At 40.6% G+C, this 576,716-nt stretch overlaps 1 protein-coding gene and 1 pseudogene across 3 annotated transcripts; both read left to right on the forward strand.

Annotated features, from left to right (window-relative positions):
- The first annotated feature begins 37,595 nt into the window (after positions 1-37,595).
- LOC149211462 (xylulose kinase 2 pseudogene) lies at positions 37,596-40,249 on the forward strand (annotated as a pseudogene).
- Positions 40,250-71,694: 31,445 nt separating this feature from the next.
- LOC149211463 (uncharacterized) lies at positions 71,695-389,760 on the forward strand. 3 transcript variants are annotated; one of them, XM_089391503.1, is made up of 10 exons: positions 71,698-72,134; positions 252,034-252,056; positions 252,193-252,272; positions 252,640-252,806; positions 253,340-253,405; positions 316,355-316,450; positions 318,925-319,061; positions 319,180-319,286; positions 319,625-319,712; positions 389,164-389,756. In XM_089391503.1, the coding sequence occupies exons 1-10, from the start codon at positions 72,104-72,106 to the stop codon at positions 389,227-389,229; spliced, it is 861 nt and encodes a 286-aa protein (XP_089247629.1). In that variant the 5' UTR covers positions 71,698-72,103; the 3' UTR covers positions 389,230-389,756. The 3 variants fall into 3 exon arrangements, with proteins under 3 accessions (XP_089247631.1, XP_089247629.1, XP_089247630.1); XM_089391505.1 differs by lacking the exon at positions 319,625-319,712 and having other exon boundaries at positions 71,695-72,134; positions 389,164-389,760; XM_089391504.1 differs by lacking the exon at positions 253,340-253,405 and having other exon boundaries at positions 71,702-72,134; positions 389,164-389,753.
- Positions 389,761-576,716: the final 186,956 nt, after the last annotated feature.

Consider the following 576,716-nt stretch of genomic DNA (forward strand, 5'->3'; position numbering starts at 1 on the left):
GATGTTTTGAAAATTTTTGGGTGATAACAGTGGCTCCACTAGGGATAGTGTGCCCCAGTGGTACACTAAGAACCGATAGCTCCAATGCTGCTATCCATCCTTTAGAATAAAATTCTGAAATTCTGCCCAATCTGCTCCCCAAGCTTTAATGATTTCTACAAGAGGGACTCAAACTGCACCTACTAAAAAATGCTCAGTCAACCTACCCTGAGCTTATTTGCACATTCCTACCTACCCTATCAACTGCAACCTCCATTTGTAGCTCAAGGAACATGAAACTTCCAATGAAGTCAGTCATTGATCTGATCTGACACTTGAATCTCTTGACTATGCTTGAAGCAAAAATAAACATGATACTGAAATAATCGAGGCAGCATGAGATGTAACTAATCTTCAAGATGAAAATATAACTGGAAATCTAAACAGTAAATCTTTTGCATGTAATCAGCTATAGGGTCAAAAAAGACATGATTAGTTTGATGATCATCATAACATTCTATATATTCAGACAACTGATTCTCAGCCACACAAGATTCCTTTGATATGCTATCCAACTGCTTTTCTGAATGATTCCCACAATCAATGTAATTTTCCTGATTATTATGATCATTCTTTGATGTAAGCTGTTGTAAAGTATGACATAAAAAATCAACCTTTTCCTTTGCCTGAGGGTTATAAAAGCTATCTTCCAGTATTTCTTCTTGGTGTTTGCAATGATTTTCATACTCTTTATGATCAAAAGAAAAGCAAGTTTGTTGTATCTTTACATTAATCTCAGAGGATGTAACATGATTTTCATAAGTAAACCCCTGTTGATTTTCATGTTGCATTTCATGGGAAGTTATCCTTTCTTCTTGGTGTTGAAACATATTGTTATGAAGAGCCTCTAAAATTTCTTCATCCATGAATTCATCATCATCATAACAATCCTCCAAATATTGAATAAAACTCACAGAATGTTTACAACAATCTTTGACCAGCAATAAGGAGGGATGACACTCTTTATACATCTCATAGAATACATCATGGAAATTAGCAAGCGAATATAATGAACCATTTTCCAAGCCTTTATACCAAGACCATGCTTTTCCTTCTAAAGTGGTCATAAACATCTTCATGAGACAATATTTAGGGAACTAAACCTTAAGACTGTGTACATGCATATGGAACCTAACCAAATGAAGAGCAGCATTGTCTTTCTTTTCATCTTTGAATATTGGAAGATCATCTAACCATTCAACCTTTGGCATAGGATTTGGAAAACCAAGGATATGAGACCGATTCATAGGGGCATACCTGGCATTCATTCTTGCAATGGCACTCATCTTGAAACTTCATCAAGCTACTGATCTTCTAGTAGTGGAGTCACCTTCCAATTTGTTATTTGATGTGTGGAGTCACTAAGGTAGATGCAGCCTCGAACAGCTTCCTGAGCTCCTGCTACCTTCAGAAGTTCAGCTTCTTGATTTCGGGAATGAGTAATCTTTTCTTGATTTCGGGAATGAGTAATCTTCAGGCTCCCGGTAAACACACCAAAATGTTATCACAAAATCTGACCCTGATAGGTTGTTGATCAAGTAGACTCTGAGTAACTCTTTTAAACCAATCTTTTGGTTGAGGCTTAGCCTCCTCAACCTGAGAGGGCTCTCTCAATAGGTTTAAGATTTTTGATTAATGATTAAATGGCTAACTCTAGGAACAAAAATGGACAAATGTATAACTGATTGACTGGTTTAATCAAAGATTAGCAAACATCTATTGGGCTATGGAGTCGAGATAGTCTTCAACAAAACAACATGATCAGAAAAACATGGAAGTCAAGGCACTTGGAGTTTAAATTTATAAGTAAAACAGTAACATAGTGAATCAACACAGTTTACAAGCATGTGAAGGAAGTTAGAGCATTTTCCAATGAATTATAAGTATCACAAGCTCATACCACTGCAAATAAGTAATTGAAAAAGGCCATAAGAACATCAAACACATAAACCCCTTGTGAATCTTGAGTAGTCAATCTGATCGCTGTATTAAGTTTGAAAAACCACAATTTCTTACAATAACACAACTTTTTTTTGCTAATGAAATTACCAACCCTGAGGAATTCAATTCTCATGCTTTATATAGAGTTTTTACAACCTTGGATTCTATGATCCATCTTTAGGAGAATTTGAATTCCTATCATTGACACCTATCTATTCATAAAACAAACTACTTAATTACAACTTGACAGCTAGTTGTCTTTAAGAGTCCTAATACAAATAGGAATGAAACTCCTAAAACATGCTTTCAACAACCTTATCTATGACTTAAATACATTCTTTAATCAGCTGCTAATCCATGTCTTCGAGCTTTATGATGTCTCCAGTATTGTTGCAAGCCCTACTGAGTCATGACCTAACTGTCCTGAAAACAAGGAGAAAGAGTTCCTGCCTTTAAAGCCCTTGATCCTTTATGCTTATCTTCGAGCAGTTTTGTTGGTGTATATGTGGCATGTATTAGTAATCCATTAAAACTTCATTTTCCACCTGTGCAAAAAGGGAACCTCGAACATATGGAAAAGAGGATGAAAGATGATTGTGCTACGAAAATAGTCTGTTTTTGTAGCACAACTTTTATATCACTTATGGAATACTTCTTGGAACCTTTCTTTCTACATCACTACCATATGAAACTTCATCTATGATCCTCATATGTCTACCAGCAACATCAAAACTTGGAATTTATCAGACCTTACCTTCGAAATCCATCTATAAAGTGCTAAAAGGTCACTTTCAGCAGTTTCGTAGCGCGCTACGAAACTGTTGTGCATGCTCTTTTTTCAACACATTTTTCAAAAATATGCAGTTTGGGGATTTTTTAAATTTCATAAGGATTGATATGATCACCAAAAACCAAAACAACTTAACCTTATAATATGTTCTTGTTCACAAATGACCTTCTTTTTAATTGTCAAAATTGATTTAAGATATATCTTTTATTGCCCTTTTTCATCACCCTGTTTCATGGTTGTTGTAGCCTCTCTTCAGATTTTGTTAACTATATTTCTAGGTCTTCAACCTATCTCTTCAATCTCCTGTTAGTAGCTCTCAACTGAACATTCATCATCCTGTTGTGGCCAGCAACAACCCCCCTTCTTATTTAGTGTTATCCCTAATACTAAATAAGTGGGGACCCTTAGTTAAAAATTTAGAAATCAAAGTAGTGGTTAAATTTCCTTTTCAAATAAAATTACCATCATAAGCTTAGGAAACCTCCCTTGGAAAATCTAAAAAAGCTAAGTTTTATGATAAGGTAAAATGAAAATCTTTCCTTAGGAAATATCGCATCGCATAAGATAGCGGTATGCCACCTTACAAGCACAATTCCAACATTTGCGAGATCGCGATATGCGATAATAAATAGATATCGCATCGCATTCAGCACAACTCACATTGAAACACTTCAATTTGCCGATATGCGATGACGCCGATCGCCAGATCGCATTTCACAGAAAATAGGTTAACAAATATTGTCATGCATAACATTCCTATGATTTGCGATATTGCGATATTGCGATATTGCGATTTCGCGATATAGCGATGCAACGATAATACGATAATGCGATGTCATGAGTCGCCAACTTTGCGATTTTGCGATTCTGCGATTTTGCGATGTTGCGATCTGCGATGTTGCGAAGCAAATCGCAAAATCGCTCCATCGCAGATCTTTCGGGCACGCTATTCAAGAAAAGTATTTTCCATAAGCTGACACCTGGTTATGCGCTTTAATGCTAATAAATGAGTTAGTTGTCAGTTATTAATGGAATATGGGTGCGTGCTTTTCAAAGAATCATTTCACGTAAGGTGGTATACTTGGTATGTCTGCGGCATTTAAAACTTTCCCATCACCCTTCCTTGTCATTCATGTTCGCTTCATTTGTGAATTGCAGGAACGGAGAACAGAGGCCAATACAAAGCAATACGCAGGATAAAATGGGAAAGAAAAGCAAAGCCCCAAGCTCAGAAGAAAAGGAAATGGCGCCCCTATATACAGACACGGCCTGTAACAGAGACGCGGGAATTGCTACATGGGAAGGCATGTATAATCTGCTCGAAGAGGAGAATCCCAGAGTAATGGAAGTAGTAGCTACCGCAGGCTCAAATGGTTCTTCTGAAGCATCCCTCACAGAGCTAGCTTGCTCATTCTTGCACCGGATAGCAGCAAGGCCTAAAATTCTCCCATATACAGACATGGTGAAGTGGATACTGGACAACGTTGAGATCAGAAACAGGCAGTTTAAAATTCAGGGTCAAGAGCTTTCGGAAGTATTATTTTTACAAATTCTGAACTTTATATCTGCTAAAAAGAAAAAGCGCAAAAGGCAAAAAACGCATCAAGGAAACCTGGATCAAAGAACGGAGGCAGTTTCTGATGCGCGATTAGCGCTAGGCTGAGAAAAAGTTCTAGAAAAGGGAAGCTACTAGTTGCCCAGTCACCTGTAAGTCCCGAAAATCGCAAGAAAGCAACTAGAGGCATATTGGAAACAGAGAGCTCAAGAAAAGGCAAAAGCAATCCAAGGGTTAACCAAGTTGAACTGGGATTATTACTGGGCATACTTGGTAAAGCCACATAGCCAGTGGATGACTGTTAAGTGTATCATTAATTTGGCCGAAAAAATGGCGCCAGCTCTTGTCGATTCTATTTTCTCAGCTCAGCTAAAAGCAAAAGTTAGCCAGCCAACTCTTCTCAAATAGATGCTGCATGCGTGCGATTTCAAGGACAAAATACAAAAGTAGTTTAGTGTTAGATTTAATTTTAGCTTTAATTTTGTTTTATTTTCCTGAAAAGAGGACGGTCATTTAAACCACATCCTATATTTTTGTAATAATTTATTTTTAGAATTAGTTAGTAGTATTTCAACCCTTCTCATGCATTTAGAGAAGGGTCCTGAAATTTATCAAAAACTTATCCCCAGAACATGCACTTCTGTACCCTCTAAGGAGGTTTTGGAGAATGAATGGAACAGGATTTATTGATGTTTGCATTTGATATCTGCTACTGATGTTGCACTTTTGTACTCTTAGTGGATATTTGATCAAGGAGAAATAAATCGTTATCGCTTGAAGCTCATGAGTCGGACTAGTTATAAATGGTATTTCTATCTCTTAACTATTTCTGCCTTGTGTTAGAGTGATTTCCAGTTCAGTTATTTATATATTAATGTATGAATGCTTGAGTTATCATTTGGCACTTTTGTACGGTGATAGCTATTTATTTATGCTTAGTGTATGAATAGCTCATTATGCGATATGTTTTTCACAACTGTTTCGTCTAACTTTTTATACGAAGTGGTTCATCTTTATTGAATTCTTTTCTCATAATAGCTTAATGATCTTTATTACCAGTTGTTGTTTGAAATCATTTTAGATCGCATAGAAGAAAGATCACACCCCGGGTTAGCGTAGATTTACATATTTCTGTTTATTAAAATATATTTTCCTTATTATTAGATTAGAATTAGAGTAGAAGTATTCCATTTAGAAACTGTTAGAAATAGAAATATTCATCTTTCTCACACACACACTGAAATTCGGAAACTGGTCCCATATCCCCAGTCGGACCCGCTATACCAAACGGAAAAGGAGCTGCCAACCAAGGTCCGGACCGGGCGGGTATCCCCCTTGTTGTAGACCCAATTTTCGGGGCTTCAACACATCCTTACAAATCTGGCTTCTTTAATTGTAGGAACAATCCAAGCAAAGTACTGAGCTTCACTGTTGACTATTTCTGGTTTGGAAGCTTTTTCAACTTCCCAGAGAGACTTTATCCTCTTGAAATCTGTCTTCTTAGCAGCATGCCTTCTTGCTCTCATCCTTAGTCTAGCAATTTCATTATTAGTTCCTCTTAACCTTTCTTCCATTTCTTCATAGCTGGTTTTTTCTGCACTGTTTTTATCTGAAAAATGGGTGTTGAGACAAAGCTTATATCTTTTGATCCCAGATAGATGTTACAAAAAAGGAGGAGGTTTTTGTAGATAAGAATGTTTATAAGAAAAAATCTCTCAGTTTTTTGAAAACCAGCTTCAGTTGTCTGGAGTCTTCATTATAAAATCATATATAAAACAGGAAAATTATGAATTCTAAAAATAGGTCACAAAGGAAACTTTGAATCTCCAAATTGGTAGCACCTGGGAGAAATTTGAAAGAGGTTTTTGTTCCTTGTTATGTTCTTAGAAAAAAACCTCCTTCATATTTTTGAAACTCATCTTCATTTACTTGAAATTTCCTTTTGAAACCAATAGCTTAAAATAGTCCAAGAAACACACAAATCCCCTTGCAGCTCCCGGTAGAAATACATGTAACCTGTCTGGATGAAAGCTTGTGTGAAGCTGAGTTCATCCATGATCAGTTAAATCTCTATAGGCTCCTATCCAAACACATAGACTTCTTTTTATGCTTTCATCTTCATGGCAATTTCCCTTTATAACCCAAACTACCCTCTTAAAAATATGACAGCTATAAAGAACTTTTTGGACAGCAAGTTGTTTGTCACAAAGTTAATTTTTCAAAGGTGACAGCTGATTGATACATGGAAAGGTTGAAAAGTAAGTGACAGAGAGGAGCTTGGGTAACTTTTTTAAGGAATGATATTCGAATGTGGAGAGAAAGGTGACAAAATGAGGGAGTGGAAAGCAACAGCCACTTCATCAACCAATAAAAATAACTCTACTTTTCCTGAAAAAGAAGGCTGCACTCCTGAGCTCCCATATCTTGATCACTGATAGCTGTTACAAAAATGGAGGAGGTTTTTGTAGATAAGAATGTTTATAAGAAAAACCTCTTTCATTTTTCAAAAATGAGTTTTCAATTTCTCAAGAACCCCCTTGGAAGTTGACTACTAAAAATAGAAAAACAGGGTTTTTGCCTCATAGTGCGCTACGAAATTAGCTTGTTTTCGTAGCACAAATCACCTTTTTTGAACTAGTTGTGCTACGAAATTGCGGATTCCTATATGATTGCAAAAATTTAACCCTAAAATTAATGGAATGACTTCTAAATGGAAAATGTGACCTATTTGACCATGAAGTGAACCTAAAGGACTTTATTTGGAAATGAAAGATGACATTTTAAGACTTCAAACCCTATCACTTACCCTTTTATCAAGACTAAAATGACTTTTAGACCTCCTTGAAATCATGACCAAAAGCAGAGTTGACACAATGATGTTTTGAAAATTTTTGGGTGATAACGGGACCCATCCACACCATCCTACATCCTCCCAAGCTCCAAAACTGCCTTCTAACGCCACCTGTTCACTGCCACACTCACACACAATAAATTAGATGCATGTTAAATTCACATAAAAACACATAAAAATCTAAAAATATGTTTTTTACTTATTTACTTCCAGAAATAGCATGGTTAGATGTTGTTTACTTCCTTGAGTAGTTAATGGCATTCCTTTCATGGTTTTCATAGTGTTTTTGGAAAAAGTAGAATTAGCTTGTTAATTAGGGTTTACTAGGTTTTTCTTTACATTCCAATCTTTCTCCTTTCTGCAGTTAGAATAGCATTTGTAGAGTAATATTTCTTTCCTTTCATCACACATAGAGCTTCTTCCGAAATCTATAGAAGTTGGCTTGAGCTCCTAGTGATCTCACTCTGGCTGACTAGGTGACAACCTGCAGTGAGAACTAGTACTTGTGCATATAGCACCGACGCTTCCAAGTTTGTTACGAACTACCGGGTTGATAAAAGTAAAGTAGGTAGCCCAGGAGTTGCAGCATTCTTGCTGTAATACTAGCACTCACCATAAGTATTTTAAGGAAGAATGATCTATATACATCTTGAAATTCCCTCCTAACAAATAATGCCTGAATTTTTGCAACGCGTACACCAGGGCCAACCCTTCGTGCTCATTCGTTGAATAATTTTTATCGGCCTTTGATAACTTCCTACTTTCAAAGGTAATAGGATGGTCCATTTTTCCTTCACCAGCCTGATTTAGCACTGCACCCAATGCAATGCAAGAAGCATCCACGTGTACATGAAACTCCTTTTTCCAATCAGGGAATACCAAGATTGGCGTGGTTACCATATTTTCCTTCAACACATCCAAGATGTGTTGACGTTCTTCATCCCAACAGAATGTTGCATCCTTCTTTAGCCATTTCTCCATAGGCGCAGTAATTTGAGCATAAGCTTTGATAAAGTTTCTATAGTAACCCGTATGTCCCAACATCGCGCGCAGCTGCTGAACGTTCTTAGGGGCCTCCAAGTTCAAAATTACTACAATCTTTGCAGGGTCCCCCACCAATCCTTGCTTACACATAACGTGACCTAACAAAATCACGAAAGGAACATAAAATATGCATTTTTTCAAATTGAGCGCTATCTAGTATCTGCGACATGTATCCAAAATTAGGCGCAGGATCGCTACATGGTGCTTCACTAATCCAAACACTGTCCATTCATCAAAGTATACTTCCAGAAACTTATGAATGAACTCCTTGAACGTCGCTATGACAATGTGGGAAAATATCGTAGGCACATTCTTTAATCCAAAGGGCATAATAGTGTACTGAAAACAACCCCACTCCGTCGCGAAGGTCATTTTTCTCCTATCCTCTGGCGCAATCTTGATTTGATGATACCCTGAAAACCCTTCAATAAACTAATAGGCCTCTTGTCCTCACACATTGTCTAAAACTTCGTCTATAAATTGCGTCGGAAATGGGTCGTGAAAACGTGCATCATTAAGCTTCCACAGATCTAGGCAAATCCTTCTTTCTCCCTTTTGTTTCTTTTCTTGGACCACCATCGGGCTCACCCAATCAGATTCTTCAACAGGTTCTATGATGCCCACCTCTAGCATTTTATCGAGCTCTTGGCGAACCTTTTCCTTATACTTAGGATTAAGGTGATAAGACCTATGTTTAACAGGCTTCACATCCAGCTTCAATGTGATCTTCATAATGCCCAAATCGTCGATTTTTCCCTTTAAACCCAAAAATGTAGTGGGGAAAAGATCTTGGTATTCACGAAATAATTCAACAAATTTATCTATGGTAGCGTCATCCCAATAATATCCAATTTTCGCAAACTTTGGTTCTTCTTTAGTACCAATGTCTACTTGCTTCGTCTTCAAAGGTGCAGATATGTCTAGGTTTTCTATCTGTGGACCTTCGACTTTGCGATGCCCTTCTGCCTCTAGAAAATTGATGTTCCTTGGGTATTCTTTCTCTTCTTTAGTGGTCACATTATAACATTCTAGTGTGTGGCACAGTTGGGTGCTCCAGTCCAATTGGGTCCATTCCATAGGTTCCTTTGGTGTTTTGAGAATAACCTCTTTAATCTCTTGCAATGCTTCATCAATGCTTGCAAAGTTGTCTTCAAAGCTTAAAGTCAATAAGAAACCTTCCTTCAATACATCCCACTCTGCAGCGCCATGACGGTGCTCCGTTTCCAGATACCAGTTCATGGGAATTGTAGCCAAGGTATGAAAAAATATGTGTACCCATTCTAGCTACGGTTCTGTCCCCCATGCCTTAGTCCACTTTGCCAGGTGATCGCATGGATCATCCCTCCCATTATACTTCTCAGTCATTCTTGTTTAGCACGCCCAAACCGTAGCTTCATCATTCTTCTGTAATATCGCCATTTAGCAAAACTATCCTTATGCGTACCCCACCATCGTGCAGGCGTAGTGCGCAGCGCCAACTCCAATACTTGAAAACAATGTTCCTCAGGGACTTCGCGCTCAAAGTCATCTAAAAAAATATCCACATAGGTTAACCAATCATAATAAGGTAACTTTATTACCTCTGACGAAACACAACGTAGCGACTTTGTCATCATATTGTAATGCAATGTAGAAACTTCATGTAAGCGATTCTGCCAATGCTCTAGTTGCTCGTTTGAATCAAAGATGTAGGAACTCTCCCGGTCCCATGGAATCTGCCCATCTACCGTCGAACTGATCCATTCCTGATCCCGCATTGTTATCTTGTAAATTTGATCCTATTCATAATCACTTTCTTCATAATCTCTCACTTCTTCAGTATAGCGTGCCCCTTCTATAGGGTCCAGTGACACTATAACCCTAAGCGACTTTGTTTCAAACGACATCATTCTTTTTTTCAAATTGATGACCCCATTCATATCAATAGCCCAGTCAATTCCTAGGAGCATGGGGTATGGATTATTTTCGTTAACGATTTCTATAACTTCAAAGTCTGCCACCGCACTTGCACCTTCAATATCAACTGTTAGTCCATATAACCATCCCATGGGGATGATTTTCTACTGGTTCGCCATCCTAAGATGAATCAGAGAACACTACAGTGCAGGTCTCTCCATCATTTCCCATTTCTGTTTCGGTAAAACATTTGCATCAGACCCCAGATCCAGGATGACCTGGTCCATTTCATAATCACCTATCTACATTGTTAGCTGCATCTCTCGCCCTGTTCATGCCTTATTCTTGCCAATCTTTCTAACCACATGGTGTCCATCAAGAGCTTTCTCTTTGCTGGCACATTTATTTATTAGTTCCTGTAGGCCTTCCACAACCTTGCTATCGTGCAACAGCTTCATGCAAGTCTCCAAAAATGTACTGAGTACAGAAGGATCAACCTCTGTAGGCGCATTGATTTCTTGCATCTTGTCCTGGCTTCCTGAGGTGGAAACCTCAATGAAGCTTTTCTTGGCTTCCATAAATGTTTCCTTGGCGCGATCCAGGTCAAAGTCAGCTTCTTTCTCTAGAGCTTTGTGGACCCATCCATCTTCTTCAAGTTGTTTACCTTTATCAATGCCATTATTCATTCCACTTCTCAGCATAATATTAACACTTTGACCTTCCTTGTGGGGCTCAACACTCATCATTTGTAAATTTTTCGTAGGCTGTTGAGGCTGCATTTTCTTCTCTTGCATCTTAGTTATTAACGCCGATAATTCTTCTATGGTATGGTTGAAATACCTACAATATTTACATGATGGGTGTGTTGGATTCGGGCAATCCCACGTGAAGTGCCTTGGTTATCCACAGTTGTAGTAGATAATCTATCCGCGACCTTGAGGTCCTCCTCCTCGACCCTAAAAACCTCTGCGTGCCCCTCTTGCACCTTGATCCGTAGGCCAAGTTTCTTCTTTCATATGGTAAGTAGGTGCTCTTTCCATCATTAGTTCATAGCTTCGGTAGTGGTGCTCATCATGTCTTGCCGATTTACTGAAATTATAGAACAGCTGCTCGAGTATCTGAACAAAATTTTGAAGTAAATGGAAATTATTCATCACATGTTGCCCAGTAACTTGACAAATGGAACACCATAGTGTAGCCCCCATGCTCGGCCCTGCTGGGGCTTTTGGCTTTAGGGGAATTGGCCCCCCTCCTGTAATATAATTTGTGTATATGGGAAAATGATCTTTATCATTCCCATGGCCCTTGCACTTCAAACACTAGACTTCTGCATGCATTTCTGGCTTAATCTCCTTGTCTTTTTTCAAACCCCATATTTCTAGGGGCAGGCTTGCTAACTGTGAATGGATCTGTTGTACCCCTAGGTTCGTATCCTGAATAGGTGATGCATGCAGCCTCATCACGATTTCCAGGGCTTCTACCTATGTTTCTATCTTTTGTTGTGACAGAGTGATTCTCAAATGGGGTAAAAGCAACACAATAAACTAGTCGCGATGTTGTCTATCTGTAATCTGCATGTTATCCTGTCTGATCCAGCACTTCAACCTCTAATCAAAGTCCCAAGGCATCTCATCGACCTTCATTATGATCTCTTTAAACTCAATCACCAACTAAGAGTCAGATTTAGGCTTACTAAACTCTTTGTTCAGAGTCGTCTTAGTCTCTGCTAGCGTTAGAAGAGGATTATCAACACAATACTTAATATAGTAGGTTAGTGTGTGATCCTGCAAAGTGGTAACCAACTGTGCCTTGGTTATATTGTCATCTGTGATTTGTGGCATTTTCCATATAGCATTCACAACAAACTAGAATTTTGCTCCGGGTATTCACTTCCTATTCGTTTGAAAATTGGCATCTTCATTGCATTTGCCACATTGATGGTGGTGGTTGAGGTGGAGGTGTTGGCGAACGTCTATGTGGTGGAGTTCACACAGATCTACTTAATTCATTAGAAATCATAAAAGGAACCACCAGAATATTTGCGGAAGTGCTTAAGAATTCCTTGCGTACATTATTAACATAGATTCAATATAATCATGTAGCATTCAATTAGTATTTCATAAAACATGTCATTTATCAGCAACATATAACATTAATAGATATAAACAAAGATACTCAGTAATTCTTCCTAAAAAAGTCTTTATTTATCTTCACTTCACTGATTACAGACTCAAACTACCCCGCGCACACAGGTGGAGGAGTCCATGCACTTAGCTACAGACTCTACCTAGGCCTTCGCGTACTCAACTGCAGAGCCTTCTATTCTCTACCTAAGTGTAGGAAGCAGAGCCTTCCTACCTAAGCTCTTGCCCAAGACTCTTCAATGAACCCAATTCTCTATATTCTCTTACTTCCTTACCTCTTAGACTCGATAAGACTCATCTATTTATACTATTTCTTTATACAATACCATGGTCTACGGACCATGGGAGAATCCAAAAGCTGACCAAAAACAAGGGGATAAGGCCCCTTTGACTCTATCTAACTGCACGCTCCACATCCACAAATCGCGGAGACTTTAATCTTTTACAAAAATTGACTAGATAATTCCATTCTACCCCTAGGGTCCCCATCCCAACACACTCATGTCCCACAAGAGGTTTTGACATGTATTTTTTTTCCAATTTTATTATTATTATTATTTGGTGAATCAATTACCAACAAAAGTTGGTTTTTAGCTGCCACACTTATTGGAATTTAAGAATTTGATAGCACGGGATAATTTTCCCCTACCCTCATAACTCAAAGATTAGATCTTGAGACAATGTTGATAAATGACTCCTTTGAGGTTGATTTATGACATAGTTGAAGACAATGCCCATTGGAAAGCAATGGCACCTTGGCACTATTGATGGTAATTAATCTCACGGCCCCATTGTCAAAGACGGTATCTACCTCATAAGGACCTATCCATCTAGTGTAGAGCTTCCCTGTGAAGTCTTTGAATCGTGAATCATATAGTAGAGCTCAATCGCCTTTCTAGAACACCTTCTTTTTGATAAAATTGTCATGCCACTTATCCCTCTGCTGTTGGATGATGTATATTTTCTCAATGGCAACCAATTTCTTCTCATCTAGTTCATTTAACTTGTTCAATCAATGTTTTTGAGTTGTAGCCAAATCTAGGTTCACTTGTAATGTTGTTCTAAGTGGCTTTATTTTGAACTCAATGGGAAATAATGGGTTTTTACCATACACCAATTGGTATGGTGAAAATCTAGTAGTACTTCTCCATTTAGTTTTGTATGACCATAGTGCTTCTATAAGTTTATTAGCACAGTTCCTCAGGTGGCTAGCTACAATCTTAGTGAGAATCCCTTCAATAACCTTATTAGTACTCTCCATTTGACCATTTACCTGAAGATGATATGATGAGGTACTTCTATATAGATATTGAATTTCTCAACTAACCTCTGGATCAAATGAGGTGTGAACTAAGGTCCTCCATCTGTCACTATTTCTTGAGAAACTCCAAAATGAACAAAAATGTCTTCAAATGAGAAATCTGAAACAGCCTGTTCATTTCCCTGGTTAGTCCTTTGCTTCAACCTATTTTATGACATAATCTATATAGACTAGAATGTAGGACTTTTGTTGAGATGAAGGATTAATTGATCCTACAAATTCTAAGGCCCACTTCTCAAATGGTTCCAAGACTATTTGAGGTTGTAATAGAATTTCATCTGACCGAAGTAGTTGACCCATTCTCTAACAACTGTCACATCCATTCACAAATTTCTTTGCATCCTAGAATATGGTAGGCCAATAATATCCTGTTGAAATCACATTACACCCTATTCTCTTGTCAGCAAAGTGTCCTCCACAAGGTTCCTCATGAAAGGCTATGAGGATGTCAAAAATATCATCCTCTCCCACACAACGCCTGATCTGATGATTTGGCCCTGTGTAATAGAGGTGTCCTTCCACCCAAGAGTATCTTGCACTCTGCTGAAAAATATTCTTATTTTATTTTGAGGATAGATGTTGTCAAAATCTCACTGCAGCAAGGTAGTTAGCTATGTATTCATACCACAGTGAGTGAGTTGAAATAGCAAAATGATATTCATATGAAAAAGAATCCTCAATGGGCATGCAATCACTATTAACAGTTAGCCTAGAAATAAAATCAGCCACTACATTATCTTTTCCAGATTTATCTAATATTGTTATATCAAATTCTTGTAACAACAACAACCAACATGTAACCTTACCACTAGTAACATGTTTATTCATTATAAAATGAATGCCAAAGTGGTTAGTGTGCACAAATATTTGATAACATGTAATGTAGTGCCTAAATTTATTAATGGCATGCACTACTGCAAGAAACTCTTTTTCTATAACTGTATAATCTAAATCTGATGGAGTCATATTGTTGTTGATGTATTAGATGGTATATGGTTTCTTGTCTTCTAGTTGACCTAACACAACTCCTACAACAGTATCAGATGCATATGTTGTTATGTGAAATGACATATCCCAGTTTGGTCCTCACAAAACAAGGGTTGATGATACACACTGCGTTAACTCTGTAAAGGCACGTTCACATTTCCCTGTCCAAACAAATTCCACATCTTTAGTAAGAAGAGAAAATAATGGGGATGCAATTTTTGAAAAAAATTCTATAAACCTCATGTAATACCCTACATGTCCCAAAAAACTACATACCTCCTTCTGTGCTTTGGGAGCTGGAATTTTCAGAATTACTTCTATCTTAGAAAGGTCTACGTTTATTCCTTCAGTAGAAATATAATTCTCAAGTATAATTCCTTCATTCATCATAATGTGACATTTTTCAGTGCTTAAAAAAAGATTAGTTTTCTCACATCGCTCTAGCACTTTTTAGAGATTGGCTAATGCTGGTTCAAAATCATCACCATAAGGTGTAAATTCATCCATGAATACTTCTAAATAGTCATTTATAAAATCCACAAATATCCCCAATATTTCCCTCTGGAATGTTAATGACACATTACATAATCCAAAAGGGAGAACTTTGTATGCAAAATTCGCCCAAGGGGAAGTAATGGTGGTTTTATCCTGATGCTCTAGGGAAATATGTATATGATTATAACCACTAAATCCATCTAGAAATGAAATTACATTTTTCCTTATAAGGTGTCAAGGGCCTAATCTTTAAATGGAAAAGGAAAATTGTCCTTTTAAGTGGCTTTGTTAAGTTCTCTCTGTAATCTACACAAATCCTCCATTTTCCATTTTTTTAGGAACAATAAAATCTGGAGATACTCGTTGGCTGTCAGAGATGGGATAAATGAAGTTGGCATTTAAAATATTTTTTAATTCTTCTTTTACTACTTTAAGTGTTAGTTCCATGCATAGTTATGGCTACCTAACTGGATTGAAATCCCCTTTCAAGTAGACGTGTGGGTACACAATTTGGGGTGAATGGCTTTCATGTCTATGTAATCCAATGAAAATGCCTTTTTATGTCTCTGTAACGGCTGTAACAACATCATGTTCTGTTTAGGAGTTAGATTGGGATTAATATTTAGATTTTTTCCTGGCTCTATTTCAACTATGTTTCTCTTAAGATTAGGGGTGGTTTTCATATGTTATAGACTCAAGTATTCCATGGTATCTTCTACCCCTAAATCATCAATAGAAGTAACAACAAGGGAATTACTGATAAATCCATTGATAGTTTCACCCGTTGTTTAATTATTAAAATATTGGGCTTTTCCAAGAGTGAGGATTGGGTGGGAATGACCTGATTCGGGTTCAAATTCATGCCATAAAGGATTTTCCAAATCCTTACTTAGTTTTGCAGGAGGGTAGAGGTTGAGGTTCTTTGAGGCTTGTCCATATGAAATCATCATGAAGCCTGACCTACAACCTATGAATTCATCCGTAGTGGTTAACCAAGGCCTTCCTTATATTAGGGGATGTCCCCCTATATTTTATTTGGTTTGAAAAATAAGAAAGTCTGCTAGATACCGCCAGGAATCCTCTGCGATGACTATGTCCTCTACCACTCCTTCAGGTTTAACACGCCACCTATCTGCTAGTTCTAGCATTGTAGGTGTTTTCCTCAGCCCATGGAGTTATAAAGTGGTAAAGATTTCCTTAGTCATTACATTGATTTCTACCCCTAAATCAATTAATATGTTCATAATTAGCTTCTCATCAATATAAGAAGTGACTGTAGGATTTGTTGGGTCATTGTATTTAGTCAAAAGAGGTTGACCAATCATTAAATCCAATAATTTTCCCATCACATGGATGGTAATAGAATCTTTGGGCTTCCTTCTAGGTTTTTTAACACATAGGTCTCTTAGTGTTTTCACATAGATGGGGACAGCTTTAATGTCTTGCAGCAAGGGAATCCTTATGTGCAAATTCTTTAACTCCCTAAGGAAATCAGATTCAGGTTGTGGAATCATCCTAGTTTTAGCTAATATTTGTGAATATGGAGGATCTTTAGTCACTATAGTAGTTGGATTGGTTGTTACAAATGCATCAACATTATTTGAATCAATTGTTACAGGTGTAGCATTTCCATCAAAATCCACAAGATCATCCCTAGGTGATTCACATTCCTCTTCAGTGATCAAATAGGGGAGGTTTTTGAGTTTATTACTTTTCTTGGTCGAAGGTGGATCGCATTGCATTCAATAGGGATGATGTAGTAAGTCTAGAAAGAAGTGGGGGCTTGAATATTCTGAGTTGACCTATTATTTGGGTTAGGGTTAAACTATACAGGTAATTGGGAACATATGGGAGAGGTGGTAGCAGATGATGAGAGAGGTGGAAGTTGCAATTGTTGTTGCACTAGTAACGAAGGAGGGACTGGGCTTAAAGAGTTTCCCCTCCAATTATGCGGCCAAGAATATGACTGAGATGGAGGACACTGAAAAGGTGGAGAAGGATACCATTGGTTCCATGGTGAAGGAAATTGAGCTTGAGGAGGAGTGGGATACTACCATGGAAATTACTAAGCATTATATACATTATTCCATGGGTTCAAATAAAAACCTTGAGACATAACTGGTGGTCGTGGTTGTCAAAGCTTCCTAGACCCAATAAAGTAAGAAGAATGAACCTCCTCGCTTGATTATTTGAGTGCTTCCTATTGTCCTTTGAGATAACCTAAGGTCAATTAGTTATGCGAAAGAATTTGTTAGGTTCCTATACCAATAGGAGTCATAATTTTGAATGAATAATGTTAAGCCTTGTAATATTGTACATACCTTTTCTTTCTGCAAATGTTTTCCATATTAAAAATTTTAAAAAATGTAAAGAGGGTATGTCCTAAAAGAAAAATCAAAGGACAAAAGAATAAGAAAAGGTCCAAAAAATGAAAATATATGAACCCAAAAAAAACAAAAAGAGACCATGAAAGTGAGCAAGTCAAAATGCCACTACTATTTACTTTTATGCATAATAATGATTGTGTGCAGCTTGTTACTCATGCCACAATCCATGATAGTCAAATTGTTTAAACTTGGCTATTTCATGCTTTGAATTTTATGTTTATAGTTAGAGAATAAAATCTGACCAAACAGTTTAACCTTGGCAGATTATTAGATAGGTAGCGAAAATAAAAGGAGCTCATCAGTTCAATCTAAGCCCTTGGATGATATAAGGTTAGAATTAGATAGTTTACACCCAAATAAAGTGAATAAAATTGGTAGGTTAAGTGAATGGGTAAGTAGAAGAAAGGTTACAGAAATATCAAGTTCATTGCATAAAAAGTACTTATATCATGTTTAGATACATCTTTCAATGTGCATAAACAGTAAACAAAGCAGGTACAATGGTTTTCAAATGTGTTTTAATTAACATCCCCCCACTCACTTCACCCCTTTTACTTATTAATTTTCCCCCATCCAAATGTTCTAGTACTTAAAATCCTTTAAATCAAAAAGTCTCAGAGCATTTCTCTGACTTTTGGAGGGACCGGACCCTCGGCTTAATGACTTATGGATGCAAGTATTAGAATCCCCTTCATAAAAATCATCCCCCTTCATTTCCCTAATAAAACTCTTTTTCTTAAGGTTAAACTCCATTAACCTATGAAAAGTGAGAAATACCATGTTAAATCCCATTTCATCCAAAAAACCCGCAAAAATTTTTATCCCAAGTTAAGTGTATGTAAAGGAAATGTACATATATTACATTACACTTAATACTATTTTCATCTCCACTACTTTCATTCCATATTAATTTCTAATTTAATTCTATAGCTCCCATAAATCCCTTGTTTTTCCTATATAAATAAATCCCTATGTATTATCCCCACCCTTAGTTCAACTATAAACTATAGTTTTATTCTATTCCCCCCGATGAAACCCGCTTAACCCATCAATTCTTCGTGGAGTTAAGTTAAAACCTCCATTAAACCCGTTTGATCCCCTAACCCCATGATTAATCCCACAATAATCGCAATCCATTATAATTAAAGCCCCTGAGCCCCCCCAAACCTTTGTCCATTCCCTTCACACTAGTCTGCCACCCGACTACCATCTGATCATCTGTGCCCAAATCAAACAACGCACATCCATATCGGCCATGCCTGATGGCTGAGCATTAACCACCCAATAAAGTGGTTTTCCCTGACCCCCTGAATGCTACATGTCACGCTCTAAGGTACATCGGGCGACCCCTCCTAAAAACCGCCCGAGCCACAAAAGTGGTGCGATGGCCCTCCAAAACCACTTACCCACTTAACCGAAAAACCATCAACTGTTCATCCAAAAGTGAACCAGACAAAACTAATCATTTTCTCCATAAAAGGCCACGAAGCCCTCTTTCACCCTTTTTGTAAACTCTATGAATCATTGCAAATCCATGAAAATGTCGAATTTACCAAACAAACTTCCAAGTCCGCTCCAGAAGACATCGTAGACAACCCAGCTGACCTTTCAATCCATACCAGGACTACGCCAACCACAGCAGCTATCGTGAACCATCATTTTTAAATCCAATTCACCCAATTCCAGGTATTTCACCACGAATTACCTCTTACCCCTTCAAATTTTGAAACCTTTTAGCCTGTGCAGGGTTTTAATTTAAAATTTTGATTAAAAATACTGCCAATTTAAGAGTTGCTTGCCTAAACCCTCTGAAAAGTCTCAAAAACTTTGATAAAACCCCCCAAAACATAATTCAAATCCACAAGAACTAAATTATGGTTGCCCTTGTCGCCTTGGACATTAGACCCATTACCACTCCTCACTTAGACCTAGACCACCTTCCCTTGGCCAACAGGGAATTCCAATTCAAAGATACAAGTTCAACAGAGCTTCTGCTCAAAATTCATTGCTTAAGCAAAGACAGACACCTGAACCATACAGATGATATTGGATTCTGAGAGTCAAATTTACCCAAATACCAGTTCCCCCAAGTTCATATCTTTCTAGAAGTTGTTCATATGTGCTATGTATGCTACGTCCCCAACCATAGAGCCATAATGTCTCATGACCAGAAGGTTCTATTCACTATCACAGCTGAGTCCATTAATGAAATGTTGCAGTTCTAACTAGGGCCAAACCTAACCCCACTCTCAATTGGAGACCTGTTGGACCAATATCCCAAGCTAAGCCCATCAAGATTGGCCCAGTTGTTCCAAACCTTCATTATAGAGGAAAAATACATCCCTAAGGACCCCCCTCCATATATGTCAGCTATTTTCTCTAAATGGGGCCAGTACATTGTGACCATGATATCATGTGTTTTCGGTTACACTACAAGTGAATACATTGATGAACTTATTCTTTCCTTCATGTCCATTTATATCCTAGGGTAGCCTCCTAGAACCACATATGACTTTACCAAATTCATAGCTAATAGAATGCATGAGCAGTTCACAAGAATGGTCAATGAGAGAGTATTCAAATACTCCTCTATATTGTACCATCTATTTTTGTATTATCAGTTGGATAAGTTTCCTTTCACTCTCCAGAAGCTTGACACCAAGGGCCAGCCCAGATCTGTCATTTTTTGGACCCCATTCTTCCATAAGTTTGGATCACCATATACATACTCAAACTTCATATATTATTTTGTGTATCCAATCAAGACTATGCTCACTGGAAATCCTCCACCTAGGATAAGTCCAAAGATAAAAAGAGTCCTCCAACTTTCCAAGAAAACCAAAGTGGGAGATTGGTACCTTCACCAAAACCACACGGAAATAAGAATATATGGTTGCCTGCTTGCACTATATAAGTTGCCAAGATACCTCCCTATGAGGTTTTTTGCCTTAGAATATTATAGACAGATCATCAATGTAGATGAAGTCAACTTTGTCACTGCCAAGAAGAAGGCCTATTTCAAAATCAAAGACCAGTTAGGTCCCTTCATATGCAATTCTAGAGAGGCAAGGAAAGAGGCAGACCTGATCCTGCAAGGCATGAAATTCCAAAGGAGTTTTGTATGGAGATATGACCCTTTAGAATTCATTACCAAGAAAAGGCAAAAGGTCAAGCTAGGACCTTTTATCCACCACCCCATACCAGAGATAGAGGCATATGCCAATCAGACAGATTGGGTGGAAAATACCTTAGTAGACAGAGACAGCATAAGGGTAGATGTAGAAAATGCTCTAGTTGATTTGGAAAAGCAACTTGATGAGAGCTCTTTCCTGCAGGTACCAAAAGAGCAAGAAATATCCATAAGCACCCCTCCAGTCATGCAAACTCCTCAAAATGAGGAGACAAATCCTAAAAGAATCAGAGAAGAAGCCTCCACTTCACCTATGGATACATCTGAGGCAAAATGTGAAATTGGTCACAGCAAGAGGCAAAGACTTAATCCTGTCACTGAATAGGAAAATACAGAAGAATCAATACAAGTGACCACCACAGAAACATACAGAAGCAGGGCCACCACTCCTTCTACAGACATGCAAGAGCCTTCCACATCACAAATTTAGTTATTGGAAAGGAAGATAAGTTTAGAAGTGTCCTCATTCGACATGCCTGCTGATAAGGACGAGGACTTAAAGGACAGGTATAAAGACATCAAAATGAGGAATGAGAAGCTTAAAGCGCAAACATATGCTCAATACCTAAAGCTCACTCCCACAAATCAAACAAGACTGATGTCCGCCTTTGATATCAAGGAGGGAAAGTTGTAGATGTCCTTTATTAATGCTACAGGACAGCAGCCCAAAACATCATCGGATTTCAAGAGAGCTAACTTTGAAGTATTGGCAAGGGATATTCATCCCATAGACCAAATAGAACTGCATAAACAAGCTGGAGAAATGATATACTCCACCCTTACAGGTAAATCCATAGCTGCCCATAATTTACAAAGTTCATTGAATAATATCTCAGCACAGTTTCAGTTGGAAAAGGCCTCCTCACAGGCCAAGGATACCAGGATTAAGTCTTTGGAAGACTTAATTATTGAATTGGGACATGATCCCAAGGATATTAAAGCTACAAAGCAGCTCATAAAGAAGAAAAATGATGATATTGTTGCACTTAGGAAGCAATTGAAAATTCCCCAGCTGCAACATCCTCAAATGCTGGAAGTTTTGGAGACCCAACAAAAGCATGAGGAGTTAATGGACTTGGTCCTCCAACTCAATGATCAACTAAGGGAAATAGAGAAATAATTGGATAATTTAATCCAAATGAAACAAACTGACATTGCATCAACTTCTGCAAACATCATTGCTATAGTGTCTACAGCAGTCCCTTCCACATTGGCAGCTTCACTTGCACCAATAGCTCCACATGCCATAGCATTGCCAGTTATAGCAAAATCTACAACAATAGGTACACCAGGAGAGGATGCAAATAAATTAGTCAAGGCCATGAATGAAATTTCCATCCAAGCCACTGAAATGAACAGACTAAGAGAAAAGGTGGCAAGTTTAGAAACTGATTACAAACTTGCCCAGATTATGCAAAAAGAAGAAGATCAGAAGGCCAACAGGATGAGTGAAAGGGTCAAAGCCTTGGAAAAGGACCTAACATTAGAGAAACCCCTTGGACAGGCCAAGGAACTATTATGGGCCAATATCATTGACTCTTTCAATGATATTTGGCCATCAATTCAAGTTATTTTTGAACAAATAAAAATTAATAAAGATAGCTACAGAAGCTATCCAGAAAGTGAAGGAGGAGTTGGGAGACATGCCTGAGGATGCCAATAGACTCATCCACTTCCTCAACAGTAAGAATAGGTATGAACTCCATGAGCTGGACATAGAAGACAGAACTGAAACTATTTTGGAAATAAGAAAGGTTCTTTCCAAAAGGAACCTAATGCTAAACTTGGAGGAAAAGTGCCAAAACATGCAGGTGGCCATTGATAAATTCATGGCCAAATTCCAAATTTTGAGGGAGAAAGGATTTCCCAGTCCATTGGTCATCAATGACAAGCTTATGACACAATAGGACTATGAAAATAGACTCAGGCAGTTGGCTAAAGAACAAGCTAGCACTTCAGCAATTAAAGCCCTGCCAACAGGCAAAGTTTTATATAACACATTTGAGAACCTGTTTTTCCTGCAACATGAGGTTAAACACTTATTCATCACCAAGCCCAATTTTTCCAAGTATACTAAAGCTGATGAGATATACCGAAGGATAATGAACGTCAAGTTACTTGACGATGAATGGTGGGAAAAAATGATTGATTTACTGTAAGAAATTTACAGTAAAAAGGTTACCATACAGTGAAAGTGGAACAACCAAGTAAACAGGTGAAGACAAGTCAGCATGCCAAAGTGTATCAGTGTCAAAGAGTATCAGAGGAAGTTCAAAGGTTAAGAAATATCAAACAGCAAGGTAGCTAAAAGGGCTAAAACCAACCATAAAGGCCAGCAATACCACAATAAAGGGGACATCATCAAAGTAGTTCAATAGTTGTCTCTATCTTCCTACAAGAAGATATTTTGTTTTCCTAGATTAAATCTCAAGTTAGTTTGAGATATTTTGTAATACTTTTTTGTATAAATACTTCACAATTCGAAGTATGTAGGGTGGATTCTAAGACATTTCTATAGACTTCTTGATCTTAAGTCTGTAAATCTATTGTATCATTGACTAGACCAGCAAGATGGATTAATGAATAAAGACCAGATATTTTGCAGGATTCATGTGTAAAGCGAAGTGCAAATAAGTATTTTCTCACGTTGAATGTTATTTTCCTTAAAGTTTTCCACAAGCCTTATTATATCTCTAAAAATCTGAATGTTATAACCTGGAATGATATCTCAGAATTTGCTTAATTGCACTTTGTTTTAACTGTTATGCATACTGAATGTTTTCTTCTCGTATCTAAGTTAAGGAATTCTTAATTTCTCCTTAGTTTAGGTTGTTTTTTATAATCTATAGCAAATGATTCTGAATTGCCCTTTATTTCTGATTAGCCTTTGTTCCTCGTTTAAATCGCAGTCTGAGAATTCTTAATTGCTCTCTCGCCCTGATTCAAACCATTCCACCTCTCTGATCCAAAACTTTCACTTTAATTTGCTAGCTTCCCTGTGGACATTCTCTTTAATGAATTGATCCAGTTCTGCTGCTCTTCTATTGACTCCATAGCCCATTGGTCTAAAGACATCATTCTATCCATATTTTTTAAGGATCCCACCATCCAATCTTCAACGCAAATCAAAAACCCCCTGAACATTCAGAACTAGCCTAAAATCCCAGCAAACAAAGCTAAATCATATAGAGAGAGCCCTCTCTGAGCCATACGTTGGCTAGAGCCTATGCTTAAAAGATTGGTTTGTGGTTACCTCGATCTTTCCTTCTTCTGATAACTTCTAGGGAAAAGTTCTGAGCGATAACAGAATCTATAATGTTTTGTTGTTTTGAGTGATTGGATGACCAGTGAACTATTTATAAATAGGTGCTTTAAACTTAGACAGGTTTTTGATAAAATGAAAGCTTGTTCTTTAACAACACATGGTTAGTTTGATTTTAATGTGATGGAGAAGTAGAGTATGGAGAGGTATAATTGATTTTATATTCAAACTGAATATTTAACCATTTACAAGAAGAAATTAAGAAAAGAGTGCTTTCTTAATCAACAAAAGATAATTAAACTATTACAGAGATCTATTGTAATTTATGGTAAAAGAGGAATTTACAATAACAAATAGTTCTGTAAATTAATCTCTTATTTAAATTACAACTTCACAGAGGATTCAAAATGAAACTGATATTCAATTAAATTTTAAATCGGATGACTGCAAAAGAATTAATTTATATGAAGAAAACATAATGAATAGACAAGATGGAATACAACTCACTGAGAGACAGACCATATGAGGCAAATCCATAATATTTTATTATCTCAAAAATGCTCCAACTTAGTACAAATCTGCTTGATAACTTGTTCAAGGGTTCAACCCTCAATACTTCAACAGAATGAAGTATTTAAACAAAATTTACAAAAATATTACAATTAATGCCTCAGTGACATGACATTCTATTATTGACTTTGAACTAACAAAAAATAAATAATGTGATCAAAAGGAATGAATATGGATAAATGAACTCGACATTTGGCCCTGCTTTGGAGGAGAACAGTTGCTGAGTGGCCACTATTCATGTGTTGCGCTGGTGAAGCTGACCTGTCTTTTTAATCCTAGAATTCACACAACTTATCCCACTGCTCTTCATCTAGAATAGCAATCTTTGTTACCTTGCGGTAGATCTCATCTACCTCAGTATACTGAGAAAAAGTGGGTTTTACTGCAAAAATATGTTTTATCTCATGTTGGATAAAACTTATGTTGTTGATAGCTTCATAAAGCGCTCTCCCTACCATAATATCTTTAATGTGGGAAGACTTAGCTATATCCTTTGCAATGTCTTGAACCTTCTTCTTGTAATCTTCCCTGGTCATCAATTTTCCATTGATCACTAATAAGAAGGCAGACCTTTCTTGTTCAATGCATCTATTCTAGTGAAAAGCATGTTAACTGCTACCTCCAGAGTGTGACATTTCTCTGTCAGTTGTACAACTAAGTTCTTCTTTGTTAGAAATTTCTTTACTTCCAGGATGGTTTATGTTATGTCATCTACCCCTACATCATCCACATCATATCTGTTTTTGGAATTGAGGAACTTTATGATGCTATCAGTTGTAGCAGGAATTTCTCCCAATTCAACATTGATAGTCGAAATGGTTTGCTTGGCTTTCTCCATCAATTCCTTCTGCTTGAATATAATCTGGATACATGGCCAGATTTCATCTATTTCTTCAATGATATTGTTCCATATGAATTCTTTAACATGGACCAGTGTGTAGCTAATAGAGGACTCAACTGCTGACTTCTTCCATACCTCTATCTGATTTTGAGCTCTCTGTCACTCTGTTGCATGAAAAGTCTCAGTCTTTGTTTGATGATCTTGAAGAAGGTTGACTTGAGCCTACAATATTTTGATCTCTTTAGTCTAGAGAGACATGTTCTGTACTACATTTTCCAACTTATCTACAGCATCCCCTGTGCTTGTTGTAGAAGATGTGACTGTAGGAATGGCTATGATAGGGAGTGTTTCCAAAGGGACAATAGTCATTTTGGCAGCTTTCTCCTTTTCTTTAATCATCTTTTCCATCTCTGTCTCCATTTTCTTCAACTGTGCACTCTGCTCCATGATGAGCTTCATCATGTCTACCTTTTGTGTCTTTGTTTCTTCAATATCCTTGGCCAGAGGATCTTCTGTAGCTGGCAATTTCAACTGCTTCCTTAATGCTGCTATGTCTAAATTCTTTTTCTTTACAAACTCTTCTGCAGCATTGATGTTTGCAGGGTCATAACCCACTTTGATCACCAAGTCCTCTAGAGTTTTGATCCTGGTGTCTTTGGCAACTGCAGAGACCTTCTCCATCTTCAGTTGTGATTGAACATTAGCTAATGTAACCTGCATTTTAGACAAAACCATAGCAGTGTTAGTGATAGTGGAAAAGATCATTTCCCCAGTCTGCTTGTGCATCTCCATTTGGTCAATGGGATGTATGTCTTTTACATGAAACTCAAATGTTTTCTTCTTGTAGTCTGATGTTGCCTTGGGCTGGGGAACATGTTCCTAGAGAAATTCCATTTTCATTTTAACTTTCTCTGAATCAAAGGCTGAAAGAAGCCTACTTTGAGAACTAGAAGACTGCTTCCAGAACTAATTGTAGGTGTTAATATTCAAGGCCTCATTCCTTACTTTTATCTCCTTAAGAATGTCCATTATACTTTTCTCTATCTCCCCTACAGTAGATCTATTGGTCTTCATTTGGTGTTGATCTTGTGAAGCTGTGGAGGTAGTGGGAGACAGTGTGGTCTGATTACCCACTAATGAGGAAACAAGCAGCTCATTAGTGGTGATGATGTTCTCCTTCTCTAAATCCTTGTTGAGGCTTAGTTTGGAACTAAGATTAGCCTTCTTTGTATACATAATTTTGAATCCTTCACTCAAAATTTCAGTCCCTGAAGGGGACTCTTCTTCTCTACTTCTCTTAGTTGTTTTCTCCTACATGGTTGGAGTCTTTACTGTGGAGGATGATACCAGTTTCTCTTTTGCCTCTTGTAGGGCGTTCTCAGCCCATTCTAGCCTTTTTTTTATACTTCTCTATCTCTAGTCTGGCTGTGTGAAAATAGGCAATGGATTTGTTTCGACTCTTAATTTAGAAATGACCCCCAATGGATCATATGACTAGGTGAAACTATGGTTGAACCACATTTGTTTTAGTGGCTTATCTGGTTCTTCCCCTACTGCCCTGCTATTGCAAATGAAATGCCCTATCTATGTTTTAATTTTGAATTGGGATTTCTTCTTGGTAGCTACAAAGTGGATCTCATCCATATTAATCATCTGTCTTATGTACTCTAGAGCAAAAATCCTCATTGGGAGGAATTTAGGCAGCTTGTAAGGGGAAATCTCACACCCAAATATTCTCAATTCTATATAACTTTGATAGAGGTACCAATCCCATGTCTGAACTTGGTCTGATAGGTGTAACACCTTTCTAATTTCCTCATTGATCCTCGGTTTTGTTTTTTTTCTTAAGAGACTGATTGTTGGATGCACAAACATCTCTACGAACTATGTGTATGTGTATTCCTTTTGCTCCTTCATCACCAGAGTAGTCCAAAAGATGACTGACTATTGGTTCCCTTCTACATCCAACTTTTGTAAAGAAATCTTGATGTTGTCTTCCAGAAAATATAAGAACGTATAGACCAACACAGAAACATACTTGAAAACCTCCTCAATCTGGAATTTGATTAATTGCTCATGAATTGAATATGCAAGAAATTGGCTAAAGTTAAACATGATGGAGGTCTTAGAATCAGCAGAGAAAATGGACAAAAATCCTATGATGGCCGCATCTACCCACTAATCTAAGTAGTAGCCAAGGAGGTAAGAGATGACTGTGATAATTTCCTTGGCTCTCTTAGGGAAAATAGAGGAGGGATAGGGAGGATTTTTCTTTGGAAATGGGGCATCTTCTCTCAAGAAAAGTTCAAGGGTTTTGGCCCTCTTTTCAAAGTCCAATTTCTGGTACAATTCAAAAAGTGCTTCATAGAAAAAGGGGGTGGCATTCTCTACTGTAGGGGCTTGCATCATCTAGTATATGGCTTGAGGAGTGATAGTAAATAGAATTTCTCCAATGGGGGCAATGATGGCTCTTTGGCTTAGCAAATAACATGTATGACACTTCCTAACAAATTCTGGGGTGTTGTGGTTACGGGGAAAAATTTAATGGGGTAAATTGGATTCCCATAGCTGAATTTCATCAGATTTGTCTATGTATTTGTCCTAGAGCCAAAAATACATCACAAAAAGGTCAAATTCGCAGAGAGTTTCATGGATTTTATGGTCTCTTTCAGCCAAAGGGATGTGGTGAAAATTAATGGGAGGATAGATAAGAGGATTGACAGGTTATCCTAATCCCTTGTCCTTTGGAGGAATCTTCGGATAAGGCTAAGGATAGTAGTGAAAACTGGATTACAGACTTCAATAAACAGAGTGAACTTAAGATTTGAGGACAAGAACAGAGGTAACAAGCTGAAAATGAGTGAGCGGATAGTGTCGCTGGCGGGTGAAAATTTTGGAGTTTGGTCCAGTAAACATGTAATACAGCATTAACAGTGGCAGTGTATGAATTCAGTAACCGGTTAATGAGTGAAAGGGATAATTATATAACAATCTGGTTTTTCCGTTGAGGGTAGTCCACTGGATTAATGGATAAACCATTTAAATATTCAACAACTTAGTTTTTGAGGGAGCGGATGTGATTGGCGGAATCAACGAGCAAATGACGTGGCGGAAGGTGAGTGGTGGGAGCGCAACGAGTATAAGAGTGGTATCAGGAGGCAGAGAAACTGCTTTTCGGAGGGGGGGGAGGTGGTTAACGGTTTCACTCGAGGGGGGTCCAAAATGGTGTAGTGTTGACACATAAGGGCGGGCGCAGTTTCGAATACCGCCCATTTCAGAACCCCCCCCCCCCCTGACGATAAAGTTCAGAAGGTGAGGGGGGCCGAAAGGCTATGTGGGTCATCCAATCTTGGGAGATGGGCGCAGATGAGGTGAGAGGTGGTAGAGTGTTAATGTGAGGTGACGATTTGCTCAATGTGGTCGGGAGAAAATAATTTAATGCATATAAGGGAATATTTGGAGTATATGACAGGGTAATAAAACTTAGGAATAGGGAAGTGGACAAAAATATGAGCAGGGGGTGAGTTTGGGTATTAGAACTTAGGAATAGGGATTAATACACCAAAATTATTTGATATATTAATCTTTAGAGTACAACTTTAATCCTTTGTCTTTTTCACATGAAAATAATACTTTACATTTGACTTTAGGATAAAATCTTCATGTTTTTTCTCTAACCACCATAGTGCTCCTACCTACCCTTTTGCATTCCATTCATTTTCTAAGCTAATGTTTTCTCATCTTGCTTTGTAGGGTGCACTTAGGCTAGCAGACCCAAATCATTTTTATTTTATGTACATCTACCTTATCCTATCACTTATTTCACCATTGACTCGAATTAAACTATTGACTCAATGTTATTTCTACCTAGCTACTGACTTACCAAGTTTAAATTGTTTGGTAAACCTTCATTCTCTAATCTATTTAACAGAAATTTAAATGAGTTCAGTCATGATTAAATTGTATGACCTAAATATAATTTCGATCATTATGGAATTCAAGAACAATTTGCCCACAATCCTTATTTGAAACTGGAAGAAAATAGCTAACTTATCAAAACCAAATTATGTTACAACATCGGCTCTATTGGTGCACTAAGATGTCTTTTTACAAGCAATCTTAATTCCTAAATTAATAATCAACCCAAGGAAAGTATTTTTATTTCAAGAGTGTCAGCACTATATATGGAGTGAATTCAGAGGTTAACTAACAATGAAAGAAATTGGAATCATTGCAATAGTTAATGACTATCTCTTCTAAATCCAATCCAAACCACTCTGAAAGAAATAGCTCTAAGAGAAATTCATAACACACTTTGCAATTCTACTTAATCTATTCTAAAAGAAAATGAAACTGAATACAAATGGAAATAACCACACTTGGCAATCTTAACTGGAATTGAAACTAACTCGCTTAAGCATGAAAGAGAAATATAACAATTGAACAACAAATATTAATTGAACAGCAAATGATAAATGAACAACAAATAACCATGTAAGCATCCTACGGAAGGCAATCAATTATGTCTTTGAAATCTATGATAACATTACTTGGAATTAACAACGATCTAGTGCTAGAACTTACATAACCAATTCAATCAAGAGCATCATACATATCTAACGTATAGCTAAATCTGAATCTTCAATAAATAGAAAATGTGAATCAGAATCGTCAATCCTCTTGGAAATTGAAATGATATTAACTTAACAATAACAAACAGTAAAGAATAAACGAAAATAATTATAACTGATCCAGGAGGATATTGTCAGACCAATTGCACAGGTTTAGTTTCATCGTCATCATTCAGTGTCCGATGCCTTCAACTTCGACAGTGATGTTTATGGTTCAAGTTGTCCAGTGTTGGTTTCAGTTCCCCAGTGATGTCAATAGTTGATATGGTTTTGTACCTAGTTGTCGACAAGTGGTTGTCGTCAGTTCTGCCAAGATTTGGTCGTCGACATGGGTTTGTTGTCTGTCTCACAGGAGTTGGTTGTTGACGAGGGTTTGTCGTCATGTGATGTCACCAATGTCGCTTTGTGACAAAAAACATCTAAAAAAACCTAAATCTAAAAAACATCTAAAGCCTACATTCTAAACCTATGTTAAAACCTAGCCCTAAAAAGCTATGGTAAAAAACATATAATTCAAGACCTAACACCTAAAACCCCTAAACTAAACCTAAACCCATGTATTAAAAATGCATAAAAAAGCCATAATCCTAACGTTCCTAACCCTCGAACCTTGTAAACACATTGCATAACATAAAAAACATTGTAAAACATTACAAACACGTCCTAACCACCTAACTAGACTGCAGTAGAGTCAAAACATGGCGGACAATGTGATCAGATGCAGGTAAGTCGTCGGGGCTTCGGAACCACGAAGTTAAAACAGTTAACCTAACCGCGCAGAGGATCCACCATAACTACAACATGTGAACATATGTGGTTAACCGCCATGGCATGGGGTTGGAGTCTGGAAGCCACACCGTCAGCCGAGACCGCCGGGAGGCAGCTATCACATGCAGCGTTGGAAAGCGGTTCCGAAACTGTGGGATAAAACTGTATCCGTGTCCCTTTGTGGCTTGACCGCATGTTGTTCACATGGGCGGTCAACCAACTCCACATTGTCAACCTGACCGCCAATGGTGATTTTTTATTACAAAGTTATTTTTGGGTTTTTAATTGTATTTTTGGATATCAATTAATTCCTAAAAGGTGAATGTCACTATGTGACATTAAAAATCATAACCAAAACCCTAATTTAACCCCTAAAGTTAGGTAATTCATTCCTAAACTTGGCATGAAGGAGTTTTAATGCATTTGCGGGGTTATAAAGGCATTTTTCCTCATTGAAGATGGGGGAGAGTGGTTTTGAGTTTTGCGTGCAGATTCTAGAGAATATAGGTTGTTTTGTTTTCAATGTAATAGGAGCATCGGGAGTCGAAATTGGGCGCCGAGACAGGCATTGGAAAGCTAATTCAAAGAGATTTCTTGTGACAGTGACCAGAAGTGCCTATGTGCACAATCAATCTGGTCAATTTTCTGTATAATCGACCTCCTTGGATTCAATCCTAATAAAGCGGTCGCCCATCTTGAAAGTGAACCCAGAGACGTAGTCCATCAGGGACGAACTCCGTAATCAATCTTGTTGTCTGGTATCGTTGTGTTTTTGTTGCTTTTAACTTTTGTTTTACATCTTGCTTATGTTTCTCATATGTCGTAAATTCTTTCTTCTCAAGCAGTTCTCATGGTTTAAGCACTTTAAGTTAACATTCAGTTCACTGTTGGAATTAATAAATTCTACTTCAGTTTAACATATGTCATTTCAGATCATATAATTTGGTATCATAACAAGTTGCATGGGTAGAATTTTTCCACTAAATGTTAACCAGGTCAAAGTCACAACATGGAGAAGGAATCCTCTAGGAGATTGATCCAAATATTGGAAAGCGAAGAGTCATTCATAAATCGACCATGGCAGGATCTGAAAAATCCTGAAACTAAGATGAGCGAGGAATAGTTTCAGTGAGAATTCTTAACCATGCAGCAAATGTTGGGAGAACTCTACGAAGATAAGAAGGTGAAAGATGCAGCTTCTTCTTCAAAGACATCGAAGAAGGACAAAGGTAAAGGAAAGGTTGATAAACCTCCTTCACTGCCATCATCTCCATCATCATCTTCTTCTTCTTCTTCTTCCAGTGCAGAATCTAAAACATAAAAGAACCTAAGAAAACATCTCTTTTGAAACTTGATGTAAAATTTGAGTTACCTATTTATGATGGCGAAATGAATCCTGAAAAAGTTAGATAATTGGATTAAGCAGTTAGAAGTGTATTGTCGTATTGAGAACATTTCTGACGATAAAATGAAAATTCAATTAGCTACACTTAGAATGGGGGTGTTAGAGTCGGTCTAGTTATCCCTCCGTCAGAGATCAAAGCTCTTTTGCATTTCATGATTAGGTGTCCCATCAGTTCTGGTCAGTTGCATTTCGTTAGGCATGCCATAACTCTGATGGAGCGGTTTGTGTCATTCATTCCCCTCGTGCTTGGCACTTCTGGTTCAGGCCTGTTTATTAAAATAAGTCTTCAAAGGTCATTTACAATCATGTTTTAAATTTTGAGGTCTTAGGTCTAGGGTTGAGTCAATTTTGTCTTCAAAAGTCTTAGAAGACCAGCAGGCCAGAGGGATGTCTTTGATAGATCATCACTTCAATAATTTTCATCATTGTACAGCTGAATTAGGACTTCTCTTCAAAACTCTGTTTTGAAGATAAGTCGCCATCTCATTTTTGTAAAAATTGTCAAAATTTTCAGTTCTTCAATCGTTCAAGTGCAGCCTTGGTCTCCTTTGCCAGAGCATATCAGAGCTATCCCTGCAAAAAATTATCAGAGAAAATCATTATTTCAACCAATTTTAAAGGGGAAACCAAAAAGGTCAGAGCCTATTAATTTTGAAAAAGTGTCAACAACCAAACATAAGAAAAGGGGTTTTGGATTAAGCAAAAATCAACAAGGAGTCTATATGAAGATATTTCTCCTCATTTGCAACCCATTCCACATTCCAAGAGCAAAGAGCATTGTTCTCAGGCGATTTTGTGAGTTTGTGAGCAAATCGGGCCGTTTACAGGTGTGCGCTGCGCGTTGGGGTGGCACGCTGCGCGTTGGGTGATTTGAGCCAGTGCAAAATTACACAGGCGCTGCGCGTTGGAGCGTGCGCTACGCATTGGGGTGGCGCGCTGCGCGTTGGGTCACAGCGAAAGAAAAAACTTGTCTATGCGCCCAGATCGTGTCTAAACGCCTACAAAGCTGCAAGTAGGTGTTCTATAACTGATTTAATCAATTTGATAGTGTTGATAGTGTGTTTGAAGAGAGGAGATGATGTGTTGGGTGTAAGAAATCAAATGAAACCCTAAGCCCTTAGCAAAAAAAATTTTAAGGGTATGAAAGGACATATGAGTAATGGTGAAGATTTTTCTGCCCTTCCTTGGTGAAACATAGTTCCATGCCCATGTGAAAGCTTTGAGCCAAACAACACTTCATATTTTGGTCCATTTGTCAAACTGTCCTTATGACTGTTTTATGCCCAATACACTAAAACAGAATGTTCATTATGGCATAAGTCTCATGATATTTCGGTTGGTTTTTGAGCATGTATTGAAAAAGTAATTTCACCACACCTACAACCTACTATTGCAGACAGCATACATTTTGCAGACATTGTGTTTTCAGAGCTATGTCAGACACAGATTCATCTTATGAGCAGGGGTATGACAGTGATTCTACAGCAGAGGGTAATGTGCCACGAAGGTCTCGCAGAGGTGGCAAAGGTGGTAAGCCTCGTAGGGAAGAGCCTACTTCTTTGGATCAATTGCAGGCTTGCCCGCTTGCAATGGATTGTTTTCGTCGTCAGTCATGCTATCACTATTGTGAGCTAATTTCACAAATTCAGCATCATCGTGAATTAGCTCGTTTGTTCATTCTACATTTACATGATGGCCATGTAAACCTCGCCGGAGTTGATTTCATTTTGTCACCAGAAACTATTGCAGAGGCCACTGGGATACCAAATGTTGGAGAGCAATGGAATAAACGTCAGCAGTTAGAGAAATCTTACTATCAGCCATACATCAAACCTGGGTATATGAGGCACTTGAGCAGCATTTTTCCTTTTCAATACCTGAATGATCAGTTTGCACCTTTGATGAAACTCATCATTCGGTATTTCAGTTGTGAGGGCAGATTCTCCCGTCTTTATGCGTACCATGTCCGTTTGTTGATGCATTTTACAAGGGTACGTATAATGAACATTCCATACTTCATGTTTCGCAACATAGAGAAGATGGTGCCTCTTGTACAAAGGAAGACCCCAGCACAGCAGCATAATAGTATTTATCATTACGCGTTGATCAAGATCGTAGTGGTTCATCAGTTGGCACAGCAGGGCATCACTTGGGAGGATTTTATTTCTCGAGACCTTTTCACAGCACCACAGCCACCTCCTGAGATTGTTCATGATGAGGGAGGGCCTTCACATCAGCCAGACATTCCTGAGATAGAGCATGTCAGCGCTCCAGCATGTGTGACATATCAGTGAGGACACAGGGCCTTATTTGCATCTACACGATGAGTACTATCTGCACCTAGGGTGGAAGGGGTCTCGTTGACTTCGTCAGCACGGCGAGTATTATCTCCACATGGTATGGAAGGGGTCTCACCTTCTTCTTCGGTACAGGTACAGGTTCAGGACAGAGGAAAGGAGCCAATTTACGAGGAGGGCCATTCAGGTGGTCATGATATTGATGTTGCATTGAGTGATGTGGAAAAGACCGAAATTGATAGATTGAATGAGAAGTTGCTGAAGGCAGAATGTCAGATCAAATACTTGGAGCAGCGCAATAAACAGTTAGAGGACGAGCACACACTTATAGAGCTGCAACGAATCCGTGAAGACCGTAGGTTGGCCCGTAAAAGACCGGGTGATTTGACACCTGTTGCGCGGCAATTTGTGCTTGAGAAGGTCAACCGACACTTGGAGGGGTTGTTGGTGAAGGCCAATAGAGACAAGGACTTGCTTCGTCACATGAAGAATCATTACTGGGCCCGCATGCATGTTTGCAAAGCGAAAATGAAGATCCTTAAGAGGCGATTGAGCAAGGCACTTAAACGGCGGAAAAAACCCGATCCACTCCAAATTTTGGCCGAGGCTTCATTGGCGGGGAACAATACATGATAGAGGGTCATTACTCCAAATTTGGGCAAATTCAGAGAAATTTTTGTCATTTTTGAAAATTTTCTCCTAAAAACAGGTTTTTTGGTTCAACGCGCAGAGCGCAGCGCGCTACCCCTAAGATTGGGAGGTCCAAATCACAAATGGTTTGCATTTTTGGATTTGTCATAATGAAATGTACCTGATAAGCTATTGCCGAAGCATTTCATCGAGATCTGGATGGTCAAAAGGCTCAAAAACACCATGAAAACCACCTTGCTGCCACCTTTTGCCACAGCAGGAAGTACCTCTGGGAGAATGCAGTTTTGAGGGGGCAAATGAGCTCCAAATGGGAAAATTCCACTTGGGTTGGAAAGAAGACATCCAGGGCTTTCCAACAAGCCAACCTGAGCTCAATTTGGATGCCAGGAAGTGCCTCAAAATCAGCCTGAAAAGTGCGCTGTGCGTAGAGATCAGGGCGCTGCGCGTTGAGGATTTTGGCCAATTTTTCACCTTCCAGCTCAGGAATTCGGCCAGTTTTGACCAGTTTTGACTTGTGATGGGATTTTTCACCCTTCTTGATGTAATTAATGGAACTTTATGTTGACTTGACACTTATTTACCTATTCTAGATGATTCATTCATAAAATAGCAAAAAAATTAATGAATGAATTGGTTTCCTAGCTTATAGAGGCAAGTTGTTTTGACTGCCTAGATTGTAGTGCTTTGTTTAGAATTAGTTGAAATAGCTCCTAGGATGATGAGCTCGACCCCTAGAGGCAAGGGAATTTTTTAGCTTGCCTATATTATGTATTTTCTTAGTCATTTTCAGGGTTGGACTCTTTGGGAAGAGGCTTGGAGACTTTATTGTACATTTTACTTCAGCATTTTGGCAAAGGGAAGACCAGGGTTTTGCAGCACTATTTGGAACTCTTGTGGCTTTATGTCTTGATGGTGTGCTTCTTTCAGTACTTGTAAGTTTGTTATGTGTATCATTTTCCCTCTCTCATCTTCTGCAATTGAACAAATGAAGTGTTAAGGTAGAATTCATAAATTTGTTATGCTCTGCCTTTAAATTTGTTTAATTTTCCATGTTTTCTTCAGTTTAAGGAGAATCCTTGAGACTTCCTTGCTCTCCTTAGCTCCTCACCTGTCTGATCTATTCACCTCATTTCTTTAAAAGCATCAAAACAATTTCCTACCTTGCTCCAATCAAACCTCTGCAGAAACTGTGTCTCATTCCCGCACCCAAAATTGCTTTTCCCTTTGATTCAACAAAAAACCCCAAAAAAAATCACCTTAAAACCTCTGCACTTAATATCTAGCCTAAGATCAGTATTCCTTTTTGGTCATCTCATCCCCTTTGAAAACCTTTTGCCGAGATAGACCCGGAGAGAGCCCTCTCCTGTCCTCGTAGGGCTAGCTACGAGGCTAAGCGTGGTATGATGTTGCCTCGAGTTTTGCCTTCCTCAACCTGAGGCAGATTTGAGCGCTAACATAGTGGCAACCATACTGGGGAAGACTTCCCCGGTAAAGGATGACAAAGTGCAGATCTGATGCTGATGGTGGACAGCAGTCAGACACATATGCAGGCTGAAACATTCACCTGGTGACTCCAACTCGATCCAGACAGTCGAGTGCTCGCTGATCCATTTATGCAATGGTAGGGTATGTGGCAAACCCTGCACTGTGTGAAGCTGTAAAATATGTTAGAAATTGGTTAGCGGATTTTGAAATTAATGAAGATTTTTTCAGTGCCTTGCTTCAATGTTTGAAATCTCCAAAGTTCTCTTTTGAAGCTAAAACTGGTGTTTGTGAATTGGTTGTTGAAAGAGTTGAGAAGGAGATTCAGTGTTTAGATGAGCAGATCCAGTCATATGATTTCCAAGACCCTAAAAAGTTCTTGGAAATCCTTCCTCCTTCGAAACAAGAAATAATAGAATTGCCTACAGATGTTTGCATTGACAGTGTGCAGCTGGAGGTATGTATTGCAGAGTTGGGGCAGCAAACGGAGTCTGGCTTTCGCGATCCAATTGCGATGTACATGGAAATGTTTTTCAGTTTGACTGACAAATCAAGCTGTCTAATACATAGCCAGATTCATTACGTGCATGAAGGGCTGCCAGCAATTACATCTGTGTCCTGGTGGAAGCATTCTCAAGCGGCATCATTCTCAGGTTTACTTGAATGGTTGATCTGGCATTTCAGTATTACCTGATCTATTGTTTTTATAGCAAAGTAGGGTAGATTTTGTAAATAAATAAGCAGCCAAAAGGGCAGCATCTTGTTCCAGTTTCATTGCAGCTTTAGTTTGAAATTAGTTAAGCCAGTTTTTCAGTTATTTCAGTCTTGAGATCAAATCAGTTTGAGTTCAGCTTAAAATTGAGTCAAGAGTTGTGTCGATTTGTTGAAATAATGGACTCCATAGCCCAATGAATGGAGGCACTGTCTGCTCTCCCAAAGCTCTGCGGTTCTTGGCACCTCCAAGAAGCGGCAGCTGCCATCCCCATTGGAGCCAATGTTAGACTCCGTCTTGCCAGTCTGTTGTCTTGGAAAAGAGGAGTGCAACAAAATGTGCTTTAGAAGCTGTCTTGAAGATGATACAGAAAAAGACTCTGGTCAAGTAGGGAAGGTTAGAAAATATTTGAATAGTGAATTCAAGTTAAAGAATACTATCACTGCTGCCGTGCATGACCCAACTATACCTCAATGGGTACACATGGTTTGTGGGTTGTGGATGCCTGGAACGAGGTGCTTAAATGTTAGTACCATGGGTATATTTGATGTCTCTGGAGCTGTTCTTCCTAGAAGGAAACTGGTTTGCTCTATATGCAACCGGCCTGGTGGTTTGTGTATCCAGTGTAGAGTTGTGAAATGTTGTGTCTCTTTTCATCCCTGGTGTGCACATCAAAAGGGCTTGTTGCAAAGTGAGATTGAGGGTGAAATGGTGGTAGAGTATGTTGGTGAGATAGTGGGACTCCGTGTGGCAGACAAACGGGAAACTAATTATCACTCACGAGGTAAAATGCAATATGAGGGTGCATGCTACTACTTTAGAATAGACAAGGAGAGCATTATTGATGCTACTCGAAAAGGTGGCATTGCTCGCTTTGTAAATCATTCATGCACACCTATTTGTGTAGCGAAAGGTGATCTCTGTGAAAACTCAGAAAAAGGTAGTTTTCTTTGTGGTAAGAGATGTAAATGCTGGCGAGGAGATTACATATGATTATCATTTCAACCATGAGGACGATGGGAAGAAAATCCCTTGTTTCTGTAACTCATGAACTTGTAGACGATACTTGAATTAGCTGACAGCTTTCTGATGGAGTACACCTGCATTTTATCTTTGCAATTGAAAGTATAGCCAAGTCCTTTGTCTATATTTGCTATGAAATTTAGATGCCTGCCTGATGCATTCCTGTCTGCGGATGTATGGATGATGCATCTCATTTTTGTATTTGGCTTGACTACTATATGTACAGAGTAAAGTGGGCTACGAATCTATATATTGCTTCTGTTTGTTATGGCCGCACAGTATCGTGAAACACCAATATGTTGAAATTCTCTGATGTAAGCCTTTATGCTTCTACCTTGTGCATATAGTTGATCTCTTCTGACATATATCCTGTATGTTGCAAGTTTGTAAAATTCAAAAATCTCCTGAAAGGTGATTTTTGATCAAGATGTGCAGGTTAAGGAAATTTTGATTTGCAAGCTTGCTGCTTGTATTTGTAAGATCATGTCATCTCATCTTTATTGATGCTCAATATAAAAATGAAGTTATAATTGCATTAGAAGATGTGTTTTGCAGAGCCGTGGACAGGCTTTGAAGGTGCGCGCTACCCACTTGAGGTGTGCGCTACGCACACAGGGGTGCGCTACGCACTGGGTAGAGCCCACAAAATTTCTCTTATTCATCCAGACATTGGTATGCTGCTAGTGTTCGCTAGTGTTCATGAAGACTTCTGGAGATGTTTGAATTTTGAGAATTGTCAAATTATTAACGTCTTCAGGGTTGTGATCTGGAACAATGGGTATCTATGTGGCAGCATGGAAATGTGCCTTCAGCAAAGACACATGACATGGAATATTTTTATGCATTTTTTTTCAGTTGTTCAAGGCTTGGGAGTCATCCATCCCAACAAGATTCAGGATTTCTCCATTGTTGGTCTCTCAAAGCGACTTTTTGGACTATAATCTACGTATTGTCCTCTCTGAAACAGTTCATTTCGATTCAGAGTTGCCACATTTCAAGACAAAGGATGGAGTATACAGAGATCCATCAGGCAATAGGCGTGTTGTGTCATCACCTTTGATGTGGGTAGAAGCTCTTGACCTCATACTGAACAAATTGAAGAAGGCAAATTTAAAGTTTGATAAAATCAGGGCTATTTTTGGAAGTGGGCAGTAGCACGGGAGTGTTTATTGGAGAAAGGGTGCCTTGGAATCCATTCTAAAAGGAGTGAATCCAAAAGATCCTTTGGCTGTCCAGCTTCAGGATGCTTTCTCCACGAATGAATCACCTATTTGGATGGACAGTAGTACAACATCACAGTGCAGAGAAATTGAGAAGGTTGTCGGCGGAGCACTTGAATTGGCTTTGCTTACTAGTTCTTGTGCACATGAAAACACAGGACCTCAGATACGGAAATTATATCAGACACAAAAGGATGTCTATGATAACACTGAAAGAATTTCTCTTGTAAGTTCTTTCATGGCATCCCTTTTTATTGGTGGCTATGCAAATATTGATGAAACCGATGAAGCAGGGATGAATTTGATGGATCTAAGGGAAAGAACTTGGTCGAAGGAAGCCATAGAGGCCACTGCTCCAAACTTGGAAGAGAAACTTGGATCATTGGCTCCATCATATGCTCTTGCTGGTAGTTTGAGCTCATATTTTGTAGACAGGTTCATGTTTGACAAAAAACAAAATGTTTGGTTATCCAGTGGTCTGGAGACAATCCAAATAGCTTGGCAGGTTTGGCTTTGAATCATCCTGGAGACCTTGCAATCAGTTTGGGTACAAGTGATGTGGTTTTTGGAATTACAACTGAACCACACCCTGGCCTAGAAGGACATGTTTTACCCAATCCTGTTGATCCAAATTTCTATATGGTGATGCTGGTTTACAAAAATGGGTCACTAACACGAGAAGAGATTCGAAACCGCTGTGCAAATGGATCATGGGACACGTTCAGCAAATTAGTAGATCCGATTTGAAATTGTTTCAATCTGATCTTGAGAACGCCGTGTCAGAGGATTCAGCTGCTTTTGAAGAAGTTACATGTGAGCATTGTGAAAAAGAAGGAGATAAAAAGTAAAAGATCTAGTTTTATTAAAAATTGGTTTTTATTTAAAATAGCAAATGAAAAATGCCAAGTCAAAATACGCCTAAAACAAAACGAAGATATCCATCACAGCAGAAGAAATAGGATTCGATTCCTATTTAAGACTTCAGTTAATGATTCAAAGGGATCTGCGCTCCAGTTTATTGGCCATCAGAGGATTTTAAGGGGAACACTTTTCTGTTTTTAGAATAAAGAGATGATTCTATCTCTATTTATGTAACTTCAGGTGAAATAGCGCCCCTGTTTTGGGTCGATCTGTTTTCTCCTAGGATAGTCTTATTTAATGTATTAAAAAACATTTGTAAAGGGGGGAGGAGAATTCTGAGAGGTGCGTGGAGAAGAATAGAATTTCATTGTACAGTGTTTGACAAAGATTAATCGAAGAATACAGCTCTGATTTGTAAGATCCTTGTGGTGTGAAAGTTTAGCAAATGTATCTTTCTTTCTGTTTCAATGTCTTTTGTAATGTTTCATAGTTCATTCATGATCGTTTCTAAATGAATACTTTTAAGTGAGAAAGGCAGAATTCAATTTATTTGCTCTGTCTTGAGGAAGTGTTCATATTTAATGTTTTCTTCTGTTTGATAAGGATCCATCACACATGCCCTTGTCGACTTCTCAGTAGTCTTACCATTCCGTTTATCTCAATTTTATTGTTAAACTTCACTCCTACCTCGCCTTATGGATTAACCTGTGCCTTTGATTAAACCTCTGCTCTTGCTGTCTTTGCCCATGCAGTCCAGAAAACCCAAACATTTATTAAAACCTCATTTCCTATCTCTTTACTAGCCTAAAATCAGTATTAAATTTGAGTCATCTCAGCCCCTTTGAAGACCTTTTGCTGAGATAGACCCGGAGAGAGCCCTCTCCTGTCCTCGTAGGGCTAGCTACGAGGCTGAGCGTGGTATGATGTTGCCTTGAGTTTTGCCCTCCTCAGCCTGAGGAAAATTCGAGTGCTAACAGGAGGGAACAACATTAATCTGGTGGGAAAGTAAAACTCAAATACATGTAAAGCGGAAAGGTAAAGTCATCTCTTCATGGTCTAAGTTCTTAAAATCTCGCAGGAAACAATTCTATCCTTTAGGATACATGCAGCAAGCTATTATTGATTGGCAGCATTTGAGGCAAGATAAAGGGCAGAGTGTTCAGGAGTTTACTCAGGACTTCAAAAAGAAAGCATTGGTGCTTGGTATTTCATTGGATACACATGAAACTTTATTAAAATACATCGATAGTTTACATTCATATTTGCAACATACATTATTGATGTTTAATCCTGATGATTTTGGTGAAGTGTGTGTTCAAGCCATACACATTGAATTAGGTGGCAGACCATTCAAGTTTTTACCGCAATCATCCAAAGAGTTGGAAATCAAGGATTCCAATGAAAGTAAGGGGAAGAACAATTCGAAGAGAAAGAAATCAGTGATAGCTCAGAAGGAAAGACATACTTGTTCTCATTGCCAGAGAATCGGTCATGATGAATCTAGGTGTTGGAAACTTCATCCAGAACTTAAGCCCAAAAAGTTCCTTAAAGAGAAGGATGAAAAGAAAGTAATTGCAACAGTCCAGCAAGATCTAGGCTCCGATTCAGGTGATGAAAGGAGGATAATATCCATAGTTTCGACAGGTAAAACTTCTGACACTGGTTCAAGTTCAAATACTATTGCATCTTCATCAAACATAAATCCTTCAAATAAGGATAAAAGAGTTGAATTATTTAACATAAGGATAACTTCTAAGCACGCAAAGATAGATACAATGTTTGACAGTGGATCGCAGGCCAATTTAATATCTGAATATTTAGTTAAGAACTTGGGTTTGGAGACATGGAATCATCCAAGACCTTATCCATTAGGATGGCTAAATAAATCAACTCAGATAAAATTCACAAAACAGTGTCGATTAAGATTTTACATTACAGTTAATTACATTGATGAATTGGAATTAGATGTGGTTCTAGTAGACATATGTGGAGTTGTCTTAGGAAGTCCTTATCTTTATAATCATGATGCAGTATTTTACAGGAGAGAGAATAAATATCACCTTAAGAAATATGGGGTTGAATTTATTGTCAGGGCACATCAAAGTAAATGTGAGCTTGTATGGACCTGACCCAAGTTCAGAGGTGATTTAGCCAAGCAAATCCCGGTACTACTAGCCCTTTCAACAACAGTCCACGAAGCGCGGACTGAGGTCTCACCCGAAGTAGTATGGGAGGGTGCTAGAACTAGGTTTCCACACCTTGGGGATGTCTGATGAGCTTCTAGCAGTCCGCGGTGTGAACTTGTGCGCACATCGCTACGCATACCTATTAGTCCCTCGTGACCTATGATGCTGCGTTTGTGTAGCCCTACCGGGGGCGTGATCTGTATTATACCCAATTCCCTTACTATTTAATCTATTATTACCCGATTACTTAACTTATGTGTGTAAGACTAGTGAGAATTAACAGTATATCCAGCAATCATATAAGTGCGCGCGATAACCAAAATAGTATAAATATAAGGAAGGCAATACACAAGCAAATGCACAGAAATAGGAATCAACTTCTCTTTATTATTTTTCGTTCAAGATTACAGACTCAACACTGCCCTGCGGACTCAGCGGTAGGGGTCCGTGCACTCAGCTGCAGACTCTACTAGGCCTCTGTGCACTCAACTGCAGAGCCTCTTCCTACTACTATGACCCAACACTTAGACTCTTACTCTATGCTTGAACCATTCGTATTCATCTATCTAATTCCTTTGCTATCTTTACAACTTAGAGCCTCGCTCTATTTATACAATCCCATGGTCTGGTAGGCTGACATGACATTTCATTACATTACAATATTTATGGCGGATAGCCCTATGACTCAACCTATACTTTGCGCTCCGCGCCCACAATTCGCGAACTCTTACAATACATTTGACCAAAACTTGGGCTTTGAGCCCCAAAACATGTTGTGGGGGGATTCCATGCCCAACAGGCCCCCAACACAATCTTCGTGACTCGTCCTCGAGTCACTCAGATAGCGCGGCGATCTTGGCGCAGAGTCCCTCCAACTGGTCCTATACTGCTCGGAGGTCCGCGATGCACTGATCAGCAGTTTGTCGTACCTGCTGCATGCACTCTTTCGATGCTTCTTTGTGGGGATCAGATTCCCAGCCTTCATGTGTAAATCCCCTGCATCTATGTGAGCTTGCCCTCGATATCTACCGTAATGGTGAAGGCCTCATCAATCCATGGATGGATGTGCGCTTTGAGAAGTTCCTCTTTCTGTTTGGCGACATCCACCTGCTCTTTCAATGCCCTTGCTTGCTGCATCTTCGTGAGCCGATGAGTGAGGACGATTGTTTGCGTCGTTCCCCTTACATTATCATACTGCTCCTAAAGCTCGCTCGCCTTTGTTTCCAGGCATTGTATGTTGGGGTCCTCCTACAAGGATGTGAGGACTCCAAAGGCTTGGTCCAACATACCAATACATTCCTACATTGCCCGTCCAATTTCTTCTAGTCCTGTTTGAATAGCACTAACACATTGCTATCTAACTTCCGAAGGAGTGGAAGGCTGCACCTTTAGCCACAGCTCAGCAATCTGGAGATTCAACTCCAGCTGCACTCGAGTTTTTTCCTCGTGCTTTTTGGACTCCACTTTCCAAACAATGGATCCTCATTTCAGTTGGTAAGTCTACGGCGATGGACAACTCTGGGACTCGCCGGCACGCTTCATCAATTGTCTGCACTATCTACTAGTTTTGTGACACCAGTTCATCACGCTGCAGGTTGAGCTGTTCGATGTTGATCTTTTGCTCACTCATCACCTAAATCGTGTGGCCCTCCCTGGCGCGGAGCTCTGTTGTTATGCCATTCTACAGTTGGTACAGTGTGTCGCGTGGAAGAGCAGCCAAATTAAGGCCAAGTGCTTGGATCCTCCCAACCACGGCTCTATCGTTTTCATTCTCTACTACTAGCACCCCTTCCAGTAGCACTATGATGTTGGCCAATTTTGGGCGTAGCAACTGCTCCGCTACTGATGTGCCTGCTATGCCATAGGTGGCTATGATTCCTTCTTGTGGGGGTCGCACCTGTAGTTCCTGCAGTTGCACCCTTAGGACCCCCAACACATTCTGCTGCTCCGACATGGCTTCTTGGAGTGCTTCCTTGGTGACCTTGCGAACCATGTTGCCAATGTCATAGAGGTCACCTTCTATTAACGTGATCGGGTCGAAGGTCAATTTGGAGGCCTTGACCTTTTTTCGTGGACCTGATCTCTATGTGACGCACGGTCTTTTCAGTTGGGTAGAAGTTGTGCCTAGGTCCACACCTTCTTTTACAAGGTCTGTGTCCTTGGCCTCCTGTCCTATAGACAGTTCCTGGCCCTCTTCTTTTTGTGTTGTTGTGGCCCTTGTTGTCTGCGCTGCTGCTACTACTTCGGCAGCCTTTGCCTACTCTGTGGCTACCTTGGCTACCTCGCGGACTACCCTTACCTCTATTGTCGCTTTTTCATTGTGCCTCTTTTTGACCTCATCCTTTCTTTTTTTTTGTTGCTATCCTATCCAGCTCTACCAAATCTGGGGCGCGCCACTCGGGAGGCCATGATTCTAACACTAAAAAAATTGCATCATCAATGGCAATGAAGGGGAGCTTGGTCCACTGCTACATTGGATCCTTTCGCGCCTTGATGTAGATGTTGTGCATGTCCGCCTTGAAGTCTGCAAAGCTTCACAGACTGTTGTAAACTATGGGGGACAGTTACAGCCTCCTATTAATCCACATCCAGACACTCGCCTCCATGAGCACCCAGATGATCTTTGTTTCGCGAATCCGCTTCACGTCAACACCGCCCTACGCACTCAACTACAAGGGTCTGCTCACTCAATTGCGATTCTACTAGGCCTCTGCGCACTCAGCTGCATAGCCTCTTCCTACTACTATGACCCTCTTACTCTATGCTCAAATCATTTGTATTCATCTATCCAATTCCTTTGCTATCTTTACAACTTAGAGCCTCGCTCTATTTATACAATCCCATGGTCCGCGGACCATGGGTAGGCTGACATGACATTTCATTACATTATAATACTTAGGGTGGACAACCCTATGACTCAACCTATACTTCGCGCTCCGCGCCCGCAATTCATGGAGTCTTACAATAAATTTGACCAAAACTTGGGCTTTGAGCCCCAAAACATGCTATGGGGGGATTCCATGCCCAACAGTAAAATTCACTTGAATTTATTTTTTGCTAATCAGATGAAGCAATTAATAAGTTCAAATAAGATATTTGTAATTATGTGTGTAAAGGAACAACATAAGAATCGACATGATGTTTGTTCAAGTTATGAGTCTCTCCTTAAAGATATTTTGATCCAAGAGGTAGAAACTTTTCTAGTTCTATTTAAAGAAACCCAACATCTTATTCATAAGCAGGGAATACAACATGAATTACAGTTGATGCCTAAAGCTCCTCTTCCTAATGTCATAATGAATAAATTCAGTCCAAGTTTGGAAGTTATAAGTTACAAGGATGCAAGTTAGTATAGGGAAAGTCGGTGTTAAGTTTCTCTTGTATTATGTCACTAGTTCATGTTTCAAACAATTTGGAAGCCTCTTTTAAAGTGGAGAGGAAGCTTATTTGTTTTCCTATCAAAGCCTTTTCTAAAGCAGTGTCAAAGTATCTGTTGACACCTAATCTTCATGATTGGGGGGATTTTGTGTAAATAAATAAATTAGGAATGTGAACAATCATCGGGAGATGAACTAAACAATCACTCCTATTGTATATAACAATGACCTACCTATGGAATAATAGATGAATCAATTGTTTGTTTTGTGGAGTTACTGCCTGGCCTGACATGGTATCAGAGCCAGCTCCTTTTTTTAGCTATTATGCTCCTGTAACTCCTCTGTCCTGGCCTTTGCCTCTGCCTTATTCCCCTCAGACCTGAAATAACCTACCTCTGCCAGCACTGCACATCTGTCCATACTGTCATTTCCTGTTTTAGTGCTGAGGCCTGACGGTCCCACTGCAGAGATACGCCACCATCGATGAAGATCCAACTTCTGGTATGCGCATGGTTTGAAGTTGAATGGTAATACACCGCTCTTGTATATTGTATTGAACTGGCTTTGCGATTTTGGTATATGCCTGTGCATTTGAACTACAGTTTTATTGAATGGTAATACACCGTTTGGTATATGCCTGTGTGTTTGAACTGCGGTTTTATTGAATGTTAATACACCGCTTTTGTATATGGAATTGAACTGCGGTTTTATTGGATGGACACGAGTTTATACTAAGTAATGCCCAGTGCCTTCAGTTCTATGTGGACTAGTTTCCTAGTAATTAAGTGGGTTGAGTTGCATCTATTGAAGCTTGTATATCTGAATCTATATGGCTGGTTTTATCTCTACATGTGACTGATATTTTGGGGCTGCTCTCTGAACGAGGCTCCAGGTTCCTCTATTCTCATTAATCACTGTGTATTTATAAATTAAATTGAAAAGAGAACTGCGTTGAATGCGTTGAAGGGGCTTGTTATATCAGAGTTGGTATATGGTAATAACGTTGTCCCATAACATTTTATTGATTCGTATATATGGAATATGAACTGAGTTTATAGTATGGTCCAGTTATATGTTGGATATATTATATGAGGATGTTTTTATAAACATTGTAGGGATTTGAAGAAAACATAGTGCATAAAGTATTTGAAATCTTTTTGCCCTTTCGAGTACAATTTCACTGTATATCAGCAGAAGTATTTTTCTATCAGCAGAAGTATTTTTTTTACAGAATGCATTCAATCATCTCTATGGTAGGAATAGTTCTCACTGGCAAGGAGAACTATCCTGAATGGTCCCGAATGATAAAACACACCCTCATCTTCAATGAGTTGTGGAAAGGAGAGTGTGTCGGAGAAGGAGACAATGACCCTGTACAGCCTACCTCAGACAAAGAGATCCTCATTTGGGAAAACAAGAATAGCAAAGCCTATGCATTAATCACAGCATCTGTAAATGAAGAGGTGAGTCGTCATATTTCATCATATTCAACTGCCTTTGAAGCTTTACAAAAGCTGAAAGAACTCTATGACTCACATTCTGCACTTGAAGTTGTTCAGCTCATGATTAAACTCTTCACTCTTGAACTGAAAAATAATGATCCTCTTGCTCTTGCATCTGAAGTAAAGTCTATAATGCATGATATCAAATCCACTAAGGTTGAGCTGGATATCCCTCTTATTTCTTTTCTCAAGGCACTCTATCCTACTTACTCCAATTATCTTGAGTCTTTACAAGCAAATGGAAATCTTAAAGATATAACCTTTGACTCTCTTGTGAAAAAGTTTGTTGAAAGAGAGAAAGCCTTTGGAAAGAAGACAACCCCTGAATAGTCTAAAGAGATTGTGTGCCTTGCTCATAAAGAAAAGCATCTTGCTCAAGATTCTACAAGAGGGAGAGGTGGACGAAGAGGAAGAGGAAGATATTTCAGAGGCAGGGGGGGCAGACATTCTCAAGGAGAAAAGGCAGACTTACACTGCATTCGCTGCAAAAGAAATGGATCACATGATGCCTCTACATGCAAGCTACCATGGGACAAAATTGAGCAGAAAAGAAACCAACAGAAAGGTAAAACTGATGATACAGACAAAGGTAAAGCACCTAAATCCGCTCACTATATTGAGGCACAATGTAACATTGGAGTAAATGAAGATTTGTTTAATGCTTCACTTGCTTCTTCAAAAAATGATTGGTTACTTGATTCAGGAGCAACCTGTCACATGACTCATAGAAAAGATTTTTTTGAAGATTTCACTGATAATGTTGATGGAGCAGTATACTTTGCAGATCAGTCAAAAATCAAGCCATCAGGGCTTGGCACAATCAGGCTTAAACTGCCTGGTCTTCCAGACTTTCTTCTGGATCACGTTCTATATCTCCCACAGCTCAAGAGAAACTTGTTGTCCTTGGTCCACATCCGCCAGCAAGGTCACTCCATTCATATGTTTGATGGCAAGCTTGAGGTAAGAAAAGCTTCTGACCACTCACTTGTCATGAGGGGAATAGAAGAAGAAAGGCTTCTCAAACTGCAAGGAACCTCTGCTCATGCACAACATTTCTCATATATTTCTCATCATGAAGAAGGTACACTTCCATCAAGTTTATTATGGCATGCTAGATTTGGACATTTAAACTATGACAGTCTGCGCTTATTGAAGAAAAATGGTGTTGCTGGTTTGCCTACAATTCCTAGGAAACATAAGCAATGTGATGCTTGCATTCTAGGAAAGCATAGAAAACAGTCTTTTCATGATTCACATTCAAGAGCACATAGGAAGCTTGAACTCATTCATTCAGATTTATGTGGTCCAATGCCTGTTCCTTCTGCAAATGGAAATAAATATATCATGACATTTATTGATGATTACACCAGAATGTGTTGGGTTTATTTATTGAAGAACAAATCTGATGCCTTTCAAACATTCAAGAATTTTCATAAATGGATTGAAAATGATGCACAATCTCATATTGGGACTATTCGCACTGATAATGGAAAAGAATATACATCAAATGAATTTGAAAACTATCTTCGCCAACATGGGATCAAACATCAAACAACTGTGCCTTATAATCCCCAACAGAATGGTGTAGCTGAAAGAATGAATAGAACAATCTTGAATATGGTACGATCCATGCTTTTCTTCAAAAATGTAAAGATAATGTTTTGGGCTGATGTTGTTCTATGTGCTGCATATATAAAGAATAGATGTCCATCTAATGCTATAAGAAACAAGACTCCTTATGAATTATGGTATGGACATGTTCCTTCAGTAAAACATCTCAAGATCTTTGGTTCCACCTGTTATGCTTTGATACCAAAGGTACATAGAAACAAACTTGGTGCTAGAAGTCGTAAGTGTATCTTCCTGGGGTATTCAAACACCTCCAAAGCATACCGCCTCTATGATGAAGTAAATAAAAAGTTTGTTGTATCCAGAGATATAATTTTTCTTGAATCATCCAAATCTAACAATGTTGTTGAGAGGCAACTTGATCGCTTGGATAGATTCGCAAAAATGAAATCATTTCAAGAATTTGATAATCAGATTCCACATCTTGAAGGGACAATCAAGGATATCTGTTTACGCGGTGTTAATTTTAATTACCTAATAAGATAAGTAAGACACTTAGATTAATTAGGGAATCTGTACGGCACGCTACCATACACAACGTGAAAGTACATGAGTAGTAGGCTAGGGCTGCGTAAAGGTCAATCGTACGCTTTCGCGGAGGTATTGAAGGACGGAATAGAGGGCTCATCTAGTAAGCCCTAGAGCGAAGCGACCTGCACGAAGGCAGGGATAGAGGGAATCAAACGACAACACAACCATCTTAGCGTGCAGAAACTTGGTTCCAGCATCCCCCCATACTACTTTGGGTGATACTTCGGTCCGCGCTCCGTGGGCTGATGCCGAAATGGTCAGTAGTGCAGGCATTTGTTTGGCTAATTAACGCCGAACCTGGGTCAAGACCCCTTAAGCCAACAAATGGTTCCATTGCCAGGACCGGAATATGCATAAGAGATGTGTGATGCCATATCACTGGAATCCAACAAAGAAGGAGATCAGAGACTGGTTGGATAGTAAGATCCACGAATTCGCGGCGCAAGAGAACAAAAACCCACGATTGACAAAGGAATAATGGTTGGACAGATACCTGTATACAGAGATCCACGAGATATTTTTCTACTCCTTCCCAATTGAGCTATACGAGTGGATCACGAAGCTAGTAGATAGCCAAGGAAGGTGGAAGCTTGATGGTCCTATTGTTTGGACCCCAGAGCTAGTACAGAAATTGGAAGCATCTGAGGACAAGATTGCCCATGTTGTCAATCATTGGCTCGATCGTGTCATAGGAGGGTTTGTGACTGAATTCGTGGTCAACACCTCAGTTAGCTACAACGAGGCGAAGCAGCGTTTTTTCAAAGGACCGCGAGGTAAGTACGTGAAATCTTTGAATACTTGGATTAAAATGTTATTGTGCGAAAAACAGCTTATGCAGCTACCTTGATGTTCGGAACTACGTGAAGCGAAAAAACTTACAGGAACGAATGAAAAAATGGTCCGAAGTATATTCCATTGATTTCACCTCCACGAGGTGACGAGGAAGAGATAGCGAAGGTTTCTCCGCGAAGTGCTATTCAATAAATAAGACAAGGATTCCCGCGAATACCACCTCCGACTTCACCACCATCGCCTCCAACTTCACCCTTACCACCTCCGCCTCCACCGCAGTTCAGTATGGCAAATACAATGAAGCTTCCTTTGTTCAAAGGCTTGGGAAATGAGGACCCAGACCAATCCTAGTTCATTGTGAGCGTTGTATAGGAAGTTCAAGGTGTTAGAGATGATCATATAAAGAAGGCGACATTGGTTAGTGCTCTGCAAGATAACGCGCTAACCTAGTATATTAAGTACTCTAATGATAACCCGAATGCTGGAGTAGTAGACATCTAGACAATACTGAATAGAGAATTCAATAGGCCTAAATCTGAGGCGCAGTCAATTGCGGGATTCAAAGAAATTACAATGCAACCAGGTGAGACGCCTTGGGAACTAGATCAAAGGTTGAAATGTACAATCCACGAAGCCAACATGAACCTAACGGACAGACAACATCACGAGTGGTTTGTTGCTTCGCTCTTGCGACACTTAAGGGTTGCGTTGTCGCAACAAAAGATAACAACTCAGGCAGAGGCCTTGGAGATCGCAATGAGGCTGCATGAAACACTGATGCAAGATCCAAATATGGGGGTTCAACAGATCCGCACACAGTTGAAGAATTTGTGCCTTGAGATGCAAAGTATGAAGCAGGACAAGGCGGTTCGACCAGAGGTGCGCGAGGAGGTATGGTGCTTGAAATGCAAGAGTCAGGGGCATGATAAGGAACATTTCCCGGTCTTTGCGAACTATATGGCAAGAGGAGGACCGATGCCTTTAAGGTCAGAAGCTCAAGCAGGACTTAGCGTAGGGCCTTCATTATGGTGCACTATCTATCAGGTAGCAGGAAAACATGCCACAAATAACTGTCATTTGCTACAAAAGTTTGTATAGACACCACAACAGTTGCTATGTAACTTTTGTAGGTCGGTAGGGCATGATGAGCGTACTTGCAAGAGCTATGAATTGATTATGGATAGAACTCTCACCTATAGGGTTCAGGCCAAAATGCGGCCCCTGACCAGAGTGCAGGGATGGCGCGGACATGATTTTAGGGGCGCGGACGAGGCTAAGGCAGAGGAGGACCTGGCAGAGGTCAAGGAAAGTTGATTTGCTACAATTGCGGAGGACCAAGACACTATGCCCGCGATTTCACTAACCCAACACATCCGTCGTGCAAGTATTACATGTTGTTTGATCATGAAACGAAATGTTGTCCTACGCTGATAGCTAGGATACGTGACAAAGTCGCGCTGCCACCTCCGCCGACTCAGAACCTGCAGATGATGAGATATGAGCTGCACAAAGAGGATCCAAATGTAAATATAGTGCTCAGAAGTGGAATCGCGACAGCAGATGACAAGGGGAAACAACCATTAGACAGTACATGGGTTCGCAAAGCTCCGGCGAAGGAGGCTAAGTTTGATTTGGAGCATGCATGTGAAACCTTCATGGAAGCTAAGAAGAGCTTCGATGAGGCCTCCACCTCAAGAAGCAAGGATAAGCCTAAGCAGGAGATGGACCTCTCTATGCTCACAACTTTCTTGGAGACCTGTATGAAGTTACTACGCGATAGTAAGGTTGTGAAAGGGTTACTAGAGCTCATCAATAGATGCGTTGGAACCGCGCCGGGTGATCCGTGCATAGTATGAAAGATTGGCAAGAATAAAATAAGAACAGGACGGGAGATGAGACCGACTGTGCAGATAGGAGAGTATGAAATGGATCATGTTATTTTGGACCTGGGGTCAGATGCGAACATCCTACCGAAGCAGACTTGGGAACGAATGGGGAGACCCTGCGCTGCAATGGTCTCCGATTCAACTAAGGATGGCCAATCAGCAAAAGATCATCCTCATGGGGTGGCTGCAGGGAGTGACTGTGGATATTGATGGAGAGAGCGCGCTGGCTGATTTTGAAGTAATAGAGATAGTAGATGACAACAATCCCTATCCTGCGCTCCTAGGAATCGATTGGGCCACTAATATGAATGGGTTAATCAATCTAAAGAAGCGGAAGATGATCTTTGAAAAGAAATCGCTATGCATAATAGTACCTCTAGATCCTGCTGAGGGATTGCGCTATACAGAAGCAGTCCGCGATTATGAGAGTGATGACGATTTGGACTGTATCTATAAGATAACAGCATGAGACCAAGATTGGGTGAATCTTACCGCAGATGAATGAATTACATGGGATCGCGAGAGTTCCCACACTTCGGACTCTGATGAAAAGTTAGAGCGTTGGCAGAACTGGTTACATGAAGTGACTACGTTGAACTGCAACATGATGACTCGATCGCTAGACTGTGTGTCCTTAGAGGTAATAAATCTACCTACTTATGATGGTCTGAATGAGGTAGATAGATTTTTGGATGCATTTGAAAGGGAGGTACTGGAAAAGCAGCGCTTCCAGGTGTTGGACTGGGCACTGCGCGCTACGCCCGCAAGATGGTGGGGTACGCATAAGGGAAGCTTTGATGATTGGCGCGAATGTAGGAGGATGATGAGAACACGATTCAGGAAGCCTAAGATGCGAATGACAGACAAGTATGATGGGCAGGATGATCCACGCACGCATTTGGCCAAATGGACCTAGGGTTATGGAGAAAAGCCCCAACCTAAATGGGTGCACTTGTTCTGTCACACCCTAGATTGTCCCGATGAACTGGTATGTAGAAACTGAGCTCCACCATGGGAAAGGTGAATGGGATATCCTGCACGAAGGATTCATGATGACATTCATTTTTGAGGACGGGTTTGACAATATTGATGAAGCGCTACAAGAGGTAAAAGTAGCAATCTTTAGGATACCACAGGATCCTTTAGACCTGATCTAGCCTGAATGGGGTATTCAACTGAGTTACGCGCTAGAATGTTATAATGTAACTATTAAAGAAGAGGACAAGGATCCGTGGAAGATTAACATTCCGGGAACAAAAGGTCACTGCGAGGTTAAAGGACCGCAGATTGAGAACCCTGATATAACTGTGCCATTGAAAATGAAACAAGTAAACATTGGTATGGAGTCAAAACCAAAATTCGCGAAGATTGGAGACTATTGGGACGACGCAACGGTGGATAAGGTCGCTGAATTGCTCCGCAAATACCAGGATTTATTCCCTACCAAGTTTACGGACCTGAAAGTGATAATCGGGGACCTAGGAATGATGAATATTACATTGAAGCCTGATGCGAAGCCGATTAAGCAAAGGCCTTACCGCCTCAATTCGAAATATAAGGAGAAGGTCCGCTTAGAGCTAGACAAGATGCTTGCGACATGCATCATTGAGCCTATGGAAGAATCTGACTAGGTAAGTCCAATGGTGGTACAGGAAAAGAAGCAGAAGGATGGAATAAGGATATGCGTGGATCTAAGAAAGCTGAATGATGCTTGTGTACATGATCCTTTCCCGACCCCGTTGATTGATGAAGTGTTGGACAATGTAGGTGGCCAGGAAGCATATTCCTTCACTGATGGGTTCTCTGGGTACCACCAGATCAAAATCACGCCGAAGGACAGGAGCAAGACAACCTTCGCGACTGAGTGGGGTTGTTTTCAATACACTGTAATGCTGTTTGGATTGAAGAATGCACTTGTGATCTTCTCGAGCGTAGTTGTGGCTATGTTCAAGGAATTTATTCATAAGTTCTTGGAAGTATATTTTGATGACTGGACCGTGTTTGGGCTGGTTAAACGCCATGTAGCAAGCTTACGCCTGATGCCGGATACTTGTCCAAGATACCAGATCATGCTCAATCTCAAGAAGTGTCTGTTTTGTGTTCCTTTTGGGAACCTGTTGGGGCATGTGGTTTGCAGACAGGAACTGATGGTAGACCTCGCGAAAATCGCAGTGATATTGAACTTGGAAACGCTAAGGAGTGTGAAACAGTTATGCGCTACCCTGGGACATATGGGATATTACAAAAAATTTATCAACGGCTATGCCCAAATCACCGTGCCCATGGAGAAATTGTTGAAGAAGGATTTCACATTGTGCTGGAATGATGACTGTAAGAAGAGCTTGGATATATTGAAAGAAAATATGGTCACCGCGCCAATTCTAGTCTTCCCGGATTGGAAGAAAGCGTTTCATGTACATGTCGACGCGTCATGTGGAGCGCTAGGAACAATATTGACACATGATGGCAAAGAAGGCTTGGACCATCCTATTGCATTCACAAACTGAAGATTATCCAAATCGGAGAAGAACTATTCCACCACTGAGAGTGAAGGGTTAGCTATGGTGTATGTGCTCCAGAAGTTTAGGCACTACTTGCTAGGAGGCCATTTTAAAATGTATACAGATCACTACGCGCTGAAATACCTGGTCAATGAGCCTATTTGGGGGGGGGGGGTGGGGGAATCTGCAGGTGGCTCTTATTGTTCCAGGAATATGATTTTGAAGTTATTATGAAGCCTAAACGACTAAATGTGGGACCAGACCATTTGTCGCGCATCGAAACAGGGGAGGAGCCCACTAATGTGGAGGAGGGATTACTTACATCACGGATGGTCATTTTGAGGATATAATACATTTCCTAATGACAAGTACTTGACCAGAAGGATACACTGTCCAACGGAAGAAGGAATTAGTGGTGCGCGCGACAGATTTCTCTGTCATTGTTGGGCATCTCTACAAGATGGGGACTGATGAGATATTGCGACGGCATGTACCTAAGTTCGAAAGAAGTAGCATCCTCGCGAACGCTCATGGGGGCACCACAGGAGGACATTATGCAGGGAGAGAAACTGTGCAGAAGATTCTACGCACAGGGTTGTGGTGGCCAACCCTCCATTAGGACTCAAAAGCGTATTGCAAGGCATGTGATGCGTGTCAAAGGACTGGTAGGCCATCGCGAAGGGATGAGATGCCTTTGAATCCACAGAAGACGTTGCAATCCTTTGAGAAATGGGCGATCGATTTTGTGGGACCCATTTAGCCTCAAGGAAAGATAGGAGCAAGGTACATTATCATCGCGATAGAGTATTTGACTCGTTGGGCAAAGACACAACGTGTGAAGGATTTCATAGGCGCGACCACTGCAAAGTTCCTCTTTGAGCATGTATTGACGTGATTTGGATGTCCAAAGATCTTGATGAGTGATCACGGTACGCACTTCCTGAATGAGACGATTAACGCGCTAACAGAATAATTTCAGGTATACCACCAGAAAAGCACACCTTATCACCCACAGGTTAATGCGTCGGTGGAAGCGTTCAACAAAGTCCTCGAAAACGCATTGACCAAGGTTTGTAATGCTTAGCGAAGTGATTGGGACCTACGCATACCTGCAATATTGTGGGCTTATCGAACGACATGCAAAAAGTTGACTGGACAAACCCCCTTCTGGCTTGTCCATGGTGTTGAAGCGGTAATGCCTATGGAATATATTGTGCCTAGTCTGCGCATAGCAGCGCTTACAGGTATGATGGATCGCGGAGCCTTGGAGGAAAGGCTCACACAGCTGGATGAGCTTGAGGAAGAGAGATTCTTGGCTGGATTTCACCAGCAGGTCCAAAAGCAGCGTGAAAAGGCATGGCATGATCGACACATTAAGCTACGCTTATTTAAGGTAAATGACCTAGTTTTGTTATATGATAGTAAGTTTGATAAATTTCCAGGAAAATTCAGGATGCATTGGTTAGGGCCCTAGGTCATTAAGGAAATTATTGATGGAGGAGCGGTACAGTTGGTCAAATTGAATGGATAACCCTTCCTAGGAAAGGTGAATGGCAGTCGCTTGAAGCCATACACCGACGGTCCATCCATGTGACTAAATGAAGGTAGCACAGTCTTCGTGCTCCAGGCAATTGAAAGGAGGCACGATACTATAAACTACACTGCCCAAGTTGGGGAGTTGCGTGATTGGAGGATGGTGCGAAGCAAGGAAGTGTCACTGGGTCCACGACAGCGTGGAGGAAGTTGCACTACTCAGGGAGAAATCATGCAGGTCGGTCAAAAAGTGACCATAAAGTCACTGTTCATGATTTGACGGCAGAAGTAAGGCCAAATGGAGCGGGCGGCCGGCAATTAAGACGAAATTTATGGCTTAGATCCTTGAAAATATGCTGCCAATCCGGCATTAATGAACCAAATTTGGGGGGAATGGTCGGATTTGAATTCAAAATGCCCTATAAATTACAAGTGGTTGTCCAACGAAAAACACTTGGCATTTTGAGAATTGAGTTGTTGAGCTCTCAGGCATCCATGAACCGAGAATTCTTCGAGACTTTCAAAGAGACTCCCAAGTTTAAAAACTTTCCAAAGGCAACACGAGCATTGTTAGAGAGCGTTATGTCGGCACCCGAAGAAGTTATCAATACCGAACAAGTAGTAGAGGAGCCGACATAGGAAATGGAAAGAGAGGCAGAAATAGTTGCTCCGGAAGTAGCCTAAGTATTGGCAGAGGTCCCTAAATCACTGAGAACACTGATACTAAAGCTAACCCCAACTAAGGAGACTATGAAGGACAAGAAGGGCAAGCAGCCTACCATACTGGTGCACACATCACTAAGGAGGAACCCACCAAATCCCACTGCACAGGGGAAAAGCAAGGCTATAAACCTAGAACCAGAGGAGGAAGATATCAAAGACATCCCGATGGATGATGAGGATGTGGGAACGGAAGTGGAGGAGGTTGAAGCCCAAGGTGCGGACCGTATTACGTGGTTGCCGGAGTATGTCCCTCCACGCAAGCTTAAGTCCAAGGTCCCAAAGGACATTTATGAGAGTAAGACTCCCCTGCAAACCCCTCTACTGTAGGACAGAATTATTTTCGACGGTCCGCACTTAGCACGAGTGCCCATACTAAAGCTTGAAGACTGGGACTTGGGGGACCTCGAGAAGTTGCCACACCTGGCGACCAAGCAGCTGATGTGCCGCATCATTGACACGAATAAGGGAATGACTGCATTGGAGCCGCAAAGGTGACTCAAGGGGTAGAAAAGGCAGGGTTTCTCAACCTGCTCTGGGTGCCGCACTATAACCTCACCTCGGTGACAGTTATGGTCATCAAGCAGCTACTGTGCTTGGTGCATGATGGGTGTTTGTGGCTGGAGGAGCCGATACCCATCACAGAAAGGTTGATTCATCGAATAACACGCCAAGGGTGGAAAATAGGCTCGAAGATCTTTGGCGGCAAGGGTGGCGAACAGGATCTCGTAGAGTCAATGAAGGAAAAATTCAAGCTGGTGAAGAAGTCACGTGGGTATTCTATCTCCAACATCTGCGAGCCCACTGTGATGGTAGACATCTGCACCTACCGAGTGACTCAAGGACGAGTCACGATGTTTTTGTTGGGGGCCTGTTGGGAGTGGGATCCCCCAAGGGAAGTTTTGGGGCTAAAAGCCCATGTTTGAGTCAAATTTTGTAATAAAATTGTAAAGTCTCCGCATTTTGTGGTCATGGAGTGCGAAGGTGTCATGTGTCATAAAGGGTAGTCTTCCCTTAGTTTTGTAAAGTAAAGTCGGCTATAAGAGATCTACCCATGGTTCGCGGACCATGGGATTGTATAAAAAGAGCTAAGCTCTAAGTAGTTTGAGAGACATACAATGTAAGAGAGTCATAGCTCCGAAGTAAGAAGTCTAAGTCTTGGGTTGTAGCGTAGGTAGAGGCTCTGCAGTTGAGTGCGCAAAGGCCTAGGGTAGAAGTCTGCAGTTGAGTGCGCGGACCCTTACAGCTGTGTGCGCAGGGCGGGCAAAGTTTGTAAACACTTGGAAGATATTAATAAAGAAAGATATTTTGCAATTTCTGTGTCTTTGTTCTGTTGATGCATCTTGATATGTTATGTATGAATTTCCTTTAATTATGTTTGCATGATGCACAAATGAATACAAATACAATGGATAATTGAATGCGATCAAGGATATCTGTTTACGCGGTGTTAACTTTAATTATCTAATAAGATAAGTAAGACACTTATATTAATTGGGGAATCTGCACGGCATGCTACCATAGCAGTGCGAAAGTACCTGAGCAGCAGGTTAAGGTTGCATGAAGGTCGATCGTACGCTTTCGCGGAGGTATTGAAGGACAGAGTAGAGGGCTCGTCTAGTAAGCCCTAGAGTGAAGCGACTTATGTGAAGGCAGGGATAGAGGGAATCAAACGACATCATAACCATCTCAGGGTGTAGAAACTTGGTTCCAGCATCCCCCCATACTGCTTCAAGTGAGACTTCGGTCCACGCTCCGCATGCTGATGCCAAAAGGGCCAGTAGTGTAGGCATTTGTTTGGCTAATTAACGTTGAACCTGGGTCAGGCCCCCTCAAGCCAAAATCTTCCCTAGTGCACCCAATTTTCCACATTTCATGGTTAAAGAGGGTTATAGGTGACAAGCTACCACTTCAAAAAATATTGCTATAACTTGACGAGGAAGGAAAAATCATATGGAACCTAAAGAATTCACTGAAACAAGAATTTGACAACTACGAAATCGATCAACTTTAGAGTATCTCATCAAGTGGAAGAACTTACCCACTGAAGATTCCACATGGGAGGATGCGAATTTTATACAGAAGCATCTAGAACTACTCAAGTGTTGAGGACAACACTTTTTTGAAGGAGAGGGGCATGCTAGGTCCCTATAATACTAGTGTATTCCCTTATTATTATTGTCATTGTAGCCCCTTATTGTTATTGTTGTGCCCATGTTGTCCCCATATTGTTATTATTGTGCTCCATAGAAGCCCACTATTGTTATTGTTGTGCCCTTACATTATTATTGTTATGTCGGCTCTGATTATATTGTGACCCCTTAGATTGTTATATATAGAAAGGAGGTCTTGTCATTTGTATCATCCGAGAATCACTAATTTTTGTAATGTAAAGGAGGCTTCCCCCTCGAAGAGGCTACTGTTGAAGTCATTGATCTATCTCATTCGTATATTTTGTGAGCTGGTTGCATAACATAGTAACTCCACGAATTGATAATTTTCATTAAGAGAATAAGTAAATATATAAAGGAGAGGGAGACTATTAGGATTCATCTCCCAATGTCTCTTTATTTTACCATTTACACTATTTACAGTAATTTCCCAATCCCTTGGGATTATGTATCAACAAGTGTCAATGATGGCAAGAGGAAAGCTAGGGAGAAACTATCCATTAGAGAATTACGAAAGGAGGAGTTACAAACAAGAATCGTGGCAATAAGAGGAAACAACTGGGAGGAGATAGTTGGAACAAGAATGGGAAACATATCCATGAGCTTAGATATTACACCCTTAAGAAAGGCTTTAGAGGTGGGTGGGTGCTTCCACTCTCTGCTCCTATGCATGTGGCTGCTCCACATCATTTTGAGGTTCCTCCTTTGGAGCTAAAATCTCCTCATCTACATGTAACTGAAGCTCACTCTCAAGGGAACATCTCATGGCCTTCTCTTCATTGAAAATCACATTTCTATAAACCACTGTCATCCTATTGGATGGTAGGTACACCCGATAGTTGTGAGGTGTATCAATAAACCCCACAAATATGCCCAACTCACCTATTGGTTCTAGATTTTTCTGTGCATCCTTGGTATCATGACAGTAGATTGATGAACCAAATATCCTGAAGTGTGCCGCATCTAGTCTCTTACCTGAAAATCTTCCTCTGGTGTACTCATCCCGAGAATTCGATGAGGGCTTCTATTCTGCAAATAAACAGTTGTGTTGCATGCTTTAGCCCACAAGTGCAACGATAGGCCCTGATCATGTAACATCACCCATGCCACTCCCACAATACTTTTGTTCTTCCTTTTAGCCACCCCATTCTATTATGTGTTATGAGGTGTCATTAACTCCCATTGAATGCCTTCTAATGCACAAAAGCTCTTGAATTCGTTCGACACATATTCTCGACCGTTGTCGCTTCTAAGAGATTTAACTTTCCTGCCAATATCTTTCTTGAAAATTGCTTTAAATTCACAAAATTTAGCGAACGTCTGATCTTTCTTCTGCATGAAGAAAATCCAACAGTTATGAGAAAAATAATCAACAAATATTACATAATACCCTTTCTTGGCTATGGATGTTGTCGAGAACGATCCACACACATCTTAATGAAATTGATCAAGGATCTCTTATGCTTGACTGTCTTTATCATGAAAGGAAGCTTTGGTTTACTTCCCCAATGTACACCCTTTTCACGTGTCTCTCTATTCTAGTGTACCCTTGGGAAGTCCTGTAAAAATTTGTTTCATGATCTTCAAAGCTTTGTGGTGCAAGTGACCCAATCTTCTATGCCACAACTCACTGATGTATCAACTTTGCACCTTCTCTGCTTTTGTGCTCAAAGCAATGCAATCTTCTACATCTAATTTGTAGAGGTACTTCACTTTCACTTGAACCCTGATCCACTTCACCTATCCTGAGGCTATGTGACGAAGGGAAGCCTTTCCCTTGCTAAATATCACATCGTAGCCACAGTCCTCCAACATGGCAACTGAAACCAAATTCTTCTTCAAACTTGAAACATACATGACATATTTTAATGTGAGAGGACAACCAGACTCCCTCTGAAAGGTAACATTACCGATGTTGGTCGCGTTATACTTCCCATCATTTCCCATCTCGATATGCATATGGAGGTCTTTCTCCTCCAAGTCACTAAAGAACTATTTGTTGTCGGCCATATGGAATGAGGCTCCACTATCCAGGTATGACACACTACCCATCACCGATGTCACCATGCAAGCGATGAGGGTGAAATCTAGTTTGAATTGTGAAGCAAGAGCTTCACCTGCCACTCCTCCTAAGAGCTTATTACTGCTTTCTTTTGCGAACACTTTGTGGCATAATGTCCCAGCTCGTGACAGTGAAAACATTTAATCTTTGACATGTCCTTCTTCTTGTCACCCTGACTGGAATCTGATTTGGAATGGGATGACTTCCCCTTCCTTTTCTTCGCCTTTCCAACTAAGGCACAATTCTCCTCCTCATCATGCTTGGATGAGGATCCATCTCTAGTGTTTCACCGAATCTCTTCTTGTACCAAGTCAGACCAAAATCGCTCCCACTTTGGTAGCTTCTTCATCCCATTAACTGAGTCTTGGTAGCTGTGCCAGCTCTCAGAAAGGCCTATATGTGCTAGGCTCACCAAATCGTCTTCAACAACTATAACACCAACACTTCCAAGCTCATCCCAACATTGGGTGAACTTGGTCAAGTACTTCGGTATTGAGTTGCCCTTCTCCATATTGATCTCTCTGAGCTTTTCCTCTAGTGCTAGCTTCCTATGGTCACTACTGTTTTGAATCATGTTTCTCAATGCCTTCCACATTGTAAATGGAGTTTCCTTACCATGGAGATTCGAGACAATATGATCTCGAACTCCTTTTAAGATAATCCTTTTCGCCTTTTCCACACACTTTCTCCACTCTGCAAGATCTTGAGCATCAGTTGGCTTATGAATATCTTTGTCTATGAATTCCTTAAGCTCGTTGTCTTCCAACACTGCCTCCATCTTGTCCTTCTAAGGAATACAGTTCGAACTACCCTCAAAGACATATTCGAGTCTCAGTCCATAGAACAACATCGTGTTGGATCTTAAGTATGATATTGCAAATTCGATTTCTCTAGCAAAAGACAAACTCATATTCTCCTCTTCTATAGTGATTTAAGCTCCCATACCATGTAAAAATTCCTTTTAGGTTCAAATTGTAGATTGTAATATGCTAAAAATATTGACTTGAATCTACTCTACTCATTAGCGAAAACAATAAACGATTGCTGAAATCACGAAGCATAAAAGAGAAAGAATTCAATCACACATAACACAATAATTTTTTGGGGAAAACCACAAGTAAAAACCCCTATTATCTGTATATTGCATTAATTAGAAAAATATGAGAAGATTACAATGCTTTGCTAAAGCCCGAGCAACCTCTGCACTATCTCTATCTACTTCACTGCTTCCCATACTTAACTAATCCTACTGCTTGCCAAGCTCTTATTTCCTTGCGCAATTTCCTTGGTAATTAGTCTATATTTAATTGGGAGATTCCACAAATATGAATTGCGCAATCCTCATTGGCCTTCCTCTAATTGCATGCACCACATGTACAGTTCAAATGACTATACAATTGATAGTACACTCTCCCTGAACTCCAATCTCAACGGGTCTTTCTCTGATTTGATGTGCATGAGTTAATTATGAGTGAATCTTCAGTTTACTGGTTGATAAATGTTGATTACTCCCCTCTACTGCAGGTTATACCCCACTACTAGATCTCCCACTAATTCCTCCATCAGTTGAAACTAGTTTAATTGAATTTAACTCGGTTAGAATTAATTAGATAATTACAACTCAAAATAAACTCAACGAGGGCTCTTAAAAAGTAGGAGACACTCTACATGACTCTAGTTAGACTCCCAACTCAAATTAAATAAGCCAACCAAGTCAAACTAACTTAATTAACCATTACAAGTTGCCATGAGATGTGGAATTACAATTTAATTTCTAATTTAATTCAAGGACAAAATTAAATTAGGGTTTTCTTGTTTCATTTTCAACATCTCTACTAAGGGCGAGTTAAATGCTCTCTGTAGCTACTTATATGCTGGGAAGGGGAGAGGCTCAGAGCCCTAGCCTATGCGTTACCTCTAACAATTAACACACCCATTGAAGTTATAATTTTTATGCTAATTTGAAATTTATATATTCAATAAAGTATACATTATTTTCATTGAAATATTAAATTTAAAGTGATACAAAAAAATAATAATTAAAATTGATGTTTTTAAAATTTATATTTATAATTGCGTTGAGAGAGGCTCTCCAACCCAATACGGTAGAGATGTTGTAATGTAATGTCCTGTTTAACCCTAAAAATAAAAACCCTACTTGAAAACATTTTTACTCTATCAAAATAAAATAAAAATAATAAAAAAATAACATTAAAATAAAAATAACTTCATGGTATTCACTCATGGTTTGAGAACCCATGGTATTCATGTGGAATACAACCTATTTAATGGTGAAATTAAACCAACCAAGATCCATCTGACCCATGGTATGCATGTGGAATATAACATATTTAAGGGTGAAATCAAACCAACCAAAATCCATCTTAACTTGGGATCGTCATAGAGGGATCAAATCTTTTGAGATGCAAACCTCTTTTAGAGTGAAAAGAGATTTGATTCCTCTCCGCACTCAGTGAATCTAGGCTAGATCTAGGTTGGTTTTTAATTTTTGTTTAGATACTTTGTTTAATAACATTTTGAATTAATCTAATGTAATGTCCTCTAAACATTTTGACTAAATTAAAATAAAATACAAATAAAATAAAATAATTAATAATTATAATTATCAATAAAACATATTGATTGAATCAATTGACATAAAAATAAAAATAAAAAAGTCATAATTATCATTATAATTAATAATTAAACCAGCCTAGATCTATCTTAGCTATGGGTCTACGAGGGATCAAATCTCTTGAGATACAAACCTTTTTTAAAGTGTAAAGAAATTTGATCCAACACTTGGTAGATATGGAGTTAAGATGGATCTAGGCTAGTATAATCATGTTTTAGTTAGTGAATGAATTATATAATATTTTTTCAAATTGGAGATTGGGTAACTTTCAAACATACTTTTAGATAAAATAATAAATATTATTAGTTGAAAATCAAATTAAAAGTAATTTAGATAATTAATTTTAAATAGAAGAATAAAAGTATAGATATTATTATGTTGAGTCACTCTCTATTATGGTAGAGATGTTGTAATGTAATGTCTTGTTTAACCCTAAAAATAAAAATAACCTTACATGAAAACATTTTTACTAGGTAAAATAAAAAGGGTAGATTGAGTGGTTGAGGTGGGCTGTTAACTCCTTCACCACCTGTGTTAGATACCCGGAAATGACATGCTTAGCATATATTGATTAGGCTGAAGAAGTAGGCGCCCCAAGAAGTTTTCACTTTGTATGTGGTCAATACTGGACGTCTTGGCTCTTGCTTAGTCATTGGGTCATTACGGCAAACAAAAAAAACATTAAAATAAAAATTACTTCATGGTATTCACCCACGATATTGATCCATGGTATAAGAACTCATGGTATTCATTTAGAATATAGCATATTTAAAGGGTAAAATTAAACCAACCTAGATCCATCTTAACTCGAGATCTATCAAACTCAAAAAGGGATCAAGCCTTTTGAAATACAAAACTCTTTTATGATAAAAAGAGATTTGATCCCTTTCAACACTTAGTAAATCCAAAATTAAAATAAATTTAAGCTAATTATATATATAAATTATTACTAAATTAAAATAACTTTCAAACCCCACCCAAAAGCTTTTGAATACAAAATAAAATTTATAAACACTATTAATTGAAAACCATCTCTATTACTTTTCTTTAGACATGTTTTCAAATATCATGCAAAAAAAATTGTATTCAATTTAAATAAATAAATAAATATTTATTTATTTTTATTTAAAATAATTTTATTATTATTAATAATAATTATATATAGCTATTATATATAATTATTTATAAAAATATTATTAAATATTTATAATTTTTAGTTTATTGATTTTTTAAAATTTTATATTATTATTCTTTTATATTGATATAAAAAGGTAATTGTGTTTAGAGATATTTTTAGTATAGTATAATAGAGATGTTATTGTTATCTAATTTTAAGAGACTTTTTTGTTTGTGGGACAAGGGACCCACCTCCACACAAGACACCAAATTGGTGTATGAGACCCTCTTGTGTGTGGGACAAGGGACCCATTGGTGTATGAGACCACCTTGTTTGTGTATGAGACCCTCTTGTGTGTGGGACAAGGGACCCATTGGTGTATGAGACCACCTTGTTTGTGGGACAAGGGACCCACCTCCGCGTAATGATTTGAGTGCTAAGTCTACAAAGACATACATACTCTATCCCCCTTATGGTTTTGAACTTGTGACCTCTTAAGAGAAAACACACGCTTTTAACCATTGGGTCCACTCAAGTTGTAATGTGATGTTTAACCTTTTGATTAAGTCAAACTACATAAAAATAAAAACAAAATAAAAATTTTAAAATGAAATTAAATATAAAAAAATGAATGTAATGTAAAGTAAACATTTTAACTCTATCAAAATAAAATAAAATAAAATAAAAATAAAAATTATAAAAAAATCTATAAAAATAAAATAATAATAAACATAAAAATAACACATGGTATTTATGTAGACTGTAAGCTATTTAAAAGGGGAAATTAAACTTGTCTATTAGAGATAAATGAAAAATTAAATTTAAGGTATTAGATATAAATGTTTATGACTTTTCCTTAAAATCAAACTTAACATAACATAGATAAAGGTTTATGGCTTTTCATTAGTAAATATATTGTGCAATATAAGTTAATAAGAGAATAAATGTTATAATGTTTAGATTTTGAACATTATGCATTTCTATTCTTTAAACTCCTTGGTAGATCAGATTCTTCATCTTAGTCCAATGATGAACCACATTAATTGGTTCGGAACTTGAACAACAAAAATTATGATGTGTTTAATCTAAAAGAACGATCTCAAAACAATATGGATCACAAAAATTTCAAGTCGGAGAAATTAAAACCACATTAATTAGTTCAAAATGTGAACAACAAAAATGATGATGTGTTTAATCTAAAAGAACGATCTCAAAACAATATGGATCACAAAAATTTCAACTTAAAGATTTATATCTAATTTAAATGATAAAATACAATTTATAATAATTGAATTGAGAGATATATTATGACGAGATAAAATAAAATAAAATAAAAAATAATAATTTATTATTTTGGACTCTTAGAAAAACTATAATTTTGTTTTTTGCTCATCATATTTATTATACGTGAATACGTGAATTTGTTTTGGTTGTAAGGCTCTGATGCTGGTCCATCACAATCCATCGATTCACTAGGCAACAACACCAAGATCTTGTGTCGGGATGTCGAACTAATTTCCGTGCAGGGTTGGTTGATGCAGATCTATGTGATGTAGGTAGGCATGGCTTGAATTTGACGCTAAGTTTAGTATAACAAAATCATTTTTTTCGAGTTAACTTTTATTCTCCGCAGGCGAGAACGAAGTAGGCTGTGAAATGGGGCAGGAACGTGCATCAATAGAGGCAGGCGTGAACAGGTAACATGCAGCGTGAACAGGCGGGCAAGCAGAGGACAGAGCTTTGTGAGCACAGTGGATAGGCAATGAGAACAGGGTTTCGTGAGCACAGAGCAGTGAGGCAGTTAACTTCTAAATAAGTAAATGTTCAGAACATGGAAAACGCTCAGAAGAGCCAAGGCGTAAAGAGCAAGGAAATTTCAGATTTTGTGGAAACAAATCATTTGGGTCAAGTCAAAATTGCCTCAATAGACAAAACAGGAAAGTGGATTTGGGTAAACGCAAAGCAATAAGGCGTAGGATTTCTCATCTTAAATGGGGCCAAATGAGAAAAAAAACCGATCAAGATCAAAAAAAAGAAAAAGAAAATAAATAAGAGAAACAAAAATAAAGAAGAATCAATCATTTACAGTCCCACATCTACACCTCTTACTTGGTCATCAGATCTATATGTCCAAGAACTGATGAAGGTCAGAACAAGGCTGGAGATTTTGGAAGCCAGAGAACAGGAAAGAGACCACAAAATTTTAGAGATCACATTTGCAAACCAATGTCTAATGGAAGGTAATAGAATTTTAAAAGAACAGGTAATAATGTTACAAGAGGCTCTAGAGACAAGAAAACAAGAATGGCAAAACATGAAAGAATTGATAACAACAAACAAAGATGTGATAATTTCTAAACAAACTTAGGTAGATACAAAGGTATCTCAACAAACAAACATTTCCAAAGAGAAGGCAAAAATGAACAGTGGGAAAGATAGTCCAAAAGAAATCAAAGCTAGCGCTGAAGACGCTAATGGTTACATAAGGACAGAGGAAGAAGAAGATGCAAGTGATCGCAGAACACAGGAAATAGAACAAAAAGAAAGACATGACAGAAAAACAAACTTTATTATCAGGGGAATAAGATATTATGGGAAGAATGGAAGTACTCTCAATTTGACAAGAGACTTTCTGAAAGAGAAACTACATTGGAAAGGGCAAATTTGCCAAGCAAGAAGGGTTGGGAGTATATGTGAAGAGAGGCCTCGACCCATAAAAGTCACCATGGCAAGCATACAAGAAAAACAACAGCTTTTGGGCAAAAAGAAACTCTTGAAAGGCTCATACTTCTTCCTCGACGAAGATTTAACCAAAAAACAACAAGAGGAGAGAAGGGATGAAGTGGAGAAAATTAGAACAACAAGAAATGAAGGGCAAAGGGCATGGTTGTACAATGGGAAAGCCGTTATTGCAGTGTTTGGGCCTCTATGCAAATCAGGGCAGCAAGCTAACAGTAAAGAAAAAACAAAGAATTCAATAATAGAGACAAAAGCAACAAGAGCAACATAGACAAAAAGGGGTGAAGAATCAAATTTGAGTCTTATGTGCCAAATTGCGTAGCAGTCAAATCCTACCTAGGTCTACCTAAGTTTAGTTTGTTGGAATTGTAGAGGTTACCCTTGGAGGAGGGGACCTAGGTTAGAGTCTATTGCAGAAGGTAGAGACATAATTTGGCTCATGGAAACTTATGAGCATGATGGTTGCAAAACTCCTGGGTTTGACAGTTATTTGAAGTTCACAGTTTGGAACAAGGTAGCAGAAAATGGCAAAGGGTATGGGGGAATACTAGTTTTAGTGAAAGAAAAAGAAGGTTGTCATATTCAGTTAATTAAAGAAGATGCAAATAAACAATATTTATGGTTGAAAATGTCAGAGAATGAGAATCACATAAGAATTGTAGCATGCTATTTTGCCCCTCAAGTCTAAAAAACTTACAAAAATAAGGGGCTTGACAGCAAGGATCCATATGCAGCTTTAAAACAAGATATTGCCTCGTATTCTCAGCAGGGAGAAGTTCTTTTAGTGGGAGATTTCGATGCTAGAATAAAAAATAATCAAGCTAGCATCCTTTGTTGCAAAGAGGATAACAATCCTATTTGGCTCACTGAATAGGAGAATCCCCAATGGGTGAGGTGTTCAAAATATGACAAAGTTAGCAATCATTTTGGAGATGAGTTGTTTACACTATGTGGGGCTTTCAACTTAATTATTTGCAATGGTCTAGATAGATGGAAAAGGTCTCGAAACTTCACTTGCAACACATACAATGGGGCAAGTGTCGTTGACTATGTGATGTGTTCATAAAGCTTAATAGAAAAGATAGATGAAGTTAGTATTGGAGAGCATATTTGGGACTTAAAATTAGGCCATAACCCAATTTTTATAAGGCTATCATGGTTAGAAGAAAGGCAGCATAGGAGGAAAATCCAATGCTCTTGACAATCACTATCAAGGGGCAAAATTCTTCTAACACAAGAAAATGGTACTATCTTCAAGACAATGTTAGAGAGATTAATTTAGAAGGAGAAAATTGGTTTCAAATGCTTCAGCAGCCATGAGTTAACAAATATAATCCAAAGTGCACTTGAGAAGTGCATAAGAGTAAAAAATAGGAAGTCATAATCAAATTGCTTTCAAGTAAATGCTTGGTTTGATGAGGAATGCAAAATGGCAAGGAGAACCTTCAAAAAGGTAAAAGAGAAGATGAATGTAAAGTTATATAAGCAGATACTAAAAATGAAAAAATATGAGTTCATGCAAACAAGGAGAGAAGAGTTAATATATTTAAGCAAGAATAATCCAAAGCTTTTATGATAGGAACTGCAACCAAGGAAGAAGCAAATTGAAAATAATATTACAACCAATCAATGGTTTGAATATGCAAGGCAACTCTATGAGAAAGAATATGAGGCGGAGTCCCCCCCAGGATCAACACAAATTCAAAGCTCTTCACATTACAGGAGGTGGAGAATGGAATTAAGAAGCTGAAAACAGGAAAGGCAAAGGACTTGGTTGAACTTCAAGCAGAGTATCTAAAATGGGGAATGAATGCTCTTGCACCACACATCATGAAAATATTCAACAACATCATTCAGCAAGGCTTCCCAAGACACTGGACAACTAGCTTAGCAATACCCCTTTTTAAAAGTGGAGACGTTAATAATCCATCCAACTATAGAACAATTATGATCAATCCTTTGTTTGCGAAGCTTTTCGGCAGCATGGTAGAAGATAGAATTAGCTAGTGGGCATAAGTAAAAGAAAAGAGGGCAAGAGGACAAGCGGGTTTTAAGCTGAAACATTCTACAGTGGATCATGGCATCACGTTGAGACACATTGTTGAAAAGGTTTGGGAGGACAAAGAAGAAGTATTTTGCTGCTTTGTTGACTTCGAAAAAGCATTTGACGTAGTCCCTAGGGATAATTTGTGGCGTAGAATGGAAGAACTTGAAATTCCTGTGCATTATAGAGCCGCTGTCCATAGACTTTATGAAGAAGTGAAAGTCAAAATTAGAACCTCGGCAGGTTTCATAAAACTTTAGAAGTGACATTGGAGTCAAGCAAGGTTGCCCTCTATCCCCCACTCTTTTTGGTCTATATATTGATAAATTGGAAGAGTGGCTAAATCTGGAAGGTGGAGATGGTGTTCGGTTGGGGGAGTTTGTGATAAGACTTCTTTTATATGCTGATGATATTGTATTGATTTCTAAATCAGCCCATGGATTGCAAATGCACTTATATGCCCTTGAGAATTTTTGTAGAGCAGTGGGGATGCAAGTCAATACTAGCAAGACCAAAATAATGATTTTTTCTAATAAAAGGAAGCAGCGCCAACATACTTTCTTCTTTGAATACAACATTCTTGAAGAAGTAAATGAGTACAAGTACCTTAGGATTGATTTCAACAACAAACTCAATTGGGAGGACTGCAGAAAGAAGAGAATTTTAGGAGGTGTAAAGCATTATATGCTCTTCAAAACAGATGTAGAGAGGCATAGTTATGGGATTGGAAAACAATTAAAGTGCTTTTTGGACTCCTAGTTTGTCCAGTGATGCTATATGGGTGTGAATTGTGGGCTAGCAGCACTCCCGTTTCAAAACGGAAACAAATTGAGAAAATCCAAAAACGCTTGATCATGAGCAAATTCAAAATAAAAAGTTCGGTACTCTATGAGAGAATGTTGAGTGAAACATGAGCAACTTCCATTGAAGGAATTGCTATGGTGCGGCTCATAACATACCTAAAAAGAATTCAACAAATGAGAGTAGGTAGATGGCCTAATGTTATCTTCAATGAAGGCATCGGTGAAAGAAAGAAAACATGGATGAAACAAAACTACACATGGATGCAAAAATGGAATATCTACCTCAATGCCTATCCCACAAATAGCAAGGAGCTAAAGGATTTTGTTATGGAGAAGTTTCGTAAAAAGGTATGGGGAAAAGAGTTGGATAGAAAGAAGAAATCTTACATTGAGGAATTCAACCCTACGTGTGATTTAGAACAAAAAGAGTTCATTGGAGCTAGCATTTCGTGGAGGGAAAAGGTTCTTATTGCTCAACTAAGGACCAACTCACATCAACTTTGGTGTGAAACAGGATGGTGGAAAAGGCCTAAAGAAGCTTGGGAAGAACGGGTGTGTACATTTTGCACGTCTGGTGTTGTGGAATCGGGAAAACATTTCATTTTGGAATGTGATGCATTCAAAGACATGAGAGAAAGTTATGAGAATATGTTAGCATCAGTTTCTTGGCATTTTCTTTTTAGCGAGAGGATTGTTGGAAGGTCGAGTCAGCTCATCATGAATTTAAATTGGAAAAAGACTAAATTGCAAAGAGCAAAAAACAAGGAACTAATGGTCTCATAGACTATTTTTAGTCTTATGGACCTTAAAATATCATTTTATTTCATTATAATGAAGTATATTTAAAAATTTCAAAGTGAAATATAATAATACGAGCTTAAATCCATCTCTAACTTAAATATATACCTCTTTATATTATAAATCCATATTTAAAATAAATCTACCTAAATTATTAATGAATAATAAAATAATAATTATTAATTATTATATAAAATATATATAATTTCAGTATAACCGAACCCAAAATAAACTACGTCAAATATATTAATTTATGATTATTCTGGTGCCTATCCTCACGGAAATAACTTATTTCAGTTTTAGTTGACAACCCAAGCCACGATCGTGGCGCGTAAAATGTCGGTGAGGAATTCATTACGGAAGTCAAGTCAAGTCAAGTTATTCAATAAACGTCTTGTTCAAATGGATCCAAGCTACGGCCAACAGGCTATCAGATGGCCAGCGCTGAATTGTACTGCATTCCTCTCTGTTTGTTTAATAGGATTTCTCTTATGTAGGATGTATGATTACAGGTTTAACTGATCCAAGCTTCTGCAAAACCGATAAATACCCAAAAAAGAGTTCAGAGGATAAGGCGTTTTAAGTACAGAAATATCATAACTTGCTTCAAAGCCCTCAGACACACAGTAAACTTACAGTAATTCGGGATCTGTAGCTGTAAGAAAGGGACATTGCATAGAAACAAACAAAGGAAACGTGATCTCAGCAGGATTGATGGCTTCTGCAATTCAACTCATCACTATTGGTATGGATCTTATTCTGAACCATCACTCCCTTCAATAGACGGGTTAATTCTAATTTTAGTGAAGTATCGTAGAATGTAAATTTATTGCATGACAAATAGAGCCAAATGTTCAAATGGCTCTATCCTATGTTTGCAAAATGATAGAGTAGACCATTGTATGGACATAAGATTGTTTTTCGCAGAATGTTGAAAATAAATCTGTTTCTTATATGATATAAAATTATGGTTGATTATTTCATGAGATATAAATCCAATGTTCTCAAATAAGCCAAACCAGTTTAAGTAGATTAATCTTAACATACTAAGTGATCATAGAGACTTAATGCGATAGTAAAACAGCAATCACTGACTTTTGTTAAATCATATAAACCCAACATTTCAAAAAAATCAGTTCATCAGAATGACCAGATTAGACCATTTTTAAGTTTTTTAACAGTGGTGGTTATGTTGCGTTAAGATAAAAAGGCCGCGGCTTTACCGGTCAGGCAAGATTCAGAAGGGTTCAATACGTTGATAATATCCAAAACACTGATAGTCCCTGTGAAGACTAAGAACATGAAATACAACACTAACTTCTTACTTATTTCCAGGCACTCTCTTCCATAACTACAAGAGTACAGTGTTGCAAATTCATTACACAGAGCTATATAGAAAACATTATCAATAATTATTGTTAGGTTTCTTGGAAATGTTGCTGCAAAATCTAGCAGACCTAGTGCAAAGTCTCACTTTGCAAAGCTCGACCTTATGGCAACCAGAAACAGGGTTGCCACTGTCACCTCAGCAACGTTTATCCCGCTCTTTAGTGGATTTAAACCACAAGGGAGGCTTTCCTATATCACCTATAAAGATGCTCTAATTCTATGGCTCAAGGTGACGAGTTAAATGTCTATTGTTGGATGGAGAACCAGCAAGGCCTAAGATGGCCTATGTATTCTATACGAGGGTTCAAATACTCTATGCTTAGTGTTAAATTATGCAACTAGGGTTAATTCCACTTTGGACAACTCATTTGATGAAGATAATTGTTGCAGTAAATTCCTCTCTTCGAGAGGACCAAAATCGACCTAAAGATCACCCATTTTGGACAAGCAAATGTTGGAATTTTTAATTTATTCTCACTCATGTAAAATTATTAAGGTCGGCCTTGGGCCAAAAGACACATCTCAAGGATAAGATGGCACTCGTCAAGTTGCATATAAATATTGTTGAAGAATGAAGGGCAATTCTATGTAGTGTAATTCTTCTTGACTTGATAACAATTTGTGGAGTATTTTTACTTTTTCTTGTTAGCTTAATCTTCTTCTTCTTCTTATTAATGCATGTGTGTGTACTTCATCAAACTGCTGCCAAGAACATAAGAACAAGAACACAAGATGTTGGCTCTCTGCCAGGGCCAAAACCTCTCTTCTCTTGAGAGGAAAATCCTTTAGTAAGTTTCTCTTATTGAAGCTTCTTATTGATCAATGCCAAATGCTAGACCCTTGACTAGAATCTCCTCCAAGCACAAGTCAAGTCCTTTCTCCTTTCTGCACTTTGTTCCCCGGCACTTCCTTCTTCCGGCACTTTGTTCCTCAGCTCTTCGTCGTCCTCCTTCCTGGCACTTCTTTCTTCTTTCAACTGTTGGTAAACCTTGTTGCACTTGCTCTAGATGAGATGCTTCTCTTCTATACTTATAGATATCCTTCACTTATGTAGACACCTTCCTTCAAATGAGATCCTTCTTGAGATGTAGTTGTAAACTGAAGTGACTGTACAACAGCCCTAGATTCTCGCACGTGTGGGAGGTTTACTTGATGTTGTATACCCTTCTCTCCTTCGCTTGAGTACCCTTCTTCTACGCTTGAGTAGGAGGCCTTGTAGGCCTAGATTTAACCCCAAACAATGAGAGATAGTTGACTGTGTGTTGTTGCTGTCATAACTGCAGAGACAACCTTCCTTTCCTCGCACGTGTGGCTGTAACTAGCCCTAGAACAGTCCTCTTAGGCTCGGTTATGTATCCTTCTTCTTCGCTGCACTTGGAGACCTCTTCTTCGTCCTTCGTTACCCTTTACTTGCCTCTTTACTTCGCATATTTCAGAGATGTGAATGCGTTTTCTTTGGAGGAGTGGACAACCTCTATATATAGAGGATTGTCCCTCCTTTAGGCCGACTTGCTGTTTATAGGCCGACTTGCTATCTTTGCTTCGGATGGCTTCTTTGGTGGTGTTACATGCTTGGAGGAGACTTGACTTTGCTTGGAGGTGACTTCTTTGACTCTAATACATAAGTATACCTATAGTAACATGCCCTTAAGGTCTTCAACATAATCTTTTGACTATTTGAATCACCTATAGTACTTTAACATGTGCTAGACCTATTTCAATGAGCAAGAAACTCATTGACATATATTATAAAAATAATATTTCTTTTGTTGAATAAATACAAACCTAGTTACATTTCCTTCAACACTAGGGAGGTATTCATACAACATTACAAGGTGTTTGGCTATGTTTCAATCTTGAAGAATTCACATAAGAGAAACTGGATTGGCAATCCATCTGTTATAGCATCATAGTAACCAACATTGTTTCCACAACAAGGCCTTGACTGACAGCTCTATCTCTCAATAGATCAGAGCAAAATGTTGGTGAGACCAATGACTTATAGACACCTTAGTCATTGTTTCTCAAGGTACATACCCACCCAGGTGTTCATTGAGTATGACCTTCTAGGACTATTCTTATCTTGGGTTCCCAACCCTCAAAGAATATCAGTCCTCTTGCCTACTCTTGTCTTGGATGCCCTACACATCCTCAAAGAGTATCAGATGCCAGATGATTACCCAATCCTCCCATTCTTTCTTCCCAAGTGAAGACAAGAATGTTGTGTCTATCACTTCCTCTCAATTGAGGAAGACATGCCCAAGTATCCTCTGACAAGGTACTTGTCCAAGTTCCTTTGTAATTGGGAACTTGTTATAACTCCCTCTTAGCTAGGGACTTGTCCATTCATCAACAACTTCTTCTTCGTGGGTCCTCCAGCTGCTTGATCTCCTTCCTTTTATGTCATGAAGTCTTTGTTCGAACTTCTTCTTGGTAGGGCTGTTAAAATTGGCAACTAGGGCCAAACTCCATGTGGGTCTACTTATTCATGGTAGCTGATATTTTTCTTGGATTCCTCTCGTCGAGAGGTGTAGGATTGATCTAAAGATCATCCAATTCCGACAAGTATTCATGGAGATATGAATTTATTTATGTTATGTGACAATTCGTCAAGGTCGGCCAACAACCAAATTACCCCCATCTATCCTCAACGTTTTACTATAAATAGAGGTGGCCTTCAAGTCATTTAGTCACTCATCTCTTGTGATTTCTTCCTCTCCACTCGTTTGGGTTTTGGTGGAAGGAGAAGTCACTAAGAGTATAAGCTGCCCTAGAGGGAGTGCCCTAGGCTCTACGCTGCCCTAATGTAAAAGTCCTAACGCAGTCAATGAAGTAACCTTAACACGGTCATGGAGGAGTCTAAGAAAGGTTCCTACGCTGTCCTAAAGGAGACCTTTCTACACAGCAAGGAGAAGCCTATATACGCTGCCAATGGATGCTCCAAAAGGGGCCCTAGTTGTAGTCTTCTTCTCACGTAGTTAGTCGCAATCCTAATGAGAGGATATACCCTAGCCATAGATAATAATGAGGGATCTTCGCTGCCAAGGAAGGAGCTCTATAAATGTTGTCCTAATAGAGGATGATCATCACATTGATAAGAAGGCTTATCATAGTCATAGGAGAGGCCTTAACACAAGTAAGGAGATGCCCTAGGAGCAGTCACAAACTCGGATGTGTGGAACAGGTTTGGATACATTCTTGAATGGATCTGACTTCTTGTTGACTACCTCGGCATCAATGATAAGTTAACCTCACATGACAAGGAGCCTTATCCTATCTCAACATATGTATAGTCAACATACTTGTAGGTGCTGACTTGTCTCACAATCAAATGGATGGAGCAGAAGGCCTTAAGACCTGTAACAAGTAGTACAGTCTCAGCATAGCTACAACCTTGGGTGTAGGATCTCAGTGACTAATGCAGTCATGGATGGAGCAAAGATCCGTATTATAGAGGACAATTTAGGATGTCCTTCTTGGAGGTTTGATATCTCGGATGAGGTACAGTAAGGTAACTTTGCTATATCATATTTACAAGTTACAGCTAACTGCTTTGCTAGGCTGCAAGCCATAGCAAGCAGCTAAGGCTGTTCCATGACAATATTGATGAAGTGCAACATGAATGGTGCAACATAGTGATGATGAAGTGCAGCATGAAAGTGCAACATGCATTGTGTAGCATAGTGATGATGAAGTGCAACATGAATGGTGCAGCATAGTGATGATGAAGTGCAACATGCATGGTGCAACATAGTGATGATGAAGTGCAACATGAATGGTGCAACATAGTGCAACATGAATGGTGCAACATAGTGTAATGAAGTGCAACACAGTGATGGGTACAACATGCTGATGGAATCACCTGTGTTCAGATCCGCTACCTCATGTGTCATCTTCCTAGAGAAGATTTTTGCTCTTATTTTGACAAGTCAAAATGCTGACTTCTGATGTATATGTACTATCTCTCTCTCTGCTCAATTATTGAAGAACATAAGAAGACTTGATCAAGGGTTTCCCCACATTGGGGTTTGTCCTTGGTTGGCGCCACATCTTGTGTCCTCTTGTCTTGGCTTGTCTTCTGCGATTTATGTTTATGTTCTATCTGCATTTTACTATCATGCTAAATGTGATTGCTAATCTGGAATTGATATTGAGCTAATATGAAAAATTGAAGTAAATTTGCTCTCAGAATAGAACATACCTAAAATTAACATGGTATCAAAGCTGAGGTGAAGACAAAGCCCAAGCAAGAGTGAAAGAGCAATCACCGAAGACAGTTGGACAAGGTCAAAAGACTCAATGGGTTCCTCATCCCACTTCAAATTCACCAAGGGTGAAGTCGAATCAAAGAAGATTATCAGAGTGGCGCAGCGGAAGCATCTAGTGGCCTACCTAAAGGTCACTTCAATGGGAAGTCTAGATCTAAGGGTGGAAGGAAAGGCAGATGCCTTGCTTGCAATGAGTTTGGCCATTATGCGAAGGAGTGTTTGAATAGAAGGGACACATCACTTGATGATGATAACAATCATTCCAGGGCATCTTCAATGATTGAAGGAATGACAGGTACAATGGCAAAGGAAAAAGGAATGCAGGTCATCAAGGAAATGGCCGACTCTTCAAAGAAAGCAAGGAACTCCAGGTATGAAGAATCAAATGTTGTTTCTGATAAGCTAAAGGAGTATTATCTTATATTGGCCCTCTCCACTACTTCTCCTCCAGACTCTTTGGGAATCTGGCTTATTGATAGTAGTGCTTCAAGGCACTTCATTGGATAGAAGGAAGCTCTCTCTAATTTGATAGAGAAGGAAACAATCGTGGAGATTATACTTGGAGTCAATGCCACCTATCCCGGAAAGGGTGTAGGGAATGTTACCCCTCAATTGAATGAGGGTAACACGATTCATTTACAAGAAGTTCTTTATGTACCTGATCTCAAGAAGAACTTGGTGTCCATTTCGGCAATGGAAGTCAAAGGTTTCAAGGTGGCATTCATCAATGGAAAGGTACGTGTGTGGATAAGGAATTTTTAAAAGATGCTTTTGAGTTCAGGGTTGGCAATTTGTATCAAGTTGCAAGAAGTCCATTGGGGACCATGTCGATTGACACATCTCTTCTATAGCACCGGAGGTTTGCTCATTATGGGGCCCTACCCGATGTGAGTCAGATGGTGACAGGGATGCCTGAATTCAAGAAGAGCATGGAGGTACATGTCTGAGATGTACTGAAGGAAAACTTACAAGGGGACCATTCCCCTCATGTAGCAAGACCTCAGATGTGGAACAACCCGAGGGGTTTGAGATTCATGATCGGGAATCTCATGTATGTAGGTGAAGGAAAGCTCTCTATGATTTAAAGCAAGCACCCCGAGCTTGGTATGAGAGGATTGACAACTATCTGATGAAGCTGAGATTCACTAGGAGTGAAGTCGATCCAAACCATTGCTTTAAGGTTGTGGATGATAGACCTCTCATACTGGTACCTTATGTGGACGATCTCTTTCTGGTAGGTATAGACCCTCTCATTTACAAAAGTAAGAGGGAGTTGGATTCTAGATTTGGAATGGTGAACTGCAAGCCCGTGACTACCTCGATGAAGCCTAACTTTAAGAAGTTATGCGGTAGTGATGCCGGACCTGATTTGGGAAATGCCTTTGAGTTTCATAAACTCATACTAGCATTGATGTTCTTGGTGAACTCCCGTCCAGATATATGTTTTGCAGTTAGCATGTTGAGCTCATATATGGTTGAGCCTCACTGGATTGGTGCCAAGAATCATTTGAGATATCTTCAGGGCACAATCTCTCATGGATTGAGATACATTGCCGGAAATGTGAAGCTGCATGATTATTCTGATGCTGATTAGGCAGACAATGTGGAGGATCGCAAGAGCACTTATGGGTGCTGGTTCTCTTTGGATTCTGCTTCGATATCCTAGATGAGCAGGAAGCAGAAGTCGATTGCTTTGAGCACCGCTGAGGCCGAATACATAGCTGCGAGTATGGCCTCGTGTGAAGCTGTCTGGTTGTGGAAGCTCTTCAGTGAGCTGTTTGGACACGTGCTGGATACCATCGTGATCTTCTATGACAACCAAAGGGGGATTCGATTGTTGAGGAATCCTGTGTTCTATGATCGCTCCAAGCATATAGACATCAGGTACCACATTATCTGGGATATGGTACAACGGGGAGCAAGAAGGCTCCATCACTCTGGGACTAATGTGCAGGTCGCCGTTATTCTAATGAAGCCCCTGGGAAAGGTCAAATTCGTGACTTTCCGAGAACGATTAGGAGTTGTGGAGAGACTCTCTCTTGAAGGTCCTGTATGATATGGACATTGAGCTCTGGGAGCTCCGAGGGGCTTGGGGGTACTTCGTGGAGCGATCAGCAACCATAGGGTGAATGGTTCAGGCTTCCCCTAGTTGTCTGCTATGTAGGAAGGATGAGTGGTTCATCCTTCTCCTGTTGAGACACAGTCATAGGGTGAGTGGTTCAGCCTTCCCCTAGTGATTTGTTGTGTACAAGGTGAGTGGTTCAGCCTTCCCCTGGGATACCCCATGGTGACATGTAGGCAGGATGAGTGGTTCATCCTTCTCCTGTTGAGACATCCTACCCATGCAGTCTGGGACTCATGGGAAGTACCTCTCATCTGGCCAATGAGTAGGGAAATGAGGATAGGGACCATAGTAGTACCGATGGACACATCGTGTAACTACTGTACTCCCTATGCTAGGATGATATTGATCTGGGATCAATTGGAACTGACTTCAGGTCAGTAAGAGTGATATAACTCACTCTCTTTTGGAACTGATTTCGGATCAGTAAGAGTGGTATGATACACTCTCTTTATTTGGAACTGATTTCGGATCAGTAAGAGTGGTATGACACACTCTCTTTATTGGAACTGACTTTAGGTCAGTAAGAGTGGTATGAGACACTCTCTGTTATATGGGACTGACTTCGGGTCAATAGAGGATGGTATGATACATTGTCGATCACTTCCTCTTCATAGTTCAACAGAGCAGAGTAGAGTAGTGTAGGGCACTGATGGCAGAGATAGTACTGACTGGCAGATGGATTAGCAGATGGAGTTCTCCCTAGTTGAGAGGGAGTGTTAAACTTGGCAACGAGGGCCAAACTCCATGTGGGTCTACTTATTCATTGCAACTGATATTTTTCTTGGATTCCTCTCGTCGAAAGGTGTAGGATTGATCTAAAGATCATCCAATTCCGACAAGTATTCATGGAGATATGAATTTATTATGTTATGTGACAATTCGCCAAGGTCGGCCAGCAACCAAATTACCCCCATCTATCCTCAACGTTTTACGATAAATAGAGGTGGCCTTCAAGTCATTTAGTCACTCATCTCTTGTGATTTCTTCCTCTCCACTCGTTTGGGTTTTGGTGGAAGGAGAAGTCACCAAGAGTATATGCTGCCCTAGAGGGAGTGCCCTAGGCTCTACATTGCCCTAATGTAAAAGTCCTAACGCAATCAATGAAGTAACCTTAAGACGGTTGTGGAGGAGTCTAAGAAGGGTTCCTATGCTGTCCTAAAGGAGACCTTTCTATGCAGCAAGGAGAAGCCTATATATGCTGCCAATGGATGCTCCAAAAGGGGCCCTAGATGTAGTCTTCTTTTGACACAGTTAGTCGCAATCGTAATGAGAGGATATACCCTAGCTGCAGATAATAATGAGGGCTTTTCGCTGTCAAGGAAGGAGCTCTATAAATGTTGTCCTTATAGAGGATGATCATCACATTGATAAGAAGGCTTATCGCAGTCATAGGAGAGGCCTTAACACAAGTAAGGAGATGCCCTAGGAGCAATCACAAACTCGGATGTGTGGAACAGGTCTGGATACATTCTTGAATGGATCTGACTTCTTGTTGACAACCTCGACATCAATAATAAGTTAACCTCACATGACAATGGGCAGTATCCTATCTCAGCATATGTATAGGCAACATACCTGTAGGTGCTGACTTGTCTCACAAGCAAATGGATGGAGTAGAAGGTCTTAAGGCCTATAACAAGAAGTAGTACAGTCTTGGCATCGATACAGTCTTGGGTTTAGGATCTCGGTGACTAATGTAGTCATGGATGGAGCAGAGATCCCTAATATAGAGGACAGTTTAGGATGTCCTTCTTGGACATTTGATATCTCGGATTAGGTACAGTAAGGTACCTCTGCTATATCATATTTACAAGTTACAGCTAGCTGCTTTGCTAGGCTGCAAGCCATAACAAGTAGCTAAGGCTGCTCCATGACAGTATTGATGAAGTGCAACATGAATGGTGTAGCATAGTGCAGCATGAATGGTGCAACATAGTGATGATGAAGTGCAACATGCATGGTGCAGCATAGTGATGATGAAGTCCAACATGAATGGTGCAGCATAGTGCAACATGAATGGTGTAGCATAGTGATGATGAAGTGCAACATGCATGGTGCAGCATAGTGATGATGAAATGCAACATGAAAGTGCAACATGAATGGTGCAACATAGTGTAATGAAGTGTAGCACAGTGATGGGTGCAACACAGTAATGGGTACAACATGGTGATGGAATCACCTGTGTTCAGATTTGCTACCTCATGTGTCATCTTCCTAGAGAAGATCTCTGCTCTTATTTTGACAAGTCAAAATGTTGACTTCTGATGTATATGTACTATCTCTCTCTGCCGAACTATTGAAGAACATAAGAAGAATTGATCAGGGGTTTCCCCACAGTGGGGTTTGTCCCTAGCCCACATCTTGTGTCCTCTTGTCTTGGCTTGTCTTCTGCGATTTATGTTTATGTTCTATCTGCATTTTACTGTCATGCTAAATGTGATTGCTAATCTGGAATTGATATTGAGCTATGGAAAATTGAAGTAAATCTGCTCTCAGCGTAGAACATACCTAAAATTAACAAGGGTACCATCCATCGATCACTTTCCTTCCTTCTTTTTCATGTCATTGCTTCTTTCATGGAAAGTGGCCTTCTTGTCACATATCAGGTTCTCTTGTCATCTGGTTATTCCTTGTCATCTTGTCTATGCTTTGGACTACTCTTCACATGGATGCTTCTTTGTACTTGCTTGTTCCCATGCTTTGATCTAGTAGCCCTTCATGACTTCATCCTGATATTGCTTCAACATTAAATGGTACATTTGTTGGATGGCTTCTTCATCATGACATCTTCGTAGAGTAGAATCAGTTATCTGCACCTTTCATATCTCCAAGGCCTTCACAGGTGTCAAGGGTCCTTTGATCTTTTTCTTCCTTAGTCAGAGTTGTCCTGCCTTCTTTCAGGAGATGTCTTCAATGGATCTTTGTCAGATAGTGATTCTTTGTGATCATGGTGTTCTTCACATGCTTGATCTCTTTCTTCATTTGCTTCTTCTTGGATAGATAGGTCAACCACCTCCTGCTCCTTGTGAGAGCACTTCCTCATTGCTTGCTTCTAGTGCTAGTCAACATTTCTTCTTCACTAGCTTCTTGGTTAGCAATCTTATACTCCTTATGTGAGTATTTCCTTTTGTTGACCTTCATTGCATTGTAGTACATGCCTTCGAGCATGTCATTGGTGAAAGAGATTCTTTCCTGCTTGATCATGTTATAGAACTACTCCCATGACTCAATAATATACAAATGATAATATGACTAAACTTTGATGTATACATACCTCATCTTGATTCTCATTTGATCATCTTAGCTTCATTTGGTTGTCCCTGGTGTGGCCTTTCTTGCTTCATCTTATCTTGCTTGCATATCATCCTTTTCTTGAATCCATCAATGGGATTCCCAATGAGACATCTGCTTTTATTTATGAATCTTCTTTTGAAGATTCCATCATAGGATCTTAAAGACCCTTACCCTGCAAATGTTTCTTTCCTTTTGATGATGGAGGTCTTCTAAGATTCTTAATCATGATCAATTTTATTTTATTGTGGATGAGGTCCTATACTAGGTATGCTCCTTCTACATGAATATATTGAGCTATATCTATCATGCTCCTATATGTTGGAGAAGATGTAACTAGGTTCGGTCTTCATATATGTAATTTTGATATTTGTACTTATTCAAGAAAAGAGAAATTTATTTTGATATTGTTTGTCAATGAGTGTCTTGCTCATTGAAAATAGGTCAAGCACATTTTGAAGTGCTTATAGGGAGTCAAAGTCAAAATGTAATAATGATGAGACCCTTTGAGGGCATGTTACATCATGTATGATGTCATACAAGGTCATGGGAACACCTCCAAGGCAAGTCAAATCCTCTCCTAGCAGCAACGAAGACTACAAACAACAAATAATGAAGAAAAATGAATTTAAAAGTTGAATTGTCAAGTCGGCTTTAGGGACAGTCATGTCGGCTTGAAGGAGGAGGGATAGGCCTCTATAACTAGAGGTTGTCCACTCGTCATTTGGACACACCATCTCAGCTTTGAAATCTGCATACATGAAAGGGTTATGAGGACGAAGAAAAGAGGAGATAAAGGGTCTAAAGAGGCAGCGTAGCAAGGAGACCAAACAATGAAGAAGAAGAGGGCTAATTCAGGCCTAGTTCAGGAAGTTGAGAGCTGGAAGGAGGGCCGAGTTCCCTTGCTAGAGGGCCGAAGCTTCAGGAGTTGTTTGCGGACTGTTTGAGGGCAGAAAAGAGGTGAGGTATGACTATTTTGGAGGGCTGTTAGGGTGCCGCAGGCCTAGCCACACCAAAACAGGGTTGCATGGAGGCTTGAGCGACTGTTATATGCCCAAAACATCAGCACATAGAAGCAACACCTTACCTTGACTAAGCCGCAGTTATTTGAAGGGTGTGTTTGTGGGTTTATGAAGGGCTGTTGCAGCATGCACTTTCCCTAGCCAGGGACAACAGTACAACAGTTTAGGGTAGTAGCATAAGGGACCTAATTCGGATGAGCAGTTGGGTCTACAAGGTCTCCTAAGGACAGCTAAGAAGGATCTATTTATAGCGAAGAAGAGAAGCCCTAATATTCTAGGGTTTACTAACCTAGAAGACAAAAATACTGGAAGACAAATTGTCGGAAGAAGAGCCGGAAGATGTGCCGGAAGTGACAATGCAGAAAGAGGAAGGATTTGACTCATGCTTGTAGGACATTCTAGTCAAGGGTCTAGGGTTTGACAATTGTTCAAATAAGAAGCTTCAATAAGAGAAAACTTACAAAGGGTTTCCCTCTCAAGAGTGGAGAGGGATTGTCCCTGGTAGAGAGCCAAATTTGTGTTCTTGTTATTTTGTTTTGTTAGCAGTTTGATGAAGCACACACATATGCACTAATAATAAGAAGAAGAATTATAAGCTAACTAAGAAAAAATAAAAAGACTTCACAAATTGTTATCAAGTCTTAGAGAATCATCACAACACTACTTTGCCCTAGATTCTCTAACATGGTTTCAGAGCAAAGGTGACACATCAAGGAAAGGGCAACTCAAGAACACTCAAGCATCAAGCCTAGAAGTCTCAACCACTTCAAGGACAAGAAGGGTCTACAATCCATCATTCATCAAGGAGGGCTACAAAGCTAGAAGGAGAGCCTTATATAAAAGAAGAAGCAGATCTACATCAAGCTACAAGTCCTCAAGCACACCTCATCACCAAGCAAGTCCACTTGGAGAAGACAACTTGAAGGACATCAAGATCTAGGGAAGACAAGCCATCAAGCTTTCAAGGAGGAAGAAAATCCATCAAATCTCAAAATCTATCAAGTACATGTCCCCTTCTGAATATACATCAATGTCTTTTTGCAAGGAAAGCAATAAATTGGTAGGCACCAATAACTTTCTTGCATGGAAGAAGAGGACTGATCTACTTCTCAAGGAGAATGAGCTCCTAGAATATGTCAAGGGGAACATCATTGTCCCTGCTAAGGAACAGACTCAAGCCTTAGCCAAGTACAATAAGGATGAGACAAGAGCTCAAAGGATTTTTATAGAATTAATCAAGGACTCTCTCGTTCCCTATGTCTCCAAGTTTGAGACATCAAAAGAAATTTATGATAAGCTAGTAGAGCTATTCGCGGTATCCACCACCAAAGAAGTATTATCTCTGAGGAATGAATTATACAAGATGAAGATAATAAAGGAAGGAATAAGCTCCCTACTTCATGAAAATCTTTGAGATGAGAGATCAACTTCAAGAGCTTGGGGAAGTCATGTCTGACAGAGAGATGAAAATTGTTGTACTCAATGCTCTACCTGAGGAGTGGGGAAACTTCACATCAAGCATTTATGCCAAGAAGGAAGCAACCACTCTCAGTGATATTTGGTCTCTATGCAGAACAAAAGAGACTAGACTTAAGGCAAAAGAAGATGTGGGATCAAAGGAGCAAGCATTTGCTACCATGGCAAAAGAAAGGGTAAATTTGGCAAGTTTGGTCCACAAAGAACAACCAACAAAGACATGTCCAAGATCCAATGTTTTGGATGCCAAGAATATGGACACTACAAAAGAAATTGTCTCAAGCTTAAGAAGGACAACAACAACAAGAGAAAGAGAGAAGAAGCTCATATAACTCAAGAGGTGGAAGAGGAAGGAAAGAAGCAAAAGAAGGAAGATCCTCTGGGTCTCTACTATGACTAGGTCAAACTATTTCCTTCTAGACTTCTTTCAAAGTTTTGAGGCATGTAGGAATAAATTAAATTGCATGGATGGAATTACTCTCTAGAATCTAGTAGCATGATGCACATGGAGTTCTAGACACTCATGTTGATGTAGCATTTATGAGAAGAACAAAAATGCATAAGTAGAAATATCTTTTAGAATATAGGAGCATGGAAAATATATCTCAAAGATATTCATGTAGAAGGAGCATACCTAGAATAGGACCTCATATATGATGGAAGAAAACTTGATCATGACAAGAATCTTAGAAGACCTAAATCATCAAAGGTAGGAAACATTTGCAAGGCGAGGATCATTAAGATCCTATGATGGAATCTTCAAGAGAAGGTTCGTGAACTAAGGCAAATGTCTCATTGGGAATCCCACTCATGGGATTCAAGAAAAGGGATGATATGTAGGTAGGCTAAGATGAAGCAAGAAGGGCTACACCAAAGAATGATCAAGGAGGATCAAGATGAGGTATGTATGCATCAAAGTTTAAGTCATGTCATCATTTGTATATTATTGAGTCATGGGTATAGTTCTATAACATGATCAAGCATGAAAGGATCTCTTTCACCAAGAACATGCTCGAAGGCATGTACCACGATGGAATGAAGGTCAACAAAAGAACATGCTCACATAAGGAGCATAAGATTGCTGACTAAGAAGCAAGAAGAAATGCTGACAAGTCCAGAAAGCAAGGGATGAAGGAATGCTTCCACAAGAAGCATTAGGTGGTTGACCGATCTATCTGAGAAGAAGCAAATGAAGAAAGAGATCAAGCATGTGAAGAACACCATGATCACCGAGAATCACTATCTGACAAAATGCCTTGAAAGATATCTCCTGAAAGAAGGCAGGATAACTCTGATGAAGGAAGAAAGGACCCTTGACACCTATGAAGACCTTGGAGATATAAAAGGTGCAGATAACTGATTCTACTCTATGAAGATGTCGTGATGAAGAAGCCATCCAACAAAAGGAAAAACAATGTTGAAGCAATATCAGGATGAAGTCATGATGGGCTACCAGGTCAAAGCATATAACCTAGCAAGTATGATGGAGCATCCATGAGGAGAGCATTCCGAAACATGGACAAGATGACAAAGGAGTAGCCAAGATGACTAGAAGAACCTGATAGTCACTTTCCACGAAGCAATGACATGACAAACCAAGAAGGAAAGTGATGGATGGATGGTGCCCTACTGAGAAGAAGTTCGATCGAAGACTTCATGACATCAAGAAAGGAAGGAGATCATGCAACTAAAGGACCCACGAAAAAGAAGCTGTTGATGAAGGAAAGAGTCCCCAGTTAAGAGGGAGCTCTGACAAGTCCCTGATCAAGAGGAAGTTTTGAATTCCCCCTGATTACAAAGGAGTGACTATTGTGTTTTCCATGTCACGGGTCATGCAGAACTAACAAGCATAAGTCTAGATGAAGGCCATGAATGGAAATGTAAACACAAGATAGACACGACATTCTTGTCTTCATTTGGGAAGAAAGAATGGGAGGATTAGGTAATCATCTGGCATCCGATACTCTTTGAGGATGTGTAGGGCATCCAAGGCAAGAGTAGGCAAGAGGACCGATATTCTTTGAGGGCTGGGAACCCAAGATAAGAATAGTCCTAGAAGGTCATACTTGAGAACACCCGGGTGGGTATGTACCTTGAGAGACAATGATGGTGTTTATAAATCATTGGTCTCGCCATCATTGTAGCTCATGGTCTCGTAAAGAGATGGAGCTGTTAGTCAAGGCCTTGCACTATGACAATGTTGATGAACATGATGCTATAACAGATGGATTGCTAATCTGGTTTTTCTTATGTGAATTCTTCAAGATTGAAAATTGCCAAACACCTTGTAATGTTGTATGAATACCTCCCTAGTTAAGAGGGAGTGTTGGAGAAGATGTAACTAGGTTCGGTCTTCATATATGTAATTTTGATATTTGTACTTATTCAAGAAAAGAGAATTTATTTTGATATTATTTGTCAATGAGTTTCTTGCTCATTGAAAATAGGTCAATCATATTTTGAAGTGCTTCTAGGGAGTCAAAGTCAAAATGTAATTATGATGAGACCCTTTGAGGGCATGTTACATCATGTATGATGTCATACAAGGTCATGGGAACACCTCCAAGGCAAGTCAAATCCTCTCCTAGCAGCAACGAAGGCTACAAGTAGCAAATAATGAAGAAAAATGAATTTAAAAGCTGAATTGTCAAGGCGGCTTTAGGGACAGTCATGTCGGCTCGAAGGAGGAGGGATAGGCCTGTATAAATAGAGGCTGTCCACTCCTCATTTGGACACACCATCTTAGTGCTGAAATCCACATACATGAAAGGGTTATGAGGACGAAGAAAAGAGGAGATAAAGGTTCTGAAAGGGCAGCGTAGCAAGGAGACCAAACAACGAAGGAGGAGAGGGCTAATTCAGGCCTAGTTTAGGAATCTAAGAGCTGGAAGGAGGGCCGAGTTCCATTGCTAGAGGGCCGAAGATTCAGGGGCTGTTTGCGGACTGTTTGAGGGCAGAAAAGAGGTGAGGTATGACTATTTTGGAGGGCTGTTAGGGTGCCGCAGGCCTAGCCACACCAAAAGAGGGTTGCGTGGAGGCTTGAGAGGCTGTTATATGCCCAAAACAACAACACATAGAAGCAACACCTTACCTTGACTAAGCCACAGTTATTTGAAGGGTGTGTTTGTGGGTTTATGAAGGGTTGTTGCAGCATGCATTTGCCCTAACCAAGGACAACAGTACAACAATTTAGGGCAATAGCATAAGAGACCTAATTCAGATGAGTAGTTGCGTCTACAATGTTTCCTAAGGATAGCTAAGAAGGATCTCTTTATAGCGAAGAAGAGAAGCCCTAATATTCTAGGGTTTACTAACCTAGAAGAAAAAAGTATTGGAAGACAAAGTCTTGGAAGAAGAGCCGGAAGATGTGCCGGAAGTGACAGTGCAGAAAGAGGAAGGATTTGACTCATGCTTGGAGGACATTCTAGTCAAGGGTCTAGGGTTTGACAATTGTTCAAATAGAAGCTTCAATAAGAGAAAACTTACAAATGGTTTCCCTCTCAAGAGTGGAGAGGGTTTGTCCCTGGCAAAGAGCCAAATTTGTGTTCTTGTTATTTTGTTTTGGTAGCAGTTTGATGAAGCACACACATATGCACCAATAATAAGAAGAAGAAGTATAAGCTAACTGAGAAAAAGTAAAAGACTTCACAAATTGTTATCAAGTCTCAGAGAATCATCACAACACTACTTTGCCCTAGATTCTCTAACACTATATTCTAGAAGATATTTTAACCATGCATTTTGTTCTATTGTAAATGCTTCTTCTACATGAGTATTTTGAACTCTATGTAAATCATGCTTCTAGATTCTAGAAGATGTTTCTAGCCATGCAATTTTATTCTATTCCTACATGTTCCTATACTACTCAAAATTTTGAAAGAAGATTTTGAGTAAAGAGTTTGACTTAGTCATAGTAGAGATCCGGAGGATCTTCCTTCTTTTGCTTCTTTTCTTCTTCTTTCACCTCTTGAGTCATGTGAGCTTCTTCCCTTTTTCTTTTGTTGTTGTTGTCCTTCTTTAGTTTAGGACAATTCCTTTTGTAGTGTCCATATTCTTGGCATCCATAGCATTGGATTTTGGACATATCTTTGTTGTTTGTTCTTCATGGACCAAATTTGCCAAATTTTCCCTTTCTCTTGGCCATGGTAGCAAAAGCTTGTTCCTTTGATCCTACATCCTCTTTTTCTTTGAGTCTTGTTTCCTCTATCTTGCATAGATACCACATTTCACTTAGTGGGGTGGCTTCCTTCTTGGCATATATGCTTGATGTGAAGTTGCTCCAATCCTTAGGTAGAGCATTGAGTACTACAATTGTCATTTCCCTGTCAGACATGAATTACCCTAGCTCTTGAAGTTGATCCCTCATTTCAGAGATCTTCATGAAGTAGGGAGCTATTCCTTCCTTTGATATCTTTATCTTGTACAATTCATTTAGAAGAGATATCACTTCTCCAACTATGCTTTCCGAGATTAGCTCTACTAGTTTATCATAGATTTCTTTTGATGTTTCATGTTTGGAGACATAAGGAATGAGAGAGTTTGATGGATTCTATTAGAATCCTTTGAGCTCTTGTCTCATCCTTATTGTACTTGGCTAAGGCTTGAGTTTGTTCCTTAGCAGGGATAGTGATATTCCCTTTGATGTGTTCTAGAAGTTCATTCTCCTTGAGAAGTAAATCAATCCTCTTCTTCCATGCAAGAAAGTTATTGGTACCTACCAATTTGTTGCTTTCCTTGCAAAAAGACATTGATGTATATTCAGAAGGGGACATATACTTACTTGATAGATTTTGAGATGTAGTAGACTTGCTTTCTCCTTGAAGACTTGATGGCTTGCCTTCCTTAGATATTGATGTTCTTCAAGTTGCTTTCTCCAAGTGGACTTGCTTGATGATGAGATTTTCTTGATGACTTGTAGCTTGATGTAGGTCCTTCTTTGATTTGCTCTTCTTGTAGGTGCCTTTATGTAAGGCTCTTCTTCTTGCTTTGTAGTCTTCCTTGATGAAAGATAGATGGTAGACCTTCTTGTCCTTGAAGTGATTGAGACTTCTTGGCTAGATGCTTCAACTTTTGTAGATGTCCTTCCTTGATGAGTGTTCTTGAGATGCCCTTTCCTTGATGTGTCACCTTAGCTCTGATACCATGTTGAAGAATGAAGGGAAATTCTATGTTGTGTGATTCTTCTTGACTTGATAACAATTTGTGGAGTCTTTTTACTTTTTCTTGTTAGCTTAATCTTCTTCTTCTTCTTATTAATGCATGTGTGTGTACTTCATCAAACTGCTACCAAAAACATAAGAACAAGAACACAAGATGTTGGCTCTCTACTAGGGCCAAAACCTCTCTTCTCTTGAGAGGAAAACCCTTTAGTAAGTTTCTCTTATTGAAGCTTCTTATTGATCAATGCCAAACCCTAGACCCTTGACTAGAATGTCCTCCAAGCACAAGTCAAGTCCTTTCTCCTTTCTGCACTTTGTTCCCCGACACTTCCTTCTTTCGGCATTTCATTCCTCGGCACTTCGTCCTCCTCCTTCTCGACACTTCTTTCTTCTTTCAACTGTTGGTAAACCTTGTTGCATTTGCTCTAGATGAGATGCTTCTCTTCTATACTTAGAGATATCCTTCACTTATGTAGACACCTTCCTTTAAATGAGATCCTTCTTGATATGTAGGTGTAAACTGAAGTGACTATACAACAACCCTAGATTCTTGCACATGTGGGAGGTTTACTTGATGTTGTATACCCTTCTCTCCTTCGCTTGAGTACCCTTCTTCTATGCTTGAGTAGGAGGCCTTGTAGGCCTAGATTTAACCCCAAACAATGAGAGATAGTTGACTGTGTGTTGCTGCTGTCATAACCGCAAAGACAACCTTCCTTTCCTTGCACGTGTGGCTATAACTAGCCCTAGAACAGTCCTCTTAGGCTCGGTTATGTATCCTTCTTCTTTGCTGCACTTGGAGACCTCTTCTTCGTCCTTCGTTACCCTTTAATTGCCTCTTTACTTCACAGATTTCAGAGATGTGAATGCGTTGTCTTTGGAGGAGTGGACAACCTCTATATATAGAGGACTGTCCCTCCTTTAGGCCAACTTGAAGGCCAACTTGCTGTTTGTAGGCTGACTTGCTATCTTTGCTTTAGATGGCTTCTTTGGTGGTGTTACATGCTTGGAGGAGACTTGACTTTGCTTGGAGGTGACTTCTTTCACTTTGATACATAAGTATTACCTATAGTAACATGCCCTTAAGGTATTCAACGTAATCTTTTGGTTATTTGACTCACCTGTATCACTTTAACATGTGCTAAACCTATTTCAATGAGCAAGAAACTCATGATGTGATTAATTCCAAAGAATTTATCAAAATCAGTATGGATCACAAAAGTCTAAAATCAAGATATATTTCTTTTCTTGAATAAATACAAATATCAAAAGTACATTTATGAAGACCGAACCTAGTTACATTTCCTTCAACAAATATAAGTGCCTTCATGCCTCATTTGGACATCACACAACACACTTTCTTCTCTCTCTCCATTTGTTTGGTTCGTACTGTTGAAAAATGTGCAACAAGAAATGTTAAAAATAGAACTTGCTAAAAATAGCAGTTTGGCCAGTGAGGTCATTGGCCACATTGGGTGAGAGGTGAAATTGCTAAAAATAGCACTTTCTAAAAATAGCATTTTTGGGTCCCTTCCTATTGTTAGTAGTCCCTGGTCTAACTATATGAAGTAAAATTCGAATTTGGTCTTACCAGTGGATTGGAAATTAATTAATTAATTCTCTATGAGTTAACTAGTTGAGGAGAATCAGACCAAAGGTCTTTGTGAGATCATGCAATTATTTTCTCCTTTGATTTAGGAATTTATCCCTTGATTAAAGGAGATAAGGATTAGTTCTATATTGAGAGGATCAGTTGACTTAGTTTAACTTAGTCAAGTTCAGTTAGATTAATTTAACAAGTTGTTAAATTAATGAGATACAGTTTGTTAATGCTTACATGCATGTGACAACTGTTATTTTCAGATCACTGAATATTTTCTCATGGATAACTGATGCATGGTAGTTCAGACAGAGACCCAGTTGAGATCAGATGAGGGACAGTGTACTATCAAATGCTAGGATATTTCTAGTAAGTATTCCTTGCATGAGGAAGGAATCTATTTTCTTCTATGACTACGTAGTTGGACCTGAGGTGACAACAGGTATGATCAGGCCAACTTACGACCTATATAATGAGTCCTAGGTAGTCCATGATTTTCATCTTCTGATTGAAGATCATCAGAGTACAGAGATAGTAGGATAGCTTTTGAGCTGATTCTTTTTGTATGTTGTTGAGGATTTCCACTTGATTGATAATACAAAGATGGGGTTTTAGGCTGGTGCTTTCCCCAGGTTATATCTTCTGTGTTATGGTTGATTACTTCTCATTCTCAGTTATATCTGTTCATGCTTGATGTTGCTCATGTTTGATTAAGCTTCCGCAAAGTTTATGGTAGATGTAGATCTAGTATTATGCTTTAGTACATTGCATATATTAGTTTGATCTGCAGGTGAAATTTCTACATGATATCAGTGAGCTAGCTGATTTGTAAAGAAAATTCTACATGGTATCAGAGCACAGGTGATCAAGGAAGAACTGTATACAAGAAGGGAGAAGTTGAAGTTTGTTGTTTCTGAATATTGAATTGAGTTCTTATCACATCTATTTCACGGTTCACCGATGGCGTTCTATGGTTTGAGGCTTGAGTATGCATTGGATGGCAGCTCTAACTATATAGCCTAGAAGGATCGCATGGAGGCAGTGTTAGAAGATAATGGTCTAAAGGACTTCATTGATCAAGAAGTCCAGAAGCCAACTGATGCTACTCAACTGGCGGAATGGAAAAAGAAAGTGGCTAGGGCAAGGAGAATCATCTTGGAGGGAGTTCGAGATCACATTGTCTCAAACCTCCATGGGAAGGAGACTCCGTTTTCGATGTGGAAAACATTGAAAGATCTTTATCAGAATAGCAGTGATCAGAGGAAGCTGGCACTGAAGGACAAACTTTGAAAGATCAAGTGTGAAAAGGATGACACGATCTCTATGTATTTGAACAAGCTCACCTCATGCAGGGATGAGCTTGGAAGTGTAGGGATCGTGACAACTGATAATGACATGGTGAGTCTTGCACTCCTCGGTCTTCCTAAGAGCTAGCATAGCTACTAGGACTCGGTTAATGGAAGAGAGAAACTGCCAGATTGGGAATGACTATGGTCGGATTTGATGCAGGAGGAGATCAGACGGAGCACTAGAGACGGTTCTTCATCTATGGAGGATGAAGAAAACTGTGCCTTAGTGAGTAAGGTGAAGAAGGGGAAGGAGAAGGTTTCTCTTCCCATATCTAGTTCTTCCCATGGTGGAAAGAAGTTTGAAAAGTCGAAGGTGAGATGCTTTCGTTGTCATGAGGTGGGCCATTTTGCTACAAATTGTCCACAGAGGAAATCCAAGAAGGGATCCGGGGAAGGATCTGAAGGTGAGGCACTTGCTTCACAGTTCGAGTTGGATTTCACACTCTTCGCATGCATGGTTTCATCCATGGTGGGAAGTGGTTGGTTTCTTGATAGTGGAGCTTCTTTTCACGTGACCGACGACAAGAATTTGTTCAGTACTTTGGAGGAGAAAGATCTCCAGATACTCATAGCGATGGGTAATGATGAAAAGTACAGTGTCTCAGGTGTAGGCACAATTATTTTTTAGAGGGAGCATGGAGCTCACCTTACCTTGACCGATGTCAAGTATGTACCAGGACTGAAGAGAAACTTGGTGTTGATCGCAATGCTGGAAGACAGAGGCTATGATGTGGTTTTCAGTAAGGGAAAGGTTTTCCTTAGATACATCATCACTAGACAGATGAAGCAGATTGGTTCATGGGTCAAGAACCTGTATGCTTTTAAGGTTCAAGATGCATGCAAAGCCTTAAGCAGCAAGGCAACTGATGGAGACTTGGTGGTTGAGAGGATTACCTCTCAACATGCAGCGCCAAAAGAAGTCTCAGACGATTGTGGAGGAGCCACAATTGGTGCAGCAGCTTCAGGAGGTTGTGGAGCAGCCACAACAGGGGAAGTTGAGTGGAGATCGAGTAGAGACTTCTACTCATGCAGAGACCTCCAGCAGGGGGAAACTTCGAGCCAGGTGGACAGAGGGATCACATGCAGCCATACCTCCAGGTAGGAGGTGGGGCGATGTGGAGTGATCGTCCCAAGGAGGAGGCGCAGGATCCTTGAGGTACCCAACCTCTTTGATTCGACTTTGCTATAGGAGCCCCAATGAGGAGTAGAAGAACTGACTGATTGCGTAGAGACAGATGCGGATGGAGCGGCAGAGAGAGCTACAATGCAGGGAATCCCATGACAGCGCAGAGTTAGCAAGCTGCAGCAATGCAAGAGGCACAAGTGTGTTGCATAGTGCAGGGTAGCACAAAGAGGTGTGCAACGGTGCGAGATGCATGGAGATGTTGCAGTAGCGCAGAGGTCAGAGAGGGAGCACTTATCAGCAGCAGGTAGAGCTTCAGCATCAAAGTATGTTTCTGGCCCAACAGAGAAGTCAGTTGGGAGTTTTTGGTCCAAGTGTTGCATGCAGAACATTCCGAAGGTACAGGATCGGATTCGAGAGGAAGCCTTTCTTGTTGAGAGGGAGTGTTGAAAAATGTGCAACAAGAAATGTTAAAAATAGAACTTGCTAAAAATAGCAGTTTGGCCAGTGAGGTCATTGGCCACATTGGGTGAGAGGTGAAACTGCTAAAAATAACACTTTCTAAAATAGCATTTTTGGGTCCCTTCCTATTGTTAGCAGTCCCTGGTCTAACTATATGAAGTAAAATTCGAATTTGGTCTTACCAGTGGTTTGGAAATTAATTAATTAATTCTCTATGAGTTAATTAGTTGAGGAGAATCAGACCAGAGGTCTTTGTGAGATCATGCAATTATTTTCTCCTTTGATTTAGGAATTTATCCCTTGATTAAAGGAGATAAGGATCAGTTCTATATTGAGAGGATCAGTTGACTTAGTTTAACTTAGTCAAGTTCAGTTAGATTAATTTAACAAGTTGTTAAATTAATGAGATACAGTTTGTTAATGCTTGCATGCATGTGACAACTGTTATTTTCAGATAACTGAGTATTTTCTCATGGATAACTGATGCATGGCAGTTTAGACAGAGACCCAGTTGAGATCAGATGAGGGACAGTGTACTATCAGATGCTAGGATATTTCTAGTAAGTATTCCTTGCATGAGGAAGGAATCTATTTTCTTCTATGACTACGTAGTTGGACCTGAGGTGACAGCAGGTATGATCAGGCCAACTTACAGCCTATATAATGAGGCCTAGGTAGTCCATGATTTTCATCTTCTGATTGAAGATCATCAGAGTACAGAGAGAGCAGGATAGCTTTTGAGCTGATTCTTTTTGTATGTTGTTGAGGATTTCCACTTGATTGATAATACAGAGATGGGGTTTTAGGCTGGTGCTTTCCCCAGGTTATATCTTCTGTGTTATGGTTGATTACTTCTCATTCTCAGTTATATCTGTTCATGCTTGATGTTGCTCATGTTTGATTAAGATTCCGCAAAGTTTATGGTAGATGTAGATCTAGTATTATGCTTTAGTACATTGCATATATCAGTTTGATCTGCAGGGGAAATTTCTACATGATATCAGTGAGCTAGCTGATTTGCAGAGAAAATTCTACACGTACAGGTTAAGGGCAACTCTCTTCTCTTCACATATGCGAGGATCTTGGAGGCAATCTTGACTTTTCTGCGTTGACTTTTCAGCTGGACAGTGTGACTGCAGTTTGACCGAGTTTGACCTCACATCTTGATCTCCTTTGACTTGCAAAAGTTCGATTTCTTGAGGTTGAGTTGATTGGCACTAAAACTGAGGCAATCTAGGCAGTTTGACTGGAGTTGACTTTTTGGTTTGACCGCAGAAAATTGCAGACAGGGACAACAAACTATCTCTCTCCTTTGACCGAGTTTGATTGCACTTTTGAAGACTGTTTTGGGTTGATTGTGATCAACATTTGAGGCCGAGTTTGACTAAAGTTGACCGAGCTCCTAAAACGTTGTGTTGACTGTTGACTACTGACTGGTTAGGGCTGACTGCACTGCTGTTGACTTGGGCAGATTACAGGAAGTTCAAATTTGACCATTGTTGACCACATCTCTCTACTTTGTCTCTGGTTTGAATAATTGTTTGATATTGAATATTGACATTGGATGTTGGCTAAGTCAAAGTTTGACTTTGACACTTGGATGATGTACTCTTTCTGCTGAACATTTGAAGACAATCTAATAAGAAGAAGATTTGCAAGGGTTTTCCCCACAATGGGTTTTGCCTTGGTCTTTGACCAAATTTGTGTCTCTTGTCTCTTGGTTGTCTTTCTATGTGCATTTGTTTATTTGTTCTATCTACTATTGCTCTACTGTCATTGGAAAATTGAAGAAGTGAAATTGAGAAATTGAATGCTATTAAATATTGCTGAAGTAATAGTTGCAACATAGAACAAGTGATGAAAAATTAACATGTTATCGGAGCAGAGGTGAAGACAAGTCTAGAAGACATAGAGCAAGAGCATCCATCTCTCAAGAAGCTAATTGAAAAAGGGAAAATCTCTTGGTAAAAATGTCTTCCTCTTTCTTCAAGGAGCATGAAAAGTCGGGTGATTCATGTAACTTCGCTGCATGGAAAGTTAGGTTGGAGATCATAGCTGACAACAATGATGTGTTAGAATTCATTCAAGGAAGAGTACCTGAGCCTCTAGAAAATGCTTCCATTGCTATCAAGAACAAGCATAAGAAAGGTGAGTTAAAGGCAAAGCAAATTATAATTGATGGTTTACAAGATAATCTACTTGCTTATGTTGGAAATTTGAGAAGGTCCAAGGACATGTATGACAATATCGCTGGCATATATGAAGTCAACAAGTTGAATGAAATCATCTCTTTGAAAGATCAACTCAAAGACACAAAGATGAACAAAGGAGAATCCATGCAATCATACATTATGAGGATATCTCGTATTAGAGATCAATTGCTAAGAGTTGGGGAAATCACACCTGACAGAGAATTGGTGATTGTAACTCTTAGAGGCCTCCCTTCCATTTGGGAAACTTTCATTACTACTATAAGCAACAACAACAACATCCTGACATTCGATGAGCTTGTTGGAAAACTCACACAAGAAGAATCAAGGATGATATCTAGAGGAAGAATTCAAGGATCAAACGAAGGAGAGCCCTCTGCCTACGTTGCTCAAGGAAAGAAGAAGAATGCAAAGAAAGGGAAGGGAAAGCCATCCAAATCAAGAAATCCTCCTCAATCCAATCAAGATTCCAAGGAATCAAGAAGACGAAATAGAGATGTTGAGTGCTACAATTGTCATCGAAAGGGTCACTATGCTTGAGATTGTCCCGAAAAGAGAGATGCTCCAAGAAGGAACTCTTCAAGGTCCTATAACAATAACCGTGGCTTCAACAACAATAGGTCATATGAAAGAAGAGATGATAGAAGGATGAATGAAAGAAGAGGAGGCTCCCTGTTGATTTCTGGTAGCATCGGATGTGCTCTAAGTCTCAAAATTTGCAGGGAGGCTTAGACACACACATTCTCCAATACTTAGAAATCGTTTTAGGAAATTCCACCCGGAGACAATTTTATTAAAATAATTAATTATTTTTAATGGGTCCCTAAGTCTAAACTTAGGAAATTAAAATAATTAATGGGTATTAATCTAAACTATGGGTGAAACTTCTAGAAGAAGGCAAAGATCAAGTCAATATGATCCTAGCCATTGATTAGGATCTAATTTGGGCCATTGATTGATTAGCGAGAGGATTATAACAAGAGGCTTGATGGGCACTTGGAGAAAACATTGAGTAGAGATCAGAAGATCGAATTTCTGAAGTAGAGCAACTGCTAGAGAGAAATTCGAAGTGATCTTTTGCAGCAAGGGGCAGGGATAGTTCTGGTTGGGGATTTCTCTTAATTTGGGAATACGCAACAGGGGAGGCAGAGAGAGATCTAGGAGAGGCAGCACAGAGGCCACGCAGAGCCAGCGTGGTCTGTAATTTTGCTGGAGGAATCGATTTCAGAAGCCAAAAGGCGGGGTGTGAGGCCGGGAGGTGAAAATCGAAGTTCCTGGGCAGCAAATCGATCAGCAGAAGGAGTGACGCTGGGCTGATGCAACCTCTGCGTAGAGGCAGCAAGGGGCAAACCATTCTGTGGCTGGATCAGTCAGGATCTTCTGTGATAGTGTGAGGTACTTCTCACTATTCTTCTGTCAGTGATATTCTCTGTACTAGATAGCCAACAAGGCATCTAGAGATTGTATTTAGAAGCTACTGCTTAATAATAAAACCCTCAGCTGCTCCATCGATTTTCCAACACTAGGTTTTTCTGGGGACATTTGTCCAAAAATCACTGTGTAGATGTGTTGTATTTCTTTCTTGCTTAGGTTCTTATTTCTGCATTTAAATAAGTAGTGAAGGCTGTAGTGTATTTACTTCGATATTTACAGTAGAACACCGTAAATAACTGGCATGGATTAACAAGTAGAAGAAGTAATATCAGTTGCTGCAGTAGAAATTTGGGCATTCAAATTTTCACACTCCCCCAATGATCGTGATGATAGCTATCATCCTCCAAAAAGGCCAAGAAACTCCAGGTATGAAAGCAATATTACTAAACAATTTGAATATATTCTTATTTCTGCATTAGCTAGTTCATCTCCTCCAGACTCTTGGGATAGTTGGTTGGTTGATAGTGGGGCTTCTCATCACTTTTCTGGATACAAGGAGGTTCTCTCTAATCTGGTAGAGAGGGAGACAAATTTGAACATTATTCTTGGTGACAATACCACTCATCCCGTAAAGGGCTTTGGTTCTGTCAAATTTCACTTGAACTTTGGGGAATCTGTTTTGCTTCATGATGTATTATATGTGCTGGGATTGAAGAAGAATTTGGTTTCGATATCTGCCTTGGAGGATAAAGGAATGAGGGTTGCATTTATTAAAGGAAAAGTACTTACTTGGCCTGCTGAATCCTACATGAGAAATGCCTTCACATTGGGAACTAGGTTTGAAGGAGTCTATAGAGTTTCTGGAAGACCTCTTCAGCTATGGTCAATAGTATTTTTGTCGCACAGATTGTCACGACAACGCTCAAACCGGGGGCTGTCACCCTGATCCCCGATCTCTCCGTTTAAGCCTGTCTCCCGCGGCTAAGGGGGGTAGACCCTATGGGATAATGAATGACCAACTGGGGACCAGTTGGGTTTGGGAGACACGAAAGGAAACCAGCACTAGATAGATTTTATTGAATTAATAGACCAGTGCCTTGTGGAGTTAATGTTTAAACGATTAATTATCAGATGCTGCAGAAATATAAACCATGTAGAGCAATCATTTATCATCAAATAATTCAAACAAAGACTAATTTTATTAAATGTGAGAAAATGCTTAAATGATACTCCAGCAATTCAAAACTTCGAAAGATAAAGTTCGATACACAACCACGAAATTTTAAACGCTAACTAGATATCACACTCATGATCATTCAAGCATACTAAATCACATAAAATGATAAACATTAATTCCACATCAAAATTTTAATCTCAGCAGGAAAAAATAAAACGTGATAAGTCCCCGAGCCAAGACTGAATCTGGCAAAATATTTCCAAAATATTTTTATGTTTTTCAGGTAAAGCAAAATTTTAAAACTAAATGAAACTTTTAAATAAAAAAAAATCTAAATGATATCAAATCAAAATCTAAACTTAAGAAAACTAAATTCTTTTTTATTTTTTATGATTGATAAAAAATAAAACTTAAACTAAACTATAAAATTAAAATTTAAAATGATTTTTTTAAAGCTTTACAATTTTTATAAATTTTAGTTTTAAAATCAAAATGAAACAAAACCTAAAAAAAAGGGGAAAAAATAAAATCTATTTTAAATCTAATCTAAAACTAAAACTATAAAAAAAAATAAAATTAAATTTAAATCTAAAGTTTAAAGCTTTAGATTTAGGAACAAAATTTAAACAAAAGATAAACCTAAAGCCTGACTAAACCTAAAATAAAATGAAAATCGAATTTTTGATTTTAAATTTTATAAACCTAAATCAGACAAAAGAAACCTGCGTTAGCACCTATTCATGAAAATCGAAAACTAATCCAAGAAAACCTTACCGCTCAACGCAAAGACTTATGCCTAACTGTAATAACACCAAAGTCAAAAATCGTATTTACGCTGGAGCCAAAAACGATTTCTTCAGGAAAAAGAAACTTACGCATAATAGTTCACACGTTAGCTAGCCCGTAAAAATAAAATGCGATTTTCTTACTGTGTGTTTGTGGATAGATCGTGGAGAACTTGATGGCAATAGATTCGTTTTGCAGATGGGAAATCGAGCAGCAGGCATCGTATGATCATTTGTCTTTTGCAGGTGCACAGGTCGACGGCAGAGGGAACAAGCTCGACGGTATGGAATGAATGAAGTATGGCAGAGAGCTTTGCAGATTGGACCACGCGTATGGTGTATTGTTGCAGTTTTGATGTGCAGGTAGACAGGCGAGATCTACTCAGTGTGGAAGCTTGGGTTTGCAGAGATGGGAAAATACAACGAAGAATAAGGTCGCGTGGACAGAGCGAATGGCACTGCGCGTGGGGGATATGGAGAAAGAAAAATGCGTGGATTGAAATGCTGCTTTGATCTGGCGTATGGTGTTAGGGAATGCAGTGTTTTATTTGCAGCAGTGAACAGGCAGTTGGCCAAGCGGCAAGGGCTTTGCCCAGGTCACAAAATTTTTTCGAGAAATTTCTTCCTGCAATACAATCGAAACCCTCCAGATCTAAAAACAACTGATATTTGAAACCCTTGGACAACAAAATAGTGTGGATAAACCTCGGAAATCTTCAGAAATCCTGCAACCTGGAATGGAAAATCACCCAAAAATATGTGCATAAAACAAAATTAAAACCCTAGATCATCTAAACAACATTTACAACTTTTGACTCTTAAACAGCCAGATTTATCAATAATCCACATTAATATTTTCAGAGTATAAGTTTAATATAAGACGCTTCAGAAAACCCTGCATGCATTCATAATTTTTTTTTTTCGAATGATTAGCCCGGGATCAAGAACTGGCTGGGCTCTTTCAGAAAACACAATCCGGGAGTTGGCTGGTTCAGCCGAGAACTTCCCCTAACGCCCGGTAATCTGAAAAAATGATTTCCTGCACAGCTTAAAATCAACCATTAACATAGAGGGAGAAAACAATAGTGAAACCCCGATCAAATGGAGATACCTGCCACTATATTTCAGAATCTAAACTATCATTCAAACCCCAAAGATCAGACAAGATACCTGTGCCTAGATCAATCTTCATTAAGCTATCATCAATGGCTGAAAATAAAATTATGCAGAAAAATAAAACAATCTTACAGCATTTTCAGAAGAGTAACACCAGAAAGATTTTTAACCCCAAAGTCTTCTTTATTGCACAAAAAAAAAAATGACTACAAGAGAGCTTTCTTTAGCACCAGACTTCTCAGATCAAATCCGATCTCAAATGACCCCTAGCACCCTATTTAAAGGGAAAAATCCCAACAGCTAGTTCGAGTGATCCACGTCAAAATGATCTTGACCGTCGATGAGGATTAAGAGATCTCTTAATCTCATCCGTCGAATTTTTAATGCATTAAAAAATTGAAATTCTGCATTTATTTACTCAAAAATATTATTTTATTATTTTTAAGTTTTTATTTTATTTATTTATTATTATTTTATTATTATTTATTTATTTTATAAATTTTATTATTTTTTTTTAAATTTTTATTTTTCAGTTATTTTTTTTAATTTTTAATTTATTTTTAAATGGATCCTCGAACTTAGCCTTTGGAAAAATCACCTAGGACCTAGGACTTAGGGCTTATGAGGGGATTAAAACATTTCCTAACCCTCAAGACACTTTACATCATGACTTTTACAACTTTACATCCCAAGGGGGAAAACCCATTTGACATAGACCCTCATAAACCACTCAGTTCTGCGACACAACTATAATCTAGCAGATCAACATACTAGGATTCTCCTAAGATTCTAATGACTAAATCCATTCCAGCTTTGGGGTTAGGCTGAAGGAAAACTCTGCCGATCATAGATCGGTGAGACAAAAAACCTTTCGGAACGTAGATTATCACTAGGAAATTAGGTCCACCTAGGCAATTTACATACATGACTCATATCTGCTAAGATTATTTACAATTCACACATGCAGACTGGGTTTATAACATAATATGATTAAGTCGACGATGACTGTCGAATGGCACGGACATGTCGATCAAGCGCTATCCCTTTTTGCGAAGAAAAGGGGGTGTACTGCTATGGGTAGTTGACACGTAGTGGTCAACATCTGGCTCTACTTGGGGACACGTTGCTGCACTGTAGGAATGTGAGAATCCAGAATCTGCATCCACGCAACACACAATAAAACATAAGTAGCGTCCATCCAAAAATCATCATATAATGTTAAGCACAAGAAAAATATAAGCTCTTCATTTATTAACTATCTAGTAACATGAAAAGTAAATCTAATCCTAAAACAGAAATGAAAATGCTGAAAAAACAAGGAGTAAGGTTAGAAATACAGGGGATGCCCCATGGCATCAGATGTGTTCAATATAGTGTATACTGAGCATTTGCCTGCTTTTAGGCAAATCTGTCGGCTGCTTGTCGGATGTGCCATGTCCAATTCTACATATGGTAGGACTTTTTCCTATCCGAAAATCAAGCTGCTCGCGGCCGTCTGATGCATCAAATCTTTTTCTCATTTTCTTCCTCTTGCGCTTTTTCTTCCTGGTAGGCTGTATTATTGATGACGTGGAACTTTTTGCTTCAAAGCTATCAGATGAAGTATGTAAGATATGCGTGACATGTCTTTCTTCATCCTGCATCTGATCTTTATCGTTTTTAATTTTATCTGGATCACCTTCAATTAACCACCTTTCAATCGAACCAATGACCTCCTCATAATAAGATGGAGCTTGTTGCAGCAAATGAGAAGGCTGCTGATGTATTGATGTTTCCTGGTTTCTTTCATCCTTAATCCACTGTTGAAACTTATGTACCTGTATTGTAATGGCATTTATCTGGCTAGAGTGTTCATCTTTCATAGCACTGATTTCCCTGGCATGATCTTCTTCCATGGTCAATAACTTTTTCTGAAGACATGTCTGATTAGCTTCCATATCTTTTATTACTTTATCGTCTTTTTCTTTTATGGTCATTAAGCAATGCTGCATAGAGTTTATCTCTTCCTTATGATTTGCTTGCATGGTCGTCATATTTTCCTCTAAGCCTGATAACTTGCTTTGCATAAAACTAATTTCTGTGTCATGATTAGTCTTCATGGCCTCAATTTCCTTAGTATGCTGATTTTGCATGATCTCTATCTCCCTATTACGCTTTTCCAGGTGGGTGCATAAAATTCTCACATCATTGGCGTAATTAGTTTGATTGATCTCCATATTTTTTACCAGCAGCATTAGTTCTTGTATAATTTGCTTATGATCTTCCTTTTCATTGTCAACACTGTTTTTACAATTTGTTCCTACTTTTCCACTATGATCTGCAATGGTACAAGTGGATGGCAAATTCTGATATGAAGCATTGTCTTGAAATCTTTCATCGACAGCTGGACCTTTTATAAGATTACTTTCATTCTGTTGCACAATTTTAGGGGCACAAGGCGAGCTATCTGGATCACCATATCTATCTTTAAAAGCATCGATAATGTCTTGCAAAGAAGTGAAGGAATCTTCAAGACAACTATTAAACCAATTCAAAGCATCATCTTCTAAAAAAAGGACAAATAGACGCATTTTGACATCTTCTTGATTATATTGAGGAGATCTACAATACATGATCATTATACGAGTAAACCAGCCTAGATGCTTTTTAACAGCGACTGAATCACCACCCGAGAACACAGGTAATTTAGAAATGGCCACCTCCGGAATATCATGGCGAACACCAGTAAAATGACATGGTTTAAACGAATAATCCATGATGAATAATAAGGGATCAAATGGATGATAGAAAGAGATCTCTGCTCAAGAAAATTAATAAATGAAAGAAGTGGAGTCGCCACTTGAACAATGAGTCAAATTCTAGGATCCAAAAAGTAACCAACAAGCTGATATGAGAGAGGCTTCTTGTCTGGGAAAATAAATGAAAAGAAATGGAGTCGCCACCCAAACAAGAAACGAACTAAAGAGAAGTTGTTGATATGACGAAAGAAAGAGATCCAAATGATGCCCAAAAATGTTGAATCTGCCAGCTCAAACGCGAGATGAGAAAGATGAAAGAATGATGAGAAATGAGAAGATGAATGATGAATGTCATATGAAACGCCAGGGACAGAAAAACTCTATCCCCGACAACGGTGCCAAAAAATGTTGTCGCACAGATTGTCACGACAACGCTCAGACCGGGGGCTGTCACCCTGATCCTCGATCTCTCCATTTAAGCTTGTCTCCTGCGCCTAAGGGGGGTAGACCCTATGGGATAATGAATGACCAACAGGGGACCAGTTGGGTTTGGGAGACACGAAAGGAAACCAGCACTAGATAGATTTTATTGAATTAATAGACCAGTGCCTTGTGGAATTAATGTTTAAACGATTAATTATCAGATGCTGCAGAAATATAAACCATGTAGAGCAATCATTTATCATCAAATAACTCAAACAAAGACTAATTTTTATTAAATGCGAGAAAATGCTTAAATGATACTCCAGCAATTCAAAACTTCGAAAGATAAAGTTCGATACACAACCACAAAATTTTAAACGCTAACCAGATATCACATTCATGATCATTCAAGCATACTAAATCACATAAAAATGATAAACATTAATTCCACATCAAAATTTTAATCTCAGCAGGAAAAAATAAAACGTGATAAGTCCCCGAGCCAAGACTGAATCTGGCAAAATATTTCCAAAATATTTTTATGTTTTTCAGATAAAGCAAAATTTTAAAACTAAATGAAACTTTTAAATAAAAAAAAATCTAAATGATATCAAATCAAAATCTAAACTATAAGAAAACTAAATTCTTTTTTATTTTTTATGATTAATAAAAAAGAAAACTTAAACTAAACTATAAAATTAAAATTTAAAATGATTTTTTTAAAGCTTTACAATTTTTATAAATTTTAGTTTTAAAATCAAAATGAAACAAAACCTAAAAAAAAGGAAAAAATAAAATCTATTTTAAATATAATCTAAAACTAAAAAAAATAAAAATAAAAAAATTAAATTTAAATCTAATGTTTAAAGCTTTAGATTTAGGAACAAAATTTAAACAAAAGATAAACCTAAAGCCTGACTAAACCTAAAATAAAATGAAAATCGAATTTTTGATTTTAAATTTTATAAACCTAAATCAGACAAAAGAAACCTGCGTTAGCACCTATTCATGAAAATCGAAAACTAATCCAAGAAAACCTTACCGCTCAACGCAAAGACTTATGCCTAACTGTAATAACACCAAAGTCAAAAATCGTATTTACGCTGGAGCCAAAAACGATTTCTTCAGGCAAAAAGAAACTTACGCATAACAGTTCACGCGTTAGCTGGCCCGTAAAAATAAAATGCGATTTTCTTACTGTGTGTTTGTAGATAGATCGTGGAGAACTTGATGGCAGTAGATTCGTTTTGCAGATGGGAAATCGAGCAGCAGGCAGCGTATGATCATTTGTCTTTTGCAGGTGCACAGGTCGACGGCAGAGGGAACAAGCTCGACGGGATGGAATGAATGAAGTATGGCAGAGAGCTTTGCAGATTGGACCACGCGTATGGTGTATTGTTGCAGTTTTGATGTGCAGGTAGACAGGCGGGATCTGCTCAGCGTGGAAGCTTGGGTTTGCAGAGATGGGAAAATACAACGAAGAATAAGGTCGCGTGGACAGAGCGAATGGCACTGCGCGTGGGGGATATGGAGAATGAAAAATGCGTGGATGAAATGCTGCTTTGATCTGGCGTATGGTGTTAGGGAATGCAGTGTTTTATTTGCAGCAGCGAACAGGCAGTTGGCCAAGCGGCAAGGGCTTTGCCTAGGTCACAAAAGTTTTTCGAGAAATTTCTTCCTGCAATACAATCGAAACCCTCCAGATCTGAAAACAACTGATATTTGAAACCCTTGGACAGCAAAATAGTGTAGATAAACCTCGGAAATCTTCAGAAATCCTGCAACCTGGAATGGAAAATCACCCAAAAATATGTGCATAAAACAAAATTAAAACCCTAGATCATCTAAACAGCATTTACAACTTTTGACTCTTAAACAGCCAGATTTATCAATAATCCACAGTAATATTTTCAGAGTATAAGTTTAATGTAAGACGCTTCAGAAAACCCTGCATGCATTCATAATTTTTTTTCTCGAATGATTAGCCCAGGATCAAGAACTGGCTGGGCTCTTTCAGAAAACACAATCCGGGAGTTGGCTGGTTCAGCGAAGAACTTCCCCTAACGCCCGGTAATATGAAAAACGGATTTCTTGCACAGCTTAAAATCAACCATTAACATAGAGGGAGAAAACAATAGTGAAACCTCGATCAAATGGAGATACCTGCCACTATATTTCAGAATCTAAACTATCATTCAAACCCCAAAGATCAGACAAGATACCTGTGCCTAGATCAATCTTCATTAAGCTATCATCAATGGCTGAAAATAAAATTATGCAGAAAAATAAAACAATCTTACAGCATTTTCAGAAGAGTAACACCAGCAAGATTTTTAACCCCAGTCTTCTTTATTACACAAAAAAAAATGACTACAAAAGAGCTTTCTTTAGCACCAGACTTCTCAGATCAAATCCGATCTCAAATGACCCCTAGCACCCTATTTAAAGGAAAAAATCCCAACAGCTAGTTCGAGTGATCCACGTCAAAATGATCTCGACCGTTGATGAGGATTAAGAGATCTCTTAATCTCATCCGTCAAATTTTTAATGCATTAAAAAATTGAAATTCTGCATTTATTTACTCAAAAATATTATTTTATTATTTTTAAGTTTTTATTTTATTTATTTATTTTATTATTTTTTTTAAAATTTTTATTTTTCAGTTATTTTTTTTAATTTTTTAATTTATTTTTAAATGGATCCTCGAACTTAGCCTTTGGAAAAATCACCTAGGACCTAGGACTTAGGACTTATGAGGGGATTAAAACATTTCCTAACCCTCAAGACACTTTACATCATGACTTTTACAACTTTACATCCCAAGGGAGAAAACCCATTTGACATAGACCCTCATAAATCACCAAGTTCTGCGACACAACTATAATCCAGCAGATCAACATACTAGGATTCTCCTAAGATTCTAATGACAAAATCCATTCCGGCTTTGGGGTTAGGCTGAAGGAAAACTCTGCCGATCATAGATCGGTGAGACAAAAAACCTTCCGGAACGTAGATTATCACTAGGAAATTAGGTCCACTTAGGCAATTTACATACATGACTCATATCTGCTAAGATTATTTACAATTCACACATGCAGATTGGGTTTACAACATAATATGATCAAGTCGACTATGACTGTCGAATGGCACGGACATGTCGATCAAGCGCTATCCCTTTTTGCGAAGAAAAGGGGGTGTACTGCTATGGGTAGTTGACACGTAGTGGTCAACAAGTACAAATCTTCAAAGTGAGCTATGGCACCGAAGGTTGACCCATCGTCACTATGATACACTTCCTAAGTTGAAGAAGCTGGTCTCTAGGATCCTCGATGTTCAAGCTCAACATGATGGAGTATGCCTGGTGTGCGCAAGTGGAAAGAAGACAAGGGGACCATTCCCCTCTAGTGAAAACAAGACGGAAGAAATCCTTCATCTCATTCATTCTGATATATGTGGTCCAATGCTCGTGCATTCACTTGGGGGTCATCTTTATTACATCACCTTCATTGATGATTTCTCAAGAAAGACATGGATCTACTATTTGAAGCACAAGGATGAGGCATTCAAAATATTCAAGGAATTCAAGGCTTTGGTGGAAAATCATACAGGGAAGAAAATAAAGATCTTTAGGTCTGACAACGGCAAGGAATACATCTCAAATGAATTCATAGACTTTTGCAAGAAGGAAGGAATCAAGAAGGAGACCATTGTGCCTTACACTCCCGAACAAAATGGAGTGGTTGAGAGAAAGAATAGGTCCATTGTGGACGCTGCTAGAGCTATGCTCCATGATCAAAAGTTGCTAAAGTTCCTCTGGACTGAAGCAATAAACATAGCGATATATGTTCAAAACAAGTTGCCTCATCAAGCTTTGGACAACAAGACTTCAGAGGAAGTATTCACAAGTGTCAATCCCAATATTGGTCATCTCTGAATTTTTGGCTGCCCCTGTACTTCCATGTGCCGAAGGACAAAAGAAACAAGCTATAAGCTACAGGTTGGAAAGGTACGTTTGTTGGATATAGTGAAGATTCTAAAGGATTTAGAATATATATTTTTGGTCAAAGGAAGGTTGAAGTTAGTAGGGATGTGACATTCGATGAAGATGTTGCCCTTAGAAAAGAAAGGGACCTCCCTCCACCTACTCCTTCTGAGGACAATAGTGATGAGATGGATATCCTAGAATGTCCTTCTGTGCCTGAATCTGAGAAGGAGATCGTTGATGATCCCATGGATCCTATGGACCCTTTGGATCCTCCTCCATGCGATTTCCCTATAAGGAAAGGACCACTATGGCTCAAGGACACATTACAAGATGCTGAGAAACTAACTACTGCTCAGGGAACTTTAAGGGAAAGCAAGAAGCCATACCATGCCTATGTTGCAGCCATGAGCAATATGATTGAAGCCGAACCTAGTACCTTTGAAGAAGCTGTGAAGGAACAAGTCTGGAAGGATGCAATGGCCGAAGAATATGAGTCCATTATGAAAAATGATGTATGGGATATTGTGCAAAGACCAATTGGAAAATTTGTGGTAACCTCCAAATTTATGTTACATGGTTCGGGTTTGAATTCGAGTTCAAAAATGATTAAGTTTGATTCGAATTCGAATTTTTTGATGAGGTTCGACATTAAGTTTGACTATATATATTTTTCAAAATATATATAGTTCAGAGTCTGATACATCAAGAGTCAAAGTTTTATAGAGTCGAGAATCAAGTCTAATATATCATATATCAAGATTCAAAATAAACTGAAGTCTACAACTGAAATCTGAAACAGAAAAGTAAATAAGTTAATAACATAAGAACATATCAAATGATAAATGAGCATAATCGCTGAAGGTAATGCCCCGCTAGTCTCTGCATCCAGCTACTGCATGAATAAATTAGGATCAACCATGTCACCATTTGAATCAGAATCACCTGCATTCTCAAACATGCTAAGTGGCACACCAACCAACCCCATCTGTGTCTCACCAAGTCTCTCCCCCATATCTACCTATGCATCATCATCTAGATCAACATCCCATCGTGTTGCTGATCCCTTCAAATGCTCAGGTGTCTCCCCCATATCTACCTATGCACTGTGCACAACAACTAACTTCTCAGCGCTTTTAGAGGTAAGCTTGTTCCTCTTGATAGAGTGGATGAAGCTATATGTGGACCGATTCCTCTCTGCTGCAGAGGAACTAGCAATCTGAGACAACAAACACATAGCTAGATGTTTGAGCTCTGGAGCACCATCCCCATGCATCCTCCACCAACTCATCAGGTCATCTTGGGCTAGATCAATGCAATCTGCTCGAGCACCACGTGTGTTGAAGGGGCCACTAAGAGATGCAAATTGAACAAACTGTCTTCGAAATTTTTCCCCCTCCTCTTCATTGTATATCTTTGCAATTACATCTAGGAAGCCATTCTTTACCTCAGGATCATCAATAGGAGGCACTCTCCTAGGCCTTTCAACATACCATTTTGGGTTTAATGCATATGTTGCCATGTGCAAAGGTGTGTTCATGCAATCCCACCTACGCTGAATGATGGGTCGAATCTGGGATGTATAGAACTCTAATGAGGGCTCCCTTTGCTGAATGGTTGCCTTCACATGACCCAACATGCTATCAAAGGTCTCATATATTTCTCCAAGACTAGGAGCATCTAAATCAGTGTAACGAATGATGTCCACAATAGGGCCCAAGAATGACACCAAATAAGAACAATTTGCCCACCAATCATTGTCCAACACTTGAGGCCTGACCTTCTTCCCTGAGTCTGTCTTTGATTTTGACCACCTTCCCCACTCCGAACTCACAACCAAGGATTGTAGAGGTGGTTGTACCTTTAGCATCCTCTCCAATAAGACAAAATAGCTAGCATATCTAGTATTGGTGGGCTTGAGGAATTCCTTCCTCGTGTGAGCCCTATACATGGCCAAGGAGGTGTGGTGGTTGCAGATAAACATCTACACATCTCTAGCACATGTCACCAAGTCTGATATCCACTAAATTTTGCCAATGTCCTTCACTGCATTATTGAGTGCATGCACATAACAAGGAGTACAAAAAATATGTTGATACCTGCTTTGAATCAATAACCTAGCTGATCTACAAACTGCTGTTGCATTTGTCACAACCTGCACCACACTATCAACCCCAACATCCTCTATTGCTTCTTGAAGAAGCTCAAATTGGAAAGATGCATCCTTGCGCTTTCCAAAACAATCAACAACTTTAAGAAAGAATGGACCTTCTGCAAATGTCACTATGATGTTGATTAGTGGCCGTTTTCGAATGTCAGTCCATCCATCCATAATAATAGAATAACCAAACCTCAACCATGTTTGTCTCATTCTCTCTTTTTGCACATTAATTTTGAACACTTGTCTATCTAAAATTGTTGTTCTTAGCTTATGTCACCCGGCGGTGGTACATATGTGGGCCCTATTCTTGCAATTGCTTGGACCATTTCCTTGTAATAAGGAGAACGAAGTCGAACAACATGGAAGGAAATTCCATGCAAAAAGAAATTTGCCAATTGCATCATCTATGTCATCTCGATCTAGAACATTGTACATACTAGACATTGTAGCACCCATTGCACAAGAACGGGATGCACCTGTAGAACCCTTTGCCTTTTTTGATGAAGCACTGGATGGAGGCATATTTGTGCATGGATCAACATTTTTGCTAGAAAACAATGCTTTTCCACTGGTTGTCCTTTCTAGCCTCCAAAGTTGCTCTCTTTGAGCTGGATTCAGGTTCTTTGAAGGACACATATTGACTCCTTTACTTTTAATAGCCAAAATATGTTGCTTCACCCTGCTATAGCTGCCAACAAAGTGATGCCCATAAATATTGCAGACCCAATCACGTGAGCCACCACCAACTTTTGGATTTTTTTTTTTGGAAGTTTGGTTACATAGATTAGAAGCGGTTTTAGAGGATTACATGTCCCCTTTGCAAATTTTTCCAGATCTCTTGGTGGGCCTTCATAATCTACACTGTGCAAAGACCTATTCTGATTGCCTGCCCTCTTGTGATTGCTTTCAATTTCTTCTTGTGCATCATGTGACTCATTACCATTGTAGTTGCCGTCACTTTTCCCACTGTTCCCAGAATAACTCTGACTCATAGTTGTAACTTGTAGGCTGCAACTTGCAACAAGGGTCTACCGTTTTAACTATTCACTTTTGAAATTTGAATTCAATGAATCGATTTAAAATTTTTTAAAACAATAAAATTAAAAACTTATAAATATTAAATTTAAATTTATTTTTAATAAAACGTTTATGGCTGTGTTGCATGGGTACCCGCACCCGGGGGTAGGGTTCTCGAACCCGTCCCGGGTTCCCGCACCCAAGTACCGGATTCGGGTACGGGTTCTTCCCAGACGAACCCAGAAGAACCGGGTTCTTCCATGAAGAACCGAGTTCTTCAAAAAAAAAATTTGGGTTCTTTTCCTTTAACGGGTTCTTGGGTTCTTCGGGTGCTTGGGTTCTCGGGTTCTTCTGATTCTTTGGGTTCTTCGGGTTGGGTTCTTTGGGTTCTTCATAAAAAAACTATATTAAAAATATAATTAATAATATATAGTTGGATTGAGGTTAAGAACAAAGTGCATACATTTGTTGTAGGAGATAGATCACACCCACAGACAGAGGAGATCTATGCAGAATTGCAGTGACTGACAGGGTTGATGAAGGAAGCAAGGGATGTACCTGATGTGCACTTTATGCTGCATGATAAGAAACAGGAGCAGGTGGTAGTGATCATCACATGATGTGCAATAGGAGTGGTGGGAATCTGCATTGTTTTACAAGAGGAAGAAGCTTATATTTTGTTTGTGCTTTTCAGCAAGTTGTAAAGACCACTGAAGTCTCATCAAAAGCGCAAGAAGTGCATATGTCGTAATTGCCACTATTCTGCCAAGTTCATAAATGAGGTCACCATGCAGAAAACCGTCCTGAGTGATTTAATCCACTTCATTATTTCCTCAACTCTGTTTTTTTGGGATTTATATTGAGGCTTAAGTAAAATAAGTTAGCTGGAAGTGCTATATTATTCTGTTGGTGTCTCTACAAAGGGAGTGGAGGTTTGAGGACTGTTTACTGTTTTCATGTATCATGCCAAAGGCTATATATCCCTAGGGCATTTCTCAAGGACAAGAGCCCATACAACAAGTTTGAAGTAGCATGGGTATTTTCAAAATTTTTAGGTTGAAGTTACATCAAGATATTCAAGTGAACAAAAGATGTGAGTGGACTGTCGACCTCCTTGGATATATGATTGCAGAGAGCTTGTCTGGGCAGAATAGGGATCGGGCTTCAGTTAGAGACCTTTTTGTTTCCTTGGAGCTTCAGGTAATGACTTATAAATAGCAGTAAAGGCATTTTCAGAGACACTCTTGTTCTATTTTTGCTCATGATGAGAAGTGTTGAAATTCAAATCTCACATAAATACATATAAGATGTAGACGTATGCACACAAATCGATGCATACACATAGAGAGATGCACACAAGAATTATAGTTTATAGCTGTAATGTATTATTCCATATGTTGGCTTGACAAAAGACGCTTGCTAGCAAGCTGTATAATTGACTTTGTAATGATTTCATGTGTTTCATTTTTGGATGAAAATATGGTGCAGCTCTAAATTGAATAAGTTAATTGCATCAAGCAACAGATGTTATGCTTGTCTGTATAAAACAATAGTTAATATCTTCACTCTTTTTTATGGTAGCTAATACTGGGGACTTGTGTTTGAGGGTCAAACAGGTAACATAACAATTGAGAAAGGTCTGAAATTCTGTTGGATTTGGAAAATAAAATGAAAGATAAGCATAGGAAGAGAAATTGGAAGCATGGAAAAGGATGGACATTATAGCAGTGTGATCAGACAAACAATGATGCCTGCAATGTTAATATGGCAATATAGAGTTAGGGAACAAGTTTGACCTGCAAAACTGTATTTGATAGGATGCTTGCGTGGTATGCGGTTTCGTGGAACTCAATGACAGCAGGATATGCTAACCACAACTGTTGCATGGATGCTTTCCAATTTGTGGCAGAATGCTTTGGTTTGGCATAAATCCAAACCAGGTGATCTTCACTATTATTCTGAAGGCATGTGCCAGACTGCCATCAGATGAAAATGGTAAGCAGGTCCATTTATGCATTATCAGAATGGGTTTGGAAAAAATATACAAATTCAAATTTCATATATATTATTAATTATATTTTTTCAACTTTAATATATTTCATATATATTATTAATTATATATATATGAAATATTAATTAATAATATGCATGTTTAAATGATTATCATTAAAGTTTTCTTGTTTAAAATTTAAAGTTGAAAAAATATACAAATTCAAATTTCATATATATTATTAATTATAAATTATAAATTTATAATTTATAAAATATAATTATTAAAATTTAATATTATTATATTACCCGACGAACCCACGCACCCTGTTTCCAAAAATGTCGTCCCCGTCCCTGCCCCCGTCCCCGTCCCCGTCCCCGCACCCACGTTTCCTGGCAACATAGGTTTATGGCATATGCATACTGATACACAGTGAAAATAAACAAATTTAAAAATAAGAATTAAAAAAAATTACACAACCTTACTTACACTGTACACAGTGAAAAAAATAAATTACATAGGTGACAACGTTACTTACTGTGGTTTGTGGATGGGCTGAAGCCTAAGAGTAGTAGTGGCTGCGACAACATTGAGCAAAGGTCGAGTTGTCAACAATGGGCAGTGACAAAGGTTCACGACAACAGAGGTGCGATGGCGATGGCGCAACAGTTCATGATGGCGGAGGTGCGGGCGAGGCACATTCGATGGGCGTGGGGCGAGGCACAGTCGATGGGTGTCGGGAGGCATAGTCGATGGGTGTTAAAATTGGCAACTAGGGCCAAACTCTATGTGGGTCATCTTATTCATGGCTGATAATATGTTTATTAGATTCCTCTCGTCGAGAGGTGTAGGATTGATCTAAAGATCATCCGATTCCGATAAGCATTTATGGAGATATGAATTTATTTTGATTATGTAATTATTATCAAGCCGACCTAGCCAACCTACAACTCATGTAGGCTCAGAAGCTCAACAGTCACATCTATTCAAACATCATTAGTTGTGTATAAATACAGGAGGACCTTTCCTCATTTGGACCATCTCATCTCCTCACATCTCTCTCTCTCTCCTGCGCAGAAAAGAGGCTCTTCTCTACTGCGTAGAAAAGATACCTTTCTCACACATGTGGAGGAGTAGTTGCAGATTTTAGGGCAGCAACTGCAGAAGTGAAGTTTGACCTGCGTGGACCAGAAGATCTCTTCATCAGAATTGCGCTGTAGGTTCATCTGAACCTCCTCTGAAGGCCGCAACTTTTGGTGGTGGAATCATGCCGATTCAACGGTCGGTTTGCAAGATATCGACTGACTTAGTTTGAAGCCGAAAGCTGTCGAAACTGAAACTGCAACTGCAAAAGTAAAGTTTGACTTGCGTGGACTAGAAGATCTCCTCATCTGAATTGCGCTGTAGGTTCATCTGAACCTCCGTTGGAAGCCACAACTTTTGGTGGTGGAATCAAGCTGATCCGACGGTCGGTTTGTGAGATATCTTCTGCCCTAGTTTGGGACTGATCTAGGGTTTGCTGCTGCAAATGTAAATTTGATTTATGTACTATTTCTCTCTGCTGGATTATTGAAGATAAAGAAAGATTTGATCAAAGGGTTTACTCAATATTTATATTGGGGTTTATCCCTGGCTAGCTGCCAAATATTGTGTCTCTTGTCTTGGCTTGTTTTCTGTCGATCGTTTAATGTTCTATCTGCACTTTACTTTATGCATATGTGATTGCTAATTTGTGGATAATAATAATAAAAAGAAGTAAACTGCTATAAGCATAGAACATACCATAACTTAACATGGTATCGGAGCTGAGGTGAAGACAAAGCCCGAGCAAGAGCAAGAGCAATCACTGAAGAGAAGATTGGCAAGGCTATCCTAAAAGAACTATGGGGTCCTCAACACTCTTTCCTGCTGAGGACAAGCTCCGTGAGAAAGCTGACTATCACGGATGGAAGATGTCTATCGATCTAACCCAAGAAGATCAAGGAGTGTTGGACCATGTGAGAGGCAATATTGTTGAGCCTCCATCAAATGCATCTGCTACTGCCAAGATCAAATGGAAGACCGGAGAAGTTAAAGCAAAGAAGATCATCCGGGACTCTATTGACAAGCGCTTGGTGGCCTACATCTCAGAACTGAACACCTCCAAGGAAATCTACGATAGACTGGTGAGTTTATTTAAAGTTAATGATGCAAATCAAGTTTTGTTTCTTAGAAATAAGCTGAAGGAAATTCACAAGGGTAAAGATGAGAGCATGCAAGCATATTTCTTAAGAATCACCGAGATCAGGAACGATCTCCTATCTATTGGGGAGACTATTACTGATAGGGAAATGGCACTCATGACTCTTGGAGGATTACCATCTGAATGGTATGTGTTCAGGACTACTCTTCTGAACAATAATGTAATTTTTGGTTTTGAGGAATTAATGGCTAGATGCATCCAAGAAGAAACAAGGGTAGAAGAGTAAGAAATGCCCATGCCTAAAGGTCCTCCTGCTGCTTTTTCTTCTCATGCTGAGAAAAGAAAGAATTCCGGGTCTAAATAAAAAAGAAAGGCTGGACCTAAGGGTGGAAGAAAAGGACGATGTTATATTTGCGATAAAGCAGGTCACTATGCAAGGGAGTGCCCTGATAGAAAGGACTCACACTGGGATGATGATCAAAATCCCTCTCATGGAAATCAAAGGAATGGCGAATTGAATAGCAAAGGAAAAAGGAGTGCTGGAAATCAAGGAAGAGGACAACCATTCAAGAAGGCTAGAAATTCCAGGCATGAATCCAACATTGTTGAAAATAAGCAGGATAACTATTATCTACCAGCTGCTCTATCTACCTCTGCTCCTTCAGACTCAATGGGAATTTGGCTCATTGATAGTGGTGCCTCAAGGCACTTCACTGGTTACAAAGAAGTTCTCCATAATCTAATAGAGAAAGAAACTAACCTGGAAATTGTACTTTGAGATAATATGAAATATCCCGTGAAAAGTGTAGGCAATGTCTCTCTTAAATTGAATCAAGGTAATACAATCCACCTATAGGATGTATTATATGTACCTGATCTCAAAAAGAACTTGGTGTCCATTTCGGCAATGGAAGACAAAGGCTACAAGGTAACCTTCAACGATATCAAGGTACGTATATGGAAAAATAATTTTAAAGATGCCTTCACTCTTGGGTTTCGAGTTGATTCATTATATCAGGTCAGAGGAAGTTCGCTAGGTGTCATGTCGTGTGACACATCTCAAGCCTTGATCGAGAATCAAACCAAAAAGAAGATCAAGACCGTAAGGACTGATAATGGGACTGAATATGAATCTAACAAGTTTCATGACCTTTGTAAAGAGGCTGGCATCAAGAGGGAGACTACTACACCATATACTCTTGAACAAAATGGTGTGGCGGAAAGGAAGAACCGTATGATTGTGGAAGCTTTTCATGCTATGCTTCATGATCAAAGACTTCCAAAGTTTCTATGCGCCGAAGCTGCGTACACCGCCACAGATAAGATAATCCCCGATGTGGAAGAACCCATGGATCCTATTCCACCTAAGCCTTCCTCTTCCAGGAAGAGGCCTTCATGGCTTAGGGGGCTACTTGATGATGCTGAAGGACATGCTGCACCCCGAGGAACCTTCCGTGAAAGTAAGAAGCCGAACAGGTGTCAGGGATACCTGACCATCATGAGTACGATCATACAAAATGAGCCTTCATCATTCACAGAGGTTGTCAAGCATAAAGTATGGAAGGATGCTATGAACCTACATCAGATGGATGTCAAGACCGCATTCTTACATGGTTCGTTAAAAGAAGAGGTCTACGTGGAGCAACCTGTAGGATTTGAGATTTATGATAAAAAATCTCATGTATGCAGATTAAAGAAGGCCCTCTATGGGCTAAAGCAAGCACCCCGAGCATGGTATGAGAGGATCGATAGCTACTTGATGAAGCTGGGATTCACTAGGAGTGAAGCCGATCCTAACCTTTACTTGAAGGTTGAAGATGACAAATCTCTCATATTGGTGCTGTATGTTGACGACCTCTTCCTAACAGGTGCAGACCCTGTCATTCACAAATGTAAGAGGGAGTTGGCTTTTGAAGTCAAAATAAAGGACCAAGGACTTGAAATGTGGCAGAAGCCAAGGGAAATTTTCCTATCTCAAGGAAAATATGTGGTGACAATATTGGAAAGATTCGGTATGATGGACTGCAAGCCTATGACTACCTCGAGGATCTTAACTTTCAGAAGTTATATGGTAGTGATGTCGGACCAGATTTGGGAAATGTCTCTGAGTTTTACAAACTCAATCGCGTTGATGTCTTGGTGAACCTTCGTCCGAACATATGTTTTGCAGTTAGCATTGTGAGTTCATATTTGGTTAAGCCTCACTGGATTGATGCCAAGAATATTCTGAGATGTCTTCAGGGCACAATCTCTCATGGATTGAGATACACTGCCGGAGATGTGAGACTACTTGAATACACTGATGCTGATTGGGCAGGCAATGTGGTGGACCGTAAGAGCACTTCCAGGTGCTGTTTCACCTTGGGATCTGCTTCGATATCCTGGATGAGCAGGAAACAGAAGTCGGTGGCTTTGAGAACATCCGAGGCAGAATACATTGCTGCTAGCATGGCCTCCTGTGAGGCAGCATGGTTGCAAAAGCTCTTCAGTGAGTTGTTTGGATTTACTTTGGATACCACCGTGATCCTTTGTGACAACCAGAGTGGGATTCGTTTGACGGAGAATCCCGTATTTCATGATCGCTCCAAGCATATCGATATCAGGTACCACTATATTCGAGATATGGTACAGCGGGGAGCTATAAGGCTCCAACATATCAGTACAGATGAACAGGTCGCCAACATTCTGACAAAGCCCCTAGGAAAGGTCAAATTTTTGACTTTCCAAGAACGACTTGGTGTCGTTCAAAGACCCTCTGATGAGGGACCTGTATGATGCATTGAGCTCTGGGAGCTCCCGGGGGGGTGCGGGGTACTTCTTGGAGCGACATACGATCACAGGGTGATTCACCATCCCCTGGTCGTATACATGTACACCCTGCGATGACTATGTAGCAGGATGATTGGTTCTCCTGTGAGGCCTGGATGATGTGCTCTCCATGGCGCTTGTGTAGCAGGATGATTGGTTCTCCTGGGAGGTCTGGATGATGTGTTCTCCATGACGACTATGTAGCAGGATGATTGGTTCTCCTGTGAGGTTTGGATGATGTGTTCTCCATGACGATTGTGTAGCAGGATGATCAGTTCTCCTGTGAGGCTTGGATGATGTGTTCTCCATGACGATTGTGTAGCAAGATGATCAGTTCTCCTGTGAGGCCTGGATGATGTGTTCTCCATGGCAACAAGATGATTCGCTCTCTTGTGGGACAAGATGATTCGCTCTCTTGTGCGACAGGATGATTCGCTCTCCTGTGGACAGGATTAATTAGTTCTCCTCTCGAGGCATCCTACCCATGCAGTCTGGGACTCATGGGAAGTACTTCTCATCTGATCAATGAGCAGGGAAATGAAGTTAAGGACCATAATAGTACCGATGGACGCATTGTTGTATTTACTGTACTCCCTACGCTAGGATGACCTTCATTGATCTGGGATCAATGATACTGGTCTGGGACCAGTGGTAGGAGTTGTACATACTATGACGCTGACTTCAGGTCGGCTGAGACTGGTCTGGGACCAGTGGTACATACTCTGAGACTGACTTCGTGTCAGTGCAGGATTGGTCCGGGACTACTGAGAGTGGTACATACAATGTCGCTGACTTCGGGTTGGTTGAGACTGGTCTGGGACCAGTGGTACACTCTCTGAGCCTGCAATATTGGTTTGGGACCAATGGTAGGAGTGGTACATACGATGACACTGACTTTGGGTCGGTTGAGACTAGTCTGGGACCAGTGGTACGCACTCTGAGACTGACTTTGAGTCGGTGGAGGATGATATTGGTCTGGGACCAATGGTAAGAGTTGTGCCCGCTCTGACACTAACTTCGGGTTGGTTGAGATTGGTCTTGGACCAGTGGTACATACTCTGAAACTGACTTGCAGTGAGTATGATACATCCTCGATCATTTCTTCCTCTTCATAATTCGGACAATGCAGAGCAGAACAAAGCAGAGCAGAGCAGATCAGAATAGGGCAGAACAGAATAGAGCAAAAGCAGGCAGAATAGAGCAGGGGTCAAGCTGTACAGGGCAGTGCATTTGATGGATGAATAATAGCGACTGACAGACAAATTGCAGATGGAGTTCTCCCTAGTTGAGAGGGAGTGTTAAAATTGGCAACTAGGGCCAAACTCTATGTGGGTCATCTTATTCATGGCTGATAATATGTTTATTAGATTCCTCTCGTCGAGAGGTGTAGGATTGATCTAAAGATCATCCGATTCCGATAAGTATTTATGGAGATATGAATTTATTTTGATTATGTAATTATTATCAAGCCGACCTAGCCGACTTACAAGTCATGTAGGCTCAGAAGCCCAACAGTCACATCTATTCAAACATCATTAGTTGTGTATAAATACAGGAGGACCTTTCCTCATTTGGACCATCTCATCTCCTCACATCTCTCTCTCTCTCCTGCGCAGAAAAGAGGCTCTTCTCTACTGCGCAGAAAAGAGACCTTTCTCACACATGTGGAGGAGCAGTTGCAGATTTTAGGGCAACAACTGCAGAAGTGAAGTTTGACCTGCGTGGACCAGAAGATCTCTTCATCAGAACTGCGCTGTAGGTTCATCTGAACCTCCTCTAAAGGACGCAACTTTTGGTGGTGGAATCATGCCGATCCGATGGTCGGTTTGCAAGATATCGACTGCCCTAGTTTGAAGGAAGCTGCTGAAACTGAAGCAACAACTGCAGAAGTGAAGTTTGACTTGCGTGGACCAGAAGATCTCCTCATCAGAACTGCGCCGTAGGTCCATCTGGATCTCCTCTGAAGGCCATACATTTTGGTGGTGGAATCGAGCCGATTCAACGGTCGGTTTGTGAGACATTGTCTGCCCTAGTTTGGGACTGATCTAGGGTTTTCTGCTGCAAATGTAAACTTGATTTATGTACTATTTCTCTCTGTTGGATTATTGAAGATAAAGGAAGATTTGATCAAAGGGTTTACCCAATATTTATATTGGGGTTTATCCCTGGCTAGCCGCCAAATCTTGTGTCTCTTGTCTTGGCTTGTTTTCTATCGATCGTTTAATGTTCTATCTGCACTTTACTTTATGCATATGTGATTGCTAATCTGTGGATAATAATAATAAAAAGAAGTAAACTGCTATAAGCATAGAACATACCATAACTTAACAATGGGCGTCAGGCATGTTACCCACCATTTTGTGGGTAATATCCTTAGGCTATTTTTTTCTCCAAGATGCTCCTCAGCCGGCACCCAACAACCCCTGCAGCTATCAGCTAGCTCATTGTGCCATTTCTCCGCCACCTGGGCCAGCCATGTGGCCCTGTGCCCATCTACCATGATCGTATGTTTGAAGGTGGGTGTGATGCAGGAAAGTGTTCCCTCTGCTGTGATGCAGGAAAGTGTTCCCTCTGCGGACAGAGGCAACCCCTCTCGCCCTAGAGTGGGTCTAGTCACAAACAAGGACAGATCAACAATAGCTTTCCTTAAACAGTCATAGTTGGAGGCCTACCTCAATCGGTGGTCGATGGAGTTCTGTTGCGCTGCTCCAGCTTCTGCTTCCTTCTCCTAACGAGTGATCAACCTGAAACAATGCAAAGGAAATACAACAAAGCACGTAACCGGAACAACAATGATCTATTTACTCACAAAGTCAAGAAGTCATGAGCTATCAAGTACATCACATACAAGACATAGGAAAACATCATTGATTGCATTAATTATGAAATAAGAGTAAGCTTACAACCAAAGTCTTGACGTCACAAGCCTTCTCAGAGGGATCCAGCCAGCATGTTCCTCAAGCATTTACTCTTTGAAGATGGATCTCCCAACACACAAGTCTCTCTCACTCACAAGTTTTACACAATATCAAAAGCACTTCACATCCTTCCTCAAGCTATCAACAATCCCACACTTTTCACACTCACACCAGCTATCTAGCAAACTCACAAGCACTAACAGTACTATCAGCAACCACTCCAAAGACTAAGAACTCCCAAAACTAGCAGCACATAGCAATGGTGAGAGTTTAAATAGGAGAAGGAGTCTCCATGAAAGGTGGGAAGATGAGCTTATCTCCAAGGAAGGTAGCACAAATGACGGAACAGCCACGCTAGAGAAAGAAGGGCGACATAAACTAGGCCAACAACCAGGTTTGGAGTCATCTGGAAGGTCGACTGTTGGAACAAATTCGCCCAATCTGGATCATCGTGGGAACATAACTGGACTTCCGCGCTGACATCGCTATTGAATAACGTAGCTAGTCAGATCATCGCTCAGGATTACAAGCGACAGTCGTGTTGGCACATAAAATCCGACCATCGCGGGAATCACGTGTACTTCCGCGATGGCAGCGCTTCTGGACTGTTTTGGAGCGCCCATCAGCGCGTTTATTTAGCCAACAGACGCGATGAGGCAGAAACCTTTGGAAAAGTGGGTCATTTGGCAACATCAGAGAGCATTTGTCTAACATGAGCATGAATGACTTTGGACACATGACACAGTAGGAAGACTGGAGTGAAGACAGTGACAAATTACTGTGTAACAGATGCCCCCTAAAGTATGAAGCCCGAGAGAGAGGGAGGGGTGAAATGCTTTACGAAACTGATCGAGCTGGAACACCATTTGGAAGAACCTGCACGCAAGTACAACTGATATCTTTGATAATGAAATACATGTAGTCTAGGCATGGATGCAGCCATCCAAAAACATACGAAATAGGTCTGTGGTATGGACGCAGCCATCTAGCTAATGAGACCATGATGAAGACTCAGGTATGGTCGCAGCCATCCATGAAGACTCAGGTATGCTCGCAGCCATCCATCAATGAGTCATGTAATCATAAAACCAATCCACGCAGCCCGAACATGTGTAATCTGAGTTTGGGGTCTTGAACCCATCCGATCATAGTACAAATCCTAACATGCGAATAGATGTGTTGAGGTCGAGCATGATAGAAAATCGCTTGATTACCGGTCAATGATGGAAACCGTTAACAAGCGCGAGAGAAACCACCAATAATGCCAATGGCTCTCAAGGTACTGTCTAGCACAATCCACGAAGTGTGAAGAAGGAGCTGAAGTCGAATACTCGTGGAATCACCCAATCGATGACCAATGATGAAAGTCGACCGTCAGGTGCGAAGAACTTGCCATTGAGGCATGCAAGCTCTAAGGTACCAAAGGGGATCTCTAGATCAATCTCCTGGATAATGAGCTGATGTCGACAGGAGACGATCCGTCGCAGGAGGGCCATAATGTTTCCCCCATCAACGACACGAGATAAGGAACAAGAGGCAGATGGCGAAACAGAGTATCAGAGGAGAAGGCAAGGGTGTAAACTGCAGAAGGATTATACTCTTGAACATGTCGGCGACACGACTCCGGAGGGTGGCAACATTCAGGCACCAAGCGATCAGAGGCCCGACGGAGACGACATGAATCGGATGGAATGAGGCTAAATGATAACCCAAAAGGCCAAATGACGATGTATGGATGTCCAAACCCGACAAGAAGCAAAAGTGTCGATGTTCAAGAGTGACTAGCTGCCATAGACAATCAATGATAAACCTGTTGTTGAGTCCAACCTAGTAATAGTTTAACGAGCCCTAGGAAGGAGAAGCTTGAGTCCCGTCATGGTGACGAGTCCAATGTCGTCAGGGTTTAACGAGTCCGACATAGGTAAAACTCGGAGTCTTTTTCATGTTTAGAGAGTTTGAAAAAGACACGGAAAAGAAAACTCCAGGGGGGTCCTTTTTCGTAGAGTTGTGTCTCTCGAGCTCGAAAAAGTATAAAACGATACTCGAAAGAACCGCCCGACCATTACGATCGAGGATTACTTTTCGTAACTAGTGACTTTGACCCGAAAAAGTAGAAAAGCGGTCGGAAGCACGTCGTTTCGCAACCAATAACGAGCCTGAAACGACAAAAGCCCAACAATCTTTTTGTGTTTAAACAGTCGAAAAAGAGCTTAAAGGCGACCGCCTCTCGTTTCTTGTAACGAGTCAAGAGGAAAACTTGGCCATCTTTTCATTTTTCAAGTCGGAAAAGAGCTTAAAGACGACTTTTCGGGATCAAGTGTATATGAAACTGTCATAATTCCACTATCTGAAGCTCTGCACAAAAGCACGTCACACGTAAATCCATTCGAGATAAAATGAACAATATTCATAAAAATCATAGTTAAAAAAGTCAAATTTTGATTAACCATGTGGCAAAACAATGAGAAAAACCCACATTTATAAAATATAATTTTTAAATTTGCAAAAATTATTATAAAAAGGGATTAACTCATTCATTTTTACCATAGTATTGTTCAATTCACCGTGGAGCAACTTGGAGCGTTGAAGTTGGCGAGCGAAATTCGGCCCTGTTCATGCATCATTCGTCCCGAAACTGATTTCAGGTAGACACACGTTGCCTTGTGCTTCAATTTAATGCTTTTTTTCATGCGTTTCGATCGTTCCATGTGCTAGTTTAGGCGGATTTTCAAACCGCGTTCCGCTGCTCGGTCATCGCGGGTTTACCCTATCGGGTCCGCGATGGCCGAAAAAATTTACACATGGTGCGCTCCGATCATCGCGGGAAAGTGGTGTACTTCCACGATGATCGCGAAAAATTTGAACTAGCGACCTCGCGCCATCGCGTCTATTTAAAAAACAGACGCGATGGCGACGCAAACATATGTTTTTATGCAAATTCCGCGTTGAAATTTCCAAATGAAGTGCTAATCCAACTTTTCTCATCCTGCAGGCTATAATGGCATTCGTCTGGCAAGAACGCACACATGATAACAACGATATAGAAGCTTTTGCCGATGTGGGGTGCTGAAACGCATTACGGGCATGCGGATTGCTCAAATTCTTCCTAACTCCACACCTGCGGTCACAACCTGACTTGCTGGAGCTACTGATTAGGGCCTGGAATCCCACAGATGGGAAATTTATCATCCGAGGCCGGGATATCGAGTTTGACTCTACAGACATATATTTTTTGACCGGGCTGTCCCATCGAGGTGAGAGGCCCATTCTGGAGGGGCAGCGACCCGGGGGTGATTCCTTAGAGATGTTGATAGCTCAAGTGTGCCCACGGGCATGCAAGACAAGGAGTGGGAAGGTGGCAATCCCAACAGTGGACGATGTAGTCCTTCGTGCTATGCTTTTCATGGTGACACGGGCAGCGGGCTCCCAAGCCCAACATGAGGCTTCGAAGACCCAACTCCGGCTGGCTCTCGAGTGTCTCAATCCCACCATGTTTAACTGGGCAGAGACGGTGACGACGAACATAAAGAGGCAACTCACCAACTGCCGTCGAGGAGAGACGAAGCAGTTTGGTTATGGATCCATCTTAGTCCCGCTCATGTTGGAGCAGGTGTCGGCACTGCAGCTACAGGACATGGATTTGGATTTACCCAGACCACGTGAGACACGGGCCACACGATGGGCTCACGTCATGCCATGAGGAGGTGGCGGACGACCAGTGGCGTGGGGGACATTTTTCCGAGAGTGGCTGGAGCGACAGACGATCTTCGTGGAGGATTGGCCATATGCCGGCATGGACTTCCGCGGAGATCCTGACATGCAGCTGCCCGCTGGAGAGCAGTGGGATGACGGTGGTAAGACACTTGATCACATTTTTTGATTTTTGATTTTTATGATGTTTTATTTTTTATTTTTTCATGTACATGTCCTAATGACGAATGCTATGGTATGCAGATGTAGGACCAGTGAGACCCATCGGGCTGGCTCCAGAGGCGCGGAGGGATGCGCAGGGCATTGCAGCACTAGCCCTGGCTCCTCCAGAAGATGATACGATGGAGACAGTGATCCAGAACCTTGAGGGCCTGCTAGCAGGGATTCCAGATTACATGGGGATCGAGGAGGTCCCCAGAGCGTCCCAGATCCACACAGTAGGAGTGGAACCCAGGATGCACCGCCTGTTGAGGCGGGTGACACGAGCGGCGGTGTACTATAGGGAGCACAACCCACCGCAGTAGACACCTAGGTTTTTATTTCCTGCTGGTGATTTTTTGAGAGACATGTGTCTCAGATGTATGAAGAACACAGACTCTATTTGGACATGTACACTTATTTTTGAGCGCCTCGGTGCGCCACACGATATATATATACATATTCCTATGGTCTATTATTGTGTTTTACATGCTTCTTATATGCTGTTTTGATTACATGTTCCGCAAATGTCTGTCTAATACATGATTAGTCAATGCATCAGTTAACGTGTTTAGTCGTCATGGAATATGCTGATATGTAATGAAATCAAAATTCCTCTCTAACAATTTAACACGTAAATACAACCTTAAAATCCGTTGGTCTCTGACGGAATATCGCCCATTGAGCTGGTGGACGACAAGCTGAGAGTCCAGGTTCACAACCAATGCACAAATACCGAGATTAATCGCCTCGGCCAGTAACTCAATCACAGCACTATATTCAGCGACATTGTTTGTGGTACAACCTAAACACACACCTTGAAGGTCTATCAACTCACCATGAGGATCGTAGATCACCCACGCCGCAGAGGACAAGTTGCGGGTACTGCGGCAGGCACCATCGGTGAAACCAACGTAAGGTGCACCAGACATCTGCACAAGAAGCAAAAGACACAATAAGCGGCAATCACGCCTTCACACCAAGCCAAAAACATGAAAACACACACACTCAACACACCTGCTAAAAACACACGTATGTACAAACCAAAGTGCATGGAATTCACGCATAGTACTTTTTCAAGTAAAGCCCATTTCAGGGCTTATCGAGAGGATTCCCTTCATAATCAATTAGCTCGTAGGCCCCTTTCTGCAAAACTCTCTTTACAATATAAGGCCCAAGCCACATGGGCTCGAGTTTGCCTGCCCCCAGCTTATCATTCGCTTGATCGTAGAGCAGGACTAAATCTCCCTCAACAAAAGAACGAGGATGGACAGTATGATCGAAGTGAGTTTTCACTCTCTTCTTCTGTGCTTCGATAGCTAGAGAGGCTAGGTGATGGGTCTCGTCCAGCCGTTCTAGGTAAAGAAGGCGTTCTTCTACCGGAGTAGTGTTGGGAAGTAATTCGACGGCCAATTTCAAAGAAGGGATCTCGCACTCGATGGGAAGGGTAGCCTCCAGTCCGTAAACTAATTGAAATGGAGTGAAACCGGTGGCATCCTTCACAGAAGTTCGGTAGGCCCACAAGGCGGAGAACAACATCAAGTGCCAGTTAGACTTGTGCATGCCAACGGTACGTTGAAGCATCATAACTAGAACCTTGTTGACGGCTTCTACTTGGCCATTGGCCTGAGGATAGTATGGAGTCGAACTATCATGCCGTAAGCCTAGCTGGGTTGTTAGCTCGGTCATCATGTGATTACGGAAATGCTTCTCGTGATCAGTGACGATAGCCTGGGGGACTCCGAATCGTGAAATAACATGATTAAACAAAAATTGCGCCGCTGTGTGACCGTCTTCAGATAATGTGGGCATCGCCTCGGCCCATTTTGTGAAGTAATCAATGGCAACGATAATATACCCATGCCCCCCGGCCGAGTGAGGGTTACAGGTCGTATAATCAATGCCCCATTTTGCAAAAGGGCCGATGGTAACAACAGGGTGCAATGGAGCGGGAGGCGCACGCATCTTCCGTTGGTAGATCTGGCACTCGTGACAAGAGCGGACGACAAGAATGCAATCCTTAAAGATGGAGGGCCAGAAATAACTGGTGCGGAGGATCTTTTGAGCAGTAGCATATCCGGACATGTGACCACCACAGGCGCCAGAATGGCAGTCATTCAAAACTCGCTCAGCTTCCTTGAATGTTAGGCATCGGCGGAGAACAGAGTCGGCGCCGAGACAGTACAGGGTGTCCCCGATGATACGATAGGGTTGAGACTGATGACGAATCCGTCGCCGAGCATCCTTAGACACATCGGGACGAAAAGAGGACGTTTGCAGATATACAATGATATCCCCGTACCAGGGATCGAGGGTGCTAATTAGGAACAGAGTTTCGTCTGGGATATGGTCCTCTGATCGAGAGGGCGCGGTAGGAGATGGCAAAGAGCAAAGTAACTCAGCAAAGACAAGGGATTTCTTAGACTTGGCAGTGGTGAATTCCAAGTCGAACTCTTGGAGGATAACGATCCACTTCGAGTACTTGCCCCCCAGCAACTGACGTGACAGGATGTACGTCATCGGGTTGCAATCAGAAACCACGGTCGTAGTGCGCAACAAGATATAATGGCGGAAACGTTGGACGGCACAAACGGCGGCCAATGCCAACTTCTTGACGTAAGCGTATCGAGTTTCCGTATCTAGAAGATTGCAGCTGAGATAATATATGACATGCTCAATGTCATCATCGTCATCTTGAACGAGAACCATGCCAATAGTGGTATCGGCAGCGGCCAAATACAGAGTGTAGTCGTGATGATAATTCGGAGGACGCAACAATGGAGCAGAAACAAGGAGACCCTTGAGACGCTCGAAGGACTCTTGAGCAGCGGCATCCCAATGAAAAGGGGTATCTCGCTTCAGTAACCGCGTGAAACCTTTAGCCACTTCGGCATAGTTGGGAATGAATCGTCTTAAAAAATTCGCTTTGCCCTGCAAGCTCTGCAATTGCTGCAAAGAGGCAGGGGGAGGAAGATTCAGAATAGCCTCGACTTTAAGGGGATCCAAACGGATGCCCTCTCGGGAGACGATAAACCCGAGCAGTCTGCCTGACTCAACGCAGAAGACACACTTATGAGGATTAAGCCTGATGCGGTAGTGTCGACAGCGGAGAAAGATTTCGCGAAGATGAGCGGGATGGTCCTGACATTTTGCTGAATGAGCTGGTAGATCATCCAGGTATGGTTGTACAATGTGTCGAATGTCATGGAAAGCATAAGACATTGCACGTTGGAAGGTAGCACCGACGTTCTTCAAACCGAAAGGGAGCTTTTTGTAGGCGAAAGTGCCCCATGGACAGATAAAGGCAGTCTTGTGCTGATCTACGGGCGCAATATTGATCTGGTTATACCCAGAAAAACCGTCCATAAATGAATACATTTCGCTCCCAGCACACTCATCAATGAGCTGATCAATGAAGGGTGTGGGGAAGTTATCTTTGGGACAGGCCCGGTTAATATCACGATAATCAACACAGACTCGAATGGTACCCTGTTTTTTAGTCATAGGGACGATATTGGAGACCCAATCTGTGAGTGGGATGGGGTAAATAAAACCAGCCTTAAGAAGCTTTTCAACTTCCGCTTTAATGGCCACAGCGTTTCGGGGGTGCACGGGGCGTAGACGCTGGCAAACAGGCGTAGCACCCGGATACGTAGGTATCTCATGCACCACTATGCTAGATCAATGCCGGGCGTTTCTTCGTAGGACCAAGCAAAGACATCATGAAATTCGCGAAAAAGATCAGTATAGAGCTGAATTTCTTCCGGAGTACAAGTTACTCCAACATGGATATGTTCGACAATCCCTAATTTCACAGAGATGTCGATGGGCTGGGTCTGCGTGATGTTTCCCATATTTCCTTCAGAAGACACTTGATAAACTTGAATGGGTGTTTGAAGGGGTTGGGATGGGAGACAAGGAGCAAACCGCTTGAGACAGGTAAGCATTTCCCGATGGGTAGGGAGAAACGAGGAACGATGGTGATGATCAGACCAAGGGGGTTCCTCGAGAGACATGGTCTTGATAATGGCTTCATCAGAAGGAAATGTTTCCTTTAACGGATCCGAAGAAGCGTCATCTCCAAGCCAAGGGGAATGAGCGTACGAGTCGGGAGCCTTGCTCGAAGGAGCAGGTTCAGAAGGTGGAGCCGATGCAGAAACAATTTCGACGTAGTTGAGCTCGGCAGGACTCAACGGCATCTCATCGCCCCAAGATTCTATCTGATCAGCGGGGGGAAGAACCCACAGATCAAAGCGAACGGAAATCATATTGATAGGAGCGACGTTAGGAGGTGGGAGTGAAAACACACCCATCAGGGCAGGATCTTTAAAAAGTCCAGCTCCCACACTCTCATATGGGATGGAGGTATGCTCCACAAAAGGCACGTTGCCTTCGGAAGAGGAGGCGAAGAAGGACAGTTGGTCTACGGTGACGATCTTCCCTTGATGAGGGAAACGAATGACACGAAATAGAGATGAAGCCACGGCTCGCATGGCGTATGTCCAGCTACGTCCCAGAAGGAGGTTGTAGGTAAGATTAGCATCAACAACTTCAACTTCCACTTCGACCGTCTTCCCTTCCAAAGTAATGGGCAAACGTTGGAGTATACCATAAGGGCGAGACTCTCTCCCATCAAAGGCTTCCAAGGTCGTAGGAGACTGGCTCAGAGTCAGAGAACCAATAGCCTTCCAACAGGCAACAGACATGATGCAAGTTGAAGCGCCTTCATCAATGACTGTACGATGAATTGTTTTGGAATTGATGATGACCTGTATGAGGAAGGCAATTTGGTGAGGCAGTCTCGGTATATGGCTTTCAAGGTCAAAAGTAATCAGATCCAAGTCAGCCGGGTCTATGCCACCGATGGCCGATAGCAAGGACTTCCTCTGAGAGGGGCAGCTCTGGAGTACTTCTAAAGTAGACATAGCCGACGGAGCCTGGGCTAAGTCCTCAACGATGCTGTAGTGCTGGGCAGCACGAGCATTAGGGTTGTAAGAAGATTTCCGGAGTACACCTTTCGGAGGGGGTTGGACGGGCGTCTCAGTGCTAGGTCTCTCGATATGGAGCGGACCAGAACTGGACGGAGGAGCGCTAGAGGGGACCTCAGGCTCTTTCCCGACAGGTGGCAGATACTCTTTTGCCCGAGTACTGATGTGGACAGGAATCGTCCCAGCCATAAATACTTGAAAACCAAAGGGAGACAAACAAGGACAGATCAACAATAGCTTTCCTTAAACAGTGATAGTTGGAGGCCTACCTCAACTGGTGGTCGATGGAGTTCCGTTGCGCTGCTCCAGCTTCCGCTTCCTTCTCCTAACGAGTGATCAACCTGAAACAATGCAAAGGAAATACAACAAAGCACGTAACTTGAACAACAATGATCTATTTACTCACAAAGTCAAGAAGTCATGAGCTATCAAATACATCACATACAAGACATAGGAAAACATCATTGATTGCATTAATTATGAAATAAGAGTAAGCTTACAACCAAAGTCTTGACGTCACAAGCCTTCTCAGAGGGATCCAACCAGCATGTTCCTCAAGCATTCACTCTTTGAAGATGGATCTCCCAACACACAAGTCTCTCTCACTCACAAGTTTTACACAAGATCAAAGGCACTTCACATCCTTCCTCAAGCTATCAACAATCCCACACTTGTCACACTCACACCAGCTATCTAGCAAACTCACAAGCACTAACAGTACTATCAGCAACCACTCCAAAGACTAAGAACTCCCAAAACTAGCAGCACATAGCAATGGTGAGAGTTTAAATAGGAGAAGGAGTCTCCATGAAAGGTGGGAAGATGAGCTTATCTCTAAGGAAGGTAGCACAAATGACGGAACAGCCACGCCAGAGAAAGGAGGGCGACATAAACTAGGCCAACAACCAGGTCTGGAGTCATCTGGAAGGCCGACTGTTGGAACAAATTCGCCCAATCTGGATCATCGCGGGAACATAACTAGACTTCCGCGCTGACATCGCTATTGAATAACGTAGCTAGTCAGATTATCGCTCAAGATTATAAGCGACAGTCGCGCTGGCACATAAAATCCAACCATCGTGGGAATCACGTGTACTTCCGCGATGGCAACGCTTCTGGACTGTTTTGGAGTGCCCATCAGCGCGTTTATTTAGCCAACAGATGCGATGAGGCAAAAACCTTTGAAAAAGTGGGTCATTTGGCAACATCAGAGAGCATTTGTCTAACATGAGCATAAATGACTTTGGACACATGACACAGTAGGAAGATTGGAGTGAAGATAGTGACAAATTACTGTGTAACAGTGGGCCTCCCAAATCTAAAGGTATGCCTTGTCATTTGGAAATTGAGTATTGTAGTTTGCTTATCATGGACACTTCTGGGTACAGACTAATGGGGGGATTAGGCAGAAAGAATGGGCTGGGTCTGTGCTTTTGTCCCCTAGATCCCTTTTAGGAATTAACCTTGGATTCTAGTCCCATGGGATCTCTTTTACTGATCATTTGGTTTCAGGGATGGTATTTCACGAGAAACCCCGATTTTGGTTGTGTGGTCCTGCTCCCTTATCCGCCTATATTACCTTCTTTCCATTCACTATCACCCCATCCATCATTTCTCCCACTTGGGTCCACATTCCTCCATCGGGTCCACATAGGGTTAGCTCGCCCCTTCCCCTTGCCCACACCTTGGGTCATGGCTTGGGATGAAGCCCAGAGGTTGATGTAGCTGAAAAGAAAGTTAAAAGCATATATGGCCACATTCAATAGGAAACGTACCACAAAATGTAAAAGATGGCCGGGAAAAAAACATTTAGCACATGGACAAAAGCCAATACATGAACTCTACCCCATCATCATGGCCATCACCCTGGTTCCTGCAGATTCTATGAGTCTTCTTCATCATATAGGAACACATGGTTGTCCCAACCCCTGGTGGGCGATGAACCACCCCACGTAAAGGAGGGAATTCACTGCTATACCTTATACATCATGTTCTAACCCCTTGAGTCTCGAGCAATTAATCAAAGAAAATCATAAAAAGGCAAAAGACATATAAAGAAGGGTGGAAAAATCAAGGCCGGGACATCTCATGTACCACGATTGCTCCCTCCTACACATTATAAACCCAAGTGTGGGCTTCCCTCTTATTAACTACCCTTGTACCCAAAATGTGACCCGGGGCTGCCCCTTCTCATCCCCTGCTTCATTCACCTATCTGCGACATGCCACCACCTTTTGACGGATGTACCTTAACTATATTATCCCCTTTAGAGGTAGAAACCACCTAATAGGGTACTTGGTTAACCCCATTTGGAGTTTAGGAGACATTGGCACATCCCGAAGCCCATTATGGAAGGGCAGGCCATTATGAAGTCCCCACTTGTGGTCCATGATTAGGTAAGCTCATTTACTCGATTTCTCTAATGACTTGTTGTACTGGAAGGCTAGGGGACGCATTAGATCTTATGCAGGATTGCAGATGGTTTCCATTTGGGGTTTGATGTCCCTATACAAAGTCCTAATCCTCCAAAGGGCTACATTGGCACATATAGTATGAGTGTTGAGATCCATGTGTAGAATTATCTTGTAGATTCACAAGCTCATTTAATCTACTAAAACAAGAGACATGAATCTATTTCTACTTTTTACAACGGAAGCCCATAAAGATCGATGAAAACAATAATCGACAAGATGAAGATAAATCAATGGCACATAACACACTAAGTATCTAGGGAAAGCCACAACTCAAAACCCCTACTATCTGTATTGCATTAATCAGAAATCCAAGATGGTAATAGAATGCTTGTTCTCACAAGAACAATCCCAACACTCAGTAAAATCAATCTCCAGCTCACAAGCAAGCTCAAGCCAAATCTAGGTCTCTTCTCTGCTCTCCACGCCTCCTATTTCCTTGCATAAATCCTATGGCTGATTAACCCGTCTTAAAGAGAAACTAGTGCATCCAAAACTACACAATCCCTTCAAGGTTCAGTTCTTGATTGCATGAACCATTTGTACAACTCAGAAAATTATACAACAAATAGTACACTGTCCCTACACTCAAGTCTCAACTGGGTCTTTCTCAGAATCGACATGCACGAGTTTCTGATGAGGGAATTTTCAGTTAATTGGAGTAGCACTAGTTAATGCATTAGTGCACCAACTGACTGTTAACTCACTATTAGTTCCTCAAACAGTTTGGAACTAATTTAACTGGACTTAACTCAGTAAGCTGAGTTAACTAATTACAACTCATACTTAACTCATCCTGGACCCCTATAATATAGGGAGAACATATACATGACTAAAAAAAGATTCCCAACTCGAAATTCCTAAGTTAACTAAGTCAACTCACTCTAGTTAACTATTACAAGTTGCTATGAGAATAGAATTCGATGTTAATTCTCAGTTTAATTCAAAGACAAATTAAATTGTAATTTTTGGATTCTATTTTTATCATTTCTTGTTGCTATTTTCAACACTCCCTCTCAACAAGAAAGGAATTCAACTCGATCTCGATCGTGAACCTTTGGAATGTTTTGCATGCAACACTTCTCTCTAGTGTTGTTGCTCCAGCAACTCCAGAAACAAAAAATATCCAACTTGAATTAGAATTGCTCCAGTGACTCCAGAAACAAAAATCATCCAACCTAAATCAGAATGATGCCTTTGTCATCAAAGTCTCTGACTGCTATTGCCTCTGTCGACTGAAAACTCTATGCTTCTGTTGACTCTGTCTTTCTGCACTGTTGTCAACCCTTCTTCAATATCTGACTGTTCTAGCCTCTGTCACTTTGATCTCTGACTGCATCAATCCCACTGATTCCTCCCTTTACTATGTTACTTTGGGCTCTCGTAGCAAGGTATGATCCATGAGATAAAACCACTCAATGGACCCTGCCCAATTTCAGCCCTCTTGGGACTATCACGTCACATTTCTCCACCTCACACCTGGAGGTGTGGCTGCATGTGATCCCTCAGCCCACTTGGCTCGAAATTTCCCCCTATTGGAGGTCTCTGCATGACTGGATGCCTCCACTCGGTCTCCTCTCGGCTTCTCCAATTGTGGCTGCTCCACAATTGTCTGAGACTGCTTCTGAGACTGCTTCTTCTCTGCTTGAGTGGATCTCTCCACTTGGTCTCCTCTCAGCTTCTCTAGTTGTGGTTGCTCCACAACTTCCTGAAGCTGCTTCAGAGGCTTCTTCTGGGGCTGCATGTTGAGAGGTAATTTACTCTCCCTCTCAACCACCAAGTCTCTAACCTTTGCCTTGCTCCTCAAGGCTTTGCATGCATCTTGAACCTCAAGAGCATACAGGTTCTTAACCCGTGCACCGATTTGTTTCACCTGTCCCATGGTGATGTGCCTAAGGAAAACCTTTCTCTTACTAAAAACCACTTTATAGCCACAATCTTCTAATACTGCGACTGAAACAAGATTCTTCTTTAGTCCTGGAACATACATCACATCTGTGATCCTGAGAGGGGAGCTAGACTCCCTCTGAAAGTTAACCATACCAATCCCGGTAGTTCTATACCTATTGTCATCTCCAAACTCTATTCTCTGCTTGAGGTCTTTCTCCTCAAAATCATTAAAGAGATCTCTATTCCTCGTCGTATGGAATGAGGCACCGCTATCAAGATACCACACGCCTCCCATGGCAGTGTCGGCCATGCATGCAATGAGAGTGAAATCAAGTTCGAATTGTGAAGCTAGAGCTTCACCTGCTGCCGCTATTGTCGACTCCTTCTTGCTTGCTTTCTTCTGTGGGCAGTTCTTGGCATAGTGCCCGTGCTTGTGACAGTGAAAACACTTGACTTTCGTCAAGTCCATCTTCTTTCCGCCCTCCTCGCCTTGGGACTTCTTTCCCTTGGCCTTCTTTGCCTTACTTGCTAAGGCAAAATCCTCTTCCACTTCCTTGGAAGAGGTCCCATCTTTGGTGTTCCTCCTGATCTCCTCCTTCCTCAAATTTGACCACAGTCGTATCCAATTTGGTAGCTTCTCCCGACCATTGGCAGAGTCCTGATAACTATGCCAACTCTTTGGGAGTCCTAGAAGAGCAAGACTCACCATATCATCCTCGACAATCGTGATTCCAACACTTCCAAGTTCATCATGACATTGAGTGAACTTGGTCAAGTAATTTGGAATTGAGTCGCTCGCCTCCATCTTGATTTTTCGAAGTTTATCTTTCAATGCCAACTTCCTTTGGTCACTGCTATTCTGGAAAAGGTCCTTCAATGCTTTCCACATAGCATGCGGAGTTTCCTTCCCATGGAGACTCGAGACAATGTGGTCTCAAACTCCCTCAAGGATTATCCGCCTCGCCCTTGCCACACACTTCTTCCATTTGGCTAGATTCTGAGCATTTGATGTTGGTGGCTTAGGAATGTCTTGATCAATGAATTCCTTCAAGCCATTATCCTCCAACACGACCTCCATCCTGTCCTTCCAGGGTATATAATTCAAGTTGCCATCCAAGGCATACTCGAGTCGCAAACCGTAGAATGCCATTTGTTGATCCTAAAGTATGTATTGCAAATTCGAATTTCACTTATAACCCAAAAACTCAAAACTTAGAAATCGCCTGTAGTATATTATTCTCAGCTCTGATACCACGTAGAATTATCCTGTAGATTCACAAGCTCATGTAATCTACTAAAACAAGAGAAAAAAAATCTACTTCTACTCTTTATAGCGGAAGCCCATAAAGATTGATGAAAACAATAATCGACAAGAGGAAGATAAATCAATGGCACATAACACAATAAGTATCGGGGGAAATCCACAACTCAAAACCCTGCTATCTGTATTGCATTAATCAGAAATCCAAGATGATAATACAATGCCTGTTCTCATAGGAACAATCCTAGCACTTAGTAAAATCAATCTCTAGCTCACAAGCAAGCTCAAGCCAAATCCAGGCCTCTTCTATGCTCTCCAAGCCTCCTATTTCCTTGCACAATTCCTATGGCTGATTAGCCCATCTTAAAGGGAAACCAGTGCATCCAAAACTGCGCAATCCCTTCAAGGTTCAGTTCTTGATTGCATGCACCATCTGTACAACTCAGAAAATTATACAACAAATAGTACACTGTCCCTGCACTCTAGTCTCAACTAGGTCTTTCTCAGAATTGACATGCATGAGTTTCTGATGAGGGAATCTTCAATTAACTGGAGTAGCACTAGTTAATGCATTAGTGCACCAACTGACTGTTAACTCACTATTAGTTCCTCAAACAGTTTGGAACTAATTTAACTGGACTTAATTCAATAACTAAGTTAATTAATTACAACTCATACTTAACTCATCCTGACCCTATAATATAGGGAGAACATATACATGACTACAGAAAGACTTCCAACTCGAAATTCCCAAGTTAACTAAGTCAACTCACTCTAGTTAACTATTACAAGTTGTTATGAGAATAGAATTCGATTTTAATTCTCAGTTTAATTCAAGGACAAATTAAACTGGAATTTCTGGATTCTATTTTTATCATTTCTTGTTGTTATTTTCAACACCATGGGCCTCCACAGCGACAGATTGCACTTCATGGATCCCCACAACGATTCAGAGATTGCTCGTGGTTCACTTATTGAACGAGGAGGATGCACCTGACCATCATGCCGAACCGGCCCCAGATCTACACCATACACTTGGCAGATGATCCAAGACTTGTACGGTGATGTGGCATCACCTATACTATTATCTTAGTCCTTGCAGGCACCCTACAGGCATCTTTGATTTGTTTGGAGACCCATGAGGACACTTGTGTGCCCCCACATGTCATTTGGACCACTACAAGTTATTACAAGGGGCCAACCCCTTGTCCACTGCTTTTGAGGGTCCTATTCTTCATTGTGGCACCCATGGACATCATTAGGCATCTTAGAGGGCCCTACGACATGCATAGATTATTATTTGACCTCTTGAGAGACTTACTTTTTCATTTATGAGCTAGTTTGGTGGGCTTGTCACCAAAGATTGTATTATTAGCACATTATTTTATTTTTGGGGCTTATGTAGGCTAAGGAGGCTAATTCAAACTCCTAAGTTGTATACAAATAAGAGTAATATGAGTTCATTTCTCATCATCACTTTGGTTTTGGATCTCTTATCTCTCTCTTGAGATTTTCACACTTTTTCTAAGGATGAATTGGAGATTTATGAATGAGTTTTGATGTATGGATATTGGTCAATCTTCTCTTGGAGCTTCTTTATTGTTAATTGTGAATTGCTGGATATACTCTATTACATGTAAGTATGTGCTTTTGATGTTATTCTTGTTTACTTTTGTCATATATGTTGGACTGAGATTTTCGCTGTTCTAGGGCATAATTGCTGCATGCATTTACTGCTTAATATTGTAGAATTTGTCTCTATTATAGCATTTCCTTCAATGTATGGGCCATGTAATAGGAGCGAAATCTCCTAGGGGTAAAATTTGACCTTGACAAGCCATTTCTCTTGCACATCGAAGTATAAAAGTTGCAAGGTTGCTTCTTCTTGACCTAGAAGGCAAACGAAGTGATCTTGAGGCCTCCTTGACTGGAAACCAAGAAATCCTACTCTTACTCAACATAGACTCCATTCTCCCAAAGATTAAGGCACTGATCTACCAAGGGTGGTCACTAAAATCCACATTTTCTCACATCCTTCCAGGACTAGCCACATTGGGGTGACTAGGGCATCAATTTCCCGGCAAGCTAGCCATAAAAAAAATTCGATCTCCTAGGGTCTCTTGCGCTGGCCTTTCCTCTAGCCCTCCTCCAATTTTGAAGCCATTCTGATGGAGTTGGAAGAAAAGTCAAGCCCTAGCTTCGGGATCAAAACTTGCCCCTCCATTCCCAAGGCTAGTGCCTCATATGGTCAAGACCACATCTTGAAGTGAAATTCTTTTCTTGATCCTTTCTTCCACCTTGTCTAGGGTAAGAATATCATTGGTTGCTTCATACCTACCTCATATCCTAGAGCGGGTCCACTTGGCCCCGTGTGGTCCCGCTTCTTCAAAAGACCATTCTTCAAGGACCATCTGGGATACCAATTCCAACAAGGATTTTAGGGATTTGGGAACTCCTTCACAAGCCTATTCCCATAAACCTAACCCACAAAAATCCTCTCTTCCTTCCAACAAAATACATAGTACCTTGCTTAGAAAGCAAGCAAGCTCCATTCTCTAAATTTTTATGGGAAAGGGTTTGGATCACTCATATCCATTGACTTATCATTCATTAGTGACTCCATACATATTGGGTCTCCTCCCATCAGTGAAAATCTGTAAAAAGCAGGGAGCCTTAGCTGAGGTGATAGTGGGCTAAGTCTCCATTTGTTGCTGCTGGCCTAGCATTTTCCCTTTAGGTCCCCTGCTAGTTTGAGTGGTAACATTTTGGCGCCGTTGCTGGGGAGGAAGCAGGTCTGCCTCCCTAGTGAATCATTGAGGAATTGATTCATTAACGACATTTATAAATATTCCTCCGGCGACTCCACTCATTGTCTAATCCCCTAGTTTACTTGAAGGCGACAACATTCCTCTTACTGCAAAAAGGGGAAAGCGAACTTCATCACCTGTTGGAACCTCCCTTTTCCACGAATTTGAGAAAGTCATGTTGGACATTGGATAAACCAACGCTCCCTATGTGTTTCGCGACATGGACTAATCGCTTCTCGTGAATCCTTATCTCCGGCGATGCGATTGTTGACTAACACCTGCGGGGTTTGGTCTAACCACAATCGTGATTCCGAACAAGTGGTATCAGAGCGTAGGTCACAAGTTCGATACACACTTGGCTCGTGTTGGAGGGGAGATTGTTGGACATTGGATAAAACAACGATCCCCGTGTATTTCGCGACATGGACTAACCGCCTCTCGTGGATCCTTATCTCTGGCGATGCGATCGTTGACTAACACTTGCGGGCTTTGGTCTAATGACAATCGTGATTCCCAACAAGTCAGTGATACATCTCCAGAAATGTCATCTACTTCAAGCACTGACTCCGAAAGGGATCAACCCAAGATGACCAAGAGTGAAAGGCACTTGATTAGTGTCTTTGCCCCCTTGAAATTGAGTAACGATCCCAAGCCATTATATGAAAAATTTAACCGATGGTTGCCCAAATTCAAAGGGGATGCTACTTGGACTGCCCATGGTTTTATTGAAGAATTCTATTGACAGCTGTCCCCTAGAATGATTTTTGACAAATATAGGATAATGATGCTTTTTTCCTTATCACTTGACAAGCAAGAGATTGGTATCTTCGCCTTCCCCCTGGATGCATAAAAGGATCTGATGAGTTTGAGAAACTATTCATGAAAAGGTGGTCATGCAATGCCAAGGGACCTTCAACAATGAAACGTTTTACCAAATATCCAAGGGAAGGGAAGATGTGCAAGAGTTCATTCAAAAGTTTGATAGGGTGGTCAAGGATATACCTGATCGTTTGAAGTCGTCTGAAGCCAACTTGTTGATTTTGGGTAGCATCGAATGTGCTCTAGATTCGAAATTTTGTGGAGGGGTTAGAACACATGAGATCTCCAGAACCCAGAAATCGTTTGGAGAAATTCCACCTGGATGAGGAGTTATTAAGATAATTAATATTTTTAATGAGTTCCTAAGTCTAAACTTAGGAAAATAAAAATATTGATGTGTATTAATAAAAATATGGGTAAGAAGGTTCTAAGTGACGAGGATCAAGCCTATTTTAATCTTAGCCATTGATTGGAGATTAGATCACGACTGTCGATTCATCAACAGGAAAAGTATAAGAGGAGGCTTGAGGGTTAGTTGGAGATACACCAAGAGATGAAAAAGTTCGATCTTTCTGGGGCGTGGTTTGCTGAGAAAGTCGAGCTAAGTGATCTGAGTTGCAGTGAGAGGGGTAGTTCGGCAGAGGGACTTCAGTCCAAAGCTGAGGATACATAGCAGAGACGCAGAGCAGCAACAGGAGAGACATTGTAGCTCCAAAGAGGGTGACGCAGAAGCTAGAGGGGCTGATGTAGAAGCCAGAGGGGCTGACGTAGAAGCCAGAGGGGCTGACGCAGTTCCTTAGAGGCAGCGCTGAGGTTGTTTGTGGGGCACAGAGAGCAACAGTTCAGTATATCGACCTCTAAGCAAGGGAGGCTCAATGGGAGGGTGACACAGCTCCTAGAGGAGGTGACGCAGTTCTAGCGCAGAGCTTGGAGCAGCCATTGTTGCCCAGCACTGGGAACAATAGTTGTCATCTGTGGGGTTTGATCATCCCGTTGCCTGATTTACTAAAATATCTGTCTCCGGATAGAGGTACTTTTGCTAGGTTTATTCTTTGTTGGGTGAGCCGGATTTGGCACCCTAGTTGTATTCAGAAATCTGCTTAATAATACAAACCCTCTATATGTTGCACTGGTTTTCTCGAATTGGGTTTTTCTAGGGACGATTGTCCAAAAATAACGGTGTCCCTTGTGTGATTGTCTCAGTTTATTTCAGTTCATGATTTGTATGTATGTGTAGGCTGCAGTGGTGTTTTTCATCGCTGTTTAAATAATTAAATAACTTGTTGAATGTAAAGAACAAGTAGGAGATGATAAACCAGTGATTGCAGTAGGATTTCGGATGTGTAGATTCAGAATTTTTCACATTGTATCAGAGGGATTGCAGATCATAGGAGACTGAATACACCAATCGAGAAATCCAGAGAATTTGCTGCAGAGAAGCAACTGTCCCGAGTGACAGCGCTGTTTCAGAGGCAGAGGAGCAGCTACAGGAGTGACACAGAGGCTCACGCAATGCTTGCGTCAGCATTTCGAGCTTGCAAAGGGTGACGTAGAGCTAGAGAGGAGCCCATGCAGTGACTGTGTTAGCTCTTTGGGCCAGCACAGAGCCTGAAAGGTTTGAATCAGCCAGTTGTCGGGGCTGGAGGAGTAGAGCAAATTCGATTTGAGGAGCTGGTGGGACGCTGTTTCTGTTGGTGCAAAACAGTGTCTGTGGAGACAGAGTCGAGGTAGAGGGAGTCACTGCCTTGACAAATTTCTAGCCAAAGAAATCTAGATCCGGGTTGCAGCAGCAAAGGAGGATTGGAGAGGAAGTGATTCGACAGTTGGCGGGAGGATTTCTGTGAAGGAAATCAGGACTCAGAGGGAGTCTAGAGGAGCTTGTTCCTTAGAGGGTTTCTTGCGCCAAAGAAATCCAGATCCAAGTCTTGCTAGATTGACAGCAGAAGAGGGAGAAGAGGACCAATCTTATTTTTGATCAAAGATGGCAATGAATGGGTTGAGGGATCAGGACAGATTGGATGGAGCATCCAATTTTGTCATCTGGAAGGCCAGGATCCTGGGAATCCTAGACAAACATTGCATCAAGGACTATACCTTGAAGGTAGTTGCTGAGCCGGTTGACGCTGATTCGTTGAAGAAGTATGAGGAACCCCAGGTTAAGTCCAAGTGCATGATCCTAGACGGGGTCAAAGATCATGTAGTACCACACATTGCTGAGAAGAACACAACAAGGGAGATGTGGGAGGCGCTGACCGCCTTGTATCAGGGATCTTCCGTACAACGAAAGATGCTATTAGAAAATCAGCTGAGACAGTAATAGATGCAGAAAGGAGAGGGGATCGATCCCTTCCTTCTCAGGTTGAAAGGGATTAACGACCAGTTGACTTCCATGGGGTCTACTCCAGATCCCGAGTTCATGGTTAGGACTGCCCTAAATGCAGTCACCGAGGACTGGGAGACTTTTGTCCAAGGTATCTTGGGCAGAGCGAATCTCCCCAGTTAGGAGGAGATGTGGGCATCTCTTCGACAATAAGAGCTCAGGAGGATGACCAAGATCGGAGGTAGCGGCAAGGGATCCTAAGTCAAGAAGGAGGATGAGGAGGATGCAGCTCTCGCATCATCGGGACAACAAGCGCAGCAGAAGAGAAAGAAGAAGGACATCACCAAGGTCAAATGCTTCAACTGTGGGGAACTGGGGCATTATGCCACTTAGTGCCCCTAGAAGAAGGGCAAGAGGGAAGCTTCTGAATCGAAGGTTTCTCCAACGAAAGTGGACAAGGAAGGCGAGGATGACTATTGTGCCATGAGTGCTCATGCACCTTTGGAGAAGAGGTGGGGCGACATCGAGTTGTAGTTGGGTGGACTACACAGAGGGCATGATTCTTGAGGTGCCCAAACTGTTGGATCACATACGGCTACGGGAGCCCTTAACGATAGTAGCATAATGAAGAGTGTCGGTTGGAGCAAGGTGTGATGGAGCAATAGTGGCATTGCTAGAGTGCCAAAGTTTGAGGCAATGCAGTGGATGTTGTAGCAGTGCAAGATTCACATAGCAGTTTGCAGCAACGCAGTAGCAGCAGAGGGTCAACACAGATTAGCAGCAGAGGTAGCTTTAGCATCACGAGGCATCTAGACTGACCAACATGTCAGTGCTTGGGTGAAGTTTCAGTTACTTACTTCTTAGTAATTGAGTTGCAGTGTAGAAGTTAGCAGTGGCAATGCCATGGGCAGTGTGATGCAACATTTTGAGGGGGAACTGCAGTATAGATGTAGCAGTGGCAGTGGCAGTGGCAGTGTCATGGGCAGTAGTATAGGAAGCAGCAGTGCAGGGGATGAAGGGCAGCAGGCCAAGCATCAACAACACAGAGGACCGATGCAGTGGATCAGTGTAGTACTTCTGTTGAGAAGTGTTATTAGAGCACATTCCTCGCTAAGAGGGAGTGTTGATTTTATGTAACATCGTATGTGCTTTAGCTCCGAAATTTTGTGGAGGGGCTAAAACACATGAGATCTCCAGAACCCAGAAATCGTTTGGAGAAATTCCACTCGGATGAGGAGTTATTAAAATAATTAATATTTTTAATGAGTTCCTAAGTCTAAACTTAGGAAACCAAAAATATTAATGTATTAAGAAAAGTATGGATGAGAAGGTTCTAAGTGACGAGGAGCAAGCCTGTTTTAATCTTAGCCGTTGATTAGAGATTAGATCACAGTCGTTGATTCATCAACAAGAAAAGTATAAGAGGAGGCTTGAGGGTCAGTGGGAGATACACCAAGAGATGAAAGAGTTTGATTTTTTTGGGGCGTGGTTTGCTGAGAAAGTCAAGCTAAGTGATCTGAGTTGCAGTGAGAGGGGCAGTTCGGCAGAGGGAATTCAGTTCAAGGCCGGGGATACATAGCAGAGAGGAAGAGCAGCAGCAAGAGAGACAGCACAGCTCTGGAGAGGGTGACACAGAAGCTAGAGGGGCTGACGTAAAAGCCAGAGGGGCTGACGTAAAAGCCAGAGGGGCTGACGCAGTTTCTTAGAGGCAGCGCTGAGCTTTTCTGTGGGGCAGAGAGAGCAACAATTCAGTATATCGACTTTTGAGCAAGGGAGGCTCACTGGGAGGGTGACGCAGCTCCTAGAGGAGGTGATGCAGTTCTAGCGCAAAGCTTGGAGCAACCATCGCTACCCAACACTGGGAACAACAATTGTCATCTGTGGGGTTTGATCGTCCAGTTGCTGGATTGCCAAAATCTCTGTCTCCGGATAGAGGTACTTTTGCCAGGTTTATTCTCTATTGGGTGAGCCGGATTTGGCACCCTAGTTGTATTCAGAAATTTGCTTAATAATACAAACCCTCTATATGCTACATCGATTTTCCCGAGTTGGGTTTTTCTGGGATGATTGTCCAAAAATAACAGTGTCCCTTGTGTGATTGTCTCAGTTTATTTCAGTTCATGATCTGTATGTATGTGTAGGTTGCAATAGTGTTTTTCGTTGCTGTTTAAATAATTAAATAACTTGTTGAATGTAAAGAACAAATAGGAGATGATAAGCCAGTGATTGCAGTAGGATTTCAGATGTGTAGATTCCGAATTTTTCACACAAAATTCTCGACAAATTCATAAAAGTTGTGGGTGGCCACCTCACCTATGTGTTGAGGGATAAGAAACCATCTACTTTGGTTGAGGCTAAGGAAATGGCAATGTTAGGTCCCTATAATACTAGTGTATCCCCCTTATTGTTATTGTTGTGCCCAGGTAGCCCCCATATTGTTATTGTTGTGCCCCATAGAAGCCCACTATTATTATTGTTGTGCCCTTACATTATTATTGTTATGTAGGCTCTGATTATATTGTGACCCCTTAGACCTCTATATATAGTATATACAAAGGAGGTCTTTTCATTTGTATCATCCAAAAATTGTTCATTTATGTAATGTAAAGGAGGTTTCCCCCTCGAAGAGGATAATATTTAAGTCGTTGATCTATATATTTGTGAGCTAGTTGCATAACATTTGGTATCAAAGCTTAGGATTCTAGGGTTTCGCTTCTTCAAACAGGTCATCTTGGCATTTTCATTATAACTTTTTTTCTACAAGGCTTCAGATGCTGAAATTTTTATCACGTGGAGATGAAATCTCATAGAAGCTCGTGTAAAAAGTTCAGATCTTGGCTCACTATATTTTCGGAGATATGGTCTAAGGAAGTTAAGAATTTTTCGGGCTCCATAATTCTATCTCAAACAGGTGACCTAGGGAAAATCGTCATAACTTTCATTTCAGGCATTGGATTTGAATTCTGTAAAATGTGATTGAAATTGCACAAACTATAGTTTTTTATGTACCAATTTTAGGGCCGAAAGTTGAAACAATGACACGTGGAAGCCCGTGCAACTTCGCTCTACTAAACCAATCCATAATCAGGTCATCGTGGGAGATTTGGCATAACTCTTTCTTTAAGAATCCAATCTCGATCAGACTTGTGGGGTTGGAAAGAGCACTTAGAGAGCTACCATAGGAAGAGATTTCAGAACTTGGAGATCCTAAATTACATAGTTACAATCGTTTCAAGATCGAGCTCCTAAAAGCAAGAAAAAATAGTGTATTTTTTAAAACATTTTGCATAACTTTTGTTTGAAAAACTATTTTGAAGTGATTCAAAGGGAATAGTGAAGCATAATTATCATTAATTGATGACCTGAAGAAAGAAAATGGAAACACCTAGTAAGCAACCCGAAATCTCTACTATGACACATGAAGAAGAGGAAGAAATGCAACATGATATATCAAAATTACGAGACCAAGTGCAACAAATTTTGCTCTCACAAAAAGTAACAGAAGCTAAGATGGATGGTTTGAAGAATGACATGGAAGCTAAGATAGATGGTATAAAAATGGATGTGGGAGTTTTGAATGATGGTTTAAAAGCAGACATGGAAACAATGATGAATGTCAAGATAGAGGGGTTGAAGGAAGGTTTGGCAAAGTTACTAGAAGAAAGGTGCCCTAGTGGTGACAAGGCAATCCATGAAAATCATGATGAAGACATAAGGAATATCAATTACGATTTTAGAGACTCCAATGTGGGGTTTAAGAACCACCACATTCCAAAGATAGATATGAGGAAGTTTGATAGCAAGGATTCGGTAATGTGGATACTATAGGTGGAGCAATATTTTGATCTACATGATGTGCAACCATCACAAAAGGTTCATATTGCATCTTATATTTGGAACCCAATCAGTTTGTATGGCATAGATGACTTTGTTCTCGTAGACCAATTGTCACTTGGTCAATTTTTACGGAGGAAATGATAGCACATTATGAAGATACAAAGAACAACACCTTCTTTAGCCAATTGATAAATCTCAAACAAAAGGGTTCAATGGCGGAGCACATTGAAGACTTCAAAAAATTGAATATTAGGGTAATCGATAATCTAGAGGAGCATAGGATTGATGTCTTCATAGGGACTTTAAAAGATAACATCCAACATGAGGTTTGCCTTTGGGACCTTGATTTATTGGAGAAGGCATTCAGGGTGGCATGAAAAGTTGAAAGCAAAATTATGGCAACAAGGAATTCTACCACTCACCACTATAAAGATGGAAGCGTTGTTGCTCCTAATCTTCCACAACCTACAAGGTTGACACCACAACAATTGGTGGAAAGAAGAGCAAAAGGACTTTGTTACAGTTGTGATAGCAAATATACTAAAGGTCATAAGTGTGCTGAGAAGAAATTTTTCTACATAGATTGTGAAGAGGAGGAAGAAAATGAACAAGAAACATCAAAAGAGGAGGATATACACCAAGAACCAATCCCAAAGAAAGAAAAAATGAATTCGACCATATCTTGTAATGCATTGGCAGGAATTACCACTCAAACTCTCAATATAGAAGGATATATCGAGAAGAAAAAGGTAATAACGCTGATTGATTCAGGTAGTACCCATAATTTTATTCATTGTAAGATAACCAAGGAATTGAATTGCTTCCTATATCCAACACCTGAGTATCAAGTGATGGTTGCAAATGGAGGAACTATAAATTGCTCTGGAAAGTGCCATAATATCAAGCTAACCATGGGGGAATATGTATTGAATAGTCCAATGCTTTCCATTCCAATGGGTGGTGCTGATGTTGTACTAGGAGTCCAATGGTTACAATCTTTGGGGACGATAGCTTTCAATTTTCAAGAACTTTTCTTGAAATTTTTTTGGGAAGGAAAGGAAGTTGAATTAAGGGGTATCGCAGGGAAATCAGGAAAGATAATCAACTTTAATGGCATGACAAAGCTTTTGAAGAAATAACAATGAGGCGTAATTGCACAATTATGCTCACTAGGGGTTCAAACATTGAAATCATCTATTTCTCCAGATCTCCAAAAAGTCTTGGACAATCATTCCAAGGTGTTTGAGACTCCCAAAGGCCTCCCACCTATTCGTGATCATGATCATGTGATTCAATTGATTCCAAGAAGTGTTTCTCCAAACATCAGACCTTACAGATATCATTATGCCCAAAAGAATGAAATTGAACGTATGGTTGCAGAAATGCTAGAGGCTGGTATAATTCAACCTAGTCAAAGTTCTTTCTCTGCTCTAGTAGTATTGGTGCATAAGAAGGTCATGGCATATGTGTCCAGATTATAGGGAGCTCAATAAGCTCACTATTAAAGATAAATTTCCCATTCCTGTCATTAATGAATTGTTGGATGAATTACATGGAGCAATTTACTTCACCAAGCTGGATCTTCGTTCAGGATATCATCAAATTACAATGAACACTGAAGACATTCCGAAAACAACATTCGAAACTTGTGAGGGTCATTATTAATTTTTGGTCATGCCTTTTGGCCTTACTAATGCACCTTCCACATTTTAAGGTTTGATGAATTCCATTTTTGAACCCACCCTTAGAAAATTTGTGTTAGTATTTTTTGATGATATACTAATCTACAACAAGTCTTGGAAGGATCATGTTCAACATGTTGACAGGGTGCTCAAACTATTGGAGGACAAACAATTATATGCAAAAACCTCCAAATGTTTCTTTGGAGGACAAGAGGTGGAATATTTGGGTCATATTGTATCTCATGAGGGTGTTAAGGTAGACCCTAACAAAATTACAACCATTAAGGAATGGAAAATCCCAACAACCATAAAGCATCTTCGAGGATTTCTTGGGTTGACAAGTTATTATCGCAATGTGCCAAGCACCCATCTTAGCTACGCCAGACTTCACAATTTTTTTTGTTGTGGAATGTGATGCTTCAGGAAATGGAATTGGTGTTGTTTTAATGCAAGATGGAAGACCCTTTGCTTTTGAAAGTCGTCCAATCAAAGGAAAGTATTTACACAAACCTATTTATGAGAATGAAATGTTGGCAATACTGTTGAGAAATCTAGGGCATTCAAAGTTAAGAGATTTTTCTTCTTGATAATTGCTTCTGATGTACTTTTACTTCTTAACTTATAGTCTTCTCTTTATTAGCTTATTAATGTGTTCTTCTCATCAAGATAATTACCAATATGCACAATAATAGACAAGTGACACAATATGTAAGCTTGTCAGCCAGGGCCAAAATCTCTCACCTCTTGAGAGGAAAACCCAATTAAAATTCTTCTTCTAGATCTTCAATTGATAAGTACCAAGACCATGACACAGACCCTTGACTCTAGTAGCCTCCCAAAAACCTTGTCACTAACCTTGATGCTCTTCCTCTTTCCTTTCTTGTCTTTCTCGAACTGCGCTCCTCGGCTCATAGAGAAACTCAGTCTCTATCCTTCACACTACTCCTTCTCGGCTTCGCTTAGAGAATCTCGGTCTCTAGGTCTTTTCCTTCAACCTTCCCAGAAGAATCCTTTCTTGCTGCCCCACAAGAAACCCTTCTTTGTACTACCCAGAAGATATCCTTGTTTGCACTGCCCCAAAAGATACCTTTCTTCGCTCTTCCAGAAGAAACCCTACTTCGCAGATCCTAGAAGAATCCTTCTTCGTATGCCTAGAAGAATCCTTTTTGTATGCCCAGAAGAAACTTCTTTTGTTTCCCTCTCTTCACACCTTTCTTCTGCCTCTTCTTCACACTTCTTTCTAACCCTTTCTTCGCACTTCTTTTTGCACTTATGTCTTGTCTAAGGCAAGTCGAGTTGCTTGGTTCGAATGGAGGCCGATTACATCTATTTATACACCTTTCTGCATGATCTTTAGGCCGAATTGATTGCTGGAGTTAGGCCGATTTTTTCTAGCATGTTCTTCCATCGTTTGTAGGCCGACTTTATCTAGCAGAAGAAACCCTACTTTGCAGATCCCAAAAGAATCCTTCTTTGTATGTCCAGAAGAATCCTTTCCGTATGCCCATAAGAAACTTCTTTTGTTTCCCTCTCTTCGCACTTCTTTTCGCACTTTTGTCTTGTCTAAGGCAAGTTGAGTTGCTTGGTTTGAATGGAGGTCGAGTACATCTATTTATACACCTTTCCACATGATCTTTAGGCCGACTTTATCTAGCATGTTCTTCCATCATTTGTAGGCCGACTTGAAGAGGATAGATGGCAATTTCTTGGGGGATACTTTACATAGACAAGATAAACCTTTTACAAAGTGTAACATGACTTCACTTCATGACAATGACTCTAATATTTGATGACTAGATGACAAATAAATCCTAAAGACTCTCAATGGGTGTCTTGACTCAAAAACAAAATCCATTGCTCATGAAACCCATGACGCAAGTCAATATAAGAATTTTATTTTTCTTATTTACATCTCTTCACATAAAATCATAATTACATGTCATTATGAAGACCGAACCTAGTTACACTTTTCAACACTCCCTCTTAAATAGGGAGGTATTCCTAACAGTACTTGGAATTTCTCAATCTGAAGAATCTCTTTTAAGAAGAATTCGGATTTGTAACGCATTTGTATAACATCATATTAACCAACATTTTTATATAGCAAGGCCTTGACTAACAGGTCTATCTCTCCACACGATCAGAGCACGATGCTGGCGAGACCTATGATTTATAGACACACTCATCATTGTCTCTCTCGGAACATACCCCACTCGGGTTCTCTCAGGATATGCTCCATGAGGACTATTCTTTTCTTGGACTCCCCAGTCCCACAAATAATATTGGTCCTCCATGACTACTCTTACTGTTGGGTGCCCTATCTCATCCTCGAGCATCGGATGCCAAATGATTACATAATCCTCCATTCTGTCTTCCCACGTGAAGACCAGAATGACATGTCTATCTCTCCTCCTCAAATCGGGAGGACATATTTCAATAAAGGAATTCACCCATTCCTATCACAAATGAGTGTACCTAATTTCCCTGCTTAGGAATTTCCAAGTTTCTTCCAAGTAAGAAACTTCTTTTTAGGCTCCCTCTTAACTAGGAACCTACCGCAATTCCTTATGTGGAGATCCTGAAACAACCAGCTGCTCGAAGAGCTCCTTCCTTTGATGTCATGAATTTCTTCTTTGTCAAGGAGTCTTCTTCTTTAGGGGACTTCTTCATAGGGCATAGATCATCCATCACTTTTAACCATGAGTTAGTCATGTCCTCAACTCATCAGAAAGTGATCCATGAGATATTCCATCTGGCTTTGCTTCTTGTCATTTTGCTTTCATGCCATAATTTTTGGAGGGACATTACATCCTTCTATATGGTCCACTTGGAAGTCATCCACAAATTTCCCTTTGGTAGTCCTACATAAGCCCATCTAGATATTAGTTCAAAAATAATCAATGAACACTTCAAATCAAAATTACCTTTGTGATGATCTTTCACCATGACATCTTCCTGTAAGTATCAACATCCTGCATGCAGATTAACACATCTCCCACAAATATCTATTGTCAAGGGTCTCTATCTTTTTCCAACTTCTATCAGAGTCTTCACATCTTTCCAGGAGATATTCTAGTCAAATCTTCTTGGACTTCGGATGTTGAATGCCTTCTACCTTCGTTGCATATTATCACGATCTCTTCCTATCTTTTCACACTTCATTCCCAGGAGCTTCCAATCATAGTTCCTTGATTGTAGTCAGCTTCCTCATGATTCATATGAGAACATATTATGTTGATTTCATCTAGTGTGACTTATGCTTTGCTGCAATCTTTCGGAGGAGGAGATCCTTTCTTCTCTTGATCATATTTCCCAAGATGGAAATAGTGATCCATATTATTTGCAACCATATGACATGACTTTCATAATAATCTATGTAAGCATACATACCTCATCTTCCTTTTGGTCATCCAGACTTCCTGTAGCAGCTTCATTCGAAAGGACTTTATCCTTCAGACCTGCTTTCTTGTTATGTCATCATACCATCATCCCTTGAATCCCACGAGTTGGAATTCCTGATGAAAACCTTTGCTTCCTTTCTAGATCGGTGAATCCTTTGATGAGAATTCCATCAAAGAAACTTGAGGATGTTTCATATCCTCACCTGATAGATGTTTTCTTTATTGACTATGATGATCCCAGTTGATGATGACCTCTTGCTTCTTTCTATAAGTATCAATTGTGAAAATTTGGAGACCCAAATTTCTATCACAACAATTGATTAAGTTCCTTCTATTTTTTAAATCACTGAACAAATTATTTACGGCATCCTACAACAAATACCGAAACTAATACACTACGGCCTTCACTAATTAAATTAAATGCGGAAATCAAATGATGAAGGTTACAAGGGCATTTAGCGCGCTCAACAGTCCTTCTCTGACCTAGCCGACCGTCGCTCCTGCAAATCTCTCTCGGTAGCCTCCTGCTGCTGAGGCCAACCAAAAAGAGAGTGGAGAAAGCTCTGCGTGGTGAGCCTCTTCATCTGGAAAAAATTTGAGTTCTACCAGAATGGACGCCGGAGGGGGCCCTCGCCCTCCCCTCCCTCTTGAGATTGATGCCTTCAAATGATTGGTAGCCTCCTGCGGCAAGAGGAAAGCAAACCCAAACCAGCAGAAGTTTGTTAAGAAAGCCAAATCCATCCCCTCTGTAGAACTGCCTGTGGAACTCCCGTGTCGGACTGAGCTGAACCTTGCAAAATGCGGGCTTATTGGCCAATTTACGGGCCTTTGGCCCTCTCCCAAAGCTATTGATGGATGGGTCCAGCGAAACTGGAGGCCCCTTGTCTCTGAAGGAATCCGAAATCACCTAGTAGGCAGAGGTTATTATGTTTTTGTCTTCGAATCAGCAGAATATCGAGATCTTATTTTTCGAAACGGTCCAAATTTCACGGGCCCTCAAGGGCTCTATCTGAATAAATGGACGCCGGACTTTGATCCCTCCCAGGATACTCCTTCAGTCGTCCCTGTTTGGGTAAGGTTACCCCACCTACCTCTCCATTGCTGGAACTCGGAATCTATGGAAACAATCGGGAACAAACTAGGTAAATACATTGATAGGGCTGAAAGGAGAGAACAATATTCGTGTGCTAGAATATGTGTTGAAGTCGATCTGGAGATAGGGTTTCCTGAGGCGATCAAGCTTACTGTAGCTAGCTGGTCTCACACATAGGAACTTGATTATGAACAACTCCCCTTCAAGTGCAGACATTGTCACGGCTATAGCCATTTCGCTCGAAACTGCAAGAAGAAAACTGAGGAAGAATCTGAAAAAGAGAAGGGCGAACAGTGGACACAAGCTCGGAAGGCAGGCACATCCAAACAGACCAACAGAGTGAAAAGGAAAGGAGGGAATCCAGAGACTAGAGGACCCTCTGCTGGGAAGAGTTTACCTGAAGATCAAGCCACAACAAATGCCACCATCTCAACAAATCCTTTTGCTGCACTAAACCCTCCAGAAGACCAACCAGAACTTGAAGAGGGAGAGGTGCAACAGTATATGGAACAGATAGCAGACGCAGAAATAAACTCAGGATCTCAGGAACAAACTGTAGAAGCCACTTCAGAAATCCCTTGTGTAGATGCAATCCAGCAGGAAAAGCAGGGCCCTCCAGCAGGCGCCATATCCCCACCCTCTTATGCAGAAATGACTAAAAAGAAAAAGCTGATAGACAGCCCTGGTTCTTTTGAAGATGACCCTTTTGAGCAATCCAACAAAAAGGCAGGAAGGAAGTCTCGTAAGGAGATCAAAGAAGAAGAGGCGGAGCGATTAAAGATGCAGGGCAGTCAGTCCACAATCGAAATGTCACTAGGCAGAAACACAAGGACCCGACCCTCAAAGGGAGGGCCTACTCCTCCCCTCTCTAGTAAATAATGCAGATTGTCTCTTGGAATTGCAGGGGTTTGGGGAACCCTCTGAAAGCTGAAGCAGTAAAAGATCTATCAAGAATGGAACCCTCAGATATCCTCCTGCTCTAAGAGACAAAGATAGAAGAAGATGCTCTTCTATCTTTAAGTCGAACCAAGTGGAAAAAGAACTCAGGAAAAGCGGTCAGCGCCCGAGGTACTTCAGGGGGCCTTGCAACCTTATGGTCGGAGGATATGTTTCAGCTGAAAAGCTCCTTTGCAACCCAACACTGGATATATACAGATCTTCTACACCTCCCAAGTAAGATTTCTTTAGCTCTCTTCAATCTTTATGTTCCTGTTAACTTCCTGGAAAAGAAGGATTGCTGGAATTCTCTCTCAGACTTCCTAGAAATCTACTCCCCTCCAAACATCATACTGGCGGGGGATTTTAACATCACACTAGACCCAAACGAGAAAAAAGGTGGAGTATGGGGTAAAGATCCCTTCCATGCCTCGGTGGAGTCTCTGATTCTCGCATGGGACCTTCTTGACCTCAAACCTAAGAAAGGTCGTTATACCTGGACCAACAATAGAGTTGGTAATGCCAACATTGCTGCCCGTCTAGACCAGTTTCTAGTTCAAAGTACTTTGATGGAGGGGAAGCATTTAATCTCTTCAAAAATACTGCCCAAAATAACATCTGATCATAACCCCATCTCGCTGCTGATAGAAAAAGAGGAGGACTTGGGCCCTATTCCCTTTAGATTCAACCCTCTTTGGGTATCGAGAGAGGGCTTTATGGACACAGTGGCTCACATTTGGTCGCAACCAGTTGAAGGATCCCCCAGCTTTGTGTGGGAACAAAAACTCAAATACACTAAGTTTGCATTAAAATCTTGGGCAAAAAAAAAAACCCCTTTCCACTCCAACGAACAATAGACAAAAGACTGTTTAGGCTCTAGCTGAGATTCAGTTAGGCATGGAAGGATCTGAAATCACTAAAGCTCAGCTGCTCATCGAACAGAACGCCCAGTTCAACTCTTTTCTTTCCTTTCGACAGGAAGAGGAATACTGGCGCCTTAAGTCTCGCAGCCTCTGGCTGCACGCCGGAGACAGAAACACAACATTCTTTCACAGACAATGCAGAGCTCGTCTCTCTCGGAATCACATTTCTGAAATATCCACCAGTGAGGGGGAAGTCATCAAAGGACAACCTCTCATAAAACAGGCCGCCTCATCCCATTTTCAGCATCTGTTCCAGGAGGATGGTTCTTCCGATGAAGACCTGGCTGCTGACTTTTTGTCAAACATCCCCTCACTTGTCTCTGCAGAGGTAAACGCTAGGTTATTGAAGCCTTTTTCTAAAAAAGAGATAGTGGAAGTCATATGGTCAATGCAACCGGATAAAGCTCCTGGGCCGGATGGCTTCACCATCCATTTTTACAGAGCTTGCTGGGAGGTGATAAAACTCGATCTCCTTAGAATGGTAAAAGCCTTCCAAAAGAAAGCCAAAGTGGGAGGGTGCACCAACTCCACCTTCCTCGCCCTAATCCCGAAAGAAGTTAACCCTGAGACTTTCGACAGGTCCGACCTATCTCTCTCTGCAATGCCTCCTACAAGATCCTTGCCAAACTCTTAGCCAATAGACTCAAGCCTCTGCTAGGGAACCTGATCTCCCCTCTGCAGGGCAGTTTTGTCAAAGGAAGGCACCTCATAGACAATGTGATCCAAGTGCAAGAAGCCCTCCACTCTAGCCACACTCGGAAGGAAAAAGGCATGCTCATCAAGTTGGATATGTCAAATGCCTTTGACCAGGTTAAACTTTCATTTCTCTATAAAATCCTCCTCTCCTTCGGTTTTAGTGCTGAATTTGTCAACTTGATAAAAGCCTGCACACACAGACCTTGGATAGCGCCCCTGGTCAATGGCAGACCTTCTGACTTCTTCCAAGCTTCAAGAGGGCTCCGCCAAGGGTGCCCATTGTCACCCTTTCTTTATATCTTGTTGGCAGAATCCCTAAGCAGAAAACTTACAACGGAAATGGAAGTAGGCTCTATCCCAGGTATCAAGGCAGCAAGAGGAGTGGATCCTATAAATCACGCCCTCTTTGTGGATGACTCTCTCCTCTTGGGAGGGGCCTTGATTAAGATAGCAAAGGCTTTCAAAGAAATTCTTCAACACTTCTGCTTAATCACAGGAGCCTTGATCAATAAAAGAAAAAGCGTTGTCTATGGCTGGAATGTAGATCATCCAACTATCCTTCGAATTGCCTGCACATTGGGATTCCCTGGGTATGACAAATGGGAAAAGATCAAATACCTAGGCCTTCCCTTAACCTTGGGACCAAGCCCTCCCTCCCTTTGGACAGAAGTAATTAGCAAGATAAAAGCAAAAATAACATATTGGGGAGGCCAATGGCTAACAAAGGCTGGGAAGATGGTTTTGATAAAGGCAGTCCTCTCCGCCCTTCCCATCTTCCAGTCTTCCCTCCTGCTAGCTCCCAAGTCTACCACGGAACAGATTTCCAAACTCCTTCGGGATTTTCTTTGGAACGGGGGCAAGGGCAATCAGAGCAAGTTACATCTGGTAAGATGGGATATCCTTAAAAGACCACTCCAGCAAGGTGGGTTACAGATTCGGGATCCAGGCCTGGAAAATCTGGCTCTCGGTGGAAAAATCATATGGCAACTGTACGCAGATAAAAATCATCCTGTCAGCAAGATCCTCTGGAAGAAATACCTAAAGGGAGGCTCCCTGAGAAACCTCACAACAACTTCTACTCCAACAGGAACAACAATATGGAATTTAGTCAGAAGAAGCATCGACCATTTACAGCAGCATTTATACAGAATTCCAGGCAATGGACAGAGAACATTACTGTGGGAGGATACTATTCAAGGGAATGCCCCACTGGCCACCCTAAATTCCTGTAATGATATAAAGATCTGGCTAGTGAACAAAGGTCTCCTTCGGCTTGCAGACATATGTTCTTGGGACAACAAAGGGAATTGGGTAGGATGGACTTTTTTAGGGGTTCCCGACCCTCTGGAATCACAAAAAAACTTCTTGTATGCAACCCTGTCTGGCCTCGCCCCTGTCCATCGCTCATCCAAAGATAAATGGGGGTGGGGAAGAACCAGAATTTATACAACAGCTCAAGGATTCTCCTCTTTACAAGTTACACACTCCCCTTTGCTGACACCGAAGCTCTGGAAATCCGTTTGGTCCCCCCTCAACCTTCCAAAGGTGAATTTCTTCACTTGGTTACTCATGCATAAAAAGGCACTAACAGGAGAAAATCTGAACAAAAGAGGGTTCCACGGCCCCTTTAGATGCTGCCTATGCACTTCTGCTATCGAAACCTCTGACCACTTACTGGTTGACTGCGATTTCACACAAGCAGTCTGGAAGATGGTCCTCCACGGACTCAGCGTTCCCACCCCCTCTCAGATATCAGTTGTTTCTCTCTACACCTCCTGGGCAGACCAAAACCCTGAGAAAAAAACTAAAAACGCAGGTTGGAATAACATTTGGCAAGCAATTCCAAAATGCCTTTGGTGGAAAGTGTGGTTGGCGAGAAACGATTGCATTTTCAACAACAAGCTCCCGAATTCAGTGGAAGTGGCTGCCAAAGTGAAAGCCCTCTTGTTGGAAATCGTAGATAAATCAGTTTTTGCCTCTTCTTTACCTGCAGAAGCCTTTGCGTGGCTAGGACCCTGCGTGACAGGAGAAAGGAAAGATTCAACCAGCAAACCGATGAAAGCTCCTACTTGGTGCTTGTGTCTCATTGAAGGTGACTTTCTCACATGGTGGCAGGGGACCTCAAAAGCCACTATCTTCTTTGATGGAGCGTCCAAGGGGAACCCAGGAATTGCAGGTGCAGGAGGATTGATTCTTTCCCCAGATAGATCGAATAAAACCAGCTTCAGTTGGGGTCTAGGCATAAGTTCGAACAATCAAGCAGAGAGTTACAGTCTCTTAAAAGCTTGCCAGATTGCGAAGGAGCTAGGTTATAAAATAATTCAAATATTCGGAGATTCGGAGCTTCTGATTAATCTCTTAAACTCCGAAGATTATTTTCGTAACCCTGCTTTAAACAAAACCTTGCAGCGAATTTGAAACACTTTGAAAGACTTTGACACAGTTGACTCATACCATATTCTGCGGGAATTAAACAAGCAAGTAGACTCGCTGTCAAATAAAGGGTTTCTGCTGTCTCATGGAAAACTTAGCCTTAATGGAGGACCCTGCTCGATTCATCCTTTGCCTTAATCAGTCAAAGGAACAGCGTCCGAAGGAACAACAAGTAGAAGGAACAGCAGCAGAAGGAACAGCAACCAAAAGGAACAACAACAGAAGGAACAACAAGCAGAAGGAACAGCAGCAGAAGGAACAACATCCGAAGGAACAACAGGCCGAAAGAATAGCAGCAGAAGGAACAACAAACAGATGAAGGAACAACAGCATGAGGAACAACAAGCAGAAGGAATGACAAGCATAAGGAACAACAAGCAGAAGGAACAAGAAGCAGAAGGAACGGCAAGCAGAAGGAACAACAAGCAAAATGAACAGCAAGAGGAAGGAACAACACACTTAAGGAACAGCAAGAGGAAAAACACAAGGGACGGACCACAAAATTTGCTTTTCTAGTGAGACAATACGTAAGACAATAATCAAGAATAGCCAAAGAACTTAATGAATTTTTGAATTTAAGCATAGGAGAAGGGACTACGCTCCCAGCTCATTCTCATTGCCTAGTTTTTATAAGCTACTGTCAATTGTAATAGGAGCTTGCTCCACTTTTGGCGATATATACACTACCCGTTCTTGTTAAAAAAAAAAAATTAAATGCGGAAATAAGAAACTGAGCAAGAAAGAAATACACAACACATGACACTGTTATTTTTGGACAAATGTCCACGGAAAAATCCAATGTGGGAAAACAGGTGCAGCAACTGAGGGTTTGTATTATTAAGCAGTAGTTTTCTGAATACAATCTTTGGATGCCTTACTAGCTATCCAATACAGAGAATCTGTCTGGCAGAAAATTAGTGAGAAATACCTCACACTATCAGTGGTGATCCAACACTGATCTAGGCCCTGGATGGCTCGCCCCATGCTGGCTCTGCACAGCCTCTGCGTCAGCTTATGCAGTTCTGCATCAACCTCTCTGGGGTTCTGCGTCACCTCTTCCTGGATCTCCTGTTGTCTAGGGCTTCGTTCCTCTGGCTCTCTGGTCTCACACCCTGGCCACTGGCTCTGGAACTCGACTTCCCAGCTGAATTTCAGACTCCCTTTGAAGCTCTGCACTGTCTTTGCGTGGCCGTATGCTGCCCAGCATGGCCTCATGCTGCCTCTTCTGAATCTCTCTCTGCCTTCTCTGCGATGTATTCCCAGATCAAGAAACTCTCCAACCGGAACTATTCCTGCCCCTCACTGCAAGAAATCTCCTCGATCGATTCTCTAGCAACTACTGCGCTGCTCTCTTTGAGAAATTCGATTTCTTGATGTCTTTCTGATGTGTTTTTCCTAAAAATGCCCCAACTAATAAAATAGTGTGCAAAAATAACATAACTTGGTGATAAGCCCACCAAGATAGTTCCATAATACAACAATAAGCCTCTTAAGAGGGCAAATGATAGACAAAGTAGGTCGAAGGGCCATTGAAGCGGCCTATTGGAGTCAAATATGTGCAAAAATGAAAGAATAGGCTCCAAACATAGTGATCAAGGGGGTGGCCCCTTGATATCCAAGCTATTGACCTATGGTGCCCCCAAGTAGCTGTGGGGACATAACAACATCCTCATGGGTCTCCAAATGAATTGAACAAGCCTGTATTCCATCTGTAGGGGATGGAGGAATGATGCAAGACCTCCCATTGTCTCCTGTGGTGAGACACATCCTCATCTAGGTCCTGGATCAACTGCTAAGTGTGTGGTGCAAGAGTGTAGCTGGCTGGGCAAGGTGGTCCAGGTGCATCATTATCGTTGAATAAATTGAACACAAGCAAGTGCGGACTGATCCCATGAGTGGTAATCTGCTCTCTGCTATGGTGGAGGCCCATGGTTCTCAACGCTCACCCTAAAAGTGCCAACATGACCCTCTGGAGAGCTTGGACCACGTATAGGGAGACCAAACCCTTGATGAAGACCCACCTGCGATTTTGTATAAGATCCAAAGCGTCCTCTTACCTTCTAGCACAACAGATCATTAGTGTAATTGAGTAAAAGAGCTTACAAATCATGGAACCAAGTGGACACTTCAAAGTGGCATGCCCTTCCATAATGAGCTTCATAATGTACAAGTGTCACCAAGTTCAAGAGGAAGGTTAATCGAGGACCCTATTAGGTGGTTTCAACCTCTATGTAATATTCCTAATTAGCCATGGCTAATTGGAATATTCGATTTTGCTCAATTTTGCCTTCTATAGCTATTTATAAATAAAAAGGTGAGGAAAGGGGAACATACTCACTTTATGAATAAAGACACTCCCTAGTAGCACAACGTTGTAACTTAAGAGGTGAGCCAAGGGGGGCCAAAGAACCACGTAGAAGAGGGGCCCACGTAGACACTTGGAGTGACTGCGCAGATGGTGAGGAACACGTGGCAAGAGGAAGGCTACGTTGGAGGAGGTGAGCCTTGGGATTGAGAGAGGCCAACGCTATAAAGGAGAGAGGAGCCTCCTCATTTTGGCATTCGATTATGTGCATTTGAGCTAGTCACTTCGACTTAGAGCACGCTGGTTGTTTACCCTGTCTGCAGCACTGTTTAGTGCATCGAGTGTCTCTGTTCAGAGATCTCACCCTTAGGCCCGAGGGACTTCGAGTGCCTGCTCGGGCAAGGAAGTTTCTAGTAGTCTTTTGTAGGAGGATTGTTATTTGGAATTGAGGTGGAGCTGAGTAGTTTATGACTGCGCAGTCTTGAGAGAGGGACACAATTACTTTGGCAGGAGTTCCGGATTGGGGTTTTGAGGAGGATTTGAGCTCAGAGATTGAGCAGGGGATCAGTTCTTGCATATTGGAGGATTTTGGCAGAGTTTCGGGCTGAGTTTTGGAGGATTCTATTCAGGGGCAGTGCAGAGCCTTGAGGGACAGCGTAGATCCCCAAGGGGGCGATTTTCGGGGGTCGGCGATTCCAGAAAAGCTTTCTGGGTTTTTTTGGGTTTCTTGAGTAGAGCCTGATTCCAGAGTTTCAACATTTTCTGAGGAGGGGAATAGCCTCAAATCCTCATTGGATTTCCAACAGTAGCAGCAGCATAGCAGTTTTCTAGCAGCTTGGACGCAGTTCAGAGAGAGGCCATTCCTTTACTGTTCTGAGTGTATTTCTTCACTTGCCTTGTGCAAGTCGAGGTGGCATCTTTCTGATCACCTCCTGTACTCATTCTATTATTCACTATAATAAAATGGCTTAGCATTTCTTGAGTATCTGCTTATATTTCCTGTTTACATTATTATATGCTGCACCACTGTTATTTTTATCACGTTGAGCTTCCCGGTTGTTATATCATTTGTACGTATTTGGTTAGAGTTTGCTTGGGTTTGAGGAATATCCCGGAATTGGGATATTACACTCTAAGGGGGTGACATGTCCATAGTACATCCATCAAATGGTAGGGAGTATATGAACTAATGATGGAATGGAGTGGGGCATCAGTGGAAGGCTCCAAGCCACATGCCACAATAGAAAGGGTAGCTAAGGTAAGGGAAGCCCACTTGGGTATATGAGTGTGGTAGGGAGTAATCACGGTACATGTGTTACCCCGACCATTGTTTTTTCACCCTTCTTCATATGCCTTTTATAGATTTTTCTTTTGCAACTGCTCGGGGCTCCAGGGGATGAGAGCATGATGTGTAGGATATAACAGTGAATACCCCCTTAAGGTGGAGCAGTTCATCACCCACTATGGGTTGGGACAATCATGGGTTCCTAAATGATGAAAGGGGCCAATGTGATGGGCCCTAGGAACCAGGGTGATGGCCATGATGAAAGGGGTAGAACTCATGTTTGGCTTTTGCCCACGTGCTAAATTTGTATGTCCTGAGCATCTTTTTCATTTTATGGTACATTTCTTGTTGAGAGTGGCCTGTTGTCGCACAGATTGTCACGACAACGCTCAGACCGGGGGCTGTCACCTTGATCCCCGATCTCTCCGTTTAAGCCTGTCTCCCGCGGCTGAGGGGGGTAGACCCTATGAAGTGATGAAGACCAATTGTGACACATAAATTAGTTTCATGCAAAGCAAAATGTCAGGCTTAGAGGAAAATATGATGACCATGAAAGCTGATCATGATAGGGAAATTAATTCTATGCAAAACAAGTTATTAACTATGGATGAAGAAATGACTATCATGACGTTCGATCATAATAATCAGTTGGCTACCATGCAAGCAAATCATAAAGAAGAAATAAACTCTATGCAGTATTGCTTGATGAACATAAAGGAAAAGAACGATAAAGTAATAAAAGATATGGAAGAAGACCATGCCAGGCAATTCAGTACTATAAAGGTTGAACACTCTAGTCAGATAGATGCCATTAAAATACATGTTCAAAAGTTTCAACAATGGTCAGAGGATGAGAGAAACCAGAGGACATCAACAGATCAGGAGCCTTTTCATTTGTTGCAACAAGCTCCATCTTATTATGAGGAGGTCATTGGTTCGATTGAAAGGTGGTTAATTGAAGGTGATCCAGATAGAATTAAAAATGATAAAGATCAGATGCAGGATAAAGAAAGACATGTCACGCATATCTTACATACTTCATCTGATAACTTTGAAGCAGAAAGTTCCATGTCATCAGTGATGCAGCCTGCCAGGAAGAAAAAGTGCAAAAGAAAGAGAATGAGAAGAAGATTTGATGCATCAGACGGCCGCGAGCAGCTTGATTTTCGGATAGGAAAAAGTCTTACCATATGTAGAATTGGACATGGCACATCCGAAAAGCAGCCGACAGATTTGCCTGAAAGTAGGCAAATGCTCAGTATACACTATATTGAACACATCTGATGCCATGGGGCATCCCCTGTATTTCTAACCTTACTCCTTGTCATTTCAGCACTTTCATTTCTGTTTTAGGATTAGATTTGCTTTTCTAGATTAGTTAATAAATGAAGAGCTTATATCTTTCCTGTGCTTGATGTTATATGATGATTTTTGGATGGACGCTACTTATGTTTTGTTGTGTGTTGCATGGGTGCAGATTCTGGATTCTCACGTTCCTACAATGCAGCAACGTGTCCCCAAGTAGAGCCAGATGTTGACCACTACCGGTCAACTGCCCATAGCAGTACCCCCCCTTCTCTTTGCAAAAAGGGGTAGCACTTGATCGACATGTCCGTACCATTCTGTAGTCATCGACAGCTTGATCAATTTATGTTGTAAACCCAGTCTGCATGTATAAATTGTAAATAATCTTAGTAGATATGAGTCATGTCTGTAAATTGCCTAGGTGGACCTAATTTTCTAAGTGATAATCTACGTTCCGGAAGGTTTTTCGTCTCACCGATCCATGATCGGCAGAGTTTTCCTTCAGCCTAACCCCAAAGCCGGAATGGATGTTGTCATTAGAATCTTAGGAGAATCCTAGTGTGTTAATCTGCTAGATTATAGTTGTGTCGCAGAACTGGGTGGTTTATGAGGGTCTATGTCAAATGGGTTCTCCCCCTTGAGATGTAAAGTTGTAAAAGTCATGATGTAAAGTGACTTGAGGGTTAGAAAATGTTTTAATCCCCTCATAAGTCCTAAGTCCTAGGTCCTAGGTGATTTTTCCAAAGGCTAAGTTCGAGGATCCATTTAAAAATAAATTAAAAATAAAAAAATAAAAAAATTGAAAAGATAAAAAGCAAAATAAAAAAATATAAGATATAAATAATTAAAAAAAAAAAAAACTGAAAAAAAAAAATTAAAAAATGAAAAAAAAATAATAAAATTTATAAAATAAATTAAAAAAAAATAAATAAAAATTTAAATAAAAACAATAAAATAAAGCAAAACCCTAAAAATAATAAAATAATAATATTTTTGAGTAAATAAATGCAGAATTTCAATTTTTTAATGCATTAAAAATTCGACGGATGAGATTAAGAGATATCTTGATCCTCATCGACGGTCGAGATCATTTTGACATGGATCACTCGAACTAGCCGTTGGGATCTTTTCCTTTAAATAGGGTGCTAGGGGTCATTTGAGATGATTGGATCTGAGAGTCTGGTGCTAAAGAAAGCTCTCTTGTAGTTCATTTTTTGTGCAATAATGAAGACTTTGGGGTTAAAAATCTTGCTGGTGTTACTCTTCTGAAAATGCTATAAGATTGTTTTATTTTTTCTGCATAATTTTATTTTCAGCCATTAATGATAGCTTAATGAAGATTGATCTAGGCACAGGTATCTTGTCTGATCTTTGGGGTTTGAATGATAGTTTAGATTCTGAAATATAGTGGCAGGTATCTCCATTTGATCGGGGTTTCACTATTGTTTTCTCCTTCTATGTTGATGGTTGATTTCAAGCTGTGCAGGAAATCCTTTTTTTTAGATTACTGGGTGTTAGGGGAAGTTCTCGGCTGAACCAGCCAACTCCCGGGTTGTGTTTTCTGAAAGAGCCCAGTCAGTTCTTGATCCCGGGCTTATCATTCGAAATATTTTTTTTATGAATGCATGCAGGGTTTTCTGAAGCATTTTACATTAAAATTAAATTCTGATAATATTTCTGTGATTACTGATAAATCTGGCTTCTGAAGAGCTTTCAGTTTGTAAATACTGTAATTTTTTTGCTGGGTTTAGGGTTTTCAGTTTTTATTTTATGCACATATCATTTTCGGGTGATTTTTCATTCCAGGTTGCAGGGTTTCTGAAGATTTCCAAGGTTTATCTGCGCCGTTTTGCTGTCCAAGGGTTTCAGACATCAGGTGTTTTCAGATCTGGGGTTCCAAATTTTGCAGGTTTTTGCTTACGGGTTGCAGTTTCGCTGTTGTCATTTTCTCTCCACGTCGTTCTCCATTTCACAACCAAGTTTACCTCAGGCTGCCTGCAGACAAATCATTGTCAACCAACGTGTATCCCTTGCCGAACCAGCGCTCAGCATTATTCTATCTCCACACTGCCGTCCAGATTTCTGTCAATCTGATCTCCATTCTTTACAGTCGCATAAACCTACGCTTCTGCACCGTGGCCACCAAGCCTTCTGAGCACTGTTTGAAATTTTTTGAACCCACGCCTTTGCACCGTGGCCACCATCTGTTCGAATCTTCACTCAGCAAAGTCGTACCTCTATTCAGTTGCCATACGCACACCCTCTCACGTCCACAAGTTAGCTGATCCCCGTCAAAATACGCAGCAGCATTCAAAGTCACTTCAGGGTTAGCGCAATCTATTTAAATCAGCGGGCCACCTGCAAATCTGTGTTTCCCATTTCTTTGTTGAACCCGCATCAAAGCCCCGATTCAGTATTTTGCTGACCATCTGCGTGCTGGATTGAGCTCATTTTTCGTTTGCGTCCCTGGTGCCGTCGACCTGCGCAGCATCAAGAAGGTTAATCGTTTTTTCAAAACGCAGGCATTACGATTTGGATGACACTTGCATTTGGTCAGCACGTCGGCCATCAACCTGAACATACCCACGCGTTTTTCTTTCAATCACCGCCGTCTGGTGCCTGAAGCCGCAAACCTGCGGACTTAGTAAGTTAGCATTTCTTTTTTTTTATTTACGTGGTTCACGTTCAGGAGTAGCGTTCATATCTTCCATAGTTTAGTTCTTTGTAATTTTGACTTAGGTTTTACTTGTTAGATCTTTCATTTTGTTTGACTTCAATAAGCGTGTGTATGTATAGAGTATCAAAAGCGTAAAGCAAATAAAAAAAAAGGGGTAGCGTTTAGTTCTTTTTGTTGTCCTTAGTTTTAGTTTAGTGCTTTTTGTTTTATTAGATAAATCTTGATTTGGTTATAAATTTATTCTCTTTAGGTTAGAGCTTTAGCTTTAAATTAGATTTTAATTTAGGAGTTACTTTTTTCTATTAGATAGTTTAAATTTTATTTTTTGTTGATTTTTAGTTTTATTTTAAATAGTTTCATTTTTTTGATTTTTATTAATTTAAAAAACATAAAAAAATATATAATTTTAAAATCATAAAAAATATAAAATAGAAAATTTGAAAAAAGAGATTTCTTTTTTTTTGTTTAATTCATTTTTAGATTTAAAGTTTTATTTTAAAATTAAAAAATATAAAAAAAAAAAATTGTGGAAAATTTTTGCCAGATTCAGTTTTTGTCTCGGGAACTTATCACGTCCTATTTTCTCCTGCTGAGATTAAAATTTTCGATATTTATCATTTTATGCGAGTCTGCACATGAATGATCATCTTGAAGATTAGCTGCATGAATATGATATCTGGTTAATGATTCATAATTGCGTGATTGTTTAAAGCATTTATCTTTCGAAATTTTTTTCGCTGGGATATCATTATTGAGCTTTAATCGCTGAATCATTATAAGAGCATTGTGGTTTTACTGGATATCTTGCATTGTTCGATTTATTTGATGATAAATGATTGTTGTTCATGGTTTATATTTCTACAACATCTAGCAAGTAATCGTTTAAACATCAATCTCATAAGGCACTGGTCAGTTAACTCAACAAAATCCATTTAGTGCTTGTTATATCGTGTCTCCCAACCCAACTGGTTGACAGTTGGTCTTCATCACCTCATAGGGTCTACCCCCCTTAGCCGCGGGAGACAGGCTTAAACGGAGAGATCGGAGATCAAGGTGACAGCCCCCGGTCTGAGCGTTGTCGTGACAATCTGTGCGACAACATGGCCATATTATGCTTTTTATTTTCTTTTAGTTGCATCAACCTCCGGGGCATCGTTTTAGGGTTGACCCAAAGTGTGGACAAGGGGAAGGGGAGGTTAACTCCTTGTGGATGCAATGGATAAATGTGGACCTGGATGGGGAAATAATGTGAATGGGGTTATAATGAGCGGAGGGGAGTGATGTGGATGGTGTCGGGAAGCGGGACCACGCAACCAAAGTTAGGATTTCCCATGTAGTGCCACCCCTAAAGCTAGTAGCCAAAGAGACCCCACGAGACTAGGATACAAGGTTAACCATCAAATTGGACAGAGGAGACGAGTACAAACCAAGCTCACTCTTTTCGCTGAACCCCCCAACTAATCCATTTCGAAAAGTGTCCATGATAAGTAAACAAAAATACCCAAATACACAATGGAAAGCCATACCTTCGGGGTTGGAAGGTTCACCATCAAACATTTGGCCATAACAGATGGAAGAGGGAGCATATGGCTAGCTCAGGTGGCAGAGATGGCGGTAGAACAAGCTATCTGGTCGCTACAAGGAGCTGCTGACTATTAGTTGAGGACCATCTAGGAGAATTTTTTTCTCCTATGGATACTACCCATGGGTGGTGGGTAACAAGGCCTGGTGCGAAATGCATTAGGAAGGTTATTTTGAAGGGCGAGTTGGCCTGCTACTACACTAGGGTTTCCTCTAGGCATCCTCAGATTGTGAAGCAAATCCCGTTGCTAGATTAAGAGAAACCTCAAGCCCTAGCTCCAACATCAATTCTACCCCTAGACTTCTTTGGTTAGTGACATTCTAAGGTCATTTCCTTTTGAAAACTCGTTGGAAGTTAATCACTCTTTGACCTCTCTCATCCTTGCTTGACCTAGTTGCCTCATTGAAGGCTTTTTCTCTTGTAATTTTGCAAACCCTAAGCCTTGCTTGGATCCCCTTAGGTCTCTCTTGTGGTCCCAAATCCTTATATGATTGTCATCTACATAACCTTAAGAGAGGTCTTTCCCATTCCCTAGGAAGCCTCGATTTAGGTGTATCTCTTTTATTGCGTATGGCTTTCACCTAGGTCTAGGCCTCCTCATAGGCCTTTCTTGGAGAACCATTATCTTGCTCTTGAAGCAACTGAGCCATTATCTGAGTCTCTCTTTTGAATGGGCTTTGGAAATCACTTTGTACCTTGTTATTGACCCTATTATTCTAGTGATTTCCTTCATATCGAAAATCCTCCCATCGGTGAAAGTCCGTAAAGAGCAGGGGACATTAGTTGAGGTGACAGTGGGTCTTGTTGTCTCTCAAATTGTACGCGTGAATGCAACAACGCTCAGGGCAGGGGCTATCACTCTGATCTCGACCCTCTTCGTTTAACCTGTCTCCCTATAGCAGGCTAAGTGGGGTAGTCCCTATGGATGAGATGATGAATTTATGAGACACAACTGAATGGCCTAGCAACTTGGTTAAGGATGATTTGCAAGTTTAATTATTTAGCACAACTTGATTAGATTTATTGAGATTATCAATTAGAGGCCAATGACTTAGGAGTCAAATTACTTGCTCAATAGAGATTAGAATCCAAGTTATCGCATGAACAATTGCTGCTAGGATGAAGAACTATCCTAAATGAGATGCAACACCTAAGACTAAGTGAGATGTAGACTCTTGGTTAATTTTAGTTAAATGCCCTATCTAGGTGAATTCTTTCTCTCAACTGTTTTGAAATTAGTCTTGAATGTAGGTTGTAGAGAGAAGTCCACAGGAAGAAGGCCAAGGCCTCATTAACAATTCCTCCTATGGAGTTCTAACCACCTGAGTGCCTCTGTTCCCACAAAGGATTACCCACAAGAGAACTGCAAGGTCATCGTGTTAACCACAAATGAGGGTTTGATTTTCACAAGCTGGGTGAGAAAGGTGTGTCCTAGTTTCTTACAACCAAGCTTATGCTTGGAGGTATGTTTTAAAGATGCACTCCTAATCCTAGAATGATATGCAAGATACGAGTGATAGCTTTAAGTGAGATTGTTAGATGACTTTTAAGTACTTCAAGTTAAATTACTTGAGATTCAATGATGTTCAATACAAGAGCATAAAAGAAGTACTTGAAAGAGCAATTGCAAGAACAAATCTAACTAAAGCAAATGTGCCAATGAACCACTTGATTTGCTAATTAAAGTGCTTCAAAACCAATTTATTCAATGAATCAATGAGACAAGCAACTTCCAATAGATTATTCAATCACAAGATTTATTCAATGACTTAACAATCCAAATGAGACAATGAGGAATGCTCAAAAAATATATAAGGTGATCTTATCATTTAGCAATCTCAATGTTCTTTAAGTGAACAATAAAGAGCAAGAACAATATTATATCACTCTAGCAATTAGACACAATGTTCTTCAATAAGCAAGATGCTCAATTAGATGACAATAAGATTACTTTCCTTAGGGCACGATTTCTTATTGCTTTAGATGTTTATATTCAATGCAAATGGAGACAAAAGCAAAAATATGCCAATGATGCAAAATGCAAGGAGTGATCAGCAAGAAAATAATTATATTCTCACAATGATTAGTCCAACCACTTAGAGCAAAACTACTTAAATCACTTTGTCAATGAGAGAAATGATCCTTAGAAGCCTCAAAATGATTTTTTTTGTGAATTTGTGTGTTCCTTTTATCACTGTTATGGTTTATATGACAGCTGTAAATGCATATGTCAGACCCTAGAAATCATATGACAGTCCTATAAATTCATATATGCAATAACCCAAATATCACTTGAGATCAAATGTATGATGGTTATTGACTTTTTTTTTTTCCAAGGAAAAAGTGTAATTTTCATTAAAAATGTCAAGAAAATTACATGTTGTATGCTAGCATTGTATTATGCTTTCTGTACTGTCTGATAATGGAGTTCTGTGTTACTTAAATATTACAAAAGCCTTCGATAAAATGAAGGTTCAAAAACTATGTACAGACTGTTAATGGACTGTTCTGCATATAATAAATTTGAGACTAAATGAAACAGAGAGACCCAAAAAATGGATTGATCCAGGCAAGCAATCCCTGAACCCTGCTTCCTCCTCTATGTACGGCCTGTGATAGACCTGGAAGAAATCACCATTCCTGTATTATCCATTGTCCTCTATTCAGCTGTGCGGCCTCTTTGGAAAGAAAGTCAGCGACTTCATTCCTTTCCCTGTAAATGTGACAGCAGACAAAAGATTCAAACTGTGTTTTAAGACCAATAGTGTCTTCCAGCAGATCTCTGAGTGTGTGCACGTGACAGTGCTAAGATCCATTAATCCAGTTTATGATGAGCCGAGAGTCCCCAAAGATTTGGATCGTGGGGCAATGTTTTTCCAGGGCAAAAAGTAGTAGGTGTCTGAGACTGTTGAGTTCGGCATAGTTGTTTGTGCCCCTCCCTAGCCCCACTTTCAATTTGAAATTTGCTGCCTCTGACAGGTGAAGAATGGCTCCGCCCCCACAGCCTTCGGCGTTGGCTGAACCATCAAAGTAAGCCCAAGGCTGGTTCTTATCAATAGTTTCGGGGATAATAATTCGGGGAGGGCGAGGGTCTCTTTCTTCGGGAAGAGAGTTGTAGATTGCTAGGATATTATTGCACAGAGCTGCCCCCAAAATATTTTTGTCCTGGAAAATCCTGGAATTCCTGGATATCCAGATACCCTAGCAGATGATTAGCGGCAAATTCTTGTGTCTCAAGTTTGCTGTTTTAGACCACCAAGTCTCCCAGGCTTCTTTAATATTGTTGCCAGTCCACTGACAGGGAAGATTTTGCCCCTGAGTAGTAGCATTCCAGATCTCAATTGAAACTGGACAGAATAGGAAAAGGTGCTCTGTGTCCTCAATGGCGGAGTTGCTTAGGTTGCATCTAGACGGCCCATGGATGTTGCGCTTAGCCAGATTGTGATCAGTAGGAATCTTGTTTGAGAGGATAGCCCAAAAGAGGAGTCTCAATTTGTGAGGGGCTTTCAACTTCCAAAGAGAACTCCACCACCAACTTTGAGGACCAGTGGCTCGAGATTCCATTAAGGAGTCAAAACCTGCTTTGGGGGAGTAGTTTGTTGTGGATGCCTTAGCCCAGATGAGCCTGTCTTCTCGTTCTGAGATCTTAACATTTGCTTCCTCCAGGTCACCAATGAAACTAGCCCAGTCCTCCCACCATCTGTCATTGATTCCCAAGGTGTCAAAGTCCTTCCAACGTCTGTGAGGGGCTTCCTCCCTACCGACCTCCTGAATGTGTGTTAGAAGGGTATGACTTGTTTCCCTGAGCTCCGATCTCATTTCTTGTGGGAGGATGTGGACATTCCCACTGCCAGCCTAGGGGTTTGGCCCAATTTTGATTTGAGTACCATTGCCCACCTGCCAAGCCAGTCCAGATTTTATGATGTTCATTGAGCGAATGACTGTCTTCTAGATGATTGAGGCCCCCGAATGGTGGTGCTGAGTGCTACGGATCCAGTCAATGGGGGACAGTGGAAAGATATACTTGTTGTAGATTACTTCGGTCCAGAGGCTGTTTGATGAGATAATTTGCCAGACCAATTTTGCTCCCAGAGCTTTTGCGAAATCTTGAGGCTCCTTTAGGCCCCAGCCGCCCCACTTCTTTGGCTTAGCTATCCGATCCCAGTTTACCCAGGCGAAGATTTTGCCATCGGCTTGTCCCCGCCAAAGAAACCTACAACAAATCTGTTTGATTCTGTGGAGGATGCCTTTGGGAATCTAGGCTAGAGACATCCAATAGACCGGGATAGCCTCTAGAACTTATTTAATGAGGGTGAGTCTCCCAGCCCTGGAGAGCCATCTCTGTTGCCAGATATTTATGCGACCTTCAATCTTTGCAATCAACCAAGCCCAGTCGGCAATTCGGTAACCATTGGGTTTGAGACGGAACCCTAGATATCTGAGACCAACATCCAAGTCAATCCGCACAAAGGCAAATTGTTGGGAGGCAAAGTGTTGCTCATTTGGATGACAGGAGTTGAAAGTAATTGTTGATTTTGTCGAATTCGGCTCCATTCCTGTAGCTTTGCAAAATAATGTTAAAATTGCCTTGAAAGTAGGGGAGTCACTGAGGGACCCATTAAAATAAGAATATCATCAACAAAGAGAAGGTGAGAAATGGTTGTCCTGTCACTAATCCTGACACCCCCTAGCGAACCGTTGTTTCTGGCAGCCGAAGTGAGTTTGCTAAGGCCTTCCATTACCAGAAGAAACAGGAGAGGGGAGAGCGGGCAGCCTTGACAGAGCCCCCTTTCAGCATGAAAAAAATTTGAGGCTGCACCATTTATCAGGACGCTGAAGGAGACTCCAGAGAAACAACAACCCACCCACTTGATGAACTGATGAGGGAAGCCAATATGGGTTAGGATGAGCTGAAGGTAGGTCTAGCTAACTTTGTCGAAAGCTTTAGATAGGTCAATTTTCAGAATGGTGGCTTTTAATGAGGCGGTTTTGATTGAATGGAGCATTTCCTGTGCAGAGCCAATGGCTTCCTGGATATGGCGATGGCTAAGGAAGGCAAATTGTTCTTTGGAGATCATTCTTGAGAGGATGGGTTTAATATGGAGGGCAATGATTTTGGAAAAAATCTTATAGACGCTATTGCAGAGAGAGATGGGCCTGAATTCATCAAAGGATTGGGGATTATCCATTTTGGGGATAAGGGCAAGGAAGGTGGAGTTAAAAGCCTCAGGCATAATCCCTGTGATTTTGCAGTCTTCTACTGCAAGCAGAAGGTCTTGTCCAATGAGCTCAAAAAAAGCAGTGAAAAATTCAATTGGTCAACCATCCGCCCCAGGGCTTTTATCTTTGCCCATGCTTTTGAGGGTCGCATCCAGTTCTGCAAGAGTGATAGGGGCATTGAGAATTTCCTTGTCCTCTTCCTCGACGTAAAGAGGGAAAGCCTCTGAGACTTTGAGAATCTCCGCTATGTTAGCTTCCCCGGGTCTCTTGTAAATGTCTGAGAAATGTCGGATTCCCAGGTCCGCCAGCTGAGCGAAGGTGTTGGCTTCTCTTCCATTTTTGTCTCTTAGGCTTCATATGGTATTGATATTCTTCCTACCTCTAGCGAACTGTTGAAAGAACTTGGTGTTTTCGTCTCCCGCTTTAAGCCAGGTTGCCCTGCTCTTAAGCCTCCAAGTCTCTTCAGCTCTTTGAAGAATTTTAATTTTTTCCTTTTCTAGCTTGACCAGGTGTTCTTTGGAGTCAAAGGTAGAGTAACTCAATAAGCCCCGGGAATCGAGGAAGCCCAGTTCTGCCTCAATCTTGGCTAGCTCCTTTTCCTCCTCCAATTTTTTGTTCTTAGTCCAGGCTATTGTTGCTTGCTCAAGCTGGTTCAAATTTTGGGTAATAGCAGAACCTGGAGAGAGCCCCTCTTCCCTATTGAAGTGTGTCCAGTTCTTGGAGACCAAGTCTTGGAAGTTGGCGTCCCCAATCCAAACAACGTAACTTAAAAGGGGAACTCGGTTTCTTGGCCTCATCTTCCAGATCTAGAAAAATGGGGGAGTGGTCGGAGCAACCTCCTGATCCAACCCAGTGTCTAATGCGCCCCAATCTATTAAGAAGAATGGGCCTGATGAGGAAGCGGTCTAGACGACGGGCGAGTGCATGGACCCTGATTTGATGATTTCTCCAAGTGGGCATTTTGTGGGCCGAATCAAGACTGAGGAGCTCATGGTCATCCAGTAGCTTCTCGAAGTAGCCAGTTAGGGAGTCCAATTGGGCTCTGTGTCCACAAGATTCAGCCAACCCCAAAGAAAAGTTTAGATCTCCCCCGATAATGATATCATTCAACCACATAAAATCTTGTTGGAGTAGGCTGTCCCAGAAAGCCTCCCTATGATGGCAAGGCCCATAGATGTTTAAGAATCGCAGAGAAATGAGGGGCGAATTTGAGATAATATCTGCACCTAGAAACCCATGCCCGACCCAAGCATTGTAGACTTTGACAGTGCGATTGTTGAACCCCAGAGCAAGTCCGCCCGAACGATCTTTGGCATCCAGGAAGAAGAAACTCCAGTCGGGCAGAAGAATTTTAAGGGTATTGTGGATCGACAGGCCATCCCCAAGAGTTTCTTGGAGCATTAAGAAATCCAGGTTATGAGAGTTACAGAGTCTTTTGAAGGCCAGTTTTTTGTCAGGGCTGGCCAACCCCCTACAATTAAAGGAGAAGCCTTTCATGGGGCCACTGAGGCAGGGTTCCCCTTTGCTCTAAGGACTTGATCGATGGGGGCTTGAATGCCTGAGGCCACCTCAAGGCTGGCTCTTTTAATGGCTTTAGATATGCGGGATTGTCTGCCCCGAGGGGCTTTCGGGGGAGGGAGGGGGAGTGGGTCATCCTCCAATTCGTAGGCATGGAGGGAAGGGGGAATGGAACGCAGATTGTAACGGTGGGAAGAACCAGAGGTCGAGGTCTCGGAGTTTCATTAGAAGGGAGGTGGTTGAGAGTGCAGGGGGAGGGAAGGGAAGGGGAAGGGGCAGAAATCACCGGGCAAGTAATTTGACTCAGCTTAGGGTGGGGAGTAATTAAATGCGAGGTAAGCAGACTAGAATTAGAAACATCAATAAAATTAACAGACGGAGAAACATAGATTGTAGGAGAGGAGGTACTCGTGAATCCCACACCTTCTTTGGAGCTAGCCCTAGTGCTCGGCGCCACAGGGGGCAAGGAGTCGGGTCTCGGGAGGTTGGATGAAGTAGGAGGCCGTCTGCTGGTGGCCTTGGACAGCCTGGACTGCATGTGTTAAAATTGGCAACTAGGGCAAAACTTCATGTGGGTCATCTTATTCATGGCTGATAATATTTTTATTAGATTCCTCTCGTCAAGAGGTGTAGGATTGATATAAAGATCATCCGATTCCGATAAGTATTCATGGAGATATGAATTTATTTTGATTATGGAATTATTATCAAGCCGACTTACAACTCATGTAGGCTCAGAAGCCCAACAATCGCATCTATTCAAACACCAATGTTGTGTATAAATACAGGAGGACTTTTCCTCATTTGGACTCACTCATCTCATCACATCTCTCTCTCTCTACTGCGCAGAAAAGGGTCTCTCCCTCACACATGTGAAGTCGGAAGCTGCTGAAACTGAAACTGCAACTGCAGAAGTAAAGTTTGACCTGCGTGGACTAGAAGATCTCCTCATCTAAACTGCGTTGTAGGTTCATCTGAACCTTCTCTGAAAGCCGGAACTTTTGGTGGTGGAATCAAGTCAATTCGATGGACGGTTTGCAAGATATCGACTGACCTAGTTTGAAGTCGGAAGCTGCCGAAACTAAAACTGCAACTGCAGAAGTAAAGTTTGACCTGCGTGGACTAGAAGATCTCCTCATCTGAACTACGCTGTAGGTTCATCTGAACCTCCTCTGGAAGCCGCAACTTTTGGTGGTGGAATCAAGCCGATCCGACGGTCGGTTTGTGAGATATCTTCTGCCCTAGTTTGATGATGAAGCTGTTAATGTTGATGCTGCTGATCTAGGGTTTGCTACTGCTGATATGAATCAGATTTATTGTACTATTTCTCTCTGCTGAATTATTGAAGATAAAAGAAGATTTGATCAAAGGGTTTCCCCACACATTGTGGGGTTTGTCCCTGGCTAGCCGCCACATCTTGTGTCTCTTGTCTTGGCTTGTTTTCTGTCGATCGTATAATGTTCTATCTGCACTTTACTTTATGTACATGTGATTGCTAATTTGTGGAATATAATAAGAAAAAGAAGTAAATTGTTATAAGCATAGAACATACCATAACTTAACATGGTATCAGAGATGAGGTGAAGACAAAGCCTGAGCAAGAGCAAGAGCAATCACCGAAGAGAAGATTGGCAAGGCTATCCTAAAAGAACTATGGGGTCCTCAACACTCTTTCCTGCCGAAGACAAGCTCCGCGAGAAAGCTGACTATCACGGATGGAAGATATCTATCGATCTAACCCTAGAAGATCAAGGAGTGCTGGACCATGTAAGAGGCAATATTGTTGAGCCTCCATCAAATGCATCCACTGCTGCCTGGAACAAATGGAAAAACGGAGAAGTCAAAACAAAGAAGATCATTTGGGACTCTATCGACAAGCACTTGGTGGCCTACATCTCTGAACTGGACACCTCCAAGGAAATCTACGATAGACTGGTGAGTTTATTTAAAGTTAATGATGCAAATCAAGTTTTGTTTCTTAGAAATAAGCTGAGGGAAATCGAAGGATAAAGATGAGAGTATGCAAGCATACTTCTTAAGAATCACCGAGATCAAGAACGATCTCCTATCTATTGGGGAGACTATTATCGACAGAGAAATAGCACTCATGACTCTTGGAGGATTACCATCCGAATGGTACGTGTTCAGGACTACTCTTCTGAACAATAAATTAATTCCTGGTTTCGAAGAATTAATGGCTAGATGCATTCAAGAAGAAACAAGGGTAGAAGAGCAAGAAATGCCCATGCCTAAAGGTCCTCCTGCTGCCTTTTCTTCTCATGCTAAGAAAATAAATAATTCCAGGATTAAATCAAAAGGAAAGGCTGGACCTAAGGATGGAAGAAAAGGACGATGTTACATTTGCGATAAAGCATGTCACTATGCAAGGGAGTGCCCTGATAGAAAGGACTCACATCGGGACGATGATCAAAATCCCTCTGATGGCAATCAAAGGAATGACAAATTCAATAGCAAAGGTAAGAGGAGAGCTGGGAATCAAGGAAGAGGACAGCCATTCAAGAAGGCTATAAATTCTAGGATGTATTAAATGCCCTTGACCTTCGAAAGAACCTGGTGTCCATCTCGGCAATGGAAGACAAAGGCTACAAGGTAACCTTCAGCAATGGCAAGGTACGTGTATCGAAAAATAATGTTAAAGATGCCTTTACTCTTGGGTCTCGTGTCGATTCATTATATCAGGTCGATGAAAGTCAGGTAGGTGTCATGTCTTATGACACAACTCTTTAGTCCGAACTTTGGCATCGGAGGTTTGCCCACCTTCATTACAAAGCTCTACCCGATGTAAGACAGATGGTAACAGGGATGCCTGAATTCCAAGTAGAGAAAGAAGGTGTATGTCCGGGATGTGCCAAAGGAAAGCTCAAAAGGGGACCATTCCCCTCAAGCCAAAGCAAGACCTCCGATATATTACAGTTGGTTCACTCAGACATATCTGGTATGATGCCTGTGAACTCCTTGGGAGGATATTCATATTATCTTACTTTTACAGATGACTATTCTCGAAAGACCTGGATATACTTCTTGAAAAAGAAGGATGAAGTGTTCTCTTGGTTTCGACACTTCAAAGCCCTGATCGAGAATCAAACCGAAAAGAAGATCAAGATCTTAAGAACTGATAATGGGACTGAATATGAATCTAATGAGTTCCATGATTTTTGTAAAGAGGCTGGCATTAAGAGGGAGACTACTACACCACATACTCCTGAGCAGAATGGTGTGGCGGAAAGGAAGAAGCGTACAATTGTGGAAGCTGTCTCTATGGGTAGATGATGTAACAATGCCTAATGTGGAGGAACCCATGGATCCTATTTATCCACCTAAGCCTCCCTCTTCTAGGAAGAGGCCTTCATGGCTTAGGGGGCTACTTGATGATGCTAAAGGACATGTTGCACCCCGAGGAACCTTTCGTGAAAGTAAGAAACCTAATAGGTATCAGGGATCCCTGACCATCATGAGCACGATCATACAAAATGAGCCTTCATCATTCTCAGATGCCGTCAAGCATAAAGTATGGAAGGATGCTATGACCGAAGAATATGAGTCTATTATGAAGAATGATGTCTGGGAAGTAGTTCCCAGACACCAGGACAAGATAGTTGTCACGTCAAAATGGCTTTACAAGATAAATCATGCAACAAATGGAAGTACGGAAAAGTATAAGGCTCGTTTTGTTGCTTGTGGCTTCTCCCATAAGGAAGGTATAGACTATGATGAGATATTTGCACCTGTTGCCAGATATACAACCATCCGCTCGATCATAGCCCTTGCGGCTTGACAAGGATGGAACCTACATCAGATGGATGTCAAGACCGCGTTCTTGCATGGTTCGATCGAAGAAGAGGTCTACGTGGAGCAACTTGAAGGAGTTGAGATTTATGATAAAAAATCTCACGTATGCAGGTTGAAGAAGGCTCTCTATGGGCTAAAGAAAGCACCCCGAGCATGGTATGAGAGGATCGATAGCTACTTGATGAAGCTGAGATTCACTAGGAGTGAAGCCGATCCTAACCTTTAGTTTAAGGTTGAAGATGACAAGCCTCTCATACTGTTGCTGTGTGTAGATGACCTCTTTCTAATAGGTGCACACCCTCTCATTCAAAAATGTAAGAGGGAGTTGGCTTCTGAATTTGAAATGAAGGACCAAGGACTTGAAGTGTGGCAGAAGCCAAGGGAAATTTTCCTATCTCAAGGAAAATATGTGGTGAAGATTCTGGAAAGATTTGGTATGGTGGACTGCAAGCCTGTGACTACCTCGAGGATCTTAACTTTCAGAAGTTATATGGTAGTGATGTTGGACCAGATTTGGGAAATGCCTCTGAGTCTCAAAAACTCATTCGCGTTGATGTTCTTGGTGAACCTCCGTCCGAACATATGTTTTGTAGTTAGCATTGTGAGCTCATATTTGGTTGAGCCTCACTAGATTGGTGTCAAGAATCTTCTGAGATGTCTTTAGGACACAATCTCTCATGGATTGAGATACACTGCTGGAAATATGAAACTGCATGATTATTCGAATGCTGATTAGGCAGGTAGTGTGGAGGATCACTGGAGCACTTTTTAGTGTTGTTTCTCTTTGGATTCTGCTTCGATATAATGAATGAGCAGGAAGCAAAAGTCGGTTGCCATAAGCACCGCCGAGACCGGATACATATCTACGAGTATGATCTCATTTGAAGCTGCCTGGTTGGGGAAGCTCTTCGGTGAGTTGTTTGAACATATACCACTGTGATTCTCTGTAACAACCAGAGGTGGGATTCGATTATTGACGAATCCTGTATTCGTCGATTGCTCCAACAGATAGACATCATTTGGGATATGGTAAGTCGATGAGCAAGGAGGCTCCATCGCATTAAGATGATGTACAGGTCGATACACCTTGTCAAAGCCCAGAGGAAAGATATAATCTGTGATTTTCTCAAACGACTTGGAGTTGTCAAGAAACCCTTGTACAAGGGTCTTGCATGTTGAATACATTGAGCTCTGGGAGCTCTGAGGGCTTGCGGTTCTTATTGGAGCAACATACGACCACAGGGTGACTCACCCTCCCCTGGTGGTGCACACTGGAACAAGATGATTCACTCTCTTGTGGGACAAGATGATTCGCTCTCTTGTGGAACAGGATGATTCGCTCTCCTGTGTAGCAGGATGATGTGTTCTCCTGTGAGGCATGGATTGATGTGTTCTCCATGGCGATTGTAGCAGGATTGATGTGTTCTCCTGTGAGGCCTGGATTGATGTGTTCTCCATGGCGATTGTAACAGGATTGATGTGTTCTCATGTGAGGCCTGGATTGATGTGTTCTCCATGGCGATTGTAGCATGCTTGATGTGTTCTCCTGTGAGGACAAGATTGATTAGTTCCCCTGTCGAGGCATCCTACCCATGCAGTGTGGGACTCATGGGAAGTACCTCTCATCTGATCAATGAGCAGGGAAATGAAGTTAGGAACCATAGTAGTACCGATGGACGCATCGCTGTATCTACCGTACTCCCTACGCTAGGATGACCTCCATTGATCTGGGATCAATGATACTGGTTTGGGACCAGTGGTAGGAGTTGTACCATACTATGACGCTGACTTCGGGTCTGTTGAGACTGGTCTGGGACCAGTGGTACATACTCTGAGACTGACTTTGTATCAGGGCAGTACTAGTCTGGGACCAGTGAGAGTGGTACATACTATGACGTTGACTTTGGGTCGGTTGAGACTGGTCTGGGACTAGTGGTACACTCTCTGAGACTGCGATACTGGTCTGGGACCAGTGATAGGAGTGGTACTTACTATGAAGCTGACTTCGGGTTGGTTGAGACTAGTCTGGGACCAGTGGTACGCACTCTGACACTGACTTTGAGTCAGTGGAGGATGATACTGGTCTGGGACCAGTGGAGTTGTACTCACTATGACGCCGACCTCGGGTTGGTTGAGACTGGTCTGGGACCAGTGTTACATACTCTAAGACTGACTTTGAGTCAGTGTTAAACACACATGGACAGCAAAGACAATATGAAAGATAAAACATGCAATTCCTTTTTTATTAACATGAGATATACATTTATAGTACAACATATGACTCTTGGGTTTCAGATCCCAAGGTCTCTTGGACTGCTTTGGTCTATTCGGCTTCCACACTAACCCATTTAGGATTAGGTGTCCAACATTCCCCCCCTTAATCCGAAGGGTTATGTATGAGTCCAAGAAGAGAGCTGTAATACAAAATGTGCAAAAAATACATGGCAGCACTAGGCTGAATGTGCTCTATGAAATGTTGGTATAAAGGGCAGTGGTTTAAGGATGACCACCAACACTGGAACGCTTAGTGCAGTTCCCGGAACTCTCCCAAAACTGGCAAGAAACTGAAGTTTTCTGCTAGAGGAAGTGATCCCATTGTTTTAAAGAGGGAAACCTTCAACCATAAAAGGGAGGTCTCACCCCGCATAAAAGGTAAAACTTCAACCTGAAAAGGGAAGTCTCAACCTGTGATGGTTTAAGGATGACCAACAACTCTGGAATGCTTAATGCAATTCCTGGAACTCTTCCAAAATTGGCAAGAAGCTGGCGTCTTCTGCTAGAGGAAGTGTTCTCAATTGTGTTCCTGGAATGCTTCCAAAACTGGCAAGAAGCTGAAGTCTTCTGCTAGAGGAAGTGTCCCAGATTGCCAATTGAAGGCATGTTCACGGGCATCTTTGTCTCTGGCTACAACTCTGAAACTGGTGTGGCAGGTTGTGGCTCAGGCTCGCTTGATGTGACTTTGAAGCTTGTAGATGACCATCATTTCCCCCCCTGTCAGATACAAGGTGAGATGATGGAGGAAACTCGACTGCAAGACTGTTCAATATTCTGGAACAAGTTCTGACATGTGTTTGGAATATCTTCTTGGCTGTTGATGCCCATTGCCAAGAAGCGATCCATCCAAGATGAATCTTTGTTCTTGCAGGACGTTTGTTTCTGAAGCATCTGTGTGAAGAATGGCTGGTTTTATGACAGTGCTTACATGGATGAAGATCAAAACAGTGATCTTTCAGATGGCCAACTCGATCACAGTGTTGGCATTTCTCAATCTGTTGTTGTTGTTGTTGCTGTGGAAGAGGGGCAGAATCCGGAACAACTGGAAGTGAACTGTCATGAGGAACAGCTGAACTGTCATGAATGAATCCAGCACTCTGAAACTGAATGGGCTTGGCATAGTCTGGAATATGAAAGGACAAGTCCTTATCATATCCAAGACCAGTTCTGTGTTTGTTGTGGACAAGCTGTTCCCAAGGTCTGATGATGGGCTTAGGAAGTGCAGACTGAGTTTCTGCATCTGCATATACAATTGCTGCTTTATTTGAATGAACAGTAACATTATTGACTTGCTGTTTATGGGAGTCTATTTCAATCTTCTGAACAGAAACAGGTTCAGAATGATGACTCCACTTGTGTAATTCTTCCTGCTGTAGCTTTGTCTCAAGCTGCAAAAACTCTATCTTTTCTTGTGCATTTTGTATACATTTTTGAATGTCAGTAATAATGTCTTTATTGATTATGATTGCGCTGTCAGCAGTGGATACGATTAGAGTTCTCAATAACTCTAATATTCTTTCAAGCTTAGCCATTTTTCTACACCTTAAATTTCCTCCAAAATCCCACAAAAAAATGTCAGCTGCTAAATATCTTCAAGTTACACAAGAAAGCCCTGTAGCTTAAAGGGAAAAAAAAACAACCAACAAATTACTTCAAGAAATTTAGTAGCTGATAGTTCAAGGTATCTTCAATAAGTTGCTTAAGTTCTGCACCAATCAATTCTTCAAGTGCTTCACAATGTGCTCTAGGATGATACTCCAAGGTCTGCTCAAAATGGCTTTGAGAGACTTTCTCAAGACTGTTGTAAATTCTTCTTCAAGGCTTCATCAAGTGCCTTAAAGGATGTATCTATATTACCTCAAAATAGCTTCAACAAATGCTTCAATGATGCTCACCTACAGGACACAATTCAAGTTTCAAGGTACCTGATCCGAGCCTTAATACTTCATTGTTCTTGCAGGTCTTGTCCAAGATCCGAGCTCCTCAAATACCTCTCCACACACTGATCCAAGTGACTGTAATATAGTCCAAGCTCCTCACAACACAGGTCCAAGGTATATAGGACTGTTCTAAGGTTCTGAGCTTCACAACTGATCTCCCACAGGCAGACTACCTGAGCCACCACAGATTTATATCTTCAGTTCTCCACAGGTTAGGTCTGAGACACAACTGCAATAAGTCCGAGATGTAATCTTCTTCACTGGCTAACAGTCTGAGGTCTTCAATTGGTGGCTGATCTCAAAGTTCAAGGTGAGGTCTATGTAAGTTGTTATTCCTCCAAAACTATCACTGATCTGAGGTAGAATACAAGACTATAATTCCAGAAGCCTTCTTTTTTTTTTTACTGATTCGATTTTAGCTTCAAACATAGGGAGTCTGCAATTCTCATACAATACTGAGGCAGTTGTCCACACTTCCTTGTGCTATATGACTGTCCACTGCATGAACTGTAATGCGAGTTCCACACCAACACAGATCTGGGCCTTAAATGAGCTCCCACAGGTGGCTGCCACAGATCCGTCCTCCTTCAGGTGACTTTTCACAAGGTCTGTTCTTCTGTCCTTAAGTCTGAGCTGTTTGTGATCCTTGACAATCTTCCTTCCTCAACCTCCTTTGAAAGAAAAAATGAATGTCTTCCACAATCTGCAGTTGAAGTACAAACAGTTCGAGCACTCCTGAAGGTAGAACCAGCACGCTAGTGAAGAATGAGTTCAACTCACTTACATAATGCACAATTCATGTTGTTAACTTCACCATCTGATGCAGCCCAGGCCGCTCCTACCAGGATCCTCCGACCACCATGCATTACTCCCCTGATCAAACCTAATGCTTCTGGGGCTTGTTGAAGTTTATCCCTGATCATCAATCTTGATGAAAAACCCTGAACTTACTGATGCGCAAATCAAGCTACAGCGCAAGCTGGATGTCTTTGACACTTGGTTTCTCTCCCAGCAATTATGAATCCTGGATGATATTGTACAAACAACGAATCCCCAAATTGATATACTGCCCAAAGATGACAATTTTGATACAAAAACAGCTACAGATGACAAGGCCGGCAGAAAATAACATAAACTTGAAAAAATCGCAGAACACTACAACACTTTTTCAATCAGAAACAAAGGCGAAATTGAGTGCAAGGCATTGCAGAGAGCCAGATGGAAATGAAAATGAAACTATTCATTGAAACCTAGGTGTTTTATGTAGGCAACATTCAGTACACTGTAGGTGCTACTGAGAATGAGGGTGAACCTCTTTCAATTGCAGGAGGATTGATCAACGACCGGGTTGAATAGTTCGTGCGTGAAATGTTATGTCAGCACAAATGCACAAGCGTGTGCGACCTGGTCTTCCAGATGACCTTGCTATTGCTTGCTTAATTCGGGTTCCACGTGTCTTCCATCGGAAACTCAGGCTCGTATGTAAAAGGTGGTACCGTCTTTTGGCTGGAAATTTCTTCTATTCTCTAAGAAACAACCTTGGCATAGCAGAAGAGTGGATCTATGTATTCAAACAGGACCGTGATGGTCGCATTTCATGGCATGCATTTGATCCTAGGTACCGATTATGGCAGCCCGCATTCTTGAGCGATTGGACGGGAGTGAGGCCGACTTAGTGATGTGAACCTCCGAGCAACGGAATAGAGATATGAAAGCTACTTTCAACTGAATTAGAATACAAGTTATTTTAGGGCATGGTTACTTTCAACACCAAGTTTGTTTATTCATAATACATATAACAAAAGCACTCTGTCAGTGCATGATTATTTATTCTGCGGCAAGTTTGTTTGTTTTAACAAACGCTTCACCATAATAGACGTAAACAATGGGTATATACATTTCAAATCTATATAGCAATGAGTGGCTATTTCAAATCATACGCATGCTGCCTCGTCTCTAATTCGCGATTTGAATCCAGGGTGCGAAGTCGGGGATGCCTCGTGTCAGCAAAAACAACATGTAATACGCTGGTGGTGCAATATGCGCTGTATATCAAACCAGAGAGGCCACCACGCTTTCCTTCTGCTTGAGCGATGGAGATGGACCTGGAACAGCCTCAAGGATCGAGGGATCCAACCTCCCCTCCTCCTCCTCTCACTCAGCTCAAGGATGAAATGTCATCTGGAATGTTGAAGGACCTCTCAAAAACAGACCTCATTTTTTGATACCATTGAGTCTCGGAATATCTTCTTCGATGGTCGCTGGACTTGGATGCAGTGGATTCTATGCAAAGATGAAGGGGGTCACTGGTCTTGCACGAGCAAGGTCCGCGTGCTGGACATGAAACTCTGGCACCCCAAATTCCTAACCAATTGGAATGGGTTCACGCGGTTGGGGCGTATGCTCGTTTGCTCCAAGGTCATATCAACAGCAGCGTTAAACAACGTTCAAAATTCCAAAACGTTCAACACAAAGCCACAATTTTCAATTGAATCCGCACTGAGATAGTATGCAACAGGCGCAGTTACCAGGTTAGAGACGTTTATGTCAGAGACGTTTATGAATGAGTGAGAGAGCTGAACAGTCAGAGACGTTTTATGAATGAGTGAGAGAGCTGAACAGTCAGAGACGTTTTATGGACAGAGAGCGCAGGTAAAAATATGGCAGACAGACATGTCAGAAGAACCACTTGGACAGTGCTGGCAGTCTCAGGAGCAGCTAAAATTTAGCTAAAGAAATATTCATGAGAAAATATTCATGAAGTTTATGGCAGAAATAAACTGCACATAAAGGTCATAAGACAAATGGCTCACATTAATTATGCAGGGCAGGAATACGCCTGCTCTGATACCATGTTAAACACACATGGACAGCAAAGACAATATGAAAGATAAAACATGCAATTCCTTTTTTATTAACATGAGATATACATTTATAGTACAACATATGACTCTTGGGTTTCAGATCCCAAGGTCTCTTGGACTGCTTTGGTCTATTCGGCTTCCACACTAACCCATTTAGGATTAGGTGTCCAACAGTCAGTATGATACATCCTCAATCATTTCTTCTTTTTCATAATTCGGACAAAAGCAGAGCAGAATAGAACAAAGCAGAGCAGCGCATAACAGAGCAGAGCCGTACAGATCAGTACAGGGCAGAACAAGACAAAGCAGAACAGGCAGAATAGAGCAGAGCAGGGCAAGGGTCAGGCTGTACAGGGCAGTGCATTTGATGGATGAATAGTAACGATTGATAGACAAATTGCAGATGAAGTTCTCCCTAGTTGAGAGGGAGTGTTAAAATTGGCAACTAGGGAAAAACTTCATGTGGGTCATCTTATTCATGGCTGATAATATTTTTATTAGATTCCTCTCGTCGAGAGGTGTAGGATTGATATAAAGATCATCCGATTCCGATAAGTATTCATGGAGATATGAATTTTTTTTTATTATGGAATTATTATCAAGCCGACCTACAACTCATGTAGGCTTAGAAGCCCAACAGTCGCATCTATTCAAACACCAATGTTGTGTATAAATTGTAATATCCCGTTTCAGGGATATTCCCCAAAACCCCAATAACTCCTACCAAATACGTACAAGTGATATAGTAACCGGGAAGCTCAAAGTGATATAAACAATAGTAATGCAACATACAATATTATAAACATGGAATACAAGCAGATACTCAAGAAATGCAGAGAGATGCTAAGCCATTTTATTATACTGAGCAATGGAAAGCGTACAGGAGGTGATCAGAAAGATGTTACCTCGACTTGCACACAAGTGAAGAAATACACTTAGAATAGTAAAGGAATGGCCTCTCTCTGAATTGCGTCCAAACCAATGTTGCACGAAGCGGGAGCGAAGCGGAAGCGGAAGCGGGAGCGCGGAAGCGTCATTTTCCAAAAATCTAGGAAGCGAAGCGTCCGCGCAAGCGTCTGCTATATATATATATATTTTTATATTTTTTTGCATTTATACTCAAAACAAACATCCCAAATACCAAATTAATTGTAGAAGACATGAAAACATGCATATTTTTGCATAAATCAAGATAGATATGGCATCCATGATTCCATTGTAGTTACTAGTATGTACAACAATCATCTATATTCTAGCTATTACAAACATACATCAAATTTTTAAGCATATTATAAAACATAAAACATTTAAGCATATTATAAAACATAAAACATAGAGCATATTATGATTTATCTAGCAAGTGAGCAACTGTCAACATTTGTCATGTCCAAAATTCAAATAATAATGTTTACAAAATATGTCACTTGGTCACCGCCAAGCCAAAAAGGTTCAAAATTCAAATTCACAAGTCTACAAGTCTAATGAGTAATCTATGACAAAAAGTAGTAGATTGTGAATATATCTACTAATCTCTCCTCCTTCCACCATGAATAGAACGTGGTGGCGGGCCTCCACGTGCTGGCAATGAAGAAGATGGTGCCTGTGGAAGTCGTGGCACTGAAACTGATGAAGAAGAACCCCCTGCTGTTGGTGTTGAACCATGGAACCTAGGAACCAAGGGACCAGATGGGGGTGGGGGTGGTGGCATATCAACACGGTCATCATCATCCTAGAATCGCTCAAAAAATTCATGCAAAAAAAAAACACTAGTTAACAAAAAAATTAAAAACATGAATTAGAGAAATGCTTTATAAGGGAAAATTGGAAAATTAATACCACAATGGACATACCTGGAAAAGAGCATCCTCTAATTGCTCTAGTCGCAACACTCCATCCTCCAAATTGGGCTCCTCTGGATTCTTGTCCCAAATCAACAAGTCTTTATTAGACTTTGCATCTTCACAGTAATGGGACAATAATCGCAAGTTGTAATGAACATAAACCAAGCTCTCTGCCCGGTCTAAACTCAACCTGTTCCTTTTAACACTGTGGATGAAAGAATAAGAGCTCCAACACCTCTCTGCAGAAGAAGTGTTTACCACCTGTGATAGCACCCGCAATGCCAAACTCTGTAGAAGTGGAGTACCCCCTCCATGCATGTTCCACCACTCAAGAGCAGAAAAAGTCTCTCGATCTTTAATTGCATGCATGCTCCCAAATGGACCACTGTTGAGCGTATAGTTGCTCACCTATCTCCGTACCAATGCAGCCTCCTCCTCATCAGGGATTAATTCACTCAATGCAGCCATATATTTTTCGTGAACCTCTTTATCTTGGTGTGGTTTTCTCCTGCTTCCCCTCCCAAGGTGCTGGTGTTGAAAGCCATGATGGATGATAGTATTTAGGTGTCAAAACATATGCTAATGCATGCAATGGAATATTTAGCATTTCCCATCGGTTTTGCACCTCTACACGAATATAATTGTACAAGGTGGTATCTCTAGGCTCAACAATGTCTTTAATCTGCCCCAACATGCTATCCATTTGCTCATACACCTCCCCAATTACTGGTCGATCTGAATCTGCAAACTTGATCATGTAATAAATTGGTTTGGTGAATTGCAAAACATATTTAACCTGTGACCAAAAGTAACTGTCAAGAACAGTGTCCTTGACTGCATTAGCACCATCTGTGTCAGTGTTAATTTCATCCCATGTTTCAGCACACACCAGATTAGTTAAAGCTTGTCTCACCCTCACTAGCCGCCTAAAGGTGAGGTAATAACTAGCAAATCTTGTCTTTGCAATTTTAAGCAATTGCAACTTGGAGTAAGTGCCATAGAAGTAGTTTACCCTTGTATGCCCTGTGATGAATTTAATGAGCTGCTTCCCTTTCCTGTAAACCTCAGCAATCCACCCACAATCTTTGTGTTTCACAATATCATGCATCAAAAGGTTCAATGTGTGAACCAGGCACCCAGACCAAAAGATGTGTGGATGAGTACGCTCAATAATTTTTCCTGCTGCCTTACAATTTGCTGCATTATCTGTGATCACTTGAACCACATTATTCAGACCAACATCTTTGATTGATTTCAATAGGAGATCTGCAATGTTTTGTGCAGATGCAGTGATGGAGGAGGAGTCATGACATGCAATAAATACTGCACCACTAGAAGAAACACCAAGAACATTTATCAAACTGTCGGAGAACTGCTGCTACTGCTGGAACCAAATGAGGATTTGGGGCTGTTCCCCTCCTCAGAAAATGCTGAAACTCTGGAATCAACCTCTGCTCAATAAACCCAGAAAAGCCCAGAAAGCTTTTCTCAAATAGCTGACCCACGAAAATCACCCCCTTGGGGATTTGCGCTGTCCCTCCAGGCTCTACGCTGCCACTGAATAGAACCCTCCAAAACTCTGCCCGAAACTTTGCCAAAATCCTCCAATAAGCAAGCGCTGATCCCTTGCTCAATCTCTCAGCGCCAATCCTCTGCAAAACCCCAATCCGGAACTCCCACCAAAAGGAACTGCGTCCCTCTCTCTCAAGACTGCGCAGTCCTCAAATGCTCAGCTCTGCCTCAACTCCAATGATCAATCCTACTGCAAAACACTGCTGGAAACTACCTTGCCCGAGCAAGCACTCGAAGTCCCCCGGGGCTAAGGGTGAGATCTCTGAACGGAGACACTCGATGCACTAAACAGTGCTGCAGACAGGCTAAACAGCCAATGTGCTTTAAGTCGAAGTGACTAGCTCAAATGTACATAATCCAATGACCAAATGAGGAGGCTTCTCTCTCCTTTATAGCGTTGGCCTCTCTCAATCTCAAGGCCCACCTCCTCCAACGTATCCTTTCTCTTGCCACGTGTCACTCTCCATCTGCGCAGTGCCTCCAAGTTTCTACGTGGGCCCCTCCTCTACGTGGCCCTTTGGCCCCCTTGGCTCTCCCTTTAAGTTACAACGTTGTGCTACTAGGGAGTGACTTTATTCCAAAAGTGAGTTATGACACCCTTTTCTCACCTTTTTATTTATAAATAATTATAGAAGGCAAAATTGAGCAAAATCGAATATTCCAATTAGCCATGGCTAATTAAGAATATTACAGTCTCCCTCGGCTTGTCCTCAAGCAACTGAAGTGATGGATGTTGCAAAATTTTCTCTCTCCCAAGTGGCATCCTCATCTGGCAAATTCTTCCACCTCACCAAGAATTCCCGGACTGTCCTGTTCCATAGCTGCCTCTCCCTGGTATCAATAATAGCCTCTGGCTGTAACACCAAATTCCCCTCATCATCTGTGGGGGGTAGCTCATCTGTCATTGTCACATGCTGCCCCAATGCCTTCTTCAGGCATGATACATGAAACACGTTATGAATCTTGCTGCCTTGGGGCAGCTCCAACTCATACGCAACGTGTCCAATCCTGCGTATCACCCTGTATGGCCCATAAAAGCGGGGCTTGAGCTTCTCAGCCCCCTTCTGCTTCAGTGACGACTGTTGGTATGGCTGTAATCGTAGGTAGACCAAGTCCCCTACCTCAAACTGTCTCTCCACCCGACCCCTGTTGGCATACAGCGTCTGCTAGTTCTGCACTGTAGCCATATTATCCTTGAGAGCTCGGAGAATATCCTGATTCTCTTGGATCCAAATCTTGGCTCTTGGAGCCTTTCTAGCACCAAACAGCACGTCAGCAAAAGATAAGGGATGATATCCATACAAAGCATAAAATGGTGACATACCAATGGACATGTGATGTGTAGTGTTGTAGCAGTACTCCCCCAGATGCAGCCACTTCAGCCATGCTCGCTGCTGCCCACTAACATAGTTACGGAAGTAGCCCTCCAGCCACTTGTTAACTATCTCTGTCTGCCCGTCCGTCTGTGGGTGATCACTGGTATTCGGTGTCAACTCCGTCCCCACCAACCGGAAAAGCTCCTGCCAAAATCCGCCCATGAAACGGTTGTCCCTGTCACTAGTGATGGTCTTAGGAAGACCATGTAGCTTGAAGACCTCTCTGAAGAACAACTCGGCCACCTGCGCTGTTGTGTAGTGTGCGGATATGGCGAAAAAATGTGCGTACTTTGTCAGTCGATCAACGACGACAAAGATGCAATCCTTGCCCTGTACCATGGGCAACCCTATGATGAAGTCCATTGAAATACACTCCCATTTCCCCTCCGGAATGGGAAGAGGCTGCAATAATCCTGCGGGATGGCTCATCTCCCCCTTGTTCCTCTGGCAAACATCACACTCCCGGACATGCTGGAGTACGTCCTCCTTGAGGCCCTTCCATGAGAACCTCTCTCTAATGGCCCTGTAGGTTTTGGTAAACCCCTGATGGCCGGCCAATGGTGAATCATGTGATGCCTGAAGTATCTTCTTCTTGAGCTGAGATCCCTCAGTCAAGAAGATCCGGTCCCTGTAGTAGATGATCTCATCTATCACCCTGTACCTGTCATCCGCCACCTGCCCATCCAGAAACTCACATGCAAATCTGTCCTTGGAGTACTCTACTAAGAGTCGAGCCCTCCAGTCTGTGTCCAAGCTCATAATAGACAACGTGGCTGGTCTACATGAAAGGGCATCTGCTACCACGTTGTTCTTACCCTTGACATACTCAATGTCAAAGTCATATGCTTGGATCTTGTTGTCGCACAGATTGACACGACAACGCTCAGACCGGGGGCTGTCACTCTGATCCCCGATCTCTCCGTTTAAGCCTGTCTCCCGCGGCTAAGGGGGGTAGACCCTATGGGCAAATGATTGACCAACTGTGAATTAGTTGGTTTGGGAGACACGAAAGGAAACCAACACTAAATGGATTTAGAAGTTAAAAGACCAGTGCCTTATGGGTTTGAATTTTAAATGATCACTTAGTAAATATTTCAGAAATGTAAACCATGTGTAGCAATCATTTATCATCAAATGACTAGAACAGCGCAAGATATCAGTTAAAACCACAACGTTCTTATAATGACCAAAGCTCAATAACGATATCCAGTAACTGAAAATTTTGAAGAGATGAATGCTTTACACAACCACTCAAATCATGAATCATTAACCAGATATTACATTCGTATTCAGACTTGAAAATTTAAATCTCAGCATAAAAGATATAACATGATAATTTCCTGAGGAAAACAACTGAATCTGGCAAAAATTCCCACGATGCTTTTTATGCTTTTCAAAGTATGGCAAAAATTTAAAGCTTTAAAAAATAAAATAAAATCCAGTTCTACACTTTAAAAGAAAATTTTTATGATTTTAAAATTTTGAAATTTTTATGATTTTTTTTTTTTTTTTTTTCAAAGTAAATTTAAAACTAAAATCTAAATTTTAATAGAATTAAACTAACAAGAAATTAAAATTTTAATCCTATTTCTCTTTCCACCTTTTTTATGATTTTATATTTAAAAAATCCCAAGAAAAAGGAAACTATTTAAAATGAAGCTAAAATCTAAAAAAAAACGATAAAGTTTAAGCTATGACTAAACCCTAATTAGAATCCTTAACCTAAATTTTAAATAACAAAACTATATTATAAAAAAAACTAAACTACATCAACACTAAACCTGATTAATAATCACAAAACGAAACTAAAATACGAGCTCAAAAGGGAAAGACTGCTTAGATCAAAACGTAAAACCCAGGCGTATTTCAAAATTTGCACTGGCCCTGTTCGTAAAAAGGTGAATGCTCAGTGTATATGGAACGGCGGCGCTTGGAGAATAAATGCGTGAAGAAGAGGCTACGGTGGAGCAGGGCCGAAGTGAGAGCCGCGCTGATCCGGCGGTTTTGATGGCGAAGCTATGCAGGAGACAGTGGAAAGGAAATGCGATTTTGCTATGGGGTGACGGCGGCGTTTTTGGGTCGGCCCCCTTTTTTTTTATGCAGATGAATCCACAGAGAATGCGATGATGGACCACCGCATACGATCCAGGACCACGAGCTTAACAGACTTATGAATATCGATTTGTCAAAATTTAAAACATTAAATCTACCGAAACACTGCTGTCAAAACGATACGCAGTAACCTTCGACGGATACTCACGCTGAGAACAATACACACTGTTATCAAAATTTGAAAACAGTAACCCTAGACGGATCCTCAGGTTTCATTCACGCTGAGAGGAATAAATGATACGCAGACTTTGCAAAGGGATTACCTGATAGTGAATGTGGCGGATAACTTACAATTTTCAGATATTTCTTGGTTAACCCGAAGCTCCCACGCAATAATGCCCACCTCTGTTTCGCTGGATACAGTGATAGACAGATGGATTGAACGCGTTCTCCTTTATCCAGTCAATGCACTGATGCATGAAATGATGCCCAACACGACTTTAGCACATGTTTTACAGCCTCGGATCAGAAGTGCGTGAGACTGCAAAACCCTGGACAGCGAAATGATAACCCTGCAAAACTTAATTTTTCCTCCAAATCTTATCTCAGGCCTGTAACCTGCAAAACAGAAAACAAAAGCCCGGCAGATATATGCAAAGTTTTAAAGCAAAAACCCTTCAAAATTAACCTAAAATCACAAAAATTTAAAGCTCTAGAACAGCCAGATTTAGCAATAACAGCAGTAATATTTTCAGAATTTAATTTAAATATAAAATGCTTCAGAAAACCCTGCATGCATTCATAAAAAATATATTTCGAATGATAAGCCCGGGATCAAGAACTGGCTGGGCTCTTTCAGAAAACACAACCCGGGAGTTGGCTGGTTCAGCCGAGAACTTCCCCTAACGCCCGGTAATCTGAAAAAAGGATTTCCTGCACAGCTTAAAATCAACCATCAACGTAGAAGGAGAAAACAATAGTGAAACCCCGATCAAATGGAGATACCTGCCAATATATTTCAGAATCTAAACTATCATTCAAACCCCAAAGATCAGACAAGATACCTGTGCCTAGATCAATCTTCATTAAGCTATCATTAATGGCTGAAAATAAAATTATGCAGAACAAATAGAACAATCTTACAACATTTTCAGAAGAGTAACACCAGCAAGATTTTTAACCCCAAAGTCTTCTTTATTGCACAAGAAAAATGAAATACAAGAGAGCTTCTTCAGCACAAGACTCACAGATCCAATTATGATCTCAAATGACCCCTAGCACCCTACTTAAAGGAAATGATCCCAACGGCTAGTTCGAGTGATCCATGTCGAAATGATCTCGACCGTCGATGAGGATCAAGACATCTCTTAATCTCATCCGTCGAATTTGTTAATTTATTAAAAAATGATATTTTGCATGTATTTACTCAAAAATATTATTATTTTATTATTTTTAGGGTTTTTGCCTTATTTTATAATTTTTTATTTTTTATTTTATTATTATTATTATTATTTTTTTAAAATTTTTATTTTTCAGTTATTTATTTATTTTCAATTTTTTAATTCATTTTTAAATGGATCCTCGAACTTAGCCTTTGGAAAAATCACCTAGGACCTAGGATTTAAGACTTATGAGGGGATTAAAACATTTTCTAACCCTCAAGACACTTTACATCATGACTTTTACAATTTTACATCTTAAGGGGGAAAACCCATTTAACATGGACCCTCATAAACCACCCAGTTCTGCGACACAACTATAATCTAGCAGATTAACACACTAGGATTCTCCTAAAATTCTAATGACAAAATCCATCCCGGCTTTGGGGTCAGGCTGAAGGAAAACTCTGCTGATCATGGATCGGTGAGACGAAAAACCTTCCGGGACGTAGATTACCATTAGAAAGTTAGGTCCACCTAGGCAATTTACATACACGACTAATATCTGCTAAGATTATTTACAATTCATATATGCATATTGGGTTTATAATTAAATCGATCAAGCTGTTGATGACTGCAGGATGGCACGGACATGTCGATCAAGTGCTACCCCTTTTTGTTGAGAAAATGGGGTGTACTGCATGGGTAGTTGACCGGTAGTGATCAACAGATCTTACTGATCCACTTCTGCTGCCTCTCCTGTAGCTGTTTTTGCTCCAAAAAGAATTTGAGGCTGTTGTGATCAGTGCTCACCCTGAACCTGTTAACCACTAAATACTGCCGGAACTTGGCCAATGCATGCATAATGGCCAACATCTCCTTGTTGTATATAGGATACAACCTCTCGTGCGGAAGGAGCTTTCGGCTCTCAAAGGCTATAGGGTGACCTCCCTGCGTCAACACTGCGCCGATCCCCTCTCCCGACGCATCACACTCCAAAAATCTGGCAATGCAAGCACTGGGCAGCTGCTCATAACCTCCTTGAGCCTGTCAAAGGCTCGCTATGCTGTATCAGACCAACTGAATGCCCCCTTCCTTGTCAGATCTATCAGGGGTGCAGCAAGCTGTGAGAAACTCTTGACGAACTTCCGGTAGTAAGTACAAATGCCAATGAATCCCCGAAGTTCTGTCACGTTCCTCGGCTCCGGCCAATCTCTGATGGCCCTGATCTTCTCCTCGTGGACCCTCACTCCATCCACCCCTATGATATGTCCCAAGTATAACATCTCTGTCGACCTGAACTCACACTTGGAGAGCTTGGCATAGAACTGCTGCTCCTCCAAGATGCGCAATACTGTCTCAATGTGCTGGAGATGCTCCTCCCAAGTCCTGCTGTAAATGAGGATATCATCAAAGAACACCAACACAAACTTCCTTAAGTGACTGCGGAAGATGTGATTCATGCAAGACTGGAATGTAGCTGGGGCATTGGTTAGCCCGAAGGGCATCACCAAAAACTCAAAGTGCCCATAGTGACACCTGAAGGCGGTCTTGGGAATGTCCTGCTCCCTCACGCGAATCTAATGGTACCTAGATCTCAAATCAATCTTTGAGAAGAATCGTGCTCCTCTCAACTCATCCATCAACTCATCGATCCTGGGTATGGGGTACCTGTTCTTCAGTGTCTTCTTGTTCAGGGCCCTGTAGTTAATGCACATCCTCAATGTGCCGTCCTTCTTCTTCACCAACACCACGGAAGAAGCAAAAGGACTCGTGCTCGGTCGAATGTGCCCAAGAGCTAGCAACTCCTGAATGGCCCGCTCAATCTCATCCCGATAGGGCTTGGGATGCCTGTAGGGGGTAGTAATCACTGCCTGTATGCCCTGCTCAAGCTCAATGGTGTGCTCAAACCCCCGGTCTGGTGGCTGTCTCTGCGGAATCTCCCCAAACACTATGACATATTGGTCAAGGATGGCTTGTATCTCTGGGTGCACCGTCTGCCCTGTAGTCCCTGCCTCTGATGCACGCAGCTCCACTACCCACTCTGTCTCCCTTCCGGAAGACTGCCTCCATCCGATGAGCCGAAACAGTTTGAGGCGAATATGTGTGTTGTCCCCGTATCTTCTCATGCCTCCCTGTCTTCTCATCATCCCACTCCATCTTTAGGGTCTTCCAATCTGTCGTGACCTTCCCTAGAGTGATGAGCCACTGAACACCCAGTATCATGTTGGTGTTCAGAATATCGACCACGAAAAAGTGGTCAGTCAGTGTGTAGTGCCCATCGTCACAGATAACTCTGGTACATAACCAACACACACCATGGTTGGATCTCTTGGGACCAAAACTGAAAATCCATCGAAGCTCTCTGTCTGTATACCTCTCTGCTCAACCATCTGTGCATTGATGAAGTTGTGGGTTGCCCCACTGTCAACCAAAACTGATACTTGCTGGCCACGTACTGTCCCTCGTACGCGCAACGTCAAATACTTGGGAACTCCTCGCAATGCTGCAAGGGCCCCTCTGGTAGGTGCAAAAGCTGCACCACCTGCTGCTGGTGGTGGAGGTGGCAAAGGATCCTGCGCTGCATGACTATCTCCTGCCTCCACATCATCCTCCTCATCTTCTTCCTCACTGCTCTCGGAGAAGACCTCAATAAAATGTGCTTTGCCAGCAGCACATCTTTGTCCCGGTGCCCATGGCTCCTGACAGGTAAAGCACAACCGCTTCTTCTTCAGCTCCCTCTTGGCATCATCATCAATCTGTGCACGTCCTGGATTCCCTTTTGGAGGCGGAATCCTCACATCCTTCCCCTTAGGCTGGAAAGCCTGTCTCTGGGGGTAAGGTGTTCGGGTCCTGGGTAAGGCATCCTGTAAGTCTCGGGTCCTGCTGATAGCATCCTGGAGTGTGGCTGGTCTAGTGGATTTGACTAGACCCCGAAGTGGCTCTGCTAACCCCTCAACATACATGTAGATCCTCCGTGCCGCGGATAGATCTGGCACCATCACTGAAACCCTCAAGAAGTCTGCAATGTAGGTCTCTGGGCTCCCAATCTGTTTGAGCCTCGTCAACTCAACAAAGTGTTGTTTCGGATCCCTCCGGTCAAAACTCTCCATCAATCTCCTGGTAAACTCAGCATATGTCGTCACTGTGGAGTGTCCGAGTGTAACCAACCCATGGAACCACCAATCCCGGGCCTCACCATCCAAATGTAATGTCGCCACCTTGATGGCCTCTATCTCTGACATCTGGTTAAGCTGGAAATAGATGTCCAGCTTCTCCACCCAAGACCTTGCCAAACTGTTTGATGAGCCATCAAACGTAGGCAAGTGGAATCTACTAGCTGTGCGGTGGGTGTCTCCATCATGATAATGCCGGTATCCTCTGTGATGGTCGCGGGGTCTACTATCCCGCTGGAGCTGAACAAAGTCTCTGAATGAGAGGGCATCCCTGAACTCCTGCCCATAGGCCTGGTACTCTACAAAATAATCGCCCATATGACCGGGCTCTGCCTCCTGCTGGGCTCCGGCCCTCGTGTCTGCTCCTAGGAAAGTGGGCATGGTAGAGCGTGTAGGGGCATGTGAGGCCATCTGCGGAGTAATATCACGCTGAGTGGCACCCTGCTCTGGAAAATGGTGGGATGTACCCGATCCCTCACCAACCTGGAAAACCCGTGGGTTCTCACGCTGTCTAGCCTCCACTGCCGTGAATCTCTGCCCCATCACCTCGATCTGCCTCGACAGATCCTGCACTGATTTGAGGAGCATGTCCGCAAATCTCTTCCCGTCCTCATCTGCCATCAGATCCTCTTGCTCTGCGTCCACCACAGGCTCCTCCTGTTCTGCGTTCACCACAGGCTCCTCCTGTTCTGTGTCCACTACCCGAACACAGTCTCCCTCTCCGTAGGTGTTCTCCAACCTGCGTCCAATATCTTTGTATTTCCTACCTCTGTAACAGATGTAGGGCTTCTCCCTCGGTGTCATAGACTGCTAGCTCCACAGGCTGAGCTAGATCTATGCTCTGATACCACTGTAATATCCCGTTTTAGGGATATTCCCAAAACCCCAGTAACTCCAACCAAATACGTACAAGTGATATAGTAACTGGGAAACTCAAAGTGATATAAACAACAGTAATGCAACATACAATAATATAAACACGAAATACAAGTAGATACTCAAGAAATGCAGAGAGAAATGCTAAGCCATTTTATTATACTGAGTAATGGAAAGAGTACAGGAGGTGATCAGAAAGATGGCACCTCGACTTGCACACGGCAAGTGAAGAAATACACTCAGAATAGTAAAGGAATGGCCTCTCTCTGAACTGCGTCCAAACTGCCGGAGAACTGCTGTGCTGCTGCTACTGCTGGAACCAAATGAGGATTTGGGGCTGTTCCCCTCCTCAGAAAATGTTGAAACTCTGGAATCAACCTCTGCTCAATAAACCCAGAAAAGCCCAGAAAGCTTTTCTCAAATAGTTGACCCCCGAAAATCACCCCCTTGGGGATCTACGCTGTCCCTCCAGGCTCTACGCTGCCACTGAATAGAACCCTCCAAAACTCTGCCCGAAACTCTGCCAAAATCCTCCAATAAGCAAGGGCTGATCCCTTGCTCAATCTCTCAGCTCCAATCCTCCGCAAAACCCCAATCCGGAACTCCCACCAAAAGGAACTGCGTCCCTCTCTCTCAAGACTGCGCAGTCCTCAAATGCTCAGCTCCGCCTCAACTCCAATGATCAATCCTACTGCAAAAGACTGCTGGAAACTACTTTGCCCGAGCAGGCACTCGAAGTCCCCCGGGGCTAAGGGTGAGATCTCTGAACGGAGACACTTGATGCACTAAATAGTGTTGCAGACAGGCTAAACAGCTAGCGTGCTCTAAGTTGAAGTGACTAGTTCAAATGCACATAATCCAATGACCAAATGAGGAGGCTCCTCTCTCCTTTATAGCGCTGGCCTCTCTCAATCCCAAGGCCCACCTCCTCCAACGTAGCCTTTGTCTTGCCACGTGTCCCTCTCCATCTGTGCAGGCCCTCCAAGTGTCTACGTGGGCCTCTCCTCTACGTGGTCCTTTGGCCCTCTTGGCTCCCCCTTTAAGTTACAACGTTGTGCTACTAGGGAGTGACTTTATTCCAAAAGTGAGTTATGACACCCTTTTCTCACCTTTTTATTTATAAATAACTATAGAAGGCAAAATTGAGCAAAATCGAATATTCCAATTAGCCATGGCTAATTAGGGATATTACATAAATACAGGAGGACTTTTCCTCATTCGGACTCACTCATCTCATCATATCTCTCTCTCTTTCTACTGCGCAGAAAAGAGTCTCTTCTCTATTGCGTAGAAAAGGGTCTCTCCCTCACACATGTGAAGCCGGAAGCTGCTGAAACTGAAACTGCAACTGCAGAAGTAAAGTTTGACTTGCATGGACTAGAAGATCTCCTCATCTGAATTGTGCTATAGGTTCATCCAAACCTTCTTTGAAAGCCGCAACTTTTGGTGGTGGAATCAAGTCAATCCTACGGACGGTTTGCAAGATATCGACTAACCTAGTTTGAAGCCGGAAGCTGCCGAAACTGAAACTGCAACTGCAGAAGTAAAGTTTGACCTACGTGGACTAGAAGATCTCCTCATCTGAACTGCGCTGTAGGTTCATCTGAACCTCCTCTGGAAGCCGCAACTTTTGGTGGTGGAATCAAGCCGATCCGACGGTCGGTTTGTGAAATATCTTCTGACCTAGTTTGATGATGAAGCCGCTAATGCTGATGCTGTTGATCTAGGGTTTGCTACTGCTGATATGAATCAAATTTATTGTACTATTTCTCTCTGCTAAATTATTGAAGATAAAAGAAGATTTGATCAAAGTGTTTCCCCACACATTGTGGGATTTGTCCCTGGCTAGCCGCCACATCTTGTGTCTCTTGTCTTGGCTTGTTTTCTATCGATCGTATAATGTTCTATCTGCACTTTACTTTATGTACATGTGATTGATAATATGTGGAATATAATAAGAAAAAGAAGTAAACTGTTATAAGCATAGAACATACCATAACTTAACAGCATGTCTGAGATCTCTACCATACCCAGGTCCGTTTGAGTGAATGCTGCTGCAACCCTGATTGGAGGTGAAGATCTGAGCCCTGTGACTAAGGGGCACTCCTTGTAGAGATGGCCAACTTCGTGGCATTTCTGGCACCTAAAGGGGATACCCTTGTAGTCCAACTCCTGCTAGTGCATAGTTGAACCCAAATGGAACTGATAACTCTCCACCAGACCGTCCTTGGTATCCAAGTGAACTAAAATACGGGCCATCCCCAGGATACCTGTGTCCATGTAGGATCTGTCATGGTCGAGGTAGGTGCCCAGGTCGTCTCCGATAATCCTGAAGATTTCCTCCGACCAGAACTGAAGTGGGAGACTAGGCAAACGGACCCATATCGGCCCTCCTCCTATGCTTTCCTTTTCAGGGTCGAAAAGGTTGGACCAACGCTTGAGGAGTACTGGGGTCATTTCTATATGCCAGTACTGAGTGAGTATCTAGTTGACGTCCTTGGGCTCGTTGAACATGAGAGCAAACCATCCGCGGGAGAGCGCCAACACTGCAGGGAGCTGCGGCAGAACCTTTCCCCACACCTCCATGGTCCATTTCTTCAGCCGACCTGGAGAGTAGTTCCAGCGGCGGACACGCCCAACCAGGACCGTATTCTCATTAAGGGCTTCCATGCCGATGCCTTCTCCGAAAACCAGAGATCTCCCTCGTTCCCAGGTTTTGGAGCGCTTAGAGGATTTAACTTTGATTGCCCTTGGGTTCAGGTGGTCCAGCTGGGGTGTTTCTTCTCTGCCCGAGCTAAGTTCAAGGTCTGAATCCCTTATTCCTTCGCCGTTCGGCTCGTTATTAACAATGCCTTCAAAGAAACCGGAAGGTTGGGGATTTTCCTTGTATTCGCCTAACTGCAAGAAACCCTGTGAATATTCTGGAGGGGTGTGCCGGATATTAGGGCCGCTGTGTTCTCCGTGAAGCTCCACTGTCCCGAGGAGCGGTTTGTCTTGAAACCCTTGGCAGAGGCCTTCGCCGCCTTGAATAGCTTCAGTGACCTGGAGCTGGCTGTTCCAAGCTAGGAGATTGGATGGAGATGGGATAGAAAGAAAAGGGGTGGAAGAACCCTCAATAGGGTTTATAAAACCCTCGGTGACCGTTACTCTCGGTTGAGAGATCTCCAATCCTGACAAGGAAGTTTCCATGTCTGCCAGACTGTAAATAACTTGGTCAACCTGAGCTGCCGGTGCGCTGTCCGTTTCCAAAACAACCCCGCTTTGCAACAACGGACGAGAGGCCACGAATATTTCGGATTCTGGGTAGTTGTTTGATGAGTAATCCACTAGTTCCTCCTCGTAACCCTCTTCCATTACAGAAATCTAGAGTTAGTGGGGCTGGGACGCAGGTTCACGGAGTAACTGCTAGAGGGGAGACGGTAAAACTGGTAGTATTCGCGCAGTGAAAACCTTACCCTTACCCCACAGTGATGCTGATACAGTTCTTGACCCTTGACGGTTAGAGCTAGGGGCTTGTAGAGCGGCTGGACTCCCAAGACCATAAAAGACCAAAAAACCGAAAACTGTGGTTGTGGAGGGATGGAACCGGGGGTAGGAGCTTCGCGAGAAAGGACAAGCTGACAAAATGGCACTGAAGGAGCTGACACCTGCCAAGGGAAGCTTGCTTATTTGTTGAAACTGCTGGAAATAGGAAGGAAATGCCCTAGGATACCAGGCGAGAAGAGTTAATGGCTGGAGATGAGAGTCCTCCCCGGTTCGAAAATCGTCGCTTCCTCCCTGGTTTCATCATCGCTTCCCCCTCTTGGCAAACTAATTGTGATGGTTATTGACTTACTTTAAAGTATTTTAGAGTTCTTTTAAGGTGTATATTAAGAGATTTTACCACTGTTATTAAATGATTTCAGATCTGAACTTAAAATAGTGAGGAAATAGATGAGGGTAGAGAGCAAATCCTTGGCCCTAAGGTCTTGCTAGATGGTGAGTCTTCCCAAAGTGCACTAGAGCTCTTCCAAACACCTACAACACAAATGTTAGGCTTGACAAGCAATGGATCAGCCCTCTTATGACTGAAGCTAGGGCTTCTAAGGCTAAATGATGGACTAATGAGACCTCAAGCCCTTGAATCCTTGATGACAAGTCTGCAAAACCAATTGTTAGCTTGGAAAATCAATGGATTAATGGAAAAATAATCAGTGATCAATCATGAAACCCTTGTCAACTTACTATGAACCTGTAAAACAAGGATTGGTGTCAAACTCAGAAATGTGCCCAAAAATCATTGCGTCTAGGGTGAGAAGGCCAATTAAGTCTCGCGGCCTAGGGCTTCAAGCCCTCTAAAACCTGCGGATACCCGAAAAAGACCTCAAGGGCTTGCGACAAAGAGGAAAATCCCTCTTTCGTGCTGCAGCTCAAAGGGAAGAGACCTCTAAGTCCTGCGGCTAAGCCCTAAAGGGTTGCTGCTAGGGTTAAATGCCCACAAAGGGCTACGACTAGGCCTAAATGGCCTTAAAATTCCTATGGCTAGCCTCAAGAGGCTTCAAAACCCTACAACCACAAATTTTTAACTTTTTAACCTCAGAAATTGCTGCAAGATTGCCTCCAAAGGCTAGCGGCCTTCCTTTCCAAGCTGGACTTTGAGCGAATGATGCTTGGAGGGGATAGATCTTACCCTCTAGGGCCTAGATCAGCCCTCCTCTCTTGAACGTTTTGGCCAAAAGGGTGGATGACTTCTCTAGAGGGCTTGCAACCCTTGAAACCCTAGCTATCTTCATAAAATTTGAATTCTTCCTTCAGTGGCTTGAGCTACGACCTGCAGAAGTGAAATAGAGAAGACCCAAGAACCCAAAATATGCAAAAATTGAAATAAAATCCCAAAACCCCAACAATTATTTACAAAATTTCAAAAATAAACAAGGGTTAATGGAAAATTAATTTACAAAATGAAATTTGCTCTCATTAGCATATTAAACTTTAAGGCACATGTAAAATAATTTGGAAATAAGAAGAAAATAATTTTTTTGTATTTTTGCAAAGCCCTCCTGCATAAATATTTTCATTAGATCAAGACTTGGAGCCAAACAAGGGTGTGATCCCTTCACAATCTGTGAACTTGGAGGCCAAGGGTTGGAGCAACCTGTAACTCAATGCACTTCAAATGATAGATTATTAAACAAAAGGGGTTTGATTCACACAATAGATCTATAAGCCTGGAGATACCTGCCAGACTTCGCTAGATCTAGAGCATTTACTCTCACCCAACACCTAAGGCAAGATACCTGTACCAATAGATGTTCCTACTACTGACAATTGAAATAATAATCAACAATATAATATCTCAAAGCATATCAAATAAACATCCAACACATACCACAAATCAACAAATGAGAGACACCTTGAATTGAACCCCAAAGACTTTTTATTAAGTGCAAAATAATTCGAGTAGAGCCTTGCTCAGTTCCTCAAATAATTTACATCATCGAAAGATGAAAATGAAGAGCTTCATAGATTCCTTATATAGAAAAATGAGAGAGGAAACCCCTCCAAGTGGAAAATAATGGCTAGTTGGCTTGATGCTTGTTAAAGTAATCTCATCCATCGATTTCTCTTTTGAAATGACTTGATCTCCACAGTTGATTTTTTATTTTTGAGGAAAAATTCAAATTTCTCTTAAAACCCATTTTTTATTAATCCAAAAAATAATATTTTGGATTATATCCTCAGAAAGTTCACTTTGAATTAACCACCAAGGTCCAAGGGGTCAATTTCTCTTAAAAACTTCATTTTTCCCTTGGTGGGGGCCCTTCAAAATTTAATTCCTTTTTAACCCATGATTTTTTTGATGATTTTCCACTCCATTCTCCCAATAGGCTAGGAATTGGTCTAGTCCTAGGTGATCACCCAAAACGAAAAATATTTTTCACCTCTTTTCCTCTTTTTCTAAGCCCTAACCCTAGTAGGCTTCTAGGGCATCACACGAATTTTATTGTAGCCATCCAAAGTTGATGAAAATTGGTCAAGAACTGTGTTGGTGTGTCCTTGAGAGGTCCTCCAAATTTGAAGGCAATCCGACAGTGGAATCTCAAGATATTCCAAGCCCTAGCTCGAGAACCATTCTCCCTAGCTTGCCTTTGGTTAGTGGCTTCATTAAGGATCATTGCATTGAACATTAAAGTCAAATTTCATCACCTTGATCCTTTTCTTCTCCCTCACTTGGTCAAGTCCTTTTTGCTTAAAGTTTCACTCCAAACCCTTGACCTCGTTTGGGTCCACTAGGGCTTCTTTGTGGTTCTGCAACCTTGTCACTCCAATTTCACAAGAATTGCTTAGAAACCCTATTTTTCGAGGATTATTTGATCTAGGGCACTTCACATGAAGACATACTCCTCAACCCTAAGTCCAAGTTTCCTTCTAGCCCTTCTTGGAGAGCCCTTTATCTGTTGATTTCTGGTAGCATTGGATGTGTTCTAAGTCTCAAATTTTGCAAGGAGGCTTGGGCACATGTATTCCAAAGAACCCAGAAAGCGTTTTAGGAAATTCCACCTAGAAACAGTTTTATTAAAATAATTAATTATTTTTAAAGGGACCCTAAGTCTAAACTTAGGAAAATAAAATAATTAATGTGTATTAATCTAAGTTGCAGGAAATGTGGGCAGGGGAGGAGTTTCTGTACGGAAACGGAAACGAAACTCAGAAACGCGTACGGTAAGGCCCAGAAACGCGTTTTCGGCCATACTGGCACGTTTCTCGAGGCGGAAACGTGGCCAGTACGGCCGAAAACATGTTTCTGGGCCGTACGACGCCGTTTCCACATGTAGTTTGACTTTTTAAATTTTTTTTAATTATTATTATGTCTTCTATTTTTTAATTAGGTGAAAAATAAAAGAGAATATCACTTTTACTTAAATTTTTAACATTACCATGAAATGACTCAGGATGTTTGAGAGTGGTTTTGCCCTCATTGGATTTCATATGGAGAAAGTAGAATTTTAGATCTCACTTAAAATCCAGCAGACTTATCTGTTTTTCAGGATTTCAGGATTGGGGGGATTGCAATGTTTCCATTGGATTTTATCATGTACTAGGGTATGGAACTTGTATTTAATCAAGAGAACCAAGCTCTCTATGCAGGGGAGACTCCCAATAATCAAGAGCATGTAGGGTACTGGGGTATGAAACTTGTATTTAATCAAGAGCACAAGGTCGTTAGACTATGAGGAGGAGACTCCCAATCAAGCACGAGACAAGAAATTAGAAATTTCTCATGGCTGATTTTGGATATTTCTATTTTCATTGTGTGATCATTCATGAGTAAATGTGATGTAAATTTAGAGATTTATAGTTTATGCATTGACAATTGACAATTTTATCATAATGTAATAAATTAGAATGTATCATATATGCTTTATGATTGCACATATTTCTTAAATGTCCTAATATATATATATATTCGCGTTTCCCCGTTTCCAAATTTTGGGGGGGTCACGTTTCGTACCTGTTCCTGTTTCGGAAACTCGTACCCGTTTCCCTGTTTCGTGCAACTTAGGTATTAATCTAACTGTGGGTGTAACTTTTAGAAGAAGACGAGGATCAAGAAGAAATGATCTTAGCCATTGATTAGCTTCTAATTTGGGCCGTTGAATGTCAATGAGTAGATCATTTAAGGAGGCTTGAGGGTCATTTGGAAAGACACACAGAGAGTTCAGAAGTTCGATTTTCTGAAGTAGAGCAGTTGCCGGGAGAATTTCGATAGCGAGCTGTTGCAGTGAGGGGCAGGGATATTTTGGTTGGAGATTCTTCTCTTGAGTTAGGATACACAGCAAAGAGGCAGAGAGACACTAGAAGGAGGCAGCGCAGTACCCAGGAGGGGTTGACTCTGAGCCAGAAGGGCTCACGCAGAGGTTGCGCCGTCCTCCAAGCAAAAGTTTGAAAATTTGTTGGGGTTTGACGTTCTGAGATGGGAGGGTTGACGTCAGAGCTCCGGGAGAGAAAATCGATCCAACGCTGGGGTGATGCAGTGCCTTAGAGGCTGACGTAGGGCCCACGCAGGGGCAACACAGAAATAGTTAGGGACACATTGGTTCAACTGTCGGATCAGCCGAGGCCCGAGACTTGCCTGGTAGAGTGAGGTAATCTCACAAATTTCTTCTGCGAGTCATATTTCTCTGTAACTGGATTGCCGAAAGGGCATCTAGAAGTTGTATTCAAAAAACTACTGCATAATAATAAAACCCTCAAATCTGTTGCACCGGTTTTCCCGCATTGGGTTTTTCCGGGGACGTTTGTCCAAAAACAACTGTGTCATTTGTGTGTATCTTTCTCTATTGTTCAGTTTCTTGTTTCAGCATATTATTTAAATGGTGTAGGCTGCAGTGTATGTATTTCGATGTTTGTCGTAGGAAACTGCAAATAACTTGTTCATGTAAATCTAACAAGTAGAAGAAATATCATCAGTGTTGTAGTAGGAATTCCCGGGTTTAAGGAATTTTCACATGGTATCGGAGCGAGTGCAGGTGAAGCAAGAAGAACAGTGCCAGAGAACCCAATGCTGAGTAGAAAAGGAGGTCGAAAAAGCAACAGGAGATAGCAGTTCGAATCCCCAGAGGGGTTTGCGCAGTCCTACCAGAGGGTTGAATTTCAAGGCAATCCCTCTTTGAGTGAGTCGACAGAGAGAAGGGCTTTAGATCGAAATATTGTCGTGGCAGAGGGAGCAACACCGAGCCTTCGTGTGAGGAAGAGCTGGTAGGACGCAATTTTTCTGCAGGTAGTTTGCTGCGCAGAAAATCGTTAGAAGAGAGAGGAGAAGCACGGTTGAGGGAATTTCTTCCTCAGATGTTAAAATTGGCAACTAGGGCCAAACTCCATGTGGGTCATCTAATTCATGGCTGATAATATTTTTATTAAATTTCTCTCGTCGAAAGGTGTAGGAAGGATCTAAAGATCATCCGATTCCGATAAGTATTTATTGAGATATGAATTTATTTTGATTATGGAATAATTATCAAGCCGACCTACAACTCATGTAGGCTCAGAAGCCCAACAGTCACATCTATTCAAACATCAACAGTTGTGTATAAATACAGGAGGTCTTTTCCTCATTTGGACACACTCATCTCATCACATCTCTCTCTCAACTGCGCAGAAAAGTGTCTCTTCTCTCTCTTGCGCAGAAAAGGCTTTCTCTCACACATTTGGAAGGAAGGTGCAAAATTTAGGGCTACAACTGCAAAACCAAAGTTTGACCAGCGTTGACTAGAAGACTCCCTCCTCAGAATTGCGTTGTAGGTCCATCTGGATCTCCTCTGAAGGCCGCATTTTTTGGTGGTGGAATCAAGCCGATCCGACGGTTGGTTTGCAAGATATTGTCTGCCCTAGTTTCGTTGATCTAAGGTTTGTTGCTGCTGATATAAATCAGATTTATGTACTATTTCTCTTTGCTGAATTATTGAAGATAAAGGAAGATTTGATCAAAGAGTTTCCCCACATTGGGGTTTGTCCCTGGCTAGCCGCCACATCTTATGTCTCTTGTCTTGGCTTGTTTTCTGTCGATCGTTTAATGTTCTATCTGCACTTTACTTTATGTACATGTGATTGCTAATCTGTGGATAATAATAATAAAAAGAAGTAAACTGTTCTAAGCATAGAACATACCATAACTTAACATCAGAGAATTCCTAGCCAGGGAATTCGAATTCTCAATTGCTGAGTAGTAGCAAGGGGCAACAAATCTACTGACTCCAGCAAGGAGTGCGTAGGCTAACCTAGAAGCAGCGCAGAGGAGAGAGGAGGCAATTCGACATTTTTGCAGAGATGGCCACAGATGGGCAAAATCCATGGAAGAGCAACAAATTAGATCTAGTTGTTGCAGGTTTGTCACATGGATCAATATCCTTGCTACAGGAGCCCAACAGAATCAGTGGTAGGAGGATCACAGTGTCAGCAGACGCAACTAGTCATTCAAATAACAGTTGCATAGTTAGTTGCAGTAAGTTTCCAGAAGATAGTGGCAAATCTAGTTGCAGTGACATAGGCAATGTGAATTGCCCAGTTGTAGTATGCAGGTGCAGTTCCAGCCAAGAGATTCCTAGCGCAGAGCTTCACAGTCCAGTTTCCAGTGCAGGAGGACTGTGTGAGTTGCCAGGAGGGAGTAGAGAGATTTCCCATAAGGAGATCAAGACTTAGAGGGAGTCTAGTTTCAAAGGGAGCAACCCTATGGAAGCTAGTACTTCTGGATCTGAGGAGATCAAACTCATTATTGTAGTAGTTGTAGCAGCAGTGCAAAAGCATCAACAGAGCAGTGGCAGTCACAATATGAGTATATCATATTTCGCCATGACAGTCAAGATACCAACAGGAGGGAGTTGGGCTGATTTGGAGCTGTAGTTCGAAAGAGCTACAGATGGGCAGGATCGTTGAGGAGCCCACCTCTCAAATCATTTCCTTGCTACAGGAGCCCAGATCAGTATTAGTAGGGTGGACTAGTGTTGGATGGTGCCAAGGAGTGTCAGAGAGACAGTTGCAGTGGCGAGGAGCGCCAGAGACTGAACATCGCAGAATAGAGTTGGCACCAGTATAGATGGCACAGAGTAGAGGTCAGCAACAACGCAAAAGATTCAGAGGGTCAGCGTAGAGACTAGTAGCAGTCAGGTTCCAACATTCACATGGTATCATATTGAACACAGTTAGTTCAGTAATTTGGGATGTTTTTCTGTTGCTGATGCAATAGCAACAACAGTTTGCAATGCAGAGGCAGCGCCAACAGCAACATGGATGCATAAATTAGAGGGAGTTGCAGTATAGATGTGGTGTTGACAGTGGCAGGGTCAGCAACAGTACAAATGAAAGATTTGCACAGTGGTTGGTGGACAACATGTCAGACATCCGCAACGCAGAGGGAGATGTTACAAAACAAAGTGATGCTTTAGTAGGTTCCATTGCTAGAGCACATTCCTCGTTAAGAGGGAGTGTTGATTTCTTGTAGCATTAGATGTGCTCTAAGTCTCAAATTTTGCAGGGAGGCTTGGGCACATGTATTCCAAAGAACCCATAAAGCGTTTTGGGAAATTCCACCCAGAAACAATTTTATTAAAATAATTAGTTATTTTTAATGGTACCCTAAGTCTAAACTTTGGAAAATAAAATAATTAATGGGTTTTAATCTAACCGTGGGTGTAACTTCTAGAAGAAGACAAGGATCAAGCATAAATGATCTTAGCCATTGATTAGCTTCTAATCTGGGCTGTTGAATGTCAACAAGGAGATTTTTTAAGGAGGCTTGAGGGTCATTTGGAAAGACATGCACAAAGAGTTCAGAAGTTCGATTTTCTAAAGCAGAGCAGTTGCCAGGAGAATTTCGATAGTGAGTTGTTGCAGCGAGGGGCATGGATAGTTTGGTTGGAGAGTCTTCTCCTGTGCCAAGATATGCAACGGAGAGGCAAAGTGACACCAGAAGGAGGCAGCGTAGTACCCAGGAGGGGTTGACATTGAGCCAGAAGGGCTCATGTAGAGGCAGCGCAGTCCTCCAAGCAGAAGTCTGAAAATTTACTGGGGTTCGACGTTTTGAGCCGGGTGTTGGAATTTCTAAGTCTAACCCGTTAGAAACCCTTCATGTACTTTTTGATTTATTTTTGCCTACTTGTTATGTTAAATTAACAAGTTATTTACCATGTAAATACTGAAAATAAATACAAGTAAATGCTCAACACATTACAGATCATCAACTGAAGGAAACAAAACAAGCACACAAGTGACATCGTGGTTTTTGGACCAGTGTCCCCAGAAAAACCCAATGCGGGAAAACCAGTGGAACTATTTGAGGGTTTGATTTATTAAACAGTTTTAGAATACAATCTGGGTGTCAAAACTAGCTCACCCAATAGAGAAAAATCTCAGCAGTAGTACTTCTCAGTCGGAGACAGATGTTCTGGCTGAAACCCCGGATAATCACTTCGGCAGCTTCACAACTCCAATCTGCCCCATGAAACCCCACTGTCAACCTCTAGGGACTGCGTCAACCCTTTCTGGCCCAACGTTTGCCCAACGTCACTCTGGCTTGGCCTGCGTCAGCCTCTGGAGGCACTGCATCAGCCCTCTGGCTCTTTGTGTCACCCACGCTGGCCCTCTGAGGCACCGCGTAGCTCTTGGCTGCCTTTGCGTGAGCCCTGGCTGGCTTTGCGTGAACCCCTAGTTGGTTCTGCGTCCCTCTCTCTTGGCTACTGCACTCCTCCTCCTGGTGCTATCTCTGCCTTTGCTTCTGTATTCACTGCCCCTCAGCTGCAACTCTGATCACTCTCTCGACTTCCTCAGCAAATCCAGCCCCAGAAAGTCGAAATCTTGATCAACTTGGTGTGTTCTCCAAGTGACCCTCAAGCCTCCTCTTATACTTTTCTCGTTGACACATCAACGACCGAGATTAAGTCCCTAATCAACGGCTAATATTAGACCTGGCTTGATCCATGACTTTTGGACCATTCTAACACAATTTTATATTAATTCACATTAATATTTTAATTTCCCTAAGTTTAGAGTTAGGGACTCTATTTAAAATATTAATAATTTTAATATCTCCCAAACTGTTTAGAATCTACCCAAACCCTTTCTGGGTATTGGAGACCTCATGTGCCTTAGCCTCTCCACCAGTTTTCGTGGTTAGAGCACATCCGATGCTACCCCAAATCAACACCGGGAGGGTTGACATTAGAGCTTCGGGAGAGCAAATCGATCCAGCGCTGGGGTGACGTAGTGCCTTAGAGGTTGACTCAGGGCCGACGTAGGGGCAACACAGAAATAGTCGGGGACACGTTGGTTCAGCTGGGATCAGCTGTTGGGGTAGAGTGAGGTAATCTCACAAATTTCTTCTCCTAGTAATATTTCTCTATAATTGGATTGCCAGAAGGGCATCCAGAAGTTGTATTCAGAAAATTATTGCATATTAATAAAACCCTCAGATTTGCTGCACCGATTTTCCCGCATTGGGTTTTTCCGGGGACATTTGTCCAAAAACAACTGTGTGATTTGTGTGTATCTTTCTCTATTGTTTAGTTTCTTGTTTCAGCATCTTATTTAAATGGTGTAGGCTGCAGTGTATGTATTTCCATGTTTTTCGCAGGAAACTACAAATAACTTGTTCATGTAAATATAACAAGTAGAAGAATTATCATCAGTGTTGCAGTAGGAATTCCCGGGTTTAATGAATTTTCACATTATCTTGCTTCTAAAGCAAGTGATCCATGATACTCTCCTTAGAATAGTTTCTTGGAATCACTACCTTTACATCATTGATATATTTCTCCTAGTGATTTCCTTAATATTGGGACTCCTCCCATTGGTGAAAATCCTTAAAGAGTAGGGGAGCTTTAGCTGAGGTGACAGTGGGCTATTGCTCTATTGTTGTAGATTGACCTAGTAGTTTCTCTATAGGAACCCCTCCTAGGTCTCTTGCTAGTTGAGCGGTAACATGACCTAATAGGGAAACTCTAGCTTGTAGTTCCTCAACTTGGGGATTGTTACCCACTACTCGTGGGTGATACCGATTGGAGAAATTGTTTGCCTAGATGGTCCTCAGCTGACAGCTAGCAACACCTTGTAGTCACTAGATAGCTTGATGTGCCATCATCTCTGCCACCTGAGCCAACCATTATGATTTTTTATCCATCTGTTATGATCATATGTTCGAAGGTGGGCCCTCCAACCCCGAAGGTATGGCTTTTCATTATGTTGTTAGGTATCTTTGCTTACTTGTCATGGACACTTCTGGATGTGGATTGGTGGGGGGATTCGGCAGAAAGAATAGGTTTTTTTTGTACTCTTGCCCCCTTGTCCACTTTGGTGGTTAACTTTGTATCCTAGTCTCGTGGGATTTCCTTTATGGGCTACTAGCTTTAGGAGTGTCACTACATGGGGAATCTCGATTTTGATTGCGTGGTCCTGCTTCTCAACACCACATACATCACTCCCCTCTGCTCATTATAACTCCTTTTCACATATTTGCCATCAGGGTCCACATTTTTCCTTTGGGTTCATAAGGAGTTAGTCTCCCCCTCCCCTTTGTCCGCACTTTGGTTCGGGCCTAGAACGATGCCCCAGAGGTTGTTGCAGCTAAAAAGAAAGTAAAAAGCATAATTTGGCCACTCTCAACAGAAAATGTACAATAAAATGCAAAAGATGGCTGGGACATACAAATATAGCATGTGGGCAAAAGCCATCATGAGCTTTGCCCCTATCATCATGGCCATCACCCTGGTTCCTAGGCCCCCTCATATTGGCCCCTTACATCATTAAGGAACCCATGATTGTCTGGACCCCTGGTGGGCGATGAACTACCCCACCCTAAGGGGGTATTCACTACTATATCATTCACATCATGCTAGGGTAACTCATAAAAGGCAAAAGGCATATCAAGAAGGGTGGAAAAACAAAGGCTAGGGTAACTCATGTACCACGATTTCTCGCTCCTACATTCATACACTGTTAAAATTGGAAACTAGGGCCAAACTCCATGTGGGTCATCTTATTCATGGCAACTGATATTTTTCTTGGATTCCTCTCATCGAGAGGTGTAGGATTGATCTAAAGATCATCCGATTCCGATAAGTATTCATGGAGATATGAATTTATTTGTGTTACGGGATAGTTCGTCAAGGTCGACCAGCAACTAAACTGCCCCCACTTGTGCTCCACGTTTTGGTATATATACAAGTGCTTTGGAAATCAACTGTACACACAACTCTCTTGGGATTTCTTCTTCTCCACTTGTTTTGGGATTTAGTGGAAAGAAGAATCTCTAAGGGATAAATACTGTCCAAGAGGATGCTCCTAACGCAGTCCTAGACGATGCCCTAGCAGCTCTATGCATGACCTAGATGTAGGACGCAGTGAACCCTAATCCATTTGTGCAACACAATACAAGAGAGAAGCTTGTAAAAGAGAGGGGAATACTTTTGTTGAGGGCTACAATAAGGATGACAGGCCAACAAGGGTTTGAAGGGACGTTTGGAGGCCAACTTCAGGTGACCGAGTGCTGGAAGGAGGGCCGAAGTTCCTTGCTGGATGGCCTTAATAATTAGGGACTGTTCTGGGCTAGAAAACGCAGGGATATCCCCCTGAAACAGGCCGAGTAAGGCACCTTCCTATTGTGATTAGGCCGCAGCAAAGAAAACATTCTAGCAGGGGTTTGAAGGGTTTTAAGGCCATTTCAGGTGACCAGATTGTTGGAAGGAGGGCTGAGGAGTTTTGCTAGAGGGCCAAGGCAAGGAGGGATTGTTTTGAGGAAGTTTGAGGGTGGGAAAACCCTTAACAAGGTTGCTGCAAGCCTGTGTAAGCTTGTTGTAGCATGCCGCGGGGATTGAGGGCAGGCCGAGGACTTTGCAAGGGCTAGAACCACCCATGATTACATTGAAGGATCTCATCCCCACAAGGAAGGGCAACCACATCAACTTGGAGCAAATCTGGGCGGAAAAGAAGGTTGGCAAAGGGACTATGATGTGCCCTAACCAGGCCTTCTTTGCAACAAACAAATCAGACCTCAAAACAGTGAGCTAAGGTATGTTATTTATGACATTTCTTGTAGGTGTTGGATCCTAGATGAGGATCAGATTTGGATCGTGTTAAGGCAGCCTGTGGAAGTCAATGAGATGAGGGTAGATCTCATGATTAGATGCCCTAGACTAGTGATAGTTTCCACAGTGGTTGGGTAGTAAACTTGGAGTGAGAGTTTGTTGTGTATTGGGTCAAAGTGTTGACTATTGCAGTCTATCTTGCTACTGGGCTAGGCCATAGGCCATAGCCAGCAGCTAAAGCAATGTGGCAACATGACAGAAGTAATGGTGCAACATGGTGTAGATCAATGTTGCTAGACATGGTGCAACATTGGTACAGCATTGGGACAACAATGGTAGATGGTGCATCAATGGTACATGGGACAACAATGGTACATGATGCAGTACAGTGATGGTTACAGTCATGATTAGTGAAGCATGATGAAATGCAACATAGTGATGATGGGTGCAACATGGTGTAGCACAGTGAGGTGCAACATGATGATGAGGAGCAACACAATGATAGGTGCGCATGGTGATGGAGTCACCTTGGAGAATCAGTTGAAGCAGCATGTCTTCAACTGAGTTCAACTACCTCATGTATCATCTTCTTAGAGATGATCTATGTTCCTATTTAGATAAGTCAAAGTGTTGACTTCTGTTGTAAATGTACTATCTCTCTCTCTCTCTTTGCTGAACTATTGAAGAACATATAAGAATAATTGATCAAGGGTTTCCCCACATTGGGGTTTGTCCCTGGCTAGTGCCACATCTTGTGTCCTCTTGTCTTGGCTTGTCTTCTGCGATTTATGTTTATGTTCTATCTGCAATTTACTATTATGCTGATGTGATTGCTAATCTGGAAAAGATATTGAGCTAACTGTGAAAATTGAAATAAATTGCTCTAAGCATAGAACATACCTAAAATTAACATGGTATCAGAGCTGAGGTGAAGACAAAGCCCAAGCAAGAGTGAAAGAGCAATCACCGAAGACAGTTGGGAAAGGACAAAAGGCTCAATGGATTCCTCATCCCTCTTCAAATTCACCAAGGGTGAAGTCGAAGCAGAGAATATTATCAGAATGGCACAGCGGAAGCTTTTGATGGCCTACCTTAAGATCACTTCAATGGGAAGTTCGGATCTAAGGGTGGAAGGAAAGGCAGATGCCTTGTTTGTAATAAGTTCGGCCATTATGCGAAGGAGTGTCCGAATGGTAGGGACACATCACTTGATGATGATAACAATCATTCCAGGGACATCTTCAATGATCAGAGGAATGACAGGTAATGCAGGTCATCAAGGAAATAGCCGACTCTTCAAAGAAAGCAAGGAACCCCATGTATGAAGAATAAAATGTTGTTTCTGATAAGATGAAGTATTATCTTATATTGGCCCTCTCCTTCAGACTCTTTGGGAATCTGGCTTATTGATTGTAGTGCATCAAGGCACTTCATCGGATAGAAAGGTGCTGTCTCTAATTTGGTAGAGATGGAAACAATCGTGGGATTATACTTGGAGTCATTGCCACCTATCCTGGAAAGGGTGTAGGGAATGTTATTCCTCAATTGAATGAAGGTAACCCGATTCATTTATAAGAATCTCTTTATGTACCTGATCGCAAGAAGAACTTGGTGTCCATTTCGGCAATGGAAGTCAAAGGTTTCAAGGTGGCATTCATCGATGGAAAGGTACGTGTTTAAAAATAGAATTTTCAAAAATGCTTATATCCTTGAGTTCAGGATTGGCAATTTGTATCAAGTTGCAGGATGGTCCATTGGGGACCATGTCGGTTGATAGATCTCATCTATAACACCGAAGGTCTACTTATTATGGGGCCCTACCCCATGTGAGTCAGATGGTGACAGGGATGCCTGAATTCAAGAAGAGCATGAAGGTACATGTCCGAGATGTAACGAAGGAAAATCTTACAAGGGGACCATGCCCCTCATGTAGCAGGTCCACAGGTTTGGAACAACCCGACAGGTTTGAGATTCATGATTAGGAATCTCATGTATGAAGGTGGAAGAAAGCCCTCTATAACTTGAAGCAAAACACCCCCGGCTTAATATGAGAGGATTGATAGCTGTTTGATGAAGCTGAGATTCACTAGGAGTGAAGCCGATCCAAACCATTGCTTGAAGGTTGTGGATGATAGGCCTCTCATACTGGCACCTTTTGAGGACGACCTCTTTTTGATAGGTGCAGACCCTCTCATTTGCAAAAGTAAGAGGTAGTTGGATTCCGGATTTGGAATGGTGAACTGCAAGCCCGTGACTACATCGATGGAGCTTAACTTTCAGAAGTTATGTGATAGTAATGCCGGACCAGATTTGGGAAATGCCTTTGAGTTTCATAAACTCATTTGCATTGATGTTCTTGGTGAACTTCTGTCCGGATATATGTTTTGCAGTTAGCATGTTGGGATCATATTTGGTTGAGCCTCACTGGATTGGTGCCATGAATCTTCTGAGATATCTTTGGGGCACAATCTCTCATGGATTGAGATACACTGTTGGAAATGTGACGCTGCATGACTATTCGAATGCTGACTGAGCAGGCAGTGTGGAGGATTACAAGAGCACTTCTGAGTTCTGGTTCTCTTTGGATTCTGCTACGATATCCTAGATGAGCAGGAAGCAAAAGTCGGCTGCTTTGAGCAACGCTGAGACCGAATACATAGCTACGAGTATGACCTTGTGTAAAGCTGCCTGGTTGAGGAAGCTCTTCAGTGAGCTGTTTGACACATGATGGATACCACCATGATCTTCTGTGACAACCAGAGGGGGATTCGACTGTTGAGGAATCCCGTGTGTTATGATCGCTCCAAGCTTATAGGCATCAGGTACCACTTTATTTGGGATATGGTACATTGATGAGCAAGAAGGCGACATCGCATTGGGCTTGATGTGCAGGTCGTAGACATTTTGTCGAAGCCCCGGGGAAAGGTCAAATTTGTGACTTTCTAGAACGACTTGGAGTCGTTGAGAGACCCTCTTATGAGGATCCTGTATGATGCATGCATTGAGCTCTGGGAGCTCCGAGGGGCTTGGGGTACTTCTTGGAGCAACAAGCGACCATAGGGTGACTCACCCTCCCTTAATGGTGCGCTGTGTATAGGGTGAATGGTTCAGCCTTCCCCTGTGATACCCCGTGGCGACTTATGGACAGGATGAGTGGTTCTCCTATCGAGGCATCCTACCCATGCAGTCTGGGACTCATGGGAAGTACCTCTCATTTGGCCAATGAGTAGGGAAATGGGGTTAGGGACCATAGTAGTACCAATGGACACATAGTGTATCTACCGTACTCCCTATGCTAGGATGACTGACATTGATCTTAGATCAATTGGAACTGACTTCGGGTCAGTAAGAGTGATATAGCTCAATGTTGCACGAAGCGGGAGCGAAGCGGGAGCGCGGAAGCGGAAGCGGGAGCGCGGAAGCGTCATTTTCCAAAAATCTAGGAAGCGAAGCGTCCGCGGAAGCGTCTGCTATATATATATATTTTTTTATATTTTTTTGCATTTATACTCAAAACAAACATCCCAAATACCAAATTAATTGTAGAAGACATGAAAACATGCATATTTTTGCATAAATCAAGATAGATATGGCATCCATGATTCCATTGTAGTTACTAGTATGTACAACAATCATCTATATTCTAGCTATTACAAACATACATCAAATTTTTAAGCATATTATAAAACATAAAACATTTAAGCATATTATAAAACATAAAACATAGAGCATATTATGATTTATCTAGCAAGTGAGCAACTGTCAACATTTGTCATGTCCAAAATTCAAATAATAATGTTTACAAAATATGTCACTTGGTCACCGCCAAGCCATCATTAAAACCAAGAGTGGAATGATACATAGAAGCCAAAAGAACACCATCTTGGAATATGGATATAGGTGGTGGACAACCTGTAAATAAAGGAGCAAGTAGAAACAATGGGAAAGAGTAGGAGAGGGAGGAGAAAAATACAATTTTTTTTTCAAAAAAACAAGGGAGTTTGGGGTTTGAACTTACCTCTTTAGCTCTTGTAGATGAAGTCCTCCAAGCTCTTGCTCCAAGCTCCTCCTCCTTCTCCTAGCTCCTCCTTCTTCACTCCTCCAAGCTCTCCTCTCTTCTCCTCTCCTTTCCTCTCTTCTCTTCTCCTCTCCTCTCTTCTCTTCTCCAACTCTCATAAACTCAAAGTGAGAAAATGAGGAATGAATGGGAGCTTTATGCTTTTCATTCCTCACCTAAACTCACCCTAACCCACCCCCTCATGCTAAGTTAAGTTAACTTTTAAAAGAAATTAAAAAAAATTTAAGTTTCATTGGCTGCCCGCGCGGAAATTTCCGGAAGCGCTCCGAAGCGCTCGGGAAGCGTGAGCTTCCGGGCCCGAAGCGTGGCGCTTCCGAATGCCCGAAGCGCCCTCCGAAGCGCGGATCCGGGGCAACGCAACCCAATTTCCAGGAATCGTTTTAAAAAACTGGAATCGCGCTTCATGAAAACCGGAATCGCGCTTCGCCTGGAGGTTCCGGAACGCTTCCGTACGGGACGCGATTCCGGCTTAGGATCCGGGGGGGGGGGGCGATTCCTGCAACTATGATATAGCTCACTCTCTTTTGATATTGATCTGTGATCAATTGGAACTGGCTTTGGGTCAGTAAGAGCGATATAGCTCACTCTCTCTTGATATTGATCTGGGATCAATTGGAACTGACTTTGGGTCAGTAAGAGTGATATAACTCACTCTCTCTTGGCATTGGGATCAGTAAGAGTGGTATGACACACTCTCTTCATATGGGATTGACTTCGGGTCAGTAGAGAATGGCATGAGACATTCTCGATCAATTCTTCTTTTTCATGGTTCAGCAGAGCAGAGCAGTGCAGGGCATTGATAGCAGAGATAGTACAGTTTGGCAGATGGATTAGGAGATGGAGTTCTCCCTAGTTGAGAGGGAGTGTTAAAATTGGCAACTAGGGCCAAACTTCATGTGGGTCATCTTATTTATGGCAGCTGATATTTTTCTTGGACTCCTCTCATTGAGAGGTGTAGGATTGATCTAAAGATCATCCGATTCCGATAAGTATTCATGGAGATATGAATTTATTTGTGTTATGGGACAATTCATCAAGGTCAGCCAACAACTATACTGCCCCCACTTGTGCTCCACGTTTTGGTATAAATACAAGTGCTTTGCAAATCATTTGTACACACAACTCTCTTCAGATTTCTTCTTCTCCACTTGTTTTGGGTTTTAGTGGAAAGAAGAATCTCTAAGGGATAAATGCTGTCCAAGAGGATGCTCCTAACGCAGTCCTAGATGATGCCCTAGCAGCTCTAGGCATGACCTAGATCTAGGACGCAGTCAGCCCTAATCCATTTTTGCAACACAATACAAGAGAGAAGCTTGTAAAAGAGAGGGGAATACTTCTATTGAGGGCCGCAGTAAGGAAGACAGGCCAACGAAGGTTTGAAGGGACGTTTGGAGGCCGACTTCAGGTGACCGAGTGCTAGAAGGAGGGCCGAATTTCCTTGCTGGAGGGCTGCAATAATTAGGGACTGTTCTGGGCTAGAAAACGCAGGGATATCCTCTTGAAATAGGCCAAGTAAGGCACCTTCTTGTTGTGATTAGGCCGCAACAAAGAAATAATTCCAGCGAGGGTTTGAAGGGTTGTTGTAAGGCCATTTCAGGTGACTGGATTGTTGGAAGGAGGGCCGAGGCAAGGAGGGACTGTTTTGAGGACGTTTGAGGGTGGGAAAACCCTTAACAAGGTTGTTGCAGGCCTGTGGAAGCTTGTTGTAGCATGTCATAGGGATTGAGGGCAAGCTGAGGACATTTTAAGGACTAGAACCGCCCAGGATTACAGTGAAGGGTCTCATCCCCACAAGGAAGGGCAGCCGCATCACCTTGGAGCAAATCTGGGTGGAAAAGAAGGCTTGTGATATACCCTAACCAGGCCTTGTTTGCAGCAAACAAATCAGACCTCAAAATAGTGAGCTAAGGTATGTTATTTATGACATTTCTTGTAGGTGTTGGATCCTAGATGAGGATTAGATTTGGATGGTGTTAAGGCAGCCTGTGGAAGTCAATGAGATGAGGGCAGATCTCATGATTAGATGCCCTGGACTAGCGATAATTTCCACAGTGGTTGGGCAACAGACTTGGAATGAGAGTTTGTCGTGTATTGGGTCAAAGTGTTGACTATTGTAGTCTATCTTGCTGCTGGGCTAGGCCATAGGTCATATGTTGGAATTTTTAGACCTAATTGTTAGAAAACCTTCATGCACTTTCTGATTTATTTCTGCCTACTTGTTCTGATTAATTAACAAGTTATTTACCATGTAAATATTGAAAATAAATACAAGTACATGCTCAACACATTACATATCATCAACTGAAGGAAACAAAACAAGCACACAAGTGACACCGTTGTTTTTGGACTAATGTCCTTGGAAAAACCCAATGCGAAAAAACCGGTGCAGCCATCTGAGGGTTTGATTTATTAAGCAGTTTCAGAATACAATCTGGGTGCCAAATTCGACTCACCCAACAGAGAAAAATCTCGGCAGTAGTACCTCTCAGTTGGAGACAGATGTTCTGGCTGAAACCCCGGATAATCACTTTGGCAGCTTCACCCCACGAAACCCCAACGTTAGCCTCTAGGGACTGCATCAAGCCTTTTTTGGCCCAACCTTTGCCCAACGTCACTCTGGCTTGGCTTGTGTCAGCCTTTGGAGGCACTGTCAGCCCTTTGGCCCTCTGCGTCACCCACGCTAGCCCTCTGAGGCCCTGCGCAGCTCCCGGTTGCCTCTGTGTGAGCCCTGGCTGGCTCTGCGTGAACCCTTGGCTGGTTCTGCGTCCCTCTCTTTCGGCTACTACACTGATCCTCTTGGTGCTATCTCTGCCTCTCTGCTTCTGTATTCACTGCCCCTCAACTGCTACTCTGATCACTTTATCGACTTCCTCAGCAAACTTAGCTGCAGAAAGTCGAAATCTTGATAAACTCGGTGTGTTCTCCAAGTGACCCTCAAGCCTCTTCTTATACTTTTCTCGTTGACACATCAACGACCGAGATTAAGTACTTAATCAATGGCTAAGATTAGATCTGGCTTGATCCATGACTTTTGGACCATTCTAACACAGTTTTATATTAATTCACATTAATATTTTAATTTCCCTAAGTTTAGACTTAGGGACTCCATTAAAAATATTAATTATTTTAATATCTCCCAAACTGTTTAGAATTTGCCCAAACCCTTTCTGGTATTGGAGATCTCATGTGCCTTAGCCTCTCCACCAATTTTCGTGGCTAGAGCACATCCGATGCTACCCCAAATCAACACTCCCTCTTAGCGAGGACTGTGCTCTAGCAATACTCCTCACTGAGTATCACCCTGATCATCCGGCATCGGTCCCTGTGCTGATGCTAGGCCTGCTGCCCATCATCTGCACTGCTGCATCCTGTACTGCTACCCATGGCCCTGCCACTGCCACTGCTGCATCCGTACTACAACTCCCTCTCATCTTGTTGCATCGTGTTGCCCATAGCACTGTCACTACTAACTGCTGCACTGCAACCTAGTTACTGAGAAGTAAGTAACTGATCTCCCAACTCTGACATCTTTGTCAGGCTAGAGACACCCATGATGCTGAAGCTCCCTCTGTTGCTGACAAGTGCTCCCTCTCTGACCTCTGCGCTGCTGCAACTATTCCATGCATCTCGCACCGTTGCACAGCTCTCTGTGCCATCTTGCACTAGTGCAACACTCTCGTGCTTCTCGCACTACTGCCTCACGTTGTCCTGGTAATCCTGCACGGTAACTCCCTCTGTTGCTCCATCCGCATTCGTCTCTACTGGCGTCCGCCAGTACTGTTACTACTCTTCGGGGCTCCTGTAGCAAGGTCTAATCTAAGAGGCTGGGTACCTCAAGGATCCTGCCCCTCATCTCCTGTAGTCCGTCTGACTACAGCTCGATGTCTCCCCACTTCTGCTCAAGTGGTGTGTGTGCACTCATGGCATAGTCATCATTTGTATCCACTTCCTTCTCTGCCCTTGCTGGCGCAGCCTTGGTCTCGGAAGCCTCTCCCTTGCTCTTCTTACTCGGACACTGGGTCGCATAATGACCTAGCTCCCCATAGTGGAAGTATTTGACCTTGGAGAGGTCCTTCTTCTTCCGCTTTTCCTGCTTTCCCTCAGATGCTAGGGCAACATCCACCTCCTCCTCCTTGATTCTGATCCCCTTGCCGCTGCTTCCTGCCTTGCTCAGCCTTCTGATTTCTTCTTGGCGAAGAGCCACCCACATTTCCTCCCAATCTGGAAGGGTCACCCTGACCAATATGCTCTGGACAAACACCTCCCAGTCTCCAGAGACTGTGTTCAGGGCTATTCTCACCATCAATTCTTGATCTGGCGTGGCCCCTATGGAAGTCAGCTGATCCCAGATCTCCTTCAATCGACCGAGGAAGGTGTCGATCTGTTCTTCCTTCTGCATCTGGTATGACCGTAATTGATTTTCTAGTAACATCCTTCTCTGCACAGAAGTATGCTGGTACAATTTCTGTAGGGCCTCCCACATCTCATTTGCCGTGTCCTTCTCGGCAATATGTGGTACTACATGGTCCTTGACCCCGTCAAGGATGATGCTCTTGGCCCTTGCCATTGCCTCCTCGTAATTGTTGTTATCAGCTGGGTCAACTGGGATCGCTATCGTCCTCAAGGCGAAGTGCTTGACATGATGCCTGTCTAGAACAAATAGGATTTTGGCCTTCCAGACTACGAAATTTGAGGCTCCGTCCAGCCTGTCTTGGTCTCTTACCCTGTTCACTGCCATCTCGCTGCTCCTCTACTTCCCTCCTGGAAGTTCTCTGTGTGACTCCCTGTACGCCTCGATTTCCCTCCTAGAAACCCTTCTGCCAATGTCGAGATGCCCCCACTCTGATCGTCCATGCAGTTGCACCATTGATCCGAATTTGTCAGCTAGAAACCCTCGGTAGCAACTCCCTCCTCCTTGGCCTTGCCCTGTTAGGTACTGTTCTGACTACAGTACCCAACCAACTCCACTTTGCAACTTACCCACAACCTCCTAAACCCCAACAAACTGAAGGTTAGAGCTTCTAGGCTCGGCGCACTCCCAGCATCAGCAAATCAACTTCCTCAGCGAACTGCGTCAGCCTTCCTGGCTTCTGCGTGGCTCTGTGTAAGCCTATCTTTGCCTTCTTCAGTGTCTGCGTTGCCTCTTCCTGGCTCAATCTTGATGACGCAGGCACTGTGTCACCCCTTCCTTGCTGTTACTCTGCTAGGAACAACTTTTGTCACTCGGGACAATTGTTTTTGTGCTGTTGCTGCTCTGCTCGGCTGATGTCCTCAGTTCTTCTGTGATCCGAAACCACACTCTGATACCATGTTGGAATTTTTAAGCCTAACTGTTAGAAACCCTTCATGTACATTCTGATTTATTTCTGTCTACTTGTTCTGATTAATTAACAAGTTATTTACCATGTAAACACTGAAAATAAATACAAGTACATGCTCAACACATTATAGATCATCAACTGAAGGAAACAAAACAAGCACACAAGTGACACCGTTGTTTTTGGAATAATGTCCCCGGAAAAACCCAATGCGAGAAAACCGGTGCAACTATCTGAGGGTTTGATTTATTAAGCAGTTTCAGAATACAATCTGGGTGCCAAATCCGGCTCACCCAATAGAGAAAAATCTTAGCAGTAGTACCTCTCAGTCGGAGACAAATGTTTCGGCTGAAACCCCAGATAATCACTCCGGCAGCTTCACAGCGCCAATCTACCCCACGAAACCCTAGCATCAGCCTCTAGGGACTGCGTCAGCCCTTTTTGGCCCAGCGTTTGCCCAACGTCACTCTAGCTTGGCCTGCGTCAGCCCTCTGGCCCTCTACATCACCCACGCTGGCCCTCTGAGGCATTGCACAGCCCCTGACTAGCTCTGCGTCAGCCCTGGCTGGCTTTGCGTGAACCCCTGGCTAGTTTTGCATCCCTCTCTCTCGGCTGTTGTGCTGATCCTCCTGGTGCTATCTCTGCCTCTCTGCTTCTGTATTCATTGCCCCTCAGCTGCAACTCTGATCACTCTCTCGACTTCCTTAGCAAACCCAGCCCTAGAACCTAGCCCCAGAAAGTCGAAATCTTGATCAACTCAGTGTGTTCTCCAAGTGACCCTCAAGCCTCTTCTCATACTTTTCTCGTTGACACATCAACGACCGAGATTAAGCCCCTAATCAACGACTAAGATTAGATCTGGCTTGATCCATGACTTTTGGACTATTCTAACACAATTTTATATTAATTCACATTAATATTTTAATTTCCTTGAGTTTAGACTTAGGGACTCCATTAAAAATATTAATTATTTTAATATCTCCCAAACTATTTAGAATCTGCCCAAACCCTTTCTGGGTATTGGAGATCTCATGTGCCTTAGCCTCTCCACCAATTTGCGTGGCTAGAGCACGTCCGATGCTACCCCAAATCAACACCATAGCCAGCAGCTAAAGCAGTGTGGCAGCATGACAGAAGTAATGGTGCAGCATGGTATAGATCAGTGTTGCTGGACATGGTGCAACATTGGTACAACAATGGGACAACAATGATACATGGTGCAACATTGGTACAACAATGGGACAACAATGGTACATGGTGCAACAATGGTACATGGGACAACAATGGTACATGATGCAACACAGTGATGCGTACAGTCATGATTATTGAAGCATGATGAAATGCAACATAGTGATGATGGTTGCAGCATGGTGCAACATGATGACGATGAGCGGCACAATGATAGGTGTGCACGGTGATGGAGTCACCTTGGGGAATTAGTTGAAGTAACATGTATTCAATTGAGTTCAACTACCTCATGTATCATCTTCTTAGAGATGATATTGTTTGAAACACTAAGAGGGTGGGGGTGAATCAATATTTCTTTTTAATTGCTCTTTTTATCACCAAAAACATTTATATATGGAACACAGAAATAGATAGTTGGAATAAATGCTTTTATTAATACAATGAGTGCAATGAAATAGATACAATATATAAATGGTTGCAATTAGTTGCCAAGCACCAACTTGGACTTTTGTGAGGCTCCAACCTCCAGAGCACCAACTCTGTTTTGCCAAGGCAACAGTCCTGGACTTAGGAGCACCAACTCCCAAGGACTCCAATCCTTTCAATTCTAAGGCTCCAACCCTTTATTATAAACTGTTAGAATCTGTTTTGTTGTAGTTCTCTGCTCCCAAGCCTGCTAAGCTTATGCTTCACTTTTGTTCCCCTGCTTCTCCCGCTTCTGCCTAAACTTCGGCTTCCTGTCACTCTGATTATTCACACACTGAGTACACTTTCCTTGTTTTTCCTGTTTTATGTATTCCTGATGCCTCTAACTATTGGTTTGCGCTTTTTGCTGGCTCTTCAGCTTCCTCAACACTCGCTTCAGCTTGCTCTGCGCTTGCTTGCCCCTTCGGCTTCCCGATTCTTCATGTCGCTTTGGCTTCCTCTGCGCTGGCTTGTCCTTCGGTTTCCCGGCTTTCGGCTTCCTCTGTCTCTTCGAGTTCACCAACACTGCCACGTCACCATCGCAATCGCAATCGCAATCGCCATCGTTCAGGGCCATTGAACTATCGGAACCATTATTTATGCATTTTGGCCTTCAAAAACCCTAGGCAATACAATTTTCGAAATACACAAGAATATATGGAAAAACCCAACCGGAAACGCTTAAGGCCGGACTTCAAAAACATTACACCCGCATCTATAACTTCATCGGGTCCGCTGTGTAATTGCAATCGGCAGTCGCAGCTTCCGGAAGTCCTGTATAAGTTGAGCCCATAGCATCGCTGATGGCCGATGGCCCTGCTGGACGCGATATAGTATTAAGCTGTGTTACAATTGGACCTTCGGGTCCGCAACATATATCGCAATCGGCGCTTCCAATGCGGCAAGGCCTTAAGCACTTGCGATATGGCGGATGCGACATAGCATTAAGTCAAATCGCAGTGTTGCAGCGGGTCCACACACTATCACAATCATCGCTTTCAGGGGTGACAACCCTTTGTACATTGCGATATGCGAGTTCCGATGGGCGGATGCGATATAACTATAGAGCATTTCATAATGTTGCAGTGGGTCCGCAACATATCGCAATTCGCATGTTTTAATGTGGCAAGGCTTAAGGCCCGAATATATGAAATACACTTAAAAACATGCTTCAAAGTACTTAGCGGACTTCACCTGATTATACACTTGGACAGATATAGCGTCGGGTCCGCATATGTATATCGTTGTCGGGGGTTGCGGGTAGTGGGTCATAGTAGAACCCGCCAATTATAATATCGCCGATATATATATATATATATATATATATATATATATATATATATACTTCGCCTCTATACTCCGATATATATATCTTTTCCGCCTCTGATAGTGTATATCGATATACATGTAAACTCCGCCTCCGATAGTGTATATTGATATACATGTATTATATACTGCTCTGCCTCTTTTAACTCTTCCGCTCTTCTTTATGTTCCGCTCCTTTAACTCTTCCGCATAAATATGTATTCGCTCTTCTTTGGCTCTTTGGCATGTATTACTCTCGATAGTCCTTCTTTGGCATACATTGCTCCTGATACTCCCGATATGCCTCCGATAGCTCTATTTTGCTTCTCCGATAGCTCTGTTTGCTCCTTCGATATGCTCTGTTTTGCTCCTCCGATAACTCTGTTTGCTCCCTTTGGCTCCACGAATATTGCCATATTGACATCAATGACAATCTATGTCAACAATCTCCCCCTTTGTTATTGATGGGAATATTCTTCTTCTCTCCCCCTTTGACATCAATGGCAAAGGTATGCATACGGACTCCCCCTGTCGAACTGCTCCCCTTGTAGAACTGTTCCCCCTGTCCTGCAACATCTTTATGAATGAACTGAAGTGATGCTAAAGAGATAACCCCCATCTTTTGACGAAGATGTTCAAATGCTTCTCGAGGAAGAGGTTTTGTGAAAATATCAGCTATCTGCGTCTTAGTATTGATATATTCCGAGATGATGTTTTGTTCAGCTACTTGTTCACGAAGAAAATGATACTTGATTGGTATATGTTTGGTCTTTGAGTGCATCACTGGATTTTTGTTGAAACTGATAGCACTTGTGTTATCACAATAGATGATAATTGGTTGATCTATACCTATGTTGACATCTTTTAGAGCTTCCTTCATCCATAGTATTTGAGTACAACAGTCTGCTGCAGCTGTATACTTAGCTTCGGCTGTGGATAATGATATGGATGTTTGTTTTTTGCTGAGCCAAGATACTAAACAGTCTCCCAGGAAGAATGCATTTCCACTAGTACTTTTTTGATCATCTACACTTCCGGCCCAATCAACATCGGTGTATGCAGTTATAGTCAGAGTTGAGCTCTTAGGGTACCAAAGACCGAAATCAGGAGTTCCTTTTAGGTATCTGAGAATTCTTTTTACAGCTAACAAATGGGATTGTTTAGGAGCTGATTGAAATCTTCCCACCATTCCTACTACCTGCATTATATCGGGTCTCGTAGCAGTTAAGTACAGAAGGGCTCCAATTATTGACCTGTAATGAGTTGCATCTACTGGAGGGGAGTCATCATTTTTGCTCAATTTGCAATTTGTGGTCATAGGTGTGCTCATGGGTGCACAGTCTTCCATTCCATATCTTTTAAGCATGTCTTTAAGATATTTGGCTTGAGATATAAACAATCCTGCTCTGGTTTGAGATACTTGTAGTCCAAGGAAGTGAGATAACTCTCCTATCATCGACATCTCGAACTCTTTTGACATGTTTTGAGAAAATTCATGGCTCATCTCATCATTATTGCTAACAAAAATTAGATTGTCAACATAAACAAGTTTGACTAGTAACTTACCTTCATTCGTCTTTATGTAGAGATTACTTCCTGCCACTCCCTTCTTGAAGCCTTGTTGTTGTAGATAGTGATCCAATCTTGCATACCAAGCTCTAGGAGCTTGTTTCAACCCATATAATGCCTTTTTCAACTTACAGACTAAGTCTTTTCCTTCTGTTAGATCAAACCCTTCTGGTTGCTCCATGTAGACTTCTTCCTTGAGTTCCCCATTTAGAAATGCTGATTTTACGTCCATTTGATAGATTTTGAATCCTTTTGAGCAAGCAAATGCCAAGAATATCCTGATAGCTTCCACACAAGCTACTAGTGCAAATGTTTCTTCAAAGTCAATTCCTTCAATTTGTGAATAGCCTTTACAAACAAGCCTTGCCTTGTTTCTAATGACTTGTCCATCTTCATTCATTTTGTTTTTGAATACCCACTTGGTTCCTATAATGTTTTTGTCCTTTGGATGAGGTACCAGCTCCCATGTCTCATTCTTCTCAATTTGGGACATTTCTTCTTCCATGGCTTTTACCCAATGAGGATCCTTACTTGCTTGAGTATATGTTTCTGGTTCTATCATGGATAGAAGAGCAATATCGTTTTTCTTTGGTGTACTTATCATCCTTCTTCGAGTTTGCATCCCTTCATCTCTATTGCCAATAATCTGCTCTTCTGGATGATATTTCTAGAGAAACTTCATCTTTGAAGGGGTATGAGGTGGTTCTTTTTCCTTGGCTTCTTCTTGATCTATTTCTTCTTTTTCAGGTTCTTCTTCTTCAATGAGAGGATCAACTTTGTGTTCTTCAATTTCTTTTTCTGGAAGGTCTTCATCAATCTTTACATCAATGCTTTCCACTATTTTCCTTAGTCAATTATTGTAGCACTTGTAGGCTTTGCTCCGTGTAGAGTATCCAAGGAAGATCCCTTCATCAACCTGAGAATCAAACTTTCCTGGTGAACCATCATTGATTTTTATGAAGCACTTGCTTCCAAAAATCTTGAAGTACTTTACTGAAGCAGGTCTTCCTTTCCATAGTTCATAAAGAGTTTTTTCATAATTTTGTCTTAATTGAGTTCGATTCAAGGTATAGACAGCTATCCCGACTGCTTCTCTCCAGAATTTTGGCTGCAAATCTGTTGCTAATAACATTGTTCTTGCCATTTCTTGAACTGTTCGGTTTCTTCTTTCAACTACCCCATTTTGCTGGGGTGTTCTGGCAGCAGAGAATTCTCTTTTAATTCCATGTATTTTACAGAACTCATTAAATTCTTTTGATGTGAATTCTCCCCCTCTATCTGTTCTGAGGCACTTAATCTTTGAGTCCTTTTCATTTTCTACAAGAGCTTTAAGATTCTTAAAACACTCAAATGCTTCAGATTTATATTTTATAAAATATATCCACATCATTCTAGTATAGTCATCAACAAATAAAACAAAGTACCTTTCTCCTTGGAGTGCTGGATTTCTAGTTGGTCCACATAAATCAGCATGGATGATCTCCAAAGGCTTTGATGTAGAGAACTCCTTGGTCTTGTGGCTGGTTCTGGTTTGCTTTCCATGTTGACATGGACCACATATTCCTTGATTTGGTTTGAATAACTTTGGGATGTCTCGTACAGCTTTGATCTTTTTGATATTGATAAAGTTCTGGAAGCTTGTATGTCCAAGTCGCTTGTGCCACAACCAACTTTCATCTGTTTGACTTAAGTAGCATTTATCTTCTTGAATCTTCAAAATGTAAATGTTGTCTGGTGTTCTAACCCCTTTCGCTACAAGTTCCCCCGAGGAAGAGTTCCTTATTTCACAGTCTTTGGTGCTAAAGACAACATTATGTCCTTGATCACAGATTTGGCTAACACTCAGGAGGTTGTGTTTGAGCCCGTTTACTAGCAGAGCATTTTGAGCTTTTCCTTTTCCATTGATAAGAGTAACAACTCCTTTTCCAGCAATTCTGGCAAATCCACTTCCAAAGGATACATTTCCTTCCTTTTTGCTCAATGAGACAAACTTCCTTTTGTCCCCTGTCATGTGTCTGGAGCACCCATTATCCACAAACCAATGATTTTCATTGTTTTGAGCATATAGAGCTAGGCCACATTTATCCGCGTTGGAATTCTCACTTCTTTCTTTTCCTCTTTTGAGTGGGCAATTTTGTTCATAGTGTCCATTATTGTAGCAAAATGAGCAAATCAGATCAAATTTGGTCAAGGGATCAAACGAATTGTAGGTCTTGATTTGTCCCTGCCTTTTGGGGCCATATGGTTTGTTTATTTGATCCTTTAGTTTTGGTGTTTCATTCTTGCGAGCCATGCAATGTCTGGCTTGATGACCAAAGTTTTTACAATAGAAACAATGTCCAAGAAAGATAGTTTTGTACCTGTTGTAACAACCATGATTTGAATCAACATTCTTCCTTGGAATTACTCCCGCTTCATTCTTTGGATTTGAGATGGGCTTTTGATGGAATACTGGTTTGTATCTGTTGTAATATCCATGATTCGAATCCACATTCTTCTTTGGAGCGATTCTCTCTTCATTCTTTGGATCTGGGATGCGCCTTTGATGAAATACTCTTTCTTCTTTTGAGTTGCTGGAGAGTGCATCGGCATAGCTTTTCGCACTATTCTTAGTGCTTGATGATTCTCCCTTAAAACCTATTCCATTTTTGTCATGTTGAAGTTTTTGACTTTTTAGGATAGTCTCAAGTATTTGAGAGCTTTCCAACCCTTTTTAACTTGCTCCAATTCCTTCCTCAGAGATACTATTTCAGCGTCACGTTCTTTGCTAGTTTCTTCTTTTTCTTTTAGCTTAGTTTCCAAGAGATCTTCCCTTCTTTTTGTTTCCTCGTTTTCTACCTTGAGAGAAATGATTTTATTCCGTAATTTCTCATTTTCTTCAATGGCACTTATTAATAGTTTGTCTACATTTCCTTCTAGCCCTGAGTCATCATCATTTGTGAATGCCATGAATAATGTTTCTTGGCTTTCAGCATGGTCACTTTCTTCATCTGATTTCTTTTTGATGACTAAAAATTCATCTTCATCAGACTCATCTTGCTTAGAGAAGAGGTTCTTCTTATTGATCCCTTTCTTTTTGTATACCATTCTTTTAAAATTTCCTTCATCACTATCATGCTTATGAGGACATTTTGCAGCATAATGACCTATTTTCCCACATTTGAAACAGATAAGAGCGTACTTACCTTTTAGCTTAGATCCTTTCTTCAACTTTCGTACAAATTGCGCCAATTCAGATTCCACATCGGAGTCATCACTACTGTCATTCCTTTCTTTCCCTTTCTTTGATTTTGAAGCCTTGAACGCTGCATCTTTGGAGCTTGGGCCACCTTTTCTCATCTCGTAGGCAGTCAGGATTCCATGGATTTCATCCATCTTGAGAGTATCTAGATCCTTTATTTCTTCTATGGCGCTTATTTTGGAGTCAAATTTGTCTGGAAGAGATCTTAAGACCTTTTGAACAATGGTACTTTCTTCAATGTTTTCGTCCAATCCTTTAAGAGAGTTGACCACTTCAGCAACTCGGAGAAAATATGATGCAATATCTTCTTCATCTTCCATTTTCAGACTTTCAAATTGCCTTCTATGAGTCTGAAGCTTTGCCTTCTCGACTTTTGAGTCCCCATTGTATAAGCTAATTAGCTTATCCCACATTTCTTTGGCAGAGTTACAATTCATGACTTTTGTAAACTCGGAATCAGTGATTCCACTAGTGATGGAGTTCAAGGCTTTTGCATTTGCAATGTAGGCTTTCCTCTCGTCTTGATCTGTTGGAAGAGTGGAAGGAATTGGGTACTCATTTAGAACCGAATGCCAGACTTCAGGTCCAAGGGACATTAAGTAGTAGGTCATTCTCTTTTTCCAGAAACCAAAATTGGTGCCGTCGAACAGAGGAGGTCTTCCTGACGCTTCGTGATTTCTCATCATGACTATGAATCCTTCTTCAAGCTATTAGGCTAATATGAAGAAGCCCACTCTGATACCAATTGTTGGAAATACTGAGAGGGGTGGGGGGGTGAATCAATATTTCTTTTTAATTATTCTTTTTATCACCAAAAACATTTATATATGGAACACAGAAATAGATAGCTAGAATAAATGCTTTTATTAATACAATCAGTGCAATGAAATAGATACAATATATAAATGGTTGCAATTAGTTGCCAAACACCAACTTGGACTTTTGTGAGGCTCCAACCTCCAGAGCACCAACTTTGTTTTGCCAAGGCAACAGTCCTGGACTTACGAGCATCAACTCCTAAGGACTCCAATCCTTTCAATTCTAAGGCTCCAACCCCGCGGGCTCCAACCCTTTATTATAAACTATTAGAATCTGTTTCGCTGTAGTTCTCTGCTCCCAAGCCTGCTGAGCTTATGCTTCACTCCTGCTTCTCCCGCCTCTGCCTAAACTTCGGCTTCCTCTCACTTTGATTATTCACACACTGAGTACACTTTCCTTGTTTTTCCTGTTTTATGTATTCTTGATGCCTCTGACTGTTGGTTTCCGCTTTCCGCTGGCTCTTCGGCTTCCTCAACGCTCGCTTCAGCTTCCTTCGCGCTTGCTTGCCTCTTTGGCTTCCCGATTCTTCATGTTGCTTTGGCTTCCTCTGCGCTGGCTTGTCCTTCGGCTTCCCGGCTTTCGACTTCCTCTGTCTCTTTGAGTTCACCAACACTGCCACGTCACCATCGCAATCGCAATCGCCATCGTTCAGGGCCACTGAACTATCGGAACTTGTTATTTATGCATTTTGGCCTTCAAAAACCCCAGGCAATACAATTTTCCAAATACATAGGAATATATGGAAAAACCTGACCGAAATGCTTAAGGCCGGACTTCAAAAACATTACACCCGTATATATAACTTCATCGGGTCCATTGTGTAATCGCAATCGACAGTCGTAGCTTTCGGAAGTTCTGTATAAGTTGAGCCTGTTGTCGCACAGAGTGTCCAAGCACAGTGACAACACTCAGACCGGGGGCTGTCACCCTGATCCCCGATCTCTTCGTTTAAGCCATCTCCCTAGGCTAAGGGGGGTAGACCCTCTGGGATAAAAGAAGACCAACTGGTAATCAGCTGGCTTGGGAGACACAGCGAGGGAAACAAGCACTTGATTGATTTTAAAACTTGATTAGATCTTTAAATGTTTAATACCAGTGCCTTATTGAGTTAATGATCTCACTAGATGAAATGAAAACCAAGTAAATTGGTTTGCTACTGCTGCTTATGAAATAATCAACGATTGCCCGAGAAATTTGCAAAATATCTGATATGTAACGAGCATTATATAATTCAAGCAATAACGAAAGATTTTCTATAAAAGCACAATGTCTTAGCAATTAAATTTCAAGAGATGCAAATGCTTTGAATTACCACAAAATTTAAATGCTAACCAACTAGAATTTAAAATGATTATGCTTGAAATTCCAGCTCTAGGAAATTTATTACTTTCCAATAGTTAAACTCTAGATAAAAATTTAAGCACATTTAACTATAGCAAAATGATGAATACTGATACCACAACAGAAAAAGACATCTAAAGGAATTTCCAATTTTTAATTAGTCTTTTTTTTTATTTTTAAATATTTTAATTTTTTAAGTTTTTTAGAAATTTTTTAGATTTTTAATTTTAGAATTTTTCATCAAAGATAAAACAAATAAAATTTAAATGAAACCAAAATTTAATTTTTAATTTTTAATTTTATTTTTAATAAAAAAGCTAAACAAAAATAAATCAAAACCCTGAGATTAACTTTTATGTTTTTTTAGGATTTTTATATTTTATATTTTTATATTATTAATAAAAATAAAATAAATCTAAATCTAAATCAAAATAAAATAAATGAAAAAAGAAACTCAAATCTAATTTATTATATTTTTTATTTAAAAGAAATCAAACTATAATATAAACTAAATGAAATCTAACCAAATTAAAATAAACATCAAACCTAAACAAAATCTAAACTTACCTTTCTATCATAAACAACAGAACCGAAATAAATCTAAAGTATCACTATACGTATTATGAAATCATGCCATGAAATAGAAATAACCGTAGCCCCCCCAAAAAAAATTGAAGAGTATTGTTTGTCTCTTTTGCAGGTTTGTGACGGCGGCTCGATGGTGGAGCGATGGGATGGAGCTCGACGGACAGGAGATGAGCTCGAGCGAGAGAAGTGAAGGCAGCATTGGCAGCTTCAACAAGTTTCTAGTGAAAAGAGCAGGGTAGCGGCAGCAAGGAGAAGGACGTAGCAGACTTTGATGGATAACACGCAGGTTTAGGAGCCACGACGGAATGGGAAGCAGCGTAGATCTGGAGATGGCGTGTGGTAGAAAGGAGAATACACACGCAGATGGAAAAGGACGCAGGCAGAATGAGGGTTTGAGGCAGCGTGGCTGAGACCAGGTTTGGCAATGCGTGGAGGGGCTTGCGTATAGAGGAGAGGAGCTGCAGATGTATGGCAGTGTAAGGAGGATCGATGGCTGCTGCGGATAGGGCTGTAGACAGACGGGAGAGGAAGTTCGATGAAGACAATATGCAGCTGCGTGAGGGTTTGGAACAACTTGCTGCGTGGCATGGAAGGCTGAGAAAGGTGCTACGAAGCAATGCAAGGCAAAGGGCAGCATGCACAACACAGCTTGCTCTAAAAAAAATTTCAAAATTTTTCTGTAACATAATGAAACCTTAGGCAACAACAGATAGCTTGAAAAAACCCTCGAAATTTTTCAGAAACCCTCGCAAGAGCTGATCCTGAGGTCAGATCTTACCCTCCAGGGCCTAGATCTGACTTCAAACAAAAATTTTTCCTTAGACCTGCAACTTGCAACGACAAAACAAAACGCCTAGAAACAATATATGCAAGGTTTAAACCCAAAAAACCAGCTAAATAATTACAGTATTCACAATTTAAAGGCTCTAAGCAGCCAGATCTATCATTATGCCACAAAAATATTTTTTTAAAATTTTAAATTTAAGTTGAGGTGTTTCAGAAAACCCTTCATGCATTCACAATGGAGGTTCTAATGATAAGCCCAGGATCAAAACCAGCTGGACTCTTCAGAAAATGCAATCCGGGAGTTGGTTGGTCCAATTGAAGACTTCCCCTAACGCCCAGTGATCTCAAAATCAAGGATTTCCTGCACAGCTTAATTCAACCATTAACATAGAGAGAGAAAACGACAATGAAATTCAGATTTAATGGATATACCTGCCATTATATTCAGACATTAAACTATCATTCAAACCCTAATGATCAAACAAGATACCTGTGTTTAAATCACTCTTTAACAAGCTAACATCAATGGTTGAAAGTGAATCTATGCAAGAAAATAAAACATCTTACAGCATTTTGCGCAGAGTAACACTAGCAGAGATTAACCCCAAAGTCTTTCTTTATTGCACATGAAAAAATGATTACAAGAGAGCTTTCCTTAGCACATGACTCAAAGGTCGAATCATCTCAACTGACCCTTGACCTCCTATTTAAAGAAAAATTTCCCAACGGCTAGTTCAAGTGATCCTTGTCTAAGTGATCTCGACCGTTGATGAAGATAAAAAATCTTTTAATCTCATCCGTTGAAATTAAAATAATGAGGAAATTCGAAATTATCAATTAAATGCAATCTAGTTAATTCAAAAATTTAATTTTTGAATTAATTTTCTCAAAATTTTGACTTTGACTTAACCCTAGGGACCAAGGGCATAAAATTTAGCAAAATAATCATTTAACCTTAGTCCCTAGACCCTTTAAAATTTAATTTTTTAAAGAACCATCGAATTTAGCCTTTGGAAAATTTAAAAACACCTAGGACCTAGGACTTATGAGGGGATAAAATATTTTTCTAACCCTCAAGACACTTTACATCATGATTGTTTACATTTTTACATCTCAAGGGTGAAAACCCATTTGATATAGACCCTTACAAACTACCCAGTTTTGTGACACAAATATAATTTAGCAGATCAAGCAATTTGTAATAAAATAACCTAACCAAATAGTTAGGATTATTCCCAAATCACTTTTACATAGACTCGATCTAGCACGCTAGGACTCCCCTAAGATTCTAATGACAAAATCCATTCCGGCTTTGGGGTTAGGCTGAAGGAAAACTCTGTCGATCATGGATCGGTGAGACAAAAAACCTTCCGGAATGTAGATCATCACTAGAAAATTAGGTTTACCTAGGCAATTACATGCATGACACAGATCTGCTAAGATTATTTACAATTTACACATGCAGACTAGGTTTACAAAATAACATGATCAGGCTGATGATGATAATCGAACGACACGGACACATTGATCAAGCACTATCCCTTTCGCGAAAAAAGGGGATGTACTGCTATGGGTCGTTGACACGTAGTGGTCAACAGAGCCCGTAGCATTGCCGATGGCCGATGGCCCTGCTGGACGCGATATAGTATTAAGCTGTGTTACAATCGGACCTTCGGGTCCGCAACATATGTCACAATCGGCGCTTCCAATGCGGCAAGGCCTTAAGCACTTGCGATATGGCGGATGCGACATAGCATTAAGCCATATTGTAGTTTTGTAACCGGTCCGCACACTTTATTGCAATCGGCACTTTCACGGGTGACAGCGCTTTGTACATTGTGATATGCAAGTTCCGACGGGCGGATGCGATATAACTATAGAGCATTTCATAATGTTGCAGTGGGTCCGCAACATATCTCAATTTGCATGTTTTAATGTGCAAGGCTTAAAGCCCGAATATATGAAATACAATTAAAAACATGCTTCGAAGTACTTAGCAGACTTCACCTAATTATACACCCGGACAGATATAGCGTCGGGTCCGCATATGTATATCGCTGTCGGGGGTTGAGGGTAGTGGCTCATAGTAGAACCCGCCGATTATAATATCGCCTATATATATATATATATATATATATATATATATATATATATATACTCCGCCTCTATAGTCCGATATATATATCTTTTCTGCCTCCGATAGTGTATATTGATATACATGTAAACTCCGCTTTCGATAGTGTATATTGATATACATGTATTATATACTGCTCTGCCTCTTTTAACTCTTCCGCTCTTCTTTATGCTCTGCTCCTTTAACTCTTCCGCATATATATGTATTCCGCTCTTCTTTGGCTCTTTGGCATGTATTACTCCCGATTGTCCTTCTTTGGCATACATTGCTCCCGATACTCTTGATATGCCTCCTGTTGACCACTACATGTCAACTTCCCATAGCAAGTACACCCCCTTTTCTTCGCAAAAGGGATAGCGCTTAATCGACATGTCCGTGCCATTCGACAGTCATTGTCGACCTGATCATGTTATGTTGTAAACCCAGTTTGCATGTGTGAATTGTAAATAATCTTAGCAGATATGAGTCGTGTATGTAAATTGCCTAGGTGGACCTAATTTTCTAGTGATAATTTACGTTCCGGAAGGTTTTGCTCACCGATCCATGATCGGCAGAGTTTTCCTTCAGCCTAACCCCAAAGCCGAAATGAATTTTATCATTAGAATCTTAGGGGAATCCTAGTGCGTTAATCTGCTAGATTATATTTGGTCGCAGAACTGGGTGGTCTATGAGGTTCTATGTCAAATGGGTTTTCCCCCTTGAGATGTAAAATTGTAAAAGTCATGATGTAAAGTGTTTTGAGGGTTAGAAAATGTTTTAATCCCCTCATAAGTCCCAAGTCCTAGGTCCTAGGTGATTTTTCCAATGGCTAAGTTCGAGGATCCAAAAAAAAAAAAAAATGAAGAAGAAGATATAAATAATAAAAAAAAAATTATAAAAATTTAAAAATAATTAAAAAAATAAAAAAATAAAATAAAATAAAAATTCCAAAAATAATAAAATAATAATAAGTCAAATTTTTGAGTAAATAAATGCAGAATTTCAATTTTTTAATGCATTAAAAATTCGACGGATGAGATTAAAAGATGTTTTGATCCTCATCAACGGTCGAGATTAGTTTGACATGGATCACTCGAACTAGCCGTTGGGAATTTTTTCTTTAAATAGAGTGCTAGGGGTCATTTGAGATCAGATTATATCTGAGAGTCTGGTGCTAAAGAAAGCTCTCTTGTAGTCATTTTTTGTGCAATAAAGTAAGACTTTGGGGTTAAAAATCTTGCTAGTGTTACTCTTCTGGAAATGCTGTAAGATTGTTTTATTTTTCTGCATAATTTTATTTTCAGTCATCAATAATAGCTTGATGAAGATTGATTCAGGCACAGGTATCTTGTCTGATCTCTAGGGTTTGAATGATAGTTTAGATTCTGAAATATAATGGCAGGTATCTCCATTTGATCTGGATTTCACTATTGTTGTCTCCCTCTATGTTAATGGTTGACTTTAAGCTATGCAAGAAATCTTAGTTTTGAGTTTACCGGGCGTTAAGGGGAAGTTCTCAGCTGAAGCAGCCAACTCCCGGGTTGTGTTTTCTGAAAGAGCCCAGCCAGTTCTTGATCCCGAGCTTATCATTTGAATTTTTTTTTTTTTTAATGAATGCATGAAGGGTTTTTCTGAAGCATCTCACATTAAATTAAAATTCTGAAAATATTTGTGGCATAACGAAAATCTGGTTATTTTAGAGCCTGCGGTTTGTGAATATTATAATTATTTAGTTAGGGTTTTCAGCTTCGTTTCTTGCACATATTATTTTTAGGTTTTCTGTTCTTTGTCATTGCAGGTTGCAGGTACAGGCTTTGAGAAATTTTCAGGGTTTCATCAGGCAATTTGGAGCAGGAAAGATTTAAATTTTTGATCAGGTTTCTGGACTGCAGGTTTGCAAACTGCGTTTTCATTTTTCACTGCTGCCTGGGGTTTTACTGCTGCAGAAAAATTTCGATTTTTTTTTTAAGGGATCGCAGTTTTTGCTGCTACCCTGCACACGCAAGCCACCTATGTATTTTTCCTCCACACACCTTCTCTTCCTCTTCACCTGAGTGTGCACCTGCTGATGACCACGTTTCACCTCCACGCAGCCATCACCACACTGTGCCTGTGTTTTCCTCCCTCGTTGTGGCTCCTACTATCGTGCTATTATCTCTCAACACCTCCGTTGACTTATCCAATTTGCAAACGCACCACAAACTTCAATACAAAATCCGCAGATCCACCCTCAACTTGCCACCGTCCTGTCCACGCATCCCTCTGCTGACATCCATTGCTGCAAATCGAAACATTGTTGCCCACGCATTTTTTTGCTTTCCTCCACGTGGTCCTTTTCTCCGCCTGCAGCTGCTCCTCTCCGTGGCTTTCCTTTCCCCTGCCGTCGACTACACCTGCAATTGCAAACACAACTCAAAATATGTATATATATTAAAAAACGCAGTTCCCTTCCCAACGACCTCATTCGCTCACCTGCAAACTGTAGCATCTCTCTGCCATTCTGCAATCGCCCTCTTCGTCATACGCATCTGCACGTTGTCGCTGCTACTAGAACTGCACTCTTCAGCTCCATTCTTCACCTCTCCGCATAGTCATTGTCTTCCCCCACGCGCAGCCTGCAAACCCTCGCTGTCCCCTCTTCAACCTGTGGATTTTATCTTCTTCCAACTTGCCGTCAAGCAAGATTGTGTTCTGCGGGCAAGCAAGTTTTCAAATTTTTTTTTGAATACGGGCCAGGGTTCTGCATTTAGTTCTATTACAAGGTTACAGTGATGTAATATCAGCGTAAGTTACGTTTCTTATGGGTTTAGTTTAGTTTTTGTATTACGTTTCTTATGGGTTTAGTTTAGTTTTTGTATCCATACGTTAGATTTTTTTTATTTTTAGTGTTGTTTTATCTTTTGCTTTTCATTTTAGATTTATGTTATGATTGAAAATAACAAAAAAAAATAATAATAACAAAATATAAAAATAAAAATTTCAAAAAAGTTCCTTTTAATTTTTTTTTAAGAGTAGATTTTAACTTTGATTTAAATTTTTGTTTTGTTTTAAACTTTTAAATTCTTATTAAAAAAAAAATACAAAAGAGGCAAGGACATTAGATTAGATGTTAGATTTAATTTAGTTTTATTTGATTTTAGTTTCATTTCATTTTTAGCTGGAAATTAAAAAAAAAAAGGAGTTTAGTTTTATTTTTTATATATCAAAAATCAAATAAAAAATAAAAAATTCATAAAAGATAAAAAGTTCCCTTTTTTTTTTATTTTTGTTAGACTTTAGTTAGGATTTTAGTTTTGTTTAAATTTTAGATTTAAAGTTTTTTTATATATATATATATATATAGATAGATAGATAAAATTATTTTATGGTTTTAGATCAGATTTTAAGTTAGGCTTTCAATTTTGATTTTTTAGCTTAGAATCATAAAAAATATTTAAAAATTAAAATATTTTGAGAAGGCTTAACAAAAAATTGAAAATTTCATTTTTGGCAACTTTTGCAGTACTTATGTTCCATTTCTCTATAGCTAAATGCACTTAAATGTTTAGTTAAAGTTAGCTATGTGAAAGTGGTAACTGATCAGCATTTAAATTTTAATATCATTTAAAGCATTTAATTTTTCTTGAAGTTTAATTGCTGGAACATCGTTAAGCCGTTGAGCATTTATCGATTATCTCGCATTTGGTAAAAGTTAATCTTTGATTGAGTTATTTGATGGTAAACGATTGTTAATGAGTTCATATTTCTGCAGCATTTGATAAATAATCGATCAATCTTTTTTCATAAGGCACTGGTCCATTAACTTAGTAAAATCAATTAAGTGCTTATTTCCCCTCGTGTCTCCGAACCCAACTGGTCCGCAGTTGGTCATCCATTATCCCATAGGGTCTGCCCCCCTTAGCCACGGGAGACAGGCTTAAGCGGAGAGATCGGGGATCAGGGTGACAGCTCCTGGTCTGAGCGTTGTCATGACAATCTGTGCGACAACACCTCCAATAGCTCTGTTTTGCTCCTCTGATAGCTCTGTTTGCTCCTCCGATATGCTTTGTTTTGCTCCTCTGATAGCTCTGTTTGCTCCCTCTGGCTCCACGAATATTGCCATATTGACATCAATGACAATCTATGTCAACAGATCTATGCTCCTAGTTAGATAAGTCAAAGTGTTGACTTCTGTTGTAAATGTACTATCTCTCTCTCTCTCTCTTCTGAGCTATTGAAGAACATATAAGAAGAATTGATTAAGGGATTCCCCACATTGGGGTTTGTCCCTGGCTAGCACCACATCTTGTGTCCTCTTGTCTTGGCTTGTCTTCTGTGATTTATGTTTATGTTCTATCTACTATTTACTATTATGCTGATGTGATTGCTAATTTGGAAAAGATATTGAGCTAACTGTGAAAATTGAAATAAATTGCTCTAAGCATAGAACATACTTAAAATTAACATACACCCTGTGAAAATTTCTGACACGAAATTCTATTGCATTAACTGATTTATTTCTCCTACTTATTTCTCACAATAAGTTTACAAAACCCTTAAGCAAACATTAAATTAAATTCTACTGTAATTATCACATAATATCATAGAGAAAAATAACATTGATATACAATCACAGGAATCAATCACATCAACGCAGTTATTTTTGGACAATTGTCCCCGAAAAACCCAATGCGGAAAACCGGTGTAACAGATGAGGGTTTATTTATTATTCTTCAACAACAATCTCTTTACAAGGAATAATTCTGCAGTACATAGAGAAACCTTCAAGAAAACACCTGAGATAATTTTCCTCCTTCGCTAGGAGAAATTCTGACACCACAGAGACCCTTTATCCTGCATTGCGTCACCCTTGCATCATTTGCGTGAGGACTGTGTCATCCCTGCGTCATCTGCGTGAGATCTCGTCCCTACCTGCGTTGTCTCTTAGAGCTTTCCCTCTGCACTGTTTCTCTGAGGCACTGTGTCACCTCCTCAGCCTTTGATTGATGCTGAAACCCTCCTCTTCTTTCACCCTGCAACTCCCCCTCTGAAATTGAACTCCTCCTTGAGAATTGATTTCCCTCGGCTCTCGGGTTACTGAGTATTTGCCTAGTGTGTCTCCAAATGACTCAAGTCTTCCCTTATACTTTTCCTGTTGATGAATCAACGGTTGAGATTAAGTCTCTAATAAAAAACTAAGATTAAAACAGACTTGATCCTCGTCTCTTAGAAGCTTCTCACCCATATCTTTATTAATATCCATTAATATTTTTATTTTCCTAAGTTTAGACTTAGGAACCTGTTGACCACTACCGGTCAACTACCCATGCAGTACACCCCCTTTTTCTTTGCAAAAAGGGGTAGCACCTGATCGACGTGTCCGTGCCATCCTGCAGTCATCAGCAGCTTGATCATTTTAATTGTAAACCCAGTCTGCATGTATAAATTTGTAAATAATCTTAGCAGATGTGAGTCATGTCTGTAAATTTCCTAGGTGGACCTAATTTTCTAAGTGATAATCTACGTCCCGGAAGGTTTTTCGTCTCACCGATCCATGATCGGCAGAGTTTTCCTTCAGCCTGACCCCAAAGCCGAGATGGATTTTGTCATTAGAATTTTAGGAGAATCCTAGTGTGTTAATCTGCTAGATTATAGTTGTGTCGCAGAAATGGGTGGTTTATGAGGGTCTGTGTTAAATGGGTTTTTTCCCCTTAAGATGTAAATTGTAAAAGTCATGATGTAAAGTGTCTTGAGGGTTAGAAAATGTTTTAATCCCCTCATAAGTCCTAGGTCCTAGGTGATTTTTCCAAAGGCTAAGTTCGAGATCCATTTAAAAATGAATTAAAAAATTTTAAAAATTAAATAAATAAATAAAAAAAGAATAAAATAAAAAACAATAAAAAAATAAGAATAATAATAAAAAATTATAAAATAAAGCAAAAACCCTAAAATAATAAAATAATAATATTTGCATGTAAAATATCATTTTTTAATAAATCGACGGATGAGATTAAGAGATGTTTTGATTCTCATCGACGGTCGAGATCATTTCGACATGGATCACTCGAACTAGCCGTTGGGATCATTTTCTTTAAGTAGGATGCTAGGGGTCATTTCAGATCATTATTTTTTTTGTGATCTGTGAGTCTTGTACTGAAGAAGCTCTCTTGTAATCTGTTTCTGGTTAATAAAAGAAGACTTTGGGGTCCAAATCTTCCTGGTGTTACTCTCTGGAAGTGCTGTGAGCTAATTTATTTTCTGCATATTTTATTTTTCAGCCATTAATAATAGCTTATTGTAGAGTATTGTGAGCACAGGTATCTTGTTCACTTGCTAGGGTTTGAATGGTATTAGGGTTTCTTGAGTAATGACAGGTATCTCCATTGCTTTTTGAGAGCTAGTATCATTTTCTCTCTCTTTACTGATGGTTGAAGTGAGCTGTGCAGGAAACCCTTATCGAAGAAGATTAGCGGGTGTTTGGGGAAGTTCTCGGCTGAACCAGCCAACTCCCGCAAGCATTTTTCTTGCTGAGCCCAGTTGGATTTGATCTTGGGTCTATCATTCAGTTTATTTTTCCTAATTTGCATGAGAGATTTTCTGAAGTTTTTCATAACTAATCTGACATTTTTAAATATAAATGCTGTTACTGTTAAATCTGGCTGTTCTAGAGCTGTGAATTTTTGTGATTTTAGGTTAATTTTGAAGGGTTTTACTTTAAAAATTTTGTGTATATCTGCCGGATTTTGTTTTCTTCTTGCAGGTTACAGACCTGAGACAAAATCAATAGAAAGTTTTCTCTAGATGCAGCGTTGATTGTTTGCCCATCTGCTTGGCTGGCCGTCGAAGGATCAAGGCCTAGAAATCACGCATAGAAGGAAGCATATTTCGTTTCAAGGGTTTTGGCCGTCCTGTCACCCACGTGAAAACTTCCTATCTGCAAAAAATCTTGAATTTGTGCATTGACTGCATAAAGGAAAACGCATTCACTGTATCCAGCATGAAAAGCTTCAAGTGAAACTGCGGTTAACCAGTTCTGTTGGGCTCGTGGTCCCGGATTATATGCGATGCTTCAAAATACCCACGCGCCTTATTAAATCTCAGCCGTCTGGTTGCTGGTTTCAAACAATGTGTAAAGCTCTGACGTGGTGGACATACTGTGAAATCGTCAGACAGCGTGGGCATCAACAAAAATTCGTTGCTACACAGATTTTATTCACGCAGACGGTATACTGTATGAAAAGAATTGCTCAGATTCGATCTCAGTCGAAACCATTCCGCTCCAGCCGAAATACACGTCCTGAGGTCATTCTGGGCAAAGCGTTTCAGATATAAATTGTCGGCTGGGTAAAAAGTTTCTCTCTGGCGGCTATCCAAAAAAAATGAGGCATCGATTTTCGTTTTCTGCTCACAGGTATGTCTGCGTGTGAAGCTATACTGCTTGAAAACTCTCCTGCGCAAAACATTCTGCTCCAGGTAGAAAAGCCGTGACCCCTTCTTGCCGTCGAAAAACCCTTGGGATTTCCATTTGTTCGCCGTCAAAGTTCTGGTAAGGTTACACAAGTGGTAGCGTAAGTTGTTTTATTATTTTCTGAAAGACATTGCGGTGTCCTTTTAACCTGAAAATCGCAGCTTTTTTTTTCTTCAATCGCCTCCGTCTGGTGCTCGCATACCTGCGGGCTTGTCTCAGGTTTTATGTGTTGAACCCATCGTTGCGTGTGACTGTAATAAGCGTCGTGCGTGGAGGTATCGAAATCGTAAACAGGGGAAGCAGCGTTTTTATTTCTTTTTTTTTTTTTTTTGGATTTAGTTTTGTATATGCATATGCGTAGTTAGGATTTTAGGCATGTTTTAAATCGCATCATTTTTTTTTTAGATTTTCATTAGATTTATTAATCTCTTTTTTTTTAGATTTTTATTAGACATAAAATCCAAGAAATAATAAAAGTTATATATTTTGATAGTTTTTTTTTAGGGTTTAGCTTTAGTTTTGAAATTAAATTTTTTATTTTAAACTCATAAAAAAATAAAAATAAATAAATAAATAAATTTTGCAATTTCAGTCTTAGGCCGGGAAATTTTTAGTTTTCATCTTTTGTGCTGAGGCTAATGTTCTGGTGTGGGAGTTAATTTTTATCGTGTTTATTTAAAGATTAGCTGCATATATGTGATCTCTGGTGGTTGTTTAAAGCATTTACTCTTTTAAGTTGCTGAGCTATTGAACCTTTATGATTATCTTGTATCTGGCAAAGGTTAAGCTTTTTATGATAAATGGTTGCTCTTCATGGTTTATATTGCTGCAGTATCTGATACTTAATCGATTAAACATTAACTCCACAAGGCACTGGTCTGCTAAATTAATAAAATCTATTAAGTGTTGGTTTCCTTTCGTGTCTCCCAACCCAACTGGTTCACAGTTGGTCACCCATTTCACTGCAGGGTCTACCCCCCTTAGCCGTGGGAGACATGCTTAAACGGAGAGATCGGGGATCAGGGTGACAGCCCCCGGTCTGAGAGTTATCGTGTCAATCTGTGCGACAACATTTTTTGGCGCCGTTGCCGGGGACATTTTATTCTCGGCGTTTCAACGACAATCATCCTTCTCATTTCTTATCTTTTTATCTGGCCCGGCAATGCCAACATTTTTTGGCGCCGTTGCCGGGGATACTTTATTCTCGGTGTTTCAACGACATTCATCTTCTCATCTATCATTTGAGCTGGCAGATTCAACATTTTTTGGCATCATTTGGATCTTTTCATCACATATCAGCAACTTCTCTTCAGTTCATTTCTTGTTTGGGTGGCGACTCCATTTCTTCCATTTTTCCCAGGCAAGAAGCCTCTCTCATATCTTTCTGATGGTTGCTTTTTTGTATCTTAGAATCAGAGTCATTGTTCAAGTGGCGACTCCACTTCTTTCATCTCTTAATCTTCTTGAGCAGAAATCTCTTTCTATTATCCATTTGATCCCTTATTATTCATCATGGATTATTCATTTAAACCATGTCATTTTACTGATAATCTCCATGATCTTCCGAAAGAGGCCATTTCTAAATTATTTAAGTTCTCAGGTGGTGATTCGGTCGCTGTCAGACAGCATTTAAACAGGTTTACTTGTGTAATGATCATATATTGTAGACTTCCTCAATATAATCATGAAGATTTCAAGATGCGTCTATTTGTCCATTCTTTAAAGGGTGATGCTTTGAACTGGTTTAATAGTTTTCCTGAAGATTCCTTCATTTCTTTGCAAGTCGAAGGAAGATTTCAAGACAATGCTTCATATCAGAATGTGTCATCCACCTGTACTATTTCAGATCAAGTCCATGATAGTGGAAAAGCAGGGACAAATGACAACGAAAAGGAGGATCAAAAGCAAATTATACAAGAACTAATGATGCTGGTAAAAAATATGGAGATTAATCAAACTAATTACGTCAATGATGTGAGAACTTTATGCACCCACCTGGAAAAACGTAATAGGGAGATGGAGATTATGCAAAATCAGCATGCTAAAGAAATTGAGGCCATGAAGACTAATCATGACACAGAATTTAGTTTCATGCAAAGCAAAATGTCAAGCTTAGAAGAAAATATGATGACCATGAAAGCTGATCATGATAGGGAAATTAATTCTATGCAAAACAAGTTATTAACTATGGATGAAGAAATGACTATCATGACGTTCGATCATAATAATCAGTTGGCCACCATGCAAGCAAATCATAAAGAAGAAATAAACTCCATGCAGCATTGCTTGATGAACATAAAGGAAAAGAACGATAAAGTAATAAAAGATATGGAAGAACACCATGCCAGGCAAATCAGTGCTATAAAGGTTGAACACTCTAGTCAGATGGATGCCATTAAAATACAGGTTCAAAAGTTTCAACAATGGTCAGAGGATAAGAGAAACCAGGGGACATCAACAGATCAGGAGCCTTCTCATTTGTTGCAACAAGTTCCATCTTATTATGAGGAGGTCATTGGTTCGATTGAAAGATGGTTAATTGAAGGTGATCCAGATAGACTTAAAAATGATAAAGATCAGATGCAGGATAAAGAGAGACATGTCATGCATATCTTACATACTTCATCTGATAGCTTTGAAACAGAAAGTTCCATGTCATCAGTGATACAACCACCCACTTGGAAAAAGCGCAAGAGAAAGAGAATGAGATGAAGATTTGATGCATCAGACGGCCGCGAGCAGCTTGATTTTCGGATAGGAAAAAGTCCTACCATATGCAAACTTGGACATGGCACATCCGACAAGCAGCCGACAGATTTGCCTGAAAGCAGGCAAATGCTCAGTATACACTATATTGAACACATCTGATGCCATGGGGCATCCTTTGTATTGTATTTCTAACCCTACTCCTTGTTTTTTCCGCATTTTTATTTCTGTTAGATTTACTTTTCTAGATAGTTAATAAATGAAGAGCTTTTATCTTTCCTGTGCTTAATGTATATGATGATTTTTGGATGGACGCTACTTATTTTTGTGTTGTATGGATGCAGATTCTGGATTCTCACATTCCTACAGAGCAGCAACGTGTCCCCAAGTAGAGCCAGATGTTGACCACTACCGGTCAACTACCCATGCAGTACACCCCCTTTTTCTTTGCAAAAAGGGGTAGCACCTGATCGACGTGTCCGTGCCATCCTGCAGTCATCAGCAGCTTGATCATTTTAATTGTAAACCCAGTCTGCATGTATAAATTTGTAAATAATCTTAGCAGATGTGAGTCATGTCTGTAAATTTCCTAGGTGAACCTAATTTTCTAAGTGATAATCTACGTCCCGGAAGGTTTTTCGTCTCACCGATCTATGATCGGCAGAGTTTTCCTTCAGCCTGACCCCAAAGCCGGGATGGATTTTGTCATTAAAATTTTAGGAGAATCCTAGTGTGTTAATCTGCTAGATTATAGTTGTGTCGCAGAACTGGGTGGTTTATGAGGGTCTGTGTTAAATGGGTTTTTTCCCCTTAAAATGTAAATTGTAAAAGTCATGATGTAAAGTGTCTTGAGGGTTAGAAAATGTTTTAATCCCCTCATAAGTCCTAGGTCCTAGGTGATTTTTCCAAAGGCTAAGTTCGAGGATCCATTTAAAAATGAATTAAAAAATTTAAAATATTAAATAAATAAATAAAAAAAGAATAAAATAAAAAACAATAAAAAATAAGAATAATAATAAAAAATTATAAAATAAAGCAAAAACCCTAAAATAATAAAATAATAATATTTGCATGTAAAATATCATTTTTTAATAAATCGACGGATGAGATTAAGAGATGTCTTGATTCTCATCGACGGTCGAGATCATTTCGACATGGATCACTCGAACTAGCCGTTGGGATCATTTCCTTTAAGTAGGATGCTAGGGGTCATTTCAGATCATTATTTTTTTTTTGATCTGTGAGTCTTGTACTGAAGAAGCTCTCTTGTAATCTGTTTCTGGTTAATAAAAGAAGACTTTGGGGTCCAAATCTTCCTGGTGTTACTCTCTGGAAGTGCTGTGAGCTAATTTATTTTCTGCATATTTTATTTTTCAGCCATTAATAATAGCTTATTGTAGAGTATTGTGAGCACAGGTATCTTGTTCACTTGCTAGGGTTTGAATGGTATTAGGGTTTCCTGAGTAATGGCAGGTATCCCCATTGCTTTTTGAGAGCTAGTATCATTTTCTCTCTCTTTACTGATGGTTGAAGTGAGCTGTGCAGGAAACCCTTATCGAAGAAGATTAGCAGGTGTTTGGGGAAGTTCTTGGCTGAACCAGCCAACTCCCGCAAGCATTTTTCTTGCTGAGCCCAGTTGGATTTGATCCTGGGTCTATCATTCAGTTTATTTTTCCTAATTTGCATGAGAGATTTTCTGAAGTTTTTCATAACTAATCTGACATTTTTAAATATAAATGCTGTTACTGTTAAATCTGGCTGTTCTAGAGCTGTGAATTTGTGTGATTTTAGGTTAATTTTGAAGGGTTTTACTTTAAAAATTTTGTGTATATCTGCCGGATTTTGTTTTCTTCTTACAGGTTACAGACCTGAGACAAAATCGATAGAAAGTTTTCTCTAGATGCAGCGTTGATTGTTTGCCCATCTGCTTGGCTGGCCGTCGAAGGATCAAGGCCTAGAAATCACGCATAGAAGGAAGCATATTTCGTTTCAAGGGTTTTGGCCGTCCTGTCACCCACGTGAAAACTTCCTATCTGCAAAAAATCTTGAATTTGTGCATTGACTGCATAAAGGAAAACGCATTCATTGTATCCAGCATGAAAAGCTTCAAGTGAAACTGCGGTTAACTAGTTCTGTTGGGCTCGTGGTCCCGAATTATATGCGATGCTTCAAAATACCCACGCGCCTTATTAAATCTCTGCCGTCTGGTTGCTGGTTTCAAACAATGTGTAAAGCTATGACGTGGTGGACATACTGTGAAATCGTCAGACAGTGTGGGCATCAACAAAAATTCGTTGCTACACAGATTTTATTCACGCAGACGGTATACTGTATGAAAAGAATTGCTCAGATCCGATCTCAGTCGAAACCATTCCGCTCCCCGAAATACACGTTCTAAGGTCATTCTGGGCAAAGCGTTTCAGATATAAATTGTCGGCTGGGTAAAAAGTTTCTCTCTGGCGGCTATCCAAAAAAAAATGAGGCATCGATTTTCGTTTTCTGCTCATAGGTATGTCTGCGTGTGAAGCTATACTGCTTGAAAACTCTCCTGCGCAAAACATTCTGCTCCAGGTAGAAAAGCCGTGACCCCTTCTTGCCGTCGAAAAACCCTCGGGATTTCCATTTGTTTCGCCGTCAAAGTTCTGGTAAGGTTACGCAGGTGGTAACGTAAGTTTTCTGAAAGACATTGCGGTGGTCTTTTAACCTGAAAATCGCAGCATTTTTTTTCTTCAATCGCCTCCGTCTGGTGCTCGCATACCTGCGGGCTTGTCTCAGGTTTTATGTGTTGAACCCATCGTTGCGTGTGACTGTAATAAGCGTCGTGCGTGGAGGTATCGAAATCGTAAACAGGGGAGCAACGTTTTTTTTTTTATTTTTTTTTTTTTTTTGGATTTAGTTTTGTATATGCATATGCGTAGTTGGGATTTTAGGCATGTTTTAAATCGCAATTTTTTTTTTTAGATTTTCATTAGATTTATTAATCTCTTTTTTTTTAGATTTTTATTAGACATAAAATCCAAGAAATAATAAAAGTTATATATTTTGATAGTTTTTTTTTAGGGTTTAGCTTTAGTTTTGAAATTTAAATTTTTATTTTAAACTCATAAAAAAAATAAAAATAAATAAATAAATAAATAAATTTTGCAATTTCAGTCTTAGCCCGGGAAATTTTTAGTTTTCATCTTTTGTGCTGAGGCTAATGTTCTGGTGTGGGAGTTAATTTTTATCGTGTTTATTTAAAGATTAGCTGCATATATGTGATCTCTGGTGGTTGTTTAAAGCATTTACTCTTTTAAGTTGCTGAGCTATTGAACCTTTATGATTATCTTGTATCTGGCAAAGGTTAAGCTTTTCATGATAAATGGTTGCTCTTCATGGTTTATATTGCTGCAGTATCTGATACTTAATCGATTAAACATTAACTCCACAAGGCACTGGTCCGCTAAATTAATAAAATCTCTAAAGTGCTGGTTTCCTTTCGTGTCTCCCAACCCAACTGGTTCACAGTTGGTCACCCATTTCACTGCAGGGTCTACCCCCCTTAGCCGCGGGAGACAGGCTTAAACGGAGAGATCGGGGATTAGGGTGACAGCCCCCGGTCTGAGAGTTGTCGTGTCAATCTGTGCGACAACAGAACCCATTAAAAATATTAATTATTTTAATAACTTCTCATCCGAGTGGAATTTCTCCAAACGATTTCTAGGTCTTGGAGATCTCATATGGTCTAGCCCCTCCACAAAATTTCGGAGCTAGAGCACATCCGATGCTACCCGAAATCAACACACCCAAGTGTGGGCTTCGCTATCTTCGCTACCCTTGTACTATGGCATATGGCTTAGAGCCTTCCCCTGATTCCCCATTCCATTCCATCATCATATCACATGACATGTGCGACTTGATGGATCTACTACCTTTCACTCCCTTAGATGTTGAAATCACCTAATAGGGTCCTTGATTAACCTCTTCTATGAACTTGGGGACATTTGTACACTCGAAAGCCCATTATGAAAGGGCATGCCACTATAAAGTGCCCTCTTGGTTCCATAATTTGTAAGCTCATTTACTTGATTGCACTAATGATTTGTTGTACTGGAAGGTGAGGAGACGCATTGGATCTTATACAGGATTGCAGGTGGGTCTTCATCTGGGGTTTGGTCTCCCTATATGGGGTCCAAGCCCTCTAGAGGGTCATATTGGCATTTGTAAGGTGAGTGTTGAGAGCCATGGGCCTCCACTATAGCAGAGAGCAGATTGCCACATCATGGGATCCATCAGTACCATCCATTGCTCGCTCGTGTTCCACTTATTTGACGATGATGATGCACCTGGACCACCTTGCCTAGTTGGCTACACTCTTGCACCACACACTTGGCAGTTGATCCAGGGCCCAGATGAGGTTGTGTCTCACCACCGGAGACAAAGGGAGGGTTTGCATCATTCTTCCAACCATTACAGACGGGACACAAACTAGTTCGATCCATTTGGAGACCTATGAGGATGTTTTGTGCCGCCACAACCACTTGGGAGCACCGCAGGTCATTTGCTTGGAGATTAAGGGGCCACCCCCTTTATCACTATGTTTGGAGCTCTTCCGCTCATTTTGGCACATATTGGACTCCACTAGGCCTTTCAATGGCCCTTTGAACTATTGTATCTATCATTTTAACCCCCTTGAGAGGCCTATTTTCGTGTTATGGAGCTATCTTGGTGGGCTTGTCATCAAGTAATGTTATTTTGTACATTATTTTATTAGTTGGGGTATCATTAGGCCTAATTAGGCAAATCGAACACTTAGAGGATCATAGTAATAGATGAGAGGCTTATTCTCTTCTCATCATCACTTAGATTTGGATTCTATCTCTTCTTGAGAATTTCGCTATAGCTATTGGAGGACGAATTGGATAATCTTTGATGCATTTTGACATTTGGAAATATTGTCTTGGTCTTGGAGCTTCGATTTTCTCTCTTTGATGGTTGGATATATTCACTATACTTGTAAGTGCTTTTTCATGGTCTATTTCTCTATTTCATGTCACATGTATAATGTATGGAATTTTCGCTCATGGAATCTATGTTTCTGCCCTAATTGAAGTGCGAATTTGATTTTGTGAGGGTTTTGCATATGTTACATGTCTAGTATAGTGAATGAATGTTCCTAGGGGTATATTATCTCTATAATTGCCTTGATAAGTCATCAAATTGCAGCAATAAGAAGTATACATTTCTTTGGTAACCTAGTTGCTGCCTTTAGGGCTATACGAAGTTGCTAGGGAACTCCTTGATTGGGTAAAGAAACTCCAAACGTTGAAATCTCATTGACTCCATTCTCCCAATAGACTAGGCACTGGTCTAATCCTTGGTGATCACTTCAACGAAAACCATTTCACCTCCTTCTCTCTCTTTTCCTAGCTCTAACCCTAATATCTCCTAGTGAATCACCCGAAATCTATTGTAGCCATCCATTTGGCGAGCGAGTTGGAGCACATTTACACTGGGGTGTCTTATAGGCCCTCTCAAATTTTGAGAGAATTCCCGTGGCTAGATTTGGATTATCCCTAGCCCTATCTCCAATTTCGTTCTTGGTCCTAGGTTTCATAGGTTAGTGGTTTCATCAAGGATAATTCAATCCAAAATTCAAGTCAAATCTAATTTCTTTGATCCTTTTCTCCTCCCTTACTTGGTCAAGACCTTTTGTTTGAAGTTTCACTCTAAACCCTTGATGTTGTTTGGGTCCACTTGGGTTTCTCTGTGGTCCCACACCTTTATCACTCTAATTTCGTGAGGATCATCTTAGGAATCCTTTATTATAGAAAATCTTAGGTCAAGCGTCTCTCTTATCAAATATTATCCCTCATTCCTAGGTATAGGCTTTCCTTTAAGCCTTTCTTGGAGAGCCATATACCTTACTTCTTGAGCAAGTAAGCTCTATCATCTGAGTCTCTCTTATGAATGGGCTCTTGAAATCACTATCTTTCCATCATTGATATATCATCCTTAGTGATTTCCCTCATAGTGGGCCTCCTCCCATCGGTGAAAGTCTGTAAACAGCAGGGAGCTTTAGCTGATGTCACAGTGGGCTATTGCTCTATTGTTGCCACTTGTCCTAGTAGTTGCTCTATAGGAAACCCTCCTAGGACCTTGCTAGATTGAGCGGTAATAGTGACTTCTTTGAGGGTTGTATGAGCTTAGTACTTGGTGAAGTAAATCACAAGAAGCCCTTTCTCCTCCTTGCCTTGATCTTGGAAGTGCCTCTATTAACAATTATATATAAAACCCTAGGTTTTGCGCAAGTCTTTCTTAGGTCTCTTAGAGGGACCAAAGTGCCTTTAAAAGCGTCATTTTGTTATCTCAAGCTTTCCTTGAGAGGTCCTAGATCATCACCTAACATCTTAAACCCTAGAATATCTATCAAAGGTGATTATCATCCTATTGAGACCCCTCCCATTGGTGAAAGTCTATAAAGAGCAGGGGGTTTTGGCTGAGGTGACATTGGGCCTCTACCCCACTGTTAGCACTTTTTCTAGCTTTTGTCTTGTAGCTTTAGACCTTCACCATGCATTAATTCACCCTATAAGGATATGAATTTGTACCCACTTTGACCAAATCAACCTTCAAATTCTCATCCTAGAAGGGGTGCCCTTGACACTTGTGGAAATGGGTCTTCATCACATGGTGATGTATTTACTTGGTTCCATTCATATTCATGTAAATTCCATAGTTTTACCTGACAGAATAGTAAAACTAACATAAACTCAGTTACCTAACAGAAAAATATACCGCTTGGTTTAAATACTATTAAATATTCCAATGATCAACAAAATTTTGTTCCAATGGACTCACGAAGTGCCAATAACGTGCACTGATTATCCTTGAGCATCAAAACATCCAACACACAAACAAAGCTATGAGAGAATTTTGTGAAAAAAACCCAACCTTTTAAAGATCAATCTTCAATTTTTTCTGAGGTATGTTTGCATATGAATTGCTTATTATCCATTGGGGCATGGGCCAAAGTAAATGTAAAACATGTACCTTACTGAAGACTCGAGGTTGGTCTTTTGGTGTGGACTCAAATTCACATTTACAGAGAACCAGGTTTAGATAGTTTGACACTAGTTTAGAAGAATGACTAGGGTAGACTAAATGGTTGGGGAGTCCATTCTGAAAAATACTAAATTTTTTTATTTATTCTGCAGCATAATGATTGGAGTAGACAGTTATAATTTTTCAGTAGAAATAAACAAATCGTTCAATAGGTCAAAGTTAGATTAGCATAATGATCTCAGTAGAATAAGTTATTGCTGTTTTTTGTATTATAAAAAAGATTCAATTAAAACAAATCAGGGTTAATTTAGTAGAATATCATATTATGGTTTATTTATTGCTAAAAATTGCATGAAACATTCATTTCTGACCTCCTTTTACTTGCGGTGTTTGCCAAATATCTGGGAGCCTATTCTCAGGGCCTTCTCATTTTTGTGAAAAGGTGCCCACTTCATGCTCACTCAGCTATTTTTCTTGCTGCCAATAGAGAGTCATAAAGATTGTAAAATTTGAGTGCGAATTGGAGGTCTTGCTGATTTTCATTACCTGGAAGTGAACAAAGCTTAATTGTTGGACAGGCACGATGGGGGTTGGATCGTGCTGGAATTTCTTTCAAGGAGTCAAAGCATGCTCCCATGTTTCACATGTTATACACGAGGTTTGCAGTATATATTGATATTATTTTATGATTTCACTGCCTAGGTCTTTGCACTTGTGAGTATGAGTCCACACTGAAAGCCCAAACTGAGTATTTTGGTAAGGTACTTACTATCAGAAATGATTTTAGTCTATTTGTTAGCGGCAGCATTTCCGAGTGTCATGAGATTTAACTTCATTGTATGATTTCTCTCATGCATGCAGTATATCTGCCTTCATGCCAAAAGAGACATGATATAGCAGAATCTGGGCTTTTATCGTGTTTATAATCTTGCATTATTTCTGTTGTGATTTTTTGAGAACAGGCTGAGTTTCTCGGATCTCCTACAAGTGAACTGATTGGAACTGTTTTTGGATTTTATTCTCAGGGGATTGGGACAGGGAACCAGCTGTCCCAAACTTGTGCTAGGTGAGGGCAAAAATAAAGTGGTGTTGCATGAATCATCAGATATCTTGAAGTTTGCTGATGAGAACATCAAGTCTGAAGAGGATCGGTTGTATCCATTGAACCTTGATCAGTCTGTGCAAGAGTGGGGTTGGCATCTAGTTCCTGAATCTTGATGTTGTGTATAGATATTTTTTTGACAGACGTCAAAAGGAATAGGTAGCAAGTAATTTGTTTTGTTTATTAGTAAATATATTGACCATTTTGCTCATTAATTTTGCAGAGAAGATCAAATTTTTTTGAGTCCTAATTATCTTTAAAATATTTTAGGTTTCATTGTTAAATTTTGATTTAATTATTATTTTCCAGAGAATTTGAGAAGTGATACTACAAATGACAGTGGTTGTAAGATATTTCATAAAATATTACCATGTATATGACTATTCCTGGATGCATCTATATTATATATCCCGAAGATTTTCTATAGCTAACTAAGAGTTCTACTTCTCTGATTATTTTCATATGAAATCCAAGGGCACATACACACATGGTTATAGTACAATCAACTCAGGATTTTTCTGGGCTTAAAACTTTGAACATTCTTGCTTATCCTCAAGAATAGCTAATCAACCCAGAACTTGTACTAACACACATGAATTTTTCTGATTGTACTCACTTTTCAGGAAGAAACGAGTTCCAGCTCATTCTTGGAGCAGTGAAAGAGAAATACTGTGGGATTTCAACGAGGGGTACTGTCTTTTCAAAGTCTCTTAGCAGGCTGTTATATAAAAATAATGATAAGATATAGGTTAATAAAAAACAAATAAAATAATAAGGTTACGAAGATAATTAAAATAATATTTATAAAAAGATTCAACCTTTAGGAAGAAGGTTAAGGCATCCACTACACGTCAATGACCCATAGCAGTACACCCACTTTTTTCGCAAAAGGGATAGCTCCTGATCGACGTGTCCATGCCGTTCACCTATTATCATCAGTCTGATCATCATGTTATATTGTAAACCCTTTCTGCATGTGTAAATTGTAAATAATCTTAGCAGATCCGTGTCGTGTATGTAATTGCCTAGGTAAAACTAATTTTCTGGTGACGATCTACATTCCGGGAGGTTTTTTGTCTCACTGATCCATTCTCGGATGGTCAGCAGAGTTTTCCTTCAGCCTTACCCCAAAGCCGGAGTGGATTTTGTCTATGTAAAAGTGATTTGGGAATAATCCTAACTATTTGGTTAGGTTATTTTATTACAAATTGCTTGGTTTGCTGGATTATATTTGTGTCGCAGAATTGGGTAGTCTGTGAGGGTCTTTTGCAAATGGGTTTTCCCCCTTGAGATGTAAAAAATGTAAAAATCATGATGTAAAGTGCCTTGGGGGTTAGAAAAATAGTTTATCCCCTCATAGGTTAATTAATTAAATTTTCTGGCCTAAATTAATTAAAATCTTAAGCCATAAATTTAATTAATTATAGGTTCTAGATAAATTTAAATTTTCCAAAGGCAGAATTCGTGGATCCTTTAAAAATTAAATTTTAAGAGGTCTATGGACTAAGGTAAATTAATTATTTTGCTAAATTTTAAGCCTTTGGTCCCTGGGTTAAGTCAAAGTCAAAATTTTGAAGAAATTAATTCAAAATTTAATTTTTGAATTAATTAAAATTCATTTAATTGAAAAATTCGAATTTCCTCAATAATTTAAAATTTCGACAGATGAGATTAAAAGAAATTTTGATCCTCATCAATAGTCGAGATTGCTTTGACAAGGATCACTCGAACTAGCCGTTGGAAGATTTATCTTTAAATAGGAGGTCAGTTGTCAGTTGAGATGATTTGATCTCTGGATCGTGTACTAAGCTCTCAAACTCTCTTGTATATATTTTTGAATTAATGCAAAAGTATTTGGGGTTTCAACGTGCTGTAGTGTTCCTCTTCATGAATTTATGGTAACATTGTTTTAATTTCTGCTTAATATTATGTGAAAACTATCAATCAATAACTCTCTTAGAATAATTTGAATACAGGTATCTTATTCAGTTTGTTGGATCTAGGGTAATATTTTTAATTTTGATTGAAGTAGCAAGTATCTCTATTTCTTCAGAATTTTATTGTTGTTCTATTTCTTTACTTGATTTGATGGTTGATCTAGTATTTGCAGAAGATCTCTCAGGTTCTCATTGAGCGTTTGGGGATAGTTCTTGGTTGGACCAACGAATTCTCAACACATATTTTCTGAAGAGCCTACTTCATATAAGCCTCAGGATTTATCTAATGATAATCTTTTTTCTGTAGGGTGTTTTTGGGCTAGTATCTCTCTAAAATTTCAAAATTTTTTAAATATTTTGTGGAAATTTTGATAGATCTGGCTATTAAGAGCCTTAGATTATCAGATCTGGGAGCGGAGTTGGACTCATACTCCTCAGATATGATAGATCTGTAAATTATTTATATAGATCTGTAAATTATTTGTGTAGATTTGTTATTTACTTATATAGATCTGAAATTTTGTAACATAATTTTGAATTTTAACACTTGGGTTTTCTCTATTTTTGTACATATTGGGTATTGGGTTTTTCTCTTTTCATTTATGCAAGAATAGATCTGAGAAATCAGCTAAGAAAATCTTCAGATCTGAGTTAGATCTAGACCCTGGAGGGCAAGATCTGGGCTCAAAGATTGTTTGCAGGAATAGATCTGAGAAATTAGCCAAGTAAATCTTCAGATCTGAGATAGATCTAGAACCTGGAGGGCAAGGTCTGGGCTCAAAGATTGTTTGCAAGAATAGATCTAAGAAATTAGCCAATTAAATCTTCAGATCTGAGATTTTTCAAACAGATCTGGGGGTTTTGAGACAGATCTTATCCCAAATCTTTTTACAAGGCCAGCCATTAAAGATTTTGCAATAAATCTGAAGATCTGAAGCAAATTAATTTTTTTCAGAACAAGGATTTCAAGTTTTGGGGCTCCTAAGCCCAAATCTACTTTCTCCTAGCCCAACGCTAGTTCTGTTGGGCCTAGATTCCCCTTGCTCCATTTCTGATTTGAATATTTGATTTTCTGAAGCTAATCACTGGTGGGTTTTGCAGAAAATTTGGTAAAAATTGTGTTTCAGGTATTGAATTTTTTTTGGCAACTTGGATAAGTGATCTTCAAGGCCTAGGGCCTAAGGTTTTGATCTCTAAACCATCTTTTTTCTCACTGTTTGCTACAATAGTTGTATACTTTTCTAATAGTGGTAAAAAACACATCTAAGTGGTCTGAAATTAACTAAAAAATTGCTAAATACATTAATAAGTCATTTATGTTTGATGTGGATCAAGAATTTGGTCTAGATCTACATTTTGGGTCACTGTTATCTCTGAATAATTCTGTTTTTGAAATCTGAAATATAACAGTGGAAAAATTTCTTGTGGGTTAGCCTAAAATCAGTTCCTAAGTTGTCTAATACTTTAAAGAATTAATTCCTTGAGTTGGACATTCATCATTAGGCTTATTTAATGTTTTAATTGTGGGTTGTAATAAGTATATCAGATTTGATATAATTCTGGAAATCAAATCACAATAGGTTGAAAATTTTTGATAATTGATGTGGACAAGTTTGGAAAAATTTTGGTAAATTTTTGGCATAAAGATATCATTGATAGTTTATTGTTTTCATTGTCATATTACTGTTGTCATAAAGTTTTTCTTACTGCTGTCCTAAAAATTAATTTATGAAAATTAAGTACTCTATCATGGAATTGTGATAAAATGCATATCCTTTGTTTCATAAACTGAGTATTTTTTTTTTGAGCATCTGTTGACATTGATATCGAATTGCAAAGTTGTTTTTGTTCTTTTTGAGCTAAATTGTATCAAGAAGATTTGAAATAAGTTGGTGTTTTAACTATAGTATCTTCAAGAGTTTATTTTCTAAGTTTTCATCTAAAAAAAGGCGAGCATTTCATTTGGGTAATTGAGGGCTTTTGCGGCATAAGTGTTTTCCCATTCTCGAGTCTAACTTCATCTCATCTTCCGTGCATTTGCATATAAGTTAACTTTGCATAGATAAAATTTACTTCTAAGCATAAGCTTGGTCGATAGACAGATAGATCTCCATCCATCTTTTCTTGAGAACCCTGTTTTAATAGTACTTAAAACGGTGACCTTGCAGTCGTCAGAGCCACAGTTCTCTGTAGTGCCGGAGGCACTGGGTATGTTAGAATTTCAGGAGAGGTATCATTAATCACACCCTAGTGTGCTTTTGATGATCTTCTCTCTGCCAATTACTATGAAATCAAGCTCAACACAGAAAGGATTGAAGGGTTCACATTTAAATAGGCATTTAACTAAAATTAACCAAAATTCTTGCATCTCACATTAGTTTTAGGATCTGCATTTCATATAAAATAGTCATTCACCTAAGCAACAGTTGCTAATCGATTACTTTGTCTTAATTTCCCTAGCAAGATCGTTGACTCCATAAGGCACTGGTATCAATCGTATAAAATCTAAGCAAATCCTATAAGTCTTGCTAAATCTTAATCAAGTACTTGATCGCTTCACTGTGTCTCCCGAACAGGTTGGTTCCCAACTAGTTCTTCTTCATTCCACTTTTCCATAGGGTCTACCCCCCTTAGCCTGCTGTAGGGAGACAACTTAAACAAAGAGATCGGAGATCAGGGTGATAGCCCCCGATTTGAGCTGTTGTTGCGGTGCCTGGACATTCTGTGCGACAACAATACCATTTTTGCTCATCATTTTCTCTAAACATTATATTGTATCGTCTCAACATTTAGCGAAATTAATCATTGAATTTTTCTTCCTGCCATCTGTATCAACATTTAGGTCAACTGATAACCTCCAATGTACAACCATCTCTACTGCCAATCCTACCACTGTCGATAACTTCTTCTATACTTTCACCACCATCCATTGTAACATAGCCGCCATCGTACTTGTGAAAATTTCTAAGTAGAAATCCTACTGCAGTGATTAATATTGTTTCTTCTACTTATTATCTCAGAAATAAGTTATTCACAATGTTCTTACAACAAATATTGAAATATATTCTATTGCAACCTTCACAACTAAAATATTGTAGAAAGTAAATGTAATGAAAAATATTGGCACAAATACAATCACAATGGCACAGTTATTTTTGGACAATCGTCTTCGGAAAAACCCAATGTGGGAAAACCGATGTAGTAGATGAGGGTTTCTTTAGTATTCTTCTGCAAATTCTCATGTACAAATTACAACCAGCAAAACAAGAGTGAGAAATTTTACAGACGCTTCCTGACAAATTTCTGATTCAGGTCAAGTATTCCTCTTCCCCCAAATCCTTCTGCGTCCCTTTGCGTCAAACTTCTCTCACTGGCCCAACGTCTACCTGTCCACGCAGGCTCTACGTCAATCCACCTCTGCGCTGCGTCTTTCTATGTCCCCCTGTTCCTGCTCTGCGTCTTGCTGCCTTGCACTCTCGAAAGATGCTGATATCCTCTCTTCCTTTCTCACCTGCAACTTTCCCTTTGATTCGATTTTCTCTTTCCGAACTTCGACCAGTGAGAAAATCGATCTTATTCGGGTAATTGAGTATCTGCCTCTGGTGTGTTCTCCAAGTGCCCTTCAAGCCTCCTCTTATAATCCTCTTGTTGATCAATCAACGACTCAAATTAGATTCTAATCAATGGCTAGGATCATATTGACTTGAGCTCCACCTTCTTCTAGAAGTTTCACCCACAATTTAGATTAATACCCATTAATTATTTTAATTTCTTAAGTTTAGACTTAAGGTCCCATTAAAAATAGTTAATTATTTTAATAAAACAGTCTCCAGGTGGAATTTCCCAAAACAATTTCTGGGTATTGGAGAATGCATGTGTCTAAGCCTCCCTGCAAATTTTGAGACTTAGAGCACATCTGATGCTACCAGAAATCAACACTCCCTCTTAGCGAGGAATGTGCTCTAGCAATGCAACTCGCTGAAGCATCACTTTGTTCTATAACGTCTCCCTCTGTGGTGCTGATTTCTGTCATGCTGACCACCAACCTCTACACAAATGCTGGATTTGTACTGCTGCTGACCTTGCCATTGTCAACACTGCATCTGTATTGCAACTCCCTCTGAATTTCTGCATCTGTGCTGCTGTTGACACTGCCACTGCCAACTATCCCTCTACTGCAAACTACTACTGCTATTGAAACAAATTTTCTACCATACTCATCTGCTCTTTGAATTGAGTGAACTTAGCTCTTCCGAGAGCCTTTGTGAGTATATCGACTACCTGCTCTCCTGTGGGGACATATTGTAGCTGTACTGCCCCACGCTGAACACAGTCTCTGATAAAGTGACATTGGATATCTATGTGTTTCGACTGATCATGAAATACTGGATTCTCAGAGAGTTTGATACAACTCTGATTATCACAGTAAACCCTGGTCGCCTCCATCCTTTTTTCTGAACAAGCTCACAAGCAATTTTCTGAGCCATATAGCTTCGCACGTAGCTGTGTTGGCTGCCATATATTCTGCTTTTGCTGAGCTTAGAGCTACTGATTTCTGCTTCCTGCTGCACCAAGATATCATCCCTGATCCAACACTGAAGTAGTACCCCGAGGTACTTTTTCGGTCTACTGAACTACTTGCCCAATCTGCATCTGTGAACCCATTCAATCTGGCGTCTTCCCCTCTGGAGTATTTCAACCCATATCTGACTGTTTTGCACAGATACCTAAGGATGTGCCTAACTGTTGCCCAATGCACCCTTTTTGGTTCTACCATGAACTGACTAAGAGTGTTGAAAACAAAGCAAATGTCCGGCTTGGTGTTGACTAGATACATGAGCGACCCAATGAGCTGCCTGTACTAGGTGGGGTAGACTTCCTTGTCTCCTGATGCATCTATTTTCTTCCAGTTGGTGATCATGTGAGTAGCCATGGGTCGACAATCCTGCATTCTGAATCTCTTCAGAATTTCTGTAGCGTATCTTACTTGTCTAAGGAATATCTCCCCATTCTTCTGCCAAACTTCCAAAACTTAGAAAATAATGCATCAACCCCATGATCTAAAAATGGGGTACTCAGGCTTCTTGTCTAACTTACAAGAACCCCTCCCACTTCCAAAGCTTAAATAATCCCAAGTCTTAATGATTAACTAGTGTGGAATTAAATATGTGTTTGAAAATAAGGTGTATGCTTACAGTTATTTTAACTGTTTATGTGCTTTAAGATCTATTGCTTGTGCTGATATGTAAATACATGTAACAATGCAAACAGTGTAGCAAATAATAAACACATAGGACAACAACTTAATATGGAGTTCACCCAAAAACTCTTGGGCTACATCTCCTTGAGCTTTAGTCAACTCGACTAGGCTCTCTGGGATTATAGCAAAGTCCTTTTACAAGCTCTTTGGCTCAACTCCACTGTTTTACATAGGAACAATGGGCTCAGAACACCATCTGTCCTTGGCTCTTGAAATGCTCAGCTTTCTGGCTCTCGGCTTTGGCTCTTGGCTCTAGCTCTTGCTTTTTTGCAACCTTCAGCTCTCTAGCTTTTCACTTGACCTCCAAGTGACTCTAAAGACTCCCTCAGCTGACCTGCGTATTAGCTTTCCCTCTCTCTGGCTCTTTCTTTGCTTCTGCGCTGCCTGCTTATTTTCTGTTTTAGCAACAACCCTTGCTTATCTGTCATTTTGTGGCATTAAAGCCAATCGGCGTTGTCTATTCATTTTCCCCTCTTGGGCTCTCTGGCTTCCGGCCTCGGTCTGCTCAAATCCCCTCTCTGAGCGTTAGCAATCATTGATAAACGCTTTCAGGGATGGTGGCCACCTGTGCTGTAACGGAAGGGACCCTCGGGCTTTTAGAATCCCCAAGAATAGTGTTCTCTGCTTACACAGGGAAATATGCTAAATCACAGGAAAAATTTGCCAAAACACAGTTTTTCAGACTTCAAAAGTCCTTAAATCTGCTTTATACTCCTATCGGGTTTGCTTGAAATCGCTTATCGCAAGTTGCAATGCCCGTTCTGTGGTTTTCCTTTGTATTAAAAAAATACATTAAAACACTGAAAATACCGACTATATGGCGCATATCAGACTTAAAATAATTATGAAGTGGCGTTTACAAACCCTTTCGGGTCCGGTTTTCATCGCATCGGCATTTCCCTTCGCTTTTCATTTATTTAACGAAAACGCGAAAATACATAGAAAACTACTGTTTGACGGATCTCAAAATCTATCAAATATCGCTTATAGCCTCGTTCGGTTCGGCTATCGCATCGCATATATATATCTATATATATATATATATACATATATATCTATATATATATATATATATATATATATATGTATATAGCCCTGCTCCTTGTAATGCGCCGATGCGATACTGCAATGCGACTTGTCGTAATCGCATATTGCATAGACCTGGGGTCTCTCCATATGGCATGGCCTATGCCAAAGCCGATTGCAATCCGCTGATATTGGCGATCGCGATATCGCATCGGCCTGGGGTTCCGCCTTAAGTCCCATGCCATCGCCGATTACGATTCGCCGATTTCGGTGATTGCACAATCGCATCGGCCTGGTCCTATCGCATGTCTACCTCCGACAGCCTCTGCTTGCTACCGCCGATTGCGATATGCCAATCAGATCTGGTCCATTGATCGGCCAGATCCGACGACTCCTGTGCATTGTTGGTTTGACCTTCGATAGGCTCGATTTCGCTGTTTTCTTCATGTTTTTGCCTCCCGATAGTGTTATACGCCTTTTTCAAAGGTTCTCCTTTTGCGATAGTTTTGGTCTTTAGAAGACTAAGAGGGTTTTTAGGACCTATTCTTAGGGGATTTTGTCCCTTTTTCAACAGGATAAAGGGCAGCTTCATTTTATGCTAACTTTTGCATCCTAAGTCCATTTTTGCCCATTGAAGTTGCGGTAGATTCCGAATGAGACGATCTCTGCAATGGAGCTAGTTCCAGGAACTTCCTTGGACTTTCATTTTTCCTCTGTGAGGAACACTTAGACTTAGGAGTCTATCCAAAATCCATTTTGGATCACGCCTTCCCACTAAAAGAACTTTTGGTCTCCAAAAGACTGATATACTGATCTAAATCATAAATGAGAGTGACTCACCCTCTTCTTTCAGCCTTCCTACACTTGCCTTGCATAGTGCCTCTGAACCAAAGTTTCTGACCACTTCCCTTCTTGGATGGGCTGGTCTTCCTGGGAAGAGCTGCCTTCTTCTTTGCCTTCCTGCAGAACTCCTGCTTAGATGGTCATAGAAGGTAGTTTGAACTTCTCTACCTTGATCATTGATCCAAGGTGGCTCAAACAAATGTGAAGTACACCTGCTCCACAAAACCTTCACTTGTACCTGTTTGACAAGCTGTTAACAACAACAGAAATACAGACAACAACTGGATGGTCTAACTCCTGCTTCAACAAAAGAAATAGATTTCACATCTTGTGAACACCTCCATGCCTTACATCTGCATACAAATGATGGACTAGGTAACAAGCCCACAAAACATGCCTTTAAAACAAATGACCCTTCAAGTCAAGTAGGTAGAAAAAGACCATTTGGACTCTTTTTCAAAAGATAAAACACTTCATTATTACCTCCATCTTGGAGACTAATCAACTTTTTCCAAGTTAATATTGCATTACATGCATGTTTACAACAAAGCAATCAACCCTTCAAGTTAATTACACATACATGTTCAAATACAAGGAAAACATCAACATCCCCGTGTTCATGCATCTCATGCTTATGCATGCATTTCATCCTTGAACTTTCACTTAAGCACACTGTACTTTCGAAGCTGAAATGAAATATAATGTTGCATCAACAAAGTGAGTCTCCTACTCAACCTTTTTCCATTCACCATCTTGGTAGACCTGCAACATGCATCTCATCAACAAAGAAATGCAAATAGATGCATAAATGGGCATGCAATCTTAATTGGAAAAGAACTCTAGCCATTTCTTACCAATCCAGTTCCAAGGTCTTCCCTTTGTCTGCACATCAGCATCAACATGTGAATCATCCTGAGACACATCAGTCATGGAAACTTCCTTTCCATTTCTGCCATCTTCTCTTTCCACCTTCTTTAGCTTTTGTGTAAGCATTACTGGATTCAGAGTCCAACACCTTTCAGCAAGATGCCCTTGCTTATGGCAGTGAGTGCAACACATGTGCATCCTCTTGACAGCATGATTTGCCTTGTCCAATGGACCTTTGGCTTTCTGCGTCTTCTCCTTCAAAAGTTTCCTGTATGTGGCCATTCTCTTCCAACATCTAGAAACATGATGGTTATCCAAACCACAAAAGGAACATGCAACTCTTTTCCCATGCTTATGTGGAAATTTACCATGCTTTGCAAAGTCAAAAGGAATATGTTTAAAACCAGATTTATACCTGCCTCTTTCACCTTTATTGCCTTCATGAGGAGGTGAAGCAAATGAAGAAGTGGCTTTCTTCTGAACACCATCAATCTCTTCAAGGCTTTCAGAGCTTCCACAACTCTTTGGTTCAAGTGTGTGCTTCTGAACACCTGCATCCTGCAAGTGATGTTTCAAGCTATTGCATTTCTCCTGAATACAATCTTCACACTTTGCAATGCAGCTCCTTCTTGGAGCTATTTCAATGGTCTTCATGGCAGCTTTGGGACTCTCTCCATAAGACTGTCCATAGCCAAGACCCAAATACTTAGGCCTTTCCCCAATCATTATTGGTTCAACAATACCTTGTGCATGCTTTCCCAAGCCCTTTTCTTCATAGCCCATCTTGGACATTAGCTTGGAACCTATGCCTCTAGTATGTTTTTCAAAAGAACCAATATAAGTATTCTCAGAAGAATTTGAAGACAAACAGGAATGGTTTACCTCTTCTTCAAGCTGATACTTGACCAAGGCTTCTTTGGCAACAAAGAGCTGTGACTCCAACTCATGCATCCTCTTCAGGTTCCTATTTGCAATATGAAGTTGCCTCTCCATTTCCTGCAGTCTGTCAGAAAGTAACTGTTTTTTTTCCTTCATGGAATTCAACTGCTCTCTAAGTACGCTGCTCTTTCTTCCATTCTCATACATTTCTCTCACCTTGTCCATCATGATGAACAAATCTTGCTTCATGTCTCCATCAAAGAGTCTTGTGATGGAGAAGGAATTTGAGGATACACTTGAGGAAGTTGTCATTATGCCAATGAACAAAGAACTTCAAACAAGATTAATAAAGAGCTTATTTAAGCAATCTTTTGCAACAAACCTCCTGTGCTTTGGATTGCCTTGAAGTCCTTTGGGATAGAAGAATGTCTTTAGTCCTTCTTCCTTCTTGTCCTTCTTGGATTGAGCTATCAATAGCTTTCCCTTCACCTCTGCAAACTCAGAAAATAGTCAGTCTGCAACAAGCATACAATCAATCAGACAATCAATCCTTGACTGTCCAAACACCTTTCGGACAAGCAATCTTTGCTCTATTAATCAAGCATTCTGATATAACCTTCTTTGAAGGTGGGGTTAATCAATCTTATGCTATGATACCACCTGATTTGAAAATGGGGCACTCAGGCTTCTTGTCTAACTTACAAGAACCTCTCCCACTTCCAAAGCTTAAATAATCCCAAGTCTTAATGATTAACCAGTGAGGAATTAAATATGTGCTTGAAAATAAGGTGTATACTTATGGTTATTTTAACTGTTTATGTGCTTTAAGATCTGTTGCTTGTGCTAATATGTAAATACATGTAATAGTGCAAACAGTGTAGCAAATAATAAACACATATGACAACTTAATATGGAGTTCACCCAAAACTCTTGGGCTACATCTCCTTGGGATTTAGTCAACTTGACTAGGCTCTCTGGGATTATGGCAAAGTCCTTTTACAAGCTCTTTGGCTCAACTCCACTGTTTTACATAGGAACAATGGGCTCAGAACACCATCTCTCCCTGGCTCTTGAAGCTCTCGGCTTTCTGGCTCTCCGCTCTGGCTCTTGGCTCTGGCTCTTGCTTTTCTGCAACTTTCAGCTCTCTAGCTTTTCACTTGACCTCCAAGTGACTCTAAAGACTCCCTCAGCTGACCTGCGCATTAGCTTTCCCTCTCTCTGGCTCTTTTTTTGCTTCTGCGTTGCCTGCTTATTTTCTGTTTTAGCAACAACCCCTGCTTATCTGTCATTCTGTGGCTTTAAATCCAATTGACACTGTCTGTTCATTTTCCCCTCTCAGGCTGTCTGGCTTCTGGCCTCGGTCTGCTCAAATTCCCTCTCTGAGCGTTAGCAATCATTGCTAAACACTTTCAGGGATGGTGGCCACCTGTGTTGTAATGGAAGGGACCCTCGGGCCTTTGGAATCCCCAAGAATAGTGTTCTTTGCTTACATAGGGGAATACGCTAAATCACAGGAAAAATCCGCCAAAACACAGTTTTTCGGACTTCAAAAGTCCTTAAATCCGCTTTATATTCCTATCAGGTCAACCTGAAATCGCTTATCGCAAGTCGCAATGCCCGTTCCGTGGTTTCCCTTTGTATTAAAAAAAATACATAAAAACACTGAAAATACCGACTGTATGGCGCATATCGGACTTGAAATAATTATGAAGGGGTGTTTACAAACCCTTTCGGGTCCGGTTTTCATTGCATCGATGCTTCCCTTCGCTTTTCGTTTATTTAGCGAAAACGCGAAAATACATAGAAAACTGTCGTTTGACGGATCTCAAAATCTATCAAATATCGCCTATAGCCTCGTCGGGTCCGGCTATCGCATCGCATATATATATATATATATATATATGTATGTATATAGCTCTGCTCCTTGTAATGCGCCGATGCGATACTGCGATGCAACTTGTCGCAATCGCATATCTCATAGACCTGGGGTCTCTCCATATGGCATGGCCTATGCCAACGCCGATTGTGATCCGCCGATATCGGCGATCGCGATATCGCATCGGCCCGGGGTTCCGCCTTAAGTCCCATGCCATCGCCAATTGCGATCTGCCGATTTCGGCAATTGCACCATCGCAGCGGCCCGGTCCCATCGCATGTCTGCCTCCGACAATGTTTGTTTGCTACCGCCGATTGCGATATGCTGATCGGATCTGGTTCGTTGATCGGTCAGATCCGACGGCTCCTGTGCATTGTTGGTTTGACCTCTAGCTTTATTTCGCTGTTTTCTTCATGTTTTTGCCTCCCGATAGTGTTATCCGCCTTTTTCAAAGGTTCTCCTTTTGCGATAGTTTTGGTCTTTAGAAGACTTAGAGGGTTTTTAGGACCCATTCTTAGGGGATTTTGTCCCTTTTTCAACAGGATAAAGGACAACTTCATTTTATGCTAACTTCTGCATCCTAAGTCCATTTTTGCCCATTCAAGTTGCAGTAGATTTCGAATGAGACGATCTCTGCAATGGGGCTAGTTTCAGGAACTTCCTTGGACTTTCATTTTTCCTCTGTGAGGAACACTTAGACTTAGGAGTTTATCCAAAATCCATTTTGGATCACCCCATGTCCTTCATGTCGAATTCAGCTTCAAGATTCTTCTTGCAATCCTGTATGAACCTGGATGACCCAGTTAGGAATAGGTCATCTACATATAATACCAGAATAAGTGGCTCATTCTCTACCATCAAATAGTAGAGAGTGGGATCGACATCACTCTTGACAAATCCCAACTGCTGCAAGTAACTATCAATCTGACCATACGATGCTCTGGGTGCTTGTTTGAGCCCATACAGGGCTTTCTTTAATATGCAAACATGAGTTCTCTTCTCATGAGTTTCGAAGCCTTCGGGCTGTTCTATATACACCTCCTCTTCTATCACCCCGTTCAAGAATGTTGTCTTGACATCCATTTGGTGAATCTCCCATCCCATTTAAGCTATTAGGGATATAACGGATCTAATAGAGGTGTATCGAGCAATTGGGGTGAAGGTCTCTTCATAGTCTATTCCTTTTTTCTGAGCATACCCCTTTGCCACGAACCTTGCCTTGTAATTCGCTATACTGCCATCTACAGCATACTTGATCTTGTAGATCCATCGCGATCCTACAACTGATCTATCTTCTTGTCTAGGTACTACTTCTCGGACATCATTCGTCATGATAGAGTTGTATTCTTCTACCATGGCATCCACCCATACTTGGTGTTGAACAACTTCCTGAAAGCTAGAGGGTTCTTCAACCTGAGCTACCAATGCCTAGTATCTGTCAGGTTGTCTACGCTGCCTTTTCTTGGTTCTAGGAGCTCCAACAAACTCCTCTGCGTCCCTCAGTGTCTGCCATACTTCTCTGCTAGTTCTACCTCTGATGGTGGGAGGCTCAACCAACTCCTCTTGTTCCCGTCGTTCCATCTGCTGAGAACTATCTGCATTTCCTCCTTTTGAGGAGGTCACTGTACTCGATCAAGGTGTCTGTCCCCCTTGCTGCCCCTACTGCTCTTTGACTAATGGAACATCTCCTGACTGATTTTCTGCAGGCATCTACCGAGATTTCCTGAAAGCTGTGTCCTCCATGAACTTTGCATCCTGTCTCACTACAATCTTCCTGCTGCTAGGAATGTAGATTTTGTATGCCTTTGAGGTCTCACTGTATCCTACGAGATACCCTTTTTCTGCAGTCTGATCCAGTTTACTACACTTTTCGTCTAGAATGTGACACATAAGCCACGCTTTTGAATATCTTCAGATGACTGACTTTTGGCTTCTTCCCTGTGAAGACTCCTTCGGGCATTTTCTTCCTCAATGTTCTATATGTTGATTTGGGGTAGCATCGGATGTGCTCTAACTACGAAATTTGGTGGAGAGGTTGGGGCACATGAGATCTCCAATACCTAGAAAGGGTTTGGGCAGATTCTAAACAGTTTAGGAGATATTAAAATAATTAATATTTTTAATGGAGTCCTTAAGTCTAAACTTAGGGAAAATAAAATATTAATGTGTATTAATATGAAACTATGTTAGAATGGTCCAAAAGACATGGATCAAGCCAGATCTAATCTTAGTCGTTGATTAGGGATTTAATCTCGGCCGTTGATATGTCAACAGGAAAAGTATAAGAGGAGGCTTGAGGGTCACTTGGAGAAAACACCGGACTGTGTTGATTTGGGGTAGCATTGGATGTGTTCTAGCCACGAAATTTGGTGGAGAGGTTGGAGCACATGAGATCTCCAATACCTAGAAAGGGTTTGGTCAGATTCTAAACAGATCAGGAGATATTAAAATAATTAATATTTTTAATGGAATCCCTAAGTCTAAACTTAGGGAAAACAAAATATTAATGTGTATTAATATGAATCTGTGTTAGAATGGTCCAAAAGACAAGGATCAAGCCAGATCTAATCTTAGTCGTTGATTAGGGACTTAATCTCGGCCGTTGATATGTCAACAGGAAAAGTATAAGAGGACGCTTGAGGGTCAATTGGAGAGTACACCAGATGATCAGTCATTCTATTCTCTAGAGCGGGGTTTGCTAAGAGAGATCGAATCAGTGATCGGAGAGCAGCTGAGGGGCATTGAGTATAGAGAGACAGAGAGGCAGAGATAGTGCCGGGAGAGCAGCAGAGCAGCGAGAGATGGTGATGCAGGAGCAGTCAGTGCTCACGCAAGGCCACGCAGAGGCAGCCAAGCGCTGCGCAAAGCACCAGAGAGGCCAGTGTATCTGACGCAGAGGCCCAGAGAGCTGATGCAGGGCCTCTTGGGGCTGATGTAGGCCAAGATAGGTTGACGCAGGGCTAGTACTGGGCTAGGAGAGAGCTAATGCAATCTAGATTGTGCAGACGCTGGGGTTTCTGAGCAGTTTTGTGCTGAGGAGCTTTCGGAAATATCCGAGGTTTTAGCCAAGAGATTTGTCAGAAACCAAGAGGTATTACTTGCAAGGAAATTCTCTGTTGGGTAGGCCAGTTTCGGCACCCAGATTGTACTCTGATATTGCTTAATAAGAAAACTCTTAGATAGTTGCACCAGTTTTCCCACATTGGGTTTTTCTGGGGACATTGGTCCAAAAATAATGGTGTCATATGGTGTGTTTGTTTCTGTTTCTTTTTAGTTGCTAATCTGTAATATGTTGAGTATGCACTAGTGTTTATTTTTAGTACTTACATTGTAAATAACTTGTTAAGGAAAATAACAAGTAGGTGGGAATCAATCAGATAAAGTGCATGGAGGGTTTCTAACTAAGTAAACTTAGAAACTTCAACATGGTATTAGAGCGTGATTGCAGATCACAGGAGGACTAAAAGACATCAGCCGAGCGGAGTAATAGCAACAGAAAACAATTGTCCTGAGGTGACAGACATTGTTTCTAGCAGCGGAGAAGCCAAGGAGTGTGACGCAGAGCCAGCCAGGGCTCAAGCAGGGCCACATAGAGGCAACCGGGAGCTGCGCAGAGGCTCAGAGAGGCCAGCGTTGCTGACGCAGAGGGCCAGAGGGTTGATGCAGGGCCTCGCAGGGCTAACGCAGACCCATCTGGGGTGACACAGGGCCAGCGTGAGGTAGAGAGGGGCTGATGCAGTCCATAGATAGGCAGTTGTTGGGGTTTAGAAGGCTGTAGGAATATTGCAGAGTGGAGCTGGTGAAGTACTGTAGTCAGAACAGTACCTGACAGAGCAAGGCCCGAGGAGTTGCTACCGAGGGTTTCTAGCCGACGAACCCGGATCAGTGGTGCGGTTGCACAAGACGATCAGAGTAGGGGGGCATCTCGACAAGTAGCAGAAGGATTTCCAGGAGGGAAATCACGACTCAGAGGGAGTTCAGAAGAGAACTTCCAGACGAGAAGTAGAGACTCAAAGGAGTCAAACAGAGAATTTCTAGGAGGGAAGTAGAGGAGCATCACGGCACTACACGGAGCAAGAGACCAGGATAGACTGGACGGAGCATCGAACTTCGCAGTCTGGAAGGCTAGAATCTTATCCGTACTTGACAGGAATCGTGTCAAGAACTTCACCTTGAAGGTAATAGCTGTCCCAGTCGACCCCAGTGATAATGACAGGTACGAGGAGGTGATAGCGAGGGCCAAGAGCATTATCCTTGACGGGGTCAAGGATCATGTAGTACCACACATAGTTGAGAAGGAAATGACATTTGAGATGTGGGAGGCTCTCAAGATGCTGTACTAGCACACTTTTGTGCAGAGAAGAATGTTGCTTGAGAATCAGATGAGGTCGTATCAGATGAAGAAGGGACAATTGATTGACAACTTCCTTAGAGGAATGAATGAGATCCGAGATCAGTTGACTGGTATAGGGGCGACACCAGATCATGAGCTAATGGTGAGGATAACCTTGAATGCTGTCTCAGAAGACTGGGAAGTATTTGTCCAGAGTATATTGGGCAGAGGGACACTCCACCTTGGGACGAGATGTGGGCAGCTCTTCACTAGAAAGAGATCAAACGACAGTCGAAGACGGGTAGCAGCAGCAAGGGGATCAAAGTCAAGCAAGAGGAGGAAGATGTGGACCTAGCATTTGAGGGAAAGTAGGAAAAGCGGAAGAAGAAAGATCTCTCCAAGATCAAGTGCTTTCAATGTGGGGAGCTGGGTCATTATGCGACCCAGTGTCCAAGGAAGAAGAGTAAGGGAGAGTCTTCCGATACTAAGGCAACGCTAGCATGGGCAGAGAAGGAAGTTTTGACAGACGATGACTGTGCCATGAGTGAAAACATGCCACTTGAGCGGAAGTGGGGAGACATTGAGCTGTAGTCAGGCGAACTACAGGTGATGAGGGGTAGGATCCTCGAGGTACCCAACCTCTTGGATTATACCTTGCTACGGGAGCCCCGTTGAGGAGTAGCAGGACTCGCTGAGTGGGTAGAGACAGATGCGGATGGAGCGGCAGAGAGAGCTGCAGTGCAGGAGTCTCGAGATAGCGCAGGGCTAGCAGGTTGCAACAGTGCGAGAGGTACAGGAGTGTTGCACCAGTGCAGGATGGCACAAAGAGGTGTGCAATGGTGCAAGATGCAGGGAGTTGTTGTAGCAGTGTAGAGGTCAAAGAGGGAGCACTTGTTAGCAGCAGAAGGAGCTTCAGCATCAGTGGGTGTCTCTAGCCCAACAGGGAGGTCAGTTGGGAGATCAGTTACTTACTTCTCAGTAATTGAGTTGTAGTGTAGTAGTGGGCAGCACGATGCAACATGATGAGAGGAGGTGCAGTGTGGATGCAGTGTTGGGAGAAAGGACCAGCAACAACACGCATGCAGAGGGAGTTGTATAGATGCAGCAGTGGTAGTGGCAGAACCATGGGCAGTAGTACAGGATGCAACAATGCAGAGGATGTTGGGCAGGAAGGCCTAGCTTCAGCATAGCCGATGCTGGATGATCAGAGTGATACTCAGTGAGGAGTATTGATAGAGCACAGTCCTCGCTAAGAGGGAGTGTTGATTTGTGGTAGCATCGGATGTGCTCTAGCCATGAAATTTGGTGGAGAGGTTGGGGCACATGAGATCTCCAATACCCAAAAAGGGTTTGGGTAGATTCTAAACAGATCAGGAGATACTAAAATAATTAATATTTTTAATGGATTCCCTAAGTCTAAACTTAGGGAAAATAAAATATTAATGTGTATTAATATGAATCTCTGTTAGAATGGTCCAAATGACAAGGATCAAGCTAGATCTAAGAGGAGGTTTGAGGGTCACTTGGAGAGTACACCAGATGATCAATCATTCTATTCTCTAGATCGGGGTTTGCTAAGAGAGATAGAATCAGCGATCGGAGAGCAGCTGAGGGGCATTGAGTACAGAGAGGCAGAGATAGTGCCGGGAGAGTAGTAGAGCAGCCAGAGATAGTGACACAGGAGCAGCCAGTGCTCACGCAGGGCCACACAGAGGCAGCCAAGTGCTGCGTAGAGCATCAGAGAGGCCAGCGTATCTGACACAAAGGCCCAGAGAGCTGATGCAGGGCCTCTTGGGGCTGACGCAGGCCAAGATAGGTTGATGCAGGGCCAATGCTGGGCTAGGAGAGGCTGACGCAGTCCAGATTGGGCAGACGCTGGGGTTTCTGAGCAGTTTTGTGCTGAGGAGCTGCCGGAAGGATTATCTGGGGTTTCAGCCAGGAGATTTGTCAGAAACCAAGAGGTATTACTGCTAAGGAAATTCTCTGTTGGGTAGGCCAGTTTCGGCACCTAGATTGTACTTTGATATTGCTTAATAAGAAAACCCTCAGATAGCTGCACCGATTTTCCCACATTGGGTTTTTCTGGGGACGTTGGTCCAAAAATAATGGTGTCCACTGTCATATGGTGTGTTTGTTTTTGTTTCTTTTTAGTTGCTGATCTGTAATATGTTGAGCATGCACTAGTGTTTATTTTTTAGTATTTACATTGTAAATAACTTGTTAAGGAAAATAACAAGTAGGTAGGAATAAATCAGATAAAGTGCATGGAGGGTTCCTAACTAAGTAAACTTAGAAACTTCAATAAAGTGATTAGTCATTCTATTCTCTAGAGTGGGGTTTGCCAAGAGAGATAGAATTAGTGATCGGGAGTTGCAACTGAGGGGCATTGAGTACAGAGAGGCAGAGATAGTGTCAGGAGAGCAGCACAGTAGTTGGGAGTGTGACGCAGAGCCAGCCAGGGATCACGCAGGGCCACGCAAAGGCAGCCGGAGCTACGCAGAGCCTTAGAGAGGCGAGCGTTGCTGACGTAAAGTGCCAGAGGGTTGACGCAGGGCCTCCTAAGGCTGATGTAGACCCATCTGGGGTGACGCATGGCCAACGCTGGGCAGAGAGGGGCTGATGCAGTCCAGAAAAGGCTGACGCTGGGGTTTCTCGGGTAGATTGGTGTTGAGTAGCTGCCGTAAGGATTATTCGGGGTTTCAGCCAAGAGATTTGTCTCAAACTGAGAGATATTACTGCCAAGGAAATTCTCTGTTGGGTAGGCCAGTTTCGGCACCTAGATTGTACTCTGATATTACTTAATAAGAAAACCCTCAGATAGCTGCACTGGTTTTCCCACTTTGGGTTTGTCCGGGGACATTGGTCCAAAAATAATGGTGTCATATGGTGTGATTGTTTCTGTTTCCTTTAGTTGTTGATCTGTAATATGTTGAGCATGCACTAGTGTTTATTTTCAGTATTTACATTGTAAATAACTTGTTAAGTAAAATAACAAGTAGGTAGGAATAAATCAGATAAAGTGCATGGAGGGTTTCTAACTAAGTAGACTTAGAAACTTCAACACTATGAGGAGTTCTATTCTGGATATACACTGTTGTGTTGCAATCTTCTGCCCATAGATACCTAGGTAGATCCCGATCATACAACATAGCTTTGGCTGCCCTAACAATAGTTCTATTTTTCCGTTATGCTATTCCATTCTGCTTCGGATTATATGGAGATGCCCACTCTCTTTGGATGCCCTCCTTTGCGTAGAAATCTGTGAAGTCTTTCTCTGTATATTCTCCATCATTATCTGAACGCAATACCTTTAACATTTTCCCTGTCATATTTTCAACAAGAGCTTTAAACTCTCGAAAACGATCAAAGAGCTTATCCTTGGTCTTTAAGAAATAGATCAAAGTTTTTCTAGAGTGATCATCGATAAAGGTGATGAAGTATTTGCCACCACTAAGAGCTCTTGTGGACATAGGACCACAGATATCTGAGTGTATTAATCCTAATACACATTCTGCTCTATTGTTACTTCTGGAAAAAGCTGCTTTAGCATACTTCCCTAGTACACATCCTCTACATAAGTCATCATGTTCACTACTAAGGATTGAAACCGCTGTAACAGTCTCTCTGAGCATCCTCAGTGCTCCATGGTGTAAATGCCCCATTCGCCTGTGCCATAATTCATTTCTCTCCTTCTCACCATTATAGTTGTTGCCTATCAGTGCCATTGGTGACTCAAGTTGCAATCTATACAACTTGTTGCTTCGAATCCCAATTTGCCTTTTCTTCTTCCAGCTTGGATGCTTGACATATACTTTATTTCTCGTGAAGTATATATCGTATCCCTTGTCCTGTAACTGGGACACTAAAATCAAGTTCATTCCTAATCTTGGCACATGCAGAGCATTGGTGGCTCAAATGTTGGTCCCTTGCTTCTGTCTGAAATGTTATGGTGCCTCTCCCTACTAGAGTACTTTTGGTTCTGTTTCTCATAGTGATTTGGAAGTCCATTTGTTCTTCTTGATAGCTCGAGAAATGTTCTTGTACTCCAGTCATATGAGTTGAAGCCCCGCTATCAATGTACCTAACATCTGCTGATGCTGAATTTGCTAGGCATGCAAATTCTTCATCTAATCTAGTAGATAACTCTGAGACACTTTGAGTATCCATATTGTGCCAATTTCCGACGATAACCTGTCCCAGCAACTGCTGCAGGAAAAAAATGCGTCCCAACTGAGACGACCTCTCTCACTGAATCTTCTGCTGCGCTATTCCTTCTACCACTGACAAATTTCGATCGGAAAGACTTACCTCTCTGTCGACTCACTCAGAGAGAGTTTTCCCATGAAATCTAATCCTCTTGGCTTTGAACTGCGCAAGCCCCTTGGAGATTCGAATTACTGCCCTTATAGGAATTTCGAATTCCTTTCTTCCTTCAACGCTGGGTCTTCCGGCTTCTTCCTTCTGCTTTCCCTTAGCTCTGATACCATGTGAAAATTTCTAAATAGAAATCCTACTGCAGTGATTAATATTATTTCTTCTACTTATTATCTCAGAAATAAGTTATTCACAGTGTTCTTACAACAAATATCGAAATATATTCTATTGCAGCCTTCACAATTAAAATATTGCAGAAAGTAAATGTAAGGAAAAATACTGGCACAAATACAATCACAATGACACAATTATTTTTGGACAATCATCCCCGAAAAAACCCAATGTGGGAAAACCAGTGCAGCAGATGAGGGTTTCTTTATTATTCTTCAACAAATTCTCATGTACAAATTACAACCAACAAAATAGGAGTGAGAAATTTTACAGACACTTCCTGACAAATTTCTGATTTAGGTGAAGTATTCCTCTTCCTCAGAATCCTTCTGCATCCCTCTGCGTCAAACTTCTCTCACTAGCCCAACGTTTAGTTGCCCGTGCAGGCTCTGCGTCAATCTGCCTCTGTGCTGCCTCTTTCTACGTCACCTTGTTCCTGCTCTGTGTCTTGTTGCCTTGCACTTTCAAAAGATGCTGATACCCTCTCTTCCTTTCTCACCTGCAACTCTCCCTTTGATTCAATTTTCTCTTGCCGAACTTCGACCAGTGAGAAAATCAATCTTACTCGGGTAATTGAGTATCTGCTTCTGGTGTGTTCTCCAAGTGCCCATCAATTCTCCTCTTATAATCCTCTTGTTGATCAATCAACGGCCTAGATTAGATTCTAATCAATGGGTAGGATCATATTGACTTGATCTCCGCTTTCTTCTAGAAGTTCCATCCACAATTTAGATTAATATCCATTAATTATTTTAATTTCCTAAGTATAGACTTAGGGTCCCATTAAAAATAATTAATTATTTTAATAAAACTGTCTCCAGGTGGAATTTCCCAAAACGATTTCTGGGTATTGGAGAATGCATGTGTCTAAGCCTCCCTACAAATTTTGAGACTTAGAGCACATCCGATGCTACCAGAAATCAATAGTACTCTCAGCACCATCCTCTGTAGTCTTGCCATCTTTCGTTCTACCACTACTTAACGACCAATTTCTATACCATGCAACCCTCAATTTCCCACCTCATGCCTCAACAACCAACCATACAATTGCCATGCAACCACCAGTTGCCATCCATTGCGTTGTAACAAAAATGGTTTTGATAAGTTAGATATTTATAAAAGAGGTATAAAAAAATAAAAAACAAAAAATAGAATAAAAGGATGAAATATCAAAAAATTTGAAAAAAAATATGAAAAGAACCCCATGAAAAGAAAAACAAGTGTACAAGTGAGCAAGCTCAAATGCCACTAGAAATAATACCTGTTTGAATCATATAGTATAATCATGATCAAACATATTTAAATTTATGTTTTTAGATTAGGAAATAATTTAACCAAATTGCTTAATCTTGGTTGAAATTAGTAGACATAATAGATTAGAGAAAAAGTGACCAAAGCATTTAAACTTGGTCATGTTATCACCCCAAGAAACTCTCCTAGGTTGTATCTCAGAGATGCTCGGGAACATTACAAACTCAACAAAAATGTTGGAAATAGGTGGATGAATGGAAGGAATGATGCATATTCAAGCCAGATAACCACTTCTACTATGCTTAACCCCAGACATGGGTGAACACCCCTAGACTACAAGGCTTTAGACCACCAATTACTCACAGTTTGAGGATTGAGTGAACATGGAGAATACTGACCACACCAGCAGATGCACAGGACCCTGTGATGGCCGGCTGCAACCAGTAAAGAGGTCTGCAAATCTATTTCCTAATGCACAGACAGGATGACAGCTCTCTGGCATTAAAATAACAGAAACCTGCATACACACTCAATGATACATACTAGATTCTAACACAAAGGTGGGATGACAGCCCCTCTAATGCTAAACATCAAGAGCACATGAAAAATGCATAATAGGCACAGCCTGGAACAAAGAAGAAGTGGAAAGTGAGCAATTAACAACAAAAGAAGCTTGTATTAGCTGAAAATGAAGACCAGATGTTGCAGGTATCACAGTAGTTACAGTCTCCAGAAGTTGAACCTTACATCAAAACAATATCCATCAACCCTCATTACATCTTTTTTCTGGGTATATATGGAGGTTGATTACAAAAATATCTGCTATCCTATGCGTAGAGGGGTCATAATGGACCACCAGCCACAATAACTATCTAAAATGGGCCTCTGCTACGATCTGTTGCTTTCATGAATGAATTTTGACCTTCTCTGGTACTTTGTTGTCCTTCTCAAACAGGTGGAATGCTGTATGGAAAGGGTTCCATAACTGGTAAATGTGTTTATCTGCTCAAGGCTGTCCTTCTCGTCCTTCGGGTGTACAATGCGTTGAATGCAGTAGTTGAAACTTAACTGCGCAGAGAGTTGGTAGATGATCGCCTTCTTCCTTCGGATGCACGGGACAGGCCAAAAACACGATGACTGCATGGGAATGAATGGAGGGTAGGGAATAAATATTAACCGTTGGATGGAACAGATGGGCGGCGGAGATCGGATTACAAGGGCTATCGGGAGGAAACGTGGATGAACGAACATGGGCCGTCGGATTGCAGTCGGGCAGATTCGATGGCTATCGAGCGGCAGAGGTGTGCGAACGTTAACGTGCGAGGGACGGAGTACGGGCGGTAAGCGGTATCCCTCGCACCGCTTATCGGAGGTGAGTGGTATACGTACACACCCACGCGATCGCAATAGGAGGTTGACACGTGGACGATGGGACAGGAGGAAAACCGCCGCGATCACGAGTTAACACGCGGGTAGGTTTCGGCGGCATGACGCGCGAACAACGTCGGATCATGCGGCAAATGATCGAACGACGGAGAACTGAACGGGGTTTAACAGGACTGATGTGACAGGGAAAGCCGCGGGCCGGGGACTTTGTAAGAGCGCACGGTTATATAGGTTAAAACCTTAGCTCCGGGGGGTTTAACTAAAAAGGGGCTCATGCCAGGACCTGGAGAAAAACGACGATGACGAGGGCTATGAGAGTATAAACAAAGTGAAGGAGAATAAGAATGATGGCTGGTGTGAATCTTTTATGAGCATAAACAACCCGATCAGGCCTGCATTTTTCTTCGAATTATAGCGGAGCTAACACTGGCTCCTTCTGGGGATGAGATCCTCCCTGTGAGGTCTCAAGAACCTGCAAACCATTGCCTTTCTGATGAAAACAAATTAGCCAAAATTCCTAGTGTTCCATTGGGCATGGAGTCCACTGATCCTACACTAAGACTGATAAAGTCAAATATTTACAATTTTAATGCCCAAAGACCTTAAATCCTATAAATTTTGAGAAAACGCCCATTAACTGGGCCATCAAAAACTGCTTCTCCCCCCATACTTTTCAGTCTGAAGGTGTTGTTCCCTTGAATTTGAGCAATGATGAAAGGCCCTGTCCAGAAAGTATCAAACTTCCCATGATTGCCTTTCTTTTCCTTCAATGCATCCCACTTTAGAACCAAGTCTCCAACCTGAAAATTATCTGTCTTTGTCTTCCTGTCAAAAGCATCCTTGATCTTTTTCTGATGTGTTGCAGCCTTTTCAACCAGCTGTTCTCTAATCTGATGTACTTCTGCTAAATCAGTGATCCTCTTTGCCATGTCTTCTTCTTCATTCTGTTCTGTTTGAAGGAATTTTGCCACAGGGAGAGTTAATTGAATTGGGAACATGGCCTCAATGCCATATATCAGCTTAAAAGGAGAATTCCCTATGGATCTTTTAATGGTCACTCTGTCAGCCCACAGTGCATACTTGAGCTTAGAATCCCAATTCTTTTTATTGTCCTCCAACAACTTCTTAATTATCCTTATCAGGCTTTTATTAGAGGATTCTGCTAGACCATTTCCTTGAAGGTAATATGAAGTGGAATGAACTAGTTTAATGCCCATTGAATTGCACATATCCACCAATTCTTTCGCTCTGAAGGCTGCTGCATTGTCTGTGACTAATTTATGTGGACACCCAAATCTGGTAAAGACATTTTCAATTAAAAACTTCATGACCACATTATGATCAGCCTTCATGGTAGGGATTGCTTCAATCCACTTAGTGAAATAATCAGTGGCTACTAATATCCATCTGTGCTGGCCACTGGAATGTGGATTGATCTCTCCAATGAAATCCAAGCCCCACTGCTGAAAAGGTCCTTTTGCATGTATTGGTTTTAAGGGCAGGGACTTCAACTGCTGCTTTCCTTCAAATCTTTGGCACCTGTCACAAGATTTAACAAATGAAAATACATCAGAAAATAAGGAGGGCCAGTAATATCCAGCTCTGAGAATTTTATGGGCTGTAGTCTTCCAATAATGGTGCCCTCCACACATGTTGGAATGAAATTGCTGCATGACTTCTATTGACTGTTCTTTTTCCAGACACCTCAAAAGCACTCCAGATGGATCCCTCCAGTAGAGCAGATTTTCATTAATGCAATACTTAGCTGCCCTAAGCTTTATAGTTCTGGCTTGACTTGTGCTTAAGCCTGGAGAGATTTCTAGCTTCAGGAAGAATTTAACTATTTCAGAATACCAATTACAAGAAGCTAGATTTTCAGCTAGTGTCTGATTTCTTTCTAGTTCAGTTGCTTCCTCTTCTTCACCTGTCTGATCAATTTGTGCAATTGTGCACAGGAGACCCATATCCAATGATCTGCAATTTTCTTCAGCCAATAACTTGGCAAGACCCTGACCTCTGACAAGTTTGGCGGGCTTCAGCTCTATATTAAATTCAATCATCTTTGCAATCCATTTAGCCCTTCTTCCATCAGCCTCAGGTTGTGTTAAGACATTTTATTGCAGTAGAGGGCACATATGCAATTATCTTGGAATGCAGAATGTAAACTCTGAAAGCTTTCAAGGATTTGATAAGAGCATATGCTTGTTTTTTAATAATGTCATACCTCAGTTCAGCATCCCTTAAGTTTTTGTTGAAAAATGCCACTGGATGCTCTGAACCTTCTTCATCTGCTTGCAATAACACTGCTGCAATGGTGTTTTCAGATGAAAATGAGAATACATGGAACTCCTTGCTGTAATCTAGGCTGCTTAGAGTGGGAGCTTTCATAATAGTTTTCTTAATGAACTCAAATGATTTTCTTGCGGCATCAGTCCATCTGACCTCTGACCCTTTCTTCAACATGGAGGTAACATGTTTCACCAGTTCTGCAAAATTTGGAATAAACCTCCTCACGAAATTAATCTTGCCCAGAAAGGACTGGATATCTTTCTTTGATCTCCGAACAGACAAAGTTTGTGTTGCTTTGACTCTTTCTGGGTCAATTCGGACACTTGCAGCAGAAACAACATGTCCTAACAGCTTGCCTTCTTCTAAAGCAAACTGTGACTTTTTAGGATTGACTGAAATCCCAAATCTTCTGCACTTCAGGAAGATTTTTTTCAAATGCTGCAAATGGTTTTGATGGCTGCTGGAGTATACTGTTATGTCATCAAGGTAGATAAGGACAAATTTATCCTTCTCTCCCACAAATGCGATATCCATAGCTCTCTGAAAGGTGGCTCCAGCATTCATCAATCCAAAAGGCATCTTGGCATACATAAAAGTGCCCCAAGGAGTAGTGAATGCAGTCTTTTCTTGATCATCTGGATGCACAACAATATGATTAAACCCTGAAAAACCGTCCAAGAAAGACATTACTTTGGCTCCTGAGACTTTTTGCAGCGAATGCTCCATCTTTGGTAGATGATAGTTGTCTTTTTTAGAGCATTTGTTTAAGTTTCTGAAATTAACACACAGTCTGATTTCTCCACTTTTCTTCCTCACCACTACTAGGTTGGCTACCCACTTGAAATATCTAAGAGGGACTATGATCTTGGTAGCGAGCAACTTTTTTATTTCTTTTTCAATTAGAGGAAGAAGCATAGGATTTATTGGTCTCAGCTTCTGTTTGAAAGGTATGGTGTCTTTCTTTAGAGGGATTTTATGCTGAATAATATTTTTGTCATATGTTTTCAGATCACTATACTCCTAGGCAAACACATCAGCAAATTGCTTCATTAAATTGCAGTATTCAGAACTTTGGGCAGCAGATAGATGAGTGGACAAATTTATGTATCTAGGCTGACCTGGACTCCCTATGTCATGCTTACAGACTGCAGATTGGTCTTCTTTCTGGGCAGCCTTGTAAGGCACATCATTCTGGTCAAACAGCGTTTCTAAAGGAATTAAACCCCTAGGAATATGATTACTAGGAAGCTGGACAATGCTATTTTTACCAATTTTGTTTCTAAGCTGGGGCTGGGGGCTTTCTTGCAAGGCTTCATTCTCTTGGTCAATTTGCATTTCAGAGAATTCATCAATGACTTGAAGGAACCTACTTAATTCATCATCATCTTCAAAAACTTTCCAATGCTGGACATTATCAGGCAAGGATTGTCTATATTTCATTTGGACTTCATAAATCAGTCTGGGAGGCATGGGAGGGATAAATAGACTAGCAGACACAGCAAGGGAATCAGCAAGTTGATTTTTGGCTCTAGGGATATATGAAATACAGAAATTTTCAAAGGAATCTTTGAGTCTCCATACCTCATCTTTGTACGCTTTCAGCCTTGGGTGCTTTGCTTGAAATGTTTTATTTACTTGCTGAATGATCAAATCAGCATCTCCAAACACTTTTATGTTCCTGATTCCTCTGTCTTTTGCTATGTTAAGGCCCAATAGCAGAGCCTCATACTCTGCTATATTGTTTGTGACTTGAAAAGTCAGCTTGAAAGACAGCTGTGTGCTTTTTTGATCTAGAGATATCAGCACCACCCCTGCTCCTGCAGTCTCCCTGGAACATGCTCCGTCAAAGAACATCTCCCAAACCTGACTTCCTTGCTCTTCCTCGGCCTAAACTATTGGTTTCTTGAGCTGCATTGAGGCCTTCTGGGATTCTTGTATTTGGAGGATGCATGCTCCAAAATTAGTGTCCACAGCATATATGGGATGATTAGTAGGATTCTTCTCATCACTGATGATGTATGCCAATTGTGCTTCTCTATACAATTTCCTGCTCTCTCCTCCAAAAACTGGGACAGTGGCATAAGATAGATCATTCTGTAATGTCCCACCTAATCTCTTAATCCATCCTCTAGACAGTAGCATGCCAAACTTAAGAGGGACATCTGCTACCACAATATCCATTATCATACTCGTCATGGGTAGCTGAGTTAGGGTAATGGCCAGATCTTTGATTAATCCTAGGCAATTCACTTTCCTTGAATAAGAAGAAAATAAATCATGATATGGTCTAGTGATGTCAAGGCCTAACTCTTCCATGACAGCTTTAGGCATTAAATTGTGGCTGGCCCTTGTGTCTAGCAGGCAATTGTGGAGGATTTTGTCATGAATGGTCAAAGAAACATAAAATGATGGAGAATTATTATCAGCAGGTTCAATCATAGGGCTAAGTACAACAACAGGCTTATCATCTTGCAAATTGACAGAGTTAGTGGAGGTCTGTGCGGTTTCCAGCTCAAGGGATTCAAGGATAGGCTTTCTAAAAACGTCACTCTTTACCAACTCTACCAAAAGCACAGATATTTTTATCTTCTGGACTTCTGACTCTAAGCTGAAAGAGGAAGGTAGCTTGTCAGACCCTCTTACCTCTTGAACTGGAGCTTTAAGGATGATTGGATCAGCTGCTGGTCTTCTCTGTCTGATATTTTGTGACTCTGTTTGGGCAACAGCTCTTTGGGCAAGATTCTCCTTGACATTTTTTGGATTTGACCTCAGATTATATCTTTGTTGCTCCTCAGTTTGTAGAACAGCTTCTCTGTCCCATTCTTGATTGTCTTGTTCTTGCAGCAATGATTCTTCATACGCAGCCAATGTCAAAAACGCAACACTGCCTTTATCTTCGATGCAGTGAATTTCATCCTCATCTTCAAACTGTTCCTCCTCCATGACTACATTTTGGAAAGGAGCTTTAACTTTCTGTTCTTCTTTTGATTCTTCACCCCTCTGAATGATTTGCAACTGTTCATTTGCTCTTCTGAAAGGATTTGGGTTTCTTGGAGCAAATGTGTTCTGCTGCCTTGTTTTTCCTGAATTTTGCTCAACCTTTAGCTTAGAAATTTCAGCAGCCAATGACTCTATCATCTTAGTCATTTTGTCTAATTTAGGCTCTGAAGATGATGCAGAGGAAGTAGAAGCCTGACCTCTCTGCCTCCTTCTGTCAGCTTGACTTTTGAGCTTTTCTGCAGCCATGATATTAGACTCTACTTCTAGAGTTGCATCCTGCATGTTTGCCAGAGTAGCACATCTCCTTTCTCTCAACAACAGGCACAAATCAGAGTCAAAAGCATTGGCATAAGTGAGTTTGGCAGAGGTGGGGGTAGGCTTTACCTCAGCTGGTATCTTACTATACATACGATTGAATCTTTTATTAAAATCATGGAATGATTCCCCATTTTCCCTCTTCAGGTTACCAAACTCAGTATGATAATACAGCAAGTCCTTTTTATCTCCCCAGTGCTTCAAAAATGCATCATCTAAGGCTTCAATATCGGCAATAGATCTAGGGGCTAGTTCTCTGAACCACTTCCTGGCCTATCCATCAAGGCTTTGGACAAAAACTCTCATCCACACATCGTTTTCACTTATATCTAAGTTATCAGCATAACTATAAAAAGCTTCAAGGTGTTCTTTAGCTGTTACTCCCTCTGTACTAGTGAACTTGGGCATATATTTCCGACATTCGCATGCAGGCATAGCGTTCAAAGGAACAGGCAAGACCAGAGGTCCATACCTGGCAGCTACAATTCTTTCTATCTTCGTAGGTGCTTGTTGGCCTGCCATGACTGGGGTATGTGAAAGGACATTGGCAGATTGAGCAGTTTGAAACAATGAAATGGATGATAAAGACAAAGGGATATTATGGACTGTATGGGAAGCTTTCTTTGAACTGAGATTCGAAGGGGAACTAACTGAACAAGGGGTTGTATTAATCTCTGAAGGAATTTCCTTACTAATAGTGCTGGGCTCTAAATCTTCAAACTGTATATCTTCAGCTATAACTTTATCTTTCAGAGATGCATGAGTTTTCTTAGGCTTACCTGATCCTGATGCCCCTTTCTATGATGTTTTCTTCGATTTGACAATCCTCTCAGGGTCAGGCACTGATTCAGCTGGTGATTTCTGAGGATTTCTTCGAGTATGTCTCACAAACTGAGCCAGAACTTCAATGTGAAGTCGCCAAAGGTTGGTCTTTCTCCAGTGGAGTCACCAGATAGATGATTACAACCAGAAATGTGCCCAGACCTTGTCTATCATCAAAATCTGGAACTGTGTCATTCTCCCAGGGACGCTGAGCATCAATCTCCTCTCCCCAGCAACGACGCCAATTAATGCTATCACCCCAAGAAACTCTCCTAGGTTGTATCTCAGAGATGTTCGGGAACATTACAAACTCAATAAAAATGTTGGAAATAGGTGGATGAATGGAAGGAATGATGCATATTCAAGCCAGATAACCACTTCTACTATGCTTAACCTCAGACATGGGTGAACACCCCCAGACTACAAGGCTTTAGACCACCAATTACTCACAGTTTGAGGATTGAGTGAACATAAAGAATACTGACCACACCAGCAGATGCACAGGACCCTGTGATGGCCGGCTGCAACCAGTAAAGAGGTATGCAAAACTATTTCCTAATGCACAGACAGGATGACAGCTCTTTGGCATTAAAATAACAGAAACCTGCATACACACTCAATGATACATACTAGATTCTAACACAGAAGTGAGATGACAGCCCCTCCAATGCTAAACATCAAGAGCACATAAAAAATGCATAACAGGCACAGCCTGGAATAAAGAAGAAGTGGAAAGTGAGCAATTAACAGCAAAAGAAGCTTGTATTAGCTGAAAATGAAGACTAGACGCTGCAGGTATCACAGTAGTTACAGTCTCCAAAAATTGAACCTTACATCAAAACAATATCCATCAACCCTCATTACATCTTGTTTCTGGGTATATATGGAGGTTGATTACAAAAATATCTGCTATCCTATGCGTGGAGGGGTCATAATGGACTACCAGCCACAATAACTATCTGAAATGGGCCTCTACTACGATTTGCTGCTTTCATGAATGAATTTTGACCTTCTCTGGTACTTTGTTGTCCTTCTCAAACAGGTGGAATGCTGTATGGAAAGAGTTCCATAACTGGTGAATGTGTTTATCTGCTCAAGGCTGTCCTTCTCGTCCTTCGGGTGTACAATGCGTTGAATGCAGTAGTTGAAACTTAACTGCGCAGAGAGCTGGTAGATGATCGCCTTCTTCCTTCGGATGCACGGGACAGGCCAAAAACACGATGACTGCATGGGAATGAATGGAGGGTAGGGAATAAATATTAACCGTTGGATGGAACAGATGGGCGGCGGAGATCAGATTACAGGGGCTATCGGGAGGAAACGTGAACGAGCGAACATGGGTCGTCGGATCGCAGTCGGGCAGATCCGACGGCTATCGGGTGGCAGAGGTGTGCGAACGTTAACGTGCGGGGGACGGAGTACGGGTGGTAAGCGGTATCCCCCGCATTGCTTATCGGAGGTGAGTGGTATACGTACACACCCGCACGATCACAATAGGAGGTTGACATGTGGACGATGGGACAGGCGGAAAACCGCCGCGATCGCGAGTTAACGCGCGGGTAGGTTTCGGCGGCGGGAGGCGCGAACAACGTCGGATCATGCGGCAAATGATCGGACGGCGGAGAACTGAACGGGGTTTAACAGGACTGATGTGACAGGGAAAGCCGTGGGCCGAGGACTTTGTAAGAGCGCACAGTTATATAGGTTAAAACCTTAGCTTCGGGGGGTTTAACTAAAAAGGGGTTCATGCCAGGACCTGGAGAAAAACGGCGATGACGAGGGCTATGAGAGTATAAACAAAGTGAAGGAGAATAAGAATGATGGCTGGTGCGAATCTTTTATGAGCATAAACAACTCGATCAGGCCTGCATTTTTCCTCGAATTATAGCAGAGCTAACAGGTCAATTGCATTTTATGCACTAGAATAGGGTTAGAATTACCTTTAGGAAATAAAAAGAGGGTTTGCTAGATCAAATGTGCCCTTAGGATATACTAATCATGCTTTTGATAGATTAATCTTAGTTAAATAATGAACTAATCATGTCATTTAAACATGATTAGCAATTTGTAATAAGCATTAAGCATGGGTTGTATTTTAAGGTCGAGAGATGACAAGATGTTTTGTCGGCTTGTGATATCGAAAAGGCACCTTTCAACTACCATGATTTTCCCCACCCGGATCAACAGCGGGGAAACAACTTCGCACCGCTCATCCCATTTCCTGTTAATGTCAAGGGGGGGCGGGGGGGTTCCGAAAAACGGTATTGCTTTTCCCGGGCCCCATGCGACATGGCGCTTCCTCACGACTTTGCACCCCCCTCGCTGAAAACCATATACCACTACGCCCCCTCCGAAATCCACCTATCTCTCCTCCGCTCCCGCCAATGGTTACCACGTCACCTCCCATATTTCACCTACCGCTAATTACACTGCCACTTGTCAATTTACCACTTGCTCACATCCTATTCCCGTTGCTATCAGCTCGTTATACATTTACCAGTTGCAACTTTCCCGTTGCTCATTAATTCATCTAAATCCCATTGTGTAACGTTTCTAACCAAAACGGTATTTGATCTAAGTCTTATAAAACCCACCTTGGGTCATCCCGCGTGACTCTACTAGCTGCGCTATTACTATTTTTAAATTGCAGGTACTGTTTTCATCTCTCGCAACCCCTATTAGTGCCAGCACCTTTCAATCTCAGCAAATTCACAACCCATTACCATTGACAGATATTCATCGCTTATCCAGGTACCTATTCAAATCGAAGCTCTGTTATTTTCCTTCTCAAACTCCTTAGACATGGCACCAAAGGGAAAGGACCAATCCTGTAGTAGCAAATCAAAGAGTGACGATAACCCAAAAACCCCTGCTACCCTAGACCTCGATCATATGCCATTGGCAGACCAATATTATAAGATTGCCGATACCAAGTGTGAATTTGACCTGTTCGAATTACACCACTGGTTGAAGCAAAACTACCTAGACTAGCAAGATGAAATTAACCTTTGGGAATCCCTGTTACCCATGTTCATTTTCCCACAGACACACTATTTCCCTGATCTTGTCATGTGGTGTCAAGCTAGATACAATCCACTGCAAAGAACCATTGTGGCCCAGAATGGAGACATTTTGATCTCAATTGCACCTGAAACCATAAACCAGATGTTGCTAATTCCTCAAAATGACTCCCTCAACCATTTTTCTGCAGCTGTCGTTATGGATTTGTATCATGAACTCACCTTTCCTCAGAGAGCCCAATTTTTTGAGATTTTCCTTCTAGAAGATTCTCAACTTCCCAAGAAAAATCCCCCTTATCCTGCTTCTTGTTGATTTTTGGTAGTATCGGATGTGCTCTAGCCGTGAAATTTGGAGTAGAGGCTAAGGCACATGAAATCTGCAAGACCTAGAAATCGTTTTGAGAAATTCCACCCGGATGAGGAGTTATTAAAATAATTAATATTTTTAATGGGTTCCTAAGTCTAAACTTAGTAAAATAAAAATATTAATGGGTATTAATAAAGATAAGGGTGAGAAGCTTCTAAGAGACGAGGAGCGAGTCTGTTTTAATCTTAGTCGTTGATTAGGGACTTAATCTCCACTGTTGATTAGTCAATAGGAAAAGTATAAGAGAAGACTTGAGGATCATTTGTAGACACATCGAATGATACTCAGTTTCTCAAGGAAAATTGATTCTCAAGCAGAGGAGATCGATTTCAGAGGGAGAGTTGTAGGGTGGAGGAAGAGGAAGGCATCAACAACAGGCAGTGACTGAGGAGGAGGTGACATAGGGATAGTGGGAGACAACGCATAGAGAGACGCAAAGCTTACGTAGAGGGACGCAGACCCACTCAGAGCCATGTTGGGCGACGCAGAGTGACGCAGAAGTAGGAGCAGGGTCCCCAAAGTGTCAGAAGGTCTCAAAGGGAAAGTCTCTGGTGTTTTCTTTCAGTTTCTCTATAAAATCATTCCTTGTAAAAGAAATTGCTGCTGAAGATTAATAAAGCCTTCATCTGTTGCACTGGTTTTCCCACACTGGGTTTTTCCGGGGACAATTGTCAAAAAATAACTGTGTTGATGTGATTGGTAGTTGTGCATATATTTTTCTCTGGGTAATTGTGTGATAACTGCAGTAGAATTAATTTTTATCTTTGCTGAAGGGTTTTCGTAAATAACTTATTGTGAATAATAAGTAGGTGAAATAAATCACTTGCTGTAGTAGTAGAATTGCAGTTTAGAAATTTTCACATTGTATTAGAGCAGAGATCCAGCAACAGGGGATGAAAATCGATTATGGGTGGGGATTCGTGCAGATTTCCAGAAGAATGCACAAGGGACATAAATTACGGTTATTCTATGTTAGTTTCCAGATTGGAAGAGGTCGCTTGCTTAGCAAGCTCTGCCTCCTCGGAGGTTTGGTATATAGACAATGGAGCTTCCTGGCATATGACAAGAATTCGAGAATGTTTTTCAGATTGTTTGGAAGAAAGAATGAATTTTCAGATCATAATGGGGAATAAGGCATGTACTCTAGTAAGAAGATGTATTATAGTCTTTCAAATCGAAGCAGGAGAGCGGCTTTGAGCAACCAATGTGCTGCATGTGCCAGGATTGGGGATGAACTTACTTTCCATATCTCAACTTCAAAACAAGGGCTATGATGTTTTCTTCATTAAGGAGAAAGTATATGTCAAACACCCGAGTTGGAAAAAGAAGGCCCAGATTGGAATCAGAAGTAACAGGCCATACCTGTTGCAACTAGAATCACCAATGGCACTGGTAGGCAGTAATGGAGACAAAGATTTGGATGAACTATGGCACAGGAGGATGGGACACTTACACAATGGGGCTCTGAGAATTCTCAGGAAAACAATATTAGGAGTTCTAGAACTAAGCACTGAATGAGATGATGTATGCAGAGGGTGCGCTCTGGGTAAGTGTGCCAAAGCAGCGTTTTCCAGAAGTAACAATAGGGCTAAGAGTGTGCTAGGATTGATACACTGAGACATCTGCGGGCGATGTCCACAAAAACTCTTAGTGGTGCTGAATACTACGTCACCTTCATCGATGACCATTCCAGGAAGACTTGGATCTATTTTCTGAAAACCAAGGATGAGGTTTTCGGTCGATTCAAAGAGTTCAAGGCTCTAGTGGAGAATCTGACAGGAAAGAAGATAAAAGTGTTGCGCTCAAACAATGGCGGAGAGTATGTTGACAAGGACTTCACCGATTTTTGCGCTAAGAAAGGCATCAGAAGAGAGTGGACAACTCCCTACAATCTGGAGCAAAATGGAGTAGCAGAAAGGAAAAACAAAACTATTGTGGAAGCAGCTAGGGCGATGCTGTATGATTAGGATATGCCTAAATTCCTATGGGCAGAAGCATGCAACACGACAGTTTATGTCCAGAACAGGACTCCTCACAGGGCATTGGGCAAAATCACTCCGGAGAAGGTCTTCACCGGGAAGACACCTGAAGTCAATCATTTCAGGATATTTGGGAGTTTAGCGTATTGCCGTATACTCGAAGAGAAGAGAAAGAAATTAGATCAAACTGCTGAGAAATGATATCTTGTGGGATATAGCGAGAATGCTAAGGCATATAGAGTCTATCTTCCAGGGAGTAGGAAGGTAGTAGTTCGGCGGGATGTAAAGTTCATGGAGCATAGAGCTTTCAGGAAATCTAGAGAAATGCCTTCCGAGGAGCAGTCGAAAGATGAGTTGTTGGTCAAACCACTTCAACCAGTGGAAACTAGTACTAGAAATTCTCCTGAAGACAAAGCTTCAGAATAGGAGGAATCTCAGGAAGAGGAAGAACTGATAGATTCGCCTACTACCAATGGAAGAACGAGTCGAGAACTCTGACAGATTCTATGGGATGCAGAAGACTTCATTGGTGCACCCAGTGATAGTAAAAGGGAGCGAAGACAACCAGACAGATACTAGGACTTAGTAGCTCAGGTTGGGGAACCTTTTAGTTTTCAGGAGGTCGTTCAACATCAAGAATGGGTGGATGCTATGGTGGAGGAATACAACTCTATAATGGTCAATGATGTCTGGGAAGTGGTACCTAAGCCTCAGGGCAGATCAGTGGTAGGTTCGAGATGGATCTACAAGGTAAAATATGCTGCAGATGACAATGTGTAGAAATACAAAGCCAGGTTTGTGGCTAAGGCGTATGATCAAAAGGAAGGGATAGACTACGAAGAAACCTTCGCCCTAGTAGCAAGGTATACTTATATTAAAACCATGATATCTCTTGTAGCACAGATGGGGTGGGAGATTCATTAGATGGATGACATGGCGACATTCTTGAACGGGGTAATAGAAGAGGAAGTATACATTGAACAGCCAGAAGGTGTTGAGACACATGAGAAGAAATCTCATGTATGTAGATTAAAGAAAGCTTTGTATGAGCTTAAACAGGAACCTAGGGCATGGTAGGTCGAATTGATGGCTACTTGCAGAAGATGGGGTTTGTCAAAAGTGACGCAGACCCTAATCTCTACTATCTGGTCGTAGAGAATGAGCTTCTAATCCTAGTGTTATATGTGGATGATCTCTTCCTGACAGGATCATCCAAGCTCATCAAAGACTGCAAGAAGAACTTAGCCACAAAATTCGACATGAAGGATTTGGGATAGATGCATTATTTCTTGGGGTTGGAAGTTTGGCAGCAAAAGGGTGAGATCTTCCTTGGACAAGGGAGATATGCTATAGAAATCTTGAAGAGATTCAGGATGCAGAATTGTAGACCTATGGCTACTCCAATGAACACCAACTGGAAGAAGATTGATGCATCAGAAGATAAAGACGTTGATCCCACCTTGTACAGGCAGCTTACAGGGTCCCTAATGTATCTGGTCAATCCCAGTTCAGACATTTGTTACGCTGTCAACACCCTCAGTCAATTCATGGTGGAACCTAAGAGGGCGCACTGGGCAGCAGCCAAACATGTTCTTAGGAATATTCAAGGAACAGTCAAGCATGGACTATTGTACACCAGAGGCAATGACATCAGGTTGAGTGGGTTCACTGATGCAAACTGGGTTGGAAGTTCAGTAGATCGGAAAAGTATAACTGGGTATTGCTTCAACATTGGTCTAGGGTGTTGGGGCATCCATTCAGTTGACCAGGGCATTGGGGCATCCTTCCAATGGGAGCTGGAGAAGAATGCTTTTCTAGAATTCTAGGAAGTTGTTGCTTTCATTTCAGTTGGGGCTGAAGATTAAAGAATTTATTAGAAAAACGTTTGGTGGTTTTTGACTCGGAGGGGGTTTTCCACCTAAAATTTTTGTGCCTACTATGTTCTTTTATTTACTGTTATTACTGCATGAACATTAATAATAATTGAAGATTAACTAATACTCTGAAAAGATTTAAAAGTGCTAATTGCTAAGGAAAATTGATTCACCCCCCCTCTTAGTATTTCCAACACCTCATACCTTTCATTTTCAACTGAGTCGACTGGGATAGCCATGGTTCTCAAGGCGAAGCCCTTGATGCGATGTCTATCCAGAACAGACAAGATCCTGACCTTCCAGATGACAAAGTTAGAGGCCCCGTCCAACCTGTGCTGATCCATCAGTCTATTCATTGCCATCTCCTCTCTTCTTCTCCTGGACTCCCTTGGAGTCTCGACTTCCCTCCTGGAAGTTCTCTCCTAGATTCCCTTTGAGTCCCGATTTCCCTCCTAGAAATCCTCCTGCCAACTGTCGATCCGCTCCTCTTGGCAATTGCAACTTGGATCTGGATGTCTTGGCTAGAAATCCCTCAAGGCAGCGGTTCCCTCTACCTTGGTTCTGTCCCGTTAGGTACTGTTCCTACTTCGACAGCAACAACACCCCACCAGCTTCCCAATCCACAATTTGCCCACAGCTCCCTAGGCCCCAACAACGGAAGAAACTGAGCCTCTTAGCTCTGCGCAATATCGACAAGGCCGAATCGCTCCTCTGGCCAACTGCGTCAAGGCTACCTAACTGAGTAGGATGATGTGGCTCTTCGTGAGCCCTCTTCTGCCTCTCTCTGCCTTTGCGCTGGCCCTCTTTCTAGCTCAAATTGATGACGCAGGGCCTCTGCGTCACTCCTTCACTGCTGCCTTCTGCTTAGGAACAACTCTGTCTCTTGGGACAATTGTTTCTGCTGCAAATTTTCTGATTTAGCTAGTGCTTTCAACTCTCCTGTGATCTGCAATGCTCTGATACCATGTTGAAATTTCTAAGTCTAACACGTCAGAAATTCTTCTTGCATTATCTGGTTTATTTCACCTACTTGTTTATTCCTTAACAAGTTATTTAACCATATAAATACTGAAAATAAACACAAATGCAGTCTCAACTCATCTACAGATCATCAACTGAAATAACAGACAAACACACAAGGGACACCGTTATTTTTGGACAATCGTCCCCAGAAAAACCCAACTTGGGAAAACTGGTGCAACAGTTCTGAGGGTTTTATTATTAAGCAACTTTCTTGAGTACAACTAGGGTGCCAAACTGGCTCACCCAACAGAGATTTCTATCTGGCAGTAATACCTCTCTTCGGAAGCAGATATTCAGCAAGTCTGCCCCACGAAAATCCTTCCAACGCTTCTTTGAGGCTCTGCGTCAGCCCTGTTGGCCCCTGCATAGCTCTAGAACCCCTTGTGTCAGCCCTTTGCTACTCTGCGTTAGCTCTCTGGCCTTTTGCGTCACCCACGCAGGCCCTGCTAGCGTCTGCGCAGTTTCTCTGGCCTTCTGCGTGGCTCCTGCTGGCTCTGCGAAGCCTCCTCAATCACTGTGCTAGCCCTCTGGCACTATCTCTGCCTCTCTGCTATGCAGTCACTACCCCTCGCTGCAACTCAGATCACTTGTTCGAATTTTCTCAACAAACCCCACTCCAGAAAATCGAACTGACTGATCAATCTTGGTGTATTTCCAACTGACCCTGAAGCCTCCTCTTATACTTTTTCTGTTGAGTCTTCAACGATTGAGATTAAATCTCTAATTAGTGGCTAAGATTAGATTTCTCTTGATCCATGTCATTTAGAACATTCTCACCCAATGTTATATTAATACCCATTAATATTTTAATTTTCCTAAGTTTGGACTTAGGAACACCATTGAAAATATTAATTATTTTAATATCTCTCTAACCAAGTGGAATTTCCCCAAACCATTTCTAGGTCTTGGAGATCTCATGTGCTTTAGCCTCTTCACCAATTTTCATGGCTAGAGCACATCCAACGCTACCCCAAATCAACACGATCCATATAGTTGGTGATCATACTTTTTTCTTATCCATATTTTCTCTCTTTAATTCAGCCCTTTCAAGGGCAATCTAGGAAACTAGGGCTTGGTGCAAATCGCTAGGAAAGTATATTTTTGGTTATTGGAGAGCTTAAACATCAAGGGATAGCATTTTGCCACAAATCTATCCTTTTGGTGGGTATCTACTTCAATTTCATCCATAAATTTTCTTGCCCTAGTTTTTTGCCTAAGATGGAAGCCCTAGTTTGCCTTGCTTCAACTTAAGGGATTTCTTGAATGTTTCATGAGCCTTGGCTTAGTTGGTATACATTGTTGGAAACCTTTTCCCCTAGTCTTGACCTTTGGTAACTTCAATACTTGTCAAATCTATCAAATCCTAGGACTTGTACCTTCTTTCTTAGGTCTCTTCCTAGAAAGCGAATTGTCTCCTTTGGAGCCTTGAACCTATATCATGCTTTTCTATAAGAGGTCCTATTGAGTTCCTATGTAACAACCAAAAGTCGTATACGCAGCGGAAATATTTAAAATACTTCGTAGACAAAGACATCTATCGTAGGACAATAATTATAAATGTATATTATAGAAAGAATTGATGTAGGATGATTACAAATGAAAATGAGGGTCCTGTATATATAGATAGGTAAGCACCCTTTCACAAACAGGGATGTCTCTAAGACATAACTTTCCATTATTAATTAACTACCCATTAGTTAATTTACTTATTATTTATTATTATATTTATATTATTATGATTATTATTTATTATCTATTTTTATTTATTTTTACGTAATTTAAGTTCATAACATTGCCTTCCCCATCAAAAAGCTTTGTCCTCAAAGCTTGTTGATGAAAGGACTTGAACTCTTATCTGCTGCGAATGTCTTTTGTTCTCGAGACGGTCATCTTTGTTGATACTTGTTGATATGATCCTTGGAGTGATATATAAAATTGTCATAATAAGAACGGATCGAACCACCCTAGATTGATCTTCCGCGGAATCAATTTTTGTGATGAATCGTTATTGTGAGACTGGATTCTGCAAACTTCAGTATTCTTGGAACCATAGATTTGTTGTTTATGTTCTGCGTGATATAGACTTGTAGATTGATTAAGGTGTCTACTCTTGTGATTCAGATGTAGATAAGGAATTTTTCTTGTTTGAACTTCCTTAAACGTTTTTATGGTAGTTTCCTGATTTTCCTCAGGCATTGTAGTTGTTGATTGACAACTGAACCCTCATTTAGGGTGTCCGTCATTTGAACGAAAACCTTTGAGTACATCTTTAGTTCAGTAGGATTGGGATTTGCCTGAACTGTGAGATTAGTGGGGTCGATGTTTGTTCCTTCTTCCCCAACTTGGATTACTACATCTAGTGATTTTGATGCTTCTTTTGCGACAATTTTTTCAAACCTATTTGTCAATGATTTCTTATCGTCCTTAAGTTTTTTAATCTGTTTGAGTAGATTTTGGTTATGATTTTTGAGACGTAAGCATTCCTCATTCTCTAAGTCAACTTTATTTTGGCCTTCAAGCTTCTCGTCTTGAGTTGTAATATTGATTGGATCAGTGTTAGTTCCCTTATCTTCAACCTGGACTATTACGTCTAGAGACTTCGTGTTATGAACATAATTTATGTAAAAATAATAAATATATATAATAAATAATAATCATAATAATATGTAATTAAATAATAATTAGTTAAACAATGAGGCATGTCTCTACAGAGATTACTCTTCGTGAAATGGTACTTCCTGGCTATATATACAGGGCCCTCATTCCCAATTGTATCATCATTCTTATTCTTACATATTAATACATAATCTTGTATCTCAATGGAGATCTACATATTCCAAGTCTTCTCGAGTATTTAACTTGAAGAACGAACTTTGTTCGCTTCATTTGGTATCAAAGCATTCCTCTGAAGATACGAACGTTGTTCGTTACATTTGGTATTGGAGCTGTTCGATTCTCTGGTCGCTCAGCCGCTGCACAGAGCCAGTTTGACCCAGGTCCTTGGCCATTGAAATTCATCAACATCGTTGTTGTTGAAATGTTTCACTACTAGAATTTGGGGTTTCTCCATATCGCCATTTAGGCATTTGGTCATTTGATAAAAAAAAAAAGAGAGCACAAAAAAAAAGAATAAAAATCAAAATTTGAAATATAAAGTAAAAAAAAAAATATTAGAAAAAAAATATAGTTTGATGTAAATTTTGAAGGAGAGTATTCATATATATAAAAAAAGTTCTACACTATTGATAAAAAGTGCATGATAAAGTCAAAAGGGAATCTTTCTAAATATTTTTAAAACTATACGTAAAAAGAGGAAGAGTAGATAATATTCTCTTGATTCTTCATTAAGTGGTTTACAAGCTCGTGGTATTAGCCACCCATGGTATTTTCAAGGTAAAAGTAGAACAAAAGGGACGCAAAATCTTTTTATGTGAATCGTAAGTTTTACTTTTACGTGGAGAAAATTAACCAAGTCAAAGGAACATAAGTGGACATATATTTTATATTATACCCCAAAGAGATGAATCACCACGTTTCATTAGGGTTGTAACTTTTCAAAAAGAAAAAGAAAAGATTATAAATAAAAGATATATAAAGAGAAGTTTTATATTATAAAGGGTTATTTTAATGAAAAGTTCAATTCAAAAAATTATTGAAAATATATATAAGTTCAAGGTGGGTATTATTATAGAACGTTACTTAAAAGATCCACATATTAAAGTATATAAAGGGTTAAATCTAGAACTATAAACAGACATAAAGATAACAAGTTATAACAAAGGAATAGTACTTTTTAAAAGCATTATAATAAATATAAGGATAAGTTTATTTAAATAGTGGAGCTATATTAACTTTTTTTTAAAGTGGGAATCTATATATATATATATATTGTATAAAGAAAGAAGGATATTTTTATAAGAGATATAAAAGGTTATACAAGGAAAATAATATATAAGGGGTTATAAAGTTTATACATTTGACTAAAGAAAGATAAAGGGGAAATTGTTAAGGATTCAATACTAAGGTTTTAAGGAATAATAAGTTTGAAGGTTTATTACCGATAAAAAAAAATGGAATCTAATTCGGAATCGAAGGAAGAAAGATTTCCAGAAACTAAATATAACTATGCCTTAGTGCTATTTAGAATTAAAGGGTCTATTGCGGGAAAAGATGTTACTATCGCTATCTCGCCAACCGAAAATAAAAATTATATAAAACCTAAAATCGCAAACCAATTAGTGATTCCCGAGTCAAATATAATTGAAAAATTTGACTGTTTTAACAACAAAATATATGACATAACCAATTTACAATTAAACATTGGAGATTATACATTCGTATCACAATTCTTAGTTCAAACCCTATGGAGCAATCAAGGTGACATTATTTTAGGTTCACCATGGATGGAAACCCTTGGTTCCTTCATCCTGAATATGAATTTTTTTTACATTTTCTTACAAAAAGAAAAAAAATAACACTACAAGATGTCACCTTGAAGCCAAATTCAGTAACACCAGAAGACATCCAAGATATTTCAAAAGTAATTTTTCAAGAAGGTAAAAAAGTATTACAAAATATGCAAAATGAAATTGACAAAATCACTGCTGATAGAAATGAAGAAGTCTTGCGACTTAAGGATCATAGCGAAAAATTACTAACACAAATTAAAAAGCTTAAGAAGGACAAGAAGTCGTTAAAAGACAAATTAGAACATTGTATTCAAGAGGAAGCATCGAAGTCGCTTGTCATAACATCCCCCGTTGAAGATAAAGAAACAAATACCGAACCAATCAATGTCACAACTCAGGAAGAAGACAAGCAAGTTGAAGAAAACACAGACTCAGATGTTGCAGTTCAGACAATGAACATCCCAAGTGAATGTTTCGTAACCAACTCAACAACATCTTCGCCAGAAGAAAATCAAAAAATTGCCACATGCCCAAAAAGGGAAAGTCAAGCAAAAAAAGTTCCATATCGACATCCTAATCACGAGAGTAGACAACTCAATCAAACTACGTATATGTACCATTCAGAACAAAAACAACAAACTGATGTTCTGAAGAATATTGAAATAACCTCAATCCAGTCCTATGATGACAATTCATTACAAATTTCCATTGACTAGAATATTCCACAGAAGATTAATTTAGGATGGTCAGATCCTTCCTCCGTGAGACAATTTTATGTCACTCTAAGGATCATATTAACTTGTATCAACAAAGATGATGTCCCGAGACGAGAAGACATTCGTAGCAGAAAAATAAATAAAGTCCTTTCATCAACAAGCTTTGAGGACAAAGTTTTTTGAAGGGGAAGGCAATGTTATGAACATAATTTATGTAAAAGTAATAAGTATAGATAATAAATAATAATCATAATAATATGTAATTAAATAATAATTAGTTAAACAAAGAGGCATGTCTCTACAGATATGACTCTTCGTGAAAGGGTACTTCCTGGCTATATATACAGGGCTCTCATACCCAATTGCATCATCATTCTTATTCTTACATATTAATACATAATCTTGTATCTCAATGGAGATTTACATATTCCAAGTCTTCTGGAGTATTTAATTTGAAGAACGAACTTTGTTCGCTTCATTTGGTATCACAGCTCAATACTTCTTGAGTAAGTTGCTCTAACTTGACTTTTAGTGACTTCTTGTCATTCTTAAGCTTTTTAATTTGGGTTAGTAATTTTTCGTTACGATTCTTAAGTAGCAAGATTTCCAATGTAACAACCAAAAGTCGTATACGCGACAGAAGTAGTTAAAATACTTTGTAGACAAAGACATCCATCGTAGGACAGTAATTATAAATGTATATTATGTTGAGAATTGATGTAGGATGATTACAAATGAAAATGAGGGTCTTGTATATATAGACAGGTAAGTACCCTTTCACAAACATGCATGTGTCTAAGACATGCCTTTTCATTATTAATTAACTACCCATTAATTAATTAATTTATTATTATATTTATATTATTATGATTATTATTTATTATCTATTTTTATTTATTTTTACATAATTTATGTTCATAACATCGTATCACATAGTAACCCTACAACACCTATTCCTTTCCACTGGGACTTCTCCCATTTGTGAAAATCCGTAAAGAGCAGGGGGTTTTGGCTGTGGTGAGAATGGGCCACTACCAGATTGTTGTCTCTTGGTCTAGTTTATGCCTTCTAGGGTTTCCCTCTCCAAGGCTTGCTATATTTTGCAAAAAAAGTGCCCATGGTATTGACATCCATGGAATACTTACCTATGGTATTAGGATGGTCAAAGATTATAAAAGGTAGTTCAAGATCATTCTTCAAGTGCACTTATTTGATTTTGAGTCCTTGTGGTTTAAGGAAGGGGTAAAACCCTATCCCTAAGGAAAATTGGTTTCGGTGTTGAGACTATACACCCTAGTTAATCTGAGGAATCATTGTGGATTTCCAATTGAAGCATATTGATTGGCAAGATATGTTTGTTAGTGTTATAGTGGCATCCATGAGGTTTGATACCGGGTGTCGCCCAAATTAGCCCAAGGAGTTATCGATGTTAGTTTTTGGTAGCATTGGAAGTGCACTAGCCTTGAAAATTGGTGGAGAGGCTAAGACACAAGTTTTAAAGAACCCAAAAACCATTTGGTGAAACTCCACTCGGATTGTATTTTATTAAAATAATTAATATTTTTAATGGAGTTCCTAAGTCTAAACTTAGGGAAATTAAAATATTAATGGGTATTAATCAAAATATGGGTGAGAATGATCAAGAAGGCGGATCAAATCATGTTTTAATCTTAGCTGTTGATTAAAGACTTAATCTCGGCCGTTGAAGACTCAACAGTTAAAGTATAAGATGGAAGCTTGGGGTTCATTTGGAAACACACACGGAGAGAACAAATTGATCTAGAGTTCGATTTCTGGGGCTAAGAAGCTGAGAAATTCGAACTAGGTGATCATTCTGCAGCAGAGGGACATTGAGAATCCGGGAGAAGGACTTTCCGGAGAATACAAGGCAACGAGAGGACATAAAGATGTCAAGAGGAGGGCTGATGTTGGCCTACGCAGTGCTGACGCAGATGCAGCGTGGTCAGTGAGGGGAATTCGAAATTCTACAGAGGGAATTTGATTTGCAGTTGTCAGGAGCCAGGGTGTGAGACTGGAGGCAAGAAAGTCAAATTCTCAGCCAATAGAAGATCCAGAGTAGAGAGGAAGCGTAATACCCAACATGGGTGACGCAGAAGCTGCCTAGGGTGACGCAGTTTGACGCAGAGGCAATTAGAGGGTGACGCAAAGCCTCCCAGAGCTGAGGATCAATTACTATTTCTCCAGTGACAGGGTGAGATCATTTCACCAACTTTTTGTCCAGTATTTGCTCTGTAAAGGATTGCTAGATGATCATCCTAGATTTGTATTAAGATATTTCTCCTGCATAATAATAAAACCTCAGAGCTGTAGCACAGGTTTTCCTGCGTAGGGTTTTTCTGGTCACTATTGTGTCCAAAAATAAGTGTCCTATGTATCTTTTTTTTGTGAAAATTTCTGAATCTAATACATCAGAAAACCCTACTGCAATATCTGATTTATTATCTCCTACTTGTCTTTTACATTAACAAGTTATTTATATGCAAAAATATCGAAATAAACACAATTGTAGCCTTCACAAACATACAGATCAACAACTGAAATAAAGTAAGACAACACAAGGGACACCGTTATTTTTGGACAATTATCCCCGGAAAAACCCAATGCGGGAAAACCAGTGCAACAGATATCAGGGTTTTATTATTATGCAGTTTTCTGAATACAGCTAGGGTGCCAGAAATGGCTCACCCTTCAGAGATTTTCTGTGGCAGAAATATCTTGCTCTGGAGATCGATATTCTGGCTAATTCAGCAACCGGATGATTGACCCCACAGTGACTTCGATTGTTCCTTAGCTGGACAATGAAAGCTGCTCCAATCTAACTTTCAGAACTGCGTCACCCTCCAAGGACTGCGTCACCCTCTATGGCTCTGCGTCTACCTCTCAGCTCTCAGTTTGCCCCACGAAAACACCACATCGTAACTCCTTCAGCCCAGCGTCAACTCTGCTAGCCTCTGCGTTGGCCCTCTAAGCCTCTGCATCAGCTCTGGTTGCCTCGGCGTCAGCTCGACTGCCTCTGCGTAGTCTCTCCAACACTTTCTCTGCCTCTTTGCTATGTATTCTCGGCCTTCTGCCGAATTGCCCCTCGCTGCAACAGATCACTAACTTGATTTCTCAGCAAACCATGCCCAAAAAAATTGAATTGAATGATCAACTTGGTGTGTCTCCAACTGACCCTCAAGCCTCCTCTTATACTTTTCTTGTTGACGATTCAACGACCGAGATTAAGTCCCTAATCAACGACTAAGATTAGATTTGGCTTGATCCTTGTTATTTAGAACTTTCTCACCCATATTATATTAATACACATTAATATTTTAATTTTCCTAAGTTTAGACTTAGGAACTCATTAAAAATATTAATTATTTTAATATCTCTTCATCTGGGTGGAATTTCTCCAAACGATTTCTGAGTCTTGGAATGATCCAAAATGGATTTTGGATAGACTCCTAAGTCTAAGTGTTCCTCACAGAGGAAAATGAAAGTCCAAGGAAGTTCTTGGAAATAACCCCATTGCAGAGATCTTTTCCTTCTGAATCTACTGCAACTTGAATGGGCTAAAATGGACTTAGGATGCAGAAGTTATCACAGAAAGAAGATGCCCTTTTGTTCTTTGGAAAAAGAGGCAAAATCCCCTAAAATGGGCAAAAAACCCTTATAAAGGGAAATCGCATTGGAGGAGGTCCAAAAGAGTGGACTTAAGTGGAAAGAGGAAAAACCCCGATTGCTGATCCTCGACATATCGGGTTAAGAGGCAGGCTTGTGCATATAACAAAGGCAAGGACCCCAGGTCGATGCGATATTGCTATTGCCGATATCGATGGATCGACATCGGCGATGGCATGAGACAAGGGACAGACCCCCCGTGACAACGCGACTTGCGATTGCGATATATCGCATCGCAATGTCGCCTCGCGGCGATGTAAAAGGGGCGATAATGCATGCGACTAGCGACTAGTGAAAGTTGGACCTGATGGGTTTTATAAACCCGGCTTGATAAAATTTGAGTTATGGTAAAAGGGACTTTCCTGTGTATAAGCGCGTTTCGGTGTAAAAACTGAAATACAAGGGAAAGACGCTCGAAGTGATAAAGCCGGACTTGAAGGGGAATTATAGGCGCGATTTATAAAATTTGAGTTCTGTAAGCGGGATTTCAGGCGGGCCTCAAGCGGTAAATGGTATTGGGTCGGCTCCACCCAATCCCATACAATGAAAGATGTGTGGCTGGCAGAAGAGAGAGGAAAACCACCTTTTCAAGCCGGTAACCTCTGTACCTTTAAGCCACCCGAAGTCGCATATTGAACGTTGGATCGGAGATCACCCAGATCAATGGTGGGGCTTGTGAAAGCGACCCAAGGCGGACTCGATATGATTATAGGGTGGATGCGATAAATTTTCAAGTCCGATAGAAAGAGTTCTGTCGGGTTTTTCACGTATTTCCCGTGTATTTGGGATTTTACCCAAAACGCTTATGCAATGCGATATAACGCCTAATGGCGGACCCGATAGGGATTTTAGGGGCGATTGAATGGGATTTCAAGTCCGAAAATCACGCCCGATAGTGTATTTTGCAGACATTCTCTGTGTAATGGGATTTTCTCAATTTTTGGGTTTTTGCCTATGAGAAGGCCCCGAAACCTCTGTAACCGCTCCTGATCATCATGCCACGCTGCAAGCAGGCGTTTTTACAGGCAATGATGCATTTTGAAGCCACAGAGCTAGATGGCCAGTCTAACTGACAGGGAGAAGAGAAGCCGCAAAGCTGCAGAGGGATAATGAATCGTAGAGAAACCACTGAGGTAACCGAAAAGCTGGAAAAGTACCTCAAAGGAGGAAGAGAGCTCAATTGAAAGCAAGGCAGAAGCAAGAGAGCAAAAAGCGAATGCGCAGAGTAGCTGAGGGAGTCACTTGGAGGTCAAGTGAAAAGCCAGAGAGCTGTAAGTTGCAGAAAGCCAAAGCCAGAGCCAAAGAAGCCAGAGCCAAAGAAGCCAGAGCCGAAGAGCCAGAACCAGAGCCAGAACCCAGAGCCAAGAGCGAGAGCCAAGAGCCAGAGCGAGAGCCGAGAGCCAGAAAGCCGAAGAGCTTCAAGAGCCAAGGGATAAGATGGTGTTCTAAGCCCAATGTTTCTGTGTAAAACATTGGAGTTGAGCGTGGAACTTGTAAAAGAATTGCTGCCATAATCCTAGAGAGCCTAGTTGAGTTGACTAGAGCTCAAGGAGAGATGTAGCCCAAGAGTTTTAGGTGAACTCCATATAAAATTGCTATCTTATGTGTTTGCTTATTACTGCATTTGTCTACTGGTATATGTATTTACATATCAGTGCAAACAACAGAATTTTAAAAGCACATAAACAGTTTTAAAATAAACACTAGCATATGCCTTATTTTCAAGCATATTATCAATTCCGCATTGGTTAATCAATAAGACTTGGGAATATTTAAAGCTTTGGAAGTGGGAGAGGTTCTTGTAAGTTAGATAAGAAGCCTAAGTGCCCCATTTTCAGATCATGGAAATCTCATATGCCTTAGCCTCCCACCAAATTTCACGGCTAGAGCACATCCGATGCTACCAAAAATCAACACTCCCTCTTAGCGAGGAATGTGCTCTATAAATGCTTTACCATAGAAACATCACCCTGATCCTCCACATCGATACCTGTGTTGATGCTTGGTCTGCTGCCTCACATCCTCTGCACTGCTGCTTCCTGTACTGCTGCCCATGACACTGCCACTACTACTGCTACATCTGTACTGCAACTCCTTCTCAACATGATACATCATGCTGCCCATAGCACTGCGACTGCTAACTACTGCATTGCAACTCAGTTACCGAGAAGTAAGTAGGTGAATTCTCCCAACCACTGACATCCTGGTCAGTCTGTCAGCCTCATGATGCTGAGGCTGCCTCTGCTGCTAACCCGTGCTCCCTCTGCTAACACTGCGCTGTTGCAATCACTTTTGTGCCTCTTGCACTGCTGCAACCTCTAATGCATTGCTACAGACTTCTGTACTCTAACCCCGCCTTATTGGTCCACCACACTTTGCTCCACCCGACATCTGTCATCATGCTACTGTCGTTAAGGGCTCCCGTGATGTAGGAGCATTCAGTCTAAGGAAAATCATTGTAAATAGTAGTTATAGGGGGTCATGCATTTTAAGAAATAGTTTCATAAGTCTCAAGTCAATTTAATATTTAGGCTTTAAAGTGTGATTAGATGCTCTCAAAACAAATAAATGAGAACATGAGTAGTTCCGTGATCCTAGGAGCAAGGGAGAGCTTTTAGGCATAAAAGGGAGAATAGATGTGGACCATTGAGCAAAACAGGGGCTTTTCTATTTTAAAACAGAGAAAAGATGGAATAAAGTCTCAAGGAGGCTTATCTGCCATGTATGCATGCATGTAGAGCTTTAGGCTTTTGTTAGAGGATTGGTCGGACTTTCAACGATCCGATCCAATATTTTCATATATATATATATATGTATGTAAGCCTACGGGCAAAGAAGAGGACACCAATAGTATAATCAGGCCTGTGTATGTGTGTGGGTGAGATTGAGGAGTCTCGAATGTAATCCTGCTTTTACATTAATATATATTCTGAGTTATTTCCTATCTGTGTCAATATATTTAAGAAGTATTTCGTGAATGAATTACTATGAATTCGTAGGTTCTGCAGGTTGCAGACAGAATTCTGCAGGATGCAGAGGGACAGAGTGATTCAAAGGAATCACAATGGATTTCGAATCCAAGTGAAGAATAAACAGTGGAAGAGTTGCACGATTCAACGGAATCAAAAGGGATCATCGTATCCAATTGGAGCATCAGAGTGGCGCAGCAAAAGCAGTGAAGGAACAAAACCTTCAGAAGAACCAAATCACCGAAGAACTGAAGAAACAACATAAATATTCTAAGTAAAAGGAATTGTAGAGAAGTGAAGTTCGACACTCAGCAACCATTGGATCAGTTAGATCAACGGCTGAGATCGTGTCGCATCGGCGGAGAACCTTTTCAAGTTATCGGAACGAGCCGTGGAGAATTGCAAAGAGCGAACAACGATTAATCGTGGACCGTTGGATCGTGGCCAGATCAGCGGTCACAATTTAATCACATATCAGCGATCGGAGGTGCCAAGGGTAAGCGACGTGTAACTATTGCGATATCGCCGATAGCGATATTGGCGATCGGCGTTGGCTTCGTATCAGCGATCGGAAGGTCAGGGTATCGGGGAGCTCGAAGGCAGTGTAGAGGAGATGGAACTGATGTTGTTATAAACGCGGGTCTATAAAATTTAAGGTCCGGAGTGTACGGTTCGGGCAGAAATTCCTTCGTATTCCAAATTATTATAATTCCAATAGTTTATATGGTGCGAGCCTTTTTAACGCGAAAGCACGTTTAGCCGATCCGATAGTCATATTGGAGTCGAAGGAGGGTGACATATATATAAGTATAACTTGTGGAACATGCGATGGCCAATTGCGATGAGGTTTTAACTTTGGGAACTGTGCGAGTATGTCCGGGAAGGCGGAAAAGCTAAGAAAAGTAGAGTTTTCCTTTGTAAAGGTATGTTTTCCTTTATAAATGGTTTTTAGAAAGGAAAAGCGTCGATATATGGTTTATGCTTTATATATATATGCGTGGATGAAGGATTGTAAAGGCTCCGAAGGATTTAAGCCTGATACGAAGAATATAAAGGAAGACTTTAATCAAAGCCTCATTGAAGGCTTGGGGATGGTTTAAAGTCCCGATAAGAGGTAAAGGCGGGGTGATTAAGTTCCTATACACAAGAACTAATGAATGGACCACTTGACCATATGGGTCTGTAGATTTAACTCCTTCGTTGAGTTAAATATCCTGGGATAGGTATAGATGCATCATTGTGTCTGAATGCATATTGTGGGAATATGTGCGGGTGGGTTTTGACCTGCACCATTAGTGGTATCAGAGCAGAACTGAGGTCAAAGCAGAATTACTATCAGGGCGGAAATAAAGTAGGAGTCAGTAAAGCGAGCGAAGCAAAAATGGCAACAAGTAAAGCAAGAGCAAGTAAACCAAAGAAAGAAGCAAGTAAAAGAAAAGTCAGCATAGAAGACAACAACAGTAACTTGAAACAAAGAGAAGAAGACAGAAGTAAGAAGTAGAAGATGGACCAGCCCAAAGATATGTTGGACATAGAAATTGAATAAATATGACAACAGATGATGAAGCAATTCAAATGGAGGAAAATGGTAACAGCGGTAAGCAAGATCAATCAGAAGTTGAACCTGATTGATAGGAAGAAGAAAATGGAGCAAAAGACAACAGAAGTGCAGCGACAACAAAGGAATAAAGCATCTGGACAGTTATAGAGCAAAGTGTGGGATCTAGGAAGACCAAGACCAGAAGACACATGATCAGGAGATCATGAATATTTTCCACTTTGGGAGTCTGATGCGGGAGCATTCAGCCCAAGAAAAATCATTGTAACTAGTAGACATAGGGGGTCATGCATTTTAAGAAATAGTTTCCTAAGTCTCAAGTCAATTTAATATTTAGGCTTTAAAGTGTGATTAGATGCTCTCAAAACAAATAAATGAGAACATGAGTAGTTCCATGATCCTAGGAGCAAGGGAGAGCTTTTAGGCATAAAAGGGAGAATAGATGTGGACCACTGAGCAAAATAGGGGCTTTTCTGTTTTAAAACAGAGAAAAGATGGAATAAAGTCTCAAGGAGGCTTATCTGCCATGTATGCATGCATGTAGAGCTTTAGGCTTTTGTTAGAGGATTGGTTGGATCTTCAACGATCCGATCCAATATTTTCATATATATATGTATGTAAACCTACAGGGAGAGAGGAGGCCACCAATAGTATAATCAAACCTGTGTATGTGTGTGGGCAAGACCGAGGAGTCTCGAATGTAATCCTGCTTTTACATTAATATATATTCTGAGTTATTTCCTATCTGTGTCAGTATATTTAAGAAGTATTTCATGAATGAATTACTATGAATTCGTAGATTCTGCTGGTTGCAGATAGAATTCTATAGGACGCACAGGGACAGAGTGATTCAGAGGAATCACAATGGATTTCGAATCCAAGTGAAGAATAAACAGTGGAAGAGTTGCACGATTCAGCAGAATCAAAAGGGATCATTGTATCCAATTGGAGCATCAGAGTGGCGCAGCAAAAGCAGTGAAGGAACAAAACCTTCAGAAGAACCAAATCACTGAAGAACTGAAGAAACAACGTAAATATTCTAAGTAAAGGGAATTGTAGAGAAGTGAAGTTCGATACTCAGCAACCGTTGGATCAGTTAGATCAACGGCTGAGATCGTGTCGCATCGTCGGAGAACCTTTTCAAGTTATCGGAACGAGCCGTGGAGAATTACAAAGAGTGAACAACGATTAATCGTGGACCGTTGGATCGTGGCTAGATCAGTGGTCACGATTTAATCGCATATCAGCGATTGGAGGTGCCAAGGGTAACCGATGTGTAACTGTTGCGATATCGGCGATAGCGATATCGGCGATCGGCGTTGGCTTCGTATTAGCGATCGGAAGGTTAGGCTATCGGGGAGCGCGAAGGCAGCGTAGAGGAGACGGAACCGACGTTGTTATAAACGCAGGTCTATAAAATTTAAGGTCCACAGTATACGGTTCGGGCAGAAATTCCTTTGTATTCCAAAATATTATAATTCCGATAGTTTATATGGTGTGGGCCTTTTTAACGCGAAAGCACGTTTAGCCGATCCGATAGTCATATTGGAGTCAGAGGAGGGTGACATATATATAAGTATAACCCGTGGAACATGCGATGGCCGATTGCGATGAGGTTTTAACCTCGGGAACTGTGCGATTTTGTCCGGGAAGGCGGAAAAGCTAAGAAAAGCAGAGTTTTCCTTTGTAAAGGTATGTTTTCCTTTATAAATGGTTTTTAGAAAGGAAAAGCGCTGATATATGGTTTATGTGCTTTATATATATATGCGTGGATGAAGGATTGTAAAGGCTCCGAAGGATTTAAGCCCGATACGAAGAATATAAAGGAAGACTTTAATCAAAGCCTCATTGAAGGCTTGGGGATGTTTTAAAGTCCCGATAAGAGGTAAAGGCGGGGTGATTAAGTATACACAAGGACTAATGAATGGGCCACTTGACCATAAAGGTCTGTAGATTTAACTCCTTCGTTGAGTTAAATATCCTGGGATAGGTATAGATGCATCATTGTGTCTGAATGCATATTGTGGGAATATGTGCGGGTGGGTTTTGACCTTGCACCATCCCATAGCCGGATGTGATCCAAGAGTTTGGGTACCTCAAGGATCCTGCCCCTAGTATGAAGTCCCCCTGACTACAACTCGATGTCTCCCCACCTTTTTTCTAAAGGTGCATGAACACTCATGGCACAATCGTCATTAGTCTCGATCTCTTTCTCCACCTTAGCTGGAGCTGCCTTTGAATCGGAAGCTTCTCCCTTGCCTTTCTTCTTGGGGCGCTGAGATGAATAATGTCCCAGCTCCCCACAGTTGAAGCACTTGACCTTGGATATATCCTTCTTCTTCCTTTTCTGAACCCCCTGTTGTCCCGTAGATGCTAGAGCCACATCCTCCTCTTTCTTGACTCGAACTCCCTTACCACTACTCCCCGCCTTGGTCAACCTCCTGATCTCTTTTTGTTGAATAGATGCCCACATCTCCTCCCAACTAGGGAGAGTCGCTCTGCCTAAGATTCTTTGGACAAATGTTTCCCAGTCCTCGGAGACTGCATTCAGGGCAGTCCTGACCATAAACTCTGGATTTGGTGTAGACCCCACGGAAGTAAGCTGGTCGTGAATTCCTTGCAACATGAGGAGGAAGTGATCTATCTCCTCTCCTTTCTACATCTGATATGACCTCAGTTGATTCTCTAGCAACATCTTCCACTACACAGAAGAGCCCTGGTATAAGGTGGTCAGGGCCTCCCACATCTCCCATGCTGTGTTCTTCTCAACAATATGTGGTATGACATGATCTTTGACCCTGCTAGGATCATGCATTTCGCCTTTGCCTCGGCCTCCTCATACTTCTCATTAGCAGCTGGGTCAACTGGGATAGCTATGATTTTCAAGGCATAGTCATTGATATGGTGTTTATCTAGGATTGCTAGGATCCTGGCCTTCCAGATGAGAAAATTGGAAGCCTCATCCAATCTGTTGAAATTTCTGAATCTAACACATCAGAAATCATACTGCATTATTTGATTTATTTCACCTACTTGTTTATTCCATTAACAAGTTATTTATGCATATAAATACTGAAAATAAACACAAATGCAGTCTTAACTCATACACAGATCAACAACTGAAATACTAGACAAACACACAAGGGACACCATTATTTTTGGACAATCGTCCCTGGAAAAACCCAATGCGGGAAAACCGGTGCAGCGGTTCTGAGGGTTTTATTATTATGCAGATTTCTTGAGTACAACTAGGGTGCCAAACTAGTTCACCCAACATAGATTTTTACACGACAATAATACCTCTTCTCGGAGACAGATATTCAACAAGTCTGTGTTGAAATTTCTAAGTATTACCCATTAGAAATTTTATCTGTATTCTTTGGTTTATTTCTCCTACTTGTTAATTACGAACAAGTTATTTAAACATATAAATATCGAAGTAAACACAATATAGTCCCAACCATCTATAGATCAACAACTGAATGAAATAACAAACACACAAGTGACACCGTTATTTTTGGACAACTCGTCCTCGGAAAAACCCAACTTGGGAAAACCGGTGCAACAATTATGAGGGTTATTTTATTATGCAGTCTATTTGAGTACAACTAGGTGCAAAACCGGCTCACTTGACAAAGAAAATAATCTTGCAGTAATACCTCTCTATTTGAAAGCAGACATTCAAAAAATCTGCCACACGAAACCCTCTCCAATACAACTGAAACACTGCGTGAGCCCTCCTGGTCTTTGCATCAGCCTGAAAACCCCCAGCGTCAGCCCTTTGAGGCTCTACGCAACCTGTCTGGCTCTCTGCGTCAATATAGCAACCTCTGCGTGGATGATGCAGGCCCTCCTGGCCTCTGCGTTGTCTCTGCTAGCGTCTGCGTGTCTCGCTCTGGCTTCTGCCTCTCCGCTGGCCTTTCGACACTATCTCTGCCTCTTTGTCTCATACTCACTGCAACTCATCATTGATTCGATTTCTCTTAGGAAACCCGACTCTAGAAAATCGAATGATTGATCACTTTGGTGTGTCCTCCAACTGACCCTCAAGCCTCCTCTTATACTTTTCCTATTGGTTCTTCAACGACCGAGATTACATTTCTAATCAACGACTAAAATTAGATTTGGCTTGATCCATGTCATTTAGAACCTTCTAACTTAGTTTTATATTAATACCATTTAATATTTTTATTTTCCTAAGTTTAGACTTAGGAACCCATTAAAAATATTAATTATTTTAATATCGCCTTCACCGGGTAGAATTTCCCCAAACCATTTATGGGTCTTGGAGATTTCATGTGCTTTAGCCTCCACCAATTTTCATGGCTAGAGCACATCCGATGCTACCCCAAATCAATAGTCTGTCCCACGAAAATCCTTCCGGGGCATCTCCAAGGTTCTTAGTCAGCCCTGCTAGCGTTAGCATAGCTCTAGAACTCTCTGTGTCAACCTTCTGCCTCTTCGCGTCAGCTCTCTAGCCTTCTGTGTCACCCATGTAGGACCCTCAGCCTCTGCGCAATCCCTAGCTGCCTCTACGTAGCCTCTTCAATCATTGCGCTGACCCTCTGGGACTATCTATGCATCTCTGCTATGTACTCATTGCCCCTCGCTGCAACAGATCACTTGTTCGAATTTTCTCAGCAAGCCTCGGTCCAGAAAATCGAACTGATTGATCAATCTTGGTGTATCTCCAACTAACCCTCAAGCCTCCTCTTATACTTTTCATGTTGAGTCTTCAATGGCCGAGATGAAGTCCCTAATCAACGACTAAGATTAGATTTGGCTTGATCCATGTCATTTAGAACATTCTCACCCAGTTTTATATTAATACCCATTAATATTTTAATTTTCCTAAGTTTCGACTTAGGAACTCCATTAAAAATATTAATTATTTTAATATCTCTCCAACCGGGTGGAATTTCTCCAAACCATTTCTGGGTCTTGGAAATCTTATGTGCCTTAGTCTCTCCCCTAATTTTCATGGCTAGAGCACATCCGATACTACCACAAATCAACACAATCTGTCCTGATCCCTCAATTCGTTCACTGCCATCTCTGCTCCTCTTCTAGACTCCCTTTGAGTCTCGACTTCCCTTTTGGAAATCCTCTTGCCAACTGTCGAATCAATCCTCTCCAATCCTCCTTTGCCGTTGCAACTCGGATATGGATTTCTTGGCTAGAAATCCGTCGAGGTAGTGCTTCCCTCTACCTTGGTTTTGTCTCCTTAGACACTGTTCTGCTCAGACAGAAACAACGTCCCACCAGCTCCTCAAATCACAATCTGCACAGCTCCCTTAGCCCCGACAACTGAAGAATTTGAGCCCTTCAGGCTCTGCCCAATCACGACTTAGGCTGAATCTGCTCCTAGCCACAATGTCAATCCTTCTTGGCTGAGAAAGATGACCGAGCACTGCATAGGTTTGATCTGCCCCTCTTTGCCTCTGCGCTGGCCCCTCTACTGACTCGAAATGCTGACGCAGGCTCGGCGTGAGCCTCTGTGTCACCCTCTAAGCATTGTGTCACCTCTCCTCTTGCCGCATCGGCTCTAGAACAACGTTGTCTCTCGGGACAGTTGCTTCTGCTGCAAATTTTTTAGATTTCTCCTGCTGGTGTCTTCAGTCCTCCTGTGATTTGCAATTGCGCTGATACCATATGAATATTTCTGAATCTAATACATCAGAAAACCCTACTGCAATATTTGATTTATTATCTCCTACTTGTCTTTTACATTAAGAAGTTATTTATATGCATAAATATCGAAATAAACACAATTGCAACCTTCACAAACATACAGATCAGCAACTGAAATAAACTGAGACAACACAAGGGACACCGTTATTTTTGGACAATTGTCCCTGGAAAAACCCAATGTGAGAAAACAGGTGCAACAGATATGAGGGTTTTATTATTATGCAATTTTCTGAATACAACTAGGGTGCCAAAAATGGCTCACCTTTTCGAGATTTTCCTTGGCAGAAGTACCTTGCTTCGGAGATAGATATTTCGGCTAATTCAACAACCGGATGATTGGCCCCACAGTGACTTCAATTGTTCCTTCGCTGGACAGCGAACGCTGCTCCAAGCTAACTTCTGGAACTGCATCACCCTCTACGGCTCTGCGTTTGCCTCTCAGCTCTTAGTCTGCCCCACAGAAACACCACATTACAGCTCCTTCAACCCAGCGTCAGCTCTGCTAGACTCTGCGTCTGCCTGCGTCAACTTCTCGGCCTCCTGCGTCCTCTGCGCTGGCCCTCTAAGCCTTTGCTTCAGCTCAGACTGCCTCTGCGTTGTCTCTCTGCCTCTTTGCTATGTATTTTCGGCCTTTTGCCGAACTACCCCTCGCTACAACAGATCACTAACTTGATTTCTTAGCAAACCCTACCCCAAAAATCGAATTCACTGATCAACTTGGTGTGTCTCCAACTGACCCTCAAGCTTCCTCTTATACTTTTCCTATTGATGATTCAACGACCAATTTGGCTTGATCCTCATTATTTAGAACTTTCTCACCCATATTATATTAATACACATTAATATTTTATTTTTCCTAAGTTTAGGCTTAGAAACTCATAAAAAATATTAATTATTTTAATATCTTTTGATACGGATGGAATTTTTCCAGACGATTTCTCGGTCTTGGAGATTTCATGTGCCTTAGCCTCTCCACCAAATATCACGGCTAGAGCACATCCGATGCTACCAAAAATCAACAGTTCTTTGTTCTGTTTTCTGTTTCATGTAATCAAATTTAAAGTAGTGTAAGTTGTAGAAGTAATTTGCTTCAGTGTTGTTCGGAAAACAACTTGATAATGTATATTAAAATCAAGTAGGTGAAGTGGATTCAGATTCGCTGCAGTAGGGGTTCCTTGAGGATTATGAATTTTCACATGGTATCAGAGCATTGATTTTGAAATAGGAAGAGCAGATCCAATGCTAAGTGAGGCCGAAAGCTGCACTTGGCAGCATGCTGAATCCCCTTGAAGGGTTTGCGCAGTCCTTACCGAGAAGCAGATTCAAGGAACTCTCTCTTTGAGAGAGACGACAGAGGTACGATTTCCGAATCGTGAGCTTGCAGAGGCAGAGGGAGTGACGCAGAGCCTCAACGCAGTTCTAGAAGGGTGCAGCTTCTGCCGGGGCAAAATTCACTGGAAAAGAACGAAGAGGCGTAGAAGGGGAATTTTCTCCCTAGAGAACTTTTCGCCAGGAAGTTCAAATTTCTCACTTGTTAAGCAGCTGAAAAGTGCTAAGCAGTGACTAGAGGAGTCAATTCGACAGTTGGGTGAGATGGCATCGCATGGGTTCAGAAATCAGGATAGGTTGGACGAAGCCTCCAACCATGTCATATGGAAGACCAAAATCTTAGCTGTTCTGGAGGAATATGATCTCGAAGCCTACATCAAGAGTACTGTGGTTGTTCCTACTGATAACGATCAAAGGAAGAAGTACAAGGCCGAGTAGGGGAAGGCAAAGAAGCTCATTCTCGATGGAGTTCGAGATCATGTGGTCTCACACTTGCAAGGCAAGGATACAACCCGGGAGATGTGGGAAGTTTTGTTTTCTTTGTATGAAGGCTCTTCCAAACAACGAAAGATGTATTTAGAGCAGAATTTGCAGCGGACTTTGACGCAGAAAGGAGAAGGGGTGAACCTCTATCTTCAACGTCTTCAAGACACTAGAGAGCAACTTGCTGCAGTAGGGTCCACTCCTCAATCAACCGCGATGGTGAGGATAGCCCTGAATGGAGTCTTAGTTGAATGGCAAGTCTTCATCCAAAGTATATTGGGCAGGGAAAGACTACCTTTATGGGAGGAGATGTGAACGGCTCTTCAATAGGAGGAGTCATGAGGGACCTAGTGAAGGTCAACCTCAATGGCAACAGTGGGAGTGGCACAAAGACGAAGGAGGAGGAAAACGGAGTTCTAGCATTGAAGGGACAGTAGAAGCAGTTGCGGAAGAAGGACATTTCGAAGGTGAAATATTTCAGATGTGGTGAGATGGGTCACTTTGCATCTCAGTGTCCTTTGAAGCAAAAGGATAAGGATGAGAAGCATGATCCAAAGGTTGTAGTCGCGAAGATAGATGAGGATGAGTTTGCCATGAGTGCCCACGCATCTCCAGGAGGGAAATGGGGCAATATTGAGCTGTTGTCAGGAGGACTACATGTGGGCAGGATCCTTGAGGAGTCCACCTCTTGGATCAATTCTTTGCTATGAGATCCCGAGATTCAGCAGTAGCGAGATGGACTTAGTGTCAGATGATGCAGTGTATTGTTTGGAGGACAAATGCAGTAGCTTGAAACAAGAGACTAATCAATGCAGAGCAAGGTTGGCAGCAGTACAGAAGCTAGCAACAACGCAGAAGATTCAGAGGGTCGGAGACTAGTAGCAGTCAGATTCCAACATTTATTGTATTATGCTGAACACAATTAAGTTCAGTTAATTTTGGATGTTTTTCAGTTGCTTTTCTCAGCAATTGAGTTGCAGTACGGATGCAGTGTTAGCAGTGGCAATGCTAGCAGCATAACAGATGCAGCTTTTGAGAGGGAGCTGTAGTACAGATGCAACAATGGCCGTGGCATTGTCATGGGTAGCAATATAGTAGTAGCAACAACACCGTGTTGGTGGCAGCAACAATGCAGAAAGGAGGTGCTTTAGAAACAGAGTAGCATTCAGGTGGACATTGTTGATAGAGCACTTTCCTCATTAAGAGGGAGTGTTAGTTTTTGGTAGCATCGGAAGTGCTCTAGCCTTGAAAATTGGTGGAGAGACTAAGGCACATGATTTCTGAAGAACCCAGCAACCGTTTGGTGAAACTCCATCCGGATTGTATTTTATTAAAATAATTAATATTTTTAATGGTGTTCCTAAGTCTAAACTTAGGGAAATTAAAATATTAATGGTTATTAATCAAAATATGGGTGAGAATGATCTAAAAGGTGGATCAAGTCATGTTTTAATCTTAGCTGTTGATTAGAGAGTTAATCTCAGCCGTTGAAGACTCAACAAGAAAACTATAAGATGGAGGCTTGGGGTTCATTTGGAAACACACACGGAGAGAATGAATTGATTTGAAGTTCGATTTTTGGGGCTAGGAAGTTGAGAAATTCAAACTAGGTGATCATTCTGCAGTAGAGGAGCAGTTGGAATCCAAGAGAAGGACTTTCCAGGGAATACAAGGCATAGAGAGGATAGAAAGACGTCTAGAGGAGGGTTGATGCTGGCCTACGCAGTGCTAACGCAGAGGCAGCGCAGTCAGTGAGGGGAATTCGAAATTCTGCAGAGGGAATTCGATTTGCAGTTGCCGGGAGCCAAGGTGTGAGACTGGAGGCAAGAAAGTCGAATTCTCAGCCAATAGAAGATCCAGAGCAGAGAGGCAGCGTAATACATAGCAGGGGCGATGCAGAAGCTGCCCAGGGTGATGAAGTTTGACGCAAAGGCCATTAGAGGGTGATGCCGAGCCTCCTAGAGCTGAGGATCAGCCACTTTTTCTCCAGTGATAGAGTGAGATCATTTCACCAGCCTTTTTTCCAGTATTTTCTCTGTAAAGGATTGCTAAATGAGCATCCTAGTTTTGTATTCAGATATTTCTCCTGCATAATAATAAACCCTTAGAGCTGCTGCACCGGTTTTCCCGCATTAGGTTTTTCCGGGGACTATTGTGTCCAAAAATAATTGTTCTATGTTTCTTGTTCTTTGCTCTGTTTTCTGTTTCATGTAATCAAATTTGAAGTTGTGTAGGCTGCAGAAGTAATTTGCTTCAGTGTTATTCAGAAAACAACTTGATAATGTATATTAAAGTCAAGTAGTGAAGTAGGTTCAGATTCGCTGCAGTAGGGGTTCCTTGAGGATTAGGAATTTTCACAACCGATTCACCATGGCTTAAAAAAAAATATAGGTTTGTCAGAATTTTGGGGTTTTAATTTTGTTAGGAGATTTCATTTGTTTTGCAAGGTATATTTTACTCATGAGGAGATCTCCATTTTGTATGCAGGGCTGAGCTTATTTGAAATAAAGAATATCATAGTGAGGGCCATGGTTTTCATTGATCCAAGAGCTTAGTTGCTTTGTTTGCTGGGAAGTTGAATGGTTTATCATTGGCAGCAGGGTAATAAAGAAACTTTAGGCAGAATACCTGAGCTCTCAAGGTCAAATTTTCTTGTGCAGTCACAACAATCAAACCCAGCAATCCCTATTTTCTAGGGGCAAGCAGTCTCAGGTTTCCATGATATTTTGTAACCAGATTGACATGAGAATCTTTCCTTCAGTTCTAATAAATTAAGTGCTGAGTTGCAGTTACTTTATTTACTGTGCAAATGACGTTGAGGGTTTCTATTTAATTTGCATGCAAAATATTTGTCAAAATAATGCTGCCCTTTTATCTAGAGACAAACTGTTTGAATAATCTGTCTGTCAAAATGGCTGTTCATAAACTGTTTGATGAAATGTTTCAATGATTTAATGGACAGTGCAGTGGTTGGATGTATCTTAAGTGTTTGACGGAAGGCTTAAATGAGCATTTTGATTATTGCACAAGTTTAATTTGGCACTTTTAGGAATTATTCTATTGGCTGATTGGGCAATCCCAAGAAAGGGACATTACAATGTGGTACCACCCCGGATGGCGGTGGCAACTGGAAAATGTGGTGCTACATTGGATGGTGGTGGTGGCTTGAACGTGTGGTACTATGTTGGATGGATGTGGCTGCTGGAACATCTGGTACAGGTTGAGGCATAACAATACATGCAGGGCAGAGAATTTACACGGATGGCTATATGAGTAGGGTACAAGCGACACAGAAATTGGCAAATTATGGCAGCGGTAGGAACAACTATGTACAGAATTTTAATTCGCAGTTCAACCATAGTAGCCGCCAGTTGGCTCTAATACGATTGTTACATAAACAGTTTATAATCGAAGACGATTATTTTGTAATATAAAATATATTGATTGATAAGAAAATAATGAATGATGATACAATAACCCTCATGACTTTTTACATATAGCATTGACTGGTCATGAGGTGAAAGGGTACGTGCCCCTTGACTTTTCATTTAATTAATTAATTTATCATTATTTATGTTTATAATTATGTATATAACGTATCCAGTATATTATTATATAATAGACATCTTTGTCTTTATTTCACAGAAGCATTTTTATGGTTATTGCAGCTGATTAGGGTAGTTGGCTTAGCTTAGTAGAATTGCAGATTTATTGCCATCCTATTGTTTTTTATACTGTCACACTACAGGGTTTGAATAAATTTATTAACAACTATGCATCTAAGATGCTAAGTGATAGTGATTTGCAGTGGAGGAAGCTCAGTGTTTTCTTATTTTCATCCATCTGATTTTATTTCTATTTACTTTAATCTTGCACTTCACCACTTTATTTGTTTGCAATGCTGCAGATACAAAATTCAATGAGATATTGGGTCCTCATGTCAGGCGATTTGCATATTGTTACCTGCTCTATGACAGACACAGTTTCAAAATTCTAAGTCAAGGTAAGAAGTAAATTTTAAAACAGAATATTTACTTATTAGCCTATAAATGTTCATCCAGCCATGTCTAGCATGTGGAATTATGAGGGGTGTGAAAAAGTAGAACTATATAGTAACATCTTCAAAGACATCTGGCAGATAAAAGGTTACATTCATTGGTATGATTTTAACGTAAAACTTGTTCCTTCAGGGAAATCATACTTTGTGGGATATACATGACTATGAAGTAGTGAATCCAAGGCTGGCTTGTATTAATATGTTGATTCTGCTTAAAACCATAGCCAGTAACACCATTTTTTCAGACCAAACTTAAATTCCAGCGTCATTTATGATGAAGCCCTTAGACTCTATATTACTGACTTTGTTTTGTATAGTAATCCAGGACAGCCAATTGTTAGTGATATTAACTAGAGCAAATTCTAGAGCTTAAGGATATGGCTAGCCAGAAGTTGGCAATGATTCTCAGCTAAAATAGAAATGAAACCTTAAGCAATGTAAGCTGTTTCTCCATTAACTAGGCCAATGTTTTCAAAAAGGGAATTTGCATTAGGACATATTTGTAATACAGAAGGCACCACACAGACAGGTTGCTGACAGTATCCATGCAGTATCTTCTATATGATATAGCTATCTTCCACTCTGTTTTACTTACTTTTTCTTTGAGGTAACATATGAACTTTGAAGCATTTTTTCAAACACAAAAATAAAAATAAAAAAATACATAAGATACTGTAGATATTGTAAACAATCTACATTTTTATGCATGCTATGTTCTGAAATGGTAAAAGGAATGTCTTTAGGCTTAGCATATTACAGAATCGTTTTTACTGCCATGCCAATCCTTGTAGTAGCAAAGTCGGTTGAATGTGGTCCTGAATATTTCTATTTTATGTTCAATCATTTCCAGCCATGGAAAACATGGATATCCAATCTTGTCAAAAGGATCCCAGGCAGAAACCCTTTTCCCGTAGGAGGAAGGCCGTTGAAGGCCCCTTGCTTATCAGCCATTTGAGTAATGTTTTTCAAATTTGAGGAGGTTATTCAAATTTGATGAAGATCCTCAAGGGGCCGGCAAGAAAGGCTGCAACTGTTCCTTGTTGCTTGGCTGGTAATATTGAGTGATTTGAAATAAGAAAACTCTGATGGCTATATTCATGATAACTAATGCAATGTAATAGCATAGCATTCCACTTTGCCAAATCCAAGTTCGAGATGAACAGATACCTAAGGAGAGGCACGAGGCAATAGAATAAATGATTCTGGGATGTCTCTTCATGATATTTGTACCTATATTCAGTACTTCTTCATTAGGTTACCTGACTTGTCTGCCAAGCAAATCCTAATTGGCTCAAAACACTCCACAAGTAGCCAGCAAAACTCCTGACTTTTTGTTGGGTTCTATATAAAACTTGCCAGTTCAGTCTCCAATATATTCTGTTAGAAATTTTTAATTAGTTGACACCAAGATGGCAAAATATGATCGGTGCCAAGTTAAACCCAAACCTGTTAAATGTGTTAGGTGTGTTAAATGTTGATTTTTCATGATCTTCTAGACTGATAATTACTTCCAATGATTTCTTAATTTTTTCTTGTTGTGTCACATTCATCATTAAGCAATTCGACATAGAAAATCTCAACTGTAAATAATGACAGTAGAATCATGAAGGCAACCAAACACAAGAGATACAAAATTTATCCTGTGAAAACCCTAACTAGGGAAAAAGCCAGCAACCTTTTCTCAGAGGAATTATTCAATTCAATGAGAGATACTATCTGATATTTTCCAGTCAAATAACGTCAAACTGCCCATAAGTAGCTTAAGTCAACCTGTGGTCAAACTGCCAGAGATGGGCCAAATTTCAGTCTGCTGCCCAGAGAACCTCAGAAATCTCGCTCAAACCTTGCCTCAGAAAATTCAGTCAATGTTTGGTCAAATAGATGTCAACAAACTTGACTTAGCCTTAGAAGTCTTCTTCCTTCCTTTGCATGAGTGAACAAAAGATGATAATTGTGAGTGATCCAAATTGGTGCTCAGTCGAGGAAGACAAATGGCGTATACATAGTAGATTAGAGTGCGTCAATGGGTACATCCTTTGGGCTGGGTTGACTTAATCAATTGGAGCTGACTTGACTTTTTGGAGGCAATTTAAATTCAAATTTCTTCTTTTATATTTCTTTTGTGAGCCGCCTTGGAGTAGCTGGGAATACTGACCGCAGCTACCCCGAAATTCAACATTAAACTCTAGTGGTTTACTCAAATTCAGATGCATAATCTGATCAGTTCTTGATTTTGGCTGGAAATATTTGCTTACCGTAAATATGCGAACATCTGATTCATCTGAATGTTCATGTGATTGCACTTCCTAAACTGGGAAATTGGTGCATTCTGACTGTTGTAAATGCTTCTTGAAACATGACTTTACATAATAAATATTTCCCTTTAGGTTCTCATTATTTTGACCAATCTGAAATTGCAGGGCTGCATTTTGGGGAAAGGTTGTTAACTTGGTGTTTAATGCCATTGTTAAAGCCTGCGATATATAGATTTGTTGGTTGCAGCAGGCCTGCAGCAAAAGATCATTCTCTTGATAAGATTCATCGTATATTTCAAGAGGTGCTAGTAAAAATAATTTTCCAGTAGCAATGTATGGATGTAGGTTAACTCTTTGCCCTTAGAAATGAATAGCATTGCATTCCAAAAATTCTACTTTGAAGAAGTTGTCCTTGTGCAGGTAGATAATGTGCTTGCTGATGGCCGGCCTTTCATTTGTGGCGACAAGTTTACTGCAGCTGACTTGACATTTGCTGCACTTGCTGGTCCTATACTATGCCCAGTGGGGTAATATGCTTTGTTTATAGTTCAATACAGGATAATGAATGTGAAAACGATTTTAATCTAAAGACTCGTGTTGATCGAGCAAGTCCGTACTTTGAAAGTACTTTTATAATTTGCTTCAATATTGAAAATGCGTAGCAGGTTACTTTTTTTCACTGATATGGGGAGACAGCTTAATTGCTGTTCCTATACCTGTAGGCTGTGTATTTTATATTTGTAGGATATTCTGAAAGTTCAAATTTATACGATTTGATCCGCATACTGAAGAATGAAGAGAATAAAAATGCTGTATTTGTCTTCTCTTGTGGGCACAACTAATGTATAAAGATTTTTATTGACAGATATGGCACCTATCTAGTACCAACAGAAGAACTTCCATCAGAGGTGGCTGAAGTTACCCTTTCTTTAAGAGAGACACTAGCAGGGAAGGTGAGATTATTAACTGAACTTGCGGAGAAGATAGTATCATTAATTTTTGGCAACCCTTTTCTTTCATCATGAGAGATAAAATATTTGAAGCACTTCAGCAACCCATATGCTATAGAAGCATTGTCACAAATTTCTTAGATAGAGAATGGTAATATTCTCTTCAGAGCGCATTGGTCTACCACTACACCCCCTGAAGCTTGTGGTAGCTTTGGAAAGTCTTTTGCATATGCTTGGTGTTTTAGCATGTAGGAGATGTTGGAATATTCACCAAACACTTAGGGCGGGGGGGTGAATCAGTATTGGGCACTTTTTAACAATTTTAATCATATCAATTAAACATTATAAATTAACAACACTATTCAACAATGCATAACATCATAGACAATACACGAGGTTTTTAGGTGGAAACCCTTCCGGGAAAAAAACACCAAACGCTCTTTAATATATGTCATAAAAATTATATCAACAAGAAGCTCCAACTTCCAAGATGTTAAAATTTGGGTACCAAAGGACAAGTGGTTCCCTAAGGCTTTGATCTTTGGCCTAGGGAAAAGTGTCCAAATTTATTTTTTACTTTTCTCCTAGGACCTAAAGTGACTTTATAAGTGGTAAAGTTACATTCTAATTTAAAAGTGACTTTATAAGTGGTAAAGTTACATTCTAATTTAAAGGTGACTTTATTAAAGTGAATGAAGAATTAGAAAGTGAAAAAGTGACTATGGAAATAAAACGCTAAGTGGGTCTTCATTTAAATGGGTGAGTTAAAAAATAGAAAGTGAGAATTAAATGAACATTTATTCTCATCCCTAGATTTAAATGAATCTCAAGCATTAGATATTAGGGTAACCCAAAAGGTCATTTAGAGAATAAAAAGAGAAGAGAAGAGGAAAAGATCAGTTCATTCTTTCATGAGCATTTGAGAGAAAAGGAAGAGAGAGCAAGGAGAAAATTTTTGAGCAGTGAAGGAGAGCAGCAAGAAAACATTTCAACAAATCTGAGCAGCAGCATTTATTGGCATGCATTCCAAGGAAAAACTGTACAACAGGAGAAAGGCATAGAAACCGAGGAAGAGGGACAAGAAGTTTTGGGCACATTTTTGGAGGCTCGCTGTACAACATTTAATGCTGTTTTATTGCTGTAAAAATTTCTGTTTTCGCTGTTTGCTAATTGGCACAATTTTTGAGGTGGAGTTCAAGCACGGAAATCAAAATAAGTTGTAATTTGTGGTTGCTGGAATTTTCACTGTGTATTTCAGTTTCTCTGTAAAAGCATTTTCGAAAATAGAGAAGAGCTCTCAAGCTGTTTTTCCCCAAGATTTGTGGGAGGTTTTTCCAGGGTCACATTGATTAAAAATCACTGTGTTATTTTCTGTGCATGGCTGTCATAATTTTGTTGTGTTTTATTTCTGCAATTTCAGTAGTTGTGAAATCTCTAAATTTGTGTTTTCAGAAAAATATTATCATTTCCAGATTTTAGAATTTTTATCATGCTTGGATTTAAAACTAAATGCATGGAGTGATAAAGAAAACTGATAACTGGAGTGGGGGTTGAAATTTCTTCACAAGATTATCTAGCAACGACTGGAAGGAGCTTCCAACCCCTAGTTTTATCAGCTCCAATTGAAAGAATGCGCCAACACCTTGATTTTACCAGCTCCAACTGGAAGGATGTTCCAACACCTTGCTAGCATCAATTTGTTGTTGATTTTGGGTAGTATTAGATGTGCTTTAGCTACGAAATTTTGTGGAGGGGCTAGAACACATGAGATCTCTAAGACCCAGAAATCATTTGGAGAAATTCCACCTGGATGAGGAATTATTAAAATAATTAATATTTTTAATGGATTTCTCAATGTTCCACCAATACTTCGGTGCGGAGAGACACATAGGGGGGACGTGTGGGAGTACTCTCAAATTTTAGGGAAATTTCGGGGGTGCGGGGAGACGTCAAGGTGTATATATATATATATATATATATATATATATATATCTAAAATTCAAGTTCATATTCTTTGTTCATTGTTCAATAATGAAAGCATAAAAATATTAAATAGACAATTGAATCATTGATCCATCCTCATCATTCATATGACATACTCAAGTCTCATTATTGAATTATTCATATATACCATGAGATTCGATAACAAAAAATAAAAATCAATAATGAAATATTCAAATACATTGATCCATATCATTCATCATTCTACAATCTACAATGATTTAAAAATTAAATTCATCATTCTAGAATTTAAATTGAAAGCAAAACATACTAGTAATCCATATCATTCATCATTCTACAATCTACAATGATTTAAAAATTAAATTCATCATTCTAGAATCTAAATTGAAAGCAAAACATACTAGTATATTTTCAAAGTTTGAACACTAAATTTATATAACTCAAAGTTTCAAACTCAAAAATAGTTAAGAGTGAAGAGTCAAGTCATCAATATCTAGTGTCACAACTCAAAAGTTAACACTGAAAAGTAAAAATGGATAATGAGCACTGAAAATAAAATGATAAATCAACATCAAGGACTCAATCTCAATGATTGGTCCTCTACATCCATCTGCTGCATGAAGTCATCAGGACCATCAATGGGAATGTCAGTATCTGAGTCAGAGTCACTCTCTTGAGTAACCAATGAAACTCCAACCAAACCATGTCACAGCTCATCTAGTCCATCCTCTTCATCTATCTGTGCACTATCCTCTGGATCCACATCCCATCGTGTTGTCAGTCCCTTCTGATTCTCTAGTATCTTCCTATGTGCAAGGCGTAGAGAACTGTGCACTACAACTAGCTTCTCTGCTCTCTTAGAGGAAATTTTATTCCTCTTGATAGAGTTGATGAAGCCATATGTAGACCAATTCCTTGTTGCTGCAGAGGAACTAGCAATCTAAGACAATAAGCGAATAGCAAGTTGTTGGATCTCTGGAGCATCATCCCCATGCATGTTCCACCAACCAATGGGGTCAATTTGGCCTAAATCATTGCGATCTACCCTTGCATCATGCTTGCTGAAGGGACCACTGAGACTTGCAAATTGCATCCACTGTCTCGTATTTGTTCTCCCTTCTTCTGAACTATACATCTTTGTAATGGTAGCTCGAAATCCCTTTTTGACCTCTGGATCTTCAATGGAAGAATTCTACCAGTCCTTGCCACATACCATTTTGGGTTGAGTGCATATGCTACCATGTGCAAAGGTGTATTCATTCGATTCCACCTACACTGTATAATGGGTCGAATTTGGGTCGTATAGAACTCTAAGAAAAGATCTTTCTCACGAATGGTCACCCTTACTTGATCCAACATAATATCAAAAGTATCATATATTTCTCCAAGAATAGGAGAATATGTGTCAGTGTAGCGAATGACTTCAACTACAGGATGTAAAAGTGACACCAAATAACCACAATCTGTTCACGAATCATTATCCAATATCTGAATCCTGATTTTCTTTCCTTCCTCTGTCTTGGATTCTGCCCATTTGTTCCAATCTGGAGTCACAACCATGGCCTGCAATGCTGACTTGTACCTCCAACATCCTCTCTAATAAAAGAAAATAATTAGCATATTTGGTATCATTAGGCTTGAGGAATTCCTTCTTTGCATGAGACCTGTACATGGCTAAAGAGGTATGGTGATTGCAAATAAACATCTGCACATTTCTTGCAGCTGTCACCAAGTTAGATACCCACTCAATTTTGCCAATGTCTTTAAATGCATTATTGAGCGCATGCACACAACAAGGGGTCCAGAAAATATGCCTGTATTTACTTTGAATCATTAATCCTGCTGATTTACACACTGCTGTTGCATCTGTCACAACCTGTACAACATTTGTAGATCCAACTTCCTATATAGCATCACGAAGAAGCTCAAATTAGAAAGTTGCATCTTTGCGCTTTCCAGAACAATCAATAGCTCTAAGAAAGAAAGGCCCCTCTCTGCAAGTAACTATGATGTTAATAAGTGGACATTTGGCAATGTCTGTCCACCCATCTATAACGATAGAACAACCTTCCGTCACCCATGTCTACCTCAGATTTTCCTTTTGCTCATTAATATTGGCCACTTTCCTTTCTTATATCACTGTCTTCAACTTATGTTCACCTGGGGGCACATATAAGGGTCCTGCTGCAACAATTGCCTTGACCATCTCCTTGTAGTGAGGAGAACAACTAACATGGAATTGAATGCCATTGGCAAAAAGAAATTTTCCAATGGCATCATCTGTATCATTACGGTTCAACTTACCATACATCCCTGTAAGAGTTGGTCCCATTGCACAAGAACGAGAACCCTTAGTCCCAACAGGTGATGGTGGAGGCATATCTTTCATTTGTTTTATTTTTATTTTGGAGCTTGTGGCTTTATCAATATTTTGATGAGCTTGGGCGATGACATTTTTACTTGAAAAGTTGCCCTTTGCATTTGCTGCCATTTGCATCCTCAAGAGCTCTGTTTTTTGCAATAAGGGTAATTTTAAACATATATGAACCCCTTTGCAACCTACACCCAAAAGATACATTTTGATCCGACTATAACTCCCAACCCAAGAATGAACACAAACATTGCATTTCCAATGGCATGCCCCACCTCTTTGTTTTCCTGGTTTTGGTTGAGTTGAAGAGTCAACCATTTTGGTAACATATAACAAAAGAGGTTTGCTTGGATTAAATGTCCCTTTTGCATATTCTACCAATGACTTTGATGGGGTTGCAGTTGCATTGGGAGAAACACTAGCTGCACTGCTGCCATGGGTTTCATTCATTGTTGATGGGATTTCAGATCCAAGAGGACTTTCTGTTTGAAGATCATAATCACTATCACTGTCAGTGTCACTGTGGCTGCTCATGCTGTTGTAATCAACCATTTTACACTTGCAGCTTGCTGTGTTTTAATTTATTTTGCAATTTTTTTTGTTTTTCTGCCCTGCAGGAAGGGTTAAAAAAATAAATTCTCATCATGTAAATTAAAATTTACAATGCAAATCTACTAGAATTAAATTTAAATTATTAAAATTTAAAAACTGAAAAATAAAAAAATTAAATTACAGTGACTGTGTTTTGAAGTTTTCATTAAAATTAAAATTTAAAAATTATTAAAATTTAAAACATTATGATTAAAGTTTAAACTGAAACATTACAAAATCTAATTATATATATATATATAGATAGATAGATAGATAGATATTTTAAATTTAAAAATTACAACACGCTGTTCTGTTCACTGTTACAACAATTTTTTTTTTTTAAACAAAATTTAAAAACTACAACAGTTCAAACTTTAAACTTTAGTGTTTACCTGGAGGTGGAGGTTGATGGCATAGGGGAGTAGGTTCGATGGGCCATAGCTGCACAACGCCACAGCATAGAAGGGTCGATGGCAGTGGCACAGGTGAGCAGGCCGACAGGCCACAGCCACACAGCATCATGGCATAGAGGGTCGCCAACAATGGTGGATGGCTGGGCAGCGGCTGGAAGTCGACGACAAAGGAGGTCCGAGGATGGCTGGGCGACGTCTGGAAGTCGTGGGCAAACAAACAACGGGTTGGAGCAACTGCAAGGTGACGTTGTCCACTCTCAAGTCTCTACAGACCGGTTTCGGCGGCGGCTCAACTCAACTCAGCGTATTCATTGTTTGGGCTTTTAGCGCAGCGTTGAAATGAAAATGACTCAGTTTGCGTTGAAATGAAAATGATTCATGACTTTTAAGTTTTACTTTCATTTTGATTTTATTCAACATAGGTTTAGACTTTTAGTTATTTAAATTTTTTTTGTTCTATTTAGTTTTAATTTTTTTAATTTTTTTTTTAATTGTTTGATTTTTTATTTTTGATTTTTTAATTTTTAATTTGGGTCTTAATAGACAAATTTAAAGGGGGACGCCCAAACACACCCTTTTTTGGGAGTCTAGACTCCCACACTGGGGAAACGGCGAAACGCACCCCCTTGCATCTCCCCAAGACTTCCCAAAAAGGGTGCATGGGGAAACAGGCTCTCCCTCTATATATGGGGAAAGCGCTAGCGATCAACAAAAGAAGGTGAAAGCAATAGGCCCGGCTATTGGATGGTTCGATGGCTTGGCTCGGCAGGTGAGATAGTTCGATGGCTTGGCTTGTTATTAGAGGTCCCGCCCCCAAGAGACTCCTCGTCCCGGGTGCGAGGGGTGCGTGCACCCGACCCTAGGGGACGCGTCCTCGTGGAACACTGCTTTCTAAGTCTAAACTTAGGAAAATAAAAATATTAATGGGTATTAATAAAGATATGGATGAGAAGCTTATAAGAGATGAGGATCAAGTCTATTTTAATCTTAGCCATTGATTAGAGACTTAATCTTGGTCGTTGATTCATCAACAGGAAAAGTATAAAGAAGACTTGAGAGTCATTTGGAGATACACCGGGCAATCCTCAGTAACCCGAGGGAAGTCGATTCTCAAGGAGAAGGAGTTCGATTTCAAAGGGAGAGTTGTAGGGTGAAGAAAGAGGAGGGCATCAACAACAGTCAAAGATTGAGGAGATGACGCAGGGCATTCGAGACACAATGCAGAGGGAAGAGCAGGGAGACAGCACCATTGGAGACAGTCCTCACACAGGCTGACACAGAGTGATGCAGAAGTGACGCAGAGGTGGGTGAAGGGTCTCCAGGGTGTTAGAACTTCTCCAAGAGGAGGAGAAACTTTGTCTCAGGTGTTTCTCTCAGAAGTGTCTCAGTTTTTCTGCAGAATCATTCTTTGTAAAGCGATTGTTGTTGAAGATTTAAATAATAAACCCTTATCTGTTGCACCGGTTTTCCCACATTGGGTTTTTACGGGGACAATTGTCCAAAAAAAACTGTGTTGATGTGATTGATTCTTGTGTTTGTATATCACTGTCATTTTCTCTATGTAATTATGTGATAACTGCAGTAGAATTTATTTTAATGTTTACTGAAGGGTTTCGTAAATAACTTATTGTGAGAGATAAGTAGGTGAAATAAATCAGTTACTGCAGTAGAATTTCGTATTAGAAATTTTCACATGGTATCAGAGCAGAGATCGGGCAACAGGATTGAAGAATCTGCTATGAGTCAGGAGCATGATGCCGGGGCATCAACTTAGAGGGACTCACGCAGATCTCCAGAGAAAGAAGAGAGCATGAAGAATATGGATCATGATTATTCTATGTTAGCTTCCAGACTGGAAGAAGAAGTCACTTGCCTAGCAAGTTTTGCCTCCTCTGAGGTTTGGTATATAGATAGCGAAGCTTCTTGGCATATGACAGGAATTCAAGAATGTTTTTAGAATTATCAGGAAGAAAGAATGAATTTCCAGATCACCATGGGAAATAAGGCAAAGTGTACCCCTGTAGGAAGAGGTATTGTAGTCTTTCAAATAGAAGTAGGGGATCCGCTTCGAACAACCAATGTGCTACATGTGCTAGAATTGGGGATGAACTTACTCTCTGTATCTCAGCTTCAAAACAAGGGCTATGATGTTTTCTTCATAAAGGAGAAAGTATATGTCAAACACCCAAGTTGAAAAAAGAAGGTCCAGATTGGAATCATAAGTAACAGGCTGTATAGATTACAACTAGAATCTCCAATGGCACTAATAAGCAGCAGTGGGGAAAAATATTTGAATGAACTATGGCACAAAAGGATGGGACATTTACACCATGGAGCTCTAAGAATTCTCGGGAAAACAATATCAAGAGTTCCAAAATTAAGTACCGAACGAGATGATGTATGCAGAGGATGCGCACTAGGCAAGTACGCGAAGGCAGCATTTTCCAGAAGCAACAATAGGGCTAAGAGTGTTCTGGGACTGATCCACTCAGATATCTGCGAACCCATGTCCACAAAATCTCTTAGTGGTGCCGAATATTTCATCACCTTCATTGATGACCGTTCCAGAAAGATTTGGATCTACTTTCTAAAAACCAAGGATGAGGTTTTTGGTCGATTCAAAGAGTTCAAGGCTCTAGTTGAGAATCTGACAGGAAAGAAGATAAAGATATTGCGCTCAAACAATGGTGGAGAATACATTGACAAGGACTTCACTGATTTTTGCGCAAGGGAAGGCATCAAAAGAGAGTGGACAACCCCCTATAATTCGGAGCAGAATGGAGTAGCAAAAAGGAAGAATCGAACTATTGTTGAAGCAGCCAGGGCAATGTTGTATGATCAGGATATGCCCAAGTTTCTATGGGCAGAAGCATGCAACATGACAATGTATATCCAGAACAAGACTCCTCACAGGGCATTAGGTAAGATTACTCCAGAGTGTCTTCACTGGTAAGAAGCATGATCAAGAGAAAAATGATCTTCCCCTCTAAAAGAATGTAGGAAGGCATAAGTCACACTAGATGAAATCAACATAATATGTCCTCATATGAAGTATGAGGTAGTTGACTAAAAAACTTTGATTAAAAGCTCCGAGAAATGGAATGTGTGAGGAAGGAAGAGATCGTGAGATATGCAACCATGATGAAGGCAATCAACATCCAAAAGACCAAGAAGATTTGACTAGGAAATCTCCCAGAAAGATATAAAGACTCTGATGAAAGTCTGAAAAAGATGAAGACCCTTGACAATGGATATCTTTGGGAGATATGTCAATAAGTGTGCAGGATGCCGATACCTACAAGATGTCATGATGAAGAGCCATCTCGTAAGGTATGGTCTAATTTAATATGATGTTTTGATTTCTTGAATAATATTTGGATGAGTTCATGTAGGGCTACTAGAACAAGACTTGTAAGTACAAGTACAACCAACATTCATGCGATGGATGGAAACTCCTGAAAGAAGCATGGAGAGAAAAGAAGTAGCCATATGAAGAAAGTTCCAGATGTATGCCAAGAAGGCCACTTTCCATGAAGAAAGGAATGACATGACGAAATAAGAAGGAAAGTGATCAATGGTTGTTGCCCTACAAGGAAGAAGCTCAACTAAATTTCATGACATCAAGGAGAGAAGTTGATCAAGCAGCTGAAGAACCCATGAAGAAGAAGCTATTGATGTATAAAAGAGTCCCTAGCTAAGAGGGAGCTTTGACAGGTCCCTTATCAAGAGGGAGTTTGAATTAGATCACCCTTGATTACAAAGGAGTGACAAATGTGTTTTTCCATTTCATGTGTCATGCACTAGAACAGTACTAACAACCGTAAGTCTAGATGAACGCCATGAATGGAAATGTAGACACATGATAGACACAACATTCTTGTCTTCACTTGGGAAGAAAGAATGGGAGGATTGGGTAATCATCTGGCATCTGATACTCTTTGAGGATGTGTAGGGCATCCAAAATAAGAGTAAGCAAGAGGACCAATATTCTTTGAGGGTTGGGAACCCAAGAACTCATCATCATCACTACTCACAATACTCGCACAACTCCTGGCGCTCACCACTGCAACAATCTCTGTAGTATGAACTACGTCTCTCTAGGAAGTGTCGTTGTCATTGGAAGCATCCTGCTTCTTCTTCTCTTGGAATGTCTTCTACTCTCTCGATGATTCCTTCTTGGCAGTTGTAGGAGCACCCTTGCTCCCCACTGACCACGCACTCTTCTTGGGCTGCAAAGTCTCCCTCTGAATCTGCAAACTCCCTCTAGAACTTGACTCTCTCTGAGCCTCTAGAACTTGGACCACCTTCTCTAGAACCTGTACCTGTACCACTGAAGCCTACACCTGCAACTGCTTCTTTGGAACCTGCACCTGGTCTGCCTGCTTCTTCTTCCCATGATCTATAGGCTTGCCTGTCAGCCTGTATAGACCATGCTCTCTAACTCCAACCACAATACCCGCAGAGCTAGAGCCTCTAAGTCCGAGTCTTGCCTTCCCATCCTGGAATAAGACCTCAAACCTCTTCTTCTCAATCATCGAGACAAATATCACGCTATATACAAGTCCTGGTACAAACAATACATCCTGGACCCACATCACCCATCTTGTCTCCATCCTGAATGGCACAACTCCCGATCCTTGGATCTCCTTCTAACTCTTGTCACCCAACACCATGTGCAACTTTGAGTCCCATTCAGCTAGAGTCTCAAAAACCTCCTGTGACCTTGTCATATGTTTCAACACATCACTGCCCACATACCAACCATCTTCATCGATAGTATCCTGCGAGAAATGAGAGATCATAGCAAAGTCGTCCTCCAACCTTCTGGTGAGAGCATCTATCTCAGCAGAGGTCGCAACACCGACGACTTGCTTCCCTTTCTTCTTCTCGTCATCTCCTGTCTTCTTCTTCATCGGACATCTCGACGAAAAATGACCCATCCAGTGTTTTAAAAACCGGCCGGTCTGAACCAGTAACTGGTCAAACCGGCCAGTTAGCTAGCCCACCGGGTCAAACCAGCAGAAGAGCCCGGTTTGACCCTCCATTTCAGCAAAAAAGTGACCAAACCGGTCTTAACCAGCGGGTTTAGGACGGAACCGGCTGGTTTGTGGTCAAACCGGTCAGTTCCGTCCTAAACCAGCTAGTTAGCTGCCACGACCGCGGAGGACCCACGCAACATTGTTTTCCAAGTGTTTAGGGTGTTTTGGAGGGAAAGTAAGGGTTCTTTCCCTCCCAATGTTGCACGAAGCGGGAGCGAAGCGGAAGCAGGAGCGCGGAAGCGTCATTTTCCAAAAATCTAGGAAGCGAAGCGTCCGCGGAAGCGTCTGCTATATATATATATTTTTTTATATTTTTTTGCATTTATACTCAAAACAAACATCCCAAATACCAAATTAATTGTAGAAGACATGAAAACATGCATATTTTTGCATAAATCAAGATAGATATGGCATCCATGATTCCATTGTAGTTACTAGTATGTACAACAATCATCTATATTCTAGCTATTACAAACATACATCAAATTTTTAAGCATATTATAAAACATAAAACATTTAAGCATATTATAAAACATAAAACATAGAGCATATTATGATTTATCTAGCAAGTGAGCAACTGTCAACATTTGTCATGTCCAAAATTCAAATAATAATGTTTACAAAATATGTCACTTGGTCACCGCCAAGCCAAAAAGGTTCAAAATTCAAATTCACAAGTCTACAAGTCTAATGAGTAATCTATGACAAAAAGTAGTAGATTGTGAATATATCTACTAATCTCTCCTCCTTCCACCACGAATAGAACGTGATGGCGGGCCTCCACGTGGTGGCAATGAAGAAGATGGTCCCTGTGTAAGTCGTGGCACTGAAACTGATGAAGAAGAACCCCCTGCTGTTGGTGTTGAACCATGGAACCTAGGAACCATGGAATGAATGGGAGCTTTATGCTTTTCATTCCTCACCTAAACTCACCCTAACCCACCCCCTCATTGCAAGTTAAGTTAACTTTTAAAAAAAATAAAAAAAAAATTAAGTTTAAAACCGAGCCCGCGCGGAAATTTCCGGAAGCGCTCCGAAGCGCTCGTGAAGCGTGCGCTTCCGGGCCCGAAGCGTGGCGCTTCCGGAGGCCCGAAGCGCCCTCCGAAGCGCGGATCGGGGGCAACGCAACCCAAAAACCAGGAATCGTTTTAAAAATTCGGAATCGCGCTTCATGAAAACTGGAATCGCGCTTCGGCTGGAGGTTCCGGAATGCTTTCGTACGGGACGCGATTCCGGCCTAGGATCCGGGGGGGGGCGCTTCCTGCAACTATGTTCCCTCCAAAAACACCCTCTCCAAGCCTTTAAAATGCCCTTCTCCCTCTCATTTGTCTCACACATCTCATTTATAGAATTTGTGAGTTTGATTGGGAGCTTGGGGAGTGTTGAGTTTTTTGCTAGAGTAGTGGAACAATAGAGAGTTTAAGCTAAGTAGTAGTCATCATGCCTCCAAAAGCCAAGGATACTGCATGGGCTCATTGTGATATGATTGATGGCAAAATGATCTGCAAATATTGCCAAAAATCTATTGGAGGGGGTATTAACAGGTTCAAGCAACACTTGGTTGGGATAGGAGGCCATGTAAAGCCATGTGAAGCACCAAATGACTCAATAGGGCATATTAGGGCAAAATACCTTCAGAAGTTTGAGACTCAAGTCACTGAACCAATAGAGAAGTTTGTGACTCAAGTAGTTGCAAAGTTTGGGAGTCGAGACTCAACCAACTGAGTTTGATCATGATGACTCATGAGAAGTTTCAACTTTCAAGTGATAATGTTGATCACTATTATCATATATTTTATTATGTAGACTTGTAGTAGGCCATTGGCCATAGTTTGTAGGCTTTGTTTTTGTAATCTAGAGGCCATTTAGAGCCTCATTGCTTATGTATTTTGTCGATGATATGTATTGCACTTGGTGCCATTTTGATGTATTCACCTTTACTTGGTATATAAATGAACAATCTTTGCATATTTTGTCTCTATTGGCTTGGACTCATGGTTTAAAATCTTAAAAATAGTTTTTTATTTAAAAATTAATTATTTAATGTATTTTTTAAAAATCGGTTCGTTTAGACTTGACCAGTCCTGGTTCGACCCGTTCTGGTTCGAAACCCGGTTCATTAGGTGGACCGGTCCGGTCACTGTTTCCAGTTTTTAAAATATTGGATCCATCCCGCCAAGTTGAAACACTTGACTTTACTCAAGTCCTTATTCTGCTTACCCTTCATTCGTGCTACAAGTGCCATGTCATCATCGAATGCCTTCTTCCTTGGATGAAGATCCTTGTCTCAAAGCTCTTCCTGAATGAAGTCATCCCATAGTCTATTCCAGTCTAGCAACTTCTCTCTGGCGACAATCCCCTTGATGAAGGGCTTCCATTCCTCGGTGAACCCTTTCAAAGCAATCCTCACCATATCAGAATCTGAAATAGTCACACCGATGACAACAAGCTCATCTTTGACCTGAGACAATCTCGTCAGATACGAAGTCACTCCACCAACCTGTATAATCTTGGTGGACTTCAAATTATCCTCCAATACCAGGACCCGTATCTCATTCTTATTTTGGAACAAATTCTAAAGAGCCATCCACATCTCATGTGCAGTGTTCTTCCTGGACAAATGAGGTATTAGGGGATCCTTCACACCATCAAGGATGATCAACATTTCTCTCGTATCCAAATCCTCGTACACTTCCAACTCCTTTGGGTCAGTTGGCTTCTTGATGGCTTTCTCGACAAACTCCCAGATCCTGTTGACTTGCAAGACTAATTTGATCATTTCTTTCCATGGACTATAGTTGGACAACCCCTCCAACCTATCCTCATATCGGAGACCAACTTGCAACTTTGACATTGTAATGAGCCCTTCACCTACAATGCGACCAACTCCCTCTTCAGTTGTACTTCGTTGGGCACACTCTGATTCACTGTCTTCGAAAGTAGCTCAGACATGCTCAAATACCATGTTGAATTTCCATGACCTTGGTGTCTAGGATAGAATCTTAAAATCTCTAACGCTGCCAAACCAAGAATCTCAACAAAGCTACTTTACACAACGGAATATAAATCACAATAAATCACATATGCACAAGTATAGACAACTTTTACAAATTTCAGTACAACTATCTAGGGCTCCCATACAAGGGATAATGGTCCTCAATTATCAGCAAGTACAAGAATACAAGATATAATGACAATCTCACTGCAACCTCTATGTCGTATCTTGTCTTGCTGGTCCTTTGCTTCCGTTATTCTCTCTAGTGCCCCTCAGTCTATCAAGAGACAACACAGAGTCTCCAAGAGGGTTGCCACCTATCACTGCTACAAGTCGTTTCTGCTACAATGAACACACACTAATCCAATCTGCCTTTCTAGGCTGGCCAATACTTGAGCTCTTCAATCTGCCAATCTAGCATTCCACTAGTCCATCAATGTACTACACATTAGGCTCAACAACTTCACCCAACCTTCAACTGTCAAACTCCCTTTATGAATGCTTGTCAAGGGCTACTTTGGGCTACCAACACACTGCCCTCCACTAGTACAATGGCACCCAACGCTCCATTATGAAATCTGCTCCTAGGAGGGGTTTCTAACCACCAAGTCAAGCCCTCCAAATGGCTCTCACAGGATGCAACAAAACTGTCCACACATGGACCATTCAACTAACATCTTTTCAACATAAATACACCATGCAAACACATACCTATTTCTCCTTTTCCTGGACTAATACACTACTGCAGTTGTTATCTGGTTAGGGTAACTGTTAGCCCTTTCAAAATTGTCCTAACAACCTTTTCTCAGTTGCGGCTAGCCTCCTGTTGACCACTACCGGTCAACTACCCATAGCAGTACACCCCCTTTTCTTCGCAAAAAGGGATAGCGCTTGATCGACATGTCCGTGCCATTCGACAATCATCGTCGACTTCATCATATTATGTTGTAAACCCAGTCTGCATGTGTAAATTGTAAATAATCTTAGCAGATATGAGTCATGTATGTAAATTGCCTAGGTGGACCTAACTTTCTAGTGATAATCTACGTTCCGGAAGGTTTTTCGTCTCACCGATCCATGATCGGCAGAGTTTTCCTTCAGCCTAACCCCAAAGCCGGAATGGATTTTGTCATTAGAATCTTAGGAGAATCCTAGTGTGTTAATCTGTTAGATTATAGTTGTGTCGCAGAACTGGGTGGTTTATGAGGGTCTATGTCAAATGGGTTTTCCCCCTTGGGATGTAAAGTTGTAAAAGTCATGATGTAAAGTGTCTCGAGGGTTAAAAAATGTTTTAATCCCCTCATTAGTCCTAAGTCCTAGGTCCTAGGTGATTTTTCTAAAGGCTAAGTTCGAGGATCCATTTAAAAAAAAAAAATTAAAATTAAAAAAATTAAAAAATAAAAATAAAAATAAAAATAAAATAAAATAATAAAAATAAAAAATAAATGAAAAATGAAAAATAAAAAAGTAATTAATAAAATAATATTTTGAGTAAATAAATGCAGAATTTCAATTTTTTAATGTATTAAAAAATTCGACGGATGAGATTAAGAGATATCTTGATCCTCATCGACGGTCGAGATCATTTTGACGTGGATCACTCGAACTAGCTGTTGGGAATTTTTCCTTTAAATAGGGTGCTAGGGGTCATTTGAGATCATTCGATCTATGAGTCTTGTGCTGAAGAAGCTCTCTTGTAAACTTGTCTGGTGCTAATAAAGAAAGACTTTGGGGTTGAAATCTTGCTGGTGTTACTCTCTAGAAGTGCTGTGAGCTATTTTATTTTCTGCATATTTTAATTTTCAGCCATTAGTAACAGCTTCTTGAAGAGTATTGTTGAGCATAGGTATCTTGTTCACTTGCTAGGGTTTGAATGGTATTAGATTTTCTGAAGTAATGGCAGGTATCTCCATTGCTTTTGAGATCTAGTACTGCTTTTTCTCTCTTTATTGATGGTTGAAGTGAGCTGTGCAGGAAACCCTTATCGAAGAAAACCAGTGGGCGTTTGGGGAAGTTCTCGGCTGAACCAGCCAACTCCCGCAAGCATTTTCTTGCAGAGCCCAGCCAGTTTCGATCCTGGGTTTATTATTTAAGTTTGTTTTCTGATTTGCATGAGAGATTTCTAAAGTATTTTCATAGTAAATCTGAAGTTCTAAAAATATTATTGATGATAACTGACAAATCTGGCTGTTGTAGAGCTATAATTTTGTAATTTTGGACCGGTTTGTAGGGTTTCATTTTTAATCTTTGCATATACTTTCCAGATTTTTTTGTTTTCCATTTGCAGGTTGCAGGTCTGAGATAAATTCTTGTGGAAAATTAGTTTTTGTAGGGTCTCTGTTTTCGCTGTTCAAGGGTTTTAAATTTTTTGTTGCCTTCAGATCTGGAAATCTATTGCGAGGGTTTCATCTGCAAAAAACTGAAGATAAGTGGCTCAAGTAATTTCATCAAGGTCCCTGGAAAGTATCTTCTTGAATTGTGGGTTGCCTGGTGGGATTTGCAAAGAAAACCCGCAGTCTTTTATTAGCCTTCACGCAGCTGCACTCTTCCATCTCTCCCGCAATCCAAGCCATCATTGCAGCTACCCACGTCCATCCTCACCACATCAAATCATATCTCCCATCGCAGTTTCTTTCTCCACCTGTCCTGGCCTGCATCTAATTTGCGTTTTCTCATCAAGCCTCCCAAACACTGCCGTCACACGCTGCGTCCTCCATTCATTCTATCACGCTGCACGCAGCTTATTCCCCTCGTTTCCTTTCTACCTACGTTGCAGCTCCATTCGCCTGCAATCCCACTCCCCTTGCGTCTTTCCCATTTGCCCTCCTACGCTGACAACGCTCTCACCTGCATTATCCCTCAGCAAGCTTCAATCAGCACACAGTCTTTCAATCATCCTCATGCCGTTAGCCTGCAGAGAAAAGCCAATGAAACAAAGTCGATTCTGATCTATGCGTGGGCCTGCGTTCCTCGCTGCAATAAACCTCTCCGCCTCCAGCGTAAGCTCTTCACGCTGCTGTCCATGCATTGATTTGATGCTCGGTTAGCTGGTTTCTCATCTGCGCATACAAAAGCGGCGGACCAAATACGTGGGGTAAACAATGAACGATGTGCGTGGGTAAGCTGCCAAGGTTACATAATTTTTTCAGGTTTTTGTTTTGGTCTCAAGCTTGATACGATTATCGCTTCTTTTTATTTTATTATCAGGCTTTAATTCCAAATTCGAAATTTAAGTTTTAAGATTAGGATTTTTTTTAAATTGCCGTATAGTTTTGGAGTTAAGCAATTTTAATCTTTGATCATTTTATCGTTTTAGATTTATAAATTCTTATTTTAGGGTTTAAGTTATTTCGTTTAGATTTAAGTTTTGTTTAAATTAAAAATTTTAAAATCATAAAAAAATATATAAAATATAAAAAGATATAAAAGTTTCTTTTTCTTTTTTTTAATTTGGATTTTAGATTTAGTTAGTTGTTTGATTTAAATAAAAAATAAAAAAATAAAAATGTTCCTTTTAGTTTAGTTTTGTTTTAGATTTTTTGATTTAGTCTTTAATTTTCTTTGAAAAACATAAAATCATATTTTTTGAAAGTATTTTGCCAGTTTCAGTCTTGGCTCAGGAATTTGTTATGTTTTATCTTTTCTGCTAAGGCTAAAATTTTGACGTGGGAATTAATGTTTATCATGCTTAAATGTTCATTCAAAGATTAACTATATGAATGTAATATCTGGCTAGCATCTTACGTGATTGTTTAGAGCACTTTATCTTTCTAAATTTTAAATTGCTGGAGTATCATTAAGCAGTTAAGCATTTTCTTGCATTTGATAAAAGCTAGCCTTCGCTCGAGTTATTTGAAATTTGATGATTGCTCTACATGATTTACATTTCTGCAGCATTTGGTAAGCAATCATTTAAGCATAGCTTCGTAAGGCACTGGTCTTTTTATATAATAAAATCCATTTAGTGCTGGTTTCCTTTCGTGTCTCCCAAACCAACTAACTCACAGTTGGTCATCCATTTTTCTATAGGGTCTGTTGACCACTACCGGTCAACTGCCCATAGCAGTACACCCCCTTTTCTTCGCAAAAAAACGGGTAGCGCTCGATCGACATGTCCGTGCCATTCTGCAGTCATCGACAGCTTGATCAATTTATGTTGTAAACCCAGTCTGCATGTATAAATTGTAAATAATCTTAGCAGATATGAGTCATGTCTGTAAATTGCCTAAGTGGACCTAATTTTCTAAGTGATAATCTACGTCTCGGAAGGTTTTTCGTCTCACCGATCCATGATCGGCAGAGTTTTCCTTCAGCCTAACCCCAAAGCCGGGATGGATTTTGTCATTAGAATTTTAGGAGAATCCTAGTGTGTTAATCTGCTAGATTATAGTTGTGTCGCAGAACTAGGTGGTTTATGAGGGTCTATGTTAAATGGGTTTTCCCCCTTAAGATGTAAAATTGTAAAAGTCATGATGTAAAGTGTCTTGAGGGTTATTTAATCCCCTCATAAGTCTTAAGTCCTAGGTCCTAGGTGATTTTTCCAAAGGCTAAGTTCGAGGATCCATTTAGAAATGAATTAAAAATTAAAAAAAAAAAAAAAAAAAAATAACTCAAAAAATAAAAAATAATAAAATAAAGCAAAAACCCTAAAAATAATAAAATAATAATATTTTGAGTGAATGCATGCAAAGTTTCATTTTTTAATTGAATTAACAAATTCGACGGATGAGATTAAGAGATGTCTTGATCCTCATCGACGGTCGAGATCATTTTGACATGGATCACTCGAACTAGCCGTTGGGATCATTTCCTTTAAGTAGGGTACTAGGGGTCATTTCAGATTGGATCTGTGAGTCATGTACTGAAGAAGCTCTCTTGCAATTTGTTTTTGGTTAATAAAAGAAGACTTTGGGGTTCAAATCTTGCTGGTGTTACTCTCTGGAAGTGTTGTGAGCTGTTTTGTTTTCTACATATTTTATTTTTCAGCCATTAATAATAGCTTATTATAGAGTATTGTGAGCACAGGTATCTTGTTCACTTGCTAGGGTTTGAATGGTATTAGGGTTTCTGGAGTAACGGCAGGTATCTCCATAGCTTTTTGAGATCTAATATTATTTTCTCTCTCTTTACTAATGGTTGAAGTGCGTTGTGCAGGAAACCCTTATTGAAGAAGATTAGCGGGTGTTTGGGAAAGTTCTCGGCTGAACCAGCCAACTCCCGCAAGCATTTTTCTTGCTGAGCCCAGCTGGTTTTGATCCTGGGTCTATCATTCAGTTTATTTTTTTCTAATTTGCATGAGAGATTTTCTGAAGTTCTTCACAGTAAAATCTGAAATTTTCGATAATATTTCTGCTGTTATTGCTAAATCTGGCATTTTAGGGGCCAAAATCTATAAAATACTCAGCTGATCTAGGGTTTCAAATTTTGCTTTATACAGTTTTCATTAGGGTTTTGTTTCCTTGCAATTGCAGGTACAGGGTTTTTCTTCAGTGGTTTCTGAGCGAGAAAGATAGAAAGTTTTCAGGTTACCAGATTTCAATCATTATTACTCTCTACTGTTGCCATCTTCCTCAGCTTTTTCAACCACTTGTGCACCCACTGTTACTGGGACTAGCTAATTTCTGCAATATTGTCGATTGCTGCCCATCCTCAGTTTCAATTCTGGAGCTGTCATCCGCTTTCCCATTTTCAATTCACCTCCACGCACCCTTTTCTCCTACTCATCAGTCATTATTGCCTTACCCACGCACTGTAAAATCTGCGCACTTCTACTGGCCGTTTCCGTGGGTGCGTTCTGGCATACAGTCCTCAGAATACATTTTTTGGGTCTCATCGTATCTCCAGACAGCAGCCACCTGTAATAAAAAATATAAAAATAATAAACTGCGTGTGTCTGCCCTGTTTGCAAGCGTTTAAGGTTCTTTCTTATCCGTTGTCAAGGTTATCTGCAGACAGATCCGAGCCCATCCCTTCACTTAGCTGACGTGCGGTTTCAAGTTTCACTTCTGTTTCTTTGATATGTGCGTGGGATCGACTGCAAGAGATCAACAGGTGAGAGAAAAAATAGGTTGAGAGCCTTTCAACGTGAATCGTTCCTCTCCAGTGAATTCCAGGCAGCAAATCCAATCTAAATCGAAGTCGTTCCATTCAGAAATCCTCAGGTAAGCTATTAAACGGTTGTTGAATTTTCGATCTCTGCTGGCAACGCATCACTGTGATCTCATCTGCACGTCTTCAAAACCGACTCGCAGTCCTATCAAATACGCCGCAGTCACCCATGCTCACATTGAAATTTCTTGTTTACGCATCCATAACCTTCCTCGCTGGCGTTCAACCTACTCCCTTCGCTGTCAAAGTGCCTAATCCCGCAGTAAGCTCATCGAGCCTGCACACGCAGCAAGCCGGCAAACCCGTCGACCTTCAGTTCCTCATTCGTTACTGAGCAAGCCTGGAACCTCGTCGATTTTACTTGCATCGCAAGAAGTCTTTGATTTTCTTGTTTCATGGGTTATAAGTTAGGATAAGTAGATTGCTTCTTCTTCTTTTTTTTTTAAGTTAGCGTATATTTAGATCTCGTTAGTTTTACGTATGTTTGATTTTAGTTTAGTTTTATTTTTATTTTAGATTTTGATCTTTATAAAAAAAATAATAATAATAATAATAAATAAATAAATAAAAATAAATAAAAAATAAAAATAAAAATAAAAATAAAATTGTTAGGTTTTAGTTGTTGTTTTATATTTTTGGTTCTGAATTAGGTTTTAGATTAGATTAAATTTTATTCTGATTTTTAGTTTCATTTTAATTTAATCTTTATCTTTTAATTTAGTTAGTTTAAAAAATTTTAAATCATAAAAAAAAAATAATAAAATAATAAAAAAAAATAAAAAAATAAAAAATTTTAAAATTTCATAAAAAAATTTTGAGGTTTCCCTCAGTTTTTAATTTGAATTTTGCAATTTCAGTTTTAGCCCGGGAAATTTTTAGGTTTCATCTTTTGTGCTGAGGCTAATATTTTGGCGTGGGAGTTAATTTTTATCGTGTTTAAATGTTCATTTAAAGATTTACTGCATATATGTGATCTCTGGTGGTTGTTTAAAGCATTTACTCTTTTAAGTTGCTGAGCTATTGAGCCTTTATGGTTATCTTGTATCTGGCAAAAGTTAAGCTTTTCATGATAAATGATTGCTCTTCATGGTTTATATTGCTGCAGTATCTGATACTTAATCGATTAAACATTAATTCCACAAGGCACTGGTCTCTTAATTAATAAAATCATTTTAGTGCTTCGTGTCTCCCAACCCAACTGGTTCACAGTGGGTCTTCATCACCTCGTAGGGTCTACCCCCCTTAGCCGCGGAAGACAGGCTTAAACGGAGAGATCGGGGATCAGGGTGACAGCCCCCAATCTGAGCGTTGTCGTGTCAATCTGTGCAACAACATTTTTTGGCGCCGTTGCCGGGGAATGCTTTATTCTCGGTTTTTTTCAACGACTTTTTATCATTCATCGAGCATCTTTCTATCATTCGTTTGAGCCGGCGTTCCAACGATATTCGAGAGTTTTTCTGTTCCTGGCGTTTCAACGATATTCATCTTCTCATTTTTCATCATTCTCATCATTCTTTCTCATCTCGCGTTTGAGCTAGCAGATTCAACATTTTTTGGCATCATTTAGATCTTATCTTTCGTCATATCAGCAACTTCTCTTCAGTTCATTTCTTGTTTGGATGGCGACTCCATTTTCTCATTTTTCCCAGACAAGAAGCCTCCCTCATATTTGCTTATTGGTTGCTTTTTGGATCCTAGAATTAGATTCATTGTTCAAGTGGCGACTCCACTTCTTTCATCTATTGATTTTCTTGAGCAGAGATCTCGTTCTATCATCCATTTGGTCCCTCGTTATTCATCATGGATTATTCGTTTAAACCATGTCATTTTACTGACGATCTTCATGATTTTCCGGAGGTGGCCATTTCTAAATTCCCTGTGTTCTCGGGTGGTGATTCAGTGGCTGTTAAAAGGCATCTAGGCTTGTTTACTCGTATAATGATCATATATTGTAGACCCCCTCAGTTTAATCATGAAGATATCAAAATGCGTCTTTTTGTCTTTTCTTTAGAGGGTGATGCTTTGAATTGGTTTAACAATTTTCCTAAGGATTCTTTCACTTCTTTACAAGACATTGTCAATGCTTTTAAAGATAGATATGGTGATCCAAACAGCTCGCCTTGTGCCCCTAAAATTGTGCAACATAATGAAAGTAATCTGATAAAAGGTCCAGCTGTCGGTGAAAGATTCCAAGACAATTCTTCATATCAGAATGTGTCATCCACCTGTACTATTGCAGATCAAGTCCATGATAGTGGAAAAGCAGGGATAAGTGACAACGAAAAGGAAGATCAAAAGCAAATTATACAAGAACTAATGATGCTAGTAAAAAATATGGAGATTAATCAAGCTAATTACGTCAATGATGTGAGAACTTTATGCACCCACCTGGAAAAACGTAATAGGGAGATTGAGATTATGCAAAATCAGCATGCTAAAGAAATTGAGGCCATAAAGACTAATCATGACACAGAAATTAGTTTCATGCAAAGCAAAATGTCAGGCTTAGAGGAAAATATGACGACCATGAAAGCTGATCATGATAGGGAAATTAATTCTATGCAGACCAAGTTATTAACTATGGATGAAGAAATGACTATCATGACGTTCGATCATAATAATCAGTTGGCTACCATGCAAGCAAATCATAAAGAAGAAATAAACTCTATGCGGTATTGCTTGATGAACATAAAGGAAAAGAACGATAAAGTAATAAAAGATATGGAAGAAGACCATGCCAGGAAATCAGTGCTATAAAGGTTGAACACTCTAGTCAGATGGATGCCATTAAAATACAGGTTCAAAAGTTTCAACAATGGTCAGAGGATGAGAGAAACCAGGGGACATCAACAGATCAGGAGCCTTCTCATTTGTTGCAACAAGTTCCATCTTATTATGAGGAGGTCATTGGTTTGATTGAAAGGTGGTTAATTGAAGGTGATCCAGATAGACTTAAAAATGATAAAGATCAGATGCAGGATAAAGAAAGACATGTCACGCATATCTTACATACTTCATCTGATAGCTTTGAAACAGAAAGTTCCATGTCATCAGTGATACAACCTGCCACAAAGAAAAAGCGCAAGAGAAAGAGAATGAGAAGAAGATTTGATGCATCAGACGGCCGCGAGCAGCTTGATTTTCGGATAGCAAAAAGTCCTACCATATGCAGAATTGGACATGGCACATCCGACAAGCAGCCGACAGATTTGCCTGAAAGCAGGCAAATGCTCAGTATACACTATATTGAACACATCTGATGCCAGGGGCATCCGCTGTATTTCTAACCCTACTCCTTGTTTTTTCAGCATTTTCATTTCTGTTTTAGGATTAGATTTACTTTTCATGTTACTAGATAGTTAATAAATGAAGAGCTTTTATCTTTCCTGTGCTTAATGTATATGATGATTTTTGGATGGACGCTACTTATATTTTGTTGTGTGTTGCATGGGTGCAGATTCTGGATTCTCACATTCCTACAGTGCAGCAACGTGTCCCCAAGTAGAGCCAGATGTTGACCACTACCGGTCAACTACCCATAGCAGTACACCCCCTTTTCTTCGCAAAAAAAGGGGTAGCGCTCGATCGACATGTCCGTGCCATTCTGCAGTCATCGACAGCTTGATCAATTTATGTTGTAAACCCAGTCTGCATGTATAAATTGTAAATAATCTTAGCAGATATGAGTCATGTCTGTAAATTGCCTAGGTGGACCTAATTTTCTAAGTGATAATCTACGTCCCGGAAGGTTTTTCGTCTCACCGATCCATGATCTGCAGAGTTTTCCTTCAGCCTAACCCCAAAGCTGGGATGGATTTTGTCATTAGAATTTTAGGAGAATCCTAGTGTGTTAATCTGCTAGATTATAGTTGTGTCGCAGAACTAGGTGGTTTATGAGGGTCTATGTTAAATGGGTTTTCCCCCTTAAGATGTAAAATTGTAAAAGTCATGATGTAAAGTGTCTTGAGGGTTATTTAATCCCCTCATAAGTCTTAAGTCCTAGGTCCTAGGTGATTTTTCCAAAGGCTAAGTTCGAGGATCCATTTAGAAATGAATTAAAAATTAAAAAATTAAAAAAAAAGATAAATAACTCAAAAAATAAAAAATAATAAAATAAAGCAAAAACCCTAAAAATAATAAAATAATAATATTTTGAGTGAATGCATGCAAAGTTTCATTTTTTAAATGAATTAACAAATTCGACGGATGAGATTAAGAGATGTCTTGATCCTCATCGACGGTCGAGATCATTTTGACATGGATCACTCGAACTAGCCGTTGGGATCATTTCCTTTAAGTAGGGTGCTAGGGGTCATTTCAGATTGGATCTGTGAGTCATGTACTGAAGAAGCTCTCTTGCAATTTGTTTCTGGTTAATAAAAGAAGACTTTGGGGTTCAAATCTTGCTGGTGTTACTCTCTGGAAGTGCTGTGAGCTGTTTTGTTTTCTACATATTTTATTTTTCAGCCATTAATAATAGCTTATTATAGAGTATTGTGAGCACAGGTATCTTGTTCACTTGCTAGGGTTTGAATGGTATTAGGGTTTCTGGAGTAATGGCAGGTATCTCCATTGCTTTTTGAGATCTAATATTATTTTCTCTCTCTTTACTGATGGTTGAAGTGAGCTGTGCAGGAAACCCTTATTGAAGAAGATTAGCGGGTGTTTGGGGAAGTTCTTGGCTGAACCAGCCAACTCCTGCAAGCATTTTTCTTGCTGAGCCCAGCTGGTTTTGATCCTGGGCCTATCATTCAGTTTATTTTTTTCTAATTTGCATGAGAGATTTTCTGAAGTTCTTCACAGTAAAATCTGAAATTTTCGATAATATTTCTGCTGTTATTGCTAAATCTGGCATTTTAGGGGCCAAAATCTGTAAAATACTCAGCTGATCTGGGGTTTCAAATTTTGCTTTATACAGTTTTCATTAGGGTTTTGTTTCCTTGCAATTGCAGGTACAGGGTTTTTCTTCAGTGGTTTCTGAGCGAGAAAGATAGAAAGTTTTCAGGTTACCAGATTTCAATCATTATTACTCTCTACTGTTGCCATCTTCCTTAGCTTTTTCAACCACTTGTGCACCCACTGTTACTGGGACTAGCTAATTTCTGCAATATTGTCGATTGTTGCCCATCCTCAGTTTCAATCCTGGAGCTGTCATCCGCTTTCCCATTTTCAATTCACCTCCACGCACCCTTTTCTCCTACTCATCAGTCATTATTGCCTTACCCACGCACTGTAAAATCTGCGCACTTCTACTGGCCGTTTCCGTGGGTGCGTTCTGGCATACAGTCCTCAGCATACATTTTTTGGGTCTCATCGTATCTCCAGACAGCAGCCACTTGTAATAAAAAATATAAAAATAATAAACTGCGTGTGTCTGCCCTGTTTGCAAGCGTTTAAGGTTCTTTCTTATCCGCCGTCAAGGTTATCCGCAGACAGATCCGAGCCCATCCCTTCACTCAGCTGACGTGCGGTTTCAAGTTTCACTTCTGTTTCTTTGATATGTGCGTGGGATCGACTGCAAGAGATCAACAGGTGAGAGAAAAAATAGGTTGAGAGCCTTTCAATGTGAATCGTTCCTCTCCAATGAATGCCAGGCAGCAAATCCAATCTAAATCGAAGTCGTTCCATTCAGAAATCCTCAGGTAAGCTATTAAATGGTTGTTGAATTTTCGATCTCTGCTGGCAACGCATCACTGTGATCTCATCTGCACGTCTTCAAAACCGACTCGCAGTCCTGTCAAATACGCTGCAGTCACCCATGCTCACATCGAAATTTCTTGTTTACACATCCATAACCTTCCTCGTTGGCGTTCAACCTACTCCCTTCGCTGTCAAAGTGCCTTATCCCGCAGTAAGCTCATCGAGCCTGCACACGCAGCAAGCCGGCAAACCCGTCGACCTTCAGTTCCTCATTCGTTACTGAGCAAGCCTGGAACCTCGTCGATTTTACCTACATCGCAAGAAGTCTTTGATTTTCTTGTTTCATGGGTTATAAGTTAGGATAAGTAGATTGCTTCTTTTTCTTTTTCTTTTTTAAGTTAGCGTATATTTAGATCTCGTTAGTTTTACGTATGTTTGATTTTAGTTTAGTTTTATTTTTATTTTTATTTTAGATTTTGATCTTTTAAAAAAAAAAAAAAAATTGTTAGGTTTTAGTTGTTGTTTTATATTTTTGGTTCTGAATTAGGTTTTAGATTAGATTAAATTTTATTCTGATTTTTAGTTTCATTTTAATTTAATCTTTATCTTTTAATTTAGTTAGTTTAAAAAAATTTAAATCATAAAAAAAAAAAAAAAAAAAAAATAAAAAAAAAATTAAAAAATTAAAAAATTAAAAAAATTAAAAATTAAAAAAAAATAAATAAATAATTAATTAATTAATTAATTAATTAAAATTAAAATTTCATAAAAAAATTTTGAGGTTTCCCTCCGTCTTTAATTTGAATTTTGCAATTTCAGTTTTAACCCGGGAAATTTTTAGGTTTCATCTTTTGTGCTGAGGCTAATATTTGGCGTGGGAGTTAATTTTTATCGTGTTTAAATGTTCATTTAAAGATTGACTGCATATATGTGATCTCTGGTGGTTGTTTAAAGCATTTACTCTTTTAAGTTGCTGAGCTATTGAGCCTTTATGGTTATCTTGTATCTGGCAAAAGTTAAGCTTTTCATGATAAATGATTGCTCTTCATGGTTTATATTGCTGCAGTATCTGATACTTAATCGATTAAACATTAATTCCACAAGGCACTGGTCTCTTAATTAATAAAATCATTTTAGTGCTTCGTGTCTCCCGACCCAACTGGTTCACAGTGGGTCTTCATCACCTTGTAGGGTCTACCCCCCTTAGTCGCGGGAGACAGGCTTAAACGGAGAGATCGGGGATCAAGGTGACAGCCCTCGGTCTGAGCGTTGTCGTGTCAATCTGTGCGACAACAGGGTCTACCCCCCTTAGTCGCGGGAGACAGGCTTAAACGAAGAGATCGGGGATCAAGGTGACAGCCCCCGGTCTGAGCGTTGTCGTGACAATCTGTGCGACAACACCTCCAATTAGGGTTTGTTGTCATCGTTGAAGTTTGGGCTATTTCCCAGCCCATAAACTAGCCCTTGATCCCTTCTCTTCCTGAGTTTAGGGACTCGACTCACCTTTAGACACTTGAACAGCTCTGCAGCCCTTCCTTTGAAGGTTTGTTCACACCCAAAACACTTAGGATCAAGCCCAGAATTATGACAAGCACTGCGGCTGCCCTTTTAGACTCGCAATACCCTCACAATGGATGTCAACCAGCCCTTCTGTAATGCGACTTTGCTCTCAGATCACTGCGGCCTCCTCACAGTCACAAAAGAACCCAAAAACATTGCCCTTTCTCCTTCCTGAGGTCTCCTTTTGACCTACGACGGCCTTAGTGATCCAGGATCCTTCAGCTACCAGAATTATCCAAGATCTTTTACTTCTGTGATGTTAATAGAATTGCATTTAAAAGAGCATAAAAGTGTTGAAGTTTCTAAGTCTAACAGTCAGAAACCCTCCATGTACTTACTAGTTTATTTCTTCCTACTTGTTCTAATTAATTAACAAGTTATTTACCATGTAAACACTGTAAATAAACACAAGTACATGCTAAACATAAACAGATCATCAATTGAATGAAAGAGAAACAAGCACACAAGTGACACCGTTGTTTTTGGACTAATGTCCCCGAAAAAACCCAATGCGGGAAAACTGGTGTAGCTATTTGAGGGTTTGATTTATTAAGCAGTTTCAGAATACAATCTGGGTGCCAAATCTGGCTCACCCAACAGAGAAAAATCTCGGCAGTAGTACCTCTATACTCGGAAGCAGATATTCCGGCTAAAACCCCGGATAAACACTCTGATAGCTCCACAACTCCAATTTGCCCCACGAAACCCCAACATCAGCCTCTAGGGACTGCGTCAGCCTCTCTCTGCCCAGCGTTAGCCCAACGTCACTCCGGCTTGGCTTGAGTCAGCCTCTGGAGGCACTGCTTCAGCCTTTTGGCCCTCTGCATCACCCACACTAGCCTTCTGAAGCACTGTGCAACTCCTGGTTGCCTCTGCGTGAGCCTTGGCTAGCTTTGCGTGAACCCTTGGCTGCTTCTGCATCCCTCTCTCCAGCTACTGCGCTGATCCTCCCGATGCTATCTCTGCCTCTTTGCTTTTGTATTCACTGCCCCTCAGCTGCAACTCTGATCACTTATTCTATCTCTCTTAGCAAACCCTGCTCTAGAGAATAGAATGACTGATCACTTTGGTGTGTTCTCCAAGTGACCCTTAAGCCTCTTCTTATACTTTTCTCGTTGACAAAGCAACGAGCGAGATTAAGTCCCTAATCAACGACTAAGATTAGTTCTGGCTTGATCCATGACCTTTGGACCATTCTAACACAGTTTTATATTAATTCACATTAATATTTTATTTTCCTTAAGTTTAGACTTAGGGACTCCATTAAAAATACTATCTATTTTAATATCTCCCAAACTGTTTAGAATCTACCCAAACCCTTTCTGGGTATTGGAGATCTCATGTGCCTTAGCCTCTCCACCAATTTCCGTGGCTACAACACATCCGATGCTATCCCAAATCAACACTCCCTCTTAGTGACCACTGTGCTCTAGTAATACTCCTGAGTACTCACTGAGTATCACCTTGATCATCCGGGATCGGTCCCTGTGCTGATGCTAGGCCTTCTGCCCAACATCCTTTGCATTGTTGCATCCTATACTGCTACCAATGGCCCTACCACTGCCATTGCTGCATCCGTACTGCAACTCCCTCTGCATTTGCGCTGCTATCCATGGCCCTGCCATTGCCACTACTGCATCTGCACTACAACCCCTCTCATCATGTTGCATCGTGCTGCCCATAGCACTACCACTACTAATTGTTGCACTACAGCTCAGTTACTAAGTAAGTAACTGATCTCCCAACTCTAACATCTCTGTCAAGCTAGAAACACTCCTGATGCTGAAGCTCCCTCTGTCACTAACAAGTGCTCCCTCTCTGACCTCTGCACTGCTGCAATAACTCCATGCATCTCGCACCGTTGCACACCTCTCTGTGCCATCCTGCACTAGTGCAACAGTCCTGTGCCTCTCGCACTGTTGCAACCTGCTAGCGTCACGCTGTCTTGGGAATCCTACACTGTAGCTCCCTCTATCGCTCCATCCACATCCGTCTCTACTAACACCGCCAGTATTGCTACTCCTATTCGGGGCTCCTGTAGCAAGGTCTAATCCAAGAGGTTGGGTACCTCGAGGCTCCTACCCCTCATTGCCTGTAGTCGGTCTGACTACAACTCGATGTCTCCCCACTTCTACTCAAGTGGTGCGTGTGCACTCATGGCACAGTCATCGTCTGTCTCCACTTCCTTCTCTGCCCTTGCTGGCGCTACCTTGGTCTCAAAGGCCTCTCCCTTACTCTTATTCCTTGGACACTGGGTCACATAGTGATCCAGCTTTCCACAGTTGAAGCATTTGACCTTGGAGAGGTCCTTCTTCCGTTTTTCTTGCTTTCCCTCAGATGCTAGGGCAGCATCCTCCTCTTCCTCCTTGATTCTGATCCCCTTGCCACTGCTTCCCGTCTTGCTTGGCCTTCCGATCTTTCTTGGCAAAGAGCCGCCCACATTTCCTCCCAATCTGGAAAGGCCGCCCTGCCCAGTATACTCTGGACAAACACCTCCCAGTCTTCAGAGACTGCGTTTAGGACTGTTCTCACCATCAATTCTGGATCTGGCATGGCCCCTATGGAAGTCAACTGGTCTCGGATCTCCTTCAAGCGACCGAGGAAGAGGTTGATCTGTTCTCCCTTCTTCATCTAGTATGACGGCAATTGATTTTCTAGTAACATCCTTCTCCGCACAAAAGTATGCTGGTACAATTTCTTTAGGGCCTCCCACATCTCATGTGTTGTTTCATTTTCAGCAATATGTGGTACTACATGGTCCTTGACCCTGTCAAGGATGATGCTCTTGGCCCTCGCCATTGCCTCCTCGTACTTTTCGTTATCAGTTGGGTCAACTGGGATAGCTATTGTCCTCAAGGCGAAGTGCTTGACACAATTTCTATCTAGAACGGATAAGACTCTGGCCTTCCAAGCTATGAAGTTTGAGGCTTTGTCCAGTCTGTCCTCGTCTCTTACCCCGTTCACTGCCATCTCGTTGCTCCTCTACTTCCCTTCTAGAAGTTCTCGATGTGAATCCCTCTGAGCCTCGATTTCCCTCCTGGAAATCAGTGTTCCACGGGGACGCGTCCCCCAGGGTCGGGTGCGCGCACCCCTCTTACCCGGGTGTTGACCACTACTGGTCAACTTCCCATGCAGTACACCCTCTTTTCTTGGCAGAAAGGGGTAGCACCTGAACGACGTGTCCGTGCCAGCCTAAAGTCATCAGCAGCTTGATCATTTCAATTGTAAACCCAGTCTGCATGTATGAATTGTAAATAATCTAAGCAGATCAGAGTCATGTATGTAAAATTGCCTAGGTGGACCTAACTTTCTATGATAATCTATGTCCCGAAAGGTTTTTCGTCTCACCGATCCATGGATCGGCAGAGTTTTCCTTCAAACCTGACCCCAAAGCCGGGATGGATTTTGTCATTAGAACTTTAGGAGAATCCTAGTGTTTTAATCTGCTAGATTATAGTTGTGTCGCAGAACTGGGTGGTTTATGAGGGTCTGTGTTAAGTGGGCTTGTCCCCTTGAGATGTAAGTTGTAAAAGTCATGATGTAATGTGTCTTGAGGGTCGAAAAATGTTTTAAATCCCCTCGTGAGTCCTAAGTCCTAGGTCCTAGGTGATGTTTCCAAAGGTTTAGTTCGATGATCCATTTAAAAAAAAAAAAAAAAATGAAATAAAATAATAAAATAAATAAAAACTAAGAAATTTAAAAAATAATAATAAAATAAAAAATAATAAAAAATTTTAAAAATTTAAAAATAATAATAAAAAATTAATTGAATAAATCGACGGATGAGATCAAGAGATGTCTTGATCCTCATCAACGGTCGAGATCATTTCTACATGGATCATTCGAACTAGCCGTTGGGATCATTTCCTTTATATAGGGTCTTAGGTGGTCATTTCAGATCATTCGATCTGTGAGTCTGATACTGAAGAAGCTCTCTTGTAAATCTGTTTCTGGTTAATAAAGGAAGACTTTGGGGTCCATATCTTGCTGGTGTTACTCTCTTAAAATGCTGTGAAATTGTTTCATTTTCTGCATATGTTATTTTCAGCCGTTAATAATAGCTTTTTGTAGAGTATTGTGAGCACAGGTATCTTGTTCACTTGCTGGGGTTTGGGTGCTGTTAGGGTTTTTGAAGTAATGGCAGGTATCTCCATTACTTCCTGAGATCTAGCAGCATTTTTGCCCTCTTCATTGACAGTTGTTTTGAGCTGTGCAGAAAACATTTTCTGAAGGAATTTTGTGGGCGTTCGGGGAAGTTCTCGGCTGAACCAGCCAACTCCCGCAAGCGTTTTTTGCTGAGCCCAGTTGGATTTGATCCTGGGTCTATCATTCGGTTTATTTATCTGATTTGCATGAGAGATTTTCTGAAGTTCTTCACAGTGAAAACCCTGAAAATCTTTATGTCTTTAAAATATTTCAGTGCTTACTGCTAAATCTGGCTGTTAAGGGGCCAAATCTGTACATTAATCAGCAGTTTTAGGGTTTCGAAATTTTTTTTAGGGTTTTTTGATTTTGGTTTTATGTACATATTATTCTTTTTGGGTGATTTCATCATTTTTGGCAGGCATCAGAGAAAGGAAAAATATCATTGACATACGCTGTCCGGCCAGTTTGCTTTTGAGCCATCCTCAGAAATTCTTCAGTGATTGAAGCATTTGCGTGGCCTGGTCGTGGATCTCCTGGGTACATCTTTTCAAGCACCAGAAATTTTCTCACCAATCTGTCAAAGACTTTGGTTCATCGCCGCAGGTATCGAAATCATTCAACAGACCAGGTAAATGAGATTTCAAGGTATATTGATTTCATTCAGTGAATCATTTTGTTAAACGGCTTGGGCATAATCCGTAGCAGAAAAAATCGATTTTTTTGGTGACATAACGTGCTTTGAAGTCCTGAGTATGTGACAGGAATTTCGATTAAATTCGGTTCTTTATTCATTGTATATGCAATATGCAATTAAGCTTCTGTCCAGGGCTACGATTTCTCAAGCAGATTTCATAGTATATCGATTACACTCATTACGCATGAAAACGTCAATCCAGCGGCATGAGAATTGCTCAGATTGTTTGGCACGAAAACCAGTTGCTGATCGTTATTCACCCGCAGGCTTCTCAAAAACCCTAAACCGATTTGAAAACCAGTCACTGGGCAAGTAATATCAGATGTATGATGCAGAAATCGTCACGCCGGCAGCTGATAACTCGTTTTATTACGCAAGAATCGAATCTGGCCGCCGACTGGTAATGTTTGCAAAATCGATCCACGCCTCTTCCTTCAAAACGCCGTCATCTGGTAGTCCTGCAGATCTGGTAAGTAAGCGTTTCAATTTTTTTTTAACACCGTACCCTTCAGAAGCAGCGTAAGTCATGAATGCGTGAGTCTTTTTTTCATCTACGACTTCGTTTTGGTAACCCGTTCAATACTTCAGCAGATTTAAATTTGACGTTATTTACTTTGCAGATTAGAAAGGGTTTTCTTTTGGGAATTCGATTTAGGTTATAGTTCTATAGTTTAGTTTTTATTTCCTTCAGATTTTTTTTTTAAATAAATAGGGGATAGGCGTAGGGTAAATTTTTTTTTTTTTTTTCATTTGATTCGTTTTCATTGTTTATTGTTTAGGTTTTTTGACTTAAATTATTTTTAATATAGTTTAGTTTTTCAAAGATTTTTGTAATTTTAGTTTTCATTTAGCGTAGTTTAGTCTAGATTTTTAGACTGATAGTTTAATCTGTATAATTTCTAGATTTTAATTATTTTAAGTTTTGATTTTAATTTTAATTTAGAACTAAATTTTCATACTTTTACTTTATATTTAGAATAGATTTTAAGTTTTATAGATTTTAGATTTTAATTTTGAATCGTTCTCTTTTTTAGATTTTTGTAATATGAAAAATATAAAAAACATATATACGTAAGGGTTCATTTCAGGTTAGAGTGTTTTGATTTAGATTTTATTTATTTTAAAATTTTGGTTTTAGTTTTGTTAGTTTTGTATTATGTTTAAAGTAGATTTTATTTTAAGTTTCCTTTAGATTTAAATCTGGTATAGTTTCGTTTTATTTTTAGTCACGTATTTCATTGATTTTTTTAGATTTTAATTCTTTTAAAATAGTTTCATTTCTTTTAATTGTAGATTCAAAAAAAAATCAAAAAATAAAAATGTTTATGTTTTAAATCTTTATTTTTTTTAGTTTAGGACTTTATTGGGATTTTAAAAATAAAAAATATAATATTTAGATTTTAGGCTTAGTTTTATTTTTTTTTATTTTTTTTTTTAATATAGTTTAGTTTTTTTTAGAATAATTTCTAGTTTTCTTTTTTTTAGATTTTATTTAAAAAAAAAAAAAAAAAAAAATTAAATTTTAAATTTTTGTGGAAATTTTTCTTCGTCAGATCCAGTCATTTTTGGGATTTATCATCTTTCATGCTGAGATCTAAAATTTTCAAGTCGAGATGCGAATATGATATCTGGTTAATAATTAATGATTCTCGTGGTGGTTTAAGGCTTTCATTTTGTCAAAATTTTCAGTTGCTGGATATCGTTTTGGTTATTCTAAGAGCATTGTGATTTAGCTGATGATAGATGATTGCTGTTCATGGTTCATGTTTCTATATCATTTAACAAGTAATCGTTTTTTAAGGCACTGGTCTGCTCAATTAATCAAATCCATCAAGTACTTTTTATATCGTATCTCGTGTCTCCCAACCAACTGGTCGACAGTTGGTCTCATCATCTCACAGGGACTACCCCCCTTAGCCGCGGGAGACAGGCTTAAACGGAGGGATCGGGGATCAGAGTGACAGCCCCCGGTCTGAGCGTTGTCGTGTCAATCCGCGCGACAACATTTTTTGGCGCCGTTGCCGGGGATAGAGTTTTCCTATTCCTGGAGTTTCATCAACATTCACCTTCTCATCTCTCATCTCTCAGTTGAGCTGGCAAATTCAATATTTTTGGCATCTTTTCATCCCATATCAGCAACATCTCTTGGGTTTGTTTCTTGTTTGGGTGGCGACTCCATTTTCTCATTTTTCCCAGACAAGAAGCCTCTGGCATATCTGTTTGTTAATTACTTCTTGGATCTTAGAATCAGATTTATTGTTCAAGTGGCGACTCCACTTCTTTCATCTCTTGATTTTCTTGAGCAGAGATCTAGTTCTATCATTCATCTAATCCCTTATCATTCATCATGGATTATTCATTTAAGCCATGTCATTTTACTGAACGTCTCCATGATTTTCCAGAAGATGCCATTCCTAAGTTACCTATTTTCTCGGGTGGTGATCCAATCGCTGTTAGAAGGCATATAGTCTTGTTTACTCGCATCATGATCATATACTGTAGATCCCCTCAGTTTAATCATGAAGATATCAAAATGCGCCTATTTGTCCTTTCTTTAGAAGATGATGCTTTGAATTGGTTTAACAATTTTCCAAAGGAATCTTTCACTTCTTTAGAAGACATTGTCGATGCTTTTAAAAATAGATATGGTTATCCAAACAGCTTGTCTTCTGCCTCTAAAATTGTGCAACAGAATGAAAGTAATTTGATAAGCGGTCCAGCTGAAAGATCCCAAGACGATTCATCATGTCAGAATGTGTCATCCACCGGAAATATTGCAGATCAAGTTCATGATAGTGAAAAATCAGGGACAAATGACAATGAAAGGGAAGAGCAAAAGCAAATTTTACGAGATCTAATCATGATGGTGAGAAATATGGAAATCAACCAAACTAATTATGTCAATGATGTGAAAACTTTATGCACCCACCTGGAAAAACATAATAGGGAGATTGAAGTCACGCAAAATCAGCATGCTAAAGAAATTGAGGCCATGAAAACTAAATATGAAACAGAAATTGGAAACATGCATAGCAAGATGTCAGTCTTAGAGGAAAATATGGCGACCATGAAAGCTGATCATGGTAGGGAAATTGACTCTATGCAAAACAAGTTATTAACTATGGATGAGGAAATGACTATCATGACGTTCAATCATAATAATCAGTTGGCTGACATGCAAGCGAATCATAAAGAAGAAATAAATTTCATGCAGCGTTACTTGATGGACATAAAGGAAAAGAACAATAAAGTGATAAAAGACATGGAAGAACATCATGCCAGACAAATCGGTGATATAAAGGTTGAACACTCTAGACAGATGGATGCCATTAGAATACAGGTTCAAAGGTTTCAGCAATTGGAAGATGAAAGAAACCAGGTGACGTCAATAGATCATGAGCCTTCTTATGTGCTGCAACAAGCTCCATCTTATTATGAGGAGGTTATTGATTCGATTGAAAGATGGTTAATTGAAGGTGATCCGGATAGACTTAAGAATGATAAAAATCAGATGCGGGCTAAAGAAAGACATATCACGCATACTTCATCTGATAGTTTTGAAACAGAAAGTACCAGGTCATCAGTAATTCAACCAGCCAGAAAGAAAAAGCGCAAGAGAAAGAAGATAAGACGAAGATTTGATACATCAGACAGCCGTGAGCAGCTTGATTTTCGGATAAGAAGGAGTCCTACCATATGCAAAATTGGACATGGCACATCCGACAAGCAGCCGACAGATTTGCCTGAAAGCAGGCAAATGCTCAGTATGCACTATATTGAACACATCTGATGCCGTAGGGCATCCTTTGTATCGTATTTCTAACCCTACTCCTTGTTTTTTCCGCATTTTCGTTTCTGCTTTAGTTAGTTAATAAATGAAGAGCTTTTATCTTTCCTGTGCTTAATGTATATGATGATTTTGGACGGACGCTACTTATATTTTGTTGTGTGTTGCATGGATGCAGATTCTGGATTCTCACATTCCTACAGAGCAGCAACGTGTCCCCAAATAGAGCCAGATGTTGACCACTACTGGTCAACTTCCCATGCAGTACACCCTCTTTTCTTGGCAGAAAGGGGTAGCACCTGAACGACGTGTCCGTGCCAGCCTAAAGTCATCAGCAGCTTGATCATTTCAATTGTAAACCCAGTCTGCATGTATGAATTGTAAATAATCTAAGCAGATCAGAGTCATGTATGTAAAATTGCCTAGGTGGACCTAACTTTCTATGATAATCTATGTCCCGGAAGGTTTTTCGTCTCACCGATCCATGGATCGGCAGAGTTTTCCTTCAAACCTGATCCCAAAGCCGGGATGGATTTTGTCATTAGAACTTTAGGAGAATCCTAGTGTGTTAATCTGCTAGATTATAGTTGTGTCGCAGAACTGGGTGGTTTATGAGGGTCTGTGTTAAGTGGGCTTGTCCCCTTGAGATGTAAGTTGTAAAAGTCATGATGTAATGTGTCTTGAGGGTCGAAAAATGTTTTAAATCCCCTCGTGAGTCCTAAGTCCTAGGTCCTAGGTGATGTTTCCAAAGGTTTAGTTCGATGATCCATTTAAAAAAAAAAAAAAAAAATGAAATAAAATAATAAAATAAATAAAAACTAAGAAATTTAAAAATTTAAAAAATAATAATAAAATAAAAAATAATAAAAAATTTAAAAAATTTAAAAATTTAAAAATAATAATAAAAAATTAATTGAATAAATCGACGGATGAGATCAAGAGATGTCTTGATCCTCATCAACAGTCGAGATCATTTCTACATGGATCATTCGAACTAGCCGTTGGGATCATTTCCTTTATATAGGGTCTTAGGTGGTCATTTCAGATCATTCGATCTGTGAGTCTGATACTGAAGAAGCTCTCTTGTAAATCTGTTTCTGGTTAATAAAGGAAGACTTTGGGGTCCATATCTTGCTGGTGTTACTCTCTTAAAATGCTGTGAAATTGTTTCATTTTCTGCATATGTTATTTTCAGCCGTTAATAATAGCTTTTTGTAGAGTATTGTGAGCACAAGTATCTTGTTCACTTGCTGGGGTTTGGGTGCTGTTAGGGTTTCTGAAGTAATGGCAGGTATCTCCATTACTTCCTGAGATCTAGCAGCATTTTTGCCCTCTTCATTGACAGTTGTTTTGAGCTGTGCAGAAAACATTTTCTGAAGGAATTTTGTGGGCGTTCGGGGAAGTTCTCGGCTGAACCAGCCAACTCCCGCAAGCGTTTTTTGCTGAGCCCAGTTGGATTTGATCCTGGGTCTATCATTCGGTTTATTTATCTGATTTGCATGAGAGATTTTCTGAAGTTCTTCACAGTGAAAACCCTGAAAATCTTTATGTCTTTAAAATATTTCAGTGCCTACTGCTAAATCTGGCTGTTAAGGGGCCAAATCTGTACATTAATCAGCGGTTTTAGGGTTTCGAAATTTTTTTTAGGGTTTTTTGATTTTGGTTTTATGTACATATTATTCTTTTTGGGTGATTTCATCATTTTTGGCAGGCATCAGAGAAAGGAAAAATATCATTGACATACGCTGTCCGGCCAGTTTGCTTTTGAGCCATCCTCAGAAATTCTTCAGTGATTGAAGCATTTGCGTGGCCTGGTCGTGGATCTCCTGGGTACATCTTTTCAAGCACCAGAAATTTTCTCACCAATCTGTCAAAGACTTTGGTTCATCGCCGCAGGTATCGAAATCATTCAACAGACCAGGTAAATGAGATTTCAAGGTATATTGATTTCATTCAGTGAATCATTTTGTTAGACGGCTTGGGCATAATCCGTAGCAGAAAAAATCGATTTTTTTGGTCACATAACGTGCTTTGAAGTCCTGAGTATGTGACAGGGGTTTCGATTAAATTCGGTTCTTTATTCATCGTATATGCAATATGCAATTAAGCTTCTGTCCAGGGCTACGATTTCTCAAGCAGATTTCATAGTATATCGATTACACTCATTACGCATGAAAACGTCAATCCAGCGGCATGAGAATTGCTCAGATTGTTTGGCACGAAAACCAGTTGCTGATCGTTATTCACCCGCAGGCTTCTCAAAACCCCTAAACCGATTTGAAAACCAGTCACTGGGCAAGTAATATCAGATGTATGATGCAGAAATCGTCACGCCGGCAGCTGATAACTCGTTTTATTACGCAAGAATCGAATCTGGCCGCCGACTGGTAATGTTTGCAAAATCGATCCACGCCTCTTCCTTCAAAACGCCGTCATCTGGTAGTCCTGCAGATCTGGTAAGTAAGTGTTTCAATTTTTTTTTAACACCGTACCCTTCAGAAGCAGCGTAAGTCATGAATGCGTGAGTCTTTTTTTCATCTACGACTTCGTTTTGGTAACCCGTTCAATACTTCAGCAGATTTAAATTTGACGTTATTTACTTTGCAGATTAGAAAGGGTTTTCTTTTGGGAATTCGATTTAGGTTATAGTTCTATAGTTTAGTTTTTATTTCCTTCAGATTTTTTTTTTAAATAAATAGGGGATAGGCGTAGGGTAAATTTTTTTTTTTATTTTCATTTGATTCGTTTTCATTGTTTATCGTTTAGGTTTTTTGACTTAAATTATTTTTAATATAGTTTAGTTTTTCAAAGATTTTTGTAATTTTAGTTTTCATTTAGCGTAGTTTAGTCTAGATTTTTAGACTGATAGTTTAATCTGTATAATTTCTAGATTTTAATTATTTTAAGTTTTGATTTTAATTTTAATTTAGAACTAAATTTTCATACTCTTACTTTATATTTAGAATAGATTTTAAGTTTTATAGATTTTAGATTTTAATTTTGAATCGTTCTCTTTTTTAGATTTTTGTAATATGAAAAATATAAAAAACATATATACGTAAGGGTTCATTTCAGGTTAGAGTGTTTTGATTTAGATTTTATTTATTTTAAAATTTTGGTTTTAGTTTTGTTAGTTTTGTATTATGTTTAAAGTAGATTTTATTTTAAGTTTCCTTTAGATTTAAATCTGGTATAGTTTCGTTTTATTTTTAGTCACGTATTTCATTGATTTTTTTAGATTTTAATTCTTTTAAAATAGTTTCATTTCTTTTAATTGTAGATTCAAAAAAAAAATCAAAAAATAAAAATGTTTATGTTTTAAATCTTTATTTTTTTTAGTTTAGGACTTTATTGGGATTTTAAAAATAAAAAATATAATATTTAGATTTTAGGCTTAGCTTTATTTTTTTTTTATTTTTTTTTTAAATGTAGTTTAGTTTTTTTTTAGAATAATTTCTAGTTTTCTTTTTTTTAGATTTTATTTATAAAAAAAAAAAAAAAAAAAAAAAATTAAATTTTAAATTTTTGTGGAAATTTTTCTTCGTCAGATCCAGTCATTTTCGGGATTTATCATCTTTCATGCTGAGATCTAAAATTTTCAAGTCGAGATGCGAATATGATATCTGGTTAATAATTAATGATTCTCGTGGTGGTTTAAGGCTTTCATTTTGTCAAAATTTTCAGTTGCTGGATATCGTTTTGGTTATTCTAAGAGCATTGTGATTTAGCTGATGATAGATGATTGCTGTTCATGGTTCATGTTTCTATATCATTTAACAAGTAATCGTTTTTTAAGGCACTGGTCTGCTCAATTAATCAAATCCATCAAGTGCTTTTTATATCGTATCTCGTGTCTCCCAACCAACTGGTCGACAGTTGGTCTCATCATCTCACAGGGACTACCCCCCTTAGCCGCGGGAGACAGGCTTAAACGGAGGGATCGGGGATCAGAGTGACAGCCCCCGGTCTGAGCGTTGTCGTGTCAATCCGCGCGACAACACCGAGACAGGGGGACGTCTGGAGAAACGTTTCCCCGCATCCCCCTTTTGGGGAGACGCAGGGGGGGACGTTTCCCCAGTGTGGGGAACGCTTGGGCGTCCCCCCTCAAAATGGGCTATGCGTCCCCCCTTAAATTTTATTGTAAACAATGACTTATGATAGGGAAAACGTAGTATTTGACCATATTACCCTATTAATGCTATGTTATTCATGGTAATGTTAAATTCTTAAAGTAAAAGTGACATTCTCCTTTATCTTTCATTTTCATCCTTTTACTTTAATTTTTAACATTACCATGAAATGACGCAGGATGTTTGAGAGTGGTTCTGACCTCATTGGATTTCATATAGAGAAAGTAGAATTTTAGATCTCACTCAAAATCTAGCAGACTTAACAGTTTTTCAGGAATTCAGGATTCGATGGAGTGCAATGTTTCCATTGCATTTTGTCATGTACAAGGGTATGGAATTGGTATTTAATCAAGAGCACCAAGCCCTCTGTGTACTTTAGAGTGACGTTTAGACTCATCACTCCATTGTTTTTCAGTTTTAATTATATCAATTTACTATTCCAGTCTTTAAATCATTTTTTCAGGAATTCAGGATTCGATGGAGAGCAATGTTTCCATTGCATTTTGTCATATACAATGGTATGGAATTAGTATTTAATCAAGAGCACCAAGCCCTCTGTGTACTTTAGAGTGACTTTTAGACTCATCACTCCATTGTTTTTGAGTTTTAGTTATATCAATTTACTATTCCAGTCTTTAGATTTCAGTATCTATTATAGTCTATTTTGCTTAGTACTAATTAGATTCTAGAATGATAAATGATGAATTTTAATTTTAAATCAATTTAGAATCTAGAATGATGAATGATGAATTTAATTTTTAAATCAATGTAGATTCGAGTGGTGAATAATGAATACTGAATATGGATCAGAGTATTTCATTATTGAATCTCATGGTTTATGGATGAATCATGTATGTATTAGTAAGGATGATGAGTATGGATCAATGTATTTCATTATTTAATTCAATTATGTATGTATCATTCTATTTATGCTTTCATTATTGAATATGAATTTGAAATATATATATTAAAAAGGAAAAAAAATTATATACCCCGACGTCCCCCCGTCTCCCCTAAATTTCCCTAAAATTTGAGGGTACTCCCACATGTCCCCCTTGTGCGTCTCCCCGCACCCGCGTCTCCCCATCCCGAAGACTTGGTGGAACATTGCTGGAAATCCTTCTGCCAATGTCGAGATGTCCCTTCTCTGATCGTCTGTGCAGCGACACCACTAATCCGGATTTCTCAGCTAAAAACACTCAGTAGCAACTCCCTCCTCCTTGGCCTTGCCCCATTAGGTACTGTTCTGACTACAGTACCCCACCAGCTCCACTCTGCAACTTACCCACAGCCTCCTAAACCCCAGCAACCTGAAGGTTAGAGCTCCTAGGCTCTGCGCAATCCCAGCACTAGCAAATCAACTTCCTTGGCCAACTGCGTCATCCCTCTTGGCCTCTGCGTGGCTCTGTGTGAGCCTATCTTTGCCTCCCTCAGCCTCTACGCAACCTATTCTTGGCTTAATCTTGATGACACAGGCACTGCATCACCCCTTCCTTGTTGCTACTATGCTAGGAACAACTTCTGTCACTCGGGACCACTGTTTTTTGCTGATGTTGCTCTGCTCGGCTGATGTCCTCAATTCTCCTATGATTTGCAACCACGCTCTGATACTATGTTGAAGTTTCTAAGTCTAACAGTCTGAAACCCTCCATGTACTTACTGGTTTATTTCTTCCTACTTGTTCTAATTAATTAACAAGTTATTTACCATGTAAACACTGAAAATAAACACAAGTACATGCTCATTATATTACAGATCATCAACTGAAGGAAACAAAAACAAGCACACAAGTGACATCGTTGTTTTTGGACTAATGTCCCTAGAAAAACCCAATGCGGGAAAACCAGTGCAGCTATCTGAGGGTTTGATTTATTAAGCAGTTTCAGAATACAATCTGGGTGCCAAATCCAGCTCACCCAACAGAAAAAAAATTCCGCAGTAGTACCTCTCTACTCGGAAGCAGATATTCCAGTTGAAACCCCAGATAAACACTCCGATAGCTCCACAGCTCCAATCTGCTCCACGAAACTCAAGCTTCAGCCTCTAGGGATTGCGTCAGCCTCTCTCTGCCCAACATTAGCCCAATGCCACTCCGGCTTGGCCTGAGTCAGCCTTTGGAGGCACTGCATCAGCCTTCTGGCCCTCTATGTCATCCACACTAGCCTATTAAAGCACTGGGCAGCTCCTGGTTGCCTCTGCGTGAGCCCTGGTTAGCTCTACGTGAACCCTTTGCTGCTTCTGTGTCCCTCTCTTTGGCTACTGCGTTGATCCTCCCGGTGCTATCTCTGCTTCTCTGCTTCTGTATTCATTGCCCCTCAGCTGCAACTCTGATCACTGATTCTATCTCTCTTAGGAAACCCTGCTCTAGAGAATAGAATGATTGATCACTCTAGTGTGTTCTCCAAGTGACCCTCAAGCTTCTTCTTATACTTTTCTCGTTGACAAAGCAACGGTTGAGATTAAGTCCCTAATCAACGACTAAGATTAGATCTGGCTTGATCCATGACCTTTGAACCATTCTAACACAGTTTTATATTAATTCACATTAATATTTTATTTTCCCTAAGTTTAGACTTAAGGACTTCATTAAAAATATTAATTATTTTAATATCTCCCAAACTGTTTAGAATCTGCCCAAACCCTTTCTGGGTATTGGAGATCTCATGTGCCTTAGCCTCTCCACCAATTTTCGTGGCTACAACACATCCATTGCTACCCCAAATCAACAAAAGGAACCACACGTGCATGCTTAAACAAGAGGAAACATAATGACGATCAACAAACCAATAACACAACACATTGATAACAAAGTTCACCCAGTGTGGTTTACGTCTCTGGGCCCAGTGTCAAGAGTGTGGAGACCGCTTCATTGAATGTTGAAAATGATGATGATGTACATCAAATATTCTTTGTCATAACAAGGACATATACCCTCAACAAGAGTGGTTTGTCTCTCCACGAGACGTTCTCCCTATAGGAACCCTCACTCAAAATGGTTCTTCCTAAAGCTTGACAAGCTAATAAACTCTCAGAATAATGTGGTAACAATCATCACAATCTAACTGTAATGTGATAACAATCATCCATCAACATAGTGTCAAACAGGGATCTCAAGAATAATACATCATCTCAGCAATAACAAAAGGAAACATAACATGACTGCATCCTGTACCTCCACTTCTAAAGATGGCCAAAAAATGAAAGGCTTAGCTGCTAAAACTGATTGCACCACTGAATTTCTGGCATCGAGTAGTGTAAAATCTATTTCCAATTCGTCCCATTCTGACACCGTCAAAATCTGGGCCTTCGGGAATCTTAAAGATTCCCCCAAGATTCCTCTCCACTGGCTGGCTGGAGATCTGCTACTCAGATTGCAAATATGATCTCGCCATCATGATCCTTGCGAAATTTTGAGAAGAATGAGTATAAAGTCGACGACATTCCGACAATGGCAAAATTTAGCCTCCTGTTAGAAAATTATATATTGCAGAGCAATGGAACATATAAAATATTGTAGAAATATAAACACAGAAAACACATAAAACAAGAGATACACAGATTTACGTGGTTCACCCAATCTGCGCTACGTCCACGAAGAAACAGCCAGTCCTTTTATATTATCCAGCAAACTGAAGAGATACAACCTACAGCAGATCCGTTGTAATTCCCTCTTCTCTCTCGCTCAATCTCCTCTCTCTTCTCGCTCAAAATACAAATCTGCATAGACGCAATACAATTCCCTCATATATAGCGAGGGGTTGCCTTCTAGGGAAAAAAACCCTAAATTAAACATAACTTCTACTGTCAGATCTCTACCTAATGAATGGCCCAGATTGACTACGAAATCCTTGCAGCGTATATTTTACGGGCGGCTTTGCCGCCCCATTACGAATTGGGGTCCAATGCGGCGATACCTTTGAATATAGAAGATAATCAGGGTTCACACCCAACACCTCCAAGGGAATCTAAAGATTCCTCGAGATTTTTCAGAGATTCTCTATTGCGGGGCACCAACAATTATGTTTTTCAGATGGCGAATCTGAATTCACCATCGCATTCCCTGCGAAAATCTGAGAAAAATGACTATAAACTTGATAACATTCTGACACTATAAAATTTTACCTCCCAGGGAATCTTTTAGATTCCTCTCTGCATCAGGGAATATTCTCTACAAATATTCTGTCTCGAAATCCATGCCGGCATAGTTCCACCTCGGCATCTGTGTCAAGGTTCTACGCTGCCATTCATGGTTCCACTCACGCTCTCCAAATCCGCTTGGCGCTCGGTGCTCCTTCGTTCTGAATCACAATCAAGAGATATGTATAAGTGCTTTGGCAGAGAATTCAAGAGAAGGCCCCATGGGCCGTGGGTGTGATGCCACAATTGGTTGGGCGGATGTTCCAAGTTCGAACCCCCCTGCCCGCCATACAATAATTCTTTTTTGGCGGTTATAAGTTTTGGTTGGAGTTTGTTTAAATTTAAACTCCGACGGTTAACATCACAATAGGCAACACTTAACACACGCGTAGGTGGACATAACCATCACAGTTGGCACATTTGTTTTTTTGGTAATGCGTGTTTTGTGGTTGGCAGTATATGCCCCATGGGGTCGGCCCACGTGGGCTGGGCAGGTTCGATTCCCGCCGGCTCCACACTTATCATATGTGCGTGGATATATAGTTCAAGGACCAGGGGTGGCGGGGTTTGACTATCTACCACCCCATATATAATATTAATATATGGCCGGTGGGGTGGGTGGGTCCCTTGTCTCGGCCTATTTTTTAGTACTTTTCGTTCTTTTTAAAACGACTTGGCCATTTTTTATTTTGTCGAAAATAAGGGATATTGGGAAAATTAAGTAGGCAACAATTTCGCCTGCCCAATGGCCAGATTCTGTGCGTTGGGTCTCGGTCAATTTGTAAGATCATTAAACCTGGTCCACATGCCCACTTTGACCAAAACTTTGACCAACTCTGTCTCCCTCATACAAACTCGGATTGGAGTGTTGTTCGCACCGTTGGAATCAGGGCGACGAGCACTTCGATCTGGTCATGGTTCGAGAGCAATCTGACCACTTTGAATTTTGAGCTATTATAAGCCCTCTTTGACCTCTGAGTGTGTTTGGAGCCACCTAGATCATTCCTCCCCATTGAGGAGCTTTGGTCCTCCAAAACCATAAACATAATCTACAACTGTCGTGTACATTGTCTGCACCACAAGTGTCCTGACAAGCCACCCTTCTTTCTCCTTCACCTTTGTTCTTCGGAGCCATAAGCAATGAGCCAACACCTACATTCTCTGCAAACCTATAGTACAATATTTGAAAATTACATGATCAATCATGACCCAAGCATCCCTTACTTGCCACAAATTTATAACACATACTATGTGGTCAAGTTTACATCAAAATGGAAACAATACCCCAGTTATCAATACAAGGCCAAAACATCATTGTTGCTTCAACAAGTGATGGAAAACACATCATCACTTTTACAATGTAAATTGAAACAAATGATTTACAAAAATACAACCATGACAAGCTAACACATCTAGAAAAACTATCTCTCACTTATCAATGTGAATGGGTCATCTCCCTGTCGCGGATTTGCTTGTTGAACAACTTTTTCAACTAGTTCATGCACGAACACTTTGTCCTTAAGACATTGCTCTGGATGGAGCCTCCAACATGTGGCTCTTTGATGACCACCTCTGTTGCAATGACTGCAATAAGTCTTCTTCCTCCAAACCTACTTAACCTGCTTGCTCCCCTGATGTGGAGAAGCTTTTTCACACCCCATCCTCTTTCATGCTCCCATTCTCTTCCAGCACTCAGCAATCACATGGTTATGTAAACCACAAAAAATACATGTTTTTCTATGCCATGATTTTTGTTCATCATTAACATGCTTGTAATCAAAATGAACTTTAGAATACTGAGATTGTTTATACCTTTCTTGGCTGTCTCTGGTGCAATTATGGTGATGAGAGCTTGCCTCAGCTCTCTCTGCAATGTGCATTGCCATGGGATGATGGTGATGTGTTCCCATCATTCTCTTTCCTCGATGGTTTCAACAATGTCTTGGAAGCTTCTGACACCTTTGAGCTCTCTCCTTCAGTGTATCCCAAACCTGCGAATCGAGGTCTCTGCACAACCTCCAATGGCTGAGTCATGCCTTGGCCATTAACACCAAGTCCTCCTCCTTTGTACCCCATCTTGGTAAGGAGTCTCATGCTAGTTCCTGTAATCAGTACCTCCACATTTCCAACAAAAATAACATCATGTGAAGATGAAACTAAAGAACAATCAACATTGTTTACCTCAACTGTTGATTTTGAAACAGGTGATGAGGGCTTCTCTAAGCCTTCGTTGCACTTCAACTTCTCCAAGGCATCTGTCGTGGCTTGTAGCTGAAGTTGCAGTCTCTGTTTCTCCTCTTTCTCTTCTTATAGAAGCCTCTTTAATTCAGCATGCTCTACTTGAAGGCTCTGGTCATTGCGCTTCAATTCTTCCAAGGCCTTTTCCGCAGCTCGCAACTGATGCTGCAATCTTTGCTTCTCCTCTTTCTCTTCTTGTAGAAACCTCCTTAATTCAACATTCTCTGCTTGAAGGCTTTGGTTGTTCTCCTCATTCGAATGATGAGAAGACGATGAAGAAGATGCATGTTCACTCGAGGGGGTAGATGGAACAACGTCCTTCGCTCTTTCTGTTTCCTTATCCTTTATTCTCTTCTCATAAGCTTCATACATTATGTCCAACATTTTGGACATCCTTAGTAAGGCCTCATACATCTCTCTGTCATCCTCCATTATTGCACGTTCAATTGTTCACACTCGCAATTCACATCAGCAAGAAGACCGCTCTGATACCAAACTTGATCGGGATCATTCAACCACTGGAATTATCCAAGATCTTTTACTTCTGTGATGTTAATAGAATTGCATTTAAAATAGCATAAAAGAACCACATGTGCATGCTTAAACAAGAGGAAACATAATGACGATCAGCAAACCAATAACACAACACATTGATAATGGAGTTCACCCAGTGTGGGTTATGTCTCCGGGCCCGGTGTCAAGAGTGTGGAGGTCGCTTCATTGAATGCTGCAAATGATGATGATGTACATGGAATATTCTTTGTCATAATAAGGACATATACCCTCAACAAGAGTGGCTTGTCTCTCCACGAGACGTTCTCCCTACAGGAAATCTCACTCAAAATGGGCCTTCCTTCAACATGACAAGCTAATAAACTCTCACAATAATGTGGCAACAATCATCATAATCTCACAGTAATGTGATAACAATCATCCCTCAACATAGTGTCAAACAGGGATCTCAAGAATAATACATCATCTCAGCAATAACAAAAAGAAACATAACATGACAGCATCCTATACCTCCACTTCTGAAGATGGCTGAGAAATGAAAGGCTCAGTTGCTGAAACTCACTGCAACACTGAATTTCTGCCATCGAGTAATGTAAAATCGATTGCAAATTCGTCCCATTCTGACACTGTCAAAATCTGGGCCTTCAAGAATCTTAAATATTCCCCTAGATTCCTCTCCACATGCTGGCTAGAGATCTACTAATTAGATTTCAAATCTAATCTCACCAACACAATCCTTGCGAAATTCTGAGAAGAATAAGTATAAAGTCGGCCACATTCTGACACTGGCAAAATTCAGCGTCCAAGGGTATCTAAAGATTCCTCAAGATTCTTTAGAGATTCTCTGTTGTGGGGCACTTGCAATTATGTTGCTTAGATGGAGAATCTAAATTCACCATCGCGCTCCCTGCGAAAATCTGAGAAAAATGACTATAAACTTGATAACATTCTGACACTGTAAATTTTACCTCCCAAGGAATCTTTTAGATTCCTCTATGCATCAAGAATATTATCTGCAAAGATTCTGCCTCAAAATCCTTGTTGACATAGTTCCACCTCGGCATCCATGTCAAGGTTTCGCTCTGCCATTCATGGTTCCACTCGGCGCTCGCCAAATTCACTTGACGCTCGGTGCTCGGTGCTTGGTGCTCCTCCGTTTTGAATGGCAATCAAGGGATATGTAAGTGCTTTGGCGAAGAATTCAAGAGAAAGCCCCATGGGTCGTGGATGTAATGCCACAATTCGCTAGGCGGATGTTCCAAGTTCGAAACCCTTGCCCCCCCCCCCCCCGCCCGCCCGCCATACAACAATTCTTTTTGGCGAGTTATAAGTTTTGGTTGGAGTTTGTTTAAATTTAAACTTCGGCGGTTAACGTCATAGTTGGCAGAACTTAACACGCGCAGGTGGACATAACCATCACAGTTGGCACATTTGTTTTTTGGTAATGTGCATTTTGTGGTTGGCGGCATATGCCCCATAGAGTCGGTCAGGTTCGATCCCCGTCGACTCCACACTTATCATATGTGCGTATATATAGTTCAAGGATCGGGGGTGGCAGGTTTTTACCACCTGCCACCCCATATATAATATTAATATATGGCCGGTGGGGTGGGCAATCCTGTCCCACCCTATTTTTTAATATTTTTTCCTTTTTTTAAAATGACTTGGCCATTTTTTATTTTGTCGAAAATAAGGGATATTGGATAAATTAAGTAGGCAATAATTTCACCCACCCAGTGGCCAGATTTTGTGCGCCGAGTCTCTATCAATTTGTAGGATCATTAAACCTGGTCCACATGCCCACTTTGACCAAAACTTTGACCAGCTCTATCTCCCTCATACGAACTCGGATTGGAGTGTCGTTCACACCATTGAAATCAAGATGGCATGCACTTCGATATGGTCCTAGTTTGAGAGCAATCTGACCACTTTGAATTTTGAGCTATCGTAAGCCCTCTTTGACCTCTGAGTGTGTCTGAAGCAACCTAAATCACTCAGAGGTGTATTGCACATGAAAGATGCACATTTAGATGAAGAAATAACATCACATCACCTTGTATTTATAGACTTTACAAGGGCTCCATGAATAGACATGTCTTTTGGACATTCACACCAAACCTACATGACTTATGTGCCAAAAAATTCATTGTCAAATTCAAAAATTCATATCTCATCAAGGACATCTCAGATTTCGATGATTCTCGAAGCGTTGAATTCTCCCCGCTGTCCTCTATCATCTCCATCCATCACATGTCCAAAATGCTCCATGGTTTTGGCCCAAACATCGATGGGTGCCAAACCCCAACCTAGGGTTCCAAGCCCACAAATGACTTTTGTGGTGCTTCAACCTCCAAACCCCGAACCATATGGCTTGGAGTACCTCCCAAGCTAATCAAAAATCAACAAGAGATAGGCAGGATGTCTAATTCAAAGGGAGTTTCAGGCTGAGCGTACAAGGCATTATGCAGGGCGTGTGCAGAGATGGATGTAGATCACTCCTGGGGTCAGTTTCTGAGCCCAGACACAGCCGAGATTGCTTGTTGAGGAGGGTAAAATTCCCTCTCGATATTTTGGCCAGTATTTCTCTCAGATAGAAACACTAGTTTGGCATCATTTTATTGTATTTAGAATTTCTGCTGCATAATAATAATAAAACCCTCATGCTGCACTAGTTTTCCCAAGTTGGGTTTTTCCAGGGACGATTGTCCAAAAATAACAATGTCAAAATTGTGTGTGTACTAGAATTTCTCAGTTTCCAATTTTCTATTTTTCCACTGTATTTTTATGGTAAAAATTGTAGTTATGAATTTATTCATTGTTTGCAGTAGCAAATAAACTGTACAATTAAATTTACAGTTAGAAGAATAATTTTCAGTTGCTGCAATAGATGAAATTTTCACAATGCATTTAACTAACTATGAGATGTTATGCAAGGATGCAAAAATGTGTAATGCAAGAGTACTAGCTTGTCCTCAAAACCAGAGAGAGATTAATGCAATTGTTTAACCAATACTTTTATCATTCAATGACCAACTTATGAATAAGATGAATGCACCAGACTTCAATAAATACTTATGCCAATCAGATCAGCCCACTGGCATTATGAAAATAATCCCCAAAATTCACTTGTAAGCAAGCTAGATTAAACCCTTAGTTAATGTATAATATTCCTATAGGTTCTTAGGCTTATGTTGATTAGTTTTAAGGCTTCTTTGAGGTGATTATGAGATGATTATGCCATTGCTCAGATTTGATTATTTATGACAGTCAAGAATAGAGAGATGATAGGTAGAAAGCAAACCCCTTAGGCCTTATGACCTTGCTTCAATGCCAAGTGTGCCACGTTGAGACAATTTTGAGGCACCAAAGAGGAATGATTTAGCAATGTTTAGGCCTTCAATCACCTGCGAGCACAAACAATTAGCTTGAAAACAAGGGAGCATGCCCTCAAACCCTCACGGCTAGGGCAAATGAGGCCTCTTAGGCCCGCGACTAGGTTTAGGAGGCTGATAAGTGTAGGCCCTCCAAAATTGAGTTTGAGACCCAAACCAATGATGCAACTCTTCCAATGCTCTTGCAAACAAAATTTGCTAGCCCTAGAACCAATTTCAATGATAGATCAAGCCTCCAAATGCCTGCGGCTAGGGTGGAAAATGTTAAAATTGGCAACTAGGGCCAAACTCCGTGTGGGTCATCTTATTTATGGTAGCTGATATTTTTCTTGGATCCCTCTCGTCAAGAGGTGTAGGATTGATCTAAAGATCATCCGATTCCAATAAATATTCATGGAGTTATGAATTCATTTGTTTTATAAGACAATTCGTCAAGCTCGGCCAACAACCAAATAAACCCCACATGTGCTCAACCTTTTAGTGTAAAAGGAGATGATTTGAGAGTCGTTTCTCACACACACTTCTATCTTGATTTCTCTCCACTTGTATTGGGTTTTAGTGGAAGAGAAATCTAGGAGTGGAAACCCTAGTCGTTGGAGGAAAAGAGGTTGCCCTAGACGCAGATGGAAGGCTGCCCTAAACGCTCTAAACGCTGATCTAATTCATCCCTAACGTAGTCAAGTTTATGGGCCGCATTGAGGGTTTGTTGTAGGTGACAGCGTGGTAAGTAAGGGTTGTTCCAAGTGCATAATGCTAGGTAGATTAGGCCGAGGAACAGCTGTGTGGACAGCATATTGAGCAGGAGTCTTAGCCGCTGTTTGGAGGGGTCTTAAGTGTTGGAGAAGGGACCGAGTTCCCTTGTTATCATGCCGCAACAATAAAGGACTGTTGGAAGGGCAGCCGCAGTTATAGGACTAATTTGTGTGCAGTTTTAGTGACACATTTATAGGGCCGTTGTGAGGGAATGCTAACAACAATTAGGAGATGAAGTTTGGATGGCCGAGAGACCTAGAACGAACCTCCTAACCAGACCACAATGAGGGACTGCTAACAACAATTAGGAGATGAAGTTTGGATGGCCGAGAGACCTAGAACGAACCTCCTAATCAGGTCGTAGTCGCCTCTAAGGACAACAAGGCAAACAGGGGTATTTTCCCTATACGTTAGGCTAGTTGGTGTACCCTAACCAATCAAGTACATGCATAGAACTCTAGGCCGAAATCAACTGTAGTATGCAGCAAATTGAGGGTTGTTTATGGATTGATAGTTAGATGCATGGGACAACAAAGCAACTAGTACAGCAGTGCTAATGGGACAGTTGGGCTACATGGTGCTGCCAAGATGAATGGGACAACAAGGTACATAGTTTTGTATAGATACATGGGACAGCTATGACATGGCAGCAAAGGCACACGGGACAGCAGCAAGCATGGAAAGCAACAAGCATGGACAACATGGCAAGCATGGTACAGCATGGCAAGCATGGACAACATGGCAAGCATAGACAACAAGGATAACAGTGGCAAGCATGGTGTTGCAAGCACATGAGACATGTTGTATGACAACAAGGTTCAACAATGGCACATGGGACAGCAGTGCAACATAAGGTGCAGCAGTCATGAGGTCCAACATTGTGATGATGGGTGCAGCATGGTGCAACACCATGAGGTGCAGCATGATGACAAGATGCAACATGATAATATGTGAAGGAGTCACCTTGGAGAATCAGTTGAAGCAACATGTCTTCAACTGATCTCATGTATCATCTTCTTAGAGATGATCTATGTTGTTATTTAGATAAGTCAAAGTGTTGACTTCTATTGTAAATATACTCTCTCCCTCTCTCTCTCTGTTGAACTATTGAAGAACATATAAGAAGAATTGATCAGGGTTTCCCCACGTTGGGGTTTGTCCCTGGCTAGCACCACATCTTGTGTCCTCTTATCTTGGATTGTCTTTTGCGATTTATGTTTATGCTCTATCTGCAGTTTACTTTAATGCTGATGTGATTGCTAATTTGGAAAAGATATTGAGCCAACTGTGAAAATTGAAATAAATTGCTCTAAGCATAGAACATACCTAAAATTAGCATGTTATCGGAGCTGAGGTGAAGACAATGCCCCAATAAGAGTGAAAGAGCAATCACTGAAGACAGTTGGGAAAGGGCAAAATGATCGATGGATTCCTCATCCCTCTTCAAATTCACCAAGGGTGAAATCGAAGCAGAGAATATTATCAGAATGGCGCAGTGGAAGCTTCTGATGGCCTACTTAAAGATCACTTCATTGGAAAGACCAGATCTAAGGCTAGAAGGAAAGACACATGCCTTGTTTGTAATAAGTTCGGCCATTATGTGAAGGAGTGTCCGAATGGCAGGGACACATCTCTTAAGGAAGATAACAATCATTCTAGGGATATCTTCAATGATCGAAGGAATGACAAATAATGCAGGTCATCAAGGAAACGACTGACTCTTCAAGAAAGCAAGGAACCCCAGGGATGAAGAATCAAATGTTGTTTCTGATAAGATAAAGAAGTGTTATCTTGTAATGGCCCTCTCCTTCAAATTTTTTGGGAATCTGGCTTATTGATTGAAGTGTTTCAAGGCACTCCATCGGATAAAAGGGTGCTCTCTCTAATTTGGTAGAGATGGAAACAATCGCGGGATTATACTTGGAACTGGTGCCACCTATCCCGGAAATGGTGCAGGGAATGTTACCCCTCAATTGAATGAGGGTAACTCGATTCATTTACAAATTCTCTTTTGTGTACCTGATCGCAAGAAGAACCTGGTGTCCATTTCGGCAATGGAAGTCAAATGTTTCAGGGTGGTATTCATCGATGGAAAGGTACGTATTTGAAAATGGAATTTTCAATTCTTTTGAGTTCAGGGTTGTATCAAATTGTTGGAAGTCCATTGGGGACCATGTTAGTTGTCACATCTCATCTATAGCACCAGAGGTCTACTTATGGGGTCCTACCCGCTGTGAGTCAGATGGTGACTCGGATGCCTAAATTCAAGAAGAGCATGAAGGTACATGTCTAAGATGTACTGAAGGAAAATCTTACAAGGGGACTATGCCCCTCATGTAGCGGGTCCACAAGTTTGGAACAACCCGAGGAGTTTGAGATTCATAATCGAGAATCTCATGTATACAGGTGGATGAAAGCCCTCTATGGCTTGAAGCAAAACACCCCGGGCATAGTATGAGAGGATTGATAGCTGTCTGATGAAGCTGAGATTCCCTAGGAGTGAAGCTGATCCAAACCATTGCTCGAAGGTTGTGGATGATAGACCTCTCATACCAGCACCTTCAAAGGACGACCTATTTCTGATAGGTGCAAACCCTCTCATTTGCATAAGTAAGAGGGAGTTGGATTCCGGATTTGAAATGGTGAACAACAAGCCCGCGACTACTTCGATGGAGCTTAACTTTAAGAAGTTATATGGTGGTGATGTCGGACCAGATTTGGGAAATGCCTCTAAGTTTCATAAACTCATTTGCATTGATGTTCTTGGTAAACTTCCATCAGGATATATGTTTTGCAGTTAGCATGGTGAGCTCATATATGGTTGAGCCACATTGGATTGGTGCCAACAATCTTCTAAGATATCTTTGGGGCGCAATCTCTCATGGATTGAGACACACTTCCGGAAATATAAAGCTGCATGATTATTCGAATGCTGACTAGACAGGTAATGTGGAGGATCGCAAGAGCACTTTCGAGTGCTGGTTCTCTTTGGGTTCTGTTCGATATCTTGGATGAGCAAGAAGCAAAAGTCGGTTGCTATAAGCACCGCTGAGACCGAATACATAGCTACGAGTATGATCTCGTGTGAAGCTACCTGGTTGAGGAAGCTCTTCAGCGAGCTGTTTGTACACATGATGGATACCATCGGGATCCTCTGTGTCAAGCAAGGGGGATTCGATTGTTGAGGAATCACGTATTCTATGATTGCTTCAGTATATAGACATCAGATACTACCTTATCTGGGATATGGTACGTCGATGAGCAAGGAAGCTCTATCACATTGAGATTGATGTACAGGTCGCTGACATTCTGTCAAAGCCCCAGGGAAAGGTCAAATTTGTGACTTTCCCGAATGACTTCGAGTCGTTGAGAGACCTTCTTATGAGGGTCCTGCATGATGCATGCATTGAGCTCTGGGAGCTCCAGGGGGCTTGGGGTATTTATTGGAGCAACGAGCAACCATAGGGCGACTGACCCTCCCTTAATGGTGTGTTGTGTACAGGGTGAATGGCTCAGCCTTCCCTTGTGATACCCCGTGGCGACTTAGGGACAGGATGAATGGTTCTCCTGTCGAGGCAACCTACCCATGCAGTCTGGGACTCATGTGAAGTACCTCTCATCTGGCCAATGAGCAGGGAAATGGGGTTAGGGACTGTTAGCCCTGCTATGCAGCGCTGACTTTCTAAGGTCAAAGAGAAGCTTGGTCTGTTTGGTGGTGTCCTCAAAGGGGCCCCACATGGGTCATTTTCCCCTTCTCCTCCTCCCCCGCTTACTCTCCACCACTTCCGTTTCCCCATTTACCTTCTAAACCCGACAAAGCAACCCCTTTTGGCCTTAACCACAAAGCACCCATAAAACCCTACCATATGTCTTCGTGCGTTCGTAACTCATCACACCGCATCCCTGTCGTTGATCACCCCCGCCAATCCAACTGCTCCCTTCATACCCTATAAAGGCGACCGACTCTACCACTCTCCACCGTCAGATCATCTCCACCAGATCTGACAGCCTTTGCACATATCGCGAGAGCAACTAGATCGAGCGATAGTGCGCGATGAGAGCGATTTTTCTCTCTCATCTGTTGCTATGTGTCATTCGTTGAGTGGAATCGCTCGGCCCCAGGCAATTACCACTTAGCGCTTGAAAGCGGTGCGATGAAAACCGTTACCGCCTAAGTTAACCACCCTCACCCATTAGTGCCCGCGCAACTCCGTTGCCCGATGACCGTTTGATCTGTCCGCTGAAGATCCAACGGCCCTAACACACTCGCTCCCATCTCGGCCGATATCCTCCGCCGAGCCATTTCTGCCGTCCATTTCCCTGATCTGACAGTCCTCTCTCTTTCTCATCCCAACTGTCCGCGTACCCATGCATCCCACGTCCTATGACCATTCTATTGCCCGAAGAAGGAGATGACCAACTCTGCCAAGATCGGTTACAGTAATATCCCCAACAACCACATTAAACAAAAAGCATGGCCAAAAGGAGAAAAGGACATAGCACGGCTCTGTAACAGAATTTATCAGTCATGGACTTCACTGCTTCGAGCATTCCAACCACCTAAAGGACAGCACAACAGTTGTACAGATTAGATTTGCACAGTGAAGCAAGCAACCTCGTTCAAAGACTCCATCAGGCAGTTAAATGCAGTTGGTGGTCAATTATGACCCCTCCATACCTAAACGGCCAAGTGCCATTGTAACGAAAACTTATAAATGCCCAGAAGAAAGATATAATCAGGGTTGGCATTTGATGTAAGGCTCAACTTCTGGAGACTGTAGACATTTTGTCACTTGCAGCGTCTCATCTTCATTTTCAGCAAATACAAGCTTCTTTTGCTGTTAACTACTCACTGTCCATTTTCCTCTGTTCTAAGCTTGTACCTGATATGCTATGTTCTTGATCTCTTGATGTATAGCACTAGATAACTGTCATCTTATCTCTGTGTTAGAATCTTGAATGCATCACTGAATAGGTTGCTCAAGTTTCTTTCTATCTAATGCAGGAGAGTTGTCATCATGTCTTTGCATTAGTAGATTAGATTTGCAGGTTTCTGTACTAGTTGCAGCCGGCCATCACATGGTCTTGTGTATCTGCTGGTGTGGTTAGTATTCTCCATATTCACCTAATATCTAAACTGTGAGCATTGGTGGTCTAAAGCCGTGTAGTCTAAGGGTGTTCATGCATGTCTGGAGTGAAACAAAGTAGAAGTGGTTATCTGGCTTGAAGCGAACCATCATTCCTTCCATTAAACCTTGCAACAATAGTTGAATTTATATGTTGCCAGGCATCTCCGAGCTACAACCGAGGAGAGTTTCTTGGAATCCTAACATAATTGGCGCCGGTTCCGGGGAGAGGAGATTGAAGCTCAGCTTCCCTGAGAGAACGACACAGATCCAGCTTTGATGATAGACAAAGTCTGGACACATTTTTGGTTGTAATCATCTATCTGGTGACTCTACTGGAGGACTAACCTTTTGGTGACTCCACATCACAGTTCTGGCTCAGTTTGTGAGACATACTCGGAGAAATCCTCAGAAATCACCAGCTGACCCAGTACCTAACCCTGAGAAGATTGTCAAGCAGAGAAAGACATTACAAAAAGGAGCATCAGGATCAGGTAAGCCTAAACAATCTTATGTATCTCTGCAAGAAAGGCTTGTAACTGAGCATGCACATGTTGAAAATATAGAGCCTAGCACTATCAGTGAAGAAATACTCTCAGAGATTCATAAAGCTCCTTGTTCAATAAGTTCCCCTTCAGATATTAGCCCAAAGAAAACCTCCCCTATAGTCCATCAGTTTCCTTCAGCCCTGTCATTCATTTCTCAGCTTTCTATCATCCAAACTACCAGTACCCTTCCATCTACCCCAGTCATGGCAGGCCCACAAGCACCCACGAAAATGGAGAGAATCATAGCTGCTAGGTATGGACCCCTGGTCCTGCCTATTCCTTTGAATGCCATGCCTGCAGGAGAATATCAGAAATACATGCCTAAGTTCACTGGTACAGAGGGAGTAACAGCTGAAGAACACCTTGAGTCTTTTTATAGCTATGTTGATAACCTAGATATCAGTGAAAATGATGTGTGGATGAGAGTATTTGTCCAAAGCCTTGATGGAGAGGCTAGAAAGTGGTTCATAGAGCTGACCCCCAGGTCTATAGCCGACATTGAGGCATTAGATGATGTGTTTTTAAAGCATTGGGGAGATAAGAAAGACCTGCTATATTACCATACTGAGTTTGGCAACCTGAAAAGGGAAAATGGGGAGTTATTGTCTAATTTTAATAAAAGATTCAATCGTATGTATAGCAAGATACCAGCTGAAGTCAAGCCTACCCCACCTCTGCCAAACTCACCTATGCCAATGCCTTTGATTCTGATTTCTGCCTGCTGTTAAGAGAGGGAAGATGTGCTTCTCTATCTGAAATGCAAGATGCAGCCTTGGAGGTGGAATCCAATATCATGGCTGCAGAGAAACTCAAAGGACATGCTGATAGAAGGAGGCAGAGAGGTGAGTCTTCCTCTTCTTCTTCATCTTCAAAACCTAAAATAGACAAAATGACTAAAATGATAGAGTCATTGGCTGCTGAAATATCCAAACTGAAGATTGAGCAGAGTTCTGGGAAAGCAAGGCTTCCTAATACATTTGCTCCTAGAAATCTAAATCCATTTAGAAGAGCAAATGAACAATTGCAGATCATTCAGAGGGGCAAAGAGGCCAGTGAAGAACAAAGGGTTAAGACTCCTTTCCAGAACGTAGTCATGGAGGAGGAGCAGTTTGACGAAGAGGATGAGATTCACTACATGGAAGACAAAGGCAGCGCCACTTTTCTAACCAAAGCTGCCTATGAGAAGTCATTATTCAATGACCAGATCAACCAAAAATGGGATGGTGAGGCTGTTCTACAAACTGCAGATCAGCACAAATATAATCTGAGGTCAAAAATGAATAATGTCAAGGAAACTCCAGTTCATAAAGATGTTGTTCCTGCAGAACATCAAGCCAATAAGCAGAAGCAACCCGCAGTTGATCCTATCATCCTCAAAGCTCCAGCCATAGAGGTAAGAGGCCTTGACAAGTCCCCTTCTTCTTTCAGTTTTCAATCAAAAATCCAGAAGTCAAGAATACCTATGCCCTTGATTGAACCAGTGAAGAATGAGTCCTTCCAGAAATCTATCCTTGAGGATCTTGAGCCTAAAACCATCCAAGCTTCCACTGACTATGTAAATCTGCAAGATGACCAACCAGCTGTTATTCTCAGCCCAGTGATTGAAAATTGTGAAGACAACTCCCCGTCATCCTATGTTCCTCTGTCTATTCATGATAAAATCCTTCATAATTGCCTTCTGGACACTAGAGTCAGCCATAATCCAATGCCCAAGGCTATCATGGATAAGCCCGGTCCTGACATTACCAAGCCTTCTCAGTTGGCTTCTATGCAGCTTAAAAAACCAGTGTGCCAGATCACAGAGGAAGAAGGCCCACAGTTTTGGGACATGTTCTTTGATGGGGCTTGCTCTGAGGAAGCTGGAGGAACAGGTGGAGTCCTTGTGTCCCCCACACAAGAATGCATTGATTCACCTTTTTTATTAACTTTTCAGGTCACAAATGACACAGCAGAGTATAAAGCAGACCTTATTATTCAGCAGGTGTACAAAACCTTCCAAGCAAAACATCCAAGGCTGAATGTATATAGAGATGAGGTGAAATATAGACCATCCCTGCCCGATAATATCAAATGCTGTAAAGTTTTTGAAGTAGGTGATCAAATCAATAGGCTTCTGCAAGTCTTTGATGGATTGGCTGATATGCACATTGACCAAGAGAAAGAAACCTTTCATAGAAAGGCAAAAAGGGTCAATTTTCAGTATGGTGACTGTTTTCTCAGAAGGAATGCATCAAAGGAAGGATATATTTTTGATGGCCCATTCAATGGGTTGTTCTTCGAACTTTATTTCAGCTAAGGCTTTCAAGCCTTGGTATTGTAAATATGTTGTTGTCAAAGTTTTTATTTCCATGCTAATTAGACTCCATGCCCAATGGAATACTAGGAAATCTTGCTGATCTTGTTGAAGGCAATGGTCTACGGTTCTTGAAACCTCACAGGGAGGATTTCATCCCCAGAAGGAGCTAGTGTTAGCCCTGCTATGCAGCACTGACTTTCTAAGGTCAAAGAGAAGCTTGGTCTGTTTGGTGGTGTCCTCAAAGGGGCCCCACATGGGTCATTTTCCCCTTCTCCTCCTCCCTCACTTACTCTCCACCACTTTCGTTTCCCCATTTACCTTCTAAACCCGACAAAGCAACCATTTTTGGCCTTCACCACAAAGCACCCATAAGACCCTACCATATGTCTTCGTTCGTTCGTAACTCGTCACACCGCATCCCTGCTGTTGATCACCCCCGTCAATCCAACGGCTCCCGTCATACCCGATAAAGGTGACCCGCTCTACCACTCTGGACCGTCAGATTATCTCCACCAGATCTGACGGCCTTCGCACATATCGCGAGAGCAACTAGATCGAGCAATAGCGTGCGATGAGAGCGGTTTTTCTCTCATCCGCTGCTACGTGTCGTTCATTGAGTGGAATCACTCGGCCCCGGGCAATTACCACTTAGCGTCTGAAAGCGGTGCGATGAAAACCATTACCACCTAAGTTAACCACCCTCACCCGTTAACGCCCGCGCAACTCCGTCACCCGATGACTATCTGATCTGTCCGTTGAAGATCCAACGGCCCTAACACACCCCGCTCACATCTCGGCCGATAGCCTCCGTTGAGCCATTTTCGCTGTCCATTTCCCTGATCTGACGGTCCTCTTTCTTTCTCATCCCAACTGTCTGCATACCCATGCATCCCACATCCTATGACCATTCTGTTGCCTAAAGAAGGAGATGACCAGCTCTGCCAATATCGGTTATAGTAATATCCCCAACAACCACATTAAACAGAAAGCATGGCCAAAAGGAAAAAAGGACATAACACGGCTCTGTAACAGAATTTATTAGTCATGGACTTCACTGCTTCGAGCATTCCAACCGCCTAAAGGACAACACAGCAGTTGTACAGATCAAATTTGCACAGTGAAGCAAGCAACCTCGTTCAGAGACTCCATTAGGCAGTTAAATGCAGTTGGTGGTCAATTACGACCCCTCCATACCTAAACGGCCAAGTGTCATTGTAACGAAAACTTATAAATACCCAGAAGAAAGATATAATCAGGGTTGGCATTTGATGTAAGGTTCAACTTCTAGAGACTGTAGACATTTTGTCACTTGCAGTGTCTCATCTTCATTTTCAGCAAATACAAGCTTCTTTTGCTGTTAACTGCTCACTGTCCATTTTCCTCTATTTTAAGCTTGTACCTGATATGCTGTGTTCTTAATCTCTTGATGTTTAGCACTAGATAACTATCATCTTATCTTTGTGTTAGAATCTTGAATGCATCACTGAATAGCTTGCTCAAGTTTCTTTCTATCTAATGCAGGAGAGCTGTCATCCTGTCTTTGCATTAATAGATTAGATTTGCAGATTTCTGTACTAGTTGCAGCCGACCATCACATGGTCTTGTGTATCTGCTGGTGTGGTTAGTATTCTCCATATTCACCTAATATCTAAATTGTGAGCATTGGTGGTCTAAAGACTTGTGGTTTGAGGGTGTTCATGCATGTCTGGAGTGAAACAAAGTAGAAGTGGTTATCTGGCTTGAACTGAACCATCATTCCTTCCATTAAACCTTGCAACAATAGTTGAATTTATATGTTACCAAGCATCTCCGAGCTTCAACCTAGGAGAGTTTCTTGGAATCCTAACAGGGACCATAGTAGTACTATCGATGGACGCATCGTTGTATCTACCGTACTCCCTATGCTAGGATGACCTCCATTGATCTGGGATCAATGAAACTGATCTGGGATCAGTATGAGTGGTTTGAGACACTCTTTTGTGATATTGATTTGGGATCAATAAAAACTAACTTCGGGTCAGTAGAGAATGGTATGAGACATTCTCAATCAATTCTTCTTCTTCATGGTTCAGCAGAGCAGTGCAGGGCACTGATGGCAGAGATAGTACAGTCGGACATATGGATCAACAGATGGAGTTCTCCCTAGTTGAGAGGGAGTGTTAAAATTGGCAACTAGGGCCAAACTCTTTGTGGGTCATCTTATTTATGGTAGCTGCTATTTTTCTTGGATCCCTATCATCGAGAGGTGTAGGATTGATCTAAAGATCATCTGATTCCGATAAGTATTCATGGAGTTATGAATTTATTTGTGTTATAAGACAATTTGTCAAGGTCGGCCAACAACCAAATAAACCCCACATGTGCTCAACGTTTTAGTATAAAAGGAGATGACTTGAGAGTCATTTCTCACACACACTTCTATCTTGATTTCTCTCCACTTGTATTGGGTTTTAGTGGAAGAGAGATCTAGGAGTGGAAACCCTATTCGTTGAAGGAAAAGAGGCTGCCCTAGACACAGATGGAAAGCAGCTCTAGGCAGATGGAAGGCTGCCCCAACGCAAACCTAAAGACTGCCATAAATGCTGGTCTAATCCAACCCTAAACGTTGATCTAATTCAGCCATAACGCAGTCAAGTTTATGGGCCGCAGTGAGGGTTTGTTGTAGGTGACAACGTGGTAAGTAAGGGCTGTTTCAAGTGCATAATGTCGGGTAGATTAGGCTGAGGAACAGGCACAGTTGTGTGGACAACGTATTGAGCAAGAGTCTTAGCCGTTGTTTGGAGGGGTCCGAAGTGTTGGAGAAGGGGTCGAGTTCCCTTGTTATCATGCCACAGCAATAAAGGATTGTTGGAAGGGAAGCCGCAGTTATAGCACTGATTTGTGGGCAGTTTTAGTGACACATTTATAGGGCCGCAGTGAGGGACTACTAACAACAATTAGGAGATGAATTTTGGATGGTCGAGAGACCTAGAACGAACCTCCTAACCAGGCCTCAGTGAGGGGCTGCTAACAACAATTAGGAGATGAAGTTTGGATGCTAAGAGACCTAGAATGAAACTCCTAACCAGGCCGCAGTCGCCTCTAAGGACATCAAGGCAAACATGGGTATTTTCCCTATACGTTAGGCTAGTTGGTGTGCCCTAACCAATCAAGTACATGCACAAAACCCTAGGCCGAAATCAGCAGTAGTATGCAGCAAATTGAGGGTTGTTTGTGGACTGATAGTTAGATGCATGGGACAAGGCAACTAGTACAACAATGCTAATGGGACAGCTGGGCTACATGGTGCTGCCAAGATGAATGGGACAGCAAGGTACATAGTGTTGTATAGATACATGGGACAACTGTGACATGGCAACAAAGGCACACGGGACAACAGCAAGCATGGTGAAGCATGGACAACATGGCAAGCATGGACATCATGGCAAACATGGTGCAACATGGAAAGCATGGACAGCAAGGACAGCAGTGGCAAGCATGGTGCTGCAAGCACATGAGACTTGTTGTATGACAACAAGGTTTAGCGATGGCACATGGGACAGCAGTGCAGCATAATGTGCAGCAATCATGAGGTCCAACATTGTGATGATAGGTGCAGCACCATGAGGTGCAGCATGATGACAAGATGCAACATGATGATAGGTGGAGTCACCTTTGGAGAATTAGTTGAAGCAACATGTCTTCAACTGATCTCATGTATCATCTTCTTAGAGATGATCTATGGTTAAGTTTAGGTATGTTCTATGCTAGAGCAAAAAATTTAAATTTTCACAGTTAGCTCGATATCTTTTCCAGATTAGCAATCACATCAGCATTAAAGTAAACTGCAAATAGAACATAAACATAAATCGCAGAAGACAAGCCAAGACAAGAGGACACACGATGTGGCGCTAGCTAGGGACAAACCCCACAATGTGGGGAAACCCTTGATCAATTCTTCTTTTATGTTCTTCAAAGTTCAGCAGAGAAAGTGAGAGAGATAGTACATTTACAAGAGAAGTCAACACTCTGACTTTTGATATCTGCAGAGATCAGTTGAAGACATATTGCTTCAACTGATTCTCTAAGGTGACTCCTTCACCTATCATGGTGCTGCATCTCGTCCATTTGCTGCACATAACCATGTGACACCATGCTATATTGTCACATGTGTTGAACCATGATGACTAAGCTGCTCTCATCTTCATGCTGCTCATCATGCTGCATCTTCCATGGTCTTATTCATCATCAAGCTGCCCATGCTCATGATCTCATTCATCATCCATTCTTGTCATGCCCACTGTGCTGCATCTTTCATCATCATGCTGCTTTGCTTTGATGAGAGGATTATACACCATGACTGTTCCTAGAGGCTGAGATGATCTTAGTACCTTGAGATCATAACTGCACCTTACTGTACTGTAAGATTATGATCCTATCTCTTACCTTTGATGAGAACGACATATTGGTGCATCATTTAATACTTTAAGTCACAGTTGTACAAGATGTATGTCACTGTGATCTATATATATAGATCTTCTTTTCAATGTTACATAGCACATCAAGACTGTTCTTAGATGTGCCCAGATTACATATCATGTACAACGTATATAGTTTCCATGATTTGCGTATAAAGTCCTTTATGATTTGCGTATGTGTCATCATGTACAACATACATAAGTCTCCATGATTTGCTTATAAATGTCATCAATGATCTGCGTATAAAGTTCTTTATGAACAACGTATAAAGACCTTAATGAACAACATATAAAGAAGTCTCCATGATCTGTACATAAGTATCTTTATGACCTGCGTCTAGGGCATGTTTGTATTGTTGCTTACATGTCTTTATAACTGCGTTTTACATGTCAGCTTTGACTGCGTTTGAGTGTCACCATTGACTGCGTATGAGTCTTCATGACCTGCGTAGAATCTCCATGATCTGCGTATAAGTATCATTATGTACAGTGTATATGAGTCTCCCTGATCTGCGTATTGGTGTCATCATTGACTATGTATGAGTGTATAGGGTTTTCAATGAACAGCGTATAGGGTTTCACCATGTATCAGGTTTCTTGAACAGCGTATAGAGATTCACCATGAACCGCGTATAGGTTTGCATACGTGATTGTAATTTAGGGCTATGTTTAATGCCTCCATTTACTGTGGATAGGGACCCTCATGACCTGCGTATATGTCTTCATTTACAGTGGATAAGGTGTCTTCATTTGCTGCGGATAGATACCTTCATGACCTGCATATATGTCTCCATTTACAATGGATAAGGTGTCTTCATTTGCTGCGGATAGATACCATCATGACCTGCGTATATGTCTCCATTTACAGCGGATAGGGTTAGGGCATCATCTGCAGCTAGGCCAGCATATTCTTTAGTGTCTCTCCTTCTCCAAATACCCAAGACGTGGAGAGGAGATCACTTCAAGAATGTGTGTCCAAATGACTTCAAGTCCTCACCTATTTATACTAAAAATGTAGATGATGAATAGACACGTCTATTGGGCTTCTGAGCCTACTCAAGTTGTTGGCCGACTTGACAATTTGTCTTATAACATAAATAAATTCATAACTCCATGAATACTTATCGGAATCGGATGATCTTTAGATCAATCCTACACCTCTCGATGAGAGGGATCCAATAAAAATATCAGCTGCCATAAATAAGCTGACCCACATGGAGTTTGGCCCTAGTTGCCAATTTTAACACTCCCTCTCAACTAGGGAGAACTCCATCCGCTGATCCATATGTCCGACTGTACTGTCTCTGCCATCAGTGCCCTGCACTGCTCTGCTCAGCTCTACTGGCTCTGCTCTTCTTTGCTCAGCTCTACTGGCTCCGCTCTTCTTTGCTCAGCTCTACTGGCTCTGCTCAGATCTGCTGGCTCTGTGCTGCTCTGCTCTACTCTGCTTAGCTCTGCTGGCTCTGCTCTGCTCTGCTTAGCTCTGCTGAACCATGAAGAAGAAGAATTGATTGAGAATGTCTCATACCATTCCCCACTGACCTGAAGTCAGTCTCAGAGTGCAAACCACTGGTCCTAGACTAGTCTCAACCGACCCAAAATCAGTGTCATAATGGGTACCACTCCTACCACTGGTCCCAAACCAGTATCATCAGTCTCAGAGTGTGTACCACTGGTCCCAGACCAGTCTCAACCAACCCAAAGTTAGCATCATAGTATGTACCACTCTCACTGGTCCTAGACCAGTCCTCCACTAACCCGAAGTCAGTCTCGGAGTATGTACCACTGGTCCCAGACCAGTCTCAACCGACCCGAAGTCAATGTCATAGTAGGTACAACTCCTACAATTGGTCCCAGACCAGTATCATTGATCCCAAATCAATGAAGGTCATCCTAGCATAGGGAGTACAGTAGATACAGTGATGCGTCCATCGGTACTACTATGGTCCCTATCCTCATTTCCCTGCTCATTGATCAAATGAGAGGTACTTCCCATGAGTCCCAGACTGCATGGGTAGGATGCCTCGACAGGAGAACTAATCAATCTTGTCCTTACAGGAGAACTTATCATCCTGCTACGTAATCGCCATGGAGAACACATCATCTAGGCTTCACAGGAGAGCTAATCATCCTGCTACATAATCGTCACGGAGAACACATCATCCAGGCCTCACAGGAGAACTAATCATCCTGCTACATAGTCGTCATGGAGAACACATCATCTAGACCTCACAGGAGAACTAATCATCCTACTACATAGTCGTCATGGAGAACACATCATCTAGACCTCATAGGAGAACTAATCATCCTGCTACATAGTGGTATCCAAACAGCTCACTGAAGAGCTTTCGTAACCAGACTGCCTCTCAGGTAGCCATGCTAGCAGCAATATACTCTGCCTCGGCGGTGCTCAAAGCCACCGACTTCTGCTTCCTGCTCATCCAAGATATCGAAGCAGATCCCAAGGAGAACCAACACTGAGAAGTGCTCTAGTGATCCTCCACACTGCCTGCCCACTCAGCATTTGAAATATTTCAGGCAGTGTATCTCAATCCATGAGAGATTGTGCCCTGAAGATATCTCAAAAGATTCTAGGCACCAATCCAGTGAAGCTCAACCAAATATGAGCTCACCATACTAACTGCAAAACATATGTCCGGACGGAGGTTCACCAAGAACATCAACGCGAATGAGTTTATGAAACTCAGAGGCATTTCCCAAATCTGGTCCGACATCACTACCATATAACTTCTGAAAGTTAAGATCCTCGAGGTAGTCACAGGCTTGCAGTTTATCTTTCCACATTCGGAATCCAACTCCCTCTGTCTCCTACAAATGAGAGGGTCTGCACCTGTCAGACATAGGTGCCGGTATGAGAGGTCTATCATCCACAACCTTCGAGTAATGGTTTGGATTGGTTTCACTCCTAGTGAATCTTAGCTTCATCAAATAGCTATCAATCCTCTCATACTACGCCCGAGGTGTTTTGCTTTAAGCCATAGAGGGCTTTCTTCCACCTGTATACATGAGATTCCTGATCATGAATCTCAAACTCCTTGGGTTGTTCCAAACCTGTGGACCTGTTGCATGAGGGGAATGGTCCCCCTCATAAGATTTTCCTTCGGTACATTTCAGACATGTACCTTCATGCTCTTTTTGAATTCAGGCATCCCTGTCACCATCTGACTCACAGACCTCCAATGCTGTGTCAATGGACATGGTCCCCAGTGGACTTCTGGCAACTTGATACAACCCTGAACTCAAAAACATCTTAGAAAAATCTATTTTCAAACATGTACCTTTCCATCAATGAGCCACCCTGTAACCTTTGATTTCCATTGCTGAAATGGACACCAGGTTCTTCTTGCGACCAGGTACATAAAAGAGATTATGTAAATGAATCAAGTTACCCTCATTCAATTGAGGGGTCACATTCCCTACACCCTTTCCGGGATAGGTGGCATTGGCTCCAAGTATAATCCCACGATTGTTTCCATCTCTACCAAATTAGAGAGTGCACCCTTCTGGGGTTCCTTACTTTCTTTAAAGAGTCGACCATTTCCTTGATTGCCTGTGTTACCAGTCATTCCTTTGATCACTCCTTTGCATAATGGCTGAACTTATTGTAACCAAGGCATTCGCCTTTCCTTCCACCCTTAGATCCGTACTTCCCAATGAAGTGATCTTTAGGTAGGCCATCAGAAATTTCCGCTGCGCCATTCTGATAATATTCTCTACTTCGACTTCACCCTTAGTGAATTTGAAGAGGGATGAGGAACTCATTGATCCTTTTGTTCTGTCCCAACTGTCTTCGGTGATTGCTCTTTCACTCTTGCTTGGGCATTGTCTTCACCTTAGCTCTGATACCATGTTAAGTTTAGGTATGTTCTATGCTAGAGCAATTTATTTAAATTTTCACAATTAGCTCGATATCTTTTCCAGATTAGCAATCACATCAGCATTAAAGTAAACTGCAGATAGAACATAAACATAAATTGCAGAAGACAAGCCAAGACAAGAGGACACACGATGTGGCGCTAGTCAGGGACAAACCCCACAATGTGGGGAAATCCTTGATCAATTCTTCTTTTATGTTCTCCAAAGTTTAGCAGAGAAAGTGAGAGAGATAGTACATTTACAATAGAAGTCAACACTCTGACTTTTGATATCTGCAGAGATCAGTTGAAGACATATTGCTTCAACTGATTCTCTAAGGTGACTCCTTCACCTATCATGGTGCTGCATCTCGTCCATTTGTTGCACATAACTGTGTGACACCATGCTGTACTGTCACATGTGTTGAACCATGATGATTGAGCTGCTCTCATCTTCATGCTGCATCTTCCATGGTCTTATTCATCATCAAGCTGCCCATGCTCATGATCTCATTCATCATCCATTCTTGTCATGCCCACTGTGCTGCATCTTTCATCATCATGCTGCTTTGCTTTGATGAGAGGATTATACACCATGATTGTTCCTAGAGGCTAAGATTATCTTAATACCTTGAGATCATAACTGCACCTTACTATACTCTAAGATTATGATCCTGTCTCTTACCTTTGATGAGAACGACATATTGGTGCATCATTTAATACTTTAAGTCACAGCTGTACATGATGTATGTCACTATGATCTATATTCCGAGATCTTATTTTCAACGTTACATAGCACATCAAGACCGTTCTTAGATGTGCCCAGATTACATATCATGTACAACGTATATAGTTTCCATGATCTGCGTATAAAGTCCTTTATGATCTGCGTATAAAGTCCTTTATGAACAATGTATAAAGACCTTAATTAACAGCGTATAAAGAAGTCTCCATGATCTATACATAAGTATCTTTATGACCTGCGGCTAGGGCATGTTTGTACAGCTGCTTACATGTCTCTATAACTGCGTTTTACATGTCAGCTTTGACTGCGTCTGAGTGTCACCGTTGACTGCATATGAGTCTTCATGACCTGCGTAGAATCTTCATGATCTGTGTATAAGTATCATTATGTACAGCGTATATGAGTCTCCCTGATCTGCGTATTAGTGTCATCATTGACTGCATATGAGTGTATAGGGTTTTTCATGAATAACGTATAAGGTTTCCATGCACAGTGTATAGGGTTTCACCATGTATCAGGTTTCCTAAACAACATATAGAGATTCACCATGAACCGCATATAGGTTTGCATACGTGACTGTAATTTAGGGTTGTGTTTAATGCACCTTCATGACCTGCGTATATGTCTTCATTTACAGTGGATAAGGTGTCTTCATTTGCTGCGGATAGATACCTTCATGACTTGCGTATATGTCTCCATTTACAGCAGATAAGGTGTCTTCATTTGCTGCAGTGTGATACCTTCATGACCTGCGTATATGTCTCCATTTACAGCAGATAGGGTTAGGGCATCATCCGCAGCTAGGCCAACGTATTCTTTAGTGTCTCTCCTCCAAAAACCCAAGACATGGAGAGGAGGAGATCACTTCAAGAATGTGTGTCCAAATGACTTCAAGTCCTCACCTATTTATACTAAAAACATAGATGATGAATAGACATGTCTATTGGGCTTCTGAGACTACTCAAGTTGCTGGCCGACTTGACAATTTGTCTTATAACATAAATAAATTCATAACTCCATGAATACTTATCAAAATCGGATGATCTTTAGATCAATCCTACACCTCTCGATGAGAGGGATCCAATAAAAATATCAGCTGCCATAAATACGCTGACCCACATGGAGTTTGGCCCTAGTTGCCAATTTTAACATCTATGCTCTTATTTGGATAAGTCAAAGTGTTGGCTTCTGTTGTAAATATACTATCTCTCTTTCTACTGAACTATTGAAGAACATATAAAAAGAATTGATGAAGGGTTTCTCTACATTGGGGTTTGTTCCTGGCTAGCGCCACATCTTGTGTCCTCTTGTCTTGGCTTGTCTTCTGTGATTTATGTTTATGCTCTATCTGCAGTTTACTTTAACGCTGATGTGATTGCTAATCTGGAAAAGATATTGAGCCAACTGTGAAAATTGAAATAAATTGCTCTAAGCATAGAACATACCTAAAATTAACAGAAAAGCTCTTCTAGGCCCACGGCTAGGCCTAAAGGCTAGTTTGAGCCTGCAAAATTCCTTCAAGCTGAATCTTAGGCCTGCAAAACCAATGGTTAGCTCACAAAACCCAAATATTCAAGCCCTAATAGATCAAAAAATCAATGACAATGAAAGGACACTTGAAAAACCCTTGCAAATTTGATTTAAGGCCTGCAAACAAGGTTAGATTCAAAATAGACCATATGCAACAAGTGAAAACCACCACCAACCCTTGCGGGTAGGCCTAATAAGCATTTTTAAATCACCGTTTCTCTTCATGAAATCGCACAATTATAGTTTTTCTAAAACATGTGAAAGAAGATTAATTTATTACTTATTGGGTTCACAAATTCAACCAAGAACTTAATTTTCAAATCTTAAATGCTAAAACTGCTTACGTTATTTCGTATGTTCATGTTACATTTTTCCAAAATCTTACAAGTTTATGTTGTACTGTTCCAGCATGTATTGAGGATGTACGAAAATGAAAGATACAGGAAAGTGACTTCGAAGGTGCTAGTGAGCTGACTCAGTGCATTTACACCGCGACTTTTATGTTCGTGCGTATTATTGGCAACTAATATGGCTTTTACGTAAACAGCATATAACTTTTCTTCTTAGGATTTGAATCTTTTAAGCAATTTGCTTTCTCTTCATATAACAGTAATTTGATAAAGGACCAAGATCTATTAAACTTCGTATTTTGTTTTCTGAATGTTGCTATCTCTGTTGTTATTTGAGCAAGTTTAAGTTGCTTAGACCTATAATACGGTCTTGGCATAGACATGGAACATTCAACCTTGATCGTTGTGCCTTTTAATTAAACACACTTTTTTCCCGAACTGTAAATATCGGGAACCAACTAATAAGGCAACTGTTCAGTAGTGAGTAGTGAGATTGACAGAATATAAAACTGTATACAAGGGTTCTATTCTTGTTGTGGTCTGCCCCATCTGAATGGCATTTTCTAAAAATATACGAGGTAATATGTAAGTCCTGGTGAAATTTAAATAAATACCTCAAACTTGGAACGAAAGCTAAAAGAAATCCATCTTATACAGTGCAGCCCAACCTTGAAGTGTATTTCTCAAAATGACTTCACAAAAATTGAGAACTAATACGAATAGCGAATAAACAAACATATTTATTCTAGCTGATAGGGAGTAACTGTCTGTGTAGTACATACCAAACGAAGACACCTTGTGGATGATAATTCAAGTTTAGGTTTGTCCTTAAGCAAGAAAAAATAATGTATTATGTGCGACACTCTTCTTGTATTTGTGTGTTTTGAAGAAACTGTTGAAAAAATTCAATCTCTTGTATATTTTTTAATGCTAGTTTCAAGCAGCAAAGCATAGTTTCTTCTAGCTACCGAAGATAGTTGTGAATGCATACCACATAAACAACTTGTAAATAATGTCTGAGATATGAGGAAAAGTATAGATGAGAGGAAAGAAGCTTCTGACATGTTTTGATTAAATAATAATTGAAGTTTAAATGTGTCCCTTAATGTAAAAATATTCATGTATTGTATGTGACGCTCTTCTAGTATGTACTTGTAATTTCTGAAAGCTTTGTCAAATATTCTAATATTCTATATGTGGAATGAGATATTATGTCAATTTATTGCGATCATGGTTTTTCATTTTGTTTGGCTTATTCAAAACATTAATAGATTACCTAAGTAGTATTTTTGGTCATTGCTATGGAGAAAAACTTGTGTGCGGACAGGTAGGCGCTCTCTCGAGTTTGCCTCGAACTCAAGGCGGAGTGAGGGAAAACACTGCAGAAATATAAAAGCTTCGAGTAGATAATCAATTAAAGCATGCAAAGAACAAGAAAGTGATTAGTGGTGTACCTTTTTACCGATGGTTGTCCTTTGCTGACACAGCTCCTGAGATCTATCCTCCAACTCCCACGACTCACTTCCTGCACACAAAGAGATGACAAACACTTCCAAATATTTGCAAGCAACCAATTGTTGGCAACAAGAATTCCCCAAACTACTTTATATTATCAAATGAACATTAGCATATATGTGAATAGCTGAAAATGGAAAAATGAACGTACCATGCGTGAAATGAACAAGAATCAATGGAGGAAAACCATATAGATCCATTATATATTACTTGAGATGAACAATACAATACATGTATCAAAGTTACCTCAACCAAGAAGAGGTCTCCTCGGGCTCCTTGTCTTTGTTCTTCCTTGAGACTCTTTCTAAATTCCAATGGCATAAACTTACCATATTTCTTCCATTTTAATTCCTTTGGTATGGCCTTCATTATAAGATGGAGGATGGGCTATTTTGAGATTAAAGGATGAGCTTGAAAACTTGAATGACTTAGACTAAGTTGGAGTTGGAAGGTCGGTGCATGGTGATGCATACGAGGCGTGATTCTAATCTTGCATAGATTCTCTTCAGGATTATCAATTATGAAGGTTGAAAGGACGGTTGCAGCGTAGAAGTGGTGCACCCCGCAACCGTCGTGTGGTGCGAGTGGTTCAGTCTGCAATTGATCGCACTCTATTTTGAAGGGTGGGCATGATTGTGCTCAAAATTCAATTTGTCCAAGGGGATAGTTGTGGTAGTTGTGGTGTTTCAATGACTTTTTGAGTGGATCCTCCAAGGCTCATTGGGGTGGGGTGGCTTTTAAGGCTAACAAGCATGTTGCATTCATTTAAATGCAACCATGTTGTAACATATTGCTTATCAATTTAAAATATAAGGAAGATACATAAGTTATTTGATATGGATAAAACAACATATTATAATAGTTCAAAGCACAATGGATTCAAATAAGAACAAGTTAATTTTCTAGTTTTGCTGATTTGTTTGTCAAATGTCAAAAAGAATTGCCGTCTTTCAAAGTTATTAATATTAAGGAGTTTATATTAAGCACCTTGATTTAACAAGAGAAGCATTAGAAATATATCTTGTAGTTGGCAATATTTTTTTTTTGAAAAAACATCCTATATTTACAAAAAAATTATTGAAAGACATCAACACAACAATGAAAGGATGTATACAATGAACTTTATATCCTCTTCCAAGGAACTACTAATGTTGAAATAAAGTCTAAATAAGCCACAAAATTTGAAACTTGAAATTTTTATTGACAAAGAATCCTTGGCCAATAGTTGGCCACATACTTGATCATGCTAGGTAGCACAAAATGTGGATAGTGAGCTAACCTTAATCTCAAAACAAACTTACATAGAAGTTTCTAGATGGTAAACAAAGAAAAAACCCTCACAAATCCCAATGGAGGAGGAATAAACTAGATAGTTGTAGTCACCAAATATCATTGCTGACAAACGGAGCTAATCGTAAAAGAGGACCAAACAATGGTCTTCAATGAATACCCAACAATACTTGTCAAATTGACACTCCCAAAAAATATGTTTCACCATCTTAAAGTAGTGACAAACAAGACAGTAAAAAATTCACACTCTATGATCATCTAGGTTTAGAGGGGATTCTTTGGTAGATAACAAGCCAAGGAAAAACCCACAACTTAGAAGAAAATTGAATGGACCAAACGTTGTGCCTCAAAACTAGAAGGCTCATAATTAATGACACTGCTCATCAATGCCATGTATGTAGGAAACTTTTTCAAAGGGTTGCTCTCCCTAAATGTGCTCTTATGAGCCCCAACATACTCTCAAGCATCCCTCAATGTCTGTGAAACATCAAGGTTTTTGATAGCACTAGAAGAGCCTAATGTCTCCTTCTGCTCACTTGAAGATTATCATCCTAAAATGGAAACTATTGGTGCCTTTAGTGACCCTAACTCAACCTTCAAAACTTCCTGCTCATCCTCTATCACTAAAACGAGATCATGTGACTTCTTTGATGTAAAATCTTTTGTTAGTTTTTGGATATGGTAGCAGTGGACAAATGTTCTAGTCTCGGATTGTGTCTAAGAGGTTAAGGAATAGGAGATCTCTAAAACCTAAAAAACGTTTCGTGAGAAAAGACTTGTAGACGCCTTAATTAAATTAATTGGCGATAATTAAAATATTTCCTAAGTCTGACTTAGGAAAAGTGGTTAATTAGTGGAAATTAATTAAGGAGGTTTGATTTTGCTCTAACGGCTTCTATTGACGAAGTCAAATTGAACTTTTAGCCATCGATTGAGATGTAATCGTGGTCGTTGAGACCCTAACGAGAGATTATAAGAGCAAGTCGAAGGGATTGGGGAAGAAACAATTTATGAGTTGAGCAGTTCGACCACCAGCTGCAGGTATTCAACAAGGGCACAATTGAAGCTAGGGAAAGCATCAGAGCAAGGGTTTAGCAGAGATTCGAGAGCAGGAGTCCAAATGAATCTTCCTTAGTATTTTCCAGTGTTTAGGCAATAGGAAAGAGGAGGCTAAATTCATTTGCAGAGGAGGCCATATACAACAGTGCAAGTTAGCCAGATTCCCTAGTGCGAGCTGCCGAAGGAGCCACATTTCAGTTGTCGATTTCCGGATCAGTGTCTTGGAGGCAGAGAGAGTGGGTTTCAGAGCTAGAGGGAGGCAAGACGACTTGTCTGGAGGTGATTCTGGGGTTGTACGGATTTCTCCTCAAGAATATTTAGGCATTCCAGCAGGAAGTGTGAATTCCAGGGGGAGGCGCGAGTGGCTAGGAGAGGTCAGAGCGATTGTTGAGGGAGAAAAGGGTGTCTTTTAGATTATTTTGCTAGTAGATATTGTCGTAGCTTTGCCTGGTTAGCAAGCAGATCATTGTACTCTTGAATTTGTTGAAGATAATAATAAAGCCCTCATCTGTCGCATTGGTTTTCACTTCAAGGTTTTTCCAGGGACATTTGTCCAAAAACAACGGTATTATATTTTATTTTATTTTTGTGCATATTTATGAGTTCTAGTTTTTATATTCCGCAGTGTTTTTATTATGAAGAATGCAATAGTGAATTTATTGTTATTTGTCAAATAATAATTCAAAAGACAAATAAACTGCTAACAGTTAGAAGATAAATATCCAGTTTATTACATTCATGGAATTTTCACATGGTATCAAAGCAGAAAAGATCGGATCAAAGGCTCTAGAAGTGAAGGAAGCAAGATTCATGTAGTTTAGAGGGAGATTTGATGCACAAATTCCATTCGCAGACCTCGCGAGGTAGTGTGAATTGCAGAGTGGAAACAATTTGATTTCCAGTGTAGTCTGGAGGAAAAGAGCGAATTGTCTCAGAGCAATAGCAACATGCAATGAGGATTGCTAGGAAGTGTTTTTCGGTGAGCAGATCAGTGATTCACAGAGATCTAGTGCAGAATATTTGCAGTGGCAGATCTACGTAGGACAGGAGAGAAATCACACAAAGAATTATACCCATGACTTCTCCAATGTAGTTGAGTTTCTCAGATTTTCCAATATGGGTGCAGAAAGACTTAGAGAACAGGTTACTACGGATTTGTCTTACAAATTGGAAGATGCATTCGCTTAGATAACTTCCCTCTCTAGCTCGACTTCACAGGGTGTTTGGTATATAGACAACAGAGCGTCAACGCACATGACATTAGTTAGAGACTACTTCTCCAACTATAGGGAGGAGGAGATGGACTTCCAGATCCATATGGGAAACAAAACTAAGTGTACTCCAATTGGGAGAGGTACCATTGAGATTCAAAGGGAGTCGGGAGAGGTAACATTGAGATTCAGAGGGAGTCGAGAGCAAGCACTAATGTTACTAATGTGTTGCATGTGCCAAGCTTGGGTATGAGCCTAATTTCAGTCTCAGAACTGCTGGACAAGAGATATGATGTCCACTTTATAGGGAAGAAGGTGTTCATCAAACAGGAGAACTAGAAGGAGGTAAAGTAGATTGGGGTTCAAAGCAACAAGTTGTATAAATTGCAACTTGATTCTCCAAAGGCACTAGTCAGCAGCACCAATAGCAATGGGAGAGAAATGAATGAATTGTGGCATAAGAGAATGGGTCATATACACCATGGAGCACTAAGGATGCTCAAGGAGACAGTGACAAGTTTTCCAGAATTAAGCACAGAATGTGATGATTTGTGCAAGGCGTGCATGCTTGGGAAATATGCTAAGGAAACATTACCAAGAAGTGGCAGTAGATCGGATGGGTGTTACAGCATGTACATTTATACATTTGCGGCATAATGTCCACCAAATCTCTCAGAGGGTACGAGTACTTCATTGCCTTCATAGATGACTACTCCAGGATGACCTGGATATACTTTTTGAAGACCAAGGACGAGGTCTTTAGTCGGTTCCAAGAGTTCAAGGGTCTAATGGCAAGCCTGACAAAGAAAAAGATCAAGGTACTTCATATAAATAATGGGAAAGTACACAAGCAATGACTTCATTGATTACTGTACAAAGGAGGGCATCAAGAAAGTGGACAACTCCATACAATCCACATCAAAATGGAGTATGCTAATTTTAGGGCTAGATAGTTCTCTGTTGTAGATAGTTGCATTTTTTAACTTTTCAACAATTTACACATTACATTCACCCAATTATCATAAGAAATTATGTAGAGAGAAAAGTAGCATCAACAATGTAGTGGAACAATAAGGAACATTAAAAGAAAAACATACACAATTGAGACACCAGGATTTAGGTTAGAGACTAGGGAAAAACCCCACAAGGGGGAAAACCCAAAAATCAATTCTTCTTCATTTGATATCCATCAAATGTTTGGTTGAGATACAAAGTACAATAAGAATGAGACACATAAATCACATTATGCCTCCTAGAGCCAATCCTGGATCATACATGATCCTCATAAGATGGCAGTAGACAAGCCTATCATGGAGGTATTAACAAGCCCTCTACAAAACCTCTTATTAGTTAATGAAACCATAAGGGTTGCCTCCATATCACTGTCACAAGAGCATAGATCTTTGACATAAGTAGGAGTATGTGTCACAATCTTATCACTTCCATACATCAAACTGAGGATATCACTGATATCACACTGTTATACATCATAGGTAACACTGCCCTATATCATGTTGTCATAAGCATATCTATCACTACCATATATCACTGTCACACATCATAGGTAACTTTGCCATATATCATTGTCAAGAATCACTTTCACACATCACTGTCATACTTCATTGTTATGAATCATTATCATGAATCATTATCACTGACATACATCATTGTCATACATTACAAGAATCATTGTTCAAAACATCACTGTCACATGAATTAGAAGTATTGTCAAAACACCATTGTCACATGAACTAGGTGTTGGGCGTGGAGCTTGATTATATTTTTTATTTAGAGGTATCGCCACATTGGACCCCTGTTCGTAATGTGGCGGCAACGCCGCCCGTAAAATGTACGCTGCAAGGGGGGTCCAGGGGGGGGCGACTGCGATCTTTGGGAGCCCCCCCTAGCAGGGGATCGGGTGCAGTGCCCCCGAAGCTAAAAAATAGATGTAAAATTGCCTTGTAAAATGTTGTAATTTCATAGTCAATTTGCGTTGTTCATTAAGCAGAGATCTGATGGTAGAAGTTATGTTTAATTTAGGGGTTTTTTCCTAGAAGGCAACCCCACGCTATATATGAGGGAATTGTATCGTGTCTATGTAAATTTGTATTCTGAGTGAAAGAGAGACAAGAGATTATATGAGAGCGAAGAGGGAATTACAGCGGATCTGTTGTAGGTTGTAATTGTTCAGTTTGCTGGATAATATAAAATGAAGGACTGGTTGTTTCTCCGTGGACGTAGCCCAAATGGGGTGAACCACGTATATCTGTGTCTCTATTGTTTTATGTGTTTATATTTCTGCAATATATTTTGTGTTCCATTGCTCTGTAATATATAATTTTCTAACACTAGGATCACTATCATATGAACTATAATCATTGCCCAAACATCAAAAAATAAGGGTACATAACCCTTGTCATAGGGTTGCTCAAGTAGGTTGCAATGTTCTCTTAACATACCACATAAAGGTCGCCTTGAAGGTCACACAAATAACACCCTAACTACAGAAGGTTAGGGCCATTAGGGTCGCACCAAGATATGCCACAGGAACTGCATATAATGTCTACTTAACCTCTCACTAAAACAACCCCAAAATTCACAGAGAAAGGTTGCATACAATTAGTACAAGAAGGCCACATATACTGACATAGAAAGAGTGCATATTTACACAAAGGAAGGATGCAAATAGGGCCATAGAGAAGGTTGCATATAGGGATTGAGATAGGCTGCATTGGGTTGCAGATGATCCACAAAAGAGGGTTGCATTCAGCCGCAAATGATCCATAGAAGAGGGTCACACTAGGACTGAGCTTAGGCCGCATGTAAATCATAGAGAAATGCCACAAAGATTAGGTTGCAAATGAATAGAGATCATTCATAGAGATTACGCTGCAAATGTCTCCAAAGAAACGACAAACACAAGTACAAATCCATGTCCTTATCTCTTCTCTTACTTATCTTCTTTTAGGCCTACGGTGCCTAAAATGATTACACTTAGATGATGTTTGAGTTGAATGCCAATGGTGGAGGATAGGTGCCAATTTATAGTTGATTTTCATACGAAGGGTCACGACTCACCTCCTTTGGACATGTCAATATGAAATATTATGAGGCCGACTTGTAAATTTGGACGGAAGCTTAAATTCAAATTTTCTTCTAAGTGCCTTGATATTGAATCCCAAATAAATTATGTCACATCAAATAATAATGAGAGGAGTTCCATAATGATAATTTTCCTTTATTTAATTTTGAATTCTCTCTTGGCGAAAAATGGTTTCTCGAGGTAATTGGATTTCTCTTGGGAAAATTCATCCTGAAGTCGCCCCAAATTTCAACACTCCCTCTTATCTAGGGAGGAATTTTCGGTTGTACCATGTATCTCATCTTAGATGTACATGTCTCGGCATAAGAGAAGCTCACCTCATCTTATAGAAGAAGAATAATCCACAACATTGGTAAGGGACATCAATTTACCGAACATTGGTAAGGGACATCAATTTACCGAAACCAAGCCCATGGCAGTCACATTTGACCTTGGTAAAGATCACACCCACCCTACTAGTCTCCAGGTCAAGTTCCATGACCTCATCTTAGTTGAACAATAAAGACTTGATCCATAGAAGAAAAATAATGATCCACTGGCAATAGGGGAGATCAATCTACCACAACCAATTTCATGGTAGTCATAAATGACCTTGATACAGATCACACACCCTATGTCCACTAATTGATCCTTTCCCAACTTGATCTTCAATAATCAAGTGGTAGAACATTTGCTCCCAATGCTCAGGGAGATCAATTTACCACAACCAAGTCCATGGCAAGCGCGTCCCCCCATGGTAAATATCACACACACTAAGTCTCCTCTGCCATGTGGCTAAGATGGGAGGCAATCCCGACAACCTTAACCAAGTCCATGACCCCTTTACAAGGGTGACTTGTGGGTAGGATACATACCGAGGTATGTACTCAGCCAAGTTGATGGCTTTAAGGAGCACCCTCGCTTAGAAGTCTAATCGCTCAACCCCCTTTACCAAGTAGTCATAAAGATGGGAGAAGGCATATGCTCAGTGTTCTCGATCAGCAGTGTTCCCTCTCAAGGAAGGATACATTCTCCTACACTCCAAGCTGCTCTTTGAAGAATATGAAATTCAATGGCTTGGTGAGATTGTCTGCAACCTACTCATGTGTTGAAGCCACACTACTTCAATCTGCACCAAGTCATTGTCAGAGCCTCATTTCTCCCTCTAAGTTGGAGCCTCAATGCTCCATCAGTGGCACCATGTCTGACAATTCTCTATATAAATTTTGAAGCCAAATTTCTCGCAACTCAAACAAACAAGTTGTTGGGAGTCTGCTTCCTACCCATCCAGGAAATCAAAGAAAGACTCATACTGAAGCAACACCTCACATTAGAGAACTTTCGAGGTCTAAAATGGGCCTCCTAAGAAAAATGTACAACCATTTTTGGGGTCAAAAAGTAAAAATACTAAAAAATAATAAAATAATAAAACTATTTTTTCAACTTGCATTTTCAACTTATCTCCCTAAGGTTTTACTCAAATTTCAAGTGGGAGTACTCGTTGGATGCAAAAATTGATTCTTCATCCAAGGAGTATCCATGTTGCATACTTTCAATGAACCCTTTTATACAAAAAATGAGAAATACATGAAAAACTTGATTGCAATCACGTTTTTCATGTAATTTTCATTTTTCATGTATAAGGGTCCATCGAAAGTATGCAACATGGGTACTCCTTGGATGAGAAATCAAATTATGCATCCAATGAGTATTCCCACTCGAAATTTGTGTAAACCCATAGGGAGACAAGTTGAAAAAGTAGTTTTTTCTTTTTTCCCTCTAAAATTTGATCATGTAATCTAATCTTATTTTATTATTTCCACTATTATTTTATAATTTCCTTATGAGGCCCATTTTAGACCTCGAAATTCCCTTAATGATGTGTTATTCTTGTTCACAAAACTTCCAAGTTCACTTAGCATCAACATATCTCTTCAGTAACAACATTGTCTCAATCTATGATTGATTGTATTATGAAGGTATCTCAATACCAGCTTTACAGCATCCCAATATACGTGTCCAGGCTTTATCTAGCTTGGGCTACACCTTGCAAAGCAAGGATCCATTTGGCTGCTTGCTCATCGTGGGATCCACCAAATCTGAATATGTAATGATGCCACACCACATTTACCATCTTTTACAATCCCTATGGGTAAATGTGAAGTAGAGTGCCACTATGACATGACCCAACCTCGAAGATCCATTTATGGAAGTGGTGCCGACAAACAAAACACATACTGACACCCCTCGTGGCTACAAGACACTCAGGGGGCCAAAGGACCACCCCAGATGACCAAACCCTGAGTTGGGGTTGCTTTTCTCACAACCTAACCCCCAACCGCAAGCATGACAAGGCATGGGTGTGGTTATAGGCCTCCAACCGCATGCAAAACATTGCCTCCATGTAGTTATAGCCCAAAATCTCCAGTTCATAAGGTGCGGTCCCGAGATCTGAGCCAATTTTCAAGGCCATCCTCTAGACCACTGCCCAGAATTGCATTTAACTTCTCAAAATGATAAATGATGACAAAGTTTTTCATACAAAATTTGAACAAGCACTGACCCGGGACATGCCTAGTCCATAATAGACATTTTGTCAAACACATGGAAAACATGTAATCTACAGGTCATGAATGCATATTTGAGTGTAAACCTTTGTACTTTAGATGAAAATCACTAAGAAGGCTTGATGCCCTCTCAAGTAGTTGCAACCACATTTGTTAGCCCATGAATTCATCAACAATTCATCAACTAATCAAAGCATAACAAGTTCCACAACTAGAACTTGCTATAAAACCATGCTTATAACCAACATTTAACCAGAATATTAACCATGAAAGAACAACCATCAAATCAGCATAATAACAAGTACAAGTGCTCATACATAACAATAAGCAAATAACTCTTATTAACATATGAAAAAGGCAACCAAGTCAGGGACTTCCATGAACCATCCAACTATAGATTGAGTTGAACCAAATCTTTCCTTCAGCCAATCACTCTCGTGCCATATTTCAAGCATGAATGTGGGATCTCATGGGATAAACCAAGAAATAAACAACTAAGGGAATGCAACGGTTAAACCAGCACCACCCTCAATCCGCTGCGATCTCTCCAAAACCAGTCAAGATATTACAAAACCAAAACAAGCTTCGATGTCTGAGAATTCCTTCACCATCCCTTGAGGAATTTTCCTATCTCCACCCACCTATTGAAGGCTTCCCAAAGAAAACCGTATCCACCGCCAACCCTTGGGAATTTTCCTGAGACCACCTCACCCAGATCCAAAACCTTTCGGTGATCCAAAGCTCAACTAGAAATGAATCCCATCACACCATGACAATTCAGGAGATGACAAGGCAATGTTGAAACCACTATCAAACCCAACAAAATCCATGCCAATGACAACCGATTAACCAAATAAACAAATGCATGTTCCATGCATTCACACCTCAGTTAGGAAATCGCACATGCAACCTGTTACCTACACAATCCTCCTGTTGAAGTTGTTGATCCAACATTCTCCTTGTTTTCCTTTGCTTTGCTTGCTTGTCCTTTTCGTTCCTTTGCTTGCTTGCTTTCTCCTCTTGGTTCTCTTCTCTCTTTTTCTCACTTGACATAAGCTAAAACTGACAAAAAGTTGTGAACTGATCCTCAGAAGCCTTTTTATCATTGAGGCCTCTATTTTCTTCATTTTCCTTAATTTTCCTTCTAATTTCTTGAGCATGCAAATATGTGTCTCTTCACCTTCCTTTTCTCTTATTTTCTTTTATTTTCATAAATAAATTCCAATTAATGTCTCTTTGCCTTTGCCCATACATTTGTCAATTTCCTAAGGCATTTAATAAACCGAATGTGATGCCCTCTATAATGCTTTGCCCAAGATTCAACTTGGAATACATGTCACACGACCTTGGTCTTATTTTGCTTCTATTATCCTTTATTACATGAACTTTTAACTCGAGGTTGTTACAAACCCCTCCCCCTTAGGGGAACACCGTCCTCGATGTTCTACGACACCTATGACCAAAAAATTGTTGAAAACAAAATATCTTTCCTATGGAGCTTTATAAAATAGCTCGAAGCAATATTTACAATGAACAACTATTGCAAACCATGACCATCATGAAAAACATGACAATCATACCGCTTATTATAGCTTTATAACACAACTCATTGTGTACATATACATATACCAAAACTCATTTACTTGACCTAGCAAATAATGAAGAATACAAAGCCCGCATTTGATCATCCATCTCCCATGTAGCTTCATCAAGCCCAAAGTGCTTCCACTACACTTTAACTTGCTCAATTTCTCAGTTTCGGAACATGAGTTGTTTGCATTGTAATATGCATCGAGGTTCTAGCTAGAATTCTCCCTCTAGTTCCACCAACAATACAAACCAATCAATCACATGATCAACATCTTGAACATACTTCTTAAGCAATGAAACATAGAAAACATCATGGACTTTCACTTTCTAAGGCAGTGCAATTCTGTAGGCTACTGATCCAATCCTCCCAAGGATCTCAAAAGATCTGCAAGACCGAGGTGTCATCTTGGCACATGACCCAATCCTCAAGGAGTTATTTTTGGGCTTGATGCGCAAGTACACATGCTCCCCAACCTAAAACTACTTAAATGCCCTATGCTGATCTACATATCTCTTTTTCTTATCCCATGTTGCCTTTAAATTCCTCTTAATAACTTTCATTTTTTGTTCCATATTTGCCAACATGTCTGTTCCAATCAACACCTTCTTCACTAGATCACTCCAGTTGATAGGAGTATTACAACTCCGCCCATAAAGAACCTCAAACAGACTCATCTTCAATGATTCCTAATACCTATTATTATAAGCAAACTCTACCAGTGGAAGATACTCTTCCCACTTCCTCTACTGATGCATGACGTACATCCTCAGCATGTCCTCAAGAATCCTATTGACCCTCTCTGTCTGTCTATCTGTTTGCAGATGATAAGTTGTACGGAAAGCCAACTCTGTCTCCAAACCTGCAAACAACTCCTTCCATAACCTAGAAGTGAACTTGGCATCTCTTTTTGATATGATCTTCTTATGAACACCATGCAATCTCACTATCTCCCTGACGAAAATCTGAGTTACCGTGACTAGCTAAATTAGTAGACTTAACTGCAATGAAGTGAGATACCTTACTTAATCTGTCAACCAAAACCATGACAAACTTGTAATGAAGTCCATGGAAATGACCTCCCATTTCCACTTTGGAATCAGAATTCGCTGTAATAAACCACCTAGATGCTTACACTCTGCTTTTACCTACTAACAATCCAACATATAGCAACAAACTCAACCACCTCTTTCTTCAAGTTTGGTCAATGATAGAACTTCTTAAATGTTGTCATTGTCTTATGATATCCCGAGTGACCTGAATACGGCTTAACATGAAACTCCCTCAAGATAAGCTTCTTGAGCTCACTTTCATTTGGTACATAAATCTTATTCCTGAATCTGACCAAGCCATCTGCCTTGAGATGATACTTCTCATCCCTATCACCTGCACCCTGTTGTTGTAACGTGTGCCTCAATTGTTGATACCTGTCATCATTTTGTTTTGCTTGCAAGAATTGATCCTACCAATTTGTCCCATAAGAACTCATTGTTGTAATGTGATTCACATGCACTCTTCTACTAAGAGTATCTACATCCCTGTTCTCCTTTCCCTTAATGTACATGATCTCGAAATCAAACTGACTAAGAGTAGTCAACCATCTAGCTTGCATAGCATTCAAATTAGGTTGGCCAAACAAGTACCTCAACCCACTATGATCACTCATCAGAATAAATCTTCTGCCAAGAAGATAGTGTCTCCACATCTTCAATGCATGAATGATAGCTGCCAACTCAAAATCATGGGTCACATAGTTCTACTTGTGCTCATTCAACTTCCTTGAATCATAGCATACCACATGTCCCTCCTACATGAGGACTCCACCAAGTCCTCTCTTGCAAGTATCTGTACAAACCACAAACTCTTTTTCTGGATCTGCAATCTTCAATACCAAAGCATTTGTAAGAAAATGCTTCAAATTCTCAAAACTAGCTGCACACTCCTCATTCCATTCAAACTTCTTCCCTTTTTGCTGCAAAGATGTAATAGGATAGGTAATTTGTCAGAAGTTCCTAATGAACCTCCTATAGCAACTTGCTAATCCCATGAATAATTTGACGTTATACACATTCCTAGGAGTTGCCCACTACACGATAGCTCTAATTTTTTCAGGTCCACTACTATACCTTCCTTAGAAACAACATGCCCCATCTTCCTCAGTCTTAGAATATATCTGAAAGAAAATACACTTGCTAAGCTTGACATACAACTGATGTTCTCTCAACAATCTCAACACTGTTGCTAAGTGCTTTGCATGATCTTCCTCAGTCTTAGAATATATCAATATATCATCAATGAATACTATCACAAACTTGTCCAGATAAGGATGCAACACATTATTCATCAAACACATGAAAGTAGTTGAAGCCCTTAGAGAAACTTTGAGGTCTAAAATGGGCCTCAAAACAAAAATGTACAACCAAAATCAACTTTATAAGAACCAATAAGATTCAAGATGATGATGTCAACAATGGGGGATGATTCACCATTTTTTGAGTCAAAAATTAAAAACATTGAAAAATAAAAATTTAATTTTTTAACTCATATTTTCAACTTATCTCCCTACGATTTTATTCAAATATCGAGCAGGAGCACTTGTTGGAATGCAAAATTTCTCTCCATCCAAAGCGCACCCATGTTGCATACTTTCAATGGGCCCTACTACACAAAAAAAAAAATAAGAAACACATAAAAAAAAAACATGATTGCAATCACATTTTTCATGTATTTTCCATTTTCGTGTAGCAAGGTCCATTGAAAGTATGCAACATGGGTACTCCTTGGATGAAGAATTAAATTTTGCATCCAACAAGTGCTCCTGCTCAAAATTTGAGTAAATCGTAGGGAAATAAGCTAAAAATACAAGTTGAAAAAATAGTTTTTTCTTTTTTTCCCTCTAAAATTTGATGATGTAATCTAATCTTATTTTATTATTTCCATTATTATTTTATAGTATTTCTTAGGAAACCCATTTTAGACCTCAAAATTTCTCTAATGATTAGTAATAATAAATAGAACCACTACAAACTCTTAATGCTCATACCTAGTACAAAATGTTGTCTTGTACATGTCCTCTTCTTTGATGTATACCTGATGATATCCTGATCTCAGATCAATCTTTGAAAACACTATTTCTCCCTTTAGCTGATAGAACATGTCATCAATCTGCAGAAAATGATGCATGTTCTTAATAGTCACATTGTTCAACTGCCTGTAATGAATACACAACCTGAGAGTACCATCCTTCTTCACAAACAACACGGGTGCACCCCAAGGCAACACACTTAATGCTACGAATACAAAGTATATAAAAATAAAGTAAATATGAATGAAAAATAATAATTATAATTATAGTCAATTAATGATTAGTTAATGAAGAGGCATGTCTTAATGGACATGACCATTCATGAAAGGGAACATGCCTAAGTATATAAGCAGGCCTTCATTGTAACTTTCAACCATCCTTATACATTTCATATTATTAATAAAATATTATTTATAAATACATTTGTATATTTTAACATTTAAAGTCAACAAGCTACAGTCTTGTTGTTCCAGTTGTATCAGAGCCATACGAGCCTTTGGACATTATCCATTGCACAATATGCCATTAAGTTTATGTCTTGAAATCATTAAGCAGTTAAGTGAAATTCGAGAATCATTTAAGCAATTAAAAAAATCATTTGCAGAATATGCAACATGTCTAAAGGAAGAATACATTGACATGAAAGGGACTAACATTAAAGAATGTTCCAATCAAGAAAATGACATTGAACATGTTGAATTGGGATCTTCTCAGGGTGACATGAATGAGGCTGAAAATCAAAGTGAGTGCAAGGCAATTGAAGATAAAACAACTAAAGATGAGACTGTTAGCGAAAACATTGTTGAAGATGATAAAATTGACACTGCAAACCATGAATTAATGAAGTTAGATAATTCTCCAAACACAAGGCATCAAATAGAAAATATGTATAATAAAAAAAATATACAAAAGGTGAAAATTCCAGTTGGTGCCAAACCGTCCACAAATACTATCAATCACACAAGTCATTTGTTGTCTATTAATACTAAGGTAATTGAAAACTACAAGGTTTCTTATACGACACAATCAGTTATGGGTTTCGATGTGGAAGAGAAAGGGGAATTATTTGTGGATGAACTTGCAAATGATTTAATTAAAGATCCGTTTTACAAGTATGGTTGAATCATATACATTGATTTGAAGTTTCCACCACATCCACCCGGTTTTTGCTTTAGAAACCCTGGCCATGAATATGAATATGATGATTCATCTGAGGAATTCAACAAATCCCAAGACAATAAAGTGTTGAAAGTATTGAGCAGAGCAGGTAAACTTGCAAAATCCATCAGACATCTGGACAAAATGTAGGAAAGGAACCACATTCCTGATGTTAAGGCTTGCACAAGGCTTATTTGTGGCTTGTGCAAAGTTAGGAGAATCACAAAAGCTAGTAGGGTCCTGGAGCACTTGTTGAGGTTGGGTTGTGTACCTGATGATCTATCTTATAGTCTGGTAATTGCTAGGTTGTGCATGTTATAACATCATTTACCAACTTTGTATACTCGATGCTCTGAGTCATGGCCTTGGGCAGCCCTTTCCCTTCAGACTTGGTCCAATTATTAAAAAACATTATTTTAAATTCCATACGCGACTCTGCCCTTCAAAAAACGCATGCACACACGGGTTCAGCTATACCCAACCCACATATATGATTTAAAATATGAAAAAAATATAAAATCCCTATTTTTTGGGTGGGGTTTATGGGTTACACCGGAAGCCTACCTACAGGAGCCCGTGGCCTAACTGTATCCCAACTGAAAAAATTGTTTTGAGGTGATATAAATACACCTCATGGGGAAGGCCTAAGGGGAGATAAAGATAGGATATTGAAATTATATCCAACTTGTCCCTGATCAAGTCTGATTTATCCATGTGCCTCCTGCACTCCCAACTATAGGAAACCCTTGTTTCCTCATTGTGATGTCCATCTCCTTTATATGGCATCCATGTGTATGTATTTGAAAGAGGATTGTTGAGGCTTGGATTGGACAGATCCGGAGGAAGGTTTCGCTTGGAGCCGTGGACGAATCAGGTTATATTCTTCCACATTCTTTTGCAATCATCAATAAAGAATCTTTGTCTTGTTCCTGACGTTATGATCTTAATGCTTTAAATCATGTTTTAATCTAACTTATGTATGGTTTCATGTTTTATACTTATACGCTTATATGATCTAACATCTATATCATGAACATGCTTTGAACTACTACCAATATATGTGTTTTTCTTGAATGAGTTGTTGGTTTTGAAGCATTTGAGGAAGAAAAGGGTTTGGACCCTACGGGAACGACTTCAAACATAGGACCTTTGGGTAATACTTCTTCTTCCTACTTTAGTAGTTTAAGTATTAAGGTTGCTTGCTTGTTTTCTTCTTGTTAGTGTATGCCCTCTGCTCTGTTTGGGTGCTCAACCCATACCCTAGGGTGTATTATTCCCATAACATAATTGACAACTCCACTGGGGAGTGCTTCTAGTATTTCTTAGTTTGGTTTGTTTCTTTCTTGATCTTTGCCTTTTTGTTTGGTTTCTTGTCTTTCTAGTATCTTTGACTTGTCTGCAACCTGGGCAAAAAGTTTGATCTTCTGGATCAGACCTAAATTTTTTATTTTTCCTTACTGACTTTTATATACGTGAATTTTAGTTTACACGGTTGCGTATACACGCGCTTTTGTCTATACGCGTGTTTCCTTGAGAAAAATTGTGTATACATGCGGGTTTGTCACTGCATAGTCGCGTATGCCTGGTTTTATTTGCATTTTTCAAATTTTGAGCTCAGTAAAGGGTTTTTCCTAATGTTTCTTGCTTTTATTTAGTCATTGATTGTCTTGGAAAGTCCTACTTCTTACAGATTTTCAATTTCATGTCTCTCTTTGTGAAAAGACCTAATGAGCCTAGGGTTTGCTTTTTGGTAAGGTGTTGGTTTCTGTGTTTGGTTTCAAGGCATCTCAGTGAAGTTCTTTGTTGTTCTAAGCCATTGGAACAGAGAATTGGTTTCAATTCATTTATAACCCAGCATTTGCATTGCTTTGCCTTGCTTTCTTGAAAGTTGGTGTTCTTGGTTTTTGACAAAGTTTTTCTTACAATCTTGAAAAGTTTTCTTGGTCTTCTTGAATTCTTTCTTGTTTGTTGGAGTTTGTATGTTGTTGTTCAGATCATTTTATTTGAGTTTGTAGCCTCTTTTCACTTTAAGTCTTATCATGCTTATGATTTTGTGGCTTGTGAAATGTGAGGTTCTTCATTCTTGAATTTGATCCTAAAGCCTTTAGTAGTTTTTGTTTTCTCGAAAACTCTTCGTGTCCTTAAAAAGAAAAAGATAAAAACATTGTTTTGTTGCCTTTCTTTTTCCTTTTTGGTTTTGTTTTTGGTCTTCTTATCATTTTGAGCAAGTGTGAAGTCTTTTCATTAGGTTGAATTCACTTGATTTTGGGAAGAGTTTGTGATTGAATTTGTTATTCCTTTTGTCAAGTTTGGCCTCTTGATCGTTTTGAGAAACACATTTGCTTGTTTTTAGAGTAGTCTTTAGAATCTTGCATTAAGCATTTAATTTGCATTAGGATAGTTGCATTGTAAGCATTTTTAGTCTTTTTGTAGATTTTGAGTGTCTGAGTGTGTGTTTTGAAAAAGAAAAATAATTTTTTGCTTTCATAGTTTGTTTGTAGAACGTTGTGGAAATCTCTTTTCATCAAAAGAAAAAACGTTGCATGTGCATGTAGCCAAGTTTTCTATTGATTTCTTTTGCGTCCATAACATCATAAATTTGCACTTCCATTTTACCCCTGACCTAAGAAAAGCCATTAAAATCAAGCGCTTAATTTAAAATGAACTAGAATTTTTTTTATTTGTCATAGTAACATCAACTAGTCTAGGTCATATTAGGGCCTTGGAATAGGCAAGTGGAGAGTTAACTCTCCAAGGCCACTCTAAATTTAAACATAGAAGTTGATTAAAAGAGTGAAATCCAGTGTCGTGAAGTTGACCGGGAAAGCTCTTCTCTTCTGGGAGTTAAGCACGAGGGCGAGTGAAGGCAGGAAAGAGAGATACCCCCTCTCCGACTTGTTGGATCCCGACCAAAGACTGTTCTACCCAACTGTCGATAGGAACTAGTGAACTTAGTTGCCTTTCCTAAGGACCACATAGGTGACTGCGGGGGGAGGGGGAATACTCGTGGTACTTAAGGCATATGTTGTATCACTCTCATTAGTACTTCTAGAGGGTTCCCTTGTGAAGCTTGGGTACTTGTACCAGCGAAGGCTTTTGATTGGAGGTTGGCGTAACTATTTCTATTACCTTCGCTGGTAGGCTTGGGCTGTCATTATCCAAAACTATCTCCGGAAGGTCCTTTATGTAGAATTTTTCTACAAATCAGATAGCTCTGATACCATGTAGAAATTCTCACCTGTAGATTAAAGTGATATATGCAATGTCCTAAAGCATAATACTTGATCTAGTTCTACAAAACATTAAGCGGAAGCAAAATCAATTTCATGAGCATCATCAAGCATAAACACATATAATTGATCAAGAGAAATAATCACACATAACACAAGATATATCACTGAGGAAAGCACCAGCATAAAACCCGAACATTGTATTATCAATCAAATGGAAATCCTGTTCTGTCTACAAAAATTATCAACTCAAGAGCTATCCTATACTTCCTGCAATCAAATGATGAAGATCATAGACTCACTAGGCCTCAATATATAGGCCACAAGTCCTCCAATCTCCTATAATTCGAATTTCTCTTGGAAATAGATCCTTCTCCATGCAAGGAATACTTACTATAAATATCCAAGAATCTGATAGTACATTGTCCCTCATCTGATCTCAACTGGGTCTCTGACAGAACTGACATGCATCAATTATCCATGAGGGAATGCTCAATTATCTGAAATAATAGTTGTCACATGCATGCAAGCATTAACAAACTATATTTCATTAATTTAACAACTTGTTAAATTAATCTAACTGGACTTGACTAAGTAAAACTAAGTCAACTGATCCTCTCATTATAGAACTGAACCTTATCTCCTTTAATCAAGGGATAAATTCCTAAATCAAGAGAGAAAATAATTGCATGATCTCACAAAGACTTCTAGTTTAATTTTCCATAACTAATTAACTCATGGAGATTAATTAATTAATATTTTAAACTGTTGTTAAGACCAAATTCGTTTTTACTTCCTATAGTTAGACCAGGGACTGCTAAAAATAGGAAGGGACCCAGAAATGCTATTTTTAGAACTTTCTATTTTTAGCAGTTTCACCTCACACCCAAGGTGGCCAATGACTTCACTGGCCAAACTGTTATTTTTAGACATGCTATTTTTAGGACTTCTATTTATAGCACCTTCTAAATTTAGCATTTCTTGTTGCACATTTTTCAACACTTTATATCGATTTCTTGTATTTTTGTGTCCGGTCCTAATCACCTGGAGTGGAAATACCTGAAAGTAGCTTGATTGATTGTATTTTTAGGGACATTTAAGTGAGTTCTCTTTGCTCCTAAATTGCCATAGCTTTATAATTTTTTGAGTTTGTAAAAGTTTTCATTATAATTAATAGTGGCTGATCGACTAGTTCATCGATCCAGGAGGCTTTGTGGGATCTCACCTACGAGCGCCAATCCTTCTTCTAGAAGGCGTAGGAGCAATTCTGCTAGTGATTTTCAATCAATAGCAACGAACGCATTGGAGATTGATCCTCTACATCAGGCTATAGTTTCACAAGGTAGACCTAGTGCAAGTCGTGATTTGGATAGGTATACTCTTGTCCTTTCTAGTGTCCTCTTCTAATCAGAAGACGAAGTTGAGGTTGAAGAGATTCCTGAGTTACCTGTGACTCCTTCTTCACCTCTTCCTCCTAATTATCCAGATGTTTTATTATATGTTGGGACCCTGACTCATAGGCTGACAAGCCTTGGTTTTTATCATCCTTTTCCTTCGATGGCCACTTCTAGGAACACGAGTCCCACTATGAGTGCTACTAGTGAGCATACTCCTCTTTCAGTTCAAGGAGTAGGTACTGTTGTTATATCTACTCACTCCTTGTATTGCAATATTTGGCTTTACTTCCATTCCATCTTTGAGAGGGGTGTTGATAAGGTTAATCCTCTCTGCGAACAAAGACGATCCTTCTAGCCCAATGAGTGTGTCTAGCAACTGAAGTGACAATCGACTAGACAGCTTCCTAGGTTATAATTGAAAAGTAGAACGAAAGAAATGGCCTACCTTGTTCTGATGCTATTTCGATTTCCTTTGTTGAGGGCCTCGAACTGCGTGTGTCATGGACTTGTTCCTGCTTCTCTCAACGTTTATGTACCTGCACAAGTGATCAAGAGACAACAAAGCACGTTGAGACCAATATAAAATCCACTAACAACCTACTTAATTGATCAGGGAATGTCAAGCTAAACAATACATGAACATATATATTTTTGGAAGATGAACCAACAGTTGTATATTATTAGGAAATAAAGGGTAGCTTACAACCAAAGCCTTGATGTTGAAAGGCTCTCCTTGAGTAGTAATCCAACACCAATCCAAGAACTCTCCAAGCACTCCTTCTCCAAGTCCAATGAATAACATCTAGGCACAAGCTTAGCATAAGGGTGCAAACAAACATAGACCAACCATTTGGGAATGGGAGAGGAGGAATTTATAGGCTGGGAGAGGGAGTTAGGACTTCTCCAAAGATAGGATTAGGCCCACATCTCAAGGAGGTAGCTCATAGGGTTAAGACAAAAAGGTTTGTTAGGGTCCCACCCTAACCCCCTTATTTATGTAGTAGGATCGAGTCATAGTTATAGTTAAGTAAGGAGTCAATAAAGCCCATATTAATAATTGTAAGTGGTTAACCCGCAATTAATGATGGGACCACAGTTAGTTGCAAATGGGCCATGGTATTAGTAGATGGTATTAATAAGAACCATGGTATTGATCCATGGTATTGCGTGTATGAGTCATATATAAAGGATAGAGACTCCCTGCAAAGAGCATCGTGTCTTATTTTGTAATCAAGCTCTGCTCTATTGGAGGTTGCCCCCTTGAAGAGGCAAGTGAACATTGCTTTCTGAATAATAAAATACTTGTTGTTGTTTCTCACTATTCTATGTTCTGGGTATATTTCTTTGCATATTTTGTATTCTGGTATCGTCTTGCAGGTTAAGAGCATAACAAGTGGTATCAGAGCTCTTTCCAGGGCCGGTGGGATCTCCATTTCTTAGCAAATTTTTTTTGGCTAGAGACGTGTTCCGACGTCTTTAAACCACGGGATCTGTCGTTGAGCGCATAAACCTGCGGATTTGGGGAGGCATGCACGCAGGAAATACAAGAGGTGGTCACGCTTGTTGGACTCCCTTGTAACCCCTGTGGGTACCCCTTCGAGTAGTAGCGCATTAGACAGAACCGCGCACGGACTGTCTTCCAAGTACCCTCTGGGTATATCGAAAGCCCCCTAGCTCCTTTGAAACCTCGCCATAGATAAACCGTCGGTCGTCTTGCTGCTACAGTACACCGAGAACAGCACTCAGAGAGATTACTCGCCCATACAATAGGGTAGTCGGGTTGTACGGCTAAGGGTACGGTTGATCCTCCTTAGTTAGAGCCCTGAAACATTGGGCCGAGTACTACTGTCAAACCCTTATGTATATTGCGATCTGTAGCACCTGACACTCCTCGAGACCATAGTTCCCTTTTCTATCTTGGGATCACGCATAATCTCTGCCAGATCAGATCTCGCAAGTGGGGTTGCAGCAGCAACAGACATCAGTCCCGAAGTTCTGAGTTAGCAGACCAGCCTTTCCGATCCATCAGATCCGCAGCAGCAATTGGTGCCGCCGCTCAGAGCTATCCGATCAACCATTCAGATCTCTCAGATCCACCAGATCTGAGTAGTTGTGTGGGGTTCCTATACCGGGGCGTGATTTTCGCAGGACTTTTGGCAGCATTGACATTTTGGGGATTCGGCTACTGCAGTATTCCTAAGCAAGGAGTAAAACTCCTAACGGAGTTTTAAGAAAGAAAAAATAAATAAATAATAAATAAATAAAAATCTGAGACCCCCCGGGGCGCTTATTGGTGATCTAGCCCATAAGAATCAGGACGACGAGCTGAGCAAGGTGGTACCATTCAATTGTTAGTGAAAAAAAATTCGGGCGGTCCCAAATTTCAAGTACATCGGATCAGTGCATGGTAGAAACTAGAGCTCAAGCTATGGCCAATGAGAAGATCGACAAACTTGAACAATCCTTGCAAGCCATCCAAGCTCAGCTTGACAGACTAACTGACACACTCTCTAAGGGCAAGGAGGAAGCCCGCGAGGAGGCGTATATTGGCAATGGACACAGTGAGGGTGAGTCTAGCCGCTCTCTTCACCTCTGGGGCACCCACCACCAATCTCGTCCGCAACCTCCCAAGCTGGATATGCATAAATTTGATGGTTCTCACCCGGCCTCATGGATAGCACAAATGGAGCTATATTTCAATCCGAATAACATCTTAGATAATGAGACTCAGCTTATGGTGGGGAGCATGTACTTGGACAATGAAAGATGGCAATGGTGGGAATGGCATCAACGTTGCAATGGAAGTTTTATGACTTGGGCCACCTTCAAAAAAGCTCTTACAGAGCGCTTTGACCAGAAATCTTCTTTTTTGGGTCGTCTCACTAAGCTCCGACAGACTGGCACAGTGGATGAATATGTTACAGCCTTTGAAGCCTTAGCTTTCCGCACTAAGGATCTCTCAGACGCGTTCTACACGGAATGTTTTATCAGCGGTCTTAAAGAGGCCATACAAGCCCACGTCCGACTACACCACCCTCCCACATGGTCAGAGGCTTGCAAGGTAGCTCGTAACATGGAACGTGCGTTAGCAGCCCAGTTTATTCGCCCAAATTTCACCGCCAAGGGTCGCCCCCCATAGGCTCACAGCACGACTCAAACACTTAAGGTTCAAAAGGTGTCACCTGCAGAAATGGCCGAAAGAAGAAAACAGGGATTATGTTACGACTGTGATGAAAAATACTCCCCAGGTCATAAATGCAAGGAGCCTAAATTTTTTCAAATTGATGCCACTGATTACAGCTCATCGGAGGAAACCCCACCACTTGAGGAACCGGAGGAGGTAGAAGAGGACAACCAGAAGGACAATGTCCCTAACGAACCAGTTATTTTGCTGCATGCTTTGGCAGGGATTTCTTCACCTCAAACTCTCAAAATCAGAGGTTTTATTAAACATCATCCAATAGTAGTCTTGATTGATAGTGGAAGTACACATAATTTCATACATCAAAAAGTCGCGGAAGCAGTGCATTGTTTTGTACGAGCAGTTTCTAACTTCCAAGTCCAAATTGCGGATGGGGGAACAATGAAATGTGAAGGCCGCTGTGAAAATGTCAAACTTCAAATGGGGGATTATCAGTTGAAGACCCACATGTTTGTCATACACATGGGAGGGTGCGACATTGTCCTCGGTGCTGAATGGCTTCGCACTCTTGGGCCAATCACAATGGATTTCCAGGAGTTATATATGAGCTTTAAGCAGAACAACTCCACACATACCCTATGTGGACTCCAGGCGGGAGCTCCCTCTATCATCAGCTCACATAGGATGGAAAAATTGCTAAAAAATGGCCATCGTGGAGTTATAGCTCAATTTAATGCCATCCAGGACGTCGAACCCAATCCTCTGCCGATTCATCCTGAGATGCAACAGATTTTAAATAACCATCTGCCAGTCTTTGACAAGCCTCATGAGCTTCCACCCTCGCGAGGGGAACATGATCATAGCATCACCTTGGTTCCAGGGGCCCAACCACCAAATGTGCGCCCATACAAATATCCGTTCACCCAAAAGAATGAAATAGAAAAAATAATCAAGGAACTTTTGGAAGCAGGTGTCATTCATCCCAGCATTAGTCCTTATTCATCATCGGTGGTCATGGTGCTCAAGAAAGATGGGGAATGGAGGATGTGTCCATACTTCAGGGCTCTCAATAAGTTGACAGTCAAAGATAAATTTCCCATCCCGGTTGTTGATGATTTGCTGGATGAACTCAATGGAGCTCAATTCTTCACTAAGTTGGATCTTCGCTCAGGCTACCACCAAATTCGCATGAAGGAAGATGACATTCCAAAGACTTCTTTCAGAACTCATGAAGGCCATTATGAGTTCCTGGTAATGCCATTCGGTCTTTGTAATGCCCCATCTACTTTTCAAAGCCTTATGAACCACCTTCTCAAACCATATCTCAGGAAATTTGTCCTTGTCTTCTTCGATGACATCCTCATCTATAGTTGCACTTGGGCCGCACATCTTCAGCATGTAGATCTGCTCTTGCAACTGCTCCGCAAGCATAAATTATTTGTTAAGATGTCCAAATGTTCTTTTGGCGTGGCAGAAGTTGAGTATTTGGGCCACATTGTGTGGCATGAAGGTGTCAAGGTGGACCCCAAAAAGATCCAAGCAATGCCAGATTGGCCTCAACCTAAGACCTTGAAGAGCCTGAGAGGATTTTTGGGTCTCACAGGCTATTATCGCAAATTTGTCCGCAATTATGGTCGCATTGCGAAGCCCCTCACTCAACTCCTCAAGAAAAATTCATTCTTTTGGAATGATGATGCACAACAGGCATTTACAGCTCTCAAAAATGCCATGTGTTCCACTCCAGTCTTAGCACTACCTGATTTCACCAAATCTTTTGTCATTGAATGTGATGCTTCAGGTACGGGTATTGGGGGGGTCTTAATGCAGGAAGTTCGACCCTTGGCCTTCACAAGCCAACAACTAACTGGGAGGAATCTGGGACAATCTACCTATGAGAAGGAAATGATGGCCATCTTACATGCAGTAGATACCTGGCGACCTTACTTACTGGGGCGACGTTTCCAAATCCGCACAGACCATCACAGTCTTAAATATTTTTTGGAGCAACGCCTATCCTCCCCACAACAAAATAAATGGCTCACCAAAATGTTGGGATATGATTATGAGATCATTTACAAGAAAGGGCGCAAAAATAGTGTAGCAAATGCATTATCTCACCAATTTGAGGAGGAAAGTACCCTACTAGCAATTTCCCTTCCCATTCCAGAATGGATTGAAGAGGCTCTCAAGGAATGGTTTTCACATCCCTGGCTCTCCCAACTCATTACTCAATTGCAGGCGGATCCAAATTCCACCAAGGGCTACTCGTGGCAGGATGAGATTCTTCGCTACAAGGATAGAGTAGTAATATCACCAACATCCACCCTCAAAAGCTGCATTTTGGCAGAATTGCACTCATCCCCCATTGCAAGACATTCAGGCTTTCAGAAGACATATGCTCGCACTAGAAGATCATTTTTTTGGACAGGCATGAAAAAGGACATCCTTACTTTTGTCGCAGAATGCGATGTCTGTCAACGCCACAAAGGGGAGACAGTCAAAGCACCAGGCACATTACAACCGTTGCCCATCCCGGCATCTATATGGACGGAGGTTTCTATGGATTTCATTGCAGGTCTTCCAAAGTCAGGAAACAAGTCAGTCATCATGGTGGTTGTGGACTGACTTTCTAAGTATGCTCATTTCTGCGCCCTACCCCACCCGTTTACACCAACTTTGGTCGCTCAATCTTTCATGGATCAGATCTTCAAATTGCATGGCATGCCCACTTCTATTGTGTCTGATCGTGACCCAATCTTCACCAATAATTTTTGGCAGGAACTCTTCAGGCTACAAGGCACCCAACTAAAACTCAGTACTTCCTATCATCCACAAACGGATGGTCAAACTGAAGCTGTCAACAAATGTCTGGAAACCTACCTTAGGTGTTTCACTTCAGAAAAGCAACATCTATGGGTACAGTGGTTGCCTCTAGCTGAATGGTGGTATAACACCAACTATCATGCCACCACCAAAGTGACTCCCTATGAAGCAGTTTATGGTCAACTCCCTCCTTCCCCTACTTCTTATATCAAGGGGTGCTCCAAGGTACAAGCAGTGGATAAACTCCTACAAAACCGCACAACCATGCTCGCCCATCTTAGAGAGAACCTTCATCAAGCTCAAAACCGCATGAAGCAATAGGTAGATCAGCATCGCTCAGAGCGCCAATTTCAAGAAGGGGATCAGGTATTTTTGAGGCTGCAACCATATAAGCAAACTTCACTCAAAGAAAAGGGTTGTCATAAACTATCTCCAAAATTCTACGGACCATATCAAGTACTTCAGCGCATTGGAGAAGTGGCCTACAAGCTAGCTTTGCCACCCACTACAAAAATCCATCTAGTTTTCCATGTCTCATGCCTCAAGAAAGTGATTGGGAACAATTGCAGAATTCAAACCAGTCTACCTGAATTGGATGAAGAAGGGTCAATCTGGCTCCAACCTGAACAAGTCCTAGACACACGAGAACGGCCCCTGCGTGGCCGCATGATCAGGGAAGTCCTCGTCAAGTGGAAACACACCTCTCCAGAAGATGCAACCTGGGAACCAGCCACTATTCTTCAGCAGTTTCCGCAGCTTCAGCCTTGAGGACAAGGTTATTCTTAAGGGGGAGGGCATGTTAGGGTCCCACCCTAACCCCCTTATTTATGTAGTAGGATCGAGTCATAGTTATAGTTAAGTAAGGAGTCAATAAAGCCCATATTAATAATTGTAAGTGGTTAACCCGCAATTAATGACGGGACCACAGTTAGTTGCAAATGGGCCATGGTATTAGATAGATGGTATTAATAAGAACCATGGTATTGATCCATGGTATTGCATGTATGAGTCATATATAAAGGATAGAGACTCCCTGCAAGGAGCATCGTGTCTTATTTTGTAATCGAGCTCTACTCTATTGGAGGTTGCCCCCTCGAAGAGGCAAGTGAACATTGCTTTCTGAATAATAAAATACTTGTTGTTTCTCACTATTCTATGTTCTGGGTATATTTCTTCGCATATTCTGTATTCTGGTATCGTCTTGCAGGTTAAGAGCATAACAAGGTCAAGCTGGGAGGATTCGACCTCATCTATGCGAAACAACCTCCAGCTTGCCACTCTCGAAGCTTCTAGATCACGAAGCTTCTCATCCTCTTTGGAAAAAATACCTTTTGGGATAATCACAGGTATGCAAGGGAATAAAGCGATGCCATCGCTAGCTAAGTATAGTGCAACAGGCAACCATCACGGTTTTAAGCCTCATAAGAGCGATGACTCTCATTTTAGGGTTTTAAAAGCTATTTCTTCAGGGAAAGCTCAAGGCATTTTCCAAACAAAGTCTTAGGAGGAATCTGAGTTGTATACATGGATGAGTATATTGTATAATGGTCATGTTTCTCTCAATGTTTATGTACCTGCACAAGTGATCAAGAGACAACAAAGCATGCCAAAACCAGTAGCAAATCCAATAACAACCTACTTAACTGATCAAGAAATGTCAAGCTAAATAATACATGAACAGATATATTTTGGAAAGATGAAACATCAGTTGTATATTATTAGGAAATAAAGGGAATCTTACAACCAAAGCCTTGATGTTGAAAGGCTCTCCTTGAGTAGTAATCCAAGTCCAAGCCAAGAACTCTCCAAGCACTCCTTCTCCAAGTCTAATGAATAACCTCTAGGCACAAACTTAACATAAGGGTGCAAATAGACCAACCATTTTGGAATGGGATAGGAGGAATTTATAGGTTGGGAGAGGGAGTTAGGAATTCTCCAAAGATAGGATTAGGCCCACATCTCAAGGAGGTAGCTCATAGGGATAAGACAAAGAGGTCAAGTTGGGAGGATTTGACCGCATCTATGTGAAACAACCTCCAGCTCGCCGCTCTCGAAGCTTCTAGATCACGAATCTTCTCATCCTCTTTGGGAAGATTACCTTTTTGGGATCATTGTAGGTGTGCAAGGGAACAAAGTGATGCCATCACTGGCTAAGTATAGTGCAACAGGCGACCATCATGGTTTTAAGCCTCATAAGAGCTATGACTCTCATTTTAAGGTTTTAAGAGCTATTTCTTCAGGCAAAGCTCAAGGAATTTTCCAAACAAAGTCTTATGAGGAATCTGAGCTGTATACATGGATGAGTATATTGCATAATGGTCATGTTTCGTGCACTTCGGGGTATGTCACAGGGAAGTGCAGGAGGCGTGACAAAATATTGTGTAATAGATGCCCCCTAAAGCATGAAGGCAGAACGAGGAGTGATGGTTGAGATTCTTTACGAGCTCTTGCAAGGACGAGGACACACACTGTCAGGAGACCTACAAATCAAGGATGCATATACATAAACATATATGATATCAAGACATGAATCCACGACATGGACGCAGTCATCTAGATGATGAAGACTATATGAAAAGATCCATGGTATGGGCGCAACCATCCAGATAACAAGGATCATCATAAATATAGAGTCTCACGGTATGGTCATAACCATCCGTATAGTAGAAACATGTGTACAATCATGAATGACAAATAACTCCATGCAACCTGAGTCATAACAGACAATACTCAGTGTCTTGCACTCCATCCCGACCCGATCAACGTACAAATTCTAACATGCGAATAAATGTGTTGAAGTTGAACATGCTAGAAAACCACCTGACTACCGGTCAATGATGCAGACCGTTTACAAGTATGAGAGAAACCACCAATAATGACAATGGCTCTCATGGTACAACAATACAATCCGTGAATGTGATAATGAGGTTGAAGTCGAACACTCATGGAATCACTCGATCGAAAGCCAATGATGAAGACCTATCGTCTGATGCGAAGAACTGGTCATTAAGGCATGCCAACTCTAAGGTACTGAAAGGGAGTTTCTAAGTCATCTTCCTAGGTAATGAGTTGAAGTCTACAGGAAGCAACCCGTTGAAGGAGGGTAATGATGAATCCCCCATCATCGACACAAAACAAGGAATAAAGTGGAATAATTTTCAAGACTGTAACAATGTATAGGTAAATAACTGCATATTGGACTTCTCTTAAACATTGGTGACACGACTCCGGAGTGTGGCATCATCTGACTCGACATAGGACTAAATGTGATGATGACAGAATGAAATAGTCAAATGAGAGGCAAAATGGATCACCCAAACCCGGGAGGACAAGTGACTAAGTAAGGATATCCCAAACCCGACATGAGAGCAGAAGAGTGTCATGTTCAAGAGCAACATGCTGCCTATACAAAGGAAATTTCATCTTCATTTTCCCCCTGCTATTTCTAGCGAGTACCACAATTATTTTCATCACAAGCTTGAAGGGGATAGCATATGCTTGTCATGTAAGTTCATTCTTCGAATGAATCCATCCTAGTAAGTTTTACTAACCCTAGGAAGGAGAATCTCGGTCTCATCATGGTGACAAGTCTTTCGTCGTAAAGTCTTAACAAGTTCAACATAAGAATAGCTCGGTATCTTTTTCACATTTAGAGAGTTTGAAAAAGATATGAAAAAGAAAAATCCATCATGTCCCTTTTCGTAATTGGTCCCTCGAATCCGAAAAGGTAGAAAACAATATCCGAGGGAACCTCTTGACCATGTCGATCAAGGTGTACCTTTTTCGTAAATAGTCAATCTCAGCCTGAAAAAGGGGTAAACGTATACTGAGGTGACGTTGATTCATTTACTTTAACGAGTTCAAAATGACAAGTACTCGACAATCTTTTCAGTTTTCAAGAGTCAGAAAAGAGCTCAAAGATGACTCCAAGGGGGTTCCTTTTTCGTTTATTTAATGAGTCTGAAAAAGAGATAAAATAAAACTCGCAAGAATCAGTCAATAATGATCACTGTTCACTTGAAGGTACCTGTAACTGCACAAAGAAATGCACCCATCACTAATATCGAGAGAAACATTAAAATATTACGAAAATATTGACAAAAATGACTTGCAAAACTTATAAACGCTGAAAGTAATTTTATCTTTTTACCATTTTACCACAGTAAGCTCTGAAAGTGCATTTGTGCCCTAATTCTCTTGATTTTCCAGTGGCTATTACAAGAGATCCAAGGTGCCATTTCGCGAACTGTCTATAACAGGTAAGATGCCCATCCTTGCTCTTGCATTTTATCATTTTTTTATGCATTTTATATGGTAATTTTTATGCTATAAGGGAGGATTTTAAATTTTTAGGGCATTGATGACCATCGCAGGTATGTTCATTGGACCTGTGATGATCGCACTCGAGCCCAAAGTCTTGCGCAATGCCATCGCTCTTTTTGTAAGAACAAGTGCAATGGCGCCAAGGTAGATATTTTGGAAAGAAAACCCTCTTTTGAAGCAAAAATTTATGATTTTAGTCCATGAAAAAAACATTAATTAGTGTTAAATGATGTTTTGCAAGAGATCATGGTCTTGTTATGGAAAGAAAGAGGCCATGAGGCCAAAGAAAACCAAGCAGCTCAGGATCCAGAATGCATAAACGCTATAATGAATTGCGGGTTGCTAAAGTTCTTTAGGACTACAGGGTTAAGGGATCATATGGAATTGCTGCCCTATTTGATCAGTCTCTAGGATGTAGATCGAGAGATCTTCATCGTAAATGGCCAGGAACTAGAACTTGAGGAGATGGATATCTACTTCATCACGTGATTGTCCCGACAAGGGGAAGCGATCCAACTCTTTGGATCTTGCCAAGGAGGTGAAAGTACAAGGACTCTAGTCTAGAGGCATTGTCCCAGTGCCGAAATGACCAATGGAGGGAAGGTGAAGATAGTGACAATCACCAACAACCTCATCTTGAGAAAAATCTTGTTCACTATGGCGTGTGTATCCAGCACACAAGCCTTGCATGAGGCTTCAAAATCCTAGTTCCAGTACGCTATTGCATGTTTGACTCCCACCATATTTAACTGGTGTGGAGGCCTTTTGTCAAATATGAAATGGCAACTGACGTAGGGGAAGCATGGATACCTGAAGCAATTCAGGTTCGGTTCGATATTGGTGACCTTCTTTTTAGAGCGAGTGCCCTTATTCTGGTATCAGTGGGCAGAGGTACTAGATCCTGCCCCCCAAGATCCAAGATTCATGTCATGGAGTCAACTCATGCCTCGAGGAGTAAAGGGTCAGCATATGCATTACCCACCACAATTTTTCGCTTGGCTAGAATGACAACTACTCGTGGTAGACGATTATGCTTACACTGGCACGAATTTTAGGTGGGGTCCAGATCTACCTCTGCCACCAAGAGAACAGTGGACTAATGTAGGTAAAAACTCGTTTTTTAGATTTTTTCAAGTTTTATGATTTTTTGTAAAAGTGTAAGCTAAGACTCAACTTGTGATAAATGTGCAGATGTAGGACCAGAGAGACCACTAGGCATGTCACCAATAGCACGATGAGTTGCACATCAGATAATGGGCGCAGAATATGAAGAAGGGCAGACCCCTTAGCTGAGACGGAGCACAATCTGGAGGCGATAACTCGAGGAGTCCCGGAGTATTCCACTATTGATGATGTTCCACTGCGTTGGCAGAGACACACAGTGGGAGTCTTTGTGAGACTGCGTCGGTTGATAGGCTGAGTGATCAGAGCAATCTCGTGCTATCATGAGCACCGTGCAGGTGGATATCCTTTCTAGTTTTTTACACATTTGTAGGCTTTGAAAGCCAAGTGTCCCAGAACACTCTATTTTTTGATATCTTGATGTAAGCACTCTGATAGACGCGATATATATATATATATATATAGAGAGAGAGAGAGAGAGAGATATGCATGTTTTATTTTCTACTTATGTATCCATAATATGATCAGTTTTATAAATGTCGCAAATGCCTATGAAGAACAAAATTTGCTAATGCATTTGTTAATGTATTTAAATTATGTGGAATATGTTGATATGTGATGAAATCAAAATTTCTTTCCAGCAATCTAACACGTAGATACATACACAATATTTGTGGATTTCTCACTGAGTAATGATTGTTTAACTGTAACACAACAAGCTGTGAATCCAACTTGACAACTAAATCCCTAATGCCAAGAGAAATTGCTTCTGACAAGAGTTCAATAACTACACTGTATTCAGCAATATTATTGGTTGTTCGACCAAGGCAGATACCTTGTAAGTTAATAAGCTCGCCATTAGGGTCATAGAGTACCCATGTTGCGGAAGACAGGTTCCATGTGCTACGACAAGCACCATCAGCAAAACCAACGTATGACTTGAAGACATCTGCAAACTGAGTGGAACATAAGGTAAGAAGAAAAAAACATTTCTGCAAAGCAAACAAACCAGCCAAAAATAAAAACGCACACTAATGTACAAAAGTCATTACACAAATTTCACACATAATATTCTTCAGATGGAGTCCATTTCCGGACTTAGATAATCAATCAACATAGAATAAAACCGGAGTTTCATCGTCGACATGACGTGTAAGCATTGACTCGGCCAAATAATAGAGTAAAACTCATAAAAGTCTATGCCCCCATGCCCCCCCAGGTGAGGGGGGGTTACGATCATGAGATTAAAAACCCATTGCAATAATGGGAAAATGGTAGAGACTCGAGGAAAAAAATATCGTGATATAAAGCAATAAAAACTTAATCTCATGAAGAGGAAAAGGTGCCCCCAGTTGAAAAATCTTGATAATTTCAGGGTGAACCGAAATGTCAATAATCAGGGTTGCAGTGATGTTCCCTATATTACCCTCCGACAAAACTTCATGCACCAGGACAGGTGGTTGAAGTGGAGGCATGGGGCAGTGAGAAACAAATGCTTCAAGGCAGGAAGGCATCTCATTGAGGCTGGGAAGAAATGAATAACGATGATGTAGATCGTTCCATCAAGTTTCGTCTAGAGATATGACCTCAACAATACTCTCATCAATGGGGAATGTCTCATTCAAAGGATCCGGAGAATCCTAAGAACCAAGCCAAGGAGATGGCACATAAGTGTCCAGGTTCATACTAAAAACAGTATGACTTTCTGAAGCGGCCATTGAAGCCAAGACAATTTCTTGATAATTTTTCTCTAATGGACTTAAAGGCATAGCATCGCCAAATGAATCAATTTGATCTGGGGTAGGGATAATCCAAGGATCTGTAGAGACCAAGATCATATTGATTGAACTAACATGTGGAGGTGGGAGAGTAAAAGTACCCATTAAAGCAGAGTCTTTGAAGAGACCTACCCACACACTCTCATAAGGAATTTCAGAATTTCTCACGTAAATGACATTTCCATTCGATGAACTAGAAGAGAAGAAAGACAATTGATCGACGGTGATAATTTTTCCTTCGTGAGGAAAACGAAGCACCTGAAACAAAGAAGAAACCACACAAAACATAGCATGTGTCTAGATTCGCCCAAGAAGAAGGTTGTAGTTGAGATTCACATCTACAACTTCTACTTCTAATTCAATAGTCTTTCCCTCCAATGTAATGTTGGAAATATTGAGAGGGGGGATGAATCATTATTTCCTTTCAATTGTTACTTTTACCAGTTAGATCACTTCTATTTAGAACACAAAATGAACAATAGGAATAAAAAGCTTTTATTAATATAATCTTTACAATGAATCAAGTACAATGTATATAGGGCTCCAACCCTAGATGAAGACACCGATCTTCAAATTCCCAGGCTCCAACCTGTTTCCAAGCACCAATTTGTACTTCCAAGGCTCCAACCTTGTCAATTCTAAGGCACCAACCTCAAGGGCTCCAACCCTATATCTCGTACAGGCTCCGACCTGGTTTCTTGAGGACTCTGATCCTCTATGGCTCCATACCTATCTTATCCAAGGCACCAACCTTGAGTTTAGGAGCACCAACTCCAAAGACACCAATCTTATATTTGCCAAGCACCAACTTGGCCTTTCCAAGGCACCAACCTTGTCAATTCTGAGGCACCAACCCCAAGGGCTCAAACCCTACAGCTTCACTTTGTCAAGGTATGTTTGGTTGTACTTCACAGCTTCCCAAGTCTTCTTCAACGAGCCCTGGCTATCTTCAACAATGCTTCCCCCAAATCACTTCATTAATAACAACCTTGTCTTCTCAGAAGGTGTCACCATTATTCTTCATATTACCCAAGAAAAAATCTCCAAAGTCACCTCATGATGGATTCAATGCATCTTGGTGTCCAAGGGTGTCTCAAGATCAACTTCTACAAGAGTCTTTAGATGTCTTCAATAATGCCTTAAAGGTGTCTCCAATAAATTGCTCAAGTTCTGCACCAGGTCTTCCAAACAGCTCCAAGATAACTTCAACAAATTTCTTCAAGTTACTTCTGCTTCAAGGATCTTCAAGTTGCTCAAAGGTGTCTACAATATTGCTCCAAAATGTATTTAATGGTGCTACAAGGAGCCTTCAAGAATGCTGCTCAAGAGGAGCCAAGAGATAGGCTCCAAAGATGGCTTCACAAGACACCCTTCAATAGTACTTCGAGATGTTTTCCAGGGTTGACTCCAATAGTGCTTTTCAAGGCTGCCCTCAATAGACAAAGATGCTTGGTCTATATTAGCTTATAGATTGAGGTCTTTACTTCAGAGGTCTATAAATGATGCCCATTAGCTGTTATGCCTCTATCCTCCAAACAGGTCCAAAGAATTTGTTATAAGCTTACCAATCCAACAAATCTGAATCAACAAATTCAAGGTGATGTTGGGAATCACGATTGTTGTTAGACCAAAACCCGCAGGTATTAGTCAACGATCGGATCGCCAGAGATAAGGATCCACGAGAGGCAGTTAGTCCATGTCACGAAACACATGGGGAGCGTTGGTTTATCCAATGTCCAACAATCTCCCCCCTAACGCGAGCTGGGTGTGTATCGAACTCGTGACCTACGCTCTGATACCACTTGTTGGGAATCACGATTGCCGTTAAACCAAAACCCACAGGTATTAGTCAACGATCACATCGCTAGAGATAAGGATCCATGAGAGGTGGTTAGTCCATGTCACGAAACACACGGGGAGCATTGGTTTATCCAATGTCCAACAGGTGAGTGATGATTATTCAAAGCAATGTGACTGTCCACCAACTGCTCTACAAAAGTTTGTTGCAAAATGCTTCAAATCTGCTTCTGAATGCCTTTTATGTTGCTCCAAAACTTTACTTCAAGGCCCTTCAAGATCCTCTCCAAGTCTACTATACGGATGACAAGTCTGTAACTTGGTGCCAAAAATCTGAGCTCCAAAAGACTGAAATTCTGTGGTGTAAGAGCTACAATAGGACACTGTTCAGCCTTCCGAGCTTCTACAGGATTCTGGAGACCATGATCTAAGCTGTCCACAATCCTAAACAACAAATCTGAGATGTAAGTTAAATGAGAATAGGTTCGAAGTAATTTTCTGTCCACTGTTCCTTTACACAACGAGCTTATCACAGTAATATTCCTCCTCGGCCTCCTTAAATTTGCCCAAACAGTAGACTACTATGTCCTCTCGACCTCCTTGTTGTTCTATACCTTTTCTCTGAAATGATCACCGAAAAATTGATAAGAATGAAGTGTTTAACATCATATTTATACACCAATTCGCTCACCAAACTGAATAGACATGTCTCTTAAGGGCAGGCTGACATGGGAGAGAAGCTCAGGTCGGCTTACTGACCAAAATTACATCATTAACTTGTAAAATCAATAACTTTCAAACCGCTTGGAGTTTAAGGCTGAGTAATAGCTCGTTGGAAAGGAAAACGTATGCTCTTCAAGATGGTGTAGGTGTTATTAAGGAATTTTGCGTCTAAGGTAGCAAAAAAAAAAATTTAATGTGATTGATTATTTCTGAGTGTGGAAATGGAGGCAAAGTAGAATGCCTTTGAGTGTAGGGCTTCTTCATGGTTTTATTTCTTCATTGATTGTCTTCATAATCATGTCCTAGCCTTCTTCAACATAGGATCACCATCATCATGTCCTTGCCTTCTTCAACGTAGGGTCAATAGTGCAGAGATAATTCATCAATCAAATGCAACAACATTATGTAGTCTTCATTTGTGTCTTGACATCTTAAACAAGAGTTGTAATCATCCTCTGGCATCTTCAAGAATATTTGCCATCCCGACCAGTGACATCAATGACAACCTAGATTAACATGTAATCGGCAAGTTCGTGAGAATACCGTATGGACGTGAGCCTCTGCCATCAAAGGCTTCCAACACGAAACATACATGATGCACGTGGAAGCACCTTCATCAATAATAGTCCGATGGATTGTCTTTCCTTTTAAGAACCTGTATCATAAAAGAAATCTGATGAGGAAGACGAGGCACATGGTTTTCAAGATCGAAGGTAATCAGAATTGAATCAGAAGGATCAATAGCGCCTATAGCAAACAACAATGACTTCTTCTACGTTAGACAGGATTGGATAACCTCCAAGGCAGACATCACCGAAGGTGCCTGAGCTAAATTCTCAACAATATTGTAATGTTGCGTAGCTCTAGCATTCAGATTAAAAGATGATTTCTAGATAACACCTTTGGAAGGTGGTTGGATTATGGACTCACTGTTAGGGTGCTCAATATGGAGCAAACCAGAATTGGACAGAGTAGAAGTAGAAGGGATATCTGTGACTTATTTTTCCACCTTCTTATGCGTGGTTTGATAGTCCTTCGTTCGAGTAGCAATCGAGATAGGTGATGAACCTTGCATCATGAAAACCTAGGAACCTGAGGAAGCAGAGGATTGCGGTTGGTCTACCAACTGCGTCTGCTGAGATGGAAAAGGTTCTTTTAAGATAGCTGGATTCCCTTTCAACAAGCAATTAACTTTAGAATGTCAGGGAAAATCCTTGGTGTAATGATCTTCCTCACAGATGAGGCAAGGATATTTTGGCTTTCTTTTAGAAGCATCATCAACAAATGATTTAAGAGGGTCCTATTTTGGGGCGTCGGCTTTGGCTTTACCTTTTGCCTTTTTCTTACCTTTAGAGGCCTTATCTACCGCGGCAAACTGAATAGCATGTACCTCAGAGGTTTTACTAGGACTGGATGAATTCTTCGAGGGATTATTGGAACCAGTGTTTGAAACAATTTTTTGCTTTGAAGAAGCTTTCGTGGAAGTCTGAGACATAGAACCAATTACGCCATCAACAGGTGGTGCATCAGGAGACTTTGATGTTGTCAGACCCGAAGATGGTCTCAGAGCATTAGGAAACATCTCATACAACATGCTAGATTGTGAATAGACCAAGTCTAGATACTGGCACAGGCGATAACTTGCTCCTCAGTAACACATCCACCCATAACTATATCATTAGCAATTTTTCTAATGAATGATTTTGTGAACCATTCAGTCAACAACTCATCAGCAATTTCAAATTTGATGAGGCGACGTCAACGTCTCCATTCATGGAGATGATCGGAAATGTGGGTCGTGGTGTCTTGCTTAAGGGATGTGAGCAAATGACTTTCAGTTTCATACCGAACCAGCAATTGGAAGTGGGTAAGGAAGGCCATAGCCAGAGAGTTGAAGCCAGCATAGGTACCTCGAGGTAACTCAATATATCGTTTTGCGGCAGCACCTATGAGGGTTCTCTGAAAGAGGCGAAGACAGATCGAATTGTCAACATACGATTTGGAGGAGCACCATAGGTGATATGTCATCACATGGGCTTGCAGGTCCTCCTTAGCCTTTCCTTCGAATTTGGGGAAATCACTTGGAATTTTATTTGGAACTGGAGGCCAATAAGGCAAATGAAGAATGGGATCATTCGTGAGCCTCAAGACATCGGGCAGCTCCAACGTAGCCAAGAAATGAAATTGCATGTTAAACGGAATATAGGGCCTTTGAGGAGACCCAAACTGCGAATTCCATCCTTTCTGGTAAGGATTTTTCCCCCACAGTGGAGGATTTTGTCCATACGGGACTGATTTTGTCGCCACTGAGGGTTACCTTGACCATAAGGTGGATTTGGTCCAGGGTAGATTTGATATTGACCTACCATAGGCTGCTGATAAGCATTGTACGCAGCATATGGGTTTTAAGGTTATTGAACCTATTGACCCTAGACAAAAGGAGATTGATCCTGCTGTTGCAGGGGTTGACTTTGGGCTTGCAAAGGCTGACCTTGTTGATATGCATATAAAGCTTGTTGCTGCCTAGGTTGACCTTTTTGCTGCAAAGGCCGACTTTGCTGCTGTAAAGGTTGACCTTACTACTGCAAAGGTTGGTCTTGTGAGGACAAAGGTTGAGTAGACTGCTGAACAAACTAAGTTTGCAGTTGCAAAGGCTGATGTGACTGCGACAAAGGTTACCCCTGTTGCTGTGATAGTTGCCCTTACTGCTACAACACTTTCCCTTGTTGCTCCAAAGATTGCCCTTGTTGTTGCGAAGGTTGTCCTTATTGTTGCAAGGGTAGTTGGACAGTTCCTTGGGATATATCCTGAGGGTATTGATAATTCCATAATTGAATCTGACCATATCCACCAGGAATAGCGGATTGACCAGGCTGTACATAAGCTCCTACTTGAGGAATGTAAGACAGATTAATCAAGGCTTGCGAACCATATGGGACATAAGCCTATTGGAGTGGAATATGAGCCATATAAGGCTACTGATATTGGATAAGGCAACTGAGTGGAAATGATCCATATAAGGCTACTGATATATGAGCCATATGAGCCATATAAGGCTACTGATATGGAGCTATCTTTTCCAAAGAACCCTCATGGGTGTTGCAGCCAAGTGGTACATAGAGCTACCTCGAAGTACATACCATGACTTTAACTCTTTAGCCATGGCTTTCCTCACGCATTTTCAGTTGCCGATTCGCTATGAAACTAGCACCTATTTGCTTACATCACTTAAGCAAGATACTGCGACACACATCTTTGATCACATCCATGAATGGAGACGTAGACGTAGACATCGCTTGATCAAATTTGAGATTGTTGATGAGCTGCTCACTGAATGGTTCACCAAATCATTTATGGCCCCAATTACTCATGATATAGCTATGGGTGGATGTGTTACTGAAGAGAAAGCCATCGCTCGTGCCTAGTACTTGGATATATTTTACTCTCAATCTGGAACTTTGTATGAGTTATTACCCAATGCTTTATGGCCATCATCTGATCCCGCAGCATCAAAGTCACAACCTGTACCTCTCGTTGATGGAGTTATTGGTTTAGTATCCCAGACCCCTGCTAAATCTTCTTCCAAACAGAAGTCGGTCTCAAATGTTGTTCCTAATAGTTCATCCCAGAATCCACCTAGCCCTGGTAAAACCTCAGAGGTCCACGCTGTCTATTCTACCACAGTGGACAAATCCTCGAAAGGAAAGAAGAAAGGCAAAGGCAAGGGTAAAGTTGATGCCCCAAAACAGGGTCCTCCCAAATCGTTTGTTGGCGAATCTTCGCAACAGAAACCTACGTATCCTTGCCTCATTTGAAAGGAAGATCACTACACTAAGGATTGTCTGCGACGATCCAAAGTTAGTCACTTTCTCAAAGGGACCCCCGCTGTCCTCAAAGAGTCGTTTCCATCTCAACAAACCCAAATGGTAGACCAACCCCAATCTGCTTCCTCTGGATCTCAAGTGTTCATGATGAGTACGCCTATTAATGTGGCTACTAGATCGAAAGATTATCAAACTCCTGCTTCAATAGCTGGGAAAGAGAAAGAAGCCTCACCTTCTTCTTCTACCCTGAGTTCTAGCCCTCTGCATATTGAGCACCCTAACCCTGATTCCGCTATACGGCCACCCTCTCGAGGTGTGCTGCGGAAATCCTCGTATAATCCCAACGCCCAAGCTGCTCAGCACTACAATATTGTTGAGGATTTGGCTCAGGTGCCATCAGCCATGTCAGCTCTCGAGGTGCTCCAAAGCTGCCCATCACAACGGAAATATTTGTTGTCAACTATCGGGGGCATCGATCCCACCAATTCCAATTTGATATGTTTTGATCTAGAGAACCATTTTCTGTGTCTCCATCATTAGATTGCCTTTCTCATTCAGGTAATCATCAATGAGAAGACCATCCACCATACTTTCATCGATGAAGGTGCTTCCACCTGCATCATGTCGATCGCATGCTGGAAGGCTATTGGTTCTCCTGCTTTGAACCAATCTCTGAACACCTTGGAAGCTTTCGATGGGCACGATTCGCGACCCTTCGATGTCTTACCTAACCTTGCCATCACTCTAGAAGGCAAGACAGTGCAAGTCGAGGTAGAAATTGTTGATGCCAATCTCAATTATAATCTTCTACTCAACCGAAGCTGGACCCATGCCATGCATGTCGTGGCCTCCTCTTTATTTCGCATGATTCATTTTCCCCATCAAGGGAAGATTGTCACTGTCGACTAGTTGTATTTCTTTGCCTCTTCCTCCTCAGATGGCAATGTTTCATACGTTAAGCACACTGGTGCTCCCTATGAGAGTGTGGGGGTAGGTCTTTTCAAAGATTCTGCCTTAATGGGAATTTTTCCACTCCCACCTCCTCATGTTGCCTCTGTCAACATGATCTCAGTCAAATCTGATCCTTGGGTCATACCTTCACCAGATCTTGTTGATACCTGGGGCGAGGTTATGCCACTTAGTCCCACCGAAGTCAATTACATGGAAATTGTTTCAGCTTCGAGTTCTACATCCTCTGATTCTTTTATGTCGAAGACCTCTCTCGATATGTACTCTCAATCCTCGTGGCTTGGCACTTTGGAATCGCCTGATCCCTTAGTCGAGACCTTCCTTGCTAATGAAGGTATCATGGAAGTCATGTCTCTCGAGGAACCACCTTGGATCGATACTCATCATCGCTCCTCGTTCCTGTCTCGTTTGGCGGTGATGTCTATCGTTCTCGAAAAGTTCTCTTCTCTGCTATCTTTTGATGTGTCAGTTTATCCTTACATGATCAATATCTTTCAACTGAGAGAACCTTTATCCCTTCATGGATTCAGGATTTTTCTCCCTCCACGAGTTTTTACCGATTGCCCATTATTGCAATGGGGTTTCCATCTGACTCGTAACCCTCCCTCGCCCAGGGGGCATGGGGGAAAAGCCTTATATGAGTTCTACTCCATTATTTGGCTGAGTCGATGCTTACTCGTCATGGCAACAGTTAAAATCCGGTGTCCTTATGTGTTGATTGATTACCCAAGTCCCAGCATGGACTCTCTCAAGAATTACTATGCTTAGGTCATCTTGCATGGTTACTTGTGTACATTAGTGTGTAATTCACTTTTGTGCAATGTGGTTTTGCGTGTTAGTTTTCAAATATATTTCCTGTTTACTATGTTTTTCTTTCTTTGCAGATTACTGTGACTCCCACATTGGTTTCGCTAATGGTGCTTGTCGTAGTACCTGGAACCTATCATCCGCAGCATGGGCTATTTATGACCCTAACGGTGAGTTGATTGACCTTCTAGGTGTAGAAATTTTGAATAATAAACACATATTCAACGGAGATTATCCCGATTATACACTATTGCGGAATACATGCATGATACATAACCTCCTCTACGTTGATCATCAATTTAGCAGCATCAAAAACAATGAAACATCAATCGCATGCACACATTAACACAGTGTGTAACCCGGGGAAAGCTTACAGCTAAAAACCCCACACTATCTGTATATTAATGATTGAGAACATGTAACAATACATAGTACAATACTCCTCACAAGTATCCAACTCTATCTCCACCTGTTACACACAATACAGCTCAGATCTGGTCTCCAAATCTCCTCCGCTGCTTGCCTGCCTCCACTGCACAATCCTGCAAGAGAATGAATGAATCCAAACTCGTTCCAAGTTCTATTTACCTTGGAGAATCACTCACACTGGAAATCACGTGAGCACAGGCTATATCACTGGGCATATGCAATTCTCATGGGCATACTCAATCCTTTGATTATGCAAGATCTCATGCACAACTATAGTCACAACTGATAGCAATCTCAACCTCTAACACCTGTCTCCACTGAACTGTACATGCACTGAGTTAACTGATGTATTCTTCAGTTGCATTATGAGTTAATAATTAGTGAATTAACTAATAACTAATTCACACAACTCATCACTTAGTCTATTGGCCAGTTAGACTAAATACAACTAATTCAACTAAGTCAAACTGAACACAACTCCATCAACTCCACATCCAACTCCACAGAACTCAACCACATGAGTTATAACTGATGTCCTGCATGCAATAGCTCAACTGACCCAGAAAGAAAGTGTATTTCCTTCTGACAGCTGCATGTGCCACATCTGTAGCTCAAACTGAAGTGCTCCAAGAAGATAAGATAAAGTTTATAGTCTAAATATTATTATGAGACAATAATATTTGACTTTTCTATTTTTTACTAGCAGTCTAAAAATAGACTCTGATCACTCCTGTTGTGATCCAAAAATAGAAGTCCATCTATTTTTCCCAACATGACCAATCATCCATAAACAGCAAACTGCAACTCATAGACCATGATCCATATGTCTAAAAATATACATAGTCTAAAAATAGACTTTGCGCCAAAACTTGCCTGCGGGACCACTTAGTGAAGGCGACTCCTTTCCACTAAGCTCCATCATCTTGTTGCATTCTCAACAAGCATTTCTTGTTGCACACTTTTCAACACTCCCTCTCAACAAGAAAGGCTTCCTCTCAAACCTGATCCTGTAACTCTGGAATGTTTTGCATGCAACACATCTGCCCGGTCCACTTTGCTCCAACAACACTTGGAACAAAAACACTCCCAACTGACCACTCTGTTGGGCTAGGAACATACTCTAATGCTGAAGCTCTACCTGTTGCTGACAAGTGCTCCCTCTCTGACATCTGCGCTACTGCAACATCTCCATGCATCTCGCACCATTGCACACCTCTCTGTGCCACCTAGCACTGTGCAAAACACTTGTGCCTCTCGCATTGCTGTAGCCTGCATGCTATGCGCTGTCCTGGGATTCCCTGCACTGCCGCTCCATCCGCATCTGTCTCTACCCAATCATTCAGATCCTGCTACTCCACATCGGGGCTCCCGTAGCAAGGTCTCATCCAAGAGGTTGGGTACCTCAAGGATCTTGCCCCTCCTCCTTGGGACGATCAATCCACATCACCCCATCTCCTACCTGGAGGTATGGCTGCATGCGATCCCTCAACCCACCTGGCTCGAAGTTTCCCCTACTGGAGGTCTCTACATGAGTAGATGTCTCTACTCGATCTCCTCTCAGCTTCCCTTGTTGTGGCTGCTCGACAACCTCCTGAAGCTGCTGCACCTGTTAACACTCAGGTTGTCCCTAAGCTCCTTAAGGGATACGGCTGAGGTAACCACAAACCAATCTTTGGACTACAGGTCCTAGCCTACCTACAATCAGAGAGGGCTCTCTCTTTATAATTTAGCTTTGTTTTGGGTTGATTTTAGGCTAGTTGTGATGTTCTTGGGGTTTTGTTTTGATTTTGGTGGGATGATTGATGTTTTCAAGTAGGGAGGCATGCATAGTGTGAGAGGTTTGAACCATTGGGCATGGAGTCATGGTTTAGGGCTGCTAGTGCGTTTTCTTGGTCACAAGAGGAATAGAGAGCAAGATAGCTACACATAGAACAACATTCAAGCTGAAATAAGGGTGAAATGGAAGTCAGAAATGAAAGGCAACTAAGGATCTTTCATCCAACTAACAGAGGGAAAGGTGAATGAAATTTATGTAGGAGCAGTCAAGGATTCCTAAATAACAGTCATACATGGATGAAATGGAGCAAATATGAGCCATGAGGTATTCATATTTATGCCTAAATCCGCAAAAAACATATAGAAATCACAGAAACTGAGCATAGAGTGCTGCTAGGCAAATTCTAAGCTAATCTTTCTTTCTGCAACTTGGATCATGACATATAGATGGTATAACATATATAAATTGAAAAACAGAGACAAGGAAGACTTATTGAGCCATGTGGGAGCACGAGAATCCTGTAGTCACTCTTCAGCCATTAAAACATCCAACAGAAAGTCCATCAACAAGCTCTTCAGCTATCTTTGATTATAGAAGTTCTCAAACATACAGTGCGAGTCTCTCTTGAAACAAATCAACCAACCCTTTAAACAATGCAGAGGGTGGTATAAATAGGGAAAATATGTACAGACCAGATCTCTTAGAAGATCTCAAGGAAAAAATATCTCAAAAATATCTATAAAACAGATCTTAAATAGATCTAATGAAATGAGTGCTTCTAACCTAACATATGCTTGAAATAAATGCCTAAAATATCTGCATGAGTTGCGCAGGGGACAGCAGCCTCAAAAATGGATTAATACAGTCCTTTGAGCCATGCGCTGGCCATTTATCATAACTGTGCTTTGGGACTTGCAGCGCTCGCACTCATATGGCTTAAATGCATGTAAATCTGCCTTGGTGAGCCTTAAATGGCTCCTTAACTGCTTTCTTGACTTTGTTGGAGGCCTTTATTGCCCATCTGCTTTGGAAATAAAGACTTCCACCAAAAAACATTAACTGATACACTTTGCCGCAACACTGATACTCTTTCACTGAATGGGGGCTCTTTCTCACCGCTGATACACTTTGTCGCTTCAAAATCGCCCTTGCCTGCTATTTATGACAAGATTTGACTATTGTTGTGCTGTCTGTGGGCTTCTGGAGGCTTTTGGAGAAGTATCGGCGCTGGCCGATTAAAATCTGATCAAAAAGGAAGAATTATTGCCAAAATGGAGGAGGACTGGACGTTAAATGCCTGCTGAGGCAAAAACTCTACATCTGGAGCCGATCTGTGGAGGAGCGATCCAAGATTGATGAAGAAATGATCTGGGCCGCCCCTGGAGAAGGAGCGCACAGGAGCGATGTAATAAAACCTCAGAAAAGGCCCTTTCTGCCTTACAAGGCAAAAAATGCCTTTGAACGTGAAATTTCATGAAAAATTGGGGCGGGAGCGACACTGTTCATTAGATTAAATCCTGGACGTTGGATCCGGCGCGGGCTGATCCAACGGCTGGCGCTAAATCGGCGATCGGCGGATCAGCGGTCCCAACACATAAAACCTCCGATGAGTGATATAGTCCGCGGACCCGAAATCCCTTCAAAACTGTTTTTTATAGCTTTTCGGGCCCCGAAAAGGAGCGTACAGTACTACCCCTTTTCAGACCCGACACACTTTAGGCTCTGTTTTATTGTATTTCGGCTCCGGAATATCGGAGCACTCCCCCTTTGCCGTACAAAAAGGCCTTTTCGGACCCGAAAAATATATATGCCACGCTTTATAACTTTTCGGCTCCGCCAGTCGGAGCCATATCTGGGAGTGATGCGATTAAATACAGGCCGTTGATCTGTGGGCCCGAATGGGCGGCTGAGATTAACTCGGCATTTCGGCAATCGGCGGGGCGGAGGGTTTACACATATGCGATCGCCGAAATGGGCGATCGCCGAAACGATCTGGACCGTTGATCTGGGCGGGACGATGGACGGCTGCGATTTGGTCGCTGTTTCGCTATCGGGGAATTTGCGATAAGGCTTGCGATATATGAAAATGCGGGGTTTTTACGTTATAACTCAAGTTTTATAAAAAACTTAAATTTGAACGATAAAGCGGGGATATGCGGTATATATGGAATATGTGGAAATGAAACATTGCGATAGCGATATCGCATCGGCGGAGGGGGATGGGGGTATACATATGGGCCAACAACCATTGCAACTACCGATTGCCGACTTGCGATATCGCAATCGGCGAGATATCATCAGAGCTTATATAAAAAGGGCCAATAATGCTATTTGAGACCTCCGACAGCGATATCGCGTCGGAGGGGGGAAGAAGCAATCGGAGGGGGGTTTTTCAACTCAGCCAAGGGTTATTGCGATCGGGGGAAGGCTTCTCCAATCGGAGGAGGGTTTTTATAATGAAAAGGGACTTTTTATGATCGGCAAAGGGTTTTTAAGGCCTTTGAATGGTTTTTGGGTGTTATAAAGGGTCTTTAAGGCATCGGAAGAGGCCTGATAGCCTAAAAAGATGGATTTCATGCCTTGGAGGAGTTCAAAGGCACTTGAGATGGGTTTTATGTGTTTTGAGAAGGTTTTAAGGCCAAAAAGGGGTTTATGCCTTGGGAAAGGTAAAACAAGGCCAAAAGATGGATTTTATACATTTGGGGGGGAATTTTATGCATAGGAATGAATCTAAATGCATTTGGAAAGGGATTTGAGAGGAACAAAGGGGAAAATGAGGGTTCTTGCTAAGTTTCAGATAAACTTAGCAATTCCCAAGCATACTTATGGTTATTTTTCAACCAGAGGGAGGGGATATGTACATAGGGGAGCTATTTAGTGCTTTTTAGTGAGGGGAAGGGGAAAATAGATAGGGAGTTACATAGTATAGTTAGAAATTAATATGAAAATGATAAGAAAGCACTAAGTTTGAAGATCTTAGGCTATTTAAAGGGGAAAATGACTTAAAGAGTGAATAAGAGTACTCCTAAGCAAAGCAAACCTTTTCTTAGGCAAATAATATGAAAAATGATGAAATTAAGAGATGTCAAGTAGATCTTGACCTCTTTAGGGGAAGTTAGTGAGTGATTTGGGGACAAGGAAGAAGGGGGAGTTAGACATGCCTCGCTTGAGCTGCTCCAAGGGAAAATTGCCTCATACTTGTGATCTAAATGGATATAACACTTGAAAACATGAAATGGATCACATAGCTTGATTCTGCAACCACAAAACTACTTACCCAGCCTACTTACCTAGCATTTTCTCTTCTTTTTGGTTTGGGTGCACTTGAACTAGCAAACCCAGCTTTTCAACTTTTCTTTTGGCTATCCTCCTATCTAAATCGATCCTTATTTCTTCCAGGGCTCAGATTAAGCTGTTGAGCGCCCTTGATTCTCTACCTATCTATAAATCTGCCAAGATTAAACAGTTTGGACAGATATTTATTCTCTATCTTATAAAACAAGCAATTAAAACCTAGGGAAACCAAGATTAAGCTGTTTGGCTTTCCTTTAACTGAAAATTCTTCAAAAATGAAATAACTCATCAAAATTGGAATATAGCAGTGGCATTTAGACTAGCACACTTTCATGGCCTCTTCTTTGGCCTCTTTTGGAAATATGGAACCTTGCAGCATGACAAGATGACATATTTGGCATGTAAAACAGTCAATCATGAAATATGAACACCTATTGCAATAGGAGGCTAACAGCACCAATCGTGGCTCCTCCACAATTGTCTGAGACTTCTTCTGGCTCTGCATGTTGAGAGGTAATATACGCTCCCTCTCAACCAGCAAGTCTCCATCAGTTGCCTCGCTGCTCAAGGATTTGCATGCATCTTGAACCTCAAGAGCATACAGGTTCTTGACCTGTGAACCAATCTGCCTCACCTGTCTAGTGATGATGTGTCTAAGGAAAACCTTTCCCTTACTGAAGACTACATCATAGCCTCTGTCCTCCAGCATCACGATCGACACCAAGTTTCTCTTCAGTCCTGGTACATACTTGACATCGGTTAAGGTAAGGCGAGCTCCATGCTCCCTCTGAAAAATAACCGTGCCTACACTTGAGACACTATACTTCTCATCATTACCCATCCCTATGAGTATTTGGAGATCTTTCTCCTCCAAAGTACTGAACAAACTTTTGTCACCGGTCATGTGGAAAGAAGCTCCACTGTCAAGAAACCAACCACTTCCCACCATGGATGAAACCATGCATGCGAAGAGTGTGAAGTCCAACTCAAACTGTGAAGCAAGTGAGGCTGCCTCACCTTCAGATCCTTCCCCGGATCCCTTCTTGGACTTCTTCTTTGGGCAATTAGTAGCATAATGGCCCAACTCATGACAACGAAAGCATCGCACCTTCGACTTGTCAACCTTCTTCCCATCATTGGAAGAACTGGATTCGGAAAGAGAAACCTTCCCCTTCCCCTTCTTCACCTTACTCGCTAAGGCACAGTTCTCCTCATCATGCATAGATGAAGAACTGTCTCTGGTGCGCCGTCTAATCTCCTCTTGCACAAGATCCGACCAAAGTCTCTCCCATCCTGGCAATTTCTCCCTTCCATTCACCGAGTCCTAGTAGCTATGCCAACTCTTAGGAAGGCCAAGGAGTGATAGACTCACCATATCCTCATCCTCAACAGTTACCCCCACACTTCCCAGCTCATCTCAGCATTGGGTGAACTTCGTGAGATACTGGGGCATATTGTCTCCATTCTCACACCTAATGTTTCTGAGTTTATCCTTGAGCGCCAACTTCCTCTAGTCGCTCTTGCTTTGGAATAATTCTGTCAACGTTTTCCACATCAAATATGGAGAAGCCTTTCCATGGAGGTTGGACACAATGTGATCCCTCACGCCCTCCAACAGAATCCTTTGACACTTTGTTGTCTTCTTTTGCCAATCCCCGACTTGAGCAGCATCAGTAGGTTTTGGGACATCCGCATCTATGAATTCCTTCAACCCATTATCATCTAACACCGCCTCCATCATGTCCTTCCATGCAATATAGTTCGAGCTTCCCTCAAGGGCATACTCCAATCGCAATCCGTTGAAAGACATTTCAACTTTGACACCAAGAAAACACTGCTGCAAATTCGAATTCCACCAGCTCAAAAAAACTCAACCGCTTCTGATCTAAAATTCGTGAGAACAAAGTATTTCTCATACAGAGATCGACTGTATGGGCATTCACTGGATATCTCACCTTCCAAAAGAAGGATGAATCCAAACGCTACCTAGCCCGATCACAGACTCTGCCTGAAGAAATAAAATGTAAACACTTTCTGAATAATAGATCTGATGATCAATACAACACTAATATCATATAGAACTTCTTCTACAAATCAGCTCGCTCTGATACCATGTAGAAATTTTGAATAATAAACACATATTCAACGGATATTATCCCGATTATACATTATTGCGGAATACATGCATAATACATAACCTCCTCTACGTTGATCATCAATTTAGCAGCATCAAAAACAATGAAACATCAATCGCATGCACACATTAACACAGTATGTAACCCGGGGAAAGCTTACAGCTGAAAACCCCACACTATCTGTATATTAATGATTGAGAACATGTAACAATACATAGTACAATACTCCTCACAAGTATCCAGCACTATCTCCACCTGTTACACACAATACAGCTCAGATCTGATCTCCAAATCTCCTCCGCTGCTTGCCTGCCTCCACTGCACAATCCTGCAAGAGAATGAATGAATCCAAACTCGTTCCAAGTTCTATTTACCTTGGAGAATCACTCACACTGGAAATCACGTGAGCACAGGCTATATCACTGGGCATATGCAATTCTCATGGGCATACTCAATCCTTTGATTGTGCAAGATCTCATGCACAACTATAGTCACAACTGATAGCAATCTCAACCTCTAACACCTGTCTCCACTGAACTGTACATGCACTGAGTTAACTGATGTATTCTTCAGTTGCATTATGAGTTAATAATTAGTGAATTAATTAATAACTAATTCACACAACTCATCACTTAGTCTATTGGCCAGTTAGACTAAATACAACTAGTTCAACTAAGTCAAACTGAACACAACTCCATCAACTCCACATCCAACTCCACAGAACTCAACCACATGAGTTCTAACTGATGTCCTGCATGCAATAGCTCAACTGACCCACAAAGAAAGCGTATTTCCTTCTGACAGCTGCATGTGCCACATCTGTAGCTCAAACTGAAGTGCTCCAAGAGGATAAGATAAAGTTTATAGTCTAAATATTATTATGAGACAATAATATTTTACTTTTCTATTTTTGACTAGCTGTCTAAAAATAGACTCTGATCACTCCTGCTGTGATCCAAAAATAGAAGTCCATCTATTTTTCCCAACATGACCAATCATCCATAAACAACAAACTGCAACTCATAGACCATGATCCATATGTCTAAAAATAGACATAGTCTAAAAATAGACTTTGCGCCAAAACTTTCCTGCGGGACCACTTAGTGAAGGCGACTCCTTTCCACTAAGCTCCATCATCTTGTTGCATTCTCAACAAGCATTTCTTGTTGCACACTTTTCAACACTAGGTATCTGTCTAGGTCGCACAACTAACAACATTGCCGAATACAGTGCAGTCATTGAACTACTGTCAAAAGCCATTGCTCTTGACATTAGAGAGTTGGTTGTCAAACTGGATTCGCAGCTTTTCGTCCTTCAACTCAATGGGAAAGATTCCATCAGAAACGCTTAAATATTGAGAATGTATCTCTGTATCCGTCTATTGGAAAGACATTTTGATTACATTACATATCATCATATTCTTAGACGCATGAATACATTGACAAATGCATTAGCTAATTATGTGTTGGATAGACATTTACGAAACATGTGAAAAGATAAAACAAACCATTTGTACCATAGTAGACAAGAAAATACAGCATATATATATATATATATATATATATATGGATGGTGATAATTTTTTATACATCAGAACCCCAAAAAAATAATGTGTGTCCAAGATAACATCGATGGCTCGCAGGCCTCATATATCTGTAAAACGCAGGCCTCAAAAAATGTAAGTGTTGGACCTAGGAACTAATCAACATGGTGATCATGGTAGCATGATACAACTCATGCAACACGAGTCAGCAATCGGTGGATCCGATCCAAGACTCCCACAGTGTGTCTCTGGTACTGACATGGAATGTCTCCTACCCGAGCATACTCCAGGATGCCATGAGTCAACCCCTCAAGGTTCCTCGCGATCTCCTCCTCGTTGTCACTCCCTTCCTGATAAGGAGCAACAACATCAATAGGGTAGGGGACGCACCTGGATATTGTGGACATCCCAGCAGACCGCTCTGGTCCAACGTCTGCATTAACAAAAGAAATGTTATAATCACATATATACCAAAAACAATTAAAAAAATCTCAAAATTAAAAATTTTAATTTTTTACCTTCATCTTCAAAATCCTCTCCATCTGGTAAGGGCATGTCCGGGTCTCCACGGAAGTCGATGCCATTGTATGGCCAGTCCTCCACGACGATATTTTGTCATCGTAGCCATGAAAAGAATGCAGGTCGGTATGACTTGTGCTAACCCCCAGTGATCCTGGGCATCAAAAAACTCCAGCGGGCCATCCACGTATCGCGTGGCATAGGAGGATCTACCTTAGTCAGCTGATACTCGAACAGTGGCACTCGTTCCAAGAAAAATGTCACAAGCACAGATCTGAAGCAAAATTGTTTTAGATTCCCCACCTTATCTTTGGACAGCTAGCGCTTTATGTTGGTCTTCATGGCCTCAGCCCAGTTGAAGATCATAGGTGTTGTGCAGTCAATAGCATATAGGAACTTCAACTTGTTGGTCTCATATTCCGCCTGGGACCCCGCTACTCTGTTGATGGTCAATCGAAGCACTCTTAGTGTCAGGTCCCGAACATTGGAAATCTCAATCTTACCACTCTTGGATTTCAAGGCCTCAGGACAGTGTTCAGCAAGCAATGAAGATATGCTTGCCCCAATCGGTCGTGACCCATACAAGTTCATTGGTTCCCCTCTGCAGGACAATCCAGTGATGAAGTATATATCTGAAGTTTCCAACTCCAACTCCTGGTCACCAATGACAAATATCTCCCGATTAATGTCCCAAAGACTAATCAGGTACCGAAGCAACTCAGGTTGGGCCCGCATCCCTGGCGTGAGAAAGAATTTGAGGAGCTCGCAAGCCCTCAAAGCTTCCAGGAAATTTGGGTCATTCATTTCCTAGGTGTCAACATCCTCATGTTCCTGTTCTTTCCAGTCCACCATTTTCAGCGATTCTTTCCTGCAAAAGCCATTAATTTGAGTCAACAATCATGCTTGGCCCATAAAATTTGAGTTTTAACGGTGATTTTTTGAGGAAATAGGGTTTTCCCCTATTCACGGCGCCGGCACGCTTGTTTTAAAAAAAGTTGCGTCGATGGCGTGACTAGCATTGTTAATCATCCTCAACCGGTGCGATTCATGCCTAGAAGTCGCATCGACCGAGGGCAAAAAAGTTTTTCAAAACTCCCCTCAAAAATCTAGAAAATGGTTGAAAATAGAAATAAAGGACATGAAAATGGAGCTCAGGGCTTTGGCTTTTACCTGGAACTGGCGGCTCGGTGATTGATCTCCCGAATCTCCTGCAATCTAGTCCAAAACAATTAGGGAAAAAGTGAGTAAAAAGTTTTTCACAACAAGGTAAAGTGGTAAATGGTAAAAATATATTTACTTTTCTCCTTTTTATTCATTTTTTCATGAAAATATCAGGTTTTCATAAATATTTTAGCCTATTTTGCCTCAAGAATTAGATAATACACTTTACCTTTTTGCGCAGCGACAGGTGATGGATGTTCGAAGATGATGACGAGTCACGTTTCAGCTCTTTTCTCGACTCGTTAAGCTCATATGAAAATATTGTTGTGTTTATCCCTTTTGACTTGTAAAAGAAAATAAAATGGGCGGTCCGCTTTCAAGCTCTTTTTTGACCCTTTAAAAGCGAAAAGATGGCCGAGCCCTTGTCATTTTGAACTCGTTAACGGATGTGAAACGTCATGCGCCCAATATAAGTTTACCCCTTTTTCAGGTTGGGAGGCATTATTTATGAAAAAGGTACTTCTTGACTGAAATGGTCAAGTGGTTCTCTCAAGTATTTTTTTTACCTTTTTGGGCTCTAGAGACACAAATGTACGAAAAGGGACAATGTGGAGTTTTATTTTCCGTGTCTTTTTCAAACTCTCTAAACATGAAAAAGATACCGATTTACACCTTTGTCGGACTCGTTAAACTATTAAAAGACATCAGATTTGTCCCCATGATAAACATGAGCTTCTCCTTCCTAGGGCTCATTAAACTTACTAGGTCGGATTCGTCCGAAGGATGAACTTACAGTGAAAGCATATGCTATCCCCTTCAAGCTTGTGATTAAAAATTAATTGGGATACCTGCCAGAAATGGTGGGGGAAAATTTGGAAATCTATCAGTTGTGTCGGCAACTCACTCTTGAACATGACACTTTTTGCTTCGTGTCAGGTTGGGATATCCTCCTTTATATCATTGACCTTCCTGGGTTTGGGTCATTCATTTTTCCTTCCATTTGGTCTTTCCCACATCATCATGACCATCGATCCTGTTAGAGTCGGTCTTGTCGCCCTCCATCAGCGATCAAAGCTCTTTGCATTTGCATATGTAGGTGTCTCATCAGTGTCAATTTTTGCATCCCGTTAGGCATGCCATAACCCTGATGGAGGAGCTGGTGTATTTATACCCCTCTTGGCTTTGCTGGATCAGTCATATCAGTCATTAAGCTCTTTCAAGCTTGTCTTGTTTTGTCTTGAGGTCAAAGTCTTAGGTCTAGGGTTTTGGTCATTTATCTCTGCAAGGTCATGTCTCTGAAAGTCCATGAGTGCTCAGCAGGCCAGAGGGAGGATTGTAAACATGTTTCTTCGATATTTTTATCTTGTACAGTGAATTTTCACCTTGGATTTAAAAACTCTGTTTTTAAAGCCAAGGTCATTTTTTTTGAATTTTTGTAAAAAGTGATGAAATTTTCAAAAGACTGCAACAGACATCATGAAACCCTGGTCCCCTTGCCTAGATCCCTCAGATGATCTACCTGCAAAAAGAATCAAGTCAAAGCACTAAAAGAGTCAATTTCAGGACAAAGGAAGCCAAAAAGTCAGTTTTATAAAGTGTCAAAGATAAACTTTAGAAAGTGGGTTTAAGCATGAAATTTTTTCAAATGGAGGTTATAAAAGCTCAATTTCCCTCCTATTATTCTTATTGTGCACCCAAGGCATTGTTGAGAGAGAGTGAGCAAGCATTAAGAGTGTTAGGCAAAAACTGGTCGAATTTCGGGCTCAGCACAGGCGCGCGACCCGTCAAGACAGGCGCGCGACCCGTCAGGAGGGCGCGACCCGTCAGAGGCCATCCCGCAGTTCAGTTTTTGAACGGGCGCGACCCATCAAGCGCGCACGACCCGTTGGGCGTGGCGCACGACCCGTCAGGAGGGCGCGACCCGTCAGAGGCCATCCCGCAGTTCAGTTTTTGAACGAGCGCGACCCGTCAAGCGCGCACGACCCGTTGGGCGTGGCGCGCGACCCGTCAAGGTTTCCCCTGCAAACTCGAAATAAAATCGCTCAAACTCCCTCAAATCTTCAAGATTGTTTGAGTTAGGCCCTCTACACTTCAGTTTGGTGGTTGGTTATGATTGATGGCCCTCATGCTTGTGTTTAAAGGTTAAATTGTGCAAGTGGATGAAATTTTAAATGACTGCATTGTTAATGTTTAAATGTGGTAGGGTTTGTGTTGTTTCAAGGTTTTTTCCCTTTGTAATTGTTACCCTCCTTCCCCTTTCCATTCACATCTGTATTTATATCTATTTTCCCATACTATTTCATAAATAAAATGCAAACCCTCCCCTCTCCCTAATCACTAAAAATGCAAATCCTACCCCTTCCCAAAGCACCAAAAACACTCAAACCCTAATCTTGCTGCACCATATGCATGAGTAAACACAGCAATTTGTTGGTGAATATGTGAAAGGTTTTGTAAATAAGTTTCCAAATGTCCCCTTGTTACATACATGTATTCCCTTATGTTCACTGTTTATACATGTATTCCTATATGCAGTGATTTTGTAAATGATTCCCTATATCCTTGTTATGTACATGTATGCCTGTATATATGCAAATATTTGTTTGCAATGTATTCCCTAAATTCCCTGTTATTCATATATTCCCAATTCCTTGTGCAAGAGGTCCCTCCCCTAACATTTCCCTCATGTAATTGTCCCCTTGAAACAGCATAGAGTTCAGCACTTTTACAAGCAGAAACAGCAATACATTTTGTCCTCTCTGCTCCTCAAACATGTCAGACACTGAAACATATGAGCAGAGTGATGACCAGGCATCAGCTTCAGAGATTGAGGTACAGAGGAGGCCTCATACCAAGGCACTAAATAGCCTAGCCACAGCACAAATCCCAAAAAAATTTGAGCATTTTGGGTGAATTTTGGCATTTTCAGGCGATTTGCAGGTTTTTTCCATTAACAGGTCTCACCCCGCGCGCGACCCTTCATCATGGCAACTCAGTTTGGCAAAAACTCAGCATTTCCAGAATGGACTTTTGACATGCAAAGTTACATATGCCCATGGATGGACTTGAGATTTGGTGAAGTTCTGGTCCCCCAAAAGGTCAAAAAACTACCAAAAAATGACTTTCTAGCCCTTTTTTGAGTTGCAGAAACCAGTCTTGGGAGAATTAACTTTTGACAGGGCAAATGAACTCCAAACCCAAAAATTCCAGTTGGGTTGGAAAGTAGACTCACAGTCCTTTCCAACAAGCCTACTTTTGCCCAATTTGGACACCTGTAAGTGCCCCAAAAACAGCTCCAAATGTGCGCGACCTGTCAGGCAGTTTTGTCCAGAAATGCACTGTACAGCCCAGAAAACGCAGATTTGACTCAGTTTGACTTTTTGGGATGAAATGTGATCCTCTTTGATGTAATTATTGTACTTTTTAGACACTTTTACTCTTATGTAACACTTCTAGAACATTCATTCATGGAAAGGGTAAATATTAAATGAATGAATTGGTTTCCATGTTTATAGAGGCAAGTTGTTTTGATTGCCTAGTTTGTAGTGCTTAGTTTAGAAGTGGTTGAAACAGCTTCTAGGATAGTGAGCTCGACCCATGGAGGCAGGGAAAGAGGTTAGATCATCTATATTTTGTACTTTCTTGCTCATTTTCATGGTTGGACTATTGAGGGAGAAGCTATCATTGTATTATTCACTGTATCTCTGCAATTTTTGGCTAAGGAAGACCAGGGTTTTGCAGTCCTCTTTGGGATTCTTATGGACTCATGTGTTGATGGTGTGTTTCTCAATGTACTTCTAAGCTTGTTATGTGATTCATTTCCTTTCTTTTACTTCTGCACATTAAACAAATGAAGTGATAAAGTAAGAATTCATGCCTGCCATGCTCTGCTTTTTAAGTTTGTTTAATTTCAATGTTTTCTTCTGTCTGAAGAGAATTCAAAGTTATTGTTTGCTCTCTTTAGCTCTTCATCTTTCATTCCTGACCATCCACCTCAGTTAAAGGCATCAACACTGTCTCCTACCTCGCCCCAAAGAACCCCTTGCAGAAACTGTGTCCAATCCCCACACCCAAAATTGCCCTCACCTCAATTTGCCACCAAAAACCCAAAAAACCCCAAATCAACCTTTCTAATCAGTTTACTAGCCTAATATCAGTGTTACCTTATTGGTCATCTCATCTATTGAAGATTTTACCGAGATAGACCGGAGAGAGCCTTCTCCTGCCCCGTAGGGCTAGCTACGAGGCTAAATGGTTTGATGTTGCCTTGAGGTTTACCTTTCTCAGCCTGAGGTGAAATTTCAAGTGCTAACATACTGGCGACCATACTGGGGAGAACAAATTGTTTGCTGACTGATGTGTTTATTTCATAAGTCTTAGACGGAGTCTGAAGATACGCCAGGTAGCCTTCGAAAACGCTCTTGCTTTGCATCAGCGCAAGTAGATAAATGCTGCTTCAGTCGACCTCCGTGAGCTTGTGAATGTAACACTTCATCTGCAATTTACCCCAGTACATATATCAAGTGCAGATCTGATTGTTGATGGTGGACAACGATCAGACACTTGACAGGCTGAAATCATTCACCTGGCGACTCTTTTCACTGAAGAATCCAGCAACCTGTGCCTCATGGTGACTTCACTGCAGAGAGATCAGTAGCTTTGAGCTTTCCAAGATGGACCGAATCACAAGAAGATATGCTCCCTTGAGCCGAGATCACATCCCTGGTTTTCCAAATAAAATTCCGAAGGTAGATTGGTCAAGGAATTTGCCTATATTTAATGATGATGGTAAGAAGGATGCTGCTTTACATCTAGTTAGATTTCATATGCATATTCGCAAGTTGAAGGTGGATTTTCCTGAAGATTGCTTGATGAAGATATTCCTGGCCACTCTGGAAGGTAAAGCTCAATCATGGTATGAAAGTTTGCCGCCTGCTTGTATTTACTGTTTAAAGGATTTTCATGCTATGTTCATTGAATGATATAAGGACTCTTATCCATCATTAAATTTAGTTCAAGACTGTTGCCAGCATGCATATAGTTTTATTGAAAGCCTTGAGAAGTTTTATGAAGATGATAATTTCATGGATGTCGAGATCATGGAGGCTCTGTATGAGAATCCATTTCAGCAGCATAAAGAAAACTTAGAGAATTCCCATCTAGATGATCAAGATATTTTGCAACAGAATCAAGGTCAGCAGGTTGAAGATGGTCATATGGTTGTAATTGATGAAAGAGAAGAGCTTGTTTCAGATTTGCCCACAGAAGAAAACCAGATTGCAGAATGTGATAATGTTAGGACAGCTACTTCAGTTCTAGATTCAGATTGTGATGACCAAGCATACCTTGTGTTGAATCCTGAAAAGGAGGGTTTTGTTGTTGAGATCATGGACAAAGTTTTTGATCCAAATGTTCTGATGCCGTCAGAACAGAGCCTGCATGAGGAGGTAATTCAGCCAGCTCATGAACAGCAAGATGAGATCTTTGTTCAAGTAAGTGAAAAATCTTCTTTCAATCATAATTTGGATAGTTTGATTGCCATGTCATATGAAGATGATCAACAATGTTTCCAAGTTTCAGAAGATCAGGACTGTCATTCAGATTTTTCATGTTTTGAAATGTTATTTCAAGAAGACAAGACTTGTTTGAGCAAAGGGAAACAGAAAGTCTTATCTCCTTTGTCTGAAGATGAGATAGATCAACTCTTGAAAGGTCATGCTACAACCCAAGCTAAAGAAAATCGGCAGTGTGCACATGGTCACGAAAGTGTTGGTGAAACTTCTTCCTCTTTTGAAAATGATGACAGTCTTGTAATTAGTTTTATAGATCAGCAAACAGATAATATTTTCTTTCATGAAGATGATGAGGCTGTCATGTTTGACGATCTTGGAGATTGTTTTCTGTTTAAGAATGACCTAGACCATGAAATTGAGGAATATAAGCTTGAGAGAGACAGTATTTCTCATGGTCAAGGAACCTACAACTAATGCTCAGATGGCAGATTTGTGCATTTCTATTCCTCATAAATCAGTTGTCCTTTCAGATCAGAGTGAAGTGAATACTCGTATTTTTGCATTTGGATCTCCAGATCAGCCAGTGCTTCAGGATTATCAAGACCCCTTCATCATTCTTCTGCAAGCATTAGAAAGGATAAATATTGTCCGGTTTATTGTTATAAGCATTGGTTTCAGTGATTGTGTTGAGTTGCCTATAGGTTTAGCATTCTGCCCGCTCGACGAGAGTAAAAGCAGAAATATGCTACGCAGCCATCTGCTGGATTGGTTGCATTGGAAGGCCCATTATACATGATTGTATATATTATATCAGCATGCAGGTGGTTGTCATCATGATTTCAAATCTTGATGGACTGCTGCCCTTCAATAAGCTTTGTAAGTTCTTGTTTTAGTTAGGTCAATCATGAGTCATTTGTGTTTGGTCTGTTGAGTGAGTTTTGTCAAGTTATTTCAGTTTGCCATCGAGTCGGTTTGAGTCAAGCTTCAGTTAAGTTGCAGTCAGTTTTCAGTCAAGTTTTCATTCAATAAATGTGTCAAAGTTTTGGGTCACATGTGTAAAAGTTGACTCCATTGCCCAATGAATAAAGCGCTGGTCTGCTCTCCCAGAGGTCTAAGGTTCTTGGTACCTCCAAGGAGCTACCATCCCCATTGGAGCCAATGTTAGAGTCGGTCTTGTCGCCCTCCATCAGTGATCAAAGCTCTTTGCATTTGCATATGTAGGTGTCTCATCAGTGTCAATTTTTGCATCCCGTTAGGCATGCCATAACCCTGATGGAGGAGATGGTGTATTTATACCCCTCTTGGCTTTGCTGGATCAGTCATATCAGTCATTAAGCTCTTTCAAGCTTGTCTTGTTTTGTCTTGAGGTCAAAGTCTTAGGTCTAGGGTTTTGGTCATTTATCTCTGCAAGGTCATGTCTCTGAAAGTCCATGAGTGCTCAGCAGGCCAGAGGGAGGATTGTAAACATGTTTCTTCGATATTTTTATCTTGTACAGTGAATTTTCACCTTGGATTTAAAAACTCTGTTTTTAAAGCCAAGGTCATTTTTTTTTTAATTTTTGTAAAAAGTGATGAAATTTTCAAAAGACTGCAACAGACATCATGAAACCCTGGTCCCCTTGCCTAGATCCCTCAGATGATCTACCTGCAAAAAGAATCAAGTCAAAGCACTAAAAGAGTCAATTTCAGGACAAAGGAAGCCAAAAAGTCAGTTTTATAAAGTGTCAAAGATAAACTTTAGAAAGTGGGTTTGAGCATGAAATTTTTTCAAATGGAGGTTATAAAAGCTCAATTTCCCTCCTATTATTCTTATTGTGCACCCAAGGCATTGTTGAGAGAGAGTGAGCAAGCATTAAGAGTGTTAGGCGAAAACTGGTCGAATTTCGGGCTCAGCACAGGCGCGCGACCCGTCAAGACAGGCGCGCGACCCGTCAGGAGAGCGCGACCCATCAGAGGCCATCCCGCAGTTCAGTTTTTGAACGGGCGCGACCCGTCAAGCGCGCGCGACCCGTTGGGCATGGCGCGCGACCCGTCAAGCGCGCGCGACCCATTGGGCGTGGCGCGCGACCCGTCAAGCGCGCGCGACCCGTTGGGCGTGGCGCGCGACCCGTCAAGGTTTCCCCTGCAAACTCGAAATAAAATCGCTCAAACTCCCTCAAATCTTCAAGATTGTTTGAGGTAGGCCCTCTACACTTCAGTTTGGTGGTTGGTTATGATTGATGGCCCTCATGCTTGTGTTTAAAGGTTAAATTGTGCAAGTGGATGAAATTTTAAATGACTGCATTGTTAATGTTTAAATGTGCTAGGGTTTGTGTTGTTTCAAGGTTTTTTCCCTCTGTAATTGTTACCCTCCTTCCCCTTTCCATTCACATCTGTATTTATATCTATTTTCCCATACTATTTCATAAATAAAATGCAAACCCTCCCCTCTCCCTAATCACTAAAAATGCAAATCCTACCCCTTCCCAAAGCACCAAAAACACTCAAACCCTAATCTTGCTGCACCATATGCATGAGTAAACACAGCAATTTGTTGGTGAATATGTGAAAGGTTTTGTAAATAAGTTTCCAAATGTCCCCATTCCCTTATGTTCACTATTTATACATGTATTCCTATATGCAGTGATTTTGTAAATGATTCCCTATATCCTTGTTATGTACATGTATGCCTGTATATATGCAAATATTTGTTTGTAATGTATTCCCTAAATTCCCTGTTATTCATATATTCCCAATTCCTTGTGCAAGAGGTCCCTCCCCTAACATTTCCCTCATGTCATTGTCCCCTTGAAACAGCATAGAGTTCAGCACTTTTACAAGCAGAAACAGCAGTACATTTTGTCCTCTCTGCTCCTCAAACATGTCAGACACTGAAACATATGAGCAGAGTGATGACCGGGCATCAGCTTCAGAGATTGAGGTACAGAGGAGGCCTCATACCAAGGCACTAAATAGCCTAGCCACAGCACAAATCCCAAAAAAATTTGAGCATTTTGGGTGAATTTTGGCATTTTCAGGCGATTTGCAGGTTTTTTCCATTAACGGGTCTCACCCCGCGCGCGACCCTTCATCATGGCAACTCAGTTTGGCAAAAACTCAGCATTTCCAGAATGGACTTTTGACATGCAAAGTTACATATGCCCATGGTGTTGTTGGGAAAAGTATCCAATACGGAATGACCCTATCCCACTCTAAGGGTGATAGTACCTCAGCAACAACTGAATACAAAGCTATTCAAGATTACTTCTTTATGAGATGTAAGAGAGAGGAGGAAGAGATCCACTAACCGTTATCTTCCGCTAACGATTGATCCAATCTTCCCTCTTTGCTGCTTGCTCCCGGCTCCTTGCTCTTTCACTGGTCCAGCTACACAAAGATCCTGCAAAAGCACAAGAAAGGGAAACTACAAGAAGCATACATCCATAACTGATTCAAGGATTAGAATAAATCAAATATACAAGCATCAATTCGCCATAGAGACACATGCATATAGAAGAACCTCAAATGCTTTATTAATGGAAGAAGTAAAGTTCTGAGAATGTTACAACCATAAGAGGCCCAATCCAGCAACACCTCCCAGCAGAAAGAAATCTCCTCTTCACCTCCTTCAAAGCAATCACCCAATAGTTCTATACACAAACCAACAGCACTTCCTTACATTCACAAGATTCCAGCCCCCCTCAGACCTCATGAGAGAGCTCTATATATAGGAGATTTGGAGAAAGGATGAGTCAGCTTGAGTTTGGCATGAAGCTGACTAGTGTCCTCTCCCACTTTAGTTATACTTCAGTTCTTGAGTCCACTTGGAGTTTCTTGCTTCCACTTGGAGATCTAGATCCTCTTACTCATCACAAGGCGAATTCCCTGATCCAAGTGTCATTTTGGAAGCTTCCTGGGCATTTGACACCTTGCAGAATGACTGTGCCACTTGGCCAATCTCGCCCAGCGCAGGTAGCCTTCATTAGATTTGACATTCAGCGCAGGTACAGAGTGGAGCAGTTGACATTTAGCGTAGATGCTCAGTGGAGCAGCTGACATGATCCAGAAATAGCTTGTTTTTGAGTGTTTTCAGGTGGAGAACTGATTTTCAGTGCTGTGGTTTACTGACCTTGTTCCTCTAAGGGTAAGAACAACATGTTTAGGGACTTTGGATCCCTCAGATTATTGACATTTCATGCCCCATGCTGTTAGGCACAAAAATGTCTATAACATTTGCCCCCTAAAGTATGAGGTCGTTTATCGGGTGAAATGATTTATCAGGAGGATCCGAAGTTCATTCAATCGCTGAGAGGTGCCCTGTAATAAAATACAATACAATACATTATTTTTCATTCTGCTTTCATGATCTAGCTGAGGCGGGCATTCCCATGCTCAGCTTTATAAATTCATTTTGGTACATAGAACAGACGATCGTCTGGTGGTAGACTGATAATTCTCTGCTGAAATTATCATCCTTTGAGTAGGATGATCATCTGCTGCAATGATGGACATAACAAATGTCTTTATATTTCCTGAATATATATCGCAGCCCGGATGGATGAAACTAGATCCGGGGTCTTCAATCTCGTTCGATCTTCACTCTAAGTACAAGTCGATCCATGTGAGAATTGCGCTGAAGTCGAACATGGAAAGACATCGCTTGATTACCGGTCAATAATGTAAACCGTTAACAAGCGCGAGAGGAATCACCAATAATGACAATGACCCTCAAGGTACTGCAGTACAATTCACGTGGTGTGAATAAAGGACTTGGCGTCGAACACCACGCAAAATCTTCTGGTCGAAGGTCATTAATGTATACCTGTCGCCGGAAGTGAGAAACTTGCCATTGAGGCATGCAAGCTTCAAAGTACTGGGAGTTTTGTTCCTAGATCAACTTCTTGGATAATGAGTTGAAGTCGACAAGAAGCGATCTGTCAAAGGAGGGCCTTAATGAATCCCACATCAGTGACACGGAACGGAGTTAATGATTTTAGTGGAGGTGAAAACAATCTGTGAAATATGATTCAGGGTGGTGATCATGGGTGGATGAAGGATAATGTATGGCAGTGGATGGGACACGGTTGACTCTTTCTGAACACATCTCTTGAACATATAACGACATTGATGTGATGGATCGGTAGCATTACCCCAAATGCGAATGGTTTGGCGAGGACCATGGTGATGAGACCGGTGAATGAAACAACCCAACCCGATGTGATACGGAGGACAAAGTGTCATGTTCAAGAGCGACTTGCTACCATTAAAGCTTTGAGGTTCTCCCAATTTTTCCCTAGTCATTTCTGACCAGTACCTCTTTATTTTTGTCAAGCTTGATGAGGATAACATATGCTTGTTCTATAACCTGCCCTTCGGGCAAGCCCATCGCTATGTTTTAACGAGCCTAGCGATAGGGAAACTCGTTCTTGTCTAAAGACAAGTTTGTCGCTATTTAATCATTTTAACGAGTCTAACGACAAAGAAAACTCGATCCTTTTCATTTTTAGAGAGTCTGAAAAGGCACAGAAAGTTAACTCCAAAATTCCTTTTTCGTCATCTAATCCCTTAAGTCCGAAAAAGTATAAAACAATACAGAAGGGATGAGTTTTCGGTATTTTTAACAAGCCGAACAAAACAAGCGCTCGATCTTTTTGTGTAATAATCCCTCAGGTCCAAAAAGATTAAAATCTAGAGGAGGGATAGCTCTTCCGGTCGTTTAACGAGCTGGAAGGCCAAAACTCGGCAAACTTTTCATATTTTACGAGTCAGATGAAAAGAGCTCAAAGAAGACTCGTCTTTTGAGGAACGAGTGATAAACAGGGATAGCAACTGATTCCAGGTACAGGTTGGAATTTTCCAATCACGGCAGTGTCACAAGGATGGCTAGGTGAAATCACTCTTCGCAGCTGTTCCTCAAAATGGGTAAACAATCATATGGAGGTGAACGATCGGCCAAATGACGGTGGAGGTGGCGGGTGCAAACACGACCAAGGCTTTTTATGGCTGATAAAATTACGATCACAAAGGTTATTTACCGGGATAGGTTCTTTTTTTAGATAAAAATGAGCTTAAACTCTGGAGGAAACATTGCTCACTGCTTTTATTTATTTTTTAACGAGCATGAAGACCGCGTTAAAACTGCTCGGATCTTGCGTTTATTTTTTAACGAGCATGAACTTTATGCTAAAACTGCTCGATATACCAGTCATAAGATAAGAAATGTCTCCTGCAAGATTCCAATTTTTATAGAGCTTGCACCTCACATAAGCTATGCTCTTTGGCAAATTTTGACCTTTGCCCCACATCCTTTCTTTATGTAAGTTAGGAAACGATCAATGACCGCTCTTTGCTTACACTCCAAAAGGTTTGCATGCCCCCAGGTATAAGGTACAATTTCAAGGCTGCCCCTACTTATCCTTCAAAACATTTGTTTTGATGGGTGAGGCTTGCCTCTTTCAGGTTATCCAAAAAATGGTTTTATTTGCTGCCGCAAATGAAACTCTTTTTCTGGCAATGTCTATCATTAGGTTACTCAACGATGGTTACTATTTGTTGCAGCAAAGGAATCTCTTTCTTTGGAGGCTGCCCCTACTTATCCTCTAAAACATTAGTTTTAATGGGTGAGGCTTGCCTTTTACCCAAAGATGGTTACAATTTGCTGCCGCAAAAGAATCTCTTTCTTTGGTAGCCTACCTGTTTAGACAAAGGTGAATGACTAAAATCATCAAACACATAACTTTGACAAAAGAATCCTGTTCCAGAACAACCCCTCTTCCTTCTTTCGGATGGGGTACGGACTAGTCATATTCTTCCGCGGAAATTCTACTTTATACCCAAGGTTTCCTCTGCCCGAAGCAGACCAGGATGCATGCCTCCTGGGTTCCAGTCCCATCTTTCCGAATCACTCGCATTCATCGGGAAGGAGGACTGGGGGTGGAGACATTTCTCGGGTGAAAAGACCATTGAGGGTTGGTATTTGACTATTTGCGATGCGTGATCCCGGAAATGAAAGTTGGTCTACGAGCTTGACCATTCTTCCTTCGTGTGGAAAACACATCACTCTAAAGAGTGAGGAGACTATAGCTCCCATGCAATATATATAGTCTCGTCCAAGGAGTAGGTTATAATCCAAGGGTCCTTGAACGACCATCACGTTCATTTGAACGGTCTTCCCTTTCAATGTAACAGGTACATTGGGGAGGATCCCTAATGGTCGACTGGTTCCTTTATCAAAACCCGAGAGATTTCTTATCTCAGGTAAAAGCTCTGGGGAACCCAGTGCTTTCCAAGCAATAGAGGAAAGGATACTCACAGATGCCCCTTCATCAATGATAGTTCCAGCCATTACCATTCTGTAGATTTGGACTATGATTTTGAATGGTATACTGGCTGGTAACCGGGGTCTGCCTAGTTGGTTCCAATCAAAGGACACAACCAGGTTGCTTGGTGGTGGGACCGAATACACGGCCGGATACGATCCTGACGATGTTCCTTCCTGCGATAAAGGAATGGGCGCATTGCCCTGATGCTCATCAGAATCTGTGTTGATGAAAAGAATCTGGATGGTGTCATCCTTTTTCTCTTCAGTGAGGGTGTCACTTGAAGATGAATCTTCAGTGACGGTGTCATTTGAGGATGAAACCTCTGAAGGAAGAACCGGGTCAACTGTCGTATCGACCTTTAGACTTTCGTCTGGTCTGGATTCAGTAGGTTCATTTTCAATGACTGACGCTTCAGCTGACCACTTGAGTAGGCCAGCTGTATTTTCAACCAACAAAGGACTCGGCACGAGTTTTTTGTATCCAGGAGGAAGTATTGCCGGTGAAACCGGACGATCTTCCAAAACTCTCTTCGCTTCGTCTAAGAAGGGACAACGGTGGATGGCGTGACCGCCTTCACACAGTCTGCAGGGGGATCTTACTCCCCCTCTTTGTCTTGAACCTTCACTTTCGCTGGTTGACGGTACGCAATCAACATGGTTATCAGAGGTTGATGCTCCCGAATTGTGCAAACGAGGTGACCCGTCTCTTAGTATCCGGGGAATACAGGGACAATCTCTATGGAAGTGGTCTCCTTTACATATGACACATGGCGATTTAGGCCCGGTCTGTGCTGTGTGTGGGTTTTTGTCAGATGTCTTTTGCTTGCCCCCCGTCGCCTTAGGCTCCTTCTTCTTCTTCTCTTTCTTCTTCTTTTCCTTCTTCTCCATGGGAGCTTGGATTTTGCCAGCCCCACCTTGCGAAGATGGAGGATTAGAGGAAGAGTTATAAGAAGTAGAAGGCTGGTGGGCAGCTCTAGACTGATCTAACTGTTGACTCGACTGTTCAGGAACCATGGTGGTCTGAACTACATTAGTTGAGAAAAGCCAAATAGGCAGGCCAATTGTCAGTCCTGGAAGCGACAATGTGGCCATGTGGGGCGCACCGACTTCTCCCCGAGAGGAGAATGGACTAGGATTTCCATTATGTGGAGTTCCTTGGTTGGGGCGTTCCATGTTCTCAACTTAAGATCAACGCGGGAATAGGAGGTGATTATGTTCCGTTTAAAATAAATTTTATAACGACGCTTAGACACAACTTGCTTTTTCACTTTTTAAGAGTCGAGAAAAAGCTAAAGATGACTCTAGTCTCCTTCGATGTTTTAACGAGCCCGAAGTGACAAATGCTCGGATGGACTTTTTCAGTTATAGAGTTTGAAAAAGACCAAAAGAAACTGCTCTGGAGTTCTAGGCAGAGGGTGTGCCAAACTTTTCGCAAAACCACAGAATACGTTTTACGGTACGAGTGGTCGATCTTCGTGAATGCTGTGTTCACTGCATTGCGATCAGTAGGGCGGCCGACACGGTTTCCTATTGGATAAAGGCTTTGTTCCTATAGGGGTCTCCCAATATATACGCAACGGTACATGGGAGCACAAGTCCGTATTGATACTTATCGCTTCACCGTGGAGGAATCACCCAACCACTCAACGCTAAGATATCACGTTTAACGACGCCGGAACACGTCTCTAGCTTAGACCTCTAGATGTTTGCGTTATGTTTCAATGCGTTGTTATGTAAATTCAATTTATTTTAAGGTTGATCTTGTTTAGCAGTTTGCCTTTATGGATCACCACGAGATGTATAGTAACACTCCTAAATGCAGTCTAAGATGATAAGCAAGCTTTTCAATCTTTCAACTTTGAAAACCTTAACTACTGAGGGAAAAGAAAGATAACACCTTTTCACACAGATCATAGAGCACACACTAATGCACTTTTCCCTAAATCAACATGCAAGCTGTCATAATGCACATGCACAATGCAAGTATTTCTTTTCTCTTTCTTAATGTTGGCGTAATGCAAAAAGAAAGTTGTTGTATAATTTTGAATTCAATTTCAAGTGAAAGCAAACAAGCTTGTCCAAAATCAAAAGACACCTTAAGATTTACTTGTTTCGACACTAGAAATATATAAACTCAAACCAAATGACGAAAGCAAAAGCTCAATCATCTATGAACAGCAAATAAACTAACTCTTAAGATCAAAATGACACTTTATCACAGGTCTAGATCTAAGAGGTCACAGCAAGACTAGTTCACTTTCGTTATGGGAAACTGTAAATGCATAAGAAATACACAAAGAACAAACACAGTTTCTTTATACAACTGAGGCGGAATAGTGACAAGGAAAGTTGGTTTCAGATAGGCCTACTGACTGGTAACAAACAGCAAAAACAAGAGTGAAAACAAGGCAAGAGCCAGCAGGAAACCCCAGCAGCACAAGGCAGGACTGGTCCAGCGCAGGTGGAACACTGCCTGTTTGACCTTCAGCGCAGGTAGCCCCTTCGGGAACTGCGCTGAAATGCAAACAGCCTTTGTACAGCCTGCACTGAAGAACGAAACTTTCGTTTCTGGTGGTTTCCGGGTCACAGATTGCTCAAAAATTCACAGTTTTTGCTCAAATCAGAAGCTATCAGTCAAGGACACACTAAGGGATGACAAGGAGGATGAAAAGCTATCACTAAGAGCTTATTAGAGTCCTTGTGGATCAGCTCTTCAAATCATAAACTTGCCCAGAAACTGAGCTAGAGTAGCTGCCCTCTACTTTGTATTTGAATTATTCAAACACAGTTCGATTCGGTACTCCCTTTGTTTATGAAATGAATAGCAAAAACACAAACAACCAACAAGATACGATCCCCAGCGGAGTCGCCAATTTGTTGTTGGGAAAAGTATCCAATACGGAATGACCCTATCCCACTCTAAGGGTGATAGTACCTCAGCAACAACTGAATACAAAGCTATTCAAGATTACTTCTTTATGAGATGTAAGAGAGAGGAGGAAGAGATCCACTAACCGTTATCTTCCGCTAACGATTGATCCAATCTTCCCTCTTTGCTGCTTGCTCTCGGCTCCTTGCTCTTTCACTGGTCCAGCTACACAAAGATCCTGCAAAAGCACAAGAAAGGGAAACTACAAGAAGCATACATCCATAACTGATTCAAGGATTAGAATAAATCAAATATACAAGCATCAATTCGCCATAGAGACACATGCATATAGAAGAACCTCAAATGCTTTATTAATGGAAGAAGTAAAGTTCTAAGAATGTTACAACCATAAGAGGCCCAATCCAGCAACACCTCCCAGCAGAAAGAAATCTCCTCTTCACCTCCTTCAAAGCAATCACCCAATAGTTCTATACACAAACCAACAACACTTCCTTACATTCACAAGATTCCAGCCCCCCTCAGACCTCATGAGAGAGCTCTATATATAGGAGATTTGGAGAAAGGATGAGTCAGCTTGAGTTTGGCATGAAGCTGACTAGTGTCCTCTCCCACTTTAGTTATACTTCAGTTCTTGAGTCCACTTGGAGTTTCTTGCTTCCACTTGGAGATCTAGATCCTCTTACTCATCACAAGGCGAATTCCCTGATCCAAGTGTCATTTTGGAAGCTTCCTGGGCATTTGACACCTTGCAGAATGACTGCACCACTTGGCCAATCTCGCCCAGCGCAGGTAGCCTTCTTTAGATTTGACATTCAGCGCAGGTACAGAGTGGAGCAGTTGACATTCAGCGCAGATGCTCAGTGGAGCAGCTGACATGATCCAGAAATAGCTTGTTTTTGAGTGTTTTCAGGTGGAGAACTGATTTTCAGTGCTGTGGTTTGCTGACCTTGTTCCTCTAAGGGTAAGAACAACATGTTTAGGGACTTTGGATCCCTCAGATTATTGACATTTCATGCCCCATGCTGTTAGGCACAAAAATGTCTATAACACATGGATGGACTTGAGATTTGGTGAAGTTCTGGTCCCCCAAAAGGTCAAAAAACTACCAAAAAATGACTTTCTGGCCCTTTTTTGAGTTGCAGAAACCAGTCTTGGGAGAATTAACTTTTGACAGGGCAAATGAACTCCAAATTCAAAAATTCCAGTTGGGTTGGAAAGTAGACTCACAGACCTTTCCAACAAGCCTACTTTTGCCCAATTTGGACACCTACAAGTGCCCCAAAAATAGCTCCAAATGCGCGCGACCTATCAGGCAGTTTTGTCCAGAAATGCACTGTACAGCCCAGAAAACGCAGATTTGACTCAGTTTGACTTTTTGGGATGAAATGTGATCCTCTTTGATGTAATTATTGTACTTTTTAGACACTTTTACTCTTATGTAACACTTCTAGAACATTCATTCATGGAAAGGGTAAATATTAAATGAATGAATTGGTTTCCATGTTTATAGAGGCAAGTTGTTTTGACTGCCTAGTTTGTAGTGCTTAGTTTAGAAGTGGTTGAAACAGCTCCTAGGATAGTGATCTCGACCCATGGAGGCAGGGAAAGAGGTTAGATCATCTATATTTTGTACTTTCTTGCTCATTTTCATGGTTGGACTCTTGAGGGAGAAGCTATCATTGTATTATTCACTGTATCTCTGCAATTTTTGGCTAAGGAAGACCAGGGTTTTGCAGTCCTCTTTGGGATTCTTATGGACTCATGTGTTGATGGTGTGTTTCTCAATGTACTTGTAAGCTTGTTATGTGATTCATTTCCTTTCTTTTACTTCTGCACATTAAACAAATGAAGTGATAAAGTAAGAATTCATGCCTGCCATGCTCTGCTTTTTAAGTTTGTTTAATTTCAATGTTTTCTTCTGTCTGAAGAGAATTCAAAGTTATTGTTTGCTCTCTTTAGCTCTTCATCTTTCATTCCTGACCATCCATCTCAGTTAAAGGCATCAACACTGTCTCCTACCTCGCCCCAAGGAACCCCTTGCAGAAATTGTGTCCAATCCCCGCACCCAAAATTGCCCTCACCTCAATTTGCCACCAAAAACCCAAAAAACCCCAAATCAACCTTTCTAATCAGTTTACTAGCCTAATATCAGTGTTACCTTATTGGTCATCTCATCTATTGAAGATTTTACCGAGATAGACCAGAGAGAGCCTTCTCCTGCCCCGTAGGGCTAACTACGAGGCTAAATGGTTTGATGTTGCCTTGAGGTTTACCTTTCTCAGCCTGAGGTGAAATTTCAAGCGCTAACATACTGGCGACCATACTGGGGAGAACAAATTGTTTGCTGACTGATGTGTTTATTTCATAAGTCTTAGACGGAGTCTGAAGATACGCCAGGTAGCCTTCGAAAACGCTCTTGCTTTGCATCAGCGCAAGTAGATAAACGCTGCTTCAGTCGACCTCCGTGAGCTTGTGAATGTAACACTTCATCTGCAATTTACCCCAGTACATATATCAAGTGCAGATCTGATTGTTGATGGTGGACAACGATCAGACACTTGACAGGCTGAAATCATTCACCTGGCGACTCTTTTCACTGAAGAATCCAGCAACCTATGCCTCATGGTGACTTCACTGCAGAGAGATCAGTAGCTTTGAGCTTTCCAAGATGGACCGAATCACAAGAAGATATGCTCCCTTGAGCCGAGATCACATCCCTGGTTTTCCAAATAAAATTCCGAAGGTAGATTGGTCAAGGAATTTGCCTATATTTAATGATGATGGTAAGAAGGATGCTGCTTTACATCTAGTTAGATTTCATATGCATATTCGCAAGTTGAAGGTGGATTTTCCTGAAGATTGCTTGATGAAGATATTCCTGGCCACTCTGGAAGGTAAAGCTCAATCATGGTATGAAAGTTTGCCGCCTGCTTGTATTTACTGTTTAAAGGATTTTCATGCTATGTTCATTGAATGATATAAGGACTCTTATCCATCATTAAATTTAGTTCAAGACTGTTGCCAGCGTGCATATAGTTTTATTGAAAGCCTTGAGAAGTTTTATGAAGATGATAATTTCATGGATGTCGAGATCATGGAGGCTCTGTATGAGAATCCATTTCAGCAGCATAAAGAAAACTTAGAGAATTCCCATCTAGATGATCAAGATATTTTGCAGCAGAATCAAGGTCAGCAGGTTGAAGATGGTCATATGGCTGTAATTGATGAAAGAGAAGAGCTTGTTTCAGATCTGCCCACAGAAGAAAACCAGATTGCAGAATGTGATAATGTTAGGATAGCTACTTCAGTTCTAGATTCAGATTGTGATGACCAAGCATACCTTGTGCTGAATCCTGAAAAGGAGGGTTTTGTTGTTGAGATCATGGACAAAGTTTTTGATCCAAATGTTTTGATGTCGTCAGAACAGAGCCTGCATGAGGAGGTAATTCAGCCAGCTCATGAACAGCAAGATGAGATCTTTGTTCAAGTAAGTGAAAAATCTTCTTTCAATCATAATTTGGATAGTTTGATTGCCATGTCATATGAAGATGATCAACAATGTTTCCAAGTTTCAGAAGATCAGGACTGTCATTCAGATTTTTCATGTTTTGAAATGTTATTTCAAGAAGACAAGACTTGTTTGAGCAAAGGGAAACAGAAAGTCTTATCTCCTTTGTCTGAAGATGAGATAGATCAACTCTTGAAAGGTCATGCTACAACCCAAGCTAAAGCAAATCGGCAGTGTGCACATGGTCACAAAAGTGTTGGTGAAACTTCTTCCTCTTTTGAAAATGATGACAGTCTTGTAATTAGTTTTATAGATCAGCAAACAGATAATATTTTCTTTCATGAAGATGATGAGGCTGTCATGTTTGACGATCTTGGAGATTGTTTTCTGTTTAAGAATGACCTAGACCATGAAATTGAGGAATATAAGCTTGAGAGAGACAGTATTTCTCATTGTCAAGGAACCTACAACTAATGCTCAGATGGCAGATTTGTGCATTTCTATTCCTCAGAAATCAGTTGTCCTTTCAGATCAGAGTGAAGTGAATACTCGTATTTTTGCATTTGGATCTCCAGATCAGCCAGTGCTTCAGGATTATCAAGACCCCTTCATCATTCTTCTGCAAGCATTAGAAAGGATAAATATTGTCTGGTTTATTGTTATAAGCATTGGTTTCAGTGATTGTGTTGAGTTGCCTACAGGTTTAGCATTCTGCCCGCTCGACGAGAGTAAAAGCAGAAATATGCTACGCAGCCATCTGCTGGATTGGTTGCATTGGAAGGCCCATTATACATGATTGTATATATTATATCAGCATGCAGGTGGTTGTCATCATGATTTCAAATCTTGATGGACTGCTGCCCTTCAATAAGCTTTGTAAGTTCTTGTTTTAGTTAGGTCAATCATGAGTCATTTGTGTTTGGTCTGTTGAGTGAGTTTTGTCAAGTTATTTCAGTTTGCCATCGAGTCGGTTTGAGTCAAGCTTCAGTTAAGTTGCAGTCAGTTTTCAGTCAAGTTTTCATTCAATAAATGTGTCAAAGTTTTGGGTCACATGTGTAAAAGTTGACTCCATTGCCCAATGAATAAAGCGCTGGTCTGCTCTCCCAGAGGTCTAAGGTTCTTGGTACCTCCAAGGAGCTACCATCCCCATTGGAGCCAATGTTAGAGTCGGTCTTGTCGCCCTCCATCAGCGATCAAAGCTCTTTGCATTTGCATATGTAGGTGTCTCATCAGTGTCAATTTTTGCATCCCGTTAGGCATGCCATAACCCTGATGGAGGAGCTGGTGTATTTATACCCCTCTTGGCTTTGTTGGATTAGTCATATCAGTCATTAAGCTCTTTCAAGCTTGTCTTGTTTTGTCTTGAGGTCAAAGTCTTAGGTCTAGGGTTTTGGTCATTTATCTCTGCAAGGTCATGTCTCTGAAAGTCCATGAGTGCTCAGCAGGCCAGAGGGAGGATTGTAAACATGTTTCTTCGATATTTTTATCTTGTACAGTGAATTTTCACCTTGGATTTAAAAACTCTGTTTTTAAAGCCAAGGTCATTTTTTTTTAATTTTTGTAAAAAGTGATGAAATTTTCAAAAGACTGCAACAGACATCATGAAACCCTGGTCCCCTTGCCTAGATCCCTCAGATGATCTACCTGCAAAAAGAATCAAGTCAAAGCACTAAAAGAGTCAATTTCAGGACAAAGGAAGCCAAAAAGTCAGTTTTATAAAGTGTCAAAGATAAACTTTAGAAAGTGGGTTTGAGCATGAAATTTTTTCAAATGGAGGTTATAAAAGCTCAATTTCCCTCCTATTATTCTTATTGTGCACCCAAGGCATTGTTGAGAGAGAGTGAGCAAGCATTAAGAGTGTTAGGCGAAAACTGGTCGAATTTCGGGCTCAGCACAGGCGCGCGACCCGTCAAGACAGGCGCGCGACCCGTCAGGAGGGCGCGACCCGTCAGAGGCCATCCCGTAGTTCAGTTTTTGAACGGGCGTGACCCGTCAAGCGCGCGCGACCCGTTGGGCGTGGCGCGCGACCCGTCAAGGTTTCCCCTGCAAACTCGAAATAAAATCGCTCAAATCTTCAAGATTGTTTGAGGTAGGCCCTCTACACTTCAGTTTGGTGGTTGGTTATGATTGATGGCCCTCATGCTTGTGTTTAAAGGTTAAATTGTGCAAGTGGATGAAATTTTAAATGACTGCATTGTTAATGTTTAAATGTGCTAGGGTTTGTGTTGTTTCAAGGTTTTTTCCCTCTGTAATTGTTACCCTCCTTCCCCTTTCCATTCACATCTGTATTTATATCTATTTTCCCATACTATTTCATAAATAAAATGCAAACCCTCCCCTCTCCCTAATCACTAAAAATGCAAATCCTACCCCTTCCCAAAGCACCAAAAACACTCAAACCCTAATCTTGCTGCACCATATGCATGAGTAAACACAGCAATTTGTTGGTGAATATGTGAAAGGTTTTGTAAATAAGTTTCCAAATGTCCCCTTGTTACATACATGTATTCCCTTATGTTCACTGTTTATACATGTATTCCTATATGCAGTGATTTTGTAAATGATTCCCTATATCCTTGTTATGTACATGTATGCCTGTATATATGCAAATATTTGTTTGCAATGTATTCCCTAAATTCCCTGTTATTCATATATTCCCAATTCCTTGTGCAAGAGGTCCCTCCCCTAACATTTCCCTCATGTCATTGTCCCCTTGAAACAGCATAGAGTTCAGCACTTTTACAAGCAGAAACAGCAGTACATTTTGTCCTCTCTGCTCCTCAAACATGTCAGACACTGAAACATATGAGCAGAGTGATGACCAGGCATCAGCTTCAGAGATTGAGGTACAGAGGAGGCCTCATACCAAGGTACTAAATAGCCTAGCCACAGCACAAATCCCAAAAAAATTTGAGCATTTTGGGTGAATTTTGGCATTTTCAGGCGATTTGCAGGTTTTTTCCATTAACGGGTCTCACCCCGCGCGCGACCCTTCATCATGGCAACTCAGTTTGGCAAAAACTCAGAATTTCCAGAATGGACTTTTGACATGCAAAGTTACATATGCCCATGGATGGACTTGAGATTTGGTGAAGTTCTGGTCCCCCAAAAGGTCAAAAAACTACCAAAAAATGACTTTCTGGCCCTTTTTTGAGTTGCAGAAACCAGTCTTGGGAGAATTAACTTTTGACAGGGCAAATGAACTCCAAATTCAAAAATTCCAGTTGGGTTGGAAAGTAGACTCACAGACCTTTCCAACAAGCCTACTTTTGCCCAATTTGGACACCTGCAAGTTCCCCAAAAACAGCTCCAAATGCGCGCGACCTGTCAGGCAGTTTTGTCCAGAAATGCACTGTACAGCCCAGAAAACGCAGATTTGACTCAGTTTGACTTTTTGGGATGAAATGTGATCCTCTTTGATGTAATTATTGTACTTTTTAGACACTTTTACTCTTATGTAACACTTCTAGAACATTCATTCATGGAAAGGGTAAATATTAAATGAATGAATTGGTTTCCATGTTTATAGAGGCAAGTTGTTTTGACTGCCTAGTTTGTAGTGCTTAGTTTAGAAGTGGTTGAAACAGCTCCTAGGATAGTGAGCTCGACCCATGGAGGCAGGGAAAGAGGTTAGATCATCTATATTTTGTACTTTCTTGCTCATTTTCATGGTTGGACTCTTGAGGGAGAAGCTATCATTGTATTATTTCACTGTATCTCTGCAATTTTTGGCTAAGGAAGACCAGGGTTTTGCAGTCCTTTTTGGGATTCTTGTGGACTCATGTGTTGATGGTGTGTTTCTCAATGTACTTGTAAGCTTGTTATGTGATTCATTTCCTTTCTTTTACTTCTGCACATTTAAACAAATGAAGTGATAAAGTAAGAATTCATGCCTGCCATGCTCTGCTTTTAAATTTGTTTAATTTCAATGTTTTCTTCTGTCTGAAGGGAATTCAAAGTTATTGTTTGCTCTCTTTAGCTCTTCATCTTTCATTCCTGACCATCCACCTCAGTTAAAGGCATCAACACTGTCTCCTACCTCGCCCCAAGGAACCCCCTGCAGAAACTGTGTCCAATCCCCGTACCCAAAATTGCCCTCTCCTCAATTTGCCACCAAAAACCCAAAAACCCCAAAATCAATCTTTTTGATCAGTTTACTAGCCTAATATCAGTGTTACCCTATTGGTCATCTCATCTATTGGAAATTTTACGAGATAGACCGAAGAGAGCCTTCTCCTGCCCCGTAGGGCTAGCTACGAGGCTAAATGGTTTGATGTTGCCTTGAGGTTTACCTTTCTCAGCCTGAGGTGAAATTTCAAGCGCTAACAGATCCCATGGATCCAAAAGCTGCCAAACTTCCAGTTGTGTCGCTGATATGTTCAAGAGTTGTCCTTCTGCAGTTACACTTACTTCTGTATCATCTAAAATCATTTTGAATCCTTTCGTCTCATGTTGATAATGTGGGAAACCTTATGGCCCTCCTTCAACACGGTCGCTTTCCGTCGACTTCAGCTCCAGGAAGTTGACCGAGAGACTCCCTTCCAGTACCTTAGAGCTTGCATGCCCTAATGGCAAGTTCACATCATTGGCTTTCGATCGAGTGATTTTGCGGGTGTTCGACTTCAGTTCCTCTATTCACATTCTGTGGATTGTGTTGATAGTACCTTGAGGACCATTGTCATTATTTGTGGTTTCTCCCGTGCTGGTTAACAGTTTACATTATTGATTGGTAATCAAGCAACTTTCTAGCATGTTCGATGTCAACACATCTATTCACATGTTAGAATTTTTACTTTGATCGAGTCGTGTTGGTGCGCAAGACCCTAGACTCTGATCACAAAAGTCCAGGTTGTGAAGTGATGTGACATGATGATGTTGATTTCATCCCTCACTCTAGCTCGACCTTCACGCTTTAGGGAGAATCTGTTACACAGATTTTTCTCACTGTCCCTATACTCCCCGTTTCTTGATCCTAGAGGACCTATACAGTGAACCCCATATGCTTTGCCTTCATGAAGAAACTCCCATTATGTCCTTCTTCATGAGCATATCAATTCCCTTTTGCACCATTTCCCCTGAAACTTCTGTTTTGCCCAGCTTACAAGACCGACGCTAATGGCCTTTGTCTCCCCCCCGCTGATGTGCAGAGATTGGCACTATCCCTAGCGCCGACCGGAGCGACTAAGCTGTGTTTTAGTCGCATCAGTCCTTTTATGGAAATTTTTTTAAATTAAGAGCCAAAGCTTCCAACTCTAGAAGCTTCGTAACGAAAGTCTGGTAAATGGTTTGGCCAGATGGGGTCAAGGATGTCAGTTTGGGCTCCTTTCCCCTTTAATGATGGAACTACCTCAAGGGATAAGACCTTCTCCCATGAGAATGGGATCCATCTCCCATCCATTCATCCTATATAAGCTTCCCTTCTTCCCAAGCACAAGCTAGTGTTAAGGTTGGTGTGCTAGTGCTATTTTGGTTTGGTGTAAACAGCAAGCTATTCATAGTTGTAGCTATCTAGTTGTGTGAGGGAGAAGTGTGATTTGGTTTGGAGTGAAGCTTAAAGAGAAGATCCTTAAAACTATTGTTGATTGAGGCCATCATGGAATGCTAGCAAAAGTGTGTGGGAACCTAGTCTCGTCAGAGGAGAACCGCAACGTCAAGACAATGGTTGTAATCTCTTCTTGATATCAATATATATGCAACTACCGATTGATTTCCTACATGTTTTGTCATCTTACATATTCATGGCTTAATGTTTCTTGACTTGTTAAGTAGGTTGAATTACAATTTTTCTATTATCATGGTTGTCATTTGCCGTTGTTTACTTGCTTCAGGTGCTTGAAGAAGGAAGCGAGAGATCGCTGAAGCGAGCAAGCAAGGACATCATCAAATGGGATAAGCGTACTAAGAGGTAGGCCCTCTTAATTGGTTCTAACCTAAGGAAATCTTCCATAGAATGTATCTGTTGTGGCTAAACCCATTATCGGGCTAGATGAATTTGTTGGTGTCCGCACTTATAATTTTACTTCACCACAGGTAGCAAGCCAGGATATAAATTCAGGTAAATGATGAACTAAAGGTGTGATTTGGAAATACAGACTAGAGTTTCCAACCCTAAAAGTGTCTTATTTCTTCATGTGGTTAGCGAATAGATCAAAGCGGAGGTCGGCGAGTGGATAAGGACAAGCGGGGTCTGCAATTTGACTCTCAAAATCCATTAAGGGCTCGACGCCAGGAGACTTGACCTCACAGGTTTTAGGGGTTGCGGGCACAGTTTGCTTCATTTTATTGAGTGAATCAAAGTAAAAATGCAGGTGGTCAGGGTGTCGAGTTACCTGGAGCCCGTAGGAGTATCTAAAAGCAATGTTGAAATTGGTCCTTATATGTTTCAGGTAAGCGAAGCGGGAGGTCCTACGCAGGTGACCAGGCGAGGGATATTCTCATTGAGACTGTTTAGTAGCTATTGGGAAAGGTAGGTTTGAGAGACAAGTTATTATATAGTAAAAAGAGAGCAATTTTCCAAGTGGTGGGATTAGAGATTGGAGTAGGGGGTACATGGTGACTTAGGGTTGGTCAGAAGAAAGGGAAGCGGAGAATAGGAGCAGGAGCGGACAATCACATTTACCTTTACCTTTACCTTTAGGCCTTGTCGCCTCTAGTCATGTGGAGCCAATGGGAGGAGCCCATCTAGCAGGTGGCCCCACCATGCTATAATAGGCAATACTCTTAATGGAATGAGCCCTCTGCTTGCCCCCGAAACCAATCAGGACCGTCAGATCAACGTTTGAATTTTCAACGTCGACGCTGCTCCTTCCGTTAATTCTCGTGCAAGTTATGCCCCCAGAGTTGGTTTAGGAGCGTAAGAGGTCCTGAAGGATGGTCATCCCAGTGGGAGGAATGCGCCCTCTACCCTGTGCTCAAAAGAAATCATCGGGACCCTCTATCACTTGAGTTGTGGCTAAGTCTAAACCCCGATTTGCAGTACATGATGCGCCATGGATTATGTACCGAAAGAGGTTTGTCCTTATGACTTTCCTTGAGAGTGATTATTCCATTTATCTTTAATGAACACCACACTATCGCAAGCTTTGGAGAAGCATATGTGTGTGATGCACACTTTGTATGTGTACATGGTTGAGGAGAAGGCATTGATCCGGAGTGCATACGGAATAAGGACAAAGGTAGACGCGAAGGCTTGATTAAAGGATAAGTATCAGCATTTTATTTCAATTTTACTATGCATGTGATTTATGATTCTATATTATGATGATTACATGTGATCTATGATTCCGGTTTATGATGGTTACATGTGATGTATGATTTTTATCTATGATGGTTGTGTTTTGAGCCAACCTGATGTGATATGTTTATACATGATGATTTGGTCAAAGATGCTAGTTTGATTTGTTGTGAGAGGAAACAAACAAAATTGCAAGAGTACCTTGTTGACAGGCCACCAATGAGGTATGATTTGAAGTTATTTCAATTTATTTTAAATCTAATGGAAGTTATGTGCTTGGTACAGGAAGTACATAAATAACTGGTTGGATGATTGAAACCAACTGCAAGAACTAGCAACAACATCAAAAGAAATTAGAACATGCAACAGTATGTTGGTAAAGCATTCAGGAGGAGGACCATTGTGGGACACTAGTACCCAATAGTGTCCATTGATTGCCATGAGCATGCTATGACCGATATGATGGTTTGAGGCAGGGATATGCCTTGGTTTTTGTATCTTTCGATGCGAGCAAGCCTTGCCAAGGGATGGACTGCCCAAGATGGGGGTGCCAACGAAACTTGGAAGTTGCGTGACTGCACAGAAAGGGGTGACCAGATATCCTGAGGGACTGTGTAGCAAAGAAGGGAAGGCGAGGGATATTTTTTTTTAGGTCATTAACATTTCCAGATGGAATTAGATGCACATTGGGAGTGTGCCCTGGTATAATGAGTTGGTAATTGTTCACTGAGAGGACGAGTAGTGCTAGATTGTAGCATTGGACATTGGATCCATCTTTGATTATGGCAGTGGATTCTGGACTTCTTGGGAAGGAGGTGAATCCTAGTATTACATTGAGGGTGGAGGTGTGACCCTTTCGATTCCCTTGTTGTGGATATAGGCATTGTATCCTTTTCTTTGCTGGTTGAGAAAATGTGCATATGTGTATATGTGTATATCATTGTAAATATTGTATCGAGATAGATTTATAAAGCTCCATAGACAGTATGATTGTTTGTTGGGTGAAGAAAATGTGTATGTGTGTATATGTGGTTATTATTGTAAGTATCGTAATGATTTGTGTTATAAAGCTCCAGTAAATGGTATGTTTGTCATGTTTTAGCAAATGGCCATTGTAAATATTGCAATGAGCTATGTTATAAAGTTCCATGGGAAATATGTTTTGTTTTCAGCAATCTTGTTGGTTATAGGTGTGATTGAACATTGAGGACGGTGTGCCCCCAAGGGGGAGGGTTCTGTAATAGCCCTCATTAAAAATCCATGTAAAAATACATAAGGACATAGTGATGGAACACGTATTACAAGTTGAATGGTGGGCAAAACATCCTTGTGGGTGTTCATTCGGTTTATTATGGCTAAGGAAAATGGCAAAGGCAATGGCAAAGGATTTTGAAAGGCATGACGCATTTATTGGCATTTTATTTATGAAAATAATGGAAATTAGGAGAAAAGGGAGGTGAAAGGTCATAGGTTGCATGTGAGGAGGAAAATGAAGGAAAAGAATGGAAAATGAAGAAAATAGAGGCCTCATTAATAAAAAGGCTTTTGAGGATCAATAGGTAAGCTTATGGCAGTTCAGTATTAGAGCTCTCTCATTATTCTCTCTCTCTCTCACTCTTCGGTACTTAAAGTTTTCTTGGAGCACTCTTGGAGGGTGTGGCATACTTGGATTTTTGGAGCAAGAAGGCAAAGGAAGAGAAGGAAAGTGCAAGAGGACATTGGAATCAGCAACTACAGTGGGTTTTTTCTAGCAGGTACCAAGTTGCATATATGTTTTCCTTACTAGCTTTGGCATGCATGGCCTATGCATGTGTTTTGTTGGTTAAGATATATCATAGGTGTGGAGGATGGTCGAAATTGACAGAGGATTTCCTAGCCTTGCCATTTCCTAGATAGCCTTGGAGATTATGGGTTTATTTCCTTGTTTGGTTTTGGTTGGTTCTCTTGTTTCCTTAGCTTGGGTTGAGTTATTAGTTCCTGGAAAACCTGGTTGGACAAACACTCTGGAAGCCCTGTAATAACTTGGGTTGAGTTACTAGTCATGGAAGCCTTAGTTGGACAAACACTCTGGAAGCCCTTGGTGGATTGAGTTATTAGTCTTGGAAGCCCTGGTTGGACAAACACTCTGGAAACCCGATGGAATTTGTGGGTTGAGTTACTAGTCCTAGAAGCCTTGGTTGGAACAAACACTCTGGAAGCCCTGGAAGGCTTCGATGGAGACCAATTTGATGATGATTTTGTGATGTTTGACCGTGAGGTGGAATCATTGTTTGGTGTGTTAAGGTGGATGGCCTCCAGAATCCCTAGATGGTTTTTGATTGATGTATTCTATGAGATCCCATATTGATGCTTGGAATATGGCACGGGGGTGAATGGTTGAAGAGAGATTTGGCTCAACCATCCTACTGTCAAGGAGAACATGGAAGTCTCGTCCTACATTTGGATTTTGCATCATCAATATGATGTTATTTGTCCTTATATTTCTATGAGTATTATACTAGATTATATGTGGTTTATATGGTTGTGATTTCATCAGTATTTCTACTGCTATTATGTTGTTATTTATGTGTTTTATGACATAAGCTATGTATGGATCTCATCATGTTTTTACTTGTAAATGAATGATAAATGTATATATGACCTAATGGATGAAATAGAAGTTGATGTGTTGAAGCATCAATGTTTCTTAGTGATTCTCAGCTAAGTATGAGACCCCTATGCTCAGATCTGTTATTTACACATGTAGATTACATATTCGTGATATGTTTGATGAAATGTCTAGCATGGATAGTAGGGGTACAGTAAAGGTATTATTCAAGTAATTGCACCAGTACTGTTGTTTTTGTGTTATCCTACTATTCTGAAGGTATCATGCAATTTTGGGCAGTGACATGTGCTCTGGGCCTTGTTGTAACATATTTTGGCACACTGAAAATTAAAAATTTTCAGTGTGAAATTGCCATTTCCTTCTGAGTTAAATACTGAGGGCATATATAAATTTTATGCTTTTGAATGATTTATTTATTTTTTATATAAAATTATTTTAATTTTGAAAATTATTTTTATTTTTATGAAAATATGTATTTAAAAATAAAATTATATTATAAAAAATAAAATTTAATCCTAATCATAAACTAAAATCATAAGCGCACTCAAAAATTATATTATAAAAAATAAAATTTAATCCTAATCATAAACTAAAATCATAAGCGCACTCAAAACTAAAGGTCAAAACCTATGGCCCACCCCGCATTTAATTAATTAAACTCCCCTTATCTTTCATGCCTTGAGATATGGGTAAATTAATCCAACATTTAAAAAGTGATTATGGCCCACCCCACATTTAATTAATTAAACTCCCCTTATCTTTCATGCCTTGAGATATGGGTAATTTAAAACCTATGTGTCACCATCTTATGAATTCAAACCCCAGGTCCAAAACCATTTACCACTAAGGGGGGGCCCGAAAACCATAACCCGTATTAATTATAATTTTATATGGCGAGAATACTATTATGAAATAAATGTATTTCACGATGGAAGGCAAAGTGGGTAAAATGGAATTACAGGTTAATGTGTTACAACTACACGTAAATAAATTCTCGGTGCATGAAAATGAATAAAGGGAGCCTTTGTAATCATATATTGATGAAATTAATGTACACGAGAACAAAAAGATATTTACGTGGAAGTAAAAATAATTTACAGGCATGGTGAAATCAAGTTATAGATGTGAAATCACGTTGAGGTGAAAGTAAAAGAGCAAAGTAAAATACTCTACCAACTACAGAAAACAAGACATGGATTTACAAAACCACATATGGTTTTTAATCTGTAAATGAATTTCACAAAAAGGGAATTTACAATGTGAAAGTAAATGAGTTTTTACATGGAAGGAGAAACAGGACATGGATTTACAAAACCACACATAGTTTTGCAAATACATGAGAAATAAAAACACGACATAATTTCAAATAAGTGGATTAATTTATCCGTAAATTTATATTTGATGAGATATTTTCTAAATTTATTTAGTAAATTCATGAAAATACCAAATTTATTCACAGAAATTATTTTGAAATTAGTGAAGCATTGTCAAAAAGTGACATAAAAGCATTCCAAACAGATCTTCAGCAACAACTTCACAAACTTCAGATTTCAAGGCATAGAAATATAAATTGAAAGGAAAATGGAAGAAACAACAGCTCTAGATTTTAAAGACATGGAGATATCAGCATTCAGGAAATCAAAAGATCAACAGATTGAGGATCATTCTCCAGATTTTCAGCAGTCATTCAACCAACTCCAGATTTCAAGGCAGATACTTACAACAGTTCCAGATTTCCTGCAACTAATAAGGAAATACTATTTATTTTTAATATACAGTTCATAATTTCATTCCAGGATTATTGTAACAGTTAGGGGATATTTAGTCTATATATTGTTTTATTTGTAATAAACAAGGGTGGGCTTTTGATGCCAAGACTCTACACTTTGTAATAGCTTCTCTTATTTGATTTCTAATGAAAGCCTTATGGCTTTGGTTTGACATAATTTTGTGTTTCTTGTATGTTTTTCCAGTATTTCCATATCTGTTTTCTGCACATGTTCACAATATTATAGAAGACCTGGGTAAGAACAGATTGTGTTTCAATCTCTCTGAAATCCCCTGCAGATTTATAATTATTTAAAGAGATTAGTATAGCAGACTGTCTATCTGATCTAGCTCCTCTTTGAAATTGGTTATTTTTTGTCCTTATATTTTCTCTTGAATATGTTTTGTCAGGCTGTTGAAATCTTCTACACGCATCCAAATCTTCCTAGCTGTTAAGTAATCAGTCTGATTGCTCAATTATTAGGAATCTCCTTACATTCTTCTATCAAATTCTTATACAAATCAAGTTGTTCTGTCAGGTTGGAAGCTGACACATTCAGAAGGGACCCTGTGAGAGAGGCATTTAATATAAATATGGATTTTCATTGATCGCCAACCACCCCCAATTAAAACCATAAATCTGGCCATTATGCTTCAAAGGTTGTTTTTCAGTGACAAGTGAACAACGTTAAACAAAGCCTCGTAACAACTGAGGGAGCCCCCTCTGGTTCAAGGGCCAACTTGAGCCTAAAGACTCTTTGAGTTGGTTTCCTGGCGTAGTTTTTGCAGCCAAGGACTGCCTACGGGAAACAAGTACAACATCTAGCGCCATTGCCGGGGAACAAAGTAACGAAGATATCTTTCTCCGGGGAACGATAAAGATTAGATCTATTCCTTGCTGGTGAACAAGGAGTAGGCATTTATTATTGGTTGCATTTCTTTCACCTCGCGACTCCACTTTGTCATATGGCGATTCCACTGGGTAACCGATCCCACTGTTTTGAAATTTCAGCTGCCTTTACTGTTATGCAAGGTTCATTGATACTTGAAATTAGCAATATATATCTCTCCCTCTCAGCGATGGTTAAAAATCTAAAATGTCTACAGGGGATGCAGCTTTTAAAGTACACCTGTGAGTATATGTTTCCCATGGGATTTTATGTTCATATTGTATATTTTCTTCATATTATCAGTTGTTGGCAACGTGGTTTGTCAATAAATCCACTTTGCACTTGGTTACATTGGAAAGCAGATTACACCTAACAGTGTAAAATTTTCCAATTCAGTTAGATAGAGGTGTGGGATTGATTAGCTACTTTCAGATTCAGGGTGCAGTAGATCTACAATTGTTTCAGTTATATTTCAAGATTGCAGTATTAAGTTTGGTTTGGTTGAGTGCAATGACTTCCAAGGGATTAAATGATTGACTCCATAGCCCATGAATTAGGCACTCTTGTGCTTATTTCCACTTACAGTGACAGTTGTTTCACTTCAACAGTTTTCAATTTTCAGATTTCAGAATGAATAAGTCTCTGGATTAGTGCAGGAAATATAAGTTGTCATTCACAGTTGTAGGTTTAATATGCAGTAGCTAGATGATGGGGATTGGCTATACATTACATGATGGCAGATCAGTGATCAATGATTTTATGGTATGACTCCATGCCCAACACATAAGGCAATTGGTCTACTAGTTCTCTGCATCCCACAGGGGAAGCAGTCCCCATTGGAGCCGATGTTGTAACATATTTCGGCACACTGAAAATTAAAAAATTTCAGTGTGAAATTGCCATTTCCTTCTAAGTTAAATACTGAGGGCATATATAAATTTATGCTTTTGAATGATTTATTTATTTTTTATATATAATAATTTTAATTTTAAAAATTATTTTTATTTTTATAAAAATATAATTATATATTTTTATGAAAATATTTATTTAAAATTAAAATTATATTATAAAAAATAAAATTTAATCCTAATCATAAGCGCACTCAAAGCTAAAGGTCAAAGCCTATGCCTCGAGATATGGGTAATTTAATCCAACGTTTAAAAAGTGATTTAAGACCCCCCTTGGTCATTTCCCGTTAACATAGGGGGGTCCGAAAAGCAGTTTTAATGGTAGACTCCCAAACCTATGTGTCACCATCTCATGAATTCAAAGGTCAAAGCCTATGCCTCGAGATATGGGTAATTTAATCCAACGTTTAAAAAGTGATTTAAGACCCCCCTTGGCCATTTTCCATTAACATAGGGGGGTCCGAAAAGCAGTTTTAATGGTAGACTCCCAAACCTATGTGTCACCATCTCATGAATTGGGACCCTCCAGGTCCAAAACCATTTACCACTAAGGAGGGGGCCTGAAAACCATACACCGTATTAATTAGAATTTTATATGGGGGGAATATTATTATGAAATAAATTTATTTCGCGATGGAAGGCAAAGTGGGTAAAATGGAATTACAAGTTAATGTGTTACAACTACAGGTAAAATAAATTCTCAGTCCATGAAAATGAATAAAGGGAGGCTTTGCAATCATATATTAATGAAATTAATGTACAGGAGAACAAAAAGATATTTACGTCAATACATGCGAAATTGAAGTCAGAGCTGCAAAACTAAAAATAATTTATAGACATGGTGAAATCAAGTTATAGGTGTGAAATCAAGTTGAGGTGAAAGTAAAAGAGAAAAGTAAAATGCTCTACCAACTACACAAAACAAGACATGGATTTACAAAACCACATATGGTTTTTAATGTAAATGAATTTCACAGAAAGAGAATTTACGGTGTGAAAGTAAATGAGTTGGATTTACAAAACCACACATAGTTTTTTAAATACATGAGAATATGGTTTTTAATCTGTAAATGAATTTCACAGAAAGAGAATTTACAGTGTGAAAGTAAATGAGTTGGATTTACAAAACCACACATAGTTTTGTAAATACATGAGAAATAAAAACACGACATAATTTCAAATAAGTGGATGAATTTATCCATAAATTTATTATTTGAGGAGATATTTTCTGAATTTATTTAGTAAATTCATGAAAATACCAAATTTATTCACAGAATATTTGAAAACATTTATGATTTTAAAATTAGTGAAGCATTGTCAAAAAGTGACATAAAAGCATTCCAAACAGATCTTCAACAATAGCGTCACAAACTCCAGATTTCAATGCATAGAAATATAAATTGAAAGGCAAATGGCGGAAACAACAGCTCTAGATTTTAAAGGCATGGAGATATCAACATTCAGGACATCAAAAGATCAACAGATTGAGGATCATTCTGCAGATTTTCAACAATCATTCAACCAACTCCAGATTTCAAGGCAGATACTTGCAACAGTTCCAGATTTCCTACAACTAATAAGGAAATATTATTTATTTTTAATATACAGTTCATAATTTCATTCCAGGATTATTGTAACAGTTTAGGGGATATTTAGTCTATATATTGTTTTATTTGTAATAAACAAGGGATGGATTTTGATGCCAATACTCTACACTTTGTAATAGCTTCTCTTATTTGATTTCTAATGAAAGCCTTATGGCTCTGGTTTGACAGAATTTTGTGTTTCTTGTATGTTTTTCCAGTATTTCCATATCTATTTTCTGCACATGTTCACAATATTATAGAAGACCTGGGTAAGAACAGATTGTGTTTCAATCTCTCTAAAATCCCCTGCAGATTTATAATTGTTTAAAGAGATTAGTATAGCAGATTGTCTGTCTGATCTAGCTCCTCTTTGAAATTGGTTATTGTTTGTCCTTCTATTTTCTCCTGAATATGTTTTGTCAGGCTGTAGAAATCTTCTACACGCATCCAAATCTTCCTAGTTGTTAAGTAATCAATCTGACTACTCAATTATTAGGAATCTCCTTACATTCTTCTATCAAAATCTTATACATATCAAGTCGTTCTGTCAGGCTAGAAGCTGATGTTGGCATTATGAGATAAGTGTTGTCCTTGATGGCAAACCTCACTGATGACAAATCATAGTACAGAAGGTCAGCAGCAAGGAATTGATGATCAGACAGAAGGTCAGCAGCAAGGAATTGATGATCAGACTATAAGAAGAAGAGAAAGTTCATACACGCAGGTTCGTTAAGCCCAAGTCGCGTGTACACGCTGGTTGGCTTCAGCAAAAGCGCGTGTATGTGGAAAAGTACCTTTGGTCCATGGCGGTTATTCCTTGGAAGTTGTGCCTATGGTTTTGGACCTTGGCGTCTCGGCGGACGTGTTGATCCCTAGTTTTGAAGTTGATGGTATTGAATCTCTATGGTTTTGGCCCTTGGTATTGAACAAGGCCTAAGGCTATATAAGGAGAAGGAAACCATTAGGCAAGTGCATCTGAAATGTCTTGAATATCTGATAAAGCATTAGATCCAGTATGCAGGGTTATGGGTTGATGATGCATTGCTTGATCTGAGCTAAGGAGAGATCTCACCGGTTGATGGAGAACTAGATCTAAGGAGAGATCGGGATCAAATGGTTTGAAATGAACTATCTTTATGATGCTTATTCTAGATCTACATACTGACGCATGTATTGTTCTATAAATGTTATGAGTATGATTGATGTCTGGTACAGCTGCAAGTTATGAGAAATTATTTTTAGATCTGTACGCGGGTTGTCTTTGGCAAAAGCGCGTATACACGCGGGTTTGATTCATCGAAGTAGCGTATACATTGTAAAGCTTGATATTTGAAGTTGCAGATGGATCTGATGGTTATTACAGAGTTCTGTGTCTGCTCTGTGTTCTGGTGACTGTTGTTAACAGGGTTTCAGTGATTCAGAGTTTGATGATTGTTTTGAGCTTCAATGATAGTTATGGGTCCAGTATGAAAATTGGATGAAAAGTGGCCTTGCAGATTATGTGTTGTGCTTCAGTGTATCCAGTCTGAAAATTGATGAAACGTGGTACCTGGAGGTGAGAAGATTGTAGGCAAGCACCTACGTACTAGTATCTAAGCTAGTACAAAAGCTAAAGGAGATCTTTGGAGCATTGTAGCAGGTAGTAGCCTGCGTACTAGTAAATGGATCGGCTAGTACAAGAGCAAAGGGGGTTGTAGCTCCCGTACTGGTATAAGACTGCACCAGTACAAATATTGTAAAAGGATTTTCTTATTAAGAAGAAGATTGAGATGACTTGCAGCAGGTGGTTTTCACCCACATTGGGTTTCCACCTTATATCTTTGTGTTCATGTGTGTGGCTCTTATGTGATGTTCTGTTCTGTTATTCTGCACCTGTTTACTGTTAATATGCTTAATAATGATTTGATGCATTTACTGAAGATTAAGCTAACTGAATTATAAGATCTCTGGATATACGCGAGTTTCATTAGACACAGTAGCGTGTACACGCGGGTTCACTTAATTGAAGTAGCGTATATGTTTCTGAGTATGAAATTGAAAAGTTTGATTGATCTGATAATACTGATTCACCCCCCCCTCTCAGTATTATTTCCAACAATTGGTATCAGAGCGGGTCCTTTGGTAGAAGCTTGATCGCTTGAAGGAGATCCGTGGAACAATGGGAAAGAAGCTTAAGAAGAAAGCTCATAAGAAGAAGAAGACATCTCAGAAGATCTATGACAGTGGGAGAGTCGATTGGGGATTAGGTATAAGAAGTTCTTCAGATTCAGAATCAGATTCAGAATCATTATCAGGTATGAATGTGTTATCCTCTGATGTTCCTGCTATATTTCCTTGTGAAAGTGATGGAAGTGATAGTGAAACTACTGAACATGCTTTTATGGGTGAGCAAGAAAAGTATCAAATAGAGGCATTATTTAGAAGGCTTACAGACAAAGTTAAAGATCAACAAGATCTATTGAACAAAAGGGAATGTGCTTTCAAAGAAGAAGTTACCGAACTAAAGGCCCAACTAGAAGAAGGAAACAAGGTAAGAAAGCTACTCAAGGACAAGGAAGACCAATGTCAAAAATTGCAGCATGAAGTGACATCATTAAGAAAAGAAGTCAACGAAAGAAGCACAACCATCAAGAAACTCAAAGATAGATCCAGCTACTATGAAAATCTTGAAGCTACAATCCCCTCACTAAAAGGAGATCTTGAAGAATCAAAGAAGCAGAATACAGATCTACTCCAAGCTATTGCAAAACAAGAAAACGAAGTCACCAGCTTAAAATCTCAACTAGAATGTGCCTTCCGAGTTCGTCAAATGCAGCAGGATCTGAATAAAGAACAAGAAAAGGAGATTCTCAAACTAAGGCATCAGTTGGAAGAAGGAAGGAAAGATGGAGAAGACATGAAGAAGCAATGTCTAGAAAAGGAGGAACAACTTCAAGTTGAGGTAAATATCTTGAAAGGTAAAATAGAAGAAAAGGATAAGCTTTTACGATTTCAAGATAGTTCTAAAGTCTTGGATGATATTCTTAGTAGTCAAAGGTCCCCTGCTATAAAGACTGGTCTTGGTTTCCATGAATCTGTTGAAGGTGAATCTAGTTCACAAGGTGAGGCAAGGAACTCTAAAGAGAAATCCAAAATGATCAACAAGGAGATGAAAGGTCAATCTCATCATCAACCAAGGAAAGAAAGTCTTCAAAGAAAATCTTTTACTCCTCCTATGAATAATATTGAATGTTATGTATGTCATAATCTTGGACATGTTGCAGCTAGATGTAGAAGAAGAAGAGTTCAAGACTATTATGCGGACAGGTCATCTCAATCAAGGTACTTTAATGGATATTGCTTTGCTTGCAATATGTATGGTCACAAAGCTGCTAATTGCTACAGAAGGAACATGAAACATGTTAGATGTTATGCATGTAACAAGCTTGGACATATAGCAAAGGAATGCAGGAACAAAGGATGGACATCACACCAAAAGGAGGAAACCTCATCACACTTGAAGATATGGAGGAAGAAGGAAGTACAGTCAGCACAATGTACTGAGACACAGCACAGCACAGACATATCAGACTCAGGGGGAGCTGAAAGTGTAAAACTTCAGTGTTCTGAATCTCATACGCAAGTTCCTTAAAGGGAAGTCGCGTATATACGCGAGTTAGACACTGCAAAGTCGCGTATATGTCAATCTGAGGAAAAGCAGTGGGGACAGGATCAGAAAAAGGATCTGATATGATTCAGTCTGTTATTTGCTCTATTGGTTACAGTCTGCTGAGGATGTGTGGAAATGTTTTGTTACTTGTATGATGTCTAGAAGTGTTTTTGATCCTAACTTGAAGATGATGATGTTTTGATGCTTATTGCTGATATATGCATGATCAGATCTAACAGATGGCACTGGTTTAGGGGGGAGCATATGCCTTTAGTAATTCGTTGTTGGCATTATGGTTAATAATCCTTGGTGATGATTCTTATATGGCTAAATGATATATCTTGCTATGATGTGGTTGTGAGTTGTCTATGATAAACTCTCATATGATTCTTGAAGTTACATAGAAGATGTTCAGATCAGATTTATGGTTGATTCTTTGATGATGCATATATGGTGCTTACATGGTGATCTTCATAAGGACAAGGAGAAGTACAAAGCTTGAATACACATCTTCCTCACTTGATGATGAGTCACTTATATACTGCTGTTGTCATATGCATAAAGATCATACAGTTATGATGCAGGCACTCATGTGAATAAGGATTGTTGCTGATGATGATATCAAGAAGCTTTGTCAAAAGAGTTTGAGCTCAAGATACATAGTGCTGATACATGGATGACTCCTCAATGTCACTTTGTTGGAGACATGATGATGAGTTCATATCTATATGATGATAGGTTGATACTTACATATGTTGGTTGATGCAGATGTTCCCAAGTAATGATACTTGGATCATGTAGAGCTTGATGAAATGGCTATGGTGGTTTCACACATGTGAATGACTCTGAATTCTGTTCAAAGGGATGAATTGATGCAGACATACCTTGTTATAGGTTGATGACCTATTCTCTACAGGACATTTACAGGTTGCTGATATGGAAATTTGTGTACGCATGTTGTGTAAAGGATATCCGCGTGCATACGCCGTTTTACAAGGGGATAGTCGCGTATATTGTGTACGCGTGTTGCGTAAGGGATATCTGCGTATATACGCCTGTTTATGTGTATACAGACGCGTATATGGAGAGTTGAAGGAAATCAGCAGGGACAGATGTTGGTTGCAGAAAGTCTGATATAGGTCTGACAGAGATCATCTGGCACAGGTTCAGGGGGAGCAGATAATCTTCCAATGATGCATTGTTGGCATTATCTTAAAGCTTTTGGTTCTAGTTCACATTTGGTGTTGATTTCAGGAGAAACAAAGGCGAAAGGAGAACAGAAGGATCTCTTGGTTGCTGATCTGAATGATGATTATCAGATGCTGCTGGTGACTTTCATAAGTCTTGGTCTAGTTCTTACGTCTCTATGTCATATATCTCTTTTGTGGTATCTCTTTCATGGTGTCAAGGTCATGTAACGACCTATTTTGGTTTCCCCACTATGCCTGGGATGATTGATGTAATGTGATTGGTTGTCATATGTAAAATTTTGTTGTATATCCTCACTTAGTTGAGAGATGGATGTATGTATGAGTCCTAAGTGATAGGAAGGTCCTTTATGATGTATAGAGTCATGTTCTTCTTGAAGAACATCTTTTGCAGATCTTGCCTACAGTCAGGAAGAGCATGTACAACACACTTCAGCGGTACAAAGATTCAGCATGTACTCAGGGGGAGTATGAACAGATTGGTACACCTTGGCATATACAAAGGGGGAGACTATTCAGAGATTTCAGCAGGTACTCAGGGGGAGTATGGACAGTGGAATGATTCAGCAAAGGAAGAGAATATCTTGGTCCACCCTTTGCCCTTGATGTCAAAGGGGGAGAGTGACTTGGTGTTGTGGCCATCAAGTCCAAAGGGGGAGATTGTTGGCATTATGATGCATGTGTTGTACTTGATGGCAACCCTCTCATAGAAGAATATCTCACTTATGTATAACTGGGTGAATCTTCAGAAGAGATATCAGATGTGACTGATGGAGGACAGCTCAAAGGAATCAGATGATGAATCTTCAGAAGAGATATCAGATGTGACTGATGGAGGACAGCTCAAAGGAATCAGATGATAGTTCTAAGTGTGACAAGTTAGCTTTGCCATCAAGTCCAAAGGGGGAGATTGTTGGCATTATGAGATAAGTGTTGTCCTTGATGGCAAACCTCACTGATGACAAATCATAGTACAGAAGGTCAGCAGCAAGGAATTGATGATCAGACAGAAGGTCAGCAGCAAGGAATTGATGATCAGACTATAAGAAGAAGAGAAAGTTCATACACGCAGGTTCGTTAAGCCCAAGTCGCGTGTACACGCTGGTTGGCTTCAGCAAAAGCGCGTGTATGTGGAAAAGTACCTTTGGTCCATGGCGGTTATTCCTTGGAAGTTGTGCCTATGGTTTTGGACCTTGGCGTCTCGGCGGACGTGTTGATCCCTAGTTTTGAAGTTGATGGTATTGAATCTCTATGGTTTTGGCCCTTGGTATTGAACAAGGCCTAAGGCTATATAAGGAGAAGGAAACCATTAGGCAAGTGCATCTGAAATGTCTTGAATATCTGATAAAGCATTAGATCCAGTATGCAGGGTTATGGGTTGATGATGCATTGCTTGATCTGAGCTAAGGAGAGATCTCACCGGTTGATGGAGAACTAGATCTAAGGAGAGATCGGGATCAAATGGTTTGAAATGAACTATCTTTATGATGCTTATTCTAGATCTACATACTGACGCATGTATTGTTCTATAAATGTTATGAGTGTGATTGATGTCTGGTACAGCTGCAAGTTATGAGAAATTATTTTTAGATCTGTACGCGGGTTGTCTTTGGCAAAAGCGCGTATACACGCGGGTTTGATTCATCGAAGTAGCGTATACATTGTAAAGCTTGATATTTGAAGTTGCAGATGGATCTGATGGTTATTACAGAGTTCTGTGTCTGCTCTGTGTTCTGGTGACTGTTGTTAACAGGGTTTCAGTGATTCAGAGTTTGATGATTGTTTTGAGCTTCAATGATAGTTATGGGTCCAGTATGAAAATTGGATGAAAAGTGGCCTTGCAGATTATGTGTTGTGCTTCAGTGTATCCAGTCTGAAAATTGATGAAACGTGGTACCTGGAGGTGAGAAGATTGTAGGCAAGCACCTACGTACTAGTATCTAAGCTAGTACAAAAGCTAAAGGAGATCTTTGGAGCATTGTAGCAGGTAGTAGCCTGCGTACTAGTAAATGGATCGGCTAGTACAAGAGCAAAGGGGGTTGTAGCTCCCGTACTGGTATAAGACTGCACCAGTACAAATATTGTAAAAGGATTTTCTTATTAAGAAGAAGATTGAGATGACTTGCAGCAGGTGGTTTTCACCCACATTGGGTTTCCACCTTATATCTTTGTGTTCATGTGTGTGGCTCTTATGTGATGTTATGTTCTGTTATTCTGCACCTGTTTACTGTTAATATGCTTAATAATGATTTGATGCATTTACTGAAGATTAAGCTAACTGAATTATAAGATCTCTGGATATACGCGAGTTTCATTAGACACAGTAGCGTGTACACGCGGGTTCACTTAATTGAAGTAGCGTATATGTTTCTGAGTATGAAATTGAAAAGTTTGATTGATCTGATAATACTGATTCACCCCCCCCTCTCAGTATTATTTCCAACAGCTGACACGTTCAGAAGGGACCCTATGAGAGAGGCATTTAATATGAATAGGTATTGTCATTGATCGCCAACCACCCCCAATTAAAACCATAAATCTGGTCACTGTGCTTCAAAATCTGTTGTTCAGTGACAAGTGAACAACGTTAAACAAAGCCTCGTAACAATTGAGGGAGACCCCTCTGGTTCAAGGGCCAGCTTTAGCCTAAAGACTAGTTGAGTTGGTTTCCTGGCGTAGTTTTTGCAGCCAAGGACTGCCTACAGGAAACAGGTACAACATCTGGCGCCATTGTTGTTGGGTTGTGTTATATTCTTTCCATGACTAGCCCACGTAGTTAACCGGGGGGTTAGAAGGGGGGCGGAGCCCCCCCTTCGTTGCGTCGATTACGTAGCGGGGGGAGGCGGGGGGGTCACAAGGGGTTTGAGGGATGCAAGAAAATTTTGGTTTTTGACCCTATGTTAGGTTGGGCGGACCTACCTATGGTTTTGTGCATGATTTTCGCACATGGTTTTGGACGCGATGGTTTTCGGTCCATGGTATTGGATGCATCGGCATGTATAAATATGTATTGTAACATTGAAAGGAAAATAATGAAAAATCAAGCTGGTAGTCTCGATTTTGGGATCCAGGGGAGGATCTTTGTGTATATGTGTTTTGTGTGTTATGCCATCGCATTGTTTATTTTCTATGTTTTAGAATTCGTATGCAGGTAATTTATGTACAGGGTTAAAACCTACATTTGGTATCGGAGTTGTTTTGGCTTCAAGGGGACGCCTTTATTGTTGAGGGGTTTCGCTCGGGCCTGTGGTAGACCCCGTTCAATGGGACATCTACGGGATCGATTCTGATGGTAAAAGAAGATAGTGAGCAGTGGAAAGATAAAGATCGAGATATTTAATGGTCAGAGTTTTGAGTTGTGGAAACTCAAGATGGAGGATATGTTGGTGGATAATGATCAGTGGATCACAATAGATCCGGGTTCTAAACCAATGGGAGTGTCTGATGAAGAATGGAAGAAGTTGGATTGGAAGGCAAAGAGCACAATACGATTGTGCGTCTCAAATTCAGTATTGTTGAATGTATCAGGGGAAGCTACAGCGAAGACTTTATGGGACAAGTTAGCGACTTTGTACCAATCTAAGTCTCTGGTGAATAAACTGTTCCTACGGAAAAAGCTATATAACCTGAGGATGAAAGATGGAGACTCGGTGACAGAGCATCTGAATGTGTTTAATACTGTGGTAAGTCAGTTATCGTCTGTTGATATCAAAATTTCAAATGAAGATAAGTGCATTAGTTTGTTGTGTTCTCTACCAAATTCGTGGGATAGTCTGGTTATTGCAATAGGTAGCAATGCAACTACCTTGCAGTTTGATGAAATAGTCTCATCCTTGTTAACAGAGGAGATGAGACGAAAAAATATGGAGAGCCAAAATGGTGATGCCTTGTTTGTATGAGGACGGTCCCAGAACAGAAACAAAATAAGTCATCGAGTGGGAGATCTAAATCAAGAGGGAGATCTAAATCTTCACGAAAACCTGTAAAGGTGGTGTGTTGGAAATGCGAAAAGGAATGGCACTACAAAAGGGACTGTAAATCTAAAGCTCCTGATAAAGGAAAGAGATATGATGATGCTCCTTCTGCAAAGGCGAAACCACCTCAAATGAAGGTGGAGATGTGTGCTTGGCTTCTTCAAGTACACATGTAGATCATGAGGCATGGTTGATTGACTCAAGTGCATCCTTTCACTTCACTCCCCATAGAGAGTGGTTCTGCGAGTATGAGAAATACGATGGTGGTGATGTCTTCTTAGGGGATAATAGGAAGGATAGAATTGTTGGTCGTGGAAAAGTAAAGTTGAAGTTGCAAGGTGGAAGGGTTAGAACACTTCCAGGTTTTCTACATATTCCTGCATTAGCCAGAAATCTGATTTCTGTAAGCAAGTTGGATGATGCAAGTGTAAAAACGGTGTTCAAGAAGGATACCTGCAAGATGGTTCGGGAGGCACTGGAATTGATGCGGGGAGTTCGGATTGGAACTCTGTACAAGCTGCAAGGTAGCACTATTGTTGATGGGTGCAACAGTTCTGTGGTTCCTGAAAGTGGAGCAGAAAATCTAGTGGTCTCTAGAGAGAAGACCATGTTGTGGCATCAAAGACTTGGACATATTGGAGAGAAGGGCCTTTGAATACTTCATGGTAAAGGTATGGTATAAGGTATGAGTAATAGCTCTCTGGATTTTGATTTCTATGAAAATTGTGTATATGGGAAGCAAAATCGGGTGAGTTTCCCCTCTGGTGGTAAGAGGGTGAAACAGATATTAGAGCTTGTGCACAATGATGTGTTTAGACCTGTGAAGGTTCCATCACTGGGTAAGTCTGTATACTATGTATCATTTATAGATGACTTCTCAAGGAAAATACATGGATATATTTCCTTAAGAAGAAAAGTGAAGTCTTTGACAAGTTTAAAGAATTTAAAGCTCTCGTGGAAAACGAGACAGAGAAGAAGATAAAGGTGCTGAGGACAGATAACGGTGGAGAGTTTTGCAGCAAATAATTTGAAGAATTATGTAAGAAGTGTGGTACAGAACGGCAGAAGACTACTCCATATACACCTCAACAAAATGGAGTTGCAAAAAGAATGAACAAGACGTTGATGGAAAGGGCAAGAAGCATGCTCAGTGGTGCTGGGTTAGGATAGGAATTCTGGGCAAAGGCAATGGAGACGGCATGTTACCTGGTCAATAGATCGCCTTCATCAACGTTGGAGGATAAGACTCCACAATAGGTATGGACTGGTAAGAAACCCTCTCTTTCACATCTGAGGATATTTGGATGTGATGCATATGTACATGTTCCAAAGGAGAAATGAACCAAGTTGGATGGTAAATCTGAAAAGTGCATCTTTATTGGGTATAAGGATGGTTTAAAGGGTTACAAGCTTTGGAACCCAATAGTAAGGAAGGTTGTGTACAGCCGAGATGTGGTGTTCAGAGAGGTGAAAGATGTTATTAAACATGAAGTCCAACCAAAAGAACCTGAAAAGATAGAGTTTGAGCTAAAGGAGGAAGAATCAAACTCTACAGCAGAGGAGGAATCAGAAGATGAAGAGCCACAAACTCTGAGTGTGAGAAGATCAGTTCGAGAAAGAAGGAAGCCAGAAAGGTATAGTCCATCTGCTTTCTGTTTAAATTTTACTTTATCTATTACTGATGATGATCCCAGAACTATGAAGGAAGCAGTAGACTCAGAGGATGGAAAACTCTGGAAAGAGGCCATGGCTGATGAAATGGCATCTTTGCATAAAAATGAGGCTTGTGATCTAGTGGAGTTGTCGGCTGAAAGGAAACCCATTGGCAGCAAATGGGTGTTCAAGAAGAAGATAAATGCAGAAGGAAAGGTGGAGAAATATAAAGCAGAAGGAAAGGTGGAGAAATATAAAGCTCGGTTGGTAGCAAAAGGTTATTCCCAGGTGTCGGGAATTGAATTTGGTGATATTTTTTCTCCTATTGCCAAGGTAGCTTCTATTAGATTATTTTTATCTGTTGCTGCTGCTTTTGATTTTGAGGTAAAACAGATGGATGTGAAGACAACATTTATTCATGGGGATCTGCAATAGGAGATCTACATGAAGCAACCTGAAGGCTTTGCGGTGAAGGGTAAGAAAGAACTGGTATGCAAGTTAAAGAAGTCTCTTTATGGGTTAAAACAATCACCAAGGATGTGGTATCAGAAATTTGATACATTTATACGGGGACTTGGCTTCACCAGAAGCAAAGTAGATCACTGTGTGTATTTTAAATTAATTGGTGACCGTGTTATTTATCTGGTCTTGTATGTGGATGATATGTTGCTGGTTGGAAATGACAAAGAAATTATCCAGGATTTGAAGACCCATTTGTCCTCCAAATTCGACATGAAAGATCTTGGTGCTGCAAACTATATTTTGGACATGTAAATTAAAAGAGATTGGACAAAGAGGAAGCTCTGGTTAAACCAGAGGAAATATGTCGAGACAATATTGCAGAGGTTTAATATGCAGGATAGTAAACCAGTGAAGGTTCCTATTCCTGTAGGTGTAAAGTTATCTGCTGAACAATGTCCCAAGACACAAGAAGAGGAAGAGGACATGTCCCGTGTTCCATATGCAAGTGCAGTCGGTAGCCTGATGTATACGATGGTCTGTACTAGACTAGACATTGCACATGTAGTGGGAGTATTGAGCAGGTTTATGTCAAACCAGGGAAGGAGCACTGGACAACAATGAAGTGGGTTTTTAGGTATTTGTGTGGCACTAGTGATTATGGTTTGTGCTACCAAGGAAGACCAGGATTGGACAGAGTGTTGGATATTCATGGCTTTGTTGATGCAGACTGGGCTGAAGATCTGGATCAGAGAATATCTACAAGTGGGTATATGTTTAACCTATTTGGAGGTGCATTCAGTTGGATGAGTAAGAAACAATTTGTAGTGGCACTATCAACTATAGAGGAAGAATACATGGCAGCCACTCATGCAAGCAAGGAAGCAGTTAGGTTGCAGAGATTGTGTTGAAGTTTAGGGTTAGTACAGGGAGCTATAAGAATAGAATGTGACAGCCAAAGTGCAATTTTCTTGGCAAAGAATCCTGCATATCATTCAAAGACAAAGCACATTGATGTTCAGTATCACTTTGTGAGGGATATGATAGAAGACAAAAAGGTGTTGTTGGTAAATGTGGACACTTTGAAGAATATTGCAGATGCATTGACAAAATCTGTGAGCTCTGAGAAGTTCTCTTGGTGTAGAGAAACAATGGGTGTTGTAGGGCTGGATAAATGACTAAGCTCTCTTGTGGCCCCTTGTGGAAAGAAAACAACAAGTGGGATAATGTTGGGTTGTTTTATATTCTTTCCACGACTAGCCCACGTAGTTAACCGGGGGATTAGAAGGGGGGCGGAGCCCCCCTTTCGTTGTGCCGATTACGTAGTGGGGGGAGTCACAGGGGGTTTGAGGGGTGCAGGTAACCTCACTCTATGGGGTCCGGGGTAGCACCCCGAAAAATTTTGGTTTTGGACCCTATGTTAGGTTGGGCAGACCTACCTATGGTTTTGTGCATGATTTTCGCACATGGTTTTGGACGCAATGGTTTTTGGTCCATGGTATTGGATGCTTCGGCATGTATAAATATGTATTGTAACATTGAAAGGAAAATAATGAAAAATCAAGCTAGTAGTCCCGATTTTGGGATCCAGGGAAAAATCTCTGTGTATATGTGTTTTATGTGTTATGCTCTCGCATTGTTTATTTTCTGTGTTTTAGAATTCGTATGCAGGTAATTTCTGTATGGGGTTAAAACCTACAGTTGTCGAGGAACAAAGTAATGAAGATATCTTTCTCTGGGGAACGATAAAGATTAGATCTATTCCTTGCTGGTGAACAAGGAGTAGGCATTTATTATTGGTTGCATTTCTTTCACCTAGCGACTCCACTTTGTCATATGGCGATTCCACTGGGTAACTGATCCCACTGTTTCGAAATTTCAGCTGCCTTTACTGCTATGCAAGTTTCATTGATACTTGAAATCAGCAATATATGTCTCTCCCTCTTAGCCATGGTCAGAAATCTAAAATGTCTACAGAGGATGCAACTTTTAAAGTACACTTGTGAGTATACATTTCCCATGGGATTTTATGTTCATATTGTATATATTCTTCAGATTTTCAGTTGCTGGCAACGTGGTTTGTTAATAAATCCACTCTACACTTGGTTACATTGGAAAGCAGATTACACCTAACATTGTGAAATTTTCCAGTTCAGTTAGATAGAGGTGTGGGATTGATTAGCTACTTTCAGATTCAGGATGCAGTTGTTCTACAATTGTTTCAGTTATATTTCAAGATTACAATATTAAGTTTGGTTTGGTTGAGTGCAATGACTTCCAAGGGATTAAATGATTGACTCCATAACCCATGAATTAGGCACTCTTGTGTTTATTTCCACTTTCAGTGACAGTTGTTTCACTTCAGCAGTTTTCAATTTCCAGATTTCAAAATGAATAAATCTTTGGATTAGTGCTGGAAATATAAGTTTCCATTCACATTTGCAAGTTTAATATGCAGTAGCTCGATGATGGGGATTGGCTATACATTACCTGATGGCATATCAGTGATCAATGATTTTATGGTATGACTCCACGCCCAAAAAATAAGGCAACTGGTCAAAGTTCTCTACATCCCACAGGGGAAGCAGTCCCCATTGGAGCCGATGTTGTAACATATTTCAGCACACTAAAAATTAAAAATTTTCAGTGTGAAATTGCCATTTCCTTATGAGTTAAATACTAAGGGCTTTTGAATGATTTATTTATTTTTTATATATAATAATTTTAATTTTAAAAATTATTTTTATTTTTATAAAAATATAATTATATATTTTTATGAAAATATTTATTTAAAATTAAAATTATATTGTAAAAAATAAAATTCAATCCTAATCATAAGCTAAAATCATAAGCGCACTTAAAGCTAAAGGTCAAATCCCATGGCCCACTCCACATTTAACTAATTAAACTCCCCTTATTTTTCATGCCTTTAGATATGGGTAATTTAATCCAACTTTTAAAAAGTGATTTGGGACCCCCACTTCCATTTCTCGTTAACATGGGGGGGGGGATTCCGAAAAGCCTTTTTAATGGCAGACTCCCAAACCTATGTGTCACCATCTCATGAATTTGGACCCCCAGGTCCAAAATCATTTACCACTAAGGGGGGGCCCGAAAACCATACCCCGTATTAATTAGAATTTTATATGGCGGGAATACTATTATGAAATAAAATTATTTCACGATGGAAGGCAAATTGGGTAAAATGGAATTACAAGTTAATGTGTTACAACTACAGGTAAAATAAATTCTTGGTGCATGAAAATGAATAAAGGGACACTTTGCAATCATATTTTGATGAAATTAATGTACACAAGAACAAAAAGATTTTTACGTCAATAAATGTGAAATTGAAGTCAGAGCTACAAAAGTAACTGTAAGTTACAGGGATGGTGAAATCAAGTTACAAGTATGAAATCAGGTTGAGCTAAAAGTAAAAGAGCAAAGTAAAATACTCTACCAACTACACAAAACAAGACATGGACTTACAAAACATGGTGAAATCAAGTTACAAGTATGAAATCACGTTGAGCTGAAAGTAAAAGAGCAAAGTAAAATACTCTACCAACTACACAAAACACGACATGGACTTACAAAACCGGTTTTTAATCTGTAAATGAATTTCACAAAAGGGGAATTTACAGTGTGAAAGTAAATGAGTTTTACAGGGAAGGAGAAACAAGACATGGACTTAACAAACCACACAGTTTTGTAACTACAGGAGAAATAAAAACACTACATAAATTCAAATAAGTGGATGAATTTATCCATAAATTTATTATTTGAGGAGATATTTTGTGAATTTATCTAGTAAATTCATGAAAATACCAAATTTATTCACCAAATATTTGAAAACATTTATGATTTTGGAATTAGTGAAGCATTGTCAAAAAGTGACATAAAAGCATTCCAAACACATCTTCAGCAATAGCTTCACAAACTCCAGATTTCAAGGCATAGAAATATAAATTGAAAGGCAAATGGCGGAAACAACAACTCTAGATTTTAAAGGCATGGAGATATCAGCATTCAGAACATCAAAAGATCAACAAATTGAGGATCATTCTCCAGATTTTCAGCAGTCATTCAACCAACTCTAGATTTCAAAGCAGATACTTGCAACAGTTCCAGATTTCCTACAACTAATAGGGAAATATTATTTATTTTTAATATACAGTTCATAATTTCATTCCACGATTATTGTAATAGTTTAGGGGATATTTAGTCTATATATTGTTTTATTTGTAATAAACAAGGGTGGGCTTTTGATGCCAAGACTCTACACTTTGTAATAGCTTCTCTTATTTGATTTCTAATGAAAGCCTTATGGCTCTTGTTTGACATAATTTTGTGTTTCTTGTATGTTTTTCCAGTATTTCCACATCTGTTTTCTACACATGTTCACAATATTATAGAAGACTCGGGTAAGAACAGATTGTGTTTCAATCTCTCTAAAATCACCTGCAGATTTATAATTGTTTAAAGAGATTAGTATAGCAGATTGTCTGTCTGATCTAGCTCCTCTTTGAAATTGGTTATTGTTTGTCATTCTATTTTCTCCTGAATATGTTTTGTCAGGCTGTATAAATCTTTTACACGCATCCAAATCTTCCTAGTTGTTAAGTAATCAGTCTCGCTGCTCAATTATTAGGAATCTCGTTACATTCTTCTGTCAAATTGTTATACAAATCAAGTCGTTCTGTCAGGCTGGAAGTTGACACGTTCAGAAGGGACCCTGTGAGAGAGGCATTTAATATGAATAGGGATTGTCATTGATTGCCAACCACCCCCAATTAAAACCATAAATCTGGCCATTGTGCTTCAAAAGTTGTTGTTTAGTGACAAGTGAACAATGTTAAACCAAGCCTTGTAACAATTAAGGGAGCCCCCTCTAGTTCAAGGGCCAACTTGAGCCTAAAGACTGGTGAGTTGGGTTCCTGGCGTAGTTTTTGCAGCCAAGGATTGCCTACGAGAAACAGGTACAACATTTGGCACCGTTGCCAAGGAACAAAGTAACGAAGATATCTTTCTCCAGGGAACGATAAAGATTAAATAGATTCCTTGCTGGTGAACAAGGAGTAGGCATTTATTATTGGTTGCATTTCTTTCACCTAGCGACTCCACTTTGTCATATGGCAATTCCACTGGGTAACCAATCCCACTGTTTCGAAATTTCAGCTGCCTTTACTGCTATACAAGGTTCATTGATACTTGAAGTCCACAGTATATGTCTCTCCCTCTCAACCATGGGCAGAAATATAAAATGTCTACAGAGGATGCATCTTTTAAATTACACCTGTGAGTATACGTTTCCCATGGGATTTTATGTTCATATTGTATATATTCTTCATATTTTCAGTTGTTGGCAACATGGTTTGCCAATAAATCCACTCTACACTTGGTTACATTGGAAAGCAGATTACACCTAACAGTGTAAAATTTTCCAATTCAGTTAGATAGAGGTGTGGGATTGATTAGCTACTTTTAGATTCATGGTGCAGTAGATCTACAATTGTTTCAATTATATTTCAAGATTGCAGTATTAAGTTTGGTTTGGTTGAGTGCAATGACTTCCAAGGGATTAAATGATTGACTCCATAACCCATGAATTAGACACTCTTGTGCTTATTTCTACTTACAGTGACAGTTGTTTCACTTCAGCAGTTTTCAATTTTAAGATTTCAGAATGAATAAGTCTCTTGATTAGTGCAGGAAATATAAGTTGTCATTCACAGTTGCAGGTTTAATATGCAATAGATGGATGATGGGGATTGGCTATACATTACATGATGGCAGATCATTGATCAATGATGGTATGACTCCATGCCCAAAAAATAAGGCAATTGGTCAGCTAGTTCTCTGCATCCCACAGGGGACGCAGTCCCCATTGGAGCCGATGTTGTAACATATTTCAGCACACTGAAAATTTTAATTTTCAGTGTGAAATTGCCATTTCCTTCTCAGTTAAATACTTAGGGCATATATAAATTTTATGCTTTTGAATGATTTATTTATTTTTTATATATAATAATTTTAGTTTTTAAAATTATTTTTATTTTTATAAAAATATAATCATATATTTTTATGAAAATATTTATTTAAAATTAAAATTATATTATAAAAAATAAAATTTAATCCTAATCAAAAGCTAAAATCATAAGAGCACTCAAAGCCTATGGCCCACCCCGCATTTAACTAATTATACTCCCCTTATCTTTCATGCCTCGAGATATGGGTAATTTAATCCAACTTTTAAAAAGTGATTAGAATTTTATATTATGGGAATACTATTATGAAATAAATTTATTTCACAATGGAAGGCAAAGTGGGTAAATGGAATTACAAGTTAATGTGTTACAACTACACATAAAATAAATTCTCGGTGCATGAAAATGAATAAAGGGAGGCTTTGCAATCATATATTGATGAAATTAATGTACACGAGAACAAAAATATATTTACCTCAATACATGTGAAATTGAAGCTACAGAAGTAAAAATAATTTACAGGCATGGTGAAATCAAGTTACAGGTGTGAAATCACGTTGATGTGAAAGTAAAAGAGCAAAGTAAAATACTCTACCAACTACAAAAAACAAGATATGGATTTACAAAACCACGTATGGTTTTTAATCTGTAAATGAATTTCACAGAAAGGGAATTTACAGTGTGAAAGTAAATGAGTTTTTACAGGGAAGGAGACACACGAGAAACATTTATGATTTCCAAATTAGCGAAGAATTATCAAAAATTGAAATGAAAATGGTGGAAACAACAACTCTAGATTTTAAAGGCATGGAGATATCAGCATTCAAAACATCAAAAGATCAACAGATTGAGGATCATTCTTCAAATTTTCAGCAGTCATTCAACCAACTCCAGATTTCAAGGCGAATACTTGCAACAGTTCCAGATTTCCTGCAACTAATAAGGAAATATTATTTATTTTAATATGCAGTTCATAATTTCATTCCAGGATTATTGTAACAGTTTAGGGGATATTTAGTCTATACATTGTTTTATTTGTAATAAACAAGAGTGGGCTTTTGATGCCAAGACTCTACACTTTGTAATAGATTCTCTTATTTGATTTCTAAAGCCTTATGGCTATGGTTTGACAGAATTTTATGTTTCTTGTATGTTTTTCCAGTATTTCCATATTTGTTTTCTGCATATGTTCACAATATTATAGGGTAAGAACAAATTGTGTTTCAATCTCTCTGAAATCCCCTGCAGATTTATAATTGTTTAAAGAGATTAGTATAGCAGACTGTCTGTCTGATCTAGCTCCTCTTTGAAATTGGTTATTGTTTGTCCTTCTATTTTCTCCTGAATATGTTTTGTCGGGTTGTAGAAATCTTCTACACACATCCAAATCTTCCTAGTTGTTAAGTAATCAGTCTGGCTGCTCAATTATTAGGAATCTCCTTACATTCTTCTATCAAATTCTTATACAAATCAAGTCGTTCTGTCAGGCTGGAAGCTGACACATTCAGAAGGGACCCTGTGAGAGAGGCATTTAATATGAATAGGGATTGTCATTGATCGCCAACCACCCCCAATTAAAACCATAAATCTGGCCATTGTGCTTCAAAGGTTGTTGTTTAGTGACAAGTGAACAGCATTAAACAAAGCCTCGTAACAACTGAGGGAGCCCCCTCTGGTTCAAGGGCCAGCGTGAGCCTAAAGACTGGTTGAGTTGGTTTCCTAGTGTAGTTTTTGCAGCCAAGGCTGCCTACGGGAAACAGGTACAACATCTTGCGCCGTTTCTGGTGAACAAAGTAACGAAGATATCTTTCTCCAGGGAACGATAAAGATTAGATATATTCCTTACTGTTGAACAAGGAGTAGGCATTTATTATTGGTTGCATTTCTTTCACCTCGCGAGTCCACTTTGTCATATGGCAATTCCACTTGGTAACCGATCCCACTGTTTCGAAATTTCAGCTGCCTTTACTGCTATGCAAGGTTCATTGATACTTGAAATTAGCAGTGTATGTCTCTCCCTCTCAGCCATGGGCAGAAACCTAAAATGTCTACAGAGGATGCAGGTTTTAAAGTACACCTGTGAGTATATGTTTCCCATGGGATTTTATGTTCATATTGTATATATTCTTCAGATTTTCAATTGTTGGCAACATAGTTTGTTAATAAATCCACTCTGCACTTGGTTACATTGGAAAGCAGATTACACCTAACAGTGTAAAATTTTTCAGTTCAATTAGATAGAGGTGTGGGATTGATTAACTACATTCAGATTCAGGGTACAGTAGATCTACAATTGTTTTAGTTATATTTCAAGATTGCGGTATTAAGTTTGGTTTGGTTGAGTGCAATGACTTCCAAGGGATTAAATGATTGACTGCATAGCCCATGAATTAGGCACTCTTGTGTTTATTTCCACTTACAGTGACAGTTGTTTCACTTCATCAGTTTTCAATTTTAAGATTTCAGAATGAATAAATCTCTGGATTAGTGCAGGAAATATAAGTTGCCATTCACAGTTACACGTTTAATATGTAGTAGCTGGATGATGGGGATTGACTATACATTACATGATGGTAGATTAGTGATCAATGATTTTATGGTATGACTCCATGCCCAAAAAATAAGGCATCTGGTCAACTAGTTCTTTGCATCCCGCAGGGGAAGTAATCCCCATTGGAGCCGATGTTCTAACATATTTCGGCACACTAACTGAAAATTAAAAATTTTCAGTGTGAAACTGTCATTTCCTTCTGAGTTAAATACTAAGGGCATATATAAATTTTATGCTTTTGAATGATTTATTTATTTTTTATATATAATAATTTTAATTTTAAAAGTTATTTTTATTTTTATAAAAATATAATTATATATTTTAATGAAAATATTTATTTAAAATTAAAATTATATTATAAAAATAAAATTTAATCCTAATCATAAGCACACTCAAAGCTAAAGGTCAAAGCCTATGGCCCACCCCTCATTTAACTAATTAAATCCCCTTATCTTTCATGCCTCGAGATATGGATAATTTAATCCGACGTTTAAAAAGTGATTTCGAGAACCCCTTGGCCATTTCCCATTAACATAGGGGTGCATCTGAGTTTTAATGGCAGACTCCCAAACCTATGTGTCACTATCTCATGATTTCCCATTAACATAGGGTGCATCCGAAAAGCAGCAGTTTTAATGGCAGACTCCCAAACCTATGTGTCACCATCTCATGAATTCGGCCTGCCCAGGAATTACAAGTTAATGTGTTACAACTAGAGGTAAAATAAATTCTCGGTGCATGAAAATGAATAAAGGGAGGCTTTCTAATCATATATTGATGAAATTAATGTATAGGAGAACAAAAAGATATGTACGTCAATACATGTGAAATTGAAGTCAGAGCTACAAAAGTAAAAATAATTTACACCCATGGTGAAATCAAAAGTAAAAGAGCAAAGTAAAATACTCTACCAACTACACAAAACAAGACAGGATTTACAAAACCGGTTTTTAATCTGTAAATGAATTTCACAAAAGGGGAATTTATAGTGTGAAAGTAAATGAGTTTTTACAGGGAAGAAGAAACAGGACATGGATTTACAAAACCACACATAGTTTTGTAAATACATGAGAAATAAAAACACGACATAATTTCAAATAAGTGGGTGAATTTATCCATAAATTTATTATTTGAGGAGATATTTTCTGAATTTATTTAGTAAATTCATGAAAAAATAGTGAAGCATTGTCAAAAAGTGACATAAAAGCATTCCATACAAATCTTCAGCAATAGCTTCACAAACTCCAAATTTCAACGCATAGAAATACAAATTGAAAGGCAAATGGCAGAAACAACAGCTCTATATTTTAAAGGCATGGAGATATTAACATTGAGAACATCAAAAGATCAATAGATTGAGGATCATTTTCCAGATTTTCAGCAGTCATTCAACCAACTCCAGATTTCAAGGCAGATACTTGCAACAATTCCAGATTTCCTGCAGCTAATAAAGAAATATTATTTATTTTTAATATACAGTTCATCATTTTCCAGATTTTCAGCAGTCATTCAACCAACTCCAGATTTCAACGCAGATACTTGCAACAATTCCAGATTTCCTGCAACTAATAAGGAAATATTATTTATTTTTAATATACAGTTCATAATTTCATTCCAGGATTATTGTAACAGTTTAGGGGATATTTAGTCTATATATTGTTTTATTTGTAATAAACAAAGGTGGGCTTTTGATGCCAAGACTCTACACTTTGTAATAACTTCTCTTATTTGATTTCTAATGAAAGCCTTATGGCTCTGGTTTGACAGAATTTTTTGTTTCTTGCATGTTTTTCCAGTATTTTCATATATGTTTTCTGCATATGTTCACAATATTATAGAAGACATGGGTAAGAATAGATTGTGTTTCAATCTCACTGAAATCCCTGCAGATTTATAATTGTTTAAAGAGATTAGTATATTTTGTTTTGCAGATTTCTGTGGTGTGGTTTTTGAGACAATGAATTCGGATATTCCACAGTTTTCATTTTTAATTTGTCGATGTTTCGAGTCTAGAAGTGATTTACAAAGAAGAGGAGCTCGAGTAATAAATATGATTAGGTGAGGTTGTGTCTAGACCAAGACTCATCATCAGCGCTCATTTACAAAGAAGAGGAGCTTGAGTAATAAATATGATTAGGTGAGGTTGTCAAGTTGGGGAGCCGACTAGTTTAATGATTTCTATTTTAGTTTAATTACTATTAGGTTATTGTTAATAAATTACTAATTATATAAGTTACTTTATTTTAATAATAGATATATTGCGTGCATTTTTCTTTTATGTTTTATCAACTTTCTTGTAATCTTTTTTATTTTAAATTTATTTTAATTCAATACACTTATTTATGTTTAAATTGCTTTACCTAATATTTTTAATTATTGATTAATATAAGTTTATGTTATTAGCTAGTTATTTATCTAATGTAATAAGTTTTGTTACTTTAATAAATTGCCTATTAATTTTTAATTCTTTATTATTCTAATTAAATTTGTGTTTAGTAAATTATTTCTTTTAATATTTTGAATATTGATTAATTCAAGTTTATGTGATTTGCTAGTTTCTAGGTTTTCATTAAATTTATTATGTATTTTTAGGTTTTTCTTACATTATTGTAATAAGTTTATTCAAATTTTTATTATATATTTTTTTTATTTTATTTTCAATAGTTTAATTTGTAGGAGAGAAGTTTAATGTGTTTGTTAAATTTTTATCAAATGTCTTATGTTATTAGTTTATTGTTAGAGTAAATTGAATCTTAATTGTAATTAATGTGAAGTCTAGTTTTTATGTTGTAAGTATGTTCCATCTTTTTTATGTTTAATATTATGTTATGTTTATGTTATTGATTAATATTCAATATTTTTTATTCTAATTAAATTATATTTATCCATGTTAAAGAAATCATATGTCTTGTGTTATTAGTTTATTGTTAGTGTAAATTGAAACCTAATTGTAATTAATGTGAAGTCTAGTTTTTATTTTGTAAGTGTATTTCATCTTTTATAATTCTTAATATTATTAAATTCTATTTATCTATGTTTAAAGGAATCATATGTATTGTGTTATTAGTTTATTGTTTGTGTATTATAAATTGAATCTTAATGGTATTTACTATGGAGTCTAGTTTATTTTATAAACATATTCTATCTTTTATAATGATTAATATTATTTGAATGGTTGGGTGAGGAGGTGGTTTGACCTAGAGTAGGGTCAATGAAAGGAAAGGGGGAAGAGCGTTAAGATGCTAAAGGGCATAGCATGAAGAGGAGGGGTGAGTCTGGTAAGGGGTTAATAGCGAGAGGTAGGGGAACAGAGGGTGGAAAGGATGAAGGATGATAGGTTTGGTGAGAAAGGGAGGGTCCTTTTTAATCAATGGGGGTGAGAAGGGAGGTCCAATTTCTACTAATTTCCAAGCCTCCATCCCTATTGAGGTTATGTGGGTGTTTTATGATTTCAAGGGCCTCACGGACTTTCCGCTTAAAATGGTGTTTTTCATTGGCAATGACCTTTGTGTCTTCAAGGCATATATGGTGGTTAGTCTTGCCTGCATGCTCAGCTAAAGCTAAAGAACGAGTTCTCTCATTTCGAATATCTGCACCATGCTCTTTGAGCCTGATCCTGACTGACCTGCCTGTTTCCCCAATGTAGTGTTCTCCACAAGAACAGTTGATCATATAAACACCTTTCTGTTGGAGTTGCTCCTGGTTGTCCTTGACAGATTTCATTCTTTGTTTGATAGTTGTCATGGGTTTGAATGAAGTTTTGATATCCTTATTTATGAGAACTTTAGCTAGCTTGTCAGTGACTCCCTGAATATACGAAAGGTAGGCATTAGTAGTTGGGGGGTTATTTGATTTATCTTTTTTGTTACCGGATTTGGCCTTCTGAATGGCCTTGAAGATGTCTTTATTATTGTATCCTAAGCTAGTAAATGTTTTTCTTAAGTAGGTAATCTCCTCCTCGGTGTGGATCTCATCTGATATTCTACATGCTCTAGTGAAGAGGGTTTGAAGAACACCCATTTTTTGAGTTGGGTGGTGGTGTGAATCAACATGTAGATAATTGTCAGTATGTGCTTTCTAAACATTTTTTGTCCTATGGAAACATCCTTGTTTCTTATGAGTAGGATGTCAAGGAACGGGATGCAATTATTTTCCTCAACCTCCATTGTAAACTTGATGTCATCAGACATGCTATTGAGATGGTTTAAAAGAAATTTAAGTTCATCATCACCATGAGGAAAATCAACACTGGTGTTGTCCACAAACCTGATTCAAAACCTAGGTTTTAATGGGTATGTGTCAAGAGCTTTATTTTCAAATCTTTCCATGAAGAGATTGGCTACAATAGGAGAAAGAGGTGATCCCATAGCTACTTCTGAAGTTTTCTCAAATATTTCCCCTTGAAAGGTGAAGAAAGTGGAACGTAGACAGATTTCAACTAACTTTGCAGTTTGGGGGTCTGCCACTTCTTTTACCACTTGGATTGATTCATCTAATGGAATCTTGGTGAAGAGTTGGACAACATCAAAACTAACAATCTTATCTCCCGGATCTAGCTTATCCTGTTTAATGAACTCAACATATTGGTTGGAGTCTTTGATGTAAGAGCTAGTTTTACCAACCAGAGGTGCTAAGTTGTTGGCGACATACTTTGCTAATTCGTATGTGGGTGATCCGATAGTATTGACTATAGGTCTTAGGGGGACATTTATTTTATGAATTTTGGGGGCCCCATAAATACGAGGTGTAATTTCACTGTCAGGGGTAAGGCATTTTCTAGTTTCTCGTCTAGATTGGTCTCTTTAATGGCTTTTTTTATCAACCTTGTGATTTTAGAGATGGGTTTTTTTTTCAAGTTTTTTGTAGCTACCACTGTTATATAAGTGGTCTTTCATTTTATTTATGTAGTCCCCACGATCCATTACCACTGTGGTGCCACCTTTGTCGGCCTTTAGAACCACAATGTCATTGTTATTACTTAGACTTTTCAGGGCTTTAAGTTGCTCATGGTTTAGATTTCTTTAAGGAGGTCTGGCTTTCCTTAGGATGACAGCGCACTCTTGTCTAACGAGCTCTTTGTCCTCCTCATTGAGAGTCTTGATTCCATCTTCAAGACTGCAGATAATTTCTTCTATAGTAGATTGTATGTCTGATCTAGCTCCTCTTTGAAATTGGTTATTGTTTGTCCTTCTATTTTCTCCTGAATATGTTTTGTCGGGATGTAGAAATCTTCTACACGCAACCAAATCTTCCTTTTTGTTAAGTAATCAGTCTGGCTGCTCAATTATTAGGAATCTCCTTACATTCTTTTGTCAAATTCTTATACAAATCAAGTCGTTCTGTCAGGTTGGAAGCTAAAACGTTCAGAAGGGACCTTGTGAGAGAGGCATTTAATATGAATAGGGATTGTCATTGATCGACAACCACCCCTAATTAAAACCATAAATCTGGCCATTGTGCTTCAAAGGATGTTGTTCAGTGACAAGTGAATAGCGTTAAACAAAGCCTCGTAACAACTGAGGGAGCCCCCTCTAGTTCAAGGGCCATCTTGAGCCTAAAGACTGGTTGAGTTGGTTTCTTGGCGTAGTTTTTGCAGCCAAGGACTGCCTATAGGAAACAGGTACAACAGGCCTAAAAATGTGGCTTAATTCTCGGGGACGTTGGCTCAGAACTAACATAAACTCTCCTTGGACGCTGGTTTGCAGGCCTGTCAGAGCATCCAGAGGTCCCTAGACGCTGGCATGCTGACAGCATGAGAGCGTCTAGAGGTCAGTTTGTCCAAAATTTTTATGGAACCCAGGGGAAAGTTGTCTGAAGTGTTGGATTAGTCCCTGAGGGTCCACTTCCTTAACGTGACTTAGGAAGTCGAATCATATCATAGTGGCCTCTCATCAAATGTTTACCCCGGCTGGCCAGTTGCTTGGGTAAATGTGGGAGGAGGGTGTTACACAGATTACTGTGCATAAGGCAATTGTTCACGTGCTTGGCTTGCAACAACAGTGTAAATACTTCGTCAAAAATCTCATAATTGTGCAAGCTGTAATCATTGTTGTGCATAAATGGACAGTGTGATAGAAAGGGGCACCACTTGAATTGGGCAAGAAGATGAAGCCACAAGCATAGATGGAGAAAGCAAGAGTGGGAATGTTGATCCATAACAACAATCAATGTGCCTCATTCATTGAAAATATTCAGACCCTAGTATGGATTCCTTGGTGAAGACCCACAAGATCCCATTAGTTGGCTCACTCACTAAAGCCAAACACAAGAACCAGGTCAGAAAGGATGTAGAGGAATACTTGGAGCAGCTAAGACAGATTGCCACCAAGGAGGACTTGGAGTTGAACAAACAGAAAATGCACAACTATATTAGTGTCTCTGTTGAAGTGAGGACAATGTTAATCATGCTTCAAATGGAATTAGAATCTAGTTCGAAAACAGTGTACTCGGATGCCATGGAGGCTAGAGTCCACTTCTAGCTAGACAACATCACACAGTTTGGGGATGTCATCGCACAATCCCGAGCTTGGCACCAATACATGACTGAGAAGCATCAAGTGGAAGTTGTTGAGCTAGAGTTCCCCCAAACTCAAGCATCACAATGTTTTTTTCTTGTTAGGCTATCAAGTTGTCTCTACCCTCTTTTGTCTTATATGGGTATGAATGTAAAATGTAATATTATTTTTCATTAATTGTAAAGTGGAATTCCAAGTGTCAATATTGGAATGTGACAAGTCATGATGTAATGTAATGAGTTATTTTGTAAATAAGTTGAAAAGTCATGAGGGTAGTCGAAAGGTCACAATGGGGAGTTAAAGAGTCACCCCCACTTGTTATAAATAAAACCTCATAACTCATGTAAAGGGATTTTGGGAGCCAAGATTTTGCCTAGGCTTAGGCTTAGAAAGAGCTTGGGAGTTTTCTGAGAGCCTTGGCTTCTCCATAGCATAGAGGGAGTATACTTCTTTGGAGGAGCAGGTGTTGTTGAATTCACGTTCCACTATTGGGGCTAGTGGTTTGTCAATGGTGTATGTATGATTGGAAATTTCACTTTTAATAAAAGATCAGATCCGACACACTTTCATGCATATGTTGTGAATATAGTAGGACTATTCTTTTTGTATTTTCAATGTATGTTATTTAACTTACGCTTATGCTTATGAACTATTTTGTTTGCATTTGTATGAATCTTGTTGAATGTGTGTTGTTGTATTAATTCATCATTGTTAACTTGTGGACTATTTCGCATATTATCTTGTAATGTCTTTATGCTTGTGTGTTCCTTTCAAGTTGCATACTATTATAGGCTTCTATGGGACTCACTTTTTTCCTTCGTGTGTTAGAACCACCATGCATCACACTTGAACTTCTGCAGGGTCACACACTTGCTCTCACCAAACTCATTGTGCACCACTCTATGTGTTTCGTAACCAAGGCATATCATTAACACCCCACTACTGGGATTCCTACTCCAAACGGTGTAAGCTCTAGTTGGGTCTTAATATAGGGGAGATCCCATGAATGTTGGCGGGTCCAACACCATCAACATTTTTGGCGCTTAGAAGTAGGGCCATATTACAAGTTGAGCCTATGAAGTTCGTTCGAACTTTCCACACTCGTTAATGGATTCCTTGCATATCTTAGCCCTGACATGTTTCTCTAAAACCTCAAAATTAAAAGTTCTAGTGGAAATCATTAATGACTTGTGAAATCTCAAATTCAATGGTGAGGGTGAAAGAACCTTCTTTGAGCACAACGCCCGTTTTCTTAAATTTTGCACAGAGCACAATATTCATTGCGAGGAAGTCACTTGTAGGTTGTTCACTCTTACATTCGAAGGGAACCTAAGAGAATGGTGTTACACATTGTCTGTCACTTCCATACACTCTTTCGAACATCTTTCCACATAACTTTTTCACGGATTTGATAGGTATGATTACAAATCTATGCTCAAGAAAATTATACGATTACAAAAAGCACCTGATGAATCTCTTGATGATTTCCACAATTGTTTCATTCATTTTTTCTTTGAATTTTCCAAATATGATGTTGATTGGACTTTAATGAAAGAGAAATTTGAATTTCTTGTTCACATTTCGATGAATCCGCATGAATATTAATCTTTCGAAAGTCTCCCAACGTACCGTAGTATTAAAACTTCAAAATCTGGGACAGACAGTTTTTGTTCTGAGTAACTCTCCCTCTCCTTCTAATCAAACAACTCCAGTTCCGCAAGTTGAGGTGGGAGAAATTGAGAATTCATCCGTTGATTTACCACCATCTTCTCCCACCCCACATATTCAAAATTCTAGCACAAATTTGGACTGTGAATCTGATGATTGCGATGAAGTGTTATCTCCTTGTCGTCCATCCTTTGGTTCCTCTAGTCCTCTGAATTATGAGTTGTTCTGTTCACTTGTTTCGAATATTTCTCTAAATGTTCATGAGGATCAAGTTATGGATGGAGTTAGTGTTCTATAGAAAACTTGTGATTTCATTTACGATGAATATGTGTAGGAGTCCACATCTAAACAAGAATCTTCGATGAAGCTCGATTTTTATCCTTTCGCACCTCTCCCCCATTATCCTAACATTTTCCGCAATTCTATCATTCTTGTTGAATCTTGTGAAAATTTAGTTTTTTATGATATTATTACTTCTGATCATTTTAAAAACTCATGGAATGTCAGTTTTTCAGCTGAATGCAGAGAGGAAAATTTTTATCTTTTAAATCTCCCCCAATCTATCATCTCATCATTCTAAAGAGATAGAGGGTGAAATCTCTTGTTTTCCATATTCCCCTCTTTATGATTCGTCAGATCATGAGGATGCCTCTATTATGGACCTTGAACATTCTGATTGTGGTTGTCATGATCTTTTCACTCATTCATCCGATCATGATTCTGATTTTTTCACTGTTGATTTTTCTAAGCCACTGGTCTTCGATGATCTACCTTCTGATGATTTGGAACTTCCGCAAGTTTTCGAGGCACTTCAACCCAAGCTAATGGTTATGTCAGGTTCTCGTAGTCTTGAGGCCAGTTCCAATTCTGATCAGAACAGTGATGTATCTTTCAAGGCTCCTCATCACTCTACCGCACACATTGAAAATCAATCTCTTTCACAATTTTCGCATCCTCCATCTTCATTACATGATCCTATCACTCAGTCCTTGGAGGATTCATACCTGGCGAGAACGGTTGAAAAACAGAGTTTTCTTCTTTATTTATGTTCGCCCATTTCTGCAATTCAAAAGTTTGTTGTTGCGTATCTTCAAGTCGCAATCTATCTAAACACCGTAGTGCATCCACAAATTATCTTTCGTGCGCGTTTATTTCATACTTTTATGCATGCATTTTAAAACTTTGAACGTTTTGGTTTGCCTTGTCTTATCTTTCTTGTTTATGTTTACTATTGAATATCTTTCTTGATATGAATTCCCTCGCTTGCATAGGGCAGCCATTGCACCAGTGGCTACATTGGGAGTTTCACTTTACATGAGTCTAGCATATGCTCTGATTTGGTTAGAAGTAGTAGTAGTTGTTTGTTTTTCTTTGTTTTTTTGACTTGTCTTGTTTGCTTTGATTTACTTTATACTACGCTCTTTTCTTTTGTTTATTTTCTTTTAGTCGTAGGATAGCTTCCGCATGAAATCGTGTTTGGTTTTCGAAGCAAGCATGGTGAATTTCACGATGAAGTTGTGCTACTATCAACACTTGATTATCTGTGTATTCCCTCTATTTTCATGAGTTTTTCATTCTTTAGTCGATGATAATTTGATGGAAAATACATTCCTTTCGGAGAAAACCATGGTCAAATCACGATGCTTGAACTTATAACTAATACTACCTACTTTAATCGCTCTTTTATTTTCGGTTAATCCTTGTTAGTTAAGTCGAGAAGAGTAAGGAGGGGAGGTAAACCTTAACAAGTGTGTCAAAGTTATACATAAGTATCCTTCTATGAAGGGACAACCTCTTCTGCTCTCAATAAGTCGGGATCCCTCTTCTGCCTCGTTAAATAAATAAGTGCCTATGCACATTTTTATGAACAAAATGAAAAAATAAAAAATAAAATGAAATAAAAAGGTGAAAGAAGAGAAAGACTTCCTGCGTAGGGAGGTACTGTCCAAGCTCACTAGCAACAGAGAAATGTTTGTGTTCCTGAAGTGACTCCGTCGATGCACTGTCCAGGCCTGCTGGCAGTGGAGCAACACCAGAGATGAAAAACTAAGAAGACATTTCTTTTCACTTGTGCATCTATATACTCATCATCCCTAATCAAAACAACTTATTCTGACTTGGTTTGGTTAGTGTGCCACTAATATGAAAATCACTCGTGAATGACCTCAGTTAATTAATTAATAAATGAAGGTATTACAGACTCATGTGCTAGTGTGTGTCTATGTTATCTTAGGCAACGGATCCATCAGATTGCAAAATACACAGACATTGGAAGAATGGAAAACAGTAGGAGAAACACAGTAAGCAAATACAAGAACACAACAAATTAATAAGGAGTTCACCCTATCCTCCAGGGCTACGTCTCCGGTCCAGCTTTCAGTGGCGGCCTTCTTTTATTGTGTCTTTAAAGCAGAGATTTACAATGAGGAGCTCAATTTGAGTCTCCTAAAACAGATAATGTTTGGTAGGGTGGTTCTTGGATCCCCCAAGCCACTAGAGTACACAGACTCTTTTCCTTACCAGATCTTGACCTCTTTGGTCTTTAATGGGAGAAGCCCAATGTGGTGCTCAATTCCCAACAGATCCTCTCAAGGATTGCTTGAACCTCTCAAGCTTTCTGTCTACTCGATGCTACCTTAGGTCAGCTCGGCTCTCTGTTTTCTGCTTTTTGCTTCACTATCTCTTCTTTGCTCTCGTTCTCTCTGTCTTCGTTCTCTTCTTCTCTCTTCTTCTTCGTGTGTTATGTTCTCTGTCTGTTCATGGCTTAAAGTCGATCTATCCTTGACTGTTCAATTCCTCTTCCGCCCCTTCAGATCACCTGTTGTTGTTTGCTTGGAGTTCCCTGCCTCTACGTCATCATCAACGGCTTACAGGGAGTTGCCACTTGTCCTCTTGCGAACTGCGCCAGCTCTGCCTCAACGGTTCGATAATCCAGTTACACTGTGGAGTGACTCATCCGCCAACTCAGTGGTCAAATCGGACTTCAAACTTCTTTATGCCGTGGCTTAATTCCCCTATCAAATCCGGTTTCTTCATCGGGCGCAATCTTCGCCGTCAGATCTGGAGCCCCCAGATCCTATGTTATTCGCTCATTTCGCGCGGTTGACTTGCTCGACCATTAGCACGTGATGAGAGGCAGTTTTCTCTCTCATCCGCTGGACACGCGTCGTGCGATGAATGGAATTGCTCAGTGTTACACTAAAATTTGTCACCATGACTATTTGCAGTTAGTATGGCTCCATCAACTGTCATACTATCCTCCTTGGCAAGTCTCATACCTCTGCTCCTCATGTCAAACTCCAAGAAAGAGAGAAAGTCATTAAAAATCTATATATCTCTGGGTACGCAGTTTCTCTTAGCCTTACCTGCGTGTACGCACTCCAAGTTCATAATACCTGCGTACTTGTACGCTCTGTCTGTAAAGCAATGGGTGCGTACTCCTGTAAAGGTCAAAAGGCGCAAGTTTCACTCCAAAAAAGTTACTTGTGGTCATTTCTAGAGCATTCTAAAAGCTTGTTTGACGTGTATGGAGCGCCTCCAGATGGTTCATGTATCCCTACCAAAGAGGAACTTATCCCATCAAGAGGGGAGCTATCCCATCCAAAGAGGGGCTTATCCCATTGATGGTGGACCTGAATAACTTCCTCTAGAGCACTATAAATATAGGCATTGGGCCAGAGGGAGGGGAGGTTGAAAGCTGAACATTCCTAAGGGTAGATGCTGCTGGAATTAGGACTCCCTTGTAAAGCTTGAGAGGAGAGATTCCCATCCTTTCCTAGCCTTATTTGAGAGTGGGTGAGCTGATCAAAGTAAAGGAAAACTCTTGTTGGACCTTAGGAGGGACCTGCACAACACCAAGGCTCAGGTTGTAATGGTTTCTTTTGTTTCCACTTAATACAAATGAACTCATTTTTCTCAACAGATTGTTATTCATGATTTGTTTCATATACTCCTTGGTCTGTATGATGGATATGTATTGTTTTATGAGTTTATCAGGTGCTATTTAATCTTTTGGCTTGTTAGTGAATGCAGGTTTTGAAGAGAAGGAGGAGCTCATCCGAATCGGCAAGGCTGGACTACTACAAAGCGTTGGACTAAAGGTATGTTAAAATCACTTGATTACTTGTATTCTCAATGCATGTTTAAAGAAAGGTAGTGTTTATTTGTCTTGTTTGTCACTAGAAAGCCTTTGCTTCTAGGGAGGTCGGTTTTGTCCGCATTATCGACTCTTTCCGCATGACAAAATGGCGACTCCGCTGGGGAATCCATTGATGTGAATGTTTTTTCCTTTGTATGAAATTTTGATCTGAGAAGAGTCATTTGTTTTCTGGTTTTTGGCTGTCTGACTGTGTTTTTGGGTGGGCTAGCTTAGGGTTAAATTAGATTTTAGTTTTTCTTTGTTTTGCTAGAAGTACGCAGCCTCTGCGTTGAGCACAGTGCGTACCTACACGCACTGCAGCTTTGTGCACAGAGCGTACACGCACCTATGCAAACAGGTCGCCTGCGTACCCTGTCAAAAATTAAGAAAATTCCAATTTTCTCCTTTTTTGCCTTTTAGATTTTGTTTTTCATTTGTTTTTTCTGCCCAGATCCACTGGTTTTCTGCCATAAATCTTCACCTAAGCTTGTTTCGTCAGTGTTGAGAGTTTTAGTGAAATTCATAGAGATTTTGCCCTAGGGTTTGATTTTTGTACTGGTCCTGTAGTAACTTTGGCTTTAGAGGTTGTCAAACTTTGGATCTCCCTGGTTTTGTTCAGTCCTCTTAGGAGTCGGGCCTTTCATAGAATCCACCCTTGTGAGAAACCTACCTTTGTGTCTTCTCTTTGCGAATCTCGAAAAAGTTTGTTGGTTGAACTTTGAATTTTATTCTTGAGAAAAAGAACAAAAGATTTTGATTTTTGTTTTTGACTGGTTTTTGGTTCTGCATTAACTAGTCCTTAGTTACATTTTGACTGAGTAAAACATCCAGGAATCATCTTTAGTAGGCTTTTGCCTCGTTAGATTTGTTTTTAGATTTATTTCTCTTAGTTTTGCTTTTGAGTGAAATTGAGTTGATTTGATTGCCATAGATTTTTTAACTTTGATTTTTGTTAAAGTAAGTTTTACATGCTTTATTAATTAGGAAAAAATACAAAAAAAAATATCTTTTGAAGGAAAGTTTGCTTTGCTAGCATTTGAGTCTTTGAAAGGAAAAGGAATTTTCGTGAAGTAATTAGTGGTCATGTGTTGTATGTTTTGGAAAAGATAAAGAGTTTGTTTCTTTGATTTTCATTGCCAAGAAAGTTGTCTTTATATCAATTTTGCATTCTCCAACTCTCTTAGCTAGGGAATTCATTGAAAAAGGAAAAATTAGTATAAATCATCCTAAGTGCATCTTTTTAGTGGATTTCGGTCGAGTCTACACACCATCAGTTTCATCTCCATTACCTTTTGTCTTAAAGAAAAGCCATAAAATTAACGCTTAAAGTAAAATCAACTTAGTAACTTTTTATATACTAGGGCTCTGAAACACCAATATAGATCAGGCTAGTGTCTTGGAGTAGGAGAGTAATTAACTCTCCAAGACAGCAAAACCAAACAAGTAGCTCATCTTGTGGTAGGATAAATCCAACTGTTTCATTTGTACTCTGGGAAAGCTCCTCTTAAAGGAGAAGCACGAGACCGTGTCCGAACCAGTGAGGGGATCAATCCTCCTTCATTGGGAAAGACGCCAGATACGCACGTACTAAAAACGGTAAACCTCGGATTATTGTCGAGGAGCCTGGGGTCACTTGTCGGTAAACCTTGGATTATTGTCAAGGAGCCGGCAAGGGGATTGAGCTTGTTACTCTGCCCTTGCGTGCTATCGGGTCGTAGACTGTTCCCCCAGGTATATTTGTTGTTGTTGGTAACCTTAGTGACCATTATCTTTAGGATTCTACCGAGGTGACGGTGGAGGGAAGATCCCATTGTACCTGGAGCAGACGTCGGCTAGACTCACTTGGATTTTCCGGGGGGTTCACTTCACTCGAGACGGTTAAAGTGGAGGAACTTGTGCCGGTCTATTCATTAAGCAGGTTGTCGGGGTAACTGTTCCGCCCACCACTTCTGTACTGAATTCGGCGATGTTGGGTTTCATCTCCAATTAGTGTTTTCGGTCCGGAAGGCTACTGTTTGTGTATGGTTTGATGCCCTAGATTCTTTAGGCGTGTGATTCGAATTTGTTTGGTTCTTTAGAGACTTTAGGTGGTTTGCTTTGAGATTTTACTTTGTTTGCGTGTGCAGTAGTTAAAAGTTTTTAACTGTGGCTGAATTACCGAGACAGTCCCGTAGACTTCGGGGCAAGTCTCCTGAGATTGTTACCGTGGCCGATTTGTTGAGGAAGTCCCGTAGACTTCGGGGCGAACCTCCTGAAGAGGTTCTGGGTCATTACGAGGGTTTGAAAGTCCTTGTAACTCCTAGTGGCAGTAAAGTAGGTTCACCTGAAGAAGGAGAATCGTCGTTGGTAGTCCATCCAGATTACCAAGGTCTAGAAACAGGTTATAATCCCGAAGCTGTTGCAGTTTCTGAGCTTGCTGGTAGTTTTTCATCTACTAGTGATATAGGCGAAGAACCTGAAATATCTGAACCTGTTACTCCAACTTCTAGTGCTCCTGATTCACCTAGGGTAGAAAGAGTTATCACTGAAAATCTTCCTGCTGGTTTGATAGCTATTGAAGAACTTGCTCCAGAGGAAGAATTTGGCGTCTCTATCCTTGAAGATCAACCTACTTTTGATCTAAGGGAGCGTGAATCTATCTTTTACAGTCCTCCTAGAAGTACTACTTGGTACCTTTCGTTAACTAATTATTTAGACAACTCAGGGATAAGTTTTTCTCCACCTTGTACTCCTTTTCCACCTGGAGGTATATATACTCCTGTAAATATGTCTGGTCAGTCGTCCGTATTCACTCAATCTCCTGAATCTTTCTTGTACGGCGATCCTTCTGTTCCCTCCGGGTATCAGTCACTTTCTGGTACTTTTGCAGGAGCATCTCCTCAACCCATTGAACATGGGTTATTAGCTGGAAACAATGGTAATAAACCGTTGGGTGTAGGAGACATTTACATGATGTCAGGTTCAGTTCCCGGTTCTCAACCTCAAGGTGGCCAATTACCGCCTGGGGGGCAACCTCAAGGTACACAAATTGCGTCTGGGGGGCAACCTCAAGGACAGTATGTACCCATAGTACAATACATTCCTCAAGGTCAACCCCAGCCTCAATATGTACCCCAAGGTCAATCTCAGTATCAATTTATAGCTCAAGGTCAACCCCAGTATCAGTATTTACCTCAAGGTCAATACTCGAGTCAAGGTTATCAACCACCTCAAGGTCAATCTTATGTTCAAGGTACGGGAAATGTACCTTTCAATTATCAATCCTACCCTCAATCCAGTTACGGATCTCAGTATCCTCAACCTGTCATGGGTCAATACCCCGGAATGAACATAGTGTGGGATCCATCGCAAGTTCAACAGGTATTGTAGCCAAGCGTACAGTTGTCATCTCAAGCTGGACAACCCTTAGTTGCTGGTCCATCCAGCAACCAGTCCAGTCTAATGTTCAAACTTTTGTACCCTCGGTAGTTACTCAGTCGCCAATTGCACCTAGTACTCCATCTCAAACGACTGCTGCAACTACCGCAACATCTGTTCCTTCCACCACACTTGCTTCTGGAGTATCGACAGCTCTGGTTGCTACTGTCTCTGCAACTACTCCTCAAACATCTTTACCATTGTCTGTATCTACGATTCAAACTACGGTTCAGATGCCTGTAGGACAACCTGGTTTAAGTACGGTTGTCACTAGTCAACCACAATTCACTTATCAACCGTACCAGGGACAGTACCAATACGGGCCTGCTGTCCAACCGCCGGTTTACCAGTATCAACCGTATCCTGGGTACACTTATCAACAACCTCAGCAACCCCAGTACGGTCCGGTTAATCCTGGTTTTCCAGGAGGATATAATATCCCGAATGCGATTCCTATTCCAAGTTATCCTGGATATCCTCCTCCTGGGACTGGTCTTGTGACCCAGAGTTTTAGGGATCCTAATCGGCAATTACCGTTTATTGCAACTTTGGATTTACCAGACTTGTCGTGCCTAACGAACGATCCAATAAATTATCTTCCGTTCTGGCCGCCAATGCCAAATAAGTTGCCCAGTGATATACCCAAGTTCGAAGGTAAGTCTGGAGAGGATCCGTCAAATCATGTGATGACTTACCACCTCTGGTGTGCTTCAAATTCCATCTCGGATGATTCAATCTGCTTACGTCTTTTTCAGCGTACGCCAAGTGGTACATTGAGTTACCACGGGCCTCTTTTTACAATTTTAGTCAGTTAGCTACCTCGTTCCTAACTCATTTTCAGTTGCCGGTCAGATATGATAATGGCACGAAGCTACTAACTTCACTAAAACAGTCGACGTCCACTTTTCCGATCACATACATGAATGGAGACGTCGACGACGATTAGTGAAAGTTTTTATCCCGGACCAAATCTTAGCTGAATGGTTTGTTAAATCATTATTACCGAAGATTACTGAAGATGTAGCTAAGGCCGGAGTAGTTACTGAGGAGCAAGTAATTGCTCAAGCGCAGTACCTTGACTTAGTTTACACTTAGTCAGGTACGTTACACGAAAAGATCCCAGATCTTCCAAAGTCAAATCAAATCGTTGCTGCTCCTTCGGGATCTCATGCTGCTGATGGCATGATTGGTACGGTAAATACTAAAAGCAAGAAGAAATCTTCAAAGAATTCTTCGCCCATTATAACCTTACCAGATTCCCCGACAGGAGAGTCTTCTCCTGAGATTTCCGCTGATATTCACGCTGTAGAGTCATCTACGGCTAAATCAAAAAACGGTGGGAAAAAGAAAGGGAAGAAGAAGAATAAAGCAGACAAGACTCCAAAGGAGAAAACAGAAAAGTCGGAAACCAATGACGAAAAGCGCAAACCTCGATATCCTTGTCTTATTTGTGAAGAGGATCATTTTACAAGAGATTGCCCTCATCGGGCCGAGGTTGTGAAAATCGTCAAGGATTCCCCAACTCCTGCTGTTTTGAAAGATCCATTTCCAAAGCAGGAGAGTAAGATGATAGGTTCTTCCTCGAGTGCCAGTGAAGAACCCATATTGATGATGTCTCATGTAAGGATTGCGACTCGATCGCAAGATTATGGTAGTAAAAGTCCTGTTGATGGATCGAAAGAAGCAGAATCTTCTCATTCAAATCCATCAACCTCAGCTCCCGGTTCCGATCCACTACAGATCGAGAAACCTAACCCTGACTTGGTAATCAAACCGCCCGCCAAGGGTGTACTTCGAAGGTCTGCTTTCAATCCACATGCGAGAGCAGCCCAGAATTACAACATTGTTGAGGATTTAGTTGTTTCACCCTCAGCAATGTCAGCTTTAGAGGTGCTGCAATCATGCCCAGCACAGTGAAAATTACTTTTGTCGGCTATAGGAGCTGTTGATGTTCATGACCCGAACCTAATAATCTTTGATCTAGAAAATAGTACACCGCGTTTGCCTCATCAGATGGCTTTCCAGATCCCAGTGATAGTCAAAAACAGGCCTATTCATTGGACTGTAATTGATGAGGGAGCTTCCACGTGTATTATGTCGATACAGTGTTGGAGATCGCTTGGTTCTCCTTCACTAAATCAATCCCCGAAAATTCTTAAGGCCTTTGATGGCCGTGGGTTCCATCCGTTTGGCATTCTACAGGATTTGCCTATAGGGGTTGAAGGAAAAACCGTTAGTCTAGATGTGGAGGTGGTTAATGCCCCTCTAGACTACAACCTTCTTTTGGGTCGAAGTTGGTCTTACGCTATGACAGCGGTCGTTTCATCGATCTTCAGAGTAATAAAATTTCCACACAATGGCAAGATCGTAACCACAGACCAGCTGGCTTATTTTTCATCTGACCCAGCCTCTTCAGAGAGTATCCAGCATGTCGGTAAAACGACTATCCCTTATAAGGATGTTGGCGTAGGATTAGTTAAAGATGTCGATTTACTGGGAACTTTTCCTTTTCCTCCAATCAACGCCGTGTCTTCGTTTGCATCTATTCATATGATTACTTCAGACACTATTATTTATGACGATCCTTGGATCGTTCCTTCTGAATCTGAGATAGACTCATTCGATGATGCAATGCCTTTGAGTCCATATGAAATTGCTTATGAAGCCGTGCAGTCTTTTTCCGACCCAAGTTCAACCAAAATCGACCAAATGAATGTGGTCCGTGAGGAGTCACTTTTCACTTCAACCTCGGAGTTAATAGCGTTTCCTGAAGTTGTGTCATCTGACGAACAACTTTGTGAAGTCCTGTGTGTAGACGATTTACCATGGGAAGATCTCCATCATCGATCTTCGTTTTTGCCCGAGGATGATCGTTTTGAAAACGATTTATCATCAGTTTTTACAGCTGAATATGTCAAGGAAGCTCAGAGTCCAATGAAACATCCTGATTCAGAGCTGAATTTGGGAAACATTTCTCGCACTGTTCCCATCGACATTTCAGTCAAGTCCGGAATCATTGAAAACATTCATATAGGTGCCTCGTGTTCAGATGATGAGATTCAGACATACAAGGCCCTATTTCAAGAATTCTGCGACGTGTTTGCCTGGTCCTATGAGGAAATGCCAGGAATTGATCCCGCAATTGTTGTCCATGAGATTAAGACTTACCCGGACGCTAAACCCGTCCGGCAACGTTTGCGTCAGATTCACCCACGAAAAGCGGCTGCGATTAAAGCAGAAGTTGAGAAGCTGTTGAAAGCAGGTTTCATTTATCCGATCCCATTAACGGATTGGGTATCGAATATTGTTCCGGTTAACAAAAAACAGGGAACAATAAGAATATGTATCGACTATAGGGATATCAATCGTGCTTGTCCCAAAGACAACTATCCAACACCCTATATCGATCAAATAATTGATGATTGTGCCGGCAGTGAAATATTTTCCTTTATGGACGGTTTTTCCGGTTACAATCAAATCAATATTCTACCTGCCGATCAACCAAAAACGGCTTTCATTTGTCCATGGGGGACGTTTGCTTATTGCAAATTACCTTTTGGGCTTAAGAATGCCGGAGCCACTTTTCAAAGGGCGATGTCTTATGCGTTTCATGACATCAAACACATTGTGCAACCGTACCTCGATGATTTTCCTGCTCATTCATTACATCGAGCTGATCACCTTGTCCATTTACGCGCAATCTTCATGAGGTGTAGGCATTATCGTATACGTTTGAACCCACACAAATGTGTCTTCTGTATAGAAGTGGGACGATTGCTGGGGTTTGTAGTTTCAAAAGTCGGCATTCGCGTCGATCCCTCGAAGGTAGAAGCTATCATCAAGTTGCCTCCTCCTTCGAGTCTTCGCCAACTCCAAAGTTTGTAGGGGAAAGCAAACTTTCTACGCTGATTCATTCCTAACTACACCGAGGTTACAAAAGGTTTTACACGGTTGTTGAAACAGAACGCTCAATTCTCTTGCGATGAGATAGCTCAACAATCTTTTGATGCACTCAAACACGCGTTGACCCATGCATCGTTGTTGCATCCTCCCAACTACAACCAAGACTACTTTTTGTACCTCGCCGCCTCTCATTCCACTATTGGAATGGTGTTAGTTCAGGAAGACGAATTCGCAATGGAACATGTGATATATTATCTTAGTAGGACGTTAAATCCCACTGAGCTAAAATATTCGCATGTGGAGAAATTGGCCCTGGCAGCCGTTCAGGCTGTCCAACGTTTTCGTCATTACATTCTTCTCCGTAAAACTACAGTTATTTCGGATTGCAACCCTATGATCTACATTTTGACTAAACAATTTCTAGGGGGCAAGTACTCTAAATGGATCGTTATCCTGCAAGAGTTCGACTTAGAGTTTGAAAAATCTAAGTCTAAGAAATCTTTAGTCTTTGCAGAGTTGATGTGTGACTTCCCGCGTGCTGACACGGAAACTGTGGCAGAGGAACCCATTGCGGACGAATCTTTGTTTCTCATCAGCACTTTAGATCCGTGGTATGGGGATATAATCGTCTATCTCCAAACCCAATCCTTTCGGCCTGAAGCTTCAAAGTCGGAACGTCGAAAAATTCGATTCCAGTCCCAACAGTACAAAATCATTGGAGATACCCTTTATCGCCGTGGGGCAGATTTGGTTTTCCGACGTTGCTTAACTCACGAAGAGGCAGAAAGGGTTTTGAATGACTGTCACTCTGGGGCGTGTGGCGGTCATATGTCTGGGTATGCCACAGCTCAGAAGGTGTTGCGTGCTGGCTACTTCTGGCCGTCCATGTTTAAATATTGTATCATTGCGGTCCGAAAATGCCACAACTGTCAAGTGTTTGATCGCAAGATGCGCGCACCACCAGCTCCTCTCCACCCTATAATTGTCGTTAGTCCTTTTGCCAAATGGGGTATCGACTTTATTACATGTAACCCTCACTCGGCCGGGGGGCATGCGTATATCATCCTTGCGGTTGATTATTTTACTAAGTGGGCCGAGGCAATGCCTACATTCGAGGCAGACGGCAAGACAGCTGCGATTTTCGTATTCAATCACATTATTGCTAGGTTTGGTGTCCCACAAGCGATAATCACTGACCATGGGCGCCATTTTCGAAACATTATGATGACAGAACTTACAGGCCAACTTGGTTTGCGTCATGATAGCTCAACTCCTTATTATCCACAAGCCAATGGCCTGGTTGAGTCTATTAACAAAGTTTTAGTTATCATGATCCGACGAATCATTGGTATTCATCGGTCGAATTGGCACAACATGTTATTTTCCGCGCTTTGGGCGTACCGAACCTCAGTGAAAACATCAACAGGGTTCACTCCTTTCCAACTAGTTTATGGTTTGGAAGTCGTGCTGCCCATTGAATGCGAAATCCCATCACTTCAAATGGCTGTCGAATTACTTCCAGCTACTTCCGAAGAGGAGAAGCGTTTATTATACTTAGCTCAATTAGATGAGACTCGACGCGATGCTGCACTAGCAATCGAGACTCATGCAAAACGAATGAAAGCTCAGTATGATCGAAATGTGACCCCTCGAAATTTTTCGGAAGGAGACCTAGTGCTATTGTATGATCAAGCTAACGATAAATTAGGTGCTGGAAAATTCGTTCCTATGTGGCATGGGCCCTACATTGTTAAGCGAAAGCTAGCAAAAGGGGCCTATGAGCTGGTTGACTTTGACGGGGACTCTTTGGGTAAACCCAGAAATGGACTTTACCTAAAGAGGTATTATGCTTAAAATGATGGGTATGGAGATTTAGTTAGGTTAGTTTTTTCTTTCTAGCTGGTGTGTTTGTTAGTATAGACAGTGTGCTTAGCTTAGAGAGTGTGTTTTTCGTCGTTATTCTGGCTTATCTTGGTTTTACTCTTGATATTGCAGATGTCGATGCCTCTCCAAACGTACATTGGATTCGCTGATGGTGCTTATCGTAGTACACGGAATATCTCTTCCGCAGCTTGGGTTATCTATTCGCCCTCTGACGAGTTAGTTTCTATGCATGGGGTGAGCCTCGGTCAAACAACAAACAACATTGCAGAATACAGTGCAGTGATTGAATTATTGTCTGAATCTATTTCGTTTGGGATTCGGAGTTTGATAGTGAGGTTAGATTCTGAACTCGTTGTATTACAGCTTAATAGAGTTTATGCCATTAGAAATCCAGTGTTATTAAGGTTATTTTTGAGAGTGCGTCTCTTGGAACGTGAATTTGATTACATTGAATATCAGCGTATTCCAAGGTCTTTAAATACATTAGCAGATGCAATTGCTTCTCGAATGTTAGACAGACATTTGCGATAATCATACATGTAAATTTAAAAACATTTCATCACACATGTTTAACAAGATAAGCCGGTAATAATGATATATATAGATAGGAGTGTGTCAAAAAATACATCGTCTTCGATCATAGGTTGCAAAACACCTTATGATCGGAAAAAATGATAAGTACAAAAAACCAAAATGTCACATGTGTCTACAAAAATGATCAACCAATCACTGGTGATGATCCCTATATGACACCACTGCACGGGCTACCCTACACAAGAACCTCCTAAAAGGTCCTGGGACTGCGACTACATAGCGCTGAAGTCTGATAGGAATATCATCTATAGTAGTCTCTGGTATATCCGCCGTCAGACGCTCTAGATCCTGCTCCAACTCAGCTAAGGTCTCTGCAGCCTTGTCCTGTGGGACCGGTGCCGGTGCAGCTGGTTGTCTCCTCTCAAAAGGCCAGAGATTGGCTGGACGCCGTGGACCTACATCTGCATTTTGAAAATTTTTACTGTCAGTTTTGAGATGATATATAAAAACTAAAAAATATAGATAATTTAAAAACTTGTGAAAAATGAAGTACCTCTGTCGTCCCATTGTTCTCCCTGTGGAAGAACCATGTCCGGATCACCGCGAAAATCCACTCTGGCATAAGGAAAATCCTGGATCGCAAAGACCTGGTCCTCCAACCAGTGAAAGTAACCCGCAGGAAATCGGACAACTCCCGCTCCCTCATCAGGATGCCGGGCCATCACCGCAACCCATCGCATCAACTTTGGCTCCCGAGGAGGCCCAACCTCAACAGTGAGATGCTGCGGGATCAGCATCGGAACTCTCTCTAGGGCAAAGCTCACAACTAAAGGCCCATACCCAAAGGTCTTTAATTGCCCGTTCTTTGCCCTAGTCAGTTGGCCCTTCATATTGGCCAACACAGCGTCACACCAGTTGAAAATGGTGCCTCGGAAGCAATCAATCGCCATCCGCATCTGGGATCCAGTGGCAATGTGCAAAGCAGCAGCCCCGCAAAGTCTGGTAACTGTAAAGGCAATTACCATAAGTTCAGGTCGGGATATGTATTTGATTTCTATCCCCTTCTCCTGGTTCTGATTATTGCACCACTCTAGCCGGAGACTAGCAAGGGATTGGCCACCCGGCCTAGTCCCGAACAGAGACAGTTGCTCGCCCCTATTAGGCAAACCAGTGAGAAAATATATGTCTGAGGGCTCTATCTCGAGCTGGTGCCCTCCGATGTAAAAACATTGATCCTGAACGTTCCACCTTTCAACCAGCCACTCTAAGAATCGCACCTGGGCCCTCATGCCAGGTATGGCCCAGTATTTATAGAGACCACATGCCTTCAAAGCATCAATGGAAGGTTGATGATTTATTGCGGCCAAATCGACATCTTCGTGTTCTCTTTCGCGCCAATCAAGCATGGTGGGCAATCTACACACCAGAAAACATCCATTAGAATTCACTAAATCAAAAATTAAGGGTTCAAATTTGAGATTTGGGGGTTTAAAAATGCTTTGCGCGGAGTACGCACCCCGCGTTCAGAAACAGAGCGTGGGTACGCAACTTCTCTGAAGGTAGGTCGCGTACACCTGCCATTTTCCCAATGGAGAAAATGTCGGGGTACGCAGGTCGCCCATGGGGCACCTGCGTACCCCGAAAAGCGGATCTTGAAACCCTAAAGCCCCCAAAAAATCAAACTAGGGCCTAAAATGAAATTCTAAATGGATGAAAACAAAGAGGAGGATGTTGTGAAATACCTGAAAGAGACGGCGCTCGATTCCGACGGTCGGATTCTCCGCAATGTCCACGGGAAGTTTCTTGCCAAAAGCCCTTTTCTCTCCCTCAACAGTAAAATGGTAAAAATAACATGGTAAAAGGTCTTTTTATAGGTTTTTTGGATAAATGAATGCTAAGTTTGTTTATTTTTTACCATGGAAGGATATTTTTCAATGTATTTTTGCCTATCTTAAACAGGTATGAGTAATGTGTCGTTTTTGTGCAGGACAAAAGGACTTTCAGGGAAAATTATCATTTTTCACGAACCAAAACATCAGAGTCATCTTTTAAGCCCTTTTCTGACTCCTAAAACATAAAAAGATTGCCGAGCGTTTCTTTTACACTCGTTAAAACGGAATTAAAAGACGGTCCCCTTATAGCCATTTTCTGACCGTAAAAACAGGAAAAGATTGCCGGGTTTTTGTCGTTTCAAACTCGATACTGGAAATAAAACGACGTGTCCTTGATCGCTTTTTACTTTTCAGATCAGAGGCACTAATTATGAAAGTACTTCTTGGTCGCAAGATCAAGCGGTTCTCTCAAGTATTATTTTATACTTTTTCGGGCTTGGGAGACACAAATTTACGAAAAAGTTCAACCCTGGAGTCTTCTTTAGTTTTTTCAGACTCTCTAAAATTGAAAAACGTCGAGTTTCTCCTATACTGGACTCGTTAAAATTTCACAGTAAAGGACCTGTTCGATTACAAACAGGAACGAACCACTCCTTCTTAGGGTTCGAATCAAAACTAAGTTGGACTCATCCGAAGGATGAGCTTTAATCAAGCATATGTTATCCTCCTCAAGCTTGTAAAAAATAAAGAGGTACTTGCCAGAAATGGTGGGGGAAAAGAGAGAAAAATGAGCCTATTTGTTATCCTTTGTCTCAGAAGAAGCCTTATTACCACTCTTGAACATGACACTTTGCATTCACCTGGGTTGGGAAATCCTTTGCCTCACAGTTGATCAAACCACCTTGAAAGTCTTCAGCCGGGTATTAACTTTGGGTCAAATGTCACCAAGCCATCTGTTGTGTCGTTATGTGTTCAAGAGGTCTCTGCAATAAAACATTCATCTGCAAAATACCCGTCATCCATCTTGACCATCCCTGAGTCAGTCCTTACAGCTATATTTCTTCAACTTGATCTATGATTTCGTGTTGTGGGCTTGCCTGCAACGGGTCGCTTTCTATCGACATCAGCACATTATCTAGAAAGATGACCTAGGAATCGTCGGTACCTTGAAGTCTGCATGCATCAATGGCAGGTTTCTCGCCTTTGACGACGGTTTACATCATTGACTTTTGATCGAAGGATTCCGTGAAATGTTCGACATCAACTCATTCATTCACATCTCATGGATTGTACTGGGTACTTTGAGAACCATTGACATCACTGGTGGTCTCTCTCACACTTGTTAACAGTTTACATCATTGACTGGTAATCAAGTGGTTTCTACCATGCTCGACATCAACTCATTTATTCGCATGGATAGAATCGTACTATTCGGGAAGTAGAAATGAAGACCCTGGATCTAGTTTCCACCATCCAGGCTGCAAGGAGTTTTGTATTCATTGTATAGTAAACCAACTATAAACAGATGGCTGCGTCCATACTGTGTCTACACAAGTCTATAATTATGATGTACTGCAAAATCATTCCTGTATCAGAGCAGTAGTTAGTTTGTTAGTTAAAGTTTTCAATCTGAGTATGGGAATGCCTACCTCAGCGATGATATGATCTTATATATGTATTTTGTGTTGAAAATTTGCAGGTTCCGACTGGGCTCTCCACAAGATAATCCTTGAAATGATAAAGTACTTCACCCTTCCTAGATGATATGAAACCCTTATCTACTACAGGCTTCGCACTTTAGGGGGCAATCTGTTACACTAAAATTTGTCACCATGACTATTTGCAGTTAGTATGGCTCCATCAACTGTCATACTATCCTCCTTGGCAAGTCTCATACCTCTGCTCCTCATGTCAAACTCCAAGAAAGAGAGAAAGTCATTAAAAATCTATATATCTCTGGGTACGCAGTTTATCTTAGCCTTACCTGCATGTACGCACTCCAAGTTCATAATACCTGCGTACATGTATGCTCTGTCTGTAAAGCAATGGGTGCGTACTCCTGTAAAGGTCAAAAGGCGCAAGTTTCACTCCAAAAAAGTTACTTGTGGTCATTTCTAGAGCATTCTAGAAGCTTGTTTGATGTGTATGGAGCGCCTCCAGATGGTTCATGTATCCCTACCAAAGAGGAACTTATCCCATCAAGAGGGGAGCTATCCCATCCAAAGAGGGGTTTATCCCATTGATGGTGGACCTGAATAACTTCCTCTAGAGCACTATAAATACAGGCATTGGGCCAGAGGGAGGGGAGGTTGAAAGCTGAACATTCCTAAGGGTAGATGCTGCTGGAATTATGACTCCCTTGTAAAGCTTGAGAGGAGAGATTCCCATCCTTTCCTAGCCTTATTTGAGAGTGGGTGAGCTGATCAAAGTAAAGGAAAACTCTTGTTGGACCCTAGGAGGGACCTGCACAACACCAAGGCTCAGGTTGTAATGGTTTCTTTTCTTTCCACTTAATATAAATGAACTCATTTTTCTCAACAGATTGTTATTCATGATTTGTTTCATATACTCCTTGGTCTGTATGATGGATATGTATTGTTTTATGAGTTTATCAGGTGCTATTTAATCTTTTGGCTTGTTAGTGAATGCAGGTTTCGAAGAGAAGGAGGAGCTCATCCGGATCGGCGAGGCTGGACTACTACAAAGCGTTGGACTAAAGGTATGTTAAAATCACTTGATTACTTGTATTCTCAATGCATGTTTAGAGAAAGGTAGTGTTTATTTGTCTTGTTTGTCACTAGAAAGCCTTTGCTTCTAGGGAGGTCGGTTTTGTCCGCATTATCGACTCTTTCCGCATGACACTCAGTTTCAGCCAAATCCGCTTATCGCCCAAGGGTGCCCCCGATATACCGCCGGTTTTGGAGCGCGGGTCCCACCTTTCGCCTTAGCGCTTTCCCCACAGTTTCCCAGCTTCCCATGTAACCGAGTGCTTGGGGCCTTTCCTTCTCGAGGGGTTTTTCCCAGCGCTGCGCAATTAGTGCTAACCGCGCATCCGAAATGGCCTCCGTTTCCCGATCCGGCTTCCCCAATGCCAGTTTTGCCTCCTGCGCGGACTCCATGGGCCTCGATCAATGCACTTTGATTGTTATATACCTAGGGGGGATAATATGGGGTACCAAGGGAGGTACCCAAGGTAATAATGTAATAATGGGATGGGCCATAGAAATAAATAAGGTGGTTAACCCATATCATGTAAGGGACCACAAGTGGTTTTAGTAACAAGTTATGGGTATATTCTTGTTATAGATCTGACCCAGAATATATAAGAAATAACAAATATACCCAATAATAACAAGATCGAAATAGATAGAAATTATTCTTTATTAATCTCAAAACCCTTAAGGTAGGGCAACACCATACATTCACTCCTTAAGGAAGGAGAACACTCCACAAGCCATATGCCTGTTCATACAATAATTCTTGACAATATTCCTTGACGTGGAGTCTCTAGCCTCTATATAGGCCTCATACATACAATACCATGGGTCATTACCATGGTCCCCTCATACCATCAACTAATACCATGGGCCCATTACCTTATTACTAACTACTTTTGGTCCCTTACATGATATGGGTTAACCACCTTATTTATTTCTATGGCCTATCCCATTATTACATTATTACCCCATATTATCCCCCCTAGGTATATAACATTCCACCCCCCTTAGCATGTTTCGTCCCCGAAACATGGGAAGAACACAAATAATAAGATCTACTCAAAAGAGTAGTCCACTGGTACCATGCTCGTGCATCTAGCCATCCAAGAGAAAGGTGAACCCTCGATCTCGCTGGTGCCTCGCTCGCTTGAGATGGAAGTTGACCGTGATAGCTCTTCTGTGTTGATGTGTAGTAGGTGGATCTTCGCTCCTCTCTATCTGTCTTGCGGGGGTCATTGTCCTTGTGACTAATTGGTTGCCATCTTGATGGTTGTCTTGCTGGGTGATGATATGTTGCAGTTTTAACCCACGTTGTCTCTTTCTTTAATTCACCCTTTACTGGAGCCTGACTTTTATCTGGTGCATGTTGTGGTGCTTGCTGTGGTGTCTTATCTTCCAATATTACTTCAACCACTGAGTCCTCATCCGATGTAACATTTTCTGCTTCAACCTCTTTGGACTCTACCTGTTTTTCTGGTACCTGATTTGATGTTTGTGTTTGGTTGTCGACCATCAATGGCTCATCATCTGATATGTCAGTCCCTGGAACATCTTCTGCTTCAACGTTCGTGGACTCTACCTGTTTATTGATGGAAATATCCTGTAATGTAATTTTCTTCTTTTTATACCAGAGCTTCAGGAATTTCTTCTGCACATTAATATTGATAGTACCCACCTCTTCCATCCAAGGGTATCCCAAAACAACATCCACATTAGCCATATCTGAAGCATAAAAATTAGAATGCAATACATACTTGTCCATAGAAATCTTCAAATCTTTATAAACTTGAACATCCTCATTATCAATCTGTGTGGTTTCAATGTGTTTTGCTGGAACTTGCAATCTTTTTGCCAAATTAACATTGATAAAATTATGCTTGCAACTAGGATTTATAGAAACCATGATCTTCTCCTTCTGAATCAATCCATGAACCTGTAATAAGGATATACCAGTAGGAAATAGACCCACATGTTTCTCCTTATCTTGTTTTCTGGCATGAGACCATCTGTCTAAAAGTAATTTTTCAAATTCTTCATTGGGCATGTTGAAACACTTCTTTTGGTTAAGTAATCCCCACCATGTGGCTGCCTCATCTTCAAAATTAGCCAGTGCCACCCATTTCCAATTGTGTCTAAATAACCTCTTGTATTCCTTTATGTATTCTTCAATAGTAGAACCATTATCTTTTCCTGTAAAACATAGAACCGCCATGAAGAGGGTTCTGAAAAAATTCACTTACTTGGAGAAAATTTGAAATTGTCACAGTTTAGTCAATATTGCTCAGAATCCCTATTATGACCTGTGTTCAGAAATGGAACAATCATTCTGCATCTGCCCATGTGATAGAAATCTTGATCCAGGCACTGGAATTTCATATCTGCACTGCAACTTTCCCGCCGTCACCAAAATTTCTGCAAAAAAGAGCTGATTTTAAATCAGCGATATCTCCCTCATCCGGACTCCTATTTCACTGATTTTTTTTTGAAATTGGGTATTTTTTCACAAAGAATCCAGATCTGCAATTATATTTTGCAGATCTTGCACTAAGACGTCCAAATCTGTGCCACAAACTCGCAGTCCTGAAAATTTGTCTGCAACCCCACTAATTTTTAAATCAGCGATATCTCCTTCATCCGGACTCCGATTCGACCGATTTTTTTTTTGAAATTAGGTATTTTTTCACATATAATCCATATCTGCAATTAGATTTTGTATATCTTGCACCAAAACGTACAAATCTGATCTGCAAACTCGCCGCCCCCGAAATCCTGCAAAAAATAAATAAAAAATAAAAAAAATTCTCCACTTTGGCCCAAGAAAGTGCTCTGATTCCACTTGTTATAGATCTGATCCAGAATATATAAGAAATAACAAATATACCCAATAATAACAAGATCGAAATAGATAGAAATTCTTCTTTATTAATCTCAAAACCCTTATGGTAGGGCAACACCATACATTCACTCCTTAAAGAAGGAGAACACTCCACAAGCCATATGCCTGTTCATACAATAATTCTTGACAATATTCCTTGATGTGGAGTCTCTAGCCTCTATATAGGCCTCATACATACAATACCATGGGTCATTACCATGGTCCCCTCATACCATCAACTAATACCATGGGCCCATTACCTTATTACTAACTACTTGTGGTCCCTTACATGATATGGGTTAACCACCTTATTTATTTCTATGGCCCATCCCATTATTACATTATTACCTTGGGTACTTCCCTTGGTACCCCATATTACCCCCCTAGGTATATAAAATTGACCGAGGTCCTCGTTGTTCCTTGTTGGCTGCAATCTGCCACTGTCCAGAGGTCTTCTTAATCGCTCTGTGTTCATAAATTTGAAGTCTTTCCTGTTTTGATACAGTCATGGTACTTGATAATTCTTCATGGATCCAATTCGGATCATGGCCTTCCCACTGAAAAAGATCTTGGACCACCAAAAGTTAGTTTTCAAGCATTGACTAAGTGAGGGTACAATTGTCTCACTTGTCCAATCTCTATCCACTTTGCACTACTCGACTTTGAACCCTTGAGCCCTACTCTGAGGTACTCAACATCTCCTTTGCGCGTTGTCCTCACCTTCCTGTCCAGAACTGTGTCTTCCTGCAATTCATTAAGATATTCAGGTAGCAGGTCATCAATAGAAGGCAATTGACTCTGCTCTTCGGGATCCTCAATTAGAGAGGGTTCAAACAATCTCAAGCAATCTGCATTTACGACTGAGTAGATGTGCATGTAAGCTGGTAGATCAAGGCGAAAAGCATTTTCACCAATCTTCTCAAGTATCTTGAAGGGTCCATACCTGATAGGCTTTAGCTTTTTACCTTCAACTTACATCATATCCTTGCTGATATACAGCCAGACTTGGTCACCAACTTGGAAACTATGCTCCATCCGATGCTTGTCATGTCGTGCCTTGTATTTGGCTTGGCTCTTTTCCAGCTGTTCTTGTACTGCCTGGTGGATCTCTTGGATCTGTTCAATGAACCTAGTTGCCCTGTCCACATCACTGTGTCCATCAACTATGGTATCTTTACCAAAGACAAAATCCAAAGGAGACCTTGGTGTGAAACCAAAACAGGTCTCAAAAGGAGATCTTTGTGTAGAAGAATGTTTTGCTCTGTTGTAAGCATGTTGCACATAACACAAATGTTCATCCCAAAGCTTAGGATGTTTGCTGCAATATCCTCTTAGCAAACTGGATCATTGTCCTGTTGACTACTTCTGTCTGGCCATCAGTTTGTGGATGAAAAGTTGTGCTTTTCTTCAGTTTGGTGTCCATCAATTCCCACAGACTTGACCAAAACTTCCCCACAAATCGGGTGTCTCAATTAGATACAATGGAAGTGGATAATCCAAAATGAACTCATACATGTTCAAAAAATAGTTTTGCAGTTTGTTCAACTGTAATCTGTTTATTACAAGGTATCAAAATACACATTTTGTTGAACCTATCCACAACAACATATAGATAATCATGACCTTTCCTAGATCTAGGTAGTCCTCCAACAAAATCCATGGAAACACTTTCCCAAGGGTGAGAAGGAACTGGTAATGGATTGTACAAGCCTAGTTTTATGTTGTTGGGCTTGCTTTTAGCACACATAGTACACCCTCTTACATGTCTAGAAACTGTCTCGTTCATTTTTGGCCAATAACAAAATCTTTGCAGCTGTGCAACTGTTTTACTTACTCCAAAGTGACCTGATATCAGAGAAGTGCGTGCTTCTCTAATTATCTTTACTCTCTCTGTTTGTGGAATGCATAACTTCCCACAATGGTATAAGAGTCAGTCCTTTACATGATAATCCAATTCTTCTACTCGTTTGTCTTGACTTAAAGTTGCATATACATCTTTAAAGTCTATATCTTGAGCATATTGTTCAATGTAGCTTTCATGTAGCACAGAATTATGCTTAAGTATAGTAGATGCATTTATAATAGGTCTAGATAACATGTCTACAACTTTATTGTGTATGCCCTTTTTATGTCTAATGACTAAATGAAATTGTTGTAGAAAACCCATCCATCTATAGTGCCTTGATTGCTGCAACTTAGTTTGGGAGTGTAGATATTGAAGTGGTTGATGATCAGTATGTATTACTGTCTCTTTACCCATTAAGTAATGTTTCCACTTTTTCACACTTTGAACTAATGCATACAATTCTTTATCATATGTAGGATAGTTAACTACTGCAGGATTAAAAGTCTCAGAATGATAACATATGGGTTTACTGTGCTGTGTCAACACTACTCCCATGGCATAGTCATTGGCATCTATGTGGATCTCAAATGGTCTTTGAAGATCATGCAGTGCTAGTACAGGTGTTGTACTAATCTTTTCTTTCAAGGTGTCGAAGGCTTTCTGCTATTTGCCTCCCCACTGAAACACCTTGTTCAATCCTGTTAAAGCATGTAAGGGAGCTGCAATTAAGGAAAAGTTAGAAATGAACTTCCTCCAATATTGTGCTGCTCCTAAGAAGCTTCTAACTTCTGTAGTAGATTTGGGTTTAGGCCAGTTTACAATGACTGCCACCTTAGAGAGATCTATCTTCAATTCACCACCCCCTACTATATGACCCAAATAATTCAGAGATGTTTTGCCAAATTCACATTTTGAGAGTTTAACATGAAGTTTTTCTCTTTTCAAAACATCTAGTGTCTGCTTAACATGCTTTAAGTGTTCTTCCCACGTTTTGCTAAAAATCAAAATGTCATCCAGATACACAATAACAAAATCATCAAGAAAAGGTATGAGTACATCATTCATTAATCTCATGAAAGTAACAGGAGCATTAGTTAGGCCAAAAGGCATAACCAACCACTCATACAATCCCTGCTTTGTTTTGAAAGCAGTCTTCCATGCATCTTGTTCTGCAACTCTGCCCTGATGGTATCCACTGTGCAAGTCTAGCTTGGAGAAATAAACAGCTTCTTTCAATTGATCTAAAAGATCATCTATGCGAGGAAGGGGATAACGATTTTTTATTGTTATTTTATTCAGTGCTCAGTAATCAATGCACATTCTCCACGAGCCATCTTTCTTTCTCACCAAAACGATTGGTAACCCACATGGTGATGTGCTAGGTCAGATGAACCCTTTCTCGAGCAACTCCTACACCTGCTTCTTGATTTCAGAATTCTCTAAAGTGGACAACCTGTAGAGAATTCTCTGAATAGCTGCAGCAGTCTCCTTCTTCTTGCCCTTGAACTTCTTAGGTCTCAGATCTGGATGTAGAATCCAACAATGCTCATCATCATGCCCATCCTTTTTACGGTGAGTGCATGAAGCCTTGCTTTTCTGTGTAGTGTTAGCCTTCCTTGCTTTCCACTTTTGCTTTCTTTTCTCCTTATTCTTGCTTACAATGGGTTGGGATGATCCCCCAACTTCTGGACTTCCATTCTTTCCTCTAGCTTCTAGATGAGTAGCTTGTACAGATACCTCATCTATACTAGTGGGATTAAACATGAGGATAGTATGCCTCATGTAGCTATGTAGACCACCAATATACTTCAACAGAGTCTCAGGTGATTCTAATGAGATTTCTAGAATCAATGCTCTCTTTCTAAATTCTTAAGTGTACCCTTGCACACTTTGCCCTTTCCACTGTCAAAGAGTTTGCCAACTCATCATGGCTTGCTGCATGTAGGCCAATGGATAGAGCTGCTTTTTGATTGCAGAAACAAATTCACTCCAGATAGAGATGGTCTTACCATGTCTTTTCATGTCAGCTTGGGTTCTGCCTTCCCACCAAACCAAGGTAGTGCCTCCAAGGCATAGGCTTGCCAGCTGAATCTTGCTCTTGTCTGAGTCGATATTCTGCACTCTGCAATAAACATCAATTTGTCTAATCCAATTGTCCAGCTTTTCTGCATTCAACTCTCCATCATATATAGGTAGATCAAATTTAACATCTAGTTTGATCAAAGATGCTTTCTTTTTAGGGCTATCAGGAGGTGTGAGAAAGCTTTCCTCTTTCCCTTTGCCTTTTGAGTGGTCATGGGAATGTGACTCATCTTCTCCTTTGTCTTGCTTAGAGCCTGATGAATCTTCATCCTTATGTTTTCTAAAGTCCCTATACATATCTTCTACCATGGACTTTATGGCTAGGAAACTATCTATGAATTGAGGGTCTGGCCCCATAGAACCTTCCTCTGACATTGTCTTCTGAGGATAGACTCTCCCAATTTCAGGATTAGTTTCGACCAACTCTCCTTCTCCTAATTTGAGCTTTGATCTAGTTAGCATTCAACAACTAAACCAACACAAGCTTGTCTAACCTTAATAGCCTAAAGCTCTGATACCACTTGATCTGAAAATCACTCGTGAGTGACCTCAGTTAATTAATTAATAAATGAAGGTATTACAGACTCATGTGCTGGTGTGTGTCTATGTTATCTTAGGCAACGGATCGATCAGATTGCAAAATACACAGACACTGGAAGAATGGAAAACAATAGGAGAAACACAGTAAGCAAATACAAGAACACAACAAATTAATAAGGAGTTCACCCTATCCTCCAGGGCTACGTCTCCGGTCCAGCTTTCAGTGGCAGCCTTCTTTTATTGTGTCTTTAAAGTAAAGATTTACAATGAGGAGCTCAATTTGAGTCTCCTGAAATAGATAATGTTTGGTAGGGTGGTTCTTGGATCCCCCAAGCCACTAGAGTACACAAACTCTTTTCCTTACCAGATCTTGACCTCTCTGGTCTTTAATGGGAGAAGCCCAATGTGGTGCTCAATTCCCGATAGATCCTCTCAAGGATTGCTTGAACCTCTCAAGCTTTTTGTCTGCTCGATGCTGCCTTAGGTCAGCTCGGCTCTCTATTTTCTGCTTTTTGCTTCACTGTCTCTTCTTTGCTCTCGCTCTCTATGTCTTCGTTCTCTTCTTCTCTCTTCTTCATCGTGTGTTCTGTTCTCTATATGTTCATGGCTTAAAGCCGATCTATCCTTGACTATTCGATTCCTCTTCCATCCCTTCGGATCACCTGCTGCTGTTCGCTTGGAGTTCCCTACCTCTGCGTCATCGTCAACGACTTACAGGGAGTGGCCACTTGTCCTCTTGCGAACTGCGCCAACTCTGCCTCGACGGTTCGGTAATCCAGTTACACTGTGGAGTGACTCATCTGCCAACTCAGTGGTCAAATCGGGCTTCAAACTTCTTTATGCCACGGCTTAATTCCCCTGTCAAATCTAGTTTCTTCATCGGGCGCAATCTCCACCGTCAGATCTAGAGCCCCCAGATCCTACGTTATTTGCTCATTTCGCGCGATTGACTTGCTCGACCGTTAGCACGCGATGAGAGGTGGTTTTCTCTCTCATTTGTCGGACACGCGTCGTGCGATGAATGGAATCGCTCAGTTTCAGCCAAATCCGCTTACCGCCCAAGGGTGCCCCCGATATACCACCGGTTTTGGAGCGCGGGTCCCACCTTTAACCTTAGCGCTTTCCCCACAGTTTCCCGACTTCCCATGCGACCGAGTGCTCGGGGCCTTTCCTTCTCGAGGGGTTTTTCCCAGCAATGCGCGATTAGCACTAACCGCGCATCAGAAATGGCCTTCGTTTCCCGATACGGGCTTCCCAAGTGCCATTTTTGCCTCCTGCGCGGACTCCATGGGCCTCGGTTAGCGCGCTTTGACCGAGGTCCTTTGTTCCTTGCTGGCTGCAATCTGCCACTGTCCAGAGGTCTTCCTGATCGCTCTGTGTTCATAAATTCGAAGTCTGTCCTGTTTTGATACAGTCATGGTACTTGATAATTCTTCATGGATCCCATTCAGATCAGCGACTGATGAAGAGAATGATAAGGACTATATCTTCAATGCAAGCTAGGTGAAGAAGCTATGGTAATTGATGAATCAAAAATACTTACTAAAGAGTTAAACTTGTTTTGCATGAGACAAGACCACACAAAGAGTTGGAGTTCTGTTATTGTGTCACCAAGTGTTGTATAGGCTAAAACCACCCTCCAAAATTTTGCCTATGCTTTGATTTTGGAGCCTTCCTTCTGTTGGAAAAAGCAACTATGTTCAGTCTTCAATAATGTACTTGAGTCATTATGTAATGCACTTGTCAAAAGAATAAAGAAATGATCCAAAATGGATCTTGGATAGGCTTATAAGTTTAAGTGTTCCCCATAGAGGAAAATGAAAGTCCAAGAATGCTCCTAGAAATGGTCCCATTGCATAGATCTTTTCATTCTGAATCTAATGCAATTTGAATGGGCGAAAATGGACTTCAAATGCAGAAGTTATCACAGAAAGAAGATTGCCTTTGTCCTTTGAAAAAGGAGGCATCTCTCCTAAAAATGGCATAAAAGGCTTTATAAAGGAAAATCGCATCGCAAAAGGCCAAAGGGAAGGACTTAGGCCAAAGGCGGAAGAAACCCCGATTGCGACCTCCGACATATCGCATCGGAGGTAGGCCTTGGCGTGATATCGGGACCCCAAGCAGAGCCGATTGTAATATGCGATGAATCGGATCGGCGAATCGGCGATACATACATACATACATACATATATATATATATATATATATATATATATATATATATATATATATATATATATATATCGCATTGGAACAATGCATTAGACGTTGTCCAGACCCCGGGCTGTTGGGAAATGCAACTGCAATATGCCGATGCGATCGGTGATCAGGATCACAACAAATACAAAGGGTCGTTTTTACATGTGACAAGCGACTTGCGATAAAGCGATCGGCGATGTTGATCGCATCGCAGAAATGCATGGGAGATAGATCATGGCTCTTGGGCAAAGCGACTTGCAATATGCAATGAAGAGCGCGGACCCAAAAGGTTTTAGGGACGCGATTGCATATAATTTGAAATTCGGAAATTCGGATTTTCAATATATTTCCCATGTAAATGGATTTTTGGCCATGGCCATGCAACGATGCGATGTGATATGGCAGCCAAAGGCGGACCCAAAAGGGATTATAGACCTGATTTCATAGATTTTGAAATCCGAGAATTTGGGATTTTTGTGTATTCCCGTGTATTGAGGTTTTTAGACCTCCCGCCTAAGCGATAGCGATAAGCGATATTTGGACGGACCCGATAGGTTTATAGGGCCGATTCTATAATATTTAAAGTCCGGGTTTTCAGATTTTATATGCATTCCTTTGTATTTGGTATTTTTTACCTCCTGCATGTGCGAGCATGATTTGCGATGACAGGATGGACCCGAGAGGGATATAGTTGCAATTGAATGCATTTTGAGATCCGGTTAAAACATTCCAATCATGTATTTTCGATAGTTTTCCTGTGCATTGCATTATTTGGCTATTGCTACAGGAGGGAGGCCGAACGATTGGGTTTCCTATGCCTGCTGATTCATTGCAATGGGAAACTGATTCTTTTATGGAAACATGTGGTTTTTCCATGATGGAGGACTGTAACCAGGTTACAAATACGCAGAGAGCACCATTGACCAAGGGTCACTGAGGAAGTTGCTGAAGATTGTTTCGATGCACAGAGGCCGAGGGATAACACTGAGAGAGCTCAAAGAAGCTCTAGAAGCCCAGAGATGCTTCAGTGAATGCGTGGGCAGAGTAAGTATGCTGGGGAATCCACTAGAAGGCCCAGTGAATGCTCAGATGTTGTAGGAAGCTGCAGAACAGCAAAGAGATCAAATGATCCAGTTGTTGCTGGTGTCCAAAGTGTGCTGAAGATAGAAGAAGGCATTCCAGAGACAGTGAGAGAATTCTGAGGGAGTTGGTGCAAGCTAGAGCAAGATCACTCAGAGCGCTGATTGAAGGAATCTAGTCCAGAGAAGCCTAGATCTGTCTGCAGAAGTATGGATAGCCAGTGGGATAAGATGGTATTCTAAGCCCATTGTGTTATGTGTAAACCAATGGAGTTGAGTGTGGAGCTTGTAAAAGAATTGATGCCATAATCCCCGAGAGCCTAGTCGAGTTAACTAGAGCTCAAGGAGACGTAGCTCAAGAGTTTTGGGTGAACTCCATATTATATTGTTGTTATGTGTGATTGCTTGTTGCTGCATTGTATCTGCTACTTTATTTGCTATTATATGTTTCATATCAGTTCAAGCAAATAAACTTAAAACACATAAACAGTTTAAAAACAAACACCAGCATACACCTACTTTCAAGCATTATTAATTCCGCAATTGGTTAATCACTAGGTCTTGGGAATATAGAAGCTTTGGAAGTGGGAGAGGTTCTTGTAAGCTTGATAAGAAGCCTTTAGTGCCCCATTTTCAGATCAGGTGGTATCGGAGCCTAAGAATGGTTAACCCCGCCTTCAAGAAGGTAATATCAAAGCTGGTTATACCAGAGAAAGTGGTATCAGATCAGAATGCTTGATTGGCAGAGCAAAGGTTGCTTGTCTGAAAGGTGTTTGGGCAGTCAAGGATTGATTGTCTTATTGATTGTATGATTATTTGCAGACTGACTATTGCTTGAGTTTTCATAGGTGAAGGGAAAGATATTGATAGCTCAGTCCAGGAAGGACAAGAAGGAAGAAGGGTTGAAGGCATTCTTCTATCCCAAAGGACCTCAAGGCAATCCTTAAAGCACAAGAGGTTTGTTGCAAAAGGTTGCTTAGATAAGCTCTTTGTTAATCTTGTTTGAAGTTCTTTTGTACATTTTGATAATGACAACTTCTACAAGTGAGTCCTCAAATTCGTCCTTCATCACAAGATTCTTTGATGCAGATATGAAGCAAGACTTGTTCATCATGATGGACAAGGTGAGAGAAATGTATGAGGATGGAAGGAAGAGCAACATACTTAGAGAGCAGTTGAATTCCATGAAGGAAGAGAAGCAGTTGCTTTCCGACAAATTGCAGGAAATGGAGAGGAAACTTCATATTGCAAATATGAACTTGAAAAGGATGCATGAGTTGGAGACATGGCTCCTTGTTGCCAAATAAGCCTTGGTCAAGTATCAGCTTGAAGAAGAGGTAAACCATTATAGTTTGTCTTCAAATTCTTCTAAGAATGCTTATATTGGTTCCTTTGAAAAGCATACTAGAGGCATAGGTTCCAAGCTATTAATGTCCAAGATGGGCTATGAAGGAAAAGGCTTGGGTAAGCATGCACAAGGTATTGTTGAGCCAATAATAGTTGAGGAGAGGCCTAAGTATTTGGGTCTTGGCTATGGACAATCTTATGGAGAAAGTTCCAAAGTTTCCATGAAGACCATTGAAACAGCTCCAAGAAGGAGTTGCATTGCAGGTCTTCTACCTCAAAAGTGTGGAGATTGTATTCAGGAGGAATACAATAGCTTGAAGCATCATTTGCAGGATGCAGGTGTTCAAAATCACACACTTGAACCAAAGAGTTGTGGAAACTCTAACAGCCTTGAAGAGATTGATGGTGTTCTAAAGGGAGACACTTCTTCATTTGATTCACCTCCTCATGAAGGCAATAAAGGTGAAAGAGAACGGTATAAATCTGGTTCTAATCATCTTCCTTTTGATTTTGCAAAGCGTGATAAATATCCACATCGATATGGGAAAAGAATTGCATGTTCCTTTTGTGGTTTGGATAACCATCATGTTTCTAGATGTTGGAAGAGAATGGCCACATACAGGAAACTTTTGAAGGAAAAGAAGCAAGAAGCCAAAGGTCCATTGGACAAGGAAAATCATGCTATCAAGAGGATGCACATGTGTTGCACTTACTTCCATAAGCAAGGACATGTTGCTGCAAAATGTTGGACTCTGAATCCAACAATGCTTTCACAAAAGTTGAAGAAGGTGGAAAGAGAGAATGGCGGGAATGGAAAGGAAGATTCCATGATTTATGTGTTTCAGGATGATTCACATGTTGATGTTGATGTGCAGACAAAGGTAGCACCTTTGAAATGGATTGGTAAGAAATAGCTAGAGTTCTTATCCAATTAAGGTTGCATGTCTATTTGATATAATGCATTTATTTGCATTTATTTGTTAATGGAATGCAAGTTGCAGGATTTTACCAAGAAGGTGAATGGAGAAGTTGAGTAGGAGACTCACTTTATTACTACAACATTATATTCATTTCAGCTTCGAAAGTACAATGTGCTTAAGCGAAAGTTGAAGGATGAAATGCATGCATGAGCATGATGTGCATGAACACAAAGATGTTGATGATTTCCTTGTATTTGAACATGTATGTGTAATTAACTTGAAGGGTTGATTGCTTTGTTGTAAACATGCATGTAATGTTGACTTGGGAGAAGTTAACTTGGTCTCCAAGATGGAGATAATGATGAAGTGTTTCGTCTTTTGAAAAGAGTCATGATGGTCTTTTTCTCTACATGCTTGACTTGAAGGGTCATTTGTTTTAAAGGCATGTTTTGTGGGCTTGTTATCTAGTCCATCATTTGTATGCAGATGTAAGACATGGAGGTGTTCACAAGATGTGAAATATGTTTCTTTTGTTGAAGCAGGAGTTTAGGCCATCCAGTCGTTGTCTGTATTTCTATTGTTGTTAACAGTTGTTGTTGATTGACAACTTTTCAAACATGTACAAATGAAAATTTTGTGGAGCAAATGTACTTCACATTTGTTGTGCCACCTTGGATCGATGATCAAGGCAGAAAAATTCAAACTACCTTCTGTGACCATCTCAACAGGAGTTCTGTAGGAAGGCAAGGAGGAAGGCAGTTCTTCCCAGGAGGACCAGCACATCCAGGAAGGAGAGTGGTCAAAGGCTTTGGTTCAGAGGCACTATGCAAGGCAATTGTATGGAGGCTGAAAGAAGAGGGTGTTGTTACTCTCATTTACTGTTCAGATCAGTATATCAGTCTTTTGGAGACCAAAATTTCTTTAGTAGGAAGGCGTGATCCAAAATGGATCTTGGATAGGCTTCTAAGTCTAAGTGTTCCCCATAGAGGAAAATGAAAGTCCAATAATGCTCCTGGAAATAGTCCCATTGCATAGATATTTTCATTCTAAATCTAACGCAATTTGAATGGGTGAAAATGGACTTCGGATGCAGAAGTTATCGCAGAAAGAAGATTGCCTTTGTCCTTTGAAAAAGGAGGCATTTCTCCTAAAAATTGCATAAAAGGCTTTATAAAGGAAAATCGCATCGTAGAATGCCAAAGGAAATGACTTATGCCAAAGGCGGAAGGAACCCCAATTGCGACCTTTGACATATCGCATCGGAGGTAGGCCTTCGTGCGATATCGGGACCCCAGGCAAAGCCGATTGCGATATGCGATGAGTCGGATCGGCGAATCGACGATATATCTATATATATATATATATATATCGCGTCGAAACAATGCATTGGACATTGTCCAAACCCCGGGCTGTTGGGCAATGAGACTGCAATATGTCGAAGCGATCGGCGATCAACAATCAGGATCACAACAAATACAAAGGGTCGTTTTTACATGCGACAAGCGACTTTTGATAAAGCAATCGGCGATGTTGATCACATCACAGAAATGCATGGGAGATAGACCGTGGCTCTTGGGCAAAGCGACTTGCGATATGCGATGAAGAGCGCGAACCTGAAAGGTTTTTAGGGACGCAATTGCATATAATTTGAAATCCAAAAATTCGGATTTTCAATATATTTTCCGTGTAAATGGATTTTTGGCCATTTGTCCATGCGACGATGCGATGCAATATGGCGGCCAAAGGCGGACCCAAAAGGGATTATAGACCCGATTTCATAGATTTTGAAATCTGGGAATTCGGGATTTCTGTGTATTCCTGTGTATTGAGGTTTTTAGACTTCCCGCCTAAGCGATAGTGATAAGCGATATTTTGACGGACCTGATAGGTTTATAGGGCCAATTCTATAATCTTTAAAGTCCGGGTTTTCAGATTTTATATGCATTCCTTTGTATTTGGTTTTTTTACCTCCCACCTGTGCGATCGCGATTTGCGATGACAGGAAGGACCCGAGAGGGATATAGTTGCGATTGAATGCATTTTGAGATCCGGTTAAAACACTCCAATCATGTATTTTCGATAGTTTTCCTGTGTATTGCATTATTTGGCTATTGTTGCAAGAGGGAGGTTGAACGATTGGGTTTCCTGTGCCCGTCGATTCATTGCAATGGAAAACTGATTCTTTTATGGAAATGCGTGGTTTTTCCATGATGGAGGACTGCAACCGATGGGTTACAAATACACAGAGACCACCATTGACCAAGGGTCGCTGAGGAGGCTACTGAAGATTGCTGCGATGTGCAGAGGCCGAGAGATAACACAGAGAGAGCTCAGAGAAGCTCCAGAAGCCCAGAGATGCTTCAATGAATGCGTGGGCAGAGTAAGGATGCTTGGGAATCCATTGGAAGGCCCAGTGAATGCTCAGATGCCATAGTGAAGCTGTAGAAAAGCAAAGAGATCAGATGGTCCAGCTATTGCTGGTGTCCAAAGTGTGCTGAAGATAGAAGAAGGAATTCTAGAGATAGTGAGAGAATTCTGAGGGAGTTGGTGCAAGCTAGAGCAAGATCGCTCATAGAGCTGATTGAACGAATCTAGTCCAAAGAAGCCTAGATCTGTCTGTAGAAGTATGGACAGCCAGTGGGATAAGATGGTATTCTAAGCCCATTGTGTTATGTGTAAACCAATGGAGTTGAGTGTGGAGCTTGTAAAAGAATTGATGCCATAATCCCAGAGAGCCTAGTCGAGTTGACTAGAGCTCAAGGAGACGTAGCCCAAGAGTTCCATATTATATTGTTGTTATGTGTGATTGTTTGTTGTTGCATTGTATTTGCTGCTTTATTTGATGTTATATGTTTTATATCAGTTCAAGAAAATAAACTTAAAATACATAAACAGTTTAAAAACAAACACCAGCATACACCTACTTTCAAGCATTATTAATTCCGCAATTGGTTAATCACTAGGTCTTGGGAATATAGAAGCTTTGGAAGTGGGAGAGGTTCTTGTACTTGACAAGAAGCCTTTAGTGCCCCATTTTCAGATCAAGAAAATAATTATTATTATTATTATTATGACTTATTAAAGCATGAGTTTCATGCTTGGGTCACCATGTTTTAGGTCAAAGTCCCCATTAAGGACTTCTAGGATTTATTCTAAGTCTATAGAATTATTGTACATTTAAAGAGACCCTTCTTGGGCTTTTGAATCTTGTAAAAAGGTTAAGTATTGAGCCAAATATGAATTATGTAACCTCCACACCATGTTATCCTAAGAGAAGATCAAGTCGGTCTAAGACCCTATTCAACCCCACAAGAAGCCTATAAAAGGAAGGACATTGAATTCATTTGGAGCATCACTTCTAATCAAGTTCGAATTCTCTCTATTGGGCAGAAGTGCGAAAATCTTGTTGCTGGGAAGAAGTGTGAAGTGGGTAGTTGGGAGAGCCTATTGTCGGGAATCTGAAGTGAATGCGAGTTTGCGTGAGTGTAAGGAGTCAAGGAAAATCAAAATTTTGGTGGTGGTCTCTCTCTATTTCGTTCTCTGGATTGGGAGATCAAAGTCTTCCAAGTTGGACTACTGCCGAAAGTTGTTTGCTGCAGCAAGTTGTTGCATAGTCGAAGTTGTTGAGAAGAGGTGAATATTCGAGAGGTTGACTTAGTGTGGAGGGAAGGTCTAGTCAAGGTCTAGGCTGAAGAGTCTCAAATAATACTATTGAAAGGAAGAATTAATTTGACTAGGTTTTCCCCTCGAGGAGGGTTTTGCCCTGGTATGTGCCTACATCTTATGTTCATTGTTTTATGTGCTGTTGTTTTTGGTATTTTCTTGATGAATTAAAGAAAGAAGATATTAATAATCATAATTATAAGAAACATCAAAATTAATTACCAAGATTAAGAAAATATTTACTGCCATTCTAATTTTCCAACATGGTATCAGATCTTTGGTGAAGAAAAAAGAAAAAGACAGATCCATTCATAGGAACTATCTCAAGGAAGGAGACTATTACATTCAAGGAAGATGTCTAACTCAATCAAGGGTGAGAACAGACTTGAAAGAGCATCCAAATTCAGATCCTAGAAGAATAGGATTGACCTAATCCTCGAGAAGAACAAGGTACTGGACTTGATAAAAGGAAATGTAAGTAAACCTACAGAACATGGCAATGATGTCAACAAAGCGAAATTCAGGGATTTAGAATGGGTGGTTATGACTCTAACGGTAGAAGGGATAAAATAAATTCTTGTCCCATTCATAGCTAACATCGATCATGCCAAGGAAATGTATGAATCCTTGTCGAAGTTGTTCACTATTAAGAACCTTGGTCAAGTAGAAAGTTTGAAGAATGAGCTGAGGACTACGAACATGACTAAAGAAGATATTGTGGAAACCTTCTTTGTGAAGATATCTAGACTCAGGTATGATCTCATGGCCATCGATGAGATTTTTCCGGACAAAGAACTGGTGATCACTTCTCTATTAGGATTGCCACCTCGTTGGGGTGCATTTGCTGCAGGTCTCAACAGTTGGAAGTTTGTAGATTTCCCTCAAGATTTGGAGGGAGCTCCCAACTATTCCCAAAGATAAGTATCTCATGTATTTTCAGTTTAGGGTTCATGTATTCATTTAGTTTTGATTATATTGAATACTAATCACCTTTCTCCCTCTATTGTATTGATTAGGAAAACATCTGGAAGAAGGAGGATCTCTCAAGACAAGGAAAACATCTACAGGAAGGAGGATCTCTCAAGGCAAGGTTAGCCAAGAAACAAAGGTATGCTTTGAATACATTAATTGAAAGGATTATTCATTTGATGATTTATTACTGAATCTGTTATGACTAGCTATATTTAATCTTAGTGATTCTTGTTTGGGTGATTCATCTCTTGATAAATCTACCCACCCCATTCATATTCTTGATTAACTATGTAGAACCCTAGATAGGTTCTGGAAAAACCCTAACCGAAGGGTATGCTATTGTGAATGTCTAAAATCCTAAAAGCTGATTAGGGATATTGTGAAATGTTAGTTGAAGTTTTTATTCATGATGTCATGTTTGGGATTTTGGTATGATCAAGAAATCCTAACTTGTTAGGATGGAATGATAAGGCCTAAAATCCTGAAACCTTTGAGGTTTTGGTAATGTAGGGTTTGTTGTGTTCTACATTGTAACCCTAGCTCATGAGGGCTTGGTGGAATGTGTGAGCAAGGCCCTTATACTGTCTTAAAAATGATTTCCTTGGTATATGTGTACTTTTTCTCATAAAGTCAAGATGGTTGTGTGTCTAACTCTTATTGATATTTGTGAAGTTGGGTTTGACTATCTCATGATATGAAATGTATTTGAATGGTGATGAAATCTAGGCATATAGAGATATGTCCTTTTGGTTGAAATCCTAGGTTGGTCTAGGTCAGATGTATTAATATTGTTGGACATATGATATGTATGGTTATGAATTCCTAGATATGTGTGTTGACCTGGTCATTGATGGTCACGAGTCTTAAGATTTAATGGAAGACCTTGTCTAAGATCCTAAGATGATGATATCTGGAAATCTATGGTGTTGTAGCTAAACCCTAGTGAGGTTAATTATCTAGTATGCATGATATAACAATCTAAAATCTATTAGGTGATTGTTGAAAATGAAAATCTAGGGTTTTCAAGTTAAATCCTAGTAATGACATTGTCTACTATGAAATGAAACAATCTGAGATCTATGCATGTAATGATTGTTGAGATTGTGGAAATGGAATTCTAAGCTTTTGGAATTAAACCTTAGTCAAAGTATAATCTCTGGAATCTAAGGATTTGAGATTTGTATAAATTCTAGGGTTTTGGATTTGAACCTTAGTTGAAGTAGAAATCTCTAATGAAATTTGACTATGTGATAATTTGAGATATTGTTAAGATTCTGATTCTTTGGTTGAGATTTATAATTGATCGGAAATATAGGGTTTGAAAATAACCCTAGTGATGGTTGGTAATGTTAGTGACTGTTTGATGGTTGATTGAAAATCTAGGAGTTGGAACTAGCCCTAGTGGAAGCTAGTCAGATTAATGACTAAGTTGTGATTGACTTTGATTGATTATTTTGTGTGAAATCTAGGATTTGTATGAATCCCTAGTGAGAAGTCTAACATGTGTATTTTGAAATAACGTTAGATGCTTTGTAGATATATAATTTGAATTGTTTCTAGGGTTTAGTATATGTTGTAGTAAGGTATGTCATACCTTTGGAAGTAACATTGAAACCTTAGATGGAATGAGTATTGTTATGAAGTAGTCTAGGGTGTATAACGAAGTCCCTAGAAATATGTTGAAGAGTATATGTCTCTTGTTTGTAACTAAGTTTGGGTATATGCTATGTATAATGATGAAATGCTTTTGTGATTCTGATATGGCTAACACCATGCTTCTATAGATTTGGTTGTACTTGCTATTGAAGTTGTGCAGGTACACAATCTTCAACTTGGTGAAGATGCTCATTGATGTGATAATAATGATTAGGATGATGATAAATCTAATGAAATGGTTGGAAGCCACGAAATATTCTTTGATGTTGAAAAGAAGAAATTGATCTCCCAGAGGAAGCATGAATAGAAGAGAGCTCCCTAAGATTAAGAGGGAGTTCAAATAAAGAGGTGCTTCCTAGTTGAGAGGGAGATATGGTTCTCTACTTCATGTGTCATGCACTAGACCAGGACTAATAGTCGTAAGTCTAAGTGAAGGCCATGAACAAGAAAAGGAATTTGGAGAATGCTTTTTGAAGTGTTGTTGAAAGAAGGAAAACAGGATCTGATTGAAGAATATGTTGTTGCATATAAAGTAGGAAGAAAATGTATGATTAAGGAATATTTTGTTAAAGATTCGGTTGAGAATCCTACTGTGGAAATTTGAGTAGCAACCTCTGTTGCTTGGAAGACCCTAGAGGCTTTTGATTGTGTACATGTGAAATTATATTATTGATTGGGGTTGTGTTTGTACAGGTGAATCTCTCGAAGGATTTGATAGCATCTTGATTACCAATCAGTTTGATTAGGAGAGATTGAACACTCTTGATCTGCTAGATCAAGGAGTGTTGAGGCTTTGTGAGTGGAGCATTGCCTGAGTAGACATTTGGTTGGAACTTAATGCTAATGTTTGGGTCCTGAAGTTGGAAAGGTGTCATTGGTCATTGAGCTTTGACACACACTTGGATTTTTGGTTAATGGTTAGCAACTAAGCTTGATGGTACCTAGAGGGGCTAAAAGTTTGAGTCCATCTTAGTCCCACCGGGATAGATTTCATTAGTCAGGAATATAATCCATGGCATTGCGATGCCTAATTGTTGAGTGACTGGTTGGATAAATTGCCCTAGTCGGGAATCTAGTCCATGTCATTGTGGTTCCTAAAGTTCTTCATGGTACATATAGTTTGAGATCTTCCATTGTATATGTACATTATGAATACCTCCCTAGTTAAGAGGGAGTGTTGTAAAAAGTAACTATGTTCGGTCTCAAATAATGTACTTGAGTCATTATGTAATGTACTTGTCAAAGGAATAAAGAAAATAATTTTTATTATTATTATTGTGACTTATTAAAGCATGGATTTCATGCTTGGGTCACAATGTTTTAGGCCAAAATCCCCATTGAGGACTTCTAGGAATTATTCTAAGTCTATAGAATTATTGTACATTTATAGAGACCCTTCTTAGCCTTTTGAATACTATAAAAAGGTTAAGTATTGAGTCAAATATGAATTATGTAACCTTCACACCATGTCGGCCTAAGAGAAGATCAAGTCAGCCTAAGACCTTATTAGACCCCACAAGAAGCCTATAAAAGGAAGGACATCAAATTCATTTGGAGCATCACTTCTAATCAAGTTCAAATTCTCTCTATTGGGCAGAAGTACGAAAATCTTATTGTTGGGAAGAAGTGCGAAGTGGGTAGTTGGGAGAGTCTGTTTTTGAGAAGCTGAAGTGAATGTGAGTTTGGGTGAGTGTAAGGAGTCAAGGAAAATCGAAATTTTTGTGGTGGTCTCTCTCTGTTTCGTGCTCTGGATTGGGAGATTGAAATCTTCCAAGTTGGACTGTTTCCAGAAGCTATTAGCTGCTGCAAGTTGCTGCATAGTCGAAGCTGCTAGGAAGAGGTCAATCTTCTGGAGGCTGACTTGGTGTGGAGGGAAGGTTTGGTCAAGGTCTAGGGTGAAGAGTATCAACGAATACTATTGAAAGGAATAATTACTTTGACTGGGTTTTCCCCGCAATGGGGTCTTTTCCCTGGCATGTGCTTACATCTTGTGTTCATTGTTTTATGTGTTGTTTCTTTTGGTAATTGCTTGATGAACCAAAGAAAGAAGATATAAATAATCGTAATAATAAGAAACATCACAAGTAATTATCAAGATCAAGAAAATCTTTACTGCCATTCTAATTTTCCAACATCTTCCTGTTGACATGAGCTAACCCTTTACTGTCGTCAAGTATTCATGTTTTGATTGAGACTTATCCCTTTCATCTGTGCTTTTGTTTGCTTGTTTTTACACTTAGTTGATCTTTCTAAGTCACAAGATAACTTCTTGACTTGTCCTTACAATAGTTATGGGCTTCCCTCCATAAACTACACAATCCATGAGGGCAAGCCAACCTTTATGAGTGGAATTGTGCAATACATACTGGTAGTTCTACCTTGATCTCATAAATTGCGCAGGCATGGAAGGCATCCCAACACTGAGCCCAGAAATTACGCAATCCATCACTGAGCTCAAAAACTGCGCAGTGCGTCAAGACAGAAAGTTGCCCTGTCCCCCAGAATTGCACAATCTTTCCCTGCAGTGTGCATGGAAAGTTTCCCGAAAAAAGAAAGAAAAAAAAATAGGAATTCATTATTAGTTTCCCGAAGGTGGCACTAGCCCTATTTTAGAAGTTTCTGCCAAGTGTCATTTTTTTCCTTGATTTTAGGCATGCACGTCATATACCCTGACTCACTCAAATATATTTAATAGAAGCCTCTAGATCTCATTTGTAAATTTGATCTTAGAGCTCTAGATTTCTCTAGGAGATCAAGGAACCTTCGATGGAGTTGTCATCGCTTTTCCGGGTGAGTTTTACTTTTGTCATCTTTTGTCACTTTTTCTGTCACTTTTTATCGTTTCGCTTCTACGAGTGATGTTTTGCTTGTTTCTCTTCATTGTTGTTGGAGTTTTAACTTGTATTAACTTGTAGAAGTGTTGTTTCAATTTTTCATTTTTCCTTTCATAAGTGTCACATTGATTTTCTTGTTTTTGCACATCGGCGATCGTCATTATGGCGACTCTCCTCACACATTTATTTTTCCTTCCATTTGTTAAGTTTCAGCACTTGATTTACATTGAATCATCTAGACTTAGTCATATCTACACTCAAACACACATCATCACTTAGATTTGCTTGTTTCCCACACTTACACTAGGTAGATCCACACTTTCCTTGGATGGTTTTGATCCGAATCCGAACTTAAACAGGAACACAACTAAGTACAAATATAACCAATAATATAGAGATGCAGTGTGTTGGGCGCGAGATCCCCCAAGGAAATTTTTGGGGCTTAGAGCCCAGATTTTGGTCACAAATTGTAACTCCGATGTAAAGACTCCGCATTTTGTGGGCGCGGAGCGCGTAGCTTGTAAATGAGTCATAGGGTTGTCTGCCCTCAATTTTCTATTGTAATGTCGGTTGTAGACATCTACCCATGGTCCGCAGACCATGGGATTGTATAGCGAGGCTCTAAGTAATTAACACACAAGTCTAAGGATGAAGAATTGAGTCATAGCTAAAGTGTAAAGTCTAGTTTTGGGTCGTAGAGCAGGAGAAAGCTCTGCAGCTGAGTGCGCAGAGGCCTAGAAGTTTGCAGTTGAATGCGTGGACCCCTGCAGCTGAGTGCGAAGGGCAAGTCGAGTCTATAACAGTTGGAAGCATTAATAAAGAGAAGTTTTTATATCATTCTTGTGTATTTATTTCCTGTTTTTTGCATTGAATGTATTGGGTATGAATTGCATTTCTACTATTTATATAATGCACGAACATATGTGACTGTGTTCATTAAGTGAATGTGAGATAAAGTATCTGTTTACGTGAAGTTAACTAAGATCTTTAAGAAGATAAGTAAGATCCGCAGTATAGTTTGGGGAAATAGCGTAGATCGGTGCCATAGTAACGCGAAAGCATCTCAGTCCCTGGTTAGGACTGCGCGAAGACGATTATAACAGATCGCGAAGATCTCGCAGGTTAGCACAGTGTGCGAAGTTACCTATGTGAAGGTAGACACAGTTGGACTAAACCGACACCTTATACATCTCAAGGGTGCGAAAACTTGGTTCCAACATCCTCCCATACTGCTTCGAGTGAGACTTCAGTCCGTACTCCGCGGGCTGATGTCGAAAGGGCCAGTAATGTAGGGATTTGTTTGGCTAAATAACTCTGAACTTGGGTCATGCCCCATCAAGCCAACAAATGGTTCCGTTGTTGGGACCAAAATCTGCATAGAGATGTCTGATGTCATATCATTGGAATCGAACTAAGAAGCAAATTGAAGGCTAGTTGGAGAGAAGAATTCACAAGTTCACAGTGCAGAAGAACAAGAATCCGCGACTGTCAAAAGAAGAGTGGTTAGACTGCTACCTGTAAACGGAGATCCATGGAATATTCTTCGCGTTTTTCACTATTGAGCTGTACGAGTGGATTGCAAAGTTAGCAGATAGCCAAGGAAGGTGGAAGCTTGACGGTCCTATTGTGTGGACCCCATAATTAGTGTGAAGATTGAAAGCATAGGAGGATAAGATCGAGCGCATCGTTGATCATTGGCTCGATCGGATTATAGGAGGATTCATTACTGAGTTCGCGGCCGACACCTCAATCAGCTACAGCGAGGCAGAGCGACGCTTTCTCAAAGGACTGCGAGGTAAGTACGTAAAATCTCTGAATACTTGGATTAAAATGTTATTGTGCGAAAAGAGGGTTATGCAATTACCTTGATGTTCAGAGCTACGCGAAGTGGAAAATCTTACAGGATTGAAGGAAGTAAGGGACCGGAAAATATCCCCTTGATTTCACCTCCACGAGGGGACGAGGAAGAGCTTACAAAGGTCTCTCCGCGAAGTGCGATTCATTTGATAAGGCAAAGAATTCCGTGAATACCATCCCCACCCAGAACGCCACCAACTTCGCCGCCATCACTTCCATCTTCACCCGTACCACATCCACCACCACTGCGATTCAATATGGCAAGCACAATAAAGTTGTATGTGTTCAAGGGATTAGGAAATGAGGATCCAGACCAATTTTAGTTTGTTGTAAGAGTCGTATGGGAAGCGCAGGGAGTTACAGATGACAATATAAAGAAAGTGACAGGGGTTAGCGCCCTACAGGATCGCGCGCTGACCTAGTATATTAAGCACTCTAATGATAATCCAAATGCGGGAATCACGGATATCCAAATTATGCTAAATAAGCAATTCAAGAGGCCGAAGTCTGAAGAACCATCGATCATTGGATTCAAAGAGATCACAATGCTACCAGCTGAGACTCCTTGGGAGTTGGATCAGAGGCTAAAGTGTACGATTCGCGAAGCTAATATGAATCTAACAGGTGGATAGCATCGCGAATGGTTTGTAGCTTTGCTAACGCCACATTTAAGGAGTGCGTTATCATAGCAGAAGTTCACAACTCAGGCAGAGGCCTTAGGGATCATGATGAGGCTACATGAGACCCCAATGTAGGATCCTAACTTAGGAGTTCAACAGATCCACGCGCAGCAAAAGAATTTATGCCTTGAGATGAAGAGTCTGAAATAGGACAGGACAGCTCAACCAGAAGTGCGCGAAGAGGTGTGGTGCGTAAAATGTAAGGGTCAAGGTCATGATAAGGACCATTGCCTGGTGTTCGCAAATTACCTCATGGGAGGAGGGTCGATGCCTTTAAGGCTGGAAGCACAAGCAGGACCTAGCGCGGTGCCTGCTTTGTGGTGCGGGATTTGTCAAATAGCTGGGAAACATTTTACGGACAATTGCCATTTGTAACAGAAGTACACACAGAATTCACAACAGTTGTTCTGTAACTTTTGTAGGTCAGTGGGGCACGATGAGTGCACTTGTAGAAGCTATGAGCTGATCATGGATAGAACTCCCACCTACAGAGTTCAGGCCGAAACACGGGCCCTAGACCAAAATGCAGGAATGGCGCGAACCGGATTTCAGGGGTGCAAACGAGGCCGAGGTAGAGGAGAACCTGGAAGAGGTCACGGATAGCTGATATGCTACAATTGCAGAGGGCCAGGACATTATGCCCGCGATTGCACAAATCCGACGTGACCGTCATGTTTGTACTGCACCTTGTTTGATCATGAGACAAAAGATTTTCCTACGCTGATAGCTAGGATTCATGACAAAGGAGCACTACCACCTCCCCTGACTTAGAACCTGCAAATGATGAGGTCTGAGCCGTGTGAGGAAGATCCGAATGTGAACATTGTGCTCCGAAGTGGAATCGTCACGGGAGATGACAAAGGCAAATAGCCAGAAGATGGTACATGGGTTTGCAAAGCTTCGGTGAAAGAAGTGGAGTTTGATTTGGAGTGCGCTCAGGAAACCTTCATGAAAGCTAAGAAGAGCTTCGTTGATGCCTCCACTTCAGGAAGCAAAGATAGACCGAAACCGGAGATGCACCCATCTATGCTCATGACGTTCCTGGAAACATGTATGAAGTTACTGCACGATAATAACGCTGTAAAAGGATTACAGGAACTCATTAACAGATGCGTTGGGACCGCACCAGGAGAACCGCGTATAGTCTGGAAGATTGGAAAGCATAAGACAAGGACGAGGAGAGAAATGAGGTTAACCGTGCAGATTGGAGAATATGAAATGGACCAAGTAATTCTAGATTTAGGGTCGGATGCGAATGTTCTGCCGAAGCAGACATGGAAGCAAATGGGGAGACCTACGCTTGTAACAAATAAAATATATATAAATAATGTAAAATAATATAAATGGTAATAAGCATAAATAATTATTAGTTAAGTAGTAATGAGGTTGAAGAGGCATGTCTAATTGAGACATGACTCTTCATGAAGAGACACTTGCCTAATATATAAGCAAGCCTCTCATTCTCATTTGTAAATCATTCTCATTCTTATTCATATTTAATATAATATGTATATCCTCAATGGATAATTTTATATTCCAAGTCTTCTAGAGTAATTAATTTGTAGAAGGAACTTTGTTCGCTTCAACGCTGCAGTGGTCTCCTATTCAGCTGTGAATGGAAAACCAGCAGAAGATAATACCCACGGGGCGATTGCAGGGAATAACTGTGCACATTGAAGGAGCAAGTGCATTAGCAGACTTTGAAGTGATAGAGATTGTTGATGACAGCAACCCCTACCCCGCTCTCTTAGGAATTGATTGGCCCACTAACATGAACGGGGTGATTAATCTAAAGAAGCACAAGATGATTTTCAAGAAGAAATCACTACGCGCAATTATACCCCTGGACCCTGCTGAAGGATCACGCTATACAGAGCTGGTGCGCGACTATGAAAGCGATGATGACTTGGACTGCATCTACAAGACAATAGCACAAGAGCAATACTAGGTAAATCCCACCGCGGATGGGCGGATTTCATGGGAGTGCGAAAGCTCCTGTACTTCGAATTCTGATGAGGAGATAGAGCGCTGGCAGTACTGGTTACACGAGGTAACCACGCTTAATTGTAATATGATGACAAGGTCATTGCGCTGCGTATCGATATAAGTAAGAGATCTGCCTACTTATGATGGGTTAAATGAGGTAGATACCTTTTGGATAAATTTGAAAAGGAGGTGCCAAAAAAGCAATGTTTCCAGGCCTTGGATCGGGTACTACACGCTACACCTACGAGGTGGTGGGGTACGCACAAAGGGAGCTTTGATGATTGGCGCAAATGTAGGAAAATGATGCCCACACGATTTGGGAAGCCTAAGATGTGATTGGCATACAAGTACGATGGGCAAGATTATTGAAATGTGGCAACAAGAATATTCCAATTTTAATTTGTCCTTGAATTAAAATTGTGAATTAAAATTCGAATTTAGTCTCACCAGCTGCTTGAAAAATAATTAATTAATTCATCTTGAGTTAATTAGTTGGAGAAATTCAAGTTAGAAGTCTTTGTGAAGTCATGCAATAGTTATCCCTTAAATTAAGGAGATTATCCCTTAATTAAGGAGATAAGGTTGAGTTGTAATTGAGTTGTAATTAGTTAGCACAGTTTACTGAGTTAAGTCCAATTAAATTAGTTCCAAACTGTTTGAGAAACTAATTGTGAGTTCAGTCAGTTAGTGCATGCATGCATCCAATTAGTGTACACTAGATAACTAAAGATTCTCTCATCAGTAACTCATGCATGTCTATTCTGAGAAAGACCCAGTTGAGATTAAAGATAGGGACAGTGTACTATCAGTTGCATGTGTTTTCCTATAAGAAAAACTCATGCATGCAGAAGGAATTCATTCCGTGAGGATTGCGCAGTTTTACAGGGTGTGAGATCAATGTGAGTGATCAGTGTTACACTTGGTAACAATAGGACCACCCAGGAGAAACAGCGCAAGGAAATAGGGGATCAGGAGCACAGAGGAGAAGGCCTTTGCATAATTTTGAGATATTTCCAACTTGTAATGTTAATACAGATAGTGGGGTTTTTAAATAAGGCTTTCCCCTGAGTATTCTTTTGTGTTTCATGTGCTTTGATTCTTCTCTGGTTATATGTGTTCCGCTTGATCTTGCTCAAATCTTTTAAGCTTCCACTAATTGATTGTAGAAGTAGATTCAAGTATTTTTCTTTAGTTATATTGCATTATCAAGTTAATCTACAGTAAGAATTTCTACATGGTATCGGAGCAAAGGTTATCAGAGTTGTGAACGGTATAATGAGAAGAGAATTCGAAGTTTGAAGTTCAGGGTTGTAGGTGTAAAATCGAATTCTTATCATACTTCAATGTTGGCCAATGGCATTCAATGGCTTGAGACTCGAGTATGCCTTGGATGGTAGCTCGAATTACATAGCATGGAAAGATCGCATGGAGGATGTATTAGAAGACAACGGCTTGAAGGAATTCATTGATCAAGAAATTCAAAAGCCAACTTCAACTAATGTACAAGAGTTGTTTGAATGGAAGAAGTGTGTGGCGAAGGCGAGATGGATCATCCTTAAGGAAGTTTGATACCATATTGTCTCGAGTCTCCATGGGAAGGATACTCCATTTTCAATGTGGAAGACATTGAAGGACCTCTAGTAGCGACCAAAGGAAATTGGTGCTCAAGGATAAGCTTCGAAGGATCAAGATGGAGAAGGGCGATACTATTTCCACATATCTCAACAAGCTCACCACCTGCAGAGATGAGCTTAGCAGTGTGGGAATAACTACTTCCGATGATGATATGGTGAGCCTCACTCTCCTTGGCCTTCCAAAGAGTTGGAATAGCTACCAGGACTCTGTGAATGGAAGGGAGAAACTACCAGATTGGGAACGACTGTGGTCAGATCTCATGCAGGAGGAGATCATGAGGAGCACACGAGATGGTTCTTCATCCAAGAATGATGATGAAGAAAATCTAGCCTTAGCAAGTAAGGCAAGGAAAGGGAAGGGGAAGACTTCCCATTCCAAATTGAATTATTCTCATGGAGGGAAGAAGGTTGACAAGTCTAAAGTGATATACTTTAATTGTCACGAGATGGGAAATTATGTGACTAATTGCCAATCGAAGAAGTCCAAGAAGGGATCCTCAAAAGGATCGGAAGGTGAGGAATTAGCCTCTCAGTTTGAAATGGACTTTACCCTCATCGCATGCACGGTGTCATCGATGATGGGTTGTGTCTGGTATCTTGATAGTGGAGCCTCATTCCACATGACCGGTGATAAAAAATTATTCAGTACCTTGGAGGAGAAAGACCTCAAGATGCGCATAGAGATGGGTGACGGTGGAAGGTATAGTGTTTTAGGAGTGAGCACGGTTTATTTTCAGAGGAAGCATGGAGCTCCTCTCACCTTGACAAATGTGATGTATGTGCTTGGGTTGAAGAAGAACTTGGTATTGAACATGATGTTGGAGGACAAAGGCTACGATGTTGTCTTCAATAAAGGAAAGTTGTTCCTAAGACACATAGCCACGGGTCAGACCAAGAGGATAGGGATTCGGGTGAAGAATATCTATAAACTAGAGGTAGATGATTGTGCAGCATTGAGTATGAAAGCAGAATTGATGCAAAGCCAAGGCATTAGCGAGTTGTGGCACAGACGGTTGGGCCATTTGCATGATGGGGCCTTGAAGATAATGCAACAGATATCTACAAGACTTCCCAAAGGTAAACTTGAGCAAGTTGACACATGCAAAGGTTGTACCTTGCGAAAGTATGCCAAGTCTTCCTTTCATGATCAAGACAATCTAGCAAAGGCTATCTTAGAGCAAGTTCATACTGATGTGTGTGGACCATTCTCGACGGCATCCACAGGGAAGCAAAGGTATTGTGTGATTTTCATTGATGATTATTCTCATAAATGCTGGATTTATTTCATGCAAAAGAAGGACCAAACGTTCTCAAAGTTTTGTGAGTTCAAAGCTTTGGTCGAGAAAGAGTCCGGGAAGAATATCAAGGCCTTGAGAAGAGACTACGGTAGAGAATATGTCTCTCAAGAGTTTAAGGACTTCTGTGCAGCAAAAGGAATTAAACAAGAGTTGACGACACCTCATAACCCATAGCAAAATGGGGTGGCCAAGAGGAAGAACAGAACTATTGTAGGGGCAGCACGGGCGATGCTACATGACCAAGGCCTACCACTTCACTTGTGGGCTGAGGATGCAACACAGCGGTCTATTTGTAGAATAGAAGCCCGCATCACATACTTGGGATGAAGACACCAGAGGAAGGCTTCTCTGGTAAGAGACCAGATGTGGGTCACTTCAGGATCTTTGGCTCATCAATATATTGCCATGTGACAAAGGATGCGTGGAAGAATCTTGAGCTGACAGCAAAGTCTAGGATACTTGTGGGGTACACTGATACACCCCACAACTATCGGGTGTATATTCCTACCAGTCGGAGGACAGTGGTTCGCAAAAATCTCAAGTTTGATGAGAAGAAGGCCATGCAAGTTTCCCTTGAGAGGGAGCTCCAACTACAGGCTGAGGAGGAAATGTTGGTTCCTAAGCAGGAGGAGCCTCAAACTGATGCGGAGAAGCCTCATGCAGAGGTTCCAGGAGTGGAGACATCCACCCAAGCAGAGTCTTCCAGAGATGGACGAAAGTGCACAAGAGAAGCTAACAAATTGTTGACGAATGCGAGAGAGAATGTGGGAGAACCATCTTCTCAGCGTAGACAGAGGAGGTCACCTGAGAGTTACACTGGATACGTGGCCCTTGTTGGGGAATGTGTTGAGACTGAGCCATCTTCCTTCAAGGAAGCAGTGTAGCAGCCAATTTGGATTGATGCTATGGTGGAGGAGTATGACTCCATAGTTCGTAACAATGTTTGGGACGTGGTTCCAAGACCGGAGAACAAGTCAGTTGTGAGTTCCCATTGGCTTTACAAGGCAAAGCAAGTTGTTGATGGTAGTGTGGAGAAGCATAAGGCAAGATTCGTTGCCCGTGGTTTTTCACAGGTCGAGGGGATTGACTATGATGAGACTTTTCCTCCTGTCGCAAGGTACTCATCTATCATATTGATGTTGGCACTATCAGCACAGATGGGTTGGAAGATCCATCAGATGGATGCAAAGACTACATTCCTCAATGGCAAGATTGAGGAAGAGGTGTACATAGAGCAGCCGGAAGGTTTTGAGACCTTCGATCATGAGTCGCATGTGTGCCAACTCAAGAGAGCTTTGTACGGGCTGAAGCAAGCACCTCGTGCTCGATACACCAGGATAGACAACTACTTCACTGGGTTGGGCTTCACAAAGAGTAAAGCGGATGCGAACCTGTACCACATCATGGTGGAAGGTAAGCCATTGATCATTGTACTTTATGTTGATGATCTCATATTGACATGTGATGATCAATTGATCATGTCTTGCAAGGAGGACCTTGCAAGAGAATTCGAGATGAAAAACATGGGTCTCATGCATTACTTCCTTGGCATGGAAGTGTGGCGGAAGGATGGGGAGTTGTTTGTGTCTCAGGGCAAGTATGCCAATGAGATACTTAGGAGATTCCACATGGAGAAGTGCAAGCCCATGCAGACTCCTCTAGCAAGTAACTGGAGGAAGGAGGCTGCTACTTCAGGAGAAGTAGTAGAGGCTACTGTGTACAGGTAGCTTGTGGGTTCACAAATGTACTTAGTGAACACATGACCAAATTTCTGCTATGCGGTGAACCAACTGAGTCAAGCGATGGTTCAGCCTACCAAGATGTTTTGGAAGGTGGCAAAGCATGTATTGAGATACCTCAGAGGCACATCTCAGTATGGATTATGGTACAGATGGATAGAGGGAGTGAAGCTACAGGGCTTCACTGATGCAGATTGGGCAGGGAGTCCATCAGATTGGAAGAGCACATCAGGAGGGATTTTCAACCTTGGGTCAGTGGTAGTTTCTTTGTATAGCAGGAAACAAAGGTCGGTTGCACTCAGCTCAGCATAGGCTGAATACATGGCTGCAAGTCAGGCAGCATGTGAGGCCATCTGGATGCGGAAAATCTTATTTGGTTTGTTTGGTCAGAGGATGGATCCAACTGTGATCTATTGCGATAATCAGAGTTGTATCAAACTCTCTAAGAATCCAGTATTTCATGATAGGTCCAAGCACATCGATATCTAGTACCATCATCTCAGAGACTGTGTAGCGAGGAGGATCATGTTGTTGCAGTATATTTCGACAAAGGAGAAAGACGCTGACATTTTGACAAAGGCATTGTCAAAGTGTAAATTTGAGTTCCATAAAGACAGGAACAGGGTGGCAGATAATCCCTTTCTTGTTGAGAGGGAGTGTTGAAATGTGGCAACAATAATATTCCAATTTTAATTTGTCCTTGAATTATAATTCGAATTTAGTCTCACCAGCTGCTTGAAAAATAATTAATTAATTCATCTTGAGTTAATTAGTTGGAGAAATTCAAGTTAGAAATCTTTGTGAAGTCATGCAATAGTTATCCCTTAAATTAAGGAGATTATGTTGAAAATGCAACAAGATGATGGAGCTTAGTGAAAAGGAGTTGCCTTCACTAAGTGGGCCCGCAGGCTATTTTTGGCGCAAAGTCTATTTTTAGACTATGTCTATTTTTAGACATATGGATCATGGTCTATGAGTTGCAAGATGCTATTTGTGGATGATTGGTCATGTTGGTAAAAATAGATGGACTTCTATTTTTAGACATATGGGCGGAGTCTATTTTTAGACTGCCAGGCTAAAAATAGAACAGTCGAATATTATTAGCTCTTAATAATATTTGGACTATAAACATTATCTTATCCTCTTGGAGCACTTCAGTTCGAGCTACGGATGTGGCACATGCAACTGTCAAAAGGAAATACGCTTTTCTTGTGGGTCAGTTGAGCTATTGCACGCAGGACTTCAGTTAGAACTCATGTGGTTGAGTTTTGGTGGAGTTGATTGTGGAGTTGATGGAGTTGTGTTCAGTTTGACTTGGTTGAACTAGTTGTATTTAGTTTAACTGCAAATACACTAGTGATGAGTGATGTGAATTAAATATTAATTAATTCACTAATTATTAACTCATAAAGCAACTAAAGAATACATCAGTTAACTCAGTGCATGGACAGTTCAGTGGAGACAGGTGTTAGAGGTTGAGATTGCTATCAGTTGTGACTATAGTTGTGCATGAGATCTTGCACAATCAGTGGGATTGAGTAATGCCAATGAGGATTGCGTGGTTCAGCCAAGGAAATATGAGTTTGCTTCAGCCATTCTCATCTATTCTCATGCAGGATTGCGCAGTGGAGGCAGGCAAACAGTGCAGGAGATTTGAGGCATCAGATCTGAGCTAGTTTGTGTGTAACAGGTGGAGATAGTACTGAGTACTTGTGAGGAGTATTGTAATATGTATTGTTACATGTTCTCAATCATTATAATATACAGATAGTGTGGGGTTTTCAGCTGTATGCTTTCCCTGGGTTACATACTGTGTTAATGTGTGCATGCGATTGATGTTTCATTGTTTTTAATGATGCTAAATTGATGATCAACGTAGAGGAGGTTATGTATTATGCATGCATTCCACAATAGTGTATAATCAGGATAATCTCTGTGAATAAGTGTCATATTATTCAAAATTTCTACAGATTATCCCTTAATTAAGGAGATAAGGTTGAGTTATAATTGAGTTGTAATTAGTTAGCTCAGTTTACTGAGTTAAGTCCAATTAAATTAGTTCCAAACTGTTTGAGGAACTAATTGTGAGTTCAGTCTGTTAATGCATGCATGCATCCAACTAGTGTACTCCAGATAACTTAAGATTCTCTCATCAGTAAATCATGCATCTCTATTCTGAGAAAGACCCATTTGAGATTAAAGACAGGGACAGTGTACTATCAGTGGCATGTGTTTTCCTATAAACAAAACTCATGCATGTAGAATGAATTCATTCCTTGAGGATTGCGCAGTTTTACAGGGTGTGAGATCAGTGTGAGTGATCATTGTTACACTTGGTAACAATAGGATCACCCAGGAGAAACAGCGCAAGGAAATAGGAGATCAGGAAGGCAGAGGAGAAGGCCTTTATGTAATTCTGAGATATTTCCAACTTGGAATGATAATATAGATAGTGGGGTTTTTAGCTGAGGCTTTCCCCTGAGTATTCTTCTGTGTTTCATGTGCTTTGATTCTTCTCTAGTTATATGTGTTCCGCTTGATCTTGCTCAAATCTTTTAAGTTTCCGCTAATTGATTGTAGAAGTAGATTAAAGTATTTTGCTTTAGTTATACTTCATTATCAGGTTAATCTACAGTAAGAATTTCTACAAAGATGATCTGCGCATGCATCTAGCCAAGTGGACGCAGGTCTATGGGGAAAAGCCTCAACCTAAGTGGGTGCACCTGTTTTGTCATACCTTGGATGTTATACCAATGAACTGGTATATAGAAATAGAGCTCCATCACAGGATCGGTGAATGGGATGTTCTGCGCGAAGGGTTCATGATGACCTTTAGCTTTGAGGATGGGTGGGACAATATTGATGAAGCACTACAAGAGGTAAAAGCAACCATATTTAGGATGCCACAGGAGTCGATAGAGTTGATTCAACCTGAATGGGCTGCTCAGTTAAGTTGCATGCTGGAGTGTTATAATGTAACTGCAGAGGAAGAAGTTGAAGATCCGCGAAAAATTAATATTCCAGACACAGAAGACCAACGCAAGGTTCAACAACCACAAATCGAGAACCCTGACATAATTGCGCCAGTAAAGACTAAGCAGATGAATATTGGTATAGAGGTGGAACCTAAATTCGCGAAGATTGGGGACTACTGGGACGACACAACGGTGGATAAGGTCGTTGAACTACTCTGCAAATATCACAACTTATTCCTGACCAAGTTTACGGATTTAAAGGGAATAATCTGAGATTTAGGGATAATGAAGATCACGTTAGAACCCGATGTGAAGCCAGTTAAGCAGAGACCGTATCGCTTAAATCTGAAATACAAGAAGAAGATCTGCATAGAATTAGACAAGATGCTCGCGGCAAGCATCATTGAGCCTGTGGAGGAATCCGATTGGGTAAGTCTGATAGTGGTACAAGAGAAGAAGCAGAAGCAGAAGGATGAAATATGAATATGCATGGATCTCAAAAAGTTGAACGACGCGTGTGTACATGATCCATTCCCAACTTCGTTCACAGATGAGGTGTTGGACAATGTAGGCAGTCAGGAAGCATATTCTTTCATTGATGGGTTCTCAGGGTACCACCGGATCAGAATCACGTAGGAGGATAGGAGCAAGGAAACATTCGCAACTAAGTGGGGTTGATTTCAATACATTGTCATGCCGTTTGGACTGAAGAACGCGCTGGCTATCTTTTCGCGCGTGGTTATTGCGGCCTTCAGGGAATATATTCATAAGTTCTTGGAGGTTTATTTTGATGACTGAACTATATTTGGGTTGGTTAGGTGCCATGTAGTGAACTTGCGCTTGATGCTGGATACATGCCGCAGATACCAAATCGCGCTCAACCTCAAGAAGTGTATGTTCCTCGTTCCTTTTGGGAACCTATTGGGGCATGTGGTTTGTAAACAAGGGTTGATGGTAGACCCCGCGAAAATCGCGGTGATTCTAAATTTTAAAGCACCGCGTAGTGTGAAACATTTGCGCGCTACTCTGGGGCATACGGGGTACTACAGAAAGTTTATCAAAGGTTATGCCTAGATCACCACGCTGATGGAAAAATTGTTGAAGAAGGATGTCACGTTCTGCTAGGACGATGACTGTAACAAAAGCTTGGATATATTGAAGAAGAAAAAATGTTATTGCGTTGATTCTTGAATTCCCAAACAGGAAGAAATAATTTCATGTTCACGTTGACGTGTCGTGTATAATTCTAGGGGTAGTACTAACACAGGAGGGTGGAAAAGGCTTGGATCACCCTATCACATTCGTGAGTCGCAGATTATCTAAAGCAGAAAAGAACTATTCCACCACTGAACACGAGGGATTGGCTATGGTGTATGCACTCCAGAAATATCAACACTACTTGCTAGGACACCACTTCAAGATGTATACGGATCACTCCACGCTGAAGTACTTGGTCAATCAGCCCGTGTTGGGGGGTGCATATGCAGGTGGCTCTTATTATTCCAAGAATATGATTTCGAAGTTGTTGTGAAGCCTAGGCGATTGAACGCGGGACTAGATCACTTGTCGCGCATTGAGACAGGGGAGGAACCTACCATTTTGGAGGAAGGACTACCTGATGCGCAACTTTTTGTTGTACACGTAGTGGACAGACATTTTGAAGATTTAATTCACTTTCTAACAACTGGAACTACATCGAAAGGTTACTCTGTCCAGCAGAAGAAGGAACTAGTGGTGCATGCGGCAGATTTCTATGTCATCACAGGGCATCTATATAAGATGGGGAATGATGAGATACTGCAAAGGTATGTACTTGAGTTTGAACAAAGTAGCATCCTCACAGACGCTTATGGGGCGCTGTGGCAGGACACTATGCAGGGAGAGAAACTATGCAGAATATTCTTTGCGCAGGGTTGTGGTGGTCGACCCTTCATCAGGATTCAAAAGCACATTGCAAGGCATGTGATGTATGCCAAAGAATGGGTAAGCCATCGCGAAGGGACAAGATGCCTTTGAATTCGTAAATGACATTGCAGCCCTTCGAAAAGTGGGTGATAGACTTTGTAGGACCTATCAAACCTCAAGGAAAGACAAGCTTGAGATATATTATTACCACAACAGAGTACCTGAATCGTTGGGCAAAAGCGCAGCCGGTAAAGGATTGCACGACTGTGACTTTTTTGTTTGAACACGTACTGATGCGATTTGGTTGTCCGAAGATCTTGATAAGCGATCACGGTACACATTTCCTTAATGAAACAATCAATGCGTTGATGGAAGAGTTTCAGGTGTATCATCAGAAAAGCACACCATATCACCCGCAGGCTAATGGGATCGTAGAAGCATTTAACAAAGTATTGGAGACTGCGCTGACGAAAGTATGCAATGCGCAGCGAAGTGATTGGGACCTGCGCATACCCACAGTATTATGGGCTTATAGGACGACATGCAAGAAACTGACGGGACAGACACCTTTTAGGCTTGTCTATGGAGTAGAGGCCGTAATGCCTATGGAGTATATCATGCCTAGTCTATGCATAGTAGCGCTCACAAGTATGACGGACCGCGGAGCCCTGGAGGAGAGGCTCGCACAGCTGCAAGAACTCGAAGAAGAACGGTTTTTGGTTGGATTCCATCAGCAAGTACAAAAGCAACGTGAAAAAGCTTGGCACGATCGACATATCAAGTTGCACACCTTTAAGGTGAATGTTTTGGTGTTGTTATATGATAGTAAGTTCAATAAATTCCCAGGGAAGCTCAAAATGCATTGGATGGGACCCTATGTTATTAAGGAGACCACAGATCGTGGCTTGGTGCAGTTGGTGAAATTAAATGGAGAACTCTTCCCAGGAAAAGTCAATGGTAGTCATTTGAAGCCATACACAGGTGGCCTGGCCATCTGACTAGCCACAAGAAGCACAATCTTAGCACTCCAGGTAGCTGAAAGGAGGCACAGGACTATAAACTACTCTGCCTGGGAGTTGCGCGATGCTAGGAATGCGCGCAGCAGCGAAGTGTCACAGGGTCGCAACAGCGCGAGGGTAGTTGCGCTGCCGTACGAGTTGGCTAGAAAGTGACCGCTATAGTCACTATTAACGATGTGATGCTTGGCTTGAGACCAAATGGAGCGGGCGACAGGCATTTAAGGCGAACTTTATGGGATAGATTTATGAAAATATGCCACTAAGTGAGCATTAATGGACCGAATGTGGGGGGAACGGTCGAATTCAAATTCGAAAGGCACTATAAATTACAAAGGGATGTCCAGCAAACAACACTTGGCCATTTGAGAATTGAGCTGTTACACACCTAGAGATTCATGAACCCAGATTTGTTTGATATTTTGAAGTCGAAGTCGTTGTTTGAGCACTTACCCGAACCGTTGAGAGAATTGTAGAATAGCAGTATGGCAGCACCTGAGGAAGCCATGGATACCGAAGCAATGACCGCTGAGGGGGCCACGCAAGCCATGACAGTAGGAGAAGCCCCAGAAAGTGTCGGGATAGTTGCAAGAATCCCTAAATCACCGCGCACACTGAGACCCAGGAAAGATAAGCAGCCTATGGTCCCGGTGCGTGTGTCCCCTAGGAATCCATTAAGGACGCAGCTCACCATGGAAGAAAAGGGGAAGGCGATCAATTTGGAAGCTGATGAGGAGGAGGAAGACTTTGAAGAAATCCTGATAGAAGAGGAGGACGTAGAGATGGAGGTGGAAACCCAGGGTGCGGACCCTCTGACCAGGCTCCCTGTGTATGTTCCTCCATGGAAGGGGAAAGAAAGGGTTCCCAAAGACCTAGATGAAAGCAAAAGCTCTCTGTAGACCCCATTGCTCCCCGACGACATCATTTTTTATGGAGCGCACTTGGGGCAAGTGTCGATATTAAAATTTGAAGACTAGGATCTCACAGAGCATGAGAAGTTCTCACATTTGGCAACCCCGCGGCTAATGTGCCAGAAGAAAAACACACCACCGAGAGTTATAGAGTTGGAGCCGCGCCAATGGCTACGAGGTGTGGAGAAGGCAAGACTGTTAAACCTGCTCTGGGTGTCGCATTACCATCGCACCCCAGTGACTATTTTTGTCATCAGGCAGCTGCCTTGCCTAGTGCATGATGGGTGCATGTGGCTAGAGGATCCCATCCCCATCACGGACCACTTAATCCACAGAATTACATGGCTCCCTTGCAAAGGGGAGGATCCAGTGAATATCTCGAAGGGTAAGAGTGACGATTTGGCCGTCATGGAGGCCATGAAGTAAAAGTTCAAGCTAGAGAAGAAGAAGAGAGGGTACGCGATTTCCAACATCAACTACACTGCGGTCAAAGTCGCGACGCAGATACTGGATGGGAAGGTTATGCGGAAGTGTCATGCAGATGAGGTGCCCGCGCCAGTGATTGCACTTGCCGTGCAATGTGCAAAAGGGGTCCAGTTTAACTGGGCCGACTACTTGTGCAGAGAATTCCTTGAGAACTGCCGCAACGCACAGGAGCAGGGGAAGACTTTTCATTATGCGTGGTTGATGTTGTCCATCGTGCTGGTGGCATGGAAATTGCCCGAGGACAGCCAATTCCCAACAATTGTGTAGGATCTTCCAGAGGCAAAGAAGTACACTTCGCTGTGGGCAACCAAAGATGTGCAAAGAATCAGGGACAGTAAGATATTTTGGGCGTTCATGGAGATGAACATCAGAATGGGGATTAACCGCAAGCCACGGTTATCGCCCACTGTTTATAACAGTCTGCAGAGCTTCACAGAGTTCAAGGTGGACTTTCATCATGTATACATCAGGGCACGCAAGGACCCCGTGAAGACATGGAACGAACTCCCTTATCTGGTGATGGACGATGTCATCTTCGTCGTCCTTATGTCGTGGCCTCTGGAATGGCGCACTCCAGCTAGCTCGGTGGTGGAAGCAAAGAAGTATGCCGCGTAGAGGATAAAGGATGAGGAAAACTAGGGATGGAACAGTTGGCATAGAAGAGAAGGAATGAAGCAGTAGCAACAACCAAGGCGCAGGAGGCACGCGACGCTGCGAAGGTGGAAGAAGAACAATAGAAGGCAGCAGAGAAGGAGCGTGAAGGCCAGAAGTCGCCTTCGCCCAAATAAGAAACAGATCCAGAGGAAGGTGGCGCGGACCCAGAGATGCCATCCACACAGCTAAAACGGCAATGCCCAAGAGAGCAGGTAGGGCTGCGGAGGAAGTTGAAGGCTTCAAAGACTTCTTCTGACCCAATCACCCTCACCGAGGGGGATCTAAATCAAATTGGGGAGACGGTGAGGGACGTCACCGCAGAGGCCCTCCAGCAGTTCATGGAGGAAAACCAAATGGTGTTGGGGGCTCTCCGAGCACAGATACAGGAGTTGCAAGTGCGCACTCCACAGGCTGGTACTATGCCAACCAACCTCGCGCTAGGCACGGTCACAACCGAGGAAATGTTGCGCACCTGAATGACCAACACTATAGTGTTGCCAAAGGATGCACTCATGATAGAAAATGAGGCTAACAAGCCTATGGTCAGTGAGCTAAAGGGAGTTGGGATAAACATGGTTGCGCTCCCTCGAGAGACACTCTATGTTTTGCAGGACGAAGTTACTACAGAACTGCGAGCTAGGGAGGGTCGCGCACTCTAGGTCATGAGAAAGCAGCACATCAACATCGAACAGTTGAGCCTGCAGTGTGATGAAGTAGTGGCGCAGAAATAACAAATTGTGCAGGTGGTCGACGAAGCCTGCCAGATGGTCACGGAGCTGGCCATCCAAGCAGAGGAACCAATGGAGGCGCGCATCCAGAAACTAGCAGTAGGGGTCCGCAAGGCTAAGGAAGAGATGGCTAAGGTTCAACTGGAGTTGAACCTTTATATGGCCAAACTGCAATTGAAGGCGCAGCCTTCAAAGCCACCAGAGGTCAAAGAACAGCGCACCAGCGCGATTACAGCGGCAATATTGGAGGTCAACAGTGCAGTGAAAGATTGCATAAAGCTATTTGAAGAGTCATTTGAGGTTCTCACCACTCTGCAGGAGGACCCGAACATACAATGCCTAGAAAAAGAGGTGTGCGAGCTACAACAAAAGTACGATGAAGTAAAACGGACCACGCAGACGGTTGCCCTTACTCAAAGGCTCGCGCGGATGCAGCAAGCGAAAGCGCTCAAGGAGCAGGTGGATGCTACTCGACACAAGGAAGTTGTTTTGAAGGCGCACGTACAGTCGTGGATTGATGAGGCTTTTGTCATTACAACCTCTATTGAAGCAAAGATCGTGCAAATGCAGGGAACACAGGAACAGGTTCAGGGAAGCAGTTAAGCTACAACGACTTCTGAACAACGCATCCAGGAAGTGCAGCAGCCAGTCGCTTAGTGCGCTGTCGATCTTGCAGCAGTCCAGGCAGAGTTGGGAGGTCTTCGCGCAAAGATCTCTGCACTGACAGAGTGACTCAAGGGCGAGTCACGATGTTTGTGTTGGGGACCTGTTGGGTGCGAGATCCCCCAAGGAAAGTTTTGGGGCTTAGAGCCCAGATTTTGGTAAAAAATTATAACTTCGATGTAAAGACTCCGCATTTTGTGGGCGCGGAGTGCGTAGCTTGTAAATGAGTCATAGGGTTCTCCGCCCTCAATTTTGTATTGTAATGTCAGCTGTAGAGATCTACCCATGGTTCGTGGACCATGGGATTGTATAAATAGAGCGAGGCTCTAAGTAGTTAACACACAAGTCTAAGGATGAAAAATTGAGTCATAGTTGAAGTGTAAAGTCTAGTTTTGGGTCATAGACTAGGAGAAGGCTCTGCAGCTGAGTGCACAGAGGCCTAGTAGTCCGTAGCTAAGTGCGCAGACCCCTACAACTGAGTGCGCAAGACAAGTCGAGTCTATAACAGTTGGAAGCATTAATAAAGATAAGTTTTATATCATTCACGTGTATTTATTTCTTGTTTTCTGCATTGAATGTATTAGGTATGAATTTCATTTCTACTGTTTATATAATGCGCGAACATTTGTGACTGTGTTCATTAAGTGAATGTGAGATAAAGTATCTGTTTACACGAAGTTAACTAAGAACTTTAAGAAGATAAGTAAGATCCATGGTATAGTTTGGGGAAATAGCACATATCATTGCTATAGTAGCACGAAAGCATCTCAGTCCCTAGTTAGGGCTGCGTGAAGGCGATTATAACAGATCGCGAAGGTCTCGCAAGTCAGCACAGTGTGCGAAGCGACCTATGCGAAGGTAGGCACAGTTGGACTAAACCGACACCTCAGACATCTCAAGGGTGCAGAAACTTGGTTCCAGCATCCCCCCATACTGCTTCAAGTGAGACTTCAGTCCGTGGTCCACAGGCTAATGCCGAAAGGGCCAGTAGTGTAGGGATTTGTTTGGCTAAATAAATCTAAACCTGGGTCAGGCCCCATCAAGCCAACACAGTGGAAATAACACTTCATTTCATTAATACCATAATATTGAAATATGTTTACAAACAAAATGGAAATAAACTAGCTTGGGCGATGTTAGCTTATCTCTAAGAAGTGATGTGGAAGCTACATGCCTATGAACTGTGTTACAATGAGACTCAAGGGCCTATTTATTTACAACAAGAGAAAGCCCTAAACAACCAAAACCCTAACTCCAAGAGATGTGACGCCAAGAGTTTGTGGGCCCCGGTGGGGTTAGTTGGGCATCCAACTTCCTAGGGTCGTAACTTGGTCATATTATCTTCGTTTGGCATGTAAAATACATTGTTGTAAAGGTCTCTCCAAGTACTATAGGATTTTTGGCAAGACGATGTTGCACCGAACCTCGAAAAAATGTCATTTAGAGGATCGAAACTGCTCCGAAAGTTTAGGACCCAAAAAACTGTTAAAAATAGTGAATGTTGAAATAAACAAGGAAACAGATGAAATCGACTTGAGGTCTAGGTGGAATAGGCGGGTGGCCACCAATATCCACCAAGATCAATCCTCCCCCCTTAGGAAGCAATGGTCCCCATTGCGTTCAGAGCCTCCATGAGGTGAGAAATTTTTTGTTGAACTTGGTCCCTAATGAACCACTTGCCCTGGTGAAGGAGATAGCCTGCTTTGGCAACTTGATATAGTTGGATCCTCTATTGGCAAGTGTTCTTGATCTACATGTCCATGAGTTGATCAGTTGTGGCTTGTTCCATGTAGTCTGGATTAAGCTCTGTTGGTGTGAGTTGTTCTACAATGTCGGATGTATCCAGCAATGGTGGAAAGTATGGTTGAAGGCGGTCTACATTGAATGCCGGATGCAGACTAAGGAACGGTGGGATGATGAGCTCGAAGGCATTGTCATCAATAGCCTTAGTGATGATGTATGGCGCATATCAGAGTGAGCGAAGCTTGCGATGGGGTCCAGCGAGGCGTTCCTTCTACAAATGTAGCCAAACTTTGTTGCCCACCTGGAACTTGTGCGACACTTGATGCTTATCAAGGCATTGCTTGTACTTAAACTTGGCTTGGTCGAATATATCATGGACTTGATGGCAGATGTGTTGAATGCACTCAATGGAGTTGTTAGCCTTGTCGACTTCAGACTGGACGTGAGCCGAATCTATCTAAGTAGCTGCAAATGGTATGGCCACATCAATGGGACATAATGGCTGAAATCCCAACCATACCTGAAAGGGGTTGTGGCCCGTTGAGTTGTGGAGAGTTATGTTGTAGCTGTGTTGGACATAGGGGAGGCTCTCGTCCAATGTGCATTGATGCTTTGTGTTATACATGCGCAGAATGTGTACTATCATCCTGTTGACAATCTCTGTTTGGCCATCATTTTGGGGATGGAAAGTCATGGACTTAGTAAGTTTTGTATCCAACATCGACCAAAGACTTGACCAAAATGCACTCAGGAATATGATGTCCTAATCTGAGATAATTAACTATGGGAACCCAAAGTGTACCAACACTCGCTCAAAGAAGAGCTTAGCAATGGCCTCTGTTGTGATACTCTTCTTGTAGGCTGCCATGATGACCATCTAAGAGAATTTGTCGACGACCACGAAAATGTAGTCATTGTCATGCTTAGTAGAAGGAAGGCTCGACATGTAATCCATGGAGATAGATTACCAAGGTCGACTAGGAGTAGGTAGAGGAGTATATAGGCATTGCTTTTTGATCGTTGGTTTGGAAATGGCGCAGGCAACGCATGATATAATGTACTTCCCAGCATCCTCAGGAAGTTTTGACCAATAAAAATAATTTTTCAATACCACCATTGTTTTCTCTACTTCGAAATGTCCAACGACCCGATTATAGAGCGCCTCCCAAATCATCTTGGCACACTTGCTTGACGGAATACATATGTGTCCCAGGTGGCATAATAGAGCATCTTAAAGGAGAAAATTTGGAACTTTCTTCCCTTCCAGGAGTGTCTGGTATGTGCTGCTAAATTATGGATCACTCTGGTAAAGATGCAGCCACCCCAAAGTCTTGTGCCCACAGGAGGCGAGTACATTGATTAGCGCCATGACTGGTGGTCAGCTGAGGTAGTCTGCAACATTATTGGTGTTGCCCTTCTTTTCCTTAATGTTCAAATGGAACTGTTGTAGGTAGGTGGACCATTTCTCATGGCGATCATTTTGCCACTTACCTTGTGTCTATATGAACTACAAGGGTCAGTGGTCTGTGTGGAGGACCGTTTCCTTCCCTAGAATGTAATGCTTCCATTGACGACAAGCCTGCACAATGGAATAAATTTCTTTGTCGTAAGTGGGATACTTTTGATCTATGTCTGAAAGTGTCTCACTGTGGTAAGACACTTGATGCCCCTGCTGAGTAAGAATTGCACCAATAGCATAGTCGGAGGCGTCTATCTTAACCTCAAATGGTTGTTGCAGGTCTGGTAATGTGAGCACTAGTGTAGAGAAGAGGTGATGCTTCAAATCGATAAACACCTTATGTTGGGTTTCAGACCAAAAAAAACTTTGCTTTTTCTCCACCCTTGGTGACTTGACTTAAAGACCAAGTGATATGAGAAAACCCCAACACGAACCTGCGGTAGAAATTGGCAAGACCTAGAAAGTTGCGTAGCTATGTTAGAGTGGTTGGGGGTGACCAATCCCAAATGACTTGTATCTTGGTTGGATCCACATGTACACCTACTCATAAATGATGTGCCCAAGATGTTTAACTTGGGTCATGCCAAAAGTGCATTTCTCCAAATTGGCACAAAGCTTGTGTTGTCGCAGGGTTTGAAGGACCTGTCAAATATGGTGGAGGTGCTCTTCCCAACTCTGGTTGAAGATCAAGATTTCATCTAAATACAACACCATGAATGCATTGGTAAAGGGTTGCAAGATGTCGCCCATCAATATCATGAAGGTTATAGGGGCATTCGTCAACCTAAAAGGCACGACCAACCATTCGAAAAAGGCCCTCTTGGATTTGAAGGCAATCTTCCACAGATCATAGGGTTCAATAGGCACTTGGTGATAACCAAACTTCAAGTCAATCTTGCTGAAATATTTGGCCCCATTGAGCTAGTCTAGAAGGTCATTAATCTGTGGGATTAGGTACCTATTCCGGACAGTGATCTTGTTCAATGCCCGATAGTCAATACAAAGTCTCCAAGTCTCGTCCTTCTTCTGTACTAATACAATCGGGCTCCCACAGGGTGATGAGCTTGGCTTGATGTGCCCTTTCTGCAACAACTCCTGAATCTTCCTCTTGATCTCATCGTTCTCCATAATATAGCGTTGATAGATTGGTCCTTTGGGTAGTGGCATGCCCCGAATCAGATCGATGGAGTGCAGAGGTACCCCTGTAGGTGAGGCAAAAATGTCCCTGTACCTCTCCACGACCTTGTCCATTTGCTACTGCTGTGTGGATGAGCCCTGTTTGGAAGCTATGGCCACAACCTTCTTCTTTCCCTGAGGGAGAATCATAAAGAAAATAAATTTCCTAGTTTGGGAAATGATCTTATTGCATTGCTTTCCAGTGATCAAAGAGATGGTGGTAGGCGGGGCTACCTCCGATATCCTGTACAACTTATTTCCCAAAGTAATAATTACAGAGCGGGGTCTAGATTCATATACATCATGTCGCTTCCACAAGTATGGTTGTCCTAATAATACAACACAAACTTCAAGAGGATAAACATCACACAATACCTCATCCGTGAAGGGCTTGATCTTATAGGGAAGGCGACACTACTGGATGACGTGAAGATCTCGTCCTTAATGAAGCCACCTAATGGTGTACTGTTGTGGATTTTTTGTCATTAGTAGGTCCAACTACTTCACAATGTCTGATGAAATGAGGTTATTTTGGCTCTCGCTATCGACAATGAATTACAACGGATATGTGAGTGAAAGAGGTGTTCCCCCTCCTCTGGATCTTCAGGCTCATTCATATGGATATTGGTGGTGGCCATGGTGGCACCGAGCTTCCCGTCAATGATCTGCTTCCCTTTGTCATTTCCCTTGTTGAGTTCTAACTCAGACTCAGAACATACGTCTGAGTCAGAACCCTTCAGCTTAGCCACCAGTGACTGCCTGGCTCGACACTCACTTGTATTGTGAGTGGAGCTCTTATGGAACTCACACCATTTTCCCGCCTCCTTCTTTGTCTTCATGGTGTTTTTCTTTGCTTGCGACTTTGGAGGGTTGTCCTGGGTTGCCCCGCCTTGGATTTGGCCTTTGCTCTATCGTTTGGGGGCGCCTTTTCCCTACTTCGGATTCGCAGATCCAAAGTCTCGCTTCTTTTGTTTAAACTTATGCTCAATCTTAACAGTGTATCGGTATGTCGTGTCGAGCAAGGAGATGTCCAGGAACTCCATCTTGTCCTAGATGTACATGTGTAAATAGTCACGGTACTTGAGTACCAAATGCCACTTAGAATCCTTGATACCCACCTTCGTGTGGAGGGTATGGAAAACATTTGTGAACTCTGACACATCTTGGTCCCTTCCCTACTGTAGCGTGGTCCACTTTATGTATTTATCTTCATAGCTCCCGACAGGGTAATATTGTTCCTTGATGGCATCTTGGAAATAATCCCAAGTGGGTGTGGCTGAAATAACGAGGATTCCCTCTCGTCCTTTTGTTCATAGTAGGTTTCCCACGAGTCCTTGACGTGTGGGGCGGATTTGAGAAGTGCAAAAGTAATCTTTTCTCGATTGGAAAATTCAAGAACTGAAAAATATTCTTCAAACAGATTCAACCATTTATCTACAACATTTGCATTTATCTGGCCCTCAAATATGGGAATATCACATTTAAATTGTACCTTAAAAGGAGTGGCACCTCTAGAGTGATTGCTAGATGAAGATGCGTCGCCTGTGGGTAGTCATCAAAAGATCTGGGCAAAGTTATCCATCATCACGTTCCTATGTCGCTCGAGGGCTTCCTTGAGAAGTACTTTGAAAGGATCTCTTGCCCCTTCGTCTTTCTTTTCTTTCTCCATGGGAGGTTGTCGATGTTTGCAAGGCTGGTCTTGCAAAGGTTCAACCAGATCGAGCCCTAACTCCTTATACCCTGACCTCGTTGGGGACATGCAAAGAAAAATAGAGAAAGAGCAGACCGCTTTGATACCACTGATCTGAACTTTAACATGAACCCAAAAAAGTACAAATAAAACCATAAATACAGAGATGCAGCATAAATAACACTTCATTTCATTAATATCATAATACCGAAATATGCTTACAAACAGAATGAAAAATATACTAGCTTAGGCGATGGTAATTTATCTCTGAGAAGATATGTGGCGGCTACATGCCTTTGAACTATGTTACAATGAGGCTCAAGGGCCTATTTATTATTGAACAAAAAGAGAAAACCCTAAACAACCAAAACCCTAACCCCAGGAGATGTAACGACAAGAGTTTGTGGGCCACGTTGGGGTTAGCTGGGCAACCAACTTCCTGGGGTCATAACTTGGTCATATTATCTCTATTTGGTGCGTATGATACCCTGTTGGAAAGGTCTCTCCGAGTACTGTAGGATTTGCGGTAGGCTCCTCCTATAGCCACGGGCCCATAGCGAACATAATCCATGGTTAGCAGAACACAAAGACCTTTCCGAAAGGGTGGGAATTCCTTTTGAAATAGATTGTGAACAATGGGAAGCCACTCAACTGGTTAGATTTTTTGGATCAACAGTGAAAGATCCATGTAGGTAATGCCCTAAATCCTCCCAAGGGCAGACAAGCGACATTCTATATGGATGCATATTTTTTGGATATAATTTGTGCACATAACACATTCCCTCATATGAACTAGGCTTGGTCACCTCAAGAAATTTTTGTGCACATCTACTGCAAGTTGCTCTTGGATTGCAACCACCAAGGGGTTATGGAGAAGCTAACTGACCACTTCCTCATTCCGCTATACAAGATGATCTTTAAGGAAGAACCACCTTGCATGTCACCTACAACAATGGAGGCAATATTAGAGATTGCATATTGGTTTTCCTCACTGGATGGCACCTCCCTTAGAATGTTCGACAGAGAGAAGTCGCCACATGTTTTACCAAGGTATGCCACCGACAAGCTCGTCATGCGAGAAGTGTCATATCATCTTGCCACACGGTTATCAACTACCTTGCACAGGAAGAAGAAAGAACCTTGGCCAACTCTTCCTATACAAATTAGATTGTAGAGATAAATAATCTTAAATTCACAGATGTCAAAGAAAATGCAATAGAGAAGTTTGCATTCAGTACTTGAGACTTTAATACATACGATCCCCATGGAATTTGCAAGAACCATTGTGCGAGAATTCACTTTTAGTGGCTTAGTGGGTCATTTCATTGGAAAGAGGAGGATCCATGGAAGAACTGGTACAATGCCTCTAGACCCCACGAGCTAGTAAGTTTTGTAGAAACTTCACAAGTGACTTCACAAAAGGCAGCAACCCTAGAGGCAACACCAGCAGAAAGGAGCAACCTCATGCAGGATAAGGGGAAGAGAAAGGTTGCTCACAGTCTAAAGGTACAAAGAAGTCGCCAGATGAGAGTGGATCCAATTGTTATGAAAGCGGCTTTAGCAATTGAGGCAGTGGGGAAACAAAGGAAGAAGAGAGTAGAACAGAGGAAGAGGGAAGATCAACAAAGGATATTGAAAGACGAAAAGGAGAAGAAAGAACAGGAAGAGAAAAAAAACCAGGAAGAAGAACAAAGACAATGAGCAGTAGCAAAATAAACAATGTGGAAATAAGATGAAGAGCAAGAGCAGAACCAACAACCAAAAAAGGAGGAGGGCGGAAATATGCAAGATCGAGATGTTTCTTAGCAAATTGAAATAATGATAGAGATCGATGATACAAAGGCAGAACCAAAGCTACAGAATCAGGATGTCGACCTAATGCCTAGCACACAACAAGTCATGCCTAGCACACAACAGGTCATTATTTAGTCTCCACCAATTTCAGTAACAGAAGAGGAAGGGGAAGTTATTCCTCTTGAAGATGATCTAGTTATGGACACGTATAAGTTGTCGTACAATGAAATCCAAAAGAAGATTGTACAAGCGCAAAAGAAGCATTTTTTGGATGATATCGCATCTCCTGCTTTTATGAGAGAAAGGGTAATTATGGCGGACACGGGGAGAGATCCTGAAACCATTGCCTTAGCCAACTTGGCCTTCACAGGTGCAAAAAAGTTGAACACTCAGTGTTTTATGGCCGAGAATAAGCAATTGGCAAAGAACTTGCAGGCTGCTAGGAAAAAGGTTGAACAACTCCGCGCAACAGCTCAAAATGCAACTTATGCACAGGTCCACTTAGAAGAAATGAAGGAATTAATACTTCATGAAGTATCGACACTTGGAGGGACCATGCAGGATGTCTATGAGGAGATGGTTACCATGCATAAGGCAATTATACATGTGCTTGGCTTGTAACAGCAATGTAAAGACTTCATCAAAGATCTAAAAAATGTGCAAGTTTCAATCATTATCATGCATGAATGGACAATGCGATACAAAGGAGAGCCACTTGACTTGGGCAAGAAGATGAAGCCACAAGCAGATATGGAGAAAGAACGAGTGCGGATGTTGATCCAAAATAACAAGAATCTTGCCTCATTCATTGGAAACATTCAGGTCCCATATGAATGGATATACAAAAATCTTGATTCCTTGGTGAAGACCCACAAGATCCCATCAATTGATTCACTCATTGAAGCCAAACGTAGGAACCAGTTCAGAAAGGAGGTAGAGGAATACTTGGAGAAACTGAGATAGATTTCCACCAAGGAGGACTTGGAGGTGAATAGATAGAACATGCACAACTACATTGGTGGCCCTATCCAAGTGTGAACAATGTTGATCATGCTTTGGAGGGAAGTAGAAACTGGTTCCAAAACATTGTACCCGGATGCCATGGAGGCTAGAGTCCTCTTCTAGCTAGACACCATCACATAGTTTGGGGATGTCTTCACACAGTAATGAGCTTGGCACTAATACATGACCGAGAAGCATCAAGTGGAAGTTGTTGAGCTAGAGTTCCCCCAAACTCAAGCATCATAGTGTTTTGTCTTGTTAGGCTATCAAGTTGTCTCTACCCTATTTTGTCTTATATGGGCATGAATGTAAAATGTAATATCATTTGACATTAATTGTAAAGTGGAATTTCAAGTGTCAATATTGGAATGTGAAGAGTCATGATGTAATGTAATGAGTTATTTTGTAAAGAAGTTTAAAAAACATGAGGGTAGTCCAAAGGTCACAAAGGGGAGTTGAAGAGTCACCCCCTCTTCTTATAAATAGAACCTCGTAACTCATGTAAAGGGCTTTTGGGAGCCAAACTTTTGGCTAGGCTTAGGCTTAGAAAGAGCTTGGGAGTTTTGTGAGAGCCTTAGCTTCTCTGTAGCATAGAGGGAGTATACGTCTTTGGAGGAGCAGGGGTTGTTGATTTCAGGTTCCACTGATGGGGCTAGTGGTTCGTCAATGGTGTATGTATGATTGGAAAAATCACTTTTAATAAAATCTCAGAGCTAACACACTTTCATGAATATGTTGTGAATATAGTACGACTATTCTTGTTGTATTTGCAATTTATGTTATTTAACTTACACTTATGCTTATGAACTATTTCGTTTGCATTTGTACAAATCTTGTTGAATGTGTGTTGTTGTATTAATTTTCCACTGTTAACTTGTGGACTATTCTGCATATTATCTTGTGATGTCATTATGCTCATGTGTTCCTTTCAAGTTGCGTACTATTACAGGCTTCTAAGGGGCTCACTTCCTTTTCCCTTCGTGTGTTGGAACCACCATGCATCACACTTGACCTTCTGCAGGGTCACACACTTGCTCTCACCAAAGTCATTGTGCACCACTCTATGCATTTTCGCAACCAAGGCATATCATTAACACCCCACTGTTGGGACTCCTACTCCAAACAATGTGAGGTCTAGTTGGGACTTCATATCGGAGAGACCCCCTGAATGTTGTTGGGTCTAGCACTGTCAACACTTGGGTAGTCATTCTGGATGTTTCTAAGGAAATGTGTGGGAAGGATATGGAATTGTACTAAAGTCTAAAGGTTTGAAAGATGCCACATTCCACTTCTTAAGCCAATGGGCTTGATTTTTGGTTTTGATATTGGTTAGTTTTGGTATTCATTTTGTCAGGAAAATTATATACTGCAACAGGTGTTGGATTGCTCGGAGGAGACCTATCAAGCTCAATAGCTCTCCTAGTAGCAACCCTAGTTATGGGAGCTATGGTTTCTTCGTATCTTTCACTACCAAGAAATTTAGGAGTCTTTAGAAGAGAATCTATGTTTTTGTTAGAAGAATTACCTCTTTAAATATTGAGCCAAGGAGGAATACTCGCTTCTTCCCTGGCAACGATGCCAAAAATGTTACCATACAATCCATTAGGGCCCTAAGGAAGGGAAAACCTAGGGGATAACTACTAGATGAAATAACAACAATGGGACAATGACCCACTATCACTTCAGGTAAGGTCCCCTGCTCTTTACGGACTTTCATTGATGGGAGGAGTCTCGGTGGGAAGGGAATCACTTAGAATGGGTAGATAAATTATTTATATGTGAATTGATTTCACAAATCTCATTCAAGGAGAGACACAACAATGGATCAATGCTTCAAGAAAGCTAACACGCTCTCCAAGAAAGGCTTTAAGATGAAGAGATTCAGACTTAGGGTTTGCGATATGATGAGATACTAGGTATTCCTAAGGTCAACCCCTTAGGTGATGATGTAGAATCCCTAAAGGGAGATATTTGTGATGTTTTAACACCTCTAAGAGGCTCTTCACTCCCTTTGAGAGTCATAGGAAATACTTGTGCTAGACCTATGGTTTTATGAATAATCATGGGAATAAATTCTTCAAAGGTACTCACTAGTTCAAGGCAAGGTAGGGGAAAGTGTTTCTTGAGATTTATTCCAACGAATACTATGCTCATACAGCCTTAAAAAAATCCACCTATCCAATGAAATACAAGTTAGATTTCCCATGTAAGGCACACCAAGGGCACAAAATTTTATGGATTGATGGCCGTGAGAAATCAACCAAAATTGGATATCCTTTAGGAAAGACCTCTAGGAAGAGTCTTGCTTAAACAGAATCCAAAAAAATGCTCTGTAAAATATTTCACTTGATGCCCTTACTAGTTGTCCTAAGAAAGACGAGCTAAAGATTTAAGGACAATAAAGATGGAGAAAAGAAGAGTTGATCACCAAATGACTTAGGCCAATGCCTTCTCCCTTGGGTTTATGGATTCCTCGACGCATTAGATAGGCCAAAATTGTCTTCAAGGAGGTTAAAAGTTGATGCATTATCTACCAACCTTCAACAATTACCTACTATTAGAATATGGAGTTTCATGAATAAAAAAAACATTTCATCATTGGGAACATTCATCGCATGCTATATCATGAATAATATATGCAAGATCCAATCAAATAGCTTTCAAAATTGTCTTCAATAAAATTAGGGAACAACAACATTTACTCTAGTTGCAATATCTAGATACATTAGACAATTTGCAAAGAAAGATTTCATCAACAAGAGAACTTACAAGATAATGATGCAATATATCCATCCATATTCAAGAAGTAGCTCCAAGACATGGTCAAAAATCATCTCCAAATATCATAATGCATCCAAGATACTCCAAAATATCCAAGATAAAAAGTGTGAAATTTCCTAAGAGGTTTGAACATCCCCAAGTGATGATGATGCTCTCTCACAAATGAGTGATTTCTATTTATATGAGACCTTAGATGTTGAATTTATATACTAAAGCCCTTGACATTATAAAAATGTTCAAAATAAATGCCTTGGTCACAAGCCAACCAAGTAGCTATAATAAATTATGAATTAACCATCCAAGAGCTAGCCAAAATGGTGACATTATCTCATGTAGGGCCACGGGAGAGCCATGTTGAGTCCTCTTTGTGCCAATATTTGAGAGAGGGCTCTATAAATCTCAAACAAGGGGATGGCCTCTCGATCTCCATGCAATACACCATTTGGGGCCCCAAAGTGCGTTTTTGGCACAGATACTGGTCTCATGGGTCTCCAAGTGAAATAAAATCCTATACACTACTCCAAATGACTCGCACTAATGATGGTGTATGCTCTCTGAAGTATCAATGGTGAGACAAACCTCCTATGGGCCTTGTATCGATTGGCATAATCATGCTAAGTCGGTTGGGGCACACTAGTCCAAGTGCATCATCTAGTGAATAATGTGGGGAATTGATCAAACTGATGACGGTGCAAAGGGTTCCCATGGCATGAAATGATGTTGTAACACATGATGGAGTCCCACGACTCTCAACACTTCCCCTAGAAGTGTCAATATGATCCTCTGGTGTGCTTGGGCCATAATTAAGCTCCCCAGCCCATGATAAAACCAATTTCCAATTACATATAAGATCTAATGAGCTTCCTCGCCATCATGCATGATAATTCATTAGTGCATCTAAGTGAACCAAGCTTATTAATCAAGGGCACATTAAAACTTCATAATGGGCTTCCCTTCCAAATTTGGGGGTTTAAGCTTGTAATAGTGTTACCTCTCTACGTAGGAGTGGCTAATAAACAACCCTATTAGGATTTCCCAACCCCTGATGGGAAATACAAGTCCAAGCTACATCCTTCAATTGATAGGGGTTATGTGAATAATGATGAGATGGATAGGGACATAGGGGTCTCAAATCCATACCATGGGTTCAAGGATGGTAATTATGAGAGATGTCTACATATTTGGGTGTATAGATGTAGGAGGGAGAAATTATGCATACATGAGCTACTGTGACCTCTCTTTTTTCCACCCTTCTTCATTAGCTTTTTGCCTTTCCTTTATTTTTTCTTTATTTTACTACTCAAGGCTCTAGGAGATGAGAGCATGTTATGTATATTATAAGCAGTTATTACCCCCTTAAGGTGGGGGCAGTTCATCGCCCACTAGGGGTTTAGATGTGCATGGGTTCCTTAATAATGTGGGAGCACTCATGGGGTCCTAAGAAATAGGGTGATGGTCACAATGATAAGGGGTAGAGCTCATATTTGGATTCTCCCCCCCCCCCCCCCCCCACCCCCACGTGTTATTTTAATTTCTCAACCATATTTTTCATTTTATAATTTTCTTTTCTTTTGTCCCTTTCTTATGGCCATGATATGTTTTTAATGTTCTTGTAGCTGCATCAACCTCTGGGCAACATTTACAGGCCCATCCCAAACATGTGGACAAGGGGAGGGGATGTACTAGTGCCTTGTTAACCTAGTAGTCATGTAGACCCAAATAGGGAAGATGATAAAATAGGGCTTGTAATGTGTGGAGGGGAGTGAAAAATGTGAATTGG

The sequence above is a fragment of the Pinus tabuliformis genome, chromosome 1_1 (genome assembly GCF_031772625.1).
Source record: "Pinus tabuliformis cultivar Carrire ecotype Pingquan chromosome 1_1, CPIR1, whole genome shotgun sequence".
NCBI lineage: Eukaryota > Viridiplantae > Streptophyta > Pinopsida > Pinales > Pinaceae > Pinus > Pinus tabuliformis.

Excerpts from the sequence above, each read along its gene's own strand:
- LOC149211463 (XM_089391503.1), top strand. The coding sequence starts at position 72,104 with ATGGCTTCTGCAATTCAACTCATCACTATTG. Across the intron at positions 252,057-252,192 it reads CTTCTCATTTTTGTGAAAAG|GCACGATGGGGGTTGGATCG; the intron begins GTGCCCACTTCA and ends ATTGTTGGACAG. Across the intron at positions 319,062-319,179 it reads TTCATCGTATATTTCAAGAG|GTAGATAATGTGCTTGCTGA; the intron begins GTGCTAGTAAAA and ends GTCCTTGTGCAG.